Here is a 576716-nt window from a genome sequence, read left to right on the forward strand (position 1 = left end):
AGCAATATACGGCGCCATGTATATGTAGCACCCTGAGGATTCGGCTGCTACAGGGGTATTGCACCTCAACCCAGAGGTGTGGTATTCCACTCCCGGGTAAGGATGGAGTGTGGAACTGAGCTCGGTAGGCTGCATGCACTACACACATCCCATTTCCGAGGAACAGGCCGACGGTACTCCCACTTAGAAATGTGCAGGTACGACCGAGTCTGTTCCTGGCTGGAGTGGGAGGGGGGTGGTACATCCCAAGTAGTGTAGGGGCAGATAGGGGGAGCAGCCTGGGTAAAGATAGGAGCTCATTGGGTGCTGGTCACCTGAGCTCACACATAGAGGGTGTATATAAGGTGGGCACCAACTAAGAACAGAGTCAGTCAGTCAGTCAGCCACAGTCAGTCAGGCTGTGAGTCTTTGCAGAGAGAAGTCAGAGGAGCAGAGAAGCCTGAGCCAGAGTGAGAGAGGAGACGAAAGAGAGACCCAGAGGGGGGAAACAGAAGAGAGGACTCTGAGACCCCAAATCCAATCATCGGGTGAAGAGTCGGCATCAGGGTACCGGAACCCAAGCTGGTGGGGGCAAAAACACACCCCAGCCAGAGACCGGAGGCCGTGGGCAGCGTCTGCCACGGCCACCCACCACATCCACCCCGAAGGCATACCACGTGGAGGGTCAGGGAACCCAAGGCCAAGGGTCTCCCAACAGAAGGCCCGAGGGAGCTGGACCTGGGTGGATCACTAGTGGGGACGGCCAGAGAAAGGACAGAAGGGGAGCTCAGGGTCACGCTCCGGACTCGCTTGGGGGTTGGCTGGATCCAGGACCTGGTGGATGCAGCACGGCTCGGGAGGTCACTTGAAGCTGGAGTGACCGGAACATCAGCAGTGAGTAAATACCCTTAACTGCATAACCCGACTCTGTCTTCCTTTAACATCTATGCTGCACCACCACAACCCCCATCCTCTGCACCTGACCCCCTGAGGCTATACCCCACCCGTTGGGGGTTATACCATCAAAAGCTGCACCTATACCATCAGCCTCAGCGGACCCTGCTGCAGCGGCGGCCATAGTGACCGCAATACAACGGGTGGCGTAGTCGACATTAAGAACTTATTAACATCTGTAGGACTGCCACATACAACTGAGTTTGACACCCTGGGCACGGACCGGGTCACAGCCACTCGGAAGACTACAACCCCCATCTGATCCGGCTCCGGATATTCCCCCTAAAGAATATGGCCCAGGGGGCGCGTCAACTTTGGCGTAGTCGGCAGGATTATGTGCCCGCAACAACCGGGTACTGCGTGCCTGAAGAAAAGAATGAGTTTACCTCAAAAAGAAGTCTCCTGCCGGTTCCGGAGGGTCCCCGCCATCGGACCCCATCACAGGTCGATTCCTGCCGGTTGTCCGCCATTAACAGCTTTTTCCCGCCATCTGCAGAGTTTCCCGCCACTGGGAAGCGATTCCCGCCATTTCCAAAGGTTTCCCGCCATGGAAGAGCGGACGCCATTATGGGCGTGCCAGAGGGTGGTGAGAGGCCGCCTCCCATCGTGGGCCAGGACCGAAAATGGCGCCAAAAGTGGAAACCGCCCCCACCAACAGAGACTGTGATGCTAGAGGTGTCTGTCAGCGTGAAAGAACAGCCCCTGGAGCTGACAATCACCAAGTGGCCCCGGGACCGCCCTCGAGGTGGGAGGAGACGAAAGGAGAGAGAAAAGATGGGTGCCGCCTGGAGCAGTCTAGAGCGAGCGCACCCGGAGGCAAGAAGCCTGGAGAAGAGTATCGGAGGAGCTTACCCGGAGATGGCGAGAAAGCAGAGCAGCACCGGCCCGTTGGCCAGGAGCCTGCTAGAAACAGAGGAGGGAGAGCAGAGCAGCACCGGCCCGCTGGCCAGGAGCCTGCGGGAGACGACTGTAGGAGAGCAGAGCAGCACCGACCCGTTGGTCAGGAGCCTGCTGGAAACAACGACCCCACTAGGCCTAGTGGAGGTCCTAGCACAGCTCCCCCGAGACCGGGAGTGTGCACAGACCACTCTGGAGGGCCTCGCAAGGAGGATGGCCCGGGTGCAGCGAGAGACGTTGGCGGAGTGGAGCCGTGAGATGGCCCAGCAGACCGAGACCTGTGAGCGGAGCACGCCACCCGAGACGAGGAGACAGACCGCCTCTGAGGATGGCGCGGGAGGACTGAAGGCCGGAGACGGCGCCGAGAAGGGAGCCGAACGAGTGGAGGCAGGTAAAGGGGACGTCTATACCCCAGACCGGGAAACCGCGTACCTGCCCCAGCTCCCCGTCGCAGAGCCCGAAGTCTATCCTGCCGTGCCCGTCGCTGCAACGTCACCGCCGCAGACTAGGCCTCAAACGGGAGCCGCGACCCCTGTGAAGTCACACGCCTCGACCCCGAGCGTGACCAAGCAGGAAGTACCACCAGCCTGGTCGCAAGGCCTAGTACCCCCGGGCGCCGCAATACCAACAGCGCCCCCTACCTCCGCAGAGCCCCCGGCCTGGTCGCAGGGCCAAGTAGCCCAGGGCGCCGCCGTCCTTACGGTGCCCTTTACCTTCCAGATACCCCAGGCCTGGCTGCAAGGCCCGGGCAACCCGGGCGCCACCACCACCGCGCCCATAAAACCAAGAGTGCCGCATCTGGGAGAAGATCTATTTGCCCAGCATACAGACCCGGACGGGTCTGAAGCCAAAGGTAACCATAAAGCAAGAGCAGGAGGACGCCGTCGCTAAGGACAGCGAAGCAGAAGCTGTATATAGTTGCCCGTCGGGGCACAGTAAACTGAAACCGTGAACTGAAACTGAAACTGAAACTGTTGCTGTTGCTAATATAGTCCCCGTTGGGACCAGCATGTGTGAACTGTTTACCCGTATTTCCCTTAAATCCCACTGACCGAGGACTGAGAGCGGTCATTCCTCCCTAATACCTGGCCGAGGACTGAGAGCGGCCATATCCTTGTATATAGTTGCGCGTCCTAAAGCGCCCCCTACCGGTTTTCCAGGAAAACCAGTTTTCTAGAGAGACTGTCGCACTTTACCCGGTCACACGTTGCACAGTGACCGGAGGAGGAGCCAGAGGCGACGAGAATGTTTTATATTGAAATATATATATATAATGTTTTATATGTTTTATATGTTTATGCAAAAATTTGTATGTTTTGGTGTTATGTCTTACAGCCCGAGGACGTGCTGTGATTTACCAGGGGGGAATGTAGCACCCTGAGGATTCGGCTGCTACAGGGGTATTGCACCTCAACCCAGAGGTGTGGTATTCCACTCCCGGGTAAGGATGGAGTGTGGAACTGAGCTCGGTAGGCTGCATGCACTACACACATCCCATTTCCGAGGAACAGGCCGACGGTACTCCCACTTAGAAATGTGCAGGTACGACCGAGTCTGTTCCTGGCTGGAGTGGGATGGGGGTGGTACATCCCAAGTAGTGTAGGGGCAGATAGGGGGAGCAGCCTGGGTAAAGATAGGAGCTCATTGGGTGCTGGTCACCTGAGCTCACACATAGAGGGTGTATATAAGGTGGGCACCAACTAAGAACAGAGTCAGTCAGTCAGTCAGCCACAGTCAGTCAGGCTGTGAGTCTTTGCAGAGAGAAGTCAGAGGAGCAGAGAAGCCTGAGCCAGAGTGAGAGAGGACACGAAAGAGAGACCCAGAGGGGGGAAACAGAAGAGAGGACTCTGAGACCCCAAATCCAATCATCGGGTGAAGAGTCGGCATCAGGGTACCGGAACCCAAGCTGGTGGGGGCAAAAACACACCCCAGCCAGAGACCGGAGGCCGTGGGCAGCGTCTGCCACGGCCACCCACCACATCCACCCCGAAGGCATACCACGTGGAGGGTCAGGGAACCCAAGGCCAAGGGTCTCCCAACAGAAGGCCCGAGGGAGCTGGACCTGGGTGGATCACTAGTGGGGACGGCCAGAGAAAGGACAGAAGGAGAGCTCAGGGTCACGCTCCGGACTCGCTTGGGGGTTGGCTGGATCCAGGACCTGGTGGATGCAGCACGGCTCGGGAGGTCACTTGAAGCTGGAGTGACCGGAACATCAGCAGTGAGTAAATACCCTTAACTGCATAACCCGACTCTGTCTTCCTTTAACATCTATGCTGCACCACCACAACCCCCATCCTCTGCACCTGACCCCCTGAGGCTATACCCCACCCGTTGGGGGTTATACCATCAAAAGCTGCACCTATACCATCAGCCTCAGCGGACCCTGCTGCAGCGGCGGCCATAGTGACCGCAATACAACGGGTGGCGTAGTCGACATTAAGAACTTATTAACATCTGTAGGACTGCCACATACAACTGAGTTTGACACCCTGGGCACGGACCGGGTCACAGCCACTCGGAAGACTACAACCCCCATCTGATCCGGCTCCGGATATTCCCCCTAAAGAATATGGCCCAGGGGGCGCGTCATATACAGTACGGAGCACTACGCGGGGCCATGTATACAGTACGGAGCACTATGCGGGGCCATGTATACAGTACGGAGCACTACGCGGGGCCATGTATACAGTACGGAGCACTACGTGGAGCAATATATACAGTACGGAGCACTACGCGGAGCTATGTATACAGTACGGAGCACTACGCGGGGCCATGTATACAGTATGGAGCACTATGCGGGGCCATGTATACAGTATGGAGCACTACGCGGGGCCATGTATACAGTATGGAGCACTACGCGGTGCCATGTATACAGTACGGAGAAATATACGGGGCCATGTATACAGTACGGAGTACTATGTGGGGCTGTGTATACAGTACAGAGTACGGGGCCATATATACAGTATGGAGCACTACGCGGGGCCATGTATACAGTACGGAGCACTATGCGGGGCCATGTATACAGTACGGAGCACTACGCGGGGCCATGTATACAGTACGGAGCACTATGCGGGCCATGTATACAGTATGGAGCACTATGCGGGGCCATGTATACAGTACGGAGAAATATACGGGGCCATGTATACAGTATGGAGCACTCCGCGGGGCCATGTATACAGTACGGAGCACTACGCGGGGCCATGTATACAGTACGGAGTACTACGCGGGGCTATGTATACAGTACGGAGCACTACGCCTAGCTATGTATAAAGTACGGAGCACTACGCGGAGCTATGTATACAGTATGGAGCACTACGCGGGGCCATGTATACAGTATGGAGCACTATGCGAGGCCATGTATACAGTATGGAGCACTACGCGGGGCCATGTATACACTACGGAGCACTATGCGGGGCCATGTATACAGTACGGAGAAATATACGGGGCCATGTATACAGTACGGAGTACTATGTGGGGCTATGTATACAGTACAGAGTACTACGCGGGGCCATGTATACAGTATGGAGCACTACGCGGGGCCATGTATACAGTACGGAGCACTATGCGGGGCCATGTATGCAGTACGGAGCACTACGCGGGGCCATGTATACAGTACGGAGCACTATGCGGGCCATGTATACAGTATGGAGCACTATGGGGGACCATGTATACAGTACGGAGAAATATACGGGGCCATGTATACAGTATGGAGCACTACGCGGGGCCATGTATAGAGTACGGAGCACTACGCGGGGCCATGTATACAGTATGGAGCACTATGCGGGGCTATGTATACAGTACGGAGTACTACGCGGGGCTATGTATACAGTATGGAGCACTATGGGGGGCCATGTATACAGTACGGAGAAATATACGGGGCCATGTATACAGTATGGAGCACTATGGGGGGCCATGTATACAGTACGGAGAAATATACGGGGCCATGTATACAGTATGGAGCACTACGCGGGGCCATGTATACAGTACGGAGTACTACGCGGGGCCATGTATACAGTATGGAGCACTACGCGGGGCCATGTATACAGTATGGAGCACTACGCGGGGCTATGTATATGTGGCACCCCAGGGGTCTGGTTCCCACAGTAATGTAATGTTATGTCTGAGAGCAGGTGGGAGGTCCTTTGGTCAGGGATCCTGTGCATGCCACACCTTCTGCCCAGTCTTGGGAGGGGAAGAACTTCCCCTATATAAACCCGGGGCTGAGGCAGGGTTGGTCAGTCAAGGAGAGTAGAGACGAGAAACAGTCATAGGAAGAAACAGCAGAAGCTCAGTGGGAGCAATACTACTACGAGTCAGGGGCTGGCAGCTGCAGAGCTCGCCCTGACTGAGAAGATTTCTTACCGGACCCGGAGTCCGAGGCTGTGGGGACTAACTCCTATCCAACAGCAGAAACCGACCGGCAGGGGATTGCAGGTCCTCTGGCCCAGAAACCCGAAGGCACGGTCACACGCGTGGGACCAGCACCGCCATCGTGGAGCGGAAGCCATTAGAAGGCCCCGAGTCACCGGCCATACGGGTGAGCACCACACGGTACACTCAGGGACGTGGGCTACTTTTACCCGCCGCTAGCAAGGTAGCCAGAAGAGTACAGTTAGTTGGGAAGGCCTACAACTCCGCCTGGCCAGGGGAGATCCCATCTGCTCAAGGACTGACCAGGCCCCGATTGCTAGCAAGTACTCCGGGAGGGTCTATCTTTGTCACCAGTAAAGACCCTGAACTACACCGCATCGTCTCTGAGTGGTTCCTGCTACCCCCATCATCCACGTCGGCTGCCCTGAGGCCATACCCCTCCCGTTGGGGGTTATACCATCCCCGCTGCACCATCCTTCCACCGGCCTCAGCGGCCTGCCCCGCAGCGGCAGCTCCATAGCTGTATTCAACGGGTGGCGTAGTCATCCCACCATCTACCGTTAACAGACTGCCACTGAGTTTGACACCCTGGGCACGGACCGGGTCGCCGCCACTCGGAGACTACGACCCCCATCTGATCCGGTTCCGGGTATCCCCAAACAGCACTGGCCCAGGGGGCGCGTCAACTTTGGCGTAGCCGGCAGGATTTCGTGCCCGCAACCACCGGGTACTGCGTGCCTGAAAAAGAGACTTTTCAAACTTACCTGTGGTGAAGATTCCCGCCATCCGGCGCCATCTTCAGCCTTCTTCCCGCCATCGGTGAAGTTTCCCGCCATCCGGCGCCATCTTCTGCCTTCTTCCCGCCATCCGTGGAGTTTTCCCGCCATTGGACGCCATCTTGAGGACGCCGCGCGGGAAGAAGAGGGGCGTGGACTCCGAAAGCGCGTGAGAACTGAAGCCCCGCCTCACGTCCGGACGTTGCGTAAGGTCCTGGAAGGAGCCCAGCAGACGCCGACGTCACAGGAGCGCGACGGAAGGTCCTCCACCATCCACTGCGGAGCCGCGGCCTACGGAAGAGGATCATCGCAAGGTAGGCCACGGTCCACTAGGGGGGAGGAAGATGTCGGATACGGAGGAGAGCTTCACTGCCTCAACCCCCGCCAGCGCTACCGCTGCTGCAGTTATGCCCTTCACCATGCCCTATATCCCGGGAGCAGCTTGGCTACCCCAGTACTCAGGGGAGTCACATACCCTGCATGACTTTAGAGAAAAGCTGGATAGCCTCTTCCAGGTGTACCCCCTCACAGAAGAGCAAAAAGTGAGCATCCTGGTGGCCCAACTAACCGGGGCAGCCAAAAGGGAAGTAAAATCCTGGCCACCGGTGAGGAAGACTGTCGCAGGGATACTAACCCGGCTGAAGGACACCTTTGATACCCGCACCTCAGCCGAGATTAAGCTTAGGTTCTAAGGGTGCAAGCAGCGAGCGCATGAGAGTATAAGGGACTATGCACTAAACCTACAAGAGGCCCTGAGGGCCATTAAGCAGACCGACCCTGATGGAGTGGGAAACGAGGACAGGCTGTTGACTGAACAGTTTATAGAGGGACTATATTGTAATACCCACCGAACCCAGTTGCGGGCAATGGCCTTACAGGATCCCCATCTGGGCTTTGCACAGTTCAAGGACAGAGCCATCCGGGTGCTCCGAGAACCGGCACCGGGTGGCGTTGTGACCCACAGGCGCCCTGCTATCACTTACCACCAGGAGGCGGCGCCTTTGTCGGCAGGGCCTGTGGGAGCTGATGCGCAGGCTTTGGACAATGACCCGGCTCCAGACCTACACCATCAGGTCCAAGAGCTAGCTAAGAGCGTTGCTGCGCTAACCCGAACTGTGCAGTCTTTACAGGCTTCCACCCCAGGGAAGATCCAGCTGGCATCCGGACCGGAGGACATCCCGTGGCGTCGACCAAGGAGGACCCCACCGGCCAGAGGAAGACCCAGTGACCGATACAGCGAGGACGGACGACCCATCTGCCGCCGCTGCAATCAACCCGGACATATGGCAAGGTACTGTTCTTTAAACGGGCACAACCTGGGGTAGAGGGCCAACCCCCAGGAAAAAGATCACCAGGCCCATCGAACTGGCGCGACAGATATGTGGGAGGACGTCCAGTCTTGCCTGTGGTACTGGATGGCATTCCCATGAGTGCCCTACTGGACACCGGGTCACAGGTCACCACCATCCCGTACGTGCTCTTTAAGCAGTACTGGAATGACTCGGATATTACCCGCTACCATGACGACGACTTGAGTATCATTGCCAGCAATGGCCAGCCCGTGCCACAGATCGGATTTAAAGAGGTGACCATCAAAATCGGTAGAGTCGAACTGGCAGCACCGGGACTGATCATTGTAGATATTGACAAACATGAGAGTCACCCAAAAATAACTCTAGGAACTAATGTAATTGAAAATTGTCTTGCAGAGGTGATTTTCCTTCTACAGCAGGTTGCCAAGAACGCCAGCTCCGGCGAGCAGCGGGTGCTCCAGAAAGAGATCCGGGCACTGATGCGACGGCAACAGGTGGAACTCTCCGGCGGAGAGATTGGTAGCGTAAGAATGTGTGACCCTTTTCCTATTGCCATGCCCCCAAAAAGTGAAATGATGATTTGGTGCCGAGCAGCTATTGGTCTGAGAGGTAGGGATTACCAGGCAATGGTAGAACCAGTTTACTCAGACAGTAGGCCCACCATTTTGACAGCACGGGGGGTGGTTGATGTACGCCATGGGAGGGTGCCCGTTCGCATAATAAATATCGGGGAGAGGGAAGTGTACCTGCCCCGGTATGCCACGCTAGCCAAATTATATACCATTAACCAAGATTCTATACAATCTGTGGAACCCTTGCCTCCATCTCACCCGGAGGAAGGTAACGGCTCTAAGAAAAACATGGAGGACTGGTGTCAGCAACTACATCTAGGTACTGACTCCACTCCCTCACACCAGAAACAAGGAGTCTATCGGGTGGTTCAAGAGTACGAGAGAGTGTTCAGTAAACACCCGTTAGACTTCGGGCGAGTCAAGGGGGTAGAACACCACATCCCCACGGGAGACCATCCTCCTATAAAAGAGAGGTATCGACCCGTACCCCCTGCCCACTACCAACACGCTAAGGGGATGCTTAGAGACATGAAGGAGGCTGGGGTGATCAGGGATAGCTGTAGCCCCTGGGCAGCTCCACTAGTCTTAGTCCGAAAGAAAGACAACACCATGAGGATGTGTGTAGATTACCGGAAAATCAACCGTATCACACACAAGGATGCGTATCCCTTACCAAGGATAGAGGAGTCATTGGCTGCTTTAAGATCTGCTAACTTCTTCTCTACCTTGGATCTCACTAGCGGGTACTGGCAGGTTCCTGTAGCAGAGGCGGACCAGGAGAAGACTGCATTCACCACCCCGATGGGACTTAGCGAGTTCACCTGCATGCCGTTCGGACTCTGCAACGCACCAGGAACCTTCCAACGATTAATGGAGTGCTGTCTGGGCCACAGAAACTTCGAGACGGTCCTGTTGTACCTGGACGATGTCATCGTATATTCCAAGACTTATGAGGATCACCTGAAACACCTGGCGGAGGTGTTCGAAGCTTTGGCGAGTTACGGCCTAAAGGTGAAACCCTCCAAGTGTCACCTCCTGAAACCAAAGGTGCAGTACCTGGGACACGTGGTGAGCGCTGACGGAGTGGCTCCCGACCCTGATAAGATCACCGCAATTAAGGAATGGCCAAGCCCCTCCAGCGTAAAAGAAGTGCGGCAGTTCCTCGGGTTGGTAGGCTACTACCGAAGGTTTATTCCCGGTTTCACCAGAAAGGCAGCACCTATGCAGGACCTCCTGATAGGCCAGTCCCGGAAGGCCAAGAACCAGAAGCCGCCCTTCAAATGGGAGGAGCTGGAAGAAGAGTCCTTCCGCCAGCTGAAGATGGCCCTCACGGGGGATGAAATCCTGGCGTACCCGGATTATAGCCAGCCCTTTATCCTCTACACCGACGCCAGTAACATCGGGCTAGGAGCCGTACTGTCCCAGATTCAGCAAGGGAAAGAACGAGTAATCGCCTATGCCAGCCGAAAACTGCGACCCACCGAAAGGAACCCCGAGAATTACAGCTCATTTAAGCTAGAGTTCCTGGCCGTGGTATGGGCAGTCACCGAGCGCTTTAAGCATTACCTCGCTTCTTCCCGGTTCACCGTGTACACGGATAACAACCCGTTGACACACCTGGACACGGCAAGACTCGGTGCCCTGGAGCAGAGGTGGATGGCCCGTCTGTCCAACTACGAGTTCACAATCAAATACCGGGCAGGACGCTCCAATACCAACGCGGACGCCCTGTCCAGGATGCCCAACCTGCCGGACGGAGGAGAAGATCCGGAGGGACTGGAAGAAGTTGAACTCCCTGCGTTCCACCGTCATGGGACTATCCAGTATTCCCACCGGGTAAGGAGTAAGCAGGCTGCTACGTTGAACCCCTTACCCCACTACAACTGGGCGGAAACGCAAGACAGCGACCCTGCCGTCCGACTGGTGAAGGAGATGCTGACTCGGCCGGAGGCTCGCCTTGAACCAGACGCTCCGGAGGAAGCCAAACAACTATGGGCAGAGAAGAGTCGACTGTTCCCTTACAAAGGGAAGTTGTGCCGCAGAATGGTTAACTCCCGGACGCATGAATTACTCTGGCAAGTAGTGGTGCCACAAAGGGACGCAGCCATGGTGATGGAGGCATACCACGACGGAGCTGGACACTTCGGGTGGAAGAAGCTGGAGTTTCTGCTGCGCGAGCGGTTCCACTGGGTAGGCATGAGGGGAACCATCGAGAAGTGGTGCAGAGACTGTGGCCCGTGCAACCTGAGAAGGAAGGACCGTGCCAGCCAGAAGACTCCCCTGCAGTCCATCGTCACCCGGCAACCGTTGGAACTGGGAGCCTTGGATCATGTAAAACTGACCCCAAGCAGAAGTGGCTACGTCTACGCGTTAACCATCGTGGATCATTACTCCCGGTTCTTGGTTGTCGTCCCCGTCAAGGACTTAACGGCTCAAACGGCAGCTAGAGCCTTCCAGCAGCACTTCTGCCGTCCACACGGGTACCCGGACCAAGTGCTGACGGACCAGGGACCTGCCTTTGAAGCGGAGGTCTTCCAGGAATTTTGCAATCTGTATGGCTGCCGGAAGATAAGGACGACACCCTACCATCCGCAAACTAATGGACTTTGTGAAAAAATGAACCAGGTGGTAATGGATCTTCTAAAAACGTTGCCCCTGGAAGAACGCAGTCTGTGGCCTGAGAAGTTGCCCGATCTGGTGGACCTATACAACCACATCCCGGTAGGTTCCACCAACTGTACCCCGGCTTACCTAATGAGGGCGAGACCTGGTAAGTTACCTGTTGACCTGGAAATGGGAGTCCTGACACCCGAGGACACTTCACCAGAAGCAGACTGGGACACAGAGAGGCAGCAACAGTACCGGAAAGTACAGGAGAGCGTGGAGCGAAGTCTCTGTCAGGCTAGGGAAAGACAAGAGAAAACTTACAGCCAGTACGCTCCCGCCGTTCCCCTGGTACCCGGAGAGCAGGTCTTAAAGAGGAAAAGACGGCTCCACAAGTTGGACGACCAGTGGGAGAAGGACCCGTACACCGTACTGCCCTCAAGCCACGAGAACCCGAAGGTCTGCACCATCAGTAAAGACGGAGGGGAAACCACAGCCATTGTATCCCGGGACCACCTGAAGAAGTGTCCCGAACAACTGAGGAACCCTGAAGAGGAACAAGAAGACCATCGACCCGTAGAGGAAAGGGAAGATATGGTTAGTACTGTGCTCGGGGACTTCCCTCGGTCTTGGACTCAAGTCAATGGTGCAGTTGTGGTGCCCGTACTCACCTTCCTCCAACCGTCATCCCAAGCACCTACGGAGCAACGGGTAGAGCTGGAAGAACAGCCGGTCCAGGAGGCAGAAGACCGTACACCCGCAGACCAGGAGGATCAATCCTCTGCTTGCAGTAAGCCTGCCATATCCCTAGTGAGCCAGGGAACTCGTAGACAGCTGCCCAGTTTACCCTTGACAGCTCCTACACCCTGTAGTTCGGGGCCAGACAGTCAGCTCCGTAGGTCCACTAGAGCCACTAGAGGCCAGTTACCCGCACGCTGGAGGATTTAAAGTGTATAAATTGTTTTATTTATGTTTACCTGTGTATTGTTGCTTGTGTATAATTTTGTGTTTCTAGTTATTTTTAGGAATCCTTGGTGGATCTACCGGGAATCCTTGTACAATTAGTTGGAGCGTAACCCAGGATGGACTAGAGACTGTTAAGGACTCGGGGTAGGACAGACCCCTACCTGGTTACGTCTCCCTGTTTTGGTGAAATGGACACCTTGCTTCCCCTCAAAGACTGCACCCGGTTGCGGACACGCCGTGACCATTGTTATGTGTCTCTTTATTATAATGTTTTGGTTGTACTCTGTTATGTTTACAAAAATGTGTTTAGTCCCGGAGTACTAAATTTTACTAGGGGGGAATGTGGCACCCCAGGGGTCTGGTTCCCACAGTAATGTAATGTTATGTCTGAGAGCAGGTGGGAGGTCCTTTGGTCAGGGATCCTGTGCATGCCACACCTCCTGCCCAGTCTTGGGAGGGGAAGAACTTCCCCTATATAAACCCGGGGCTGAGGCAGGGTTGGTCAGTCAAGGAGAGTAGAGACGAGAAACAGTCATAGGAAGAAACAGCAGAAGCTCAGTGGGAGCAATACTACTACGAGTCAGGGGCTGGCAGCTGCAGAGCTCGCCCTGACTGAGAAGATTTCTTACCGGACCCGGAGTCCGAGGCTGTGGGGACTAACTCCTATCCAACAGCAGAAACCGACCGTCAGGGGATTGCAGGTCCTCTGGCCCAGAAACCGGAAGGCACGGTCACACGCGTGGGACCAGCACCGCCATCGTGGAGCGGAAGCCATTAGAAGGCCCCGAGTCACCGGCCATACGGGTGAGCACCACACGGTACACTCAGGGACGTGGGCTACTTTTACCCGCCGCTAGCAAGGTAGCCAGAAGAGTACAGTTAGTTGGGAAGGCCTACAACTCCGCCTGGCCAGGGGAGATCCCATCTGCTCAAGTACTGACCAGGCCCCGATTGCTAGCAAGTACTCCGGGAGGGTCTATCTTTGTCACCAGTAAAGACCCTGAACTACACCACATCGTCTCTGAGTGGTTCCTGCTACCCCCATCATCCACGTCGGCTGCCCTGAGGCCATACCCCTCCCGTTGGGGGTTATACCATCCCCGCTGCACCATCCTTCCAACGGCCTCAGCGGCCTGCCCCGCAGCGGCAGCTCCATAGCTGTATTCAACGGGTGGCGTAGTCATCCCACCATCTACCGTTAACAGACTGCCACTGAGTTTGACACCCTGGGCACGGACCGGGTCGCCGCCACTCGGAGACTACGACCCCCATCTGATCCGGTTCCGGGTATCCCCAAACAGCACTGGCCCAGGGGGCGCGTCATATACAGTACGGAGTACTACGCGGGGCTATGTATACAGTACGGAGCACTACGCGGAGCTATGTATAAAGTACGGAGCACTAAGCGGAGCTATGTATACAGTACAGAGCACTACGCGGGGCATTGTATACAGTATGGAGCGTGGATAAGGAGTTATCCGAGCATGCTCGAGTCCTAACTGAGTATCTTTGGTGTGCTCATATAATATGTTCGAGTCCCTGCCTGTTAGACAGCCTCAACACATGTGAGGATTCCCTAACAAACAGGTAAGTCGAAGATACTCGGTTAGGACTTGAGCGTGCTCGGTTAACACCTTATCCGAGGATACTTGCACATCACTAACTGCAATGCATTATGCTTGCAATCAAAGTGAAAAAAATGAAAGTCCCATAGAGGATAGGCATTATGAGGATATGCAAAAGAAGAGGGAACTGATGCCATGGGATGTTAGGAAAAAAACTCTTAATGTAAGTATAGCAGATCTGTTTTGAAATTAAGTCCCTAGTATAAACGATGTAGTCACCCGATATGTTACAACCACTCATACCATTTCATTCCATACTGAAATGTCACATTCAAAATGTTAGTGCACCATATAAAGAATTTTTTATTTTCCTTTACACAAGCCATACAATACTGTATAAAACACATGGTGACCTAGAATTGGAACTGATGAGGTTTGTAGTCCATCATATGGACCAAAATGCCACACCTTAAGTGTTTGTGCACCACATAGAATTTTTTATTTTTCTACATATAAGCTATACAATACTATACAATGACATATGGTGCTCTAAAATTGGAATAGATGAGGCTTTCAGTCCACCATTTGATATTGTTTTCTGATGTTGTCCACTCCCAAAGCAGCGCATCTTTATAAGTCCTATTCAGACATGTAGGGTTTCTTGCGACACAGTAATTTATATCCACATGAAACAACTGATTGAGTAAATTCATTTTCCTCAGTATAAACAATGTCTTTACTTGGTATATTACAACTACCCATACTGTTGTATTCCATATTAGAATGTCACACTTAAAATGTTAGAGCCCCATATACATTTTTTAAAAATTTTTATTTCTCTATATACAAACCATACAATACTGCACACAACACATGGTGCTCTAAAATGTAAATCAATGAGGTTTGTAGTCCTTCATATGGTGTTGGTTTTTTAATGTTGTCTACTTCCAACGTAGCGTATTTCCTTGAGTTCTATTCAGACATATTGGGTTCTTTGCAATGTAGCAATTATATTCACACTAAACGATTGATCCTCCACGGATATTTCCAGGCAAATATCATAGTGACCGAACAATTTCTGAAGTCTTATGTTCAATTTTCGGTCTACTCCCTTATACAATAAGACTGTATTTAGATTTTGACATCTTTATACCATTATTTTATATGTTTGGACATATAGGACAATGTTCACGCTGACTAAACTAGCTGCCTTGGTAAGGGATTGCTTCTAAACATTGTCTCATAGCCTGTTTTCACCTAAACACCACCCATAGACAGCACATACCTGAAACAAATATGTGCTCCATGTGCTAATCTACTCCTTTTTGCTGTTTGCTATAAATTCAGACCATTTGGCACATTTATTCTCAGGACTAAGAGCTCTACAGTTTGAAGCGCATAGACCTGTGTCCTTTTTATCTCCCTCCCCAGGGGCGGACTGGGTTGGATGGCAGAGAGGCAATTGCCCCCAGGCCGGTCCTCCAGCAGCGGCTTTGGGCCGCCCGGCAGTCAGCCATCGCCTCGGCCGAGCGGCCCAAACTGTGCCGGCTGACGGCAGTACTTCCGTGGCCACTCTCCTCTGCATGCGCACGCGCTCTCCCGTCAGGGCGCGCGGCCTGCTGGAAGGGCGCGCGCAGAGAAGAGTGGCCGCGGCACTAGTGAAAGGGGGATGGCCCATGGGCCCACAGGTAAGTAGGAATCAGCGTTGGAATGGCAGAGGTGAGTATTTTTTTTTTTCTTAATATGGGGCCATTATACTGTGAGGAGCACTATGCGGGGCCATATATACAGTACGGAGCACTATGCGGGGCCATATATACAGTACGGAGCACAATGTGGGGCCATATATACAATACAGAGCACTATGCGGGGCCATATATACAGTACGGAGCACCATGCGGAGCCATATATACAGTACGGAGCACCATGTGGGGCCATATATACAGTACGGAGCACTATGCGGGGCCATATATACAGTATGGAGCACTATGCGGGGCCATATATACAATACGGAGCACTATGCGGGGCCATATGTACAGTTCGGAGCACCATGTGGGGCCATCTATACAGTACTGAGCACCATGTGGGGCCATGTATACAGTACGGAGCACCATGCGGGGCCTTGTATATAGTACGGAGCACTATGCGGGGCCATGTATACAGTACGGAGTACTATGCGGGGCCATGTATACAGTACGGAGCACTATGCGGAGCCATGTATACAGTACGGAGCACCATGCGGGGCCTTGTATACAGTATGGAGCACTATGCGGGGCCATGTATACAGTATGGAGCACTACGCGGGGCCATGTATACAGTACGGAGCACTACGCGGGGCCATGTATACAGTACGGAGTGCTGCGCGGGGCCATGTATACAGTACGGAGCACTATGCGGGGCCATGTATACAGTACGGAGCACTACGGGGGGCTATGTATACAGTACGGAGTACTACGCGGGGCCATGTATACAGTATGGAGCACTATGCGGGGCCATGTATACAGTAAGGAGCACTACGCGGGGCCATGTATACAGTACGGAGCACTATGCGGGGCCATGTATACAGTACGAAGCAATATACGGGGTCATGTATACAGTACGGAGCACTACGCGGGGCTATGTATACAGTACGGAGTACTACGCGGGGCCATGTATACAGTATGGAGCACTACGCGGAGCTATGTATACAGTACGGAGCACTACGTGGAGCTATGTATACAGTACGGAGTACTACGCGGGGTCATGTATACAGTATGGAGCACTATGCGGGGCCATGTATACAGTATGGAGCACTATGAAGGGCCATGTATACAGTACGGAGAAATATACGGGGCCATGTATACAGTACGGAGTACTATGTGGGGCCTTGTATACAGTACGAAGAATATACGGGGTCATGTATACAGTACGGAGCACTACGCGGGGCTATGTATACAGTACGGAGTACTACGCGGGGCCATGTATACAGTATGGAGCACTATGCGGGGCCATGTATACAGTAAGGAGCACTACGCGGGGCCATGTATACAGTACGGAGCACTATGCGGGGCCATGTATACAGTACGGAGCAATATACGGCGCCATGCATACAGTACGGAGCACTACGCGGGGCCATGTATACAGTACGGAGCACTACGCGGGGCCATGTATACAGTACGGAGCACTACGCGGGGCCATGTATACAGTACGGAGCACTACGTGGAGCAATATATACAGTACGGAGCACTACGCGGAGCTATGTATACAGTACGGAGCACTACGCGGGGCCATGTATACAGTATGGAGCACTACGCGGGGCCATGTATACAGTATGGAGCACTACGCGGGGCCATGTATACAGTATGGAGCACTACGCGGGGCCATGTATACAGTACGGAGAAATATACGGGGCCATGTATACAGTACGGAGTACTATGTGGGGCTATGTATACAGTACAGAGTACGGGGCCATATATACAGTATGGAGCACTACGCGGGGCCATGTATACAGTACGGAGCACTATGCGGGGCCATGTATACAGTATGGAGCAATATACGGCGCCATGTATACAGTACGGAGCACTATGCGGGGCCATGTATACAGTACGGAGCACTATGCGGGGCCATGTATACAGTACGGAGCACTACGCGGGGCCATGGATACAGTACGGAGCACTACGTGGAGCATTATATACAGTACGGAGCACTACGCGGAGCTATGTATACAGTACGGAGCACTACGCGGGGCCATGTATACAGTATGGAGCACTATGCGGGCCATGTATACAGTATGGAGCACTACGCGGGGCCATGTATACAGTACGGAGAAATATACGGGGCCATGTATACAGTACGGAGTACTATGTGGGGCTATGTATACAGTACAGAGTACGGGGCCATATATACAGTATGGAGCACTACGCGGGGCCATGTATACAGTACGGAGCACTATGCGGGGCCATGTATACAGTACGGAGCACTACGCGGGGCCATGTATACAGTACGGAGCACTATGCGGGCCATGTATACAGTATGGAGCACTATGCGGGGCCATGTATACAGTACGGAGAAATATACGGGGTCATGTATACAGTACGGAGCACTACGCGGGGCTATGTATACAGTACGGAGTACTACGCGGGGCCATGTATACAGTATGGAGCACTATGCGGGGCCATGTATACAGTAAGGAGCACTACGCGGGGCCATGTATACAGTACGGAGCACTATGCGGGGCCATGTATACAGTACGGAGCAATATACGGCGCCATGCATACAGTACGGAGCACTACGCGGGGCCATGTGTACAGTACGGAGCACTACGCGGGGCCATGTATACAGTACGGAGCACTACGCGGGGCCATGTATACAGTACGGAGCACTACGTGGAGCAATATATACAGTACGGAGCACTACGCGGAGCTATGTATACAGTACGGAGCATTACGCGGGGCCATGTATACAGTATGGAGCACTACGCGGGGCCATGTATACAGTATGGAGCACTACGCGGGGCCATGTATACAGTATGGAGCACTACGCGGGGCCATGTATACAGTACGGAGAAATATACGGGGCCATGTATACAGTACGGAGTACTATGTGGGGCTATGTATACAGTACAGAGTACGGGGCCATATATACAGTATGGAGCACTACGCGGGGCCATGTATACAGTACGGAGCACTATGCGGGGCCATGTATACAGTATGGAGCAATATACGGCGCCATGTATACAGTACGGAGCACTATGCGGGGCCATGTATACAGTACGGAGCACTACGCGGGGCCATGTATACAGTACGGAGCACTACGCGGGGCCATGTATACAGTACGGAGCACTACGTGGAGCAATATATACAGTACGGAGCACTACGCGGAGCTATGTATACAGTACGGAGCACTACGCGGGGCCATGTATACAGTATGGAGCACTATGCGGGGCCATGTATACAGTATGGAGCACTACGCGGGGCCATGTATACAGTACGGAGAAATATACGGGGCCATGTATACAGTACGGAGTACTATGTGGGGCTATGTATACAGTACAGAGTACGGGGCCATATATACAGTATGGAGCACTACGCGGGGCCATGTATACAGTACGGAGCACTATGCGGGGCCATGTATACAGTACGGAGCACTACGCGGGGCCATGTATACAGTACGGAGCACTATGCGGGCCATGTATACAGTATGGAGCACTATGCGGGGCCATGTATACAGTACGGAGAAATATACGGGGCCATGTATACAGTATGGAGCACTCCGCGGGGCCATGTATACAGTACGGAGCACTACGCGGGGCCATGTATACAGTACGGAGCACTACGCAGGGCTATGTATATAGTACGGAGTACTACGCGGGGCTATGTATACAGTACGGAGCACTACGCCTAGCTATGTATAAAGTACGGAGCACTACGCGGAGCTATCTATACAGTACGGAGCACTACGCGGGGCCATGTATACAGTATGGAGCACTATGCGAGGCCATGTATACAGTATGGAGCACTACGCGGGGCCATGTATACACTACGGAGCACTATGCGGGGCCATGTATACAGTACGGAGAAATATACGGGGCCATGTATACAGTACGGAGTACTATGTGGGGCTATGTATACAGTACAGAGTACTACGCGGGGCCATATATACAGTATGGAGCACTATGCGGGGCCATGTATACAGTACGGAGCACTACGCGGGGCCATGTATACGGTACGGAGCACTACGTGGAGCAATATATACAGTACGGAGCACTACGCGGAGCTATGTATACAGTACGGAGCACTACGCGGGGCCATGTATACAGTATGGAGCACTACGCGGGGCCATGTATACAGTATGGAGCACTACGCGGGGCCATGTATACAGTATGGAGCACTACGCGGGGCCATGTATACAGTACGGAGAAATATACGGGGCCATGTATACAGTACGGAGTACTATGTGGGGCTATGTATACAGTACAGAGTACGGGGCCATATATACAGTATGGAGCACTACGCGGGGCCATGTATACAGTACGGAGCACTATGCGGGGCCATGTATACAGTACGGAGCAATATACGGCGCCATGTATACAGTACGGAGCACTATGCGGGGCCATGTATACAGTACGGAGCACTATGCGGGGCCATGTATACAGTACGGAGCACTACGCGGGGCCATGTATACAGTACGGAGCACTACGTGGAGCAATATATACAGTACGGAGCACTACGCGGAGCTATGTATACAGTACGGAGCACTACGCGGGGCCATGCATACAGTATGGAGCACTATGCGGGGCCATGTATACAGTATGGAGCACTACGCGGGGCCATGTATACAGTATGGAGCACTACGCGGGGCCATGTATACAGTACGGAGAAATATACGGGGCCATGTATACAGTACGGAGTACTATGTGGGGCTATGTATACAGTACAGAGTACGGGGCCATATATACAGTATGGAGCACTACGCGGGGCCATGTATACAGTACGGAGCACTATGCGGGGCCATGTATACAGTACGGAGCACTACGCGGGGCCATGTATACAGTACGGAGCACTATGCGGGCCATGTATACAGTATGGAGCACTATGCGGGGCCATGTATACAGTACGGAGAAATATACGGGGCCATGTATACAGTATGGAGCACTCCGCGGGGCCATGTATACAGTACGGAGCACTACGCGGGGCCATATATACAGTACGGAGCACTACGCAGGGCTATGTATACAGTACGGAGTACTACGCGGGGCTATGTATACAGTACGGAGCACTACGCCTAGCTATGTATAAAGTACGGAGCACTACGCGGAGCTATCTATACAGTACGGAGCACTACGCGGGGCCATGTATACAGTATGGAGCACTATGCGAGGCCATGTATACAGTATGGAGCACTACGCGGGGCCATGTATACACTACGGAGCACTATGCGGGGCCATGTATACAGTACGGAGAAATATACGGGGCCATGTATACAGTACGGAGTACTATGTGGGGCTATGTATACAGTACAGAGTACTACGCGGGTCCATATATACAGTATGGAGCACTATGCGGGGCCATGTATACAGTACGGAGCACTATGCGGGGCCATGTATATGACGCGCCCCTGGGCCTGTGTCGCGCTGCGTTGCGCACGCGGGAGCTTACCCGGAGCCGGATCTCTTGAGGGTTGTAGTCTCGTGGCGGTGATCCGGTCCGTGCCCAGGGAGTCAGACTAAGTGGCGCTGTACTAGCAGTAGATGTAGGACGACTACGCCACCCGTTGAATGCAGCTATGGAGCTGCCGCTGCAGGGCAGACCGCTGAGGCCGGTGGTAGGATTGTGCAGCGTGATAGTATAACCCCCAACGTGAGGGGTATGGCCTCAGGGCAGCCGACGTGGATGATGGGGGTAGCAGGAACCACTCAGAGACGGTACGGTGTAGTTCAGGGTCTTTACTGGTGACAACGATAGACCCTCCCGGAGTACTGGCTAGCGATTGGGGCCTGGTCAGTCCTTGAGCAGATGGGATCTCCCCTGGCCAGGCGGAGTTGTAGGCCTCCCAAACTAACTGTACTCTTCTGGCTACCTTGCTAGAGGCGGGTATAAGTAGCCCACGTCCCTGAGTGTACCGTGTGGTGCTCACCCGTATGGCCGGTGACTCGGGGCCTTCTAGTAGCTTCCGCTCCACGACGGCGGTGCTGGTCCCATGCGTGTGACCGTGCCTTCGGGCTTCTTGGCCAGAGGACCTGAAATCCCCTGCCTGATGGATTCTGCTGCTGGGTAGGAGTTAGTCCCCACAGCCTCGGACTCCGGGTCCGGTAAGAAATCTTCTCAGTCAGGGCGAGCTCTGCAGCTGCCAGCCCCTGACTCCTTGTAACACTGCTCCCACAGAGCTCCTGTTGTTTCTTCCTATGCTGCTTCTCTTCTCTGTCTCTACTTCTGGCATGGGCCAGGAGCTGGGCCCAGCCGGAGCCACAGCTCCCTGTCAGCCCTCCTGGCTGCACTCTCCCTCTGAACTCTCTAACCCTGCCTCAGCCCCAGGTTTATCTAGGGGAAGTTCTTCCCCTCCCAGGACTGGGCAGGAGGTGTGGCATGCATAGGATTCCTGACCAAGAGACCTCCCACCTGCTCTCAGACATAACATTGCTGTTACTGTGGAAACCAGACCCCTGGGGTGCCACATTCCCCCCTAGTGAAATTTAGTACTCCGGGACTAAACATATTTTTAGAAAAACATAACAAGGTGTAAACAATAATAATACAATAAGAAAAACACATAAAGATGGTTACGGCGTGTCCGCAACCGGGTGCAGTCTTTGAAGAAAACAAAGGTGTCCATTTCACCAAAACAGGGAGACGTAACCAGGTAGGGGTCTGTCCTGCCCCGAGTCCTTAACAGTCTTTAGTCCATTCCTGGGTTACGCTCCAACCATGTACAAAGGATTCCCGGTAAATCCACCAAGGACTCCCATAAATTACTAGAAACACATAATTATTTACAGGATATGGCCGCTCTCAGTCCTCGGCCAGTGGGGATAAGGAATGGCTGCTCACAGTCCTCAGCCTGGTTTAAGATAGGGGCACATGGGGAACAATTCACTAATCCCAACGGGGACCATATTTTAATTAGCAGCAGTCCTTGTGCCCTTACGGGTAACTATTTACAGCTCTTTATTCACGCTACTTCCCTTCAGTAGCTATGTCCTCTTTGTGCTCCCTCCTGAGGGTAGTCCTCAGACCCGTCCGGGTCCTCTTGGCTTTCCTCGTATTGGTAGTACTGCAGCTCCTCCTCGGTTAGCTGGGTTAGTATCTCTGCGACAGTCCTCCTCCCAGGTGGCCAGGACTTTACCTCCCTTTGGGCTGTCCCGGTTAATTGGGCCACCAGGATGCTCACTTTTTGCTCCTCTGTGAGGGGGTACACCTGGAAGAGGCTATCCAGCTTTTCTCTAAAGTCATGCAGGGTATGTGACTCCCCTGAGTACTGGGGTAGCCAGGCTGCTCCCGGGATATAGGGCATGGTGAAAGGCATGACTGCAGCAGCGCTGGCGGGGGTTGAGGCGGTGAAGCTCTCCTCCGTATCCGACATCCTTCTCCCCCCTAGTGGACCGTGGCCTACCTTGCGAAGATCCTCTTCCGTAGGCCGCGGCTCCGCAGTGGATCGTCAGGGTTGAGGACCTTCCGTCGCGCTCCTGTGACGTCAGCGTCTGCTGGGCTCCTTCCAGGACCTTACGCGACGTCTGGACGTGAGGCGGGGCTTCAGTTCTCGCGCGCTTTTGGAGTCCACGCCCCTCTTCTTCCCGCGCGGCGTCTTCAAGATGGCGTCCAACGGCGGGAAAACTCCACGGAAGGCGGGAAGAAGGCTGAAAATGGCGCCGGATGGCGGGAATCTTCACCGATGGCGGGAAGAAGGCTGAAGATGGCGCTGGATGGCGGGAATCTTCACCACTGGTAAGTTTGAACAGTCTTTTTCAGGCACGCAGTACCCGGTGGTTGCGGGCACGAAATCCTGCCGACTACGAAAAAAGTTGACGCGCCCCTGGGCCTGTGTCGCGCTGCGTTGCGCACGCGGGAGCTTACCCGGAGCCGGATCTCTTGAGGGTTGTAGTCTCGTGGCGGTGATCCGGTCCGTGCCCAGGGAGTCAGACTAAGTGGCGCTGTACTAGCAGTAGATGTAGGACGACTACGCCACCCGTTGAATGCAGCTATGGAGCTGCCGCTGCAGGGCAGACCGCTGAGGCCGGTGGTAGGATTGTGCAGCGTGATAGTATAACCCCCAACGTGAGGGGTATGGCCTCAGGGCAGCCGACGTGGATGATGGGGGTAGCAGGAACCACTCAGAGACGGTACGGTGTAGTTCAGGGTCTTTACTGGTGACAACGATAGACCCTCCCGGAGTACTGGCTAGCGATTGGGGCCTGGTCAGTCCTTGAGCAGATGGGATCTCCCCTGGCCAGGCGGAGTTGTAGGCCTCCCAAACTAACTGTACTCTTCTGGCTACCTTGCTAGAGGCGGGTATAAGTAGCCCACGTCCCTGAGTGTACCGTGTGGTGCTCACCCGTATGGCCGGTGACTCGGGGCCTTCTAGTAGCTTCCGCTCCACGACGGCGGTGCTGGTCCCATGCGTGTGACCGTGCCTTCGGGCTTCTTGGCCAGAGGACCTGAAATCCCCTGCCTGACGGATTCTGCTGCTGGGTAGGAGTTAGTCCCCACAGCCTCGGACTCCGGGTCCGGTAAGAAATCTTCTCAGTCAGGGTGAGCTCTGCAGCTGCCAGCCCCTGACTCCTTGTAACACTGCTCCCACAGAGCTCCTGTTGTTTCTTCCTATGCTGCTTCTCTTCTCTGTCTCTACTTCTGGCATGGGCCAGGAGCTGGGCCCAGCCGGAGCCACAGCTCCCTGTCAGCCCTCCTGGCTGCACTCTCCCTCTGAACTCTCTAACCCTGCCTCAGCCCCAGGTTTATCTAGGGGAAGTTCTTCCCCTCCCAGGACTGGGCAGGAGGTGTGGCATGCATAGGATTCCTGACCAAGAGACCTCCCACCTGCTCTCAGACATAACATTGCTGTTACTGTGGAAACCAGACCCCTGGGGTGCCACATATACAGTACGGAGCACTACGCGGGGCCATGTATACAGTACGGAGCACTATGCGGGCCATGTATACAGTATGGAGCACTATGGGGGGCCATGTATACAGTACGGAGAAATATACGGGGCCATGTATACAGTATGGAGCACTACGCGGGGCCATGTATACAGTACGGAGCACTACACGGGGCCATGTATACAGTATGGAGCACTACGCGGGGCTATGTATACAGTACGGAGTACTACGCGGGGCTATGTATACAGTACGGAGCACTACGCGGAGCTATGTATAAAGTACGGAGCACTAAGCGGAGCTATGTATACAGTACAGAGCACTACGCGGGGCATTGTATACAGTATGGAGCGTGGATAAGGAGTTATCCGAGCATGCTCGAGTCCTAACTGAGTATCTTTGGTGTGCTCATATAATATGTTCGAGTCCCTGCCTGTTAGACAGCCTCAACACATGTGAGGATTCCCTAACAAACAGGTAAGTCGAAGATACTCGGTTAGGACTTGAGCGTGCTCGGTTAACACCTTATCCGAGGATACTTGCACATCACTAATTGCAATGCATTATGCTTGCAATCAAAGTGAAAAAAATGAAAGTCCCATAGAGGATAGGCATTATGAGGATATGCAAAAGAAGAGGGAACTGATGCCATGGGATGTTAGGAAAAAACTCTTAATGTAAGTATAGCAGATCTGTTTTGAAATTAAGTCCCTAGTATAAACGATGTAGTCACCCGATATGTTACAACCACTCATACCATTTCATTCCATACTGAAATGTCACATTCAAAATGTTAGTGCACCATATAAAGAATTTTTTATTTTCCTTTACACAAGCCATACAATACTGTATAAACACATGGTGACCTAGAATTGGAACTGATGAGGTTTGTATGGACCAAAATGCCACACCTTAAGTGTTTGTGCACCACATAGAATTTTTTATTTTTCTACATATAAGCTATACAATAGTATACAATGACATATGGTGCTCTAAAATTGGAATAGATGAGGCTTTCAGTCCACCATTTGGTATTGTTTTCTGATGTTGTCCACTCCCAAAGCAGCGCATCTTTATAAGTCCTATTCAGACATGTAGGGTTTCTTGCGACGCAGTAATTTATATCCACATGAAACAACTGATTGAGTAAATTCATTTTCCTCAGTATAAACAATGTCTTTACTTGGTATATTACAACTACCCATACTGTTGTATTCCATATTAGAATGTCACACTTAAAATGTTAGAGCCCCATATACATTTTTTAAAAATTTTTATTTCTCTATATACAAACCATACAATACTGCACACAACACATGGTGCTCTAAAATGTAAATCAATGAGGTTTGTAGTCCTTCATATGGTGTTGGTTTTTTAATGTTGTCTACTTCCAACGTAGCGTATTTCCTTGAGTTCTATTCAGACATATTGGGTTCTTTGCAATGTAGCAATTATATTCACACTAAACGATTGATCCTCCACGGATATTTCCAGGCAAATATCATAGTGACCGAACAATTTCTGAAGTCTTATGTTCAATTTTCGGTCTACTCCCTTATACAATAAGACTGTACTTAGATTTTGACATCTTTATACCATTATTTTATATGTTTGGACATATAGGACAATGTTCACGCTGACTAAACTAGCTGCCTTGGTAAGGGATTGCTTCTAAACATTATCTCATAGCCTGTTTTCACCTACACACCACCCATAGACAGCACATACCTGAAACAACTATGTGCTCCATGTGCTAATCTACTCCTTTTTGCTGTTTGCTATAAATTCAGAAAATTTGGCACATTTATTCTCAGGACTAAGAGCTCTACAGTTTGAAGCGCATAGACCTGTGTCCTTTTTATCTCCCTCCCCAGGGGCGGACTGGGTCGGATGGCAGAGAGGCAATTGCCCCCAGGCCGGTCCTCCAGCAGCGGTTTTGGGCCGCCCGGCAGTCAGCCATCGCCTCGGCCGAGCGGCCCAAACTGTGCCGGCTGACGGCAGGACTTCCGTGGCCACTCTCCTCTGCATGCGCACGCGCTCTCCCGTCAGGGCGCGCGGCCTGCTGGAAGGGCGCGCGCAGAGAAGAGTGGCCGCGGCACTAGTGAAAGGGGGATGGCCCATGGGCCCACAGGTAAGTAGGAATCAGCGTTGGAATGGCAGAGGTGAGTATTTTTTTTTTTCTTAATATGGGGCCATTATACTGTGAGGAGCACTATGCGGGGCCATATATACAGTACGGAGCACTATGCGGGGCCATATATACAGTACGGAGCACTATGTGGGGCCATATATACAATACGGAGCACTATGCGGGGCCATATATACAGTACAGAGCACCATGCGGAGCCATATATACAGTACGGAGCACCATGTGGGGCCATATATACAGTACGGAGCACTATGCGGGGCCATATATACAGTATGGAGCACTATGCGGGGCCATATATACAGTACAGAGCACCATGCGGAGCCATATATACAGTACGGAGCACCATGTGGGGCCATATATACAGTACGGAGCACTATGCGGGGCCATATATACAGTATGGAGCACTATGCGGGCCATATATACAATACGGAGCACTATGCGGGGCCATATGTACAGTTCGGAGCACCATGCGGGGCCTTGTATATAGTACGGAGCACCATGTGGGGCCATGTATACAGTACTGAGCACCATGTGGGGCCATGTATATAGTACGGAGCACCATGCGGGGCCTTGTATATAGTACGGAGCACTATGCGGGGCCATGTATACAGTACGGAGTACTATGCGGGGCCATGTATACAGTACGGAGCACTATGCGGAGCCATGTATACAGTACGGAGCACCATGCGGGACCTTGTATACAGTACGGAGCACTATGCGGGGCCATGTATACAGTAAGGAGCACTACGCGGGGCCATGTATAAAGTACGGAGCACTACGCGGGGCCATGTATACAGTACGGAGTGCTACGCGGGGCCATGTATACAGTATGGAGCACTATGCGGGGCCATGTATACAGTACGGAGCACTACACGGGGCTATGTATACAGTACGGAGTACTACGCGGGGCCATGTATACAATATGGAGCACTATGCGGGGCCATGTATACAGTAAGGAGCACTACGCGGGGCCATGTATACAGTACGGAGCACTATGCGGGGCCATGTATACAGTACGGAGCAATATACGGCGCCATGTATACAGTACGGAGTACTATGTGGGGCCTTGTATACAGTACGAAGAATATACGGGGTCATGTATACAGTACGGAGCACTACGCGGGGCTATGTATACAGTATGGAGCACTACGCGGAGCTATGTATACAGTACGGAGCACTACGTGGAGCTATGTATACAGTACGGAGTACTACGCGGGGTCATGTATACAGTATGGAGCACTATGCGGGGCCATGTATACAGTATGGAGCACTATGAAGGGCCATGTATACAGCACGGAGAAATATACGGGGCCATGTATACAGTACGGAGTACTATGTGGGGCCTTGTATACAGTACGAAGAATATACGGGGTCATGTATACAGTACGGAGCACTACGCGGGGCTATGTATACAGTACGGAGTACTACGCGGGGCCATGTATACAGTATGGAGCACTATGCGGGGCCATGTATACAGTAAGGAGCACTACGCGGGGCCATGTATACAGTACGGAGCACTATGCGGGGCCATGTATACAGTACGGAGCACTATGCGGGGCCATGTATACAGTATGGAGCAATATACGGCGCCATGTATACAGTACGGAGCACTACGCGGGGCCATGTATACAGTACGGAGCACTACGCGGGGCCATGTATACAGTACGGAGCACTACGCGGGGCCATGTATACAGTACGGAGCACTACGTGGAGCAATATATACAGTACGGAGCACTACGCGGAGCTATGTATACAGTACGGAGCACTACGCGGGGCCATGTATACAGTATGGAGCACTACGCGGGGCCATGTATACAGTATGGAGCACTACGCGGGGCCATGTATACAGTATGGAGCACTACGCGGGGCCATGTATACAGTACGGAGAAATATACGGGGCCATGTATACAGTACGGAGTACTATGTGGGGCTATGTATACAGTACAGAGTACGGGGCCATATATACAGTATGGAGCACTACGCGGGGCCATGTATACAGTACGGAGCACTATGCGGGGCCATGTATACAGTACGGAGCAATATACGGCGCCATGTATACAGTACGGAGCACTATGCGGGGCCATGTATACAGTACGGAGCACTATGCGGGGCCATGTATACAGTACGGAGCACTACGCGGGGCCATGTATACAGTACGGAGCACTACGTGGAGCAATATATACAGTACGGAGCACCACGCGGAGCTATGTATACAGTACGGAGCACTACGCGGGGCCATGTATACAGTATGGAGCACTATGCGGGGCCATGTATACAGTATGGAGCACTACGCGGGGCCATGTATACAGTATGGAGCACTACACGGGGCCATGTATACAGTACGGAGAAATATACGGGGCCATGTATACAGTACGGAGTACTATGTGGGGCTATGTATACAGTACAGAGTACGGGACCATATATACAGTATGGAGCACTACGCGGGGCCATGTATACAGTACGGAGCACTATGCGGGGCCATGTATACAGTACGGAGCACTACGCGGGGCCATGTATACAGTACGGAGCACTATGCGGGCCATGTATACAGTATGGAGCACTATGCGGGGCCATGTATACAGTACGGAGAAATATACGGGGCCATGTATACAGTATGGAGCACTCCGCGGGGCCATGTATACAGTACGGAGCACTACGCGGGGCCATGTATACAGTACGGAGCACTATGCAGGGCTATGTATACAGTACGGAGCACTACGCCTAGCTATGTATAAAGTACGGAGCACTACGCGGAGCTATGTATACAGTACGGAGCACTACGCGGGGCCATGTATACAGTATGGAGCACTATGCGAGGCCATGTATACAGTAGGAGCACTACGCGGGGCCATGTATACACTACGGAGCACTATGCGGGGCCATGTATACAGTACGGAGAAATATACGGAGCCATGTATACAGTACGGAGTACTATGTGGGGCTATGTATACAGTACAGAGTACTACGCGGGGCCATGTATACAGTATGGAGCACTATGCGGGGCCATGTATACAGTACGGAGCACTATGCGGGGCCATGTATACAGTACGGAGCACTACGCGGGGCCATGTATACAGTACGGAGCACTATGCGGGCCATGTATACAGTATGGAGCACTATGGGGGGCCATGTATACAGTACGGAGAAATATACGGGGCCATGTATACAGTATGGAGCACTACGCGGGGCCATGTATACAGTACGGAGCACTACACGGGGCCATGTATACAGTATGGAGCACTACGCGGGGCTATGTATACAGTACGGAGTACTACGCGGGGCTATGTATACAGTACGGAGCACTACGCGGAGCTATGTATAAAGTACGGAGCACTAAGCGGAGCTATGTATACAGTACAGAGCACTACGCGGGGCATTGTATACAGTATGGAGCGTGGATAAGGAGTTATCCGAGCATGCTCGAGTCCTAACTGAGTATCTTTGGTGTGCTCATATAATATGTTCGAGTCCCTGCCTGTTAGACAGCCTCAACACATGTGAGGATTCCCTAACAAACAGGTAAGTCGAAGATACTCGGTTAGGACTTGAGCGTGCTCGGTTAACACCTTATCCGAGGATACTTGCACATCACTAACTGCAATGCATTATGCTTGCAATCAAAGTGAAAAAAATGAAAGTCCCATAGAGGATAGGCATTATGAGGATATGCAAAAGAAGAGGGAACTGATGCCATGGGATGTTAGGAAAAAACTCTTAATGTAAGTATAGCAGATCTGTTTTGAAATTAAGTCCCTAGTATAAACGAAGTAGTCACCCGATATGTTACAACCACTCATACCATTTCATTCCATACTGAAATGTCACATTCAAAATGTTAGTGCACCATATAAAGAATTTTTTATTTTCCTTTACACAAGCCATACAATACTGTATAAAACACATAATGACCTAGAATTGGAACTGATGAGGTTTGTAGTCCATCATATGGACCAAAATGCCACACCTTAAGTGTTTGTGCACCACATAGAATTTTTTATTTTTCTACATATAAGCTATACAATACTATACAATGACATATGGTGCTCTAAAATTGGAATAGATGAGGCTTTCAGTCCACCATTTGGTATTGTTTTCTGATGTTGTCCACTCCCAAAGCAGCGCATCTTTATAAGTCCTATTCAGACATGTAGGGTTTCTTGCGACGCAGTAATTTATATCCACATGAAACAACTGATTGAGTAAATTCATTTTCCTCAGTATAAACAATGTCTTTACTTGGTATATTACAACTACCCATACTGTTGTATTCCATATTAGAATGTCACACTTAAAATGTTAGAGCCCCATATACATTTTTTAAAAAATTTTATTTCTCTATATACAAACCATACAATACTGCACACAACACATGGTGCTCTAAAATGTAAATCAATGAGGTTTGTAGTCCTTCATATGGTGTTGGTTTTTTAATGTTGTCTACTTCCAACGTAGCGTATTTCCTTGAGTTCTATTCAGACATATTGGGTTCTTTGCAATGTAGCAATTATATTCACACTAAACGATTGATCCTCCACGGATATTTCCAGGCAAATATCATAGTGACCGAACAATTTCTGAAGTCTTATGTTCAATTTTCGGTCTACTCCCTTATACAATAAGACTGTATTTAGATTTTGACATCTTTATACCATTATTTTATATGTTTGGACATATAGGACAATGTTCACGCTGACTAAACTAGCTGCCTTGGTAAGGGATTGCTTCTAAACATTGTCTCATAGCCTGTTTTCACCTACACACCACCCATAGACAGCACATACCTGAAACAAATATGTGCTCCATGTGCTAATCTACTCCTTTTTGCTGTTTGCTATAAATTCAGACCATTTGGCACATTTATTCTCAGGACTAAGAGCTCTACAGTTTGAAGCGCATAGACCTGTGTCCTTTTTATCTCCCTCCCCAGGGGCGGACTGGGTCGGATGGCAGAGAGGCAATAGCCCCCAGGCCGGACCTCCAGCAGCGGTTTTGGGCCGCCCGGCAGTCAGCCATCGCCTCGGCCGAGCGGCCCAAACTGTGCCGGCTGACGGCAGTACTTCCGTGGCCACTCTCCTCTGCATGCGCACGCGCTCTCCCGTCAGGGCGCGCGGCCTGCTGGGAGGGCGCGCGCAGAGAAGAGTGGCCGCGGCACTAGTGAAAGGGGGATGGCCCATGGGCCCACAGGTAAGTAGGAATCAGCGTTGGAATGGCAGAGGTGAGTATTTTTTTTTTTTATTAATATGGGGCCATTATACTGTGAGGAGCACTATGCGGGGCCATATATACAGTACAGAGCACCATGCAGAGCCATATATACAGTACGGAGCACCATGTGCGGCCATATATACAGTACGGAGCACTATGCGGGGCCATATATACAATACGGAGCACTATGCGGGGCCATATGTACAGTTCGGAGCACCATGTGGGGCCATGTATACAGTACTGTGCACCATGTGGGGCCAAGTATACAGTACGGAGCACCATGCGGGGCCTTGTATACAGTACGAAGCACTACGCGGGGCCATGTATACAGTATGGAGCACTACGCGGGGCCATGTATACAGTACGGAGCACTACGCGGGGCCATGTATACAGTACGGAGCACTACGCGGGGCCATGTATACAGTGCGGAGTGCTACGCGGGGCCATGTATACAGTACGGAGCACTATGCGGGGCCATGTATACAGTACGGAGCACTACGCGGGGCCATGTATACAGTATGGAGCACTATGCGGGGCCATGTATACAGTATGGAGCACTATGAAGGGCCATGTATACAGTACGGAGAAATATACGGGGCCATGTATACAGTACGGAGTACTATGCGGGGCCATGTATACAGTATGGAGCACTATGAAGGGCCATGTATACAGTACAGAGAAATATAAGGGGCCATGTATACAGTACGGAACACTATGCGGGGCCATGTATACAGTACAGAGCACTACGCGGGGCCATGTATACAGTACGGAGCACTACGGGGAGCTATATATACAGTACGGAGCACTATGCGGGGCCATGTATACAGTATGGAGCACTACGCGGGGCCATGTATACAGTACGGAGCACTACGCGGGGCCATGTATACAGTGCGGAGTGCTACGCGGGGCCATGTATACAGTACGGAGCACTATGCGGGGCCATGTATACAGTACGGAGCACTACGCGGGGCCATGTATACAGTATGGAGCACTATGCGGGGCCATGTATACAGTATGGAGCACTATGAAGGGCCATGTATACAGTACGGAGAAATATACGGGGCCATGTATACAGTACGGAGTACTATGCGGGGCCATGTATACAGTATGGAGCACTATGAAGGGCCATGTATACAGTACAGAGAAATATAAGGGGCCATGTATACAGTACGGAACACTATGCGGGGCCATGTATACAGTACAGAGCACTACGAGGGGCCATGTATACAGTACGGAGCACTACGGGGAGCTATATATACAGTACGGAGCACTATGCGGGGCCATGTATACAGTATGGAGCACTACGCGGGGCCATGTATACAGTACGGAGCACTACACGGGGCCATGTATACAGTATGGAGCACTATGAAGGGCCATGTATACAGTACGGAGAAATATACGGGGCCATGTATACAGTACGGAGTACTATGTGGGGCCTAGTATACAGTACGAAGAATATACGGGGTCATGTATACAGTACAGAGCACTACGCGGGGCTATGTATACAGTACGGAGTACTACGCGGGGCCATGTATACAGTATGGAGCACTATGCGGGGCCATGTATACAGTAAGGAGCACTACGCGGGGCCATGTATACAGTACGGAGCACTATGCGGGGCCATGTATACAGTACGGAGCACTATGTGGGGCCATGTATACAGTACAGAGCACTACGCGGGGCCATGTATACAGTACGGAGCACTACGCGGGGCCATGTATACAGTACGGAGCACTACGCGGAGCTATATATACAGTACGGAGCACTACGCGGAGCTATGTATACAGTACGGAGCACTACGCGGGGCCATGTATACAGTATGGAGCACTATGCGGGGCCATGTATACAGTATGGAGCACTACGCGGGGCCATGTATACAGTACGGAGAAATATACGGGGCCATGTATACAGTACGGAGTACTATGTGGGGCTATGTATACAGTACAGTGTACTACGCGGGGCCATTTATACAGTATGAAGCACTGCGCGGGGCCATGTATACAGTATGGAGCACTATGCGGGGCCATGTATACAGTACGGAGAAATATACGGGGCCATGTATACAGTATGGAGCACTACGCGGGGCCATGTATACAGTACGGAGCACTACGCGGGGCCATGTATACAGTACGGAGCACTACGCAGGGCTATGTATACAGTACGGAGTACTACGCGGGGCTATGTACAGTGCTGTCCAAAACTATTGGCACCCCTGCAATTCTGTCAGATAATACTCAGTTTCTTCCTGAAAATGATTGCAATCACAAATTCTTTGGTATTATTCTCTTCATTTAATTTTCTTGCAAGGAAAAAACACAAAAGAGAATGAAGCAAAAATCAAATCATTGATCATTTCACACAAAACTCAAAAAAAGGGCCGGACAAAAGTATTGGCACCCTCAGCCTAATGCTTGGTTGCACAACCTTTAGCCAAAATAACTGCGAACAACCGCTTCCGGTAACCATCAATGAGTTTCTTACAATGCTCTGCTGGAATTGTAGACCACTCTTCTTTGGCAAACTGCTCCAGGTCCCTGATATTTGAAGGGTGCCTACTCCAAACTGCCATTTTGAGATCTCTCCACAGGTGTTCTATAGGATTCAGGTCTGGACTCATTGCTGGCCATCTTAGAAGTCTCCAGTGCTTTCTCTCAAACCATTTTATAGTGCTTTTGGAAGTGTGTTTTGGGTCATTGTCCTGCTGGAAGACCCATGACCTCTGAGGGAGACCCAGTTTTCTCACACTGGGCCCTACATTATGCTGCTAAATTTGTTGGTAGTCTTCAGACTTCATAATGCCATGCACACGGTCAAGCAGTCCAGTGCCAGAGGCAGCAAAGCAACCCCAAAACATCAGGGAACCTCCGCCATGTTTGACTGTAGGGACCGTGTTCTTTTCTTTGAATGCCTCTTTTTTTTTCCAGTACACTCTATGTTGATGCTTTTTCCCAAAAAGCTCTACTTTTGTCTCATCTGACCAGAGAACATTCTTCCAAAATGTTTTATGCTTTCTCAGGTAAGTTTTGGCAAACTCCAGCCTGGCTTTTTTTAAGTCTCGGGGTAAGAAGTGGGTTCTTCCTGGTTATCCTACCATACAGTCCCTTTTCATTCAGACGCCGACGGATAGTACGGGTTGACACTGTTGTACCCTCGGACTGCAGGGCAGCTTGAACTTGTTTGGATGTTAGTCGAGGTTCTTTATCCACCATCCGCACAATCTTGCATTGAAATCTCTCGTCAATTTTTCTTTTCCGTCCACATCTAGGGAGGTTAGCCACAGTGCCATGGGCTTTAAACTTCTTGATGACACTGCGCACGGAAGACCCAGGAACATTCAGGTCTTTGGAGATGGACTTGTAGCCTTGAGATTGCTCATGCTTCCTAACAATTTGATTTCTCAAGTCCTCAGACAGTTCTTTGGTCTTCTTTCTTTTCTCCATGCTCAATGTGGTACACACAAGGACACAGGACAGTGGTTGAGTCAACTTTAATCCATGTTAACTGGCTGCAAGTGTGATTTAGTTATTGCCAACACCTGTTAGGTGCCACAGGTAAGTTACAGGTGCTGTTAATTACACGAATTAGAGAAGCACCACAAGATTTTTCAAACGGTGCCAATACTTTTGTCCACCCCCTTTTTTAGGTTTGGTGTGGAATTATATCCAATTTGGCTTTAGGACAATTCTTTTGTGTTTTTTTCATTGAACACAAATTAAATGAAGAGAATAATACCAAAGAATTTGTGATTGCAATCATTTTCAGGAAGAAACTGAGTATTATCTGACAGAATTGCAGGGGTGCCAATACTTTTGGCCAGCACTGTATACAGTACGGAGCACTACGCCTAGCTATGTATAAAGTACGGAGCACTACGCGGAGCTATGTATACAGTACGGAGCACTATGCGGGGCCATGTATACAGTATGGAGCACTATGCGAGGCCATGTATACAGTATGGAGCACTACGCGGGGCCATGTATACACTATGGAGCACTATGCGGGGCCATGTATACAGTACGGAGAAATATACGGGGCCATGTATACAGTATGGAGCACTACGCGGGGCCATGTATACAGTACGGAGCACTACGCGGGGCCATGTATACAGTATGGAGCACTACTCGGGGCTATGTATACAGTACGGAGTACTACGCGGGGCTATGTATACAGTACAGAGCACTACGCGGAGCTATGTATAAAGTACGGAGCACTAAGCGGAGCTATGTATACAGTACAGAGCACTACGCGGGGCATTGTATACAGTATGGAGCGTGGATAAGGAGTTATCCGAGCATGCTCGAGTCCTAACTGAGTATCTTTGGTGTGTTCATATAATATGTTCGAGTCTCTGCCTGTTAGACAGCCTCAACACATGTGAGGATTCCCTAACAAACAGGTAAGCCGAAGATATTCGGTTAGGACTTGAGCGTGCTCGGTTAACACCTTATCCGAGGATACTTGCACATCACTAACTGCAATGCATTATGCTTGCAATCAAAGTGAAAAAAATGAAAGTCCCATAGAGGATAGGCATTATGAGGATATGCAAAAGAAGAGGGAACTGATGCCATGGGATGTTAGGAAAAAACTCTTAATGTAAGTGTGGCACCCCAGGGGTCTGGTTTCCACAGTAACAGCAGTGTTATGTCTGAGAGCAGGTGGGAGGTCTCTTGGTCAGGAATCCTATGCATGCCACACCTCCTGCCCAGTCCTGGGAGGGGAAGGACTTCCCCTATATAAACCTGGGGCTGAGGCAGGGTTAGAGAAGAAGAGTAGAGAGAAGAAGAGAAGCAGTGATAGGAAAGAAAGATCAGGAGCTCTGTGGGAGTCGTGCTAAGAGGAGATCAGGGCTGGAAGCTGTAGAGCTCGCCCTGATTGAAGATTTCTTACCGGACCCGGAGTCCGAGGCTGTGGGGACTAACTCCTACCCAGCAGCAGAAACCGACCGGCAGGGGATTTCAGGTCCTCTGGCCCAGAAACCCGAAGGCTCGGTCACATGTGTGGGACCAGCACCGCCGTCGTGGAGCGGAAGCTACTAGAAGGCCCCGAGTCACCGGCCATACGGGTGAGCACCACACGGTACACTCAGGGACGTGGGCTACCTTTACCCGCCTCTAGCAAGGTAGCCAGAAGAGTACAATTAGTTGGGGAGGCCTACAACTCCGCCTGGCCAAGGGGGATCCCATCTGCTCAAGGACTGACCAGGCCCCGACCGCTAGCCAGTACTCCGGGAGGGTCTATCTTTGTCACCAGTAAAGACCCTGAACTACACCGTATCGTCTCTGAGTGATTCCTGCTACCCCCATCATCCAAGTCGGCTGCCCTGAGGCCATACCCCTCCCGTTGGGGGTTATACCATCCACGCTGCACCATCCTCCCACCGGCCTCAGCGGTTTGCCCTGCAGCGGCAGCTCCATAGCTGCATTCAACGGGTGGCGTAGTCGTTCTACATCTACTGCTAATATACCGCCACTTAGTCTGACTCCCTGGGCACGGACCGGGTCACCGCCACGAGACTACTACCCCTATCAGATCCGGCTCCGGGTAGTCCCTGCGTGCGCAACGCTGCATCACATAGAATCAAAGTTTCTCAGCAGGTGCATATTAACTAATGATTAGAGCTCCATGGCTAGCACCTAATGACATTTACTGTAGGCAAATCGCTAGTCATAAATACACAGCGAAGGGAAAGATGCGATCAAAGCTACACAGCAGGTAATTATCATAAAATATAGCTTTTATTAAATATATAATTAAGAGAGAATACACCACATAATATAGCAGAAACAGTGCACAACATACATATCAAAAATATCTTAAAATACCATCATGCTCAATGGACACAGAGGTCCACATATAGGGCACCCACCAGGACTATAATATAGACTCTAATGCACCTGATTAACAGATCTCTAATATATGTGTCCATAGGCCCAGGGCGCGTCATAAGTATAGCAGATCTGTTTTGAAATTAAGTCCCTAGTATAAACGATGTAGTCACCCGATATGTTACAACCACTCATACCATTTCATTCCATACTGAAATGTCACATTCAAAATGTTAGTGCACCATATAAAGAATTTTTTATTTTCCTTTACACAAGCCATACAATACTGTATAAAACACATGGTGACCTAGAATTGGAACTGATGAGGTTTGTAGTCCATCATATGGACCAAAATGCCACACCTTAAGTGTTTGTGCACCACATAGAATTTTTTATTTTTCTACATATAAGCTATACAATACTATACAATGACATATGGTGCTCTAAAATTGGAATAGATGAGGCTTTCAGTCCACCATTTGGTATTGTTTTCTGATGTTGTCCACTCCCAAAGCAGCGCATCTTTATAAGTCCTATTCAGACATGTAGGGTTTCTTGCGACGCAGTAATTTATATCCACATGAAACAACTGATTGAGTAAATTCATTTTCCTCAGTATAAACAATGTCTTTACTTGGTATATTACAACTACCCATACTGTTGTATTCCATATTAGAATGTCACACTTAAAATGTTAGAGCCCCATATACATTTTTTAAAAATTTTTATTTCTCTATATACAAACCATACAATACTGCACACAACACATGGTGCTCTAAAATGTAAATCAATGAGGTTTGTAGTCCTTCATATGGTGTTGGTTTTTTAATGTTGTCTACTTCCAACGTAGCGTATTTCCTTGAGTTCTATTCAGACATATTGGGTTCTTTGCAATGTAGCAATTATATTCACACTAAACGATTGATCCTCCACGGATATTTCCAGGCAAATATCATAGTGACCGAACAATTTCTGAAGTCTTATGTTCAATTTTCGGTCTACTCCCTTATACAATAAGACTGTATTTAGATTTTGACATCTTTATACCATTATTTTATATGTTTGGACATATAGGACAATGTTCACGCTGACTAAACTAGCTGCCTTGGTAAGGGATTGCTTCTAAACATTGTCTCATAGCCTGTTTTCACCTACACACCACCCATAGACAGCACATACCTGAAACAAATATGTGCTCCATGTGCTAATCTACTCCTTTTTGCTGTTTGCTATAAATTCAGACCATTTGGCACATTTATTCTCAGGACTAAGAGCTCTACAGTTTGAAGCGCATAGACCTGTGTCCTTTTTATCTCCCTCCCCAGGGGCGGACTGGGTCGGATGGCAGAGAGGCAATAGCCCCCAGGCCGGACCTCCAGCAGCGGTTTTGGGCCGCCCGGCAGTCAGCCATCGCCTCGGCCGAGCGGCCCAAACTGTGCCGGCTGACGGCAGTACTTCCGTGGCCACTCTCCTCTGCATGCGCACGCGCTCTCCCGTCAGGGCGCGCGGCCTGCTGGGAGGGCGCGCGCAGAGAAGAGTGGCCGCGGCACTAGTGAAAGGGGGATGGCCCATGGGCCCACAGGTAAGTAGGAATCAGCGTTGGAATGGCAGAGGTGAGTATTTTTTTTTTTTATTAATATGGGGCCATTATACTGTGAGGAGCACTATGCGGGGCCATATATACAGTACAGAGCACCATGCGGAGCCATATATACAGTACGGAGCACCATGTGCGGCCATATATACAGTACGGAGCACTATGCGGGGCCATATATACAATACGGAGCACTATGCGGGGCCATATGTACAGTTCGGAGCACCATGTGGGGCCATGTATACAGTACTGTGCACCATGTGGGGCCAAGTATATAGTACGGAGCACCATGCGGGGCCTTGTATACAGTACGAAGCACTACGCGGGGCCATGTATACAGTATGGAGCACTACGCGGGGCCATGTATACAGTACGGAGCACTACGCGGGGCCATGTATACAGTACGGAGCACTACGCGGGGCCATGTATACAGTGCGGAGTGCTACGCGGGGCCATGTATACAGTACGGAGCACTATGCGGGGCCATGTATACAGTACGGAGCACTACGCGGGGCCATGTATACAGTATGGAGCACTATGCGGGGCCATGTATACAGTATGGAGCACTATGAAGGGCCATGTATACAGTACGGAGAAATATACGGGGCCATGTATACAGTACGGAGTACTATGCGGGGCCATGTATACAGTATGGAGCACTATGAAGGGCCATGTATACAGTACAGAGAAATATAAGGGGCCATGTATACAGTACGGAACACTATGCGGGGCCATGTATACAGTACAGAGCACTACGCGGGGCCATGTATACAGTACGGAGCACTACGGGGAGCTATATATACAGTACGGAGCACTATGCGGGGCCATGTATACAGTATGGAGCACTACGCGGGGCCATGTATACAGTACGGAGCACTACGCGGGGCCATGTATACAGTGCGGAGTGCTACGCGGGGCCATGTATACAGTACGGAGCACTATGCGGGGCCATGTATACAGTACGGAGCACTACGCGGGGCCATGTATACAGTATGGAGCACTATGCGGGGCCATGTATACAGTATGGAGCACTATGAAGGGCCATGTATACAGTACGGAGAAATATACGGGGCCATGTATACAGTACGGAGTACTATGCGGGGCCATGTATACAGTATGGAGCACTATGAAGGGCCATGTATACAGTACAGAGAAATATAAGGGGCCATGTATACAGTACGGAACACTATGCGGGGCCATGTATACAGTACAGAGCACTACGCGGGGCCATGTATACAGTACGGAGCACTACGGGGAGCTATATATACAGTACGGAGCACTATGCGGGGCCATGTATACAGTATGGAGCACTACGCGGGGCCATGTATACAGTACGGAGCACTACACGGGGCCATGTATACAGTATGGAGCACTATGAAGGGCCATGTATACAGTACGGAGAAATATACGGGGCCATGTATACAGTACGGAGTACTATGTGGGGCCTAGTATACAGTACGAAGAATATACGGGGTCATGTATACAGTACAGAGCACTACGCGGGGCTATGTATACAGTACGGAGTACTACGCGGGGCCATGTATACAGTATGGAGCACTATGCGGGGCCATGTATACAGTAAGGAGCACTACGCGGGGCCATGTATACAGTACGGAGCACTATGTGGGGCCATGTATACAGTACGGAGCACTATGCGGGGCCATGTATACAGTACAGAGCACTACGCGGGGCCATGTATACAGTACGGAGCACTACGCGGGGCCATGTATACAGTACGGAGCACTACGCGGAGCTATATATACAGTACGGAGCACTACGCGGAGCTATGTATACAGTACGGAGCACTACGCGGGGCCATGTATACAGTATGGAGCACTATGCGGGGCCATGTATACAGTATGGAGCACTACGCGGGGCCATGTATACAGTACGGAGAAATATACGGGGCCATGTATACAGTACAGAGTACTATGTGGGGCTATGTATACAGTACAGTGTACTACGCGGGGCCATTTATACAGTATGGAGCACTGCGCGGGGCCATGTATACAGTATGGAGCACTATGCGGGGCCATGTATACAGTACGGAGAAATATACGGGGCCATGTATACAGTATGGAGCACTACGCGGGGCCATGTATACAGTACGGAGCACTACGCGGGGCCATGTATACAGTACGGAGCACTACGCAGGGCTATGTATACAGTACGGAGTACTACGCGGGGCTATGTACAGTGCTGTCCAAAACTATTGGCACCCCTGCAATTCTGTCAGATAATACTCAGTTTCTTCCTGAAAATGATTGCAATCACAAATTCTTTGGTATTATTCTCTTCATTTAATTTTCTTGCAAGGAAAAAACACAAAAGAGAATGAAGCAAAAATCAAATCATTGATCATTTCACACAAAACTCAAAAAAAGGGCCGGACAAAAGTATTGGCACCCTCAGCCTAATGCTTGGTTGCACAACCTTTAGCCAAAATAACTGCGAACAACCGCTTCCGGTAACCATCAATGAGTTTCTTACAATGCTCTGCTGGAATTGTAGACCACTCTTCTTTGGCAAACTGCTCCAGGTCCCTGATATTTGAAGGGTGCCTACTCCAAACTGCCATTTTGAGATCTCTCCACAGGTGTTCTATAGGATTCAGGTCTGGACTCATTGCTGGCCATCTTAGAAGTCTCCAGTGCTTTCTCTCAAACCATTTTATAGTGCTTTTGGAAGTGTGTTTTGGGTCATTGTCCTGCTGGAAGACCCATGACCTCTGAGGGAGACCCAGTTTTCTCACACTGGGCCCTACATTATGCTGCTAAATTTGTTGGTAGTCTTCAGACTTCATAATGCCATGCACACGGTCAAGCAGTCCAGTGCCAGAGGCAGCAAAGCAACCCCAAAACATCAGGGAACCTCCGCCATGTTTGACTGTAGGGACCGTGTTCTTTTCTTTGAATGCCTCTTTTTTTTTCCAGTACACTCTATGTTGATGCTTTTTCCCAAAAAGCTCTACTTTTGTCTCATCTGACCAGAGAACATTCTTCCAAAATGTTTTATGCTTTCTCAGGTAAGTTTTGGCTACTCCAGCCTGGCTTTTTTTAAGTCTCGGGGTAAGAAGTGGGTTCTTCCTGGTTATCCTACCATACAGTCCCTTTTCATTCAGACGCCGACGGATAGTACGGGTTGACACTGTTGTACCCTCGGACTGCAGGGCAGCTTGAACTTGTTTGGATGTTAGTCGAGGTTCTTTATCCACCATCCGCACAATCTTGCATTGAAATCTCTCGTCAATTTTTCTTTTCCGTCCACATCTAGGGAGGTTAGCCACAGTGCCATGGGCTTTAAACTTCTTGATGACACTGCGCACGGAAGACCCAGGAACATTCAGGTCTTTGGAGATGGACTTGTAGCCTTGAGATTGCTCATGCTTCCTAACAATTTGATTTCTCAAGTCCTCAGACAGTTCTTTGGTCTTCTTTCTTTTCTCCATGCTCAATGTGGTACACACAAGGACACAGGACAGTGGTTGAGTCAACTTTAATCCATGTTAACTGGCTGCAAGTGTGATTTAGTTATTGCCAACACCTGCTAGGTGCCACAGGTAAGTTACAGGTGCTGTTAATTACACGAATTAGAGAAGCACCACAAGATTTTTCAAACGGTGCCAATACTTTTGTCCACCCCCTTTTTTAGGTTTGGTGTGGAATTATATCCAATTTGGCTTTAGGACAATTCTTTTGTGTTTTTTTCATTGAACACAAATTAAATGAAGAGAATAATACCAAAGAATTTGTGATTGCAATCATTTTCAGGAAGAAACTGAGTATTATCTGACAGAATTGCAGGGGTGCCAATACTTTTGGCCAGCACTGTATACAGTACGGAGCACTACGCCTAGCTATGTATAAAGTACGGAGCACTACGCGGAGCTATGTATACAGTACGGAGCACTATGCGGGGCCATGTATACAGTATGGAGCACTATACGAGGCCATGTATACAGTATGGAGCACTACGCGGGGCCATGTATACACTATGGAGCACTATGCGGGGCCATGTATACAGTACGGAGAAATATACGGGGCCATGTATACAGTATGGAGCACTACGCGGGGCCATGTATACAGTACGGAGCACTACGCGGGGCCATGTATACAGTATGGAGCACTACTCGGGGCTATGTATACAGTACGGAGTACTACGCGGGGCTATGTATACAGTACAGAGCACTACGCGGAGCTATGTATAAAGTACGGAGCACTAAGCGGAGCTATGTATACAGTACAGAGCACTACGCGGGGCATTGTATACAGTATGGAGCGTGGATAAGGAGTTATCCGAGCATGCTCGAGTCCTAACTGAGTATCTTTGGTGTGTTCATATAATATGTTCGAGTCCCTGCCTGTTAGACAGCCTCAACACATGTGAGGATTCCCTAACAAACAGGTAAGCCGAAGATATTCGGTTAGGACTTGAGCGTGCTCGGTTAACACCTTATCCGAGGATACTTGCACATCACTAACTGCAATGCATTATGCTTGCAATCAAAGTGAAAAAAATGAAAGTCCCATAGAGGATAGGCATTATGAGGATATGCAAAAGAAGAGGGAACTGATGCCATGGGATGTTAGGAAAAAACTCTTAATGTAAGTGTGGCACCCCAGGGGTCTGGTTTCCACAGTAACAGCAGTGTTATGTCTGAGAGCAGGTGGGAGGTCTCTTGGTCAGGAATCCTATGCATGCCACACCTCCTGCCCAGTCCTGGGAGGGGAAGGACTTCCCCTATATAAACCTGGGGCTGAGGCAGGGTTAGAGAAGAAGAGTAGAGAGAAGAAGAGAAGCAGTGATAGGAAAGAAAGATCAGGAGCTCTGTGGGAGTCGTGCTAAGAGGAGATCAGGGCTGGAAGCTGTAGAGCTCGCCCTGATTGAAGATTTCTTACCGGACCCGGAGTCCGAGGCTGTGGGGACTAACTCCTACCCAGCAGCAGAAACCGACCGGCAGGGGATTTCAGGTCCTCTGGCCCAGAAACCCGAAGGCTCGGTCACATGTGTGGGACCAGCACCGCCGTCGTGGAGCGGAAGCTACTAGAAGGCCCCGAGTCACCGGCCATACGGGTGAGCACCACACGGTACACTCAGGGACGTGGGCTACCTTTACCCGCCTCTAGCAAGGTAGCCAGAAGAGTACAATTAGTTGGGGAGGCCTACAACTCCGCCTGGCCAAGGGGGATCCCATCTGCTCAAGGACTGACCAGGCCCCGACCGCTAGCCAGTACTCCGGGAGGGTCTATCTTTGTCACCAGTAAAGACCCTGAACTACACCGTATCGTCTCTGAGTGATTCCTGCTACCCCCATCATCCACGTCGGCTGCCCTGAGGCCATACCCCTCCCGTTGGGGGTTATACCATCCACGCTGCACCATCCTCCCACCGGCCTCAGCGGTTTGCCCTGCAGCGGCAGCTCCATAGCTGCATTCAACGGGTGGCGTAGTCGTTCTACATCTACTGCTAATATACCGCCACTTAGTCTGACTCCCTGGGCACGGACCGGGTCACCGCCACGAGACTACTACCCCTATCAGATCCGGCTCCGGGTAGTCCCTGCGTGCGCAACGCTGCATCACATAGAATCAAAGTTTCTCAGCAGGTGCATATTAACTAATGATTAGAGCTCCATGGCTAGCACCTAATGACATTTACTGTAGGCAAATCGCTAGTCATAAATACACAGCGAAGGGAAAGATGCGATCAAAGCTACACAGCAGGTAATTATCATAAAATATAGCTTTTATTAAATATATAATTAAGAGAGAATACACCACATAATATAGCAGAAACAGTGCACAACATACATATCAAAAATATCTTAAAATACCATCATGCTCAATGGACACAGAGGTCCACATATAGGGCACCCACCAGGACTATAATATAGACTCTAATGCACCTGATTAACAGATCTCTAATATATGTGTCCATAGGCCCAGGGCGCGTCATAAGTATAGCAGATCTGTTTTGAAATTAAGTCCCTAGTATAAACGATGTAGTCACCCGATATGTTACAACCACTCATACCATTTCATTCCATACTGAAATGTCACATTCAAAATGTTAGTGCACCATATAAAGAATTTTTTATTTTCCTTTACACAAGCCATACAATACTGTATAAAACACATGGTGACCTAGAATTGGAACTGATGAGGTTTGTAGTCCATCATATGGACCAAAATGCCACACCTTAAGTGTTTGTGCACCACATAGAATTTTTTATTTTTCTACATATAAGCTATACAATACTATACAATGACATATGGTGCTCTAAAATTGGAATAGATGAGGCTTTCAGTCCACCATTTGGTATTGTTTTCTGATGTTGTCCACTCCCAAAGCAGCGCATCTTTATAAGTCCTATTCAGACATGTAGGGTTTCTTGCGACGCAGTAATTTATATCCACATGAAACAACTGATTGAGTAAATTCATTTTCCTCAGTATAAACAATGTCTTTACTTGGTATATTACAACTACCCATACTGTTGTATTCCATATTAGAATGTCACACTTAAAATGTTAGAGCCCCATATACATTTTTTAAAAATTTTTATTTCTCTATATACAAACCATACAATACTGCACACAACACATGGTGCTCTAAAATGTAAATCAATGAGGTTTGTAGTCCTTCATATGGTGTTGGTTTTTTAATGTTGTCTACTTCCAACGTAGCGTATTTCCTTGAGTTCTATTCAGACATATTGGGTTCTTTGCAATGTAGCAATTATATTCACACTAAACGATTGATCCTCCACGGATATTTCCAGGCAAATATCATAGTGACCGAACAATTTCTGAAGTCTTATGTTCAATTTTCGGTCTACTCCCTTATACAATAAGACTGTATTTAGATTTTGACATCTTTATACCATTATTTTATATGTTTGGACATATAGGACAATGTTCACGCTGACTAAACTAGCTGCCTTGGTAAGGGATTGCTTCTAAACATTGTCTCATAGCCTGTTTTCACCTACACACCACCCATAGACAGCACATACCTGAAACAAATATGTGCTCCATGTGCTAATCTACTCCTTTTTGCTGTTTGCTATAAATTCAGACCATTTGGCACATTTATTCTCAGGACTAAGAGCTCTACAGTTTGAAGCGCATAGACCTGTGTCCTTTTTATCTCCCTCCCCAGGGGCGGACTGGGTCGGATGGCAGAGAGGCAATAGCCCCCAGGCCGGACCTCCAGCAGCGGTTTTGGGCCGCCCGGCAGTCAGCCATCGCCTCGGCCGAGCGGCCCAAACTGTGCCGGCTGACGGCAGTACTTCCGTGGCCACTCTCCTCTGCATGCGCACGCGCTCTCCCGTCAGGGCGCGCGGCCTGCTGGGAGGGCGCGCGCAGAGAAGAGTGGCCGCGGCACTAGTGAAAGGGGGATGGCCCATGGGCCCACAGGTAAGTAGGAATCAGCGTTGGAATGGCAGAGGTGAGTATTTTTTTTTTCTTAATATGGGGCCATTATACTGTGAGGAGCACTATGCAGGGCCATATATACAGTACGGAGCACTATGTGGGGCCATATATACAATACGGAGCACTATGCGGGGCCATATATACAGTACAGAGCACCATGCGGAGCCATATATACAGTACGGAGCACCATGTGGGGCCATATATACAGTACGGAGCACTATGCGGGGCCATATATACAGTATGGAGCACTATGCGGGGCCATATATACAATACGGAGCACTATGCGGGGCCATATGTACAGTTCGGAGCACCATGTGGGGCCATGTATACAGTACTGAGCACCATGTGGGGCCATGTATACAGTACGGAGCACCATGCGGGGCCTTGTATACAGTACGGAGCACTATGCCGGGCCATGTATACAGTATGGAGCACTACGCGGGGCCATGTATACAGTACGGAGCACTACGCGGGGCCATGTATACAGTACGGAGTACTACACGGGGCCATGTATACAGTACGGAGCACTATGCGGGGCCATGTATAGAGTACGGAGCACTACGCGGGGCTACGTATACAGTACAGAGCACTACGCGGAGCTATGTAAACAGTACGGAGTGCTACGCGGGGCCATGTATACAGTATGGAGTACTATGCGGGGCCATGTATACAGTAAGGAGCACTACGCGGGGCCATGTATACAGTACGGAGCACTATGCGGGGCCATGTATACAGTACGGAGCAATATACAGCGCCATGTATACAGTACGGAGTACTATGTGGGGCCTTGTATACAGTACGAAGAATATACGGGGTCATGTATACCGTACGGAGCACTACGCGGGGCTATGTATACAGTACGGAGTACTACGCAGGGCCATGTATACAGTATGGAGCACTACGCGGAGCTGTGTATACAGTACGGAGCACTACGCGGAGCTATGTAAACAGTACGGAGCACTACGCGGGGCCATGTATACAGTATGGAGCACTATGCGGGGCCATGTGTACAGTATGGAGCACTATGAAGGGCCATGTATACAGTACGGAGAAATATACGGGGCCATGTATACAGTACGGAGTACTATGTGGGGCCTTGTATACAGTACGAAGAATATATGGGGTCATGTATACAGTACGGAGCACTACGCGGGGCTATGTATACAGTACGGAGTACTACGCGGGGCCATGTATACAGCATGGAGCACTATGCGGGGCCATGTATACAGTAAGGAGCACTACGCGGGGCCATATATACAGTACGGAGCACTATGCGGGGCCATGTATACAGTATGGAGCAATATACGGTGCCATGTATACAGTACGGAGCACTACGCGGGGCCATGTATACAGTACGGAGCACTATGCGGGGCCATGTATACAGTACGGAGCACTACGCGGGGCCATGTATACAGTACGGAGCACTACGCGGAGCTATATATACAGTACGGAGCACTATGCGGAGCTATGTATACACTACGGAGCACTACGCGGGGCGTTGCATACAGTATGGAGCACTATGCGGAGCCATGTATACAGTATGGAGTGCTACGCGGGGCCATGTATACAGTACGGAGCACTATGCGGGGCCATGTATACAGTACGGAGCACTACGCGGGGCCATGTATACAGTACGGAGCACTACGCGGAGCTATATATACAGTACGGAGCACTACGCGGAGCTATGTATACAGTACGGAGCACTACGCGGGGCGTTGCATACAGTATGGAGCACTATGCGGAGCCATGTATACAGTATGGAGTGCTACGCGGGGCCATGTATACAGTACGGAGCACTATGCGGGGCCATGTATACAGTACGGAGCACTACGCGGGGCTATGTATACAGTACGGAGTACTACGCGGGGCCATGTATACAGTATGGAGCACTATGCGGGGCCATGTATACAGTAAGGAGCACTACGCGGGGCCATGTATACAGTACGGAGCACTATGCGGGGCCATGTATACAGTACGGAGCAATATACGGCGCCATGTATACAGTACGGAGTACTATGTGGGGCCTTGTATACAGTACGAAGAATATACGGGGTCATGTATACAGTACGGAGCACTACGCGGGGCCATGTATACAGTACGGAGCACTACGCGGGGCCATGTATACAGTACGGAGTACTACACGGGGCCATGTATACAGTACGGAGCACTATGCGGGGCCATATATACAGTATGGAGCACTATGCGGGGCCATATATACAATACGGAGCACTATGCGGGGCCATATGTACAGTTCGGAGCACCATGTGGGGCCATGTATACAGTACTGAGCACCATGTGGGGCCATGTATACAGTACGGAGCACCATGCGGGGCCTTGTATATAGTACGGAGCACTATGCGGGGCCATGTATACAGTACGGAGTAGTATGCGGGGCCATGCATACAGTACGGAGCACTATGCGGAGCCATGTATACAGTACGGAGCACCATGCGGGGCCTTGTATATAGTACGGAGCACTACGCGGGGCCATGTATACAGTACGGAGTACTACACGGGGCCATGTATACAGTACGGAGCACTATGCGGGGCCATGTATACAGTACGGAGCACTACGCGAGGCTATGTATACAGTACAGAGCACTACGCGGAGCTATGTAAACAGTACGGAGTGCTACGCGGGGCCATGTATACAGTATGGAGTACTATGCGGGGCCATGTATACAGTAAGGAGCACTACGCGGGGCCATGTATACAGTACGGAGCACTATGCGGGGCCATGTATACAGTACGGAGCAATATACAGCGCCATGTATACAGTACGGAGTACTATGTGGGGCCTTGTATACAGTACGAAGAATATACGGGGTGATGTATACCGTACGGAGCACTACGCGGGGCTATGTATACAGTACGGAGTACTACGCGGGGCCATGTATACAGTATGGAGCACTACGCGGAGCTGTGTATACAGTACGGAGCACTACGCGGAGCTATGTAAACAGTACGGAGCACTACGCGGGGCCATGTATACAGTATGGAGCACTATGCGGGGCCATGTGTACAGTATGGAGCACTATGAAGGGCCATGTATACAGTACGGAGAAATATACGGGGCCATGTATACAGTACGGAGTACTATGTGGGGCCTTGTATACAGTACGAAGAATATATGGGGTCATGTATACAGTACGGAGCACTACGCGGGGCTATGTATACAGTACGGAGTACTACGCGGGGCCATGTATACAGCATGGAGCACTATGCGGGGCCATGTATACAGTAAGGAGCACTACGCAGGGCCATATATACAGTACGGAGCACTATGCGGAGCCATGTATACAGTATGGAGCAATATACGGTGCCATGTATACAGTACGGAGCACTACGCGGGGCCATGTATACAGTACGGAGCACTATGCGGGGCCATGTATACAGTACGGAGCACTACGCGGGGCCATGTATACAGTACGGAGCACTACGCGGAGCTATATATACAGTACGGAGCACTACGCGGAGCTATGTATACAGTACGGAGCACTACGCGGGGCGTTGCATACAGTATGGAGCACTATGCGGAGCCATGTATACAGTATGGAGTGCTACGCGGGGCCATGTATACAGTACGGAACACTATGCGGGGCCATGTATACAGTACGGAGCACTACGCGGGGCTATGTATACAGTACGGAGTACTACGCGGGGCCATGTATACAGTATGGAGCACTATGCGGGGCCATGTATACAGTAAGGAGCACTACGCGGGGCCATGTATACAGTACGGAGCACTATGCGGGGCCATGTATACAGTACGGAGCAATATACGGCGCCATGTATACAGTACGGAGTACTATGTGGGGCCTTGTATACAGTACGAAGAATATACGGGGTCATGTATACAGTACGGAGCACTACGCGGGGCCATGTATACAGTACGGAGCACTACGCGGGGCCATGTATACAGTACGGAGTACTACACGGGGCCATGTATACAGTACGGAGCACTATGCGGGGCCATATATACAGTATGGAGCACTATGCGGGGCCATATATACAATACGGAGCACTATGCGGGGCCATATGTACAGTTCGGAGCACCATGTGGGGCCATGTATACAGTACTGAGCACCATGTGGGGCCATGTATACAGTACGGAGCACCATGCGGGGCCTTGTATATAGTACGGAGCACTATGCGGGGCCATGTATACAGTACGGAGTACTATGCGGGGCCATGTATACAGTACGGAGCACTATGCGGAGCCATGTATACAGTACGGAGCACCATACGGGGCCTTGTATACAGTACGGAGCACTATGCGGGGCCATGTATACAGTATGGAGCACTACGCGGGGCCATGTATACAGTACGGAGCACTACGCGGGGCCATGTATACAGTACGGAGTGCTACGCGGGGCCATGTATACAGTACGGAGCACTACGCGGGGCTATGTATACAGTACGGAGTACTACGCGGGGCCATGTATACAGTATGGAGCACTATGCGGGGCCATGTATACAGTAAGGAGCACTACGCGGGGCCATGTATACAGTACGGAGCACTATGCGGGGCCATGTATACCGTACGGAGCAATATACGGCGCCATGTATACAGTACGGAGTACTATGTGGGGCCTTGTATACAGTACGAAGAATATACGGGGTCATGTATACAGTACGGAGCACTACGCGGGGCTATGTATACAGTACGGAGTACTACGCGGGGCCATGTATACAGTATGGAGCACTACGCGGAGCTATGTATACAGTACGGAGCACTACGTGGAGCTATGTAAACAGTACGGAGCACTACGCGGGGTCATGTATACAGTATGGAGCACTATGCGGGGCCATGTATACAGTATGGAGCACTATGAAGGGCCATGTATACAGTACGGAGAAATATACGGGGCAATGTATACAGTACGGAGTACTATGTGTGGCCTTGTATACAGTACGAAGAATATACGGGGTCATGTATACAGTACGGAGCACTACGCAGGGCTATGTATACAGCACGGAGTACTACGCGGGGCCATGTATACAGTATGGAGCACTATGCGGGGCCATTTATACAGTAAGGAGCACTACGCGGGGCCATGTATACAGTACGGAGCACTATGCGGGGCCATGTATACAGTACGGAGCAATATACGGCGCCATGTATACAGTACGGAGCACTACGCGGGGCCATGTATACAGTACGGAGCACTATGCGGGGCCATGTATACAGTACGGAGCACTACGCGGGGCCATGTATACAGTACGGAGCACTACGTGGAGCAATATATACAGTACGGGGCACTACGCGGAGCTATGTATACAGTACGGAGCACTACGCGGGGCCATGTATACAGTATGGAGCACTATGCGGGGCCATGTATACAGTATGGAGCACTACGCGGGGCCATGTATACAGTACGGAGCACTATGCGGGGCCATGTATACAGTACGGAGCAATATACGGCGCCATGTATACAGTACGGAGCACTACGCGGGGCCATGTATACAGTACGGAGCACTATGCGGGGCCATGTATACAGTACGGAGCACTACGCGGGGCCATGTATACAGTACGGAGCACTACGTGGAGCAATATATACAGTACGGGGCACTACGCGGAGCTATGTATACAGTACGGAGCACTACGCGGGGCCATGTATACAGTATGGAGCACTATGCGGGGCCATGTATACAGTATGGAGCACTACGCGGGGCCATGTATACAGTATGGAGCACTACGCGGGGCCATGTCTACAGTACGGAGAAATATACGGGGCCATGTATACAGTACGGAGTACTATGTGGGGCTATGTATACAGTACAGAGTACGGGGCCATATATACAGTATGGAGCACTACGCGGGGCCATGTATACAGTACGGAGCACTATGCGGGGCCATGTATACAGTACGGAGCAATATACGGCGCCATGTATACAGTACGGAGCACTACGCGGGGCCATGTATACAGTACGGAGCACTATGCGGGGCCATGTATACAGTACGGAGCACTACGCGGGGCCATGTATACAGTACGGAGCACTACGCGGGGCCATGTATACAGTACGGAGCACTACGTGGAGCAATATATACAGTACGGAGCACTACGCGGAGCTATGTATACAGTACGGAGCACTACGCGGGGCCATGTATACAGTATGGAGCACTATGCGGGGCCATGTATACAGTATGGAACACTACGCGGGGCCATGTATACAGTATGGAGCACTACGCGGGGCCATTTATACAGTACGGATAAATATACGGGGCCATTTATACAGTACGGAGAAATATACGGGGCCATGTATACAGTACAGAGTACGGGGCCATATATACAGTATGGAGCACTACGCGGGGCCATGTATACAGTACGGAGCACTATGCGGGGCCATGTATACAGTACGGAGCACTACGCGGGGCCATGTATACAGTACGGAGCACTATGCGGGCCATGTATACAGTATGGAGCACTATGCGGGGCCATGTATACAGTACGGAGAAATATACGGGGCCATGTATACAGTATGGAGCACTCCGCGGGGCCATGTATACAGTACGGAGCACTAAGCGGGGCCATGTATACAGTACGGAGCACTACGCAGGGCTATGCATACAGTACGGAGTACTACGCGGGGCTATGTATACAGTACGGAGCACTACGCCTAGCTATGTATAAAGTACGGAGCACTACGCGGAGCTATGTATACAGTACGGAGCACTACGCGGGGCCATGTATACAGTATGGAGCACTATGTGAGGCCATGTATACAGTATGGAGCACTACGCGGGGCCATGTATACACTACGGAGCACTATGCGGGGCCATGTATACAGTACGGAGAAATATACGGGGCCATGTATACAGTACGGAGTACTACGCGGGGCCATGTATACAGTATGGAGCACTACGCGGGGCCATGTATACAGTACGGAGCACTATGTGGGGCCATGTATACAGTACGGAACACTACTCGGGGCCATGTATACAGTACGGAGCACTATGCGGGCCATGTATACAGTATGGAGCACTATGGGGGGCCATGTATACAGTACGGAGAAATATACGGGGCCATGTATACAGTATGGAGCACTACGCGGGGCCATGTATACAGTACGGAGCACTACTCGGGGCCATGTATACAGTATGGAGCACTACGCGGGGCCATGTATACAGTATGGAGCACTACGCGGGGCTATGTATACAGTATGGAGCACTACGCGGGGCCATGTATACAGTATGGAGCACTACGCGGGGCTATGTATACAGTACGGAGTACTACGCGGGGCTATGTATACAGTACGGAGCACTACGCGGAGCTATGTATAAAGTACGGAGCACTAAGCGGAGCTATGTATACAGTACAGAGCACTACGCGGGGCATTGTATACAGTATGGAGCGTGGATAAGGAGTTATCCGAGCATGCTCGAGTCCTAACTGAGTATCTTTGGTGTGCTCATATAATATGTTCGAGTCCCTGCCTGTTAGACAGCCTCAACACATGTGAGGATTCCCTAACAAACAGGTAAGTCGAAGATACTCGGTTAGGACTTGAATGTGCTCGGTTAACACCTTATCCGAGGATACTTGCACATCACTAACTGCAATGCATTATGCTTGCAATCAAAGTGAAAAAAATGAAAGTCCCATAGAGGATAGGCATTATGAGGATATGCAAAAGAAGAGGGAACTGATGCCATGGGATGTTAGGAAAAAACTCTTAATGTAAGTATAGCAGATCTGTTTTGAAATTAAGTCCCTAGTATAAACGATGTAGTCACCCGATATGTTACAACCACTCATACCATTTCATTCCATACTGAAATGTCACATTCAAAATGTTAGTGCACCATATAAAGAATTTTTTATTTTCCTTTACACAAGCCATACAATACTGTATAAAACACATGGTGACCTAGAATTGGAACTGATGAGGTTTGTAGTCCATCATATGGACCAAAATGCCACACCTTAAGTGTTTGTGCACCACATAGAATTTTTTATTTTTCTACATATAAGCTATACAATACTATACAATGACATATGGTGCTCTAAAATTGGAATAGATGAGGCTTTCAGTCCACCATTTGGTATTGTTTTCTGATGTTGTCCACTCCCAAAGCAGCGCATCTTTATAAGTCCTATTCAGACATGTAGGGTTTCTTGCGACGCAGTAATTTATATCCACATGAAACAACTGATTGAGTAAATTCATTTTCCTCAGTATAAACAATGTCTTTACTTGGTATATTACAACTACCCATACTGTTGTATTCCATATTAGAATGTCACACTTAAAATGTTAGAGCCCCATATACATTTTTTTAATTTTTTTATTTCTCTATATACAAACCATACAATACTGCACACAACACATGGTGCTCTAAAATGTAAATCAATGAGGTTTGTAGTCCTTCATATGGTGTTGGTTTTTTAATGTTGTCTACTTCCAACGTAGCGTATTTCCTTGAGTTCTATTCAGACATATTGGGTTCTTTGCAATGTAGCAATTATATTCACACTAAACGATTGATCCTCCACGGATATTTCCAGGCAAATATCATAGTGACCGAACAATTTCTGAAGTCTTATGTTCAATTTTCGGTCTACTCCCTTATACAATAAGACTGTACTTAGATTTTGACATCTTTATACCATTATTTTATATGTTTGGACATATAGGACAATGTTCACGCTGACTAAACTAGCTGCCTTGGTAAGGGATTGCTTCTAAACATTGTCTCATAGCCTGTTTTCACCTACACACCACCCATAGACAGCACATACCTGAAACAACTATGTGCTCCATGTGCTAATCTACTCCTTTTTGCTGTTTGCTATAAATTCAGACCATTTGGCACATTTATTCTCAGGACTAAGAGCTCTACAGTTTGAAGCGCATAGACCTGTGTCCTTTTTATCTCCCTCCCCAGGGGCGGACTGGGTCGGATGGCAGAGAGGCAATTGCCCCCAGGCCGGTCCTCCAGCAGCGGTTTTGGGCCGCCCGGCAGTCAGCCATCGCCTCGGCCGAGCGGCCCAAACTGTGCCGGCTGACGGCAGTACTTCCGTGGCCACTCTCCTCTGCATGCGCACGCGCTCTCCCGTCAGGGCGCGCGGCCTGCTGGGAGGGCGCGCGCAGAGAAGAGTGGCCGCGGCACTAGTGAAAGGGGGATGGCCCATGGGCCCACAGGTAAGTAGGAATCAGCGTTGGAATGGCAGAGGTGAGTATTTTTTTTTCTTCTTAATATGGGGCCATTATACTGTGAGGAGCACTTTGCGGGGCCATATATACAGTACGGAGCACTATGTGGGGCCATATATACAATACGGAGCACTATGCGGGGCCATATATACAGTACAGAGCACCATGCGGAGCCATATATACAGTACGGAGCACCATGTGGGGCCATATATACAGTACGGAGCACTATGCGGGGCCATATATACAGTATGGAGCACTATGCGGGGCCATATATACAATACGGAGCACTATGCGGGGCCATATGTACAGTTCGGAGCACCATGTGGGGCCATGTATACAGTACTGAGCACCATGTGGGGCCATGTATACAGTACGGAGCACCATGCGGGGCCTTGTATACAGTACGGAGCACTATGCCGGGCCATGTATACAGTATGGAGCACTACGCGGGGCCATGTATCCAGTACGGAGCACTACGCGGGGCCATGTATACAGTACGGAGTACTACACGGGGCCATGTATACAGTACGGAGCACTATGCGGGGCCATGTATACAGTACGGAGCACTACGCGGGGCTATGTATACAGTACAGAGCACTACGCGGAGCTATGTAAACAGTACGGAGTGCTACGCGGGGCCATGTATACAGTATGGAGTACTATGCGGGGCCATGTATACAGTAAGGAGCACTACGCGGGGCCATGTATACAGTACGGAGCACTATGCGGGGCCATGTATACAGTACGGAGCAATATACAGCGCCATGTATACAGTACGGAGTACTATGTGGGGCCTTGTATACAGTACGAAGAATATACGGGGTCATGTATACCGTACGGAGCACTACGCGGGGCTATGTATACAGTACGGAGTACTACGCGGGGCCATGTATACAGTATGGAGCACTACGCGGAGCTGTGTATACAGTACGGAGCACTACGCGGAGCTATGTAAACTGTACGGAGCACTACGCGGGGCCATGTATACAGTATGGAGCACTATGCGGGGCCATGTGTACAGTATGGAGCACTATGAAGGGCCATGTATACAGTACGGAGAAATATACGGGGCCATGTATACAGTACGGAGTACTATGTGGGGCCTTGTATACAGTACGAAAAATATATGGGGTCATGTATACAGTACGGAGCACTACGCGGGGCTATGTATACAGTACGGAGTACTACGCGGGGCCATGTATACAGTATGGAGCAATATACGGCGCCATGTATACAGTACGGAGCACTACGCGGGGCCATGTATACAGTACGGAGCACTATGCGGGGCCATGTATACAGTACGGAGCACTACGTGGGGCCATGTATACAGTATAGAGCACTACGCGGGGCCATGTATACAGTACGGAGCACTACGCGGAGCTATATATACAGTACGGAGCACTACGCGGAGCTATGTATACAGTACGGAGCACTACGCGGGGCCATGCATACAGTATGGAACACTACGCGGGGCCATGCATACAGTATGGAGCACTACGCGGGGCCATGTATACAGTATGGAGCACTACGCGGGGCCATGTATACAGTACGGAGAAATATACGGGGCCATGTATACAGTACGGAGTACTATGTGGGGCTATGTATACAGTACAGAGTACGGGGCCATATATACAGTATGGAGCACTACGCGCGGCCATGTATACAGTACGGAGCACTATGCGGGGCCATGTATACAGTACGGAGCACTATGCGGGCCATGTATACAGTACGGAGCAATATACGGGGCCATGTATACAGTACGGAGCACTATGCAGGGCCATGTATACAGTACGGAGCACTATGCGGGCCATGTATACAGTACTGAGCACTATGTGGGGCCATGTATACAGTACGGAGCACTATGCGGAGCCATGTATACAGTACGGAGCAATATACGGGCCATGTAAATGTGACACCCCAGGGGTCTGGTTGCCACAGTGATAGAGATATTACGTCTGAGAGCAGGTGGGAGGTCTCTTGGTCAGGGATCCTATGCATGCCACACCTCCTGCCCAGTCCTGGGAGGGGAAGAACTTCCCCTATATAAACCTAGGGCTGAGGCAGGGTTAGTGAGTAGAAGAAGAACAGAAGTAGAGACAGAGAAGCAGCATAGGAAGAAACAACAGGAGCTCTGTGGAGCAGTGTTACAAAGAGTCAGGGGCTGGCAGTTGCAGAGCTCGCCCTGACTAAGAAGTATCACCGGACCCGGAGTCCGAGGCTGTGGGGACTAATCTCTACCCAGCAGCAGAGACCGACCGGCCGGGGATTGCAGATCCTCTGGCCCAGAAACCTGAAGGCACGGTCACAAGAGTGGGACCAGCACCGCCATCGTGGAGCGGAAGCCATTAGAAGGCCCCGAGTCACCGGCCATACGGGTGAGCACCACACGGTACACTCAGGGACGTGGGCTACTTATACCCGCCTCTAGCAAGGTAGCCAGAAGAGTATCGTTAGTTTGGGAGGCCTACAACTCCACCTGGCCAGGGGAGATCCCATCTGCTCAAGGACTGACCAGGCCCCAATCGCTAGCCAGTACTCCGGGAGGGTCTATCTTTGTTACCTGTAAAGACCCTAAACTACACCGTACCATCTCCGAGTGGTTCCTGCTACCCCCATCATCTACTTCGGCTGCCCTGAGGCCATACCCCTCCCGTTGGGGGTTATACTACCACGCTGCACAATCCTACCACCAGCCTCAGCGGTCTGCCCTGCAGCAGCAGCTCTAAAGCTGCATTCAACGGGTGGCGTAGTCATCTAACATCTACTGCCATAGACTGCCACTGAGTTTGACACCCTGGGCACGGACCGGGTCACCGCCACAAGGACTACTACCCCTATCCGGATCCGGCTCCGGGTATCCACTGAACACGGCCCAGGGGGCGCGTCAACTTTGGCGTAGTCGGCAGGATCTCGTGCCCGCAACCACCGGGTACTGCGTGCCTGAAAAAGAGACTTTCAAACTCACCTGTGGTGAAGATTCCCACCATCCGGCGCCATTTTCAGCCTTCTTCCCGCCATCCGTGAAGATTCCCGCCATCCGGCGCCATCTTCAGCCTTCTTCCCGCCATCTGTTGAGTTTTCCCGCCGTTGGACGCCATCTTGAGGACGCCGCGCGGGAAGAAGAGGGGCGTGGACTCCGAAAAGCCCGCGAGAACTGAAGCCCCGCCTCACGTCCGGACGTTGCGTAAGGTCCTGGAAGGAGCCCAGCAGACGCCGACGTCACAGGAGCGCGACGGAAGGTCCTCAACCCTGACGATCCACTGCGGAGCCGCGGCCTACGGAAGAGGATCATCGCAAGGTAGGCCACGGTCCACTAGGGGGGAGAAGGATGTCGGATACGGAGGAGAGCTTCACCGCTTCAACCCCCGCCAGCGCCACCGCTGCTGCAGTTATGCCCTTCACCATGCCCTATATCCCGGGAGCAGCTTGGCTACCCCAGTACTCAGGGGAGTCACATACCCTGCATGACTTTAGAGAAAAGCTGGATAGCCTCTTCCAGGTGTACCCCCTCACAGAAGAGCAAAAAGTGAGCATCCTGGTGGCCCAACTAACCGGGGCAGCCCAAAGGGAGGTAAAGTCCTGGCCACCTGGGAGGAGGACTGTCGCAGGGATACTAACCCGGCTGAGGGACACCTTTGATACCCGCACCTCAGCCGAGATTAAGCTTAGATTCTATGGGTGCAAGCAGCAAGCACATGAGAGTATAAGGGACTATGCACTAAACCTACAAGAGGCCCTGAGGGCCATTAAGCAGACCGACCCTGACAGCGTGGGAAACGAGGACAGGCTGTTGACCGAACAATTTATAGAGGGACTATATTGCAATGTCCACCGAACCCAGTTGCGGGCCATAGCCTTACAGGATCCTCATCTGGACTTTGCACAGTTCAAGGACAGAGCCATCCGGGTGCTCCGAGAACCGGCACCGGGTGGCGTTGTGACCCACAGGCGCCCTACTACCACTTACCACCAGGAGGCGGCGCCCTTGTCGGCAGGGCCTGTGGGAGCTGATGCGCAGGCTTTGGACAATGACCCGGCTCCAGACCTACACCATCAGGTCCAAGAGCTAGCTAAGAGCGTTGCTGCGCTAACCCGAACTGTGCAGTCTTTACAGGTTTCCACCCCAGGGAAGATCCAGCTGGCATCCGGACCGGAGGACATCCCGTGGCGTCGACCAAGGAGGACCCCACCGGCCAGAGGAAGACCCAGTGACCGATACAGCGAGGACGGACGACCCATCTGCCGCCGCTGCAATCAACCCGGACATATGGCAAGGTACTGTCCTTTAAACTGGCACAACCTGGGGTAGAGGGCCAACCCCCAGGAAAAAGATCACCAGGCCCATCGAACTGGCGCGACAGATATGTGGGAGGACGTCCAGTCTTGCCTGTGGTACTGGATGGCATTCCCATGAGTGCTCTACTGGACACCGGGTCACAGGTCACCACCATCCCGTACGTGCTCTTTAAGCAGTACTGGAATGACTCGGATATTACCCGCTACCCTGACGACGACTTGAGTATCATCGCCAGCAATGGCCAGCCCGTGCCACAGATCGGATTTAAAGAGGTGACCATCAAAATCGGTAGAGTCGAACTGGCAGCACAGGGACTGATCATTGTAGATATTGACAAGCATGAGAGTCACCCAAAGATAACGCTGGGAACTAATGTAATTGAAAATTGTCTTGCAGAGGTGATTTTCCTTTTACAACAGGTTGCCAAGAACGCCAGTTCCGGCGAGCAGCGAGTGCTCCAGAAAGAGATCCGGGCACTGATGCGACGGCAACAGGTGGAACTCTCCGGCGGTGAGATTGGTAGCGTAAGAATGTGTGACCCTTTCCCTATTGCCATGCCCCCAAAAAGTGAAATGATGATTTGGTGCCGGGCAGCTATTGGTCCGAGAGGTAGAGATTACCAGGCAATGGTAGAACCAGTTTACTCAGACAGTAGGCCCACCATTTTGACAGCACGGGGGGTGGTCAATGTACGCCATGGGAGGGTGCCCGTTCGCATAATAAATATCGGGAAGAGGGAAGTGTACCTACCCCGGTATGCCACGCTAGCCAAATTATATACCATCAACCAAAACTCTATACAGTCTGTGGAACCCTTGCCTCCATCTCACCCGGAGGAAGGTAACGGCTCTAAGAAAGTAAAGGAGGATTGGTGTCAGCAACTACACTTGGGAACTGACTCCACTCCCTCCCACCAGAAACAGGGAGTCTACCGGGTGGTTCAAGAGTATGAGAGAGTGTTTAGTAAACACCCGTTAGACTTCGGGCGAGTCAAGGGGGTAGAACACCACATTCCCACGGGAGATCATCCTCCCATAAAAGAGAGGTATCGACCCGTACCCCCTGCACATTACCAACACGCCAAGGGGATGCTTAGAGACATGAAGGAGGCTGGGGTAATCCGGGATAGCTGTAGCCCCTGGGCAGCCCCACTAGTTTTAGTCAAAAAGAAAGACAACACTATGAGGATGTGTGTAGATTACCGGAAAATTAACCGTATCACACACAAAGATGCGTACCCTTTACCAAGGATAGAGGAGTCTTTGGCTGCTTTAAGATCTGCTAACTTCTTCTCTACCTTGGATCTCACTAGCGGGTACTGGCAGGTTCCTGTAGCAGAGGCGGACCGGGAGAAGACCGCATTCACCACCCCGATGGGACTTAGCGAGTTCACCTGCATGCCGTTCGGACTCTGCAACGCACCAGGAACCTTCCAACGATTAATGGAGTGTTGTCTGGGCCACAGAAACTTCGAGACGGTCCTGTTGTACCTGGACGATGTCATCGTATATTCCAAGACTTATGAGGACCACCTGAAACACCTGGCGGAGGTGTTCGAAGCTCTGGCGAGTTACGGCCTAAAGGTGAAACCCTCCAAGTGTCACCTCCTGAAACCAAAGGTGCAGTACCTGGGACACGTGGTGAGCGCTGACGGAGTGGCTCCCGACCCTGATAAGATCACCGCAATTAAGGAATGGCCAAGCCCCTCCAGCGTAAAAGAAGTGCGGCAGTTCCTCGGGTTGGTAGGCTACTACCGAAGGTTTATTCCCGGTTTCACCAAAAAGGCAGCACCTATGCAGGACCTCCTGATAGGCCAGTCTCGGAAGGCCAAGAACCAGAAGCCACCCTTCAGATGGGAGAAGTTAGAAGAAGAGTCCTTCCGCCAGCTGAAGATGGCCCTCACGGGGGATGAAATCCTGGCGTACCCGGATTATAGCCAGCCCTTTATCCTCTACACCGACGCCAGTAACATCAGGCTAGGAGCCGTACTGTCCCAGATCCAGCAGGGGAAAGAACGAGTAATCGCCTACGCCAGCCGAAAACTGCGACCCACCGAAAGGAACCCCGAGAATTACAGCTCATTTAAGCTAGAGTTCCTGGCCGTAGTATGGGCAGTCACCGAGCGCTTTAAGCATTACCTCGCTTCTTCCCGGTTCACCGTGTACACGGATAACAACCCGTTGACACACCTGGACACAGCAAGACTCAGTGCCCTGGAGCAGAGGTGGATGGCCCGTCTGTCCAACTACGAGTTCACAATCAAATACCGGGCAGGACGCTCCAATACCAACGCGGACGCCCTGTCCAGGATGCCCAACCTGCCGGACGAAGGAGAAGATCCGGAGGGACTGGAAGAAGTTGAACTCCCTGCGTTCCACCGTCATGGGACTATCCAGTATTCCCACCGGGTAAGGAGTAAGCAGGCTGCTACGTTGAACCCCTTACCTCACTACAACTGGGCGGAAACGCAAGACAGCGACCCTGCCGTCCGACTGGTGAAGGAGATGCTGACTCGGCCGGAGGCTCGCCTTGAACCGGACGCTCCGGAGGAAGCTAAACAACTGTGGGCAGAGAAGAGTCGACTGTTCCTTTACAAGGGGAAGTTGTGCCGCAGAATGGTTAACTCCCGGACGCATGAACTACTCTGGCAAGTAGTGGTGCCACGAAGAGACGCAGCCATGGTGATGGAGGCATACCACGACGGAGCTGGACACTTCGGGTGGAAGAAGCTGGAGTTCCTGCTGCGCGGGCGGTTCCACTGGGTAGGCATGAGGGGAACCATCGAGAAGTGGTGCAGAGACTGTGGCCCGTGCAACCTGAGAAGGAAGGACCGTGCCAGCCAGAAGACTCCCCTGCAGTCCATCGTCACCCGGCAACCGTTGGAACTGGTAGCCTTGGATCATGTAAAACTGACCCCAAGCAGAAGTGGCTACGTCTACGCGTTAACCATCGTGGATCATTACTCCCGGTTCTTGGTTGTCGTCCCCGTCAAGGACTTAACGGCTCAAACAGCAGCTAGAGCCTTCCAGCAGCACTTCTGCCATCCACACGGGTACCCGGACCAAGTGCTGACGGACCAGGGACCTGCCTTTGAAACGGAGGTCTTCCAGGAATTCTACAATCTGTATGGCTGCCGGAAGATAAGGACGACACCCTACCATCCGCAAACTAATGGACTTTGTGAGAAAATGAACCAGGTGGTAATGGATCTTCTAAAAACGTTGCCCCTGGAAGAACGCAGTCTGTGGCCTGAGAAGTTGCCCGATCTGGTGGACCTATACAACCACATCCCGGTAGGTTCCACCAACTGTACCCCGGCTTACCTAATGAGGGCGAGACCTGGTAAGTTACCTGTTGACCTGGAAATGGGAGTCCTGACACCCGAGGACACTTCACCAGAAGCAGACTGGGACACAGAGAGGCAGCAGCAGTACCGGAGAGTACAGGAGAGCGTGGAGCGAAGTCTCTGTCAGGCTAGGGAAAGACAAGAGAAAACTTACAACCAGTATGCTCCCGCTGTTCCCCTGGTACCCGGAGAGCAGGTCTTGAAGAGGAAGAGACGGCTCCACAAGTTGGACGACCAGTGGGAGAAGGACCCGTATACCGTACTGCCCTCAAGCCACGAGAACCCGAAGGTCTGTACCATCAGTAAAGACGGAGGGGAAACCACAGCCATTGTATCCCGGGACCACCTGAAGAAGTGTCCCGAACAACTGAGGAACCCTGAAGAGGAACAAGAAGACCATCGACCCGTAGAGGAAAGGGAAGATATGGTTAGTACTGTGCTCGGGGACTTCCCTCGGTCTTGGACTCAAGTCAATGGTGCAGTTGTGGTACCCGTACTCACCTTCCTCCAACCAGCATCCCAAGCACCTACGGAGCAACAGGAAGAGCTGGAAGAACAGCCGGTCCAGGAGGCAGAAGACTCTACACAAGCAGACCCGGAAAATCAATACTCTGCTTATAGTGAGCCTGCCACACCCCTAGTGAGCCAAAGGGCCCATAGACAGCTGCCCAGTTTACCCTTGACAGCTCCTACACCCTGTAGTTCAGGGCCAGACAGTCAGCTCCGTAGGTCCACTAGGGCCACTAGAGGCCAGTTACCCGCACGTTGGAGGATCTAAATGTTTAAGCTATTTTATAATGTTTACCTGTCTATAGTTGCTTGTGTGTAATTTTGTGTTTCTAGTTGTTTTTAGGAGTCTGTGGTGGATTTACCGGGAATCCTTTGTATATAGTTGGAGCGTAACCCAGGACGGACTAAAGACTGTTAAGGACTCGGGGCAGGACAGGCCCCTACCTGGTTACGTCTCCCTGTTTTGGTGAAATGGACACCTTGCTTTCTTCAAAGACTGCACCCGGTTACGGACATGCCGTGACCACCTTTATGTGTTTCTTTATTGTATTGTTATTGTTATATCTTGTTATGTTTTTCTAAAATATGTTTAGTCCCGGAGTACTAAATTTCACTAGGGGGGAATGTGACACCCCAGGGGTCTGGTTGCCACAGTGATAGAGATTACGTCTGAGAGCAGGTGGGAGGTCTCTTGGTCAGGGATCCTATGCATGCCACACCTCCTGCCCAGTCCTGGGAGGGGAAGAACTTCCCCTATATAAACCTAGGGCTGAGGCAGGGTTAGTGAGTAGAAGAAGAACAGAAGTAGAGACAGAGAAGCAGCATAGGAAGAAACAACAGGAGCTCTGTGGAGCAGTGTTACAAAGAGTCAGGGACTGGCAGCTGCAGAGCTCGCCCTGACTAAGAAGTATCACCGGACCCGGAGTCCGAGGCTGTGGGGACTAATCTCTACCCAGCAGCAGAGACCGACCGGCCGGGGATTGCAGATCCTCTGGCCCAGAAACCTGAAGGCACGGTCACAAGAGTGGGACCAGCACCGCCATCGTGGAGCGGAAGCCATTAGAAGGCCCCGAGTCACCGGCCATACGGGTGAGCACCACACGGTACACTCAGGGACGTGGGCTACTTATACCCGCCTCTAGCAAGGTAGCCAGAAGAGTATCGTTAGTTTGGGAGGCCTACAACTCCACCTGGCCAGGGGAGATCCCATCTGCTCAAGGACTGACCAGGCCCCAATCGCTAGTCAGTACTCCGGGAGGGTCTATCTTTGTTACCAGTAAAGACCCTAAACTACACCGTACCGTCTCCAAGTGGTTCCTGCTACCCCCATCATCTACGTCGGCTGCCCTGAGGCCATACCCCTCCCGTTGGGGGTTATACTACCACGCTGCACAATCCTACCACCGGCCTCAGCGGTCTGCCCTGCAGCAGCAGCTCTAAAGCTGCATTCAACGGGTGGCGTAGTCATCTAACATCTACTGCCATAGACTGCCACTGAGTTTGACACCCTGGGCACGGACCGGGTCACCGCCACAAGGACTACTACCCCTATCCGGATCCGGCTCCGGGTATCCACTGAACACGGCCCAGGGGGCGCGTCATATACAGTACGGAGCACTACGCGGGGCCATATATACAGTACGGAGCACTATGCGGGGCCATTTATACAATACGGAGCAAAATACGGGGCCATGTATACAGTACGGAGCACTATGCGGAGCCATGCATACAGTACGGAGCCATATAAGGGGCCATGTATATAGTACGGAGCACTATGCGGGGCCATGTATACAGTACGGAGCACTATGCGGGCCATGTATACAGTACGGAGCAATATACGGGGCCATGTATACAGTACAGAGCACTATGCTGGGCCATATATACAGTACGGAGCACTATGCGGGGCCATTATACTCTATAGAGGATTATGCGAGGCCATTATACTGTATGGAGGACTATCTGGGGCCATTATTCTGTATGGAGGACTAAGTGGGGCCATTATTCTGTATGGAGGACTATGTGGGGCCCTGTATACTGTATGGAGAACTATGTGGGGCCATTATACTGTATAGAGCACTATGTGGGGCCCATTATTCTGTGTGAATCACTATGTGGGGCCCATTATTCTGTATGAATCACTATGTTGGGCCCATTATTCTGAGGACTATGTGCGGCCCTCTATACTGTATGGAAAACAATGTTGGGCCCTGTATACTGTATGGAGGACTATGTGGGGCCATTATACTGTATGGAGGACTATGTGGGGCCAGTATACTGCATAGAAGACTATGTGGGGCCATTATTCTGTATGGAGGACTATGAGGGACCCATTATTATGTATGGAGGACTATGTGGGACCCATTATTATGTATGGAGGACTATGTGGGACCCATTATACTGTATGGAGGATTATGTGGGGTCATTATACCGTATGGAGGACTATGTGGGGCCATTATTCAGTATGGAGGACTGTGAGGGGCCCATTATTCTGTATGGAGGATTATGTGGGCCCATTATTCTGTAAGGAGGATTATGTGGGGCCATTATTCTGTATGGAGGACTATGTGGGTCCATTATACTGTATAAAAGACTATGTGGGACCATTATACTGTATGGAGAACTATGTGAGGCCATTATACTGTATGGAGAGCTCTTTGTAGCCATTATACTGTATGGAGGATTATGTGGGCCCATTATTCTGTATGGAGGACTATGAGGGGCCCATTATTATGTATGGAGGATTATGTGGGCCTATTATTCTGTATGGAGGGTTATGCGGGGCCATTATTCTATATGGAGGACTATGTTGGGCTATTATACTATATAGAAGACTATGTGGGACCATTATACTGTATGGAAGACTATGTGGGGCCATTATACTGTATGGATGACTCTTTGTAGCCATTATACTGTATGGAGGACTCTTTGTGACCATTATTCTATATGGAGGGCTGTGTGAGGATTACAGTTGGAGTATCATACTATGATGGGGTCACCATTCTTTGTTGGGAGGATTGAGGGAGAGGGGTACAGAAGGGTCATCATACTGTGAGTATGGAGGAATTCACTGTGGGGGTGTCATACTGTGTTTGGGGGAACTTTTGTTTGCATCATACATTATTATCTGTTTCATTCAAGGATTTTTATCCGCTGTTAAATTACATATTTAAATTAGGCCATTGGGCCATATGCTTTTTACTGCTTTTACATAGCATATTATAATATTCCACTATAATTTTTAAATTAATCGTTATATTTGATAAAGAAAACTTCCTCAATTGTAGACATATTTTTTAATAAATATCAAGGTTGGTGCACGGCTTTGTCCAAGCTTTGAACTTTGCCCCTCTGTGTATTTGAATTTGACATCTCTGGCTTTAAAGGGAACCTGTCACGTCCTATCTACTATCTACACTGTCCCCATTGCTTTGTTAGGCTATGTGCCCACTATGCGTTTTTCAAGCGTTTTCGCCGCGGAATTTCCGCAACGAAAACGCTTAAAAAACGCTTGGTAATACGTGCCCCATGGTCCCCAATGATAATTCGCATGTGCTGTGCATGATTATCATTGCAGAAAAATACGCAGCATGTCCATTAATTTTGCGGACACGCAGCGTAATTGCCGCCATTGACTTGCATTGAAACGCTCAATATCCGTGTCAGCACATTTGCAAACACGAATATGAAGCGATTCAATGTGCGGATGGTACCCAGGCCTGGAGAAGAGGAGACTCTCATCCAGAACCGGGTACCATAGAAACTGTAAAAAAAAGAATTTAAAATAAAAAATAAAGATTATACTTACCTTCCGATGGCCCCGGGTCTCCATAGTGATGCATGCGGTGTGTTTGGCGGCTCGCGGTGGTGTGAGGACCTGACATGACGTCATTGAGTCATGTGACAGGTCACGCGGCCGCTGATGTCAGCGGTCGCTTGACCTGTCACATGACTCAATGACGTAATCGCAGGTTCTTCACACCACCGTGAGACACCGGGGAGACCGGACGCATCGGAGAAGGAGACCGGGGGCCATCGGAAGGTAATTATAATCTTTATTTTTTATTTTTCACCATCTTGTTCTTTTTTTTAACTATTACTTGGTCACACTATATAAATCCATGCCGGTTGCATGGATTTATATAGTGTGACCAAGTTGTCAAGCACTTTTCCAAGTGATGCTAAAATCGCTTGGAAAAGCGCTTGATAACATGCATGCAGAAATGCATGCAAAAATGCTTGACAAACGCTTCTACCTGGCGGGAAAAACGCATGCAAAATCTGCATGCATTTTTCCTGCCAGGGAGAAGCGGAAAAAATATGCAGCATTTCTGCATCATGGGCACATAGCCTTAGGCTATGTGCCCACGTTGCATTTATGAAGCAGAAAATTTCTGCTGCATAAATGCAAGTCCTCTCCCGGAAAAACGCATGCGGAATTCCGCACGCGTTTATCGCGCATTTTTCGCGCGTTTATCACGCGTTTTCCACATGCGGAATTGCCTTGCGTTTTTTATGCATTGGACAAAGGCAATTCCGCTTGCGGAAACGCAAAATTAAATGACATGCTGCGGATTTTTGAACGCGGCATAAACGCTGCGGAAAAATCCGCAGCATGTGCATAGAACTTGTGGAATCCCATTGGGGACCATGGGGTGCGGATATACATGCGTTTTTCAAGCGTTTACGCTGCGGAAATTCCGCAGCATATACGCTTGAAAAATGCTACGTGGGCACACAGCCTAACAAGCTTTTTTCATTAAAATCGGTGGTAGTATAATGATTTTATAGCATTATATATAGTTTGTCCTACCTGCTCGTATTCAGTCATAGGGGTGTGATTCTGCTATTCAGTCAGGGGCGGGCACAGCATTCAGTCACTGCTGGCGCCGCCCAGGTATTTGAATATTGCTCCCGGCAAGCGCTATTATTGTGGGGCGCATGCACATTTCTACATGTCCGGCGCTGGTCCCACGCCTGCGCAGTGAGGCTGTGCCGCTGCTCATGGGCCACTGCTGTATGCTTGCCCTCTAGGCCAAAATTTGCCAGCCAGCCCCTGTCCCTCCCTCATGTCACCCCTTCCACTTCTCCCACTTCATTGATATGTTTTTGCAAACAAACCTTTTTTAATCGTTTTTCATTAAAAGTCATGTTTTTAACTAATAATCATTGGCGGTTGTTGGAACCCTCTGGGTTGGTTTTTTTTTTCTCTGGTGTGAGATCAATGGCCCAAAGTCATTTAACCCCTGTGAGGGGATCATATGCAAGGGATGGTATGTATTCCCTAGGATGCGCATACAAGGTTATTGAACCTGCTGGAGTGCATTGCAATCACAGACACACCTGTGGTTGCAGTGCAAAATAAGAGTAAGTTTGGACTTGGTCAAGCTATTTGACCCAGTTGGATTAAGAAAACCTGGCATGGGCTTTTATTTTCAGAGCGATCTACAGGATGGAAGTGGGGCAGATCGCTCCCTCCAGCCAGGTCTTAGAAGTGGCAATGTCCACAGTTTTCATTTAAAAACCTGCAGCAAAGTTTTGGGTGTGTCATTGGTTTGTTTGCAAGCAGCAGAGCAAGAGGGTCTGTGCACTGTAAGCCTGTGTCAAGGCACAACACAGGCCTGTGAAGGCAACATAACTGGAGCACCTCAGAGTGAAACGGCAGGCCGTCTCCCACAGCAACAGGTTTACACGGACTGTTTGGATCACAGAGGACATTTTTTGTATTTGAGTTGTGAGTTTTTTTTAAATCAAAACATTTAAGTTGAACTTTCCTTGGGTCACTGCCTCATTACCGTACAGTATAAACACTACATATGGTGGAGAATGCAGGCAGTGTGAACTGAGGCATACCCCAATGCCAGCTGCATGTCTGTCATTAGGCCTGCCACATTGCAGCCCAGGCACACTGACAAGATGGAGGAAATCCTGAGACAATTGGTCCTCACACAGCAACAACAGATGAATAACCTGTTACTGCAGCAGATTGCAGCCCAGCGTGAGGCATCACGATCACAAACTCCAGTTTGTTGTGAGGCCCGGGACAAAGTCAGGTCTGGACTGAGGAAAATTAGTCCAGAGGACGACACGGAGGCCTTCCTCACCACCTTCAAACGCACAGAGGAGCGGGAGAGCCTGCCAACTTCACAGTGGGCTGAAGTGGTGGCCCCTTTCCTGGTGGGAGATGCGAGAAGGCATACTTTGACCTCAGTCAGAAGTATGCCCAGGACTATGGGAAACTCAAAGAAGAGATCCTTGCCTGACTGGGGGTTAATACTTACGTACGGGCAACAACGTGTGTACTAGTGGGCTTTTGTGGAGACCCGACCAGCTAGGTCTCAGGCGTATGACTTGTTGCAATTGATCAAAAAGTGGCTCCAGTCTGAGATCTTGACTCCTTCCTTGATGGTAGAGAGGGTGGTGGTCGACCGGATTGTGAGAACTCTGCCAGCAGCCATACAGCGTTTGGTGGAGGAAGGGGACCCGGTAACCTAGACCAGGTGGTTAACCTGATCGAGCATTATACAGCCACCCAGGACTTTGTATGGGACTCTTCCCCAATGCGAGTAGCACGCCAGCCCCTGCAAGCCCAGGAGCCTGGGAGAGGACCACGTCCCTCTGCTGGGGACAGTCAGAACCGAGCCCATACTGAGGGGGTATCCCGGAGCGAGGGCGGCAGGAGACCAGTTTCCCCCAAATCGGTCTCGAGGACTAGTAGTGCAACCGCTATCAGGTGCTGGCGATGCCAAGGGCCAGGACATGTGGCTTCCAACTGCCCCCTGACTGCTGAACCCATGGACTGTGGGTTTACACGCCGGTTGTCTATCTATGCTCGGACCGTCTACACTTTGGACCCGTCGGTCCAACTGGTGAACCCCATCTGTGCCAGGTGCGCATTAATGGACATCGAGTGGAGGCTCTATTGGAGCCTAGTGACCTTTGTCCATGGGTGATTGATCTCTGGGTTGGAACCCATTGGGGGGAAGGTCGGGGTCATATGCATACATAGCGAACTCCGCGAGTATCCAAGGGCGGAGGTTAACTTTTGCACTCTGTGTGGAGATGTTAAACATGTGGTTGGAGTGGTAAAGACCCTTCCTTACGGGACTGTGCTGGGAAGAGACTTGCCCCTGTTTTGGTCCTTGTGGGAGAGTAAAATTAAATCTCCCAGGACAAAGATGTGTCCGGGTGCGGTACCTGAAGATGCCGAGTCAGGGATACCTGACATAGGGGTCGCCAACCTAGGGACAGAGTGTAAACCCGATAAGTTTCCCCTAGAGGTATTGGCAGGAGCGGTTGAGGAGACACAATCAATCCCAGAGCTAGAAGTGTCCCGGGGAACGTTTGGAACTGCTCAGCTCCAGGATCTTACCCTGACCCGGGCACGGGAATGGGTGATAGAAATAAATGCGGTGCCTCAACAACTGGGTGCAGAGGCGTTTTTTCCACGCATAGCAGTAAACAGGATTTGTTATATAGGGTTGATAAAATCCAGGATGAAGTGGTGGAACAGCTGGTAGTGCCCCAGTCGTACTGTCGGGCGGTGCTAGAGATGGCTCACACACACATGCTGGGTGGACACCTAGGGGTGAAAAAGATACAAGAATGTATTTTGCAGCGGTTCTTTTGGCCCGGGATTTATGCCGAAGTGCAGAGGTATTGTGAATCGTGTCCCGAGTGTCAACTTACCACACCCACTGCAAATTTCTGGAGTCCATTGGTACCTCTACCCATTATAGAGGTATCTTTTGAGAGGATTGCTATGGATCTGGTGGGGCCCATAGTAAAATCCACCCATGGCCACCAACATATTTTGGTGGTAGTATATTACACCACCCGTTACCCTGAGGCAATACCACTTCGCCACACTTTGGCAGAAACTTATCGCTCGGGAGCTGTTTGCCATGTTCTGTCGTCTTGGGCTGCCTAAGGAGATCTTTACAGATCAGGGAACTCGTTTTATGTCCAAGGTGACAAAGGAACTGTGTAAGCTGCTCCGGATAAAACAGTTGCGCACATTGGTGTACCACCCACAGACCGACGGATTATTCGAACGGTTTAATAAAACCCTCAAGTCCATGTTAAAAAAAGTGGTTTCCAAGGATGGGAGGGATTGGGACATGTTATTGCCATATTTAATGTTCGCTGTACCTCAGGCCTCCACGGGGTACTCACCCTTTGAGCTATAGTACAGCAGGCATTCTAGGGGACTACTGGACGTAGCCAAAGAGACGTGGGAATAGGAGCCTACTCCGCATAAGAGTGTAATTGAGCACGTGGCAAGTATGCAGGATCGGATCACGGCGGTCATGCCTATAGTAAAAGAGCATCTAATGGATGTCCAGGCAGCGCAGAGCCAAACATATAATAAAAAAGCCACAGTCAGGTCCTTTAAAGAAGGGGACCGGGTGTTAGTGTTAGTGCCCACCGCAGAGAGTAAGCTCATGGCTAAGTGGCAAGGGCCATATGAAGTACTGGAAAAGGTGGGAGAGGTGAATTCCAGGGTGTACCAGCCCGGAAAGAGAAAACAGGAACAACTGTATCCTGTGAACCTGCTAAAAGCATGAAAAGATGGGGAATGTATGTATCGTTTCGTCTGGGGACCCTCTGACACCGGCCAGGGACGAGGCTGGGAGTGAGGTTAAGATAAGCAAAGCTCTCTCTAAACAGCAGCGATGGGAGGCTCAGAATTTGGTGCAGCAGAATACCGACGTATTCTCAGAGCTGCCAGGCCGGACCTCTGTGATACGACATGACATTGTCACCGAGCCTCGGGTAAGGATGCGAATTAAACCGTACTGTGTACCCAAAGCCCAGAGGCAAGCCATCGCAGTTGAGATAAAACAAATGCTCCAGTTAGGAGTCATCGAGGAATCCAGGAGTGCTGATTCCGAAGCCTGATGGGTCGTTACGATTTTGTAATGACTTCTGAAAATTGAATGAGGTGTCAAAGTTTGACCTTTATCCAATGCCCTGGTACTTCATCACGAAGCTCGATCTGACAAAGGGGTACTGGCAGGTGCCTCTGACAGAATTGGCGAAAGTAAAGACTGCCTTTATAACACTGGAGGGCCTCTATCACTGTCATCTTGCCTTTTGGGTTACATGGGGCCCCGGCTACTTTCCAGAGGCTGATGGACATAGTGTTGGAGCCCCATCAGAAGTACACGTCAGCTTATTTGGATGATATTATCATCTTTAGCACTGATTGGCATACCCACTTATCCCAGGTACAAGCAGTAGTGGATTCGCTCAGAGCAGCAGGCCTAACAGCAAACCCAAAAAAATGTGCGATAGGTCTCAAGGAAGCCCGGTACTTGGGGTATACGATTGGCTGCAGGGTTATCAAACCCGAAATAAACAAGATTGAGGCCATATAAAGTTGGCCCCGGTCTCTTACTACTAAACAGGTAAGAGCATTCCTTGACATTATTGTGAATTACCGACGGCTTACACTTAATTTTGCTGGGAGATCAGCACCCCTGACCGATCTCTTAAAGGGAAAGAAGTCGTCATGGTTCGGTGCAACCCTCAGGCCAGGGCCGGCTCCAGGTTTTGGTTTTCGTGGGCCCTGGGCGAAAGAGTCTCAGTGGGCCCATTTAACACGTACCACGATTCATGATGCAAAGATAATGTAGAGGAATAGTATAATGCCAAAGATTTCACTTACTTCTTACATTACATGAGTGATATCTATTGTAAATTCTACAATATCTGAGAAACCGGCAAATCCTCGCAGCGCACAGTCAGACCGGACAATATAGTCCTCCATACAGCATTATGAGCTTCATATAATGCTCCATACAGAATAATGGACACCATATAATGCTCCATACAGAATAATGGACCTCATATAATGCGCCATACAGAATAATGGATCTCATATAATGCTCCACACAGACTAATGGACCCCATATAATGCTCCACAGAGAATAATGGACCCCATATAATGTTCCACACAGAATAATGGACCCCATATAATGCTCCACACAGAATAATGGACCCCATATAATGTTCCACACAGAATAATGAACCCCATATAATGCTCCATACAGAATAATGGACCCAATATAATGCTCCATACAGAATACTGGCCCCCATAAAATGCTCCATACAGAATACCGACCCCCATATAATGCTCCATACAGAATACTGGCCCCCATATAATGCTCCATACAGAATACTGGCCCCCATATAATGCTCCATGCAGGATGGACCCCATATAATGCTCCATGCAGGCTGGGCCCCATATAATGCTCCATGCTGTATGGGCCCCCTATAATGCCCCATGCAGGCTGGGCCCCATATAATGCTCCATGCAGGCTGCACCCAATATAATGCTCCATGCAAACTGGGCCCCATATAATGCCCCATGCAGACTGGGCCCCATATAATGCCCCATGCAGGCTGGGCCCCATATAACGCCCCATGCAGGCTGGGCCCCATATAACGCACCATGCAGGCTGGGCCCCATATAATGCCCCATGAAGGGTGGGCCCCATATAATGCCCCATGCCTCCATGCATAAAAAAAATAAAATACTCACCTCAAGTCTCCTGCTGCCGCTGCCCCGGACTCCTCAGTGTCGCCGTCTTCCCGCTCTCTTCATTGTGACTGCTCAGCAGAGAGCGCGCTGTAAAGACGTCATCGCGCCCTCTGACTTGAGACGTTACAATCAGGAGACGCGGAAAATACAGGACCTGCAGGGGAACGGGGAGAGGTAAGTATTGTGCCGGGGCCCTGAGCAGGTGCTTGCATCAGACTCCTCGGCTCACGGGCCCCATAGCGTGCCTGGGTGCACCGCCTGCTCAGCGCCCCGACACAGCCGGGTGCTGATGCCGGGCCTGCCTCAGGCGGAGGAAGCGTTTCAATCCATGAAGTTGGCGTTGTGCGGACAGACAGTCCTCACCAGCCCCAACTTCAAGAAAGGCTTTACAGTACAAATGGATGCCTAGAAGCGGTACTGTCGCAAGAGGTGAACGGAGATGAACTTCCCGTCGCCTAATTGAGCAGGAAACTTACCCCGGCAGAGAGAAATTGTAGCGTAGTGGAGATGCAGTGCCTTGGAGTCCCTACGCTATTATTTGCTCGGGCGACAGTTTCGTTTGGTAACGGACCATTCAACCCTCATCTAGATGAGAAATGCCAAGGAGAGGAATGCTCGGGTCACTCGATGGTTCCTGTCACTGCAAAATTTTAGTTTCTCAGTGGAACATCGAGCTGAGAAGTCACAGGGAAATGCCGGTGCCCTGTCATGGGCACCCTGTATGGTGACAGGTGTTCAACCCCGAAAGATTGAACAGAGGGAGGGTGATATGTGAGGCAGTGAGGGGGATCATATGTGATGGACGGTATGTATCCCCCAGGATACGCATAGAAGGTTATTGAACCCGCTGGAGTGCATTGCAATCACAGACACAGCTGTGGTTGCAGTGCAAAATAAAAGTAAGTTTGGACTTGGTCAACCTATTTGACCAAGTCGGATTAAGAAAACCCGGCATGGGCTTTTATTTTTGGAGTGATCTACAGGATGGAAGAGGGGCGGATCGCTCCCTCCAGCCGGGTCTTACAAGTGGCTCATGTCCACAGTTTTCATTTAAAAACCTGCAGCAAAAGTTTGGGTGTGTCAGTGGTTTGTTTGCAAGCGGCAGAGCAGGAGGCTCTGTGCAACACATGCCTGTGAAGGCAATGTAACTGGCACACCTGAGAGTGAAACGGCGGGCGTCTCCCACGGCAACAGGTTTACATGGACTGTTTGGAGCACCTTTCTGTGATCTGGAGGACATCTTTTGCATTTCAGTTGTGAGTTTTTGCAAATAAAGACATTTAAGTTGAACTTTCCTTGGGTCACGGCCTCATTACCGCACAGTGTGAACACTGCCACACTACACCCCTGAAAAATACCACTTATTCAAATCTGTGAAAATTGGCTATTTGCCCACTTTGATGCTTGTTCTGATGCCCAGAACCCATTTGGGCCAGGAGGGACATGAATTTGATGTGGACCATTACTATGTATGTTATGGTGGAGTGAGATCAGTGGCCCAACGTCATTTAACTCGTGAAAAACACCAGTTACTTATTCAAATCTGTGAAAATAGGCTATTTGCCCACTTTGATGCCCGTTCTGATACCCCGAACCCATTTGGGCCAGGATGTAGTGACCTGAGGTTGATGTGGGCCATCACTATGTATGTAATCGTGGCATGAGATCAGTGGCCCAACGTTATTTAGCCCTTTCAGTACTGCCCTTCAATGCCCGTTTTATAAATTTTGCAGCTTCTTTTAAAGATAATCACATCAGGACACCTTGCTGCATTATATCTTATTGCAATTTTTTATTTTTGTTAAACCTTTAAAAAACAGAAAAAAAGAAATTGCTGAATAAGAAACTGGACGAATAGGAAACCAACTTCAGCATCATAACAATCAGAGGAAAAGTATAAGGCTGTGTGCCCACGATGCGTTTTTTAAGCGTTTCCGCAGCGCAAAAACGCTGCAGAAATGCTTAAAAAAACGCATGGTAGAAGGCCTGCCATGTCCCCCAATGATAATCCGCATGTGCTGTGCACATGCTGCGGAAATTTCCGCTGCGGATTATCATTGCGGAAAAAAACACAGCACTACCAATTATTTTGCAGAAGTGCTGCGTTTTCGCCGCCATTGACTTGCATTAGAACGCGGCAATTCCGCAAGACTGCATCTGTACTTGCGTAATTGGCGCGTTCTAATGTGCGGATGGTACCCAGGTGTGGAGGAGAGGAGAGTCTCATCTACACCCAGGTACCATTAAAAAAGCTGTAAAAAAAGAATAAAATAAAAAATAAACGGATACTTACCTTCTGGCGGCCCGCGCTGCGCTCCTCCTTGCTTCCCGGCACTTCACGATGGAATGAAGGACCTGTGCTAACGTCAGAGTCATGTGAAGGGTCACACGACGCTGACGTCGGCAGGTCCTTCACTCTACTGCTGCCGGCAGCCGGGACCGAGCGAAGCAAGACAGCACGGGCCATCGGAGGGTAAAGTGTGTGTATGTATATATATATATATATATATATATATATATATATATATATATATATATATATATATATATATATATATATATATATATATATATATTTTTTTTACATTCTCTCGGTCACACTATATAAATCCATCCTTTTGCATGGATTTATAGTATGACCAAGTTGTCAAGCACTTTCCAAGTGATGATAAAATTGCTTGGAAAGCGCTTGTCAACCCGCATGCGGAAATGTATGTGAAGAACGCTTCACATCCGCATGTCCCTGGCAGGAAAAACGCATGTACAATCCGCATGTACAATCCGCATGCGTTTTTTCTGCCAGGGAGATGCAGAAACGCTCAGGAAAAAATCCAGAGCATTTCTGCATCGTGGGCACATAGCCTCATAGAAACACGTCACCACTTCAGTATTTATCACCCACTTCTAGTTAAATACTGAGTGTGAACGTGGCCTTAGCCTTATATACAGTAAGATCACATGCACACCTTGTATATTTGTTCAGTATTTTACCTCAGTATCTGTAACCAAAACCAGGAGTGGAACAATCAGAGGAAAAGTATAATAGAAACTCATCACCACTTCTGAATTTATCACCCACTCCTGGTTTTGGCCAAACACTGAGGTAAAAATCTCTCCAAATAATGAAAGTGTGAACGTGGCCTTGCAGGCACACACTGCAGCCTCCTGTACAGCTTACGCACACATCCCTCCTACACATACACACCTCTACTACATGCACTGAGCTCTAGTACAGCACAGTGCACACAGCAGGATCACATTCCTCCCAGTGACATACATTATAAGATCATTAAGATGCAATTTATAGCTGACTCCTCCCACCCATGTGACTGATCACGTGGTCATGACATAATGAAAGGTCCTTTCCACCTCATTGCTGAGCTCTCCCTTCCTGTACAGCCAGCAGTGCAGACCTGCGGGGGTTGTATATTATTTGCACGAGGTAATGAACCCATTATCTTCCAGTGGTCATAGAACTACAGGTCACAGCATGTCCCTGTATTGAAAATCATTTCTGCAGCATGTGCCTGAATTTCTACAAGCCACAGTCACAGACAGCACACTGACCCATGTTATTGGATAGGGCTTTTCAGATGAATGATTTTTCTCTCCGTCCCACTGTGTGAGAGAAAACTAATTTCAGCATGTGCTAGTTTCTTCCAAACCTCAGATGAGACTCACACATTCAAGAATAAAATCAGATCCGCAGAGAACATCTTTCTGGCATCTGATTTGTACGGATCTAATTCCATTATAAACCTAGGAAACTGATCATGTACATCTGTAGTGTGGATATATGAAGGCAGATCACACACGGACGTAACAAGTGGACACACGGGTGAAAATTAGAAAAATTTGTCAAGAGTTTTTTGATGAAATTCTGACGATTTGTCACCCGCTCGTTTGCAGGGGCCTTACACTGACACATCACCTGCTAGGCCGGGGTCACACTGGCGTATATTCTCTCATGCGAAAGAATTGGTCTAATTATGCTAATGACACGCCGATAGAGTGTCAGCTTACTGTGATCCGATTCTCTTGCTTGCAAGAATCATATCACAGGTGTGGAGAAGACCGAAAACGTAATTTATACATCTTCTCCATTGTCTGAGTCCGCAGATGTTGGACTGCACTCAAATGACATCCGAGTGCAGTCCGATGTTTCACACACACCCATAGACTTGTATGGGTGCATGTGATCTGAATTCTGGAGCCACTCGCAGCATGCTGTGATTGTTTCCTCAGCATGAGAAGAAAAATTGCAGATCTGCACTGCCCCATGGAATAACACTGGTCTGAGTGCTATCCGATAAAACATCACATAGCACTCGACTGTGTTATACGCTTGTGTGAACGAGCCCTTAGACCCAGCTTATTGCAGGGAGTTACAGGCCACCGTAGCTAGCTGACCTAAAAGCCCCTGACTTCACCTCAGGTTGCCATGGCAACTACCGACCCCTCCCGATCGCCAGTTGTTGATAGGCTTAAAGAGGAAGCCCCCCTGCCTCAAATAACCATTTAGATACTGTTGTCACTATTGACACCGATATCAAAGGAATTAAATGGCCACTACCCGGCTAATACTGGCTGCTGGGACCCTCAGTGTTCTTTACATCAGGGCCCTGGAGCCCAGGTGTTTACAGCCCCGTCCTGAATGCAGATGCCCTTCTTTTGCTCCACACATTGTCTATGCGGCTGCTGAGTACAGAGCTCAGCTATTTCCGTCAGTCCCAAAAACAATGAATGGAGTGAAGGTTCAGTATATGCACCTTTGCTATATTCGGGATAGGGCTGCAGAGCCTCATCATCTGGATCCCAAAGACATTGTGCGATTAGCAAATTATTGCCTATCCCATGGATAGGGGATAACATTATTTTTTGGGGAATACCCTTTTAAATGGGTTTTAAATTCCCAGAATTGAAAGTTATTGCCTATCCGTCGGACAAGAGAATAGCTTACTGATCGCTAGGTGTCCAGCCTCTGGGAACCCATGAGATACGGAGTGCATGGCCTCACTGAGACAAACACACTTGACCTTCGCTCCATTTATTGTCTATGGGACTGCAGCAGAAAGACAAATCCAGCACTATTACTGACAGACCCATAGACAAAGAATAGAGCGCATCTCTGCTACATTCAAGAGCCAGTACTATCATTTACACTTCCATAGGTCTGACCCCCAGCGATCAGTAAGTTGTCCTCTCAACATAGCTATCCCTTATCCATATCGTTATAAGGACACGGTCACACAAGGCAGATTTGTTACCAAAATGTCTGTGACTGACAAATCCATTCCATCTATCTGGATGTGCTGTTTTTGCATTCATTTTTAAGGAAGCCCCATTCAGATGAGGTTATGTTCGCATCTACCAGGCAAAACAGCACAGCGTGTTGAATTGTTTCATTTGGTAATAAGGTGGACACAAATATTGTCAGTGGGGTGTATCAGAATCTACTGGTGTCCGTCACGTGATAGATCTGGAATGTAAGACATACTTGTCTCAAGGCCTACAAAGTTTTCATGGAGAAGCCCCTTGTTCTGACTCAGAGAAGATTACCGAATAGGTTCTCTGTCTATGGCGTCTGTCTGCCCTAAATACCTATGGCCACGTATTATTGTAGTGAGGCCACCACTACAGCATACTGTACATGTGAGCCTTCCATATGTCATAAGGTCAGGAGGCTCTCTATTATATATAAATCAGACAATTACCAAAGCACAAGTGCTCTAGATTCTTCATATAGTCTCCTTTTTATTGTACTGTGTGAATAGTATGCCCGGATCCTTACTCTGGTCCATTCATAGCCCTATTTAGCTATTATACTTTTTATTCTTAAATTATATGAAACATTTAACTGAGACATTGTATTTCTCACATTGAATCAGGAAGAAAATGAGGAGAATAACACTGCTGAGTCTGCACTCAAGGAATATTTGCTGGAACCACTTTCTACGATTTTCAAGCCTGACAATCACTATTCCACACCAGGTACTGACATAGTCTTTTAGAGGTACAAGTGCTTCTCACTAAATTAGAATATCATCAAAAAGTTAATTCATTTCAGTTCTTCAATACAAAAAGTGAAACTCATATATTATATAGAGTGATTACAAACAGAGTGATCTATTTCAAGTGTTTATTTCTGTTAATGTTGATGATTATGGCTTACAGACAATGATAACACAAAAGTCATTATCTCTTTAAATTAGACTAATTAACAAAAAACACCTGCAAAGGCTTCTGATGTTTTTAAAAAGGTCCCTTAGTCTGTTTCAGTAGGCTCCACAATCATGGGGAAGACTGCTGACTTGACAGATGTCCAGAAGGCAGTCATTGACACAAAAGGTCATTGCTAAAGAAGCTGACTATTCACAGAGTGCTGTATCCAAGTATATTAATGGAAAGTTGAGTGGTAGAAAAAGGTGCACAAGCAACCGGGATAACCGCAGCCTTGAAAGGATTGTTAAGAAAAGGCCATTCAAAAATTTGGGGGAGATTCACAAGGAGTGGACTGCTGCTGGAGTCATTGCTTCAAGAGCCACCCCACACAGACGTATCCAGGACATGGGCTACAAGTGTCACATTCCTTGTGTCAAGCCACTCATGACCAATGGACAACGTTAGAAACGTGTCACCTGGGCCAAGGAGAAAAAGACCTGGACTGTTGCTCAGTGGTACAAGGTGTTGTTTTCAGGTGAAAGTAAATTTTGCATTTCATTTGGAAATCAAGGTTCCAGAGCCTGGAGGAAGAGTGGAGAGGCCACAATCCAAGCTGCTTGACGTCTAGTGTGAAGTTTCCACAATCAGTGATGGTTTGGGGAGCCATGTCATCTGCTGATGTAGGTCCACTGTGTTTTATCAAGACCAAAGTCAGCACAGCCATCTATCAGGAAATTTTAGAGCACTTCATGCTTCCCTCTGCCGACAAGCTTTTTGGAGATGGAAATTTCATTCTCCAGCAGGACTTGGCACCTGTCCACACTGCTAAAAGTACCAATACCTGGTTTAAAAACAACAGTATCACTGTGCTTGATTGGCCAGCAAACTCGCCTGACCTTAACCCCATAGAGAATCTATGGGGTATTGTCAAGAGGAAGATGAGAGACACCAGCTCCAACAATGCAGACGAGCTGAAGGCTGCTATCAAAGCAACCTGGGCTTCCATAACACCTCAGCAGTGCCACAGGCTGATCGCCTCCATGCCACGCAGCATTGATGCAGTAATTGATGCAGTAATTGATGCAAAAGGAGCCCCGACCAAGTATTGAGGGCATTTACTGAACATACATTTCAGTAGGCCAACATTTCGGATTTTAAAAATATTTTTCAAGCTGTTGTTATAAAGTATTCTAATTTGCTGAGATAATGACTTTTGTGTTTTCATTGACTGTAAGCAATATTCATCAACATTAACAGAAATAAACACTTGAAATAGATCACTCTGTTTGTAATGACTCTATATAATATATGAGTTTCACTTTTTGTATTTAAGAACTGAAATAAATTAACTTTTTGATGATATTCTAATTTAGTGAGAAGCACTTGTACATTACTACATAAATGATAGCATATCGCTAGGATATGTCATAACATTCTGACCACTGCGGCTTTGACTCCTCCAATAAAGAAAGGCCCTCACACTTGCTTTAGTGGTTGGACCTCCAGAATGTTATGGCATCTTCTAGAAAGCTCCTAGAAATAATCTGTAATATTCACTGATCCCAATAAAGGAATTCTAAGTGTAAATTCCTTGTATAAAATCACATTCAAAAATTGATGATCATCTGCAGAAGGTTGTCACTACTGAGATGGTGAAAAATATAGATTAAAATAGGACCTGGGAGCTATCTGTGTTTAACCAAAAATTTTAGGAGCCAAATGAAAATTTCAGTTGCCAAATCTACATTAATAAATTAATAAAAATAAATTAATTAAGATTGTCTAATATTTAAAAAAATGCCAGAAAGCAAGGGATTCATTAAAATACAAAGTGCTTATATTCACTCAGTAAATTCCTCTTCGCTCCAGTGGACCTGACGGTTTTTGTTAGGGCTCATGGATATGTCCGTGGACTGGCTGCAGCTTTCCCGACACGAGCTTTATAGCCTGTCATGCTCCGGTCAGGAGACCAGCTGCTAGTCTGTGCATTGTGGTCGGTAATCGCACTGAGATCCATGGACGTCTGCAAAACCCCTTCTTGTCCTGCAGTCATGATGTCCTAACTTAGTGTGTTGCCACCACCATTGGGGAAAGTGACCAGCTGCAGTGGTTACCTCAGTTTGTCATAACATCATCGCTGCATGACAAATGACAAAGACTGGGGGCGCTGGTGAGGTGGGGGATTTACCGGACTAGTATAAATTAATACTTTCTTCTTGTTCAGTTAAAAAAAAATTCTGAATAACTCCTTTAATATTAATTAAGAACTATAATATTTATTTATTTTTATTTATTTTACTCACTTATATAGCACCATTAATTCCACAGACATCAGTATCGCTGTATCCAATGAGAGCAGCAGATATTGTCCTTGGTGGGATTTTTACCCCAGTGCTGCAAGGCTGCAGTGCTAACCACTGAGCCACTGTACTGCCCATAATACTGGCCTCTATAGTACTCCCATGGTCACTTTCATAGGATCCCACCACTACACCATCACATCTAGTTTTTTGGCACTGCCACCAACCGTCAGTGATATTCCATCTATACCCCCTTAGAGCAGATGTGCTGTGGGGGGCAACTGCAGGCTTTTGGTCCACTGCCGAACTCTGCCTTCATTATCCAGCAGACGTGCAGTGTACTGCGGACACCAAAAAGAGGGTGTATGGAGCTTTTTTGTTTTTTTCTTAAAGAAACATTGTGCACCAACTGAAATGTCTTACCGCCATATGCAAATTCTTGGTCACACTGACAACTACGGTATTTTGGTCTCCATGTGGAGCACTAATATGCCATGGATCTGTTTTGCTACGTGGCGTTATGAAGTGTTATTGTCAACTAGGGATTAGCAAAGCGCACATATGGCATTAACCAGATAGCATGAGGCTTTTCAGGTTTTGTTTTTTTTAATATATTGTGATTCCCCCGAGGAAGAGGTCAGTTCACACTGGAATCGCTTTGGGAATAAACAGCTACTGATCCCTGTACATTTCAATCCTGTGAATCCTTCACCAGCAGCGCAGCACACCCGAATTCCTTTTTTTTTATATTGTCCTTTTATTTCCTTTTTTAGAGAGATGAAAAAAATCCAATTGAAAAGACATTAGAGGAAGAAGATGAAGAGGGGCTTAAGACTTTTTCAAAGAATTATGTCATTCCAAGAAAGAAGCATGTTATACAAATGGTTTACTGTGGCACCGGGTATTCAGGCATGCAGGTAAGGCTGACTAAACCAATAAATGTTTTATTTATTATCTATTTTTTTTTATCATTTAAGACAAACCAAAATGTGATCGATCTACTACTCAAAATGTGCCCTAGTTGGAGACAATTCTTGTATACTTGCTGTACACCACATTCATAGTTTTAGACAATTTTTAGGTCTCACCCAAAAAGGGGCATTACACAGCGGGAAAGAGGCGTAGTTTAAGATGAGATGTGCCAGACTGGGCCAAAATTGGAATGCAAAATATTTTCTGAATTAAGCCAACCGAGAGGTGGTATAAAGTTAATGACATTTTAAAGATGTGGTTTTTTTCAGCCACTGTTATGGTGTCAGCACATCTATCCTAAATGTCAGCTTCCCACATTTAAAGGGAACCTGTTACTAGGTATTCCCCAAATATACTGAAAACACCACCTTTAAGCCCTTTGAAACAGTAATTCAGTAACCTGTCCCTGCAATATCTGCCCTCCAGCCTTCATTGACGTCTTCACAGTCTGTTCAAATCTCACGCCTGCACAGTGGAGAACAGGAGCTGCACAGGCGCAACAGACTCCCTTTAATAGTTCCATTTAAAATGCGGAGGAGCTGGGGTCTTATTGACAGGTTGCTGTTTAACCACTTCACGACCTATACATCATGGTCAGGTAGGGGTTGTCGACCTTTTGACGTATAGGTACGTCATGGCGATCGTGCGTGGCACAGTAGCTGATAACCGCTGGGAGCTCAGCTTACCTGATAGCCGACCCCCAGCTGTCACAGCCAGGAGCAGTGCCCGCAACACCCACAGATGTTTAACCCCTTAAACACCGCAATCAATATTGATCGCAGATTTTGAGAGAGTGAAGGGCTCCCTTTCCCTTGCGGTTGATGTTGTGACATCAGCGAGAGGGGCCGATCATTCTCATGGTTATGCGAGGTCGTCATGACTACCTCTGGGTTTGCCAGCGACGGTGGCCTGCTTAGACCATGCCAGAATTATAGTATAAAAGGCTTCTGATAGTGCAGCACTGACAGGTATGATGCATTGCAATTCTGGAACATTGAAATGCATTATATGAGCAATCAGAGTAAAAAAAAAGTTAAAGTCCCATAGAGGGACTAAGCATAAGAAAAAAAAAAAAGAATAAAAATATTAAAAAACAAAATAACAAAAAAATATTATTCCAATAAATGAGTATATTTATGTAAAAACAAAAATAAACAAAAAAGTACATATATTTGGTATCGCCACGTCTGGAACAACCCAGCCTATAAAACTATTACACTAGTTAAACCCTTTAGTGACTACCATAAAAAAACAATAAAAACAAATGTGGCAAAAAACTATGCTTTTTCATCATACTGCCACACAAAAAGTGGAAAAATAACGGCAATCAAAAAGTAAAGTGGAAATAAAAATGATATCTCTGAAAACACCATCTTGTCCCGAAAAAAAACAAGCCACCATACAGCTCCATCAGCAAAAAAATAAAAAAACTGTAGCTCTCAGAATAAAGCGATGCAAAAACAATTATTTTTTCTATGAAATAGTTTTTATTGTGTAAAAGCATCAAAACAGAGAAAACGATATAAATGTAATATCACTGTAAATAAATATATTATATATAGCAGCACAAACTTGAGCAGATTTTGGGTGCAATACTTCCCGAATAATGCGATTGGTCCAACGCAAAATATATAAATGGAAAAAATCAGGCAGCACTCCAGTTCAAGGAAAAATTGTGGACTTTAATCCATCACCAAGTGGTGCAATGTTTCGACCTCACAACACGGTCTTTGTCAAGCACAAAGACCGTGTTGTGAGGTCGAAACGTTGCACCACTAGGTGCTGGATTAAAGTCCACAATTTTTCCTTGAACTGGAGCGCTGCCTGATTTTTTCCATATATATATATATATATATATATATATATATATATATATATATATATATATATATATATATACACACACACACACGTTTTCGCTTCGGAAATTCCGCGGAAAAAACGCATAGTGGGCACGCAGCCTTCATGTCTTTGTCAGGAGGCAAACAGGCTGCGTGCCCACTATGCGTTTTTTCCGCGGAATTTCCGAAGCGAAAACGCTTGGTAATACGTGCCCCATGGTCCCCATTGATAATCCGCATGTGCTGTGCACATGCTGCAGAAATTTCTGCTGCGGATTATCATTGCGGAAAAATCCGCAGCATGTCCATTAATTTTGCGGACACGCAGTGTAATTGCCGCCATTGACTTGCATTGAAACGCTTGATATCCGCATCACTACATGTGCATACGTGGATATGAAGCGATTCAATGTGCGGATGGTACCCAGGTTTGGAGAAGAGGAGACTCTCCTCCAGACCTGGTACCATATTACCTGTTAAAAAAAAAAGAATTTAAAATAAAAAATATACATTATACTTACCTTCCGGCCTCCTCAAGCGATGCTTTCGGTGTGTTGGGCAGCTCGCGGTGGTGTGAGGACCTTCCATGACGTCATTTAGTCATGTGACAGGTCACTTGACCGCCGACTGTCACACGACTAAATGACGTCATGGAAGGTCCTTTTACACAACTGCGAGACACCGGGGAGACCAGACTCATCGGAGAAGGAGACCGGGGGCCATTGGAAGGTAAGTATAATGTATATTTTTTACCATTCTTATTCTTTTTTTTTAACCCTAACTTGGTCACACTATATAAATCCATGCCGGTTGCATAGATTTATATAGTGTGACCAAGTTGTCAAGCACTTTTCCAAGTGATGCTAAAATCTCTTGGAAAAGCGCTTTATAACCCGCATGCATAAATGCATGCAAACACGCTTGACAAACGCTTATACCTGGCGGGAAAAACGCATGTAAAATCCCATGCGTTTTTCCTGCCAGGGAGAAGCGGAAAAAATATGCAGCATTTCTGCATCGTGGGCACATAGCCGAACAGTCTGTAATTTTAAGGGTAGGTTAATTTTAACATTGAGCAATAAAATATACAAAAAAAAATCAAGAAAATCACATTGTATAATTTAGATAAATTTATTTGCATTTTGCAGTGAGAAATAAGTATTTGATCCCTCTGGCAAACAATGTATAATACTTGGTGGCAAAACCCTTGTTGGCAAGCTCAACAGTCAGACGTTTTCTGTAGTTGATGATGAGGGTTGCGCACATGTCAGGAGGAATTTTGGTCCAGTCCTCTTTGGAGATAATCTCTAACTCATTCAGATTTTGAGGCTGTCGCTTGGCAACTCGGAGCTTCAACTCCCTCCATAAGTTTTCTATGGGATTAATGTCTGGAGACTGGCTAGGCCACTCCATGACCTTAATGTGCTTCTTTTTGAGCCACTCCTTTGTTGCCTTGGCTGTATGTTTTGGGTCATTGTCTTGCTGGAAGACCCAGCCACGATCCATTTTTAATGTCCTGGCGGAGGGAAGGAGATTGTCACTCAGGATTTTACGGTACATGGCTCCATCCATTCTCCCATTGATGCAGTGAAGTAGTCCTGTGCCCTCAGCAGAGAAACACCCGCAAAACATAATGTTTCCACCTCCATGCTTGACAGTGGGGACGGTGTTCTTTGGGTCATAGGCAGCATTTCTTTTCCTCCAAACACTGCGAGTTGAGTTAATGCCAAATAGATCAATTTTTGTCTCATCTGACTACCGCACCTTCTCCCAATATCTCACAGAATCATCCAGGTGTTCATTGGCAAACTTCAGATGGGCCTGCACATGTGCCTTCTTGAGCAAGTGGACCTTGCGGGCGCTGCAGGATTTTAAACCTTTAAGGCGTAATGTGTTACCAATGGTTTTCTGGGACTGTGGTCCCAGCTGCCTTGAGATCATTAACAAGTTCCCCCTGTGTAGCTTTAAGCTGATCTCTCACCTTCCTCATGATTAAGGATACCCCATGAGGTGAGATTTTGCATGGTGCCTCAGATCGATCTCGATTGACAGTCATTTTGTATTTCTTCCATTTTCTTACTATTGCACCAACAGTTGTCTCCTTCTCACCCAGCGTCTTACTTATGATTTTATAGCCCATTCCAGCTTTGGGCAGGTCTATGATCTTGTCTCTGACATCCTTAGAGAGCTCTTTGGTCTTGCTCATGTTGTAGAGGTTAGAGTCTGACTGATTAATTGAGCCTGTGGACAGGAGTCTTTTATACAGGTGACTATGTAAGACAGCTGTCTCTAGTGCAGGTAACAAGTTGATTAGGAGCATCTAACTGGTCTGTAGAAGCCAGAACTCAGCCTGCCAAGCGACAGCCTCAAAATCTGAATGCTTTAGAGATGATCTGCAAAGAGGAGTGGACCAAAATTCCTCCTGACATATGCGCAACCCTCATCATCAACTACAAAAAGCGTCTGACTGTTGTGCTTGCCAACAAGGGTTTTGCCACCAAGTATTAAGTGTTGTTTGCCAGAAGAATCAAGTTCTTATTTCTCACTGCAAAATGCAAATAAATTTATCTAATTCATACAATGTGAGTTTCTTGATTTTTTATTTTTTTTTGTATATTTTATCTCTCAATGTTAAAATTAACCTACCCTTAAAATTATAGACTGTTCATGTCTTTGTCAGTGGGCAAACTTACAAAAACAGCAAGGGATCAAATACTTATTTCCTTCACTGTATATATAAAGTTGCAACTTTTTAGAGCGCTGGAGAACACTGGACTGGAAGTGACAGTGACTGTCTGGTGCCTTTGTTCAAGTAAATTCAAATCGCTGTCTTCTTGAATGTGGTTTTGAGCACCTTGAGGGGTGCAGTTTTTAGAATGGTGTCACTTTGGGGTATTTTCTGTCATAAAGACTTCTCAAAGTCACTTCAAATGGGATGTGGTCCCTAAAAAAAAAAAATAAATTAAAAAAAAAATGGTTTTGTAAATTTTGTTGGAAAAATGAGAAATCGCTGGTCAACTTTTAACCCTTATAAATTCCTAACAAAAAAAATGATGCTAAAGTAAAGTAGACATGTGGGAAATGTTATTTATTAACTACTTTGTGTGGTATAACTATTTGGTTTAAAGGGCATAAAAATTCAAAGTTTGAAAATTGCTAAATGTTCTAATTTTTTGTAAAAGTTTTGATATTTTCACAAATGAACACAAGTGATATCGTCCCAAATTTACCACTAATATGAAGTACAATATGTCTCGAAAAAACATTCTCCGAATCACTGGGATGTGATGAAGCGTTCCAGAATTATTACCACATAGTGACATTGGTCAGAATTGAAAAAATTGACCTGGTCAGGAAGGTGAAAACAGGCTGGGGTGTGAAGGGGTTAAGAAGGCTTAAAGGTGGCGGTGGTAGTTTATTTGGGGAAATCCTGGTAATCAGTTCCCTTTGAGTCTGTATTAATAAATCTGCCTCATCGTGTATTCTTATTGTTATTGTGGACACAAAATGCAGAAATATGAAGGTTATATATTTCGATTTTTTATTTTTTTTGTAGATAAATAAAACATCTCCTTTACCAACTATTGAAGGAGAAATTGTCTCTGCACTTGTAAAAGCAGAATGTATTCCTGAGATTTGTGCTACGAACTTAAAGCTTGTGCGATTTCAACGTTGTGCTCGCACAGACAAGGTGGGTCAATATGTTCTCTGTATAGCCTTATTACCAGCATACATGTAACATTTTTACTATGATTATATATCGTATATTTTGACATGCACTTTGTTGTGGAATAGGATCATGTTCAGTACTTCTCCCAGATGCCCTGCTAAGCTGGTTGCCATGTACGATGTGCAGTCCCTAACGTCTGACTTTGTATGCTGTTTGCATCCATTAATTTGACCCATTGTCTTATGATGGTGGTACTTACTCACGTCTCGTCACTTCACTCCCTTTTCATTTCCTAATACAACGTGTCTAAAGTTGCATTTGCACTGCAGGATAATCGTGAAAGAGCATTCTTAAAAACACACTCTTTTTCCCATCCCCACGACAGCACCGTACAAGAGAGAGGATCCGCCCCCAAGGACAGGAAACCTACAGATTTAAAAGGGTGGAGCCTCTCCTCCAGCTTCAGTGGTTTCCTGTACTTGGAGGGAGACCTACGGGAAGGACGCAAGAATCCATCTCTCTCCCCTCTTGGGTGGGGGGCAAATAAGGTAAAAATCCCTGGTTCTGTCATCAAGTCCCCTCTCACCTGTATCTGTGTCTCAGGAGTTCTTGATGGTCCCAGGGGATCTGGAGGGATGGGAGCGCAGTCCGCAGTCACAGCTATCGGGGCTCCGGGAGGTACGCGCTGTATACCAACAGCGGTAGTGCGCAGGGCTCCTGTGTGCTGCAGCTCCAGCGGTCCAGTACATAATCTCCACCAGGAGCCTGCAGGGTGATGTGAGGGGGAATTCCCCTCCAGTCATGCCCCGTGCGTGAGCCGCCGAAAGGAAGTGGCAGCGCTATGACGCAACTTCCGGGGGCGCGGTTAGGGGCGTGGCTACCCCACCACAAATGGCAGAAAATTTGAAAATGGGCGCCAAATGTCTATTTAAAAATAGCTCCAGACAAAAAGCACCATGCTTGGTAACCTCACTGTGGTGGAGGAGGAAGATCAGCGAAAAAGCCCTGCAGAGGAGGCTGCCCCAGCATGTTTGGTAGTTTCCATACAGGAGGGGGTAAGCAAATAAAGTCCCATCTTTTATTCTAATTCTATGCCCTTAAATATATTTTAGAGCAAGCCCAAGAAAGCCCTGGGGAAAACCAGTAATAAAGAATGCGCGCTGTGTAAATCTAAACTACTACCCTCATACGGCAAAAAATTATGTCAACCCTGTATAGAGAGAACAGTGACTGAGGAGTCCTCTTCCCTAATAAGTAGCCTGAAGACAATTGTGAAAACAGAGGTTAAAAACTCTATTAAAGGCTTAAAAAATAGGGTCACTTACCCTGAAAGACATGTTACTAGCTCAGACGAGGAGCCAGAAGACGGCGAGTTAGAGGGGTTCTACTTGGACATATCCTCCTCTTCCTCAGATGACAATGAAGGTCGTCCCTGTTTTCTGGCGGAGGATGCAGATAAACTTATTAAGGCAGTAATGGCCACCTGGTATACTTGGCAAGCTTCATCCTGGTATGTATGGCCCCTCTCATCCCTCTTCCTGGTATGTAGAGCACCCTTCATCCCTCATCCTGGTATGTATATGGCCCCCCCTCTTCCTGGTATGCTTGGCACACCTTATCTTGGTATGCTTGGCACCCCCTGATCCCCATCATGCTGCGCACAAAAAAAAGTAATTATACTCACCTCCTCTCGCCTCCTGCGCTGCGTCCTGCTCTGCTGCCTACAGGGATCTCACTGTGTGAGCCGCCCATGGCATAACTGCAATGCACCCTCTGCACATGCACACTGTGAGATGCTGTGCCGGAATAGTCACTGCTCCCCACGCCGGGACTGTGTGTGTGGGGAGCAGTGACCATTCACTCTCCTTAATACTTAATACCGTGCACACTGTACCCGCAGCGCGGTTCCTGCTGCAGCCGGCGGTCAAATGCAAATTAATTTATCTAATTTATACAATGTGATTTTCTTAATTTTTTTTTGACTGTCCATGTCTTTGTCACTGGGCAAACTTACAAAAACAGCTAGGGATCAAATAATTATTCCCTTCACTGTGTGTGTGTATGTATATATATATATCTATATCGGACTATAAGACGCACCCCTAACTTTGCTCCAAAATTTTGGAGGAAAAAAGTGCGTCTTATAGTACAAAAAATACAGTACTTTTTTTGTCACTCTATTGGCTCGTAAAGTGACTCAATGAGAGCCAATGCTTGTTAAGGCAATGGCCTCCTGGTGTGGCTTGGATCAAAAACTAATTGATCATGGCAAAGACTTCCCCTTTCCCACGTTTGATTTAATTGTACATGTACTATCCGTGTTTTTCACAAATGCAATATGTACCCATTATAATCTATGGGGCTTTTCACTTGTCCTTTTTATTCCAAACAGAGAGCCCGCAAAAAAACAAAAATGTCTATTTTTGATCCTAGTCAGGGATTAAATCAACCCATGTAAATCTATGCGTAAGTGAAAAACTTGGACAGTACTCTGGTGTCATTCTAGTTACATCCTAGTACTCAGGGCTGTGGAGTCGGTAAGCCAAATCTCCAACTCCTCCATTTCTCTGACTCCCAACTCCGACTCCACAGCATGGCCTCACTACTGAACATGAGTGCAGCACAGATTCATCTCAACTAAAAGCTCAGATCTTTAGATCAGGAACAGAACGGACATTTATAACTTTCGCAAATTCTTATGAAAACATTTACAGCACATCCTGCATTGTACTACTGTACCCAATTTATTATATATTTTAGGAGTCAGAGTCGGTCGATTTTATACCAACTCCACCAAAATGTACACATACTCTCCGACTCCACAGCCCTGCTAGTACTGTCCATTTTCGGCCACGTTCATACTTTCAGTATGTTACATCAGTATTTGTAAGCCAAAACCAGGAGTGGGTGATAAATACAGAAGTGGTGACGTGTTTCTATTATACTTTTCCTCTGATTGTTCCTCTCATGGTTTTGGCTTACAAATACTGATGTAAAATACTGACCAAATTCTGAACGTTGCTAGACACTGACTTTTTGATAGGAAAAGCTTGATACACTTGCATCATTTTTTTTTCCCCAAGTGACCCCAATTTGTAAATTACACCCCTCTGGAAATTTATTTACAGGTGTAGTGATAATTTGGACTCCATTGGTGTTTTCCAGAAACAAGCAGCAGTGGATATTTCTGAGTGAAAATTGCAAATCTGTCATTGTTGTGCCCAGTATATTGTAGTGCTCATACATTGTGCCCAGCTCGTGCTTCTGGAGACAAAGACCCCTTAAATTAGTTGGGCTCTCATCGCTACAGAAATGCCAAACATGTGGACGCTAAATGTGGTTTAGACACACTGGGGCTCAGAAAGGAGAGGGGCATTTTGATTTGGGAGAGCAGAATTCGATGGATTTATTTGGGGAGCGAGGAGTCATAGCTCTTTTCCAGAGCCTTTGTGCTAACAGTAACATAAAAAAGCCCCCTATGTTTCTACTGATAGATGACGGCCCTGAGTGGGGACTTGCTTTTTTTTGTGATTGAGATGATGCTTTTATTAGGAATATTTTACATTTAACATTTTGGATCACATTTATCCAGCGCTCTACGCTGAGCACTTACATTTGGGTTTCCATCTAAATCTCCGAATCTATTTTTGTTTTATTTATGTTTATTTATTTTACTCACTTATATGGCGCCATTAATTCCACAGCGCTTTACAGTCATTATCATCACTTTCACCATTGGGGCTCACACTCCACATTTCCTATCAGTATGTCTTTTGCAGTGTGGGAGGAAACCAGAGAACCCGGAAGAAACCCACGGAAATACGGGAAGAACATACAAGCTCCTTGCAGATGTTGTCCTTGATGGGAGAACGTGATTCAGATGAAACCCTTGACAGATTCATTCACTATAATGAGGCAGCAGAGTTACCCTGGACTCTGTCTGGCCTCTGTTCAGCGGTATCTTTCTTTTCAGAGGTGCACAAAACTGTGCCGGACTGTGCTTTTATGCACTCTTAAAAATACAGACACCGTTGGATCATAGGCCAAACTGCGTCCACGGTGCCTCCATCTGCCTCATTGGGAATTTTCTGCTGGGGGTTCTGTCTGAATCACTTATTTCAGAGATTTACACGGAAACCCTGTTGTAAGCTCTCAGTGCAGAGCACAGGATAAATGTTAACTTAGCCTTACTGCGATCTTTGAGAGGCAGAATGAACAAATAAACAGCAGGTGAAGAATTGGTTCCAGTTATATTTTATGCCGTTCCTCGTGCAGTATAAGTGCTTAGACTACTTTATTCTTCTGGTCGGTGCAATTACAGCGATAACAGATTCATATAAATTTTTTTTATGTTTGACAGCTGTCACACACTAAAAAATGTTTTTGTTTTTTTTTTCAAAAAATGTTTGCAACGCCTTATTTTGGGAGCTATAATTTTTTAAATTTCTGCTGACAGAGTCATGCAAGGGCTTGTTTTTTGCAGGATGAGCTGAAGTTTTTATCTGTACCATTTTCGGGCACATAACATTTTTTGATCACTATCTATTCCGATTTTTGGGAGGCAGAATGAACACAAACCAACAATTCAGGAATTGCTTTCTTTATATTGTTTTGGGTTGCCAAAATTAATTATTAAGTACCTTATTTATCCAGAATGATGTTTTCAGCCTGAAAACTGCATACAGAGAGACAAGCTTTGGTTTATGGTAGTAAAGCCATTAGACATTGGCATGTGCAGTGTATACTGGGAGGTGATTAGAAAGTAGATTCCGTAACCCTATAGTGCCGTTAGAATGCTGATGAGAAGGAACCACTAAACAATGCAAGTTGGAAAGCATGAGAATTTGGACACATCTAGACTAGTACAGTATGTGCATTATAAGCAGTTTTAACTTGTAGGGGAATGGGTGCTGCAAGATGCTGCTTTTCTACCGGTTTCGTACAAAAGGAGTAGTTGAAAACTGTTTTTTTTTGCAGCGCTTTATCTCATGTTTTTGCAGCAATAAAAAATGTTTTAGCCAGATTTTAGATTTAAGTAAATTAGGAAATGTATTCATTTTAAACGGTACAGTTATTTCTGTTTTTTTTTTTTTTTAAACTGTAGTGTCTAGTGCAATGGTGGCGAACCTATGGCACACGTGCCAGAGGTGGCACTCAGAGCCTTCTCTGTGGGCACGAGCGGCGTCACCCAGGCACTATGACCGTTTCTAGGATACGGCAGTACTCTGAGCCAGCTATTAAGCTAACAGCTGGCTCAGAGAAGGTGCATCACACCAGCTCCCAGCAATCAGTTATACTCTTGTCTTTCAGACGCGAGTACAATTGAAACCCTGACCGCCAACTCCTCTGGGTCAGGGCGACATCAGCAGCGCGATCAGGTAATCTGATCACGCTGCTGACATCAGTTGCCACAGAGGCGCAAACAACGTTGGTGGTACGTGCTCCAGTAGAGCCGAAGATTTATTGTAATGGGGGGGAATTGTTGAATAATTTGGGGATCATGAATGTGAACACAGAATGGGGAGCGAAGGGGGGAGAAATCTGTGGACATAGTTTGGGAAGCAAGGAAGGGATGGGTGCAGACTCAGTATCGGAAGTGGAGGGGGATGCATAAAAAACAGTATGAGAGGGGGATGGGTGCAGACACAGTATGGGGAGCGAGGGGGAGGGAGAAATTTTAGGACACATTATGGGAAGCGAGAAAGGAGATGGGTGCATACCCTGTATGGAGAGCAAGGGGGATGGGTGTAAACACAGTATGGGGAGCGAGGGGGGAATGGGATGTGGGATGGGAGAGAACAGAGTGAAGAGGGGGCCCAGTATGGAAAGGAGGGGGGTTTTACTGTATTCATGTTCTGATGGTGATTTATTACTGTGCTGCTGGTGGTTCTGGTGATGTATTTCTGTACTGATGATGGTTTTGGTGATGTTTCTCTATTGATGGGTGTTCTAGTGATGTATTTCTGTACTGGGTAGTTCAGGTTGATAATTTAGTACGGCCCGCGAACTGAGTTATAATTATCCAAATGGCACTTGGAAGAAAAAAGGTTCCCCACCCCTGGTCTAACACAAGCTGCTTTAATGTTCTCTAGCAGGACAGGAAGCAATGACGTCTCCCATTCTTTGATCACCTGACCACTACGACCTCAGGTGACTGGAATGAAACACCATCAGATGTGCTTCTGCTGATGCCCTGTAAAAGGCCTCAGTAGTCAAGTGGCCAAAGAATGAGACATTATTGCTCCCTGTCTATCCGGAGACGAAAAGAGTGACTTGTGCTGGAGTCATTATACAGTGCCTTCTCTTAGATTATCTGTAACTCAGTACCTTCCAGATAGCACCCAGAACAGAGTGCTTTCTGCAAAGCACCTACAACACAGTGCTTTCCGAAGATTACCTATGACACAGTGACTTACAGAGAAGCATTGCAAACACAAACTTTTACCTTTCAATAAAAAGCCTACCTTATTGTTTGCATTATTAATACCATTCTTTGCAACAACAAACCTCATAATCTGGACAAGCACTAAACATTGAAGATTTATTTCACTTACAATAATCATTGCTTGATAATGAAAGATTGATATGGTTTATAGGAAAACCTGATGTGTAGCAGAGGGTAAATAAAAAAGATCTTCAATACATGTTAGGTATTTTGTATTAAAGCATATGCACACAAGCAGTGAGATTTTATTATAATTAGGGAACAAATAATGAATGTATACATTTTCTTTTTAGGGTGTTTCTGCCTTGGCTCAAGTTATCTCTGTAAGACTCTTTGAAAATTATGTAAATCCTGTGGAAATCATCAATTCTTACCTTCCACCAGAAATCCGTGTTACAGGTAGTAAACCAAATCTATAAAGTATACCTTTTATTGCAATGAGTTAATTTACAGTATAACATATTATGTTTGTTTCTGGGGGGGGGGGTTGTACCTAGGTGTAAAAAGAACAACCAAGGGCTTCAATTCGAAGATAATGTGTGATGGTCGGACCTATTCTTACACACTGCCCACATTTGCCCTATCAAGGGATACCAGCTCTGTTCCTGACTCAAGTTTTCGTCTGTCTCGAGAAGACTTCCACCACGTCAACAGACTTCTTTCTTTCTATAAAGGAACACACAGTTTCCACAACTTCACAAGAGAAAAACTGTCTGATGACCCCAGTGCACGTAGGCACATTTACCAAATCTCCTGCTCAGAGCCCTTTGTTCGCCATGGTGTGGAATTTGCAAGAATTGTAATTACAGGACAAAGCTTCATGATGCACCAGATCCGTAAAATGGTTGGTCTTATCATAGCAGTGATGAAAGGAGCCGCTACACCTGAATTTCTTCCGCTGTCAATGAAACTAAAAAAGACCAACCTTCCCCTGGCACCAGCTTTAGGGTTGGTTCTGGAGTGTACACATTTTGAGTCTCATAATCGGCGTTGCCATAGCAGTCACTCCACCCGTACAGTAACCTGGGAAGAATTTTTGCCCACAACTGAAGCCTTCAGGGAAGAGAAGATCATGCCAGTCATCATTGATGGAGAACTTCGAGATCTTTCTTTTTCCAACTGGTTGCAGCAGTTTAGCGGGTACACATTCATCTGAAATAAGACATTGGAAGATTTCCTATTTGGTAAAAAACTTAGATTTTTAATACTTTGTTTATATGTAAAGTACCAAATTTTGTATTTCTGTGTTTTATAAACATTTAACTGTATGCAAAAAGAAACTCTGATTGTACTTTATATTTTTTAGAATTCTGAACTCAGTTGACCTTGAACTACTAGGGCTGTGAAATGAGCTGATTATCAAATGTTACTGATATTAGAGAGTTTATTCCATTAGTAAAACCTTATTTCATTAGTCTGCTGGAACTTGTAAGGATCAGCTGTTATTAACAGAAAAAACACAAAAATTGAGCTTGATTTAAGTTGGTATACATGCGGCACATATACGCACGTTCACACTGGCCATGAATCAGAATAAACCTACAAGAAGCAAAATGAACATAAACCCTACTGTAAATAAATAAATAAAAAGCAAAAGTGCATTTAAATAACATAGTGTTCTTAGTAACACTTTTTTTGATCAAAAATAGCATAAAAGCCATGGTGGGATGGCCTTGCCGTGGTGGGCCAGACATAGAGCTCCTGGAGAATCTGCCTAGAGTTACCAGTGTGATGTGTAATGGCCGCTGTCTGCTCTCCTGATCTCACTGCAGAGCTGTGTGTGATTATACCTGACACATCTGCAGGCTCCTCGCACTGCAGAGCTGTGTGTGATTATACCTGACACATCTACAGGCTCCTCTCAGCTTCCATCTCACAGCCAGACAGGGCTGCAATATTGTAGCAATACAGCAGAGCTGTTAGAGCTGCAGCAAATGTTTTTGTGCTCAGTTCTACTGTCCTGTGTTAGTTTCATGTCTCACTGGTAACTCCTTTTCATTAAAAATAATCTCTGGAGGCAGATTCTCATGCAGATCAGTGTCCGGCCCATAGTCCTGAACAGCTCATTTACATATAAGAAAAACATTATTTCTCTGGAATAAGACATCAGATTGCCGATATCAATGTATAATTTTATTCAGCTTTCTATGACCTGCATGCTCATATAGACAGCTTAGGAGGGTTGATCCTACTGACAGATTCCCTTTAACCCATTTACACCTGGGTCATTTTCCGTTTTTGCATTTTCGTTTATTGTTCCCTTGTTCCCAGAGCCATAACTTTTTTATTTTTCCGTCAATATGGCCATGTGAGGGCTTATTTTTTGCGGGACAAGTTGTACTTTTGAACATCATCACTGGTTTTACCATATTGTGTACTGGAACACGGGAAAAACATTCCAAGTGCGGTGAAATTGCAAAAAAAGTGCAATATCGCAGTTGTTTTTTTTTTTACGACGTTCACTAAATGCTAAAACTGACCTGCCATTATTATCCTCCAGGTCATTACGAGTTCGTAGACACCAAACATGTATAGGTTCTTTTTTATTTAAGTGGTGAAAAAAAAATCCAAAGTTTGCTAAAAAAAAAAAAAAAAAGTTGCCATTTTCCGAGACCTGTAGCGTCTCCATTTCTCGTGATATGGGGAGGTGAGAGGGCTTATTTTTTGCGCGCTGAGCTGACGTTTTTATTGATACCATTTTGGTGCAGATCTGAGGTTTTGATTGCCTGTTATTGCATTTTATTGCAATGTTGTGGCAACCAAAAAAACGTAATTCTGGCGTTTCGAATTTTTTTCTTGTTACACCTTTTACCGATCGGATTGATTCTTTTTTATATTGATAGATCGGGCGATTCTGAACGCGGGATACCAAATATGTGTATGTGGGTTTTTTTTTTATTGTTTTATTTTGAATGAGGCGAAAGGGGGGTGATTTAAACTCTTATATTTTATTTTATTTTTTTTTTAATTTTTAAAAACATTTTTTTTTTACTTTTTCCTTGCTTCTATAGTCTCCATGTGAGACTAGAAGCAGCACTTGCCTGATCGGCTCTGCTGCATACAAGCGATGAGCAGATCGCCTGTATGCAGCAGATGTGCTTACTTTCTATGAGCGCCGACCACTAGACGGCGCTCATAGCAGTCTGGACATGACAACCACAGGGGTCTGCTGCAGACCCCGGGTTGTCATGCCAACCTATCGGTGACATGCGATCATGTGACAGGGTCACCGATGGGCCTGGTAAGTGACGCGCATCCGGTTTGCGCAAGTTAAATGCCTCTGTCAGAGATTGACAGCTGCATTTAACTAGTTAACAGCCGTGGGTGGATTGCGATTCCACCCGCAGCTGTTGCAGGCACATGTCAGCTGTATAAATCAGCTGACATATGCCCAGTTCAGTGCGGGCTCAGCACCGGAGCCCGCGCTGAACCGGGGTTCCGACGTGGTGCGTATTAATACGTACCACGCCGAAAAGGGGTTAATGGACATTATAGCATTTAATAGTCCAAATACTACAACCCCTGGCAAAAATTATGGAATCACCGGGCTCGGAGGATGTTCATTCAGTTGTTTAATGTTGTTGAAAAAAAGCAGATCACAGACATGGCACAAAACTAAAGTCATTTCAAATGGCAACTTTAGGGCTTTTTGAAACACTAAAAGAAATCAAGATTAAAAATGTGGTACTCAGTAAGGGTAATTTTTTTCAGACACAAGCAGAGGGAAAAATTATGGAATCACTCAATTCTGAGGAAAAAATTATGGAATCACCCTGTAAATTTTAATTTCCAAAACTAACACCTGCATCAAATTAGATCTGCTCGTTAGTCTGCATCTAAAAAGGAGTGATCACATCTTGGAGAGCTGTTGCACCAAGTGGACTGACATGAATCATGGTTCCAACACGAGAGATGTCAATTGAAACAAAGGAGAGGATTATCAAACTCTTAAAAGAAGGTAAATCATCACGCAATGTTGCAAAAGATGTTGGTTGTTCACAGTCAGCTGTGTCTAAAATCTGGACCAAATACAAACAACATGGGAAGGTTGTTAAAGGCAAACATGCTGGTAGACCAAGGAAGACATCAAAGCGTCAAGACCAGAAACTTAAAGCAATATGTCTCCAAAACAGAAAATGCACAACAAAACAAATGAGGAACGAATGGGAGGAAACGAGTCAATATCTGTGACCGAACTGTAAGAAACCGCCTAAAGGAAATGGGATTTACAAACAGAAAAGCTAAACATAAGCCATCATTAACACCTAAACAGAAACTTTAGCAATTACAGAACTAACAGGTCGAACTTGATGGACGCAAGTCTTTATTCGGCTTTACTAACTATGACTATGACTATGACTATTAAAAAAACAAGGTTACAATGGACTAAGGAAAAGCAATCGTGGACTGTGGATGACTGGATGAAAGTCATATTCAGTGATGAATCGCGAATCTGCATTGGGCAAGGTGATGATGCTGGAACTTTTGTTTGGTGCCGTTCCAATGAGATTTATAAAGATGACTGCATGAAGAGAACATGCAAATTTCCACAGTCATTGATGATATGGGGCTGCATGTCAGGTAAAGGCACTGGGGAGATGGCTATCATTACATCTTCAATAAATGCCCAAGTTTACATTGATATTTTGGACAGTTTTCTTATCCCATCAATTGACGGATGCATCCTGCCATAGAGCAAAAACTGTGAAGAAGACACATAAGGTCAATGTCATGGCCTGCAAATAGTCCGGATCTCAATCCAATTGAAAATCTTTGGTGGAAGTTAAAGAAAATGGTCCATGACAAGGCTCCAACCTGCAAAGCTGATCCGGCAACAGCAATCAGAGAAAGTTGGAGCCAGATTGATGAAGAGTACTGTTTGTCACTCATTAAGTCCATGCCTCAGAGACTGCAAGCTGTTATTAAAGCCAGAGGTGGTGCAACAAAATACTAGTGATGTATTGGAGTGTTCTTTTATGTGTTTGTTTTTCATGATTCCATATTTTTTTCCTCAGAATTGAGTGATTTCATAATTTTCTCCCTCTGCTTGGTCTGAAAAAAATTACCCTTACTGAGTACCACATTTTTAATCTTGATTTATTTTAGTGTTTCTTAAAGCCCTAAAGTTGCTATTGGAAATGACTTTAGTTTTGTGCCATGTCTGGGATCTGCTGTTTTTTAACAACATTAAACAACTGAATGAACATCCTCCGAGCCCGGTGATTCCATAATTTTTGCCAGCGGTTGTATGTATTACATACAATACCATATAGGCTCCTTGCCTATTTTCATGTTCCCACAGGATAGTTTGCATGCAGAAGTATAAAGATGTCTTCAAATGCAACAGATTTTTTAGACATATTTGTGACTTAAAGCAGTCATGTCTCCATATTTAACAATACAGACTGCATACATTATTAAATACATCTCTTTGGCTGTAAAATCCTGATACAAAAATGTGCATTTTTTTCCATTACTTAGGGCGAAACCCTTCCTCCTGACTGCTGTCCTATCAGCAGACTGAAATCCAAGAGCAAAAAATAAAAAGATAATGCCCACATCCTCCTTCAGTGGTTTCCTGTCCTCAGGAAAGAGGAGCCTTGAGCACACGACTAAAGCAGCCGTGAATCATGGAACAGCCTTAGGATGTTCTTAAGCAACCTCTAGTAAGAATTGCAGTATTTTGTCCCAGTTGGGCTGCCACGTTTGATGCTCAGCCTGCTGCCTAATGGTTGGTATTTGTTGGGCCTATTGTTTTATGTTTTTTTAAATTTGTTTTATTAATAGATTGTAATATAACAGGTTCACATTGCTGCATATATTAAAAAAACAGCTTGGTATTACATTGCTCCTATTACAAAATTTGTATATAATACAGTATAAAACATTAACAAAACATTACAAAGTTTGAGGAGATTTCTTTTGCATAGATGTTTTTTTTTCCAAGAACCCGTATGAATATAAAGGCATAAACATTGTCACTAGGGTATATATATCAACAGTCTCTAAATAATGCCAGATTTGCATATTGATAACATTTAGCTGAACAACTCCAACACATAATACCACAAACAAGAGAAACAGGAGTCACTGCTCAATAAAAATTGCAAACTTTTATTTCATTAGATTAAAAACAAATATTGAGGTTCTCAGACTTAATCACTGGCGAAAAAGTGGTGTCAGGGGCTGAACAATGCTATCTCTCAGTACATTGTTTGTGAACTCCTATATTTAATCATAATTCTATAATATAATGCATGATACATTATTCATTACAATTATATACGTGAATGGAGTGTTTAAAGACAATCTGTTACATGTCGATCAACATGTCTCATAAATTAATATATTGACTTTTCACTCCATACACTTCATATAATACCTTTATATATTTTTTGCATATAACTTGGCTATATCAAATGGTATTCAGATGGTTCATATCCCATAAATCAAAGAGCATTTGCAAATTACTTCAACTGTATAATTACATCCATACATAAGATTTCCCAATGAATGATATTATGATTTTACAATAGATATATCAATTATACAAAGAATCATGTAATAATGAGTGATTGCTCAAAGTAATATCCACAATCGAATATCAGGTGTAAGCCTGCATATATACATAGAAAGCTATATTATTTACAATAGTATCCACAAACGCACATCTGATACAAAATTGCGCCTATGAATCTAAGGTAATAATATGCATGTTAGAACAGGTAATTACGCATAGCAATGTCCATCCCCGCGCTGTCCCACTACTCCAATGCACATTTCACTATAGGCAAGTATGTGACCCAAATGTAGGAATATATGAACGGAGGTCAATTTGAGGATGTAGGATCAAACAGTATGTATATACATATATTTTCTTCAGATAATCGAACTATAAATATAAGTATCGTAATTCAATGCAACTTTCCCAAATGGGATGAAAAATAGCTTTACAAAATATACAAAAGCAAAGATTGGTCAATCCACCACTCAAATGGGTACACAGCCTGTTTTCACTTGTATTTAGTAAACATGCATTTAATGAGTCTAAAGATCAGAAGCAATGACTATATGTCCCATTCATGGAACAAGAACTAAGGATAGTGAAATGTTGAGAAACAGTGTAAGGTATCCCCCTAGTGGGCAGTTACGTAAAACATGATGCCAGAGATACACATACTAATAACAACCTTGGTTAGAAAATATCAGACAGGCATATAGCCTCTTGCATGGGTATGTAGAGTTGCTACATGCTGTACCAATAATGGATGTGAATATTTCAAACAAAAAACACGACATCATAGATAAACTTTACATGATAGTTACCATAAGTTCTCCTGACGCGCGTTTCACTCTTTGGTTTCTTCAGAAAGTGTGTGAGTGGGGTATATTCTGCAACCTTTTTGTAAAGGGGAACAGCAAATAGGATCCATTATAATCATCCAGAGCAGCTGTGTGCTGGTCTCACGTGAGGCATCAACGTCACTCCTGTCTCTGGCCTCAGAGTCCGACAGCATTTTGGGGATGCATCATGTGAACGGGCAGACCCAGAATGGCGTTGTACTAGAGATGGTGACGTCAGTGCCCGCGGTGAGCGCAAAGCTCCCAGTAAAATTTTTTGAAGGTGCTGGAATAAGGGAGGTTTTAAATACATACTAGGTGACTGGAACTGGCTGGAAAAATATGCAAATCTATAAATAATATGCAAATAAAATACACTGCTCAAAAAAATAAAGGAAACACTCAAATAACACATCCTAGATCTGAATGAATGAAATATTCTCATAGAATACTTTGTTCTGTACAAAGTTGAATGTGCTGACAACAAAATCACACAAAAATCATCAATGGAAATCAAATTTATTAACCAATGGAGGCCTGGATTTGGAGTCACCCCCAAAATTAAAGTGGAAAAACACACTACAGGCTGATCCAACTTTGATGTAATGTCCTTAAAACAAGTCAAAATGAGGCTCCGTATTGTGTGTGGCCTCCACGTGCCTGTATGACCTCCCTACAACGCCTGGGCATGCTCCTGATGAGCTTGCGGATGGTCTCCTGTGGGATCTCCTCCCAGACCTGGACTAAAGCATCCGCCAACTCCTGGACAGTCTGTGGTGTGTAGCGTCGGCGTCCCTGCCTCCTGCTAGGCAGGGACGCTCTTCCCCTCACCTCTCTGCTCCGTGCCCGGCGGCTTCCTCCCGCTCTGCTTGCAGCGCCCGCTCTCCCGTGGTCACTGTGCTTAGGGCGCGCGCGCGCTCCCTCTCTCTTAAAGGGGCCGCGCGCGTCGCCCTAAGGAGTCCCCGGCCAATGGCCGGAGGATCCCTCCATATATAAGGCACCTCCTCCAAAATGGAGGTGCCCGAGCAATGTTGTTGCACTGTTCACTACTCTGCTTCAGCCCTCAGGTCCCGTTGCCTGTTACCTGCCTGTTACCTGCCAGTTGCCTGCCAGTTTGCTGCCTGATTCCTGCCTGTCATCCGCTTTCCTGCTTGCTAGCCTGAGGTCCGACGGTCTGCCTTCCGACACCTGTCAGTCTGTCTAAGGACCAGCTTGCCCGCTCACCTGGGAGCGCTCACCTGCTACCTGTCTGCTAGCCTACCTGGAGGCTCCGCCGTCACGTGCTGTGACCACCTGCCAGTCCAGAGACTCTTGCCCGCTCATCTGGGAGCGCTCATCTGCTACCTGCCTGTTAGCCTACCTGGAGGCTCCGCCGTCACGTGCTGTGACCACCTGCCAGTCCAGAGACTCTTGCCCGCTCACCTGGGAGCGCTCATCTGCTACCTGCCTGTTAAGCCTACCTGGAGGCTCCGCCGTCACATGCTGTGACCACCTGCTTATCCTGAGACTCTCGCCTGCTCACCTGGGAGCACTCATCTGCCATCTGCCTGCTAGCCTACCTGGAGGCTCAGCCGTCACAGGTCGTACCTGCCCGTTTACCCAGAGACTGTCCCGGTCACTTGCTGTGACCTCCTGCCCGTTTACCCAGAGACTGTCCCGGTCACTTACTGTGACCTCCTGCCCGTTTACCCAGAGACTGTCCCGGTCACTTGCTGTGACCTCCTGCCCGTTTACCCAGAGACTGTCCCGGTCACTTGCTGTGACCTCCTGCCCGTTTACCCAGAGACTGTCCCGGTCACTTGCTGTGATCTCCTGCCCGTTTACCCAGAGACTGTCCCGGTCACTTGCTGTGACCTCCTGCCCATTTACCCAGAGACTGTCCCGGTCACTTGCTGTGACCTCCTGCCCGTTTACCCAGAGACTGTCCCGGTCACTTGCTGTGACTGCCTGCCTGTCTTCCCTGGTCGCCACCCGCTTCCTTACAAGGACCGCCCCCTTGTATAAGTTGCTCAGAGGTTCCGCCTCCCAGACCCGTTACAGTTTGCTCGGGTCATGGAACCCGGTGGCACCCAAGCTCCCTCGCTCTCGGACCTTTGTCATGAACTGTCCCGACAGAGGTCCCAACAGGAGTCCATCCTGGGTCACCTGCGGAATGTCAATACTCGCTTGGACACTTTGACTGCCCCACCAGCAACCACCGCTAGTGTCATGACTCGCAGCCCGGCTGCTCCGCTGCCCACCAATACCATAGTATCCTGCTCTGGAATCCGGCTTTCTGCACCTCCTCGCTTCGGAGGCGACTCCGCTCAAGCTCGGGGCTTCATTAACCAGTGCACCCTGCACTTTGAACACCAGTCCCACCAGTTTAATTCCGACCGGGCCAAAGTAGCCTTCATCATGTCCCATCTCACGGGAGAGGCACTGGTTGGCTAAATCCTCTATGGGAGAGAGGAGACCCTCTGGTGTCCGACCTGCCAGCCTATCTCACGGCTTTCCGGAAGGTCTTCGACGAACCCGGACGGAAGACCTCATCCGCCTCATCTCTGCTACGCCTTCGTCAAGGGAGTCTCACCGTGGGTCAATATGCCATACGGTTCCGTACCCTTGCTTCGGAGCTGGACTGGGATAACGACGCCCTGGTGTCCGTCTTCTGGGAGGGTCTGTCCGGCCTTATTAAAGATGAACTCGCCGGTCGGGACATTCCTACCACTCTCGACGACTTGATTACACTTGCCACCCGGATTGACATCCGGTTCCAGGAGCGCGCTAGGGAGGTCACCCGTGAGAGGAGGATTCCACGTCTAGTCCCTACCTTCCAGAGACCCGTCACTCCCTCTGTTACTCCCCAGGCACACTCACCTGAGCCAATGCAGGTCGACCAGACCAAGATGGTCAAGACCCGTCAAGACTTACGTCGTGCCGAGGGGAGCTGTTTCTACTGTGGCAGTAAGGAGCACCGGATCCGTTCCTGCCCTGAGAAGTCGGGAAACGCCTGTGTCTAGGATCGCTTAGAGAGGTCGCCCTAGACAAAAGTAAACCCTCTCCATCCCTGATGCTGTCTGTTTCTATCTTCTGCGGAGAGAACCGCTATTTTGAACTGGCTCAACTTGACTCTGGAGCTGCTGGAAATCTCATCTCTCAATCCCTGGTAGAAAAATACCACATTCCCACCAAATCTCTGGCCGTGCCTTTATCTGTCGCCGTCGTGGATGGGGGTCTCTTACCACATCCCATCCAACTCGTCACCGAATCTCTGACTCTACAGGTGGAAATGCTGCATTCTGAGAGCATCTCCTTTCATGTTCTGCCTGGACTCTCTCACGCACTATTGCTTGGCCTGCCTTGGCTCCAGAAACATGCACCCGTGCTTGACTGGCAGACCGGAGAGGTCCTTCGCTGGGGACAGGACTGCCATAAGACTTGTCTAGTTCCCGTTCGTCCTGCCCGTCCTTCTCCTACCCCAGCCAATCTGCCCGGCCTTCCGGTTCCCTATTGGTCTTATGCGGATGTCTTCAATAAGAAAGAGGCAGAGACTTTACCTCCTCATAGACCATACGACTGCCCAATCGACCTGATGCCCGGCTCTACTCCTCCCCGTGGGCGAATCTACCCTTTGTCCGCTGCTGAAACCCGGTCCATGTCTGAATATGTTGAGGAGAACCTGGCCCGGGGATTTATCCGGAAATCTACCTCCCCGGCGGGAGCAGGCTTCTTCTTTGTCAAAAAGAAGGACGGCTCACTCCGTCCATGTATAGACTATAGAGGCCTAAACCAGATTACTGTGAAGAATAAATACCCCCTTCCGCTTATTCCTGAATTATTTGACCGTCTGAGGGGGGCTAGAATCTTCACCAAACTGGATCTCCGTGGGGCGTATAACCTGGTCCGTATCCATCAGGGGGATGAGTGGAAGACGGCATTCAATACCCGGGACGGCCACTATGAGTACCTTGTGATGCCCTTCGGTCTCTGTAACGCTCCTGCCATCTTTCAAGAGTTGGTCAATGACATCTTCTGTGATCTTCTCTACTCCTGCGTGGTGGTGTACCTGGACGATATCTTGGTCTTCTCTCCGGATCTTCCTACTCACCGGAGGGACGTTCGTCAGGTCCTGCTCAGGCTCAGGCAGAACCACCTCTACGCTAAATATGAGAAGTGCATCTTTGAGCAGACCTCTCTTCCATTTCTGGGCTACATAATCTATCAGACAGGTCTACAAATGGATCCTGAGAAACTGTCTGCCATCCAGAAGTGGCCCCGACCAGAGGGGTTGAAGGCTATTCAGCGGTTCCTGGGCTTCGCCAACTATTACCGCCTGTTCATACCGCACTTCTCTTCCCGGACCGCCCCTATCTCTGCTCTCACCCGTAAAGGTACGAACCCCAGAGAATGGCCGCCTGAAGCAGAGGAGGCATTTCTTTCCTTAAAACAGGCCTTCCTCTCCGCCTCGGTGCTGCATCGTCCGGACGGCAACAAACAATTCTTCCTAGAAGTTGACGCCTCCTCCTCCGGAGCTTGGGCGGTACTTACCCAAAAATCTTCTTCCGGAAGAAAGGTAACCTGCGGCTTCTTCTCCAAACTTTTCTCCTCTTCTGAGCGCAATTATTCTATAGGAGACCGAGAATTGTTGGCCATTAAGATGGCACTGGAGGAGTGGCGTTGCCTGCTCAAGGGGGCGCTCCACCCGGTAATAATTTACACTGACCACAAGAACTTGGCATATCTCCAGAGCGCCCAGAGACTTAACCCGCGCCAAGCCCGGTGGTCTTTGTTTTTTGCCCGCTTTGATTTCATTCTTCATTTTCGTCCGGCTGACAAAAACATCAAAGCTGACGCCCTGTCCCGATCCTTTCTGGTGTCTGATCTTGAGGAGGAGCCTAAACACATCATCGATCCCACCAGAGTAATGCAGGTAGCCCCCGTGGGCCTAAATCGTCTCCCTCCCGGTAAGACGTTCGTAACGGAGTCCGATCGGGAGAAGATTCTACACTGGGGTCACTCGTCTAAGCTAGCTGGGCACGCCGGTCAGAAAAAGACCCTCCAGCTTATTACCCGGCACTACTGGTGGCCTACCCTGCACAAGGATGTAATTGACTTTGTTTCTGCCTGTGTGTCCTGCGCCCGCAACAAAGTTCCGAGACACCTGCCTGCCGGCCGCCTTCTTCCTCTGCCTGTGCCTGCTGCCCCGTGGCAACATATAGCTATGGACTTCATAACAGATCTCCCCGTCTCTACCGGTTGTACGGTCATTTGGGTGGTCGCTGACCGCTTTTCCAAAATGGCTCATTTTATTCCCCTGCCAGGCCTCCCGTCTGCTCCCGAGCTAGCTAAAGACTTTATCCGCCACATCTTCCGTCTCCATGGTCTGCCTCTCCACATCGTGTCGGATCGTGGGGTTCAGTTCACCTCACGCTTCTGGAGAGCCACATGTAAACTGCTCGACGTCACCCTGGACTTCTCCTCCGCTTACCACCCACAGTCCAATGGTCAAGTGGAGCGGATCAATCAGAATTTGACCAGTTACCTCCGGCACTTCGTTAATGCTCACCATTCAGACTGGGTGGATCTCCTACCATGGGCCGAGTTCTCTTACAACAATCACGAGAGCGAATCTTCTTCTAAATCCCCGTTTTTTGTAGTCTTCGGTCAGCATCCTCGGATCCCTTTTCCTGTCTCCACCTCTGTGGACAACCCGGCCGCGGAATCTCTCGTTAGCAAATTTTCCTCCATTTGGGAGAGTACCCGATCCGCACTCCTTCAGTCGTCCGAGCGGATGAAGAGACACGCCGACAAAAAACGCCTGGATTCCCCACAATTTCGTCCCGGAGATAAAGTCTGGCTCTCATCCAAATATGTCCGGCTCAAGATTCCTTCCTATAAGTTAGGGCCTCGGTTCATCGGCCCACTGGAGGTTATCAAACAGATCAACCCGGTGGCCTATAAATTGAAACTCCCGGCCAACTTACGGATCCCTAACTCCTTCCATGTATCTCTTCTCAAACCCGTGGTACTTAACTCCTTTTCCAAGTCTACAGGTACGCCTCCTGCTCCGGTTTCTGCTGAAGACGAGTTTGAGGTAGAGAACATTCTGGCCACCAAAAGGGTAAGAGGAAAGACCTTTTTTCTAGTGGATTGGAAGGGGTTTGGTCCTGAGGAGAGAACATGGGAGCCCCGGGAGAACATCCATGCCCCTCTCATCCTTGCTAAATTTCTGTCTGGCCTAAAAAAGGGGGGGTCTAAAGGGGCGGGTACTGTAGCGTCGGCGTCCCTGCCTCCTGCTAGGCAGGGACGCTGTTCCCCTCACCTCTCTGCTCCGTGCCCGGCGGCTTCCTCCCGCTCTGCTTGCAGCGCCCGCTCTCCCCCGGTCACTGTGCTTAGGGCGCGCGCGCACGCGCTCCCCCTCTCTTAAAGGGGCCTCTCTTAAAGGGGCTCCCTCCATATATAAGGCACCTCCTCCAAAATGGAGGTGCCCGAGCAATGTTGTTGCACTGTTCACTACTCTGCTTCAGCCCTCAGGTCCCGTTGCCTGTTACCTGCCTGTTACCTGCCTGTTACCTGCCAGTTGCCTGCCAGTTTGCTGCCTGATTCCTGCCTGTCATCCGCTTTCCTGCTTGCTAGCCTGAGGTCCGACGGTCTGCCTTCCGACACCTGTCAGTCTGTCTAAGGACCAGCTTGCCCGCTCACCTGTGAGCGCTCACCTGCTACCTGTCTGCTAGCCTACCTGGAGGCTCCGCCGTCATGTGCTGTGACCACCTGCCAGTCCAGAGACTCTTGCCTGCTCACCTGGGAGCGCTCATCTGCTACCTGCCTGTTAGCCTACCTGGAGGCTCCGCCGTCACGTGCTGTGACCACCTGCCAGTCCAGAGACTCTTGCCCGCTCACCTGGGAGCGCTCATCTGCTACCTGCCTGTTAGCCTAACAGGAGGCTCCGCCGTCACGTGCCGTGACCACCGGCCAGTCCAGAGACTCTTGCCCGCTCACCTGGGAGCGCTCATCTGCTACCTGCCTGTTAAGCCTACCTGGAGGCTCCGCCGTCACATGCTGTGACCACCTGCTTATCCTGAGACTCTCGCCTGCTCACCTGGGAGCACTCATCTGCCATCTGCCTGCTAGCCTACCTGGAGGATCAGCCGTCACAGGTCGTACCTGCCCCTTTACCCAGAGACTGTCCCGGTCACTTGCTGTGACCTCCTGCCCGTTTACCCAGAGACTGTCCAGGTCACTTGCTGTGACCTCCTGCCCGTTTACCCAGAGACTGTCCCGGTCACTTGCTGTGACCTCCTGCCCGTTTACCCAGAGACTGTCCCGGTCACTTGCTGTGACCTCCTGCCCGTTTACCCAGAGACTGTCCCGGTCACTTGCTGTGATCTCCTGCCCGTTTACCCAGAGACTGTCCCGGTTACTTGCTGTGATCTCCTGCCCGTTTACCCAGAGACTGTCCCGGTCACTTGCTGTGACCTCCTGCCCGTTTACCCAGAGACTGTCCCGGTCACTTGCTGTGATCTCCTGCCCGTTTACCCAGAGACTGTCCCGGTCACTTTCTGTGACCTCCTGCCCGTTTACCCAGAGACTGTCCCGGTCACTTGCCGTGACCTCCTGCCCGTTTACCCAGAGACTGTCCCAGTCACTTGCTGTGACCTCCTGCCCGTTTACCCAGAGACTGTCCCGGTCACTTGCTGTGACTGCCTGCCTGTCTTCCCTGGTCGCCACCCGCTTCCTTACAAGGACCGCCCCCTTGTATAAGTTGCTCAGAGGTTCCGCCTCCCAGACCCGTTACAGTGTGCAACGTGACATTGGTGGATGTAGCGAGACATGATGTCCCAGATGTGCTCAATCGGATTCAGGTCTGGGGAACGGGCAGGCCAGTCCATAGCTTCAATGCTTTCATCTTGCAGGAACTGCTGACACACTCCAGCCACATGAGGTCTGGCATTGTCCTGCATTAGGAGGAACCCAGGGCTAACTGCACCAGCATATGGTCTCACAAGGGGTCTGAGGATTTCATCTCGGTACCTAATGGCAGTCAGGCTACCTCTGGCGAGGACATGGAGGGCTGTGCGACCCTCCAAAGAAATGCCACCCCACACCATTACCGACCCACTGCCAAACCGGTCATGCTGAAGGATGTTGCAGGCAGCAGATCGCTCTCCACGGCGCCTCCAGACTCTGTCACGTCTGTCACATGTGCTCAGTGTGAACCTGCTTTCATCTGTGAAGAGCACAGGGCGCCAGTGGCGACTTTGCCAATCCTGGTGTTCTGTGGCCAATGCCAAGCATCCTGCATGGTGTTGTTCTGTGAGCACAACCCCCATCTGTGGACGTCGGGCCCTCATACCACCCTCATGGAGTCGGTTTCTAACCGTTTGTGCAGACACATGCACATTTGTGGCCTGCTGGAGGTCATTTTGCAGAGCTCTCGCAGTGCTCCTCCTGTTCCTCCTTGCACAAAGGCGGAGGTAGCGGTCCTGCTACTGGGTTGTTGCCCTCCTACGGCCCCCTCCACGTCTCCTGGTGTACTGGCCTGTCTACTGGTAGCGCCTCCAGCCTCTGGACACTACGCTGACAGACACAGCAAACCTTCTTGCCACAGCTCGCATTAATGTGCCATCCTGGATGAGCTGCACTACCTGAGAAACTTCTGTGGGTTGCAGAGTCCGTCTCATGCTACCATGAGTGTGAAAGCACAACCAACATTCAAAAGTGACCAAAACATCAGCCAGAAAGCATTGGTACTGAGATGTGGTCTGTGGTCCCCACCTGCAGAACCACTCCTTTATTGAGTGTGTCTTGATAATTGCGAATAATCTCCATCTATTGTCTATTCCATTTGCACAACAGCATGTGAAATTGATTGTCAAACAGTTTGATTTCACAGAAGTTTGATTTACTTGGAGTTATATTCTGTTGTTTAAGTGTTCCCTTTATTTTTTTGAGCAGTGTAAAAGAGTAAGAAATATGAGGGAAAATCTTTCTGGGAGAAATCATAAAAAAGGGAAAGATATTATTTTATATATACTGTATTTATATGAAATAAAGATGAATAATAAACATAATAAAGGAAAGTATGTAAATAAAAAGGGAATACATAAGAAAAATAGGAGATAAATTGATGAAAATATGATAAAAAATATAATAAATAATAAAGATAAACAAATAATAAAAAGAAGTTGGAAAAAGAAGGAGGAAAATTAGGTATAATGAAAACCGGAGAATAGCACCAAAATACATTTGAGGATCATGTATAAATATTGAATGACCACTAAGACAAAGTTTTGTGAAGATATTCATCATGTGAAATATTCAAAGTGTATGGGAAGTCACACAAGCTATGATTTACAGTGTATTATTCAATATGATAGTAAATGTGTAGATGCCTACACGCACATATAATTAATACAAGAAAGTACCTTTATGGAACTATTGTACTTATTTTCAGGTCATAAACTCAATAGACAACATCAGCACATTAGTATGGGCGAAGAGAGAAAGCCAAAACCCAGAGTATATTTAAGCCATATTCAATCTTTGTTATTAGATATTAAAATACAACAAATTCATAAGATAAAAAAAATAGTACTGCTAAGAAGATGTGGGAATATATGATTATGTATATACACTCCGAAAATAGACAATATGTAGAAAAAATGTATGAACCTTTGATATGATAAATATCTACAATAAGTTTTGGCAATTAGGCTAACAAATGATAAATACATAAAGATCACCTTTTTATATCAACGGCTATATGGAGATATAAAGTGACAAGTGCGAATAATCATACCTATAAGGTTAAATAGAGCCACCAATAAATGTCTGTGTAAGACACTGTTGCTGTATAAAGCCTCAATGAAGCATGACATAGTAGTAGCAATAAAGCACATCTATGATATAGAGTATTATCACTTAAACTATGTGTGTCATCAATCTATATGTGGATTTAGTATTTGCCAGTATAGTATAGCATAGAGGACATTTATGTAAAGATGGAGTACTAAGAAAATAAAAGTACCATATTTTTCGGACTATAAGACGCACCGGACCATAAGACGCACCTAGGTTTTAGAGGAGGAAAATAATAAAAAAAAAAATTTAAGCAAAAAATGTGTTCATGATGCACTTTTAAGGCGGAGGGGGTCTTCTGCTGACACTGGTATAGGGGTAATGTTTCCCAATTCTGACAATATCCCCCATCCTGGTTTATATCCCCCCCCCCTACCTTTTATACGTGGTCCCCATCCCCATCCTGGTATGCCTGGCATCCCTCATCCTTATCCTGGTATGCATGGCACCCCTCATCCCTATCCTGGTATGCATGGCACCCCTCATCCCTGTCCTGGTATGCATGGCACCCCTCATCCCTGTCCTGGTATGCATGGCACCCCTAATCCCTATCCTGGTATGCATGGCACCCCTCATCCCTGTCCTGGTATGCATGGCACCCCTCATCCCTATCCTGGTATGCATGGCACCCCTAATCCCCATCCTGGTATGCATGGCACCCCTCATCCCTGTCCTGGTATGCATGGCACCCCTCATCCCTGTCTTGGTATGCATGGCAGCCCTCATCCTTATCCTGGTATGCATGGCACCCCTCATCCCTATCCTTGTATGCATCGCACCCCTTATCCCTATCCTGGTATGCATGGCACCCCTCATCCCTATCCTGGTATGCATGGCACCCCTCATCCCTGTCCTGGTATGCATGGCACCCCTCATCCCTATCCTGGTATGCATGGCATCCCTCATCCCTATCCTGGTATGCATGGCACCCCTAATCCCTATCCTGGTATGCATGGCACCCCTCATCCTAATCCTGGTATGTATGGCTTCATCATCTTTATCCTGTTATGTATGCCCCCCTTAGCGTTATCCTGGTATGTATGGCCCCTCAGCTTTATCCTGGTATGTATGGCCCCCTCATCTTTATCTTATGTATGGCCCCCTCATCTTTATCCTGTTACGTATGGCCCCCTCATCCTTACCCTGGTATGTATGGGCCCCTCATCCTTACCCTGGTATGTATGGCCCCCTCATCCTTATCCTAGTATGCATGGTCCCCCTAATCCCCATCATGCTACTCATAAAAAAAAAATAAACACTCCTACTCACATTTCTTCTCTCCTCCAGCGCTGCGTCTTGTCTGCCCGCACTGATCTCTCCATGTGAGCCGCACATGACGTCACTGCCATGCGCGGCTCACAAGGAGAGATCAGCTGCAGGAAGTCACTGCTCCCCACGCCGGGACATGCTCCTTCATAGCCGGCACACAGCGTAGCCGCGCTGCGACTCCTGCTGCTGCCGGGCTATCGCATGTGCCCGCTTATTAAAGGGCATGAATATTCACCCACGCCCATGGGCATGGAGAGAGGTTGAATATTCATGCCCTTTAACAGCAGGCACAGGCGATTCCGGCAGCAGCAGGAGCCGCAGCGCGGCTACGCTTTGTGCTGCTATTAAGGAGCATGAATATTCAGTGCTCCCCACGCCCCATGGGCGTGGGGAGCAGTGAATATTCATTTTCTTTAGCAGCAGGGACAGTGTAGGCTGCAGCGGGCGGCTGCTGCCTCCTGTGCCCCGCTCCTCCACCGCTACCGCTCCCCCCACACCCCACATATATATATACCCCCCAACATTCGGACTATAAGACGCACCCCCCATTTTCCTCCAAAATTTTTGAGGAAAAAAGTGCGTCTTATAGTCTGAAATATACGGTACTTACATATGGTAAGTTATACGGAGGTTAGATAGTATTCCCCTGGGGTGGTGGGAACACTATCTAACCTCCGTATAACTTACGTATGTACTTTTAAGTTACAGGTGTGGACAATATGAAAATCACACCTGAAACCACATATAAAGGGGAGAAGTTGACTCAGTCTTTGCATTGTGTGTCTGCGTGTGCCACACTAAGCATGGAGAACAAAAAGAGAAGAGAACTGTCTGAGGACTTAAGAACCAAAATTGTTGAAAAATATTAACAATCTCAAGGTTACAAATCTATCTCCAGAGATCTTAATGTTCCTTTCTCCATGGTACGCAACATAATCAAGAAGTTTACAATCCATGGCACTGTAGCTAATTTCCCTGGACATGGATGGCAGAGAAAAATTGATGAAAGTTGCAACGCAGGATAGTCCAAATGGTGGGTAAGCAGCCCCAATCAAGTTTCAAAGAAATTCAAGCTGTCCTGTAGGCTCAGGGTGCATCAGTGTAAGCTCGAACTATCCGTCAACATTTGAATGAAATGAAACGCTATGGCAGGAAACCCAGGAGGACCCCACTGCTGACACGCAGACATGAAAAAGCTATACTGCAGTTCGCCAAAATGTACGTGGGTAAGCCAAAATCCTTCTGGGAAAGCCTCTTTTGGACAGGTGAGACCAAGATGGAGCTTTTTGGTAAAGCATATAATTCTACTGTTAACAGAAAATAGAATGAGACCCACAAAGAAAAGAACACAATTCCTACAGTCAAATGGTGGAGGTTCAAAGATGTTTTGGGGTTGTTTTGCTGCCTCTGGCACTGAGTGCCTTGACTGTGTGCAAGGCATCATGAAATCTGAAGATTACCAAAAGATTTTGGGTAGCAATGTAGAGCGCAGTGTTAGAAAGCTGGGATTTCGTCCTAGGTCATGGACAGCAAGACAATTACCCCAAACATACTTAAAGAAGCACCCAGAAATAGATGGAAACAAAGCGCTGGAGAGTTCTGAAGTGGCCAGCAATGAGTCCAGATCTACATCCCAATGAACACCTGTGGGAATATCTTAAAATTGCTGCTGGGAGAAGGCGCCCTTCAAATATGAATCCAAAATTCCAGTTGAGAGATGTAAGAAACTTTTTGATGGATATAGGAAGTGATTGATTACAGTTATTTATTTCAAAGGTTGTGCAACCGAATATTAAGTTGAGGTTGCCAACAATTTTGTTCGGCTCATTTTTGGGGGTTTTGTGTGAAATTATGTTCAATTTGCCTTTTTTCTGTTTTTTTGTGTTGTTCCCTTACACAGAAAGGAAATAAATATGTATAACAAAACATGTGTGGTTGCAATAATTTTCTGGAACAATTTAAAAAATGCCAACACTTTCGGGCCATGACAGTATGTACATTTTTTCGGCTTCTTTTAACCTTAGTTCAATATCAGTATCTTCTCTAGTTGTTACTCTTTTAATATATGAGCTTGTCGAAGAAAGACAGCCTCTAAGATATGCCTTCTGTGTATCTCAGAACAGTTTAACATTGCGAGGTTTAGAATGTACCATTATAAAACAATCTAATTGATCAGTATTCCATCATTTGGGCCCACTAGTTTAAACCAGAATGGGTTTAGTTTCCAGACAGGTCTATACATCACCTGATCAAATTTAAGTGTAAGTATAATTGGGCTGCGGTTTGAGATATCTTTGTTTCCATGTTCCACATTGTTCACGCAGATTGTTAAATTATTAGAACTAAATACAGTGAAGAAAATAATTATTTGATCCCTTGCTGGTTTTGTAAGTTTGCCCACTGACAAAGACATGAACAGTCTATAATTTTAAGGGTAGGTTAATTTTAACATTGAGAGATAAAATATACAAAAAAAAATCAAGAAAATCACATTGTATAAATTAGATACATTTATTTGCATTTTGCAGTGAGAAATAAGAACTTGATTCCTCTGGCGAACAACACTTAATACTTGGTGGCAAAACCCTTGTTGGCAAGCACAGCAGGCAGACGTTTTTTGTAGTTGATGATGAGGGTTGCGCACATATCAGGAAGAATTTTGGTCCACTCCTTTTTGCAGATCATCTCTAAATCATTAAGATTTTGAGGCTGTCGCTTGGCAACTCGGAGCTTCAATTCCCTCCATAAGTTTTCTATGGGATTAAGGTCTGGAGACTGGCTAGGCCACTCCATGACCTTAATGTGCTTCTTTTTGAGCCACTCCTTGTTAGAAGACCCAGCCACGACCCATTTTTAATGTCCTGGCGGAGGGAAGGGAGTTGTCACTCATGATTTTACGGCACATTGCTTCATCCATTCTCTCATTGATGCGGTGAAGTAATCCTGTGCCCTAAACAGAGAAACACCCCCAAAACATAATGTTTCCACCTCCATGCTTGACAGTGGGGACAGTGTTCTTTGGGTCATAGGAAGCATTTCTCTTCCTCCAAACACGGCGAGTTGAGTAATGCCAAAGAGCTCAATTTTTGTCTCATCTGACCACATCACCTTCTCCCAATAACTCACAGAATCATCCAGGTGTTCACTGGCAAACTTCAAATGGGCCTGCACATGTGCCTTCTTCAGCAGGGGGACCGTGCAGGCACTGCAGGATTTTAAACCTTTAAGGCGTAATGTGTCACCAATGGTTTTCTTGGTGACTGGTCCCAGCTGCCTTGAGATCATTAACAAGTTCCTCCCGTGTAGTTTTAGGCCGATCTCTCACCTTCCTCATGATCATGTCGTCGCCACATAATGTGAGACGTTCTGAGACGTTGTGCCTATTCCAAATTAAATTGTAAAATTCAAATACGTGCACGGAAGAACTACGACTGATACATTTGAGCATCAGGCTACATCTACTTTATTACATGCTCTGATCCAGGTTTAAATAGGTTATTAGTAATCATACTTTAAAACAATATAATTGGCTCAGCTTATCTCTAAATATGTGCAGGCATTAACATACATACATCTAAAGGCCCCGTCACACTAAGCGAGATCGCTGCTGAGTCACAAGCTTTGTGACGCAACAGCGACCTCAGTAGCGATCTCGCTATGTTTGACACTTAGCAGCGACCAGGCCCCTGCTGTGAGATCGCTGGTCGTGTCGGAATGGTCTGGACATTTCTTTGATCGTTGAGGTCCCGCTGGGTAGCATGCATCGGTGTGTTTGACACCTTACCAACGACCTTGTTGACGACTCAGACACAGAAACACATAGGCGTGCATCGTTATACAGATCGTTACGGGTCGCCGCATTGTTGCTGCGTCGTTGGGAAGATCTGACTGTTTGACATCTCACCAGCGACCACATAGTGTCGCAGCAACGATGCCTCACAGGTCGTATCGTTGTCGGGATCGCTGTTGCGTCGCTTAGTGTGACGGGGCCTTAATTCTCTAAGTTAACACAACTGACACTGAGCTTTTCTGTCTGTAGTGTTATAATCCCCCCTAAGTTTCGTTTTCCCCGTTATCTCTAGTCTCTAGACAAAGAAATCCCAAAAGACTCCTTATCTCACACACATACCAGCTCAAACTCCATTCTGGTAAGCAGAAGATGCACGTACAAAAATCAAAATGGAGTCAGGATAGATAAAGTATAACTCCTGCTCTCACAGTTCCCTTCTCTTGTGGCAGTGGGTGGCTATTCCAGCCATAGTGCCTGTCTACAGACTCCCCCAGATACATTCTCCTCCCCTAATAGAAGAAGCCGGTCTTCCTACACTGCTTCGCCGGATTCTCTGGATTGGTCTGTCTGTCACACCATCGGATGGACACACACACACACACTCAAGCCACAACAAGCAAGGAAACTATACAGGTGCCACATTCATGTGCTGGTCAAAGTTGTCATCCAACAGTTTGTCATTGTAGATATAATTTACCCGGTCCACATTTTTATTCGCTGTAACGATGGGGAATAAAGATTCAAGTCCTGCTGCTACTTTATCGCTGTCTTTGAACTCTTCTGGTACTCCTCTTGGAATCTCAGTAGAGTCAATGTACATGTGAGAGTCAAAAGAAGTAGGAATGCTGGTGTCACGCTTGGGTCTCCGATTTGCTGTTGCATATTTGTGGAGCTGGAGCTTGTCTGTATTTAGAGTCACAATCTGGAGTGGTATCAGGAATTTAACAATAGCACTAAAGTTCTCCAATCCCACTGGCAGTGCTGGATAAAAGTCACAATTTTCCCAAGTCAGCCCTAGCTACCGTTTGATTTTAGAGGGCTTCGTACCAAGTTAGTGGTGGTGGAACTGCAGTAGGAGGAACCTAAGTGCTTTAGGTCAATGGTACATGTTAAAGCCTGGAAAAAAAGTGTACTTTCCAGGCCCATTAGCCTTTACGTTTTTAGGGTTTATAAGGGGATGCAACTTCTGGAGCAGATTACACTCAGAAGTGTTTTCTCCTTCTGCAGCAGAATTAGGCAGGAGAAAACAATGAGATTTGTCTAGTTGCTTATAGGGCAGGGCACCAGGAATAAGTCTTTGGAAGTCTTAATTTGCAGGGTCTCAGTTTTATTTAGAATAGGTCAGGCACTGATATCTTTAAGGTAAAAGTGTCCCAATCAGTCAGTGCCCCCCAGGATATTTATGCACATCACATCTATATCGCTGCGTCCGTAACAGAGGGGTTCTCTATCGTCAAGTATAGGGGAAGACAGTTGTCAGACTTACAAGTAAGGCAGGACCCTACTATACAACGTTTGGACACATATTCTAGTTGTAGCAGAGTCTTTCTAGTAAGGAGGCTTCTACCCGTGCTGTCTTTTCTCAGGCAACGGAAGATTTGTAGGCCCAGTCTTCCCCAGTGTTCCACCCCACCATACTCCAGAACTTGCAATCAGACCCATAGCCAGTATTGGCGTTGGTGACATATATATACTTTTGGATGAGTCTATAGGTGTCTATATAAAAAAATAAAGATTATTATTATTATTATTAGGTGTCCCCACGCTGCCACTCCTCCCTAGGGCAGGAGACCATGGTTCATAAGTCAAATTTATAACAGACTACAGGGTCTGAGGTATCGAACCAGGAAGTGGTAACTAGCTCCCCATTCTTTCTCTCTTGGGACATAGTCCTCGATGAGCCCCCATTTATCAATCATAAGGCACAGGGTGTGCGTCAACATCACTCGGTGACTTTCTTGGGCTCAGCTGTCCTCCTGCAGTGTAAGGCGTGGATCCAGTTGGGCTTTCACTTGAACTTTTACAGCCATCTCAGTTGTCATCAGGACATGGAAGGGTACATAAAATCGGGGCTTAAGGGCTCTCCTGACGTGTCTTTTAACCACCACCCAGTCTCCGAGCTGCAGGGGGTGGCTCCATCCACAGAATCTGGATCTAGAAAACTCAAGAATATATGTAAGACAAGTATTTTGTAAGTGCAATAACATAAGAAGACAGCCTATCATTGTTGCATCTGGAGCCCCTGTGGAAAATACAACCCTAGCCTAGGGGTTGACCCAAATAACACCTCATATGGGCTGAGGCCTGTCTTTTTGTTGGGAGTATACCTGCTGAGATGAGAGCAAGGGGCAAGCATTCTGTCCATGGTCTGCCCGTTTCAGCCATGGCTTTCTGGATTTTCATTTTCAGGGTCCCATTCGATCGCTTTACTGTACTCTACCGCTACTTTGTGCATGGTACACTGTATGAAGGCCTTTTTCACTCCCAGGGCGGGCGTTATTTCCTGCTTTGCTTTTCCGGTAAAGTGGGTGCTTCTGTCATTCTTTATGGTCTCAGGCACCCCGTATCTGCAGACGACTTCTGAGATTAATCTCTTTGCTGTAGCCTTGGCAGTGGCTTTACACACTGGGTACAATTCTGTACATCCTGAGAAGAGGACAACACACACAAATACATACTCATAGGTTTGCATCTTGGGAAGTTGAATGTAGTCCTTCTGAAGACACTAGAACGGGTACAGGGGCCTCAGTGTGTGTGTCATAGGCGTCTTTTTGATGCGTCTCGTGTTGTTGAGCGCACAGGTCATACAGGCTTGAACGTGTTTGGCTGCAGTGACACTGAACCCAGGAGCATACCTATGGCAGTGGACGAAGTCTGTCATGGAAGTCTGGTGGGTATTGCCATGGGTAGCTTGAGCCATCATGGGATACAGAACTCGTGAAAGGCAACCTTTGTCCCCCACATGCCACAGTCCTTCTGAAGACTGCATGGCTCCCTTCTCTCGTTATCTGGCGAATTCTTCAACACCAGCCTGTTGTAGATTCTGGAGAAGGTTGTAGGTTACCGGTGGGTCTGCGGATGAGGCCACCTGTGCAGCTGCCACCCTGGCAGGGTTGTCTCTTGGTTGGCAGGCTGTAGATTTTTCAGTCTGGTCGGGTAGGTGGTTGCCTTTAGCTGTAGTTGAGTCATCCTTTGCATGGCCTTTGACTTTCACCATGGCAACTTTCTCGGGTAAAGGTAGGTCCTCCATCAGGCGTTGGACTGATTTATCATTCATGACCGGCTTACTTGCCACTGCGAGGAAAGATCCAGCTCTCCATATACATCCATAGTTATGAAGTTGAAAGAAAGAAAAGGGATTTGGGACCATGTTAGCCAGTTGAAAAAAGATTGCTCTCAGTGGGAAAAACAAGATAATCTTGTAGTTATGATACCTTTTAATGTCTAATAAAATAAATGATGTTACAAGGCAAGCTTTCGAGACAACTTAGGTCTCTTCATTAGGCATGATATGGCAAGGTATATGAAGAAACACAAATATATGCATACAAAGAAAGAAAAAAAAAAAGAGAGAAAGCAGATGCATGGCACAATAAAATGACATTTAAATAAACAAACAAACTGAGCTTGGAGAGTGAGTCCTTAATTGGATTAGATTAGTGGTGTGAAAGTTTTATGCTCCCAATATCCATGTAAGATGTAGCATCAGCGTCTCTGCCCCCTGCCAGGCAGAGACGCCGTCCCTCTCACCTCCTCGCTCCCCGCGCTACTCGCTCGGCGTCCTCCAGCGCTCCTCTTCCTGCTGCTGTCGGCGCGCGCAGCTTCCCGGGCACTGTGCTTTGGGCGCGCGCGCACTCCCTCTCTCTTAAAGGGGCCGCGCGCGCCGTCCTAAGGAGTCCCCGGCCAATTGCCGGAGGACCTCCCATATATAAGGCACCTCCTCCAAAATGGAGGTGCCCGAGCAAAAGTTGTTGCACAGTGTTTCTTACCTCTGCTTCAGCCCTCAGGTCCCGCTGCTAGCCTGACTATCAGTCCTGCCTGTTACCTGCCTGTTACCTGCCGTGCCTGCCAGCACGCTCACCTGGGAGCACTTGCCTGTTGCCTGCCTGTTACCTGCCGTGCCTGCCAGCCCGCTCACCTGGGAGCACTTACCTGTTGCCTGCCTGTTACCTGCCGTGCCTGCCAGCCCGCTCACCTGGGAGCACTTGCCTGTGACCTGCCTGTTACCAGCTTGTTACCTGCCATGCCTACCCGGAGGCTCCTGCCGTCACTTGCCGTGACCACCTGCCAGCCCACCTACAGACTCCTGCCGTCACTTGCCGTGACCACCTGCCAGCCCACCTAGAGACCCCTGCCGTCACTTGCCGTGTCTACCTGATAGCCTACCTGGAGGCTTCTGCTCGCCAGCCTGCCTGCTGTGCCTACCTGCTATTCCGGTCAGCCCCTGCCATCTGTACCGTGGGAGTCACCTGCTCCCTTACAAGGTCGTCCCCAGAGTAGCACCTGGTCCCTCTGCTCGGTCCCTCCCTGGTCACGGAGTCGTTAGCCGCCGTACGACCAGGGTCGGTCCGAGTTGATACTTAGTTACGCCCCTCTGGGTCCCTCCTTGCACCGTAGCACAGAGGTTCTACCTCCCGGACCCGTAACATAAGATCAGAGGCCTGGTGCCTTCACTGTCTCTGGAGCAGATTCCTCAGATTTTGTAGTGAGACATAAATCCTCCTGACAGATTTATTTCTGTGTTTAGAGAGTCAAAGATCCTAATCAGTTTGCATTCTTTCTTTGTATGCATATATTTGTGTTTCTTCATATACCTTGTCATATCATGCCTGGTGAAGAGACCTATGGGTTTCCTTAGCAATACAAGAAACTGCTGCCGACAATCACCAACATCGGCTCCTCCGGGTACGATCAGCTAATCACTACAATCCAACTCCATGTACAGATGACCAGTGTAATACCAAATCCACACTCCCTACACAACATACAGCACAGGAATTCAACACAGTACACAAGGTCTCATCAGGGTTCTTTGTCTAACAATAATGGACCCACTTACAGGGAACAGGGACCCACTTACTATGAACAGATCGAATGACTTGCGAATACAATACAATGCCCTTTGGAAGTGCATTGAGCTGTAGGGTGCATTGCTGCAAAAGGGGGGGCGGGGACCTCTTTAAATCTTCTTCCTTAGCGAGTGTGAACGAGCTGAGTGTGACCGGAGAGTAAGTGCAAACGGAAGTAAGTGTGTGACTTGTTTTTCAGTGACGAGGTGTTTGGGAATCCTGCAGAAAATATCTGTGTGAATTGCTGTGAGTTGCTCAATTGTGACCTGCTGAGTGCTTTTCTACCTGTTTAGTTTTATTGGGCTTTTTAAAACCTATTTTCTCACTACAGTTTTACAGTTTCTTAGTTTACTACATGTGTATTTAAGGGTTAACTACATTGCACTAAACTCCTGAATTGTAGCTATACTCACAAGGGGTTAATTAAGGTGGAGGGGTCATAATTAAGGGTTTATAAGGGGCAGCTGGTTGGGGCATCCAGTCCTTTGGAAGTGCATTGAGCTGTAGGGTGCATTGCTGCAAAAGGGAGAAAAAAAAACAAAAACCTCTTTAAATCTTCTTCCTTAGCGAGTGTGAACGAGCTGAGTGTGACCAGAGTGTAGGTGCAGATGGAAGTAAGTGTGTGACTTGTTTTTCAGTGACTTTGGATTCAGGGAGTTTGGAAGGGAGGAATTTGGACTGAATTGCTGTCTGTATTTTATTAATTCTTTACATTTCTTTTTACTTAACATTTCTGTCTAGGGCAATCCCCATTAGGAAATGAGCTCCATTATTGGCAATGCTATCCAGTGTACATCTTGCCACATGTATGCAATCCTTGAACAGCCGGTCGAGGTTGCATACTGCTGCGTGAGATGTGTGCACGATGTGCGTTTGGAAGCCCAGGTACTGGATCTAAATGAGCAGCTGGCAACACTGAGATCCATTAACAATATGGAAAGGAGTGTGCTGCTCACTGAGTAGCTGCTCACTGGGGTAGATGTGGGGGAGGGTGGTAGTAAAGAGCTGCAGGACAGTGAGGCAGCTAGCTGGGTGACAGAAGGGGGGGGTAGGGGGAAGAGTGCCAAGGAGGCTAGTCCTGATCTGGCACACCCCAATAAGTTTGCAAAGTTGGCAGATGAGGGGGGTGTCGGTAGAGGGGTAGCACTGCTGCAGCAAGGCATGTCCCCTGAAAGCCGGAGGAGTGTCAGCTCCAGTAAGGGGGGAATAGGAGAGCAGGGCAGACCAGGCAGGTGCTGGTAGTGGGGGACTCAATTATTAGGGGAACAGATAGGGCAATCTGTCAGAAAGACAGGGATCGTCGATCAGTGTGCTGCCTACCTGGCGCTCGAGTCCGGCACATCGCTGATCGGGTTGACAGATTACTGGGAGGGGCTGTCATGGTGCACATTGGCACAAATAACAGAGTTAGAGGTAGGTGGAAGGTCCTTAAAGATGATTTCAGGGAATTAGGCTGCAAGCTTAAAGCAAGGACCTCCAAGGTGGTATTCTCTGAAATACTACCTGTACCACGTGCCACGCCAGAGAGGCAACGGGAGATTAGGGAGATAAATAAGTGGCTCAAGAACTGGTGTAGGAAAGAGGGATTTGGGTTCCTGGAGAACTGGGCCAACTTCTCAGATGGCTACAGACTCTACGCTAGGGACCGGCTGCACCTCAATGGGGAGGGTGCAGCTGTGCTGGGGGAGAAAATGGCTAGAAGGTTGGAGGAGTGTTTAAACTAGGGATTGGGGGGGAGGGTATTCATTTTATAGGTGGGGAAGATAGTGCAGATAGTGACCTGGCCACAAATAAAGAAATTGGGGGTGGGGTTAGAACAGTCAATAAAGTAAGAAGGAATAGAGGTACAGAGTGATACATAAAATGCATGTACACTAATGCCAGAAGCCTCAACAACAAAATGGAGGAATTAGAATTAATTTTGTTGGAAAATAATTATGACATGGTGGGGATATCTGAGACGTGGCTGGACGAGAGCCATGACTGGGCAGTTAATTTACAGGGATATAGTCTGTTCAGAAATGACCGTACAAACAAGAGAGGAGGGGGTGTGTGTTTATATGTAAAATCATCCTTAAAACCCATCTTGCGGGAGGATATATGTGAATCTAATGAAAATGTAGAGTCCCTGTGGGTGGAGATAAGGGGAGGGGGAAAAAATAATAAATTACTGATAGGGGTTTGTTATAAGTCTCCAAAAATAATGGAAGCAGCGGAGAATATCCTCGTAAAGCAAATAGATGAAGCAGTGACTCAAGGAGAAGTCATTATTATGGGGGACTTCAACTACCCTGAAATACATTGGGGGACAGAAACCTGTAGTTCAAGCAAAGGTAATAGGTTTTTGACAACTATGAGAGACAATTACCTTTCACAACTGGTTCAGGACCCAACAAGAAGGGGGGCACTGCTAGACCTAATATTAACCAATAGGCCAGACCGCATATCAAATATACGAGTTGGGGGTCACTTGGGTAATAGTGATCACAAAATAATACGTTTTCATGTAACCTTTAATAAGATGTGTAGTAGAGGGGTTACAAGGACACTAAACTTCAGGAAGGCAAATTTCCAACGGTTGAGAGATGATCTTAGTGCAATAAACTGGGACGATATCCTGAGACATAAAACTACACAAAGCAAATGGGAGACATTTATTAACATCTTGAATAGGACCTGTGCACAATATATACCCTATGGGAATAAACATGTTAGAAATAGGAGGAAACCACTATGGCTAAATAGAGCTGTAATGGGCGCAATAAGTGACAAAAAGAAAGCATTTAGAGAACTAAAGCAAGTAGGTAGTGATGAGGCATTAAATAAATATAGAAAATTAAATAAATTCTGTAAAAACCAAATCAAGGCAGCAAAGATTGAGGCAGAGAATCATTGCCAGAGAAAGTAAAAATAATCCCAAAATATTCTTTAACTACATAAATAGTAAAAAACTAAAAAATGATAGTGTTGGCCCCCTTAAAAATAGTCTGGGTGAAATGGTGGATGAGGATGAGGAAAAAGCCAATATGCTAAATGATTTTTTTTCAACCGTATTTACACAAGAAAATCGCATGATAGAAAACATGATTAGTGATAACAAAAATTCTCCATTAAATGTCACTTGCTTAACCCAGCAGGAAGTATGGCGGCGTCTAAAAATCACTAAAGTTGACAAATCCCCGGGCCCGGATGGAATACACCCGCAAGAACTGCAGGAACTAAGTAACGTCATAGATAGACCATTATTTTTAATCTTTAAAGATTCCATAATAACAGGGTCTTTACCACAGGACTGGTGTATAGCAAATGTGGTGCCAATTTTCAAAAAGGGGACAAAAACTGAACTTGGAAATTATAGGCCAGTAAGCTTAACCTCTACTGTGGGTAAAATCCTGGAGGGTTTCCTAAGAGATGGTATACTAGAGTATCTGATAAAGAATAACCTCATGACCCAATATCAACATGGGTTTACGAGGGACCGTTCCTGTCAAACTAATCTGATCAGTTTTTATGAGGAGGCAAGTTCCGGACTGGACCAAGGAAATGTAGTGGACATAGGCGGATTATAATGAGGGCAATATGGGCTACCGCCCGGGGCCCTGAGGCTCCAGGGGGCCCATGAATTGCTCCCAATATAATGCGCATTTTTTTCGGCCACCGCCGCGCTGGCCGAAGGTTTAGATGATCACCGCTGCGGGCCCGCAGCTGTAGGCGGTTTGAATCATACTGTGTCGCCCCACCCTGCCAGTGCCACATGACGCTCCCATCTGGCCGCCCGGCTGTATATTCACTAGCACGGGCGTGCAGTTTAGATGCTGTTGGTACCGCCCTGCCTGACGTCATGTGGCAGGGCGGTCCCAACATCATTTAAATTTCCCGCCGGCGCTAGTGCATATACAGGGCTGCATGATGCAGCCAGCGTGTCTATGAGTGGCTGCTTTGAACTTTGGGACCGCCCTGCCACATGACGTCAAGCAGGGCGGTCCCAGAGTTCAAAACAGCCACTCACAGACACGCTGCATCATGCAGCCGCTCCCATCCGGCCAGCTGCAGATCCACCGGGGCGGGCAGTTTGAATGATGCTGGGACCGCCCTGCCACATGACATCAGGCAGGGCCCAGCATACACAGGGGCGCGGCATACAGGCAGACAGTGGCGGGGGGCCCCCGGACCGCTCCCCCAGCAGCTGCGCACTGTCCGCTACTTCTTCTTCAGCCGGGCCAGCACTGCAGCAGTTAACTTCCCTGTGCTGGCCCGGCCGCGTCACAGCTAGGAGACACAGCCCTGTGCGCAGCTGTGTCTCCTAGCTGTGACGTCACGCAGTGCGCGCTCGGCCTGCACTGCTGCAGCCTGCATCGGAGAGGAGCAGTAGGACTGGAGCGGAGAGGAGCAGGAGGACTGGAGCCGAGCCGGGGGATGGTGAGAGTGTGTGAAAGTGAGTGAGAGTGAGTGAGTGTGTGTGTGTGTGTGATTGAGTGAGTGAGTGTGTGTGTGTGTGTGTGTGGAGGCAGACATAATTGTGTGAAGTCTGTTTATATGTATTTTTGTGTTTCAAATGTGTTTATGCGTGTATGTATGTGTATGTCTGTATATGTTTGTGTGTGTGCGTGACTTCGTGCAGCCTCCTGCTGAGTATAGATGGCGCCGTGCGGCCTCCTGCTGTCTCTGGGGTGGGCGCCGTGCGGCCCCCTGCTGTGTATAGATGGCACCGTGCGGCCTCCTGCTGTGTATAGATGGCACCGTGCGGCCCCCTGCTGTGTATAGATGGCACCGTGCGACCCCCTGCTGTGTATAGATGGCACCGTTCGGCCTCCCGCTGTGTATAGATGGCACCGTGCGGCCTCCCGCTGTGTATAGATGGCACCATGCGGCCCCCTGCTGTGTATAGATGGCACCGTGCGGCCTCCCGCTGTATATAGATGGCTACGTGCGGCCTCCCGCTGTGTATAGATGGCTACGTGCGGCCTTCCGCTGTGTATAGATGGCTACGTGCGGCCTCCCGCTGTGTATTGATGGCTACGTGCGGTCTCCCGCTGTGTATTGATGGCTACGTGCGGCCTCCCGCTGTGTATAGATGGCACCGTGCGGCCTCCTGCTGTGTATAGATGGCACTGTGCGGCCTCCTGCTGTGTATAGATGGCACCGTGCGGCCCCCTTCTGTGTATAGATGGCGCCGTGCGGCTTCCCGCTGTGCATAGATGGCACTGTGCGGCCTCCCGCTGTGTATAGATGGCTACGTGCGGCCTCCTGCTGTGTATAGATGGCTACGTGTGCTCCATATTGAGTCCTACAATTAATGTAAGGCTATGTGCCCACGATGCAGAAATGCTCCGGATTTTTTTTGAGCGTTTCTGCATCTCCCTGGCAGAAAAAACGAATGCGGATTGAACATGTGTTTTTCCTGCCAGGGACAAGCGGAAGTGAAGCGTTCCTCACATGCATTTCTGCATGCGGGTTGACAAGCGCTTTCCAAGGGATTTTAGCATCACTTGGAAAGTGCTTGACAACTTGGTCACACTATATAAATCCATGCAACCAGCATGGATTTATATAGTGTGACCGTAAAAGAATGGTAAAAAATAAAAAATATATACTTACGTTCTAATGGCCTGCCGACGTCAGCGGTCGCGTGACTCGTCACATGACTAAATGACGTCACGGCAGGTCCTTATCAGACCATCACGAGCTGCCGGCAAGCCAGGACGCATCGGATAAAGACACCGGGGGCCATCAGAAGGTAAGTATAATATTTATTTTTTATTTTATTCTTTTTTTACAGGTTCTATGGTACCCGGGTCCGGAGGAGAGTCTCCTCTTCTCCAAACCTGGGTACCATCCGCACATTGAAACGCATGGATTCTGCATGTACAGATGCAGTGATGCGGATTCCATGCGTTCCAATGCAAGTCAATGGCGGCGAAAACGCCGCGCTTCCGCAAAATAATTGGTAATGCTGCGGATTTTTCCACAATGATAATCCACAGCGTAAATTTCCGCAACATGTGCACAGCACATGCGGATTATCATTTGGGGACATGGCAGACCTTCTACCAAGCGTTTTTAAGTTTCTGCTGCGGAATTGCCGCTGCGGAAACGCTTAAAAAATGCATAGTGGGCACACAGCCTAAAAAAATTATTATAATTAATATTGTGCCAAATTAATTTCACGTGAACTATCACATGATCTATCACAGGGGATCATGTGACATGTGATACATCAGGTGTGTGTGTGTGTGTGTGTGGGGGGTGCTACTCTTAATCCACCCCTGGTAGTGGATGTTGTGTATATGGACTTTTCAAAAGCTTTTGATACGGTTCCACACAAAAGGTTGATACATAAAATGAGAACAATGGGGATAGGGGAAAATATATGTATGTGGGTTCAGAATTGGCTCAGTGATAGGAAACAAAGGGTGGTTATTAATAGAAAACACTCAGACTGGGTCTCAGTTAACAGTGAGGTACCACAGGGGTCAGTATTGGGCCCCCTTCTTTTTAATATATTTATTAATGACCTTGTAGGGGGCATACAGAGTAATATTTCAATATTTGCAGATGACACTAAACTCTGCAGGTTAATCAATACAGAGGAGGACAATTTTATATTACAGGAGGATCTATGTAAACTAGAAGCTTAGGCTGATAAATGGCAAATGAGCTTTAATGGGGATAAATGTAAGGTAATGCACTTGGGCAGAGGAAATAAAATGTATAATTGTATGCTTAATTGTAAAACACTGGGCAAAACTGTAACTGAAAAAGACCTGGGTGTATTGGTGGACGACAAGCTCACGTTTAGTGGCCAGGGTCAGGCAGCTGCTGCAAAGGCAAATAAAATAATGGGATGCATTAAAAGAGGCATAGATGCTCATGAGGAGAACATAATTTTACCTCTATACAAGTCACTAGTGCGACCACACTTAGAATATTGTGTACAGTTCTGGTCTCCGGTGTATAAGAAAGACATAGCTGAACTAGAGAGGGTGCAGAGAAGAGCGACCAAGGCAATTAGAGGACTGGGGGGTCTGCAATACCAAGACAGGTTATTACACTTGGGGTTATTTACTGTGGAAAAACGAAGGCTTAGGGGTGGTCTTATTACTATGTACAAGTATATGAGGGGACAGTACACAGACCTATCTACTGATCTTTTTACTCTGAGGCCAGAGATGGGGACAAGGGGGCATCTTCTACGTCTGGAGGAAAGAAGGTTTAATCATAATCACAGACGGGGATTCTTTACTGTAAGAGCAGTGAGGCTATGGAACTCTCTGCCGCATGATGTTGTAATTAGTGATTCACTACTAAAACTTAAGAAGGGCATGGATGCCTTTCTTGAAAAGTATAATATTACAGGTTATATATACTAGATTCCTTGATAGGGCGTTGATCCAGGGAACTAGTCTGATTGTCGTATGGAGTCGGGAAGGAATTTTTTTCCCCAATGTGGAGCTTAGTGTTTGCCACATGGGTTTTTTTTGCCTTCCTCTGGATCAACATGTTAGGCTATGGGTTGAACTAGATGGACTTAGTCTTCCTTCAACCTTAAAAAATAGGTAAACTATGTTACTCACCCAACACGCACTGCAACCGCCAAGCAGAAGGATAAATTCAGGTAGTGTAAGAATAAAGCTTCTCACCATTGCTGCAGCTGTCCCGAGGTATTCGTCTGTCTGGGGTCCAGCAAATTGGTTGGGTCAGCAGTCTTTTGCATTAGTGGGTCCCTGTTCGTTGCGCCAGTTTTGTCGTCGCCACATAATGTGAGACGTTGTGCCTGTTCCAAATTAAATTGTAAAATTCAAATACGTGCACGGAAGAACTACGACTGATACATTTGAGCATCAGGCTAGATCTACTTTGTTACATGCTCTGGTCCAGGTCTATATAGGTTATTAGTATTCATACTTTAAAACAATATAACTGGCTCAGCTTATCTCTAAATATGTGCTGTCATTAGCATCCATACATCTAATTGGCTACGTTAACACTACTGACACCCAGCTTTTCTGTCTGTAGTGTTAAACTCCCCCCTAAGTTTCGTTTTCTCCGTTATCTCTAGTCTCTAGACAAAGACATCCCAAAAGACTCCTTATCTCACACACATACCAGAATGGAGTTTGAGCTTGTAAGCAGAAGATGCACGTACAAAAATCAAAATGGGAGTCAGGATAGATAAAGTATAACTCCTGCTCTCACAATCAAGGATACCCCATGAGGTGAGATTTTGCATGGTGCACCAGATCGATGTCGATTGACAGTCATTTTGTATTTCTTCCATTTTCTTACTATTGTACCAACAGTTGTCTCCTTCTCACCCAGAGTCTTACTTATGGTTTTGTAGCCCATTCCAGCCTTGTGCAGGTCTATGATCTTGTCCCTGACATCCTTAGAAAGCTCTTTGGTCTAGCCCATGTTGTAGAGGTTAGAGTCTGACTGAGTCTGTCTGTGGACAGGAGTCTTTTATACAGGTGACTATGTAAGACAGCTGTCTTTAATGCAGGTAACGAGTTGATTAGGAGCGTCTAACTGGTCTGTAGGAGCCAGAACCCATAATGGTTTGTAGGGGATCAATACTTATTTCTCACTGCAAAATGAAAATAAATTTATCTAATTTATACAATGTGATTTTCTTGATTTTTTGGATATTCTATCTCTCAATGTGAAAATTAACCTACCCTTAAAATTATAGACTGTTCATGTCTTTGTCAGTGGGCAAACTTACAAAAACAGCAAGGGATCAAATAATTATTTCCTTCACTGTATATACCGCATTTTTTGGACTATAAGACGCACCAGACCATGAGACGCACCTAGGTTTTAGAGGAGGAAAATAGGGTAAAATAAAGTAAGCAAAAAATGTGGTCATGATGCCCTGTTATGGGGGAGGGGGTCTGCTGCTAACACTGGTATTGGGGTAATGTCCCCCAATTCTGTTAATATCCTCCATCCTGGTATATATGGCTCCTCCTTCCTGGTATACGTGGCCCCCATCCCATCCTGGTATAGCTGGCCCTCATCCTCATCCTGGTATGCATGGTACCCCTTGATCCCCCATCCTGGTATGCATGGCACCCCTTGGTCCCCCATCCTGATATGCATGGCACCCCATGATCCCCCTTCCTGGTATGCATGGCACCCCTTGGTCCCCCTTCCTGGTATGCATGGCACCCCTTGATCCCCCTTCCTGGTATGCATGGCACCCCTTCATTCCCCCATCCTGGTATGCATGGCACCCCCTGATCCCCATCCTAGTATTCATGGCACCCCTTGATTCCCCATCCTGGTATGCATGGCACCCCTTTATCCCCTATCCTGGTATGCATGGCACTCCTTTATACCCCATCTTGGTATTCATGACACCCCTTTATCCCCCATCCTGGTAGGCATGGCACCCCTTGAGCCCCCATCCTGGTATGCATGGCACACCTCGAGCCCCCATCCTGGTATGCATGGCACCCTTTGAGCTCCCATCCTGTTATGCATGGCACCCCTTGAGCCCCCATCCTGGTATGCATGGCACCCCTTGATTCCCCATCCTGGTATGCATGGCACCCCTTTATCCCCCATCCTGGTATGCATGGCACCCCTTTATCCCCCATCCTGGTATGCATGGCACTCCTTTATACCCCATCTTGGTATTCATGACACCCCTTTATCCCCCATCCTGGTAGGCATGGCACCCCTTGAGCCTCCATCCTGGTATGCATGGCACCCCTCGAGCCCCCATCCTGGTATGCATGGCACCCCTTGAGCTCCCATCCTGTTATGCATGGCACCCCTTGAGCCCCCATCCTGGTATGCATGGCACCCCTTGAGCCCCCATCCTGGTATGCATGGCACTCTCTCCCCCATTACGCTGCCCACAAAAAAAAAAAAATCATACTCCGCTCCTCTCTCCTCCAGCGCTGTCCCGCTCTGCTGCCGACAATCTCACTGTGTGAGCCGCGCATGGTGTCCCTGCCATGCGCCCTCACACACTGTGAGATGCTGGGCTGGAATAGTCACTGCTCCCCACGTGGGGAACAGTGACCATTCAGTCTCTTCAATAGCGCACACACTGTAGAGCAGCGCAGTTCCTGCTGCCGCTCTGAGGTAAGTGTGCCCGCTATTAAAGACCATGGATATTCACTACAACCCATGGGAGTGGGTTGTAGCGAATATTCATGAGCTTTAATAGTGGGCACACAGACCGCAGAGCGGCAGCAGGAGCCGCGCCGCGGCTCCAGTGTGCCAGCTATTAAGAGAAATGAATATTCATTGCTCTCCACGCCCATGGGCGTGGGGAGAAGGGAATATTAATTTTCTTTAGTAGCTGGCACAGCGTAGGCTGCAGCAGGCGGCTTCTGCCTCCTGTGCCCCGCTGATCCCCCATTGCCGCTCCCCCCACACCCACCAACATGCGGCCATACAATAATATAGTATTCGGACTATAACACGCACCCCCCACGTTCTTCCAAAATTTTGGAGGAAAAAAGTGTGTCTTATAGTCCGAAAAATACGGTAATCTAGCTGGGATAGAATGCATTTGGTTGAGGAATGGCAAGTATGTTACCTCACGTTTGGATCTCCAAAGATCTAACCAGTCATTGCCTTCTATACAGTGGCTTGCGAAAGTATTCACCCCCTTGGCATTTTTCGTGTGTTACTACCTCAGAACCTGGAATTTCACAGTTTTTTTTTTTAGGTTTGCATCAGTTAATATAAAGAACATGCCTTACTGTGAACATTTGTTTTTCTTTTTATTGTGAAGCAAACAACAAATAGAACAAAATGACTGTAAACTTCAGTGTGAATAACTATTCACCCCCCTAAAGTCAGTACTTGGTAGAGCCTCCTTTTGCGGCGATTAGAGCTGAAAGGTGCTTTGGATAAGTTTCTATGAGCTTTCCACATCTTGCCACTGAGATTTTTGCCCATTCCTCAAGGCAAAATGGCTCCAGTTCCTTCAAGTTAGATAGTTTCCTCTGGTAAACAGCAATCTTCAAATCTGACCACAGATTCTCAATTGGATTAAGGTCTAGGCTTTGACTAGGCCACTCTGGATTATGTCACCACGTAAGACAGGTGAGGGATATGGTTGTTTTTTATTTGTTTTTTTACAGGTGACAATAGCTTCAGCGGATAAGGCGTTAGGTGAGAATACTGTGTTTTTTATTTTTAAAAACAATGATTAAAACCGTGTTGATTTTTATTTAAGATAAAGGATTTTTTTCAGGCTGTGTGTTTATTTCAAAACCTTTACTATGGGGTTAGTAACGGGGGCGTCTTATAGACGCCTATCCATTACTAACATGGGCTTCATGTCAGCTGCCAATACAAGGCTGACATGAACTCCAACCCTATTACCCCACTTGCCAACGCACCAGGGCAAGTGGGAAGAGCAAGGCTAAGCGCTAGATTTGGCGCATCTTATGGATGCGTAATTTCTAGGGCCGCTGAGGGCTGATATTATTAGCCTTGGAGGGGGCCAGTACCCATGGCCCCTTCCCTGGCTATTAATATCAGTTCACAGCTGTCTGTTTAGCCTTTGCTGGTTAGATTTTATAGGGGGACCCTATGTAAAAAAAATTCTGGGGTCCTCCTGTAATATAGACAGTAAACTCTAAGCAAACAGCTGTGAGCTGTTATTATAGCCAGGGAACATTTTTGGCTAATGGCCCCTTCCCTGGCTAGTAATATCAGCCCCCAGCGGTCGGCTTTCCCTCTACTGGTTTCAAAAATGACACGGGAGCCCACGCCATTTCTTTAATTTAATTCTTCATTTTATTTCATTTATAAGAAATCCCATGCCCACTGTGCTTGTTTTTGACGCTGTGTAAACTCACCTGCAGCATGTCAATTTCTTTAGCGGAGATGCACTACAGATTTTGACCAATTAAAATGTCATTACATGCAGTGGATCCACATGTACTGACAAAATAAGTGTGGATTAGAACGCATAGTTTTGGATGCAGCAAAAATATGCTGCGTCCAAAGCACTGCTGGTTGCTGATCGTGGGGACATAACGGCTAACCAAACAGCTGTTATTAATGGTCAGGAAACATGTTGGCCTAATAGCCCCTTCCTAGGCTAAAAATAGCAGCCCTCTGCTGCCCCAGAAATGACACTTCATATTTAAATGGGATTAAGGGTAATGGGATTAGGTGTCGCTGACACCAAGCCCTAGGTTTAGTGATAATGAGGGTGTCTGGCTGACACCTCTTCACTAAACCTGTAAGTAAAGAGTTAAATAAACAAACACACCGAGAATAAAACACTTTATTTGAAATAAAACAGACACATTGTTAAAATCATTTAAATTAACTAATATACTCACCCCAGGTCCGACTTTAATCCAAGGGTTAAAGCGATGTACCATGTATCGTTTTTCAAATATCTTTATTTAGCTCCAAAAGGCATTCATTGCTGTACAAAAATGCACCAAAATCGCGGCAAAAAAAACTTTTTTTTTCTTCAGCTTTTTGCTGCCAAGAGATTCAGAAACCTTGCAGAAATTTCTGCAACCAAATACTCAACACGCGCACATAGCCAAACAGTGTATAAATAACAAATACAATGACAGCAGTTACTCTCAATAACACCAAATAATAGTATACCTAGGTACATTTAAACAGAATTAACAGTTATATGCGAGCAAAATACAACGCGATTAACCCTTTCTATGCATAAATCAATAAAACGACATTGTTGTGCCAGCACTTTTAGTAATCACCTACTCTGAGCAGTTTTCGAAGTGTTTCTTACAGAAGAGGCCTTTTCTCCTAACTAACTGGACCTCTATAAAGCTATTTATATATACACATATTCAGATATAAGATGGTACCAGTATGTCCTGAGACTGAAGTAGAAGGGGTCCTTGCTGGGCTGAGTCCCGAGTTCTAAGAGTTTAGGATGGCCAGTTCCGACACAGATTTGACTTTGAAAAGCTGGTCTTGTATATTGTGCACTAATTAATAGCTTCTAATGCCTCTAACTGCAGAATTTGCTCTGAAGAGTTTGTCATTGTCAGAACAGTCATTCACACAGGTACCATTCCTCCAGTACATTCCTCCAGTATTCACTGGGAAAATACTAATGTGGTTACAAAATGACAGTGTTCATGAAGCAGAGCTGGGCTATGTTAAGGTGGCAAGGGTTCCAGAAGTGACAAGGTGCCGGGCTGAGACCATGCAAATCTAAGTATCTGTATATACACTGTGTGCAGAATTATTAGGCAAATGACTATTTTGATCACATGATACTTTTTATACATGTTGTTCTACTCCAAGCAGCATAGGCTTGAGAGCCAACTACCAATTAAGTAAATCTGGTGATGTGCATCTCTGTAATGAGGACGGGTGTTGGCTAATGACATCAACACCCTATATAAGGTGTGCTTAATTATTAGGCAACTTCCTTTTTTTTGGCAAAATGGGTCAGAAGAGAGATTTGACGAGCTCTGAAAAGTCCAAAATTGTGAGATGTCTTGCAGAGGGATGCGGCAGTCTTGAAATTTCCAAACTTTTGAAGCGTGATCACCGAACAATCAAGCGTTTCATGGCAAATAGCCAACAGGGTCGCAAGAAGCGTGTTGGCCAAAAAAGGCGCAAAATAACTGCCCATGAATTGAGGAAAATCAAGCGTGAAGCTGCCAAGATGCCATTCGCCACCAGTTTTGCCATATTTCAGAGCTGCAACGTTACTGGAGTATCAAAAAGCACAAGGTGTGCGATACTCAGGGACATGGCCAAGGTAAGGAAGGCTGAAAAACGACCACCTTAGAACAAGAAACATAAGATAAAACGTCAAGAATGGGCCAAGAAATATCTTAAGACTGATTTTTCAAAGGTTTTATGGACTGATGAATTGAGAGTGACTCTTGATGGGCCAGAGGCTGGATCAGTAAAGGGCAGAGAGCTCCACTCCGACTCAGACGCCAGCAAGGTGGAGGTGGGGTACTGGTATGGGCTGGTATCATCAAAGATGAACTTGTGGGACCTTTTCGGGTTCAGGATGGAGTGAAGCTCAACTCCCAGACCTACTGCCAGTTTCTGGAAGACAACTTCTTCAAGCAATGGTACAGGAAGAAGTCGGTATCGTTCAAGAAAAAGGTGATTTTCATGCAGGACAATGCTCCATTACATGCATCCAACTACTCCACAGCGTGGCTGGCCAGTAAAGGTCTAAAAGAAGAAAAAATAATGACATGGCCCCCTTGTTCACCTGATCTGAACCCCGTAGAGAACCTGTGGTCCATCATAAAATGTGAGATCTACAGGGAGGGAAAACAGTACAGTGTCTGGGAGGCTGTGGTGGCTGCTGCACGCAATGTTGATCGAAAACAGATCAAGCAACTGACAGAATCTATGGATGGAAGGCTGTTGAGTGTCATCATAAAGAAAGGTGGCTATATTGATCACTAATTTTTTTGGTTTTTGTTTTTGCATGTCAGAAATGTTTATTTCTAAATTTTGTGCACTGATATTGGTTTACCTGGTGAAAATAAACAAGTGAGATGGGATTATATTTGGTTTTTATTACGTTGCCTAATAATTCTGCACTGTAATAGTTACCTGCACAAACAGATATCCTCCTAAGATAGCCAAATCTAAAAAAAAAAACACTCCAACTTCCAAAAATATTAAGCTTGGATATTTATGAGTCTTTTTGGGTTGACTGAGAACATAGTTGTTGATCAATAATAAAAATAATCCTCTAAAATACAACTTGCTTAATAATTCTGCACACAGTGTATACACTGCACAGAGCCACGTCTCCTGTCCTGTACATATACACTGCACAGTACCACTTCTCCTGTCCTGTATATATACACTGCACAGTACCACTTCTCCTGTCCTGTATATATACACTGCACAATACCACTTCTCCTGTCCTGTGTATATACACTGCACAGTAACTTCTCCTGCCCTGTATATATACACGGCACAGTACGTCTCCTGTCCTGTATATATATATATATATATATATATATATATATATGTATATATATACACTGCACAGTACTACTTCTGTCCTGTATATATACACTGCACAGTACCACTTCTCCTGTCCTGTATATATACACTGCATAGTACCACTTCTCCTGTCCTGTATATATACACTGCACAATACCACTTCTTCTGTCCTGTGTATATACACTGCACAGTAACTTCTCCTGCCCTGTATATATACACTGCACAGTACGTCTCCTGTCCTGTATATACATATATATATATATATATACACTGCACAGTACCACTTCTTTCCTGTATATATACACTGCACAGTACCACTTCTCATGTCCTGTATATATACACTGCACAGTACCACTTCTCCTGTCCTGTATATATATATATATATATATATATATATATACACACACACTGCACAGTATCACTTCTGTCCTGTATATATACACTGCTCAGTACCACTTCTCCTGTCCTGTATATATACACTGTACAGTACCACTTCTCCTGTCCTGTATATATACAGTGCACAGTACTTCTCCTGTCCTGTATATATACACTGCACAGTACCACATCCCCTGTCCTGTGTATATACACTGCACAGTACCACTTCTGTCCTGTGTATATACACTGCACAGTACCACGTCTCCTGTCCTGTGTATATACACTGCACAGTACCACTTCTCCTGTCCTGTAGTACCACTACTCCTGTCCTGTATATATGCACTGTACAGTACCACGTCTCCTGTCCTGTATATATACACTCCACAGTATCACTCCTCCTGTCCTGTATATATACACTGCACAGTATCACTCCTCCTGTCCTGTATATATACACTGCACAGTATCACTCCTCCTGTCCTGTATATATACACTGCACAGTATCACTCCTCCTGTCCTGTATATATACACTGCACAGTACCACTTCTCCTGTCCTGTAGTACCACTACTGCTGTCCTGTATACAGTGGTGGCCAAAAGTATTGGCACCCCTGCAATTCTGTCAGATAATACTCAGTTTCTTCCTGAAAATGATTGCAATCACAAATTCTTTGGTATTATTAACCTCATTTAATTTGTCTTCAATGAAAAAAACACAAAAAGAATTGTCCTAGAGCCAAATTGGATATAATTCCACACCAAACCGAAAAAAAGGGGGTGGACAAAAGTATTGGCACTGTTTGAAAAATCATGTGATGCTTCTCTAATTCGTGTAATTAACAGCACCTGTAACTTACCTGTGGCACCTAACAGGTGTTGGCAATAACTAAATCACACTTGCAGCCAGTTAACATGGATTAAAGTTGACTCAACCTCTGTCCTGTGTCCTTGTGTGTACCACATTGAGCATGGAGAAAAGAAAGAAGACCAAAGAACTGTCTGAGGACTTGAGAAACCAAATTGTGAGGAAGCATGAGCAATCTCAAGGCTACAAGTCCATCTCCAAAGACCTGAATGTTCCTGTGTCTTCCGTGTGCAGTATCATCAAGAAGTTTAAAGCCCATGGCACTGTGGCTAACCTCCCTAGATGTGGACGGAAAAGAAAAATTGTCGAGAGATTTCAACGCAAGATTGTGCGGATGGTGGATAAAGAACTTCGACTAACATCCAAACAAGTTCAAGCTGCCCTGCAGTCCGAGGGTACAACAGTGTCAACCCGTACTATCCGTCGGCGTCTGAATGAAAAGGGACTGTATGGTAGGATACCCAGGAAGACCCCACTTCTTACCCCGAGACATAACAAAGCCAGGCTGGAGTTTGCCAAAACTTACCTGAGAAAGCCTAAAACGTTTTGGAAGAATGTTCTCTGGTCAGATGAGACAAAAGTAGAGCTTTTTGGGAAAAAGCATCAACATAGAGTGTACAGGAAAAAAAAGAGGCATTCAAAGAAAAGAACACGGTCCCTACAGTCAAACATGGCGGAGGTTCCCTGATGTTTTGGGGTTGCTTTGCTGCCTCTGGCACTGGACTGCTTGACCGTGTGCATGGCATTATGAAGTCTGAAGAATACCAACAAATTTTGCAGCATAATGTATGGCCCAGTGTGAAAAAGCTGGGTCTCCCTCAGAGGTCATGGGTCTTCCAGCAGGACAAGGACCCAAAACACACTTCCAAAAGCACTATAAAATGATTTGAGAGAAAGCACTGGAGACTTCTAAGGTGGCCAGCAATGAGTCCAGACCTGAATCCCATAGAACACCTGTGGAGAGATCTCAAAATGGCAGTTTGGAGAAGGCACCCTTCAAATATCAGGGACCTGGAGCAGTTTGCCAAAGAAGAATGGTCTACAATTCCAGCAGAGCATTGTAAGAAACTCATTGATGGTTACCAGAAGTCGTTGTTCGCAGTTATTTTGGCTAAAGGTTGTGCAACCAAGTATTAGGCTGAGGGTGCCAATACTTTTGTCTGGCCCATTTTTGGAGTTTTGTGTGAAATGATCAATGATTTGATTTTTGCTTCATTCTCTTTTGTGTTTTTTCCTTGCAAGCAAATTAAATGAAGATAATAAGACCAAAGAATTTGTGATTGCAATCATTTTCAGGAAGAAACTGAGTATTATCTGACAGAATTGCAGGGGTGCCAATACTTTTGGCCACCACTGTATATACCCTGCACAGTACCACTCCTCCTGTCCTGTATATACACTGCGTAGTACCACTTCTCCTGTCCTGTACATATTCACTGCACAGTACCACTCCTTCTTTCCTGTATATACACTGCGCAGTACCAGTTCTCCAGTCCTGTTGTCGGAGAAGCATCAATATTAGTTTAGTATTTTCAATATTACTATGGCCAAATAAAAAGAAATATTGATTAACTGATTATCCCAAGTAATCCCCTCTCCTCTGGATAGGGGATAACTGTACAATCGCTGGAGATCCGACTGTTGGGACCCCCATGATCCCGAGAATCGGAGCTCTGTAGAGCACCATGTAAATGGAGCTGTGGCCGATCATATGCACTGTGGCGCCATTCACATGCGGCTCTTCAAATAACTCCTTTTAGGAGAGTGAGGGGCACGACAAAGTAAAGCAAAATTCACTGATCGGAGGTAATGAGTGTTAGGGTACGTGCACACAATCAGTAATTGCTGCGAATTGCACGCAGCGGCCAGATGTTACAGCATAGTGGATGGGATTTGTAGAAATCCCATGTCCACTATTCGTCTCCGTGCACCTGTGGATCACCTGCGGACACGGATACAGTATGTGGTGCGTCTTTCCAGACCGCAGCATGTCAATTTCTCTTGCGGAGACACTAGTCTCCGCAAGAGAAATGTTATCAGTGCAATGTATAGGATGCGGTGAATCCGCATGGTTCAATGAACACATGCAGATTCACCTGCATGCAGTGCTTTGGACGCAGCATAAAGTATACTGCGTTCAAAGCGCTGCCAATACCGACCTTGTGCACATACCCCTATAGTATGCGGGCTGGTGGGGTTTGTGTGGCAGGGCTGCTTTATTGACCCAGTCCGGCCCTGCAAGGTAGGTGTTACACATGGTGGGTATTGTACATGGTAGATATTATACATGGTAAATATTACACATGGGGGGTATTGTACAAGGTAAATATTACACATGGTGGATTTTGTACATGGTGGGTATTACACATGGTGGGTATTGTACATGGTAGATATTACACATGGCTGGTATTGTACATGATAGGTATTACACATGGTGGGTTTTGTACATGGTGGGTATTGTACATGGTAGATATTACACATGGTGGGTATTGTACATGGTAAATATTACACATGGTGGGTATTGTACATGGTATACAGTGGGGAAAAAAGTATTTAGTCAGCCACCAATTGTGCAAATTCTCCCACCTTATAAAGATAAGAGAGGCCTGTAATTGAAATCATAGGTAGACCTCAACTATGAGAGACAAGATGAGAAAACAAATCCTGAAAATCACATTGTCTGATTTGGAAAAAATAAGTATTTGGTCACCTACAAACAAGCAAGATTTCTGGCTCTCACAGACCTGTAACTTCTTCTTTAAGAGGCTCCTCTGTCCTCCACTCATTACCTGTAGTACTGGCACCTGTTTCAACTTGTTATCAGTATAAAAGACACCTGTCCGCAACCTCAAACAGTCACACTCCACACTCCACTATGGTGAAGACCAAAGAGCTGTCGAAGGGCACCAGAAACAAAATTGTAGCCTTGCACCAGGCTGGGAAGACTGAATCTGCATGAGGCCAACAGCTTGGTGTGAAGAAATCAACTGTGGGAACAATAATTAGAAAATGGAAGACATACAAGATCACTGATGATCTCCCTCGATCTGGGGCTCTACACAAGATCTCACCCTGTGGGGTCAAAATGATTTCAAGAACGGTGAGCAAAAATCCCAGGACCACATGGGGGAACCTAGTGAATGACCTGCAGAGAGCTGGGACAAACATTACACAGGCTACCATCAGTAACACACTACGCCGCCAGGGACGCCGATCCTGCAGTGCCAGACGTGTGCCCCTGTTTAAGCCATTACATGTCCGGGCCCGTCTGAAGTTTGCTAGAGAGCATTTGGATGATCCAGAAGAGTACTGGGAGAATGTCATATGGTCAGATGAACCCAAAGTAGAACTGTTTGGTAGAAACACAACTCGTCGTGTTTGGAGGATAAAGAATGCTGAGTTGCATCCAAAGAACACCATACCTGCTGTGAAGCATGGGGGTGGCAACATCATGCTTTGGGGCTGTTTCTCTGCCAAGGGACCAGGATGACTGATCCGCGTACATGAAAGAATGAATGGGGCCATGTACCGTGAGATTTTGAGTGCAAACCTCCTTCCATCAGCAAGGGCATTGAAGATGAAACGTGGCTGGGTTTTTCAGCATGACAATGATCCCAAGCACACCACCAGGGCAACGAAGGAGTGGCTTCTTAAGAAGCATTTCAAGGTCCTGGAGTGGCCTAGCCAGTCTCCAGATCTAAACCCTATAGAAAACCTTTGGAGTGAGTTGAAAGTCCGTGTTGCCCAGTGACAGCCCCAAAACATCACTGCTCTAGAGGAGATCTGCATGGAAGAATGGGCCAACATACCAGCAACAGTGTGTGCCAACCTTGTGAAGAATTACAGAAAACGTTTGACCTCTGTCATTGCCAACAAAGGATATATAACAAAGTATTGAGATGAACTTTTGTAATTGACCAAATACTTATTTTCCACCAAAATTTAAAAAAAATTTCTTTACAAATCAGACAATGTGATTTTCAGGATTTGTTTTCTCATTTTGTCTCTCATAGTTGAGGTCTATCTATGTTGTCAATTACAGGCCTCTCTCATCTTTTTAAGTGGGAGAACTTGTACAATTGGTGGCTGACGAAATACTTTTTTTCCCAATGTAGATATTACACATGGTGGGTATTGTACATGGTAGATATTACACATGGTGGGTATTGTACATGGTAGGCATTACACGTGGTGTGTATTGTACATGGTAGGTATTACACATGGTGGGTATTGGACATGGTAGGTATTACACATGGTGGTTATTGTACATGGTAGGTATTACACATGGTGGGTATTGTACATGGTGGGTATTACACATGGGGGGTATTGAACATGGGGGGTATTGAACATGGTAGGTATTACATATGGTGGCTATTGTACATGGTAGGTATTACACATGGTGGGTATTGTACATGGTGGGTATTGTACATGGTAGATATTACACATGGTGGGTATTGTACATGGTATACAGTGGGGAAAAAAGTATTTAGTCAGCCACCAATTGTGCAAATTCTCCCACTTAAAAAGATGAGAGAGGCCTGTAATTGAAATCATAGGTAGACCTCAACTATGAGAGACAAGATGAGAAAACAAATCCTGAAAATCACATTGTCTGATTTGGAAAGAATTTTTTTTCAAATTTTGGTGGAAAATAAGTATTTGGTCACCTACAAACAAGCAAGATTTCTCGCTCTCACAGACCTGTAACTTCTTCTTTAAGAGGCTCCTCTGTCCTCCACTCATTACCTGTAGTACTGGCACCTGTTTCAACTTGTTATCAGTATAAAAGACACCTGTCCGCAACCTCAAAAAGTCACACTCCAAACTCAACTATGGTGAAGACCAAAGAGCAGTCGAAGGACACCAGAAACAAAATTGTAGCCCTGCACCAGACTGGGAAGACTGAATCTGCAAGAGGCCAGCAGCTTGGTGTGAAGAAATCAACTGTGGGAACAATAATTAGAAAATGGAAGACATACAAGATCACTGATAATCTCCCTCGATCTGGGGCTCCACACAAGATCTCACCCTGTGGGGTCAAAATGATCTCAAGAACGGTGAGCAAAAATCTCAGGACCACACGGGGGAACCTAGTGAATGACCTACAGAGAGCTGGGACAAACGTTACACAGGCTACCATCAGTAACACACTACGACTCCAGGGACTCCGATTCTGCAGTGCCAGACGTGTGCCCCTGCTTAAGCCATTACATGTCCAGGCCCGTCTGAAGTTTGCTAGAGAGCATTTGGATGATCCAGAAGAGTATTGGGAGAATGTCATATGGTCAGATGAAACCAAAGTAGAACTGTTTGGGTATTGTACATGGTAGGCATTACACGTGGTGTGTATTGTACATAGTAGGTATTACACATGGTGGGTATTGTACATGGTGGGTATTGTACATGGTAGGTATTACACATGGTGGGTATTGTACATGGTAGGTATTGCACATGGTGGGTATTTTACATGGTAGGTATTACACATGGGGGGTATTGAACATGGTGGATATTACACATGGTGGGTATTGTACATGGTATATATTACACTTGATAGGTATTGAACATGGTAGATATTACACATGGTGGGTATTGTATATGGTAGATATTACATATGGGGGTATTGTACATGGTATTGTACATGGTAGATATTACACATGGTGGGTATTGTACACTATTTATTACACATGGTGGGTATTGTACATGGTAGATATTACACATGGTAGGTATTGTACATGGTAGATATTGTACATGGTAGATATTACACATGGTGGGTATTGTACATGGAATATATTACACATGGTGGGTATTGTACATGGTAGATATTACACATGGTAGGTATTGTACATGGTAGATATTACACATGGGGGTATTGTACATGGTAGATATTACACATGGTAGGTATTGTACATGGTAGATATTACACATTGGGGTATTCTACATGCTATAGATATTACACATTATGGTATTGTACATGATAGATATTACACATGGGGATATTTTACATGGTAGATATTACACATGGTAGGTATTGTACATGGTAGATATTACACATTGGGGTATTGTATATGGTAGATATTACACATGGGGGTATTCTACATGCTATAGATATTACACATGGGGGTATTGTACATGGTAGATATTACACATGGTGGGTTTTGTACATGGTAGATATTACACATGGTGGGTATTGTACATGGTAGATATTACACTTGGTAGGTATTGTACTTGGTAGATATTACACATTGGGGTATTGTATATGGTAGATATTACACATGGGGGTATTCTACATGCTATAGATATTACACATTGGGGTATTGTACATGGTAGATATTACACATGGTGGGTTTTGTACATGGTAGATATTACACATGGTGGGTATTGTACATGGTAGATATTACACTTGGTAGGTATTGTACATGGTAGATATTACACATGGTGGGTATTGTATATGGTAGATATTACATATGGGGGTATTGTACATGGTAGGTATTGTACATGGTAGATATTACACATGGTGGGTATTGTACATGGTGGGTATTACACATGGTGGGTATTGTACATGGTGGGTATTGTACATGGTGGATATTACACATGGTGGGTATTGTACATGGTGGGTATTGCACATGGTAGATATTACACATGGTGGGTATTGTACATGGTATATATTACACTTGGTGGGTATTGTACATGGTAGATATTACATATGGTGGGTAGTGTACATGGTAGATATTACACATTGGGGTATTCTACATGCTATAGATATTACACATTATGGTATTGTACATGATAGATATTACACATGGGGGTATTTTACATGGTAGATATTACACATGGTAGGTATTGTACATGGTAGATATTACACATTGGGGTATTGTATATGGTAAATATTACACATTGGGGTATTCTACATGCTATAGATATTACACATTATGGTATTGTACATGATAGATATTACACATGGGGGTATTTTACATGGTAGATATTACACATGGTAGGTATTGTACATGGTAGATATTACACATTGGGGTATTGTACATGGTAGATATTACACATGGTGGGTTTTGTACATGGTAGATATTACACATGGTGGGTATTGTACATGGTAGATATTACACTTGGTAGGTATTGTACATGGTAGATATTACACATTGGGGTATTGTATATGGTAGATATTACACATGGGGGTATTCTACATGCTATAGATATTACACATTGGGGTATTGTACATGGTAGATATTACACATGGTGGGTTTTGTACATGGTAGATATTACACATTGGGGTATTGTACATGGTAGATATTACACATGGTGGGTTTTGTACATGGTAGATATTACACATGGTGGGTATTGTACATGGTAGATATTACACTTGGTAGGTATTGTACATGGTAGATATTACACAAGGTGGGTATTGTATATGGTAGATATTACATATGGGGGTATTGTACATGGTAGGTATTGTACATGGTAGATATTACACATGGTGGGTATTGTACATGGTGGGTATTGTACATGGTGGGTATTACACATGGTGGGTATTACACATGGTGGGTATTGTACATGGAGGATATTACACATGGTGGGTATTGTACATGGTGGGTATTGTACATGGTAGATATTACACATGGTGGGTATTGTACATGGTATATATTACACTTGGTGGGTATTGTACATGGTAGATATTACACATTGGGGTATTGTACATGGTAGATATTACACATGGTGGGTTTTGTACATGGTAGATATTACACATGGTGGGTATTGTACATGGTAGATATTACACTTGGTAGGTATTGTACATGGTAGATATTACACAAGGTGGGTATTGTATATGGTAGATATTACATATGGGGTATTGTACATGGTAGGTATTGTACATGGTAGATATTACACATGGTGGGTATTGTACATGGTGGGTATTGTACATGGTGGGTATTGTACATGGTGGGTATTACACATGGTGGGTATTGTACATGGAGGATATTACACATGGTGGGTATTGTACATGGTGGGTATTGTACATGGTAGATATTACACATGGTGGGTATTGTACATGGTAGATATTACACATGGTGGGTATTGTACATGGTAGATATTACATATGGTGGGTAGTGTACATGGTAGATATTACACATTGGGGTATTCTACATGCTATAGATATTACACATTATGGTATTGTACATGATAGATATTACACATGGGGGTATTTTACATGCTATAGATATTGATTACACATGGTAGTTGTGCCATTTCTTAGACACTTGGCGCTCACAGCCCTCACACAGCCTCCATAGGACGCTCCTGTAGTGGACACACAGCCCCTGCTTCCCCCTCACAATCCTGAGTAATTGCGGCAGTTATGGAGTCCAGCCCCGGTGTAGAGGAGGCGCGGAGACATGAGGTGAGGGGACGGACGTGCGGCAGAGCCGCCTCCTCCAGCTGTGCCCGTCACCTCCACCACTACAGGCACCTGAGCCTCCTCACACCATGGACTACACAGAGGCGGCCACGGCTGCGGCGGACAAGCTGCTCTCCTACAGCAAAGACGAGGCGGGATGGAAGCTGTGCAAGAAATCTGTAAGCAAAGGCATGGCTGCCGGTGCTGTAATGGCTGCGGCATCCTCCTCCGACTATGAGGGATCTTACGGCATCCTGCATGTCATGACCTGATATATGGCCAGTAGGGCATGCTGACTGTGCTAGTCTGATAACAGTTGGAGTGGGCACAGGCCTGTAGCACATCTGTGCTATATTCTGTTCGAGAAGCCGGCCGGGTGTGAGGGGGTTAACAAACTGACTCATCGCGGAAACAGAATCCAAGCTCCACATCTGTAATACTGAGCACATCCTGCAGGGGGAGCGTCTTTCATCTATCTATCTATCTATCTATCTATCTCTATCTGACATCTTTCTATCTCATATCTATCTATATTTATCTATTGTTACTTTGATGGGGAGAATGCCAGTCACTGGATCATTAGGGCGGTTATTGACTTCTTTGGCCATGTTCACATGGTCAGAAAGTGCAGTAGATAAATCCCTAGTTTATTTGCAGGATAATAATCTTCAATGACGTCTTCCTTAGTTAAGAGGCTTCATCTCAGGATCTGTCATTTCTTTCAGAATAAAATTACATATTTCTGGCCTTTTTTCTGGTAAAATGGCAGACACAAGAACAGTAATTTAGCAGTCACTGGGGTCTGACGTTGGATCCATTTCCTGAATTATTTCCATTTTCCTTTGCCTATAACAGAAAAAAAAATCTACTGCTGGTGTGGACCTAGCCTTGTTCTAAAAATCTTGCTGTATTTCTAAGTCAGTAAGTATAGTGAATCCTGTCAAAATGGTCCTCTTGAGCAGTGATCTTCTGGAGCCTTGGTCCTCTTGAGTAGTGGTCTTCAGGAGCCTTGGTCCTCTTGAGTAGTGGTCTTCTGGAGCCTTGGTCTTCTTGAGCAGCAGTCTTCTGGGGCGGTGGTCCTCTTGAGCAGTGGTCTTGTAGAGCATTGGGCCTCTTGAGCAGCGGTCTTCTGGAGCCTTGGTCCTCTTGAGCAGCAGTCTTCTGGGGCGGTGGTCCTCTTGAGCAGTGGTCTTGTAGAGCATTGGGCCTCTTGAGCAGCAGTCTTCTGGAGCCTTGGTCCTCTTGAGCAGCAGTCTTCTGGAGCCTTGGTCCTCTTGAGTAGTGGTCTTCAGGAGCCTTGGTCCTCTTGAGCAGTGGTCTTCTGGAGCCTTGGTCCTCTTGAGCAGTGGTCTTCTGGAGCCTTGGTCCTCTTGGGTAGTGGTCTTCAGGAGCCTTGGTCCTCTTGAGTAGTGGTCTTCTGGAGCCTTGGTCCTCTTGAGCAGCAGTCTTCTGGGGCGGTGGTCCTCTTGAGCAGTGGTCTTGTAGAGCATTGGGCCTCTTGAGCAGCGGTCTTCTGGAGCCTTGGTCCTCTTGAGTAGTGGTCTTCAGGAGCCTTGGTCCTCTTGAGCAGTGGTCTTCTGGAGCCTTGGTCCTCTTGAGCAGTGGTCTTCTGGAGCCTTGGTCCTCTTGGGTAGTGGTCTTCAGGAGCCTTGGTCCTCTTGAGTAGTGGTCTTCTGGAGCCTTGGTCTTCTTGAGCAGCAGTCTTCTGGGGCGGTGGTCCTCTTGATCACTGGTCTTGTAGAGCATTGGGCCTCTTGAGCAGTGGTCTTCTGGAACCTTGGTCCTCTTGAGCAGCAGTCTTCTGGGGCGGTGGTCCTCTTGAGCAGTGGTCTTGTAGAGCATTGGGCCTCTTGAGCAGCGGTCTTCTGGAGCCTTGGTCCTCTTGAGCAGCAGTCTTCTGGGGCGGTGGTCCTCTTGAGCAGTGGTCTTCTGGAGCTTTTGTCCTCTTGAGCAGTGGTCTTTTGGAGCCGTGGTCTTCTGTAGCCGTGGTCTTCTGGAGCCTTGGTCCTCTCTAAGAAAATAACCAGTACACATAGTGTATGATCAAACTGGAATCAGTCACAGCAACAGCAGGAGACCTGGTCTAGATATAGAGGTTTTCTCCTATTATTATTTTCATTTATTTTTAAAGCCCCCTTAATTCCAGCATGTTGTATATGTGAAAAAGGGGTTACAGACATAACATATATATATAAAAATTTTAAGTAAACAGACGTAGACAGGTACAGAGGGGGAGAGAAACCTGTCCTCGTGGGTGTACAGTCTACAGGATAATAGGAAATGAGACAGTAGGTTGGGGGGGGGGGTTGCCGCCGCTCTGGTGGTGGTCAGGTGGCGGCGGGGTCATTGCAGGCTGTAGGCATTTTTGAAGAGATGGTTTTCAGGTTCCGTTTGAAGGTTCCAAATGCTGGAGACAATCGGACATGTTGATGCACTGAGTTTCAGAGGATGGGGTATGCTTGGGAGAAGTCTTGCAGATGATTAGGTGAGGAACGTAGGAGAGCAGCGGACTGAAGGAGGTCTTGTGAGGACGGAAGATTACGTGTGGGGAGGTATCGGGAGATTAGTTTGGAGATACATGGGGGTGACAGAATATGGACAGCCTTATAAGCCGTTGTTAAACTGAATTTGCTGGAAGATTGGAAGCTAGTGAAGGGCTTGGCGGAGTAGTGTGGGGAGAGGTGGTCCTTTGAAGTAGTTTTTCTATATCATTTTTAGGCCATGGTCACACGTTCAGTATTTGGTCAGTATTTTACATCAGCCAAAACCAGGAGTGGATGAAAAATGCAGAAGTGGTGACGTCTTTCTATTATACTTTTCCTCTGATTGTTCCTCTCCTGGTTTTGGCTTACAAATACTGAGGTAAAAAACTGATCAAATACTGAAAGTGTGAATGTGGCCTTAGTTGCTTACACTACGCACTCTTTTTAGTGTGCTCTCTGTTTCCCTGTGATTTTCCTTCCTGCAAATCTCTGTTCAGTAGGTGCTTATACAGTAATCACATTACCTCAACTATTCCCTGCAGACTACATAACTCAGAAGCCTATCGTTGGCAATAATCCCAGTGTTGTGTGCAGAATATGGCGTTCCAGATTGAAATGGTAAAGTCAGCCTAGGATAATCCCGAGTCTGCCTTCTACTGAGCATGCTCAATCTTTCCAATGCATTTTAGCCAGGATCGTGGCATAACACGTGCTAAAAAGCACATTCACGAGATGGGAAACTGGCCACTATGGTTATGCTATAATCTGTGGTTGTCATTTTAATATTCATGATTCATGGTCAGATTTAGAAACCCATACACATGATGGGGAATTTATCAATACTGACGTTTTACATGCCCCAAATGTGCTAAGAGGTGAGCACCTTTTAATGAATTTGGCTTATCTTTAATTTGCCTGTGCGCCAGAGTCAAATACACACGTGGTCAAAATTGTTGGTACCCCTCGTGTAATGAAAGAAAAACCCACAGTGGTCACATAAATAACTTGAATCTGCCAAAAGTAATAAATGAAAAATCTATGAAAATGAACAAATGAAAGTCAGTCATTGCTTTTCAACCCTGCTTCCACAGAATTAAAAAAAAAATTAAACTCATGAAATAGGCCTGGACAGAAATGATGGTACTCTTAACTTAATATTTTGTTGAACAACCTTTTGAGGCAATCAAGCGATTCCTGTAACTGTCTATGAGACTTCTGCACCTCTCGACAAGTATTTTGGCCCACTCCTCATGAGCAAACTGCTCCAGTTGTCTTGTGTTTAAGGCTGCGTGCCCACGTTGCAGATTACAAGCGTTTTTGATGCGGAATTTCCGCAGCGGAAACGCTTGTAAAACGCTTGGTAATCCGCACCCCATGGTCCCCAATGGGATTCCGCAAGTTCTATGCACATGCTGCGGATTTTTCCACAGCGTTTATGCTGCGTTCAAAAATCCGCAGCATGTCAATTAATTTTGCGTTTCCGCAAGCGGAATTGCCTTTGTCCAATGCATAAAAAACGCAAGGCAATTCCGCATGTGGAAAACGCGCGATAAACGCGAGAAAAACGCGCGATAAACGCGTGCGGAATTCCGCATGCGTTTTTCCGAGAGAAGACTTGCAGAAATGAAGCAGAAATTTTCTGCTTCATTTCTGCAACGTGGGCACGTAGCCTGAAGGTTGCCTTTTCCAGACGGCATGTTTCAGCTCTTTCCAAAGATGCTCAATAGGATTTAGGTCAGGGATCATAGAAGCCACGTCAGAATAATCCAATGTTTTCCTCTTAGCCATTCTTGGGTGTTTTTAGCTGTGTGTTTTGGGTCATTATCCTGTTGCAAGACCCATGACCTGCGACTGAGACCAAATTTTCTGACACTGGGCAGCACATTTCTCTCTAGAATCCCTTGATAGTCTTGAGATTTCATTGTACCCTGCACAGATTGAAGGCACCCTGTGCCAGATGCAGCTAAGCAGCCCCAGAACATAACAGAGCCTCCTCCATGTTTCACAGTAGGGACAGTGTTCTTTTCTTGATATGCTTCATTTTTCTGTCTGTGAACATAGAGCTGATGTGCCTTGCCAAAAACTTCCATTTTTGTCTCATCTGTCCATAGGACATTCTCCCAGAAGCTTTGTGGCTTGTCAACATGTAGTTTGGCAAATTCCAGTCTGGCTTTTTTATGATTTTTTTTTTCAACAATGGTGTTCTCCTTGGTTGTCTCCCATGAAGTCCACTTTGGATCAAACAACGACGGATGGTGCGATCTGACACTGATGTTCCTTGAGCTTGAAGTTCACCTTTAATCTCTTTACCATTTCTATTATCCGTCTCTTTGATTTGTCATCAATTTTCCTCCTGTGGCCACGTCCAGGGTGGTTGGCTACAGTCCCATGGATCTTAAATTTCTGAATAATATGTGCAACTGTAGTCACAGGAACATCAAGCTGCTTGGAGATGGTCTTATAACCTTTAACATGCTTATCTATAATTTTCTTTCTAATCTCCTGAGACAGCTCTTTCCTTTGCTTCCTCTCATCCATGTTGAGTGTGGTACACACGATGTCACCAAACAGCACAGTGAGTATCTGTAGCCCTATATACAGGCCCACTGACTGATTAAAAGATTGTAGACACCTGTGATGCTAATTAGTGGACGCAACTTGATTAAACATGTCCCTTTTGTCACATTATTTTCAGGGGTACCATCATTTCTGTCCAGGCCTATTTCATGAGTTTAATTTTTTTTTTTAATTCTGTGGAAGCGGGGTTGAAAAGCAATGACTGACTTTCATTTGTTCATTTTCATACATTTTTAATTTTTTTTTTTTCAGATTCAAGTTATTTCTGTGACCATTGTAGCCCATGTCCTGGATACGTCTGTGTTTGGTAGCTCTTGAAGCAATGACTCCAGCAGCAGTCCACTCCTTGTGAATCTCCCCCAAATTTTTAAATGGCCTTTTCTTAACAATCTTTTCAAGGCTGCAGTTATCCCGGTTGCTTGTGCACCTTTTTCTACCACACTTTTTCCTTCCACTCAACTTTCCATTAATATGCTTGGATACAGCACTCTGTGAACAGCCAGCTTCTTTAGCAATGACCTTTTGTAGCTTACCCTCCTTGTGGAGTGTGTCAATGACTGCCTTCTGGACATCTGTCAAGTCAGCAGTCTTCCCCATGATTGTGGTGCCTACTGAAACAGACTAAGGGACCTTTTTAAATGCGTAAGAAGCCTATGCAGGTGTTTTTTGTTAATTATTCTAATTTGCTGAGATAACGACTTTTGTGTTTTCATTGGCTGTAAGCCATAATCATCAACATTAACAGAAATAAACCACTCTGTTTGTAATGACTCTATATAATATATGAGTTTCACTTTTTGTATTGAAATAAATTAATTTTTTGATGATATTCTAACTTAGTGAGAAGCACGTGTGTGTGTGTATATGACGCGCCCCTGGGCCTGTGTCGCGCTGCGTTGCGCACGCGGGAGCTTACCCGGAGCCGGATCTCTTGAGGGTTGTAGTCTCGTGGCGGTGATCCGGTCCGTGCCCAGGGAGTCAGACTGAGCGGCGATGTATCAGCGGTAGATGTTGGACGACTACGCCACCCGTTGAGTACAGCTAAGGAGCTGCTGCTGCAGGGCAGACCGCTGGGGCCGGTGGTAGGATTGTGCAGCGTGATAGTATAACCCCCAACGGGAGGGGTATGGCCTTAGGGCAGCCGACGTGGATGATGGGGGTAGCAGGAACCACTCGGAGACGGTACGGTGTAGTTCAGGGTCTTTACTGGTGACAAAGATAGACCCTCCCGGAGTACTGGCTAGCGATTGGGGCCTGGTCAGTCCTTGAGCAGATGGGATCTCCCCTGGCCAGGCGGAGTTGTAGGCCTCCCAAACTAACTGTACTCTTCTGGCTACCTTGCTAGAGGCGGGTATAAGTAGCCCACGTCCCTGAGTGTACCGTGTGGTGCTCACCCGTATGGCGGGTGACTCGGGGCCTTCTAGTAGCTTCCGCTCCACGACGGCGGTGCTGGTCCCATGCGTGTGACCGTGCCTTCGGGTTTCTGGGCCAGAGGACCTGCAATCCCCTGCCGGTCGGTTTCTGCTGCTGGATAGGAGTTAGTCCCCACAGCCTCGGACTCCGGGTCCGGTGATAACTTCTCAGTCAGGGCGAGCTCTGCAGCTGCCAGCCCCTGACTCCTTGTAGCACTGCTCCCACAGAGCTCCTGATGTTCTTTTCCTATATCTGCTTCTCTGTCTCTACTTCTTCTCTACTCACTAACCCTGCCTCAGCCCTAGGTTTATATAGGGGAAGTTCTTCCCCTCCCAGGACTGGGCAGGAGGTGTGGCATGCATAGGATCCCTGACCAAGAGACCTCCCACCTGCTCTCAGACGTAATATCTCTATCACTGTGGCAACCAGACCCCTGGGGTGTCACATATATATGTATATATATATATAACGGTTGTCAATTTGAACTAATCAATAATTTAGCATTTTGATTAGCAGGGTCATGTTTGTGGAATACTCCATTAAAGGGGTTTTCCACTTTCATGAATGTAGACCCCAAATGCTGTACAATCAATAAAATAACAAACGGAGCATGTACTTACCCTCCCCGAGTACAGCGCTGCCTGGGTTTGGATGTTTTGGCTGCAACGGTGAGGTCACAAAAAATACAGTCTTGGACATCAGGGAGTTTCAGTATCTGCTCTTTTTGTTATTTTTGAGCATTTGGTGTCTACTTTCCTGAAACTGGATACTTCCTTTTAAGCTTTTTTAGAACAATATTACATTTGATCAAAAAATAGCAGAACATTCACAAAGTAAAAAAAAAACTTTTAATCATGGCCCATCTTCTATTGTATATTCTTTAAGCACTATCCCCTTATATAGTTGACTGATGAGAGCAAAACCATTGCCTAACTATGTACCAGCTTTATTGGCTTCACTAGTAGTACACAGTCTGCTGATGGCAAATCTGCACATTACTATAAGATTCTAAAAGTCTCTTAGTTGTAGTGTCACAGTGTCCAATCCAAAGCTTCACATTAATGCAGTTGTTATGTAGGTAAATCGTTGTCACTTGCGGAGTTATATGTGCACAAGAACATGTCATGAAACAGTTGTTGGTTTTATATCTGGTTCTCAGAATTTGTCCATTCTCACAGTACACTGTATAAGACCCACATTGGTCAATCCAATATGCTGTAAGTTCACGATACAATGCGTACAGAGCTGGAAACACGTCTTTTGTGCACTAAAATATCAAACCTTGTGACTTAGATGTCAATTACATCCACACACTGGATACCAATATATTAGTTGATAATTACCAATGCATAAATGTTGCAGAGGTACAATCAGTAACTAGTTGTGCTCAAATTTAACAGACATGTCAGTAGTTTATGGTGTTGTTTATTTTCTCTCTAGGGTGATGTTGCTGTCTACTGGAGGCCGTCAACTGAGTTCACCGGAAACTTGTACGTAATGAAGCCCGAATTACGGTACTTTAAGAACATCTACCTGGTGTCCGACCACTGAGACCCCCCACCAATTTTCAGAACAGGGCACTTTTATCCCTGGTAGAATTGGACAGCAGTGGACATGCTCAACCACCGCTCCATTCATTTTCTATAGGACTGTTGAGCACAGTGCTTGGTCTTTTTCAGCAGCCTCATAAGGAATAAATGGAGTGAGTATCGATCATACGCACGATTGCCCAATTCTAATGAGGATAAAAGGGCCTCTTATTGTCGATCCTTCTGGGTTCCAGCAGTCGGACGCCCACCGATATTCAGTGGATAGGTGATAACTTCTTTTCACTGGACAATCCATTTACAGTGCTACTGTCTTACGATATTGGCAGTTTAGAAAGAAGCTATATATTCATTTTCATAACACGTTTGGATACATATACATTGGGTTTAATAAGTATTGAACACATCACCAATTTTTTAAGTAAATATATTTCTAAGTAAATATATTTCTAAAGGTGCTATTGACTTAAAATTCTCACCAGATGTCAGTAACATCCAATCCACACAGGCAAATAAATCAAACCATAGATATCCATAAATTAGCTATGTGATAATGAGAAATGACACAAGAAAAAAGTCTTGAACATTCTTACTGAAATGTATTTAATGCTTTGTACAAAAGCCTTTATTGGTAGTGATAGCTTCAAGACGCCTCTTGTATGGAGAAACTAGTCGCATGCATTGCTCAGGTGTGATTTTTGTCCCATTCTTCCTCACAAACACTCTTGAAATCCTGAAGGTCCCTGTGGGCGCCTTCTATGAACTCTGAGTTTTAGTTCCTTCCATAAATTTTCTGTTGGATTCCAGTCAGGTGATTGACTGGCCCATTCTGCCAGCTTTAGTTTCTTTCTGTGAAATCAATTGCTAGTTTCCTTGGCTGTGTATTTTGGATCATTGTCTTGCTGGAATGTCCACCCTTGTTTCATCTTCACCATCTTGGTAGATGGCAGCAGATTTTTTTTCAAGAATGTCTCAGTACATTTGTGCATTCATCCTTCCTTCAATAATATGAAGTTTGCCAGGGCCATAAGCTGAAAACAGCCTCACACCATGATGTTCCCACCTCCAAACTTCTCTGTTGGTTTGGTGCTTTTAGGGTGCCTTTTGGTCTCCATACATGTGTATTATGGGATCCAAAGAGTTAAACTTTGGTGTCATCTGACCAGACTACTGTACATTATCCCAGTATTTCACAGACTTGTCTAAATGTTGTTGAACAAACTTTAAGTGGGCTTGCACATACTTTTTGTTCAGCAATGGAGTCTCGTGTGGTGAGCGTGCATACAAGCCATGGAGGTTGAGTGCATTACTTATTGTTTTCTTTGAAACAGTTGTACCTACTGATACCAGGTCTTTGGACAACTTGTCTGATAATCATTTTCACTCCTCTGTCTGAAATCTTGCAGGGAGCACCTAGTCTTGGCCGGTTTATGGTGAAATTATGTTCTTCCCACTCCGGATTAAGGCCCCAACAGTGCTCAATGGAACCTTCAGTAGTTTAAAAAGTCTTCTGTAACCAATGCCAGCTATATGTTTTGCAACAATGTTGCGAAGATCTTGAGACAGCCCACTGGTTTTACTCATCATGAGATGTTTCTTGTGTGACACTTTGGTAATGAGACACTTCTGTATAGGCCATCGGTTGAACCAGCTAATATTATTTTCACTAAGTGCCAGGATTGCTTTCTAATTACTGATAAATTTCAGCTGGTGTCATGACTTTCCATGGCTTTTTGCACCTGTTTTGATTCATGTGTTCAATACTTTTTCCCTGTCATTTCTCATTATTGCATATAACTTAATTTATGGACATCTACAGTTTGATTTCTTTGCCTGTATGGATTGGATGGGTTGTTACCGACATCTGGTAAGAATTTCATGTCAATAGCCCCTTTAGAAAAATATTTACCTAGAAAATTGGTAACGTGTTCAATACTTATTTCACCCACTGTATTAATTTATTCATACACTTCTCCATCCCTCCCAATCCATGAAAGTAATTTTTCTTGTGATGTAATCTATCTCGACAGATTTACCTACCCTACCTTGTCTTTTTTTTCTTTTCCTCCCTTTATTCGGTTAGGTTTTACCTTTGATTGTGTTTAAAGGGAACCTTTTACCTGAAAAGATGCTATTAACCTGCAGATATGGGGTTAATCTGCAGGTTAATAGTGTTCTGAACCTGCCTGGCGCCCGCACAGGCCTACGCTGCCGGGAGGAAATTAACTTTAGGTCCCCAGCATCGTTCAATTTCCAGTCATAGTGGTGGCACTGGTGTGGGTTCATTCACTGCTCTGTACCCACGCCAGCTCCACCCCTATGTATGAAGTTCATTTCCTCCCGGCAGTGTTGGTCTAAGTGCAGGCGCCGGGCAGTTTCACAACGCTATTAACCTGCAGAGTAACCCCATATCTGCAGGTTAATAGCATTTTTTTCAGGTGACAGGTTCCCTTTAACCATATTTCATTATGCATAAATTGTCCAGCCTTTAAAAAACAAAATAAAAAAAAAACAGCGTAGATGTAAGCTGTGTTCACACTTCTATTCAGGAATTCCATTTGCCTGTCCTCTTTTAGGGAACAGATGAACAGAATTTATGTCCATAACAGATCTGTTGCGTATCTGATGCAGAATTTTTTTTTTCTGTTCTAAAACGTGATTTAGGCTATGTGCCCACGATACAGAAATGCTCAGGATTTTTTCCTGAGCGTTTCTGCATCTCCCTGGCAGAAAAAACGCATGCGGATTGTACATGCGGATTGTACATGCGGATTGTACATGCGTTTTCCTGCCAGGGACATGCGGAAATGGAGCGGTTACCCACTGACATTTCCGCATGCGGATTGACAAGCGCTTTCCAAGCGATTAGCATCACTTGGAAAGTGCTTGTGACAACTAGGTCACACTATATAAATCCATGCAAACAGCATGATGTGTGTGACCCGAGAGAGTGGTTAAAATAAAAAAATAAATGTATACTTACCCTCAGATGGCCCGCGCTGTCTTGTTTCGCTCCGTCCCGGCTGCCGGCAGCAATGGATTGAAAGACCTGCCGACGTCAGCGTCGCGTGACCCGTCACATGACTCTGACGTCAGCGCAGGTTCTTGAATTCACTGCAAAGTGCCGGGAAGCAAGTAGGAGCGGTGCGCGGGCCGACAGAAGGTAAGTGTATACATTTATTTTTTATTTTATTCTTTTTTTACAGATTTTTTAATGGTACCTGGGTGTGGATGAGACTCTCCTCTCATCTACACCCGGGTACCATCCGCACATTAGATCGCTTGGATTGCGCATCTACATATACAGTGATGCGTAATCCATGCGGTCTAATGCAAGTCAATGGCGGCGAAAACGCTGCACTTCCGCAAAATAATTATTAGTGCTGCGTTTTTTTCCGCAATGATAATCCACAGCGGAAATTTCCACAGCATGGGCACAGCACATGCGGATTATCATTGGGGAACATTGCTGCCCTTCTACCATGCGTTTTTAATGCGTTTCCGCAGCTGCGGAAACGCATTAAAAATGCATCGTGGGCACACAGCCTTATAATGGAACCATGATAGATGCCATAATAATCAGTTAGGTATTTCTGCTGACATTTGCATCAGAAATGTAACAGGTTCATTTTAGACATTAACTCTAATTTTCTGTTCTCCAAACCAGAGCAGACAAATATAATGACAAAGCGAAAGTGTGAAGATACACTTTAGACAGTTTTAGTAGGGCTATCACAAAAACTCATGCAGTTGGATTAATTTGTTGGTTTACTTTGTGCCATACATTTGTGCCCAAATTTTGGTTCAAGAAGTTGCATCTTAAGCAATGCCCCTTTCACATAAAGCCTCACCCCTCTCGGAGGAGAGCCTCTGACTGACATTGAACAAATGTCATGCTATTAGGATACATTCTTATACTTTCTTTTGGCAAAAAAAATGTTCAGAAAGAAAGATAACGACATGGTGTGAAGAGGCCTAACGTGATCCTGTTTTATTTCACATATAGATACAAAGGAGAAGGCCCAGTGGCGGCTAAACCAGAAGATGTTTGGAAATGTTTAAAACCAGAGGCTGGCGGCCTGAGGGTGAAGTGGGATAGTAATGTGGATGATTTTCAGCTCTTGCAAACTGTTACTGATGTGAGTACAGAAAGGTCAGATAAATGGAGGAAGTCATTTCTGGACAGTCTCATAAATTACCTCACTAGGTTGAACTTGATGGACATTGCATGGCATAACATGGTTGCTAAATCTTCAATTTGAACTTAAAGGGGTTGTCCAGTCTTAAGCTACAAGTCTGCAGACTTGTGAATCCTCACACCACACACACTGAGGATTCTCCAGTGCCAGGGAACAGTGGCAGGTGCGTGACTGTTAGTATATGATTTGCTTACATGCGGTCACGTGCCAACTTGATGGGCACGGCCTCACTCAGTACAAGTGTATTGAGCGAGGCTGGATACAGTCTAGTTGGAATGTGGCCAGGAGTACGCAAATCACATACTCGTAGTCACATGACTGCCCGGTCCCAGAGAATCCTCACAGTGGACAGTGCGCGCGATATGAGGATTCACAAGTCTGCAATCACATAGGCTACAAGTCTGCAGTTACTCTAAGGCTGGACAACCCCTTTCACATTTTAAATGGTACTGCAGGGTGCACAGTGGTGTTCTTGGTATCCCCTGCATTGATAAAGATAGACATTGCTAGAGATAGACTAGGAGTGTCCTATGTACTGTGCTAAAATTGAGGTGCTGCCTCACCACAGACAACACATCTGTCTCCGTTTACAGTTTTGTTGTGGCTACTGTACTTGCTCTGGAACCACATCACGTACTGGACCCAGCACTAAATGGACATTGGTGGCACCCTACTGTCTCATTGACCTATAATGGGGACCTCGGATCCTGATGTGGTATACATAATTTTGATTAAAAAATTGTGATATTAGCATGATCTGGCATCATTGCCCAATATGACTGGCCAATGTGATCACCTGATTGCCATGGTTCCAGCTCCCAACACTCTGGAATATGGCTCATTTGGGGGAAAAGCCAAAGTTAGCACAGGGTATAGTGTTGTCTGGTGGCCATAAAAAAGCACCTTATTTTCCTCTGCTTGCTGCAGTCAACGGGATTTTTTTAAATTATTGTTATTATTATTATTATTATTATTATTATTATTATCTAATCTTGCTAAATGGGTAGAATTTCAAAGTGCTTTTAAAAATAATTATTAAAAATCTTCTTTTAGCTTGTTGCTATATACCTAGGTTACCGGACTCTCCTGTAGTGAATTAGCAGTGGCTGACCTCCTAACCTTAAGGCTTGCAAGAACTGCCCTGAAGCTGGCCGGATCGCTAGCTCCAGGGTCCCTGCACTCCTCTGAGGTGGCAGAGGCCAAGCTGCCTTTACTCGTAGCATTGGTTGAGTAACAGCTCATGCAAGTGACACAACTTATGCTCCTGGCCCGAATTGTCCATCTTCAGGAACACACCACCCCCTGGCAAATGGAGGCTGAGGAGAGGTGCACTCCTCAAGAAAGATCATTAGAAAATCCTTTGTTCTTTATCCATGTAAAGGATTTGAAATCCGTATCAGAAGAATGAAACTCTCAAATTATAAAGATGTATTATAAAATTATTTAGGATCTAAGGGGTAAAGTTTCTCTTTGTTGAGAGTCACAAGCCAGGCCTGGCAGGTCAGAGTGAGGAGACTATAGGCCATGCATGCTCCTCTTGGAAATTAAATTATTGGAAGTAGCAATCCTAAAAGTCAAAATCGACCCTTTAACGAGACTTGCCATATGAATTGGTATAAAAGCCAAATCAGAATCTCAATTTGCAGACACAGCGTTTTGGGGTATTGCTCCTCATCAGATCTGATTTGTCTAAGACTGGGATCTAAGGGGTAACGTTTCTCCTTGTGGTGAGTGACAAGCCAGACGTGGCATATTTTAGCACACATTATTTTATTTAAAAACTCATTAGTAATACTGATACCCCTACATTTTTAAGCCATGAACATTACATCAGGAGATCTATAATTACAAGAGAAATATGTTATTTTGTCTCTTTTAGGAGGTCACAATTTGCAGGACAGTGACACCATCAGCTGCTATGGGCTTTATTTCTCCTCGGGATTTTGTAGATGTTGTAATGATCAAAAGATACGAAGATGGTACTATAACATCTAATGGTTAGTACAGGCCAGTTCTAGACACATAATTATGCTGTGTATTAAATATTTTGTCCGTCTTATAGGATTTAACTAGTAGTGTAGCTAACATGGGGGGCAGAGGGTGTGGGCCCGAACTCGGAGGCGCCCACCCGGAGCCACTGTCGCTCAATCGGCTTGCTCTACCACTCCCAGTTCTGTAGACCACAGGTCGCTTTATATGGCAGAGTGCTGCAGTGACAGAAGCGTTGGCACACACACAGTACACCATCGCCCCAGTGCGGTGACGTCATTGCGCCACATCGGAACTCTGATGTCCAGTGCGTACACTAGCGCTTTGCAGGATCCTGGATTAGGTGAGTATGTGATGTTATTTACTTTAATTAAAACACGTGGTACAACTGTGGGGGCATCATACAGTATGGCGGCCTCTCATACATTGTAAATGCTAGTGTGGGTGGGAACCTTATACAGTATGGGGACTTCTGTGGGTGGGCTCTCAAAGTTTATTATACAGCATGGGGGCCAATGTGCAAGTGGGTGCAAATATGAGGGCCATTATACAGCGTGGATGAAATTGTGGTGGCCATTATACAATGTGGATGCAAATGTGGGTCTATTATGCATTGTGGAGTGCAAATGTAAATTCAGGGGATGACTTGAGGTTAAAAGTTCATTTTATTCAAGTAAAAGTAAAGAGCATATCGGCAGTACAGACCAGTAGTAGTGCAAACCTACGCATTTCGACCTATTAGGTCTTACTCATGGTCTTACTCATGGTAAGACCTAATAGGTTGAAACGCTTAGGCTTGCACTACTACTGGTCTGTACTGCCGATATGCTTTTTACTTTTACTTGAATAAAATGAACTTTTAACCTCAAGACATCCGCTGGATTTACATTTCCACTCCTCTGGATTTCAAGCCTAGTCCCAGGCTTTCCGTGCGGATGACCAGCAGTGTCCTGTCTCCACTCCACCGGTGAGCTGATCCCCCTTCCCCCCCGCTGCTTGTTTATTATACATTGTGGGTGTAAATGTGGGGGTTATTAAACCACATGGCTGCAACTGTGGGGCCATTATACAACATGGCTGCAAATGTGGTGGCCATTATACAGCTTGGGTGAAAATATGGGGGCCATCATAAAGTTTGGGGGGCATTATCTAGTGTGGGAGATAATATGGGGGCCATCATACAGTGTGCTGACTATTGAGGGGTCCATCATACAGTGTGGGGGCCATTATTCAGTATGGGAGCTAATGTGAGGGCCACTCAGTATTGTGATAGTTAAAGGTGCGCTTGGGGGGCATTATTACTTTTTAGGGGGAAAATGTTGACACTGTTTTCTAGGGCACTTTTACATGGCATTTATATTTTCTGGGGGGGGCATTTATTTTGTAAGGGGCACAATGGTGGGCAATACTATGTGGGGCTGTAAAAGGAGCACAGTTTTTGTGACACACAGCAGGTGCAGTAATAAGGACACATATGGCCGCAGTGGCTCAGTTTTGGGGTATCAGTAGGATGTTTGTGCAGGTTGGGGATACGTGGGGACGGTTCTAGAAATGTGAGAAGTCATATATGTATTTGTTGTAATCTCTGCTGCCGAGTCCTGGCTGGAAGACGTTATGTCAGTCTGGGCCAGATTTAAAAGACAGGAAAAGTGAATGACTCCATCAGAAAGAATGTCAGCTGTAAGTCACTATCTGTAATGTATTGTAAACACTTGTATGGTCTGCAGCACTGGTATCTACCACTATATGTCACCATATGGCGGTAATATCAGTTTTGATTTTTTGTATAGAGATTTATTTTCAGTTTAGTTTCAATTCGGGTGCGCCGAATTAGTTATAATCAAGGTTACCTGGTTAGAGGCCCAGTCAGGTGTTTCGCCCTCTCTAAGCTGAACCCCTAGCTACGCCTCTGGATGTAACACATCTGTTTTTACCTTTGCTGTGAGAGGTGGATTTGTCATGGTAAAGTTTGTCTCTCTATTAGCTAGCACCAAGGGCATTATTAGGGGATGTAAATCCAGCTTTAAAACTGCTTTATCTCTCAACTTTTTACAAACAAGTAGATAAATCACCTGAACATTTTTTCCGAAAGGGAGAGGAGGAAAGTTGCTGCTTGACACACTTTTGCTAAGCCAGCCATGATCTCTAATGGTTAATGATTTGCCCGGTTGTAAACCAGTAACAAGCTCATTGCTGGACAGGTAATTCACTGCACCAGATGCAGCAGAAAACTTCAGTATCCATAAAACTACATTGCAAATAAATATTGAATGTTGTTTTGTTGTGATGCTATGGAATTGTTGTTTCAGTATAAAATATATTAACACTTTTTATATATATCATTATAGCTACAAATGTTGAGCATCCAAGCTGCCCTCCCCAGCAACACTTCGTCAGAGGGTTTAACCATTCTTGTGGTTGTTTCTGTGCTCCTGTTCCTGGGTAAGCAAGCTAGAATTTCTCTTATGTGAACTTTAAAGCTACCTCCACTCGGCAAATGTGACCATACATTTCTAGTGTCACTATACCTAATGGCCTCCATTCTGCTGCTCCTCCTTCTGTATCTGCGATCAGTCCCCCATTATCTTCTTGTTCAAAATGGCCACTGCATAAGCATAGGGAAGTGCTCTGGTAAGCCTGAACCACACCTCACCTGCTTGTTCTTTCTGTCCTACACCACTGGAAAGGGGAGGTTCAGATTTACCACCACCTCTTGTAGTCACTAGAACAGGTCTGATTTCTTCTGTTACTTGGGATGTTGTACTGATCCAGTTACAGTGGAAGATTATACTGTGAAAAATATATATAAAAAAATAAAATGAAGTATTGCAAAACAAGAAAAATAAAGTAAATTAAAGATAGACATAAAATACCCACTTCTCCAAAAAAGAAACTGTTTATACAAATCAATATCTTAATTCTGAGCATGATTAGAGCAGAGGAAGACAAACACAAAAATCTTTTCTAGGGAAACTGTATATGATTCCTGCAAAAATAAACTACAATGTTAATAACACATACATTTATTTTTACTAGTTTTCAAACTTTAGAGGGGTTTTCTCAAGTTGTATCTTCCAGGCTGCTAGCAGAAGTAGCTTTGTCTATGCTGCATGGGAGAAGCACAAGGGGAATGAGGCAGGTCGGATCCAGAATGGAGCGAGCAGGCCCTAAATGTCACGATTATGTTGTCAGATTACCCGGGGCCAGGGGCTTCTTCCCTGTCCCTAATGCTAGGGGCGCCCTAGCTATCCCTGCTCTCCAGATTACTTCTGATGGTGAAGATGCTGGGGTCACATACCTTGCTGAACTCCTGAATCAGCCCTATATCTGTCCTCCTCCCCCACCCAGGGAAGTGGGGAATAGTAGTGTATGAATATGCATAAACCAGACAAACAAGAAAGGACATACAGGGATAAATGAAAATACTAATTATACAAATATGCACTCACAGACAGCAGAGAAGAATACCAGGGAGAAAAGGAAGGAAAACTAAATAGGAGAGGATGAGTATTTGCACACAGCCGAAACACCTAGCAACAAAGATAAACACTCCAAATGCCTCTACCAACAACTGACTCCTCCACACCCCACCAGGCAGTACAAGACTTAATACTGCCAATCCAGATTGCCTGAGGCGAGTATATATAGGAGAGGGGAGTGGCCAACACTGAACAGCTGAGATAATCCTAGCTGGGAAGCTTCAGAAACTCCAAGCTGAACAGATTAACACCTGTACTGCTAGCAGAAACCTGCACCGTTTAATGTGAAGGAGAAGTGCTTCTGATTAGTGCAGGAATTTGTGCAATCAGACGCTGTGGTCTTCTGACCCCTCTCTGACGCGGTAAACCTGTGACACTAAAACATAGAGCCTGCTCACGATGCATGCTTCTTACCTAGGTAACTGGCCAGTCTTGGACTGCAAGGTGGCCGGTAACCTAGGCAATGAGCTCATAATTAAAAATCTCTCCGTTTTGGGAAAGGAGAAAATTTTTAATAAGGGGTAAATTGTATAATTGTTTGCTTATTTTTACAAGCACTTTGCAATTTTATCCATTTATGAACTTGAGACAGCCTATCTAAACCTAAAAATTCTACATTTATACATTGATCAGAAGAGAAAACGCCACAAAAATCACATTGATAGCCCACCCACAAATCAGAACGTTATAGCTGTTAGAGTGATGTGCACTAAAACCGGTCACACTTCATTTTGTTCTGAAGTGTGGACCTGAACTGGTTAAATTCTCCTTTAGATTAATATGAAAGTGCACTAGCACATAGGCCACCATTGATCCATGCATTGGCCATTGCGCGCACAAACAGCACACGGCTCGAGATTACGCTCATGTGATCGTAGCCTCATAGTGGTTGGAATATGAACTGAACGCCAAATTTACACTTGCAGTTGACGTGCTGACCAGCCATCGCGGTGCTTAGCACAATTCTGTTACTGAAGCTCTGGTATAAACACGCTATCTTATACATGAGTTAACATAACTAATCAATGAGTGTGAGATTTTCTGGGCAATTAATGTATCGGGGGTCTTCTAACATTGTAAATCAGATTAAGCAATACTATGGATTGGTTGTCAGCTGATAATTACTACTTTGTGTTTTTCTGTTATTTGCACCCTCTGATCACACTATACAAGGGCAATTAAAAGGAAACTGCTTAATCATGGATCCTGCAGAATGTGCTGCGCTATTGCAGAGTATGTACTTATCAGCATAATATTAATGTCATGAATTTGTAATTGATGTAATGCCAAATTTGTAAAGCCACCCATGGATATTAGATATCAGAATCTGCAATGTTCGTTAGCTTCATTAAGTGGGTTGTAATACTTGCTTATTCTGAGTCTGCTGCGATAGGAGGTTGCTCTTTGCTGTGGCTTGCTGGTATAGCTAATAGATGGGGGTTTGAAGCAGAGCAATTTTTCTTCAATGTCCTTTCACCCAATCAAAATCTGCTTATAAATGTGCAGCCCTTGGCCCATCATATCCATGTCCCATGTGACCACATGGACATGACGTGTCACGGATGGCACATTTGTAAAGCATGCAGTAGGGGTGGAATCGTGCCAATGCATATACAGATTGCTTATTAAAAATACTTATCTAAAAAATATCATCATGGAAATCTCATGAAACTCGGCCATCCAGATGTGGGACGCCTAAGGATCAGCAAGCAGTGTGTAGGTTTTAACTTTGTAAGTTGGGGTAACCCTTTTAAAAGAGTTTCTAGATGTGGAAAACCCTGTCTCTTTGCTGCAGAGGGACAGGGACTCCCCATGTTCTTTACTCGCCCTCCCCGGGTCCAGAGGCGGGTCTGCACTGCAGCCAATATGTGAGTTCAGCAGCTGTGTCTGAGTAGGCAGCATGAAACTGATTGATTGGCTGCAACACAGTCAATGTAACGTCAGCACCGCAGATAATAACAGACACCGGGGCAGCGGTTGAGACTCGGTGCTGGACCGTGTGAGGGTGAATAAACCACAGTTTGTATTATTAAAGGGGCCAAAAATTTAGATAAAGAAGGAGTTAACCTAGTAGTGGACAACCCCTTTAGGCTGTGTGCCCACTATTCGTTTTTAAAGCGTTTCTGCTGCGGAATTTCAGCAGCGAAAACGCTTCGTAATACGTGCCCCATGGTCCCCAATGATAATCCGCATGTGCTGTGCACATGCTGCGGAAATTTCCGCTGCGGATTATCATTGCGGAACAATAGCAGCATGTCCATTAATTTTGCGGACACGCAGCGTAATCGTCGCCATTGACTTGCATTGGACCGAGTGACATCCGCATCACTGCATCTGCACAAGCGGATATCAGATGGTTCAATGTGCGGATGGTACCCAGGTCTGGAGGAGAGGAGACTGGGTACCATAGAAACTGTAAAAAAAAAATGGAAAATAAAAAATAAAGATTATACTTACCTTCTGATGTCCCCCGGCCTCCTCAGCGATGCGTGCGATGTGTTGGGCGGCTCGTGGTGGTGTGAGGACCTGACATGACGTCATTGAGTCATGTGACAAGTCACGCGACCGCTGACATCGGCGGTCGCGTGACCTGTCACATGACTCAATGACGTCATCGCAGGTCCTTCACACCACCGCGAGACACCGGGGAGACTGGACGGAGCGGAGAAGGAGACCGGGGGCCATCGGAAGATAAGTATAATCTTTATTTTTCACCATTCTGATTTTTTTTTTAAACTATTACTTGGTCACACTGTATAAATCTATGCCGGTTGCATGGATTTATATTGTGTGACCAAGTTGTCAAGCACTTTTCCAAGTGATGCTAAAATCTCTTGGAAAAGCGCTTGATAACCCGCATGCAAAAACGCTTGACAAACGCTTCTACCTGGCGGGAAAAACGCATGTTACATCCGCATGCGTTTTTCCTGCCAGGGAGAAGCGTAAAAAATATGCAGCATTTCTGCATCGTGGGCATTAAAACAAACTGCAGCCAGGGACCAGGGGTTTTCCAAAACCAGAAAACCCATTCAAGTGAATATAAAACCTACAGGTATATTCACTGTATTATAGGGGATATGAGGAATGCAGCTATTTTATCCCCGTCTGTCTTAATTGAGAATCACTTTCTGTCTTGTAATATGGAATTATTAGGCATACTTATCTCATTATTGCTATTGTTCTTTGTCTATCTTTCAGGGAACCTGAGAAAACACAAGTTTTAAGTTTCTTCCAGACAGATCTTAGTGGCTACCTCCCGAAATCTGTTGTGGAATCTTTTTTTCCGTACAGCATGACCCAGTTTTACAACAATCTCGCAAAGGCTGTTAAAGCATTAAATGTATGACACCGAGCATTGCTCATTTTTAGTTGCACTTGCAAAAAAGGTCAAGGGGTTCAACGAGAACCTGCAGCGTTTATTACAACCGGAGAGAAGAGTGTCGGTGCTGTCACCATAATGACATAAAGAAGAAATCTATGCATATTTAGTTTTTCATTTGCATAGTAGAACAACTATTTTATCACTGAGTGTCGATTCTAAGAGTTTTAAAAGCAAAAATATTCATAAGAATCATGTTTATTTTTATTGTTTTACATATAAATATAGTAATTTATTAACGCTTTGGTAAGTGCAAAATGTGAAGAAAATGTAGATGTCATTCAGACAATTGCATTAAGTGAGGAAAAGAAAATTGTTTAATGCAGGTGAAAACACACATAACTTACGTGCCTGGTATCATCTTACAGAACACTTAGTAATTACCATAGGTTGACTATAAAAATTATTGCCATCACCTAGAGCAGTCTGGCTGCATAATTTGGGTCATCACCTATACGAAAATCTGGCTGCGTAATCTGGGTCGTCACCTATACAAAAATCTGGCTGTGTAATCTGGGTCATCACCTATACAAAAGGTCTGGTTGCATAATCTGGGTCGTCACCTTTACAAAGGTCTTGCTGCATAATCTTGGCCAGATATGTGGTTTGGATCTTTACCTATAATAGTAATCTGGCTATGTCATCTGGAGCGCCCCTTCTATTAGCAGTCTGATTGACAGGTACAAAATATTCAAGAATAAAAAAATGTGACCTCTGATAAAAACCTAAGTACGGTTGGGATGTATCAGAAATGAGCTCTACCACCATTCAAAAATCACAATTTGATGAACCATATTTAATTAGACATTTTTTATTGAATATTACATATCCATAAGTATTTACATATATCATGTACCAACAAAGATAATGAAATATTTACAAAAACTGCATATTGCATAGATTTAGAGCAGGTGTTTTACAGACCCTACTGGGCAGAAGCTTTTAGCCTATTATTTCCTACATTTCCCAATGTTAAAGCTCTTATACCAATGTATATTAATAAGTAATATTAATTGTCAGATAAGCAAGACATCTACTGAACATGAAGTTATCCATTAGAGAACTAGAAAATTACTCAGCTGGAAATTACTATAGGGTTTAGTTAAAACTGTCATTAAAGAGGATGTATCTGCTCTCTTGCAGTGTCCGTTTTATACGAGCTTATATACTAACCATTCTGGAGCATCATTTCTTACAACTCTATTTCTTACAACTCTGCTTTGTGCTATTCTGTTATTATTCCTCCTAGAAATGTATGTATAAATTAACAGCGGGTGTTACAATTTCACTTATTGATATGGGTGTCCTAACTGATTCTGACATTATCAGCACTGATTGTACTGTTTCTGTGTAGAGACTCACGCCAATGCCAAGAGGAATAATAGAGGAACACAACACAAAGTTCTAAAGAAAGAGACTCCAAAATTATTATTTGATTGAATAAATACTTGCATTTCCCATAATACATGTTGGAGGACCTGGCAGCTCAATTTTAAGAGCCCTGGTACATTTTGTAAACGAATTATTGTACATAAGATTGCAGGAGTAACAATTCACACAGGCAAGCTTTATAGCTGACCGGGTGAAGAGCTTTATGATGTAATTTAAGGATATCTAATTTTATCAAGTAATACAGTAGCTGATCCTAGCATAAAATGACAGTGGCAGCAGATCATCTGTTGTAGATGTAAGCCATGCTATTTCTATAGGGTCTGCTGCTGAATCACTACCTCACCAGTAGCAAGGACCCAATGACCAGTGGCCAGTACCCAGCAGCCGGAGGGCCACAGGAAGAGTAAAACAAATAGGAACATATCACTATCTCCCCTGCTTGTGCTACAAACGTACAGTATCCTTGGCTCACTTGATTTGACAAAATTAAAGGGAACTTGTCATGAGATTCATGCTGTCTGATCCACGGGCACCCGAATCTGACACGTGGCTGCATTATTGCAGCCCTGTATGTTTTACTCTGAAACGTCGTCGGGGACTTTGCATCTCAGATCACTAGTCTGAAGCAGGTCCTTGGTGGCTTCTCACACGTCATGACCGACAGGTCTCTCCTCATATCACATACACAAAGTCTAGAAGAGCAGAGCTGGGAGAAGCGGCCAGGGATCTGTGTCCGGCTAGTCATCTGAGTCGCGTAGTTCCCAGCCGCTTTTCAAGGTATGTTTTTTCTGAAAATCTGCAATGTTTCAGAGTAAAACATACATGGCTAGAATAAGGCAGCCGATATCTGATTCATGCTGCCCATGGTATTAGCAATATAAATCTCATGACAGGTGTCATTTAAAATATGATTTCTCACATATATGTGCATTTTTTTTTTACAAGACTGCATTGGTTACTTTCCATAAACTAGGGTCAAAACAATCATATCCAGGACGAAGAAAGCTTTAACGTTGCTCCTAATTATTTATACTAATACTTTATCTGATTTGCATCGAACCATGTGATCTGAAGTTAGTTTACTAGATGTACGAAATATCATGTATCTACTTTCATTATTTAATCTATTTAAAATATGTGGACACATTCAGGGACATTTTTTTTTTTAATGCATGTATTTTGAAATTAAAATAATGTTTCCAATTGGGTTTCATTCAAAATTTTGCACCATTTGACTTTTCCGGCTTGTTTCACTGCTACTGCTCACTGCCGACAGCAGAATGAGATTAACTGAGAATCAGTCAGTGAGGTTTTTTTTCTGACCAGGAGTTTGTAACTCTTCTGTCTGTTTTTTTTTTTTTTTTTTTTTTTTTATAATTTATCACCACAGCCCAAATCAAAGTTGAGCTGAATTTTGATGCGATCATAAATCCGTTGAGAGGAGCTCAGAAAAAGACAGGAAGAAGAGTTACAAACTCCCCACCAGAACAAGTTCACTGATGGATTCTTAGTTAAAGGGCATGCACCAATATTAGATCCTACCCCCTGTCCATAAGATAGCATGCTACTCTCCGATCGCTGAGAGTCTGACCACTGAAATCCCCATCGATCCTGAGTCTAGTCAAGAATGCACATCTTCGCTCTATTAATTTTCAGTAGGACTTAAGGAGATAGCGGAGTGCTACACTCAACTGTCTCTGGCACTTTCATTAGGAATTAGTGGGGTGAAAGTATGCTTACTTGACCTCTGCTATATTCAAAGGTTGTCTTCAGGGCTTCTTTCTCTGGATCTTTGGAGGTCCCAGCTGTTGGACCCCCAGCCACTGGAAGATTATCCCAGCAATGTGCAGGAAACATAGCCTATAAAAGCTAAATGGTGAAAAATTTTGAATGAAAGCTAATTGCAAAAATTATTTCTATCCAAAATACATGCATTTAAGTAAAAAAAAAAAACAAATGCCCCAAAGGTTTCAAATACTGTGTCCAATAGCCGTTGAAATATTTCCAATAAGGATAGGATCACGTTATGCAACACTAACGCAACCGAAAACCTCGGCGGCATGTAGAAATTGCTCTTTATAACTTTATTATGTGGTCATGTGATTTCTGTTACAATCTGCAGCACTGTTTTGTGGATGAAAACAATTTTCTGGGAAAATCATGCACTTACTAAAAATGAATTTCTAAACCACAGCGGCTGCGTGTTGATTTAGTTTTTGCCTGCACTGTGGCTGCATCAGCGCTCTCCCATACACCTCTTCCCTATGTGTTGGCATGTGTGAGTTTTCGCTAACACAATGGAACTGATTCATCATTTACAGTTTTATTGAAATAACTTTTCTTTTTTGTCTTAGGGTATTTGTTGACTTTTTTTTGTGTCTAATTCTTCAACATGGTGAACAAGATTCATGAATTTCGTTCAGTCAAAAATGTCCTTTATTTTTGTCTTTGACCTGTTTTGTGACTTTTTAGTGCAAAAAAGTCACAAGTTTTGCAAAATTGCGCCAAAAAAACTGGCGTACGTAAAATCAGGAGCACATTTGTGATACTTTTTGTGACATTTTAAAAAGTCACAGTTGATGAATCAACTGAAAAAATCTGGAAACGCCAAACTCCATCCACATTAAAAAGAAAATAGACAAACACATAAAATAGACTTTAAAAATGTGCAAATTAAAAGAATAAGGCACAAATGAAAAACAGAAGAAAAACATAAAAAATTATCCAAAAAAGGTGTAAATGTAATAATTAATCGGGCCCAATATCTTCAGTACAAGAACTGCTGACTTTCAATTACATGAGTATATGCCAAACAAACTCCTCCACACTGTCTTAATGGCAGTAGGAAACTTGAAGGTTCCATCTGCAGTCGTATAATGTTCATTTACATAAAAACATACTCTTCCTAGCATTTTATGGCACTATTAAGTCAGTAATTGCAGCATTCATGCAGTTCAATGCATTGTGACAGCTGGTAATGAATATTGCTTTACTCATTTTCTGCCCACATTTATATTCATTTAATTACATTAATTTTTATGACAATGAAGTTAAAACAATTAACTCTATTCCATGTACGTGTATGCACAGTAATATCCGCCTTGCTCAGGGATGGACTTTTAACTAGGCACATGAGGCATGTGCTTGCAGGCAGCCCAATGGGGAAGGGAACCCCTGCTCTGGGCCGTAATGTATTAGCAGCAGTATTTAAGATGGAGCCCTTGGCTCCGTATACATGTTATACTATATACAGTGTCATGAAAAAGTATTCATACCCTGTTAGCCTTTCCACATTTTTTCACATTAAACCCACAAACGGGGGAATTTTATGTGCCTCCAGAAGTAACATAATTAGTAAATTGAGTCTTCCTGTGTGTAATTTATTCTCAGTATAACTACAGCTGTTCTGTGAAGGCCACAGAGATTTGTCTAAGAAAATTAGGGATCAAACAGCATCATGAAAACCAAGGAACACACTAGACAGGTCAGGGATAAAGTCGCGGAGAAGAGTAACGCAGAGTTAGGTTATGAAAAATAGCCCGAGCTCTGAACATCTCACGGAGCACTGTTCAATCCATCATTCAAAAATGAAAGCATGGCTCAACTGCAAAACTACCAAGACATGGCCGTCCAACTAAACTGACATCCCATGCAATGAGAGCACCAATTAGAGAAGCAGCCAAGAAGCCCATAGTCACTCTGGAGGAGCTGCAGAGATCCACAGCTCAGGGGGGAGAATCTGTCTGCAGGACAACTATTAGGGCGCAGTCATACGGCTGTATAATACGGATGATGATCGCATTGCAATGCTTGGACAGGCCGGCGGCTCTCCTGACCCGAGTGTGACAGCATGTATTTCTATGCAGCTGTCACGTTCAGGTCAGGAGAGCCAACAGCCAGTCTGAGCATTGCAATGCGATTGTCGTCCATGTTACACGGCCGTCTGACTACGCTCTTAGTTGTATACTAGACAAATCTGACAAGAATAAAGCCATTTTTGAAAGCAAGCTATAAGAAGTCTCATTTGCAGTTTGCAAAAAGCCATGCAGGGGACAAAGCTAGCATGTGGAAGAACGTGCTCTGGCAAAATGAGACCAAAGTGGAGCTTTTTGGGCAAAACCTTATGTGTGGCGGAAAAACTAACACTGCATGTACTGCACCCAGAAAACACATCTAACCTCACTGAGCTAGAGCTAGTGTGCAAAGAGGAATAGGCAAAAACATCAGCCTCTAGTTGTGCAAAGCTGGTAGAGACATACCCAAGAGACTTGCAGCAGTAATTGCAGTGAAAGGTGGTCCTACAAAGAATTTACTCCGGGGTGTGTGGGGGGGGACAAATGCACATCACAGATTTAAGATTTATATTTTTAAAATATTTAGAAAACCATGTATCATTTCTGTTACATTTCACAAATACTTGCTACTTTGTGTTTGTATATCACATAAACTACTTCTGCGTTTATGGGTGTAACGTAAAAAAATTTGGAAAAATGTATGGAGTATGAATATTTTTTCAAGGCACTATAGGTTGTAGTTTGATAATAAAAGCATGTTTTTGTTGGGTTTATTAAAGATTCTGAAGGACTGTATCTATTAGCACCAAAGATGTAAATCTCATGCTACTCAACTAAAATCTCATCCATACAAAATTGTACCATTACACAATTTATTTAAAGTGAATCAGGCAGAATATTAAGAATCTAAAAAGCTTTTACATTTACTGGTGACATAGAAATAGTGACATTAGAAGGGACAGTGAGACCTGTTCTCCTGCTGTATGTGTATACTCAGTGCACTCACCATTGTCAGATACTTAGCTGGCAATACCCACTTTGGCCCAGAGCAGCACCTCTTTCTAACTGAAACCCAATGCATATTTGCACAGAAATCAACATTTTAGTGCAGTTATTTGTGGTTGCAAAAGTTCTCCCATTTTATAACTGCACTAATGACCCCTATATAAACTATAGGGACAGGAGCAGAGGGGCCAATATTTGTGGTGGGTTATACATGTTGCTACAATGTATTTGGTACACATAAGTAAATATACCATTATATGACTAATAGGCCTCATTTAGAACTTGAGATAAATCTGCCTTCATTTCCCAATATTACAATTAGTCGTCCATTACATAAACACCTTGACTAGAATGGACTCAGTTGTGCAATTGGCAATCAACAGTTTTCTTCATTGTGCAGCTATGTTCATTGATTGCTCATAGAGCCAGTGGTGCTAGATCGCCTGATCACAGCGAGTACGGGCCCAATGGGCAGTGTTTTGATGGCAGTCCAAGCTTCAAACCGAGTGAGACCTTGTAGGTTGATATTCCCCAACTGCAGTAATTCATCTCCTGTCTGAAGGGCTTCGTTCTTGTCTGACACACCTAGAAAAGCAAACATCTGATAGTTTAAATGTCAAGGTCCATCTTACAAGTTCATTTCCCACTGGCTGATCGGTGGCTCCAGTAAGGGATATTGCTGTTTCAATACCAAGTCAAGAGCAATATGTAACACTGCATCAGTAAGACTGCAGACGTTATGTCTTAAGCATGTAATCTACCTGTGACCCTGTGTGGAACTATCTCATTTCTATGGGTAACCTCTTTTCCGGCAATGATGCACTGCATTGGGCATTTAAAACAAATAAGTGCAATCAGACAGCTGCCGCTCTACATCAAAGCTGGGCACAAAGGTGCCGAATCGATTCATTAAACCGATAAACCAGAAATCTGGTGCCAAATTGTTTGAAATGTTGCAAAATCTTTTCTAAACTCAAATTGTTTGACTTTATGCCGGCTTCACCAACTTTTTGACAAGTGGGCAGAGCTTAGCAGAGAGGGGTCATGGTCGAGCATCATATTATACTACACAGAAGTGGTGTAAATGTAAACAGACATGGGCTGGAGTACATTTTATATGCTAGATCACAACAACTGGAAGATACACCAAAGTCAATCTGACTGGTGTACAAAACTTAGACCTTAAATACTAAGAAAGTGGGCTTCAGTACTCATACCCCTATCAGCCCTGAAGTACTGTGCCCCATATTACTGATTGGAGTCGAGTTCAGCCAATGCAGTCGTAATCATTTTATATAACTTTATGGCTTAAGGGATCTTCTCATGAATCATGTTCATACCAACACCCCAGGAGTACTAGCTGTTTAAGGGTCAGTAGTGTTTTTTGCATATCAATTTTTTACCTTTATGTTATTGCTAATCTGTGTTGGAAGGGTAGGCTTTGTACTGAATCATTCTCCTTCCCCCTCTGGCAGGAATAAAGTTCCTCTTTATTTTTGCACATAGATAATATGGGATCCAGAGTAGTGAAGTAGAGTTATTACGGAGTATTTGTGTCCACCTATGCTCAGTTCTTTAGTTGGATGTGCACATTGCTATTTCCTTTGACACGTTGAACACAAGGTGGCGACATATTATGTAAGTAAATGTCATGTTGGAGGGATCTTTGGACACCCTAATATACATAGTCTGAGGGTTCACATGAAAGAGGGGGATTTTACTGCCATACCTCTAATAAATGGGCACTATAAGTGGAACAAACATTATAATAAATAAAATATCTGCAGTTGCTTTGTGAGATTGGCACACAGATATGGAAAGTAAAAAAGCTTAATGCAGCAAGTAATGAGAGAATTGTCTATGTTGAGGTCAAGGATGAGGAACTAGGACTTTTACAGAGGAAACTAACATTTTCCTTACACTTAAAGAAATACAATGTGTGTTACAACAAATGAAAAGCTTAAATATGAATTCTCATTCCTTATCTACATAACAAATACACACAAGGGCACTGAAAACAATATTGTGTGATAAAGGTCAGTGTTATAGACCTGTGATGGTGCAAAGCAAACCCAAAACTGTATTTCTTCTACTAAGTGTACAGCTGCCCTCTAGTGGTTGTTCTGAGCATTTTCATGCAACTTTCTGACTATATAAAGTTGTAGAGCTTGCAGTTAGAATGATACCTTTTTATAGCAAACCGAATAGGTAAAGCAACCTTAGTTTTTTTGATTTTCATGGTAAAAAAGCAGTTAAACCTCAGACGTACACTCTCTCTTCTTTATACTGCAGCTTATACTGTATAAATATTATCAGGCATTAATAAAGCTAATGAGATATGCTCACCTTTAAATATCCTGTTAATGACAATAGGCTTGTCTCCATTAATGGAGCCCTTTCCTCCTTCTAAGCTGAATCCTAAACCAGTCAAATGCTTCTCAAGTGTAACAGTCATTGTAGATCCCGCACTTTCAGAATCTGTCAGAACAAAGGAGACATAATCTATAATAAACAGAAAAAACTAGCGCACAGGCTTACACAGCCGTATCCACCATTACCTTAAAGCAAATTTTGTGAAAGAATACAATTACAATACAATTATAGAAAGAGGACTAGAACTCTAGCGCCACCTATTGGAAGCAGCAATCCTAAAAGTCAATATCGACTCTTAAACGAGCTTTGCAATATGAAAAAAGCCAAGGCTTGTTAAAGAGTCAGTATTGACTTTTAGGATCGCTGCTTCCAATAGGTGGCGCTAGAGTTCTAGTCCTCTTCCTCTATGAAAAGACAACTTGCATATTTAATTTCCCAGAGGAGCATGCATAACTTACAAGTCTCCTCACTCTGACATGCCAGGCTTGGCTTATCATACTCCACAAGGAGAAATGTTACCCCTTAGACATTATAGCAAATGGTTAGCAACCCTCAGTAGGCTGTATTCTACATGAAAACCACTTTGTGGCCACATATAGACACATACAGCATAAACATCTCCCAACAGAATATAACTAAGCTTTTAATTTTATGTCTCTCATCGAAGGTTATTAAGGGGAACCCAAGAGGAGATTCACGCTACCCAAACCACTCGTCCAAGCAGGTCCCCGGTGGCTTCTCCCCACCACCCTCCCCCTTAAACTGACAGGTCTATCCCTTTACCCACACATAATGAGAGACCTGCCAGTCTAGTGTGGGGTGGGGAAGAGCCGACTAGTCATCCGAAACACATGGTCGCTGGGTGTATTTTCAAAGTTTATTTCTTCTGAAAAGCCGCAGTGTTTAAAAGTAAAACATACATGGCTGCAAAAGCGAAGCTGGTCCCCGATTGATGCTGCCCTTGGTTTTGGCAACATGGATCTCCTGTCAGGTTTACTTTAAAGAAAAAAGATAAAGAAGGACATATGTACTATGTAAAGATCAAGTTTTAGAGGAATAGGAAAATAGTTGTATAATAATAATAAATATCATTGGTAGTAGGAGCAATAGTAATAGCACTATTGCCGCCACAGCTAGTCTTACAGAGAAAAGCTCTAATGAGAGGCTGACCAGGGCATCTGCTCACATTCATTGTTTCATTCCTTTATAATAAGGAGAGTAATCCATTCATTTTGGTGTAATGTCATAGTTCGCTCTATACTCACCAGATAGCATTGAGTCATTAGAGACACCAAAGAAATCGGATGTGTCCATGGTCTGCCCTCCATCATTTTCTTTCTTTATTACAATGACCGCTTGTCTGGGGTGACGCGCCTGGCGCAGAATTCCAGTGGCATCATTATGGCTGACTCCTTTAAGTGATTTCCCGTTAATGGACAAAACTTTATCTCCTTTTTGTATTGTACCCTCTTGCGCAGTGAGTCCATCATGGAAAACTCTGTGAACCTGCAACAGGTAAAATTTTCACTTTCATGAAAGACTCGAAAATTCTGTAGATCAAATATAACACATGCTAAAGTAAACTACATTGCCATGGGCAAAAATATACAGCGATCCTTTTCAATTAGGCAATATGGCTGACAGAACTGGCAACCACGTGCTGAACCACAATACAAGCAGAAGAAATGTTTGTTGACACCTTCATATATTGGCATCTGATAAGCCCAAGACCGATATACAGTACACAAAACCAGTAGTTAGATGACCCATTACCTGTTTTAGTCATCTCTAGCAGATGAGTTGAAAGCATCTAGTAATGCCTGCTGATCTCTAAGCAGAAGTAGGCTGCCTTACAGCAAGTCTATTGCCTTCTGGTGATTGACTTATAAGGCCAGCACTAAAAATTTTATGTCATTATTATCAATGAACCGCAGAGCTCCATTCAATGTGTAGCATTCACTGACAATAATTGTACATCTGCTCAAATTCATGAGAATATAAGCTGATCTTCAGCACCTGGCAGTGGCTGCTACACACTGAATATTAAAATATAATGTCTGAAAAACTCCTTTGAACATTTACATAATTACATACTGTGATTTCCTTATTTTCTAGATCATTTCCTCCAGCAAGACTGAAGCCCAGACCAGTGCCTTCCTCCTTGTGGAGAACCACCACATGGATGTCATCGAATTGCTATAATGGGGAAATAAACAGAAATAAGATTACACATTTAATTCTTGGGACAAATTCCATGTCAGAATACAAATTTAGACTTGAATATTCTTAAAAACCTCCCTAAAATGCTGAATTTTATTAGCAAAAACTTAAAACCAGTATATTCTCCATTATATATACAGGTGCTTTTCATAAAATTAGAATATCATCAAAAAGTTAATTCATTTCAGTTCTTGAATGCAAAAAGTGAAACTCATATATTATATAGAGTCATTACAAACAGAGTGATCTATTTCAAGTGTTTATTTCTGTTAATGTTGATGATTATGGCTTACAGTCAATGAAAACACAAAAGTCATTATCTCAGTAATTTAGAATACTTTATAACAACAGCTTGAAAACTGATTTTAAAATCCGAAATGTTGGCCTACTGAAATGTATGTTCAGTAAATGCACTCAATACTTGGTCGGGGCTCCTTTTGCATTAATTACTGCATCAATGCGGAGTGGCATGGAGGCGATCAGCCTGTGGCACTGCTGAGGTGTTATGGAAGCCCAGGTTGCTTTGATAGCAGCCTTCAGCTCGTCTGCATTGTTGGGTCTGGTGTCGCTCATCTTCCTCTTAATAATACTCCATAGATTCTCTATAGGGTTAAGGTCAGGCGAGTTTGCTGGCCAATCAAGCACAGTGATACTGTTGTTTTTAAACGAGGTATTGGTACTTTTGGCAGTGTGGACAAGTGGCAAGTCCTGCTGGAGAATGACATTTCCATCTCCAAAAAGCTTGTCAGCAGAGGGAAGCATGAAGTGCTCTAAAATTTCCTGGTAGACGGCTGCGCTGACTTTGGTCTTAATAAAACACAGTGGACCTACACCAGCAGATGACATGGCTTCCCAAACCATCACTGATTGTGGAAACTTCACACTAGACCTCAAGCATCTTGGATTGTGTGCCTCTCCACTCTTCCTCCAGACTCTGGGACCTTGATTTCCAAATGAAATGCAAAATTTACTTTCATCTGAAAACAACACCTTGGACCACTGAGCAAGAGTCCAGGTCTTTTTCTCCTTGGCCCAGGTAAGACGCTTCTGGCGTTGTCTATTGGTCATGAGTGACTTGACACAAGGAATGCGACAATTGTAGGCCATGTCCTGGATACGTCTGTGTTTGGTAGCTCTTGAAGCAATGACTCCAGCAGCAGTCCACTCCTTGTGAATCTCCCCCAAATTTTTGAATGGCCTTTTCTTAACAATCCTTTCAAGGCTGCGGTTATCCCGGTTGCTTGTGCACCTTTTTCTACCACAGTTTTTCCTTCCACTCAACTTTCCATTAATATGCTTGGATACAGCACCCTGTGAACAGCCAGCTTCTTTAGCAATGACCTTTTGTGGCTTACCCTCCTTGTGGAGTGTGTCAATGACTGCCTTCTGGACATCTGTCAAGTCAGCAGTCTTCCCCATGATTGTGGAGCCTACTGAAATAGACTAAGGGACCTTTTTAAAGGCTTCGGAAGCCTTTGCAGGTGTTTTTTGTTCATTATTCTAATTTACTGAGAAAATGACTTGCGTTTTCATTGGCTGTAAGCCATAATCATCAACATTAACAGAAATCAACACTTGAAATAGATCACTCTGTTTGTAATGACTCTATATAATATATGAGTTTCACTTTTTGTATTGAAGAACTGAAATGAATTAACTTTTTGATGATATTCTAATTTTGTGAGAAGCACCTGTATATAACAAGTTAAGAAATTAAAAAAGGGCGACACAACATAATGTTGTAGAAAAGTATACAAAGCAGGTATAATGTAAGAGACAATTAGGTATATACTGTATGTGGACGACAATAAATCCAGCTAGAATTGTAGGCTTGGTACAGTATGTATAGATTCATACAACTGTGTATAAACCAAAACAAACAAAATTATGCAATTGAGCGTATAGGTAAATGATGGAAAATGCACCAGGTTTATTAAATAATCCCTAAGAAATGACAGGAGAGGGGGCACCATTTTGCATTATCCATAGGCTTCCAACTCAAGCAGGAAGTAATATGAGAGCAGGGATTACTAGGGACCATTTCAGCAACCTGGTGTGTTTTCCATCATTTATCCAGTTGGTTAATTGTGTTGGTTTTGACTGCTCCACATTTTTATAAATCCACCCATACATACCCTACCTCTCTAGCTGGATTTATTATTACCCACATATACAGTATACCTAATTGTCTCTTACATTATACATTCCTAATATACTAATCTACAATTTCTTGTTGTCTCTCCTATATTTAATGTCATACCTCGTAATATATTGTGGAATATATTGGTTTTAAGTGTATGATAATAAAATTCAGCATCTTAGGGAGGTTTTGTATATACAATCATGGCTGAAAGTGTTAGCACCTTTGAAATTGTTCCAGAAAATAAAGTATTTCTTCCAGAAAATTATTGCAATTACACATACTTTGTTATACACATGTTTATTTCCTTTGTGTGTATGGAAACAACACGAAAAAACGGAGAAAAAATCATTTCACACAAAACCCCAAAAATGGGCTGGACCATTTTGTCTATGGGGGCATGTATTTGTCCACGAGGGCACGTATTTATTCCCCATTCATGAGCTTGATTAATCATAACCAGGCAACAACACAAAAGGAAAAGAAGAACATACAGCCACAATAGCTTAGAACAGGTTTCTCAGTGTGAGATCTATAATGATATATAGTCTGCTCCCCTCCCTGATCTTGCTGCAGAGCTGTGTGGTGAGTAGAGCAGACATATGTGTGATTACTAACACTTCTTTAGTTTTCATCTCAAGCAGCCAGTGTGCAGGGAGGAGCAGTACAGATGAGCTGACAGCAATGTGAGGAGAGCTACTAAAGGGTTTATGAGACAAAGCTCAGTGAGGAGAGTACACTGTCTGTCATTACACGTCTCACACAGAACAGTCTACTCCCCTGATCTCAAGGCACACTGAGTGATTATAAAGTGCCAGCAGCAGAGATGAGTGTGATTACAAACACCTCTCAGCTTTCATCTCAAGGCAGTCAATGAGAGGAGGGTAAGAGCGGCAGTAACAGCTGAGCTGAGTTTTGTCTAATCACAGTCACTTCTAGCAGCTCTCCTCACAGTGCTGTCAGCTCTGCTCTACTGTCCCTCCTCCGACACTGACTGTCATGAGATGAAAGCTAAATAATTGTTAGTAATCAATATTCTGTCTGCTCTATTTCCCACACTTCGAAATTACATACAGCTCAGTGATAGACTGTCTATTACTACATGTCTCACACAGAGAAACCTGTCCTAAGATATTGTGAGAGCGTGTTCTTGTTTCCCATGTTTTACTGCCTGCTTATGATTAGTCATCCTCATACAGTGGAAGAAGTACACGCCTCCAGAGAAAAATCTCTGATAATGCCCAGTTGGGCTTATCATAAATTATAACCTAAACCTTATAAGCTAATATCTCCACAACTGAGAGGAGAGCTTTAAAAAAAAAAAAAACAACTACATTATACTTAGCTCTGCAACCACTATTCCATGATGTGGTCAGTTTAACATGCTAAAATAGTATGATTATCCACTTAGGTGGCTATATTTATAATTTCTTGTTGCTTTCAGACTTATTGACACTTATAGTTTACATTGTATTACATATTGTGCATTTTTTTTCATATCATTGACACTTCATAAATGTCTGTTACTGACAAACTCCTTTAGGTTTATTTTGTTTTTTTAAGAAACCATACCAAAATAGGAAAATGAGAGAACATCATAACAGAAGTCACCTTCAGTGTTTTCTCATCCAGTCCTTTAACTTCCTCTATTAGCTGTGTTAATTCTTCAAGGGGAAGTAGAGAGATAACAGATTGGCCTGCACTCCCAACCGTAGATGGCAGAGAAAGTGTCTGCCCAGAGATCTTTTCTTCTTTCTCCCTTTCTGGCTGTCCCACTCCATACCCCTTCAATTCAGAAAGGCTTTGAAAAGAGATTATATAATTAGCTGCATTGTTGAGTGGAACAGTTCGTGATGATGGCAGAAGCTGGTAACATAAAACAAAAAAGTTTCCCCAGAATCACATCAACAGGACCGGGACTTCCACCTATCATGAGAACAAGGGTACGTACTGTGTTGCCTTTTTGCATACGGTAGCTGTCAACCATGTGGATTGCCGCTACATTTAAATGGAACCTGTCACCAGAAATAACGCTATAAATCTGCAGATATGCGGTTAATCTGCAGGTTAATAGCGTTATTATGTTGCCCGGCGCCTGCACGCAGCCAAATGCAGTGGTAAGAAAATTAACTTTATTCTCCCCGACAGCACTCAGTTTCAGTCATGGGGGCGGGGGCGCCGCAGGTTAGGTCATTGCTGTGAGAATACAAAGTGGCCGTTGTAACTGCGCCCCCGGCCCTGACTGACAGCCACCCCTAATGCAGAGCCAGTGTCAGTCAGGGCCGGGGGCGCAGTTACAGCAGCCACTCTGTATTCTCAGAGCGATGACTGAACCTGTGGCGCCCCCGCCTCCATGACTGAAACCAAATGCTGGGAATAAAGTTCATTTTTCTTCTCGCAGCATTCGGCACCGGGCAGCATAAGAACTCTATTAACCTGCAGATTAACCTGATATCTGGAGGTTCATAGTGTTTTTTTCTGGTGACAGATTCCCTTTAATCTCTACGGAACTTACAGAGATAGTAGAGCTCTGTACTTCACTATCACTGCCCATCCCATAGACTTTGCATTGAGCAGCAGTGCACATATTCTCCCACGGCTCCATTCAAAAGGAGAGCATAGGACCTGTGTAATTTAAGACTGCACAAATTCTAGGTGCATCAACCTAAGACATACATTTTTTTTAAATGGTGAAATACCCTGATGATTTCTTGAGTTCCATGTTGGCTTTATCACAATATGTTATGCTAAAACATTAAGTAATAAATAAGCAGATTTAACCAAAGTAAACAATATCTTTGTTGTAATTTTTTACGGTACTGTTCATTGGAATTCAAGTACCAGAGATGTGTACAACCACTTGCAATCTTCTCACTGCAGGAGAGGTCTCTCTCTTACATGTTATTATACCTGGGAAGTAGGGAATCTGTCAATAGGATTAACCCTCCTAAGTCTTCTATATGGGCATGCAGATCATAGGAAGCTGAATACATTGATACCTTGATATCTGCGATCGGAGGTCTTATTCCAGAGAAATCCACATTTTTCTTATATGTAAATGAGCTGTTCAGGACTATGGGCCGGACACTGATCTGTATGAGAATCTGCCTGAAGACATTATTTTACATGACAGGGGGAGTTAGTTACCAGTGTGATGTGTAATGGCCGCTCTCTGCTCTCTGATCTCACTGCAGAGCTGTGTGTGATTATACCTGACACATCTGCAGGCTCCTCTCAGCTTCCATCTCACAGGCAGGCAGGGTTGCAAAACAGCAGAGCTGTGAGAGATGCAGCAAATGTGTTTGTGAGGAGACAAAGCTCAGTTCTAATATTCAGTTTTAGTTACATGTCTCACACTAGTAATGCCTACTATCGTTTATAATAAACTCTGGAGGCCAATGTTCATGCAGATCAGTGTCCGGCCCATAGCCTTAAACAGCTCATTTACATATAAGAAAAAAGTGGACTTTTCTGAACTGAGACATCAGATTGCAGATATCAAGGTATCAATTTATTAAGCTTCTCATGACCTGCATGCCCATACAGACGGCTTAGGAGGGCTGATCCTACTGGCAGATTCCCTTTAAGGTGCGTATAAAAAAAATCACAAGTAGCATTTACTATATTTCTGTGCTAGATCTTAACTGACAACATGTAAAATATAAATATTCAGAGGCCGAGAAGGTATAGGACATATTCTTATAAGTTGTAAACTCCATAATGTAGGGTGAATACTATATATTGTTATTGGTATGTCTTCTATGAAAAATGTGAAAGTCTTCATAGATTCTTGACCACTTGATCAAGTAAAACATACACACATTATAAAAACCCTTTTTTTGTCTGGTAAGCAAATTTAGATTACAGTCAAAACAACAGAGATCCTGCTGATATAGTCAAAATGTAGGGAACAATCATTAACTATCGGTAGCCTGCACACCAAGAAGCCTGCTCTATGCCACCATACCCGTAGTGTGGTTTGGATAAGGAATGGCTGAATCAGAGCTCTATCACAGGGCTTTGTGCAGCCATTTATGCCAGTTATACAGTCCACAGTTTGTTATACATTACATATAACCAGATTTCATATAACCAGAACCTTACAAAAGCTGTGTGACAGGTATCTCAGCCAGCCAACCAGTACCTCCTCTGTGATGATGAGAAGTAAGATCTCAAAAGCAGCACTGCCTATAGATGAGCGTGTCTGGTTTGGCAAGTTATGTTTCAAGTCTCTTTAAAGGACCACTCAAATATTGTTTTTTATTGCCCCATCTGTTAGCCATCAGCAATGTGTGTACACAGAGTGCTTTAAAATACTTACCGATCTCTGTTTTCTGCCGTTTCCAGTGCAGCTCTGGGCCTCTGCTGCATCATGTGACCACAACTGTGACCTGCTGGTTCACACATCTTCTATGTGGACCTAAAGTCACTTTCTCAATATAATTCTATGAGACTCTGACTCTTATAGGCTTACATTAGGAAAGGCACTACTGGTCTACTGTGTGAACCAACATGTCATAGCTGTAGTGACATGATACAGAAAACTGCTGAAAATTGCAGAAGACAGCGATCAGTAAGTATTGAAATGCACAAACTTTACAGACATTACTGATGGCTATTTGGGAGTGCAATGAAAAAAATGCCGGAGTGCTACTTTAATGGGTCAGAAGCTATCCTATAGGGTAGATACATATAGGTGGCACTACAGAGTTTTCTTCCTTTTGGAACAGAGATAATTTGCATCTTTTTCCTATTGAGTATAGCTCTTAATACTTCATACAGCAGCTGGATCTCTGTAATGAGAACTGGTATCTTCCAAGCACAAAGGACATAGTACAAGAGTAAACTCAAAGGGAATCTGTCACCCCCTGGGACTTTTCAGACCTCTAATATGGGCATACAGGTGATAGAAATGTGAATCTATACTTACCTGTCTTGCCCATATTAGCGGTCTGGTTGCTGTGTAATAGATTTTTTATTAAATTATTTCTGCTAAGTTCCGTGTCCCCCGACGCCAAGAAATGCCCGCCTACTAGTCCTATTTCCATATTCACCACACCTTCCCTGCATGTCACAGGGCCCTGTGACGTGAGGTTCCCAGCCGTATCCCGCGCTTGCGCTGTTTCCTCTGTATGGACGTCGCTCTTCTCCCTGCCGTCAGTTTAGTGTTTTGCAGCAGAGAACTTGTGCGCAGGCGCTGGGAAGGCAGAGTGACTCACCGATGCCTGCGCACAAGTTCCCTGCTGCAAAACACTACACTGACGGCAGGGAGAAGAGCGACGTCCATACAGAGGAAACATCGCAGGCGCAGGATCCGGCCGGGAACTGCATATCACAGGGCCCTGTGACGTGCAGGGGAGGTGGGGTGAGTATGGAAATAGGGCTAGTAGGCGAGGACTTCTTGGCGTCCGGGGGACGCTTAGCTTTTTTATAAAATTATTTCTGCTATTACACAACAGCCAGACCGCTAATATGGGCCATACAGGTAAGTATAGATTCACATTTCTATCACCTGTATGCCAAAATTAGCAGTCTGAAAAGTCCCAGGGGTGACAGATTCCCTTTAATATAGGGTAACTAATATAGGGTAACAGTTTGATTCTTATATTACCATTGGACATAGCTTTATGAAACCAAAGTAGATGTGTCATTGTCATCAGGTAAAACTGGAATGATGCATTCGTTTTTACTTTTTTATATTGAAATAATAACCCAATGCACACCTTGTAGAAATAATAGATAATAGTACTAATACTGAAATAAATCCACCCAAATAATACAAATTATCCATTACCCATGCAATGGCATGCGCACAACTGTGTACTAACACTATCATTGGAGAAATGAATGCTTCTATCATGCTCCCAGGGGAGTCTGGTGATAATGTGACCATTGGGATAAGCAGTATGTTATACATTCTCAAATGGAAATAACCAAAAATCCCTGACCGTCACACCCAACCTTCATTTATAGCTAATACTATACTGTGTGCATGTGTCTACATATAGAAATGCCATAGTGTCGGCATCTTAACCTTTTCTGAATTTATATGGTCAGTCATGAATGGTGTCCACAATACCAATAACAGGGATGTAGATATTATTTCTGATGCTTTGAATATCAGAGATCATGACAAATGTATTATTACAGCTATCTGTACAGGACATTACACAATGACTGCATTATATAACTTGTCTTACTTTACAGAAAATCCTGTGTCCAAATGTTGATTCTCATTTGATGAACCTGATGTGTTTTCTCCTCCAGCAGTCGGCTCAAATTGCCAAATATCGCTTCCCTGTACACAAGGCGACTGAGGGAAGGCCAGCAAGGATTTCATCAGGGCAGAAGACACCTGGTTGCTTATAGAATAGATTTTGCTGCAGTTCTCTGATATCCCGCTGTTATTGATGGATGGTGTTGAGGTCAGTGGATAACTCCTTGATCTTTGACTTGGAGTCTTCAGTGGTAAAGGCTCAGCGAGCTCCGTATATGAAGAATGGTGATGTGATTCATTGCTGGTACTGCTACTTCGTCTTGTACTCAATAACTTTGGCGTAGAGTGCGACTCGCTATTTCCATTCTTCTCTACAGTAGACACTATCAGAGGATCACTAATTTCTTTTATTTGACTTTCGACTGAGTTAACAGTGACCTTGTTGAATGAAACAGTAACACATTCTACTTCTAATTCCTTGTTAGCAGCCTCTTCCTGTTGGGCTGGATATCGAGCATTGGGCTTATCGTTCACTTTCGTTGGTGGCTGTGGTGTACTAAATGTTTCAAATGAACTTATTCTCTGTTTGATTGATGATGCCCTATTGGAAATTTGTGGTCTAAAACTGTTACTATTTTCCCTGGGTTTAACAAGAGAGGCATTCTCTGATGTTCTGTCTACATTCTTAGACCCTCTTAAACTGTGACGAAACCAAGCTGGCTTGGGTGCGACTGGTGGTCCTTTCTTCAAATTTCCTACTTCTTCATTTCTGCACGTGTGGGAACCACATTCCATACTCTGAGTCTGTGGCTGCCCATGGTCTTGTTGAGCAGCAGCTGAACTATCCACTCCTGTGATAATTCTTCCATCCAGATCCATTAGATTACGGTCTTCAGATAATATGGGACTAAATAAATTTTTAATACAGTCAGATATCCTGACCCAAGGATCTTCTGGAGCTGTATCAAGGCTGTATTCAACACGGGCCTGTCGTCTTAATAATGGCTTGTGATGTGATACAGGTGGATGCCCTATAGAACATAAGTAAAATTAATTGTATAATGATGTTAAAAAGGGGCTGTCCAGCTGCAGAAAATATACTTTATATTTTCTAATATGCATGTACTTGTGTGGTATGATATGGTATGCTTAGATCGTCCTATTTTAGCCCCCTTACCTGGTCCTACTTGCTCCAGTTTCCTATTATTTTCGACACCTACTGTATCAGTACATGATGAAGATAACTGGATTTCTGGCTCAGTTCAATAGCTAAGTCAGCCTCCTTCTACTTAAAGAGGTTGTCCACTATGATTAACATTGCCCCCATTGATTAAAATTGTGGCAACATGTCTTTTTGTAAATACTTTGCATGTTCTTTATTTTCTGTGAGCGGAGCTATTGCTGGCTGCTCACCAGGCGCCACGTGACCCCCGGCTGCAGCCGGCTCCGACATCCGCTGATGTCACGTCAAGTTCTGGTCGGGCGTGACCCAGTGACACCCACCACCCTGATTGATGGGCTGTGGGCAGGGTTTCACTGCACATCACAGCCCAGCATCCACCGCGTGCTTTCCCTCCCCTCTGCTTTCGTTGTGTGGAATTAAAATAAAGGTATTGCTAAGTCCCCAGCAACAAGATGGTGTAATGCAAACAACCAGGGAGGTAGTGTAGATGGTGCAGAGATAGCAGTCATGCCTGATGCCCAAGGAGGGCATTTAGGTTTTGCAGGAGCTTCTACCTTAGTATATAAGTGTTCCACAAAGATAAGTGATCACTTATTTCATAGCGATTCACATTATATAGGTTCACACATGCTAGGATACCCGACCAGGATGATATTTACATCCCTTATATTGCAAGTTAGAAATGCAAAGTCCTAATATCTACAACCAAAAGCTATAACAAAGGCATGATTAGCGAACATTTAGATGTGGCATCATTTAAGCTGTAGATTTTGACATGGTGATGTCATATTCAAGAATGCATTGACCAAGACCAATATGTTCAGCATGTAACGGTAGAAATGTGAGGACAAAGGCGACATTAGGCAGTGACATACCTGTATCTGGAGACTTGCGTTCACCAGTCGTTGTGTGCGAGGATTCGGTAGAAGATACTGTTGTATCTAAGACTCTGTGGGCTGTCATTTGCTGGTTTCCTTTTAGCAACAAGTTTCCTCCTTCCTGTGAAACAAAGCAGTCGTGTCAAAAACAGTATTATGTAAACCACAAGATCTTCTGTAAGTGCTGTGCACGGTTTCTGTGAGTGTGAGTAGGCAGGTGCTCGTCCTGATCTCCACGAACATATCACATAGTACTTACTGTCCACTAGTGGGAACGGGTCTTTCATTGACCAGCAGCCAAGAGCAAAGTAGGGCATCCCAATATACTCATTGTAATGGTTAGGACTACTGCCTTCCAGGAATGGCCACTCATCCCGTTGTGGCCAAAGCATCATCTATTTTTATGTTTCATATTTTTCCTATGTTCACACCTTCTCTCAATACTGTGAGTTTTTTCAAGGTACTTCTATTTTTCCTACAGTTTTAAACCCCCATGAATCATGATGGATTTTCCTTACAATTTTTGAAACATCACTTTTTATTAGGCCAAAGGGCTTGACATAGTAGCTTTTGGCTTGGCTTATTGACACATTGTGATTTCTGTATCCAACAGTTATAAAAAGCAGATATTTAAAGGGGATATCCATAACTTAAAAAAAAATGTGCCTAAGGACTAACAGGCAGATAGTTGCTACCTACCTGCCTGTTGTGCCTGGCACCATTCTCTGCCAGCAGAGAGCGATCACTGATTTCATTCAACAAAGCGGCAGTTTCTGTTCCTGTTCACAGGGCGGGACTACTGATGTCATGCTGATTGACAGCTCCCCGCTGCCTAATTGGAGGAAGCCGGCTGTCAATCAACACGACATCAGTAGTCCCACCCTGTCAACAGGAAGAGAAACTTCTGCTCTGCTGACAAGGAGTAGCTGAATCTCCAGCAGGAGCAGTCAATGACTGGCACCAGGTACAGCAGGGAGGTAGTTGCCTCTGTTAGCAGCTACCTACCAGTTAGTGCTTAGGCACATTTTGTTTTTTTAAAGTCCTGGAAATTTGAATTTGGCGGCTTTACCAAATTTTCCTGAAAGAGAGCCCTGCTGATCATAAGAACTTATATAATACAGGAGAGAGGAAGAGAGGACCTCGCTAATCGTAAGAGCTTACACTCTACATGAGAAAGAAAGAGAGGGGACCCCCCTGATCAGATTGATTATGTAAATGACACTCAGCTCAAACTCTGATCAGAGTTTGAGCTGAGTGTCAGCTTACTGTGATCTGATTCTCTCACATGAGAGAATCGTAGCACAGGTGAGGAGAAGATGGAGAACTTAATCTCTCCATCTTCTCCATTGTCTGAGTCTGCGGATGTCCGATTGTACTGAGATGAAATCCGAGTTCAGTCTGATGTTTTACATGCTCCGATAGACTTGAATGCGTGCATGTCACGCGTTTTGCGGAGCCACTCACAGCATGCTGCGATTTTTTTTCTCATGCAAAATCAGCATGAGAAAATGAACTCTGATCAGCACTGCTCCATAGAATAACACTGGTCTGAGTGCTATCCGATAAAATATCGGATAGCACTCGTCTGAGTTATACGCACATGTGAAAGAGCCCTTGCCCAGTCACTCTGGATATGGAAAAGGACTCTGCTGTAAAACCTGTGCTCCAGTGGGAACCACTGATCTGTGATATCACCCAGGTTCTGACTATAACTGTGCAAGGTTTGATAATCCACAAAATCTCATAGCTGCAAGGCATTATGTGGAGCCCCGCGCGACAACACAAAAAGATATTAGCCCGCTCTCTGATGCTTCAGCGGTGTGGGAAATTGTGCCAGGCAAGTTTTATATTTGTAAAATGCGAGTCTCAAAGTGTTCGAATTTGTATGAAGCCTTGAATTTCAGGAAACCCATCTTGAACTTGATCCTCGACGGATCGATCCGCTCATGTCTACTAAAGGTGGATTGATATGGGCCTATTGTATGTAACAAGATCCCAACAAATCCTGCAATTTCTAAATGCTTTGTGATTTTTTTCTAGGTACAATGATACTTTATAGACTATGGGAGACATACTGTAGATAGATTTCTTTTGACACAGTCTGCATTTGTACAGTCATGGCCAAAAGTATTGAGAATGAGACAAATAGTAATTTTTCCAAAGTTTACTGCTTCATTTTTTGTAATGGCAATTTGCATATACTCCTGAATGTCAAAGAGTGATCAGCTTAACAGCAATTACTGTACTTGCAAAGTCAATATTAGCCCAGAAAATGAACTTTAACCCCCAAAACACATTTCAACATCATTGCAGTCCTGCCTTAAAAGGAGCAGCTAACATCGTTTTAGTGATTGATCCATTAACACAGGTGTGGGTGTTGATGAGGACAGGGCTGGCGATCAATCAGTCATGATTAAGTAAGAATGACATCACTGGACACTTTAAAAGGAGGCTGGTTCTTGGTATCATTGTTTCTCTTCAGTTAACCATGGTTATCTCTAAAGAAACACGTGCAGCCATCATTGCACTGCACAAAAATGGCCTAACAGGGAAGAGTATCGCAGCGACAAAGATTGCACCTCAGTCAACAATCTATCGCATCATCAAGAACTTCAAGGAGAGAGCTTCCATTGTTGTCAAAAAGGCTCCAGGGCGCCCAAGAAAGACCAGCAAGCGCCAGGACCGTATCTTAAAACTGTTTCAGCTGCGGGATCGGACTACCAGCAGTGCCGAGCTTGCTCAGGAATGGCAGCAGGCTGGTGTGAGTGCTTCTGAACGCACTGTGAGGCGTAGACTCTTTGAGCAAGGGCTGGTTTCAAGGAGGGCAGCAAAGAAGCCACTTCTCTCCAGAAAAAACATCAGGGACCAACTGATATTCTGCAAAAGGTACAGGGAGTGGACTGCTGAGGACTGCGGCAAAGTCATTTTCTCTGATGAATCCCCTTTTCGATTGTTTGGGACATCTGGAAAACAGCTTATTCGGAGAAGAAGAGGTGAGCGCTACCACCAGTCTTGTCTCATGCCAACTGTAAAGCATCCTGAAACCATTCATCTGTGGGGTTGCTTCTCAGCCAAGGGAATCGGCTCACTCACAGTCTTGCCTAAAAACACAGCCATGAATAAAGAATGGTACCAGAATGTCCTCCAAGAGCAACTTCTCCCAACCATCCAAGAGCAGTTTGGCGCCCAACAATGCCTTTTCCAGCATGATGGAGCACCTTGCCATAAAGCAAAGGTGATAACTAAATGGCTCATGGAACAAAACATAGAGATTTTGGGTCCATGGTCTGGAAACTCCCCAGATCTTAATCCCATTGAGAACTTGTGGTCAATCATCAAGAGACGGGTGGACAAACAAAAAACAACAAATTCTGGCAAAATGCAAGCATTGATTATGCAAGAATGGACTGCTATCAGTCAGGATTTGGTCCAAAAGTTGATTGAGAGCATGCCAGGGAGAATTACAGAGGTCTTGAAGAAGAAGGGGCAACACTGCAAATATTGACTTGCTGCATTAACTCATTCTAACTGTCAATATAACCTATTGGTACTCATAATATGATTGCAATTATATTTCTGTATGTGATATAAACATCAGACAAACACTAATAAAAACCAGAGGAAAGCAGATCATGTGAAAATATAATTTTGGTGTCATTCTCAACACTTTTGGCCATGACTGTAGACTAACCACAGGTCCTAAAGGTTTGTACACTAAAACACTGCTATTTTTTATTTTATGGGCCCATTGTGGTCTTAACGAAAACACCTGCGCTCCTACAGGATGCCCGCCATTCCTTCACACCGCTGCTAATAACCCCCACAAGTGATTTGCTTCCTGTTCCACCAGAGGATTCTCTTAATCACTGCAGACAATTAAGCTTAGTGCCCGCGATCCAGAAATGAAGCAGAAATTTTCCTGAGCATTTCTGCATCTCCTTGGCAGAAAAACGCATGCGCGTATTTGATGCTTTTTTGCATGCGTATTTGCCATGCGTTTTTCCAATGCATTGTATAGGCAAATACGCATGCAGAAATGCACAAGAATTGGTCATGTCCGTATTTTTTCTGCGAGTAAAATCTGCGCAGAAAAAATACGGACCATGTGCACAGAACTTGCAGGATGTCATAGGAAGTCATGGGATAAGGTATGCAATGCGTGTCTGGAGCGTTTATGCGCTGCAAATACGCACCAAAATACGCACCAAAAACTCATCGTGGGCACACAGCCTTAGCGGCTATTGATTGTATATGCTTTTGTTTATGTTAAGACTAGTGTTGAGCCACCCCCGTAGTGTTCGGGTTCGGTTCGGTTCGTCGAACACCGGGATGTTCGAGGAACTGTTCGTCGAACTGTTCGTCGAACACCTTAGAACACCGTCGAACACCGTTAAAACCAATGGCAGGCAAACAAAAACACATAGGAACACATAGAAAACACCTTCAAAGGTGTCCAAAAGCTCACAAACTGCTCAGAAGACGCTTTCTTTAAAAAAGCCGGCCGGCAATTCAGCAGCGGCATACACCGGTACCCGACAATTTAGACATGAAGGAATAGAGCATCACACATAGATTAGATAGATAGAAACATGTCAGTCACATATATATGAAGTACAGTGACAGTGTTGCTTACTGTACTTGTCATTTAGTGTAAAGGATTTATTAAAAAATATAATAGTGTTTTCGTGCACCGTCTCTTTAAAAAAGCCGGCCGGCAATTCAGCAGCGGTACCCGACAATTTATAACAGACAGAATAGAGCTTCACACATAGATTAGATAGATAGAAACATGTCAGTCACATATATATGAAGTACTGTGACAGTGTTGCTTACTGTACTTGTCATTTACTGCAAAGGATTTATTAAAAAAAATAATAGTGTTTTCATGCACCGTCTCTTTAAAAAAGCCGGCCGGCAATTCAGCATCTGTACCCGACAATTTAGAATAGAAGGAATAGAGAATCACACATAGATTAGATAGATAGAAACATGTCAGCCACATATATACGAAGTACAGTGACAGTGTTGCTTACTGTACTTGTCATTTAGTGTAAAGGATTTATCAAAAAAAATAATAGTGTTTTCTTGCACCGTCTCTTTAAAAAAGCCGGCCGGAAATTCAGCAGCGGTACCCGACAATTTATAACAGACAGAATAGAGCTTCACACATAGATTAGATAGATAGAAACATGTCAGTCACATATATAATAAGTACAGTGATAGTGTTGGTTACTGTACTTGTCATTTAGTATTAAAATAAAGGATTTATTATTAAACAAAATTGGCGTGGGGGTTCCCCGTAATTTTAGTCTCTAGCGGAGGTTAAGCAGACGGCTGGGGCAGATGTTTGAAGCCTGGGAAGGGGGTAATACCCACGGAGCTTCCCAGGCTACTAATATCAGCCCCCAGCTGAATACCTAGCCTTTACTAGCTATTAAAATGGAGGACCCCCCCCAAAAAAATGACGTGGGGTCCCCCCTAATTTAATAGCTAGCAAAGGCTAGGCAGACAGCTGGGGGCTGATATTAATAGCCCAGGAAGGGAGCCATGAATATTGGCCCCCTCCCAGGCTAGAAACACCAGCCGTCAGCCGCCCCAGAAATGGCGCATCCATAGGATGCGCCAATTCTGGCACTTAGCCTCGCTCTTCCACGCTGCCCTGGTGCGGTGGCAGGGGGTAATAGGGTTGGGGTTGATGTCAGCTTATAATGCCAGCTGACATCAAGCCCAGGTTAGTAATGGAGAGGCGTCTATAAGACACCCCCATTACTAACCCCATAGTCAAAGTTAAAAAAAAAACACAAACACCCAGAATAAAGTCCTTTAATTGAAATAAAGACACAATCCTTTATTGTTCTAAATTAAACCATACTTACCATCACGCCCATTCCAGCTGAAGCCAACGATCTCCTGCAATAAAAGAAAAATAATAAAGCAACCTCATCCTTACCTTTCCATGGTTCCCAGGACAGCTTCAGCTCTGCTACATCGAGATGACAGGCTGGACCGCAGCAGAAAGCTGCCATCCAGCCTGTCATCCCGCAGACACTGAGAAGTGCAGGCATGCTTGCGCTCCTCAGTGTCTGACTGACGGCATCCAGATGAGCCGACAATGAACTCGGCTCACCTCATGTACGTCACTGACAGCGTGGGAAAATTCTCCTGCACTCAGCGCTTCAGCGTGAGAATTTTCCCACGCTGTCAGTGACGTGCATGAGGTGAGCCGAGTTCATTGGACATGACCTCGGCTCATCTGGATGCCGTCACAGCCAGACACTGAGTAGCGCAAGCATGCCTGCGCTTCTCAGTGTCTGCGGGATGACAGGCTGGATGGCAGCGTTCTGCTGCGGTCCAGCCTGTCATCTCGATGTAGCAGAGCTGAAGCTGTCGTGGGAGCCATGGAAAGGTAAGGATGATGTTGCTTTATTATTTTACTTTGATTGCAGGAGATCATTGGCTTCAGCTGGAATGGGCGTGATGGTAAGTATGGTTTAATTTAGAACAATAAAGAATTGTGTGTTTATTTCAATTAAAGGACTTTATTCTGGGTGTTGTGTTTTTTTTAAATACTTTACTAGAAATTCATGGTGGTCATGTCTAATATTGGCGTGACCCCATGAATTTCGGGCTTAGGGCCAGCTGATAATGCCAAGCTGGCCTTAACCCCTTTATTACCCAGTGAGCCACCGCACCAGGGCCCTGGATGAGTTGGGTACAGCGCCAGAAGATGGCGCTTCTATGAACGCGCCATTTTCCGGGGCGGCTGCGGACTGCAATTTGCAGCGGGTGGGGCCCAGAAAGCTTGGGCCTCCCTGCGCTGCAGATTCCAGCCCCCAGCTGCCTAGTTGTACCTGGCTGGACACAAAAATAGGGCGAAGCTCCACGTATTTTTTTTTTAAATTCATGAAATTCATGGAATAATTAAGAAAAAAAGGGCTTCCCTATATTGTTGTGTCCGGCTAGGTACAAATAGGCAGCTGGTGGTTGGGAGCAGCCCGTTCCTGCCTGCTGTACCTGACTGGACACAAATATAGGGCGAAGCCCCACATCAATTTTTTTTTCATTATTTCATGAATTTCCTGAAATAATTTAAAAAAAATTGACGTGGGGCTTCGCCCTATATTTGTGTCCAGTCAGGTACAGCAGGCAGGAACGGGCTGCCCCCAACCACCAGCTGCCTATTTGTACCTGGCCAGACACAACAATATAGGGAAGCCCTTTTTTAAAAAAATTATTTCATGAAATAATTAAAAAAAAATTGACGTGGGGCTTCGCACTATATTTGTGTCCAGCCAGGTACAGCAGGCAGGGACGGGCTGCCCACAACCACCAGCTGCCTATTTGTACCTGGTTGGACACAACAATATAGGGAAGCCCTTTTTTTCTTAATTATTCCATGAATTTCATGAAATAATTTAAAAAAAAAATGCGTGGGGCTTCGCCCTATTTTTGTGCCCGGCCAGGTACAACTAGGCAGCTGGGAGCTGGAATCCGCAGCGCAGGGAGGCCCAAGCTTTCTGGGCCCCACCCGCTGCAAATTGCAGTCCGCAGCCGCCCCAGAAAATGGCGCGTTCGTAGAAGCGCCATCTTCTGGCGCTGTACCCAACTCATCCAGGGCCCTGGTGCGGTGGCTCACTGGGTAATAAAGGGGTTAAGGCCAGCTTGGCATTATCAGCTGGCCCTAAGCCCGAAATTCATGGGGTCACGCCAATATTAGACATGACCACCATGAATTTCTAGTAAAGTATTTAAAAAAACACAACACCCAGAATAAAGTTCTTTAATTGAAATAAACACACAATTCTTTATTGTTCTAAATTAAACCATACTTACCGTCACGCCCATTCCAGCTGAAGCCAATGTCTTCTGCAATAAAAGTAAAATAATTAAGCAACCTCATCCTTACCTTTCCATGGTTCCCACGACAGCTTCAGCTCTGCTACATCGAGATGACAGGCTGGACCGCAGCAGAAAGCTGCCATCCAGCCTGTCATCCCGCGGACACTGAGAAGCGCAGGCATGCTTGCGCTCTGCAGTGTCTGGCTGTGACGGCATAAAGATGAGACGAGTTCATGTCCAATGATCTCAGCTCACCTCATGCACGTCACTGACAGCGTGGGAAAATTCTCCTGCACTCAGCGCTACAGCGTGAGAATTCTCCCACACTGTCAGTGACGTGCATGAGGTGAGCTGAGATCATTGGACATGAACTCGTCTCATCTTTATGCCGTCACAGCCAGACACTGCAGAGCGCAAGCATGCCTGCGCTTCTCAGTGTCTGCGGGATGACAGGCTGGATGGCAGCGTTCTGCTGCGGTCCAGCCTGTTATCTCGATGTAGCAGAGCTGAAGCTGTCCTGGGAACCATGGAAAGGTAAGGATGAGGTTGCTTTATTATTTTTCTTTTATTGCAGGAGATCGTTGGCTTCAGCTGGAATGGGCGTGATGGTAAGTATGGTTTAATTTAGAACAATAAAGGATTGTGTTTTTATTTCAATTAAAGGACTTTATTCTGGGTGTTTGTGTTTTTTTTAACTTTGACTATGGGGTTAGTAATGGGGGTGTCTTATAGACGCCTCTCCATTACTAACCTGGGCTTGATGTCAGCTGGCATTATAAGCTGACATCAACCCCAACCCTATTACCCCCTGCCACCGCACCAGGGCAGCGTGGAAGAGCGAGGCTAAGTGCCAGAATTGGCGCATCCTATGAATGCGCCATTTCTGGGGCGGCTGACGGCTGGTGTTTCTAGCCTGGGAGGGGGCCAATATTCATGGCTCCCTTCCTGGGCTATTAATATCAGCCCCCAGCTGTCTGCCTAGCCTTTGCTAGCTATTAAATTAGGGGGGACCCCACGTCATTTTTTTTGGGGGGTCCCCCATTTTAATACCTAGTAAAGGCTATGTATTCAGCTGGGGGCTGATATTAGTAGCCTGGGAAGCTCCGTGGGTATTACCCCCTTCCCAGGCTTCAAACATCTGCCCCAGCCGTCTGCTTAACCTCCGCTAGAGCCTAAAATTAAGGGGAACCCAACGCCAATTTTTTTAATAATAAATCCTTTATTTTAATACTAAATGACAAGTACAGTAACCAACACTGTCACTGTACTTCATATATATGTGACTGACATGTTTCTATCTATCTAATCTATGTGTGAAGCTCTATTCTGTCTGTTATAAATTGTCGGGTACCGATGCTGAATTGCCGGCCGGCTTTCTTAAAGAGACGGTGCATGAAAACACTATTATTTTTTTTAATAAATCCTTTACACTAAATGACAAGTACAGTAAGCAACACTGTCACTGTACTTCATATATATGTGACTGACATGTTTCTATCTATCTAATCTATGTGTGATTCTCTATTCCTTCTATTCTAAATTGTTGGGTACAGATGCTGAATTGCCGGCTGGCTTTTTTAAAGAGACGGTGCATGAAAACACTATTATTTTTTTTAATAAATCCTTTACACTAAATGACAAGTACAGTAATCAACACTGTCACTGTACTTCATATATATGTGACTGACATGTTTCTATCTATCTAATCTATGTGTGATTCTCTATTCCTTCTATTCTAAATTGTCGGGTACAGATGCTGAATTGCCAGCCGGCTTTTTTAAAGAGACGGTGCATGAAAACACTATTATTTTTTTTAATAAATCCTTTACACTAAATGACAAGTACAGTAATCAACACTGTCACTGTACTTCATATATATGTGACTGACATGTTTCTATCTATCTAATCTATGTGTGAAGCTCTATTCTGTCTGTTATAAATTGTCGGGTAGCGCTGCTGAATTGCCGGCCGGCTTTTTTAAAGAGACAGTGCATGAAAACACTATTATTTTTTTTGATAAATCCTTTACGCTAAATGACAAGTACAGTAAGCAGCACTTTCACTGTACTTCGTATATATGTGGCTGACATGTTTATATCTATCTAATCTATGTGTGAAGCTCTATTCTTTCGGTTCTAAATTGTCGGGTACCGGTGTATGCCGCTGCTGAATTGCCGGCTTTTCATGTTTCACTGTTGGCACTGTTCCCATCGATTTGGGCAATCACTGTAATGCCACAACCACCATGGCTGTGGCATTACAGTGAGTGGCAGACAATCCCTGCATGATTGGTGCTCTAAATAGCGCCAGACATGCAGGACACGCTTTTGGTGCACGAACAGTTATCGAACATAACCTCGAATAGCCGAATTTTTTGCAAATCGTTCGCGTTCGTCGAACAACTCGAACACCGCCCAAAACAGCTCGAATTTGAGATTGGCGAACAGTTCTAGTCGAACACCGCTCATCTCTAGTTAAGACTACCATGGGCCTATTTGTACGGCCACGTTCACATGTTCAGTATTTGGTCAGTATTTTACATCAGTATTTGTAAGCCAAAACCAGGTGAGGAACAATCAGAGGAAAAGTATAATAGAAACACGTCACCACTTCTGCATATTTCATCCACTCCTGATTTTGGCTTATAAATAGTGATGTAAAATACTGACCAAATACTGAACGTGTGAACGTGGCCTAAGACAAAAATATAGCAGGGGGCAACACTTTTAATTGTTTTAAAGCCTGAGAGACAAAAGTTTAATTTGGGGGGCCGCATTATTTTCATGACAAAGTGACATTTTTAGTGATACAATTTTATTTTCTATACACCTTTTGAACTGGTCCTCATCTTGCAGACATGGTCTCCCCTTCAGGTCCCCCATATTGCAGACATGGTCTCCCCTCCAGGTCCCCCATATTGCAGACATGGTCTCCCCTCCAGGTCCCCCATATTGCAGACATGGTCTCCCCTCCAGGTCCCCCATATTGCAGACATGGTCTCCCATCCAGGTCCCCCATATTGCAGACATGGTCTCCCATCCAGGTCCCCCATATTGCAGATATGGTCCCCCATCCAGGTCCCCCATCCAGCAGACATGGTCTCCCATCCAGGTCCCCCATATTGCAGACATGGTACCCCATATTGCAGACATGGTCCCCATATTGCAGACATGGTCCCCCATCCTGGTCCCCCATATTGCAGACATGGTCCCCCATCCTGGTCCTTATGTTGCAGACATGTCCCCCATCCAGGTCCCCCCCCTCATACTGCGCACAGGATCCCCATCCCCCCATACTGCGCTCAAGGTCCCCGTCCCCCCATACTGCGCTCAGGGTCCCCGTCCCCCCATACAGCGCTCAGGGTCCCCGTCCCCCCCATACTGCGCTCAGGGTCCCCGTCCCCTCCATACTGCACTCAGGGTCCCCATCCCCCCCCCCCATACTGCGCTCAGGGTCCCCATCCCCCCCCATACTGCGCTCAGGATCCCCGTCGCCGTCCCCCCATACTGCGCTCAGGGTCCCCGTCACCCCATACAGCGCTCAGGGTCCCCGTCCCCCCACATACAGCGCTCAGGTTCCCCGTCCCCCCACATACAGCGCTCAGGGTCCTAGTCCCCCCCATACTGCGCTCAGGGTCCCCGTCCCCCCCATACTGCGCTCAGGGTCCCCGTCCCCCCATATTGCGCTCAGGGTCCCCGTCCCCCCCCATACTGCGCTCAGGGTCCCCGACCCCCCATACTGTGCTCAGGGTCCCAGTCCCCCCATACTGCGCTCAGGGTCCCCGTCCCCCCCATACTGCGCTCAGGCTCCCCGTCCCCCCATACTGCGCTCAGGGTCCCCGTCCCCCCCATACTGCTCTCAGGGTCCCCATCCCCCCCCATACTGCTCTCAGGGTCCCCATCCCCCCCCCATACTGCGCTCAGGGTCCCCGTCCCCCCATACTGCGCTCAGGGTCCTTGTCCCCCCATGCTGCACTCAGGGTCCCCGTCCCCGCATACTGCGCTCAGGGTCCCCATCCCCATCCCCCAATACTGCGCTCATGGTCCCCGTCCCCCCATACTGCGCTCAGGGTCCCCGTCCGCATCCCCCCATACTGCGCTCAGGGTCCCCGTCACCCCCATACTGCGCTCAGGGTCCCCGCCCCACCCCATACTGTGCTCAGGGTCCCCGTCCCCCCATACTGCGCTCAGGCTCCCCGTCCCCCCATACTCCGCTCAGGATACTGCTCAGTGACGTCATACGCCGCTGTGCTGGGATACAGAGGTCAGCTGCTGGCCTCTGATAGGCCAGTGGCCGACACTGGTATTGCTGTGCAGAGAGACAGTCTCTGTGCGGCAATACACTGCATTACAGCGCTGATGTCGGCGGCTGCAGGAGAGAGCCGCGATAGTTACGGGGTCTGTGCCTGCGGGCCGCAAGAAGCAGCCGGAGGGGCCGCATGCGGCCCGCGGGCCACGTGTTTGAGACCCCTGCTCTAAGGCTTTGCTCACCCTGGCGTATAAAATGTGCGAGTGAAATCATAAAAAAAAAAAAATCGAATTTCACTCAGACCTATGTTACTCAATGAGGCAGTGCAGATCTGTACATTTTTTTCTACGAGAGTTTTCTGCATGCTTTTCACTTCGAAATCGGACAGTGCGAGACGAAAAAAACGGATGCCATACGTACCATCAGTATGTCAGCCGATTTTTATGGATACATTACAGTTCTAGAGCATTGAAAACTGTAAATAAACCTGTAAAAGAATAATAGCTGCTGAGAAAAAAAACCTGATTGCATACGGATGACAAGTGATAAAAGATCATTCCATTCTCCTGGATGGGAATGGGACCTATTACTTATACACAAGTGTGAGTGAACGCTTAATGTGCTTTTCAGTAGCGTAGCTACTGGAGGGGCAAAGGGGGCGGTGGCAGCACGCTGGATACAGTTGCACTCCGGGCAGAGCAGGGAGACTATGTACCTGCACTGCCCGACGGCTGCTATGGGGCCCTTGAGCAGGAGGGGGGGCCCCTAGTGCCAGCATCTGGCCCCCCGCCCATCACCGCTGCAAGTTTACTGACGCTCCCTCTCCCATCAGTCCCCTCACTGTGACTGACGTCATCACTTGCCGCCCGGCCCGCTGTGCTGAAGATGTGTGCAGGCCGGGTGCTCTGAGCAGCGAGGGAACTAGGAGGAGAGGTGAGTACTGTTTATTTATTTTTTGCCTGGTGGGGGCGGCATTATATTACAGACTCTGCCTATGGGGAGGGGGGGCAGTATACTAAAGACTCTGCCTATGGGGAGGGGGGAGAGTATTATAGGAAAGACTCTGCCTATGATGAGGGGGGGGAGTATTATACTATAGACTCTGCCTATGGGGAGGGGGGTGCATTATACTAAAGACTCTGCCTATGGGGGGGGCATTATACTAAAGACTCTGCCTATGGGGAGGGGGGGCATTATATTAAAGACTTTGCCTATGGGAGAGGGGGGGAGCATTACACTAAAGACTCTGCCTATGGGGAGAGGGAGGAGCATTATACTAAAGACTCTGCCTATGGGGAGAGGGAGGAGCATTATACTAAAGACTCTGCCTATGAGGAGGGGGGGAGTATTGTACTACAGATTCTGCCTATGGGGAGAGGGGGGGCATTGTACTAAAGACTCTGCCTATGGGGAGGGGGGAGCATTATACTAAAGACTCTGGCTATGGGGAGGGGGGAGCATTATACTAAAGACTCTGCCTATGGGGAGGGGGTGAGCATTATACTAAAGATTCTGCCTATGGGGGTGCATTGTACTATACAGACTCTGCCTATGGAGGGGCATTATACTACAGACTCTACCTATGGGGGGGCATTATACTACAGACTTGGCCTATGGGGGGGCATTGTACTATACAGACTCTGCCTATGGGGGGCATTATACTATACAGACTCTGCCTATGAGGAGGGGGGAGCATTATACTACAGACTGCCTATGAGGAGGGGGGAGCATTATACTACAGACTCTGCCTATGAGGAGAGGGGAGCATTATACTACAGACTCTGCCTATGGGGAGAGGGGGGAGCATTATACTAAAGACTCTGCCTATGAGGAGGGGGGGAGTATTATACTACAGACTCTGCCTATGGGGAGAGGGGGGGCATTGTACTAAAGACTCTGCCTATGGGGAGGGGGGAGCATTATACTAAAGACTCTGCCTATGGGGAGGGGGGAGGATTATACTAAAGACTCTGCCTATGGGAGGGGGGAGCATTACACTAAAGACTCTGCCTATAGGGAGAGGGGGGGGGGGCAATATACTAAAGACTCTGCCTATGGGGAGGGGGTGAGCATTATACTAAAGATTCTGCCTATGGGGGTGCATTGTACTATACAGACTCTGCCTATGGGGGGGCATTATACTACAGACTCTACCTATGGGGGGGCATTATACTACAGACTTGGCCTATGGGGGGGCATTGTACTATACAGACTCTGCCTATGGGGGGCATTATACTATACAGACTCTGCCTATGAGGAGGGGGGAGCATTATACTACAGACTGCCTATGAGGAGGGGGGAGCATTATACTACAGTCTCTGCCTATGAGGAGAGGGGAGCATTATACTACAGACTCTGCCTATGGGGAGGGGGGAGCATTATACTACAGACTCTGCCTATGGGGGGCATTATAGTTCAGACTTTGCCTATGAGGTGGGGGGAGCATTATACTACAGACTCTGCCTATAAGAGAGGGAGCATTATACTACAGACTCTGCCTATGGGGGGGTGCATTTTACTACAGACTCTGCCTTTGGATGGGGAATTATACTACAGACTCTGCCTATGAGATGGGGGGTATTATACTACAGACTCTGCCTATGAGATGGGGGGAGTAATATACTACAGACTCTGCCTATGAGGAGGGGGGAGCATTATACTACAGACTTTGCCTATGAGGAGGGGGGGAGCATTATACTACAGACTTTGCCTATGAGGAGGGGGGGGAGCATTATACTACAGACTCTGCCTATGAGGAGGGGGGAGCATTATACTACAGACTCTGCCTATGAGGGGGGCATTATACTGCAGACTCTGCCTATGGGGGGCATTATACTACAGACTCTGTCTATAGAGGGGAGCATTTTACTACAGAATCTGCCTATGGGGGTTGCATTATACTATATGAAGGACTATGGGGATTTCATTATACTATATTGAGGACTATCTGGTGCATTATACTATATGTAGGCTATTTATAAAGTGTGGGAGATAATTTGGGGTCTTTGTATAGTGTGGGGGCCATCATACAGTGTGGGAGATAATGTGGGGTCTTTGCACAGTGTGGGGGCCATCATACTGTGTGAGAGATAATGTGGGGTCTTTGTATAGTTTGGGGGCCATCATACAGTGTGGGAGATAATGTGGGGTCTTTGTATAGTGTGGGGGCCATCATATAGTGTGGGAGATAATGTGGGGTCTTTGTACAGTGTGGGGGCCATCATACAGTGTGGGAGATAATGTGGGGTCTTTTTATAGTGTGGGGGCAATCATACAGTGTTGGAGCCATCAGCTTGGGGGCTACTAAGGGGTCAGTATACTGTGTGGGGGTACTATACAGTGATGGGGAATTATATCGTGTATAGGAGAACATCATACTAGTTAGAGGGGAGCTCTATATGGCGGGAGACTCAGGACATTATTAAATCTTAAGTGGGCACTTATTGTTATAGGGGAACTCAGATTATCGTGACTGTCAAAGGGGCACTATTACTTTCTAGGGGACACAATGTGGGCACTGTTTTGTAGGACACTTGCACATGGCATTACTATATTTTAGAGGTTTGTTTTACCATCTAGAGGGCACACAGTAGGTGCAGTAATAGGGACACATTTTTCAGCTGAGGCTCAGTATTGGGGTATCAGCAGGATGAGAAGTTTGTGCAGGTTGGGAATAAATGTGGTCAGTGCCTGAAATGTAAGGAGTCAAATGTGTCTTTGTTGTGATCTCTGCAGACCTGAGACTCTGAGCCCTGGCTGGAGAAGTCGTCGTGTCAGTCTGGGCCAGATGGAAAAGACGAGAAAAGTGAACAATTTAATCAGAAAGAACATCAGCTGTAAGGTACTATATATAACTGTGCTGTGATCTCTTATATGTTCTGCAGGACTGGCATCTATCAATATATGTCACCATATGGCGGTAATATCAGTGCTGGTCTTTGTATACAGATTATTTTTAGTAACAGCGCCATCATCTGATCTGCTGAGGTTCTCCTACATCCACTATCTGGGTGCGCCACCATAGCTGTAATCAGGGTTACCTGGTTAGGGGCCCACTCAGAAGTTTCGCTCCCCCTGAACCAAAACCCTAGCTACGCCTCTGGTGCTTTTACACGCTCATTTCCTGATACTCATGCAGTCTAAACTACTGGCTGCCGATCATCAGTGAACAATCAAAACTCTTGGTCATCAGGGGAAATGATTTTTTGCACTTGGCAGCACATCGTCCTGTGTAAAAAGGATCTGTGCTGATGCGAACAATTGCAGCCTGTGTGCACTGAATCTATTACAGATCACTCAGTGCACATCTGAAGATAGGGCAGACATAACATTGGTGCAACCTATTCAGCCGCTCAGGGGCCCAATAGGTAATGGGGCCCATTTCTACCTCTAAAGCAGCTGTTGTCATAGTGTCACAGACACATTATTGGACTGCAAAGGACCCATATACTGTTCTTGCACAGGGGCCCTCATCTGTCTGTGTCCACCCCTCATCTGAAGTGCAGTCTGTTGGTATAAACAGGCTATTAAGTAATTGCTGACTGACAAGCATGGTCGTTTAACACTATGTATTGCACAATGTAAATGGACCTTTAGGCCTCATTCAGATGTCCGGGTTGCTCATATTTGCTCTATCCAATTATTATAGTCTATGGGGCTTTTCACATGTCCATGTTCTTTCACAGACCATGTGTTCATGCAAAACTCTCAGAGACATGTCAGTTTTTCTCCAGTATCATGGAAGAAAAATGCCAATACAAGTCTATGGGTCAGTGAAAAACACGTACAGTACATGGATGGCATCAGTGTACCATCTGTGTGCGGTCTGTAAATAATGTTGGGAGTGTATAGGAGAAGCTTTGTAATTTATTCATTTATCTATCTGTGAAAAACACTGATGACACTGATGGTAAAAATAGACACACAGATACACTCTGATACAAAACAATGATGACACTGGTACCAATTTTTCACATACATGTTTAAACCCGGAAGTGTGAATGAGGCCTTAGGCTATACCATTGCCAAAACAACTATGCAGCACCCAACAAGAATCATGCACAGGTCCTCTTCTAATTAATATGAGGCATGCCATACTTGCTGGCTCTTGCTGTCACGCATGGTGAGGAAAAGACTAAGAGCACAACAAAGGGAAGAGGGGGAGGAAGCCCAAACACTAAGGGAAGGGGGAGTGGAGACACCTAGGCAGATCTGACAGTCACCCTGACTCCCCTAATGTCCTCCCTAAATAGGTTCCGCACCTATCGCCGAGCAGGAAACCTAATCTTTGACTGTCCCTAGCAATAAGCCCTAGGTAGGGAGGGGAAGGGGTGAGCACTAGTCAGCCCCCACTGAAACTAAAGACAAACGGGTAAACAGACAAAGGAAACACTTAGCTTGAGAAGACACCAGAGAGATCACGACAACTATCCTCCAAGGGAACTCCAAGAAGACACTAGCCGACTAGTAGTACTTCAAGCCTGGACAGAGGAAAATAGAGCTATCACCAGCGACTCTCTGGAGAGACGGAAGGTATTTAAACATCCAGCAAGCGTGTGTCAATTGGCAGCAGAAAGTGGAGGTAACTGCTAGGTCCTAGAGGGAGAAGCATATCACTACACTACAGATAAGAGAAGATCAAGAAGGTGCCTGCAGAGCCAAGGGCAATGACCTTCTACAGCTGGATCCAGGACAACTGTCTGTCACACCTGATACACCCTTGACAGTTGCACTTTTCTAAACCATTTTTTTTTTATGTTTCAGTGAATAGAATATTTCATATTTCCTGTTAGTAGTTGAAACTCCATGGTTGGCAGGTCCTTTCCCCAAATGTAGTCAGATACATGGCATCAGTGTAGGTAAAGCCTACCAGTGTAGCTCTAAACTGCTTAGACTGGATGCATAGTAGCAGCCATTCCTCACATGGGAGAAATTTTAGGTCAGGATGGGCTTTTATTCTCCGGATATGTATCAGAATGTCGCCATTCACTAATAGCAGCTGAGATCTTGAAAGTGGTAAGGAACTGTAAAACAATGTAAACTGATGTGTAAAGCTCTAACTTCCTTTGCCAAACCACATCCTGACTTTTGTATAATTGATCTAATGTGCCATAGATATTATAACATGCAAGTGAATATAATGGCATCTGGTTTATGTAAATCAATACGAAAGCAAGTACAGGATTTATATGAACCAACATGCTAATCCTGGCCAGTATACCGATAGGTGAATAAAAAAAAGCAAAGACTACATATGAGAACATTAAACAGGCAGATTGGGGCAAATCTAATGAAACTTCAACTAGACTGTCTTAAAATATAACAAATTTATCAAAGTAGGACATGCTGCTTGATACATTTGGTCTAGTCTGTTTAGTCTAAGTTTACACCACCCAATAATTGGCTTACTTTGTGCCAGATTAGCACCAAAATGTTGACACGTTTTTGATCACTGAATCCCATATCAGGACAAGCCCCTTTCCAGAAACAGACAGAAGGAAAGCAAGAAAGTAGGAATGTGTATTTAAATGATTGGCTCCGCTATGGAGCACTGAGCGACGGGACTTGGTTTGAACGGTCATTCTGTGCTGTCAGAGTTCCTTTAAGAAATCACTGCCTCCCGATGTTGTTTCCCCCATCTAGCATAGTCTTTTTAGAATCAATGCTATCAATCAAAATAAAGAGGCTAATGCTGGGTGGGAAACAACCTGTGGAAGTAAAGACTAGTTAAATGCTCTGTGACACCCTTAAAACGTATTGCTCCATTTGCATATTGATAAAAAAACTATTCAATCAAGATTGCTGTTACAGATAGAAAAATGTTGATGGATTTACTTATTTAAGTCCTTAATGCCCATATAGGCGATTTTGGGGGTGGAGTAGGGGGCATATTACTGACAGATTTATTTTTTATCACAATATACAAAGTGGATGAACAACAGAGAAATTCATATTTTGTGGAACAATCCTTAGGCTTCAAAACATCATGAATTCTTATAGGTACACTTGCATAAAGTTAGGGGTTTTGTAGGATTAAAGTCAGGTGCTTGAGTAACCAGTTATACAAAACAGGTGATAATGATCATCAGTTTCATGTAGGTTGAAACACAGATTTTAACTAAAACAGAAATATCTGGGTAGAAGGCTGGGAGAGGAATGGAGAAATACTGCTACAAAGGCGAGGTTGTGGAAGACAGTTTCATGTCACAGGTCATACACTATGGCATGACTGAACATGACAGAAGGTAGTTATACTGCATCAGCAAGGTATCTCGCAAACAAAGATTTCAAAGAATAACACCTATTAAATTATCTCTTGACTAGAATATAACATCAAAAAGGGGAAAGATTTGTATCCAAAATATCAGCTATATTTGTAATTAGCACAAATTTCCAAAAAAGGGAGCCAGAGAAAAAGCTCTTAATGAAAATATATGTTTATTATTCCATAAATAGAAGAACCATAAAAAGTTTACATTACATTAGTGGTGGTTGGTGGGAGAAGCAAAACCAGGTTAGGCAGATGGAAAAACCCAGTGAAGGAGACCATATCCCCCATAGAAGAGCATTACAACATTAGCAAATAATTATATATGACAAAACTGGTATATATCTGAATAAGGATTGCAAAAAGAGTAGTAGTCCGATAATCAAATGTTATCTCATCCTGATCAGTTTAACCGTATATTATAATATGGTGTGGCTATAATGTCATTTATACAGGGTACACCAGTGTTTAAAGCACGGTCTGCAGATAAGCAGGCATATGTGCCAAGTTCCTTTGTATAGCCATTAAGAAAACCATTCAGGATAAGCAATCACAAAATAGTTGTTGTGCGGTACATGTTTAAATGCATGTGCTAGAACTATGTAACTCTAGTACTGTTCATAAATATAACGGTAGCTTTTACCTTGTGACATGTTGCATATAATGTGCAGGCTCTGCCAGGAGGGAGCTGATAGCGCGCCTCGACGCGCGTTTCACCTTATCCTGAATGGTTTTCTTATTGGCTATACAAAGGGTCTTGGCACATATGCCTGCTTATCTGCAGACCGTGCTTTAAACACTGGTGTACCCTGTATAAATGACATTATAGCCAGACCATATTATAATATACGGTTAAACTGATCAGGATGAGATAACATTTGATTATCGGACTACTACGCTTTTTGCAATCCTTATTCAGATATATACAGGTTTTGTCATATAGAATTATTTGCTAATGTTGTAGTGCTCTTCTATGGGGGATATGGTCTCCTTCATTGGGTTTTTCCATCTGCCTAACCTGGTTTTGCTTCTCCCACCAGCCACCACTAATGTAATGTAAACTTTTTATGGTTCTTCTATTTATGGAATAATAAACATATATTTTCATTAAGAGCTTTTTCTCTGGCTTCCTTTTTTGGAAATTTGTGCTAATTACAAATATAGCTGATATTTTGGATACAAATCTTTCCCCTTTTTGATGAAAGATTTCAAAGAAGACTGGGGGTTCAATATGTGCTGTTAAAGTTCTTTTGAAGAAGCAACAAGAGATGGGCAACATTGAGGACTATAGATGCAGCAGTCAGCCAAGGAAACTTAGTGCAGTACATGAAAGACACATCATACTTACTTCCCTTCCAAATAAGAAGATGTCCAGCATTGCCATCATCTCAGAACTGGCAATGACCTGTGGAACCCAGCTACACCAATCTACTGTTTGGAGAAGTCTGAGCAGAAGTGGTCTCCCTTAAAAGAATTATGGCCAAATAGCCATACCTTCAACATAGCAACAAGGCCAAGGTACTTATCACTGCACAAAAACATACAAACTATTCATATCATCTACTGACTCAGTTGCCCTTCTCATGCATAGCTAATGCGATGAGTCAATAGACAACCATGGGATAACCAATCTCCCAGAAAAGCTGTCGAGGGTTGCTGGAAGAAAACATACTCACAAAAAGACTATCACATGCAAGCAAGCAATTTTAAAATTTTCTAATTTAAGTCGGCTCTTACCTCTTCTGAACAGTACTACTTCACAACTCTAACTTCTCTATCGCAAAACCCCAAACAGTTATACAACACTTAATTCCTCCTCCCACTTTCCTCATTTCAGCAGAAGATTTTTCTTCATATTTAAAAAAGATTGACCTCAGACCTCACCTCCTTTGCATTTGATTCCATCCCAAATCCTCCCAAACTTACTACCGTGCTTATCACAGCCCTAACCCATCTCATTAACCTTTCATAAATCTCTGGTGTCTTCCATTCCTCTTTTAAACATGCAACCATCACACCCCTGAAGAAACCATTGTTTCACCCAACATCTATATGCATTTATCGCATCATATCACCACTCTCATTCACCTCAAAACTCCTTGAATAGCACATCTACATTGATCTTTCTTCTAACCTCTCAATGAACACACTCTTTGACCAACCACAATAAGGGCTCTTTCAGAAGTCCGTGATCATCAGTCTGATCTCGGATCACAATGCACGGACTGGCTGTGGGTCTTTTGACCCCGAGTGTGATAGCTTCATATATTTTTATGGGGCTGTTACACTTGGGGTCAGGAGATGATCAGCCCGCATTGTGATCCAAGACAGAACCGATGATCAAAGACGGTCTTCCATCCCCACCACTGTACTGAAATGCCCCTAACCAAAGTTACAAGCCACCTACTGAGTGAGTGTCATCAGTATATAGACTGCTTTGGAAAATCTACCTCTCTGGTCCAGATGTCACCTTTCTGCTGTCCAGAATTCCAGAGTGTCTATCAGTTATCCTCCTTCTTGACATCGCACTTTCTAAAATTCAGTGTGGTCAAAACAGAAGTCAATGGGCCTGATTCATCAGAGCTTTTATGCCAGTATTTTAGCTTAAAAAGCTTTGAAAAGTTGCATAATTGTGACGCAAATCGAAGCTGCGCTAAAATTTTGTGACTTTGGCGTTTTAAGGCCATTTTCACCCAGCTGTGACAAAGTTGTGGAAGCTTGGGTGGGGTGGGTCATGGCGACCGCCACTCATCATATTCATAACGAGCAGCGTTCACTTTGCCACAAATCTTAGTCCAGCAGGGACTGAAGCACGATTTGTTTAGAGGCGCAAACAGATGTGAACGCCATCTGTCCGATGCTCTTAATTCATGAATAGGTGTACGCCTCTTAGGAAATTTTTACTTAAAATGGTGGCCTCCACTACCTCATCTAATGGTATAAATATAACAGCATAACCTGTATCTTAATTTAATAGAGATTGCCAAATATAAGGCTTCTATATTGTATATAACACAACTATCTTGATCAAGGAATAAAGTGCCCTTGAATATTATTCCTTAAATTGTTATTTCATAAATACATACAAGACATTGCAGGATTATATGTGGACTTACATCTTCCTTGGTATCCTGCCTGTAGTATTTCCTTGGGGGTGGAGCTGGTTTTGATGGTAGCTTCTTCACTATGATCTCTCCTGAGTGTCCACTAATTTTTTTACACAGAACCTGAGTTATGGCCTGAGTGTCACTATGAAGCCGTGAAGGGTCGTCCATGTTTACTGGTGCAGAATAATGTGGCTGAGCGGGTTCTGTTCGCATGGGCACGTCCACACTATGTACCCTGCTTTTTAGGTCATAAAACTGGTAAGTGTCAGCACTGGAACATCTGGGGTTATAATTGCTGTCACTGCTTGAGCGAACCATTGGTTTCTGTTCCCTCCGGCTGTAATATAAATAGGCAGCGTACCTCTCTATACAATGGTCACATTGGTACTTTCCATGGGTGCATGAGAACATCTTTTTATCTCCTAAAATAAAAAAGATATATATAATGTTACATATAGCATATAAGGCGTTTTTCTGGATTAAATATGGTCATAATTACCAGCTTGCCTATTAGACAGCAATACAATGAACACTTTCCAAAAAATATCCTCTATGGCACTTAGGTAGAGAACTGTAAGTAACTTGATGGAGATTGCATTGTGCAATTGATGAGCCCTTAGTTATCATACGGTCATGGGTTTTTTGGAGGGAGAGGAATGTATATTTTTTATATTACGGCTTTATTAATCTTTTTGCATTATTTCTTTATAAAAATAAAAATTGAGGAAAAATAGAAAAGATAAAGATAATAATACATTGTATTTGTTGATGATAAACAAGTTGGAATCCATTTTTTGAGCAATGGCATAGTAGATCCTTTAGGACAAGATGAATTGAACAACTTGACTGTCAGCGGATTGCTTGTCTTTCATTACTGTAGATATGCAGACATGTTTTATTTCACTGGTATTATTTGTACTAATGTTTTAGATACAGGCTTTATCATACCTTCCATGTTGTAGAGAGGATGATCTTGTTCCACGGCATCAGCCATAGCTTGCTGCAACTGCTGCTCAGAGATCTGCCCAAAAACAAGCACCACATTAGGAATTGGAATACTGTATGTCTTTTATCTATTAACTTATCTGATTATGATATGTTACATGTATAATGTTCTCAAACCCTGATTATTTTATCACAATCTATTGTGTATTTATTGTGATAAATAAATTATTTTATGTTTACAGCATGTACATTTAACTATTTCTGCATACACTTGACTTAAACCTAGATCAGATTTTCATACAAGTTCTAAAAGTAGATAAATAGAAATAAATCAAACATTGAGTCAAAACTCATATTTCACATTTTTTTTTATTAGGCCCACGATGCAGAAATGCTCCGGATTTTTCCTTAGCGTTTCTGCATCTCCCTGGCAGAAAAAACGCATGCGGATTGTACATGTGACGCGCCCCCTGGGCCGTGGGGTACCCGGTGCAGGGCCGGTGGATGCTGGGGAATGTCACAGTGGCGGTGACCCGGTCCGTGACCCAGGGCGGTCAATAAAAGGGGATTTTTATAGTATATATTAAACTTCATGACGCCACCTGTGGAATGCGGCTAAAGGGGCTGCCGCTGCGGAGCAGTCCTCTGAAGCTGATGTTACTGCAGCAGGGATGGTGTGGCTCTCCACAGGAAGAGCTAGCTCCAGGGCAGTGTGGATGTTGCAGGTTGTGCTGGGCGTTGTAGTGCAGGGAGTGATGGCGCAGCAAGAAACACAGAAACAAGGTGGTGCAGTCCCAGGGTCTTTACTCACGGTTATTGCAGTCCAAGTTACAGACGTCAAAGTAACTTCCCGTGCTGTGCTGCGTTTACTCAGTGAGGGGCTCAGTCCACCCCCAGGTAATTCCGGAGTACATAGCAGGACCCCCTTCTGTGTCTTCTCTCTTGCTGTCTCCCTGAACGTCATACCAAGTGTCCCAGTCCAGTATCTGCGGGCCTTTGCGGGCGACGTCTGTTCCGTCCCCTGGGTCCTATATAGATACCTTCCTGGTGAGACTGGTATGGAGTGTTGGCTACAGGACATGAAATACTGCAGCCTCCGGTTTCTAGTTAAGATGTGCAATCTTCTACTAGTTGAGGGACCGATTCCCTGTATGCAGTCTGACCCCTCCACCTCCCGGTAGATTTGGACGTACGGGTGGCCTCTCGCACTGCCCGTACCCCTGGGATCCTTTCTTCTGGTTCCTGGAGCCTTCCTGCTCCCTTTCCTCTCCTTCTCTTCTTCCTCTCAGCCTTGGGCCTCACTGTCTAGGCCTCCAGGCAGAGCCTCTGCTCCTTTACTTCTCCTCTTCTGACTGAACCTTCTGACTGGACTCCTTTCTAAGATGGCTTACCAATTTATACCTTCCTCTCATGTGCTCCCCTAAGCTTCTTCCTCCACCCACACCCACTACATGGTTCCCCTCTTTCTGGGTCCCCCCCCCACTCCAGCCAGGAAAGGGGCTCAGCAAGCACCAGAGACATCTTGCCCCTCCTGCTGGCCTGGAGTGGTGTGTTGGATGCAGGTGTTAGGGTCCTGAGCTGTACTCCTTCCTTACCTGAGAATGAGATACCACACCTCTGGTTGAGATGCAGTACCTCTGTGGCGACCAAACCCTCAGGGGCGCCACACATGCATTTTTCCTGCCAGGGACATGCGGATGTGAAGCGTTCTTCACATGCATTTCCGCATGCGGGTTGACAAGCGCTTTCCAAGCGATTTTAGCATCACTTGGAAAGTGCTTGACAACTTGGTTACAGTATATAAATCCATGCAAACGGCATGGATTTATATAGTGTGACCCCAAAGAATGGTTAAAAATAAATCTATACTTACTTTCTGATGGCCCCCGCAGTCTTGCTTTGCTCTGTCCTGGCTGCTGGCAGATCGCGGTACACTGAAGGACCTGCCGTCACATGACTATGACGTCAGCACAGGTCCTTCAGTCCATTGCGAGCTGCCCGCATGGGAGGACGAGCGCAGCGGGGGCCGTCAGAAGGTAAGTATAACATTTATTGTTTATTTTATTCTTTTTTTCACAGGTTCTATGGTACCCGGGTCTGGAGGAGAGTCTCCTGTCCTCCACACTCGGGTACCATCCGTACATTGGAATGCTTGGATTCCGCATCTACAGATGCAGTGATGCGTAATCCATGCGTTCCAATGAAAGTCAATGGCGGCGAAAACGCAGTGCTTCCGCAAAATAATTGGTAGTGCTGCGTTTTTTTCCACAATGATAATCCGCAGCGGAAATTTCCGCAGCATGTGCATAGCACATGCGGATTATCGTTAGGGAACATGGCAGACCTTCTACCATGCGTTTTTTAAGCTTTTCTGCAGCGTTTTTGCCGCTGCGGAAACGCTTAAAAAACGCATCGTGGGCACAAAGCCTTAAGGAAAATGATCCAATATCACATGTCTGTTAGTGGAAGTAGTATGTGAACCTTAGCTTTTAATATTTAGCGTGACCCCCTTGTGCAGCAATAACAGCGTCTAAACATCTACTAATTGTTGATTAGTCCTGCACATCAGCTTGGACGGATTTTATCCCATTCCTCCCTACAAAACATCTTCAACTCTGTTATGTTGGTGGGTTTTCTCCCATGAACTGCTCACTTCAGGTCATTCTAGAACATTCCTATAGTATTTAGATCAGGACGGTCACTTGGCCATTAAAAAACTTTAACTGTATTCTTCTTTATCCATTCTTCTATAGAACACCTTGTGAGCTTTGGGTCATTGTGGCACCCTTTTGTTCACAGGTACCACAGGACTCAAAAGGGTGCATGGATGGACTTCTCCACAAGAGGCCCTCATTACATGCAGACACCTCCACCCTTCCACCTCATACCACCAGAGGGAGCCCTGATAGGGATATATATATGGAGAGTGGAGCCAGGCAGTTCAGTTCAGAGAGAGAGTGTTCAGAGAGTGTGCTGCCACTGAGAGCAGTGAAGACGCAGCACGTCTGCTGCTGAATTGAGGGCCCCGAGTGTGGCCGGAGGCAGTAAGGAGAGGAGAGAGGAGTTGAGGGGGCAGAGGAGCATCATAGGCTCACCCCAAGACACAAACCGGACACCGGGTCCGCGCCTACAGGGTCCTCTATACCCAGTAGGGACTACCGGCTTACCAGGAGGCTTCCAGACCCCTGGTCATCCTGAAGCCACCAGCAATAACCGGACCAGGAACCACGAAGGCCCCAGCGTCCAGGGATAGTGGTTGCCAAAGAAAGGTCCTACTACCAAGCGGTCAGGTGAGAGAGAGCAACACAACACAGAAGATAGGCCAAGTTTCAGGCTGGCTATAAGCTTAGAGAGAGGGAAACATGGATCAGGAGGCCTTATACCCGCTCACTGGGGAGAAGTCCTGAAGTGCACCCTTCCTAGCAAGTACCCTGGACCATACCTGCCGTTACACCAGTAAAGGTACTGCATCGAATCCCCTGTGTGAGTGTCCGTCATTCCCCCTGACCTGGCCATCTCTCACCTGCATCCCTTCCATCTACACTGCCCCAGGGGCTCGCTCCACCTGTGGGGAGCGGAAATGTAGCGCCCCAAGGGTTCGGCCGCTACAGGGGTATTGCACCTCAGACCAGAGGTGTGATATTCCACTCCCAGGTAAGGATGGAGTATGGACCAGGGCTCAGTTAGCTGCATACAGCACACACACCCCATTTCCGAGGGACAGCTCAACGGTGCTCCCACTAGACATAAGTGCAGGCACGACCGACTATGTCCCTGCCTGGAGTGGGGAGGGGGGTGGAACACCCAGTGCTGTAGGGGCAGATAGGTGTTGGTTCCTGAGCGTAGATAGGAGCCCATTGGTTGCTGGTCACCTGGGCTCATGGTCAGAGGGAGGTATAAAAGGTGGGCACCATCTTAGTTCTGGGTTCGTTCAGCCAGAGGAGAAGACAGGGAGTAGAGGCTCTGTAGGAGCTCTACTCCAGGAGGGCCTAGTGAGAGGCCGAGGAGGAGGTGAAGGGGAGCTGAGATTCTGGCTCATCTCAGCTCCAAGAGAAAGGAACAGAAAGGAACAGAACAGGAAAGAAAGAGAAGAAGAGACAGAGAAACAGAAGGGCACAGGAACAAGAAGGTGGAAGGGACCCTAAGAACCCACGAGAATCCAGGGTGCAGGGTCAGGCAGATTAAGGGTACCGGATCCCAAGTTGGTGGAGGAGAAACAACCCTCAGCCAAAGACCGGTCGTCGTGATCATCTATTGGTGCGACACCTCATCAAACCTGCTAGGAAGGCACCATATAGGACAGCGGAGGACGGGGCCCACGTTTAACCGCACGAGTCCGCGGCAGCTGGACAAAAGTGGGTCACTGGTGAGGCAGGCCAGAGAAAGGATTAAAGGGGGTCCTGTGCCATGCTCCTGAACTGCCTGGGAGTTGACCGAGCCCCTCACCTGGTGGACGCAGCACGGCTCGGGCGGTCACTGCCGACGGAAGTGACCCGGTGCAAACGAACTGTGAGTAAAGACCCTGGACTGTAACTTGTTGTCCGTGTGCTCCTTCGCTCCTCCGGCACTACCGGTACTGGGACTCTCACCACCATCACTCCCACCAGTCACTACACTGCCCTGGGGCCGCACTCTTCCCGTGGGGAGTCACACTACCCTAGCTGCACACTTCATCAGCCCCAGCGGTCTGCATGCAGCGGCGGTTCCTAATAACCGCAATCCACGGGTGGCGTAGTCGGACATTATCTGAAGCACTTAGCAGACTACCATTGGTCTGACCACCCTGAGCCGCGGGACCGGGCCGCCACTACTACTCCCAGCGTCTCCCTATCGCCCGGTTCCGCGTGCCCCACGGCCCAGGGGGCGAGTCAGCTTTGGCGTAGTCGGCAGGATCATTACCAACCCGCCACAAGCGGGTATTGCGTGCCTGAAGAAAATTGCACATGTACCTTAAAAAGAAGTTTCCCGCCGTCCGGAGTCGTTTCCCGCCATCAGACGCCATCTTGGACCGTTTCCCGCCATCTTCATCCGTCTTTCCCGCCCTGGTAGAGCGGACGCCATTATGTGCGCACCAAAAGACAGCAGGAAGCCACCTCCCATCGTGGGCCAGGTCCCGGAATGGCGCCAAAGAAGGAGCCCGCCCCCACCAGCCATGAATGCAGCAGTGGAGATGTCCATCAACATGGGGGGGCTGCCCCTGAAAGTGATTGTCAGCAGAATGCCCCAGGACCACCCCCTCTGGGGGCGGAGAGAGAAGAAAACTGTGGGGCAGGACGCAGTCTGGATCAGTCTGGCCAGGCCACACCCAAAGATAGAGACAGGAACCAGCTCCAGCGCCCTGGCGCGTGGCCTGCTGCAGGCCGAATCCCCATGCAGCTTCACGGAGCTGCTAGCACACCTCCCCAAGGAAGACCCCGAGTATGTGCGGGCTGCGCTGGAGGAGCTGGACCGGAGGATGGTCCGGGCGCAGCAGGACGTGATCGCCGGATGGAAGAAGGAAGTGGCCCGGCGGGCCGTGATCCTGCAGCAGGAGGCGCCGTCGACATCCAGCGGCACACCAGCCACCGAGGGCAGTGAAAGCAGAGCGGAGGCCGAGGACGACGCCGCGGAGGAGGCCGCGACAGCAGAGGCAGGTAACGGAGACGCCCCTACCCCGAACCCTGGGGCCGCCGACCTGCCCCTGCACCCTGTTGCGGAGCCCAACGTACCTGAACCCGCCATCGACACCGTGCCTCCACCGCTACCAACCGGTTCCCAGGCCATCGACACCACCTGCGAGCCCCGCCCCACGCCGTGCCCTCTGACCCCGGGCGTGATCAGCAGACCACAATCGCAGGCCCGGTCGCAAGGCCTAGCGCCCCCGTACGCCGCCCGTCGACGGGAGTACTGCCGCCAACAGCTGGAGGTGTTCGAGAGGGAGCAGCGGGAGCGGCGTATGAAACAGGAGAAGCTGCAGGCCCAAAGTGCGGAGCAGAAGATGAAGGCCCGACGAGATCCCCGAGCTGCCCGCGGTCCCCGAGTCACCGGGACTGTCGTGAAATTTCACATGGAACATGGCTGCGGTTTCATCCGAGACCCCGAGACCATCAGTGACGTGTTTGTGACAAGGAGAGATGTGGAGAGTCACCTACCGGAAGGCCATCGTGGGCGGGATCTCTTTCCAGGCGATGTGGTGTCTTACACCCGACACCAAGGCGTGAAGGGATGGTACGCCCTCCACGTCCACAGAGTAGTAGAGGAGGAGGAACAGCACTACTCGGACGCTGAGTACCAGGAGGGCCCGGACTGGCCTGAAGATCCGTATGAGGAGGAAGAAGGAGCGTCACGAAGACACCGTTACCAGTGAACGGTCAAGTGGCATTGTAAATAGTTACCCGTAACGGTGCAAAGGAACTGTGTGGGACTGTTTCAAATTGTGTGTGGTCTCCGTTGGGACTGATATAGGACTGTGTGAATGTTATGCCCTATCCCCTAAGTAACCTGGCTGAGGACTGAGAGCAGCCATCCCTCTTCCCCTAACAGGCTGAGGACTGTGAGCAGCCATTCCCTTCCCAAAACTGGCCGAGGACTGAGAGCGGTCAAATCCCTTGTATATAGTTGCGCTTCCTAAAGCGCCCCCTACTGGTTTTATACAAAAACCGCAACGTCTACCTCAAGATTTACTGGACTGTTGCACCTTTACCTGGTCGCAAGTTGCACCGCGGCCATGATCCAAGAATCCAAGAATGTGCTTTACTTAAAAATGTTTTACATAAGAAAGTTTAATATGCTGTTAGGTGATAATGCAAATGTTTTACAAGGTGTTTTATATGACAAAAGCGTTCCAGAGGCATTAGCAAAGTGTTTTATAATAGTGTGACGAGAAAAGGAAAGCGTTTCCCATAAAGGGAATTGAACCATGTTGCCTGTTTTCTGATGTGAAAAGTTTTAAAAAGTTTTGCATGTCCTGTAATTATCTGTTTTTGCTCTTTTCCAGCCCGAGGACGTGCTGTGCTTTACCAGGGGGGAATGTAGCGCCCCGAGGGTTCGGCCGCTACAGGGGTATTGCACCTCAGACCAGAGGTGTGATGTTCCACTCCCAGGTAAGGATGGAGTATGGACCAGGGCTCAGTTAGCTGCATACAGCACACACACCCCATTTCCGAGGGACAGCTCAACGGTGCTCCCACTAGACATAAGTGCAGGCACGACCGACTATGTCCCTGCCTGGAGTGGGGAGGGGGGTGGAACACCCAGTGCTGTAGGGGCAGATAGGGGTTGGTTCCTGAGCGTAGATAGGAGCCCATTGGTTGCTGGTCACCTGGGCTCATGGTCAGAGGGAGGTATAAAAGGTGGGCACCATCTTAGTTCTGGGTTCGTTCAGCCAGAGGAGAAGACAGGGAGTAGAGGCTCTGTAGGAGCTCTACTCCAGGAGGGCCTAGTGAGAGGCCGAGGAGGAGGTGAAGGGGAGCTGAGATTCTGGCTCATCTCAGCTCCAAGAGAAAGGAACAGAAAGGAACAGAACAGGAAAGAAAGAGAAGAAGAGACAGAGAAACAGAAGGGCACAGGAACAAGAAGGTGGAAGGGACCCTAAGAACCCACGAGAATCCAAGGTGCAGGGTCAGGCAGATTAAGGGTACCGGATCCCAAGTTGGTGGAGGAGAAACAACCCTCAGCCAAAGACCGGTCGTCGTGATCATCTATTGGTGCGACACCTCATCAAACCTGCTAGGAAGGCACCATATAGGACAGCGGAGGACGGGGCCCACGTTTAACCGCACGAGTCCGCGGCAGCTGGACAAAAGTGGGTCACTGGTGAGGCAGGCCAGAGAAAGGATTAAAGGGGGTCCTGTGCCATGCTCCTGAACTGCCTGGGAGTTGACCGAGCCCCTCACCTGGTGGACGCAGCACGGCTCGGGCGGTCACTGCCGACGGAAGTGACCCGGTGCAAACGAACTGTGAGTAAAGACCCTGGACTGTAACTTGTTGTCCGTGTGCTCCTTCGCTCCTCCGGCACTACCGGTACTGGGACTCTCACCACCATCACTCCCACCAGTCACTACACTGCCCTGGGGCCGCACTCTTCCCGTGGGGAGTCACACTACCCTAGCTGCACACTTCATCAGCCCCAGCGGTCTGCATGCAGCGGCGGTTCCTAATAACCGCAATCCACGGGTGGCGTAGTCGGACATTATCTGAAGCACTTAGCAGACTACCATTGGTCTGACCACCCTGAGCCGCGGGACCGGGCCGCCACTACTACTCCCAGCGTCTCCCTATCGCCCGGTTCCGCGTGCCCCACGGCCCAGGGGGCGAGTCAGCTTTGGCGTAGTCGGCAGGATCATTACCAACCCGCCACAAGCGGGTATTGCGTGCCTGAAGAAAATTGCACATGTACCTTAAAAAGAAGTTTCCCGCCGTCCGGAGTCGTTTCCCGCCATCAGACGCCATCTTGGACCGTTTCCCGCCATCTTCATCCGTCTTTCCCGCCCTGGTAGAGCGGACGCCATTATGTGCGCACCAAAAGACAGCAGGAAGCCACCTCCCATCGTGGGCCAGGTCCCGGAATGGCGCCAAAGAAGGAGCCCGCCCCCACCAGCCATGAATGCAGCAGTGGAGATGTCCATCAACATGGGGGGGCTGCCCCTGAAAGTGATTGTCAGCAGAATGCCCCAGGACCACCCCCTCTGGGGGCGGAGAGAGAAGAAAACTGTGGGGCAGGACGCAGTCTGGATCAGTCTGGCCAGGCCACACCCAAAGATAGAGACAGGAACCAGCTCCAGCGCCCTGGCGCGTGGCCTGCTGCAGGCCGAATCCCCATGCAGCTTCACGGAGCTGCTAGCACACCTCCCCAAGGAAGACCCCGAGTATGTGCGGGCTGCGCTGGAGGAGCTGGACCGGAGGATGGTCCGGGCGCAGCAGGACGTGATCGCCGGATGGAAGAAGGAAGTGGCCCGGCGGGCCGTGATCCTGCAGCAGGAGGCGCCGTCGACATCCAGCGGCACACCAGCCACCGAGGGCAGTGAAAGCAGAGCGGAGGCCGAGGACGACGCCGCGGAGGAGGCCGCGACAGCAGAGGCAGGTAACGGAGACGCCCCTACCCCGAACCCTGGGGCCGCCGACCTGCCCCTGCACCCTGTTGCGGAGCCCAACGTACCTGAACCCGCCATCGACACCGTGCCTCCACCGCTACCAACCGGTTCCCAGGCCATCGACACCACCTGCGAGCCCCGCCCCACGCCGTGCCCTCTGACCCCGGGCGTGATCAGCAGACCACAATCGCAGGCCCGGTCGCAAGGCCTAGCGCCCCCGTACGCCGCCCGTCGACGGGAGTACTGCCGCCAACAGCTGGAGGTGTTCGAGAGGGAGCAGCGGGAGCGGCGTATGAAACAGGAGAAGCTGCAGGCCCAAAGTGCGGAGCAGAAGATGAAGGCCCGACGAGATCCCCGAGCTGCCCGCGGTCCCCGAGTCACCGGGACTGTCGTGAAATTTCACATGGAACATGGCTGCGGTTTCATCCGAGACCCCGAGACCATCAGTGACGTGTTTGTGACAAGGAGAGATGTGGAGAGTCACCTACCGGAAGGCCATCGTGGGCGGGATCTCTTTCCAGGCGATGTAGTGTCTTACACCCGACACCAAGGCGTGAAGGGATGGTACGCCCTCCACGTCCACAGAGTAGTAGAGGAGGAGGAACAGCACTACTCGGACGCTGAGTACCAGGAGGGCCCGGACTGGCCTGAAGATCCGTATGAGGAGGAAGAAGGAGCGTCACGAAGACACCGTTACCAGTGAACGGTCAAGTGGCATTGTAAATAGTTACCCGTAAGGGTGCAAAGGAACTGTGTGGGACTGTTTCAAATTGTGTGTGGTCTCCGTTGGGACTGATATAGGACTGTGTGAACGTTATGCCCTATCCCCTAAGTAACCTGGCTGAGGACTGAGAGCAGCCATCCCTCTTCCCCTAACAGGCTGAGGACTGTGAGCAGCCATTCCCTTCCCAAAACTGGCCGAGGACTGAGAGCGGTCAAATCCCTTGTATATAGTTGCGCTTCCTAAAGCGCCCCCTACTGGTTTTATACAAAAACCGCAACGTCTACCTCAAGATTTACTGGACTGTTGCACCTTTACCTGGTCGCAAGTTGCACCGCGGCCATGATCCAAGAATCCAAGAATGTGCTTTACTTAAAAATGTTTTACATAAGAAAGTTTAATATGCTGTTAGGTGATAATGCAAATGTTTTACAAGGTGTTTTATATGACAAAAGCGTTCCAGAGGCATTAGCAAAGTGTTTTATAATAGTGTGACGAGAAAAGGAAAGCGTTTCCCATAAAGGGAATTGAACCATGTTGCCTGTTTTCTGATGTGAAAAGTTTTAAAAAGTTTTGCATGTCCTGTAATTATCTGTTTTTGCTCTTTTCCAGCCCGAGGACGTGCTGTGCTTTACCAGGGGGGAATGTAGCGCCCCGAGGGTTCGGCCGCTACAGGGGTATTGCACCTCAGACCAGAGGTGTGATGTTCCACTCCCAGGTAAGGATGGAGTATGGACCAGGGCTCAGTTAGCTGCATACAGCACACACACCCCATTTCCGAGGGACAGCTCAACGGTGCTCCCACTAGACATAAGTGCAGGCACGACCGACTATGTCCCTGCCTGGAGTGGGGAGGGGGGTGGAACACCCAGTGCTGTAGGGGCAGATAGGGGTTGGTTCCTGAGCGTAGATAGGAGCCCATTGGTTGCTGGTCACCTGGGCTCATGGTCAGAGGGAGGTATAAAAGGTGGGCACCATCTTAGTTCTGGGTTCGTTCAGCCAGAGGAGAAGACAGGGAGTAGAGGCTCTGTAGGAGCTCTACTCCAGGAGGGCCTAGTGAGAGGCCGAGGAGGAGGTGAAGGGGAGCTGAGATTCTGGCTCATCTCAGCTCCAAGAGAAAGGAACAGAAAGGAACAGAACAGGAAAGAAAGAGAAGAAGAGACAGAGAAACAGAAGGGCACAGGAACAAGAAGGTGGAAGGGACCCTAAGAACCCACGAGAATCCAAGGTGCAGGGTCAGGCAGATTAAGGGTACCGGATCCCAAGTTGGTGGAGGAGAAACAACCCTCAGCCAAAGACCGGTCGTCGTGATCATCTATTGGTGCGACACCTCATCAAACCTGCTAGGAAGGCACCATATAGGACAGCGGAGGACGGGGCCACCGTTTAACCGCACGAGTCCACGGCAGCTGGACAAAAGTGGGTCACTGGTGAGGCAGGCCAGAGAAAGGATTAAAGGGGGTCCTGTGCCATGCTCCTGAACTGCCTGGGAGTTGACCGAGCCCCTCACCTGGTGGACGCAGCACGGCTCGGGCGGTCACTGCCGACGGAAGTGAACCGGTGCAAACGAACTGTGAGTAAAGACCCTGGACTGTAACTTGTTGTCCGTGTGCTCCTTCGCTCCTCCGGCACTACCAGTACTGGGACTCTCACCACCATCACTCCCACCAGTCACTACACTGCCCTGGGGCCGCACTCTTCCCGTGGGGAGTCACACTACCCTAGCTGCACACTTCATCAGCCCCAGCGGTCTGCATGCAACGGCGGTTCCTAATAACCGCAATCCACGGGTGGCGTAGTCGGACATTATCTAAAGCACTTAGCAGACTACCATTGGTCTGACCACCCTGAGCCGCGGGACCGGGCCGCCACTACTACTCCCAGCGTCTCCCTATCGCCCGGTTCCGCGTGCCCCACGGCCCAGGGGGCGAGTCAGAAACATCCCAGCTGCCATCCCATCACCCCCGGAGGTCTGTAGCAACGCCGGTAACCGTTACTGGAAACCACAGGTGGCGTCACGTAACAAAGTGTACACTAAAAAAACCCTTTTTCAAGAGAGAGCCCAGAGGACGGGCCCGGGAGCCGAATGCCGTGACTTCCTAAACAAGGTAAAAGGCCTGGGTACCGAGTCCCCTATATCCCCCCTGGGTGACACATCATTGTCTTGGTGCATGTGCCACGTTCTCTTCAGATTCAGCTCATGTCAAATGTCCTGACATTTTACTTTAGAAATTACTGTATAATTCAGAATTTATTCTGTCATCAATGATGGCAAGCAGTCGTGGCCCAGATGCAGGAAAACAGACGCAAACCATGATACAACCACTTCCGTATTTCATAGACATGAGATTTTTATACTGTAACGCAGTGTTTTTTTTTTCTCCTACAAACATAACAATTCTCATTTAAACCAAAAATCTCTATTTTTGTCTCATTTGTTCAAACAATATTATTGCAATAGCCTTCTGACTTGTCCAGGTGATTTTTAGCAGAGTGCAGATGGGCATCAATGTTCTTTTTAGAGAGCAGTGGCTTTCTCCTTGCAATCCTGCCTTGCACAGCTTTGTTGTTCAGTGTCCTCCTGATGGTAGACTCACGTACATTAACATTAGCTAATGTGAAAGAGAGGCCTTTAGTTATTTAGAGTTTACCTTGAGTTCCTTTGTCACCTTGCAAGCTTTGATTTTTAGACAACATGGAAGTTCACTTTAAGCTCAACACAATGGTGGGAGATAGCTACATTAACTCCATCATTATTTATTCCTTAATATGACTTCTGTTACCTGAGAATCTGGATGTCTGCTAATCAGAATAACGATTGGTCCAGGTTGGCAATGGCTTAAAAATGCATATACTTCATTCAGGGACTTGTTTGTGACAACATGTTCATTAATTTCCACAATTTCATCACCTTTCCTAAAATAAAATTGAATTAAAAAATGCAAAAAAATAACATTAGCTCAAATTTTCTATTATGTTTTTTTATTTTAAATCATTGGATTAATTGTTGGAGAAGTTATTGACAACAGATATCTGACAGGGCTCCCCGGAGTGTTACTGTGGAAAACAAAAGTGGACAGAAAAGGGCCCGAGTTCACAGTATATAAGCCCTTTACAGTCCATTGATATGTCTGAGACAGAAGCTGTTTGCTCATTTGGAGGTGGAAGTGGGCTCCCTTAACTCTTGGCCATTGTGTGGCTGCACAGGTTGTACCAGTGGCAGAAGACTCTTAGTTTTGCAGATTCTACACATTATTTGCTGATTAAACATATTATCAAGTCTACTTAGACACCGTGTAAAACAGGAAGAATGAGAAAGTGTTTTGTAATTTAATGCAAAAAAGGGGAACCTCTAGCAATACTGAAAGTGAAAATTTGAGTTTCCCATTAGTGTGAACATGTTATACAGTAGGCAGAATAAATCATATAATTTACATACATTATAGTATTATTGTATACTAGATTCAAAGCAGCTTTCTGCCAGGGTGTAATCTAAGGGTATGTGCCCACGTAGCGTTTTCCAAGCGGATATGCTGCGGAATTTCCGCAGCGTAAATGCTTGTGAAACGCTATGTTATCCGCCCCCCATGGTCCCCAATGTTATTACGCAAGTTCAATGCCCATGCTGCGGATTTTTCCGCAGCGTTTTTGTTGCGGGGAAAAATCCGCAGCATGTTCATTAATTTTGCGTTTCCACAAGCGGAATTGCCTTTGCAGTGCAATAAAAAACGCAAGGCAATTCCGCATGTGGAAATCGCGCGATAAACGCACGATAAACACGTGTGGAATTCCGCATGCGTTTATCCGGGAGAGGACATGCAGAAATGAAGCAGAAAATTTCTGCTTCATTTCCGCAGCGTGGGCACATAGCCTAAAGGAAAATACTTCGTCATGAGATTTGGCATGTCAGTACAGCACTGTTATAAGATTCTGGGAAATTCACATGTTCTACATCCAATGTGGTTTGCTTAATTCTGTGGACTAAGGCCCAGATTCATCAAAACCAGCAAATTTTTCATTAGTCTTGATGTGGGGGTGTGTAGTAGTCAGACACTCCAAATTTATTAAAAGGCTAATGAGTGGCATGTGCCTCTGTGTGTCATGCAACAAACCTTACTCCAGTCCCTAACTGGAGTAAGATTTCTGGAGTAAATAATGCCATAGCTCAACATGAAGTAGACGATTTGAAGCATCACGACTACGTACTCCCCCCCCCCCCCTTCCTTGCCGTGCCCCTGTCCCGTCCCATCTTGGAGAAACTGGAGTGAAGACATCAAAAGTTTCAACATTTCTGTGTAACTATCAGTGCACAAATTTTGTGACTTTTGAAAGCAGTTTACGCTGGAATTCTGACAAAATTGCTTTAATGAATGGCCAAAGTATCCTACTGTGGGTCTCTATGTTAAAGAAAGCGGACAGAAACTAGAAGCATGGATGAGGTCTCATCGCCACACGATTACAGACAAAAAAACCATTACCTGTTGCTAAACATTTCTGTGCTCCAGGACACTACATAAACAATATGAAAGTTGTCATAGTAAATGGCAACTTCACATCACGAAGAGACAGAGGGGTCTGGTAATGCACATTTATAATACACTCCACACAGGACTAAATCAGTCCCAAGGATTTATATCTCACTACAACATCTGAGAAGTCTGGTCCAGTGAAGGCATCAGGTCTCTGATCTTGCATCATTTTTTGGCCAATAAAACTTTCACACCATTAAGCTAATTAAGGGTTTACTCATTGTTTGTTTTTAAATGTTCATTTATTATGCCATGGCTCTTTTTGTATACCCTATTTTTCGCTTTATAAGACGCACTCTTTTCCCCTCAAAGGGAGGGGAAAAACTCAGTGCGTCTTATAAAGCGAACACACACATTTACATAAAAGTGCAAACTGCGCTATCACTTACCGCGGCCCAGAGGTTCGAGATAGAAGCAGTGTGAGTGGCACCAGCGCTGCCCCAGATGACTTACCGGATACCGGACCACCCCTTTAAACCCTTGAGGACCCACTTTTGGTTTTTCCTCCCCTTGTTCCAAAAGCCATAACTTTTTTATTTTAAATTGACATAGTCATATGAGGGATTTTTGTTGGATGCATTATAACTTTGAATAATGCCATTCATTTTGTTACATAATATACAAAAAATGGTAAAAAAATTTTTTTAAAAAAAGTACAGCAAAATTGTGGAAAAAAAACATAATTTCGTCATTTTTTTTAGCTTTCCTTTTATCACGTTCATTGTACAATAAATCTGACCTAGCAACTTAATTCTGCAGGTCTCTACAATTGTCAGTACAATACCAAACTTGTTCAGATTTTTTGTTATTTAGTGGTAAAAAAAAATCTGAAATTTTGTAAAAAAAAGAAGTTATGTGTTTCCATTTTGTAAGACCCATAACTTTTTTATTTTTTTCTGCCAATAGAGGTGTGTAAAGACTTGTTTATTTGTGCATTTAGCTGACCTTTGTATTAAAACTGGGGTACGGATGGTGTTTTGATTACTTTATTGTATATTTTGTGAGAAGTTCAGTGAGCGGAAAACAGTTTAGATTTTTTTTTTCATTTTGGCCCTTAACGTATGGCCAAATAATTTTATATTTTGATGGATTGGACTTTTTTGGACATGTTTTTATACCAAATACGTTAGTTTTTTTTTTAATGTTTTAATTTCTTTATAGCTAAATGGACAAAAAGGACGGTGATTTGACTTTTTGTATTTTTTATTTTTTTATACCTATTTTTTTACTTTTACTTTATTTTTTGTCTCCTTAAGAGACTTGAGCTTGTGTTTGCTCAATCGCTTATAATATATACTGTAATACCACGGTATTGCATTATATAGGGAATTTGCAGCTCTCCTATGGAGCTCAGGCTGACCTTCACTGGAAGACCAAGATGGCAGATACAGGGGTCTTCAGCAGGTCCTCAACTGCCAAGGTAATCCACCGGTTCCCAGCACGGATGTATTGGCACTGATGTCATTTAAATGCCGGATTTGTCATCAGATTTCACAATATAAACTGCATGCATTATTAAACAGATCTCTTAGACCTGAAGAAGATGGTGTCCTTACTTTGAAAGTCCAAGATATAATGATGACTATGGGATCCGGATAATAAATTTCGCATTTTATGAGTCCAGTTTTAGAGTGAGAGAGTTGATGAGTTGAGTGTATTCAGTCTCCCAACTCACCCAGCATGGCTGAGAGCTGCAGCATGTACTGAGCAGTGCGAGGTATCAGCAGCAGGTAGGACACTGAGGAACTGTCACTCAGGCTAAACAGATTGAGATTAAATAAAAGCTTTCTCAAAATGAATGTACAGCCATTCGGACATGGATATAAAAAATTAATAAAGAAGCTGTATTAGGACAAAGAGATCTATTTTATAGTGTATGCAATTTGTTGTGTTAAATCTGGCTATAGCTCTGCTTTAAATAGTAGTTCAACTTTCACACAACTGTTAACATGTCAAAAAGAAAGTCTGGAAGTTTTGATGGGGGGTTGGGTGCTGAGATCTTCATTGCTTACTATTGCTAATGAAGGTGCACTCTGCTTCTTTCTTTCAGTCATTGTGTTGAATTCACTGAAAATTGCCAAAATAAATCCAATAAGTTATATAACTCAATGAAAAAGTGATTACCCATAAAACGTAACCTTTATTGAATAATTAAACAACCGTACAAACATATAACTACTACCTAAAGCCAGGGCCGGTGCCACCACCCGGCGCACCCGGGCAAGTGCCGGGGCCCTGGACAAACAGGGGGGCCCACTGGCTATCTGGGACAAAGCTGACTCCTGGTATTAGCTCCGTGTAGCGTCTATACTGGAGTTGCTCCTGGGAGGTGATGATGTGATTGGAAGGGGCGGGGCCTCCTCCAGTTCAGTGTGGACCCGATACCAGGAAGCAGCGTGGTGCTGCTGGAGATGAGGTGAATGCTGATACTTCACTACAGATCCTGAGAGGACTGAGGAGCTGCATAATGGGTCAGTGTGGAGACAGCAATTATGTATTTTAGTTTTGTATACAGTATATAGGTCTAAGTTTAAAAGGTCTAATACTGTGTTTTGGGAGCATAAAAAGTGGATCAAGTTACTACATATGAGGTTGCATGTCGTTTATCTTGCACAGGGAATGTGCATAAGTTGCATGGACGGTTCTGCAGGTTGTGGGGGCTTGCATAAGTAACGGCATGATGCTGGGGGTCTTGCACAGGGCACGGGTGAAGCATGCATGTGCAGTATGTTATGGGGGCTTGCACAGGGAATGAGTTAATGTTGCATGTTGGGGCTATGCAAGTGAGTGATGCTTACATGGTGCTGCATGTTCTAGGGCCTTTCACAGGAAAGGGGTTGTCCACTACTAGTGCAACCCCTTCTCATACCCTTATTTTGGCCCCAATAAAATAATAAAGCTTATACTCACCTCCCGTGCTGGTGCCGTTCCCGCAGTATCGGCACTCGCGGTCCCGGGGTTCTCGTCCCGTTGTTCTGACACGTGATTCCGGTGCCCAATCACCGTCACTGTCCCCACATTCGGACAAATCTAACATGAAGGGGAAGTCAGAGATCAGCTGCAGCCCGGACTTCCAAAGGTGGGGACAGTGACGGTGATTGGGCACCGGAATCACGTGTCAGAACAACCGCACAAGAACCCCGGGACTGCGAGTGCCGATACTTCGGGAACGGCACCAGCACGGGAGGTGAGTATAAGCTTTATTATTTTATCGGGGCCAAACGTGGGGTAGGAGAAGGGGTTGTCCTAGTAGTGGACAACCCCTTTAATGTAGCATTTTGTGGGTCTTGCACAGGGAAGGGGGGTTATGTTGTATGTCATTGGTCTTGCACATGGATGCATGTTGCTTCATGCACAGTGATGCATGTTGGGGGGACTTGCACGGTGAAGGGGGCGATGCAAGCATGGCACTGCATGTTTTGGGGGATTGCATAGGGGAGTGATGTTGCATGTTGGGGGCTTGCATATGCATGTAAGTGATATTGAGGGTCTATCACAGGGAAGGGGATGATGCATACATGTGCTGCATGTTGTGGGGGCTAGCACAGAGAATGGGTTAATGTTGCATGTGGGGCCTTGCATATGTAAGGGGGTGATGTTGCATTTCTTTCCTCTTGCACAAGGAATTTGACTGAAGCTGCGTGCACAGGGCTGCATGATGGGGGGCGTACACAGTGAAGGGGTGCATCTTGAATTGTGGTATGTGTTAAAGGGGCCCACCGAGACTCTTTCGCCCGGGGCCCACAAAAACCTGGAGCCGGCCCTGCCTAAAGCGCACTAAGTTATTCAAATCCTGTAACAACTCATACAATTCCGGAGATGACTAATATATATAAAACAAATATAAAAATCTCAGTCTCTGAATACTGTGGCCAAATCCAATAAGATACCGTAATTTTGATAATAAGTCTCATGAGACATACTATCAAAATTGTGTTATCTTATTGGAGGCGTATTATCACAAATGTGTTATCTGTTTGGAGCTGTACTATCAAAATTGTGGTATCTTACTCGATTTGGCCACAATACTCAGAGACTTCAATTTTTATATGTGTTGTCTGTATATTAGTCATCTCCTGAATTGTATGAGTTATTACACGATTTGATTTATTTAGTGCACTTTAGGTAGTTATACTTGTATGTTTGTATATTCGTTTAGTTATTCAACAAAGGTTAAGTTTTATGGGTAATCACATCTTCAGTGAGTCATAGTCATAGGTGGGGTCTCAAATTAAGTATTTTTTAAAGGAAATCTGTCAACAGGTTTTTGCCACCTAATCTGAGAGCAGCATAATGTAGAAACAGAGACCCTGATTCCAGCGATGTATCCCATACTGGGCTGCCTGCAGTAGTTGTGATAAAATTACTGTTTTATCAACAGGGGGTTATCATTAGATGACTGGTAAAACTGTATGTAGTCCTCCATATTCCTGAGTTCTGTGTAACCCCACTGATTCGCAGCTTTCTGCCTATGCACAGTGTACACAGAAAGCAGCCAATCAGTGGTGTGGGCGGGGCTATACAGAGCTCAGCATTCAGAGAACTGGTAGATCCGCCGCAGATAAAATATTGATTTTATATAAAAAAAAACCACATAGCCAAGTAAGAGACACATAGAATAAAGGTCTCTGCCCCTACATTATACTGTTCTCAGATCGGGTAGCCAAAAACATGGTGACAGATTCCCTTTCAGAGAGCAGCATTTAGCTAAGAGCTTCTGCCCCTTTGTTTTAATGATCTGTGGGGGTCTCAGTATCAAAACTTCTGATCTTTTTTATTCTTTTCATTGCTGAACAACAGAAGGAAATCTCACCGCATATATAAATAACAGATCCCACTGTGGCTCAGTGATTAGCACTGCAGCCTTGCAGCACTGGGGTCCTGGGTTCAAATCCCACCAAGGACAACATCTATAAGGAGTTTATATGTTCTCCCCATGTTTGCGTGGGTTTCCTCTGGGTTCTCTGGTTTCCTCACACACTCCAGAGACATACTGATAGGGAAGAATTATTAGATTATGAGCCCCAATGGGGACAGTGCCGATAATGTCAGTAAATTGTCTGAATTGTAAAGTGCTGCAAAATATGTTGGTGCTATATATTTAAAAAGATTATTATTACTTATACTATATACTGAAATACCACAATATAGCAGTACTGTATGTAGAGAAATCCTAGGGATTTGTATGTTCTCTCCATGTTTGCGTGGGGTTCCTCCTGGTTCTCCGGTTTCCCCCCACACTCCAAAGACATACTGATAAGGAATGTAGATTGTGAGCCCCAATGGGGGAGCGCTGCGGAATATGTTGGCGCTATATAAAAATAAAGATTATTATCCCTAGCAAATTAGCGAGTTTATCACCTATTTATAGAACTTGTACAATTCAATGAGATATAGCAAAATTAACACGCTCTTAAAGAAATATTCCGTTTTTGTGTGTGAAACACATTTAGTTGTTGCACTTCATTTATTATTGACAATAAAAATGATATACCTTAGACGTCCATCCATGTGGGCCATAGAGCCTGGAGAAAGTGTATGGATGAATATTCCAGAAATGCTGCCACAGTTGGGAACACTGCACAATCCAATGCCCAGACCAACTCCGGACTCTGGGGAAATAAAGGACACGAACATTACAGGGCAACATGGCAAGTTCAGGTCTGGATCTTCTATGGGAAGTTCAGCTCATGCTCATAAAGGACAGTTTTTGATTCAGTTTTTGTTGTGTCTTTATCAGTCAAATCCATCTAAAAAAGGGTTATTAACATTTTTTTTTCTTGTGCATTTCCTCTTTTTAAAATCCAATGTGAATGTGGAAAGTGACTCACGCTGTCGTCTTATAAACTCATCTTTGATATTAACATGGGTAATACATAATGATGAAGCTCCCCTCCCGATGTACAGAATCAGATAGTACTGCATTCTCTGAAGAAATGTATGGCCGAACAAAATTTGTTACCACCGAACATATTTTTGTGGGGGAGTAGGAGACCTTTTGCAACATGCATGTACACATGATAAACTAGTATACAAAAAAACTAAAAGTAAGCCACATCACCGAACTAAAAGCCATAGGGTTTCTTAAAGGGAATCTGTCACCGCATTTGACCTATCTAAACTATTAATATGGGCATACAGGCTATAGACTGCTGAAAAAAGTTCTACATGTATGTCTGATATCAGATGTCTTGTTGTGGATAAATCATCTTTAATGACTGTATATTAATGCCCTTCTCCAGGTTATGGGGAGGACACTGCCTGAGAGATAACTCTGCCTCCAGAGATTATTTTACATGAGTTACAAGAGTTACCAGCTAGTGTTGAGCGAGTATGTTCTATTAACCCTTTCGGCGAGTATGCTCGGGCCGAGCTCCGAGTATTTACAGCTGCTCGGTGATATGGTTGAATCACTCCCGTGTGTATGATTTGCGACTGTTTGACAGTTTTAATACATAGGAGGAATGTCTATTTTTTACACATTCCTCATATGTAATAAAGCTGTCAAACAGTTGCAAATCATGCACACGGGAGCGATTCAACCATATCACCGAACAGCTATAAATACTCGGAGCTCGCCCGATCATACTCGGAATAGAACATACTTGCTCAACACTATTACCAGTGTGAGACATGTAATGGCCGCTCTCTGCTCTCCTGATCTCACTGCAGAGCTGTGTGTGATTATACCTGACACATCTGCAGGCTCCTCTCACTGCAGAGCTGTGTGTGATTATACCTGACACATCTGCAGGTTCCGCTCACTGCAGAGCTGTGTGTGATTATACCTGACACATCTGCAGGCTCCTCTCACTGCAGAGCTGTGTGTGATCATACCTGACACATCTCCAGGCTCCTCTCACTGCAGAGCTGTGTGTGATTATACCTGACACATCTGCAGGCTCCTCTCACTGCAGAGCTATGTGTGATTATACCTGACACATCTGCAGGCTCCTCTCACTGCAGAGCTGTGTGTGATTATACCTGACACATCTACAGGCTCCTCTCACTGCAGAGCTGTGTGTGATTATACCTGACACATCTGCAGGCTCCTCTCACTGCAGAGCTGTGTGTGATTATACCTGACACATCTGCAGGCTCCTCTCACTGCAGAGCTGTGTGTGATTATACCTGACACATCTGCAGGCTCCTCTCACTGCAGAGCTGTGTGTGATTATACCTGACACATCTGCAGGTTCCTCTCAGCTTCCATCTCACAGGCAGACAGGGTTGTAATATTGTTTCCTTACAGCAGAGCTCAGAGCTGTAAAAATGTTTTTGAAAGAAGACCATTTTCAGTTCTCTTCTGTGTTAGTTACTTGTTTCACACTGGTAACACTGGTAACCATTACACATCTCACTGGTATCTCCCCCTTCATGTAAAATAATCTCTAGAGGCCGAGTTATCTTCCAGGCAGTGTCCGCCCCATAGCCTGAAAGAGGTCATTTATGTAAAGTGATAAAAGATGATGTATCCACAACAAGGCATCTGATATGAGACATACAGGTAGGACTTTTTTTCAGCAGCCTATAACCTGTATGCCCATGTTAAACTATTAATATGTTTTTCCAAGAGTTGCAAGTTATCTACAATCCATAGGATAAGGAATAATGCACTGATTGCTGGAGGTCTGACCACCAGGATCCTTAGCAATCTTGAAAACTTTGCTTCGGATTAACAAGGAAGGGTTTCTCACATTAATAGAGCAGAGGTTTCATGACTTTTGTACATGGAACTGCCAGAGATTGCGCAGTGCCATGCTCTGCTATTTTTGCCAGTCCCGGTGACAATGAATGGAGGTTGAGCTCTGAGCTTTTCTGTCCTTGTAGACCCAGAGCCCTGTTTTTGCATTTTCTGGGAATCCCATTGGTCAGACCCCCAGAGATCAATAAGTTATCCCCTATCTTATAAGAATAGTTGTTAACTTGCAATTATGTAAATGACTGTAGTAAATGTGACCACTGCAACCAATCACTGGGTTCAGTGATACCATTCTGAATACCTAAGCATCACCGCTGAGCCCAATGATTGGCTGCAATGGTCACATGTGCTGTAGTTGTGTCGTCACCGCTGCAGCCTGTCAATAAAAAATATGGACTGCAAAAGTGAGGAGGTGCTAAAGCAGTGCTGGGTGATTAACACTGAGATTGTTATTTTTAATATTTGCAAGCCTGGGGAGTAAAACAAATAATTTTTGGAAAAGCCTTTTTTGTAGGCGATATTGTTAACATAAAGTGAAATATTTTGTCTGCAACAATGTTAAGGTAGAAGTAAACGTATCATCCACATGATGGCCAGAATGAAACATTTCCCATCTGAGCATTCTTTAGAGCATCACGTAACCTCCAGCGGCATGACTTCTTCCTATAGTGTATTCTGGTGCCCTCACTTTGTACGCAGTCTGCAGCCTACATGATGTTGAAAAAAGACGTGATTCATCAGACCAGGCCATCTTCTTCTACTCCATAGTCCAGTTCTGATGTTTTAGGCACTTTTGACAGAGAAGCCTTGATACATTTTTCCGGCTTCCAAGACATCAATCTCAGAAGTTTATATGGAAGTTAGTTGTTAAAGCCAACCTTCAATAATATCTATACAAAAATGAAAAAGTTCATCCAGCTCACCATATGAAGTGGAATTCCTCAGGACGTGCAGGGATTGAGAGCCTGTGTTGTCAGCAGGGTGGATCAACGGCAGGAAAGAAAGATTTATCCAGCACAAAATCCAGGGAATTAATTCAAAAACTTGAAAATTATTTAAACATGATTAAAAAGAGCACGTTAAAAAATGCTCTAAACAGCATGCTATGTGCCGCGTTTCGATCTGTACATAGTACTCTGAATAAGAACACACAGTTCGAAACGCATCAGATAAAAAATGCTCTAAACAGCATGCTAACATGTACTCTTTTTAATCATGTTTAAATAAATTTCAAGTTTATGAATTAATTCCCTGGATTTTGTGCTGGATAAACCTCTCTTTCCTGCCTTCAATAATATCTGTCTGCCATGTCTACAAATTCACGTTAAAACTGTTCAAATGGGCTCATGCACACTCTAGTGACATATTCACCATTTTCTTGCCTTCACCTCTAGAGGGAGCGCAGAGATTACTATAATTTACATTGAGTTATATGGTAACTGTATGAAATCATATATGAAATCATATAGGCTATGCTCCCCTTAGTGGTGGCTGCAGGCAGCCTGACCTATTCCAACATTAGAAGGGAGACACGATTTGGAGCTGTATGTTGTAGATTTATCACTGTATTTATGCCAATTTTTAGGTACAAATACTAAAAACAAATGGTGTTCAGAATGAGCAGAATATTCATAATGCACTTATACTTCTTTTTGTGACATAAAATCCAAAAATTTTAGGCAGGTATGAAAAAAATCCTGCAAATTAAGTATGCCTTCAGAAATAAAAGTGTTAATAGTTTATTTTTGATCAATTAACAAAATGCCAAGTGAATGAACCAAAGAGAAATCTAAATCAAATCAATACTGTCCTTTGCCAATAAAACAGCATCAATTCTTCTAGGAACACTTGCACACTGTTTTTTAAGCAACTCAGCCAAGAGGTTTTTCTAAACCTCTTGTAAAAGTAATCACACATCTTCTGTGGATTTAGGCTTGCACAAATCCTTCTGTATCTTCATATAATCTCATATTTGATGATTAGGGCTCTGTGGTGGTCATATAATCACTTCCTGGACTCCTTGTTCTTCTTTACACTGAAGATGGTTCTTACTGACATTGTATGTCTTTGGTTGTTGTTCTACTTCAGAATAAATTTGGATAGATAACTATCTGCTAGAGATGAGCGGATCTTTTGAAATTTGAATTCGCCAACTTTGCTAAATTTTCCTCCAAAGTTTGATTTGCTGTGAATAAATTTGCATGAATCTCAGTAATGGAAAGCTTGTAACTGCTTGGAAAATACTCATGGAGAGGAGAGAGAGAGACAACTCTGTTGACCATAAGAGCTTACACTCTACAGAGAGCGAGGACCTTGATCACTATAAGTGCTTACACTCTACAGGAGAGAAAGGACCCCGCTGGCCATATGAGCTTACATTCTACTCTACAGAAGAGTGAGAAAGAGAGGACCCCACTGATCATAAGAGCTTATGACTCGCCCAGGGGGATATGGGGACTCGGTACCAGGGCCTTTACCTTCTGTGGGATGCCTCGGCGGTCGGCTCCCGGGCCCGTACCCTGGGGTCACTCTTAAAAAGGGGTTGTTGCTTGAAGGGATGATAAATGGTTTTGTCTCGTGACGCCACCTGTGGTCCCTGGCAATGGGTACCAGCGCTGCTGCAGACCTCCGAGGGTGATGGGATGGCAGCTGAGATGTTTCTGCTCCCCACAGGTGGAGTGGGCCCCCCGGGGCAGGGTTGATGAAGGGGATGCAGGTGAGAAGTGGCCCAGTCGGGTCAGGGGGAATGACAGACACGCACACAGGGGGATTCGCTTCAGGTATGGTCCAGGGTAATTAGTAGGAAGGGTGCACTTCTGGACTCTCCCCAGTGAGTGGGTAGTAGGCCTCCTGGTCCGTTTCTTCCTCTCTCTCTGAAGCTCCTGGCCAGCCTGGAACTAGGCCTAGCTTCTGTACTGTTTCACTCTCTCACCTGTCTGCTTGGTAGTAAGAACTTTTCTCTGGCTACCACTATCCCTGGATGCTGGGGCCTTCGTGGTTCCAAGTTTTGTAGATGATTGTAGCTTCAGGTTGACCAGGGGTCTGGAATCCTCCTGGCATACCGGTTATTCCTACTGGGCGTAGAGGACCCTGTAGGCGCGGACCCGGTGTCCGGCTTGTGTTCTGGGGTGAGCTTAAGATGCTCCTCTGCCCCCTTAACTCCTCTCTCCTCTCCTTGCCTCCGGCCACGCTCTAGGCCCTCAGGCTTCAGCACATGCTTTAGGCCTTAACTTGCCCTCAGCACAGCAGCTAACATGTGCTACTTCTTCACTGCTCTAAAGTGTCAGTACACTCTCCCTACCTAACTCCACCCTCCAGTATATATATATCCCTAACAGGGCTCCCTCTGGTGGTATGAGGTGGAAGGGTGGAGGTGTCTGTGTGTAGTAAGGGCCTCTTGTGGATAAGTCCATCCATGCACCCTTTTGGGTCCTGTTGTACCTGTGGGTAGCAGGGTGCCACACTTGCACTCTACAGGAGAGAGAGTGTGCGAGAGTAACTTGCTGACCATAAGAACTTACATTCTGCAGAAGAGATGGAGCGAGAGGACCCAGCTGACCATACAAGCTTAAAAAGTATAGAAGATAAAGAGACTTGCCCAGAGACTCTGGAAATAGAAAACTCTATCGTACAAATTGTGTTCCACTGGGAACAGTTGCTCTCAGATGGCCCTGGTACTGATCACCACAGTACAAGGTATAATATTCCATAAGGCCCTTTTCACGTTGCGTTTTTGTCCACGTTCGTTGGCTCAGACGGAGCCTGCGTCCGAATCCTCCCGCAGTCTACTACATCTAAGTGTCTGCCTCCAGTAGGCGTATACACCCAAAAATGATGCACGTCAGAGCACAAGTTGGCTGACAGCACCATTATAGTCAATGACACCATCTGCGCATAAGCCTGAATACCATTTTGCGTAGGGATCGACGCAAGCCTCAATGGCACCAACGAATGTGGGCAAAAATGCAATGTGAAATGAGCCTTAGATGACATAGCTGGAAGGCATTATGGGGTGGACTGCATAAAGACATTATTCCATACACTGATGCTTCAGCAGTGTGGGAAATGGTGCTGTGGAAAAAAAATTTTCACGAACCACGAATCAAAATCTCCAAGTGTTCGAATTCATGTGAAACCCCGAATTTCAGTAATTTTGACTCAAACTCGATCCTCCCTAACATCATCTCATTGCTAGTATCTGCCTGTATTTCTCAGCATTGAGGACACCATTAATCTTGACCAAATCCCCAATGCCACTTGCTGAAATGCAGCCCCAAACTCTCAAGGAACCTCTACCATGCTTCACTGTTGCCTGCAGGTACTCAATATTGTACAGTTCTCCAGTTATTCAGTGAACAAACTTCTTTCTGTTACCGTCAAATATTTCACATTTTGGAACATCGGTCCAGAGAAATTGCTGCCATTTTTCTGCACTCTAGTTTCTATATTTTCATGCATAGTTGAGTACTTTGTCCTTGTTTCCATGCCAAAATAGTGGCTTTTTGGCTGCAGTTAGTCCATGAAGACCACTCCTGGCTAGATTTCTTCAAACAGTAAATGAGTATAGTCAAGACCCTTTGGTTGTTGCCAGTTCTGAGCTGATTGCACTGCTGGACATCTTCCGATTTTGAAGGGAAGATATGTCTCTCATCATAGCAGTAAATTTCCTGGACTGACCATTGCATCTACAGTCCTCAATGTTGCCCATTTCTTGGTGCTTCTTCAAAAGAGCTGGAATAGCACATCTTGAAATCATAGTCTGCTTTGGAATTTTTGCCAGTGAGAGATCTTGCTGATACAATATATACCTTGCATCATGTTCCTGTGCTCAGTCTTGCCATGGTGTATATCTATTAATGTATCTCCTTTTTTGATATCAAAAATATATTATATAAAATAATCATATTCATTCGTATTTAATCAGTACTTTTATTAAATCATAGCAAGCAGAAAAGTGATAGTATCTTTAAAAATTCTTCATTATGCCCATAAAAACATTTAAAACCCTTCCGGGCAATGTGGTATATATATATAGCCTAAGACATATAAATAGCCATAAGTCTCAATGGTTATACACATAAGAATATAGAAGGTTACACGTTAGATGTCTTGAATCAAAGCAATAATTAATTAGAAATATAGAGGGTCACAGGTCAAGTGTCTCAAATCAGAACAATAATTAGATCATCATATCACATATAGATTCATTTTAAACAAAGAAATCCTTCTAAGTTTTTTTAAAGATTAGGTTGTATACATCATAATATTCTATACACTGTTTAGTCAACAAATATATACCATGGTAAAGATCGTCTTGTGCGCCCGCATATGCGTGCCTCTTTCTTGGATACTGGGAACATAACATTATTTTCCCAGCAGCAGAAAATGGTGCAGTCCAGATGTGGGTAAGATTCATCGATGATCTTTTCATCATATGGCAAGGTGAGAATATAATCTTGGAAAAATTTCTCCAAGATTTAAATACCAATATATATAACATCAAGTTGACATATGCCTCGAGCTCTGAGGAAATTGACTTTTTAGATTTGAAAATTAAAAGGGAGGAAAATGGCATGCTATCCACAGATATTTATAGGAAAAACACTGCTGTGAATGCTATTCTTAATGCCAAATCGTCTCATCCTCCCCAGGTTATTAGATCTATACCGACCGGTTAGTTCCTCAGAGCTCGACGCATCTGTTCAACTGATGCTTTGTTTGAAAAACAAGCAACAGAGTTGACGAAGAGATTCGACGCCCGCAGTTACAGAAATGATGTCATCCTGAGGGGATACCAAAGAGCAAAAATGACCAGTAGAAGTGAACTTTTAAAACCCAAAATTAAAAAACAAGATCAAAGTGTGAGATTTATTACCCCTTATCATGGTCAATGGAGGGAAATGTATGGGATTATCAATAAATATTGGCCCATTCTTCTCTCCGACCCTACTTTAAATCAATTTATTTCAAAAAAACCTTCTATAACTCCAAAACGATCAAAAACACTGACAGATATTTTGGTGAGAAGTCATTATATCCCCCCTAAACCGCAAAATATATTCACTACCAATACTACCTATAGACAAGGATGTTTTTCTTGCGGATCATGTGGGGCTTGCCCCCAGATAGATAGAACAAAGGAATTTTTTGACTCTACAAAAAAGAAGACATTCAAAATCTCTGAATTTATTAATTGTCGATCTACAGGAATAATCTACTGGGCAATCTGCCCATGTGATCTAATCTATATAGGACTAACGTCTAGAGAATTCAGAGTAAGGATCTTGGAACACATCAAAGATATAAAAAATGCAAAGAAATGTGACAAACCTGAGGAAATTGCCTTTTTAAAGAATATACCAAAGCATTTTAAGGAATGTCATAATGGGAACTGGAGACTATTACGCTTCAGGGGTATTGATAAAATCAATCTGGGAGCGAGAGGAGGAAACCTTAAGAAAATGCTTGAACAAAGGGAGATTAAATGGATAACTATTCTGAACACGGTTAAGCCCAAAGGGTTGAATGATTTGACAAGCTTTGTTTCATTTTTGTGACTTATGACATTGTTGCTATTAAGATTGAAAAAGAGGATTGCTGATATATATATGGGATATAAACATGTTTTATACATGTAGGTGAAATATAAATATAGTATAAATATTGTAAAATACGGACTACATCGAAACATTACAAAATACGGATTATATTGATGTATTGACCTATGTGGTATTCATATGATTATATACTGCAGGCTAAGTATTGTTTACTTTAAATGATGGATATAATGGGCTAATAACATAATTGGAGCAATAATGTGTGACAATGTAAATATATTGATAACCTTATACCTATTCTTAAAATCTATCTGTTCCAAATTAGAGCGTGACATGATACGTATCAATTGAATACGGAGAAAAATCTGATCTCATATAGAAGATAAAAGCACAAAACAAAGAAGAACAATAAGAAAAGAGGAAATAAAGCAAAAGATATGAAAAAGAAAAAAAGACTCAATATATGTATAAGATGTATTACATTTAATATGACTATAACAAATATTGTACGTCCTCTTTGTGAATACAGTATAATGTCAGGCTTGAACGTATGATATGAAGAGCTAAGGGCAAATCTTGCCCATCTGTAAAATGGAGTCAGAATATCCATGGTGGTGCGCGCCCCCGCCGCGTCATACTGGCCTCGCCCCCAGCGCTCGGCGTCCAATCGGAGGCTTCAATACGCGCGCATGCGCGGTGGAACTTCCGGGACGCTGACCGCTGTGGGTAACGCGGTATGGGCGACAGGAGCGCGCTATAACACACACCGGTGATATGGACAGGGATTGGTACTAATCAAGCCTTATTAGGCAACATTATTGTGTGGTACTGGTGATTTGCCAGACCCTCCTGCCCATTAAGATGAGGGGCTATTTAATAATTAGCCTGCACTATGTCTTAATACCCCCTGAGGAAGCAATATACGCGACACGCGCGTTGGGGTGCTGGATAATGTGGTAGCCTTTAACATGGCACATGGTTGGTAATACAATGTTCTATCTGAATATAATATGTTTACTATATACCTGAATATAATATGCTAACTATTTGCTATGGTATATAAATGCTTAATATAGCACTGCATTGGGATGCAGGACAGTGTGGCAATCTATATGGTTGATCAGACAATGTTCTATCAAATATAATTAACTGATCTTTACCATGGTATATATTTGTTGACTAAACAGTGTATAGAATATTATGATGTATACAACCTAATCTTTAAAAAAACTTGTTTAAAATGAATCTATATGTGATATGATGATCTAATTATTGTTCTGATTTGAGACACTTGACCTGTGACCCTCTATATTTCTAATTAATTATTGCTTTGATTCAAGACATCTAACGTGTAACCTTCTATATTCTTATGTGTATAACCATTGAGACTTATGGCTATTTATATGTCTTAGGCTATATATATATACCACATTGCCCGGAAGGGTTTTAAATGTTTTTATGGGCATAATGAAGAATTTTTAAAGATACTATCACTTTTCTGCTTGCTATGATTTAATAAAAGTACTGATTAAATACGAATGAATATGATTATTTTATATAATATATTTTTGATATCAAAAAAGGAGATACATTAATAGATATTGAGTTTTGGGGGTAACTCCTTATAACACAATTAATGGATCTATATATCCATTTTTCTCTAATTACTTTTGCCATGGTGTATAACCTGAGACATGAAAACTATATATCAACGTACCGTGTTAGCCAGTAGACAGAAAAATATTAAATTTTAGCGTTCTGAGTGGCTGATACTATTTTATGGCTAAATGAAAAGACGCTAACAAATAGCAAGCTTTCGAGACTATTCAGGACTTATCATACCATACTATACCTGATGAAGAGACCTAAGTAGTCTTGAAAGCCTGCTATTTGTTACCATCTTTTCAGCTAGCCATTAAAAGGTATCAACCACTGAGGATTCTAAAATTTTATATTTTTCTTACCTGAAACATGAAACTACAACCTCTCTTTTGGAGCAGAGATTAGCTGTGCCTTACCGATTTTACACCTCCCACACAGCGGTTTTTGTTTCAGTTAATGACTGCGTTTCAACTTACATGAAGATCATTATCACCTGTTTGGTATAATTGGTTACTCATATACCTGACTATACAATACTACAAATCCTACAAAAATCCTAGAAATTCTACAACATCCCTGACTTGTGCAAGCGTATGTAGAAGAATTGATGCTTTTTGGGTCACACCAAATATTGATTTGATTTTGATTTCTCTTTGTCCATTAAACTATAAAAGGGAATCTGTCAGAAAGTTAAAACCCTAAAAACCACATATGAGCATGCATAACTTTGAAATGTAAATCCATAATAAAACTTGTATATGTTACTGAATTCCTGCATATACAATTGAGGCATTAAGTGCTCTGGGCGTGACTGAGCATTTACAGAGTTTCTGCTTCAGCAAGTGGTTTTCTACCCTTATCACTTTTGACCGGACAGCACCTTTAAATACTTCCATCTTTTAAATCATTCTTATTTTGCCGCAGGTTTCCCACACTTGCTTAACCCCTGCACCCCCGAACGTCTGACCAGGCCAAATTTTACAATTCTGACCAGTGTCATGTTATGAGGTAATAACTCTGAAACGCTTAAACATATCCCGTTGATTCTGAGACTGCTTTTCCGTGACACTTTGTACTTTATGTTTACGGTAAATCTAGATTGAAAATATCGGAATTTTGGCAAAAATTTTGCAGCTTTCAAACTTTAAATTTTTATGCCTTTAAACCAAATTAGTTACATCACACAAAATAGTTAATAAATAACATTTCCCACATGTCTACTTTACATCTGCATAATTTTTGAAACATATTTTTTTTATTGTTAGGAAGTTAGAAAGGTTAAAAGTTGATCAACAATTTCTCATTTCAGAGCACAGAGGCTCCTTCGTCAGGCAAGATTACAAATGAATGTGAAAACAAAAAATGCAAAACTTGTACCCACATATTACCATCAAATACAGTCTGCATACCTAACACAAATCAGGACTACAAAATCATGGATGTCTTTTCATGTACATCCTCCAATGTGGTGTACATGATACAATGTACATGATACAATGTACAAGGTGCTCAGAAGGAGTTTATATTGGAGAAACGATGCAAAAACTGCAAACGATAAACACACAATAAAGAATGAACTGTACACCCCTGTGGGAAAACATTTCTCTGGCCGGGGACACTGTATGAAAGATCTAAAAGTTTTAATACTAAAAGGTCACTTCAAGGGCAACAAAGAAAGAAAAATTTGGGAATTCAAATTGATAAGAATGTTCAGTTCACTGACAACAGGACTAAATATAACGCCTGGGTTTATGACTCACTACATGGACACAATTCACACCTCCAGATAATTAAACATTCCCAACCAGATAATTAAACATTCCCAAGGCCTCTCATTTTGCAACAAAAAAAAACTAATTTGATCTCCCTAACTTATCAGTAGGAGGCATCACAACTTACACTTCATGAACAAATGTCTTGTTGTAACATCTCTCAAATGTTGTGCCTTTTGTCTTATGAATTCATTTGTAATCTTGCATATATATATGTATATATATATAGACAGTACAGACCAAAAGTTTGGACACACCTTCTCATTTAAAGATTTTTCTGTATTTTCATGACTATGAAAATTGTACATTCACACTGAAGGCATCAAAACTATGAATTAACACATGTGGAATTATATACTTAAGAAAAAAGTATTAAACAAGTGAAAATATGTCTTATATTCTAGGTTCTTCAAAGTAGCCACCTTTTGCTTTGATGACTGCTTTGCACACTCTTGGCATTCTCTTGATGAGCTTCAAGAGGTAGTCATCGGAAATGGTTTTCACTTCACATGTGTGCCCTGTCAGGTTTAATAAGTGGGATTTCTTGCCTTATAAATGGGGTTGGGACCATCAGTTGTGTTGTGCAGAAGTCTGGTTGATACACAGCTGATAGTCCTACTGAATAGACTGTTAAAATTTGTATTATGGCAAGAAAAAAGCAGCTAAGTAAAGAAAAACGAGTGGCCATCATTACTTTAAGAAATGAAGGTCAGTCAGTCGGAAAAATTGGGCAAACTTTGAAAGTGTCCCCAAGTGCAGTTGCTAAAACCATCAAGCGCTACAAAGAAACTGGCTCACATGAGGACCGCCCCAGGAAAGGAAGACCAAGAGTCACCTCTGCTTCTGAGGATAAGTTTATCCGAGTCACCGGCCTCAGAAATCGCAGGTTAACAGCAGCTCAGATTAGAGACCTGGTCAATGCCACACAGAGTTCTAGCAGCAGACACATCTCTACAACAACTGTTAAGAGGAGACTTTGTGCAGCAGGCCTTCATGGTAAAATAGCTGCTAGGAAACCACAGCTAAGGACAGGCAACAAGCAGAAGAGACTTGTTTGGGCTAAAGAACCCAAGGAATGGACATTAGACCAGTGGAAATCTGCGCTTTGGTCTGATGAGTCCAAATTTGAGATCTTTGGTTCCAACCACCGTGTGTTTGTGCAACGCAGAAAAGGTGAACGGATGGACTCTACATGCCTGGTTCCCACTGTGAAGCATGGAGGAGGAGGTGTGATGGTGTGGGGGTGCTTTGCTGGTGACACTGTTGGGGATTTATTCAAAATTGAAGGCATACTGAACCAGCATGGCTACCACAGCATCTTGCAGCGGCATGCTATTCCATCCGGTTTGCGTTTAGTTGGACCATCATTTATTTTCCAACAGGACAATGACCCCAAACACACCTCCAGGCTGTGTAAGGGCTATTTGACCAAGAAAGAGAGTGATGGGGTGCTACGCCAGATGACCCGGCCTCCACAGTCACCAGACCTGAACCCAATCGAGATGGTTTGGGGTGAGCTGGACCGCAGAGTGAAGGCAAAAGGGCCAACAAGTGCTAAGCATCTCTGGGAACTCCTTCAAGATTGTTGGAAGACCATTTCCGGTGACTACCTCTTGAAGCTCATCAAGAGAATGCCAAGAGTGTGCAAAGCAGTCATCAAAGCAAAAGGAGGCTACTTTGAAGAACCTAGAATATAAGACATATTTGCAGTTGTTTCACACTTTTTTGTTAAGTATATAATTCCACGTGTTAATTCATAGTTTTGATGCCTTCAGTGTGAATGTACAATTTTCATAGTCAAGAAAATACAGAAAAATCTTTAAATGAGAAGGTGTGTCCAAACTTTTGGTCTGTACTGTATATATATATATATATATATATATATATATATATATATATATATATATATATATATTGCTTCGCTGCGTCAATCAACTCACATATGTTCAGCTTTCCGTGACCCGCCGACACACTGATAAAGTCCACGAGCCCAAGTGGCAGACCGGCCCACTCGGCTCTTATTACAGCCTTCCGCAAGGTAGTACTGAACAATGTCCATGTAAATGTCCATAACGCAAGAGTATTACCTTTTGCCGGCTTCAGCTGTAATAGTCCATTTCATACGCCACCACTGTGGCTTCACGGCTTACCACACGTGGTCTCCAGCCGTTACTCCCGTCCAAGGCTTACTGGCATATTGCACATTTCATATCCAGGCTTCACCCTCCAGGACGCTTGTGTGGCACTCCGAGGCTTACTGGCATCCCCCACACTTTCACACAGGGATCCAGGCTTCACCTCCACTGGAGTCCACCAGGTCACTCGTATGGCACTCCGAGGCTTACTGGCATCCCCCACACTCTCACACAGGGATCCAGGCTTCACCTCCACCGGAGTCCACCAGGCCACTCCAGGCCTCACACGAGCGGTGTTCCCACCACACACAGGGAACAGCCTCGTGCCTCTCCCACGGTGCCCACACAGGAGCTCCCAACACACAGGAACTCCTACACACCGGAACACACCTGTCACAAATCACACAGGGTTTATATATACTGCAGCACACACACACACACCCATAGATAGGACCTTAACTGTGTGCATAAGGACCTGTGTGATGTCACGGTCATGTGACCAGTCAGTTAAAGGGGAAGGTACATGGTCATTCAAAACACACTGAACCATTAAAGGGATATCTGCTACATCACATATTCCCCCCCTCTGTTCAAACTTGTGGGGTTGAACACATAATATACACAAACAGTCTATATCCCACAGTTCACACTGAGACCATGCACTTGACCCTTGCATTGTCCAGCCCCTGGAACATTAGTCATTGACATTAGCCCACTCCTTAGGGACCTACCATCTGTCAATGTCATCGACTCCGTCAAGTCACATTTCCGGGTCGTAAACTTGTCAGACTTTTTCACCATCATCTGCATGGCTCGGCCGTTTCTCCCAATGAGCTCTCTCACCAGAACACGAGGCACCCGGATGACCTCTTCTCGCAGACTGTGAGCCTTTCTCATCAGCTCCAGTTGTCTAGCGGCTTGCTCCGTCTTCAACCGGAGAAACCGCTTCGTGCGAATACATCGCCAATGTATGTCACTCAGGATCGCCACCCTCTTCACTGTGACTTCAGTCGTGGACAGGACCACCAGCTGTCTAGCCTCTGAGGTCAAATACACCTTACAGGCTCCCACGACCTTCCTAAACACCTCATGCACGAACTCACGGGTGCATTCTTCCCTCAAGTCCTCGGGTACATCTACGAGGCACTTGTACCGAGACGTTTCGGTCTCACCAGTGGTTTCCAGACGATCAACCAGCTCAGGTTTCAGGGATAACTGACTTCCAGCTTCTTCACCCTGGATGCTTCCCCTGAGCTGACTCACAGCTACAACTTCACAACTTTTCGTCTTGACCACCTCCACTTCACCTTTATCTTCCAACACCATACTCTTAGCTCTCCTTAGATCCACCTTCTCATGGTCTAAGGGAGTAAGTGCAACTTGTTTGCCTTTTCCCTTCTCCAAGGAGACCTCGTTCACCATGTGACACTTTGCTAGGCGACCTTTGAGCTCTAAAACTTCTCCTTCCAGCTCAGTTACTCGCCTCTTAGCAGTCCATCTCTGAAGCTCTTCCAGCTTCAACTGCTCTTCCAGCAGCAGAGCTCTCTCAGACCTCTCCGTCTCCAATGCGCCCACTCGGCTCTTCATAGCCAGTCTCTCACGCTTCTCTTGCGTCCACTGGGCTTGTAGCAACTCCTTGAGCTGCTTGATCTCGGCTCCGACATCCACTGAATCCTCCGAGCCCACATCACTCGAGGAGGTCTCTGCTTCATACCTCCCATCACCAGCGGTGAACTCCTGGCCCTGGTCTGTGGCTTTTCCGATGGACTCCTCCATCTTCTCTCGCTCAGCTTTCATCTTGCTGACTGTTTCCTTAAGGTACATCTCCGCCTTCTGGAGAGTATCACAGGACATCTGTAGCTCCTTCACCTGAGCTTCCAGATCTAGGGTCTTTCCCCGGAGATCATCATTCTCCTCACGGATATCTTGCAGAGTGGCCTCAACCACTTGGCGCACTTGCTCTGCACCCGCCTTATCCTCCTCTAGTTTTTCTTTCACCTTGAAGAGATCCTCATAATCTCTCTTACTCTGTTGCAGTTCCCTACTGCTTTCACCACACTCCTTCTTGGAGTCACACAGCTCCTGGTTGAGCTGTTTGCGCAGTCGTTCTAGGATTTGTTCACGTCCAGAAACACCATCCTGCTGCGCCTCCTTCTCAAGCTTCAACTGCAAAACCTCTTCCTTGATTTTGCGGCGGTCCTCCTTAATTGCGTGGAACGTCTCCTTCCACTGGACAACTTCCTCGTTGCTTCCCTTTAGATCTCGCTGTAAGTTCTTCACAACCTGGTATACCCTCTGCCGTTCAGACTCCAGGCTCCGCTGGTCTGAGGATACGTTCTCCAGGTCCGTCACCTCCTCTTCTGCCTCTGAAGGAGGATCCACACTTGAAACAATGGCACACACCATTACATTTTCTTTACTTTCACTTTCAGCAAAGAGTACAGGAGCAACCTTTTTGTGGCCCCTGCGCCGTCTACGACGAGAGGTGGACTCTCTCCCCTCGTCTAGCCCCTCCTGACTGACCTCTCCTTCTACTTCCGTAGTGTCACCGTCAGCTATGGGGTCTGTGTCACTCCCCATGATGTTGTGGACTACCAGGTCACCTCCCCCTTTGACTTCACCCCCTTCCACTGGAGCTACCCCGTTATCAACGGTCACCTTGTCATTTTTAGGAGGTACCCACCCACAATCATCAACAATTTCCAGTTTTTTACACTCCACACTCTTGTGAAAATCCGCCCCCTTTTTTGCTCCGCCCCGTTTTTAACAACCACACCTGTAAGGGAATTTTTACAAAAAACATCAGCGACAGTCTTAGGACTCAGTTCACAAGATCTCTTACCACCTCCCCGGGCACTCTGGGACAACACGGGCGCCCCCGGAGAATCCATAGAATGGTCCACTGCCGCCATTCTATACGGTGCCCACAGCTCCTGCGGTTCCCGCACCATGTCCTGCAAAAGTCTCTCAAATACCTGATCCGGTCCCAACCGGTCCTTCAAACGCTCAATAGCCCCAAACACATCTGCTGCTTTGCTCACAGCCATCACGGTACACTGTTCACACTTGAACTTCACCGCTCTCCCCGAAAAAAATTTCGTGGCCCCGCCGAGCCACCGCAAAACAGGATTTGAGTGCGATGTCAATCTTCGCAACCCCGCCGAGTTGCAGCAAGATGCTTTGAACTTCGTGAGCCCCGCCGAGCCACAGCAAGCCAGGTTTGAGTTCGACGACAACCTTCGCAACCCCGCCGAGTTGCAGCAAGATGCTTTGACTTTCGTGAGCCCCGCCGAGCCACAGCAAACCAGGTTTGAGTGCGACGACGACCTTCACAACCCCGCCGAGTTGCAGCCAGATGCTTTACCACACTCGTCGACCTGTGCAGTTGCTCCTAGCAACCAGACTGCAGCTGCTCTCAGCAACCAGACTGCAATTGCTCCCAGCAACCAGACTGCAGAGTGCCCCTAGCAACCAGACTGCAGTTGCCCCTAGCAACCAGACTGCAGCAGCCCCTAGCAACCAGACTGCAGTTGCCCGCACTCTCAAACCACATGTAAGGCAGCACTACTTATTATCCTGGGGGATACTCGCTTCGCTGCGTCAATCAACTCACATATGATCAGCTTTCCATTTTCCAACAATGCTCAGCAGTTTATTACACATCATAAACAGCTTATTTCCGGGTCCAACTCCGTGACCCGCCGACACACTGATAAAGTCCACGAGCCCAAGTGGCAGACTGGCCCACTCGGCTCTTATTACAGCCTTCCGCAAGGTAGTACTAAACAATGTCCATGTAAATGTCCATAACGCAAGAGTATTACCTTTTGCCGGCTTCAGCTGTAATAGTCCATTTCATACGCCACCACTGTGGCTTCACGGCTTACCACACGTGGTCTCCAGCCGTTACTCCCATCCAAGGCTTACTGGCATATTGCACATTTCATATCCAGGTTTCACCCTCCAGAACGCTTGTGTGGCACTCCGAGGCTTACTGGCATCCCCCACACTTTCACACAGGGATCCAGGCTTCACCTCCACCGGAGTCCACCAGGCAACTCGTATGGCACTCCGACTCTTACTGGCATCCCCCACACTCTCACACAGGGATCCAGGCTTCACCTCCACCGGAGTCCACCAGGCCACTCCAGGCCTCACACGAGCGGTGTTCCCACCACACACAGGGAACAGCCTCTTGCCTCTCACACGGTGCCCACACAGGAGCTCCCAACACACAGGAACTCCTACACACCGGAACACACCTGTCACAAATCACACAGGGTTTATATATACTGCAGCACACACACACACACCCATAGATAGGACCTTAACTGTGTGCATAAGGACCTGTGTGATGTCACGGTCATGTGACCAGTCAGTTAAAGGGGAAGGTACATGGTCATTCAAAACACACTGAACCATTAGAGGGATGTCTGCTACATCACAATATATATATATATATATATATATATATATATATATATATATATATATATATATATATACTTATGGTTAGCTAATAAAGGTATCACTCCGAGAATACTTTTGTCATTTTTGGCATAAAAGTATTTACATCGATTTTTCTGGCTAACACGGTACCACAATATAACTTTGTATTGTACATCATTTTTCCAACAACATTTACAAAACCATTTTTTTTAGGGGCCACATTTGAAGTGTCTTTGAGGGGCCTATATGACAGAAAATACCCAAATGTGACACCATTTTAAAAAAATTCACCCCTCAAGGTGCTAAGAAGTTTATTAACCTTTCAGGTGCTTCACAGGAATTAAAGGAATGTGGAGGAAAAAAATGAAAATTTTAAGTTTTTCCCACAAAAATGTTGCTTTAGCTCCAGATTTTGCATTTTACAAGGGTAGCAGGAGAAAATGGACCATTCAATTTGTTGTGCAATTTCTCCTGAGTACGCAGATATTTCATATGTGGTGGAAAACTACTGTTTTGGCCCACGGCAGTACTTGGAAGTGAAGGTGCACCATTTGACATTTGAGTGCAAAATCAACTGGAATAGATAGCGGATGCCATGTCGCGTTTGCAGAGCCCCTGATGTGCCTAAACAGTGCAAACCCCACATAAGTGACCCCATTTTGAAAACTACACTTCTCAAGTAACTTATCTAGAGGTGTAGAGAGCGCCTTAAATTCACAGAATTTTATAACGTTGAGCCATAAAAATGAAAAAATATATTTTTCCTGCAAAAATGTTGCTTCAGCCCTAAATTTTTCATTTTCACAAGAATAAAATAAGAAAATGGACTGTACAAATTGTTGTGCAATTTCAGATACAAACATGTTGCGTAAAACTACTGTTTGGGCACATAGCAGGGCTTGGAAGAGAAGGAGTGCAAATTGAATTCTAGAGCGCAATTTTGGCTGGAATATATTGCGGAATGCTTGTCACATTTGAAGAGCCCCTTATATGCCAAAACAGCAGAAACCCCCACAAACTACCACATTCTGTAAATGACACCTCTTGAGGAATACAACTAAGGGTGTAGTGAGCATTATTAACCCTCAGGTGATTTACAGAATTGTATGACATTGGGCTAAATTGGTGGTAAATTAAAATTTTTAACCACTAAAATGTTGCTTTGGCACCAAATTTTTAATTTTCAAAACTGATAATAGGAGAAAATGAATGGTACAATTTGTTACGCAATTTCTCCTGAGTATGCCAATACCCCATATGTGGTCAAAAACTACATTTGAGGCACAGGGCAAAGCACAGAAGGGAAGAAACACCATATTGGAGTTCAGATGTTGCTAGAATGGTTTGAGGGTACCATGTCATGTTGGCAGAGCTCCTGAGGTGCCAGAACAGCAGAACCCCCTATAAGTAACCTCATTTTACAAACTGTACCCCCCAATGAATGCATCTAGGAGTGCAGTGAGCATGTTGACACCACATGTGCCTCACAAAATTTTAAACCATTGGGCAGTGAAGAATGAATAATTACATTTTTACCACTAAAATGCTGTTTTAGCCCCACATTTTTAATTTTTATAAGGGCTAATAGGTAAAAATGGATCTCAGAGTTTGTTGTTCAATTTCTCCTAAGTGCGCCAATACCCTACATGTAATCGGGAACTACTTTTCAAGCACAGTGAAAGTGCAGAAGGGAAGGAGCGCCATATTATAGAGCAGATTTTGCTGTTATGGTTTGCAGGTGCCATGACACACTGGGAGAGCCCCTGAGGTGCCAAAACAGCAGGATCCCCCCCCCCATAAGTGACCCCATTTTACAAACTACACCTCTGAATGGATTAATCTAAGGGTACCGTGATCATATTGATGCCATGGGTGTGTCACAGAATTTTATACCATTGGGCAGTGAAGAAAAAATAATTACATTTTTACCACAAAAATGTTGTTTTAGCCCCAGATTTTACATTTTCACTAGGGGAAATTAGTAAAAATGACACAAAAATTTGTTACACAATTTCTTCTGAACATGGCAATACCCCATATGTGGCTGTACAGTACTGCTTAGCCACATGGTGAGACTCAGCAGGGACAGAGCGCTATTTCCTGGAGCACATATTTTTCTAGAACAGTTTGAGGGCTACATATACAGAGCCTCTAAGTGCTAGAAGAGCAGAATCCCCTCTCAAGTGACCCAATTTTGGAAATTACACCCATCTGTGAATTTTTTTACAGGTGTAGTGTTGATTTTGACTCCATGGATGTTTTCCAGAAAAAAACAGCAGTGGAAGTTGCTGAGTGAAAATTCCAAATCTGCCATTGTAGTGCCCAGCACATTATGCCCAGCTCGTGCTTCTGGAGACATGCACCCGTAAAGTAAGAGGGCTCTCATCGCTACAAAAGTACAAGACATGTGGATGCTAAATGTGGTTTAGGCATACTGGTGCTCAGAAGGTAGGGGTGCATTTGGATTTGGGAGCACAGAATTCGCTGGATTTCTTTTGAGGGGAGCCATTTTGCTTAGCCTTTGTGCTACCAGTAACGTAGAAGCCCATTATATTTCCATTAGTAAATGACGGACCTGAGTGGGGACTAGTTTTTTTTGTGGATTGAGTCGAAGCTTTTATTGGGAACATTTTACATAATATTTTGGATCATATTTATCCTGCGCTCTACATTGAGCACTTACCTCTGGGTTTCTATCTAAATCTGTGAATGATGTTATTTTGATCCAATCAATATAATGACGCAGAGTTACTCTGTACTCCTACTGGCCTGTGTTCAGCGGTGTCTTTCTTTTTAGAAGTGAACAAAACTGTGGTCAACCGGCGCTTTTATGCATGCTTAAGAAGGAGACCACCAGATCATAGGCCAGACGGCGTCCCCAGTTCCTCCATCTGCCTCATTATGGGGAATCTTTCACCGGGGAGTTCCGTCTGAATCACATATTTCAGAGATTTTCACGGAAACTCTGGTGTAAGCACTCAGCGTACAGCGCAGGATAAATGTGAGCTGAGCCTTACTGAAACCTTTGGAAGGCAGAATGAACAAATCAACAGTAGGTCAAAAATGTATTTTATTTATTTTTTGCGCTGTTCCTTGTGTGGTCTAATTGATTAGACGACATTATTCTTCCGGTCGGTGCGATTACGATTTATATATTATAAAAGATTTATATAGTTTATTTATATTTGGCTGCTGTCACACATTAAAGTTTTTGCATAGTCATATTTTGAGAGCTATAAATTTTACATTTTTCTGCCAACAGTCATGTGAGGGCTTGTGTTTTTTGCAAGACAAGTTGATGTTTTTATTGGTACCATTTTCAGGGACATACCATATTGATCACTTTCTATTCCGTTTTTTCGGAGGCAAAATGAACAAACACCAGCAATTCAGGAATTGTTTTTTTTGGAGGTTTTATGTAGTTCACTATGTGCTAAAATTGATAAGACAGCTTCATTGTTCAGGTCAGTATGATTACAGCGAAACCACATTTCTATAATTTTTTTTTATGTTTTGCCGCTTTATCTAAATAAAAGCTATTTTATAGAAAAAAGAATGTTTTTTGCATTCTGAGAGCTATAGATTTTTTATTGCTCCATTGACAGACCTATATGGTGGTTTGTTTTCAGCTATATTATTTTTATTTACATTCAACTTTATTGTATTTTATTCCACTTTTTTTGGCAGTATGATGAAAAAGCATAGTTTTTTTTCTACATTTAGTTTTTTTATGGTGTTCACTGAAGGGGTTAATTAGTGAGACAGTTTTATAGATCAAATCGTTTGGGACGCAGGGATACCAAATATGTGAACTCTTTATGTTTATTTTCATTTTTACATAAAGATACGTACTCATGGGTATAATATTTTTTTCATTTTATTTATTATTTTTTTATATTACCTTTATCACTCTGTTCGCTGGTATAATGCATTGCAATGCACTAGCACTGCAATGCACTATACATGTCAGTATTACACTGACAGAAGCCTCTTACACCATGCTCCTTGCATGGTTTAAGCAAGCCACCTTTGCTGGCAGACCTCGGGTTGTCATGAAGACAATCGGACCCTCACGATGACGTCGCAGGGGCGCCGATCAGATGGGAGAGGGAGCCCCTTCCCTCTCCTAGCCTCTTAAATGTTGTGATCGATATCGGTTGTGGCATTTAAGGGGTAAAACAACCGAGTGCGTTGCGGTCACTACTCCTGGCTGTGACCGCTGGGAATCGGATATCGTGTAAGCAGAGCTCCCGACGGTGATCACTGGTCATTGGTCGGGAACCCCTGTCCAACCATGATGTATAGGTATGTCAAATGTTGTGAAGGGGTTAGAGCTTTTGCACAGTACTGTATATAAAAAATCTGTATGTACTATGTAGCTAATTTATAATAAACAGGTAGCATCTGTAGAAAAAAAAAAGACAAGTACCGCACATCCAAATATTACTACTTCAGCTCAGCAAGATTTAAAAAAATGAACCCAAGGTTCTTAGTTAACATTATGACCATAATGTTAAATCTCACTGCCAAATTAAAGTAAAACTTCAAGTGAGTCGTTAACTTTTTAAGTGTAGTACATTGCAGTGACCTTGGCTGCCTCATCACTGTGCCAGCAGAGGGAGCGATTCAGGTGGCCCACAACACTCATGTGGTCAAGAAAAGCTTACACAATTCTGGGCCACATGGCCCCAAAGGCAGCACCCCAGCAGCATTGGCCACCACACAGCATGGAGCGTAGTATATGTAGCTGGTAGCCCACATACCAGAGGCTTAAGTGGCGCAGGTTGGTGGAATACTCATGATAAAGCATTTTATAAACATTATCAATACAAAACTTTATAAAAACTATCAATAATCTGTATAAAGAATACTGTTTAGTACCTTTTTGTAATGACACCTCCATAATGACTCTGTCATTTGGATTGGAACTTTCTGATTGTAGCGGGCTATGCTCTCTCACTACACAAGTGCTGGAGCTTTTGGAGCGAACCATTTGAGAATTGCAGGCTTTGATGATATCTGGTGCACTGAGGCCTGTGCGAACCGTGAGAGTGATCACTCCTTTCTTCACCTGCTGAAGAGAACAAATAACAGTGTATCATATACTTATATGCCATAGGCATTGTATTCATCACAGCAAGAAGCAAGTGAACCCATAAACACAAAAATGGGATTTTATGATCGCTTAGGTAGACCTTTGTTCTTTATTTTTCTGTGCGTTCAGGTGCCATAATTAATAAAATACTAGAAAAAAGTAACTAAACTTTCTTTTTCGTTTTTCATATATCGCCGGCACTTGAGTTGCCTGTAGCTTTGTGGGGTCCAGGTCCTTAGACCCCCACCAATTGTGCATACACCTATGTAGACCAAGAAATGATAGGCACTTCCATAATACATAGAACATATACAAGAGATTGGAGCAAAATGCCTAAATAATACTAAAATCAGCTTTATTATTACAATGATTAAAATACAATGACATAAAATATAAAAGGAGGAATTCAGACTTAGGCTAGCCCCACAGGTGTGGTTCACTAGTTAGTATATACTCCATATGTTTCGTCATACGACAAATAAGTGATGTACAACCGTAAATAGGGAAAATCCCGTGTATTGTATATATGTATATTAGACCAATTCAAATGCACTACTATAAATCAACAAACAACTCAGCTCTTCTCGGCTTGACCATCGTCGGTAGTCTCTCACGCTTGGGGTGCGGGGATTCAGACCTCGGCTCTTGACAGGCGGCGTCGGGTCCCAGGAACTTACTCTGTGTGGAACGCAGGTCCTGACTCTGGGCCACATGTAAAGGGTTCAGGGCGCTCCTGTGAGGAGTCCAGAACTTCTCAGGCGGCGTCTGACTCTGATGCAGAGCAGGCCTTTGGCTGGGGCCTGCGGCGCTGGGATCTACAGTCCCTCTGGAACACGTCTGCTCCACTCTGCAGCCTGGTGCCAAATCTCCCTGCTTCTTGGCGCGCTGGGCTTTTATATCCAGGAAATCCTTCCTGGATGTCACCTAATCAGGTGCAGCATCTGAATCTCTTCCCCCTCCAACTCTTCTGGCATAACTTGGTTCCACTTTATTTCTTCTGGCCAGCAGATGGCAACCTCCTTTCTTCATCTCTGACACATCCTTTAAGAATCCTCCTTTATTGCACTTTACTACATGCGCGGCACCTTTCTTCCTGACAGGAGCTCTGGATGCTGCTGTTGGTCTTCCCGTCTCTCTCTTCGGCATCAGAATCACCTCAGAACTTGCACACGTGCTGTTTTTCTCCTCAGCTCATTTCCCTGACAACACTGTACCCAGAGGCCTGATCAAATGCCTCCTCTCTGCCATGCCTCCATGCTGTTCTGGTTCCACAGTGTCTTGTCTCCTTACACTTATCTGAAAATTTGGATTCAGTATTGAGTTCCAGATATAGGAGAGAGGATGTAGAAGACGGTAAATGGTTTAAAGGCTGGCAATTAGACTAGTAACTGGAGGTCTCTTTCAGACCCTATTCACACCTTGCTTTTCCCATATACGATAACCATTTTTTCACTGATAGCATATGGAGGAAGACATTACAGTGCCTTTTCTCGTCCTTTTTTTCCCTCAAAAAATAACAAAAAACAAAGCCATGTGCAAGTTTTGGTCCAATTTGGGGATGAAATTTGGCAATTCTAATGACAGGGTCCGAATTTAGGTGGACGACGCCCAAATGCAGTTTGTGTTGCATCCATGTGCTGTCTGATTTGTACTCATTTTTTTAAAAAATATGCATGTAAATTTACATTTAAAGTGTATGTAGTCAATATGAAGAACTGATAAAAGAATAAATCTTTCGAGTGACTCTACATTCTGTACACGTGGAGTTGACTTAGTCATCAATATAGGAAAGAGTTTTTTTACAGTTACAGTGGGGAAACTATGTAATGTCCTATCCATGAACTGATAATGGCTGATATTATGTTGGGTACTTGAACACTGGAGTAGAGCATTATCACAGGTCATATGATGTTTTGCACAAGTGTCTCAGTTTCTAAGTTCAATTGGGATGATTATCATGGTGCCAAAAATATTGTTTTAGGATTTTCTTTACTGTATTTCTGTGTCTCCTTTGATATAACAGTGCACAACCTTTCAAAAGTTCATAAAAATGTTCAATTGGGGATAGTAATTCATACCTTAAATTTTTGTAGTGCATCATTATGCGTTAGACCATACATTGACTCTCCATTAAGTTCCAAAATTTCATCCCCTGCAACAAAAAACTTTGAAAAGTAAATAACACTTGGACCTGTCAGCAGGAATTTAGTATGTTGTAACGCAACTAAATCTAATCAGCTCCTTTAAAAGCCAAGACCTATGTTTCATTTACACGGATTGTATAAGTTAAGTGTCTGTTTCTTCATTTATATAGGTGATTCATACTTTATTTTTCCATTTGCCTACCACCTTAGGAAGAAAATACAGAGGTTGTTCACCTGGCTGCGGCCACTATCAGAAAATGGAGCAGCTCTGCAATAGAGCACTTCCAGCCGGCAGCCGCCGCTGACACCGAGAATGGCTGATTAGCGGGGGTGCCGGATGTCGGACCACGATCGATCAGACATTGATGACCTATCCTAGGATAGGTCATCAGTGATAAAATAGTGGACAACCTCTTTAAACTTTATACACTTAATAATCAGTCACACTTTAGACTCCATAAATATTATTTCATTAGAATATGGGTCAGCATTTCATTTTGACCTTATTTAGGCTGTGTGCCCACGATACGTTTTTTAAGCGTTTCCGCAGTGGCAAAAACGCTGCAGAAACTCTTAAAAAACGCTTGGTAGAAGGTCTGCCATGTTCCCCAATGATAATCCGCATGTGCTTTGCACATGCTGTGGAAATTTCCGCTGCAGGTTATCATTGCGGTAAAAAACGCAGCACTACCAATTTTCGCCGCCATTGACTTGCATTAAATCACTTGGATTCTGCATCACTGCATCTGTAGATGCGGAATCCAAGCGTTTCAATGTGCGGATGGTACCCGGGTGTGGAGGACAGGAGACTCTCCTCCGGACCCGGGTACCATAGAACCTGTAAAAAAAAGAATAAAATAAAAAACAAATATTATATTTAGCTTCTGATGGCCCCCGGTCTCCTTGTCTTAATTTGCCGGCAGATCGCGGAGGACTGAAGGACCTGCGCTGACATCATAGTCATGTGACGACAGGTCCTTCAGTGTAGTGTACCGTGAGCTGCCGGCATGCCAGGACGGAGCGAAGCAAGACTCCAGGGGCCATCAGCAGGTAAGTATAGATTTTTTTTTTTTACCATTCTTTTATGGTCACACTATATAAATCCATGCCGTTTGCATGGATTTATATAGTGTGACCAAGTTGACAAGCACTTTCCAAGTGATGCTAAAATCGCTTGGAAAGCGCTTGTCAACCCGCATGCGGAAATGAATGTGAAGAACGCTTCACATCCGCTTGTCCCTGGCAGGAAAAACGCATGTACAATCCGCATGTACAATCCGCATGCGTTTTTTCTGCCAGGGAGATGCAGAAATGCTCAGGAAAAAATCCAGAGCATTTCTGCATCGTGGGCACATAGCCTAATTATGAGTGCATGAAACCCAGATTATTCAATAATGAATAATAATTACATTTACTAAAGATTTTATAGAAGATTGTTCAAAACTAGTAAAAAATGAGATGTTTCACCTACTTTGAGCACACTTACCTTCTTGTAGCCTGCCATCAGCTGCAGCAGCTCCGTCTGGAAATATTGTCTTCACGTAAATGCCCACTGGTCCATAAATGCTATCCTTGCCTCCAACAATACTGAAACCCAATCCCTGGCCAAAAACAATTAATGCAACTTTATGTAAGTGTAAAACCTGTCCAACTGTTGGGGTTCTTTTAAACCAACCAGAAAACTTGTTCTATCTTGAGTAAAAATGTGTCCACAAATCACAATTATTGTAATGTGACCTAAGTACCTGACAACATTATAACTATTTTGTTAGGTAGTCACACGAAAGAACTAGCTAGGTCAAAAGAGTATTCGTTTGTTAAAAGTCAGGACTGGATCAGGGCGAATTTGACAAAATGCAAAAGTATGGAAAGGGTTTATAACATTCAACCTTTAGATTTGATATAACTTTGCCATTAAGCATTTTTTTTTACATTTCCTTAATTCCATAAGAAATACATGATTATAGTCATAGGGATGTTTTTGTACTACAGTTGATTAATATTAAAGGGAATTTGTCAGCAGGATTTCACCCCCTAAACTATTTATATGTACATGTACAGTGGGTACGGAAAGTATTCAGACCCCTTTAAATTTTTCACTCTTTGTTTCATTGCAGCCATTTGGTAAATTCTAAAAAGTAAATGTTTTTCTCATTAAAGTACACTCTGCACCCCATCTTGACTGAAAAAAACAGAAATGTGGAAATTTTTGAAAATTTATTAAAAAAGAAACTGAAATATCACATGGTCATAAGTATTCAGACCCTTTGCTCAGACACTCATATTTAAGTCACATGCTGTCCATTTCCTTGTGATCCTCCTAGAGATGGTTCTACTCCTTCATTGGAGTCTAGCTCTGTTTAATTAAACTGATAGGACTAGATTTGGAAAGGCACACACCTGTCTATATAAGACCTCACAGCTCACAATGCATGTCAGACGAAATGAGAATCATGAGCTCAAAGGAACTGCCTAAGGAGCTCAGAGACAGAATTGTGGCAAGGCACAGATCTGGCCAAGGTTACAAAAGAATTTCTGCATTACTCAAGGTTCATAAGAGCACAGTGGCGTCCATAATCCTTAAATGGAATAAGTTTTGGACTACCAGAAGTCTTCCTAGACCTGGAAGTCCAGCTAAACTGAGCAATCGTGGGAGAAGAGCCTTGGTGAGAGAGGTAAAGAAGAACCCCAAGATCACTGTGGCTGAGCTCCAGAGATGCAGTAGGGAGATGGGAGAAAGTTCCACAAAGTCAACTATCACTGCAGCCCTCCACCAGTCGGGCCTTTATAGCAGAGTGGCCCGACGGAAGCCTCTCCTCAGTGCAAGACATATGAAAGCCCGCATAGAGTTTGCTCAAAAACACATGAAGGACTCCCAGCCTATGAGAAATAAGATTCTCTGGTCTAATGAGATGAAGATAGAACTTTTTGGTGATAATTCTAAGCGGTATGTGTGGAGAAAACCAGGCACTGCTCATCACCTGCCCAATACAATCCCAACAGTGAAACATGGTGGTGGCAGCATCATGCTATGGGGGTGTTTTTCAGCTGCAGGGACAGGACGACTGGTTGCAATTGAAGGAAACATGAATGCAGCCAGAGATATCCTGGATGAAAACCTCTTCCACTCTGGACCTCAGACTTGGCCAAAGGTTCACCTTCCAACAAGACAATGACCCTAAGCACACAGCTAAAATAACAAAGGAGTGGCTTCACAACAACTCTAACTAGAGGAGGAAGACATGTGAAGACTCAAACTTCAAGGTTAGATTTTAGAAAGGCAGATTTTAAGAGACTCAGAAAGAGAATAGGAGGGATCCAATGGCTGGATGTCCTTAAGGACAAAAATGTCCAGGAAGGATGGGAAATTTTTAAAAATGAGATTCTCAAAGCACAATCGTTAACAATCCCGAAAAGTAGGAAGAATGGGAAGCATTTAAGGAAACCAGGATGGATGAACACAGAACTTAAACACATGCTAAAAAGAAAGAAAGAAATGTTTATTAAATGGAAAGAGGGAGGCATATCTAAAGAAGATTATAATGCAGACTGCAGATCCTGCAGGGCACGTATCAGGTTAGCTAAAGCTGACAATGAATTAAGGCTTGCAAGAGATGTCAAAAGCAATAAAAAAGGATTTTGGGGGTATGTCAAAAGTAAAAGAAAAGTCAAAGATGCTATAGGATTTTTACAGGATGAAAATGGAGAAATGGTAAGAGAGGATGTTGAGAAGGCCGAACTTTTTAATTCCTATTTTGCATCTGTTTTCTCTCAGAAAGAAAATGTAACATCAACTGATCTTCACTGTCCTTTTAAAGGAATAGAGGAATCCAAGTTATCTGTAAACAGAAAGATTGTGAGGGAATATTTAGCTAACATAAATGAGTTCAAGTCTCCAGGTCCAGATGAATTACACCCCAGAGTACTGAAGGAGATCGTAGAAGAAATTTTAGAACCACTCTCCATAATCTTTGAAAATTCTTGGAGAACAGGAGAAGTCCCAGAAGACTGGAGAAGAGCAAATGTTGTTCCTATCTTCAAAAAGGGGAAGAAGGTGGACCCAGGGAACTATAGGCCGGTGAGTATGACTTCTATACCAGGAAAGATCTTTGAACAAATTATTAAACAACATGTATGTAAGTACATGGATAAGAATGAAGTGATTAACCAGAGTCAGCATGGGTTTGTAACTAACAAGTCATGTCAGACTAACTTAATTTCCTTCTATGACAGAATCACTGACTGGGTGGATCAGGGAAATGCTGTAGATATAGTATATCTTGACTTCAGCAAAGCATTTGACAAAGTATCTCACACCATCCTTATTGAAAAAATGACCAAGTATGCAATGGACCAGGCAACTGTTAGGTGGATTCATAACTGGCTTAGTGATCGGACTCAAAGGGTGGTTGTAAATGGCTTCACATCCAGCTGGATGAATGTCTCAAGTGGGGTACCACAGGGCTCCGTCCTGGGACCTGTATTGTTCAACATCTTTATCAATGATTTAGATGAAGGAATTGAGGGTAAACTGATTAAATTTGCTGATGACACAAAGCTAGGAGGGATAGCTAATACTAGAGAAGAGAGAGAGAGGATTCAAAAAGACCTAAATAAACTGGAGCAGTGGGCAGCAACCAACAGAATGGTTTTTAACAGGGAAAAATGCAAAGTACTACATCTGGGCAATAAAAATGAAAAAAGCATATACAGAATGGGAGGAATAGAGCTAAGCAACAGTACATGTGAAAAAGACTTAGGTATACTAATAGATCATAGACTGAACATGAGTCAACAGTGTGATGCAGCAGCAAAAAAGGCAAATACAATTCTGGGATGTATTAACAGAAGCATACAGTCTAGATCACGTGAAGTCATTATCGGTCTTTACTCCTCTTTGGTCAGACCTCATCTGGAATACTGTGTATAGTTTTGGGCACCACATTTTAAAAAAGACATAGACAAACTGGAGCAAGTTCAGAGAAGAGCGACCAGAATGGTGACTGGTCTGCAAACCATGTCCTATGAGGAACGGTTGCAGGATTTGGGAATGTTTAGCTTGCAAAAAAGAAGACTGAGAGGAGACTTAATAGCTGTCTACAAATATGTCAAGGGCTGTCACATTGTAGAAGGATCATCTTTATTCTCATTTGCACAAGGAAAGACTAGAAGCAATGGGATGAAACTAAATGGGAGGAGACATAGATTAGATATTAGAAAAAACTTTTTGACAGTTAGGGTGATTAATGAGTGGAACAGGCTGCCACGAGAGGTGGTGAGTTCCCCTTCAATGGACGTCTTCAAACAGAGGCTGGACAGACATCTGTCTGAGATGATCTAGTGAATCCTGCTTTGAGCAGGGGGTTGGACCAGATGACCCAGGAGGTCCCTTCCAACTCTACCATTCTATGATTCTATGATTCTATGAACTCTGTGACCATTCTTGACTGGCCCAGCCAGAACCCTGACTTAGAGAGGATCTGCAAGGAAGAATGGCAGAGGATCCCCAAATCCAGGTGTGAAAAACTTGTTGCATCATTCCCAAGAAGACTCATAGCTGTACTAGCTCAAATGGGTGCTTCTACTCAATACTGACCAAAGGGTCTGAATATTTATGACCATGTGATATTTCAATTTTTCTTTTTTAATAAATTTGCAAAATTTTCTACATTTCTGTTTTTTTTTCAGTCAACTGAGTGTACTTTAATAAGAAAAAAAATGAACTTTTTAGAATTTACGAAATGGCAGCAATGAAACAAAGAGTGAAAAATTTAAAGGGGTCTGAATACATTCCATACCCACTATAGCTCTTTCACACACAAGTCCAGCAATACCTTTACATGGTCAGTCCGCTCCTCCTCACATCTGAATCGATACACAAATCAGGCTCAGGAGCTATTTGTAGTTCTGAAACCTCAGTCACTTAAACTCTATTCCTCACCCAGCGCCACCTCCTCCTGCTTGACTGGCAACTCCTTTGCTTGAACTCAAGCAGGATGAGGCAGCAATGGGTAGGGAATAGATCTGGAGTGACAGAGGCTTCAGATCTACCATAACCCTTTGCATTTAATGAAGGAACGGACTGACCATCTAAAGTTATTTACATGCGCATATAAATAGTTTGGGGGGTGAAAACCTTCTGACAGAAGGTATAACATACTGCAGTGCTAAATATAAGGGCTTTTCACATGACCATATTTTCGGTCCAAGTGCTGTCCGGCGAAAAATATATACAACACTTGGACCAATGTTATTCAATGGAGCAGTGAAGAGGAGCCATTCAGTGACCGAATTTGCGTGTGAAAAAAATATATTTAAGCGTGCACTACTTTCTTCTGTAAATCAGATGAGACTTGCCCATTCAAGTCTATGGATGCATGAAAAAAATTGGATGCCATACAAAGCCACAATATAGCATCCAAATTTTAAGGATGAAATGTAATTCAAAATGAAACCCGAAGGGTAAGATTCAATGGTGGTAAAAAAGGCATTGGGGAGTCTGGGTGGTAAAGCACAGCATCATAACAGTCAGGGGGAGGTAGGATTGTTTTAATCATTGCCATGGGGCTGCTGTTTTCTGTACATGTGCATGCGATACAATCTGGCCAGAGAAAACACTTTATGTAATTATGAATTAATCATCTATTTAACCTATCAATGACATTGCATTATATTTATTATTATTAGCATTTTTAAGAAATCTCTACAAATAACAGGTGTAAAATGGCCGTTATGTTCCAGTGCATAATAATGAGAATCGGCTCACCTTGCCTTGGCCCTTCATTAAGATTATATTAGAAATGACAGAAGCGTGTGAGGAGCTTCTCATACTCATTAAGTGTGCTGAACTCAGCGACCTTGATGAACGGGAAACCCCCTGTAAGAGTGGAGGATTAATAAGACATTATTGAGGTGACTTGCACAAGGCTGTCATGTTAATGTGATGTACAGTGAAAATAGATCTGACTCTATAGATTATCTTACATTAAAGCCAGCATGTATGTTACTGGGGTCATAGCCCTGCAGTATTCAATTTACCATTACATTTCATAATAGAACTTATCCTCTATAAAGAATATAAGTAGATTATGAATAGATCATGTTAAGCGTGACATGTACATAAGAAGACATCGATGAACGTGTAGTGCACAGACTAGTCTCACAACTCTCAAAACATGATTTGGTTGTGGAAAGGAGACAAATATGCATCTCTCCATTAGAATCAACCTATTTATGGGACTTGATCTGACAGTTTACTTATGATTATAATCGCTTTTTTTTATTTTACCGTATTTTAACCCCTTCCAGAAGGAGACAATTTTCCTTTCTGCATTTCCATTTTTTCCTCTCTTTCTACCAAGAGCCATAACTTGTTCAATTTTACATCCATATAGCCGCATAAGGGCTTGTTTTTGTGCTGGGAAAATTGTTCTTTTCAATGAGATCATTCATTTTACCATAGAATGTACTGGTATATGGGAACAAAAATTACAAGTGTGGTTAAATTGCAAAAAAACCCCACAATTCTAATGTTGTTTTTTGGGGTTTTAATTTTAGGGCGATCGTTATGTGATAAAATTTACCTAGTAACAGAGTCCACCACATCAATTTGATTACGGTAATACCAAACTTGTCCAGTTTAGTTATTATTTCACTTTTCTTAGTTTTCCATGGATGGAACTATGTGGGGCAAAATTACATGTTTATTGATACAATTTGGGGGTAGATACTTTTTGATCGCTTATCTTATTGCCTTTTTTTTGTAGTGTTTGGTATTTTCATTTTTATTCCTTTTGCGGTGTTTACAGTTCAGGTTAATAAATTTTATATTTTCACAGATCAGATGCATATAAATTTAGTGATACCACACATGCGTGGAAGATATATACATATATATATATATATATATATATATATATATATATACATACACTATATATATGTGTATATGTATGTGTGTGTGTGGGAGATATAAATTTGTATATTTTAAATTTTTTTTTTTTTTTTTTAACTCTGTTAGTTTTCTTTGGGACTTGAACCTGCGACCGTCTGATCGCTTAAGCTATATACAGCTATATTTCAGTATTGCTGTATATAACAAAAATTACAGTCACTTATGAACGCCAGCCACAGGCTGATCTTGATAGTAGCACCATAATGGTAGGTGTGAGGGTCTTCTACAGACTCCCAGCAGCTGCAGCAACCCATCAGCACTCCACGATCATTTCATGGGAAGGCTGATGAGCCCAGTGATCCATGCTCTAAATTCCGTTATTACAGATTGACAGCAGCATTTAAGTGATTAACAGCAGTGGGCAAAGCTCGGCTCCACCCGCTGCTATTAGAGGCAGATCCTGGCTTTGTATCATAGCCATTATTTGCTTGAAATGTGGTGGGTTCAGCCTCTGAGCCTGATCTATGCACCTGCTCTCGACTTGTGTTGTACATGTATGGCACATGTTGGAAAGGGGTTGAAGAGTATATACCAAGATTAGAACTTAATGCCTGTTCAAGCAGGGGATAACTTTCTAATTGCGGGGGATCCAACTGCTTGGGTCCCCGCTATCCCAAGAATGCAGCTCTGAAGAGCCCCATCTAAATGGAGCACATACCGAGCATGCGCTATCTATACTTCATTCATTCTTAATGGACAGCTTAGCATAGCGCTCTGCCATCTCTGCTGGTCCCATTAAGAGTGAATGGAGTGGACGTTTCCACTCAATTTAGATGGAGCTATTCAGATCTCCATTATTGGGATTGTAGGTATCCCAGCAGTCGGACCTCCAGAGATCTGAAAGTTATACCTATCCTATAAATAGGGGGTACCTTCTAATCTTGGTACGTAAGTAAGTTTCTACCTGAACAGCCGCTGTAGGACAGTCGAATTGCTGAGACAAAGACTTCCTGTTGCTGCACAAGTTGGCCGATTGTCTCTCTCTATATAATGAGGGTTTCTTGATTGCAGAAGGGTCAATTTCACCAATCCAATAAGGGTTCACACCTAATACAGAAATGAGAAAATGATCACAAACAACATATGGCAGCATAGTAATAATGCTGGATAATATACAGTATAATGATGGACTATATCCTGTACATGCTGAACACACTGAGCATGTAAGTGTTAAAAAAAAAAATCGCCAGTTGAAACAAGAGTTTCCCATTGCAGTTAATCACTAAAGAGGACCTGTCACATATCCGCAAAAAAATGAGTGTTTCCTTGCCAAAAAGGCTTGTGCTGCCCTGAATCTGCTGCTACTTTTCATTTTCATTTTGTACCTTTGTTGCAAAGATATGTTTTTTTCATTTTGGCGCCAAGAATTATTGTGTTCCAAGAGGATGTTTCAGAAGAGTTTTCTCTGAGGGTGTGTAGTTCTTCCCCTCTATGATGCTATCCAATAATATCATCTGAAAACTGGTCGAATAGCCATCTCAGTGTGACTTGTCTGTGGGGTTAGCTTAGGTTAGTCTTCATACATTGTGGTCTCACAAGAACAGGGAACTGTCACGAGATCACACTGTTCAACTAGTTTCAGATGTTGCTGAGTAGTGATTGGGAAGCATCAATGAGGGGGAGGACTACATGACCCCAGAGATACAGTATCTCTTATGAAATGCCCTCTTGGACCACAGGCATTCTTGGTGCCAAAATAGAAAAACGCTCCTTACAACGGAGGAACCAAATGTAAAAAACAGAAAGCAGTGGCAGATTCAGGGCAGCACAAGGATTTTGACAAGTTAACAAACTCTTTGTTTTTGGAATGTAACAGGTCTTCTTTAAGGTACCCTTTGTAGGGTGATTTTTTTAAAGAAAATAGCTAAAATTGCATTACATGGATACAATTGCATTGAAGTTTTATTTATGGATCATACAGTAAAGTAAAAACTAAAATATGGCAAAACTTGATATGAATGTGGCATCATAGAGGAAGAGGACAACATTGCCCACATATGTGCAGGTAGCATGGACTGCCTATTCATCACAGCCCATCTACACCACACATGTCAAACTCTGGCTCGTGGGCCAAATTTGGCCAGCAGGGTGTTTATATTTGCACCTTCAACTGTGTCGGCATCCTGGATTTTGCGCCCACTGTGTCGAGCTATGAAAAGCTGCAGAAGACATGAAGCAAAGACCAGAGCAGAGGGGGACCGGGGTGGAGGTATTGTATTTATTTATTTTTCTCTGTGGGGCCCATTATACTATATGTAGGACTATGTGGGGCCATTATACTGTATGGAGGAGTATGTGGGGCCCATTATTCTGAATGGAGGACTATGCGGGTCCCATTATTCGGTATGGAGGACTATGTGGGGCCCATTATTCTGTATGGAGGACTATACAGGGCCCATTATTCTGTATGGAGGACTATGTGGGGCCCATTATGCTGTATGGAGGACTATGTGGGATCCATTATTCTGTAAAGAATGATAAGGAAAAACTCAATTGTAGACTTTTTTTTTAATAAATAACAAGGTTGGCCCACGACTTTGTCCAAGTTTTTAATTTTGACCCTCTGTGTATTTGAGTTTGACAGCCCGGCTCTACACCAATTCCCAGTAGCAGGGAGTAATATATAAGTAAGGCTTTGTTTAAACCACAGTTGTGGCCTACATAAGATATACAGTTATATGAAAAAGTTTGGGCACCCCTATTAATCTTAAGCTTAATGTTTTATAAAAATTGGTGTTTTTGCAACAGCTATTTCAGTTTGATATATGTAATAACTGTTAGACACAGTAATGTTTCTGCCTTGAAATGAAATTTATTGTACTAACAGAAAATGTGCAATCTGCATTCAAACAAAATTTGACAGGTGCATAAGTATGGGCACCTCACCAGAAAAGTGACATTAATATTTAGTAGAACCTCCTTTTGCAAAAATAACAGCCTCTAGTCGCTTCCTGTAGCTTTTAATGATTTCCTGGATCCTGGATGAAGGTATTTTTGACCATTCCTCTTTGCAAAACAATTCCAGTTCAGTTAAGTTTGATGGTCGCCGAGCATGGACAGCCCTCTTCAAATGATCCCACAGATGTTCAATGATATTCAGGTCTGGGGACTGGGATGGCCATTCCAGAACATTGTAATTGTTCCTCTGCATGAATGCCTGAGTAGATTTGGAGCGGTGTTTTGGATCATTGTCTTGCTGAAAGATCCATCCCCTGCGTAACTTCAACTTTGTCACTGATTCTTGAACATTATTGTCAAGAATCTGCTGATACTGAGTGGAATCCATGCGTCCCTCAACTTTAACAAGATTCCCAGTGCCGGCATTGGCCACACAGCCCCAAAGCATGATGGAACCTCCACCAAATTTTACTGTGGGTAGCAAGTGTTTTTCTTGGAATGCTGTGTTTTTTTGCCGCCATGTATAACGCCTTTTTGTATGACCAAACAACTCAATCTTGGTTTCATCAGTCCACAGGACCTTCTTCCAAAAAGAAATTGGCTTCTCCAAATGTGCTTTTGCATACCTCAGCCGACTCTGTTTGTGGCGTGCTTGCAGAAACGGCTTCTTTCGCATCACTCTCCCATACAGCTTCTCCTTGTGCAAAGTGCGTTGTATAGTTGACCGATGCACAGTGACACCATCTGCAGCAAATTGATGCTGCAGCTCTCTGGAGGTGGTCTGAGGATTGTCCTTGACTGATCTCACCATTCTTCTTCTCTGCCTTTCTGATGTTTTTCTTGGCCTGCCACTTCTGGCCTTAACAAGAACTGTCCCTGTGTTCTTCCATTTCCTTAAGCTTACAGTGGAAACTGACAGGTTAAATCTCTGAGACAGCTTTTTGTATCCTTCCCCTGAACAACTATGTTGAATAATCTTTGTTTTCAGATCATTTGACAGTTGTTTTGAGGAGCCCATGATGCCACTCTTCAGAGGAGATTCAAACAGGAGAACAACTTGCAAGTGGCCACTTTAAGTAGCTTTTTTCATGATTGCATACACCTGGCTATGAAGTTCAAAGCTCAATGAGGTTACAAAACCAAAAAAAGTGCTTTAGTAAGTCAGTAAAAAGTAGGTAGGAGTATTTAAAACAAGAAAATGATAAGGGTGCCCATACTTATGCACCTGTCAAATTTTGTTTGAATGCAGATTGCACATTTTCTGTTAGTACAATAAACCTCATTTCAAGGCAGAAACATTACTGTGTCCAACAGTTATTACATATATCAAACTGAAATAGCTGTTGCAAAAACACCAATTTTTATAAAACATTAAGCTTAAGATTAATAGGGGTGCCCAAACTTTTTCATATAACTGTATATGGTAAAATAACCACGCGCTGACATATGCTAAAGTTGCATCATGCCATCTCATGCTTTCCTCCATTTGTTTATATATGGCATGGTTTACATATGGATACCTTTCTAGACTGCAATTGTTTTTAGAACCAGATTTTTTTTTACATAATGAAAGCTACAATTGTCAGAAATACTGGTGGAGTGTTAGACATAAGTGTTTGCTTTATGATGAGCTATTGGAGCTCAAGTAGCCCATATACTATTCTTGCCTGGGGTCCCTGCTGTCAGTCTGTCCAGATTAATGCAATTACATTACATTATTTTTTTAGAGTATATATATTTTTTTAGTAAGGAACAAAACTAAAAAGATGGTAAAACACGATGTGAATCTGGCCTAAGAAGAATGGCAATAGCATAAGAAGAGGTATTCAATAGTGAATATACATTGCTAGTCACAATCTGCTGTTACTGTGCAAACTTTTACAACTGCAGACACAGTATGATGTGTAATTCCACTGTTTCAGATACTTTGCTGGAAATGTATAGCAGATGGCTTTGGTATTACTACAATATTCTAATTAATTAATTCACTAAAGCTATGTTCACACATCTATGTTTCACAGTCAGTGTCACACAGACAGAGCCGTGGGTTTCCCAACCCCATCTCAACAGATTTATAGATAAATACAAGTCTGGGGCAAGGAGACTCGTGGCCAGTCTGTGCATCGTGGTCAGACCCTGACATATACCTGCCTTGTAAGCTCATTAATGCACACAATAAATACATAATTTCGGTGCAAAGCTACTAGTGAACACTAGATGTCTCTCTGTTTTATGGTTTTATCTCAATTTGTTTAGGTTATTCTGAAATAGAACTTCTCAAGATTTTCACTTTCCCTTTTTTTTCCTCTGTCCTTCTATGTCCACTATTCTGTATGCACCAAATATTGCATCTTAGTTATCCATTGTCCAGGATTACTTTAATTATTATTATTGCATGATTGCAGACAAAGAAAATAACAAACACGCTAATCAATACTCTCCCTCCCCGGATCCAGCACTGTATCCACCGCAAGCTACAATATTAGATTAATTCACGACTATAGGGAAAATGACCTCTGCAGCCAATCACTGAGCTCTACAAATTGTAATGCAGCGACTTGCTGGCATTACGGTAATGGTCCAGGATGTGTTTTACCTGACCATGTACCTTCCCCCTCAGGTGACTGGTCACATGACTGTGACATAGCACAGGTCCTGCGCGCACAGAATGTCTGTCTGATCACATGACTATGACATCAGCAAGGTCCTGTCTGTGTGTGTGTGTATATGTGTGTGCACGGGATGGATATATAAACCCTGCTTGATGGGAGACAGGTGTGTTCTGTGAGAGAGGCGTAAGGCCTGTTCCCGTGTGTGTGGGACACTGACCGTGTGAGGCCTAGTGAGGCAGAGTGAAGCCTGGTGCCTGAAAGGTTGAGACTGGATCCTGTGTGGATGCTAGTGGCCTTGGAAGGCAGAGGCTTGATGAAGAGTCCTGAAAGGCAGAGCCTGGATCCTGTGTGGATGTCAGTGGCCTTTGAGGGAACGACGGCTGGAGACCCCTACCTGGGAAGCCGCAAAGCCACAGTGGTGGCAAGCCTAATGGACTGCAGCAGCTAAACCCGGCAAAGGTAATACACTGTGTTATATGGACATTAATATGGACATTGCTATGTTATTACCTTGCTGAAGGCTGTACCTGGAGCAAGTGGGCCGGTCTGCCACTTGGCTCGTGAACATTATATATATATGTGTGTCGGCGTGCCATTGAGTTGGACCCGGTGAACTGTGGTTTATGAAGTGCAATAAACTGCAGCATTGTGAAATACCGGAAGGACATTGCTGGCGTGCTTTGATTTACTCGGTGCAGCGAGTATCCCCCATTATGATGACTAGTGCTGCCTTATATATGGTGGAGAATGCGGGCAACTGCAGCCCGGTTGCTAGCGGCAACGACAACCCAGTTGCTAGGGGCAACGGTACAGGACGACGAGTGTGGATTAAAGCATCTGGCTGCAAGTCGGTGGGGTTGCGAAGATTGTCGTCGCACTCAAACCTGGTTTGCTGTGGCTCGGCGGGGCTCATGAAGTTTAAAGCATCTGGCTGCAACTCGGCGGAGTTGCGAAGGTTGTCCTCGCACTCAAATCCGTTTTGCTGTGGCTCAGCGGGGCCACGAAAATTTTCGGGGAGAGCGGTGTAAAGTGTCTAGTGTACCGTGATGGCCATGAATGGTGCAGTATCTCCAGACGGAATGGAGAAGGAGTTAGATGACCGTGTGCAATCGCTCTTCGGCGTAATGGAGTTTCCTGAAGAAATGCAGGAGCAGATAATGATGGCTGTGAAGGGGGCAGCAGATGAGTCTGAAGCTGTTGAGCGATTGAAATGCCTGTTGGAGTCGCAGCAGCAGGCATTGGAGTCGCAGCAGCAGACATTGGAGAAACAACAACAGGACTCGCAGCAGGCATTGAAGAAACAACAACAGGACTCGCAGCAGGCATTGAAGAAACAACAACAGGACTCGCAGCAGGCATTTGAGAAACAACAGCAGGTATGGAGGAAACGACAAGAGGTCGTGGTGCAGGAAGGGCAGGAGCTGTTGGCCCGTTACAGAGAGGCGGCAGCGGACCATTCCTTGACCTCTCCGGGGGCACCCTGGTTGTCCCAGAGTGCCCGGGGAGGTGGTAAGAGCTGTTGTGAACTGAGTCCTAAGACTATTGTTGATTTTTCTTGTAAAAATTCCCCTGCCGTTGTGGTTGTTAAAAAGGGGGCGGAGTCTAAAAAAGGGGCGGTTGTTCAAAACAGCGTGGAGGATAGAAAATCAAAAAAAATTACTGGTGGTGGGTTGGTACCTCCTAAAAATGACAATGTGACCGTTGATAACGGGGTAGCTCCAGTAGAAGGGGGTGACGTCAAAGTGGGAGGTGACCTGTTAGTCCACAACACCCCGTAGCTGACGGTGACACTACGAAAGTAGAAGGAGAGGTCAGTCAGGAGGGGCTAGACGAGGTGAGAAAGTCCCCATCTCGTAGACGGCGCAAGGGCCACAAAAAGGTTGCTCCTGTAGACTTGGCTGAAAGTGAAAATAAGGAAAATGTAGTACGGTGTGCCTTTGTTTCAAGGGTGGATCCTCCTTCCGAGGCAGAAGAGGAGGTGACGTTGCCAGTAGCAACCTCCGGTACGGTACCGAGTCAGAAGGATCTGATAGCCCTGAAAGAGGAGGCGGCCAGTCGTGACCAAGAGCTGGAGCCTATCAGCCAGCAGGGTCAGAGTGACGTGCAGCAACTATGTGGAAACCTGGAGATCGTGTCCTCAGACCAGCTGGGCCTGGAGTCTGAACGGCAGAAAATAAACCAGGTTGTGAGGAACTTGCAGCGAGAACTGGAGGAAAACAGCAAGGAAGTTAACAATTGGAAGGAAAAGTTCCAGAGAAATAAAGAGGAGGTTTTTCAGTTGGGGCTTGACAAAGCGGAATTTGAAGATGAGCTGTGCGAGTTGAAAGATAGGTTCTCCCTGGTACACGTAGAGCTGATACAAGTGAAGCAAAAGCTGGATGAGGGACTACACCAGAGGGATAGAGAGCTGTCTGCCTTAAAAGAGGCGCTGCAGGTTGAAGTTTCCGGACGTGACCAAAACCTAAAACGACTGCGCGAACAGTTCAACCGGGAGCTATGTGACTCCAAGAAGGAATATGGTGAAAAGCTCAATAGGGAACTGCAACAAATCAAGAGAGACTATGAGGATCTCCTCAGGGTTAAAGGAAAACTAGAGGATGATAAGGTGGATGCAGAGCACATACGCCAAGTGGTCACCCGTAATGAAAATGGTGATCTCCGCAGAAAGACCTTAGGTCTGGAAGCTCAGGTGAAGGAGCTGCAGACGTTCTGTGATAATCTCCAGAGGGCAGAGACGTGCCTTAAGGAAAGGCTCAGCAAGATGGAGGCTGAGCAGAAGCAGATGGAGGAGTCTATCGGAGAAGCCACAGACCAGGGCCAGGAGTTGGCTGCTGGTGATGGAAGGTATGAAGCAGATACCTCCTCGAGTGATGTGAGCTCGGATGATTCGGTGGATGTAGGAGCCGAGATCAAGGAGCTCAAGGAGTCGCTACAAACCCATTGGAAGCAAGAGGAGCTTCAGAGATGGGCCGCTGAGAGGCGAGTGGCGGAGCTAGAGGAAGAAGTTTCCGGGCTCAAAAGTCACCTGACAAAGTATCACTCAGTGAACGAGGCCTTCTTGGAGAAGGAAAAGGGCGAACACGTTGCACTCACTCCCTTATACCAAGAGAGGGTGGACCTGAGGAGAGCTAAGAGAGTGTTAACCACAGATAAATATGAGATGGAAGTGGTCAAGACGAAAATTGGTGAATTTGTAACTGTGAGTCAGCTCAGGGGAAGCGTAAAGGGGGAAGAAGCTGAAAGTCAGTTGTCCCTGAACCCTGAGCTGGTTGATCGTATGGAAACCACTGGTGAGACCGAAACGTCTTGGTACAAGTGCCTCGCAGATGTGCCCGAGGATTTGAGGGAAGAATGCACCAGTGAGTCCGTGCATGAGGAGTTTAAGAAGGCCGTGGGAGCCTGTAAGGTGTACTTGACCTCAGAAGCTAAACAGCTGGTGGTCCTGTCCACGACCGAAGTCACAGTGAAGAGGGTGGCTATCCTAAGTGACAAGCACTGGCGATGTATTCGCACGAAGCGGTTTCTCCGGTTGAAGACGGAACAAGCCGTTAGACAACTGGAGTTGATAAGGAAAGCTCACAGTATGCGTGAAGAGGTCATCTTGGTGCCTCATGTTCTGGTGAGGAAGCTCGTTGGGAGAAATGGTCGAGCCATGCAGATGATGGTCAAGAAGTCTGGTGTGATGAAAGTAAGCAGTCCACGTGATCGTCAGGACTGGATACCAGACGAAGACGGCATGGTATCATTCTCCGTTGTAGGAACAGAAGAAAGCCTGGGATATATGCGCATGCTGTTGGAGTACCGAGTAACCTACCTGCGAGAGGTAGAACAGTTGAATCTCGCTAGACTGCGAGTGGATAGACAGCATCATCTGAGTAGCAGAAGATGGCAGCCGTCTAGACATTATGAGACCAGACAGAGAAAGGGCCCCTTAAATAACAGAACAGCTATAGCTGGAGTTAGGGACCTTTCAAGATGTCCTGAGAGTAGTGGGCGTGGGTTTAGAGGTAGTGAGACCTCCAGTAACTCAGGTTTGAGCAGCCCATACAAATGACCCAATAGAGGACGGGACAGTAAGGAGTCGAACCGGACGTTAGATACCAGGGCATGTGAATCACACCACTGGATGACTGACCGCTGGGAGCGGGGGAGACCTGACAAGGTTACGACTGACCGCTGGGAGCGGGGGAGACCTGACAAGGTTACAATTGACCGCTGGGAGCGGGGGGAGCTCTGACAAGGTTACGACCCGGGAAGGTGACCTGACTAAGTCAGTGACAGTGACAAATGGTAGGTCCCTAAGGAATGGGCTAATGTCGTTGACTAATGTTCCAGGGGCTGAGTAGCACAATTGTAAAGTACATGGTCTCTATGTGAACTGGGGGTTATAATGTCATTGTGTATATTATGTGTTCAACCCCACAAGTTTGAACAGAGCTGGGGGTTATAGTGATTGTGTATATTATGTGTTCAACCCCACAAGTTTGAACAGAGGGGGGGGGGATATGTAATGCAGCGACTTGCTGGCATTACGGTAATGGTCCAGGATGTGTTTTACCTGACCATGTACCTTCCCCCTCAGGTGACTGGTCACATGACTGTGACATAGCACAGGTCCTGCGCGCACAGAATGTCTGTCTGATCACATGACTATGGTATCAGCTAGGTCCTGTCTGTGTGTGTGTGTGCACGGGATGGATATATAAACCCTGCTTGATGGGAGACAGGTGTGTTCTGTGAGAGAGGCGTAAGGCCTGTTCCCGTGTGTGTGGGACACCGACCGTGTGAGGCCTAGTGAGGCCGAGTGAAGCCTGGTGCCTGAAAGGTCGAGACTGGATCCTGTGTGGATGCTAGTGGCCATGGAAGGCAGAGGCTTGATGAAGAGTCCTGAAAGGCAGAGCCTGGATCCTGTGTGGATGTCAGTGGCCTTTGAGGGAACGACGGCTGGAGACCCCTACCTGGGAAGCCGCAAAGCCACAGTGGTGGCAAGCCTAATGGACTGCAGCAGCTAAACCCGGTAAAGGTAATACACTGTGTTATATGGACATTAATATGGACATTGCTATGTTATTACCTTGCTGAAGGCTGTACCTGGAGCAAGTGGGCCGGTCTGCCACTTGGCTCGTGAACATTATATATATATGTGTGTCGGCGTGCCATTGAGTTGGACCCGGTGAACTGTGGTTTATGAAGTGCAATAAACTGCAGCATTGTGAGATACCGGAAGGACATTGCTGGTGTGCTTTGATTTACCCGGTGCAGCGAGTATCCCCCATTATGATGACTAGTGCTGCCTTACAAAATGTATAGTGTAGATGGTGTCAGCAGTAGTGTGATGACACCGCTACAGACTGTAAAAAAAAAACAACACAGTGGCAGAAACGCAGTGCCGGACCTGGGAAGGGTAATATCTGTGTGTTTTCTATTTACCATGTCTACAACCATGTAATGAAAAAAAATATTCCCAGACAACCTATTTAAGTGCATTCTTGGTTATAAACAGCTTATTTTTGTCCTGTGTGTAACTAAAATGAAAAAGAATAGAAACCTAAGAATAATATATTGTAAGTATATGACAGAAAAACAGCTACCTAATATTAATTTTACTGTTCTTTGCACCCACATTTGCATGTTGGGTCATTAATATACAGTAGGTGTGTCCATTTCATGGGTTGTTCAGAATATACAATATATTTGTTGTAAAGACATGGAATGCTTCCAAATAAACACAAACATTACACCCGGTATACTTCCCTGCTGCTCCAGTGCTGCCGCTTTAGTGGTCCCAAGCAGTCTGTGTATACTTCCCTGAAGCTAATCACACGCAAGCTATCCAAATGACTCCTGCACTCATTCATTGGCTTCAGCATTTTTTTAACCTATATAGTGCAGCCTAGGAATTATTAACCCCTTAATGTAGAATGATGTACCTTTATGCTATGTGTGGGGTACAGTTACTGCAGAATCACATACATGTATAACATTGTGATTGCAATGGACACAGAAGCTCTTTCCATGCAATCAACCTCTGGAGCCTGGATGTAATGGCTGTTGGTGTTCGCCTGCTATGGCAAAGATCACCGCATAACTCCAGTCCCAGCCAATTAACCCCTTACTGTACATGCCACATTCAAAACTGTGTGAAGCATCTAAGTGGTTGACAGAGCTACTATGGAAGCTACCGTGGGGTCTAAAAATCAACCTTGAGTCTGAACTTTTAGTACAAGTATAAGAGACAGGGCCTAATAAGTTGCTTGTCAGCATTACTTGTTTTCCTGCATTTGGAATGTTGTAAAATGAAAATAAAAAATACCAGTATTGCTGTCTTTTACTACTTCCTGCCAATTACGGTTTTTCTGCTTTCTTGATTTATTTTTTTCCCTCCAAAATATTTCCTCTAAAGCACACTACATTTCCCATGCCTACACAAAGTAACAAAATCTAAGAAAAAAAACTCTAAAAGCAACAATAATTAAAACATTCTCAAAGTCATCAATATCAAAACAAAATATATTCCACTATTTTCTAATATATATTATACAGTATATATTGTATAGAAATATATATTATACAGTATTTAAATATATATTATACAATATATATTGTATAGAAATATACAGTATATATTGGAAAATCAAATCAGCTTTGCAGTACATCTTAGTAAAAAAGTTAGAATGTACTATTGTTTTGTTACTTCAGCTCCTATGCAGATTATGTATCTCTATGGTGACAAACAAATTTTGTATAGTCGAATGATGCAGTCCCAGACTTTCATCTGTTTGTTCATTATTTATTGCTAACTTGCATTGAAGAGGTAAGCCAGAAGCAGAGGAAAGAATCAGACTACAAAGAGTTTGTTTGTCGTCTGTTACCATGGAGATGCAAAGTTTGCATATGAGACTGAGAACTTTTGGGGTTTTTGTTGCAAAACTTTTAAACTACTCCTACTGCAAAGTTGCTTCAATTTTATTTGATATGCACTGAGACATTTTTATTAGGGGTAGGTATAGCCTTTAAAAACACCTATGACTGACTCCTTTCCATACCGTTATTCATGACTCTATGCCCCACAATATCAATATCCCCTTCATTCATAAATAAATAAATAAAACAGAACATACTTGTCGAGTTACTACGTGTCCTTACACATGGGACCTTCATTTGAATCATGCAGTGATTTTCCAGTTTAGCTTGACTTTCTATAAAAGCATTCAGCGCGGCTTCCTGGAAGACAAATGATTGAGGGTAAGAAGTAGAGTTGCAATGCATTTCTGTCAATAAAGGGTTAAGATGACTGATCTGTTAGCTGTGGTTAATCTGTCTACATCAATTTTGTAGACAAAGGTCTTGCAAATCCAAGCTGATGTTTCAGTGGTGCCAAATGTGGTAAAGTATTGGCAAACTGTCCTCTGGTTATAGGAAACATTTGCTGTGTGTACATTCAGCTCAACAATCTTCTGTGATTTCACTGGAGAAAAAGGATTTATGACAAACATCTATAACTCATGCTGACGTGAATACATTTCTAAATTATAGCAATGAAAGCAAAAAAGAAATTGGAAAAACTCTGTTCCATCAAATACCACATTATGGAGGTATTCTCCCTTAGAATACCTCTATAATATGGGGGCAGCAAGCTATGGCACATGTGATTTTGTGCAATAGGATCTTCTAATGTGCAAAAAGAAAAGAAAAGAAAATACGAAGATGAGGTTTCTCCAGCTTCTGCTACCCTTTTCGACAGCGCTAGCATACAACATACGCTATGGCATGTGTGTGCTTTTGTTTTTGTTTTTTAAACCCATTGATTTTAATGGGCAAATCTGATCCATAAATCAGATAAAAATCAGATATGTCTCCATTTTTATTTTTGGATTGATCCACAAAAATAGTATGTGTATATGAAAATGGCCATAAAGTATAATGGATACGTGTTTAATCTGTGCAAAAAACACAGATAGAACACATGTGACAAAAACGGAAGTCGGAATAGGGCCTTACCGTGTACTACATCTGTCCGCCCTGTCTCTAGGCAGTCCCGTAAAGTATTGTAAGTAGAGATGATTGAATCCTTTGAAATTTTAATCTGCTAAAGGCGATAGTCTGTGCATGCACTCACAGACTCATATCGACCCCCACCTATATGATCGCAGGCGGTGCTGATGGGTTATCATGGCAGCCGGAGGACTGATGAAGGTTCCTGCCGCCATAACCTTGGTATCCCTACCAATGAGACCATGATTTACACTATATACTGCAATAATGTGGTATTGTAGTATATAATATAAGCGATCAAATTATTGTAATTTTAAGGCCACGGCCCCGCTATCAGTATTTGGTCAGTATTTTTTCTCAGGAGTGGGAGCCAAAACCAGGTGAGGAACAATCCGAAAAAGGGTATAATAGAAACAAGTCACCAATTCTGCATTTATCACAAACTTGTGGTTTTGACTCACACTCCTGAGAAAAAATACTGACCAAATACTAATAGTGAGGCCGTGGCCTAAGTCTCCTAAAGGTAGTAAAAAAATGTTTTAAAAAAATAAGAGAATAGAAAACAATCAAAAAGTTTAACACCCCCCTTCCTTTTCCCAGATTTGGTTGTTTTAGTCACTGCAATCCCATAAAAAAACAATAAAAAGTAATCCATATGTTATGTGTACCCCAAAATTGCATAAAATAAGTCAGCTAAAAAAAAAAGCCCTCATGCAGATCCATTAGCGGAAAAATAAAAAATAGTGGTGACAGAATTTTTTTAAATAAATAAATTTTAAAAAGACTACTAGCGTGAAAGTTGTCATAATTTGCAAAATTATTATTGTAGTTAAGAAAAAAGTCTGCCACATTTCCTAAAGTTTTACGCCTGAATTCTGTCAAAAATGATTTGATCAACAGGGTCCAAACCTGGTGTATTTAAGAGTGGATCACCCCCCACACCTTTTCCCATCTGTATCATGATGCTTGAATGTATGCATGTACACAGCAGCTAGACGCCAATCACCATTTTAGGGGTCTGGGAGGCAGAGCGCTCTCTCCTCATGGATACACTGCATTACTAAGCTGTGCGTCTGGTGTATTATTTATTAATGGAGTAACACTGCACATAGAGCAGCATAGTCCAGTCACAGATCATCATGAAATCTGCAGCAACATCTTTTATCAAGCAGTCTTTTAGCGTTTCCTCGAAGGCCTCTCAGCACACAATAACTTACCTTTAGAGATGATTTGTTTGTAGTTTTATCACTGGGATCATTTTTGGACAGGGCAGTTGTTCTTCCTGTGAGATCTGGCATTATGATATTTTTGTGCTGTGTATCAGCTGTGGAAAACTCTGTATTTTGTATACTTGAGAGTGATAATTCATTGATTTCAGAGTACTTTTCTTCCAGACTGGACCCATCGTCGCTGTTCTTGGTGTTACAAAGAATAAGAGACTTGGATATAGACCGGAAGTTTTTCGGCTTCTTCATTTTTTTCCCAGTGCTGTTCTGTCTGTCCATCTTTAAGGAGGACATAAAGATGCTGGCTCTCTCGTAACCATATTTGTTGGGCATGTCAAGAGTTAGGCCTATATCACCCACAGTGAGACTTTATCGCTGAAAGGACAAAGAACTTTATTATGATGTTGCACATAGTTTACATATAACATTTTGAAGACAAAACTCATGATCTTATTGCATAATGGAACCATTATATGAGTGCTCATGATCAGCATCACCTCTCTGCAGAATGTCTTGTGTAACTTCCACCAGTCTATCATTCACTTTTCTTTTATTTCTATGTAGTTTATTATGTAACCCTGTATATATACAGCACACAAGCTTACAGACACAACACTGCTGGCAGCCAGTACTACGGGTAGTCTCATCCTTACAACTGAGCATGTGTCAGGTTCATAAAAATGGCCCCTGCTTTCAGGGTTCAGTCTGTTATCTACAAGAACAATTTTGCCACGCACCCGGCCACACCCCAATCTACGCCTATTTACCATTATCTTTCTCCCCCAGCAGGAGGAGTTGTCAGAGGGGCGCTGGTAATGAGGTACATTCAGCAGATGCCCGAGACTGCAGGTTGTAGACCCAAATCCGGTACTGTTTGTGTTTGCTGTATCCAGGACGGTTGGGACTAGAGGTGAGCAGGTCGATTCACGGGTCTCCAGTCCAGCGTCCAGGTCAGTGCTACCTGGCGGCTGGACAGGATGCCGTGAATCTCTTATCTTCCGGTGTCCCCGGCGGCTTTTGATCACCAAGGGCAGCGCGATGTCATCTGCTCACCTCTAGTTGGGACCTGAGGATTATTTTTTTTCCCTCATTCAGTCGGAGCCGTCAGAACTTTCTTATCTTTATGTAGCTTCACTATACGACATCCGGCCTTTTTGTGTCTGTAAAGCCATGTTCACGCATTACAGAAATACTGTGTTTTTTGTTGTCCGCACCAAACTGCACAATAATAATCTCCCCCTTATTTGATGCATTTCTGATGCAGATGTGAAGCCGCATTTTTAATGTGCTTTTTATAGTACAGAAAAGCTTTGATTCTGCACTTTAAAAAGTATCTGCATTTTTTTAGACTCCACATAGATGCATCTAGAGAAAAGAAAGCACCAAAATCGCACAGTTCAGCAGCGTCCATGGGAGCACAGGGGGCGCCTTTTTTGTTGAAGCAGTTTTTATTACGGATTTTTTACATAAATGGGGTAAAGAAAAAGGGGGAGGCATATTTTAAATACACAGTAATATAGAAAAAGGGGGGAGACATATAAATACACAGTAATATAGAAAAAGGGGGAGACATATAAATACACAGTAATATAGAAAAAGGGGGAGGCATATTATAAATACACAGTAATATAGAAAAAGGGGGGAGACATATAAATACACAGTAATATAGAAGCGAACAAGAACAAAATAAACACAAAAAAAGAGAACATTTAAAAGGATAAAAGATATAGGCAAAATAAAGGGTGGAAAGGGTTAAGGATGAGAAGGGGGAGAAATAATATAGTTTATTAAGGAAAATGGGAAAAAAGGAAAAATAAAAAATTAAAGGATTAGAAGGAAAATGAAAAAGATTGGTATGTACAGGATAGGCAACGGAAAGGGGTTACAATACACATAAAAACATATATAAAACATTAAAGAGGTAGGAGGAAAAGAAAAGGAAAGGGAAAGGCAAGGAAAGAAAAGGAAAAGGAAGAACACCTGTAAAAACAGGTGGAGAGACAAGCGTATAGATAAATACACTGCTCAAAAAAATAAAGGGAACACTTAAACAACAGAATATAACTCCAAGTAAATTCAACTTCTGTGAAATCAAGCTTTCCACTTAGGAAGCAACACTGATTGACAATCAATTTCACATGCTGTTGTGCAAATGGAATAGACAATAGATGGAAATTATTGGCAATTATCAAGACACACTCAATAAAGGAGTGGTTCTACAGGTGGGGACCACAGACCACATCTCAGTACCAATGGTTTCTGGCTGATGTTTTGGTCACTTTTGATTGTTGGTTGTGCTTTCACACTTGTGGTAGCATGAGACAGACTCACAACCCACAGAAATTGCTCAGGTAGTGCAGCTCATCCCGGATGGCACATCAATGCAAGCTGTGACAAGAAGGATTGCTGTGTCTGTCAGCATAGTGTCCAGAGGCTGGAGGCGCTACTAGGAGACTAACCAGTACACCAGGAGATGTGGAGGGGGCCGTAGGAGGGTAACAACCCAGCAGCAGGACCGCTACCTCCGCCTTTGTGCAAGGAGGAACAGGAGGAGCACTGCCAGAGCCCTGCAAAATGACCTCCATCAGGCCACAAATGTGCATGTGTCTGCACAAACAGTTAGAAACTGACTCCATGAGGGTGGTATGAGGGCCTGACGTCCACAGATGGGGGTTGTGCTCACAGCCCAACACCATGCAGGATGCTTGGCATTTGCCACAGAACACCAGGATTGGCAAAGTCACCACTGGCGCCCTTTGCTCTTCACAGATGAAAGCAGGTTCACACTGAGCACATGTGACAGACGTGACAGAGTCTGGAGACGCCACGGAGAGCGATCTGCTGCCTGCATGACTGGTTTGGCAGTGGGTCAGTAATGGTGTGGGGTGGCATTTCTTTGGAGGGCCGCACAGCCCTCCATGTGCTCGCCATAGGTAGCCTGACTGCTATTAGGTACCGAGATGAGATCCTCAGACCCCTTGTAAGACCATATGCTGGTGCGGTTGGCCCTGGGTTCCTCCTAATGCAGGACAATGCCAGACCTCATGTGGCTGGAGTGTGTCAGCAGTTCCTGCAAGATGAAGGCATTGAAGATATGGACTGGCCCGCCCGTTCCCCAGACCTGAATCCGATTGAGCACATCTGGGACATCATGTCTCGCTCCATCCACCGCTCCATTGCACCACAGACTGTTCAGGAGTTGGCGGATGCTTTAGTCCAAGTCTGGGAGGAGATCCCACAGGAGACCATCCGCAACCTCATCAGGAGCATGCCCAGGTGTTGTAGGGAGGTCATACAGGCACATGGAGGCCACACACAATACTGAGCCTCATTTTGACTTGTTTTAAGGACATTAAATCAAAGTTGGATCAGCCTGTAGTGTGTTTTTCCACTTTAATTTTGGGGGTGACTCCAAATCCAGGCCTCCATTGGTTAATAAATTTGATTTCCATTGATGATTTTTGTGTGATTTTGTTGTCAGCACATTCAACTTTGTACAGAACAAAGTATTCAATGAGAATATTTCATTCATTCAGATCTAGGATGTGTTATTTGACTGTTCCCTTTATTTTTTTGAGCAGTGTACTAACTTCTAAATAATGTAAAATTCTGTTTGTTGAATTCTAATATCGGGCGCAGTTCTCATGGAATCACATCCACTTTGCTTCGACAATTAAACACAGCAAAAATTTTGTGCAAAAAAAGCAGCAGAAAACACACAGCATTTACACTACATGTGAACACGGTCTAAAAATTTCGAAGCAAAGTGGACCTGATTCCATGAAATCTCTGCCCTCTGTGGTCTGAAGACACTGCTGAGTTCTGCGGTTTTGGTACATTTTCTCTCTATAGGCTTCTTCTGAAAAAAGCGCATGAAGAAAAAAAAAGCTGCTGCATTTTTAAGTGCAGAATCAAAGCTTTTCTGTACTATTAAAAAGCGTTAAAAACTCTGCTTAATATTTGCCCCAAAATCGCATCAAATAAGCCGGAAAGCGCATAAAAGAAATGCAGCAAACACACAATAATCAGAGAAGATTGTTATTGCATTGTGTGGTGCGGACATAGGCGGATTATAATGAGGGCAATCCGGGCTACCGCCCGGGGCCTCGGGTCTCCAGGGGGCCGGGGGCTCCGGGGGGGCTATGGCCGGATTGCCCTCATTATATGTGTGGCCGCGCGGCACATACCGGCAGACAGTGGCGGGGGGGGGCCCCGGACCACTCCCCCAGCAGCGGTGCATGGCCGCTACTTCTTCTTCGGCCGGGCCAGCACTGCAGAAGTTAACTTCCCTTTGCTGGCCCGGCCGCGTCACTGCTAGGAGACACGGCCCTGTGCGCGGCCGTGTCTCCTAGCTGTGACGTCACGCCGTGCGCGCCTGGCCTGCACTGCTACTTACCACCGGAGAGAAGCAGGAGCCAGGAGGACTGGAGCCGGGGGATGGTGAGTGTGTGTGTGTGTGTGTGAGAGAGAGAGTGTGTGTGTGTATGTGTATGTATGTATAGGCAGATATCATTGTGTGATGTCTGTTTATATGTATTTTTGTGTTTCAAATGTGTTTATGCGTGTATGTATATGTTTGTGTGCGTGACTGCGTGCGGCCTCCTGCTGAGTCTAGATGGCTCCGTGCGGCCTCCCGCTGTGTATAGATGGCTCCGTGCGGCCTCCCGCTGTGTATAGATGGCTCCGTGCGGCCTCCCGCTGTGTATAGATGGCTACGTGCGGCCTCCCGCTGTGTCTAGATGGCTCCGTGCGGCCTCCCGCTGTGTCTAGATGGCACAGTGCGGCCTCCCGCTGTGTCTAGATGGCTCCGTGCGGCCTCCCGCTGTGTATAGATGGCACCATGCGGCCTCCCGCTGTGTATAGATGGCTCCGTGCGGCCTCCCGCTGTGTATAGATGGCTCCGTGCGGCCTCCCGCTGTGTATAGATGGCTCCGTGCGGCCTCCCGCTGTGTATAGATGGCTCCGTGCGGCCTCCCGTTGTGTATAGATGGCTACGTGCGGCCTCCCGCTGTGTATAGATGGCTACGTGCGGCCTCCCGCTGTGTATAGATGGCTACGTGCGGCCTCCCGCTGTGTATAGATGGCTACGTGCGGCCTCCCGCTGTGTATAGATGGCTACGTGCGGCCTCCCGCTGTGTATAGATGGCTACGTGCGGCCTCCCGCTGTGTATAGATGGCTATGTGCGGCCTCCCGCTGTGTATAGATGGCTACGTGCGGCCTCCCGCTGTGTATAGATGTCTACGTGCGGCCTCCCGCTGTGTATAGATGGCTACGTGCGGCCTCCTGCTGTGTATAGATGGCTACGTGCGGCCTCCTGCTGTGTATAGATGGCTACGTGTGCTCAATATTGAGTCATACAATTAATGTAAGGCTATGTGCCCACGATGCAGAAATGCTCCAGATTTTTTTTGAGAGTTTCTGCATCTCCCTGGCAGAAAAAACGCATGCGGATTGTACATGCGGATTTTACATGCGTTTTTCCTGCCAGGGACATGCGGAAGTGAGGCGTTCTTCACATGCATTTCCGCATGCGGGTTGACAAGCGCTTTCCAAGAGATTTTGGCATCACTTGGAAAGTGCTTGACAACTTAGTCACACTATATAAATCCATGCAACCACCTTCTGATGGCCTGCCGACGTCAGCAGTCGCGTGACCCGTCACATGACTAAATGACGTCATGGCAGGTCCTTTTCAGACCCTCGCGAGCAGCCTGCAAGCCAGGACACATAAAGACACCGGGGGCCATCAGAAGGTAAGTATAATATTTATTTTATTCTTTTTTTTACAGGTTCTATGGTACCCGGGTCCGGAGGAGAGTCTCCTCTTCTCCAAACCCGGGTACCATCCGCACATTGAAACGCATGGATTCTGCATGTACAGATGCAGTGATGCGGATTCCATGTTTTCCAATGCAAGTCAATGGCGGCGAAAGCGCCGCGCTTCCGCAAAATAATTGTTAGTGCTGCGGATTTTTCCGCAATGATAATCCGCAGCGGACATTTCCGCAGCATGTGCACAGCACATGCGGATTATCATTGGGGAACATGGCAGACCTTCTACCAAGCGTTTTTTAAGCGTTTCTGCAGCGGAATTGCCGCTGCGGAAACTCTTAAAAAACGCGTAGTGGGCACACAGCCTAAAAAAAAATATTATAATTAATATTGTGCCAAATTAATTTCACGTGAACTATCACAGGGGATCATGTGACATGTCACGTGATACATCAGGTGTGTGTGTGTGTGTGGGGTGGGGGGCCCGTGCCTTCTAAACTGCCCGGGGCCCTTGCTACTCTTAATCCAGCCCTGGGTGAGGACACCTGCAGAAAAAAAGCAGCAGAAAGAACGAAGCATTACACGGCGTCAGCATTAGGCCAGGGCCCCACTATCACTATTATACCTTTTCTCCGATTGTTCCTCACCTGGTTTTGACTCCCACTTCTGAGAAAAAATACTTACCAAATACTGAACAAATACTGATAGTGAGACTGTGACCTTACAGTTTTATTAAATTTTTTATGGGAGAAAAAATATCAATCACTCCATGTTTTTACATCATTTACCGATCCCATCAAAAATCTGATCACTGTGTTGTGCAGGTTGTTCTGATTACAGGGACACTAAATATGTCCATGTTATTTGATGATTTGTGATGTTCATTATTTTTTATAAAATGCATTAAAAATGACAATATTTTTTTCATTATCAAGTATTTTTCATTATTATTTTTTAGCAATTTTATAGGCTGAAAAAATCTCTTATTCTCCCTATAGAATAAAAATACATATATTGTACACAGCAGTGTATTTCTATCAGTACATTCAGCCTAGTCAGATCCTGAAGTACAGATGAAGTAGACAGAATTCTCCTAATGACACCTCTAGAGCTTGTGGCTCAGCCGCTTAAGTGTCAATAATGTTTTAAGGTTGTGGGTTCAAGAACAGGAACTCACAAAAAAAAAAAATACATTTTTGTAATTGCTCATAAATTTACTACTTTTATAGGACCAAAAAAATCATTTTCTTCAAAAAAATCATTTTCTTCAGCTCAGTATACAGGCTCCATAAAAATACATTGTTATACACAATGTATTTCTATGGAGACGTATACTCTGGAATTATTGCCTGCATTGTAGAGTCAAGATAACCAAATTATCCTATGGCCATCATTGAGAGCTGTAGCTCAGTGGTTTGAGCTACAGCCTCTGGACACTAAGCTCCCAGTTTGATGTGAGTTCAAGTCCTGAGGAGATAACATCACAGAAGAAATAAGAGGTAATATAATATAGTTTATTCACTGAACAGTGAGTGGCCTGACCCCTGTGGGGGAGGAGCTACAGAGCAATGAGAACATCAGAGAGTTGAGGATAAATAGAAGCTGGGAGAGCAGCTGAGCTGTGATGGGACACAGGACTGATCCCTCAAATCAGGACAGTCTTGCCAAATATGGCACAGTTGGGAGCTATGAATACAGATTACTATAATTGTTAAAAAAAATAAAACCTGCACAGCAGACAAAGTGGGCCCATTGTAGTAGATGGTACAGTGCCTAAATTATCTACTGAAATATCAAATACAGTACTCTACATCAGGGTAAAACAGTAATTTTATTATATATATACCATCATAAAAATTGTATAAAAATGATGTCTCTGTGGAAGAAGCACAAGCAAAATGTACATCAGGGTGCAGAGAGTTTTGCTGGGTTGGTACCTCATTTTGGTATATGCTTCTAACATTTGGTTCTTAAATACGTTATTGGTTTTATACCTTATGCATTTAGTCAATGTGCAATTCATTATAAGTAACCAATGTACATTTCTATGTCATATATATGGTTTTCCATACAATTCGACCACTGACCTTCTGTTTTCTTTTTGATAGTGTTTTCACACTTTAAAGGGAATTTGTCAACAGGTTTTTGCTACCTCATCTGAAAGAAGCATGATGTAGGAAAAGCGACCCTGATTCCAGCGATGTATCACTTAGTTTACTGGGTGCAGCAGCTGTGACACAGACTTTAGATGTAGCATGAAGCAAAGCTGAGAAAGCTAATCCCGCCTACACCAGGCTCTGTATGTACATTGTCTATTGACAGTGAGCTACTTATCACAGGAGGGGACGTGGTCAGATGACTTGAAATGAGGCAGCTAGTCCCAGCAATGATAATGTCCTAGTGATTAAACCTTCATTGTGAGAAAACAACAGCACACAGCCTGATAAGTGACACATTCTTGAATTCAGTGTTTTAACCCCTACCTCATGCTATCCTCAGATTAAATAGCAAAAGCCTGCTGACAGATTCTCTTTAATGTATTTGTTTTTATACAATTTTTGTGCCGGAATATCTAGTAAAATTCTCCCATACTACTGTATTTACATGTATTCTTAATGAACAAAGAATGTTGTTTTGGTCTGTTGTTTCACTAGCTTTAATAGGGATATTGAGAGTATAGAGAGAGGATAGCAGTAATGACCAGATGAATGAACCAGTGTTATATAGGTCAGGGTGCAACAGTAGAACATTTCCCTGTCCTTCTATGACCCATCACAAGTTTGTGAGGTTCACAGCTATCATTCAGTTTCACAATAAATATTATGGATGTTCTTACATCACAAATGTGCTGCAATATGTTCACTTAGAAATATTTATTGGCTTACGGATTCCTTGTCTCTCTGTGTCCACAAAGCTTGGAAAAGGATGAGGACTTAATTTACTGTTGTTTTAACTCCTCCTGACTTACTCGGCAGTCATACCGCAGTGAGTGGTGCAGATGACTCAAGCCCAGTTTATTACTTAAGGTTGGTTGTGTAGACAGTTTATAGATAGATGTTCAGCCAGTAATTATGGTGTTTATATGTGCTGACATTTTAGCTGTTAGTTTACTGTAGCCCATAACTTCATAATTCTTGCAATTCATAAAAGAGGACACCGTTGCAACATCAACCCGGTCTTACACATGCTCGTATGTTGTGTTTTACAGCATATGGAGACTAAATGACCAGTCATAGTTGTTCATGTCATATCTAGAGAAAGAAGTAGACACATATCCTGGACTTTATTACATTTTAGAAGATTATCCAACAGTAAAACCAGTAATGTTATGGTGTAGTTGGGTGATTGATACAAAACCTAAAGTAGAGCAATGACTTGTTAAAGAGGTAGTCTCAACATTACTAATGGTTAAATATGAAAAGTGCTTGTAAAAACCGTACTTATTAAAAATCCGCTTCATTCTCAAGAACAGAAGAATTTTTAATTTTATTGTTTAATTCACTGTCTAGGATACCACCGACTGCTGCAGTCTAGCATAGATTGCCAAGCATATGCAGTGCTTACAAGCTGTTTTTAATAGAGCTTGTAAGCACTGATTGAGAGCTGGGTAGACCAGTGAGCACACATGAGTGAGCACACACTTCAGTCAGGTGAAACAACAATGCTGCTGGTCCGAGCTTACAATCTTCATTAGTGCACTAGCCCCTGGCAAGCAGGAAGCAGGGGTGCAGTGTGCTCCTGAAGATTTAAAAGAACAACCTTTAAATGTTTCAAATTCTTCCTGATTTTACTTGTGTAACATTAATGTATGACTAGAGGGGTCTGGTCACTGAGACTCCACAGATAAGCAGATCATACGGTATCAGCGCTCAAGTAAAAGGGTTTGAACAACTGATGTTGTGTTTGCTACTATAGTAGTGAATCAAAATTAATATGCAAACTCATGTTTATTAATTCATCCATTAAAAAAAACTACATAAAAGACATTATAAAGACCAAAAGTCAATGGGCAAACAGAAAAATGCCAGCACTAGTAAATACGGTAGATACTATAATGGAGTGTATTATCACTAACCCCATGCTCTATTATGGAGCAATATGTGAGTTTGGTGTGGTTTTTGAACACTTGACTCTACAAATTGCATTTGTTTTTTATTTTTTTCCTTTACAATTTTAGTTTTTTTTTACAGAGATAAAGAAAATCCTCATGGGTGCTGTATTTGGTATTTGTCTGTGTGTATTAATTGCACTTGTACTTATACTTTATATTTATGATTATAGCATTCAATGCATTTCCCTCCCTAATAGTATTTACTTACTATTGCAGCTATTGTCCTATTCACCTATTGTTTTTTTGGCTTTGTAATGACCTACAGTGGTGGCCAAAAGTATTGGCACCCTTGCAATTCTGTCAGATAATACTCAGTTTCTTCCTGAAAATGATTGCAATCACAAATTCTTTGGTATTATTATCTTCATTTAATTTGTCTTCAATGAAAAAACACAAAAAGAATTGTCCTAAAGCCAAATTGGATATAATTCCACACCAAACCTAAAAAAGGGGGTGGACAAAAGTATTGGCACTGTTTGAAAAATCATGTGATGCTTCTCTAATTCGTGTAATTAACAGCACCTGTAACTTACCTGTGGCACCTAACAGGTGTTGGCAATAACTAAATCACACTTGCAGCCAGTTAACATGGATTAAAGTTTACTCAACCTCTGTCCTGTGTCCTTGTGTGTACCACATTGAGCATGGAGAAAAGAAAGAAGACCAAAAAACTGTCTGAGGACTTGAGAAACCAAATTGTGAGGAAGCATGAGCAATCTCAAGGCTACAAGTCCATCTCCAAAGACCTGAATGTTCCTGTGTCTTCCGTGCGCAGTGTCATCAAGAAGTTTAAAGCCCATGGCACTGTGGCTAACCTCCCTAGATGTGGACGGAAAAGAAAAATTGACGAGAGATTTCAACGCAAGATTGTGCGGATGGTGGATAAAGAACCTCGACTAACATCCAAACAAGTTCAAGCTGCCCTGCAGTCCGAGGGTACAACAGTGTCAACCCGTACTATCCGTCGGCGTCTGAATGAAAAGGAACTGTATGCTAGGATACCCAGGAAGACCCCACTTCTTACCCCGAGACATAAAAAAGCCAGGCTGGAGTTTGCCAAAACTTACCTGAGAAAGCCTAAAACGTTTTGGAAGAATGTTCTCTGGTCAGATGAGACAAAAGTAAAGCTTTTTGTCAAAAAGCATCAACATAGAGTGTAGAGGAAAAAAAAAGAGGCATTCAAAGAAAAGAACACTGTCCCTACAGTCAAACATGGTGGAGGTTCCCTGATGTTTTGGGGTTGCTTTGCTGCCTCTGGCACTGGACTGCTTGACCGTGTGCATGGCATTATGAAGTCTGAAGACTACCAACAAATTTTGCAGCATAATGTAGGGCCCAGTGTGAGAAAGCTGGGTCTCCCTCAGAGGTCATGGGTCTTCCAGCAGGACAATGACCCAAAACACACCTCCCAAAGCACTATAAAATGGTTTGAGAGAAAGCACTGGAGACTTCTAAGGTGGCCAGCAATGAGTCCAGACCTGAATCCCATAGAACACCTGTGGAGAGATCTCAAAATGGCAGTTTGGAGAAGGCACCCTTCAAATATCAGGGACCTGGAGCAGTTTGCCAAAGAAGAATGGTCTACAATTCCAGCAGAGCATTGTAAGAAAGTCATTGATGGTTACCGGAAGCAGTTGTTCGCAGTTATTTTGGCTAAAGGTTGTGCAACCAAGTATTAGGCTGAGGGTGCCAATACTTTTGTCTGGCCCATTTTTGGAGTTTTGTGTGAAATGATCAATGATTTGATTTTTGCTTCATTCTCTTTTGTGTTTTTTCCGTGCAAGCAAATTAAATGAAGATAATAATACCAAAGAATTCGTGATTGCAATCATTTTCAGGAAGAAACTGAGTATTATCTGACAGAATTGCAGGGGTGCCAATACTTTTGGCCACCACTGTATTTAATTGTTTTTATACAATAAATTAGCATTTTTCATTTGGTCCAGAGCTATTCTTTTCTGTGGTTGTAATAAATTTATGTTGGCGGCGAGTTATATTGTGTGGACTACTTGCTTGGTGTAGTGCCGGCGTCCCTGCCCCCTGCTAGGCAGGGACGCTGTTCCCCTCACCGCTCTGCTCCGTGCCCGGCGTCCCTCTCCCGCTCTGCTGGCAGCGCGCGCTCCTTCCCGGCCACTGTGCTTAGGGCGCGCGCGCGCGCCCTCCCTCCCTCTTAAAGGGGCCACGCGCGCCGTCCTAAGGAGTCCCCGGCCAATGGTCGGAGGACTTTACCATATATAAGGCACCTCCTCCAAAATGGAGGTGCCCGAGCAATGTTGTTGCACCGTTCTACTCTGCTTCAGCCCTCAGGTCCCGTTGCCAGTTACCTGCCAGATTCCTGCCAGCTTGCTGTCCTAATCCTGCCTGATTTCCTGTTACCTGCCTGCCTGCCTGAGGTCCGACGGTCTGCCTTACAACTCCGGTCAGTCTGTCTAAGGACCAACTTGCCCGCTCACCTGGGAGCGCACATCAGCTACCTGCCTGCTTGCCTGAGGTCCGACGGTCTGCCTTACAACTCCGGTCAGTCTGTCTATGGACCAGCTTGCCCGCTCACCTGGGAGCGCTTCTCCGCTACCTGCCTGCTTGCCTGCCCGGAGGCTCCGCTGTCACGTGCTGTGACCACCAGCTATTCCAGACTCTTGCCCGCTCACCTGGGAGCGCTTCTCCGCTACCTGCCTGCTTGCCTGCCCGGAGGCTCCGCTGTCACGTGCTGTGACCACCAGCTATTCCAGACTCTTGCCCGCTCACCTGGGAGCGCTTCTCCGCTACCTGCCTGCTTGCCTGCCCGGGGGCTCCGCTGTCACGTGCTGGGACCACCAGCTATTCCAGAGACTCTTGCCCGCTCACCTGGGAGCGCTTCTCCGCTACCTGCCTGCTTGCCTACCTGGAGGCTCCGCCGTCACGTGCTGTGACCACCTGCTATTCCAGAGACTCTCGCTTGCTCACCTGGGAGCACACATCCTCCATCTGCCTTGCTAGCCTACCTGGAGGTTCAGCCATCACAGGTCGTACCTACCCTTTATCTAGAGACTGGCCCGGTCACTTGCCGTGACCTCCAGCCCGTTCTTCCAGAGACTGCCCCGGTCACTTGCCGTGACCTCCAGCCCGTTCTTCCAGAGACTGCCCTGATCACTTGCCGTGACCTCCTGCCCGTACACCCAGAGACTGTCCCGGTCACCTGCTGTGACTGCCTGCCTGGTCGCCACCCGCTCCCTTACAAGGACCGCTCCCTTGTATAGTAGCCCAGAGGTTCCGCCTCCCAGACCCGTTACAGTTTGCTCGGGCCATGGAACCCGGTGGCACCCAAGCTCCCTCGCTCTCGGACCTGTGTCATGAACTGTCCCGTCAAAGGTCCCAACAGGAGTCCATCCTGGGTCACCTGCGGAATGTCAATACTCGCCTGGACACTCTGACTGCTCCACCAACAACCTCCGCCAGTGCCATGTCTCGCAATCCGGCAGCTCCGCTGTCTACTAACACCATGATATCCTACCCCGGACCTCGGCTTTCTGCACCTCCTCGCTTCGGAGGCGACTCAGCCCAGGCTCGGGGCTTCATAAATCAGTGCACCCTGCACTTTGAACTATTGTCCCACCAGTTTATCTCCGACCGAGCCAAAATTGCATTCATCATGTCCCATCTCACCGGGGAGGCCCTGGCCTGGCTAAATCCTCTATGGGAGAGAGGAGACCCCCTGGTGTCCAACTTGCCTGCTTTTCTCACGGCTTTCCGGAAAGTCTTCGACGAACCCGGACGGAAGACCTCATCCGCATCATCGTTGCTACGCCTCCGTCAGGAAAGTCTCACCGTGGGCCAATATGCCATACGGTTCCGTACCCTTGCCTCGGAGCTGGCCTGGGATAACGACGCTCTGGTTTCCGTCTTCTGGGAGGGTCTGTCCGGCCGTATTAAAGATGAACTTGCCGGTCGGGACATTCCTACCACTCTCGATGACTTAATAACTCTTGCCACCCGGATTGACCTACGGTTCCAGGAGCGTGCCAGAGAGGTCACCCGTGAGAGGAGGTTACCACGTCTAGCTCCTACTTTTCAGAAACCCGTCACTCCTTCTGTCTCTAACCAGGTACACCCTCCTGAGCCTATGCAGGTCGACCAGACCAAGATGGTCAAGACCCGTCAGGACTTACGCCGTGCCGAGGGGACCTGCTTCTACTGTGGCAGTAAGGAGCACCGGATCCGTGCCTGCCCGGAGAGGTCGGGAAACGCCTATGTCTAGGTTCGCTCAGAGAGGTCCACCTAGACAAGAATAAATCCTCTCCATCCCTGCTGTTGTCAGTTTCAATCGTCTACGGGGAGAACCGTTATTTCGAACTAGCCCAACTGGACTCTGGAGCAGCCGGGAATCTTATTTCACAGTCCCTGATAGAGAAATACCGCATCCCCACCAAACCTCTGGCTGTACCTTTGTCTGTTGCTGCCGTGGATGGGGGGCTCTTACCACGCCCCATCCAACTCATCACCGAATCCATTACTCTGCAGGTGGGAATGCTGCATTCTGAAAGTATCTCCTTCCATGTTCTGCCTGGACTCTCTCACGCCCTCTTGCTAGCCCTACCTTGGCTCCAGAAACATGCACCCGTTCTTGACTGGCAGACCGGAGAAGTCCTTCGCTGGGGACAGGGCTGCCATAAGACCTGTCTGGTTCCCGTTCATCCCGTCCGTCCTTCTCCTACCCCAGCTAATCTACCTGGACTTCCGATTCCTTATTGGTCTTATGCTGATGTCTTTAATAAAAAGGAGGCAGAGACACTACCCCCTCATAGACCATACGACTGCCCTATCGACCTGTTACCTGGTACTTCTCCTCCCCGTGGGCGTATTTATCCATTATCCGCTGCTGAGACCCGGTCGATGTCCGAATATATTGAGGAGAATCTGGCCAGGGGATTCATCCGGAAATCTACCTCCCCGGCGGGAGCAGGCTTCTTTTTCGTCAAAAAGAAGGACGGCTCTCTCCGTCCCTGTATAGACTATAGAGGCCTTAACCAGATCACGGTGAAGAATAAGTACCCCCTTCCGCTCATTCCGGAGTTATTTGATCGTCTGAGGGGGGCTAGAATCTTCACCAAACTGGACCTCCGTGGGGCGTACAACCTGGTTCGTATCCGTCAGGGGGATGAATGGAAGACGGCATTCAACACCCGGGACGGCCACTATGAATATCTGGTAATGCCCTTTGGCCTCTGTAACGCTCCTGCCGTCTTTCAAGAGTTGGTCAATGACATCTTCCGGGACCTTCTCTACTCCTGCGTAGTGGTGTACCTGGACGACATCTTGGTCTTCTCTCCGGATCTCCAGACTCACCGGAGGGATGTTCGTCAGGTCCTGCTCAGGCTCAGGCAGAACCATCTCTACGCTAAATATGAGAAGTGCCTCTTTGAGCAGACCTCGATTCCGTTTCTGGGCTACATTATCTCTCAGACCGGCCTACAAATGGATCCTGAGAAACTGTCTGCCATCGAGAAATGGCCCCGACCAGAGGGGTTGAAGGCTATTCAACGGTTCCTGGGCTTCGCCAACTATTACCGCCTCTTCATCCCGCACTTCTCTTCCCGGACTGCCCCAATTTCCGCGCTCACCCGTAAGGGTACTAATCCCAAAGAGTGGCCGCCCGAAGCAGAGGAGGCCTTTCTTTCCCTAAAACAGGCCTTCTCTTCCGCCCCGGTGCTGCATCGCCCGGACGGCAACAAGCAGTTCTTCCTGGAAGTTGACGCCTCCTCCTCTGGAGCCGGAGCGGTACTTACTCAAAAATCATCTTCCGGGAGAATGGTAACTTGTGGCTTCTTCTCCAAACTCTTCTCCTCTTCTGAGCGCAACTATTCCATAGGAGACCGAGAGTTATTGGCCATCAAGCTGGCGTTGGAGGAGTGGCGTTACCTACTCGAGGGGGCTCTTCATCCGGTAATAATTTACACTGACCACAAGAACTTGGCTTACCTCCAGCATGCCCAGAGACTTAACCCGCGCCAAGCCCGGTGGTCCTTGTTTTTTGCTCGCTTTGATTTTGTTCTTCATTTTCGCCCGGCTGACAAAAACGTCAAAGCAGACGCCTTGTCCCGATCCTTTCTGGTGTCCGATCTCGAGGAAGAACCTAAACATATCATCGATCCCGCCAGAGTAATGCAGGTGGCTCCCGTGAGTCTAAATCGTCTCCCTCCCGGTAAGACGTTTGTTTCAGTACCTGATCGGGAGAAGATCCTACACTGGGGCCATTCGTCTAAACTAGCTGGCCACGCCGGTCAGAAAAAGACCCTCCAGCTTATTGCCCGGCACTATTGGTGGCCTACCCTGCACAAGGACATAATAGACTTTGTTTCTGCCTGTGTGTCCTGCGCCCGCAACAAAGTCCCGAGACATCTGCCAGCCGGACGCCTCCTTCCGCTGCTGCCCCCTGGCAGCATATAGCAATGGACTTTATAACTGATCTCCCCGTCTCTGCCGGTTGTACGGTCATTTGGGTGGTCGCTGACCGCTTTTCCAAGATGGCTCACTTTATTCCCCTGCCAGGCCTTCCATCTGCACCCGAGCTGGCTAAAGACTTTATCCGCCACATCTTCCGTCTTCATGGCCTGCCCCTCCACATCGTGTCGGATCGTGGGGTACAGTTCACCTCACGTTTCTGGAGAGCCACTTGTAAACTACTAGACGTCACCCTGGACTTCTCTTCCGCTTACCACCCACAGTCCAATGGTCAAGTGGAGCGGATCAATCAGAACCTGACCAGTTACCTCCGGCACTTCGTTAATGCCCACCATTCTGACTGGGTGGATCTCCTACCATGGGCCGAGTTCTCTTATAATAATCACGAGAGCGAATCCTCCTCCAAATCCCCGTTTTTTGTAGTCTTTGGTCAGCATCCTCGGATTCCTTTTCCTGTCTCCACCTCTGTGGACAACCCGGCTGCGGAATCTCTCGTTAGCAAATTTTCCTCCATATGGGAGAGTACCCGGTCCGCACTCCTTCTGTCATCCGAGCGTATGAAAAGACACGCTAACAAAAAACGCCTGGATCCTCCACAATTTCGTCCAGGAGATAAAGTCTGGCTCTCATCTAAATATGTTCGACTCAAGATACCTTCTTACAAGTTAGGGCCTCGGTTCATCGGTCCTCTGGAGGTCATCAGTCAGATCAACCCGGTGGCCTATAAATTGAAACTCCCGGCCAACTTACGGATCCCTAACTCCTTCCATGTATCTCTCCTCAAACCCGTGGTGCTTAACTCTTTTTCCAAGTCTACAGGTACGCCTCCTGCTCCGGTTTCTGCTGAGGACGAGTTTGAGGTAGAGAACATTCTTGCCACCAAAAGGGTAAGAGGAAAGACCTTTTTTCTGGTAGATTGGAAGGGGTTTGGTCCTGAGGAGAGAACGTGGGAGCCCCGGGAGAACATCCATGCCCCTCTCATCCTAGCTAAATTTCTATCTGGCCTAAAAAAGGGGGGGCCTAAAGGGGGGGGTACTGTAGTGCCGGCGTCCCTGCCCTCTGCTAGGCAGGGACGCTGTTCCCCTCACCGCTCAGCTCCGTGCCCGGCGTCCCTCTCCCGCTCTGCTGGCAGCGCGCGCTCCTTCCCGGCCACTGTGCTTAGGGCGCGCGCGTGCGCGCCCTCCCTCTTAAAGGGGCCGCGCGCGCCGTCCTAAGGAGTCCCCGGCCAATGGCCGGAGGACTTTACCATATATAAGGCACCTCCTCCAAAATGGAGGTGCCCGAGCAATGTTGTTGCACCGTTCTACTCTGCTTCAGCCCTCAGGTCCCGTTGCCAGTTACCTGCCAGATTCCTGCCAGCTTGCTGTCCTAATCCTGCCTGATTTCCTGTTACCTGCCTGCCTGCCTGAGGTCCGACGGTCTGCCTTACAACTCCGGTCAGTCTGTCTAAGGACCAACTTGTCCGCTCACCTGGGAGCGCACATCAGCTACCTGCCTGCTTGCCTGAGGTCCGACGGTCTGCCTTACAACTCCGGTCAGTCTGTCTATGGACCAGCTTGCCCGCTCACCTGGGAGCGCTTCTCCGCTACCTGCCTGCTTGCCTGCCCGGAGGCTCCGCTGTCACGTGCTGTGACCACCAGCTATTCCAGACTCTTGCCTGCTCACCTGGGAGCGCTTCTCCGCTACTTGCCTGCTTGCCTGCCCGGGGGCTCCGCTGTCACGTGCTGGGACCACCAGCTATTCCAGAGACTCTTGCCCGCTCACCTGGGAGCGCTTCTCCGCTACCTGCCTGCTTGCCTACCTGGAGGCTCCGCCGTCACGTGCTGTGACCACCTGCTATTCCAGAGACTCTCGCTTGCTCACCTGGGAGCACACATCCTCCATCTGCCTTGCTAGCCTACCTGGAGGTTCAACCATCACAGGTTGTACCTACCCTTTATCTAGAGACTGCCCCGGTCACTTGCCGTGACCTCCAGCCCGTTCTTCCAGAGACTGCCCCGGTCACTTGCCGTGACCTCCAGCCCGTTCTTCCAGAGACTGCCCTGATCACTTGCCGTGACCTCCTGCCCGTACACCCAGAGACTGTCCCGGTCACCTGCTGTGACTGCCTGCCTGGTCGCCAGCCGCTCCCTTACAAGGACCGCTCCCTTGTATAGTAGCCCAGAGGTTCCGCCTCCCAGACCCGTTACACTTGGGTTACTTACATTAGTAACTGCACAGTATGTTTGCTGCCCTGTAAGGCTATCTTGTAACACCTTGATCGGCGATGTTCATGCAGATCTTGAGTTGAAGTCAGATGCTCCTGATTTATTAAGAGGCATAAACCTCTCAATGACTCAGAAGCGTCTGACAAGTGGCATGTACCTTGCCAGAAATGTTACTCTAGTTGAGGACTGGAGTAACATTTTGCATCTTACCAAAGTGATTTAAATTAGAATTCTGGTGTAATCGCTATGATCAATTGGGGCCATTGAATGAACAAGAGACTGAAATAGTTGTAAACTTCTAAACATATGGTCAAGGGTATATGCTCACGTGGAGATTTGATGCAGAAATTTTCCACCTGAATGGAACTTACAGTACATGCACAGAAACAACCCTATGTGTATGTACAGAAAAGATTTTGCAGTTGCATACATTTCTGCCTTGAATCTGCTGCACATGAGCATACCCTAAATCAACCATTGGAGTCTAATAAGCAATAAATACTGAATTCTTTAGAGCAATATGCTCCTCTGATAGCTGTATATAGTGAATTGCACAACTAATTCCTGGAATAGAATTTTGCCCTTTAAAGCAGAGAGCTATAAGTTACAGTTCCATGCTGAAAATGAAGATCATCATCTGTAAATAATAAACTTAGTCATGACTACATCCATGGCACAATTTATGTATGTCATGATCGGCTTTGCACAGTATATGAACACTGTCAATGAAAGCCATGGAAACTCATTGGAACCATTGATGGAAGTATCCTAGACCCATATGTGCAGCCTTTAAATGTCATGAACCCATATAGCGGCCTTTTTTTAATCAAAACAAGCTCATTTTGGACAACCTTACAGATCACTCACATATTTCATTACCTACATTAATTGCGATTGCTGCTTCTGATCTCCTTCCAGCTCCATAGCATACTTTTTATGAACTGGTGCCAAAATCTACTGCGTATGTAAAGCGATCTAGTGTTGTAGTAAATCAGATATCTGCCTCCTTATTTTCAACATCTAGAAATGTTTTCAGGATCCTTTTGGTACTCTATGTAATGAGAATCATTCGGGGTTTTTTTCCTGGTGGACTATTTCCATCTAAAGAGACTCAAGGATCATAAACTTACATAGTCTCTGAACACTATTAGATCTATTTTCAACAAATAATCCTTCATCCTTATCTTCAATTATTATCAACACATCTGAAGAATAAGAAAAAGTCTAATATAATAATTGCCACTGTGCTGTACATATCATCAGCATTATTAACATTATGCACAAAGCGCTATCATTTTCTGTGGTGTTCTACAATTTGAAATATTTAAAATAAAATAAAAACGTACATTTTATATACATTTTATATAATAGTCCTACACATAAGGTGTTAATTAAAAATAAGAACGTACAAATGTACCAAAACTCACCCATTATTCTCCTTTAGACTAAAGAAGGTGCAGGTGTGAACCGATCCATTATTTCTTTCCCTTAATAAGAAGACAAGAAAATGACAAATATTAAAATGTCATAAAAAGCTATCGATAGCTCCTTCCTTGTATGCTCTATATAAATACAATGATCAATTTGTGAGTATTGTATCATCTATTTTAAACTCAAATTAATGTAATTTATCAAATCTCATGTATTTTTTTGGTTGTTTGGTGACTATACTACACTGTGTTCCAAATTATTATGCAAATAATATTTTCTCAGATTTTCCCAAATTACCTATATGAATTGCAGTCATTGTAATTTTCCAGTCAAATAACTATTAGAGTACAATTGAAAGGTTTTTGTACAAACTGCCTATGATAACAGTATATTTTTTAAAAAATAAAAAACTCAAACTGCACTCAAAATGCATGTTCCAAATTATTATGCACAGCAGAGTTTTCAACATTTTCATTTTAATAAAGAACAAAAAAATGGTCATTTTTGAAATTATAAGCATTAGCAGGTTATTACAAACTGAAATCAAACAGTTTTCAACTCAAAACTTTATTCTAGGTGATGTTACATTTGCACATAGGACCCCTTGTTCGAAAGGAGCTTCTGAACTCTCTCGTCCATTGAATTTGTCAGGTTTTGGATGGTTTCTGCTTCAATTGTTTTGCATGAGGACGGAATACCCTCCCAGAGCTGTTTCTTAGATGTGAACTGCCTCCCGCCATCATAGACACTCCTTTTGATGATGCTCCAGAGGTTCTCAATGGGGTTGAGGTCAGGGGAGCATGGGTGCCACACCATACGTTTGTCCCCTTTTATGCCCATAGCAGCCAGAGATGCAGATGTGTTATGTGCAGCATGAGACGGGGCATTATCATGCATGAAAATGATCTTGCTGCGGAATGCACGGTTCTTCTTCTTGAACCATGGAAGGAAGTACTGTTTGAGAAACTCAACATACATTATGGAGTTCATCTTTACTCCTTCAGGGATCCTAAAAGGGCCGACAATCTCTCTCCCCATGATTCCAGCCCAAAACATTACTCCACCTCCTCCTTGTTGGCGCCGTAGCCGTGTTTGCATGGGGTGTCCATCAACCAGCCATCCTCCACTCCATCCATCTGGACCATCGAGATCATTTCATGCATGATAATGTCCCGTCTCATGCTGCACATAACACATCTGCATCTCTAGCTGCTATGGGCATAAAAGGGGACAAACTTATGGTGTGGCACCCATGCTCCCCTGACCTCAACCCATTGAGAACCTCTGGAGCATCATCAAAAGGAGTGTCTATGATGGCGGGAGGCAGTTCATATCTAAGCAACAGCTCTGGGAGGGTATTCCGTCCTCATGCAAAACAATTGAAGCAGAAACCATCCAAAACCTGACAAATTCAATGGACGAGAGAGTTCAGAAGCTCCTTTCGAACAAGCGGTCCTATGTGCAAATGTAACATCACCTAGAATAAAGTTTTGAGTTGAAAACTATTTGATTTCAGTTTGTAATAACCTGCTAATGCTTATAATTTCAAAAATGACCATTTTTTTGTTCTTTATTAAAATGAAAAGGTTGAAAACTCTGCTGTGCATAATAATTTGGAACATGCATTTTGAGTGCAGTTTGAGTTTTTAATTTTTTAAAAAATATACTGTTATCATAGGCAGTTTGTACAAAAAACTTTCAATTGTACTCTAATAGTTATTTGACTGGAAAATTACAATGACTGCAATTCATATAGGTAATTTGGGAAAATCTGAGAAAATATTATTTGCATAATAATTTGGAACACAGTGTACATTGCTGATCTGGTACCATTAGGCCATGTTCACACGTTCAGTATTTTACATCAGTATATGTAAGCTAAAACCAGGAGTGGGTGATAAATACAGAAGTGGTGACGTGTTTCTATTATACTTTTCCTCTGATTGTTCCTTTCCTGGTTTGGCTACAAATACTGAGGTAAAATACTGACCAAATACTGAAAGATTGAAAGTGATCTTAGGCCGGGTTCACACAGGCATATAAAATCATCAGAGTTCCATCCAGAAAACTTGGACGATTTTGTTCTCACTTGTCATCCTTGTGCAATCTCCTTGCAATCCGATTTCATACAGTAGTGGTTATTAAAAATTTACAAGTCTAAATACAGCTTCCTATGTTAAAGAAATGAAATATTTGTAAAAATCTGATGCTATACTGTGGCTCTGTATGGCTTCCAATTTTTTTGGCGCACCCATAAAGTTGAATGAGGGCGTCTCATCTGAGTTACTAAAGAAACTAGTGCATGCTGCGATTTTTTTCATATGCAGATTCGGTCAGTGAAAAAAATCGCTTTCCTGTACTGCCCCATTGAATTACATTGGTCCGTGTGGTTTTCCATGGGCAGCACTCAAACCGAAAATACAGTCATGTGAATGTGGCGCCCTGCTGCACATTGGTGCCACAGATCCTAGAGGAGTGCATGGACGGATTCCTCCACAAGAGGCCCTCATAGCATTCACACACCTCCACCTTCCACCTCAGACCACCAGAGGGAGCCCGTTAGGGATATAAATAGGGAAGGTGGAGCTAGGCAGTTAGTTAGTCTGGAGTAAGTCTGAAGTCTGTAAGGAGTCCAGTTACAGTCTAAGTCTGGAATCTACAGTCTAAGTCTACAGTCTGCTGCACCCAGAGAGGTTGTCAGCCCAGCCCAGACTCAGGAGCTCAGGTTAGTGAGCCTAAGGCGTGCCGACGCCATAAGAGCCGTGAAGAGTAGCGAGGCCTACTGCCAGTGTGAAGCCTAGTGAGGGCCCTGACCGGCAGAAGGCAAGTGGAGTAAGCGAGCTATGTAGGGGGCAGAGGAGCTTAGCCAGCTCACCCCAAGACCATATACCGGACACCGGGTCCGTGTCTGCAAGGATCTCTAGGACCAGCAGAAACAACCGGAACCGCTGGCGAACTACATGTCCCAGGAACACCAGAAGCTGACCGTTATCCCAGGGTCTGGAATCACTGAGGCCCAAGAGACCAGGGAGTGTGATCTCCAACAGAAGGCCCTACCACCAGGTCAGCAGGTGCAAGACAGAGACCAAGTTAGGCCTAGCTTTAGGCAGGTCATAAACTTGTCAGGAAAAGGCAAGAAACAGAAGGCCCCACACCCGCTCACTGGGGAGAGTCCTGAAATGCACCCTTCACCCTACAATGCCCTGGATCCCGCCTGAAACACCACCAGTAAAGGTACTGAAGTGAACTGTCGTGTGTGTGCCTATTCTTCTTCTGACCCGGCTGGGTCTTCTCTGTCCTGCATCCCTTCTCCTACGCTGCCCTGAGGCCCCGCTCCACCTGTGGGGAGCCGCACCAACTAAGCTGCCTGACCACTGGCCTCAGAGGACTGTAGCAGCGCTGGTGATCCTCACCAGACACCACGGGTGGCGTCACGAACTTTCCCTATCCCATATAACTTTCCCCATTCCTTGCTTTTTTAAGAGTGACCCCAGGGTACGGCCCCGGGAGCCGGCCACCCCGGCATCCCCCAAAACCTACAACAAGGCCCGGGCGCCGAGTCGTCCCCATCCCCTGGGCGCGTCATCTCTTCCTGGCGTCACGAACAGGATTCCGTGCCCGCTACAACGCCGGAGTGTTATGCCCGTTGCCACCGGGTACTGTGCGCCTTTATTCTGTACTGTGTATTTAACTGTGGCGAAGATTGCCGTCATTGTTGGGCCGCCGAGCGGGAAGAAGGGCGTAACCGCGGGAAACTGAGAGGCGTACCTGCTGAAGCGCGCGAAGCCCCGGACACGCCCCACGCCTCGAACTCAAACCAGGAAGCGTCAGGTCCTGGAAGGAGCGCCAATGAATGCTCTGACGTAGGACGCAAGCGACGCAAGGTCCTGAACGAAGACCGTCACCTGCGGAACTGCGGCCTACCGGAAGGAAAGAAGAGAAGGTAGGCCATGGTTCGCTATGGGGGCGCCAGAATGTCCGAAGAACAGCACAATGCCGGAGTACCGGTTACCGGCTCTGATAATCAACCCGCGCTCGGTGCCAAGCAGGCCGAAGCAGCCGCTCCACCAGCAGGGCCTGTAACCCCTGTCATACCCATGGCCCTACCGTACTTCCCTGGAGCGAAGTGGCTCCCCCAGTACAGCGGCAAACCAGATACCCTGTCTGGATTTAAACGGAAAATATGCGGTATACTGGACATGTACTCTATGACAGGCAAGCAAAGAGCCGCTGTTGTATTGGGACAATTGACTGGTGCTGCAGAGCGAGAAGTAGAAACCTGGTCAGCCGCAGACCAAGAGTCAGTGTCCGCAATCTTTAAAAAGTTGCAGACTGTCTTTGAGAATCGTACTGAGACAGAGCTCCGGATGAGGTTCTACAACTGCTCTCAGCAACCGGAGGACAGTGTTTTGGACTATTCCTGGCGTTTACAAGGGGCCCTACGAGCTCTGAAACAGGTTAGTCCAACCAGCAGCAATGATGAAAATAAAATGCTGAAGGAACAGTTTATCCGGGGACTGAGCTCTCAAGAGGAGAGCAGGACTGTGCGTTGGTGGTCCCTGGATCATCCAGATGCCACCTTTGACAACCTTAAGGACATGGCTATTAAAGGACTGCAGCCCCTGGAAACAACTGCTATCCAATGTTACCAGGGTGGGGCCACCCCAGTGCTTGCAGCGTCCACCTTTTCCCTGGTGGCAGCTGAAGCCAAGGTGCAAGCAAGGTCCCCTAGTGAGCTGGACAGCCTGCGCTCTGAAGTGCGTCAGTTGAGCAAAACCCTGACCACTGTACTGAGTGCCCTGCAGCTGCAGACGGAGCCCGAGGAGGAAGGAAGGATCCTGCTAGCCGACAGCCCTGAGGATATCCCCTGGATGAGAAGGAGGAGGAGGACAACGTCACCCCCTGGGAGGATCAGCGACCAACGCCATCCACCGAGGGACCCTGTCTGCCACCGCTGCCACAAGACAGGTTACACTGTCCAGAGCTGTCCTTTAAACGAGAAAACCCTGGGACACCCAGTAGTAGACCCCCCAGGCCCATCAAACTAGTACCGCAGGTTCGTGGGAGGAAGACCTTTCCTGTCCATCGTGCTGGATGGCATCGCGACACCCGCTCTGCTGGACACAGGATCTCAGGTAACCATCATGCCTGATGTCCTCTACAAAAGGTTCTGGTCCATAGACGAATTTCACCCACCAGATCCAAATCTTTCCGTCTATGCCTCAAACGGCCTTCCCCTTAACCTAGTCGGGGTTAAGGATGTGGCAGTAAAGGTGGGAAGAGTGGAACTGAAGGACCGGGGACTAATTGTAGTAGAGACTAATCCTGATGATACAAGCTTGTATATGGTACTTGGCACAAATGTTGTTAGTAACTGTTTGGGAGAAGTGTTGTTCTTGCTCCAACAGATAGCTGACACTGCCAGACCAGGGCAGAGAAGGGCACTGCAGAAAGAGATCCGAGCCCTTATGTACCAGCAACAGGTAAAGCTGACAGGCGGTGAAATTGGTAATGTACGGGTGACAGACCCGGTACCCATTGTGATTCCCCCGATAAGTGAAATGCTGATTTGGTGTAGAGCAGCAATAGATCTTAAAGGACGGAGCTACCAGGCGGTAGTAGAGCCCCTTAGCTCGGAACATAGGCCTACACTCTTGACTGCTAGAGGGGTAGTGGATGTACGCAATGGGAGGGTGCCCGTACGCCTCCTAAACTATGGGGAGGACGAGGTTAGATTACCACGCTACGCCACTGTTGCCAAACTGTACACAGTAAATAACAACTCCATACACACGGCGGAGTCCTTAACCTCACCAGACGAAGTAGAGGATAATGACCCGGCAACCCAGGTGGAGGATTGGTGTCAACAGCTCCATGTTGGGACAGACACCACTCCTGCCCATCAGAAGCAGGGTGTACACCAGGTGGTTCAGGAATACGAGCAGGTATTCAGTAAGCACCCACTTGACTTTGGGAGGATTAAGGGGGTTCAACCTCATATCCCCACAGGTGACCATCCACCCATCAAAGAACGTTACAGGCCTATACCACCAGCACACTACCAGAAGGCGAAGGAGATGCTGCACGACATGAAGAAGACAGGGGTAGTAAGGGATAGTTGTAGTCCCTGGGCAGCTCCCCTAGTTCTAGTCAGGAAAAAGGACGGAAGCATGAGAATGTGTGTAGATTACAGACAAGTAAATCGCATTACACATAAAGATGCATACCCTTTACCACGTATAGAGGAATCCCTGGCTGCCTTAAAGTCTGCAAACTACTTCTCCACCCTTGACCTCACTAGTGGGTACTGGCAAGTAGCTGTTGCTGAGGAGGATCGGGAGAAGACGGCTTTCACCACCCCGATGTGACTCTGCGAGTTCAATAGTATGCCGTTTGGACTCTGCAAAGCCACCGGAACGTTCCAGAGATTGATGGAGTGCTGCCTGGGACACCGCAACTTCGAGACTGTACTACTATACCTGGACGACGTGATAGTGTACTCCAAAACGTATGAGGACCACTTGAAGCACCTGGCGGAGGTATTTGAATCGCTGTCCTGGTATGGGATGAAGCAGAAGCCCTCAAAGTGCCACCTGCTCAAGCGAAAGGTACAGTACCTGGGGCACATCGTTAGTCACAGGGAGTAGCACCAGACCCGGAGAAGGTCACTGCCATCCAGAAATGGCCGGAGCCGAAGAGCCTCAAAGAGGTACACCAGTTCCTGGGACTAGTCGGGTATTACCGGAGGTTTGTGAAGGACTATACCAAGAAAAAGCGGCGCCTCTGCAAGACCTCCTGGTAGGACAGTCCCCCAGAGGCAGAAATCCCCCGTTCCAGTGGGGTAAGGAGCAAGCTGAATCCTTTAAGGTGATGAAGGAGATTCTGACCGGCGAAGAGATCCTAGCCTACCCTGACTACAGCCAACCGTTCCTGCTGTACACTGATGCCAGCAACGAAGGATTTAGGGCTGTACTGAGTCAGAAGCAGAATGGCAAAGAGAAGGTGATCACCTATGCAAGCAGGAAGCTCCGCCCGACCGAGAGGAACCCAGAGAACTATAGCAGCTTCAAGTTGGAGTTCCTGGCCTTGGTCTGGGCCATCACCGAGCGGTTCAAGCACTATCTAGCCTCCAGTAAATTCACTGCTTTCACTGATAACAACCCCTTGACTCATCTAGAAACAGCCAAGCTAGGAGCCATGGAACAACGATGGATGGCTCGGCTGTCAAACTACCAATTCACTATTAAGTACCGGGCGGGCCGCAAGAACGCCAATGCCGATGCCCTGTCCAGGATGCCTCAACGGTCGGACACTGAAGAAGAAGTGGATGACCTGGAGGAAATTGAACTACCTGCCTTTCATCGGAATGGAATGGTCCACGAGCAACGAGCCTCCAGTAGGCCTCGTGGTAAGACGCTAAACCCCCTGCCTCACCACAGCTGGAAGGAGACCCAGGACAGCGACCCGGTTGTCAGCCGTATTAAAGAACTGATAACCCAGGAAGGTTCCTCCCTGGAGAAGGAAGCGTCTCTACAAGCCAAACAGCTGTGGAATGAGAAGAGCCGGCTGTTCATCTATAGAGAGAAGCTGTGCCGGAGGTACGTCAACCCCAAAACCCATGAGATGGTATGGCAGATAGTGGTGCCCAAAACAGACATCCAGATGGTGTTGGAAGCCTACCACGATCAGGCGGGTCACTTTGGCTGGAAGAAGCTAGAGACCCTGCTGAAGTGTCGGTTTTATTAGGTAGGAATGCGCAGTTCCATTGAGAGGTGGTGCCGGAATTGTGGACCCTGTAGCCTCAGAAGAAAAGACTACAGCAGCCAGAAGGCACCCCTGCAACCCATCAAGACAACCCGACCTTTGGAGATCGTGGCCCTGGATCATGTCAAGCTGTCACCCAGCAGGTCAGGATATTCCTATGCCCTGACCATGGTGGATCACTACTCCCGGTTCCTGGTGGTCGCCCCCGTCAAGGATCTGACGGCAGAAACTGTGGCGAAGACGTTTCAGGCGTACTTCTGCAGGCCCCACGGATACGCGGAGCAGGTGCTGACAGATCAAGGCTCAGCCTTTGAGGCCGAACTGTTCAAGGAATTCTGCCATTTGTACGGGTGTAAAAAGATCAGGATTACACCGTACCACCCCCAAACCAACGGTCTCTGTGAAATGATGAATAACATCGTCATCAAGCTGCTGAAGACCTTACCACTAGAGGAGAGAAACCAGTGGCCAGACCTACTACCTGACCTGGTAGATCTGTACAACCACATACCTGTGAGTTCCACCAATTGTACTCCAGCATATCTCATGCGAGCCAGACCCGGGAAGTTGCCCATGGACCTGGAGCTTGGTGTAGTAGAACCAGAAGCAGATATGTCCACTGAGGACTGGGACACGACCAGACAGGAGCAGTACAGAAGAGTACAGGCCTGTGTTGAAGACAGTCACACTCGGGTGAGGGACAAGCAGGAAGCCCACTACAATAAAAGTGCACCCGCAGAACCCTTCACACCAGGAGAAGTGGTGTTAAAGAGGAAAAGATGAAACCACAAACTTGATGACCAGTGGGAGAGAGAACCCTACACTGTGTTAAATTCAAGATTTGATAACAAGAAGACCTGTTTGATTAGCAAAGATGGAGGAATAACGACTGCAACGGTATCTAGAGACCATCTGAAGTTGTGTCCAGACCTGCTAAAGCCCCAAGAAGAAGTGCCTCTCACCGTACCGGAGAAGCCTAAAGAAGCAGTGCTCCATATTGACTTAGGAGATTTCCCGGCAGATTGGCCTCAACTAGGAGGAGCAGTAATAATACCTGTGATCCACTTTTTTCAACAGCCAGAAGACCCTCCACAGCAAGTAGAGCCTGTAAGTGCTTCAGAAGAGCCTGCTCAAGAAGAATCCCCGGAAGAAGGATCCCCGGTTGGAGCAGAGCAAGAAGGCCCAGCCAATGGTACACTTGCCAGTCCAATAGAGAGGTTAAGGCAGTTTTACAATCTACCCACACGTAGAACTGACAGGGTAGCAGAAGGTGCAGACACAGATACCATCCACACTCCCGTACTACGCAGATCGATACGTAGCACACGAGGACAGACCCCTGTCAGATACAGAGAGTAAAGAAGGAAACTCTGACAGTGTAAATAGTTGCCCGTGGGGTTTTATATTGTGTATTTTCATATATGTATTTATTAACTTGTGTTTTGCTTTATAATGGACAATCTAAGTGAAATGGACATTTTTCTTGTTTGCCTCTAACTACCCGTCAGGGTACATACAGAACTTTGTGGCTGAGGACTATGTGCAGTCCAAAAACTCTTGTTGTAAATAATTGCAATCCCTGGAGTGCTACTTTAGGTGACCTCAGAAGAAAAACCTGTCTGGTGTGGCACTAACAGAGGTCCAACTCAGGATAACCATGCCCTGCAGCCACCCCAGGGCCTACGTGGAGGGTTTGAAACAGGTCCCTCAAGCTACCAAGTACTCTACCCTCTGAGATGGACATCCTGTCGGGGAACCTCACTGCAAGAGACTTGAATTCTGGGGTTGCTTATTAAATTGTACATATCTATTTATTATTTATAATGTTTTATGTGTAACGTTTAAGCAAAGTGCCTCCCATAAAGGGAAGAGTTATTGTTATTGTTGTTATAAAAAGTACTTCAGTCCGGGAGTACTGAGCTTTGCTAGGGGGGAATGTTGCGCCCTGCTGCACATTGGTGCCACAGGTCCTAGAGGGGTGCATGGACGGATTCCTCCACAAGAGGCCCTCATAGCATTCACACACCTCCACCTGCCACCTCAGACCACCAGAGGGAGCCCGTTAGGGATATAAATAGGGAAGATGGAGCCTAGGCAGATAGTTAGTCTGGAGTAAGTCTGAAGTCTGTAAGGAGTCCATTTACAGTCTAAGTCTGGAATCAACAGTCTAAGTCTACAGTCTGCTGCACCCAGAGAGGTTTTCAGCCCAGCTCAGACTTAGGAGCTCAGATTAGTGAGCCTAAGGCATGCCGACACCATAAGAGCGGTGAAGAGTAGCGAGGCCTACTGCCAGTGTGAAGCCTAGTGAGGGCCCTGAGCGGCCGAAGGCAAGTGGAGTAAGCGAGCTACGTAGGGGGCAGAGGAGCTTAGCCAGCTCACCCCCAAGTCCGTATACCGGACACCGGGTCCGTGTCTGCAAGGATCTCTAGGACCAGCAGAAACAACCGGAACCCCTGGCGAACTACATGTCCCAGGAACACCAGAAGCTGACTGTTATCCCAGGGTCAGGAATCACTGAGGCCCAAGAGACCAGGGAGCGTGATCTCCAACAGAAGGCCCTACCACCAGGTCAGCAGGTGCAAGACGGAGACCAAGTTAGGCCTAGCTTCAGGCAGGTCATAAACTTGTCAGGAAAAGGCAAGAAACAGGAGGCCCCACACCCGCTCACTGGGGAGAGTCCTGAAATGCACCCTTCACCCTACAGTGCCCTGGATCGTGCCTGAAACACCACCAGTAAAGGTACTGAAGTGAACTGTCGTGTGTGTGCCTATTCTTCTTCTGACCTGGCTGGGTCCCCTCTGTCCTGCATCCCTTCTCCTACGCTGCCCTGAGGCTCCGCTCCACCTGTGGGGAGCTGCACCAACTAAGCTGCCTGACAGTCGGCCTCAGAGGACTGTAGCAGCGCTGGTGATCCTCACCAGACACCACAGGTGGTGTCACGAACTTTCCCTATCCCATATAACTTTCCCCATTCCTTGCTTTTTTAAGAGTGACCCCAGGGTACGGCCCCGGGAGCCGGCCACCGCGGCATCCCCCAAAACCAACAACAAGGCCCGGGCGCCGAGTCGTCCCCATCCCCTGGGCGCGTCATGAACATACCCTAATTCCAGCTATAGGTAAAGGTTGCCAAGAAATAAGTTGAACACCAGAAGTCACTCTGCTGGGATCCCGACAATCATCTCTGTACATTGCATGGGAACTTGGTGACACATTTACAGGCCCAGTCCTGAAATGTATAGCCAGGCCCAGTCCTGAAATGTATAGTCAGGCCCAGTCCTGAAATGTATAGCCAGGCACATTCCTGAAATGTATAGGCAGGCTCAGTCCTGAAATGTATAGCCAAGCCCAGTCCTGAAATGTATAGCCAGGCCCAGTCCTGAAATGCATAGCCAGGCACAATCCTGAAATAAATAGGTAGGCCCAGTCTTTCAGAGAAAGGGATGATTTGCATGGCCACTCTCTGCTTTGACTAGACAATGGATGTCCATTATTCTTCTCTGTTATATCAGAATCCCCTGATAGAGTATTTCTTTGGTTTTATAAACCAATCACTTTAGGGGTCTTGTTTTTAGAACCTGTGTCATAGGCAGTATAATATGGCTGATACTTAGGTTACTATGGCATGCTTCTTTCATTGACTCCCAAAACAGTTAAAGGGAAACTGTTAGCGGCATTTTACTAAGTGAAGTACAGACAGGGCCATATTGGCGCTGTCAAACTGATTAAAATGATACCTCAGGTAAAGAAATCCATTTTGAAGATTCTCATTCATCTCTGTTAGAAGTTTGCTTGTATTACCATTATTATTATTATAGCACCATATTTTCCATGGTGCTTTACTTGTGAAAAAAAGGGGTATACATACAAAAACAATTACAATGATCTTTAACAAAACGTGACAGCGACTGTTCCAGGAGAATAGAGGACCCTGTCCGCGAGGGCTCACAGTCTACAAGGGATGGGTGAGGATACAATAGGTGGGTTCATATCTTCAAGTATTGGGGTGGGACTGTGGGTAGGGTTTTCAGCTTTGTTCCATCCCCTCAGCTGTGTCTGGGTGTCTTTTCTTTTTCTTTCTTTAAAATTTTGTGTCGGCGCTGTTCTAGCTGCGGGCGGCACTTGCGCAGATTGAGGTCTTAGAAGTCTTCAGGAAAATGGCGCTGGTTGTTGCATATGCATAGATTGTAAAGTACCACTGGCAACATTTTACTGAAGCCCACCATTAGATCAATCTGCGCTAACGCCGCCTGCGTCTAGGACTAATGGTGGACTTCAGTAAAATGGCGCTGGTTGCACTGAGCAGCTGCCGGCGCCACTTTCCTGAACACTTCCAAGAGCTCAATCTGCACAAGCGCCACCTGCAGCTAGGACAGCATCGGCACAAAATTTTAACCCCTTTACAACCCAAGGTGGTTTGCACGTTAATGACCAGGCCAATTTTTACAATGCTGACCACTGTCACTTTATGAGGTAATTACTCTGGAACGCTTCAACGGATCCCCCTGATTGAGATTGTTTTTTCGTGACATATTGTACTTCATGATTGTAGTAAAATTTCTTCGATATCACTTGCGTTTATTTGTGAAAAAAATGGAAATTTGGTGAAAATTTAGAAAATTTTGCAATTTTCAAAATTTGAATTTTTATGCCCTTAAATCATAGAGATATGTCACACAAAATAGTTAATAAATAACATTTCCCACATGTTTACTTTACATGAGCACAATTTTGGAACCCAATTTTTTTTTTGTTATGGAGCTATAAGGGTTAAAAGTTGACCAGCGATTTCTCATTTTTCCAACAAAATTTACAAAACCATTTTTCTAGGGACCACATCACATTTGAAGTCACTTTGAGAGGTCTTTATGACAGAAAATACCCAAAAGTGACACCATTCTAAAAACTGCACCGCTCAAGGTGCTCAAAACCACATTCAAGAACTTTATTAACCCTTCAGGTGCTTCACAGGAATTTTTGGAATGTGGAAGAAAACAATGAACATTTAACTTTTTTCACAAAAATGTTACTTTAGACCCAATTTTTTTTATTTTCGCAGGGGTAACAGGAAAAATTGGACCCCAAAATTTGTTGTGCAATTTCCCCTGGGCACGCAGATATCCCATATGTGGGGAAAAAACACTGTTTGGGCGCACGGCAGGGCTCGGAAGGGAAGGAGCGCCATTTGAATTTTCAATTGTAAAATTTGCTTGAATAAGCGGACGCCATGTTGCATTTGGAGAGCCCTTGATGTGCCTAAACAGTGGAAACCCCCCACAAGTGACCCCATTTTGGAAACTAGACCCCCCTGGGAACTTATCTAGATGGGTGGTGAGCATTTTGAACCCCCAGGTGCTTCACAAATTAATCCGTAAAAATGAAAAAGTATTTTTTTTTCCAGTTTACGAATCAATTTGTGAAGCACCTGGGGGTTCCAAGTGCTCACTATGCATCTAGATAGGTGCCTTGGGGGGTCTAGTTTCCAAAATGGTGTCACTTGTGGGGGAGCTCCAATGTTTAGGCACACAGGGGCTCTCCAAACGCGACATGGTGTCCGCTAACAAATTGAATGGAAAATCGGCTCAAATTGTTAGCGGACACCATGTTGCGTTTGGAGAGCCCCTGTGTGCCTAAACATTAGAGCTCCCCCACAAGTGACCCCATTTTGGAAACTAGACCCCCCAAGGCACCTATCTAGATGCATAGTGAGCACTTGGAACCCCCAGGTGCTTCAGAAATTAATCCGTAGAAATAAAAAAGTGTTTTTTTTTTCCAACTTTTTTATTTTTACGAATCAATTTGTGAAGCACCTGGGGGTTCTAAGTGCTCACTATGCTACTAGATAGGTGCCTTGGGGGGTCTAGTTTCCAAAATGGGGTCACTTGTGGGGGAGCTCCAATGTTTAGGCACAAAGGGGCTCTCCAAACGTGACATGGTGTCCGCTAACAAATTGGAACCATGTCGCGTTTGGAGAGCCCCTGTGTGTCTAAACATTGGAGCTCCCCCATAGTGACCCCATTTTGGAAACTAGACCCCCCCAAGGCTCCTATCTAGATGCATAGTGAGCACTTGGAACCCCTAGGTGCTTCACAAATTGATTCGTAAAAATGAAAAAGTATTTTTTTTCCAGTTTTTCATTTTTATGAATCAATTTGTGAAGCACCTGGGGGTTCCAAGTGCTCACTATGCATCTAGATAGGTGCCTTGGGGGGTCTAGTTTCCAAAATGGGGTCACTTGTGGGGGAGCTCTAATGTTTAGGCACACAGGGGCTCGCCAAACGCAACATGGTGTCGCTAACAATTTGAGCCGATTTTCCATTCAATTTGTTAGTGGACACCATGTCGCGTTTGGAGAGCCCCTGTGTGCCTAAACAGTGGAAACCCCCCACAAGTGACCCCATTTTGGAAACTAGACCCCTCAAGGATTTTATCAAGGGGTATAGTGAACATTTTTAACCCAGAGGTACAACACAGAATTTGATAACATTAGGTCATCATATTGAATAAGTTGTCATTAGTCTTGAGCGCAAGTGCTCGCTACTTGAGTTTGCATCGGGTACTCAGGTATACACCATATACTGCGTGTGCTCGAGTGACATGGTCGAGTCCCTGCCCCGCATGTTTCACGGTTATTAGACACCCAAAAAAAAACATGCAGGGATCGCTCGTGCATGGCTGGCAATCCCTGCAAAGTTTTTTGGCCGCGAAGCATATGGGGCGGAGACTCGAGCATGTCACTCAAATACCCACGATACTCAATGCATACCAGAGCACCCGATACAAACTCAAGTAGCGAGCACTTGTGCTCAACACTAGTCACCCTATCGTCATCTTTTTTTCTTACTTTTGAAAAAAATCCCAACCCCAACCCAAACCCCAACCCCAGCCCTAACACTAGCACAACCCTAACCCTAGCACAACCCTAACCCGAGAGTTTATTTTTTACGCCGTTCCTCGTGCGGTATAAGTGATTAGACGACTTTATTCTTTGGGTCGGTGCGATTACAGTGATACCAGAATCATATGGGGTTTTTATGATTGACAGCTGTCACACACTAAAAGACGCATTTTTTGTAAAATCTAGTTTTTGCATCGCCATATTTTGAGAGCTATAAATTTTCCATATTTTGGCAGACAGAGTCATGTGATGGTTGTTTTTTGCGGGATGAGTTGACGTTTTTATTGGTGCCATTTTCAGGCACGTGACATTTTTTGATCGCTTTCTATTCCGATTTTTGGGAGGTAGAATAAACAAAAACCAACAATTCAGGAATTGTTTTTTTTTTTTTAATCTGTTCCGCGTGTGGTAAAATTGATAAGGTAGCTTTATTCTTTGGGTCAGTACGTTTACAACGGTACCACATTTATATTGTTTTTCTATGTTTTGGCGCTTTTACACAATAAAAGCTATTTTATAGAAAAAAATATTTTTTTGCATTGCTTTATTCTGAGAGCTATAACTTTTTGATTTTTTGGATGATGGAGCTGTATGGTAGCTTGTTTTTTGCGGAACAAGATGACATTTTCAGCGGTACCATTTTTCTTTATATTCGTCTTTTTGATCGCGTGTTATTCCATTTTTTGTTTGGCGGTATGATGATAAAGCATTGTTTTTTGCTTTGTTTTTTATTTTATTTTTTTACCGTGTTCACTGAAGGGGTTAACTAGTGGAACAGTTTTATAGGTCAGGTCGTTCCGGACGCGGCGATACCAAATATGTGTACTTTTATTGTTTGTTTGCTTTTTTTTCATAATAATATTTATTGATGGGTACATTATATTTTTATTTTTGGAAGATTATTTTTTTTATTTTTTTAAATATTTTTACAATTTATTTTTTTTTTTTCACTTTCTGAGAGTTTTTATACTTTTATACTTTGTCCCACTCTGTGACTTTAACTTTTTTTATTCTGATCGCCTGCACAGCATAGGGATGGAGCACCCTGTGCCATGCAGGCAGTCAGCGCTGCACAGTGAGAACATTGTGTGGTCATGCACTGCGCATGACCAAAAAATGTTTCTGCTGTCTGGTGACCCGGATGTTGTCATGACGACATCGGATCGTCATGGCAACACCCGGGAAGCTGCGGCAGACAGCGCTGGAAGCCGGAAGAGGAGGTGAGTATACCGATCACCTCCCCTTGCCACCGCAATGCTGCGATCGACTTCAATCGCAGCATTGCGGGGGTTAATGTGCCGGGACAATCAGCTGACACCCAGCGGCGATTGCGCCCCCACAGCCTATGTGCGCACGCGATCGCGATGACGTACTAATACGGGTCAAGCTCTTAAAGCCCAGGGCACAGACACGTATTAATACGTCATGGGCTGTAAAGGGGTTAAATAAAGAAGAAAAGACAACAGGAGCAGAGGATGGGACAGAACAAAGCTGAAGACCCTATCCACAGTCACGCCCCGATGCACAAAGATATGAATACAAGAAACTTCCAACACGGATTAAAGAAAATCTACAAAATTTCTTCACCTAAGGTATCATTTTAATCAGTCTGAAATCCCCAATATGGCCCTGTCTGTACTCTACTTAGTAAAATGCTGCTGACAGGTTCTCTTTAAATCAAAAGTACAGTATAGTAACATATTCTGACCTATCATGGCCAAAAGGTGCATTCGAATACAATGGATTGTAAAAAAAAAAAAAAAGTCTGTAAACACTTCCAATATATAGTATACTTCGGGGGTTAATCAGTGTGGTTGTCAACAACACTGGCTCCTGTTTATTACTATGAAACAATTATAAAATGTCATGCTTTGCGTTTATAATTGGTAGCATGCAAAGTTAAAAGTCGCTGCTGTGAGTCACTTTCCCAGTAAACTGCTTTAGCAATGTATGTAAAATCACAGAACTTTTGGAAACGTGAATCAGACCTTCCACAATATAAACTTGTCTTTCGCATTGACCAGTAAGGTTGAATAAATCCAAACAATCTGTCGGCCAAGATATCCCTTACTGTCACTTTGTAAGAGGCTGCTATTTGAGTATCTCTCCACAGAAAGCAATAAAAGAAATAGAATGATGTCAATAGGATGCTATTAATTACCAGTTAATGAAATGCAGAGATCAGTTTGTGCTGTTCCTTCCTGTTACAATTTATGTTGAATTTTAAAATACTTACGAGGCAGGAACTTGGAACTAATTATGGTCTTACCAACTCTCACTAAGTGGTAAACAGCGCCCTGTGGCGTGGCCTTTAGGGTCTTTTACATTTCAAGGACCTGTTTAACCACAGTTTTTATAACAATACAGTTTTGCATGGATTAGTGGTCAGTTTACACTGGGAGCTCCCATAATATTTTAAGGTAATTATTTATAACTGACTTTTAAGCCAAGGACGGGATTGTTTTAAGGCCCCGTCACACTTAGCGACGCTGCAATGATCCCGACAACGATACGACCTGTCAGTGATCGTTGCTGCATCGCTATGTGGTCGCTGGTGAGCTGTCAAACAGGCAGGCTCACCAACGATCAGGGGAGCAGCAACATCGTGGAAAGAATCTTTCCACGATGTCCTGCTCCTGGTTACGAGCCTGCTGAAGCAGGAGCAGGCTGGTAACTATGGTAAACATCGGGATACTAGGGGCACACGCGCTCCTAGTAACCCGTTGTTTATCATGGTTACCACTCTGCTACAGTGAGCGGGAGGTTACCGCTCACTTTAGCAGGCTCCTAACCATGATAAACAACGGGTTACTAGGTGCGCGTGTGCCCCTAGTAACCTGATGTTTATCATGGTTACCAGCCTGATCGCTGCTCCCGCTGGTCACACACAGCGATGTGTGCTGACCAGCGGGAGAGCAACGACCAAAAAATGGTCCAGGACACTTTTCAGCGATCAGCGACCTCACAGCAGGGGCCTGATCGTTGCAAAGTGTCACACATAGCGACATCGCTGGTGAGGTCGCTGTTGCGTCACCAAAACCGTGACACAGCAGCGATCTCGCTAGCGATCTCGCTATGTGAGACGGGGGCTTTAGAATGCAGGACTCTTGGATCATGAATCCCTTCATCAATATCAAACAAGTAAAATAATACAACAGTAGCTGATTGCACGGTTAAAAGCTAGATTTCTTAGCCCCCCAAAAAACACTTAATCTTTGTAGCCCAGTATAATGTTTTATTGAAGGCACAAAGCCATGTTCACACACTATCAACTGAGTGATCACATTCACATAATGCAGGAACAATTACAGTATATCATGCACTATCCAATTATTGTGTGGAGATTTGGGGAATTTTTGACAGACCTATAGAATGAAACATTGGAGCAGACTTACTAAAACTGTCCAACTGTTTGAGAAGACAAACATAGACTATATACTAGGGGCGTTCATTAAAGATTTCCCCAGACCCACTTCTATTTATCACAGGACGCTGAAACTTCACATGTGTAATGATATCAGTCTATATAGGTTACGTGCCAATTTTACAGGTGCTGAAGTGGTGTGAGGTTTGATAATGAACCCAGTGGAATACAGAACAGTCATCAAGTTCCTTTACTTGAAAGGCCGCACACCAAAGGAGATGTTCAAAAAGATGAAAGAGGTTTATGGTGATGATTCCCCATCATATGATGTAGTCAAGAACTGGCATCATCAATTGAAATGTGGTCGGACTTTGGTGCAAACAGCTCCAATTCCAGGGCGACCCCACTCTGCTATTGATGAACACACCATCCAGCAAGTGGAGGTCGCAATTTTGGAATATCGCCACGTAACCATTCGTCATCTAGCCCGAAATGTCAAGATAAGTGTGGGATCCAAGGAAAAAATCATTCAAGACCATCTTCACATGCATAAGGTATCCGCTCACTGGGTTCCCCGGCTGCTCACAACTTTCCAGAAGCAGGAACGAGTCGAATGCTCTCAGGCTCTATTGACGATGTGCCATGGAAACCAGGAGGACTTTTTCAACAGACTGATCACACAGGATGAGAGCTGAGTCCATCACTATGATCCTGAGACTAAAGTCCAGTCGATGCAATGGACACATCATAACTCACTGCCTCCAAAGAAGGCACGTGCCCAACCCTTGGCAGATAAGGTCATGCTCACAGTATTTTGGGACCAGCACAGAGTAGTATTGATGGATTTCCTTGCAAAGGGTACCATGATCACTGGGGCATACTATGCTTTACTGCTGCGGACATTACGGGAGGCCATCAAAACCAAGAGACATGGCATGCTCACCAATGGTGTCCGCCTTCTGCAAGACAATGCACCAGTTCACAACTACCATGTTGCCCAAATGGAAGCATGCTCCTGTGGTTTTGAAATTCTACCATATCCCCCTTATTCACCCGACCTCACACCATCGGACTTCCACCTCTTTCCAAAAATGAAGTTATTTTTGAAGGGCAAGCATTTTCCAGATGATGGGACTCTGATTTCCGAAGTCACAACGTAGCTTTTGGAGCAACCTGTCGACTTCTACAAGCGAGGTATTTACAGTTGTTTAAAGATATGGGAGAAGTGTGTGTCACTAGGTGGCACCTATGTAGAGAAGGACTAATAACTGTGCCAACTTTCATTGCTCTCAGTCCACAGGAAGTGGGTCAGGGGAAATCTTTAATGAACGTCCCTCGTAGCTGTAAAATGTGAAAAAATATGTAAAAGCAGTTCACACTGTTTGATAAATTAGGTGCATTGTCTACTTTGAGTTTACATTGCCTATTAGTTGTCCCGACGTTGTGCCAATAAGCAAATTGTTTCTTCAGAGAGGAAGAGGACTTGATCTCTATTGCCACCAATTAGAAGTAGCAATCCTAACAGCCAATATTGATCCTTTAACGAGTCTTGCCACATAACTTGGGATAAAGGCCAAACCTCAATTTGCAGACGTGTTTCAGGGTGTTGCCCCTGCTCCGAGCAAAGCATGAGATCTAATTTGACAGTAAGAGAGGCTTCTGACTTGGGTCTAACAGGTAACATTTCTCCTTGTATAGAGTGACATGGCTGATATGCCAGGGTAAGGAGGCTTATGTCAGACATGACACTCTACATAAAGGAGAAACATTACCCTTGTGCCAATAATTCGCACCACTTTTTGGCGCACTGTGTTGTCTTTTAAGCCAGGCCTCTTTCATAGCAAATCACACCCCTTTACCACTAGGACATGCCCCCTTGCCGAGCATGTTGGAGAAAGGGTCTAAGGCCACAGCCCACACTGTCAGTGTTTTTTATCAGGAGTCAGAGTCAAAACCAGGAGTGGGTGATAAATGCAGAATTAGTGCACTTGTTTCTATTATACCTCTTCTCTGATTGTTCCTCACCTGGTTTTGGCTCCCACTCTTGAGAAAAAATACTGACCGAATGCTGACCAAATACTGATAGTGGGGCCGTAGTTTAAGACAAATCATTCATTTGATGCAAAACATATCAACCAGATTTATTAGCACAAATTAACTCTGGCACATTTACCTGAGTGAATCTCCCTCATAATCTGAAAGAGGTTGTCCCACCTGAAAAACAGCTTTACATAATCCCTATTCTGGCATATGGATGTCATTCATAATCTCAATGCGAGCCATGTAATAATACAAGAATAGTACTGTAATACTGCATAAATAATACATAGATAAGAAGATACATGGAATTACCATACAGTTGATCTCCAGGGGTTAGTGAAGCTGGACAATGGGTTAGTCAGTTGACTAACAAGACCCATTAATGTCTATTTGAGGGTTTTATTTTTCTTTTCTTTTATTGGGAAAAAATAAAAAAGATAAAAAGAGATTGGTTTGGCTCATGTTCATATATCTCAATACAGGAGAACCGACAACAAAATCAATAATATCCAGAATATAAATCAACCATACCAACCAAAAATCATACTGCTGCACCACTTTCTCAATATGTAGCCACAGTAGCCATTGCCTGTTTGCCCCAATAGTGAACACTTATTCCAACCTCCTCTACACCATCAAAGCTTCTGTAGACGATATACAGATTTTACTCTGGGAACGTTCTCATTAGAACACGAGAAATTTCAAACAACATAAATTTCATTCCACTACCACCTTAATATATGCATACCCTGATATACAGAACTACAATCTAGAATATCAATATAATACTGAAGGCACAAGCATCTTTTTAGCAAACTTTGAGTACCTATTAGATGTACTTTACCTTTCTGTAACTGAAACAGAGGATTGTAGAAACTGAATTTACATGTTAGCATTAGTGATGAGCAAGCATGCTCGCCACTGCTTGGTACTCGCCCGAGCATCTCACTGCTTGAGATGCTCCACGCTCGACGAGTATTTCCAGGATTCTTGGGTGGGACCTCGGGTCCCCGCCCCGCATATTTGACCCTCTTTAGAGAGCCAATTAACATGCATGGATTGCCTGCCACGCACTGTAATGCCGTAGCCATGTTGGTTGTGGCATTACAGTGATTGGCTGGCCGCATAACGTCATTGGGTCTATATAAGACTTGGTGACCCTATGCTCGTCACAGTCTATCCCGGAAACAGGCAGAGTAGGGAGAGGTGCTGCTGTGTGAGGGACAGAATTGGCGGTGTAATAGTTAGATATAGGTATTCCACAGTAAGATACATATCCATCTGAACTAACAGTTCTTCTGAGGACTAATCCAGCTGCATATATTCAGTGGTGATAGCAGGAGTTAGACAGGCAGAGATTGTGGACACTATACAGCACAATAGGGTCCATTGCACATTCTGTCTGCTGCTGCTGCCTGTAACAGATAGCCATAGGGCTAGATATCAGGGCTTTTTTTTTTTGGCTCTTAATTCTGATTATTTTCTTAAAAAGCAATACAGTCCAACATTTTACTGCTCCATTTGCTTGTTAGCACTGCAGAATGCAGCCACATCTTTTCCATCATCAGACGTGATACCATATTACTGCAGTACAAATCCATAAATTTGTAGGGAACGTGTAAAATATTCTACTCCATTTAAAGTTTAGCAAAAGTGTGTTGGTGAACCTATTCACACGTAGTCACTGAGCAGTACTAACCTAGAAGGGCAGTGCTTAAAACCGTGGGTGTCTGTCAGACATATCAGATATTACTGCAGTACAAATCCATAAATTTATAGGGAACGTGTAAAATATTCTACTCCATTTATAATTTAGCAAAAGAGTGTTGGTGAACCTATTCACACGTGGCTGGTGTTTAAAACAGTGGGCATCCGTCAGACGTATCAGATATTATCCTCCATTTACAGTTTGGCAGCAGTGTGTTGGTGAACCTATTCACATGTGGTCGCTACCAATAATAGTAAACTACAAGGCTAGTGTTTAAAACCGTGGGCGTCCATCGGATGTACAGTATCAGATATTACTGCAGTACAAACACAGCAATTTGTAGGGAACATGTAAAATATGTTACTCAATTTAAAATGGGCAAGGCGTGTGGCAAGGGATGGGGAAGTGGACGTGATGGTGATGGTGCATGCAGAGGCCGAGGCTGTGGGCAAGCTGAAATTGTGCCATAACAAGCACCCACATCATGTCGCCCTACCTTCCTGTCCCAATGACTAGTGGACCACAGCACACCACTATTGAACCCAGAGCAGTATCAAAAGGTTGTTAGTTGGATAGCAGATAAAGCTTCCAGTCACTTTGCTACCACCACCACCACCACCCATTCCTCCACACGATCAAGTCTCAGCAGCCGGGAGACTGGACCGCATATTCCTCACCCTGATCCTCCTTCCTCCCACCATGCCGAGTGCCTGGAGACAACTGATCCCACACTTGGAAACTCCGAAGAACTGGAACTGTTCCATTTATAGATTCAGGCCTCTCGCCCGACCAGCTTTAAGCGGTGCAAGAAGAGATGGCATGTAGTGATGCCCAAATATTTGAGCAGCCACGGTCACATGAAGTCAACAGTGGGAAAGTGCAATTACTGTCACAAGAGGTGAATGATGATGAGACACAGTTGCCAGAAAGTCAGGAGGAGGACCAGGGTGCGGAAGTGGAAGACAAGGTGGTGGATGATGAAGTCACTGGCCCAACCTGGCAAGGTGGCATGCACAACGAGGACAGGAGCACACAGGGGGAGGGAGGCAGAGAACAACAACAGGCAGGAACAAGCAGTGGGGTGGCCACAAACACAAGGCGGGCAACTGTTCCCCAGAACACCAACACTATGGAAGTTGCCAGTCCAACTGTTAGGTCTTCCAGAGTCTGACTTTATTTTAAAGACTGTCCAGATAACCCCAAAATGGCCATTTGCAACATCTGTTAGGCCAGCATCAGCAGGGGCAGCAAAACTACCAGCCTGACCACCACCAGCATGCTCAGGCACATGACAGCGAAGCACCCGACTAGGTGGGCCGAACACCAGGGTCCAGAAACAGTGTCTGTAGGTGCCACCACTGCCTGTTCCGCTGTTGTACATGCATGCCAATCCCCTGTCCATGGCGCAGGTGAAGATGCCTCCCACTCTGCACCTGTTGTTGCACAATTGCATCCACCACTATCATCAACCACTTCCACATCCTTGTCCAAGCGTAGCTTTCAGTTGTCCCTACCCTAGTCCTTTGAACGCAAGTACAAATACGCAGCCAACGACCCACAGGCCACACTACTAAACTCCCACATTTCAAGAATGCTTGCACTTGAAATGTTGCCTTTCATGCTCGTGGAGAATGAATCTTTCCGCAACCTGATGGTAGCAGCCATCCCTTGGTTCTCGGTCCCCAGCCACCACTATTTCTCCCGGTGTGGCGTCCCCGCATTACACAAGAACGTGTCCCACAACATTAGCCATGCCCTCAACAACGCAGTTACTGGGACTGTCCACCTAACCATGGACACATGGACAAGTGCTTGTGGGCAGGGATGGTACATCTCGCTGACGGCACACTGGGTTAATATAGTGGAAGCTGGGACCCAGTTGGACCCTGGGCAGTCCTCCCGACACCGAAGATTGCGGGCCCTGCGTCAATCAGGGTTGCCCCCATAATCTACATCTCCTGCACCTCCTCCACTTCCTTTTCAGCCTCCATCTCCGAAATGACCACATTAGTCGGAAGCTGGAAGCACTGCAGCACTGCCAAGCGGCAACAGGCTGTGCTGAAGCTAATATGCTTAGGTGACAAACCGCACAACGCTGAAGAGTTGTTGACAGCTCTAAAAGAGCAGGCAAATCTATGGCTGTCACCGCTGAACCTACAGCCAGGCATGCCTGGCCCATGTGCTCAACCTAGTGGTTCAGCGGTTTCTAAAAACCTACCCGGATCTTCCTCATCTGTTTGTCAAAGTACGTCGCTTGTGTGTCCATTTTAGAAAGTCAGCTACAGCTTCCGCTGCCCTTGCCATGCTTCAGCAGCGTTTGCAGCTTCCAGCTCACCAACTGGTGTGCGATGTCCCCACGCATTGGAACTCAATGTTGCATGTGTTAGGAAGGATTTGTAAGCAGCACATGGCAGTTGTTGAGTACCAGCTTCAAAACGCCAGTTGGTATTAAGGTCAGCCTCCGCACATAAGAGCTCAGGAGTGGGCATGGATGTCAGACATCTGTGCCGTCCTCCAAAACTTTGAGGACTCTACCAAGTGGTGATGATGCTATAATAAGCGTGACTATCCCACTTCTCTGTGTACTGAAACACTCTCACAATTAAAGAGGAGGTATTGCAGGTGGAGCACAATGAGATGGAGCAAGGAACCATACAGGGTGATTCCACACAGCCCAGCCTCATCTCATCCCAATGCTGATTGGGTGACAATGAGGAAGAGGAGGAGGATGAGGAAGAACAGGAGCTAGTTTCCTGCTCTATAGACAGTACTACCCACACAACTGTCATACCGTCTGTTCAGCATGGATGGCCTGAGGAGAGGGAAAATGAGGAGGAGGAGGATGAGGAGGAGTGCATGGTCAGTCGTCCTCTTGTTGAGGACATGGAAGCCTTGCCTGTTATCAGTCTGGCACAGATGGCTGAGTTTATGTTACGCTGCCTTATCCATGACTGCTTGGTGGCACTTCTAGATCCATGCTACAAAAAGAACTTTCTATCTCTCATTCACGCTGCGTAGAGGTCTACTAAAATGTTGCAGTACCAGAAGGCCTTTGTTGTGGAATTATTAAAAAAATTCCCATCTGAAAATGCTGGTGGCAGAGGTCACAGTTCGTTGGAAAAGCAAGGAGTACAGGCAAGAGAGACACAAATACGATCCAGCAGAGGCAGGGTAACATTGTCAAAGGTCTGGGACAGTTTTCTCAGACCCTCCCATCGCCCAGGCCCTGATGCGCGGGATACTCTCACAAGGAGGGATCATTTTTCGAAGATGCTGAAGGAGTACCTTGCCGACCACACCAACGTCCTCCGTGATTCCTCTGTGCCTTATAATTGTTGGGTATCCAAGCTGGACACGTGGCATGACTGGCTCTCTACGCCTTGGAGGTTCTAGCCTGCCCTACCACTAGCGTTTTGTCACAGCGGGTTTAGTGCCTCCGAGAGCATTATAACTGATAGGAGCATCCGCCTGTCAACTGAAAATGCTGACAGGCTGACTCTTATAAAAATGAACAAGGGCTGGATTGGGCCAGACTTCTCAACACTACCGAATGATAGCAGCGGATCATAAACTCAAATCCAGTGACTTTTTTTTGGGAGGTCTATTCCCTTGCACCTCTTCATACCCAGGCATGGGTATACTCTTCATGATTTTGTCTATTTTCTGTTGTCCTCCTTCTTCTCCTTCTCCTCATCCTCCACCACCATATCATCAGGGTAACTGTGATGCAACACCCAGATAATTTTTTAAAGGGTGTTTATGATGCCCGTAGCAAATTTTTGTTATACAGTATGTTCACGTATTCCTCCCAGGGGTAAATGTTTTTCAGCCCATTCATTTTTGGTAGCCCTTGCAGTCACTGCATGGGCATTACCACTATGGGAGACCCACTCCTTAATAATGGGAACATTTTTTTTAATGAGGCCCTCCTCTACGTCTCTTCTAAGGGACATTCGAGTGCGTCCAAATTTTTGGCAGCCCTCGCAGTCACTGAATATGCAATAACAGTATAGGAGACCTGCTCCTTTAGAATGGGAACATTTTTTTAATGAGGCCCTTCTCTACGTCTCTTCCAAGGGGCATTGGAGTACGTCCAAATTTTTGGCAGCCCTTGCAGTCACTGTATATGCAATAACAGTATAGGAGACCCGCTCCTTTATAATGGGAACATTTTTTTAAGTGAAGCCCTCCTCTATGTCTCTGCAAAAGGGTATTGGGGTACGTCCACATATTTGGCAGCCCTTGCATTCACTGCATAGGCAATAACAGTACAGGAGACCCACTTCCTAACAATGGGAACATTTTTTTAACTGGGGATCTCCTCTGTGTCTCTTCAAAGGGGTATTGGGGTGCATCCACATATTTGGCAGCCCTTGCATTCACTGCATAGGCAAGAACAGTATAGGAAACCCACTCTTTAATAATGGGAACAACAAAGCATAGCCAGCTGATGGCCTTCTAACAATAGTGAGGGCTGATTGCTGGCCCTTTAACAATAGTAAGGGCCGCCTGATGGCCCTGTAAAAATAGGCTTTGTGCCTTTCAGAGTCCCTCATTCATAAATGAAACAGGATGTGTCTGATCATGTCTCACACACCACATGGGCAGATAAGGTAGTAAAATGTTAAAATGACATTTACTAGTGAATGTATTTTTCACTGTTGAAAGCAATGCAAAATTGCCAAAGCGCATCAAAAATGCTACGTGTGAACATAGCACATGTTTTGGAGGAGCATTTTTTTGCCTTATATACAAGTCATTACCATGGAAAGAATATCCTTTGACCTTTTTTTCAGGAAAATCTATTTTGGCTTCGTTTTTGGATGCTTTATTGTGAGTCCGTAAAAGTAGCGTAATACTCTGACAACATTGTTTACAGCAGTGACCTGGGAGTCTCAGATGCTTCCAGGGGTCTTCCCCATGCTGTTCCCATATCATTTGAGCACTGTTCCCATCGATTTGGCCAATTTTTAGGCACCCTCCAGACGTCCGGGGGGCCGCCAGAAAAATGCTTGAGTTTCCCATTGACTTACATTGGGCTTGTTGCTCGGGTCGAGCACCCGAGCATTACGATTTGCTCGACCCAAGCAACGAGCACCCAAGCATTTTAGTGCTCGCTCATCACTAGTTAGCATTGTTCTTTGTCAGGTATTTTCCAAACAAAAATGTAAAGTAAAAAAAGCATTTAAGTTGTAGATTATATGGCACTTCTTGGTCTGCCCATAGCCATTTGACTACACACTTACACTTTCATTGCTATTCTCAGCCATTTAGACTTTGATTCCCTCTGAGGAAATAAAGTTTAAACGAGTTATCTAGTTAAAACACAAAGGGTGATCATCCCACAGGATTGGCGATAACTTGTTGATCGGTAGAGGTCCAAATGCTGGCATCCGTACTGATCACCAGTACTTAGAACTTTAAACCCTATGGGGCTGCCGAGTTCTGTCCTTTTCCTGGCAGCCCCATAAAAAATCAATGGTGTAGAAGTTGGGTGTCCACCATCTTATAATAGATATAAAAGTTCCCCAATCTGCCGATCAGTATCGGTCACAGTGGTGAGACACCCACTGAACAGCAAGTTATCACCTATATTGTAGATAGGAGATAACTTGTTTTAACCAGACAACACTTATAGGAGTCTAGAAGGTGAATGCACAAAGGCCCCGATTCATCAAGACTGGCATTGTTCACACCAGTTTTGATGAGCGGATGTGCTGGAGTCAGACGCACATGATTCATTAGAGGGTGCGTACCTCTTAATGAATCAGGAATGTCTGAAAAGTGTCATTCGCCTTTGTGCGCCTCACCATCAATCTAACTCCAGGCAGGGACTGAAGTAAGATCACTGGCGTAAGGTACGCCACAGCTTGTCATGAATTAGACGAGTTAGGGCGTCATGCTCTGTTCTGCCCCAGCATCTCCCATTTTGCTGGAGCTGTTGAAAATGACGTGAAAAGACCAAAAGTCGCAACATTTTTGCGCAACTCAATGTTACACAAAAATGTTGCAACTTCTTAAAGCAATTTATGCCAGCGCTCTAGTGTAAATGGTTTGATGAATTACAATGTCTTGCGAAAGTATTCACCTCCCATTGGCATTTTTCGTGGTTTGCTACCTCACAACCTGGAATTTCACAGTTTTCTTTGAGAGTTTGCATTCATGTAAACAACATGCCTACAACTGTGAGCATTTGGTTTTCTTTTCATTGTCAAACAAAAATTACTGTATTTTTCGGACTATAAGACGCACTTTTTTCCTCCAAAATTTTGGAGGAAAATGGGGGGGGGTGTCTTATAGTCCGAATGTTGCTAGTAGGGTACATATATATATATATATATATATATATATATATATGTATATATATATATACAGTTATATGAAAAAGTTTGGGCACCCCTATTAATCTTAAGCTTAATGCTTTATAAAAATTGGTGTTTTTGCAACAGCTATTTCAGTTTGATATATGTAATAACTGTTGGACACAGTAATGTTTCTGCCTTGAAATGAGGTTTACTGTACTAACAGAAAATGTGCAATCTGCATTCAAACAAAATTTGACAGGTGCATAAGTATGGGCACCCTTATCATTTTCTTGTTTTAAATACTCCTACCTACTTTTTACTGACTTACTAAAGCACTTTTTTTGGTTTTGTAACCTCATTGAGCTTTGAACTTCATAGCCAGGTGTATGCAATCAAGAGAAAAGCTACTTAAAGTGGCCACTTGCAAGTTGTTCTCCTGTTTGAATCTCCTCTGAAGAGTGGCATCATGGGCTCCTCAAAACAACTGTCAAATGATCTGAAAACAAAGATTATTCAACATAGTTTTTCAGGGGAAGGATACAAAAAGCTGTCTCAGAGATTTAACCTCTCAGTTTCCACTGCGAGGAACATAGTAAGGAAATGGATGAACACAGGGACAGTTCTTGTTAAGGCCAGAAGTGGCAGGCCAAGAAAAACATTAGAAAGGCAGAGAAGAAGAATGGTGAGATCAGTCAAGGACAATCCTCAGACCACCTCCAGAGAGCTGCAGCATCAACTTGCTGCAGATGGTGTCACTGTGCATCGGTCAACTATACAACGCGCTTTGCACAAGGAGAAGCTGTATGGAAGAGTGATGCGAAAGAAGCCGTTTCTGCAAGCACGCCACAAATAGAGTTGGCTGAGGTATGCAAAAGCACATTTGGAGAAGCCAATTTCTTTTTGGAAGAAGGTCCTGTGGACTGATGAAACCAAGATTGAGTTGTTTGGTCATACAAAAAGGCGTTATGCATGGCGGCAAAAAAACACAGCATTCCAAGAAAAACACTTGCTACCCACAGTAAAATTTGGTGGAGGTTCCATCATGCTTTGGGGCTGTGTGGCCAATGCCGGCACCGGGAATCTTGTTAAAGTTGAGGGACGCATGGATTCCACTCAGTATCAGCAGATTCTTGACAATAATGTTCAAGAATCAGTGATAAAGTTGAAGTTACGCAGGGGATGGATCTTTCAGCAAGACAATGATCCAAAACACCGCTCCAAATCTACTCAGGCATTCATGCAGAGGAACAATTACAATGTTCTGGAATGGCCATCCCAGTCCCCAGACCTGAATATCATTGAACATCTGTGGGGTCATTTGAAGAGGACTGTCCATGCTCGGCGACCATCAAACTTAACTGAACTGGAATTGTTTTGTAAAGAGGAATGGTCAAAAATACCTTCATCCAGGATCCAGGAACTCATTAAAAGCTACAGGAAGCGACTAGAGGCTGTTATTTTTGCAAAAGGAGGATCTACTAAATATTAATGTCACTTTTCTGGTGAGGTGCCCATACTTTTGCACCTGTCAAATTTTGTTTGAATGCCGATTGCACATTTTCTGTTAGTACAATAAACCTCATTTCAAGGCAGAAACATTACTGTGTCCAACAGTTATTACATATATCAAACTGAAATAGCTATTGCAAAAACACCAATTTTTATAAAACAATAAGCTTAAGATTAATAGGGGTGCCCAAACGTTTTCATATAACTGTATATATACAGCGCTGGGGGGAGTGGTTGCGGCAGAGGAGCGGGGCACAGGAGGCAGCAGCCGCCTGCTGCAGCCTACACTGTCCCCACTGCTAAAGAAAATGAATATTCACTGCTCCCCACGCCCATAGGCGTGGGGAACACTGAATATTCATGCTCCTTAATAGCGGCACACAGTGTATCAGCAGCGCTGCTCCGGCTGCTGCCGGGCGATCACGTGTGCCCGCTGTTAAAGGGCATGAATATTCACCCCCTCTCCATGCCCATGAAGTCACTGCTCCCCGCGCACACAGTTCTGGCGTGGGGAGCAGTGACTTCCGGCAGCTGATCTCTCCTTGTGAGCCGCGCATGGCAGTGACGTCATGCGTGGCTCACATGTAGAGATCAGTGCGGGCAGACAGGATACAGCGCTGGAGTAGAGAGAAGAAAGGTGAGTAGGAGTGTTTATTTTTTATGTGCAGCCTGATGGGGATTAGGGGGACCATGCATACTAGAATAAGGATGAGGGGGCCATATATACCAGGATAAGGATGAGGGGGCCATACATACCCAGGGTAAGGGTGAGGGGGCCATACATACCAGGGTAAGGGTGAGGGGTGCCATGCAAACCAGGATAAAGATGAGGGGGCCATGCATACCAGGATAAGGATGAAGGGTGCCATGCATACCAGGATAAGGATGAGGGGTGCCATGCATACCAGGATAGGGATGAGGGGTGCCATGCATACCAGGATAAGGATGAGGGGCGCCATGCCTACCAGGATAGGGATGAGGGGTGCCATGTATACCAGGATAGGGATGAGGGGTGCCATGCACACCAGGATAAGGATGAGGGGTATCATGCATACCAGGATAGGGATGAGGGGTGCAGACCCGCTCCCCCCTTAACAGTGCATCGTGACCACATTTTTTGCTTACATTTTTTAAAATATTTTCCTCCTCTAAAACCTAGGTGCGTCTTATAGTCCGAAAAATATGGTAAATAGGACAAAATAACTGAAAACTTCAGTATGCATAACTATTCACCCCCTGAAGTCAGTACTTTGTAGAGCCTCCGTTTTGTGGCAATTACACCTGCAAGTCACTTTGGATAAGTCTCTATGAGGTTTTCACATCTTGCCACTGAGATTTTTGCCCATTCCTCAAGGTAAAACTTCTCCAGCTCCTTCAAGTTAGATTGTTCCCTCTGGTGAACAGCAATCTTCATGTCTGGCCACAGATTCTCAATTGGATTAAGGTATGGGCTTTGGCTAGGCTACTCCAAAACATTTACATGTTTCCCCTTAAACCGCTCGAGTGCTGCTTTAGCAATATGCTTTGTGTCAATGTCTTGTTGGAAGGTGAACTTCCTTCCCAGTCTGAAATCACTGATAGACTGAAACAGGTTTTGCTCAAGAATATCCCTCTATTTCACACCATCCATCTTCCCCTTAACTCAGACTATTTTCCTAGTCCCTCCTACCGAAAAACATCCCCACAGCATGATGCTGCCACGTTTCACTGTTGTGATGGTGTTCTTGAGGTGATGATTTGTGTTGGTTTGAAGCCACACATAGCATTTACCTTGGTGGCCAAAAAGTTCAATTTTGGTCTCATCTGACCACAGCACCTTCCTCCACACCTTTGGGGAGTCTCCCACATCTTTTGGCAAACACAAGATGAGCCTTACAATTTTTGTGTGTAAGTAAAGGCTTTTTTCTGGTGTACGGCTTATTGTGGTTGTATGAACAGATACTCTAGTCTCTGCTTGGAGACTCTGCAGCTCCTTCAGGGTTACCTTTGGTCTTTGTGCTGCCTCTCTGAATAATGCACTCCTTGCCCGGGCTGAGCGTTTTGGTTGGCGGCCCTCTCTTGGCAGGTTTGTTGTGGTACCATGTTCTTTCCATTTGATGATAATGGATTTGATGGTGCTCCGGCGGATCATCAGAGATTGGGATATTTTTTTATAACCCAACCCTGACTTCTCAAGAACTTTGTTCCTGACTTGTTTGGAGATCTCCTTGGTCTTCATGGTGTTGTTTGGTTAGTGGTGCCTGTTGCTTAATGGTGTTGCAGCCTCTGTGGCCTTTCAGAAAAGGTGTGAATATATTGACAGACCATGTGACACTTAGATTGCACACAGGTGGACTTCCTTTCACTAAGCATGTGATTTATGAAGGTAATTGCGTGCACCAGAAATTTTTAGGGGCTTTACCGCAAAAGGGGTGAATACATATGCACATGCCAATTTTTAGTTATTTGAGCTCATAAATTTAATTGATGCCTATATTTTTCTCACTTCACCAACTTAGACTATTTAGTGCTGATGCATCACACACAAATGAGATTACAAAAATATTTAAACACAGGTTGTAATGTAACAAAATGGGTAAAAAGCCAAGGGGGTGAATACTTTTGCAAATCACTGTAGAGCCAAAGTCTGAGTTTGCAAGATTAAGAGAATCTGCTGAAAACATATTCCCTGGTCGAGTGTTGAGTGCTTATTTAGATCATCCCCCAATAACAATTATCCAGAGTGGTTTGATCAGTGGCCGATTTGTGTGTATATTTGTGAACATTAAAACGAGTAGTGAATTTACACCTAGCGTCAATAACATCATTGCAACTGACAAAAGTCATTAACTGAATGGACGCCATATAATACATAAATGGTACTGTAATACAGCATAAATAATACAAACACTAGAACATATATGAATTACCCCACATATGATCTCCATGGGTTAGGGAAGATGGTCATCAGAACCGGCAGTAGTGAAACCTCAAGTTTTGGGTCTGCAACTTATCCCAGCATAGAAGCTAGTTATTGAATTGTTTAATATATAATAATGGCTATCCATCATTTTTTTATGGAAGGTATCTTATAAATAGTTACGAAAGGCCGAAACTGTTGAATCATCAGGACAGCAAGGAGTTAATTCAGAATAACATGGATTCTGATGTACAGCAGCCACTGGAATTGTACAGTAACATCTGCATTTTCCTACTTTTTCTAACATAAAATAATGTACATAATGATATATTCACGGATGAAGTAGAAATTCTAAATCTTTTATAATCTCACAAATTTTCTCTGCAAAACATATGATACCGATCCTGTGAAAAGCCATGTTCTAAACTGTGTTCATCTATCATAGACCGTCATATGGCCGAATTGATCACGGTCTCATGATTAACAAAGAAAGCCCTTTGTATAAAAGGGTAGGCATTCTAAATATGAGCTGCGGAGACCACAGACTGTAGGACGCTGAATGTTGCCTCCTGTTTGCTAAGCTGCAGTGGGCAGGGGAGTTCAGACATACTGTTCTCATAACATTTTCTTTCATAACTTTGTTTATCGAATATGAATCTACAATGGTTGTATACAGACATGGACTAATAAGCATGAAAGAACAGAGGACACATTCCAGATTGCAGAAGTTAATAGTTATTACTATTTAACCCCATTCATCCAGCTTCTATACATTATGTATGACACCTACGTACTTTGTAGTTCAAATATGTGATGATTATGCCAATATAATGAGTGCATAGACATATCCTGAAGCTCTGGGGCCTTGATGTAAGAACAGGAGTCCCTGACTGTCTGTACCATTCATAGTACAGTACTGGTGTGGTGCTGTAGTCATAGCTCCCTCCGACCCCAGGGTCCAGGTGCAATTGCAACCACTCCACCTATTATTGGAACGTCTGCTGCTTGATTCAATTTTGGGAAATTTAAAAAAAAAAAAATTGGATGGGGCCAACAATGTGCTATTGCCATCTAGTTCAGTGCAATATTGTGGTTTATAGACCTGTTCAATGTGTAAAAATAACTTCTTCATACTCAAGTATTTAAATCAACTGATTTGCCGCATTAAATTCTATGCTATTGTAAAAGGCAACTCCGCCATCACTATTTCGAAATTGATTCTCAACTTAGAGAATAAATGAGAAAAAAAAAAGCCTTATGCAAAGGCAACCCTAGTTTTATTGCACCAAATTAAGTTTGGTGTTCCATCTGAGAGGATGATGGGAGTTGTACTTCACGCAAGACTACGATGTAAGACACAGATGAAGTTATTCTTCCCTTATCTGGACATTTGGACTGACGCCCAGAAACTAGATTGTAACTTGTTTTTAGCTGTCTCAGCAACCTTCTACTAATTATCACTTTTCTGTTTATGAAACTTTCTTATCAACATTCCACTGTTATGAATCATCATTTCGCTGCCTGTGAAACAAAGGCATTTTACTGCGCATGTCTGACAAAAAAAAAAAAAAATGAATGAAATGATTATTAATATAAATAAAGGGACTGCACCTATAGAGGCAGACGCGCTCAGGGGCTTCCCAGTACTTGATTATACACTACGTGTCTGTGTATTTCTTGTTACGGGGATACCCCGACTCCAACAAGGACCCTCCATGGCTGAATGATCCTAACAATTCCTGGCGCCCGAAACAGGGACCCGAGGTCTGCGTATTCCTTCAAGTTCATCGACCGGCACGAGTAACCGCTGAGATTGGGACATCGGAACAGCAGATGACAAACCTGGCCAGGTAAGAGACACTGTTAGTTCTCTTACATCTGCTCTGCGATAGTCCGTAAATTTCATGCATATCTTGTGTTGGGATTGAGGAACTAGTAGAGAAGGATACCTATAGCTCGGGTCATTCATGTATATACTGTAGGATCTGCCGAAGGAGAGGTCAGAGAAGGTTATGGAACGGATGGTATGAAAGAGATGTGGATGTCGGGAATAGCCTCATAAGCCGCACTAAGGTAGATGACATAAGTATTACGGAGATTGCCTAACTGAGTCATAAGGTTGTGTCCTTTCGGGGAAACCTTCGCTCACGCTTAACTCCCGAACCTTTGTCCTCCTTTTTGACGGATAAGAGATTGACAGAATGAGCCCATGGAAGTAATGATAATACTCCAGGGACACGATATATAATGGAGACTGTATGGTTCATTTTATGTATTGTTGGTCTTGCCCTTATTGCCATATATATGTGTGTTAGAATTACTCTACACTTCAGACAAAACGGTCCAGAGAAACCGTTTCAGATACTGGCTCCTTAGGACAGAATAGGTAACGAGGAAAGGTAGAATATAGAATATATTTTATCTAACCCAAAAAGCCTCCTAAGGTAGGAATAGTCAGGAAAAATGGGCAACAAGATACTGGCTCCTTAGGACAGAATAGGTAATGAGGAAAGGTAAAATATAGAATATATTTTATCTAACCCAAAAAGCCTCCTAAGGTAAGAATAGTCAGGAAAAATGGGCAACAAACAGACTAAGACCACAAATGATGAACAAGATGTCTATACAATCGTGAAAGAAAGGTGTGGTGTAGAAGCAACTAAGAATTTAGGGAAAGTTTGCAAAACTTTTCAGGTAGCAAGGCATGACAGGTTTAACAGGAAACTATGGGAGGACATTCGGGCTAGAAAAGCAGGAGTGGTAAGAGACAAAGGATGGTAGAGTCCAAATTTTGGTGCCTGATGACCAAGAGTCTCTAGAAAACATTGTAAAAGTCCAAGCCTTAGAGGATGAGAAAGATCCTGCCCCTACCCAAATTATTTTAGATCTTTCTGAGGTACCAGAAAAATTATGGGCACAACATGACACCGATGTAGGACTAATGCCAATAGCTCCTGTAAAAGTCACTCCTGTTCCAGGTGTGACACTACCCCAATTGAGACAGTATCCTATTAGTGCCCAACAAGAACACGCCATAGGAGAACAGATAAAAGATTATCTAAAAACTGGAGTACTGATAGAAGTAAAGTCACCAGCCAATACACCGTTGTACCCCGTAAAAAAGAAATCTACTGAGGGGTCAGCTGCTAGATACCGGATGGTACATGATTTAAGAGAGATAAATAAAATTTTGGAACCTATTACTCCTGTTGTGCCAAATCCACACACGTTGCTATCACAGATCCCAGCAACAGCACGAGTATTTTCTGTCATAGACTTATCAAATGCATTTTTTTTTCAGTACCATTACACCCAGACTGTTACAAACTGTTTGCATTTACATTTAAGAATAGACAATTAGCATGGACAAGATTACCACAGGGTATGATACATTCACCTACCTTGTACTCAGAAGCTATGAGATCAGTTCTTCAAAATTTCAAACCTACGGATGAGGTTGTAATTCTCCAATATGTTGATGACCTATTGTTATGTGCCCCTGCTCAAGAGTCCGCAAACAGCAACACAATAAGGTTGTTAATATTTCTAGCAGACATGGGCTGTAAAGTTAACAAGAAAAAAGTACAACTTTGTATGACTACGGTAGTATTTCTAGGTCACTGCATTTCACAAGGTATTCGGCACCTCACCGCCGACAGACTAAAAATCATTAGAGATCTTGTTCCTCCCAAGAACTACAAAACATTAAGAGCATTTTTGGGAATAGTATCACACTGCAGACAATGGGTTATACATGCTAGTCAGCTTATGCAACCTCTATATGATTGTTTAAAAATCGAGCCTTTTCAGTTAACTGAATCAGCGCTCATAGCCTTTCAAGACCTCAAGAAAGGTCTCATGTCAGCCCCGGCCTTGGGAATCCCAGACTACGCCAAACCATTCCAATTAATGGCTGCGGAAATGTCTAATCATGCTACAGGAGTACTAACACAGAAACATGAAAATAAACAAAGACCTGTCGCATACTATTCTGCTCAATTAGATAATGTTACCAAAGCTGCACCATCATGTGTCAGAGTAGTAGCAGCTGTTTCTCTTTTGGTAGAAAAAGCCTCAGAAATAGTACTAGACCATGCCTTAATAGTACAAACTACACATGATGTACATGGCATACTGAATCAGGTATTGCCAAAACACATTTCAATGGCTAGACATCTTAGATTACAATGCTCCTTACTAATGCCACCAAACCTCACTTTTCGCCGCATATTGTCTCTAAATTTAGCCACTCTGTTACCACTAGAGACAAAGGGGGGAGTGGAAGGAGGTCAGGAAGACGAAGATGAAAATTTTTTACAATACCACGAACAAGACAATATAATACATGATTGCTTACAGTGTATAGAACAAGAAACACAAGGGCTACCTAATGTACAGGACACCCCTCTTGACAATCCAGACCTACATATGTATATAGATGGTAGTAGGTATGCAGATGAAACTGGTAACTTTCACACAGGTTATGCCATTGTATCAGATCATGATGTTATTGAAGCTGAGCCAATGCAGGCCAGCTGTTCAGCCCAGGAAGCTGAACTATTAGCTCTAATACGAGCATTACAGTTAGCAAAAGAAAAAACCGCTAATATTTTTACTGATATGCATATGGTATTGTACATGATTTTGGATGTATATGGAGAGCTAGAGGTTACATGACAGCTTCAGGTCAACCAGTAAAACATGGACAAATGATTAGACAAATCCTAGAATCAGCTGCCTCAACCAAACAAGTAGCAGTAATAAAAGTACCTGCACATGTAAGACTCGACACCGAGATAGCTAGGGGTAATGACCGAGCCGACAAGGCTGCTAAGCGAGCTGCAGTAAAACCTCTGACAACTGACCACACTATTAGTGCAGTATCAGAATTTGACTTAATTACACGGCTCAAAGAAGCCCACCAACAGGTGAGTAGAGAAGAAAAAGAAGAGTGGCAGAAACAGGGGGCAGAAGAAAAAGAAGGACTATGGAAAAAAGGAGATGAGCTTTGTCTCCCCCGAGCGTGGTACCCTGTTGTGGTCAGTGAAGCCCACGGACCTACACATGTGTCTGCAAACGGTATGATACAGAGGGTCAGACAGAAGTGGTTAGCCCCAGGGTTCGGCCAGGTAGCTCGAGCAAAATGTGGTTCTTGTGAAATCTGTTTAGCCCACAATCCAGGACAGACTGTTAAGACCCCCCAGAAGCACCATGTAAGACCACTATATCCGTTCCAGAGACTTCAGATCGATTACATCCAGATGCCTAAGCATGGACACTATGAGTATGTACTGGTATGTGTGGACATGTTTTCGGGGTGGCCAGAGGCTTATCCAGTTCATACAGCCACGGCTAAAGTCACTGCAGTAAAAATAGCACATGAACTGGTACCCCGTTATGGTATCCCAGAAGTGATCGAGTCAGATAGAGGTACACATTTTACTGGAGAGATTTTTCAGAATGTAATGAAAATGTTGTGTATAAAAAGTGAACTACACACCCCTTACCACCCACAGAGTTCTGGTAAGGTTGAGAGAATGAATGGAACACTTAAGTTAAAAATACAGAAAGCCATGGCAGAAACACAGAAACCATGGACTGAGTGTCTCCCAATAGCATTGTATTCAGTCAGAAACACCTCCCAGGGAAAGAGCAAACTCACCCCCCATGAAATATTGTTTGGTAGAGTTGCCAATACAGGATTGTATTTCCCACAGACTTTAATGTTAGAAACTGAAAGCTTAACTGCTTATGTACAAAATTTATGTAAGCATGTGTCTAAAATACACTCTTTAGTGTTCTCTTCCATTCCAGATCCAGATTCCATTGAGGGAACGCACAAGCTGCAACCAGGAGACGAAGTCTACGTAAAAAGACATAACAGAAGAACGCTAGAACCCAGATTTGAGGGTCCATATCAGGTGTTATTGACAACTCCAACTGCAGTAAAATTGGAAGGAAAATCAGCATGGGTACATGCAAGCCATTGCAAAAAGAAATAGTGGTGATTGTACTTGTGTTAGCTATAACGATAGATCAGGGAGACTTGTGGGATAAACTAAGTTCCCCAAAACCTACAGATAATAAATTTATAAAACATCATGAGATATTGGTAAACGGGCTGCTCGATGGCGGACAGAAAATAGCAGACTGTTGGATTTGTACGCATTGTCCAATATCAGCCACGAGCATACCCTTCCTGGCTGTACCCATGACCCCTGAGGAAGTGTTTACATGGACTAATTGCTCAGACAAATTAGCAAATAACCAAACCGTTAATTCTAGATTATGGAACACCACTGTTGCCATCCCAGTTGTGGGGTGGGTGGGATTTCCCTGGTGGCAAGGTAATATGACCGGAAAAATAAACAACTTACAATATTTAGCGTTTAAAGGAGGTGTATGGGTTCCTAGAAATAAGACGGGACTAACAGACTTAGGGTTAATTCCTACAGAAAATATACAACTCAGTTTTAGTAGCACAGTATCTTTTTCTCAACCTTTTAAACCTGATATAGTAGAAAAATACATACACAATAATGGTTGGAAATATTCACAATTATTCCCCGATGGAAACAATGATACATGTTCAAAAATACCAGGTAATATATTATGTAATGAGTCAAGTGCATATGACCCAGGTACACCGACTTGTGAAAATCCAGATGCAGGATACTGTAGTCCATTAGGTCAAAAACCCCCTTGGTGTATACTTCAGAATGTATCTAAATTTTTAGATTTGGTACATAGGTTGGTGCTCCAACACTCTGCAATATGGGATCTGCCTGAAGGAACTTTCTGGATTTGTGGAAATGGAGCATACAAATGGCTCCCAGTAGGAATAAAAGGTGCATGTACTCTAGGACGCTTAACACCGGCCACATTTATAGTTCAGAATCAGCAGGTAGATATGCAAGCAGTACCTAAACACACACTATACAAAAGAGCAGCCGACAACTCGCCTAGACCTTCAGGTAGGCCACATGTGGTCCAAATGGGAATTCCTAATAAAATATTCAGCACTTTCTTTGTGTATCCAATGTTGATGCAGATGTGGGACGAATATGACAGACACAATGATCAAAATAAAGATAGCTGGTGGTCAGACACCTTCTCCTTTCTCAACCCAAAGAACTGGTTTAAGGGTATTGGAGGTTGGGTGGCTGGAATCCTGCAAGGTATATTACAGATTGTGCTAGTTATAGTAGTCATATATGTAGTGTTTAAAATAGGATTAAAAATTATTTTAATATGCATAAATAAGCTTTGTAATATGGACTCAAGAATATGAAAGAAAAGAACTCCCGGACCAGGTCTTCTACCAAAAGTCCATAAGGAAGAATCAAAGGGGGGACTGAGAGGATGATGGGAGTTGTACTTCACGCAAGACTACGATGTAAGACACAGATGAAGTTATTCTTCCCTTATCTGGACATTTGGACTGACGCCCAGAAACTAGATTGTAACTTGTTTTTAGCTGTCTCAGCAACCTTCTACTAATTATCACTTTTCTGTTTATGAAACTTTCTTATCAACATTCCACTGTTATGAATCATCATTTCGCTGCCTGTGAAACAAAGGCATTTTACTGCGCATGTCTGACAAAAAAAAAAAAAAATGAATGAAATGATTATTAATATAAATAAAGGGACTGCACCTATAGAGGCAGACGCGCTCAGGGGCTTCCCAGTACTTGATTATACACTACGTGTCTGTGTATTTCTTGTTACGGGGATACCCCGACTCCAACAAGGACCCTCCATGGCTGAATGATCCTAACACATCCTATACACAACATAAAAGGAACCTGTCAGCTGTATTTCAGTCCCGAAACTATTGATATGTACATTTAGCTCTGTGAAAGTTACTAGGAAATCAGCATTTGAATTGATTTGCAAGTAAGGCTGAAGTGCTTTTGGTGAGTGGAAGCTCTTCCCAAGTCTCAGTCACTCCAGCTCTAATCCCTGCCAAAGGTTGCCTTCTGCTTGACAGACAGCTCCTATGCTTGAAAGCACACAGGAAAAGTAGTTGCTGGCCAAGGAATAGAGCTGGAGTGACAGAGGCTTAAGAATAGCTTTCATATTGATTCAACCACTAATTTATCAGTAATGGTGGAATGGACTGACTGAGTAAAGGTATGGTTGGACTTGTCTTTGAAACAGCTACATGCGCATATAGTTTGGGAGCTGAAATTTTGTTGACAGATTCCCTTTAAGGGTTGTGCCAGGCAGAATGGTCGTGTCTCAGTCATGGTGCAACCTCAACAAGTTTTTTTTATTGACTGTTAGGCTGTGTTCACATGTTGCTTCCATGTTGTAATGTTTTGCCACAGCAGAACCACAATATTTTCCGGAAAAAAAAACAATGCGAAAAAATAATAATAATGCGGCATCAATGTATGACTGCATCTTTGAACAGAAGCTTGATTTTGCGAGAAAACAGCTGTTTAACCAGCAAAGCCACCCAGTCATTACAATAATTTTTGTCAGTAATGTAGCTGCTCAGTAAAACTAAGAGGTTACCATTCCATGCAGTTTTCAGCTGTGTTGCGGCTGTACCATAAGCATGACACGGTAACTCCTTCTGAAGTTTTTCTCACTGGATTGCGGTGTCCCTTCCCCCCACGAACACAGGCACCCTCGCCTGAAACTGAGTGGGTGACTCATTGAAATCCTAGCATCTGGGTAGGTCCACATAGCAAATTTTTAAAAGGGCGCGCCCCCAGCATGAACATGTAGAGGCGGTCCACAGACAATTTTTTTCTGGCATGCATAATAGTGCACTTAGATGCTTGGGCTCTCTTTGAAGATGAAGCATTCCAGTATAGCTCCCAGCAGTCCTGTATTCGGCAGGACTGTCCCACTTTGAGGGTTCAGTCCCGCTTCCCGTCACGGCTCAGCTGTTCTCCTGGGTTCTATTTATACTCACCTCTCCTATTAATTGCTCTGTAGCTCCTCCTCCTAGGGGGCGGGGCTGCTCGTTGGTCAGTAAATAAATTAAATTATAATACACTCAATTCTCCTTTCTCCTGTGATTGCATCTCCCCAGGACTCAAACCTTACATCCAACTGGGATCTCAGTGTCCAGAGACTGTAGCTTAAACCACTAAGCTACAGCTTTCAATAGTAAACACAGGAGAATTTGGTTATCTGGACTCTACAATGCAGTCAATGACTCCAGAAGCAGCTCATACAAGTCCATAGAAATACATTGTGTATAACAATGTATTTTTATGGTGCCCATATACTGAGCTGAAGAAAATTATTTTTTTTGGTCCTATAAATAAAGATAGTAAATTTATGAGCAATTAAAAAAATTTATTTTTTTCTGTGAGTTCCTGGTCTTGAATCTACAACTTTAAAACATTATTGACACAGACACATACTGCAGGATCTGACTAGGCTGATAGAAATACAATACTGTGTACAATGAATGTATTTTTATTCTACATGGAGAATAAGAGATTTTTTTTCAGCCCATAAAATTGCAAAAAAAATAATAAAGAAAAAGATTTGATAATGAAAAAATATTGTCATTTTTAATGTGTTTTGTAAAAAATAATGAGCATCACAAATCAGCAAATAGCACGGACATATTTGGTGCTCCTGTAATCGTAACGACCTGCACAACACAGCGATCAGATTATTTACAGGGATCAGTAAGTGACATAAAAAAACATGACGTGATTGATATTTTTTCTCAATTAAACCCTTAAAAAATGTAATAAAGCGGTAATGCTGAGGCCGTATTCACACGTAGCGTAAATGCTACGTTCTTTCTGCTGCTTTTTTCTGCAGGTGTCTGCACCACACGACACAGTAACAATCTTCTCTGATTATTGCATGTTTTCAGGGTTTCTTTTATGCGTTTTCCGACTTATTTGATGCGAGTTCGGGGCACATATGAAGCAGAGTTTTTAACGCTTTTAAAAGTACAAAAAAACGTTGATTCTGCACATAAAAATGCAACAGCGCTTTTTTTCTTCATGCGTTATTTTCATAAGAAGCCTATAGGGCAGCACGGTGGTCAGTGGTTAGCACTGCAGCCTTGCAGCACTGGGGTCCTGGGTTCAAATCCCACCAAGGACAACATCTGCAAGGAGTTTGTGTGTCTGCCTGGGTTTCCTCAGGGTTCTCTGATTTCCTCCCACACTCCAAAGACATACTGATAGGGAAATTAGATTGTGAGCCCCAATGGGGACAGTGCCAATAATGTCTGTAAAGTGCTGTGGAATTAATATATAAGTGAGTAAAATAAACAATGGAGAAATGCTCCAAAACCATAGAGTAGTGATGAGCAAGTGTGTATTGTATTTTTTGGTGTCCTCGGCGTCTATGTTTGAGCCGTCGAGGCTGTTAGACAGCTGTGACACATGCAGGAATTGCCTGTTTGTTAGGCAATCCGTGCATGTGTCACAGTTGTCTAATAGCTGCGACACATGCAGCCGCGGCACAGATGATGTTGCACTGCCCTGGAAGATAAGAGATTCACGGCCTCTCATCCAGCCGCCAGGTAGCACTGATCTGGACGCTGGATTGGAGACCCGTGAATCTCATCTCTAGTCACAACTGTCCCGGATACATCGGACAGTCCCAGATTTGGGTCTCCAACCTGTAGTCTCGGCCGTCTGCTGAATTTCCCACACTACCAGCGCCCCTCTGACAACTCCTCCTGCCAGGGGAGAAAGATAATGGTAAATGGGCGTGGATTGGGGTGTGGCCAGGGGCGTGGCCAAAATTTGCAGCATGATTTCTCCCTCTTTCTGTTCTTCAAACATTGGGAGGTATAATTCCAACATCTCATAGAAGGACCCATCAGGAAGCACTAGTTTCCTGGAGGATTCAGGAGGTTTTGCCGTGTTCAGAAGGACCGCAGGGGATCGCAGAGGATTCATTTTGTGAGGTAAAATATTGTTTTCAAAACAGGCAGTGAAATATTTTACCTCACAAAATGAATCCTCAGCGATCCCATGCTGTAATGTCTGTATAGTCTTTTGCTTCCTCCCCTGCCCAGGAGCTGTGGTATGTTCCGTGCACGGTCAGACACAGACAATTTTTAAAAATTAACTTTTGTTTGTGGGAAAACCCCTTTAACCACCTTCTGACGTCAGACATAATAATACGTACCTACGCCCTGGGCCTTCATGACAAAGGTACGGATTACTACGCCCTGGGGATCGCGCCCGCACAGAGGCTGTGCATGCCCAATCGCCGCCGTGTGTCAGCTGATTCTAACAGCTGACACCCGGTACTATGTGCTAGGAGTGCTCCAGGCACATTAACCCTGGAAATACTGCGATCGAAGTCGATCGCAGCATTTCCGGGGCAAGCAGAGGTAAGAGCGCCCCTCTTACCTTAGTTCGGTGACCCCGTGCTGCGAGCATGGGGTCCCAATCGTTGCATGGTGACCCGATGTCATCATGAGAACATCCGGGTCACCAGGCATCAGAAAGTTAGATAGATCGTACTCCGTGCATGATCTACCTAATGTGTGTCTGCAGGGCTGACAGCCTGTATAGCATAGAGATGCTGCTGCTGCATCTCTATGCTATGCAAGAGATCAGCTTACAAAAAAAGAAAGTCCCATAGTGGGACAAAGTGTAAAAGTTAAAAAAAAAGGTGTCAGAAAGTGAAAAAAAAAAGTAAAAATATTTAAAAAAAAAATTAAAAAATAATCCAAAAAGATAAAAATATACAGTTCCAATAAATAAATATTATGAAAAAAAACAAAAAACAATAAAAGTACACATATTTTGTATCGCCCCGTCCGGAATGACCTGACCTATAAAACTGTCCCACTAGTTAACCCCTTTAGTGAACACTGTGAAAAAAAGCAAAAAAACCCTATTCTTTATCATCATACCGCCAAATAAAAAAATAGAATAAAACGCGATCAAAAAGACAAATATAAATAAAAATGGTACCGCTGAAAACGTCATCTTGTCCCGCAAAAAACAAGCCACAATACAGCTCCATTAGCCGAAAAATAAAAAGTTATAGCTCTCAGAATAAAGCGATGCAAAAAAAATATTTTTTCTATAAAATAGTTTTTATTGTGTAAAAGAATAAAAAAACAATATAAATGTGGTATCGCTATTAACATACTGACCTGAAGAATAAAGCTGCCTTATCAATTTTCCCACATGCAGAATGGCATTAAAAAAAACACAATTCCTGAATTGTTGGTTTTTGTTTATTCTGCCTCCCAAAAATCACTTTCTATTACGATCAAAAAATATAATTTGCCCTAAAATGGTACCAATAAAAACGTCAACTTGTCCCGCAAACAACAAGCCCTTACATAACTCTGTCAGCTGAAATAAGGAAAAATGATAGCTATCAAAATGTGGCGATGCAAAAAATAGTATTTGCAAAAATTAAGCGCCTTTTAGTGTGTGACAGCTGCCAAACATAAAAACCCGATATGAATCTGGCATCGCTGTAATCGCACCGACCCGAAGAATAGAGTTGTCTAATCACTTATACAGCATGAGGAATGGCGTAAAAAATAAACCTTAGAGTTGTGTTAGGGTTAGTGCTAGGGTTGTGCTAGCTTTAGGGTTGCGCTAGGGTTAAGGTTAGGGTTCTGCTAGAGTTAGGGTTGTGCTAGGGTTAGGATTGTGCTAGGGTTAGGATTGTGCTAGGGTTAGGATTGTGCTAGGGTTAGGGTTGGGCTAGGGTTAGGGTTGGGATTTTTTCAAAAGTAAAAAAAAATAAATGATGATGATAGGGAGACTAGCGTTGAGTGTAAGTGCTCGCTACTTGATGTTTGCATCGGGTGCTCGGGTATGCACCGAGTATCGCGGGTGCTCACGTGACATTTTTGAGCTTCCGCCCCATATATTTCGCTTTTGTTATACAGCCAAAAAAAACATGCGGGGATTGCCTGCCATGTACGAGCGATCCCCGCATGTTTTTTTTTAGGTGTCTAACAACCGTGAAACATGTGGGGCGGGGACTCAAGCATGTCACTTGAGCACCCGCGATACATGGTGCATACCCGAGTACCTGATACAAACTCAAGTAGCGAGCACTTGCGCTCAAGACTAATGACAACTTATTCAATATGATGACCTAATGTTATCAAATTCTGTGTCGTACCTCTGGGTTCAAAATGTTCACTATACTCCTTGAAAAAATCCTTGAGGGGTCTAGTTTCCATTTCCAAAATGGAGTCACTTTGTGGGGGGTTTCCACTGTTTAGGCGCAAACGCGACATGGTGTCAGCTAATTATTCAAGCAAATTTTACATTCAAAAAGTCTAATGGCGCTCCTTTCCTTCCGAACCCTGCCGTGCGCCCAATGGGGTATCGGCATACTCAGGAGAAATTTCACAACAAATGGTATGGCGCAATTTCTCCTGTTACCCTTATGAAAATGCAAAATTGGGGCTGAAAAACATTTTTTTGGGAAAAATGTGAAAATTTTATTTTTACGGCTCAATGTTATAAACTTCTGTGAAGCACTTGGGGGTTCAAGGTGCTCACCGCACATCTAGATAAGTTCCCTGAGGGGTCTAGTTGCCAAAATAATGTCACTTGTGAGGGGTTTCCACTGTTTAGGCACATCAGGGGCTCTCCAAACACGACATGGCTTTCCGCTAATTATTCAAGCTAATTTTACATTCAAAAAGTCAAATAGCGCTCCTTCCCTTCCGAACCCTGCAGTGTGCCCAAACAGTGGTTTTCCTCAACATATGGGGTATCGGCGTGCTCAGGAGAAAATGCACAAAAAATGTTGTGGTTCATTTTTCCTGTTACCCTTGCGAAAATTAAAAAAAATTGGGCCTAGAGTAACATTTTTGTGAAAAAAGTTAAATGTTCATTGTTTTCTTCCACATTCCAAAAATTTCTGTGAAGCACCTGAAGGGTTAATAAACTTCTTGAATGTAGTTTTGAGCACCTTGAAGGATGCAGGTTTAGAATGGTGTCACTTTTGGGTATTTTCTGTCATAAAGGCCCTTCAAAGTCACTTCAAATGTGATGTGGTCCCTAAAATAATGGTGTTGTAAATTTTGTTGGAAAAATGAGAAATCGATGGTCAATTTTAAACCCTTCTAGCTTCCTAACCCAAAAAAATTTGGGTTCCAAAATTGTGCTGATGTAAACTAGACATGTGGGAAATGTTATTTATTAACTATTTTGTGTAACATATTCCTCTGATTTAAGGACATGAAAATTCAAAGTTTGAAAATTGCTAAATTTTCAAAATTTCACCAAATTTCCGATTTTTTCACAAAGTATCGCAAGTCATATCGAAGAAATTTTACCACTATCATGAAGTACAATATGTCACGAAAAAACAGTCTCAGAATCACTGGGATCCGTTGAAGCGTTCCAGAGTAATTACCTCATAAAGTGACAGTGGTCAGAATTGTAAAAATTGTCCTGGTCATTAACGTGTAAACCACCTTCGGGGATAAAGGGGTTAAGCTATATTCTTATGCAGCATTATTTCAGCAGCCAAAACCTGATCTTCTGGCAACAAAAATGTTGCATTCAAAACGTTGGTTTTGCTGGGGCAGATTATTTGTGTGAAGTTTAATAAAGTTAATTTTATTCAGCAAAAATGCTGCAAAAACGCTTAGTTGCATTTCTTCACTTTCTCATTGCTTTATGAGTGAAAAAAATCCTGAAAAAATTGACATGCTGCAGATGTAAAAAACACAGCACCTATCCAATTCAGTCAGAAAAAAAAAAACGAGTGTGAGATTTTCTGAAATCTCATAGCTTTTGCTGGAACTGTAAAAAGTAGCTTTCAATTTGCGTACAAAAGCTGCTCAAAAGCCACATGTGGACATAGTCTTATGTTCACAAGTAGAGTTTTTGCCTGCAGCCAAGACCGGCAGACTTGGCAGTAAAGGAACCTGTTTTGTGGTGTTTTCGTTGTGTTTTTGACATGTTTACTTCTAGCATTTTTTGGGTGCCGATTACACATGGGCTTTGTCTACAGTACACGTTTATTAACATTAGTTTTATTCACCAAAGGCACAAGAAAGCAATTTGATGCGTTTTTTTAGCATTTTTTCACTTTCTCATTGCTTTCTATGGGTGAAAAAATACTGCAAAAATGCTGAAAGTATTAGCATGCTGCAGATTTAAAAAATGCTGCAGTTCTCAAATTGTCAGGAAAAAAAACAAGTGTGTGAATGAGATTTCTGAAGTCTCGTTATAACTTTTGCTGGTTCTTTAAAAAAAAAAAAAGAAAGCTTTTAAATTGCCTAAAAAATGTAGCAAAAAAAAATTCTGCATGTGAACATAGTCTAAATGTCTAAAATGAACCAGTTGCATAACTGATATGAATGGAAGCAGATGGACCCCACTGATTATTATTGGGTGCCTCTGGGTTGTGTTATAGGACGGAAAATAAAAGTTCTGCATGATGATTTTCCTTTTCCATTCTAAATATGGAAACATAAAAGGAACCGAGATGCCCCCCACAATAATTAATGGGGTACCTCTGCTTCCATTTATATTAAGTTATGTAACAGATTTATCTCAAACATTAATTCCATTTGTCTGTTTCTAATAACGGAAAAGGTAAATGTAATGTTAGAATGCAGGTATAAAGTAGAATGAGGTCGAGATCAGACGGCCATATACCATGGTCCTTGTACGGAGGGAGCGTAATGTCCAGAACGATCTCCGTTCTCCTGACCTGGACAAACCTTATAAGCATACTGTACATGGTAGTGATGGGCAGTCTGGCTGTTTTTGGTGGTCCACCTCTTCTGGGTCCGCTCACCAAAAAGAGCCGGCTCTTTTGGATCCTAAATGGATCCCTATTAAATATGTATTCACCATAGGTGATCCTATTAAATATGTGTTCACCAGAGGTGAACACATATTTAAAGCGGTATTCCCATCTCCAAGATCCTATCCCAATATGTAGTAGGTGTAATAATAATAATATTAGCAAATACCTCCAATTAGAAATGTAGTATAGTATTTTTGATTCGCTATGCCACTTACCTCATGTGCAGGCAATACAGGACCTTAGGTATCCACGGTTACGACCACTGATAAAGTGACAGTTAGTTAGCTAGCTGCTAGTGGTCGTAACCATGGATACCTAAGGTCCTGTATTGCCTGCACATGAGGTAAGTGGCATAGCGAATTAAAAATACTATACTACATTTCTAATTGGAGGTATTTGCTAATATTATTATTATTACACCTACTACATATTGGGAGAGGATCTTGGAGATGGGAATACCACTTTAAGATGACGCTGATGTGCTGAAACTTCGCCCGCCCACGGCCGAAACCAAGCCCACTCGTGATTAGCCAATTAAATTAGGGAGGAGTTTGGTTTGGGTGGGCGGAGTTACGACCGCCAAACACAGCAATTTTACACCCAATGAGAGCCATTCAGAAAAGTTAGTGGCTCTCACTGGGGTGACGCTCTTTGCGTCAGATCCTTCGCAACCGACACATCACTAGTACATGGGGCTGCTAAGCTGAGGGCCGAAGATCTGCGGATGGTCCAGGAATTGGCTCTATACATTGATCATGAAATCCATCTGTCTACACTTGGCCTAAGGCACACCACCTTTTTTTTTAACCGGTTAAGGACCCAGGCATTTTTGTGCTTTCACTGGTTCCTCCACTCTACTAAGAGCCCTTACTTTTTACTTTTACCTATATGAGGGATTGTTTTTATAGGCCGAGATGTAGTTTTGAATGACATCACATATTATACCATATAATGTTTTGGAAATGAGGGGAAGTGAGATAAAATTGTGAAAAAAATGCAACTCCCATCATTTTTTGAGCTTTGTGTTCATTCTGCAGTAAAAATGGCCTGGCAAAAGAATTCTCCAGGTCAGAACAATTACGCACATACCAAACTCAGGGTATGTCCACACTTTGCGTTTTGCTGCTTTTTCTCCCTACATTTTTGTCATGGACAAAATGCAGTGGTTTACAGCACCAGCAAAGTGAATATTTCTGAAATCTCATGGACATGCTGCTTTTTTTCCCTTGTAGATTGGAAGCAGTTTTATATTTGCAGCATGACAATTCATTCAGCATTTTTCATCTATTCAAATGAATGTGAAAAAACAAATCAAAAACGCGACAAAACATGCATATTTTCAGCAATATTTTTCCTACCAACACCCCAATATTTGCAGCAGATCTTTCTGCTGCAAATACTGAATATTTGCACATACCCTTATGAGGTTTCTTTATATATTAGTGGTTAAAAATATTAAGAACCTTGAAAAAAATAAGAAATGAAATGTTTGTGTCGCGATATTCTGAGACCTGCAACTTTTCATCCATGGAGCTGAGCGAGGTCTTGTTCATTTTTCTCTGTGAGCTGATGCTTTTAATGATACCATTGTGGGATACATAAAACATTTCACTTTTTGCTGTATTTTTGGGGTGAAGTGTTGTGACAGAAGAATGGCAATTCTAGCTTCTTTTTTTTTTCTCGCATTTAACACATGGTCTGAATAATTTAATAGTTTGATAGATCCGACTTTTATTAGTCATGACGATATCAAACGTTTTTTTTTTTCTATTTTTGAATGGGGGAAAAGTAGGTGTAGCTTTCATACATTTTTATTTTTTAAAAGGGAACTTGAAAATATGCAATTAACCTGCAGATATGGGGTTAATCTGCAGGTTAATAGCGTTCTGAACCTGCCCAGCACTGAGAGCCCTTCTGCCGGTTGGAAATTAACTTTATTCTTCCCGCCGGGATGGTACCGGTGTTGTTTCAGTCACAGTGACTGAAACTGAGGCAGAGTCACACTTGTGTCTGAATGCTGCCACGAGAAATAAAGTTCTTTTCTTCTCAGTAGCGGGGGTCCAAGTGCGGGCGACAGGCATGTTTAGGACAGAATTAGCCTTCAAATTAACCCCATATCTGCAGGTTAATAGAACTTTTTCATGTGACAGGTTCCCTTTTAAAACATTTTTTATTTTTACATTTTTTTAGTGCCTCTAGGGGCAATTTTTCGATTGCTTATGTTATACTTACTGGCTGCCATGGTAACCCATCAGCTCCCTGTAATTGCCATTCCGAGATTAACAGAGGCATTTAAATGGATAAAGTTCAGCGATCATAGCAAACTCCGGTTGCTGCAGTGACAGGCAGTTTTTGTCTATGTAGCACAGCCGGCATTAGCTGCACATGAAGTGGCCTCTGCTACTGAGTCTGCTTCATACAGCCCTTAGAGACCTGTGACAAAACTGTACATCACAGGTTAAAGGTAACCTGTCGTGTAAAATAACACTATTAACCTGCAGATATGGGGTTAATATGCAGGTTAATAGCGGTCTGACACTGTGCGGTGCCGGCACTTAGACCCCACTTCCGGGAAGAAGTTAACTTTATTCCTCCAGGTTGCCTTGTACTTTCAGTCACAGGAGTGACGTTGACACGGTTTCAGTCACTGCTCTGTGTATAGAGAGTGGCAACTCTAACCACGCTCCCGGCACTGACTGACAACCAGCCCTATTGCTGAGCCGGCAGTCAGTCAGTGCCACTGCCAACCCTGTGACCGAAAGAGTCTGGCTGCCGGAGGAATAAAGTTAATTTCCTCCTGGCAGCAGGGCTCTCAGTGCGGAGCCTGCACAGTGTCAGAACACTATTAACCTGCAGATTGCCCCAATATCTGCAGGTTAATAGTGTTATTTTACATGCCAGGTTGCCTTTAACATGTTTGGAATGTCTTTTTTCGTCTAAAAAGTTATTACAGTAATTTAATGGCAGCGCAACAAAGGAGTTATAAGACCAATAAAAAAAGCTGCAGATTCAAGAGAGACCACAGATATTTAATAATAATCTTTTTATTTATATGGCGCCAACATATTCCACAGCGCTTTAAATTCAGACAATTTACAGACATTATCGGTACTGTCCCCATTGAGGCTCACAATCTACATTCCCTATCAGTATGTCTTTGGAGTATGGGAGGAAACCGGAGAACCTGGAGGAAACCCAAGCAGACACGGGGAGAACATACAAACTCCTTGCAGATATTGTCCTTGGTGAGATTTGAACCCAGGACCCCAGCGCTGCAATACTAACCACTGAGCCACCGTGCTGCCCATATATTCATGTGGTCTTTATTGTAGTGTATTGCAGTGCTATGAGACCATATTGCACATATTTAGTAACTAAGCTCCGAACAAGTCAATGCAATTTTTGAACAAATGTATAATGTTATCTACACACAAAGTTGAGCGTCATCAGACGCACAGTGGGGCACGGTGCCAGGCACGATAACAGGCCCACCATTATACATGCAGTACAGACCAAAAGTTTGGACACACCTTCTCATTTAAAGATTTTTCTGTATTTTCATGACTATGAAAATTGTACATTCACATTGAAGGCATCAAAACTATGAATTAACACATGTGGAATTATATACTTAACAAAAAAGTGTGAAACAACTGAAATTATGTCTTATATTCTAGGTTCTTCAAAGTATCCACCTTTTGCTTTGATGACTACTTTGCACACTCTTGGCATTCTCTTGATGAGATTCAAGAGGTAGTCACCGGAAATGGTTTTCACTTCACAGGTGTGCCCTGTCAGGTTTATTAAGTGGGATTTCTTGCCTTATAAATGGGGTTGGGACCATCAGCTGTGTTGTGCAGAAGTCAGGTGTATACACAGCTGATAGTCCTACTGAATAGGTTGTTAGAATTTGTATTATGGCAAGAAAAAAGCAGCTAAGTAAAGAAAAACGAGTGGCCATCATTACTTTAAGAAATGAAGGTCAGTCAGTCCGAAAAATTGGGAAAACTTTGAAAGTGTCCCCAAGTGCAGTTGCAAAACCATCAAGCGCTACAAAGAAACTGGCTCACATGAGGACCGCCCCAGGAATGGAAGACCAAGAGTCACCTCTGCTTCTGAGGATAAGTTTATCCGAGTCACCAGCCTCAGAAATCACAGGTTAACAACAGCTCAGATTAGAGACCAGGTCAATGCCACACAGAGTTCTAGCAGCAGACACATCTCTTCAACAACTGTTAAGAGGAGACTTTGTGCAGCAGGCCTTCATGGTAAAATAGCTGCTAGGAAACCACTGCTAAGGACAGGCAACAAGCAGAAGAGACTTGTTTAGGCTAAAGAACACAAGGAATGGATATTAGACCAGTGGAAATCTGTGTTTTGGTCTGATGAGTCCAAATTTGAGATCTTTGGTTCCAACCACCGTGTCTTTGTGCGACGCAGAAAAGGTGAACAGATGAACTCTACATGCCTGGTTCCCACCATGAAGCATGGAGGAGGAGGTGTGATGGTGTGGGGGTGCTTTGCTGGTGACACTGTTGGGGATTTATTCAAAATTGAAGGCATACTGAACCAGCATGGCTACCACAGCATCTTGCAGCAGCATGCTATTCCATCCGGTTTGGGTTTAGTTGGACCATCATTTATTTTTCAACAGGATAATGACCCCAAACACACCTCCAGGCTGTGTAAGGGCTATTTGACCAAGAAGGAGAGTGATGGGGTGCTACGCCAGATGACCTGGCCTCCACAGTCACCAGACCTGAACCCAATCGCGATGGTTTGGGGTGAGCTGGACCGCAGAGTGAAGGCAAAAGGGCCAACAAGTGCTAAGTATCTCTGGGAACTCCTTCAAGATTGTTGGAAGACCATTTCTGGTGACTACCTCTTGAAGCTCATCAAGAGAATGCAAAGAGTGTGCAAAGCAGTCATTAAAGCAAAAGGTGGCTACTTTGAAGAACCTAGAATAGAAGACATATTTTCAGTTGTTTCACACTTTTTTGTTAAGTATATAATTCCACATGTGTTAATTCATAGTTTTGATGCCTTCAGTGTGAATGTACAATTTTCATAGTCAAGAAAATACAGAAAAATCTTTAAATGAGAAGGTGTGTCCAAACTTTTGGTCTGTACTGTACATGATATTTGTATGAGCATACACAGTACACATCGCAGACACATCACAGACACATACACATATACATTATACATAGGGTGATTAATGAGTTAGGGTGATTAATGAGTGGAACAGGCTGCCACGAGAGGTGGTGAGTTCCCCTTCAATGGACGTCTTCAAACAGAGGCTGGACAGACATCTGTCTGAGATGATTTAGTGAATCCTGCTTTGAGCAGGGGGTTGGACCAGATGACCCAGGAGGTCCCTTCCAACTCTACCATTCTATGATTCTATGATTCTATGATACATATGACATATAGATATATACTCAGACTCTTCTTTATCATCCTGTATCTGTGGCACCCCAGGGGTCTGGTTTCCACAGTAACGGCAATGTTATGTCTGAGAGCAGGTGCATGCCACACCTCCTGCCCAGTCCTGGGAGGGGAAGAACTTCCCCTATATAAACCTAGGGCTGAGGCAGGGTGAGTGAGTAGAGAAGAAGTAGAGACAGAGAAGAGAAGCAGATATAGGAAAGAACATCAGGAGCTCTGTGGGAGCAGTGCTACAAGGAGTCAGGGGCTGGCAGCTGCAGAGCTCGCCCTGACTGAGAAGTTATCACCGGACCCGGAGTCCGAGGCTGTGGGGACTAACTCCTATCCAGCAGCAGAAACCGACCGGCAGGGGATTGCAGGTCCTCTGGCCCAGAAACCCGAAGGCACGGTCACACGCGTGGGACCAGCACCGCCGTCGTGGAGCGGAAGCTACTAGAAGGCCCCGAGTCACCGGCCATACGGGTGAGCACCACACGGTACACTCAGGGACGTGGGCTACTTATACCCGCTTCTAGCAAGGTAGCCAGAAGAGTATCGTTAGTTTGGGAGGCCTACAACTCCGCCTGGCCAGGGGAGATCCCATCTGCTCAAGGACTGACCAGGCCCCAATCGCTAGCCAGTACTCCGGGAGGGTCTGTCGTTGTCACCAGTAAAGACCCTGAACTACACCGTACCGTCTCTGAGTGGTTCCTGCTACCCCCATCATCCACGTCGGCTGCCCTGAGGCCATACCCCTCCCGTTGGGGGTTATACTATCACGCTGCACAATCCTACCACCGGCCTCAGCGGTCTGCCCTGCAGCAGCAGCTCCTTAGCTGTACTCAACGGGTGGCGTAGTCGTCCAACATCTACCGCTAATACAGCGCCACTTAGTCTGACTCCCTGGGCACGGACCGGATCACTGCCACGAGACTACAACCCTCAAGAGATCCGGCTCCGGGTAAGCTCCCGCATGCGCAACGCAGCGCGACACAGGCCCAGGGGCGCGTCAACTTTTGGCGTAGTCGGCAGGATTTCATGCCCGCAACCACCGGGTACTGTGTGCCTGAAAAAGACTGTTCAAACTTACCAGTGGTGAAGATTCCCGCCATCCGGCGCCATCTTCTGCCTTCTTCCCGCCATCCGTGGAGTTTTCCCGCCGTTGGACGCCATCTTGAAGACGCCGCGCGGGAAGAAGAGGGGCGTGGACTCCGAAAGCGCGCGAGAACTGAAGCCCCGCCTCACGTCCGGACGTTGCGTAAGGTCCTGGAAGGAGCCCAGCAGACGCCGACGTCACAGGAGCGCGACGGAAGGTCCTCAACCCTGACGATCCACTGCGGAGCCGCGGCCTACGGAAGAGGATCATCGCAAGGTAGTCCACGGTCCACTAGGGGGGAGAAGGATGTCGGATACGGAGGAGAGCTTCACCGCTTCAACTCCCGCCAGCGCCACCGCTGTTGCGGTCATGCCTTTCACCATGCCCTATATCCCGGGGGCAGCCTGGCTACCCCAGTACTCAGGGGAGTCACATACCCTGCATGACTTTAGAGAAAAGCTGGATAGCCTCTTCCAGGTGTACCCCCTCACAGAGGAGCAAAAAGTGAGCATCCTGGTGGCCCAATTAACCGGAGCAGCCCAAAGGGAGGTAAAGTCCTGGCCACCTGGGGGGAGGACTGTCGCAGGGATACTAACCCGGCTGAGGGACACCTTTGATACCCGCACCTCAGCCGAGATCAAGTTTAGATTCTACGGGTGCAAACAGCGGGCACATGAGAGTATAAGGGACTATGCCCTGAACCTACAAGAGGCCCTGAGAGCCATTAAGCAGACCGACCCTGACGGCGTGGGAGACGAGGACAGGCTGTTGACTGAACAATTTATAGAGGGTTTATATTGCAATGCCCACCGAACCCAGTTGCGGGCAATGGCCTTACAGGACCCTCATCTGGGATTTGCACAGTTCAAGGACAGAACCATCCGGGTGCTTCGAGAACCGGCACCAGGTGGCGTTGTGACCCCCAGACGCCCCACTACCACTTACCACCAGGAGGCGGCGCCCTTGTCGGCAGGGCCTGTGGGAGCTGATGCGCAGGCTTTGAACAATGACCCGGCTCCAGACCTGCACCATCAGGTCCAAGAGCTAGCTAAAAGCGTTGCTGCGCTAACCCGAACTGTGCAGTCTTTACAGGTTTCCACTCCAGGGAAGATCCAGCTGGCATCCGGACCGGAGGACATCCCGTGGCGTCGACCAAGGAGGACCCCACCGGCCAGAGGAAAACCCAGCGACCGATACAACGAGGACGGACGACCCATCTGCCGCCGCTGCAATCAACCCGGACATATGGCAAGGTACTGTCCTTTAAACTGGCACAACCTGGGGTAGAGGGCCAACCCCCAGGAAAAAGATCACCAGGCCCATCGAACTGGCGCGACAAATATGTGGGAGGACGTCCAGTCTTACCCGTGGTACTGGATGGCATTCCTATGAGTGCCCTACTGGACACCGGGTCACAGGTCACCACCATCCCGTACGTGCTCTTCAAGCAGTACTGGAATGACTCGGATATCACCCGCTACCCTGACGACGACTTGAGTATCATCGCCAGCAATGGTCAGCCCGTGCCACAGATTGGATTTAAAGAGGTGACCATTAAAATCGGTAGAGTCGAACTGGCAGCACAGGGACTGATCATTGTAGACATTGACAAACACGAGAGTCACCCAAAGATAACTCTAGGAACTAATGTAATTGAAAATTGTCTTGCAGAGGTGATTTTCCTTTTACAGCAGGTTGCCAAGAACGCCAGCTCCGGCCAGCAGCGAGTGCTCCAGAAAGAGATCCGGGCACTGATGCGACGGCAACAGCTAGAACTCTCCGGTGGTGAGATTGGTAGCGTGCGAATGTGTGACCCTTTCCCTATTGCCATGCCCCCGAAAAGTGAAATGATGATTTGGTGCCGGGCAGCTATTGGTCTGAGAGGTAGAGATTACCAGGCAATGGTAGAACCAGTTTACTCAGACAGTAGGCCCACCATTTTGACAGCACGGGGGGTGGTCAATGTACGCCATGGGAGGGTGCCCGTTCGCATAATAAATATCGGGAAGAGGGAAGTGTACCTGCCCCGGTATGCCACGCTAGCCAAATTGTATACCATCAATCAAGATTCCATACAGTCCGTAGAACCCTTGCCTCCATCTTCCCCGGAGGAAGGTAACGGCTCTCAGAAAACAATGGAGGACTGGTGTCAGCAACTACATTTGGGTACTGACTCCACTCCCTCACGCCAGAAACAGGGAGTCTATCGGGTGGTGCAAGAGTACGAGAGAGTGTTTAGTAAACACCCGTTAGACTTCGGGCGAGTCAAGGGGGTAGAACACCACATCCCCACGGGAGACCATCCTCCCATAAAAGAGAGGTATCGACCCGTACCCCCTGCACACTACCAACACGCCAAGGGGATGCTTAGAGACATGAAGGAGGCTGGGGTGATCAGGGATAGCTGTAGCCCCTGGGCAGCTCCACTAGTCTTAGTCAAAAAGAAAGACAACACCATGAGGATGTGTGTAGATTACCGGAAAATCAACCGTATCACACACAAGGATGCGTACCCCTTACCAAGGATAGAGGAGTCTTTGGCTGCTTTAAGATCTGCTAACTTCTTCTCTACCTTGGATCTCACTAGTGGGTACTGGCAGGTTCCTGTAGCAGAGGCGGACCGGGAGAAGACCGCATTCACCACCCTGATGGGACTTAGCGAGTTTACCTGCATGCCGTTTGGACTCTGCAATGCACCAGGAACCTTCCAACGATTAATGGAGTGTTGTCTGGGCCACAGAAACTTTGAGACGGTCCTGTTGTACCTGGACGATGTCATCGTATATTCCAAGACGTATGAGGACCACCTGAAACACCTGGCGGAAGTGTTCGAAGCTCTGGCAAGCTACGGCCTAAAGGTGAAACCCTCCAAGTGTCACCTCCTGAAACCAAAGGTGCAGTACCTGGGACACGTGGTGAGCGCTGATGGAGTGGCTCCCGACCCTGATAAGATCACCGCAATTAAGGAATGGCCAAGTCCCTCCAGTGTAAAGGAAGTGCGGCAGTTCCTCGGGTTGGTAGGCTATTACCGCAGATTCATCCCCGGTTTCACTAAAAAGGCAGCTCCTATGCAGGACCTCCTGATAGGCCAGTCCCGGAAGGCCAAGAACCAGAAGCCGCCCTTCAAATGGGAGAAGTTAGAAGAAGAGTCCTTCCGCCAGCTGAAGATGGCCCTCACGGGGGATGAAATCCTGGCGTACCCTGATTACAGCCAGCCCTTTATCCTCTACACCGACGCAAGTAACATCGGGCTAGGAGCCGTACTGTCCCAGATCCAGCAGGGGAAAGAACGAGTAATCGCTTACGCTAGCCGAAAACTGCGACCCGCCGAAAGAAACCCTGAGAATTACAGCTCATTTAAGCTAGAGTTCCTGGCAGTGGTGTGGGCAGTCACCGAACGCTTTAAGCACTACCTCGCTTCTTCCCGGTTCACCGTGTACACGGATAACAACCCGTTGACACACCTGGACACGGCAAGACTCGGTGCCCTAGAGCAGAGATGGATGGCCCGTCTGTCCAACTACGAGTTCACAATCAAATACCGGGCAGGACGCTCCAATACCAACGCGGACGCCCTGTCCAGGATGCCAAACCTACCGGACGTAGGAGAAGATCCAGAGGGACTGGAAGAAGTCGAACTCCCCGCGTTCCACCGTCATGGGACTATCCAGTATTCCCATCGGGTAAGGAGTAAGCAAGCCGCTACGTTTAACCCCTTGCCTCACTACGACTGGGAGGAAACGCAAGACAGTGACCCTGCCGTCCGGCTGGTAAAAGAGATGCTGACTCGGCCAGAGGCTCGCCTTGACCCAGACGCTCCGGAGGAAGCCAAGCAACTGTGGGCTGAGAAGAGTCGACTGTTCCTTTACAAGGGGAAGTTGTGCCGCAGAATGGTTAACTCCCGGACGCATGAACTAATCTGGCAAGTAGTGGTGCCACGGAGAGACGCAGCCATGGTGATGGAGGCATACCACGACGGGGCTGGACACTTCGGATGGAAGAAGCTGGAGTTCCTGCTGCGTGGGCGGTTCCACTGGGTAGGCATGAGGGGAACCATCGAGAGGTGGTGTAGAGACTGTGGCCCGTGCAACCTAAGAAGGAAGGACCGTGCCAGCCAGAAGACTCCCCTGCAGTCCATCGTCACCCGGCAGCCGTTGGAACTGGTAGCCTTGGATCATGTAAAACTGACCCCAAGCAGAAGTGGCTACGTCTACGCGTTAACCATTGTGGATCATTACTCCCGGTTCTTGGTTGTCGTCCCCGTTAAAGACTTAACGGCTCAAACAGCAGCTAGAGCCTTCCAGCAGCACTTCTGCCGTCCACACGGGTACCCGGACCAAGTGCTGACGGACCAGGGACCTGCCTTTGAAGCGGAGGTCTTCCGGGAATTCTGCAATCTGTATGGCTGCTGGAAGATAAGGACGACACCCTATCATCCGCAAACTAATGGACTTTGTGAGAAAATGAACCAGGTGGTAATGGATCTCCTGAAAACGTTGCCCCTGGAAGAACGCAGTCTGTGGCCTGAGAAGCTGCCCGATCTAGTGGACCTATACAACCACATCCCGGTAGGTTCCACCAACTGTACCCCGGCTTACCTAATGAGGGCGAGACCTGGTAAGTTACCTGTTGACCTGGAAATGGGAGTCCTGACACCCGAGGACACTTCACCAGAAGCAGACTGGGACACAGAGAGGCAGCAGCAGTACCGGAAAGTACAGGAGAGCGTGGAGCGAAGTCTCTGTCAGGCTAGGGAAAGACAAGAGAAAACTTACAACCAGTATGCTCCCGCTGTTCCCCTGGTACCCGGAGAGCAGGTCTTGAAGAGGAAAAGATGGCTCCACAAGTTGGACGACCAGTGGGAGAAGGACCCGTACACCGTACTGCCCTCAAGCCACGAGAACCCGAAAGTCTGTACCATCAGTAAAGACGGAGGGGAGACCATAGCCATTGTATCCCGGGATCACCTGAAGAAGTGTCCTGAACAGCTACGGAACCCTGAAGAGGAACAAGAAGACCATCGACCCGTAGAGGAAAGGGAAGATATGGTTAGTACTGTGCTCGGAGACTTCCCTCGGTCCTGGACTCAAGTCAATGGTGCAGTTGTGGTACCCGTCCTCACGTTCCTCCAACCAGCATCCCAAGTGCCTACGGAGCAACAGGTAGAGCTGGAAGAGCAGCCGGTCCAGGAGGCAGAAGACTCCACACAAGCAGAACAGGAGGATCAACCCTCTGCTTATAGTGAGCCTGCCGTACCCCTAGTGAGTCAAAGAGCCGGTAGACAGCTGCCCAGTTTACCCTTGACAGCTCCTACACCCTGTAGTTCAGGGCTAGACAGTCAGCTCCGTAGGTCCACTAGGGCCACTAGAGGCCAGTTACCTGCACGTTGGAGGATTTGAAGTGTATAAATTGTTTTATTTGTGGTTACCTGTTTTTCTTGTTGCTTGTGTATAATTATGTGTTTCTAGTTATTTATAGGAGTCCTTGGTGGATTTACCGGGAATCCTTTGTGTATAGTTGGAGCGTAACCCAGGACGGACTAAAGACTGTTAAGGACTCGGGGCAGGACAGACCCCTACCTGGTTACGTCTCCCTGTTTTGGTGAAATGGACACCTTGCTTTTCTTCAAAGACTGCACCCGGTTGCGGACACGCCGTAACCATCTTTATGTGTTTTTCTTATTGTATTATTATTGTTTATACCTTGTTATGTTTTTCTAAAAATATGTTTAGTCCCGGAGTACTAAATTTCACTAGGGGGGAATGTGGCACCCCAGGGGTCTGGTTTCCACAGTAACGGCAATGTTATGTCTGAGAGCAGGTGGGAGGTCTCTTGGTCAGGGATCCTGTGCATGCCACACCTCCTGCCCAGTCCTGGGAGGGGAAGAACTTCCCCTATATAAACCTAGGGCTGAGGCAGGGTGAGTGAGTAGAGAAGAAGTAGAGACAGAGAAGAGAAGCAGATATAGGAAAGAACATCAGGAGCTCTGTGGGAGCAGTGCTACAAGGAGTCAGGGGCTGGCAGCTGCAGAGCTCGCCCTGACTGAGAAGTTATCACCGGACCCGGAGTCCGAGGCTGTGGGGACTAACTCCTATCCAGCAGCAGAAACCGACCGGCAGGGGATTGCAGGTCCTCTGGCCCAGAAACCCGAAGGCATGGTCACACGCGTGGGACCAGCACCGCCGTCGTGGAGCGGAAGCTACTAGAAGGCCCCGAGTCACCGGCCATACGGGTGAGCACCACACGGTACACTCAGGGACGTGGGCTACTTATACCCGCTTCTAGCAAGGTAGCCAGAAGAGTATCATTAGTTTGGGAGGCCTACAACTCCGCCTGGCCAGGGGAGATCCCATCTGCTCAAGGACTGACCAGGCCCCAATCGCTAGCCAGTACTCCGGGAGGGTCTGTCGTTGTCACCAGTAAAGACCCTGAACTACACCGTACCGTCTCTGAGTGGTTCCTGCTACCCCCATCATCCACGTCGGCTGCCCTGAGGCCATACCCCTCCCGTTGGGGGTTATACTATCACGCTGCACAATCCTACCACCGGCCTCAGCGGTCTGCCCTGCAGCAGCAGCTCCTTAGCTGTACTCAACGGGTGGCGTAGTCGTCCAACATCTACCGCTAATACAGCGCCACTTAGTCTGACTCCCTGGGCACGGACCGGATCACCGCCACGAGACTACAACCCTCAAGAGATCCGGATCCGGGTAAGCTCCCGCATGCGCAACGCAGCGCGACACAGGCCCAGGGGCGCGTCATATCCAGTGGGGGAGGCCTGAAGTTGGAGATCAGCAGCCAGGGGGTGGGCTGTACACACAGGAGACATCCTGTCAGCCCTGCACTGTCCCTGCCAAACCCCCTCCCCCCTTGTGCCGACTGCTGAGCTGGTAGTGACATTACAGAAGAGGGAGGAAGCTCCTGTGTGTGAACAGCAGCCACAGATATTGTCTCCCCTCTCCTCAGGGCTTCGCTGCTCCCCACCTAAACCCTATACCTCCTCACTGATGCTGTACAGTAGCTCTGCACGTGAACCGATAAATCCTCTTCTGTAACTGACACTGAAGAGGAGAGGCGGTAGGAGAGGAGCTACACAGGTGATCACACAGCTGCACCATGCAAGGCTGTGTCAGGCCAACCCTGCATGTGTGCATGCCTGAACAGATAACAAAGCTTATTGAAATTTAAAAAAAAAGCTAACTAGAGATTCAGGACAGTGCATTCATGATCTGGGGCCAGGGCTTATCAATGCCCCTGATTCTACATGTACATAGATGCAGGGCTGTCATCAGGGCATTACTACCCTTACTGATGCATGGGGCCCAGTGAGCAGAAGCAAAGAGGGGGGGCCCGGACCCAGCCCTATCATCCCTCTTTTGCTTCTGCTCGCCGGGCTCCAGGGGCAGGGGTGGGTTGCGGTGCTCATCTCATCAGTACAAGGAGCTTTCCTGGAGCTCCAAGGCCATCAAAACAGAATGGCAGCGCAGCTCCAGGGAAGCTCCCTCCACCTCTTCTGTGACGTGCTGGTGATGGCGCCTGTGCTGTCCAGCTCTTGTTTGAAAAGACTTTCAGCCATTTTGGGCATTACCTAATGTTACATGATTATTGTATTGTTGTGCTTTGCTGCCATCTACTGGCCGTTGTTATAATATGTTATAACATGTATTATTCCTGTGTTTTACACACAACACCTTTCGGTCTGTAACTCCTCCTATCTCCTGCTCCCCACTTCCTTCTTCTTCATCACATCTATCTTAACTACACATACTGCAGGACTGGAGAAAGGATTCTCTTGTTACCACTTTACGTGGCACTTCTAATATCTACAATTCCTACCCTTTCCTCATCCTTCACTTTCCCTCATCTCACCTCATCAAGAACTGTAAATAAATCTGTTGATTTCATCACTGCATCATCATTCCGGATTACCACGTGCAGTTCATGAGGAACAGAAGCGCTGGTCAGTGAGTTGACGCTATATGCCACTGCTTATACAGAGATCCATGTCACATCCCTCAGACACATCTCGCCCCACGTACATCAGAATAGCGCCTACTCGATGATGTCCACCCGCTCAGGAAGTGATTCAGGCAGGATAATTAGCGTTTAAATCCTGCCTGACTGCCTTACTGAAGCAGCGGCGACAGGAAGAAAATAAAGTTCAGGGCTCGCTCACATTGGCGTAGATTTTCCCATGCGAGAGAATCGGACCGGTTATGCCAATGACACTCGGCTCAAACTCTAACAGAATTTGATCCAAGTGTCACCTTACTGTGATTCGATTCTCTCACACGAGAGAATTGCATCACAGGTGTGGAAAAGATGGAGAACTTAACTATTCCATCTTCTCTATTGTCTGTGCATGTATATCAGAGTGCACTTGGATGACAGATTGCAGTCTGATGTTTCACACTCACCCATAGACTTGTATGGGTGCGCAAGTATCCGATCATCGGATGTACCAACAGCATGCTGCGATTTTTTTCGCATGCTGATTCGGAATGAGAAAAAAAAATTCACAGATCTTCACTGCCCCATAGTTTAATATTGGTCTGAGTGCTATGCGATAAAACATCTCCTAGCACTTGGACGTGTTATACGTCAGTGTGAGCGAGCCCTTAGACTAGAACTTTTGGTGAATTTGTGACGCTGTGTATTTTTACAGTGTCAAAAATGCAGCATCTTACAGTTCCAGCAAAGTGAATGGGACTTCTAGAAATCTCATGCCCATTGTGCTTTTATTTTACTCAGTGTAAACTGACAGGCGGTGAGTGTTTCAAATCCACAGTATGTCAATTTCTCTTGTGGGTACGCTGAGTTATCTGTGGATTTTCCGAATAGACTTTCATTAGATGCAGAAAATCTGCATGTAAAATACTCACATGTGCTTTTAGGCTGCATGCCCACTATGCGTTTTTCAAGCGTTTTTGCTGCGGAATTTCCACAGCGAAAACGCTTAAAAAATGCTTGGTAATACGTGCCCCATGGTCCCCAATGATAATCCGCATGTGCTGTGCACATGCTGCGGAAATTTCCACTGCGGATTATCATTGCGGAAAAATACGCAGCAAGTCCATTAATTTTGCAGACACGCAGCATATTTGCCGCCATTGACTTGCATTGAAATGCATATTATCCGTGTCAGTACATTTGCACACACGGATAATATGCGTTTTCTATCTCCAGACCCGGGTACCATAGAACCTGTAAAAAAAAGAATTTAAAATAAAGATTATACTTACCTTCCGATGGCCCCCGGTATTTTCTCTGGTCTGTTGTATGGGTCGTGGTAGTGTGAAGGACCTGCCATGACGTCATTTAGTCATGTGACAGGTCACGCGACCGCTGACATCGGCGGTTGCGTGACCTGTCACATGACTCAATGACGTCACCGCAGGTCCTTTCCCACCACCGCGACCCATACAACACACCGGACGCAGCGGAGAAAATACCGGGGGCCATCAGAAGGGAAGTATAATCTTTATTTTTTTACCATTGTTATTCTTTTTTTTTAACTATTACTTGGTCACACTTTATAAATCCATGCCGGTTGCATGGATTTATATAGTGTGACCAAGTTGTCAAGCACTTTTCTAAGTGTTGCTAAAATCGCTTGGAAAAGTGCTTGGTAACCCGCATGCAGAAATGCATGCAAAAACGCTAGACAAACGCTTCTACCTGGCAGGAAAACCGCATGTAAAATCCGCATGTGTTTTTCCTGCCAGGGGAAGCGGAAAAAATATGCAGCATTTCTGCATCGTGGGAACATAGCCTTAGTGCATTTCCGCTGTGGTGTGGAAACGCATAAAAAATGCATGTAATTTGCAGATAAGTATGTCAATAAAGTTTTGTCAAAGCCAAATACCAGGAATCAGCTTTATTTAAAATGTGACATAGCAACGAGAGACAAAAAAACAGTGTCAAAAACGCAATAAAAAACAAAAATAACCTAATTTACAAAATAGGTGCAGAAATTCTGAAACATCAAAACTCAACAAAAGCTTATCATGGGAACGTAGTCTTTTTCCAGTGCACTAGGTTCGCACAGCCATGTACTTGCAGTGGCATCCACAGCAAAATCCAAGGGGACTTTGAATTTTTGCTGAGGTTTTGAAGTTTTGACTACCACTGGTCCATAAACAGATTAGCATCCTTGTCTGGCTACCCGCTACACTTATAGCACAGAATATGTGTAGAAACCACTTTAATAACTGTAATTTCACTTATTGCAGCTGGATTCAAGCCTGCAGCTGTGCGATCAGCAATGTGGATTTCCAAATAACGTAAGGAGGTTGAAACATCTGCTTCAAAATCTGTGTGAAAAGATCCTTTATAAACATTACAGTTTAAGGGTATATGCACACAGAGTTTTTTTATAGGAGATTTTGGAGCAGAATCTCTCCAAATCATCCTAAAAACTGAGAAAACCTCAAAAACTTGGAAGTTCTGCTCAGTTTCTGCTCTGAAAACTCAGCAAAAAGACTTTGTGTGCACATAGCCTAAGGCTAAGTTCCCACAATGGGTATTTGGGGCACTTATGATGCTGCAGATTTTCTGCAGCATTTCTGCACCAATTAGCTAACTTTGGTTACTTGCATTTTTTAGTAGATTTTTTTATTTGCATTTTAATCATTTTTTTTCAGCTGTGGGTTTTGTCTCTTGCTGCAGATGTAAGATCCTGCATGTTTTGAGCAGGGAATATACACAGCATCAAAAATGCACCAAATACTCATTGAAAAACCTAGCCTTAGACATTTTGAGCCATACAGTTCAGTTTTATGGGGGGGAGGGGGTATTTTATTTTTTTTTTTAACAAATGTACTGTCAAAGAGATGCAAAAGTATTTAACTGTATACCTATACTACAGGATAAGGTAGTAACTGACTTCTAATATAGTGCCTCATACACAAACAGATATATAGCAGCACATACCGTATATTTCAATATTACAAATGTGTGCTTAAATATATGCATATGCACAAAAAGCTATAATTTTGTTAAAGAAGCCCTCCTCCCATCAAAGTTTTTATCCCCTTAATATATTGCAATCATCATATTATATAAGCACTGTGTACTTACAACTGCTCATTTTGCCTTTCTACCAAGTTCATTCTTCTCTTTTCTCTTCTCTATGTAGAAACAGGAAGTCTCTTCTCCCTGCATGAGTCATACCCCTCCTTAACTCCTGACTCTGCTCCTCACCTCTTCCAGGGACTTTTGCAGTGACTCATGACTCATGCAGATAAAAGAGACTTCCTGTTTCTACATAGAGCTTAGAAGGATTCAGCTAGCCAGTTTTAATCAAGTGATGTCATAGACCTAATGGAAAAGAGAAGAATTAACTGGGTAGAAAGGCAAAATGAGCAATTGTAGGTACACAGTGTTATATAATATTATGACTGCAATATATTAAGAGGATAAAAATTTTGATGGGAGGAGGGCTTCTTTAAAGTTTACATTTCTCCTGGCAAAATCAACTCTTTAACTGTACATGATTTCTGTAATTTAGATGACTTTAGAGACTGTATCCAGGCAACAATTTGAGACAAATAATGTGAGTGAAAATTAATTACACTTTGTAAACTTCTAAAAGCACATAAAGTTCTTTTTAAAGTAATCCAAATGATTTATCAACAACACAATTATGTAAAAAATACAGAACACTTTTTGTGCGCTGTGTGACATTAACAACTATGAATAGCAGCTTTCTGCCGACATGAGCCATTTTCCTGTCATCCCTCAAGATAAGATTTTACAGTAATGTAAACTATCATTTCCACTCTGTACAGTATATACAGCTCCCGTTCGAAAGAAGGTCTTCATCTTTCTATCCTAACTGACATACAAAGTAGGTCTAGATCAGGGGTGCACGGGCCACATTGTCATGATTAATCACTCCCAAGGGCCACAATAACATTTTTATGGGCATTATAGTCTGAGACATTTCCAGCATATCAATGTTATATACCATAAATGCCTGTTAGATTGTAGTACAGAAAGTTGAACCAGTGACTATGGGAATAATAGGGGTTCTCTATACCCCAAGTTAGCACTTAGGAAAGGAGAAAGCCATGCGTTGTAAACCGAAATGCCACAGACTACAATGCAGAGAGCCATAAGCATTGATGGCCACCTCAAAAACTCATACATCTCTCTAGAAAAACAAAGAGGGGTCAAGGGAACCCATTCTCCTAAAATTTATTGGAGACACGGACATGACTGTGTGCCACCCTTCCTTTCTTTGTTATGTAAACTACATGCAAATGCAGACAAGAATTTATGTTACCAGATTGTCGTGATCTCCCCTGAGGTCCTACCCTAGGCATAATACAATGTAATGTTCTCCCTTTAGTATTTCTTCAAAGAATATAAAGTGCAAATGAAACAAATGTCTGCTTTCTGATTGCCTACTTAATGCTTTAACCAAAATTCCTCAGGCACTAATGTAAAAAAATTAAAAGGCTTGCCTAATACTGGACAACCCCTGCTTCAGTGCTGCATAGGAAATAAAAACAATCTTTCCGATGGGTCACGTGACATTGTTGTATCACTCGTCCTCTAAAGCCAATGGGATCCTGAGAAGCTGCAGCCTTTACTATTTTGTCAAAGTAGACACCCGCCCTGATGGAATATTGATGAGCTGCAGCCAATCAACAAGCAAGGAATGCAAGAAATTGGTGTGACTGACCAAGAATAGCAGTGCCAACATTACTGGAATGGCACTGCTGGGAGGGGAGTATAGATTGCTTTTAATTTCTGTGGGGTCCTGAAGTGATTTAGCAGGGATTGTGCAATAGTGGGCAGTCCTTTTAAACCCACAACTCCTTATGACGTACATTTTCATCATAGGTTGATAAAGAATGTATGAAGCCAGCTCAGAAATTGAATCTGCTCCATACCTGGCAGATTCCAGCTGTGCTACATAGCTGACCTGTCCTTGTAAGGGCAGTAATCCGAGCATGCTTAATTCACCCTAATTTAACTATTTAAATGCTGCTGTATTCTCTGACAGTGGCATTTAAATGATGTGATCATAGGCAATTGCTTGTGTACCATGGCAGCTGTATCTGTCATCATGGTCCTCTTCTGGAGCTCAGCCACAGGCTGAGCTTCAAAAGATCCCTAGGATTTCTCTACATACTGCCATATTGTGGTATTGCAGTATATAGTATAAGTAATTGAACGATAGCAAACTCAAGTCCTCTAAGTGAACAGAAATTTATGTAAAAATAAAAAACATATTTTAAAAGGGTTGTCCAGTACTTTTAAAAATATGCCAATGTGTTTTAATGATAAATAGAGAAGCTTCTTTCTAATTACCTCCTGGTGCTGTTTCTGCCTGTGAGTGGCGCTATCGGTGGCCGCTCACAGGCAGCACGTGACCCCCCCCCGCTGACGTCAATTAAGGTGTGACTCAGCGCTGGGGTCCCAGCAGTGGCTCCTGGGTTGTGGGCGGGGTTATTCCCCACGTCACATCCAGCATCCACCGCGCGCTTTCCCAATGAATGGGGACATGGAGAGCGCGTGGTGGATGCCGGGTGTGACGTGCGGGGTAACCACACCCACAACCCAGTGGCCACCGGTGGAATGCGGAAGAGGGACCCTCGGCTGCAGCCTGGACATGTCGTGACATCAGCGGATGTCAGAGCCGGCTGCAGTCGGGGACCACGTGATGCCTATGAGCGGCCAGTGATAGCGCCGCTCACAGGCAGAAACAGCACCAGGAGGTAATTAGAAAGAATCTTCTATTTATCATTAAAACACATTGGCATATTTTTAAAAGTACTGGACAACCCCTTTAAAGAAGAATAAAAATATATTAAAGATATAATCACCCAGTTTTGACATTAAGACATTAAAAATAATGAGATTAAAAAATAAACATATTTGGTATCATCGTGTCCAAAAAAGTCCAATCTATCAAAATATGAAATTATTTCATTTTGATTATTTTAATTAACTTTAATCCAGAAAAGGATTGCCCAGGGCTGCACTTCTTCAAAAATATACAATAAAAATCGATTAGAACACATCACATGTACCCCAAAATGGTATCAATAAAAATGTCAGCTCAAGACACAAAAAGCAAGCCGTCATGTATGGAACAAGAAAAAAGTTACGTGTCTCATAAAATAGCAACATAAATTTTTTGTTTCACAAAATACACTGCTCAAAAAAATAAAGGGAACACTTAAACAACAGAATATGACTCCAAGTAAATCAAACTTCTGTGAAATCAAACTGTCCACTTAGGAAGCAACACTGATTGACAATCAATTTCACATGCTGTTGTGCAAATGGAATAGACAATAGATGGAAATTATTGGCAATTATCAAGACACCCTCAATAAAGGAGTGGTTCTGCAGGTGGGGACCACAGACCACATCTCAGTACCAATGCTTTCTGGCTGATGTTTTGGTCACTTTTGAATGTTGGTTGTGCTTTCATACTCTTGGTAGTGTGGCACCCCTGCGGGTTCAATCGCCACAGAGGTACTGCATTTCACCCAGAGGTGTGGTATCCCACTCTCAGGTAAGGATGGAGGACTGCCCAGGACGCAAACACCTGCATCCAACACTACACTGCTCCAGACCAGCAGGAGGGGCAAGATGCGCTGCTCCTCTGCTGAGCCCTGTCCCTGGCTGGAGTGGGGGGAACCAAGAGAGGGGGAACCATGTAGTGGGTGTGGGTGGAGGAAGTAGTTTAGCGGAGCACTTCAGTAGGAGTATAAAAAGGGATGGAGCCATCTAGAAGGGTTCCAGTCAGAGGAGGACAGTGAGAGGGAGCAGGAGCTCTACAGGAGCTCTGCTCAGAAGAGTGGGCCTAGATGGAGAGGCCCAGGAGGACAGGCTGGAAGAGGATGGAAGCAGAGAAAGGCTCCAAGAGGAACAGAGGGGATCCCAGGGGCACGGGAAGTGCGGATGCCACCTGTGCGCCCGAACCTACACGGACGTGGAGGGATCAGGCCGCAGAGGGGACCGGCCTCTAACTAGTGGAGAACTACAAGGCTCAGCTAGGAACCGGAGGCTGCTGTACTTTCAGAGTGCAGCTGCTCACTACCGCAACTATATCACCGAAAAGGCGGCCACAGAGGGTCCAGGGGACTGCAGGTCGCCCGACAAGATCCTGAGCTACCGGTTTGGGACACTGATTGTGAGGCGCAGGGCAGGAGGGTGAGAGCCACCGCAGGAAGACGACTGAGAAAGGCACACAGAAAAGGGTCCCGTTAAGTGCTCTTGAATTATCATACAACATCTACACTGCCCTGGAGCTAAGCTCTACCTGTGGAGAGCTAAACCAACTCTGCTGCATTAACAACAGCTCCAGAGGACCTGCTCCGCAGCGGCGGCTCCCTTTAGCCGCATATCACAGGTGGCGTCACGAACATTAAACATAAAAACTATAATCCCCTTTCCCAATTTCCCTTTTTATTGACCGCCCTGAGTCACTGACCGGGTCACCGCCACTGTGACATCTCCCCTAGCAATGACCGGTCCGGCTACCGATTACCCCACGGCCCAGGGGGCGCGTCAACTTGGCATCACGAACAGGATATGAGCCCACCTGTTATCACCGGGTATTGTGCGCCTAGAGACTGTGTTCTATACTGAATGTGACGCCCGCCCCAGAAAAACAGGCACCATTATGTGCGTTATCAAGGACAACAAAGAACCTCCCATCGTGGGCCGGGTCCCAGAATGGCGCCAAAAGTGCAACCCGCCCAATGCTCCTGTGGCCATATACCTGGATCTGTCCATCAGTCTGGGGAAGCCGCCCCCAGGTGTGGCCGACAACAACAGCAGCCATGGGACCACCCCAGAAAGGGGAGAGGAGAGAAGAAACCTTGGAGACAGGGCGGAGTCTCCAGCAGTCTACACAGACCACACCCGGCAGGAAAGATGGAGGGAGGTCAGCCAGAAGCTCCGTCTTGTGGCCTGCAGCCCACGGCAAAACCCCTCACCGCGGAGGGGGTGCTAGAAAAGTTGCCCCTGGAGGACACCTGCTTCATCCGGGACGAGATGCAAGAACTGGGCAGGAGAATGGAGGAGGCCCAGCAAGCTGCCGTCGCCATATGGAGAAGAAAGTTGCTGGAGAAGTTGGTGACCCGGCAGCAGTCGGCGCTGCAAGTGACCGGCAGCGCCCCGGCCCCGGAGGAGCCGCACACAAATCAGGAGGTGTCAGTCGCGGGAGCAGGTAGGAGTGAAGTCCCTGTCCCGGATGCGGCTGGCACTGCTCCATCCCTGGTCCCCCTGCAGTCAGAGGCTGATGACCCGGCTGGGCCAGCCTACAGCAGACAGGTGTCTCCCCGGAGGGAGCACCACTACTAAGCACAGTATGTGAAACTTAACTGAACTGTATATAGTTACCCGGAAAAAGTATTGGCACCCCTGCAATTCTGTCAGATAATACTCAGTTTCTTCCTGAAAATGATTGCAATCACAAATTCTTTGGTATTATTATCTTCATTTAATTTGTCTACAATGAAAAAAACACAAAAAGAATTGTCCTAGAGCCAAATTGGATACAATTCCACACCAAACCTAAAAAAGGGGGTGGACAAAAGTATTGGCACTGTTTGAAAAATCATGTGATGCTTCTCTAATTCATGTAATTAACAGCACCTGTAACTTACCTGTGACACCTAACAGGTGTTGGCAGTAACTAAATCACACTTGCAGCCAGTTAACATGGATTAAAGTTGACTCAACCTCTGTCCTGTGTCCTTGTGTGTACCACATTGAGCATGGAGAAAAGAAAGAAGACCAAAGAACTGTTTGAGGACTTGAGAAACCAAATTGTGAGGAAGCATAAGCAATCTCAAGGCTACAAGTCCATCTCCAAAGACCTAAATGTTCCTGTGTCTTCCGTGCGCAGTGTCATCAAGAAGTTTAAAGCCCATGGCACTGTGGCTAACCTCCCTAGATGTGGACGGAAAAGAAAAATTGACGAGAGATTTCAACGCAAGATTGTGCGGATGGTGGATAAAGAACCTCGACTAACATCCAAACAAGTTCAAGCTTCCCTGCAGTCCCAGGGTACAACAGTGTCAACCCGTACTATCCGCCGGCATCTGAATGAAAAGGGACTGTATGATAGGATACCCAGGAAGACCCCACTTATTACCCCGAGACATAAAAAAGCCAGGCTGGAGTTTGCCAAAACTTACCTGAGAAATCCTAAAACGTTTTGGAAGAATGTTCTCTGGTCAGATGAGACAAAAGTAGAGCTTTTTGGGAAAAAGCATCAACATAGAGTGTACAGGAAAAAAAAAGAGGCATTCAAAGAAAAGAACACGGTCCCTACAGTCAAACATGGCGGAGGTTCCCTGATGTTTTGGGGTTGCTTTGCTGCCTCTGGGACTGGACTGCTTGACCATGTGCATGGCATTATGAAGTCTGAAGACTACCAACAAATTTTGCAGCATAATGTAGGGCCCAGTGTGAGAAATCTGGGTCTCCCTCAGAGGTCATGGGTCTTCCAGCAGGACAATGACCCAAAACACACTTCCAAAAGCACTACAAAATGGTTTGAGAGAAAGCACTGGAGACTTCTAAGTTGGCCAGCAATGAGTCCAGACCTGAATCCCATAGAACACCTGTGGAGAGATCTCAAAATGGCAGTTTGGAAAAGGCACCCTTCAAATATCAGGGACCTGGAGCAGTTTTCCAAAGAAGAATGGTCTACAATTCCAGCAGAGCATTGTAAGAAACTCATTGATGGTTACCGGAAGCGGTTGTTCACAGTTATTTTGGCTAAAGGTTGTGCAACCAAGTATTAGGCTGAGGGTGCCAATATTTTTGTCCGGCCCTTTTTTGGAGTTTTGTGTGAAATGATCAATGATTTGATTTTTGCTTCATTCTCTTTTGTGTTTTTTCCTTGCAAGCAAATTAAATGAAGATAATACCAAAGAATTTGTGATTGCAATCATTTTCAGGAAGAAACTGAGTATTATCTGACAGAATTGCAGGGGTGCCAATACTTTTGGCCAGCACTGTAGCAGGGATGCTGCAGGTTTAAACAGTTGATGTGTGTGTTTACTTAACTACCCGGTAAGGGTACCAAAAACTGACAGGCTGAGGACCGTGAGCAGCCAAAAACTTTTAAATTGTACATAGTTTGCACTTATTAAAGTGCCTCTTATTGGTTTTATATAAATAGACCGCAGAACAAAAACACGTTTGGCGTGGCCGAAAATGTGGTCCAACACCCGGATCACCTATGCCCTGCAGCCACGCCCAGGGCCTACGTTGAGGGTTTTCGGACAGGTCCCTCATGTTCATCAGAATTGCACCTTGTTCAGTGGAATGGACACACGGTTACAGATAGCGCTGTAGCCAGCAAAAAATGGTTAATATGAAAAATGTTTTATGTGTGAGGAAAAATGTTATTTAAAAAAAAAAAAGAAGTTTTATATAGTAACCTGTAACGTTTAAGAAATGTGCCTCCCATAAAGGGAAGAAAAGTTGTTTGAAAATTCTTCTAAGTGATGCATCTAAAAATTTTGCATGTCTTTAACCCCTTCCCGACCCGTGTCACACCGTTTGTGACATGGAAAACAGTTCCTTCCCGACCCATGTCACAGCGTCTGTGACATGGAGGGAAAGAGCCCCTGCAGCGCCTGCGAGCGGGGTCGCTCAGGTTTCACAGTTGCTACTGCAACTGGACATCCTGAAGTCGACCCCTCGGGGGTGGATTAACCCCCCCGTGCCTGGGACCCCTCCGATTGGCTGTTTCATTTTCACTTTTAATGAAACTGCCAATCGGTATGAATTAAATATTTCACCAATGAAAATTGGTGTAATATTTAAATCTGGGCATGGCCTGATGCTTACAGCATCAGCCATTGGCTGGGGGGAGTGTCACCTCTGTCCCCCCCCCTCCCCCCAGATCTGATTGGGGGGCTAGCGTCACATGGATACTAGCCCCAATCAGATGTGGAGGGAGTTTTTAATGATGGCCGCAACTGCCCGTCCATGGATCGTGTGCCGGCCGTTGTGGACCCTCTGCTGCTGCCCCCTGTGGACCCTCTGCTGCTGCCCCCCCGTGGACCCTCTGCAGCTGCCCCCCCGTGGACCCTCTGCTGCTGAGCTCGTGGATCGCTTCTGCCGCCGCTGATCGCCTGCTGCCGCCGCTGATCTGCATCAGGTAGTATTGCCCCCGCTCCCCCCCGACCCCCCCTCCACTCCACCCTGCCCCCCCCTCCACCCCCGACCCCCCCTCCACCCCACCTCCACTTTCATACCTGCACCCCGACCTCCGCTCCCTCTGCTCCCTCTCCCACGTCTTCATCCACCGGCTGCTGCTCTCCTTCTGACAGCCGGTGGACTGTGATCACAGCAGCAGCAGGCTCAGTGTAAATGCCCTGCTCCTGTGATCAAGCCCACCATCCCCCAGTCCCACTGATATCACCCCCCACCTCCCAATAATCACCCCTCCCCCCAGTGTTCACCCCCCCAGTGTTCACCCCCCCTGTCCCCAGTGTTCACCCCCCCCGTCCCCAGTGTTCACCCCCCCTGTCCCCAGTGTTCACCCCCCCTGTCCCCATTGTTCACCCCCACCTGTCTCCAGTGTTCACACCCCATCCCCAGTGTGCACCCCCCCATCCCAGTGATCACCCCCCTGCTGCTGGCTCCTGCTCCGCTTTCTTCCCCAGTAATCACCCCCCTGATGCTGCCGGCCTCCTACCCCCCTTGCTGCTGCCGGCTCCTGCCCCAGTGATCACCCCCCTTGCTGCTGCCGGCTCCTGCCCCAGTGATCACCCCCCTTGCTGCTGCCGGCTCCTGCCCCAGTGATCACCCCCCTTGCTGCTGCCGGCTCCTTCCCCAGTGATCACCCCCCTTGCTGCAGCTGCTGGCTCCTCCATCTCTTCAGCCCCCCCTACGCCTGACAGCCCCCTACGCCTGACAGCCCCCTACGCCTGACAGCCCCCACATGTGACTGCAGAAGGTTACACCAAGCACACACACACACACACACATACACTCACACTATAATAAAGTTTCGATTTTTTTTTTTTTTACACACGCACAGAACACACAAAATGTCCCGCCCGTCCCACTCATCCCAGTCTAGGGCGTACTCAGCTTAGGAGGCTATGTCAGGTTGGTGTGTGTGTTGTAGTGTGTGTGTGTGTGTGTGGTGTATACACTACAATATACCACACCGCACACCAACCTGACATACACTACACAATGGTGTCCACTAACAAATTGGAACCATGTTGCGTTTGGAGAGTCCCTGTGTGCCCAAATATTGGAGCTCCCCAACAAGTGACCCCATTTTGGAAACTAGACCCCCCAAGGCACCTATCTAGATGCATAGTGAGCACTTGAAACCCCCAGGTGCTTCACAAATTGATTCATAAAAATGAAAAAGTGGGAAAAAAAACACTTTTTTATTTTTACGGATTAATTTGTGAAGGACCTGGGGGTTCCAAGTGCTCACTATGCATCTAGATAGGTGCCTTGGGGGGTCTAGTTTCCAAAATGGGGTCACTTGTGGGGGAGCTCCAATATTTGGGCACACAGCGGCTCTCCAAACGCAACATGGTGTCTTCTAACAATTTGAGCCGACAATTTGTTAGCGGACACCATGTTGCTTTTGGAGAGCCGCTGTGTGCCCAAACATTGGAGCTCCCCCACAAGTGACCCCATTTTGGAAACTAAACCCCCCAAGGCACCTATCTAGATGCATAGTGAGCACTTGGAACCCCCAGGTGCTTCACAAATTGATTCATAAAAATGAAAAAGTGGAAAAAAAAACACTTTTTTATTTTTACGGATTAATTTGTGAAGGACCTGGGGGTTCCAAGTGCTCACTATGCATCTAGATAGGTGCCTTGGGGGGTCTAGTTTCCAAAATGGGGTCACTTGTGGGGGAGCTCCAATGTTTGGGCACACAGCGGCTCCCCAAACGCAACATGGTGTCTTCTAACAATTTGAGCCGACAATTTGTTAGCGGACACCATGTTGCTTTTGGAGAGCCGCTGTGTGCCCAAACATTGGAGCTCCCCCACAAGTGACCCCATTTTGGAAACTAGACCCCCCAAGGCACCTATCTAGATGCATAGTGAGCACTTGGAACCCCCAGGTGCTTCACAAATTGATTCATAAAAATGAAAAAGTGGAAAAAAAAACACTTTTTTATTTTTACGGATTAATTTGTGAAGGACCTGGGGGTTCCAAGTGCTCACTATGCATCTAGATAGGTGCCTTGGGGGGTCTAGTTTCCAAAATGGGGTCACTTGTGGGGGAGCTCCAATGTTTGGCCACACAGCGGCTCTCCAAACGCGACATGGTGTCCGCTAACAAATTGAATGGAAAATCGGCTCAAATTGTTAGCGGACACCATGTTGCGTTTGGAGAGCCCCTAATGTGCCTAAACAGTGGAGCTCCCCCACAAGTGACCCCATTTTGGAAACTAGACCCCCCAAGGCACCTATCTAGATGCATAGTGAGCACTTGGAACCCCAAGGTGCTTCACAAAATGATCTGTGAAAACAAAAAAGTACTTTTTTTTTCACAAAAATTTTCTTTTAGCCTAAATTTTTTAATTTTCACATGGGTAACAGGATAAAATGCATCCTAAAATGTATTGGTCAATTTCTCCTAAGTACACTGATACCTCATATGTGGTCATAAACCACTTTTTGGGCGCATGGCAGGGCTCAGAAGAGAAGGAGCGCAATTTGACTTTTGGAGCTAATTTTCCATTCAAAAAGTAAAATGGCGCTCCTTCCCTTCTGAGCCCTGCCGTGTGCCCAAACAGTGGTTTATGACCACATATGAGGTATCAGTGTACTAAGGAGAAATTGACCAACAAATTTTAGGATGCATTTTATCCTGTTACCCATGTGAAAATTAAAAAATTTAGGCTAAAAGAAAATTTTTGTTAGAAAAATAAAAATGTTCATTTTTTTCTTCCATGTGGCTTTAGTTCCTGTGATGCACCTGAAGGGTTAATAATCTTCTTGAATGTAGTTTTGAGTAGCTTGAGGGGTGCAGTTTTTGGAATGGTGTCACTTTTGGGTGTTTTCTGTCATAAAGACCCCTCAAAGGGACTTCAAATGTGATGTGGTCACTAAAAAAATGGTTTTGTAAATTTTGCTGGAAAAAAGATAAATTGCTGATGAACTTTGAACCCTTCAAACTTCCTACCAAAATTTTTTTTTTTTTCCAAAATTGTGCTGATGTAAAGTAGACATGTGGGAAATGTTATTTATTAACTATTTTGTGTCACATCACTCTCTGGTTTAGTAGAATAAAAATTCAAAATTTGAAAATTGCAAAATTTTCAAATTTTTTCCCATATTTTTGATTTTTTCACAAATAAACGCAAATATTATCGACCTAAATTTAATACTAACATGAAGCCCAATATGTCACGAAAAAACAATCTCAGAATCGCTAGGATCCGTTGAAGTGTTCCAGAGTTTTTACTTCGTAAAGGGACCCTGGTCAGAATTGACAAAAATGCCAAGGTCTTTAGGGTCAAAATAGGCTGGGTCCTGAAGGGGTTAAATTGCTGTGTTTTTACTCTGTTCCAGCCCGTGGATGTGCTGTGTTTTACCAGGGGGGTATGTGGCGCCCATGCGGGTTCAGTCGCCACAGAGGTACTGCATCTCACCCAGAGGTGTGGTATCCCACTCTCAGGTAAGGATGGAGTACTGCACGGGACCCAAACACCTGCATCCAACACTACACTACTCCAGACCAGCAGGAGGGGCAAGATGCGCTGCTCCTCTACTGAGCCCTGTCCCTGGCTCGAGTGGGGGGAACCAAGAGAGGGGGAACCATGTAGTGGGTGTGAGTGGAGGAAGTAGTTTAGGGGAGCACTTCAGTAGGAGTATAAAAAGGGATGGAACCGTCTAGAAGGGTTCCAGTCAGAGGAGGACAGTGAGAGGGAGCAGGAGCTCTACAGGAGGTCTGCTCAGAAGAGCGGGCCAAGACGGAGAGGCCCAGGAGGACAGGCTGAAAGAGGACAGGAGCAGAGGGAAGGCTCCGAGAGGAACAGAGGGGATCCCAGGGGCATGGGAAGTGCGGATGCCACCTGTGCGCCCGAATCTACACGGACGTGGAGGGATCAGGCCGCAGAGGGGACCTGCCCCTAACTAGTGGAGAACTATAAGGCTCAGCTAGGAACCAGAGGATCCAGTACTTTCAGGGTGCAGCTGCTCACTACCGCAACTATATCACCGAAAAGGTGGCCACAGAGGGTCCAGGGGACTGCAGGTCACCCGACAAGATCCGGGGCTACCGGCTTGGGACACTGATTGTGAGGCACAGGGCAGGAGGGTGAGAGCCAGCGCAGGAAGACGACTGAGAAAGGCACACAGAAAGGGGTCCCGTTAAGTGCTCTTGAATTATCTGAGGGATTGCTGAACCCCTTCCTTGGTGAACACAGGACGACATGGGCGGTTATAATCCGGAAAGTGTAACCTGAGGAACTTAAGAACTATGAGTAAAACCCTGAAGACTGCACCCCACTGTCTCTGTGAATAATTGCTGCGCCATCACCTGCCTGCGCTGCACAGCACCCGTCACATCTACCTCATACAACATCTACACTGCCCTGGACCTAAGCTCTACCTGTGGAGAGCTAAACCAACTCTGCTGCATTAACAACAGCTCCAGAGGACCTGCTCCGCAGCGGCGGCTCCCTTTAGCCGCATACCACAGGTGGCGTCACGAACATTAAACATAAAAATTATGATCCCCTTTCCCAAATTCCCCTTTTATTGACCCCCCTGGGTCACGGACTGGGTCACCGCCACTGTGACATCTCCCCTAGCAACGACCGGCCCGGCTACCGAGTACCCCACGGCCCAGGGGGCGCGTCAGTAGCATTAGACGGACTCTACAACCCACAGTAGTTGCTCAGGCAGTGCTGCTTATCCAGGATGGCACATCAATGCGAGCTGTGGCTAGAAGGTTTGCTGTGTCTGTCAGCGTAATGTCCAGAGGCAGGAGGCACTACTAGGAGACAGGCTAGTACACCAGGAGACGTGGAGGGGGCTGTAGGAGGGCAACAACCCAGCAGCAGGACCGCTACCTCCGCCTTTGTACAAGGAGGAACAGGAGGAGTGTAGCACCCTGAGGATTCGGCTGCTACAGGGGTATTACACCTCAAGCCAGAGGTGTGGTATTCCACTCCCGGGTAAGGATGGAGTGTGGAACTGAGCTCAGTAGGCTGCATGCACTACATACATCCCATTTCCGGGGGACAGACCAATGGTACTCCCACTAGAGAAATGTGCAGGTACGACAGCGTCTGTCCCTGGCTGGAGTGGGAGGGGGGTGGAACATCCCAGTAGTGTAGGGGCAGATAGGGGGAGCAGTCTGGGTAATGCTAGGAGCTCATTGGGTGCTGGTCACCTGAGCTCACACATAGAGGGAGTATATAAGGTGGGAACCATCTTAGAACAGGGTCTTTTGTAGAGGTTTGGTCCGACAAGCAGAGCAGCTCAGCCAGCTCCAAGGCCAAGAGAGTGAGAGAGAGGAGAAAAGAAGGACCCAGAGGGGGAGAAGAGGGAACTCCAAGAACCCAAAATTAGACCAGAGGGTGAAGAGTTGGCACAAGGGTACCGGATCCCAAGCTGGTGGAGGGCACTAATCCTTAGCCAGAGACCGGAGGTCGTGGGCAGGATCTGCCACGACCACCCACTAAATCCACCCGAAAGGCAGACCAAGAATAGGGTCAGGGAACCCAGAGACAAGGGTTTTACCAACAAGAGGCCCGAGGGAGCCGGACTTAGGTGGATCCCTGGTGGGGAAGGCCAGAGAGAAGGACAAGTCAGAAAGGGAGCTCAGGAACACGCTCCAGAATCACCTGGGGGTTGGCCGAGTCCAGGACCTGGTGGACGCAGCACGGCTCGGGTGGTCACTCAAGGCCGGAGTGACCAACACAAAAGCAGTAAGTAAAAACCCTGAACTGCACAGCCCGACTCTGAGTTTCATTACCATCCTCACTGCACCTCCACAACCACCATCCTCTGCAACTGACCCCCTGAGGCTATACCCCTCCCGTTGGGGGTTATACTACCTGAGCTGCACACACACCACCAGCCTCAGCGGACCCTGCTGCAGCGGCGGCCGTAGTGACCGCAAATCAACGGGTGGCGTAGTCGACACTAAAGAACATCCAGTAACATCTGTAGGACTGCCACACACTGAGCTTGACACCCTGGGCACGGACCGGGTCACCGCCACTCGGAGACTACAACCCCCATCTGATCTGGCTCCGGGTATCCCCCAAACAACACTGGCCCAGGGGGCGCGTCAATTTTGGCGTAGTCGGCAGGATAACGTGCCCGCAACAACCGGGTACTGCGTGCCTGAAGAAAAGTTCACCGTTACCTTAAAAAGAAGTCTCCCGCCGGTTCCGGAGGGTCCTCGCCAACGGACCCCATCACAGGTCGTTTCCCGCCGGTTGTCCGCCATTTGCAGCTTTTTCCCGCCATTTCCAAAGATTTCCCGCCTTGGAAGAGCGGACGCCATTATGGGCGTGCCAGAGGGTAGCAAAAGGCCACCTCCCATCGTGGGCCAGGTCGAAGAATGGCGCCAAAAGCGGAAACCGCGCCCACCAACAGAGACTGTGATGCTGGAAGTGTCCATCAGCGTGAGAGAACTGCCCCTGGAACTGACAATCACTAAGTTGCCCCGGGACCACCCTCAATGTGGGCGGAGACAGAACAAGAGAACGAAGATGGGTGTCGCCTGGAGCAGTCTAGAGAGAGCGCACCCGGAGACAAGAAGTCTGGAGAGGAGTCCAGAGAGAGCCTACCCAGAGATGGAGGGAGAGTCAGGCAGCACCGACCCAGTGGTCAGGAGCCTGCTGCAAGCAACAACCCCACTAGGCTTAGTGGAGATCCTAGCACAGCTCCCCCGAGACCGGGAGTGTGCACAGACTGCGCTGGAGGGCCTCGCACGGAGGATGGCCCGGGTGCAGCGAGAGACGTTGGCGGAGTGGAGCCGAGAGATGGCCCAGCGGACCGAAACCCGTCAGCGGAGCACGCCACCCGAGACGAGGAGACAGACCGCCTCTGAGGATGGTGCAGGAGGACTCAAGGCCGGAGACGGCGCCGAGAAGGGAGCTGAACGAATGGAGGCAGGTAAAGGGGACGTCTCTACCCCGAGCCGGGAAACCGCGTGCCTGCCCCAGCTCCCCGTCGCAGAGCCCGAAATTCCCACTGCCGTGCCCGTCGCTGCATCGTCACCGCCGCAGACTAGGCCTCAACCGGAAACCGCGGCCGCGACCCCTGTGACGTCACGCGCTTCGACCCTGAGCGCGGCAAAGCAGGAAATACCATCAGCCTGGTCGCAAGGCCTAGTACACCCGGGCGCCGCCATTCCAACAGCGCCCCCTACCTCCGCGGAGCCACCAGCCTGGTCGCAGGGCCGAGTAACCACGGGCGCCGCCGTTCTTACGGTGCCCTTTTCCTTTAGCGTGCCCCAAGCCTGGTCGCAAGGCCTGGTCAACCCGGGCGCCGCTACCACCACAGCGCCCATAACACCTAAAGTACCGCACCTGGGTGAGGACCTGTTCGCCCAGCATACGTGCCCGGATGGGCAGCCCTTCATATGGCCCCAGGAGTACTACCAACTGGAACTCCAAAGGGCGAGGCCCCTGTGTGAGCCCCTGATTCTGGCTCCGAAGCCCGTCAGGAGGACCCAGCCCCCGCTAGAGGAGGCACAGTTTGAGTGGGACCCCACCGGAGGAGACCTCATGGGGTTCACTCAGGAGACTCGGGCGGCCGCAGCGGAGCGTGCAGAGTGCTGCCGCCAGCAGCTCGAGGTCTTCGAGAAGGAGCAGAGAGAGAGGCGGGTCTGGGAACAGCAAGCACAGATAAGGAGCGCGGAGCAGAAGAGCCAGACCATGAGGAACCCCCGTGCAGCTCATGGTCCCCGTACCACCGGGACTGTGATTAAATTCAACCTGCAGCATGGGTGGGGCTTCATAAAAGACCATCATACCCCCGGCGACGTCTTTGTCACCCGCAGAGACGTAGAAAGCCATCTGCCGGAGGGACACAGAGGTCGTGACCTGTATGTAGGGGACGAGGTCACCTTCACCCGGCACAAATGTGCCAAAGGACCCTACGCCCTCCATGTACATCGCCTGACGGAGGAGGAGCTGCGGTGTGAGGAGGAGCAGGAGGACCCGGACGGGTCTGAAGACAAAGAAGGAGCAGGAGGACGCCGTCGTTAAAGTACGGTAAAGAGACTGTAAATAGTTACCCATCGGGGTACAGTGAACTGTTGCTGCTTTAAATATGTCCCCGTTGGGACAAGAGTGAACTGTTAACCCGTGTGTCCCTATTCCCATTACCTGGCCGAGGACTGAGAGCGGCCACTTTCCCCCTGTATATAGTTGCGCTTTCTAAGGCGCCCTCTATAGGTTTTATAGGAAAACCGTGTTTCTAAAGGAGACTGTCGCACTTTTCCCGGTCACAAGTTGCACCGTGGCCGGAGGAGCAAGAGTGTTTACAAGGATGTTATTTATGAAAAGTTTTATATGAAAAGTTTTATTGCTGATAATATATGTGATGTTTTATATGTTTATGTTTATGAAAAAAAAAAATTGTATGTTTTGGATGTTTTTTATATCTTACAGCCCGAGGACGTGCTGTGATTTACCAGGGGGGAATGTAGCACCCTGAGGATTCGGCTGCTACAGGGGTTTTACACCTCAAGCCAGAGGTGTGGTATTCCACTCCCGGGTAAGGATGGAGTGTGGAACTGAGCTCAGTAGGCTGCATGCACTACATACATCACATTTCCGGGGGACAGACCAATGGTACTCCCACTAGAGAAATGTGCAGGTACGACAGCGTCTGTCCCTGGCTGGAGTGGGAGGGGGGTGGAACATCCCAGTAGTGTAGGGGCAGATAGGGGGAGCAGTCTGGGTAATGCTAGGAGCTCATTGGGTGCTGGTCACCTGAGCTCACACATAGAGGGAGTATATAAGGTGGGAACCATCTTAGAACAGGGTCTTTTGTAGAGGTTTGGTCCGACAAGCAGAGCAGCTCAGCCAGCTCCAAGGCCAAGAGAGTGAGAGAGAGGAGAAAAGAAGGACCCAGAGGGGGAGAAGAGGGAACTCCAAGAACCCAAAATTAGACCAGAGGGTGAAGAGTTGGCACAAGGGTACCGGATCCCAAGCTGGTGGAGGGCACTAATCCTTAGCCAGAGACCGGAGGTCGTGGGCAGGATCTGCCACGACCACCCACTAAATCCACCCGAAAGGCAGACCAAGAATAGGGTCAGGGAACCCAGAGACAAGGGTTTTACCAACAAGAGGCCCGAGGGAGCCGGACTTAGGTGGATCCCTGGTGGGGAAGGCCAGAGAGAAGGACAAGTCAGAAAGGGAGCTCAGGAACACGCTCCAGAATCACCTGGGGGTTGGCCGAGTCCAGGACCTGGTGGACGCAGCACGGCTCAGGTGGTCACTCAAGGCCGGAGTGACCAACACAAAAGCAGTAAGTAAAAACCCTGAACTGCACAGCCCGACTCTGAGTTTCATTACCATCCTCACTGCACCTCCACAACCACCATCCTCTGCAACTGACCCCCTGAGGCTATACCCCTCCCGTTGGGGGTTATACTACCTGAGCTGCACACACACCACCAGCCTCAGCGGACCCTGCTGCAGCGGCGGCCGTAGTGACCGCAAATCAACGGGTGGCGTAGTCGACACTAAAGAACATCCAGTAACATCTGTAGGACTGCCACACACTGAGCTTGACACCCTGGGCACGGACCGGGTCACCGCCACTCGGAGACTACAACCCCCATCTGATCCGGCTCCGGGTATCCCTCAAACAACACTGGCCCAGGGGGCGCGTCAGGAGCACTGCCAGAGCCCTGCAAAATGAAATCCCAATTTTTTCAAATTGACGTGTCCAGTAAAAAGAAAATGCAGACGTAAAATGTATTTTTTTTTACAATAGATTCTTTTGGCGATGGATGCCATGGTGGCATTCAAAAGTAACATTCCATTTAAAGGGAACCTATCACCTAATTCTTGCTGCCCAAACCATGGACAGGATAAATAAGAGTCTGGCTGCACAATTGCAGCCAGGTATATTTCTCTCTGAAATGCTTTACAGATAAAATATAGTTTGGAAATCTGGCTGGGGACAATTGGGAGAGAAGAGACTAATCTGGCGCCGCCGAAGTAGTCAGAGTATATATGTTAAACCCATGGCAAAATGCAGTGTAAATATAGCCCCAGGGTGCAGTCACATGGCCGTATAACACGGATCATGATCGCATCTCAATGCTCGGACTGGCCAGCGGCTTTCCTGACCCGAGCCTGACAGCTGCATAGAAATACTTGCTGTCACGATCAGTTCAGGAGAGTCTCCGACCAGTCCGAGCATTGCGATGAGAACATCCGTGTTATACGGCCGTCTGACTGCGCCCTAAGACTGAATTCTGCAACCAAAAGCCATCTATCTAATATGATCAGTTTTGCTCGACAGCCACCGGACAGGACCTGTGAACCCTGGTAAGGAGATCTATCTCACAGGTTCTTCAACAGTAGTAATTAATAGGTAAAGAGGAACAGTACCTAAATGCATTAGCGTATATAGCAGTCATCTATCTCCTGTTCTCAACTTGTGGGGTGGGAGGGGAATAAATTAAACATGCATATCCAATAATGCTCTGATGTGGTCTCTAAATGCCCTAAAGGAACAGTAGCATCAGAACCACAGAGATGCAGTACCACATCCTTACAGAGCAACTGATAGCGACTGGAAATAAAAGTCACTATTAAACATTTTTATGATGCGACAAAAGGCACCATGTAGCCCAAGTCTTACAGTATCTGTGAAACTGCATACATTATTATCCAGGTCACCTAGGTGATGATTATGCTGGTGTACTTACTTTGAACATTAAAGTCAGAATGGCAGTTTAATCCTTTATGAAAGTTTAGCTCATTCTCCACTCAGCTAGCCTGATTAACAGTTCCTCAATGTCTCACCTGCTGCTGAGATCTCACACAGCTCAGTACAAGCTGCAGCTGTCAGGCTAGGTGGGCGGTGATTGAATACACTTGGACTCATAATCTATTTCATTCAAAAGCTGAATTATAAAATGCTTCTTTTAATATCAGAATTATACAGCCATTCTGACATGGATATTTACAGTGCATTGTGAAAGTATTTGGCCCCCTTAAACTTTTCTACCTTTTGCCACATTTCTGGCTTCAAACATAAAGATATAAAATTCTACTTTTTGGGGGAAGAATCAACAACAAGTGGGACACAATCGTAAAATGGAACGAAATTTATTGGATATTTTAAACTTTTTTAACAAATTAAAAACTGAAAAGTCGGGCGCGCAATATTATTCGGCCCCCTTGAGTTAATACTTGTAGCGCCACCTTTTGCTGCGAATACAGCTGCAAGACGCTTGGGGTATGTCTCTATGAGTTTTGCACATCGAGAGGCTGAAATTCTTGCCCATTCTTCCTTGCAAAACAGCTCGAGCTCATTGAGGTTGGATGGAGGGCGTTTGTGAACAGCAGTTTTCAGCTCTTTCCACAGATTCTCGATTGGATTCAGGTCTGGACTTTGACTTGGCCATTCTAACACCTGGATACGTTTATTTTTGAACCATTGCATTGTAGATTTTGCTTTATGTTTGGGATCATTGTCTTGTTGGAAGATAAATCTCGGTCTCAGTCTAAGTACTTTTGCAGACTCCAACAGGTTTTCTTCCAGAATGGTCCTGTATTTGGCTCCGTCCATCTTCCCCTCAATTTTAACCATCTTCCCTGTCCCTGCTGAAGAAAAGCAGGCCCAAACCATGATGCTGCCACCACCATGTTTGACAGTGGGGATGGTATTTTGAGAGTGATGAGCTGTGTTGCTTTTACGCCAAACATATCGTTTTGCATTGTTGCCAAAAAGTTTGATTTTGGTTTTATCTGACCAGAGCACCTTATTCCACATGTTTGGTGTGTCTCCCAGGTGGCTTGTGGCACGACAGATTGTTGTCCTATGGACAGACTCTCCCACCTCAGCTGTAGATCTCTGCAGTTCATCCAGAGTGATCATGGGCCTTTTGGCTGCATCTCTGATCAGTCTTCTCCTTGTTCGAGATGAAAGTCTAGAGGGACGGCCGGGTCTTGGTAGATTTGCAGCGGTCTGATACTCCTTCCATTTCAATATGATCGCTTGCACAGTGCTCCTTGAGATGTTTAAAACTTGGGAAATCTTTTCATATCCAAATCCAGCTTTAAATTCGCCACAACAGTATCTCGGACCTGCCTGGTGTGTTCCTTGGTCTTCATGATGCTCTCTGCACTTGAAACAGAACCCTGAGACTATCACAGAGCAGGTGCATTTATACGGAGACTTGATTACACACAGGTGGATTCTATTTATCATTACCAGTCATTTAGGACAACATTGGATCATTCAGAGATTCTCACTGAACTTCTGGAGTGAGTTTGCTGCAATGAAAGTAAAGGGGCCGAATAATATTGCACGCCCCACTTTTCAGTTTTTAATTTGTTAAAAAAGTTTAAAATATCCAATAAACTTGTTGTTGATTCTTCCCCCCAAAAATTGAATTTTATATCTTCTTTATGTTTGAAGCCAGAAATGTGGCAAAAGGTAGAAAAGTTCAAAGGGGCCAAATACTTTCACAATGCACTGTAAAGTACACCAGGTCTAAGTGATACATCTAATAATATGTGTAGTCTATATTATTAAATTTGCATTAAGTAAAGTCCATATTTCAATATGAGAAGACCAGTATTACAAGTGATGCATGAATTTGGGGGCCATGTTACCAAGTTTTCACATGGGCCATGGAGTTCCAGGAGTGAAACATCAAAATCACATATTTTAGGTTTGGATAACGAGAAACTATTGCAAGAAGCAATGCTTTTTACCATGGAAATTATTTTTGCTACTTTTTTTTATGATTTTGCAAACACTAGGCCCAAGTAAGGGCAGGCAACCCCACCATAACTCCACACATCCGTTGCCTTGACGCTACTCTATACATCAGTAGTCATTAATATTATCATTATGTTACAAGTTACTGATTCACTGAAAGTTTATTACTAATGTAATCCTTGTGTTAATGGTTCATTCATAAAATAAAGCTGTGTGACTATTCCTATTCAATGACTGATATATTAATCCTGTTATACAAGAACAGTTATGACCTATATAAATCATCCCTAATTTGCCAGGCACTCGCCTCTATTCTCATACTTGAATGTCCTTTGTCTACAGTCAATTGCCATTTTCTGCATTTCAGTAATTTGATCTGCTTTATGATAGTTTGATCCTTAAGCTAACCGTGACTAGATCATGGATCAGATGCAAAATACAAAAAATAAATAAGAAACCAAGACTGTCTTAAATTGCTTCCATAAAGTAGAAATGCACTTGCTGTATGTACTGTGTGCCTCGGGTCCACCCTTATAAAACGGTTTGCATTTACTTTAACTGATGTTGTTGCCAATATGAATATAGTATTTTACTGTCCTTTTACAGGACTAAGAAATTACTGTTTTAAAACAGCGGAGTTGTGTTCATCTTTATTAGTGGTCGTGCATTGTTTCGGATATAGAGTCCAAGGATTAATGTGTAGGGTTATGTTTAGAGTTGATTCAAATCGATTTGCAGGACCCAGTGTAGAGGCCAAGCCAGTAATGTCTGGCTGTCGGACAGCAGCCCTGAGAACTCCCACCCTCTTACCGCTGGGCATCTACACTTCTTCTTTTGATGACCCAGCCTGGTGTGATGTCATTGTTGAGGTGTGACATATATGTGACATTGCACCAGGCCGTCTAAGCCTAAGCTGAGCTGAGGATGCTGTGAGATAGGAGGTGGTTCTCAGGGCTCTCGTCCAGCAGCCAGAGATTACTGGCCTGGCCGATGAACTGGGTCCTGCAAAATCTATCCACACTAACTTGTTATTTAATATACAGTACAGACCAAAAGTTTGGACACGCCTTCTCATTTAAAGATTTTTCTGTATTTTCATGACTATGAAAATTGTACATTCACACTGAAGGCATCAAAACTATGAATTAACACATGTGGAATTATATACTTAACAAAAAAGTGTGAAACAACTGAAAATATGTCTTATATTCTAGGTTCTTCCAAGTAGCCACCTTTTGCTTTGATGACTGCTTTGCACACTCTTGGCATTCTCTTGATGAGCTTCAAGTGGTAGTCACTGGAAATGGTTTTCACTTCACAGGTGTGCCCTGTCAGGTTTAATAAGTGGGATTTCTTGCCTTATAAATGGGCTTGGGATCATCAGTTGTGTTGTGCAGAAGTCTGGTGGATACACAGCTGATAGTCCTACTGAATAGACTGTTAGAATTTGTATTATGGCAAGAAAAAAGCTGCTAAGGAAAGAAAAATGAGTGGCCATCATTACTGAAAGTGTCCCCAAGTGCAGTTGCAAAAACCATCAAGCGCTACAAAGAAACTGGCTCACATGAGGACCGCCCCAGGAAAGGAAGACCAAGAGTTACCTCTGCTTCTGAGGATAAGTTGATCCGAGTCACCAGCCTCAGAAATCGCAGGTTAACAGCAGCTCAGATTAGAGACCAGGTCAATGCCACACAGAGTTCCAGCAGCAGACACATCTGTTCAACAACTGTTAAGAGGATAATTTGTGCAGCAGGCCTTCATGGTAAAATAGCTGCTAGGACACCACTGCTAAGGACAGGCAACAAGCAGAAGAGACTTGTTTGGGCTAAAGAACACAAGGAATGGACCTTAGACCAGTGGAAATCTGTGCTTTGGTCTGATGCATCCAAATTTGAGATCTTTGGTTCCACCCACCGTGTCTTTGTGCAACGCAGAAAAGGTGAACGGATGGACTCTACATGCCTGGTTCCCACCGTGAAGCATGGAGGAGATGTGATGGTGTGGGGGTGCTTTGCTGGTGACACTGTTGGGGATTTATTCAAAATTGAAGGCATACTGAACCAGCATGGCTACCACAGCATCTTGCAGCAGCATGCTATTACATCCAGTTTGCGATTAGTTGGACTATCATTTATTTTTCAACAAGACAATGACCCCAAACACACCTCCAGGATGTGTAAGGGCTATTTGACCAAGAAGGAGAATTATGGGGTGCTATGCCAGATGACCTGGCCTCCACAGTCTCCAGACCTGAACCCAATCGAGATGGTTTGGGGTGAGCTGGACCGCAGAGTGAGGGCAAAAGGGCCAACAAGTGCTAAGCATCTCTGGGAACTCCTTCAAGATTGTTGGAAGACCATTTCCGGTGACTACCTCTTGAAGCTCATCAAGAGAATGCCAAGAGTGTGCAAAGCAGTCATCAAAGCAAAAGGTGGCTACTTTGAAGAACCTAGAATATACGACATATTTTCAGTTGCTTCACACTTTTTTGTTAAGTATATAATTCCACATGTGTTAATTCATAGTTTTGATGCCTTCAGTGTGAATGTACAATTTTCATAGTCAAGAAAATACAGAAAAATCTTTAAATGAGAAGGTATGTCCAAACTTTTGGTCTGTACTGTACATGTACTGATAAATGGGGAAAAAATCCAAGAATGTAAATCTGCAATGTTTTTTTGGGTTTTGGTTTTACAGTATTCATTATTGTTATAGTATTCATTTATCACATTCTAACATTTTCTTTATGTGGTAAGGAGAGAATGACATGGTAAATGGGTGTGGCTAGGTTGTGCGGTTGAGGGCATGGCCTAAAATCTTGCTGTGGTGAGTGTAGCATTTCACATGATTTGTTCCTCGTTTTCTATTTGGAAATTTGGGTTTTAGCGCTTCACTATGTTGATTATAATGAACCTCTCTTCTGCCAGGTTCAACCCAGAATTTGTCTGTGAACCTGCAGCTTCTTAGTGACAATAATCTTCATGAAGCTGCCAAAGCGAAGAGTTAGACATGCTTCATTATTAGGGCCTATAGCTATTCCAGACATGAGCTATTTAGGAAACATACTAACATCAATGTAGCTTTTACTTGAGTATTCCAATGTAGCATAATATACTAATTTGTCAGGAAGACTTCTCCTCCTCCCTGCTTTCCATGTACACACTGGGATGTCAATTGCGGTGGGCCAGACACCAGCGCACCTTTGGAATAGAGGTAACAGTTCCTGACTAGCCCAAGCGCCCAAACTATTACATTAAATATCGACTTTAAACATACTGAACGAGCAATTAGTGATCATACAGTGATAATTAAAAACAGTGTTAGGATTGATAACACGCTCTAAGTATCTTGGAGGGGTAAATCCTGATGTCAGGTTCGATTTAAACAAGTGGTTTAATAGTTTTACAATTAAATTAAAATAAAAATGGCAGAGCAAGACATCTGTTTATTTTCAGATTTTGTTATACCTCCCAGTATACCACCCTGAAGGTATTCAAATGAATAGCCGAGGCCGGGCAAGCATTCAAATATATTATGCCAAAATATGCAAAATGCTTACCATACAAATGCCAAAATGTGGAATGAAGATGATCACCTTTTTTTGGACATTAAAATAAAAATCTACTAAATACAAACAAAACACAATGTACAGGTATCAAACAATGACTATAGAAAAATTCTCTAATATTTTTTTTTGTTTCCATGGGTCTTTCCAACTCGAACTACTGACCCTTAGCTTAGACTCCCACGAGTTTATAAATAATTGTTCAGAGTTTCATCCAGAAAAGTGGGATGATTTTTTTCTCACTTGTCTTCCGTGTGCAGTTCATATACAATCTGTTTTTCTTACAGCAGCAGCGATTATTCATTTACAAGACATTTACAGTTTCCTATGTTAAAGAATCACAATGAAAAGATGAAGAAGTGTCTCTAATTCCGCGCTCCTCCGTGTGACGAATTAAAACTGGATTAATAAAATAAGTCAATTAATAAGTTATTTATTCAAACATGATAAGGCTTAAAACAACGCGTTTCATGGACGTCCTGTCCACTTCATCAGGTACCGTAGGCTATTTTCCTTGGTACTAATCCTCACCCACGGTGGCTTGGTGTCTGCTGCAGCACTCCGTCAGTCAGCTACATGAGTTGTGCATTCTCACAACAATAGAAGGTGAGCAAAGTTATTCCACTTTCTAACCTTGGTTATATCTTGGTAACGGCACTATTTGCGCGCCCTTCTTATCTATTTGCAAAGAATCAAAATGTATCCGTAAAAGTTGGATGCAATATTGTTTCTCTGTTTGGCATCTGATTTTTTTTTTTGCGCACCCATAGACTTGAATGGATGAGACTCATCCGACTTATGGAAGAAACTTGTGCATGCTGTGATTTTTTTTCACACGCCGATTCGCTCAGTGAAAAATATTGTTCATCTGCATGGCCTCATTGAACAACATTGGTCCGTTTTTTCCGCGGTCAGCAATCGGACCAAAAAAAAAGGTTGAGTGAACTAGCCCTTAAGAAAATAGTGGTATCCCTAGTACTCTAGTACAGGGTTCCCCAACTCCAGTCCTCAAGGCCCACCAACAGGTCATGTTTTCAGGATTTCCTTAGTATTGCACAGGTGATAATTACATCACCTGCACAGGCAATAATTACATCACCTGTGCAATACTAAGGAAATCCTGAAAACATGACCTGTTGGTGGGCCTTGAGGACTGGAGTTGGGGAACCCTGCTCTAGTAGATTGTGATATTCATAATGTTGTGTAAACTTTCCTTGTCTATAGATAGAAGGGGATCACTTAGTATTTAACTGTACACTGCTCCGGTAAAAATAAAAAATATGTTACCATTATAAAACCTCTAATGCTATCGCTTTGTTCTACACCATATTTCTAGCAACAGTTTGTATACCTCACAATGATTTTCTGTTCTGCGACTGGTGCCTGAGTAGCAGAGTCCCCGGCATGACTGCGTCTCTGCTCTTATATAGAAAGAGCCCTTTCTTTGGTTGCTCTTAATTAAAAATAACACAGGGCAAACTGCTGCTACTGGAAATGAAAAACATCTGGCAAACTCTTCCACTTTATAAGTCACTAAAAACGAAGAAAAAAGGACTTACCATTGCCAAGAATATTGAATATCTTCTTTACAGATTCATTAACACAAAGTTATTCCCAAGGATAAAGTGAGCGGCCAGTCCATGTTCCTGAGTGAAGAGCCTGTAACTCCTGAGTGTATTTCCCTCCTCTGCTTCTAAACACATCCACAGCGAGCTCCACTTTCCTGCACTTTTTTCTTCCCTCTGCAGTGACTGAGTAGCTTTGCCAGTAAATCATAATTGCCTGAGTCTCTGCATTTTAAATACCGCCCAGTGAGACAGATGTGCATAAAAGAGATGCTATTTCACTGAATGAAACCACTTTGGTCATAACCTTTTTTTTCCTGCACCACGAGGGAACATGAAAAAAACTTTCCTTTCAACATTCATGAGTTTCTGGTTTGTTATAAAAGCACGCGTCCAAGGTTATATGACAGCATAACTGGTAATGTTACGCTGAAGGGTGCCAGTGAAGGGTTAAGCCACTCTTTTTTTTTTTCTTTAAGTCCTCCGAGCGGCTTGTTAGCTGGCTGTCTGTCTGTTTATATAGTTCTGTACTGCTACACATTAGCTATACTTCATGCCTAAAATTAAAATGAATCATTTAGGTTTTTTTTGTTTTTTTTTTAAAGGAAAAAAAAGTTCTCTCTGCTTGCTTTACCAGGAAGAAAACGCCTTTCATAAAGTGTTTCCAGGCTGCTAGAGGGTGAATAATGTCTGTGTGGAGCAAAATGACGTGACAGGGGACAGAACGCTTTACTGCCTCTAGTAAAAATCTAAGACAGCGCACAGTGACAGCGCACGACCATTTGTCAGTAATTTAATGCTACTATTTTAGTACATCAACTATCTCTGTGACAAAGATATATTGTACAGTGGTTTATTTTGGATTACCTGTGAAAAATAAATTACTAGAATATTACTGCTTGAGCTGTCATTGCTTAATGAATAATATACTGTGTGTTATTATAAACTAACAATGCATTAAACTACACCGCGTGCAGAATTATTAGGCAAATGCGTATTTTGATCACATGATACTTTTTATACATGTTGTCCTACTCCAAGCTGCATAGGCTTGAGAGCCAACTACCAATTAAGTAAATCTGGTGATGTGCATCTCTGTAATGAGGAAGGGTGTTGATTAATGACATCATCAACACCCTATATAAGGTGTGCTTAATTATTAGGCAACTTCCTTTCCTTTGGAAAAATGGGTCAGAAGTGAGATTTGACGGGCTCTGAAAAGTCCAAAATTGTGAGATGTCTTGCAGAGGGATGCAGCAGTCTTGAAATTTCCAAACTTTTGAAGCGTGATCACCGAACAATCAAGCGTTTCATGGCAAATAGCCAACAGGGTCGCAAGAAGCGTGTTGGCCAAAAAAGGCGCAAAATAACTGTCCATGAATTGAGGAAAATCAAGCGTGAAGCTGCCAAGATGCCATTCGCCACCAGTTTTGCCATATTTCAGAGCTGCAATGTTACTGGAGTATCAAAAAGCACAAGGTGTGCGATACACAGGGACATGGCCAAGCTAAGGAAGGCTGAAAAACGACCACCTTTGAACAAGAAACATAAGATAAAACGTCAAGAATGGGTCAAGAAATATCTTAAGACTGATTTTTCAAAGGTTTTATGGACTGATGAAATGAGAGTGACTCTTGATGGGCCAGATGGATGGGCCAGAGGCTGGATCAATAAAGGGCAGAGAGCTCCACTCAGACTCAGACGCCAGCAAGATGGAGGTGGGGTACTGGTATGCCCTGGTATCATCAAAGATGAACTTGTGCGACCTTTTCGGGTTGAGTGAAGCTCAACTCCCAGACCTACTGCCAGTTTCTGGAAGACAACTTGTTCAAGCATTGGTACAGGAAGAAGTCGGTATCGTTCAAGAAAAACATGATTCTCATGCAGTACAATGCTCCATTACATGCATCCAACTACTCCACAGCGTGGCTGGCCAGTTAAGGTCCAAAAGAAGAAAAAATAATGACATGGCCCCCTTGTTCACCTGATCTGAACCCCATAGAGAACCTGTGGTCCATAATAAAATGTGAGATCTACAGGGAGGGAAAACAGTACACCTCTCGGAACAGTGTCTGGGAGGCTGCTGCACGCAATGTTGATCGAAAACAGATCAAGCAACTGACAGAATCTATGGATGGAAGGCTGTTGAGTGTCATCATAAAGAAAGGTGGCTATATTGATCACTAATTTTTTTGTTTTTTGTTTTTGCATGTCAGAAATGTTTATTTCTAAATTTTGCGCACTGATATTGGTTTACCTGGTGAAAATAAACAAGTGAGATGGGATTATATTTGGTTTTTATTAAGTTGCCTAATAATTCTGCACAGTAATAGTTACCTGCACAAACAGATATCCTCCTAAAATAGCCAAATATAAAAAAAAACACTCCAACTTCCAAAAATATTAAGCTTGGATATTTATGAGTCTTTTCAGTTGATTGAGAACATAGTTGTTGATCAATAATAAAAATAATCCTCTAAAATACAACTTGCCTAATAATTCTTCACACAGTATATGTAAGGAATAGAGGGAATCTATCAGCAGTTTTTTGCTAACCCATATAAGAGTAGAGACCTTGATTCTAGCGATGTTTTACGTAATGATCTGTGTTTTGCTATTTCAATAAAATCAGTCTTTTATCAGCAGATTACCACTAAAAAGACTTGCTGCCTTGTGCCCCCTAGTCAACTGCTCTGTGTAACCCCGCCCCCACCACTGATTAGCAGCTTTCTGTCAATCAGTGGTGTGGGCGGGTTATATGAGGATTAGCATTCTGAGCACTGCGATCTGCAGTAGAGAAAACTGTAATTCAGGGTCTCTGGCCTTACATCATGCTGCTATCAGGCAACAGAGCAAAAAGCTGCTGACAGATTCCCTTTAAAGAGTATCAGTCTTTTTATTTTGTATTTCATCAATAATACCCATAAAAATAAACAACTTAGAATATAAGTAATATCAATAATATATCTTATAAGAGAAATGTGTTTCTCTTCCTTTCTGGGCTGATCTTTCACACTCAATTCATTGGTAATATCTTTGTTTAGTGAAGACAAATTTTCCCATTTCTGAGATAGTTGACAATTTGTGCTTATAAGATTCTATAGAGAGAGGAGGAGGGAGGAGATAGAGGCAGACACAGACACCTTGCTGCAAGTTCATCGTGATTTCTGCTATACATAGCAGGGCTGAAGCCCTACTATGTATCGCACATGTGATTGGATGATCGTAGACTCAAGTCTCCTAAGGGGACTATTGAAGTGAAAAGTGAAAAAAAAGTTTCACAATGTATGGAAAAAATTAAAAGAAACACAAAAGTTCAAAAGTTCAAATTACCCCCATTTTGCCCCATTGAAAATAAAACAGTAAAAAAATATACACATATTTGGTGTCACTGCATTCAGAAATGTCTAATCTATCAAAATATGAAATAAATAAATTTGATCGGTAAACAGCGCAACAAGAAAATAATCTAAACACCAGAATTATGTTTATTTGGCCTCCGCAACATTGCAATAAAATGCAATAAGAGGCGATCAAAACATCGTATCAACCTCAAAATGATGTCAATAAAAATGTCTACTCGGGGCACAAAAAAATAAGCCATTACCCTGCCCCAGATCGCAAAAAATAGAAATGTTACAGAATTTCTTTTCACCACTTAAATAAAAAATAAACTATACATGTTTGGTATATGCGTACTCATATTGACATGGTGAATTATATTGCCAGGTTGGTTTTACCACATACTGAATATGGTAAATAAAAATCCCAAAAAACGATTGTGGAATGGCACTTTTTTTTTCCAATTTCAACACACTTCGAATATTTTTCCCGTTTTCCAGTACACTATGTGGTAAAATCAATGGTGCCATTCAAAAGTACAACTCATCCCGCAAAAAAAAAGGCCTCATATGGCCATAATGATGGAAAAATGAAAAAGTTATGGCTCTTGGATAAGGGGAGGAAAAACGAAAATGAAAAAAAAAAGAAAACTGCTGGGGGAAAAGGGATTAAACATAAAAACAAGTCCTAAATACATTGGCTTCAGCTGGCATCATGTTTCAATTTGCAATGAGAGATACTGTACACTCAATGGCTATTTTAGTTTTTCCTCTCCATCCCCTTCTCACTGACTCCCACTTTCTTCCCTAGGCCTCATATAGAGTCATACTACAGAACACTAAAAACTCCTTATGATGTTGTACAGTGGTCAATACAGCACTGTACTAAGAGTAGTGTTGAGCCACCCCCGTAGTGTTCGGGTTCGGTTCGTCGAACACTGGGATGTTCGTGGAACTGTTCGTCGAACACCTTAGAACACTGTTGAACAGCATCGAACACCGTTAAAACCAATGCCAGGCAAATAAAAACACATAGAAAACACCTTCAAAGGTGTCCAAAAGCTGACAAACTGCTCAGAAGACACTCTCTTTAAAAAAGCCAGCCGGCAATTCAGCATCGTTACCCGACAATTTTGAACAGAAAGAATAGAGCATCACACATAGATTAGATAGATAGAAACATGTCAGTCACATATATAAGAAGTACAGTGACAGTGTTGGTTACTGTACTTGTCATTAAGTGTTAAAGGATTTATTAAAAAAAATAATAGTGTTTTCATGCACCGTCTCTTTAAAAAAGCCGGCCGGCAATTCAGCATCGGTACCCGACAATTTAGAACAGAAAGAATAGAGCATCACACATAGATTAGATAGATAGAAACATGTCAGTCACATATATAAGAAGTACAGTGACAGTGTTGGTTACTGTACTTGTCATTAAGTGTTAAAGGATTTATTAAAAAAAATAATAGTGTTTTCATGCACCGTCTCTTTAAAAAAGCCGGCCGGCAATTCAGCATCGGTACCCGACAATTTAGAACGGAAAGAATAGAGCATCACACATAGATTAGATAGATAGAAACATGTCAGTCACATATATAAGAAATACAGTGATAGTGTTGGTTACTGTACTTGTCATTTAGTATTAAAATAAAGGATTTAGTAAAAAAAAATTGGCGTGGGGTTCCCCATAATTATAGTCTCTAGCGGAGGTTAAGCAGATGGCTGGGGCAGATGTTTGAAGCCTGGAAAGGGGGTAATACCTACGGAGCTTCCCAGGCTACTAATATCAGCCCCCAGCTGAATACCTAGCCTTTACTAGCTATTAAAATGAGGGACCCCCAAAAAAATGACATGGGGTTCCACCTATTTTAATAGCTAGCAAAGGCTAGGCAGACAGCAGGGGGCTGATAATAATAGCCCAGGAAGGGTGCCATGAATATTGGCCCTCTCCCAGGCTAGAAACACCAGCCGTCAGCCGCCCCAGAAATGGCGCATCCATAAGATGCGCCAATTCTGGCACTTAGCCTCGCTCTTCCCACTGCCCTGTAGCGGTGGCAGTGGGGTAATAGGACTGGGGTTGATGTCAGCTTATAATGCCAGCTGACATTAAGCCCAGGTTAGTAATGGAGAGGTGTCTATAAGACACCCCCATTACTAACCCCATAGTCAAAGTTAAAAATAAACACAAACACCCAGAATAAAGTCCTTTAATTGAAATAAACACACAATTGTTTATTGTTCTAAATTAAACCACACTTACCATCACTCCCATTCCTGCAATAAAAGTAAAATAATAAACCAACATCACCCTTACCTTTCCATGGTTCCCAGGATGGCTCCAGCTCTGCTACATCGAGATGACAGGCTGTATCACAGGAGATGGCTGCCATCCAGCTTGCCATGCCACAGACACTGAGAAGCGCAGGCATGCTTGCGCTCCTCAGTGTCTGGCTGTGATGGCATCCAGATGAACTCAGCTCACCTCATGCACATCACTGACAGCGTGGGAGAATTCTCCTGCGCATGTGGTGAGCGTGAGAGAATTCTCCTGAGCTCACGGCAAGCGCAAGCGCAGGAGAATTTTTTCCACGCAGTCAGTGACGTGCATGAGGTGAGCTGAGTTCATTGAACTCAGCTCACCTCATGCATGTCATTGACAGCGTGGGAAAATTCTCCTGTGCTTGCCGTGAGCGCAGGAGAATTCTCTCACGCTCACCGCAAGCGCAGGAGAATTTTCCCACGCTGTCAGTGACGTGCATGAGGTGAGCCGAATTCATTGGACATGAACTCGGCTCATCTGGATGCCGTCACAGCCAGACACTGAGGAGCGCAAGCATGCCTGCGCTTCTCAGTGTCTGCGGCATGGCAAGCTGGATGGCAGCTTTCGGCTGCGATCCAGCCTGTCATGTGAATGTAGCAGAGCTGGAGCCGTCCTGGGAACCATGGAAAGGTAAGGATGAGGTTGGTTTATTATTTTACTTTTATTGCAGAAGACATTGGCTTCAGCTGGAATGGACGTGATGGTAAGTATGGTTTAATTTAGAACATTAAAAAATTGTGTGTTTATTTCAATTAAAGGACTTTATTCTGGGTGTTGTGTTTTTTTTAAATACTTTACTAGAAATTCATGGCGGTCATCAAATAAATATTAATTTAAAACCATATAACTAAACTAATCCACGGAGCATAGCTGGGCGATTTTCCCACTAATGAACATCACAACAAAATAAAATGCTTGAAAAAAGGGGAGGGCGGGTGGAATCTTCACTCTTTTGCGCAGCTCACAATGACACGGGGACCGCAACAGCTGTTCTTATATACTCCATAAGCCTTCCTGCACTTTTTAGCTTAGCCAATCCGTTCCCTGGAAAAAGAACCGCCAAAACATCTAGCTGATACTGGTTTTAACCTGCTCGTGACAGCTCACAGCTTACCAAGTGATGTTAAAGATGACATAAAATACCATTAATCCTTTAATGAACATGACCAGCATTATTAAACTAAGCTGACTGGGTTTGTGCTACTATGAGACGCCCATTCTATTCTTGCTTCAGGGGGGGCTTACATTCGGCAATACCCATGGCCAGGGCCAAAGGCACCACTCAGTGCACCCGGACAAGTGCCGGGGCTCTGGTCAAAGTGGGGTGCCTACTTACCATCAATGACACCGGCACAATATGGGGGCTGTGAGTCAGGGAGGCCCGGTGTCAGCACCGGCATTGGGTCCCCCCACATCGTACTTTCAACTGTTTTGGCATCTTGGATACCAATACAGTTGAAAATAAGGATGGGAGACAGAGCCGTCCTCTGGCGCTCCCTCTCCCATCATTCCCCCTCTGCGTCTGAGCTAGCTCTGTGACGTCTCAGCGCAGAGGGTACAATGATGTCATTACAGCGGATGCTCTGTGCCGAGCATGAGACCGGAGCATGGGGGAACGGGGAGAGGTGAATATTTGATTATTTATTTTTTATGTATGGAGCATTATATGGGGCCTATTATACTGTATGTAGTAATATATGGGGTCTATTATACTGTATGGAGCATTATATGTGGCCCATTATACTGTATGAAGTAAAATATGGGGCCCATTATACTGTATGGAGCATTATATGGGGCCCATTACATTGTATGTAGTAATATATGGGGCCCATTATACTGTATGGAATACTATGTGGGGCCGTTATACTGTATGAAGCAATATGTGGGGCCCATAATATTGTATGGAGGTCTATGTGGTGCCCATAATACTGTATGGAGGACTATGTGGTGTCCATAATACTGTATGGAGGAGTATGTGGTGCCCATAATACTGTATGGAGCACTATGTGGTGCCCATAATACTGTATGGAGGACTATGTAGTGCCCATAATACTGTATAGAGCAATATGTGAGGCCCATTATACTGTATGGAGGACTATGTGGTGCCCAGAATACTGTATGGAGGACTATGTGGTGCCCATAATGCTGTATGGAGGACTATATGGTGTCCATGATACTGTATGGAGGACTATGTGGTGCCCATAATACTGTATGGAGCACTATCTGCTGCCCATAATACTGTATGGAGGACTATACTGTTCGGTCTAAAATGAAAACTTTTGAATCCCCCCAGGGTACGCACTGTGTGCTGCAAGGATTAGCCGGTTTCTGAGCTATTATAGAATTGACAATAGATATCACTCATGTAATGTAAGGAGTAAGTGAAATCTTTGGCATTGTACTATACTTATTTTTTATTTATTTATTTTACTCACTTATATTGCGCCATTAATTCCACAGCGCTTTACAGACATCATCGCTGTCCCCATTGGGACTCACAATCTAGATTCCTATATTTCTCTGCCATACCTGTGCACCATGAATCGCGGTATGTGTTAGAGGGGCCCACTGAGACTCTTTCGCCTGGGGCCCACAAAAACCTGGAGCCGGCCCTGGCTATGGCCCTTATTCATCAAAGAAATTTTGCCAGAATTCTCAAGTAAATTGCTCTGAAAAGTGGTGAAATTTTTGCGCAACGAGGAGTTGTATGAAAATTCTGTGATTGTTGTTTTCACGCTAGTTTCTCCTATTTGTGCCAAAATGGGTGGAGCTGTAGAAGGACAGGGGTGAAGTGGGGGTGTTCAAAACGTACTGCAGTCAGGAACTGGAGTAAGATTTTTGTTTTGGTGCATGGAGGTGTGTACCTCTTAATGAATTAGAAGTGTCTGACATCTAAACACCCACTTAGATTTTTTTTGCAAGATTTATACAGAACCTGAAGGAAAAAATACTAGCAAATCAGAAGAATATAGGGGTACAGTAAATCTCCACTCTCCTATGTGAGCAGTGCATTATGCCTTGTACAAGTTTGAATAACCAAAAAAATACCATTGCTGAACAACTTTTTAAATTATATCTACTTTGGTAACATTAGAGATGAGCAGCTCTGCCTAAATTAGAATTCAGCAGATCATGTGAATTTAACTGGTAAATTTGATTTGCAGTGAAGTGATTTCACACGCTGTCACAAAGTATTAAATGATTTGTGACGGCTCTGTCATTTTTGCTGTTTAAATGCTGTTTTTAACCTTTGGGCATTCTGGGGTTAATGTCAGTCTTCCTGGCCTAGCTTGATGTGTTGATTGTTCAGCTGATGTGGGTGGGACCTTTTGCCCCACCTTATATAGAGTCTTATGCTCCTTTAGCTGATGTTGGTGTTCAGTTCATTCTGCCTAACCTGGAGTGAGGAGAAGGAGTCTGTTGTCTGGGGTAGTTGGAGGTTTATCTTGGAATTGCTGCTTGCTGTTTGGCTGAGTGTTTTCCTATCCACTATTCCATTTAGTTTTCCTACCTACTCTTTCCCTGTGTTTTCCTTTGTGGCTGAGAGTGTATTTTTTGGTGAGCTTGCTATTTCTGTTTACCCTGTCTAGTCCCTGTAACATTCTATTTGTACTGCCTCCTCCCTGGGGTAGAGAGGGTCACTAGCAGGGCCTGCTCAGGAGATAGCGAGACGCTGGCGGCTCAAGCCTCCTCACTATCAGAGGTACCCCTGAGATAAAGAAAAGTCAGGGCTCCCCTAGTGTGGCAGGGACAGATACGAGTCCCAACTCAGCCATTTCCCGTTTTTGCCACTTGCGGCATGACACACGTTGAATGTTCCCTGATATGACCCCAGAGCATAATAAAAGTAGGATTTTAAAAAAAAAATCCCTAACCTGTTCTGCAGCCAGCCATTGGTTTCCCCTCACCACTTCTCGTTGCCTTCCCCCATCACAAGCATCCTATTCAACCTGCTTCACTTTAGGTCGAGGCTTTCGAAGTCAAGCAGACCACTAATGCGTGCTCTGCCATTGTGGCACACATGGTGATGTTACGAGATGCATCGCCCAAGATCTGGTCAACGCTGCAGTAGCACGTCAAGACATATAATGGTGTGGCGCACAGTAACATCGAGGCCTAGTCAGCATCAGAAGCCTTGGCCTAGAGTAAAGCCGATATTTAGAAAAAGATTGCAACTCTTAAAAATAGAGAACTATTGGTCTTGTAAATTGTAAAGAGAATATGTCACCAGATTTTTGCTATTCAATCTGAAAGCAGCGAAATGTAGGGACACAGACCCTGACTCAAGTGATATGTGCCTCACTGGGCAGCTTAGTGTAGTTTCTATAAAATCATTGTTTTATCAGCAAGAGATTATAACTAGAAGACTAGTAAACCTACTGCCATATAGTTTAACCATGTCCCACCACTAATTGGCACCTTTCTGCCTATGCACAATCAGGGCTGCCACTAGGAATTTCGGGGCCCCATACTGTCAAAATTTCTGGGCCCCCTTGAGACTCCACCCAGGTTCCTCCCCAGCTCCGCCTCCACCCTTTGAACCTTCCACAGTCCCACCGCCCACTCTTGGAAAATCTCCACTTCTGCACCACGTTCTCACCAATCACACATTAAAACAGTTCCCATTGAACCAGATCACATAGATAGCCAGCAGCTTTTATTTTGGCCAAAAGATTTTTTAAGCAGCCACCACGACAAGGAGACTTTTCTTGCTGGACTCTACTCTACTCTAACCTAATGAACATTTCTTAAAAAAATCCAATACTCTTTTTTTAGGTATATTTTATTTATTTTTCTTTAAGGGAATGTGTTACATACATTTTTTTTAACTAATTGTAACCAGATTGTGAATTTTTTTTAGAATCAGTATTTCTGATTGCAGATTCCATCAATCATTCCCTCCCCTCCCCAACTAAAATGTATAAGCTACTGGAGAATCCTGAATGCTGCCGCTTGATGTTGTAATTCGGCATTTGGTTTTGCAGCATCGCTCAGGGTAATCTAGTAGCTTATAAATTTTGGTTGGGGGATGGAAGGTAAGGGGGGGGGGGGGAATGATTACATCATGCAATCACGCACTGAAGTGGTGGACAAATTAATACATGGACTTAAGTTAGCTACCCACACAGCCAGTGGCACTGCCGCGCCCGCCACCCAGTCAAGAAGAATCTAATGGTCGCGTCAGCTTGCCCACCACCGCCACCTGCCCGCTGCCGCCGCAGCCTGTGATCTCCGAATTAATAAATGTAAACAGGGTATATTATTGCATACAGTTAGGTCCATATACAGTACAGACCAAAAGTTTGGACACACCTTCTCATTTAAAGAGTTTCCTGTATTTTCATGACTATGAAAATTGTACATTCACACTGAAGACATCAAAACTATGAATTAACACATGGGAATTATATACTTAACAAAAAAGTGTGAAACAACTGAAAATATGTCTTATATTCTAGGTTCTTCAAAGTAGCCACCTTTTGCTTTGGTGACTGCTTTGCACACTCTTGGCATTCTCTTGATGAGCTTCGAGAGGTAGTCACCGGAAATGGTCTTCCAACAATCTTGAAGGAGTTCCCAGAGATGCTTAGCACTTGTTGGCCCTTTGCCTTCACTCTGCGGCCCAGCTCACCCCAAACCATCTCGATATGGTTCAGGTCTGGTGACTGTGGAGGCCAGGTCATCTGGCGTAGCACCCCATCACTCTCCTTCTCTTCCTTACACAGCCTGGTGGTGTGTTTGAGGTCATTGTCCTGTTGAAAAATAAAAGATTGTCCAACTAAACGCAAACCAGATGGAATAGCATGCCGCTGAAAGATGCTGTGGTAGCCATGCTGGTTCAGTATGCCTTCAATTTTGAATAAATCCCCAACAGAGTCACCAGCAAAGCACCCCCACACCATCACACCTCCTCCTCCATGCTTCATGGTGGGAACCAGGCATGTAGAGTCCATCCGTTCACCTTTTCTGCGTCTCACAAAGACACGGCAGTTGGAACCAAAGATCTCAAATTTGGACTCATCAGACCAAAGCACAGATTTCCCCTGGTCTAATGTCCATTCCTTGTGTTCTTTAGCCCAAACAAGTCTCTTCTGCTTGTTGCCTGTCCTTAGCAGTGGTTTCCTAGCAGCTATTTTACCATGAAGGCCTGCTGCACAAAGTCTCCTCTTAACAGTTGTTGTAGAGATGTGTCTGCTGCTAGAACTCTGTGTGGCATTGACCCGGTCTCTAATCTGAGCTGCTGTTAACCTGCGATTTCTGAGGCTGGTGACTCGGATAAACTTATCCTCAGAAGCAGAGGTGACTCTTGGTCTTCCTTTCCTGGGGCGGTCCTCATGTGAGCCAGTTTCTTTGTAGCGCTTGATGGTTTTTGCAACTGCACTTGGGGACATTTTCAAAGTTTTCCCAATTTTTCGGACTGACTGACCTTCATTTCTTAAAGTAATGATGGCAACTCGTTTTTCTTTACTTAGCTGTTTTTTTCTTGCCATAATACAAATTCTAACAGTCTATTCAGTAGGACTATTAGCTGTGTATCCACCAGACTTCTGCACAACACAACTGATGGTCCCAACCCCATTTATAAGGCAAGAAATCCCACTTATTAAACCTGACAGGGCACACCTGTGAAGTGAAAACCATTTCCGGTGACTACCTCTTGAAGCTCATCAAGAGAATGCCAAGAGTGTGCTAAGCAGTCATCGAAGCAAAAGGTGGCTACTTTGAAGAACCTAGAATATAAGACATATTTTCAGTTGTTTCACACTTTTTTGTTAAGTATACAATTTCACATGTGTTAATTCATAGTTTTGATGCCTTCAGTGTGAATGTACAATTTTCATAGTCATGAAAATACAGAAAAATCTTTAAATGAGAAGGTGTGTCCAAACTTTTGGTCTGTACTGTATATTGGGACAGAGACAACATTTTTCTAATTTTGGTTCTAGACATTACCACAATGAATTTTAAACAAAACAATTCAGATACAGTTGAAGTTCAGACTTTCAGCTTTCATATGAGGGTATCCACATTAAAATTGGATGAAGGGTTTAGGAGTTTCAGCTCCTTAACATCAGCCACCCTGTTTTTAAAGGGACCAAAAGTAATTGGACAGATTAAATAATTGTAAATAAAATGTTCATTTCTTGTACTTGGTTGAAAACCCTTTCTTGGCAATGACTGCCTGAAGTCTTGAACTCATGGACATCACCAGACGCTGTGTTTCCTCCTTTTTGATGCGCTGCCAGGCCTTCACTGTGGTGGTTTTCAGTTGCTGTTTGTTTGTGGGCCTTTCTGTCTGAAGCTTAGTCTTTAACAAGAGAAATGCATGCTCAATTGGGTTGAGATCAGGTGACTGACTGGGCCATTCAAGAATATTCCACTTCTTTGCTTTAATAAACTCCTGGGTTGCTTTGGCTTTATGTTTTGGGTCATTGTCCATCTGTAGTATGAAACGACGACCAATCAGTTTGGCTGCATTTGGCTGGATCTGAGCACACAGTATGGCTCTGAATACATCAGAATTCATTCGGCTGCTTCTGTCCTGTGTCACATCATCAATAAACACTAGTGACCCAGTGCCACTGGCAGCCATGCATGCCCAAGCCATCACACTGCCTCCGCTGTGTTTTACAGATGATGTGGTATGCTTTGGATCATGAGCTGTACCACGTCTTCGCCATACTTTTCTCTTTCCATCATTCTGGTAGAGGTTGATCTTGGTTTCATCTGTCCAAAGAATGTTCTTCCAGAACTGTGCTGGCTTTTTTAGATGTTTTTTAGCAAAATCCAGTCTAGCCTTTTTATTCTTGATGCTTATGAGTGGCTTGCACCGTGCAGTGAACCCTCTGGATTTACTTTCATGCAGTCTTCTCTTTATGGTAGATTTGGATATTGATTCGCCTACCTCCTGGAGAGTGTTGTTCACTTGGTTGGCTGTTGTGAAGGGGTTTCTCTTCACCATGGAGATGATTCTGCGATCATCCACCACTGTTGTCTTCCATGGGCGCCCAGATCTTTTTGCATTGATGAGTTCACCAGTGCTTTCTTTATTTCTCAGGATGTACCAAACTGTAGATTTTGCCACTCCTAATATTGTAGCAATTTCTCGGATGTTTTTTTTTCTGTTTTTGCAGCTTAAGGATGGCTTGTTTCACCTGCATGGAGAGCTCCTTTGACCGCATGTTTACTTCACAGCAAAACCTTCCAAATGCAAGCACCACACCTCAAATCAACTCCAGGCCTTTTATCTGCTAAATTGAGAATGACATAACGAAGAGATTGCCCACACCTGTCCATGAAATAGCTTTGGAGTCAATTGTCCAATTACTTTAAAAACAGGGTGGCACATGTTAAGGAGCTGAAACTCCTAAATCCTTCATCCAATTTTAATGTGGATACCCTCAAATAAAAGCTGAAAGTCTGAACTTCAACTGTATCTGAATTGTTTTGTTTAAAATTCATTGTGGTAATGTCTAGAACCAAAATTAGAAAAATATTGTCTCTGTCCAAATATATATGGACCTAACTGTATATATTCCAATTACACAGTACTAAAAATATCTTTATTGGTATTCATTAAAAACCTATAAATTTTAGAATATAAATTCAAATACAACTCAAAACATAACTCATAGTGATCATTTTTTTTATTATCAAGTAGTCAAGAGTAAAGGGGGAAGGGGGGTACCCTATTTAGCAACTACTCATCCCTACCTGTCTGCAGAGGTTGGCACCCTCTTGAAACAAAATTGGCACCCCTGCTCCACAGCCACTCAGCAGCCTCTATTCAGCAGCCTCCCCCTCAACAGCCTCCCTTCCCTCACCAGCATCCCCTCAGTAGCCTCCCCTCCTTCGGTAGCATCCAACTCCTTCAGCAGCCTCCCCTTCCTCACCAGCATCCCCTCAGCAGTCCCCTCCCTCAGCAGCCTCAACTCCTTCAGCAGCCTCCCCTCCTTCAGCAGCCTTCCTTCCCTTCAACAGCCTCCCCTCCCTCACCAGCCTCCCCTCCTTCAACAGCCTCCCCTCCCTCACCAGCCTCCCCTCCTTCAGCAGCCTCCCCTCCAACATCAGCCTCCCCACCTTCAGCACTATCCCCTCCTTCAGCAGCCTCCCCTCCTTCACCAGACTCCTCAGCAGCCTCCCCTCCTTCAACAGCCCCCCTCCTTCAGCTGCCTCCCCTCCTTCTGCAGCGCAGCGTAACACACACACACACACAAAGACACACCCACACTTCCCGCCTGATGCAGTCCTCGCCACACGTGGCACACTGCTGATCTGCTCCGTATTGAAGATGAGCGCGCAGCGTGTCACATGACCAGGACCATGATGCACCCAGCCATGGATTAAAGGTACAGAGCTCAGGGCCCCCCTTTTTGCTTCTGGTCACCAGGCCCCATACAGTAGTAAGGGCAGTAATGCCCTGATGGCGGCCCTGTGCACAGTGTACACAGAAATCTGCCAATGTGCTCAGTGGTGTGGGAGGGGTTATATAAAGCTTTGCATACAGAGAACTGGGATGGAGTAACAAAACCCTGGTGACAACATAGTAACATAGTTTGTAAAGCCGAATAAAGACTTGCGTCCATCAAGTTCGACCTGTTAGTTCTGTAATTGCTAAAGTTGATCCAGAGGAGGGCAAAAACCCCAAATGATTTGGCCAATCTTCACCTGAGGAAAAATTCCCTCCCGACTCTGAAACCAGCAGTCAGAATAAATCCCTGTATCAACCTACTATTTTATTTTATTTTTAAGTATATGCTGAAATCTGCCTGGTATCTAGAAATGCATCCAGTCCCTGCTTGAACTGATGTAGTGAATCCGACATTACCGTCTACTCACTCAGTGAATTCCATATTCTCACTGCTCTTACCGTAAAGAACCCCTTCCTATGCTGGTGCTGAAACCTTTTCTCTTCCAGTCTTAGTGAGTGCCCTCTTGTTACCGTAATATCCCTCCTTTTGAACAAATCTCGGGCAAGATCTCTATACTGTCCCCTAACATATTTGTACACATTTATTATGTCCCCCCTCAACCTTCTCTTTTCCAAGCTGAATAGTCCTAGTTTTGCCAACCTCTCTGGGTATTGCAGTCCCTCCATTCCCTTTATTAATTTTGTTGCCCTCCTTTGTACCTTTTCAAGCTCATTTATATCCTTTCTATATATTGGAGCCCATAACTGAGCACAGTATTCCAAGTGTGGTCTGACCAGTGCTTTGTACAGTGGAAGAACAATGTTCTCATCCTTTGCAGCTATACCTCTTCTGATACATCCCATTACCCTGTTTGCCCTTACAGCAGCGGCCTGACTTTGGGCACTCCAATTTAGTTTTCTATCAATCAAGATGCCCAAGTCCTTCTCCATCTCTGAATTCCCCAATGATTTCCCATTCAGTGAGTAATGGTGACTTCCATTTTTCCTTCCCATATGTATGACCTTACATTTCTCCTTGTTAAACCTCATTTGCCATTTAATGCTCCACCTACCCAGCTTATCCAAATCCCTCTGTAGGTCTGCACTGTCCTCTTTTGTATTAATTGTTTTACATAACTTTGTGTCATCTGCAAATATTGATATTTTACTATTTATCCCGTTGACTATGTCGTTAATAAAGATATTAAATAACATTGGGCCTAGTACAGACCCCTGTGGTACCCCACTAGTGACGCTTACCCAATCTGAGTATATTCCATTTATAACCACCCTCTGCCTTCTATCCTTTAGCCAGTTAGCTACCCACTTGCAGACATTTTCCCCCAGCCCCATCATTCTCATTTTGTATACCAACCTATTATGTGGCACGCTATCGAACGCTTTTGAGAAGTCGAGATACACGACATCCACTGGTTCCCCCTGATCTACTCGAGAGCTAACCTCCTCGTAGAAGTCAATCAGGTTTGTTTGGCAGGAGCGATTCCTCATGAATCCATGTTGGTTCGGGATTAAAAGATTATTAGCATCAAGATGCTCCGTAATTGCCTCTTTAATGAAGCTTTCAAAAATTTTGCCCACAACGGACGTCAGACTCACCGGCCGATAGTTTCCGGCGTCACTTTTCGCTCCCTTTTTGAATATTGGCACTACATTCGCCTGTCGCCAATCAAGTGGCACAGACCCAGTCTCAACAGAGTCCTTAAATATAAGATATAACGGTCTGTCTATCACATTACTTAGTTCCCTTAGTACCCGTGGGTGTATGCCATCAGGTCCTGGTGATTTGTTTATTTTAATGTTACTGAGGCGTTTCTGTACCCCAGCTTGGGTTAGATTTGTCATACTTAGTGGAGGATTAAGTTTGTCACTTCTCATTTCTCCTGTTAGTTCGATTTCCTTTGTGAAAGTTGTCAAAAAAAAATTATTTAATAGATTAGCTTTATCCTCATCTTTCTCTATGATTTTGCCTTCCTCACTTTTTATCAGTCCAATATTTAATCCTTTTACTATTTATATACGTAAAGAACAGTTTGGGATTTGATCTACTTTCCCTAGCAATACGTCTCTCTGTTTCCTCCTTCGCTATTTTTATTTGTTTTTTACAGGTTCTCGTTTTTTCCTTGTAACACATTAGTGCTTCCTTACTGTTTTCCTGTTTTAATCTCTTGAATGCCTCTTTTTTGCTATTTAACGCCCCTTTTACGTTCTTGTTCAACCATATTGGTTTCCTCTTATTTCTGGCCCTTTTATTCCCATACGGTATATATCTCTCGCACTGAGTATTCAGAATTCTTTTGAAGGTTTCCCATTTACTATTCGTATTCCTTTGATTAAGAATTTTGTCCCAGTCAATAAGTTGAAGGCTTTCTTTCAGCTGATCAAACTTCGCCCTCCTAAAGTTTAATGTTTTTGTTGTTCCCTTATTGATAACCCTACTGAAGGGCATTTTGAAGTCGATAATATTATGGTCGCTATTACCTAGGTGCCCCCCTATCTGTACCTCAGTTATTCTATCAGGCCTATTAGTCAATATTAAGTCCAACACGGCCTTCCCTCTCGTTGGTTCCTGCACTAGTTGGGAGAGATAATTATCCTTAATATTTGTCAAGAACCTTTTACCTTTCTGAGATCTACAGGTTTCTGTTTCCCAGTCAATATCCGGGTAGTTGAAATCCCCCATTACAATCACTTCATTATGTTTTGCTACTTTGTCTATTTGTCCTAATAGCAGATTCTCATTATCCTCTGTTATATTTGGTGGCTTATAGCAGACCCCCAGTAATATTTTATTATTATTTTTAGTTCCCTCTATCTCTACCCACATGGACTCGACCCCCTCTTCTCCCTCTCCTATATCTTCCCTTAGTCTGGGTTTTAGACATGACTTTACATATAAGCAGACTCCTCCACCTTTCCCCTGTTTCCGGTCCCTTCTAAATAAACTATAATCTAATAAATTTACCGCCCAGTCGTAGCTATCGTCTAGCCAAGTCTCTGTTATACCTACGATGTAATACCTCTCCTCCGATATAAGCGCCTGCAGCTCATCCGCCTTATTGGTCAGGCTTCTTGCGTTGGTCAGCATGCAAGATAAAACTTTGGGGTTATTTAGCATCCTATTCTTCTCTAACGATCTAACTGTACTATCCCCACCCCCCTCTCCACCCTCATTATATTCACGTCTCCCCTTCCCCCTTGCTTGCCTCGCATCCCACCTATTTCCTTGGTTTCCCCCCCGTCTCTAGTTTAAAAACTCCTCCAACCTATTAGCCATCTTCTTCCCCAGCACCGCTGCACCCTCCCCATTGAGGTGCAGCCCGTCCCTACGGTAGAGCCTGTAGCCGACCGCGAAGTCGGCCCAGTTCTCCATGAACCCAAACCCTTCTGCCTTGCACCAACTCTTTAGCCACTTATTCACCTCCCTAACTTCCCGTTGGCGCTCCTGCGTGGCTCGCGGGATTGGTAGTATTTCTGAGAAAACTACCTTGGAGGTCCTTGCCCTAAGCTTCCTACCTAGGTCCCTGAAATCATTTTTAAGGACCCTCCATCTACCACTCACTTTGTCATTGGTGCCGATGTGGACCATGACCGCTGGGTCTTTGCCAGCCCCACCCAGTAACCTGTCAACCCGATCCGCGATGTGCCGGACTCGAGCGCCAGGGAGGCAGCACACTGTTCGGTGATCCCGGTCTTTGTGACAGATTGCCCTGTCTGTCCCCCTAATAATAGAGTTACCCACTACCAGAACCTGTCTTGCCTGCCCTACACTTCCCCCCTCCCCCTCATTACTGGAGCATACACTCCCCCGGCGGTCAGAGGATCTGTCGTGCTCCAATAATGCCGGTTCTGAACCAGCCTTCCTATACTTCTTCCCTCAATCCCTCCTAACTGTTATCCAGCTCCCTGCCTGTTCAGCCTGCACTTCCCCTCTATGCTCCACCCCCAGTATTGACCCATTGAGTGTCTGCTCGGTGAGCAGCAAACTCCGTTCCATGTTGTCGATGCTCCTCAGTACCGCTATCTGAGCACTTAGATCCAGAATTTGGGCTTCCAAGTGCACGATATGCTCACATCTCTCGCAGCAGTATGGATCCTCGAGCGGTTGCTCACGGAATGCATACATTGCGCAAGATGTACACTGCACGGCTCCGGCCAACATGGACGTCATTCTAAATATGGGGATACAGTCAGTATATATATACACAAGTACAAAACACAATTATTTATATATAGGTGTATGGACGGGGATCAATTAGGGATGTGCAAGTGTATCAATTAGATATCGGCGGGGGATCAGTTAAGTATCAAGTATGGACGGGGGAATCAGATAAGTAGGTCAGGTGGATTAATTAAGTAAAAAGTAAAGTAAAGAAAGAATGAAATACAGTCAGCAATTCAGTCCTAAGTCCTCCCTTCCAAACTCCCTGAATCCAAAGTCACTGAAAAACAAGTCACACACTTACTTTCGTTCACACTTATGCTCCGGACACACGCAGCTCGTTCACACTCGCAAACTAAGAGATTTAAAGAGTTTTTTTTTTTTTTTTTTTTTTCTTCCTTTTCCAGCAATGTACCCTTCACCTCAATGCACTTCCAAATTTCCTTTAATAATTGATGATGCATAAAAACAGATTACATATGGATAAAAATACAATAAAAGATCATCCAGTTTTCCTGGATGAAAGTTGGCCTATTTTTATACCCACGAGTGAATTCATCCTGAATACGCTGTTTATTATACTATATTATGACAACTAGTTAAATTGGATTTGTTATGCGGTACGTGTGGGCATACTGTTAATTTATGTTCTATCTGTTGTATGTCATACTTATTCAATAAAAGCCTTTGCAATACACAAAGCATTATTTGTACATTTCATTGTGACACTGACAGTTTGAAATTAATATTGTTTAGGAAAAACAGTTAAATCAAAAATCTTCTTAGCAAATACCGTACTTCATAATCTGGATAAAAGTTGTAAGGAAAATGTAGCATCCTGCCAGTTGCTCTGCCACACCCGTCTACATACAGATGGTTTTCACATCACCCATATTTCGCCATAATAAAATAGAAATTCAAATGTTTGACTCATCAGTAACTCTTATTTTCCAAGTTACTAGCCTAGTTAAGCAAACAAGTTACTAGACACACAATCCATTTATACACCATAAAAGATGAGGTCCAGTTGTATTCAAATTGCCTTAAATTAGCAGTTAAAAATTGAAAATAAAATCCTTTTTTTCTGCATATCGGACTTTATAAGTTATAAAGTCTACAGGTGCAAAAACTGAAGTAAGTGAACCTTTCTGCTTTAATTACTAATTAAATGTGGCTGTTATCTGAATAACAATTCTAAGCAAACACAAACTAATTAAGCTAATAACATACCGACAATTGTCCTGCTTATGCCCTTTATTGAGTATAATGAATAAGCAACCACAGTGTGGGGGAAAAAAATAAGATTAAATAAAATAACCTCCATGCTAATGACTGCATCGTAATTATTTTAAGGCCATGTGCACACGCTCAGTCTTTAGTCAGTGTTTTACATTAGTGTGACCATACAGCGTAAAATTTTAATTATGCCAGACATATTTTCTGATGGCAAGAGCAGTATACCTTTATTTTTATATTGACTTATTATCCTGTGATCTTCTTTGGTTAATTAACACAGACTATTGTTTGAATAATCCTGAATGTTGATTTAAAGAGCCCCTACTATACCAACTATGTAATTAGATTAGCTCAAATAATGAGAGCTGAGTAATGTGAGTAATGCCCTCCCTAACCCCGACCTGTGACTGATGACCTTTATATGTAAATAGAAAAAGGGTTTATCTATCCTACTGAAAAGAGACTTGGGACAAAGAATCAAGGAGAAGCAAGAGGACACACAGACACTAAGACCATCAGAGAGACCATGGATGCGTTTGGAGAAACCAGGTTGGGACAATGAAGTCACCTGGCCCCATGAATATGTTGTTTGGGGTTGCCAGGAGGGACCCACCGGTTGCCGGGAACTCATGGAGACATTTGTAGAAACCAGATTGGGACCCGCCGGTCATCTGGCCCCATGGAAACTCTCAGAGAGGCAAGGGTTGGACTCTCGGGTTTCCTGGCCTTGTACATCGATGGACTGCTAGCTTCCTAAGCTTGCCGCTACCTTTTCTCTGTGAGGGCCCGCCAGAAGCGGGGGGCTACTGGTTGAGGTAGTTGGCCCTGGAAGTCCCAAAGTCGCAGTTGTTCTATCCCAGGCTTACAAATACTGATGCAAAATACTGACCAAATACTGAATGTGGTCTAAGGCCACGGCCCCACTATCACAGGTGTGAATTGAGTGCTGTGATTATGAAGCATGTTACAAGAATTAAGGCCACGGCCCTACTATCAGTATTTGGTCAGTATTCAGTCAGTATTTTTTCTCAGGAGTGGGAGCCAAAACCAGGTGAGTAACAATCAGAGAAAAGGTATAATAGAAACAAGTGCACCAATAGTGCATTTATCACCCACTCCTGGTTTTGGCTCCTGAGAAAAAATACTGACCAAATACTGACCGAATACTGATAGTGGGGCTGTGGCCTAATGCGGTTTGTGGAACTGATCATGAACTTTTGACAGCAAAGGTTAGAGTCAAACTGCACAAACAGAATAGACAACAGGCCTTTCAAACTTTGATTTAACCAACATACCTGAAGTTTTTTGGAATGGTCTACACAATTGATTTACATCACCGGACATGGACGAAAGAAAGCCTGAGGAGTTATTGACACATATAAAGACTATTATTACTGAAGAAGCCGATAAGACAATAAACAAGTGTCATGCACCACTAAGGAGCCAGACAGCGCATGGCGAGACGGATAGGAAGGGAAGCACTGCAACTAGGGAAAGATTAAAGGGCACCCCTTAATCTTATCCTGCGCAACCCTGAGCTCCCTGATGTCCCTAGATGGGTTCTTTCACCCCATGTGGCGATCACATTCCTATCCCTGTCTTGCCCCAAGCCCTGACTAGTGCGTGGAGCAGCAGGAATGCTAGTCCTGCTCTATAATACAGACACAAAGGAAGACAGACAAGGGTAAAAAAAACAGCAATCACTCTCAGCGCACCCAAAATAAGGAATGTTATATAATGAAGAGGAAGGGTGAGGCAAACCAAAAGGGAAGATAAGGAGAAGGATAACACCAAACAAACTTGCAAACAGCAATCTCAAAAAATGGCTCCTAAACGGCTTCTTTTTCCATGGCACACTGCTCCCAAACCAACTCCAAGGTATAGCAAGCTATCACTGGCAACTACTCAAGCTAAAAAGTGAGTATTTATACCAGAGGGGAGTGGAAAATTCATAACAGCTGAGATAACTGAGAAGGGAGAGCTATAGGAGAAAAACAGAACTATTTAGCTCTTGTAACAACAAAGCAAGGGAAATTTTCAGTTAACTGGAAGCAGATCCAACCAGTGCAGGTGCACGTGTAGCCAGATGCTGCAATCTTCTTACCCCTCTCTGTCATGGTATCTACATGACAACAAGAGGCAGAAGAGACCCCCAGAGCTGTGGTTAACAGAAGAGACCCTAAAGATCATCAAAGAAAGTCAAATGGCAAAAACAAAAGGTAAAAACAGGACTCAGATAATATCCGTAAAAGACTAAAGTGAGCCATTCAAGCAGACAAATAACTTTATTACAAAAATATATGTACAGAGAAAAAAAAGCAAACATCTGAGGGGCAAGACCAAAAAGGCATACCTAAAGATCAAAGAGATACGACAAAAGTTTCAACCAAGAGTAGGCATGTTGAAAGGCGCAAATGGGAACAAACTAACTGAAACAGATAAGATCAAGGAAAGATAGAAAGAGAACACAGAGCGCCTTGACAAGAGCGACTCAGTGATAGAGGTAGAAACGGAGACTGTAAATGATAGAGAGCTGAACATCCTGAAAGACAAAGTCATTGCTGCGATAAAGCTTCTGTGAAACAACAAAGCGCCTGGATGTGACAATATTCTAATAGAGCTAATAAAGTCTTTTGAAGCAGCAGTTGATATCATCACATGCCTGTGTTAAGAGAAATGGAAAAATGTTAAATGGCCCAAAGACTGGGCGAGATCCGTGTTTATACCTTTTCTGAAGAAGGGAGATGCTACCGACTGAGGAAACTATCGGACAATTGTGCTCATACCCCATGCCAGAAAAATACTACTGAGGATCCAACAAAGACGGTTACAGCCTTACTTTGACAAAGAGCTGTAACTGCTGACATTAGATTTATAATGGAAAAGGCCAAATAATACAACAAGGAGATCTATTTTTGCTTCATCGAATACAGCAAGCCTTTCAACTGTGTTGATCACCAGAAACTTTGGAATATTATGAAGGATATGGGTGTGCCGAACCATCTGATTAGCCTTATTAGGAATGTTTACATCGACCAAGAAGCATCAGTCCAAACAGAGCGGCAACATGGCATGGTTGAAAATAGAGCGAGGCATCAGGCAAGGCTGCGTCCTGTCACCATTTCTCTTCAATTTATATGCAGAAGCTATTTTCAGGAAAGCTGGATTTGCGGAAAAAGAAGGAATCATAATTGCTGGATGAATCATCAACATTCTTAAATATACAGATGATACTACATGGATAGCAACAACCATAGATGGAATGAAGGACTTATTATGGAGTGTCAAGATGGAAAGCTCAAATATGGGACTCAATACAAAGAAGACAAAGATAATGACTAATGCAAGGTACAACTGGGACATATTTGAAATGAACGACGACGAACTGAAAGTTGTAAAGGACTTCAACCTACACGAATCAATGATCACTTAAGATGAAGTGATGACACCAGAAGTGAATAGGAGGATAGTTATGGTCAAATCAACAATGAAGTAACTGAACAAGGTCTTCAAATCAAAGAACATTTCACTGGCAATGAAGACACGGCTCATATATAGTCTTGTTGTTTGTAATATATGGATGCGAAACCTGGAGGATAAAGAAACAACACCAAAGAAGAATCAATGCCTTCGATTGTGGAGCAGGAGAAGGATGTTATTAGTACCATGAATGGCAAGAAGAACAAACAAATCAATTTTGGAACAAATCAAGCCAGACATGTCACTCGAAGCAAGGATCACCAAGCTATGACTTGCCTACTTTGGACTAATCATGCGAAGACAGCAATCACTGGAGAAGGATATCATGGTCGGATGAATAGAGAGAACAAGGTGAAGAGGAAGACCAGCAACCCGATGGTTTGATACAAACAATATAATGTTGAAGAAGACCCTAGTCGACCTATCTAGGCTTGCACATGATCGATCTTTCTACAGATTGTTCATCCATCAAGTCGCCATTGCTCGAGATTGAACTGAAGGCCGTTACTAAAATAAATAAAAAACGTTTACTTTTCCAAGAGCTTATTGATAAAAAGTGTTTAAATTGAGGAGATGAGGTTGGAAGTGTAGGGATTACATATGCTATAATAAAGCAGAGAACCGAAGAAAAACGATCTAGAGGCCATAATATGTAAAACTACAATAATCTTTATTAGTATAAATAATCAATCACAGGAAATGGAAGTGAACAGAACACAGTGCAACTGGCTATGCATAAGGACGTGCAGTAGTGAAAATACATAGTAAAATCAGTAGGTTTAAGCATGTAAATTGTATATATATATATATATATATATATAGAGTACAGACCAAAAGTTTGGACACACCTTCTCATTTAAAGATTTTTCTGTATTTTCATGACTATGAAAATTGTACATTCACACTGAAGGCATCAAAACTATGAATTAACACATGTGGAATTATATACTTAACAAAAAAGTGTGAAACAACTGAAAATATGTCTTATATTCTAGGTTCTTCAAAGTAGCCACCTTTTGCTTTGATGACTGCTTTGCACACTCTTGGCATTCTCTTGATGAGCTTCAAGAGGTAGTCACCGAAATAATTTTCACTTCACAGGTGTACCCTGTCAGGTTTAATAAGTGGGATTTCTTGCCTTATAAATGGGGTTGGGACCATCAGTTGTGTTGTGCAGAAGTCTGGTGGATACACAGCTGATAGCCCTACTGAATAGACTGATAGAATTTGTATTATGGCAAGAAAAAAGCAGCTAAGCAAAGAAAGACGAGTGGCCATCATTACTTTAAGAAATGAAGGTCAGTCAGTCCAAAAAATTGTAAAAACTTTGAAAAAGTCCCCAAGTGCAGTTGCAAAAACCATCAAGCGCTACAAAGAAACTGGTTCCCATGAGGACCGCCCCAGGAAAGGAAGACCAAGAGCCACCTCTGCTTCTGAGGATAAGTTTATCCGAGTCACCAGCCTCAGAAATCGCAGGTTAACAGCAGCTCAGATTAGAGACCAGGTCAATGCCACACAGAGTTCTAGCAGCAGACACATCTCTATAACAACTGTTAAGAGGAGACTTTGTGCAGCAGGCCTTCATGGTAAAATAGCTGCTAGGAAACCACTGCTAAGGACAGGCAACAAGCAGAAGAGACTTGTTTGGGCTAAAGAACACAAGGAATGGACATTAGACCAGTGGAAATCTGTGCTTTGGTCTGATGAGTCCAAATTTGAGTTCTTTGGTTCCAACCACCGTGTCTTTGTGCGACGCAGAAAAGGTGAACCGATGGACTCTACATGCCTGGTTCCCACCGTGAAGCATGGAGGAGGAAGCGTGATGGTGTGGGGGTGCTTTGCTGGTGACACTGTTGGGGATTTACTCAAAATTGAAGGCATACTGAACCAGCATGGCTACCACAGCATCTTGCAGCGGCATGCTATTCCATTCGGTTTGCGTTAAGTTGGACCATCATTTATTTTTCAACAGGACAATGACCCCAAATACACCTCCACACTGTGTAAGGGCTAATTGACCAAGAAAGAGAGTGATGGGGTGCTACGCCAGATGACCTGGCCTCCACAATCACCAAACCTGAACCCAATCGAGATTGTTTGGGGTGAGCTGGACCGCAGAGTGAAGGCAAAAGGGTCAACAAGTGCTAAGCATCTCTGGGAACTCCTTCAAGATTGTTGGAAGACCATTTCTGGTGAATACCTCTTGAAGCTCATCAAGAGAATGCCAAGAGTGTGCAAAGCAGTCATCAAAGCAAAAGGTGGCTACTTTGAAGAACATAGAATATAAGACATATTTTCAGTTGTTACACACTTTTTTGTTAAGTATATAATTCCACATGTGTTAATTCATAGTTTTGATGCCTTCAGTGTGAATGTACAATTTTCATAGTCAAGAAAATACAGAAAAATCTTTAAATGAGAAGGTGTGTCCAAACTTTTGGTCTGTACTGGTCATATATACACATACACCCTCCACATATCAATGAATCAATACATATAAGAATCAAAATGAAAAATGTATAAATATGCAAGATATGATATGTCACTCTTAGGGGTAATGTGAAACCACTTAGGTATGTGCATGGCTATTTGTACCCACATACTAGCCTATGATATAGGGTGAATTGATACCACAAACACTGGTCCACATATATACCCATATAAGTAAAGGCTTACCTATGTCAAGCAGACACATGAAAGTGGTAACCAGGTGGAGGGGATGGACGTGTATTCCAGCTGCCGCGCGGCTGCCCCAACGCACATTTCGGAACACCCTTCGTCAGGGGGCAGTGCTTCGGTTCTCTGCTTGTTATTGGTGTTACGGCGATTGGCCATGACATTTAGTCCTAATATATGGTAGGTATTTACTATTTAATGATTGTGACTGATTCATGATATATACTGTTTTCCCTACTATAGTTCCTATGAATTTCATCTATGCTATAATAAAGGCACACAATGCCCGTTTACTGATTAATCTCTTCTGCTCAACAAACACTGGCTATTGTAAACAATGCTTTGATGCCAAGAAATATCAGACGACCATAGACAATGTGTTATGGGCATGCATGAAGATGGAAAAGCCTGGACATGCATCAATGGACAAATGGTCTACAAATTGTGGATCAATAGTGTACATCAAAGAGAGAGTCAGGATGTGTGCTGCAAGCTCAGGAGCTAAGCCTGGCCCACCACACTGGGCAGATGCTGGCTGTGGAACACAGCCGACATCTGCTTCTTAGAGCAGCGATTGGCCCCAAACCTTCCACAAAAATGTAATAAAAAGTGACAAAAAGGTAATTTCTGCCCTAAAATTATATAAATAAAATTGTCAGTTCGTTTGTTTGGTAATTCCATAATCATACTCACCTGAAATATCATTTTGCATGTCACATTTACTGCACAATTATTGTAAAAATTAAACCCTAAAAAATGATGGTGGAATTACATTTTCTTTTCACCATTTTACTGCATTTGGATTTTTTTACCCCATTTTCCTATACACCATATGGTAAAATAAATCATGTTTTTCGAAACTACAGCTACAAACTTTTATATATGTAAGTCAACGGAAAAAATAAAACAGCTATGGCTCTTTGAAAAAGGGAAGAAAACAGTAATGATGAAAAAAAATGAAAAAAAGAAAATTAGTTAAAGAGGTTGTCCGCTACCCTGACTCAGTTATTAGTTTTGCTATAAATGCTTAAAGATAATGCCCCAAATGATCCCCACATACCTTTTCTACCAAGTTTCATGTTGTTTTAAGCCTTTTTGCTTTGCTTCCTGTGTCCTGCTCCTGGCAGCAGCTTTGTTGTCATAGCTATTAGTGATGAGCGCAAGTGCTGTGCTCATTACTTGAGTTTGCCGAGGGTGCTTGGCTATGCACCGAGTATCACGGGTGTTCGAGTGACATGTTCGAGTCCCCATGCCCCCATGTTTTGCTGCTGATAGACAGCCACAAAATATGCGGGGATTGCTTGTCAGGCAATTTCCACATTTTTTGTGGCTATTGAACAGCAGCGAAACATGTGGGCGCGGGGACTCGAACATGTCACTCGAGCACCCGTGATACTCGGTGCATAGCCAAGCACCCTCGGCAAACTCAAGTAATGAGCACTTGCGCTCATCACTAATATAGATCACTTCCTGTTCAGAATCCTCTGCTCTCTTCTGACTACATTTCCCATCATTCCTTGCACTGAGCTGTAAGCTTGCAATGAGCACAGACCTGTAAGTCTGTCTACTCCCATCCTACTCCTCCCCTGCTTCACACAGAGCATCAACACCATACAGGACACTGCAGGGAGTAGAAGTAATGCACAGAGCACCATTACACCAAAGACAACTGCTTAAAAGGCAATGTCATACACCAAACACAATTGCTTAAAAGGCAATGCCATACAACAAAGACAACTGCTTAACCCCTTTCCGACCTTGTCAGTAATAGTACGTAGCTGCGCCCTGGGCCTTATGGACCAGCTACGTATTATTACGCGTGATCTTTAATGCGGCCCCACGACCGAAGTCGCGCCGATCGCATTAAATTTACGATGCCATCTTACCTCAGGGTAGATGGCGCCGTCATCCCATGGGGTGTCCCCGCCCCCCGCTTCTACTATCGCTGTGATTGGCTGTTCAATTCTGAACAGCCAATCACAGCATTTCTCACTGTTTCTGGCAATCAGATTGCCGGAAACAGTGATGTGCAGCCTAGGATCGGTGCTCCTATGAACACCGATCCTAGGCTGTTGCTAGGAGACCCCAGCCCTGGCCTCAAACAGCTATGATCGGTGCGATCGCCGATCACATCGATCGCACTGATTATAGCGGGACTGTGCGGTAACAAGGCGGTCACGGGGCGGTGACAGGCTCGTGACCGGCCTGTCACCGCCCCATGACCCCCTGTGATGTCAGAGAAGCCCCCAGCCAGTTCTGATTGGAGCGATTGATGATGACATCGATCGCTCCAATCAGAGTACCTGAACACAGGTGACAGGGCGGTCGCAGGGTGGTGACCGGCTTGTGATCTGCCTGTCACCTCCCTGTGACCCCCTGTGGTGCATGCCCAGGCCCCAGCCACCTCTGATTGGTGCAATCAATGTCATCATCGATCGCACCAATCAGAGTACCTGACCGGGAGGTGACCAGCCTGTGATCTGCCTGTCACCACCCTATCACCCCCCCTGTGACCGCCCTGCAGATCCTCACACTTGGTGAGGATTTCTACAGAGCGGTCACGTCTGATCTGCGCTGTGCTGGGCCTTGTAGTGCCACATAATTTTCTGTGACACTACAAGACCTTTCTCTTACCTGCTCCGGTGTTCGGTCTTTTGGATCTGCTCCTCCGGTGTCCTGCTGCTGCTCCGATGTCCTGCTCCAGTCCTGCTGCGGTGTCCTGGATCCTCTGCTCTGGTCTGCTCGGGTCTTTGGTCTCCTGCTGCTGATCCTGCTACTGACCCTGCTTCTGCTCCTGAGCCTGCTCCTGATCCTGCTGAAAAAAGAACAGAGAAGACTTGTTGGGAAGTCCATCTCTGTTCTCCCCTCATCCACCCCAACCCCCATCCCCCCCTCATTTTACCCCCCCTCAACCCTCTCTTTTTATCGCCCTCGCCATCCTTTTTTCTGCCACCGAGCGTGTCTTTTTTCGTGCGCCCTACAGCAGCCGAGCACTGACCAGTGACTACGTTACTGATCAACGTCCGTGCTCACTATTTTCCAGGACTTTTTTTTGTCACTGTCCATTTTTCTCCCCCCCTTCCACTTTGCACCACCTCCGTGCGTTCATCCAGCAGCCGCTGAACGTTGTTCGGTGACGCAAATCACCGATCAGCACTCGCGCTTGCTACTTTACACTTTTTTTTCTCCACTAATCTTTTTTTTTTTTTTGTAGAGGACGATCGCGCTGTCTGCCCTGCTGTGAGCCGTGCAGGGCCTTGCTGTGCCACAGAAGCCTGTTATACCACAATCGCCGCTACTGCTACAGAAGACATCTGACAGAAGACATCTGAAAGATGACAACTGTAAGTAGGATTTTTTGATCCGTCCTCATCCACCCCAATCACTCTCTCTCCCCTCTCCTCTTCCCCCCTTCTCATCCGCCTTTCTGCCACCAAGTGCTGTTCATTACTTGATCAGTACTTGATAGCTCGACTTTTTTTTTTTTTTTCGTGCTTTCTGCAGCGGCTGAGCGCTGATTAGTGACCACAGATCACTGATCCGCACTTGTGCTCAGAGTTTTGCACTCCCCCTCATTTGCACCACATCCGCGCGCACACCCAGCAGCTGCCTCGAGTTGATTGGTGAAATAGTTCACCGATCCGCACTCGTGCTCGCTGTTTTCACCACCTTCGGTTGTTCCTTTTTTTTCCAGAAAAAAAAAAGTTCACACCAAGCACACTGACACACACACACTCTAAATAAAGTACTGACACACATGCACCACATACACAACAAAAAATGTCCCGCTCATCCCAAACTCGCTATTCAGCGGAGGAGGCATACGCTTTCCTTGCCTACAACACTGACAGCGAGGGCGAGGATCCCACATTTCTTTACTTTTCTGATTCCTCGTCTTCCTCCTCTTCTTCTTCCTCCTCCTCAGATGCTGCTGGACCGCCACGAAGATGCCCCAGGATAGAAGATGAACCAGCGCCCCCCATTACTGACCCCGTATGGACCTCGCCCCCCGAAAATTATGATCCCCTGATTCCTGATTTCGTGGCATTTTCAAAGTCTTTTTCTCTGAGGATTTCGTAAATCTCATGGTGGGCCAAACTAATTTGTACGCTCATCAATTTTTGGAACAAAACCTCTCTTCATCATTTTCTAACTGGTCTCTGGTAGACACAGAAGAAATGATGAAGTTTTGGGGCCTTGTCCTTCATATTGGGATCCTGAAAAAAACAGAACTTCGGCAATACTGGAGTGTTGACGTTTTGTATAATACTCCAGTGTTCCGAATGGTCATGATCCAGAAATGTTTTCAGGCTATCCACAAGTTCTTGCATTACAACGATAATGCAAGGTGTCCAGCACGCGATGACCCGAACTTTGATCGTCTTTTCAAAGTTCAGCCGGTCATCGAGCACTTCAACTATAAATTTGCTGAAGTGTATGTGCCCCAAAGGGACAACTGCATGGATGAGTCCTTAATCCATTTTAAGGGGCGGCTTGGATTCCGGCAGTACCTGCCCAGTAAAAGGTCCAGGTATGGAATCAAGCTGTATAAACTTTGCGAGAGTACCTCAGGGTACACTCACAAGTTTAGAGTTTATGAATGGAAGGACTCCCGGATTGAACCCCCTGAATGCCCCCCTGTCCTGGGAGTGAGTGGGAAAATTGTGTGGGATTTGGCGCACCCACTGCTGGATAAAGGCTATCACCTGTACGTGGATAACTTTCATACAAGTATCCCGCTCTTCAAGTCCCTCTCTGCGCGACGTACCGCAGCCTGCGGTACTGTCCACAAAAATCAGAGAGGCCTCCCAAAGAGGCTAATTGGGCAGCTGCTCAAAAGGGGTGAGAGCAGAACCCAATGTAGTGACCACCTGTTGGTGGTCAAGTACAAGGACAAGATGGATGTCCTTATCTTGACCACCATACATGGTGATGCCAGCACCCTCAGCACTGTACGAGGCTCCACTACACAGGTCAGCAAACCAGACTGTGTAGTGGGGTTACAACAAGTACATGGGGGGAGTTGATCTCTCTGATCAAGTCCCCCCAGCCGTACAGTGCTTTGAGAAAGGCCAAGGTATGGTATAAGAAGTTGGCAGTGTACCTTGTACCGATGGCAATGCACAACGCTTTACTTCTGTCACAATGTGCAGGCCAGACTTCTGCGTCGTACCTTCACTTCCAGGAGACAGTTATCAAGGCTCTGATATTTGGCAGAGGTGACGGAGCGGGCCCCAGTACTTCTGGAACTGATGACCTCGAATTGTACCAGGCCAGCATTTCCCAGGATAGGTCCCTCACAGGGGACAAAAAGGTAAGTCACAAAAGAGGTGCCGAGTGTGTTCCAAAAGGGGAATACACAAGGACACCACTTACCAACGCGACACCTGGCCTGTACATGAAAGAATGCTTCAAAAGGTACCATACTTCTATGCACTATTAAATTAATTTCTGACGTATGACAACATGACGAACACTACACAACTGACGTAGTGTTTGTCAGGTTGTCATATGTCAGTTGTGTAGTGTTCGTCAGGTTGTCCTACACAACTATAACACTACATTATAGAATTCACAAATCGGGTATCAGTTCCAAAAAGGGGGCACTTATTGGGCATTTCCACTGTTTAGGTACATCAGGGGCTCTGAGAACGTGACATGATGCCCGCAGACCATTCCATGAAAGTCAGCATTCCAAAGCGTCACTCCTTCCCTTCCAAGCCCTGACATGCGCCCAAACAGTAGTTTTCTCCAACGCATGGGGTATCAGCGTACTCAGGAGGAATTGGACAACAGATTTTGAGGTCCACTTTCTCCTGTTACCCTTGTGAAAATATTTTTTTTTACATTTTTGAGGAAAAAAAGTGTTTTTTTTATTTTCACAAGTCAACGTTATAATTTTCTGTGAAGCACCTGGGGGTTCAATGGGCTCACCACACATCTATATAAATTCAATGAGAGGTCTAGTTTCCAAAATGGGGTCACTTGTGGGGGGTTTCCACTGTTTATACAAATCAGGGGCTCTGAGAACGTGACATGACGCCCGCAGACCATTCCATGAAAGTCTGCATTCCAAAGCGTCACTCCTTCCCTTCCGAGCCCGGCCCTGCACCAAAACAATGGTTTTCCCCCACATATGGGGTATCAGCGTACTCAGAAATTACACAATTTTTGGGGTCCAACTTCTCCTGGTACCCTTGTGAAATTAACAAAATTGCGGCTAAAATATCGTTTTTGTCGAAAAAAAATGTTTTCTTTCACGGTTCTACGTCATAAACTTTTGCGAAACACTTGGGGTTCAAAGTGCTCACCACGCATCTAAATAAGTTCCGTAAGGGGTCTAATTTCCAAAATGAGGTCACTTGTGGGGGGTTTCTACTGTTTAGGCACATCAGGGGCTCTCCAAACGCAACATGGGGTCCGCTGTCAACTCCAGCGAGTTTTGCATTGAAAACGTCAAATGGCGCTCCTTCCCTTCCGAGCCCTGCCGTGCGCCTAAAGAATGGCTTTACCCCACATATGGGGTATCAGCATACTCAGAATAAATTGCAAAACAACTTTTGGGGTTCAATATCTCCTGGTACTCTCGTTAAATTAACAAAATTGCGGCTAAAAGATAATTTTTGAGGGAAAAAAATGATTTTTTTTTTCACGGCTCTACGTCATAAACTTTTACGAAACAGTTGGATGTTAAAAGTGCTCACCACACATCTAAATAAGTTCCTTAAGGGGTCTAGTTTCCAAAATGGGGTCACTTGTGGGGGGTTTCCACTGTTTAGGCACATCAGGGGCTCTCCAAACGCAACATGGGGTCCGCTGTCAACTCCAGCGACTTTTGCATTGAAAACGTCAAATGGCGCTCCTTCCCTTCCGAGCCCTGCCGTACACCCAAACAATGGCTTTCTCCCACATATGGGGTATCAGTGTACTCAGAAGAAATTGCACAACAACTTTTAGGGTTCAATTTCTACTGGTACCCTTGTGAAATTAACAAAATTGCGGCTAAAAGATCGTTTTTGAGGGAAAAAAAAGATTTGTTTTTCACGGCTCTACGTCATTAACTTTTGCGAAACACTTGGGGGTTCAAAGTGCTCACCACACATCTAAATAAGTTTCTTAAGGGGTATAGTTTCCAAAATGGGGTCACTTGTGGGGGGTTTCCACTGTTTAGGCACATCAGGGGCTCTCCAAACGCAACATGGGGTCCACTGTCAACTCCAGCGAGTTTTGCATTGAAAACGTCAAATGGCGCTCCTTCCCTTCCGAGCCCTGCCGTGCGCCCAAACAATGGCTATCCCCCACATATGGGGTATCAGCGTACTCAGAAGAAATTGCACAATAACTTTTGGGGTTCAATTTCTCCTGGTACCCTTGTTAAATTAACAAAATTGTGGCTAAAAGATCGTTTTTGAGGAAAAAAAATGATTTTTATTTTCATGGCTCTATATCATAAACTTTTGCGAAAAACTTGGGGGTTCAAAGTGCTCGCCACACATCTAAATAAGTTCCTTAAGGGGTATAGTTTCCAACATGGGGTCACTTGTGGGGAGTTTCCATTGTTTAGGCACATCAGGGGCTCTCTAAACGCAACATGGGGTCCGCTGTCAACTCCAGCGAGCTTTCCATTGAAAACGTCAAATGGCGCTCCTTACCTTCCGCGCTCTGCCGTGTGCCCAAACAATGGATTTCCCCCACTTGGGGTATCAGCGTACTCAGAAGAAATTTCACAACAACTTTTTGGGTCCAATTTCTCCTGGTACCCTCGTGAAAATAAAAAAATTGTGGTCTAAATAAAATTTTAGTGAAAAAAAGTTAAATGTTAATTTTTTCCTTTCACGTTCAATTAATTGCTGTGAAGCACGTGAAGGGTTAATAAAGTTCTTGAATGTGGTTTTGAGCACCTGGAGGGGTGCAGTTTTTAGAATGATGTCACTTTTGGGTATTTTCTGTCATAAAGACCACTCAAAGTGACTTCAAATGTGATGTGGACCCTACAAAAAATGGTTTTGTAAATTTTGTTGTAAAAATGAGAAATCGCTGGTCAACTTTTAACCCTTATAGCGCCCTAACAAAAAAAAATTTTGGTTCCAAAATTGTGCTGATGTAAATTAGACATGAGGGAAATGTTATTTATTAACTATTTTGTGTGACATATCGCTCTGATTTAAGGGCATGAAAATTCAAAGTTTGAAAATTGTGAAATTTTCTAAATTTTTCGACAAATTTCCATTTTTTTCACAAATAAACGCAAGTGATATCGAAATTTTTTTACTACTGCCATGAAGTACAATATGTCACGAAAAAACAATCTCAGAATCAGGGGGATCTGTTGTAGCGTTTCAGAGTAATTACCTCATAAAGTGAGAGTGGTCAGAATTGTAAAAATTGGCCTGGTCATTAACGTGCAAACCACCTTGGGGGGTAAAGGGGTTAAAAGGCAATGCCATACACCAAAGACAACTGCTTAATAGGCAATGCCATACACCAAAGACAACTGCTTAATAGGCAATGTGATACACCAAACACAACTGCTTAACAGGCAATGCCATATATCAAGGACAACTGCTTAAAAGCAGCAACCTGATTAAGTTGCAAACAATAACTGCAAATTTAAAAAGCACCTTGTAGGAAAATGATGGCTGCACAGCCGGTTTTACACACTTTGTGGCCCTGAACAAAATTCAAAGTAGGGCCCTTAAACTGAAAGGGCACAGTGACGTCATCACTCCTGGTGCCAGGACACACAACAGAGTCGCCTGTGCAGGATACTGATGGGTGACAGCAGGAATCATTCATTTTTATATCACTTTAGTTTGTGCTTTTTTTTCCTAATTTTTTTTTTATATTTATTATTTTGGAGGTTTATGTTGCTGTAAAGTGTAACTGGTGTTGAGGTGCAGTTAAAAAAGAACTCATCAGTGCTGGATTGTTGGCTAACAAAACACTTCTCCTGGGTGGCAACACAGGTACTGTACTGTGTCCTGACGGGCGCTGCTGTGCAACGTCAAAATTACGTCAGTGATCAGGTGTCCAGCGCTGAACAGCATCGATCAGACACAGTATAGGTTATAAACCTGTCACTTTGAGGATGGATGGCCAGCACCCAAACATGAGAAGATACAAAGGGCAGGGCCGTAGTACAGGCCTGACTGCTTCTGCCTCCATGATAGAACTATAAGTAACAATGAGCAGCGCTGCGTTGGGGAAGAGAATTGCAGGAGAAAAGAAGCAAAGATGTGCTTATCTCTGCCTCTTCTCCTGCTGAGTGCAGCACTGATTGTAGCTGCCTTGCGGAGGCAGAAGTCGGGCGTGTACTACAGACCTGCTATATGCATCTTCTCCTGTCTGGTCCCTGGCTTCCTGCAGTGTAAGTGAATGCAGTCCTAAAGACTAGTGTTGAGCGAGCACTAAAATGCTCGGGTGCTCGAAGCTCGGGCCGAGCTCACCGTGATACTCGGGTGCTCGACCCGAGCAACGAGCCCAATGTTAGTCTATGGGAGACCCGAGCATTTTTGCGGCGGCACCCCCGGCAGTCTGTAGAAAGCCTAAAAAGTGCCCAAAACGATAGTGACAGTGCTCAAATGACATGGGGACAGCATGGGCATCGCCCCAGGAAGCATTTCTGACCCCCAGGTCACTGCTGTCATCAACATGGTCAGAGGTATTAAGCCACTTTTACGGGCTCACAATAAAACACTCTAAAACGAAATTGAAACTGCTTTCCTGTGAAATATGTTAAGGAACTTCCTTTCCAGGGTAAAGACTTGTGTATAAGGTAAAATAAATAACCAAAAACAAAAATACTCCTCCACACCTTGGGCTATGTTCACAAGTAGCATTTTTTATGCGTTTTTGCACTTTTGTATTGCTTTCAACCGTGACAAATGCATTCACCGGGAAATGTTATTTTAACATTTTAAAATCTTATCTGGCCATGTGCTGTGTGACACATGCATACAGTGCTGAAAATACATGGGAACAGCATGGGGAAGACCCCTGGAAGCATCTCTGACACCCAGGTCACTGCCTAAAAGTGTGTCCATCAGAAGTGATCCTTTCTGCATCAGAAGATGCAGACTTGCAACTATCCCCGTGCAAGTCCTTGTCCCAGGGCCGTGTTCAATTGTACCTCCCCCATTCCTTGCAATGCAAGCGCAAGTATGCAGCCTGCCACCCACCCACCCACCCCCAGGCTGCAATACCATACTGCTAGCTTGCTTGCACTTGAAATGGGGCCTTTTAGTTTGGAGGAGGCCGAAGCTGGCCACTACCTCATGGCTGCTTCGGCAGCGAGGTATCCATACTCAGTCCCCAGCCGCCCGGCTGTCCACGCTCGGTCCCCAGCCGCCAGGGGGCGGCCGGGTGTCCATAAACGGTCCCCAGCTGCCCCTATTTCTCCTTCAAACTTCCCCCACACTTTTCTTAGCCTGGCCTGCTTTAGGGCAGCATTGGACGAGCCCACCAGAGAACCAGACTCCTCCGGTGGGCCCTGGCTTCTCCATAAGGGGAGTTGAGAGTGCCAAGATGAGGAGCATGATGATGATGATAGAAGTTAGCGCCTGCTTTGTTTTCTTGGAATGCAAGCGCATGTATGTAGTAGCGGCTAGGCCTGAGGTGGTCAGCGTTTTGGCGCATATCCTACCTCCTCCGAGGATTGCTGGATGTTTTCCTGCTACTATCCCATTTCTATGACTCCAGTTAAAACAAAGCTTCAGGTGATGAATGATGGATGAGGTGGTGGCAAAGGAGAAAGAGCAGGAGGAACAGGGACCATTCACATCAATATCAGGCCATTCAACCACACATGTCTTGTAGGATATGTTTCTGTACCAAAAGGAACGGTTCGGCTACACAGTTAAAGGGCATGCAGTGAGTGCAATGCCTAACAAAAATTTCGAGGCACTCCAATGCTCCTTGGAAGTGACATGGAGGTCAGAGGGCCTTAACTAAACCGTTTTTTCCATTTATAGCAACTGGGTCTCCTGTTCACTGTTGGCCTAAGCAGTGAATGGAAGGCTTTCCAAAAATTATGAGGAACTGCAATGACCCTTGAAACAGACGTGGATCACAGCATACTAAAAACCTTCTACCCATTATTGGGGAGTGGGTCTCCCTTAGTGTTCGCCTATGCATTGAAAAGCAAAAGCTGACTAAAATTAGGAGGAAATGCAATGCCCGTTGGAAGAATGGTGGAGGTCGCAGTGGAATAAAAAGACAATATCAATGCCCCTTGGAAAAGTGGTGGAGGTCGCAGTAGCTTAACAAGACGGTTTTAATGCCCGTTGGAAGAATGGTGGAGGTCGCAGTAGCTTAACAAGACGGTTTTAATGCCCCTGGGGAAAGTGGTGCATGTCGCAGTAGCTTAACAAGACGGTTTTAATGCCCCTTGGAAGAGACGTGGAGGTTGCAGTAGCTTAACAAGACGGTTTTAATGCCACTTGGAAGAGCCATGCAGTACAGCATCTTAAAAACATTATTCCCATTATTGGGGAGTGGGTCTCCCATAGTCTTTGCCTATGCCTTCCAAGCAAAAGTTGGCAAAAATTAGGACGGAGGAACTTGCAATGCTGGCAACATGGACCAAGTTCACCCTGGTGGTATAGTGGTGGTGGAGGCTGAGGATAAGGAGAAGAGCAAAATACAGCCGAAATGAGGAAGCGTATACCCATGTGTGGGTGTGAAGCGGTGCATGGGAATACTCCTCCCGAAATAACACAGTGGATTTGACTTTATGTTACTCTGCTGTCATTTGGTTGTGGTGAGAAGTCTGGCCCAATCCAGCCCTTGTTCATTTTGATAAGGGTCAGATTGTCAGCATTGTCAGTTGACAGGCGAGTGCGCTTATCTGTTATAATTCCCCCAGCGGCACTAAAAACGCGCTCCGATAACACGCTAGCGGCAGGGCAGGCCAGGACCTCCAAGGCGTACAGAGTTCATTCCAAGTGTCCAGCTTGGATACCCAATAATTAAAAGGCACAGAGGAATCACGGAGGACGCTGGTACGGTCGGCAAGGTACTCCCTCACCATCTTTTGAAACTTTTCCACTCCTTGTGAGAGTACCCCGTGCCTCAGGACCTGTAAGCTGGGCGGGTCTCAGAAAACTGTCCCAGAACATTGACAGTGTTCCCTTGCCTCTGCTGGATTGGAGTTGCGTCTCTCTCGCCTGTACGCCTTGGTTGGGCAACGAACTGTGACCTCTGCCGCTAGCGTGTTCAGATGGGAATTTTTTTAACAGTTCTGCAGCAAGGGCCTTCTGGTACTGCCCCATTTTTGTAGACCTCTCCACCTCAGGAATAAGAGAGGGAAAGTTCTCCTTGTAGCGGGGGTCTAAAAGTGTCACCAACCAGTAATGACGGTCACCCAACATTTTGAAAACGCGAGGGTCACGTTTAAGGCAGCGTAATATAAAGTCAGCCATGCGTGCCAGACTGGTAAAGGGCAAGACTTCCATGTCCTCACCAAGATGCTCTCCTCCTCCTCCTCCTCCCCCCTGTCCTCAGGCCACCCACGCTGAACCGACGGTATGACAGTTGTACAGGTACTACCATCTACAGCGCATGATACCAGCTCCTGTTCTTCCTCCTCCTCCTCCTCTCCCTCATTGTCCCCCAATGCACATTGGGATGAGATGAGGCTGGGCTGTGTGTAATCGACCGCTACGGCTTCTTGATCCATCTCATCATACTCTGGCTGCAATGCCTCCACTTTAATTCTCTGCAGAGAGCGTTGCAAAAGACAGACCAGTGGGATGCTGACGCTAATGATGGGGTCATCGCCACTCACCATCTTGGTGGACTCCTCAAAGTTTGTCAGGATGGTACATAAGTCAGACATCCAGGTCCACTCCTGAGGTCTTATGTGTGGAGTCTGACCTGAATATCGACGGCCTTGTTGCAGCTGGTACTCCACAACTGCTCTCTTCTGCTCACAAATCCTTTGCAACATGTGGAGGGTAGAGTTCCAACGTGTGGGGACATTACACACCAGTCGGTGTGCTGGAAGCTGCAAACGTTGCTGCAACACAGCAAGGGCGGCGGAAGCTGTAGCCGACTTGCGAAAATGAGCTGACAGGCGGCGTACTTTGACAAGCAGATCTGGCAACTCGTGGTACAATTTAAGAAACCGCTGAACCACAAGGTTAAGCACATGAGCCAGGCATGGTACGTGTGTGATCTTGCCTCACCTCAGAGCCGCCACCAGGTTACGGCCATTGTCACACACGACCATGCCTGGATGTAGGTTCAGCGGTCTCAGCCACAGATCTGCCTGCTCTTTCACAGCTGTCCACAACTCACAAGCAGTGTGAGGTTTCTCACCTAAGCTTATGAGTTTCAGCACAGCCTGTTGCCGCTTGGCTGAGGCAGTACTGCAGTGCTTCCAGCTTGTAACTGATGTGGTGATATCTGAGATGGAGGCTGAACATGAGGAGGAGGAGGAGGATGATGCGCAGGAGCTGTACACTGTGGGGGCAACTCTGACTGACATAGGGCCCGCAATCCTCGGTGTGGGGAGGATGTGTTCCGTCCCAAGGTCCGACTGGGTCCCGGCTACCACTATGTTTACCCAGTGTGCCGTCAGGGAGATGTACCGTCCCTGGCCATAAGCACTTGTCCACGTGTCCGTTGTCAGGTGGACTCTCCCAGTAACTGCGTTGTTGAGGGCTCGGCAGATGTTTTGGGACACTTGCTTGAGTAGTACGGGGATGGAACACCCGGCAAAATAGTGTCGGCTGGGGACCGAGTACTGAGGGACGGCCACCGCCATAAGGTTGCGGAAGGATTCTGTCTCCACCAGCCTAAAAGGCAGCATATCCAATGCAAGCAGTTGTGAAATGTGCAAATTTAGGACTGTGGCCTGTGGGGCGTTGGCTGCGAATTTGCGCTTTCGTTTAAAGCTCTGGGATATGGACAATTGAACGTTGGGACGTGGATGTGGACGTTGATGCTGTTTTTTGAGAAACTGCCATAACAAGTGAAGACTGAGAGGAGGGGGCATCTTTATATGCAGTATGGACAGGGGATTGCCTTGCACGCACAACAGGGGGTTCTATCACACGCACAACAGCGGAAGAAGCAGTGGTGACACCCGCTGACACTGGTCGTGGACCCTGGGGTTTGCCCCACAAAGTCGGGTGCTTTGCTGCCGTGTGCCTGATCATGCTGGTGGTGGTCAGGCGGGTAGTTTTGTCACCCCTGCTGATGCTGGTATGGCAGGTGGTGCAAATGGCCTTTTTGGGGTTATCAGCAGTAGTGTTGAGCCACCCCCGTAGTGTTCGAGTTCGGTTCGGTTCGTCGAACACCCGTGTGTTCGCCGAACTGTTCGTCGAACTGTTCGTCGAACACCTTCGAACACCGTTAAAACCAATGGCAGGCAAACAAAAACACATAGAAACACATAGAAAACACCTTCAAAGGTGTCCAAAAGCTGACAAACTGCTCAGAAGACATAACTAACACATGGAAAAGTGACAAGTACATATAGTCATGCGAAAATAAAAGAGGTGGAGGAGTAAAAGGAGGGAGAGACACAGATATAGGCATGTCATGCCCTTCTAAAATCCAAAAAGTGAGAAGCCGACACGGCCAGTCCGCTCCTGCCCGTGCCACCTCCGTGTCGCCGGGTTTGTGCCAGAGCCGCGGTGAACCCTGATGGCCAGCCCCCCTCTCCCAATACTGGTGCCTGTCCGCTGGTGGGTCGAGCGAGCCCCCCTGTGGTGGAGGCAGCTCTAAGCTTTTTAATTTAAATTGTCTCTCTAATTTGAATGAATACACTTTAAATCCATTTACAAGGATCTATTGGAGGGCAAGTCTCATGCCAGCAGCCGCGTAATTCCAGCTCCAGTAGCGTCCACTAAAGCTGCTGCAGTTAAAAAGCTTTTATAAGGATCGAGCTCGGCTGTCCACTGCAAGGCATCCTACTGCCAGTCCCAGCCCCTATGCCTTGGGGTGCCTCCTGATGCTCTTCACTGAGTATCCCATGGTCCCGAAGCATTTCCTTTGAAAAAATTAAGTGTCTAAACTACAGGTGGTGTAGCTTGCTTAACAGCCGGGATAATCCGCTGACTAGCAGACACTGCTACTAGGCACAAAGTATTTCCTGGGCTAGATGCAGTTAAAAATTTGTAATTAGATACTCTCGTTGGATGCTGAGAAAGCATTCCATAGAGTCTCCTGGCACGCCATATATGATTCTCTTAAAAAGCTTGGGGTAGGGGTCTAGGGGACCCTTTTATAGCCAAAATCACGGCCCTGTATCACCATACGTCACCTAGGCTGAAGATAAATGGAACTGTAGCACCCTGAGGGCTCGGTTGCTACAGAGGTATTGCACCTCACCCAGAGGTGTGATATCTCACTCTCAGGTAAGGATGGAGTGTGGATCAGGACCCGACACCTGCATGCATTACACCACATTGCCGTGGGGCAGGTTGACCAATATGCCTCTGAGATGGGCACGACAGTCCCTGTCCCTGGCTGGAGTGGGGGGAGGGAACACTGAGGAAGGGGAACCCTGTAGTGCAGGAGCAGGGAGGAAGCAGTTCCTGGGTGCATTGAGAAGGGAGTATAAAAGGTGGGCACCATCTTAGTTCAGTGCAGAGAAGTCTGAGCAGAAGTGGCAGGGAGCAGGGGCTCTGCATGAGCTCTGCTCCGGAGGCGGGCCTAGTAACAGAGGCCCAGGCCTGGAAGAGGGAGAAGGAAGGAAGAGGAGCGGAGAAGGCTCCAAGAACGAGGAATGAAGGGATCCCAGGGGTGCGGACGGGCGAGTCGCCACCGCACGCCCGAATCCACCTGCGTGGAGGGGTCAGGCCAAAGGGGGAGACCGGTCCCCGAAACTAGTGGAGGCAGTAAACGACCCTGAGCTAGAAACCGGAGGCTGTGACATTTTATGTGGCGCAGCCCCTCGCTACACCCGCTAGGAAGGCACCACATAGGGTCAGGGAAACTGGCGCCAAGTTTACCAAGAGGAGGCCCGAGGCAGCCGGACAGAAGGGTTGGTAAGAAAGGCCAGACAAAGGACACACAAAGGGGGTCCTGTGAAGCGCTCCAAAGTTATCTGGGAGTTGTCTGAGCCCCTCACCTGGTGAGCACAGTACGACGTGGGCAGCCGTTACCTGCAGACGTGGTCTGGATAATAAGAAATGTGAGTAAAGGCCCTGGACTGCATCACTGACTCCGTGTCGTTACTGCTGCTGCCCTGCACCATCACCCCCATCCTCCGCATACACTGCCATGAGGCTATACTCCTCCCGTGGGGAGTTATGCTACGCTCTGCTGCACCCACAACACCAGCCTCAGCGGTCTGCCCTGCAGCGGCGGTTCACTCTGACCGCAATCCACGGGTGGCGTAGTTGGACATTTAAACATCAAAACCACATAAATAGTTCCGCCACTGGTTTGACCACCCTGAGCCACGGAACCGGGTCGCCGCCACGAAGACTACAACCACCAGCATCCACCAAAAAGGGTCCGGCTCCGGGTGTCCCAAGGCCCAGGGGGTGCATCAGAACATTTTCATCACCTTTCACAATCACCAATGGGACAAGGCAGGGATGTCCTCTGTCCCCTCTCTTATACATCCTAGTGACGGAGCACCTGCTCTCATCAATTCGCCATAACCCCAATATTAGGTGGATTGAGGTGGGAGGCACCGAGTACAAGTGCTCTCTATTTGCTGATGATGTCCTAGTATATATCACTCAATCACATATATCCATCCATGCTGTTATGGCTGAAATAGATCACTTTGTTACATGGTCAAATTTTAAAATCAATGCAGCGAAGTCTGAGGCCCTCGATGTCTCCCTCCCCAAATCCATATAGGATTCCATCCAGTCCAACTTTCCCTTTGCCTGGCCCTCACAGGGTATCAAATACTTAGGAATTCCTATTCATAGAGACCTCTCCCATCTATGTTATCTTAATTTTGGGCCCTTTATTGAACAACTCCATACAGACCACGGTTGGCAAGTTAGAACTGTAAGATTCACTACGTGAACCACTGGTGTTTTGTGGAAAAGCACATGTACACTGCGTTCCAAATTATTATGCAAAAAGTGTTTAGGAGTGATAAGGGAAGAATTTGTTTGTTTGTCAGTTAAACTCATTGATGGTGATGTGTGTCAGGGCTCTTTATATCACTGTAAGCAATTGCAGACACCTGTGCTAATTAGTTTGGCAGGTGTGTCCAATGAAAGGCAAGACTACTTAACAAGGCTGTCTCACATTATTAAGCAGCCTACATTTTCTGCCAAAATGGGAAAGAAAAAGGATGTGTCGGCTGCTGAGAAGCAACAAATTGTGGAGTGTTTAGGTCAAGGCATGACTACAATCAACATTGTGTGATGATCAGGATGAAGTGTCTTGGCAATCAAGAAGTATGTAGCTGATTCACAGTACACACGTGTGCGTGCTGATAAGGGCAAATTGAGGACTCTTTCCTACAGGCAATTACGTCAGGTTGAAAGAGCAGCGGCAAAAAAGCCTTGTCATAGCAGCAGACAAGTTTTTGAAGCTGCTTGTGCCTCCAACGTCCCCCGAACAACAAGATGCAGGGTCCTTCAGAGGTTTGCAGCTGTGCATACGCCATCCTGTCGACCTCCTCTATCCACTTCACACAAGCAGAAACGGCTCCAGTGGGCCAAACATTACATGAAGACTGATTTCAAAACTGTTTTGTTCACGGATGAGTGCCGTGCAGCGCTCGATGGTCCAGATGGATGGAGTGGAGGATGGCTGGTTGATGGACACCCCACGCAAACACGGCTACAGCGCCAACAAGGAGGAGGTGGAGTAATGTTTTGGGCTGGAATCATGGGGAGAGAGATTGTCGGCCCCTTTAGGATCCCTGAAGGCGCTAAAGATGAACTCCATAATGTATGTGGATTTTCTCAAACAGCACTTCCTGCCATGGTTCAAGAAGAAGAACCGTGTATTTCACAGCAAGATCATTTTTCTGCATGATAATGCACCATCTCATGCTGCACATAAAACATCTGCATCTCTGGCTGATATGGGCATAAAAGGGGACAAACTTATGGTGTGACCCCCATGGTCTCCTGACCTCTACCCCATTCAGAACCTTTGGAGCATCATTAAAAGGAGTGTCTATGATGGCGGGAGGCAGTTCACATCTAAGCAACAGCTCTGGGAGGGTATTCTGTCCTCATGCAAAACAATTGAAGCAGAAACCATCCAAAACCTGACAAATTCAATGGACGAGAGAGTTCAGAAGCTCCTTTCGAACAAGGGGTCCTATGTGAAAATGTAACATCACCTAGAATAAAGTTTTGAGTTGAAAACTGTTTGATTTCAGTTTCTAACAACCTGCTAATGCTTATAATTTCAAAAATGACCATTTTTTTGGTCTTTATTAAAATGAAAAGGTTGATCGAAAAGTTTGGGGGATCTAAGAGTGTGGCAACCCAGTAGTCATGATTACTTCGAATTCTGACAATATGAGGGTCATGCTGCAGGTAGTGCAGCAAGAAGGCACTTATGTGTCTTGCGCATCTCGGAGCCCCAAAATTATTTTCCGGGCTAGATGCAGCTAAAAATTATTATTAATTTTAAATCTGGTGAAGCTTTAGTATAGATAGCCTAATAGGATCAGTGCTGCACACTGCTACAAAGCCCAAATTATTTTCCAGCCAAGATACAGATAAACATGATTAGTAATTTGAAAGCTTAAAACGGTTGGTAGGGTGATTTTAACCAATCATCAAGCTTTTACTCTCCCCAGGATGACACAGGGGTAGAAAAGTAGTTTCGGATCCATGATTTGTTCATCTTTATGAACGTGAGTCTGTCTACATTATCAGTGGAGAGCCGCGTGCGCTTATCTGTCAGCACACCACCAGCAGCGCTGAACACACGTTCAGACAGAACGCTGGCTGCCGGGCATGACAAGATCTCCAAGGCGTAAGTGGCTAGCTCCGGCCATTTATCCAGATTGGAAGCCCAAAAAGAGCAAGGGTCCAGTGACACAGTCGTGGCTTCAATGTTTACTTGGAGATACTCCTGTACCATCGTCTCTAGGCGTTGACTATGTGTCAGACTTCTTGTCTCCTGCGGCCTTGCAAAGGATGGGCTAAAAAAGTGGTGAAATGATTCCGCAAAATTGATGTTACCAGCAGATACTGTGGTTCTGTTACGGTTTGAGTGCTGAACACTTGACGGTCCCACGGTTGGCAAGTTGGAACTGTGAGATTCACTACGTGCACCACTGGTATTTTGTGGAAAAGCACATGTAAGATTCTGCAACAGTCTCTGCTGATACTCCTGCATGCGTGCATCCCTTTCTATGGCAGGAATAATTTCTGCAAATTTACTTTTGTACCGGGGATCTAACAGTGTGGCAAAACAGTAGTCAGGATTATTTCTAATTCTCACAATTCGAGGGTCATGTTGCAGGTAGTGCAGCAAGAAGGCACTCATGTGTGTTGCGCATGCAGGAGCACCAAGTCCCTGTTGTGTTGGTGGCGAGGTAACAATCATGCTTCCTTCCTCTGTCCTCTCCCCCCAACCTCGCACAACAGAAATGTGATCAAGGTCTCCCTCATCTGATGAGTCTTCCATCAGTTCGTCCTCCACTTGTTCCTGGGCTCCTGCACCTTCCTCACTAGTTTGGCTGCTACCATGCGCCCTGGTAAAACCATCTCCCCCACCCTCACATGCCTGCCGCCTTGGTGCTGCCGACCGTCTGGACCTTGCAGATGTTAGCCCTTCCGCATACAACTCCTCCTCCTCTACTTCCTCGACCTCCTCTTGTGCCACCACCTGACTCCGAATTCTGTTTAACATGTGCTCCAGCATGTAAATCACCGGAATAGTCATGCTGATAATGGCATCGTCAGCACTAAACATCTTCGTCGCCATTTCAAAACTGTGCAGAAGGGTGCATAGGTCCCTGATCTGAGACCACTCCTCCAGCGTGATTTGCCCCACCTCTGAATCTCGTTGGCCCAGGCTATACGTCAGAACGTATTGCACCAGGGCTTGTCGGTGCTGCCACAGTCGCTGCAACATGTGCAGAGTTGAATTCCACTGGGTAGGCACATCGCATTTTAGCCGGTGAAGTGGCAGGCCCAACGACTTCTGTAGAGATGTAAGTCGCTGAGCTGCGGGATGCGAACGGCGGAAGTGAGCACACAGCGACCGTGCCCTCTGCAGAAGGCCATCTAGTCTGGGATAGTGGGCTAAAAATTGCTGGACAACCAGGTTCAACACGTGAGCCATACAAGGCACGTGTGTGACATTGCCCCGGCGAAGGGCCGCACCCAGGTTTGCAGCATTGTCGCACACGGCCTTCCCTGGTTTCAGGTCCAGTGGAGACAACCATTCATGAAATTGGTTCTCCAGAGCTGACCACAACTCCTCAGCTGTGTGACTCACATTTCCCAGACATTTCAATGTAAAAACCGCCTGATGACGTTGAGCCCTACTGCCAGCATAGTAAGGAGGTGTGCAGGATCCCTTCTGCGCAGTTAGAAAGCTTGTGGCATGACCAGACAGGCTTTGGGTGCAGGTGGAAGACCGAGAGGAGGTTGAGGAGGCAGAAGCAGTGGAGGAACTTTGACATAAAGAGGATTGACGCACAACTCGTGGGGATGGCAAGACTTGGACAGCAGCCCCTTGTCCTGCTGTCACCATAGTTACCCAGTGCCCAGTCAGCGACATGTAACGCCCCTGTCCATGCCTACTCGTCCAAGTGTCTGTGGTGAAATGCACCCTGTCACACACAGAGTTTCTCAAAGAAGCGGTGATGTTGTGTGCGACATGCTGGTGGAGCGCAGGCACACCTTTCTTTGAGAAGTAGTGCCGACTGGGCATCTGGTACTGGGGCACTGCGACGGACATAAGGTCTCGAAAATCCTCTGTGTCCACCAGGCGGAAAGGCAGCATTTCTGTAGCCAAGAGCTTGCAGATGGTGAAATTCAACCTCTTAGCTTTCTCATGGCTAGGAGGAAATGGTCTTTTACTTGTCCACATCTGAGGGACCGAGGGCTGGCTATTGTGCTTAGACGGGGTTGATAAGGGTGTCCCCGGCAAACTGCCGGTCTGTGAGGAAGATGCAGGCGGACATGTTAGGTTGCCTTGATCCAAATGTGGTGCTATCGATGTCGGACAGCGCTCAACACCAGCTGGTGTTACCACCTCCAAAGAAAATGATGACCTGCCAATCACGCTGGCTGTTGCGGGTAAAGAGGTGGCAGGTCTGCGCCCCAAAACAGGTGTGACTGCTGTCCCCCCAGTCACAGAGGATGAAGAGGCCGCGGATGCACAAGATATGGCAGACGGTGGTTGGCCCGGCCGGCTAGGCCGCATTGTAGCACACTGAGCTTCCCACTGCAACTTATGCTTCATGTCCATGTGCCGGTTCATGCATGAAGTACTCAAACTATGTATTTTTTGGCCTCTACTTAGCTTTTGCTGACAAATGTTACAGATAACACGAGTTGGGTCATCTTTATCGATCTGAAAAAATGCCCAGGCTATGCAAGGCTTAGCACCCATGCGACCTGAAGAGCCACCACGACTTGTGGTGAGAGGCAGAGTTGTGTTTGAGGATGCAGTTGTTGACGTGCTTCCAGTACTACGTCTCTGTCCAGGAAGGCGCAACCTGACCTCGTCGTCACTAGCATCTTCCTCCACCTCCTCTGCTGACCTCATCTCTTGGCTGACTGTGGGTTGACAGTAAGTGGGATCTCCAACCTCATCATCATCACCCTGTGTGTTATCACACCCGTCGTCCTCAGAGCCAACCTGTTCCTGCCCTGACAAAAAACTAAAGTTGTCGCTCCAATCAGGTATTTGAGTCTTATCATCGTCTTCCTCATTGTCTCCACCAACAGGAGTTACAGTTTGGGAATGAGGGTCTACATTATGGTGAGAACCTTCTGCGTCTGGTCCTGGATCCGACTCATAAAGATTCTGGGCATCAGTGCAGATCATTTCCTCGTCTGGATTCACAAAAGCACTGGAGTCGACCTCTGATTCCCAGGCTATAGTATGAGTAAACAGCTCTGCAGACTCAACCATCTGTTCTACCTCATACTCAGACGGGCAGCTGGAGATTTGGGAGCTGTGAGGAAGCAAGTGCGATTTGGGTGACACCTTTGAGGACTGGAGTATTTGTGATGTTGAAGTTGATGTGGAGGAGAGCCCACTTAAAGGAGCACTTGATATCCGTTGAAGCACCTGCTGTTTTTGTGCCTCATCTGGAATTTGTAGCGATTGGCGTGGCCGTAAGAAAGGGATCTTATCACATTGTCCGCTAAAAGAAGTAGACATTTTAGTTTGGCTGGAAGATGGTCTTTCTTCTGCAGATGTTACTGTTGCTTTAACACCTACCCCACGGACACAACCTTTTTTCCCCTTCCCAACACGCCTATTCCCCTTTCCACCAGCAGCAGGCCTTTTTCCACTCATTTTGGTGGTTAACTAATTCACAACTCTGGAGTTGTTTGCACAAAAAAACAATGGATGGTAACCGAGCAGAGCTGAGTGGCCAAACTGTGGTATTAGGCCAAAACTATTGGCTGGGTTAGATGCAGAAAAAAATTATATTCAATTTGCAACCTGATGGAGGTCAGTATAGATGGACTAATACAACAAGTCCCACACACAGCTAGAAGCCCAATATTTTTTCAGAGGTAGATGCAGAAAAAAATATATTCAGTTTGCAACCTGATGGAGGTCAGTATAGATGGACTAATACAACAAGTCCCACACACAGCTAGAAGCCCAAATATTTTTTCAGAGGTACTGTAGATGCAGATAAAAATTATTTTTAATTTGCAACCTGATGGAGGTCAGTATAGATGGACTAATAGAGAAAGTCCGACACACTGCTAGAAGGCCAAATATTTTTTCAGAGCTAGATGCAGAAAAAAATTAGATTCAGTTTGCAACCTGATGGAGGTCAGTATAGATGGACTAACAGAGAAAGTCCCACACACTGCTAGAAGGCCAAATATTTTTTCAGAGCTAGATGCATACAAAAAATTATTTTGAATTTGCAACCTGATGGAGGTCAGTATAGGTGGACTAATAGAACAAGTCCCACACACTGCTAGAAGGCCAAATATTTTTTCAGAGCTAGATGCAGAAAAAAATTATATTCAGTTTGCAACCTGATGGAGGTCTGTATAGATGGATTAATAGAACAAGACCCACACACAGCTAGAAGCCCAATATTTTTTCAGAGGTAGATGCAGAAAAAAATATATTCAGTTTGCAACCTGATGGAGGTCAGTATAGATGGACTAATACAACAAGTCCCACACACAGCTAGAAGCCCAATATTTTTTCAGAGGTAGATGCAGAAAAAAATATATTCAGTTTGCAACCTGATGGAGGTCAGTATAGATGGACTAATACAACAAGTCCCACACACACCTAGAAGCCCAAATATTTTTTCAGAGGTACTGTAGATGCAGATAAAAATTATTTTTAATTTGCAACCTGATGGAGGTCAGTATAGATGGACTAACAGAGAAAGTCCCACACACTACTAGAAGGCCAAATATTTTTTCAGAGCTAGATGCAGAAAAAAATTATATTCAGTTTGCAACCTGATGGAGGTCAGTATAGATGGACTAATACAACAAGTCCCACACACAGCTAGAAGCCCAAATATTTTTTCAGAGGTACTGTAGATGCAGATAAAAATTATTTTTAATTTGCAACCTGATGGAGGTCAGTATAGATGGACTAATAGAGAAAGTCCGACACACTACTAGAAGGCCAAATATTTTTTCAGAGCTAGATGCAGAAAAAAATTATATTCAGTTTGCAACCTGGTGGAGGTCAGTATAGATGGATTAATAGAACAAGACCCACACACAGCTAGAAGCCCAATATTTTTTCAGAGGTAGATGCAGAAAAAAATATATTCAGTTTGCAACCTGATGGAGGTCAGTATAGATGGACTAATACAACAAGTCCCACACACAGCTAGAAGCCCAATATTTTTTCAGAGGTAGATGCAGAAAAAAATATATTCAGTTTGCAACCTGATGGAGGTCAGTATAGATGGACTAATACAACAAGTCCCACACACAGCTAGAAGCCCAAATATTTTTTCAGAGGTACTGTAGATGCAGATAAAAATTATTTTTAATTTGCAACCTGATGGAGGTCAGTATAGATGGACTAATAGAGAAAGTCCGGCACACTGCTAGAAGGCCAAATATTTTTTCAGAGCTAGATGCAGAAAAAAATTAGATTCAGTTTGCAACCTGATGGAGGTCAGTATAGATGGACTAACAGAGAAAGTCCCACACACTGCTAGAAGGCCAAATATTTTTTCAGAGCTAGATGCATACAAAAAATTATTTTGAATTTGCAACCTGATGGAGGTCAGTATAGGTGGACTAATAGAGCAAGTCCCACACACTGCTAGAAGGCCAAATATTTTTTCAGAGCTAGATGCAGAAAAAAATTATATTCAGTTTGCAACCTGATGGAGGTCTGTATAGATGGATTAATAGAACAAGACCCACACACAGCTAGAAGCCCAATATTTTTTCAGAGGTAGATGCAGAAAAAAATATATTCAGTTTGCAACCTGATGGAGGTCAGTATAGATGGACTAATACAACAAGTCCCACACACAGCTAGAAGCCCAATATTTTTTCAGAGGTAGATGCAGAAAAAAATATATTCAGTTTGCAACCTGATGGAGGTCAGTATAGATGGACTAATACAACAAGTCCCACACACAGCTAGAAGCCCAAATATTTTTTCAGAGGTACTGTAGATGCAGATAAAAATTATTTTTAATTTGCAACCTGATGGAGGTCAGTATAGATGGACTAACAGAGAAAGTCCCACACACTACTAGAAGGCCAAATATTTTTTCAGAGCTAGATGCAGAAAAAAATTATATTCAGTTTGCAACCTGATGGAGGTCAGTATAGATGGACTAATACAACAAGTCCCACACACAGCTAGAAGCCCAAATATTTTTTCAGAGGTACTGTAGATGCAGATAAAAATTATTTTTAATTTGCAACCTGATGGAGGTCAGTATAGATGGACTAATAGAGAAAGTCCGACACACTACTAGAAGGCCAAATATTTTTTCAGAGCTAGATGCAGAAAAAAATTATATTCAGTTTGCAACCTGATGGAGGATAGTATAGATGGATTAATAGAACAAGACCCACACACAGCTAGAAGCCCAATATTTTTTCAGAGGTAGATGCAGAAAAAAATATATTCAGTTTGCAACCTGATGGAGGTCAGTATAGATGGACTAACAGAGAAAGTCCCACACACTACTAGAAGGCCAAATATTTTTTCAGAGCTAGATGCAGAAAAAAATTATATTCAGTTTGCAACCTGATGGAGGTCTGTATAGATGGATTAATAGAACAAGACCCACACACAGCTAGAAGCCCAATATTTTTTCAGAGGTAGATGCAGAAAAAAATATATTCAGTTTGCAACCTGATGGAGGTCAGTATAGATGGACTAATAGAATGATGCTATGCCCAAAAGATTTTACTTCACTAGGTGCAGTAAAAAAATTGGTATTCTATACACAGGTGGTATATCTTGCAACACAGATAGGCTACTCCACTGACTAACACACTCTGCAATAGGCCAAAAAGGATTAGCTTTGCTAGATTCAGCCAAATGCTGTGAAAAAAACTTGCACAGCACTGGCACAGACCTGCCTGGCAAAAACTGATAGGAACTGATGTAACCTAGTCCTGAAAAGGACTCCAATTACAATTAGTCTTTACTCCCACAACCTATCTATTTAAGAGCACAGACCTGCCTGATAAAAGTCGTAGGAAATGCTGTAACCTAGTCCTTAAAAGGACTGCAATCACAACTATTCCCTACTCCCAAGCTATCTGTATATTTGTGCGAAAATTGGCTTGAAATTAACAAGGTATAGCGCACACAGCAACAGCGGTGCCGTCTAACACGCAGCTGCAGCAGTGAGAAAATGGTGGCGACGGGGAAAATGGCTTGGTCTTATAGGGCAAGGACATGTGACATACACTGCCAATGACACATGCCCTTGCTTGTGTGAAAAAAAGCACTTCGCTCCGTGTGTGCGCTGCTGATAGGCTGACAGATTGCACCTCCCCACTGTAAATGCGGGAAAGAGAAAAAAAAATGGAGATCTTCATTGTTCCTGCAGAGATCCATCCCCTGCCCCTCCCCCCACCCCGCTGTACACTCAAACTGCGTATTAACATTAATTTTCATCATTACTGAGAAAAAATCCAGTTGTGATTTTGGTGCACGAACAGTTATTGAACATAAGCTCGAACAGCCAAATTTTTCTCAAATTGTTCGTGTTCGCCGAACGGCTCGAACACCGCCCAAAACAGCTCGAATTTGAGATTGGCGAACAGTTCGAGTAGAACAACGCTCATCTCTAATCAGCAGAGTCTTTTAAAAAATTCCAGACTCTGGAAGACCTACCTGTTGTACTGGCTGCGTCCCTCATGTTGGTGTTACGGGGAACTGTTGCCCGCCTTCTGTGTGCGGCCACCACACTGCTTCTTCCTGCCTGTTGGGGTACTCTGCCTCCCTCCCCCTGTGTGCTGCTGGCCTTGCTCTGCGTGTCCTCCTGCCACGTTGGGTCAGTTACTAGATCATCCACCACCTCCTCCTCTTCCACTTGTGCACCACGATCCTCCTCCTCACTACGTGGCAATTGTGTCTCGTCATCGTCCACCTTTTGTGACAAATTGCCAGCTTCGACTTCCTGTGGCCGTAGCTGTTCAAATATTTGGGCATCGCTACATGGGATCTCCTCTTCCACCACTTCAAGCAGAGCAGGCGAGGGGCACAAATATAGAAATGGACCAGTGAACAGCTCTTCAGAGTGTCCAAGTGTGGGATCAGTTGCTGTCTGACGACACTCGGCATGGTGGGAGGAAGGAGCATCAGGGTGAGGAGGAGTATGCGGTCGAGACTCACGGCTACTAAAACTTGACCGTGTGGAAGACAGACCGGAGGTGGTGGTGCCTAGGTAACTGGAAGTATTATCAGCTATCTAATTAATAACCTGTTCACACTGATCAGTTCGCAATACTGGTGTGTTGTTGTGTGCTTCCCTAGTAATTCGGTCAAGAAGTGGGAGCGAGAAGATGTGGCTGTTGGTTGTGGCACATTTTCACCTTGGCCACGGCCCTGTCCTCTACACGCACAATCACCAGAACGTCCAGTTCCACGTCCCTTGCCACGCGCCTTGCCCATTGTAAATTAAGTAAAATAGCTTACACTCGCACTATCAATGGAAAAAGGGTAATAAAAAGGAGATTAGAACCGTGGAAGAGGAAAACCACAGTTCTATTTCTCTGGCCTACACCAGACTCTTTTAAACAGATATATTGGTGTCTGACCAGTCAGGGAGACACTATTGCAGTTTTTTTTATGGCAAAAAATGCCAAAAGCAGGATAATACAGAGATTTGACCCGTGGAACTGCAAAAACCACAGTTCTATTTTTCTGGCCTACACCAGACTCTTTTAAACAGATATATTGTTGTCTGACCAGTCAGGGAGACACTATTACAGTATTTTTTTAAGGCAAAAAATGCCAAAAACATGATAATACAGAGATTTGACCCGTGGAACTGCAAAACCACAGTTATAGCTATGTGGCGTACACCAGACTCTTTTAAACAGATATATTGGTGTTTGACAAGTCAGGGAGACACTATTACAGTTTTTTTTATGGCAAAAAATGCCAAAAACAGGATAATACAGAGATTTGACCCGTGGAACTGCAAAACCACAGTTATAGTTATGTGGCGTACACCAGACTCTTTTTAACAGATATATTGGTGTCTGACCAGTCAGGGAGACGCTATTACAGGCTTTTTTTATGGCAAAAAATGCCAAAAGCAGGATAATACAGAGATTTGACCCATGGAACTGCAAAATCCACAATTCTATTTTTCTGGCCTACACCAGACTCTTTTAATCAGATATATTGTTGTCTGACCAGTCAGGGAGACACTATTACAGTTTTTTTTATGGCAAAAAATGCCAAAAACAGGATAATACAGAGATTTGACCCGTGGAACTGCAAAACCACAGTTATAGCTATGTGGCGTACACCAGACTCTTTTAAACAGATATATTTGTAACTGAACAGACATGGAGACAATATTACTGTTTTTTTTACGTAAAACAGGCCAAAAGCTGGATAATACAGAGATTTGAACCGTGGAACTGCAAAACCACAGTTCTAATTTACTGGCGTATATGAGACTTTTTTAAATAGATATATTTGGGGTTGAACAGTCAGCGACGCACTCAAACTGTTTTTTTATGTAAAAAAGACCCAAAAGTGGATAATACAGAGATTTGACCCGTGGAACTGCAAAACCACAGTTATAGTTATGTGACGTACACCAGAATCTTTCAAACAGATATATTTGTGTCTGAACAGTCAGGGAGACACTATTACAGGGTTTTTTTTACGGCAAAAAATGCCAAAAGCAGAATAATACAGAGATTTGAACCGTGGAACTGCAAAACCACAGTTCTATTTTTCTGGCCTACACCAGACTCTTTTAAACAGATATATTGTTGTCTGACCAGTCAGGGAGACACTATTACAGTATTTTTTTAAGGCAAAAAATGCCAAAAACATGATAATACAGAGATTTGACCCGTGGAACTGCAAAACCACAGTTATAGCTATGTGGCGTACACCAGACTCTTTTAAACAGATATATTGGTGTTTGACAAGTCAGGGAGACACTATTACAGTTTTTTTTATGGCAAAAAATGCCAAAAACAGGATAATACAGAGATTTGACCCGTGGAACTGCAAAACCACAGTTATAGTTATGTGGCGTACACCAGACTCTTTTTAACAGATATATTGGTGTCTGACCAGTCAGGGAGACGCTATTACAGGCTTTTTTTATGGCAAAAAATGCCAAAAGCAGGATAATACAGAGATTTGACCCGTGGAACTGCAAAACCACAGTTATAGTTATGTGGTGTACACCAGACTCTTTTAAACAGATATATTGGTGTCTGACAAGTCAGGGAGACACTATTACAGTTTTTTTTATGGCAAAAAATGCCAAAAACAGGATAATACAGAGATTTGACCCGTGGAACTGCAAAACCACAGTTATAGTTATGTGGCATACACCAGACTCTTTTTAACAGATATATTGGTGTCTGACCAGTCAGGGAGACGCTATTACAGGTTTTTTTTATGGCAAAAAATGCCAAAAACAGGATAATACAGAGATTTGACCCATGGAACTGCAAAATCCACAGTTCTATTTTTCTGGCCTACACCAGACTCTTTTAATCAGATATATTGTTGTCTGACCAGTCAGGGAGACACTATTACAGTTTTTTTTATGGCAAAAAATGCCAAAAACAGGATAATACAGAGATTTGACCCGTGGAACTGCAAAACCACAGTTATAGCTATGTGGCGTACACCAGACTCTTTTAAACAGATATATTTGTAACTGAACAGACATGGAGACAATATTACTGTTTTTTTTACGTAAAACAGGCCAAAAGCTGGATAATACAGAGATTTGAACCGTGGAACTGCAAAACCACAGTTCTAATTTACTGGCGTATACGAGACTTTTTTAAATAGATATATTTGGGGTTGAACAGTCAGCGACGCACTCAAACTGTTTTTTTATGTAAAAAAGACCCAAAAGTGGATAATACAGAGATTTGACCCGTGGAACTGCAAAACCACAGTTATAGTTATGTGACGTACACCAGAATCTTTCAAACAGATATATTTGTGTCTGAACAGTCAGGGAGACACTATTACAGGGTTTTTTTACGGCAAAAAATGCCAAAAGCAGAATAATACAGAGATTTGAACCGTGGAACTGCAAAACCACAGTTCTATTTTTCTGGCCTACACCAGACTCTCTTAAACAGATATATTGGTGTCTGACCAGTCAGGGAGACACTATTACAGTTTTTTTTTATGGCAAAAAATGCCAAAAACAAGATAATACAGAGATTTGACCCGTGGAACTGCAAAACCACAGTTCTATTTTTCTGGCCTACACCAGACTCTTTTAAACAGATATATTGGTGTCTGACCAGTCAGGGAGACACTATTACAGTATTTTTTTAAGGCAAAAAATGCCAAAAACAGGATAATACAGAGATTTGACCCGTGGAACTGCAAAACCACAGTTATAGTTATGTGGCGTACACCAGACTCTTTTAAACAGATATATTGGTGTTTGACAAGTCAGGGAGACACTATTACAGTTTTTTTTTATGGCAAAAAATGCCAAAAACAGGATAATACAGAGATTTGACCCGTGGAACTGCAAAACCACAGTTATAGTTATGTGGCGTACACCAGACTCTTTTTAACAGATATATTGGTGTCTGACCAGTCAGGGAGACGCTATTACAGGCTTTTTTTACGGCAAAAAATGCCAAAAACAGGATAATACAGAGATTTGACCCGTGGAACTGCAAAACCACAGTTATAGTTATGTGGTGTACACCAGACTCTTTTAAACAGATATATTGGTGTCTGACAAGTCAGGGAGACACTATTACAGTTTTTTTTATGGCAAAAAATGCCAAAAACAGGATAATACAGAGATTTGACCCGTGGAACTGCAAAACCACAGTTATAGTTATGTGGCATACACCAGACTCTTTTTAACAGATATATTGGTGTCTGACCAGTCAGGGAGACGCTATTACAGGTTTTTTTTATGGCAAAAAATGCCAAAAACAGGATAATACAGAGATTTGACCCATGGAACTGCAAAATCCACAGTTCTATTTTTCTGGCCTACACCAGACTCTTTTAAACAGATATATTGTTGTCTGACCAGTCAGGGAGACACTATTACAGTTTTTTTTTACGGCAAAAAATGCCAAAAACAGGATAATACAGAGATTTGACCCGTGGAACTGCAAAACCACAGTTATAGCTATGTGGCGTACACCAGACTCTTTTAAACAGATATATTTGTAACTGAACAGACATGGAGACAATATTACTGTTTTTTTTACGTAAAACAGGCCAAAAGCTGGATAATACAGAGATTTGAACCGTGGAACTGCAAAACCACAGTTCCAATTTACTGGCGTATACCAGACCTTTTTAAATAGATATATTTGGGGTTGAACAGTCAGCGACGCACTCAAACTGTTTTTTTTATGTAAAAAAGACCCAAAAGTGGATAATACAGAGATTTGACCCGTGGAACTGCAAAACCACAGTTATAGTTATGTGACGTACACCAGAATCTTTCAAACAGATATATTTGTGTCTGAACAGTCAGTGAGACACTATTACAGGTTTTTTTTTTTCCGGCAAAAAATGCCAAAAGCAGAATAATACAGAGATTTGACCCGTGGAACTGCAAAACCATAGTTCTAATTTTCTGGCCTACACTAGACTCTTTTAAACAGATATATTGGTGTCTGACCAGTCAGGGAGACACTATTACAGTATTTTTTTAAGGCAAAAAATGCCAAAAACAGGATAATACAGAGATTTGACCCGTGGAACTGCAAAACCACAGTTATAGTTATTTGGCGTACAGCAGACTCTTTTAAACAGATATATTGATGTCTGACCAGTCAGGGAGACACTATTACAGTTTTTTTTACGGCAAAAAATGCCAAAAACAGGATAATACAGATATTTGACCCATAGAACTGCAAAACCACAGTTATAGTTATGTGGCGTATACAAGACTCTTTTAAACAGATATATTTGTGACTGAACAGACAGGGAGACACTATTACTGTTTTTTTTTACGTAAAACAGGCCAAAAGCTGGATAATACAGAGATTTGAACCGTGGAACTGCAAAACCACAGTTCTATTTTTCTGGCCTACACCAGACTCTTTTAAACAGATATATTGATGTCAGACCAGTCAGGGAGACACTATTACAGTATTTTTTTAAGGCAAAAAATGCCAAAAACAGGATAATACAGAGATTTGACCCGTGGAACTGCAAAACCACAGTTATAGTTATTTGGCGTACAGCAGACTCTTTTAAACAGATATATTGATGTCTGACCAGTCAGGGAGACACTATTACAGTTTTTTTTACGGCAAAAAATGCCAAAAACAGGATAATACAGATATTTGACCCATAGAACTGCAAAACCACAGTTATAGTTATGTGGCGTATACAAGACTCTTTTAAACAGATATATTTGTGACTGAACAGACAGGGAGACACTATTACTGTTTTTTTTTACGTAAAACAGGCCAAAAGCTGGATAATACAGAGATTTGAACCGTGGAACTGCAAAACCACAGTTCTATTTTTCTGGCCTACACCAGACTCTTTTAAACAGATATATTGATGTCAGACCAGTCAGGGAGACACTATTACAGTATTTTTTTAAGGCAAAAAATGCCAAAAACAGGATAATACAGAGATTTGACCCGTGGAACTGCAAAACCACAGTTATAGTTATGTGGCGTACACCAGACTCTTTTAAACAGATATATTGATGTCTGACCAGTCAGGGAGACTCTATTACAGGTTTTTTTTACCGAAAAAAATGCCAAAAACAGGATAATACAGAGATTTGACCCGTAGAACTGCAAAACCACAGTTATAGTTATGTGGCGTATACAAGACTCTTTTAAACAGATATATTTGTGACTGAACAGACAGGGAGACACTATTACTATTTTTTTTTACGTAAAACAGGCCAAAAGCTGGATAATACAGAGATTTGACCCGTGGAACTGTAAAACCACAGTTATAGTTATGTGGCATACCCCAGACTCTTTTAAACAGATATATTGGTGTCTGACCAGTCAGCGAAACAGTATTACTGACCCTACACTGGCTGATCCGGAGCGACTGTGTCCAAGATGGCGGCGCCCGGTTTTAAATACTCAAGGTGACGCTGTGTGGCCAGCCAATCACTGTAATGCCCACAAACAACATGGCTGCGGCATTACAGTGACTGGCTGGCAATCCCTGCCAAACATGCGCTCCCGCAAGAGTAACTCGGAAATGCTCGGTACTCGCCGAACATCCCGAGTAGCGTGATGTTCGGGCGAGTAACGAGCAGTGTCGGGCATGCTCGCTGTAACATCCCTGGCGGTGTGCTTGCATAGTGCACCACCTCCCACTATGCAAGACTGCAATCTTACCTGTCAGTCCAGCCTACAAACCTTGCTCCAGTTCACGCTATGTGCATGTCTCTTGACTGACTGTTTAGGGCGGCGGCCCTGTTACTTCCTGATTCTTATAGCTGCTGTGGGCGCACCCCTAATGCGTCTCCAGCCTATTGCTGTGAGTCACTGGATATTTAAACCCCCTCCACCCAGTAGGAGGGGCCTGAGAAACACTAACATTCAGCGTGCTCCTTGACTCTGAAGTTGCCAGGTCCAGTTCTACTTCTTGTCTGTTTCCGCCATCTCTGGGGGCTGCATACCCAGACCTGTTATCTGTGACTTCTTGTCCGTTTCCGCCATCTCTGGGGGCTGTATACCCAGGCCTGTTATCTCTGACTTCTAGTCTGTTCCGCCACTCTGGGGGCTGTATACCCAGGCTCGTTCTTGTATCTCATTGCAGTAGTAGTTCCTGTCTGAACTGTATCCTAGCCTGTTACCCATTTGTCTCTATGTCCGTACCTTCCCTTTTCCTGCAGTATCTGAACCTGCACCTAACTCCAATTCGTTGTCTCTGTACTTCTGTTTGTGAGTTTTGTGTCCACTCGCTACTTCATGTGAAGTACCTTGTGTGTTTCTGGTCCTGCTTGTCCCTTTTCCCTTCCTCCGTATCTTCCTCCTGTGTTCTAGCCATCTTCCTGCATTTTCCTGTCTGTTCCAATTGAACAGAGCCCTGTCCTCTCTGCCTTGTCCACCGCACCTGCAGTTTCGCTCTGCCCTGTCTTGCCCACCGCTCCGGCGGTTTCTCTCCGCTCTGACTTACCCACCGCTCCGGCGGCTTCCCTCTGCTCTTCCTTACCCACCGCTCTGGCAGTTTCTCTTTGCTCTGCCTTACTCTCTGCTCCAGCGGTTTCTCTCTGCTCTGACTTACCCACCGCTCCGGAGGCTTCTCTCTGCTCTGCCTTGCCCACCGCTCCGGCGGTTTCTCTCTGCTCTGCCTTGCTCACCGCACCAGCGGTTTCTCTCTGCTCTGACTTGCCCACCGCTCCGGCGGCTTATCTCTGCTCTGCCTTGCCCACTGCTCCGGCGGCTTCTCTCTGCTCTGCCTTGCCCACCGCTCCAGCGGTTCCGCTCTGCTCTGCCTTGCCCACCGCACCTGCGGTTTTTGCTCTGCTCTGCTTGCTCACCGCACCAGCAGTTTCTCTATGCTCTGCCTTGTCCTCCGCTCTGGCAGTTTCGCTTTACTCTGCTTGTCTACCGCATCTGCGGCTCTGTACCTGTCTCCCAGTCTGTACTGGACCCTATCCAGCCTGTGCTCCAACCTGCTAGTACCTCCCTGTCTGCACTCCAGCCGTGCTTGCCAGTATCTCCCTGTCTGCATACCAGCCTTGCTTGCCAGTATCTCCCTGTCTGCATACCAGCCGTGCTTGCCAGTGCCCACCTATCTGCATACCAGCCGTGCTTGCCAGTACCCACCTGTCTGCATACCAGCCGTACTTGCCAGTACCCACCTGTCTGCATACCAGCCGTACTTGCCAATACCCACCTGCCTGTATGCCTGTCTAACCTGCCTGTTCCTGCATTCCCCGGTGTGGGTCAACAACTGTGACCAGGGTCTGACCTGGAGTTGCACCTGGTCCCTCTGCTCGGTTCCTCCTTGGTCCACGGAGTCGACTAAGCCGCCGTGCGACCTTGGTCGGGTCGGGTTGATACTTAGTTACGCCCCTCCAGGCACTCCTCGGTTCATGGTACAGTGGGATCACTAATCACGCTCACGCCAGTCAGTCCGGGCGCGAGCGTAACACTCGTTCAACAATACTAAAGACTCTTTACAGTCAGCAGTCGGTAGACTAGAGGGGACAGAGCAGGGGGCCCCTCAGTGCCTGAGAGCCTTGGGCAATTGCCCAGTCTGCGTCCCCAATGCCAGCCATGAATCGCTGTATCATCATATAAAGAGTCATGATAAAAAAATACAAAACAATCTTCATTGAAACATAAATATCAAAGGCAGATTAAAATATGAGTAACACATACTGCACACACAAGGCTGAAAGAGAGCTGTAACCCAAATAATGTTCACACCCCAAATATAGGAATAAAGGGAATCTGTCAATACAGAATAACTGTTCAAACCAAATACAGGCGCTCGGTGCACCCTTGCGTGACCAAACAATTCAGTGCACCTTCTCACTTACTTGTTTTGCATCTATCTCCGCCCTTCTCTGAACAGATTTTTACATAATTGAAATAGGAGATGACGGTTGCTACTGAAGAGAATCTATGGAGAGTGAAGAGTGAGGAGCTAGAGGCAGAACTCCTCCTTCCTTCTCCCGCCTGCATAGAATCCAATCATTATTAACTGTCATCTCCTATTTCAATAATGTAAAAATATTTTGTCAGTGAATACAGAATTTAACCAGGAATTGAGGATTTTGAAAATGAATGATCAGTCCTGGAGGAGAAAGAAGAGGATTTATCTGATAAGATATATTACATGTGCACTATTGATTTATGAAAGAAAAAATAAAACAATGCTTACTCTTTAGTAGTGATGAGCGAGCACTAAAATGCTCGGGTACTTGTTGCTCGGGTCGAGGAAATTGGAATGCTCGAGTGCTCGGTCCGAGTAACGGGCCCAATGTAAGTCTATGGGAAACACAAGCATTTTTCCGGCGGCTCCCCCCAACGGTCTGCAGATGGCCTAAAAATTGCCCAAATCGACGGGAACAGTGCTCAAATGACAAGGGAACAGCATGGGGAAGACCCCTGGAAGCATTTCTGATTCCCAGGTCACTGCTGTCAACAATGTTGTCAGAGGTATTACGCCACTTTTACGGACTCACAATAAAACATACAAAAACGAAACCAAAATGGATTTTCCTGGGAAATATGTTAAAGAACATCCTTTCCAGGGTAATGCTTGTATATGAGGCAAAATAAATAACCAAAAACAAAAATGCACCTCCACACCTTGGGCTATGTTCACACGTAGCATTTTTGATGCGTTTTTGCACTTTTGCGTTGCTTTCAACCAAGCCAAATGCATTCACTGGGAAATGTCATTTTAACATTTTACAACCTTATCTGGCCATGTGATGTGTGACACATCATCAGACACATGCATGCAATGCTGAAAAGACATGGGAACAGCATGGGGAAGACCCCTGGAAGCATCTCTGACTCCCAGGTCACTGCCTAAAAGTGTGCCCATCATAAGTGATCCTTGGCGCATGTGAAGATGCCTCCCGCTATGCACATGTCATTGCAGACTTGCACGTCCTTGTCCTAGCGCAGCGTTCAGTTGTCCCTACCCCATTCCTTGGAATCCTAGCTCAAGTATGCAGCCAGCCACCCACCCACAGGCTGCAATACTATACTGCCAAATTTTTGACAGCTGCTTGCACTTGAAATGTGGCCTTTTAGGCTCGTGGAGGCGGTAACTATCCACAACCTCATGGCTGCGGCGGCCGGGTGTCCATACTCGGTCCCCAGCCGCCACTATTTCACCCGGTGTCGTCTCCGTCTTCCACAAGCATGGGTCCCACAACATTACTCGTGCCCTCCCCAGTGCACTTACTGGGAAGGACTGCCTAACCACAAACACGTGGTCAAGTGAAAGTGGCCAGGGACGGTACGGAGCCAGTCCACAGCTTTTTTTCTGAGAGTTATATGTCACCACAGCCATATTCTTTAGCTTGGTGAAAGGACTTAGGAAACCGTATCTACTCCAGCTGTCATTTCTCCCAGGAAGTCCTCTGAAGCTGCTTGCACTTGAAATGTAGCCTTTTAGGCTTGTGGAGGTGGAAGCTGTCCACAACCTCATGGCGGCGGCGGCCGGGGTTCCTTACTTGGTCCCCAGCCGCCACTATTTCTCCCAGTGTCGTCTCCGCCTTCCACAAGCACAGGTCCTATGACATTACCCGTGCCCTTCCCAGTGCACTTACTGGAAAGGACCGCCTAACCACAAACACGTGGATAAGTGACTGTGGCCAGAGACGGTATGGAGCCAGTCCACAGCTTGTCGGTGAGTTATATTTCACCACAGCCATATTTTTAAGCTCGATGAAAAGACTGACTTTTGGAAACCATATCTACACGGCTGTCATTTCTCCGCCACCAGGTTCTGCCCATTGTCACACACGACCATGCCTGACTGTATGTTCAGCGGTAAGGGCCACAGATCAGGCTGCTGTGTTACAGCTTTCAACAACTCTGCACCTAAGCATTAAGCATGTTATCTTCAGCACAGCCTGTTGCCGTGCTGCAATGCTTTCAGCTTGTGACTGATGTGGTCTTTCGGAGATGGAGGCCGAACTGGAGGAGGAGATGCAGGAGCTGAACAATGTGATTACATTGAGGTTGTAACGGGTCTGGGAGGCGGAACCACTGAGCTACTATACAAGGGGGCAGTCCTTGTAAGGGAGCGGGTGGCGACCAGGGAAGACGGGCAGGAGGTCACAGCAGGTGACCGGGACAGTCTCTGAGTGAACGGGCTGGAGGTCACGGCAAGTGACCGGGGCAGTCTCTGGATGAACGGGCTGATGGTCACGGCAAGTGACCGGGGCAGTCTCTGAATGAACGGGCAGATGGTCACGGCAAGTGACCGGGGCAGTCTCTGGATGAACGGGCAGATGGTCACGGCAAGTGACCGGGGCAGTCTCTGGATGAACGGGCAGATGGTCACGGCAAGTGACCGGGGCAGTCTCTAGGTAAAGGGTTGGTACGACCTGTGGCGGCTGATGATAGACGTGAGCTCCCAGGTGAGCAGGCAAGAGTCTCTGGATGAATGGGTGGTCACAGCATGTGACGGCGGAGCCTCCAGGAAGACCAACAGACAGGCGGCAGATGAGCGCTCCCAGGTGAGCGGGCGGAAGTCTCTGGACAGGCGGGTGGTCACAGCACGTGACGGCAGAGCCTCCAGGTAGGCTAGCAGACAGGCAGCAGATGAGCGCTCCCAGGTGAGCGAGCAGGAGTCACTGGACAGGCAGGTGGTCACAGCACGTGACGGCGGAGCCTCCAGGTAGACTAGCAGGCAGGTAGCTGGTGTGTGCTCCCAGGTGAGCGGGCAAGCTGGTCCATAGACAGACTGACAGGAGTTGGAAGGCAGACCGTCGGACCTCAGGCAAGCAGGCAGGTGGCTGATGTGCGCTCCCAGGTGAGCGGGCAGGCTGGTCCTTAGACAGACTGACAGGAGTAGTAAGGCAGACCGTCGGACCTCAGACTAGCAGGCAGGTAGCAGAAAATCAGGCAGGAATCTGGCAGGTAACTGGCAGGTAACTGGCAACGGGACCTGAGGGCTGAAGCAGAGTAGAACAGTGCAACAACATTGCTCGGGCACCTCCATTTTGGAGGAGGTGCCTTATATATGGTGAAGTCCTCCGGCCATTGGCCGGGGACTCCTTAGGACGGCGCGCGCGGCCCCTTTAAGAGGGAGGGAGAGCGCGCGCGCCCTAAGCACAGTGGCCGGGAAGGAGCGCGCGCTGCCAGCAGAGCGGGAGGAGGACGCCGGGCACGGAGCAGGGAGGTGAGGGGAACAGCGTCCCTGCCTGGCAGAGGGCAGGGACGCCGGCGCTACAGTACCCCCCCCCTTTAGGCCCCCCCTTTTTTAGGCCAGACAGAAATTTAGCTAGGATAAGAGGGGCATGGATGTTCTCCCGGGGCTCCCACGTTCTCTCCTCAGGACCAAACCCCCTCCAATCTACTAGAAAAAAGGTCTTTCCTCTTACCCTTTTGGTGGCAAGAATGTTCTCTACCTCAAACTCGTCCTCAGCAGAAACCGGAGCAGGAGGCGTACCTGTAGACTTGGAAAAAGAGTTAAGTACCACAGGTTTGAGGAGAGATACATGGAAGGAGTTAGGGATCCGTAAGTTGGCCGGAAGTTTTAATTTATAGGCCACCGGGTTGATCTGACTGATGACCTCCAGAGGACCGATGAACCGAGGCCCTAACTTGTAAGAAGGTATCTTGAGTCGTACATATTTAGATGAGAGCCAGACTTTATCCCCAGGACGAAATTGTGGAGGATCCAGGCGTTTTTTGTCAGCGTGTCTTTTCATCCGTTCGGACGACTGAAGGAGTGCGGATCGGGTACTCTCCCAAATGGAGGAAAATTTGCTAACGAGAGATTCCGCAGCCGGGTTGTCCACAGAGGTGGAGACAGGAAAAGGAATCCGAGGATGCTGACCGAAGACTACAAAAAACGGGGATTTGGAGGAGGATTCGCTCTCGTGATTGTTATAGGAGAACTCGGCCCATGGTAGGAGATCCACCCAGTCAGAATGATGGGCATTAACGAAGTGCCGGAGGTCAGGTTCTGATTGATCCGCTCCACTTGACCATTGGACTGTGGGTGGTAAGCGGAAGAGAAGTCCAGGGTGACGTCTAGCAGTTTACAAGTGGCTCTCCAGAAACGTGAGGTGAACTGTACCCCACGATCCGACACGATGTGGAGGGGCAGGCCATGAAGACGGAAGATGTGGCGGATAAAGTCTTTAGCCAGCTCGGGTGCAGACGGGAGACCAGGCAGGGGAATAAAGTGAGCCATCTTGGAAAAGCGGTCAGCGACCACCCAAATGACCGTACAACCGGCAGAGACGGGGAGATCAGTTATGAAGTCCATAGCAATATGCTGCCAGGGGGCAGCAGGCACAGGAAGTGGAAGAAGGCGACCGGCTGGCAGGTGTCTCGGGATTTTGTTGCGGGCGCAGGACACACAGGCAGAAACAAAGTCTATTACGTCCTTGTGCAGGGTAGGCCACCAGTAGTGCCGGACAATAAGCTGGAGGGTCTTTTTCTGACCGGCGTGGCCAGCTAGTTTAGACGAGTGACCCCAGTGTAGGATCTTCTCCCGATCAGGTACTGATACGAACGTCTTACCGGGAGGGAGACGATTTAGGCTCACGGGAGCCACCTGCATTACTCTGGCGGGATCGATGATATGTTTAGGTTCCTCCTCGAGATCGGACACCAGAAAGGATCGGGACAAGGCATCTGCTTTGACGTTTTTGTCAGCCGGGCGAAAATGAAGAACAAAATCAAAGCGAGCAAAAAACAAGGACCACCGGGCTTGGCGCGGGTTAAGTCTCTGGGCATGCTGGAGGTAAGCCAAGTTCTTGTGGTCAGTGTAAATTATTACCGGGTGAAGAGCCCCCTCGAGTAGGTAACGCCACTCCTCCAATGCCAGTTTGATGGCCAATAACTCTCGGTCTCCTATGGAATAGTTGCGCTCAGAAGAGGAGAAGAGTTTGGAGAAGAAGCCACAAGTTACCATTCTCCCGGAAGATGATTTTTGAGTAAGTACCGCTCCGGCTCCAGAGGAGGAGGCGTCAACTTCCAGGAAGAACTGCTTGTTGCCGTCCGGGAGATGCAGCACCGGGGCGGAAGAGAAGGCCTGTTTTAGGGAAAGAAAGGCCTCCTCTGCTTCGGGCGGCAACTCTTTGGGATTAGTACCCTTACGGGTGAGCGCGGAAATTGGGGCAGTCCGGGAAGAGAAGTGTGGTATGAAGAGGCGGTAGTAGTTGGCGAAGCCCAGGAATCGCTGGATGGCCTTCAACCCCTCCGGTCGAGGACATTTCTCGATGGCAGACAGTTTCTCTGGATCCATTCGTAGGCCGGTCTGAGAAATAATGTAGCCCAAAAACGGAAGCGAGGTCTGCTCAAAGAGGCACTTCTCGTATTTAGCGAAGAGGTGATTCTGCCTGAGCCTGAGCAGGACCTGACGAACGTCCCTCCGGTGAGTCTGGAGATCCGGAGAGAAGACCAAGATGTCGTCCAGGTACACCACTACGCAGGAGTAGAGAAGGTCCCGGAAGATGTCATTGACCAACTCTTGAAAGACGGCAGGAGCGTTACAGAGACCAAAGGGCATTACCAGATATTCATAGTGGCCGTCTCGGGTGTTGAATGCCGTCTTCCATTCATCCCCCTGACGGATACGAACCAGGTTGTACGCCCCACGGAGGTCCAGTTTGGTGAAGATTCTAGCCCCCCTCAGATGATCAAATAACTCCGGAATGAGCGGAAGGGGGTACTTATTCTTCACCGTGATCTGGTTAAGGCCTCTATAGTCTATACAGGGACGGAGAGAGCCGTCCTCCTTTTTGACGAAAAAGAAGCCTGCTCCCGCCGGGGAGGTAGATTTCCGGATGAATCCCCTGGCCAGATTCTCCTCAATATATTCGGACATCGACCGGGTCTCAGCAGCGGATAAAGGATAAATACGCCCACGGGGAGGAGTAGTACCAGGTAACAGGTCGATAGGGCAGTCGTGTGGTCTATGAGGAGGTAGTGTCTCTGCTTCCTTTTTATTAAAGACATCAGCATAAGACCAATAAGGAATCGGAAGTCCAGGTAGATTAGCTGGGGTAGGAGAAGGACGGACGGGATGGACGGGAACCAGACAGGTCTTATGGCAGTCCTGTCCCCAGCGAAGGACTTCTCCGGTCTGCCAGTCAAGCACGGGTGCATGTCTCTGGAGCCAAGGTAGGCCTAGCAAGAGGGCGTGAGAGAGTCCAGGCAGAACATGAAAGGAGATACTCTCAGAATGCAGCATTCCCACCTGCAGAGTAATGGATTCGGTGATGAGTTGGATGGGGCGTGGTAAGAGGCCCCCATCCACGGCAGCAACAGACAAGGGTACAGCCAGAGGTTTGGTGGGGATGCGGTATTTCATTACCAGGGACTGTGAAATAAGATTCCCGGCTGCTCCAGAGTCAAGTTGGGCTAGTTCGAAATAACGGTTCTCCCCGCAGACGATTGAGACTGACAGCAGCAGAGATGGAGAGGATTTATTTTTGTCTAGGTTGACCTCTCTGAGCGAACCTAGACACAGGCGTTTCCCGACCTCTCCGGGCAGGCACGGATCCGGTGCTCCTTACTGCCACAGTAGAAGCAGCTCCCCTCGGCACGGCGTAAGTCCTGACGGGTTTTGACCATCTTGGTCTGGTTGACCTGCATAGACTCAGGAGAGTGTACCTGGGTAGAGACGGAGGGAGTGACGGGTTTCTGAAAAGTAGGAGCTAGACATGGTAACCTCCTCTCACGGGTGACCTCTTTGGCACGCTCCTGGAACCGTAGGTCAATCCGGGTGGCAAGAGTTATTAGGTCATCGAGAGTGGTAGGAATGTCCCGACCGGCAAGTTCATCTTTAATACGGCCGGACAGACCCTCCCAGAAGACGGATACCAGAGCGTCGTTATCCCAGGCCAGCTCCGAGGCAAGGGTACGGAACCGTATGGCATATTGGCCCACGGTGAGACTTCCCTGACGGAGGCGTAGCAGTGATGATGCGGATGAGGTCTTCCGTCCGGGTTCGTCGAAGACTTTCCGGAAAGCCGTGAGAAAAGCAGGCAAGTTGGACACCAGGGGGTCTCCTCTCTCCCATAGAGGATTTAGCCAGGCCAGGGCCTCCCCGGTGAGATGGGACATGATGAATGCAATTTTGGCCCGGTCGGAGTTAAACTGGTGGGACAATAGTTCAAAGTGCAGGGTGCACTGATTTATGAAGCCCCGAGCCTGGGCGGAGTCGCCTCCGAAGCGAGGAGGTGCAGAAAGCCGGGGTCCGGGGTAGGATACCATGGTATTAGTGGGCAGTGGAGCTGCCGGATTGCGAGACATGGCACTGGCGGAGGTTGCTGGTGGAGCAGTCAGAGTGTCCAGGCGAGTATTGACATTCCGCAGGTGACCCAGGATGGACTCCTGTTGGGACCTTTGACGGGACAGTTCATGACACAGGTCCGAGAGCGAGGGAACTTGGGTGCCACCGGGTTCCATGGCCCGAGCAAACTGTAACGGGTCTGGGAGGCGGAACCACTGAGCTACTATACAAGGGGGCAGTCCTTGTAAGGGAGCGGGTGGCGACCAGGGAAGACGGGCAGGAGGTCACAGCAGGTGACCGGGACAGTCTCTGAGTGAACGGGCTGGAGGTCACGGCAAGTGACCGGGGCAGTCTCTGGATGAACGGGCTGATGGTCACGGCAAGTGACCGGAGCAGTCTCTGAATGAACGGGCAGATGGTCACGGCAAGTGACCGGGGCAGTCTCTGGATGAACGGGCAGATGGTCACGGCAAGTGACCGGGGCAGTCTCTAGGTAAAGGGTTGGTACGACCTGTGGCGGCTGATGATAGACGTGAGCTCCCAGGTGAGCAGGCAAGAGTCTCTGGATGAACGGGTGGTCACAGCATGTGACGGCGGAGCCTCCAGGAAGACCAACAGACAGGCGGCAGATGAGCGCTCCCAGGTGAGCGGGCGGAAGTCTCTGGACAGGCGGGTGGTCACAGCACGTGACGGCAGAGCCTCCAGGTAGGCTAGCAGGCAGGCAGCAGATGAGCGCTCCCAGGTGAGCGAGCAGGAGTCACTGGACAGGCAGGTGGTCACAGCACGTGACGGCGGAGCCTCCAGGTAGACTAGCAGGCAGGTAGCTGATGTGTGCCCCCAGGTGAGCGGGCAAGCTGGTCCATAGACAGACTGACAGGAGTTGGAAGGCAGACCGTCGGACCTCAGGCAAGCAGGCAGGTGGCTGATGTGCGCTCCCAGGTGAGCGGGCAGGCTGGTCCTTAGACAGACTGACAGGAGTAGTAAGGCAGACCGTCGGACCTCAGACCAGCAGGCAGGTAGCAGATAATCAGGCAGGAATCTGGCAGGTAACTGGCAGGTAACTGGCAACGGGACCTGAGGGCTGAAGCAGAGTAGAACAGTGCAACAACATTGCTCGGGCACCTCCATTTTGGAGGAGGTGCCTTATATATGGTGAAGTCCTCCGGCCATTGGCCGGGGACTCCTTAGGACGGCGCGCGCGGCCCCTTTAAGAGGGAGGGAGAGCGCGCGCCCTAAGCACAGTGGCCGGGAAGGAGCGCGCGCTGCCAGCAGAGCGGGAGGAGGACGCCGGGCACGGAGCAGGGAGGTGAGGGGAACAGCGTCCCTGCCTGGCAGAGGGCAGGGACGCCGGCACTACAGAGGTTACATTGGCGACTCTGGTTTTTATACTAAAGAAAGATCCTACTGTGTTTTGGTTTTTTTTGTTACTTTTTAAGACAAATGCATTCAACGGGAAATGTCATTTTAACATTTTAGAACCTTATCTGGCCATGTGGTGTGTGACACATCATCAGACACATCCTGTTTCATTTATGATGGAGGTACTCTGAAAGTCACAAAGCCTATTTTTATTGGGCCATCAGGCGGCCCTTACTATTCTTAAAGGGCCAGCAGTCGGCCCTCGCTATTGTTAGAGAGCCATCAGCCAGCTATGCTTTGTTGTTCCCATTATTAACGAGTGGGTCTCGTATACTGTTATTGCGTATGCAGTGACTGCAAGGGCTGCCAAAAATTTGGAGGCATTCCAATGCCCCTTGCAAGAGAGGTCAGAGAGCCTCCTAAAAACAATGTTCCCATTATTAGGAAGTGGGTCTCCCATAGTGTTTGCCTATGCAGTGAACCAACGGCTTCAAAAAATTTGGAGGAACTCCAATGCCCTTTGCAAGAGACACTGTATTTGAGTTTATGTTACGCTGATATCATTCGGTGGTGTTGAGAAGTCTGGCCCAATCCAGCCCTTGTTCATTTTTATAAGTGTCAGCCTGTCAGCATTTTCAGATGACAAGCAAATGCGCCTCTCAGTTATAATTCCACCGGCGCCACTAAAAACCCGCTCTGACAAAACGCTAGCGGCAGGGCAGGCCAGGACCTCCAAGGCGTAGAGAGACAGTTCATGCCATGTGTCCAGCTTGGATACCCAATAATTATAAGGGACAGAGGAATCACGGAGGACGTTGGTACGGTCGGCAAGGTACTCCTTCACCATCTTCCGAAACTTTGCACTCCTTGTGAGAGTACCCCCCCACCTCAGGGCCTGTGCGATGGAAGGGTCTAAGAAAACTGTCCCAGAACTTTGACAGTGTTCCCCTGCCTCTGCTGGATTGCATTTGTGGCTCTCTCGCCTGTACTCCTTGGTTGTCCAACGAACTGTGACCTCTGCCGCCAGCGTTTTCAGATGGGAATTTTTTCACTAATTCCGCAACAAAGGCCTTCTCGCACTGCCCCATTTTATTAGGCCTGTCCTGCAAAGGAATAAGAGACATAAAGTTCTCCCTGTAGCGTAGGTCTAGAAGCGTCACCAACCAATAATAACAGTCACCCAAAATTTGGACAACGCGAGGGTCACGGGAAAGGCAGCGTAACATAAACTCAGCCATGTGTGCCAGACTGCAAAGAGGCAAGACTTCCGTGTCCTCACCAAGAGGACGACTGACCATGCTCTCCTCCTCATCCTCCTCCTCCCTATCCTCAAGCCATCCACGCTGAATAGACGGTATGGCAGTTGTGTAGGTAGTACCATCTATAGTGCAGGAAACAAGCTCCTGTTCTTCATCATCCTCTTCCTCATTGTCACCCAATCCATGTTGGGATGAGATGAGGCTGGACTGTGTGTAATCACCCTGTATGGTTCCTTGCTCCATCTCATCGTGCTCCGCCTGCAATGCATCCTCTTTAATTGAGAGCAGAGAACATTTCAGAAGACAGAGAAGTGGGATGGTGATGATAATTATGGCGTCATCACCGCTCACCATCTTGGTGGAGTCCTCAAAGTTTTGGAGGATGGTACAGATGTCTGAAATCCATGTCCACTCCTGAGGTTTTCATGTGTGGAGTCTGACCTGAATACCGACGGCCTTGTTGATGCAGGTAGTCAACGACTGCCCTCTTCTGCTCACAAATCCTTCCCAACATCAGCAATGTAGGGTTCCATCACGTGGGGACATCACACGCCAGTAGGTGAGCTGGAAGCTGCAAACACTGCTGAAGCACGGCAAGAGCGGCAGAAGCTGTAGCTGACTTTCTAAAATGGGCACACAGGCGGCGTACTTTGACAAGCAGATCCAACAGATCCGGGTAGGTTCTGAGAAACCGCTGAACCACGAGGTTAACAACATGTGCCAGGCATGGTACGTGTGTGAGCTCGCCTCGCCTCAGAGCCGCCACCAGGTTCCGGCCATTGTCACACACGACCATGCCTGGCTGTAGGTTCAGCGGTGTCAGCCACAGATCTGCCTGCTCTTTCAGAGCTGTCCACAACTCTTCAGCATTGTGTGGTTTGTCACCTAAGCATATTAGCTTCAGCACAGCCTGTTGTCACTTGGCCGAGGCACTGCTGTAGTTCTTCCAGCTTGTGACTGATGTGGTCATTTTGGAGATGGATGCTGAAGAGGAGGAGGTGCAGGAGCTGTAGAATGTGGGGGCAACCCTTATTGACCCAGGGCCCACAATCCTCGGCATCGGGAGGACGTGTTCCTTCCCAAGGTCCGACTGGGTCCCGGTTTCCACTATGTTAACCCAGTGTGCCATCAGCGAGATGTACCGTCCCTGCCCACAGGCAGTTGTCCACGTGCCAGTGGTTAGGTGGACTTTCCCAGTAACTGCGTTGTTGAGGGCACGGCTAATGTTATGGGACACGTGCTTGTGTAATGCGGGGATGGAACATTGGGAGAAATAGTGGCGGCTGGGGAACGAGTACCGAGGGACAGCCGCCACCATCAGGTTGCGGAAAGCTTCCGTCTCCACGAGCTTAAAAGGCAACATTTCGAGTGCAAGCATTCGTGAAATGTGTGAATTTAGTAGTGTGGCCTGTGGGGTGTTAGCTGCATATTTGCGCTTGCGTTCCAAGGACTAGGATGGGGGCAATTGAACTCTGCGCTGGGACAAGGACGTGGACATGATTGCTGATGGTGCTAGTTGAGAGTGTTCAACGACAGGTGCAGGGCGGGAGGCATCTTGGCATGCGCCATAGACAGGGGATTGGCGTGCACGCACAACAGCGGAACAAGCAGTGGTATCACCCGCAGACATTGTTGCTGGACCCTGATGTTCGGCCCACTTAGTCGGGTGCTTTGCTGCCATGTGCCTGATCATGCTGGTAGTGGTCAGGCTGCTAGTTTTGCTACCCCTGCTGATGCTGGCCTGGCAGGTGGTGCAAATGTCTTTTTTGGGGTTATCAGCAGAGTCTTTAAAAAACAACCAGACTCGGGAAGACCTAACAGTTGTACTGGCAACTTCCTTCCTTCCTGCCTACTGTCTGTGGCCACCACACTGCTTGTTCTTGCCTGTTGTGGTGCTATGCCTCCCTCCCCCTGTGTGCTGGTGTCCTTGCTCTGCATGTCACCTTGCCAGGTTGGGTCAGTGACTTCATCGTCCACCACCTTATCTTCCACTTCCGCACCCTAGTCCTCCTCCTGACTTTCTGGAAATTGTATCTCATCATCATCATCATCCACCTCTTGTGACAGTTTCCCACCGTCACCTTCATGTGACTGTGGATGCTCAAATATTTGGGCATCGCTACATGCGATGTCCTCTTGCCCCGCTTCAAGTGGACCGGGCGAGAGGCCTGAATCTATAAATGGAAAAGTGAACAGCTCTTTGGAGTGTCCAAGTGTGGGATCAGTTGTCTCCGGGCACTCGGCATCGTGGGAGGAAGGAGGATCAGGGTGAGGAATATGCGGTCCAGACTCACGGCTACTGAGACTTGACCGTGTGGAAGACATGGTGGTGGTGGTGGTGGCTAAGTGACTGGAAGCATTATCTGCTCTCCAACCAATAACCTTTTCACACTGCTCTATGTTCAATAGTGGTGTTCTGCGGTCCCCTATTAATTGGGACAGGAAGGTCAAGCGAGAAGATGTGGGTGTTTGTTGTGAAACAATTTTAGCCTGCCCACGGCCTCGATCTCGTCCTCTGCATATGACGTGCCCCCTGGGCCGTGGGGTACCCGGTGCCGGACCGGTAAATGCTGGGGCAAGTCACAGTGGCGATGACCCAGTCAGTGACCCAGGGCGGTCAATAAAAAGGGGTTATTGATAGGGGATTTATAGTGATTGTATAAAGTTCGTGACGCCACCTGTGTTATGCGGCTAAAGGGAGCCGCCGCTGCGGAGCAGGTCCTCTGGAGCTGATGTTACTGCAGCAGGGATGGTGTGGCTCTCCACAGGTAGAGCTTAGCTCCAGGGCAGTGTGGATGTTATGGGTTATGCTGGGCGTTGTAGTGCAGGGGGTGTTGGCGCAGACAATAATCACAGAGGCAGTGGGGTGCAGTCTTCCGAGTTTACTCACAGTTATTAAGTTCCTCAGGTTACAGGGTCCGGACCACAACCTCCCACGTCGTGCTGCGTTCACCAGGCAGGGGTTCAGCAATCCCTCAGGTAGTTCAAGAGTGCCTGACAGGACCCCTTTCTATGTGCGTTCCTCAGTCATCTTCCTGCGCTGGCTCTCGCCCTCCTGCCCTGCGCCTTGCAACCAGTGTCCCAATCCGGTAGCCTCGGGTCTCGTCAGGCGACCTGCAGTCCCCTGGACCCTATGTGGCCACCTTTTCGGCGATATAGTTGCGGATGTGGCAACTGCACCTTGCAAGTACATCAGCCTCCGGTTCCAAGCTGAGCCTTGTAGCTCTCCACTAGTTTAGGGGCCGGTCCCCTCTGCGGCTCGATCCCTCCACCGCCTGGCAGATTCGGGCATACGGGTGGCCTCCAGCACTTCCCGTACCCCTGGGATCCCTCCAGTTCCTGGAGCATTTCTCCTGCTCCCTCTCCTCTTCTCTCTCTCATTCTCTTGGGCCTCTCACTAGGCCCGCCTTTGGAGCAGAGCTCCTGCAGAGCCTCTGCTGCACACACTCTCCTCCTCTGACTGAACTAATCTTTCAAGATGGTTCCCCATTTTATACAGCTTCCTTTCATGTGCTCCCTAATCTGCTTCCTCCACCCCCACCCACTACATGATTCCCCCTCACTAGGTTGCCCTCCACTCCAGCCAGGGACCAGGGACTGTGCTCTCCCGTAGGAACAATCTCGCCCTGCCCTACTGAAGTGGACGTGTTGGATGCAGGTGTTAGGGTCCCAGGCAGCACTCTATCCTTACCTGAGAGTGGGATACCACACCTCTGGGTGAGATGCAGTACCTCTGTGGCGACTGAACCCGCAGGAGCGCTACATACCCCCTTGGTAAAGCACAGCACGTCCGCTGGAACAGAGCAAAAACAGGGTATATTACAGACATGCAAATCTTTAGAATGCATTCACATAGAAGACAATAAACAAACTTTTCTTCCCTTTATGGGAGGCACTTTTTCTTGAACGTTACAGGCTACGTTTTTATCACAACATTATAAGAATTTTTAAATAACATTTTTCTTCACATATAAAACATTTTTCATATAAAACATTTGTCAACAGGTTACAGTACGATCAGCAATCGGGTGTCCATTTTCGTTATCAAGGTGCAAACTAGCAAACATGAACATGAGGGACCCGTCCGAAAACCCTCAACGTAGGCCCTGGGTGTGGCTGCAGGGCATAGTTGATCCTGGTGTTGGACCACGCCAAACGGGTTTTTGTTCTGAGGTCATTCGTTGATACATAAAACCAATAAGGGGCACTTTAAGAAGTGCAATTATATACAGTGGAGAGTTTTTGGCTGCTCACAGTCCTCAGCCTACAAGTTCTGGTACCCTTTCCGGGTAATCAAATAAACACACACATAAATCTGTCAAACTTGCAGTGTCTCTGCCATACCTTTCCAGGTAACTATATACAAGCAGCTTTTAGAGCAAACAGTTCAGCAGTGAGGTTCCCTCCGGGAAGGAAATTCCAGATTTTTACAGGCTGACCCAGACGGGTCTTCAGCCTGGGGCTGCGGGGTCAGGTCTCTTCTTTTTGCCACCCGGTACACCTGAAGGGCGTACCACCCGCGTTCGCCCTTGTGGCATGTGAAGGTGACGTAGTCGCCGGGGTATAGGTCCCGGCCGGAATGCCCCTGTTGGAAGTGGGGTTCTACATCCCGCCGGTTAACAGATACATCCCTATCAGTGTGGGGCTCCCTTACAAAGCCCCACCCAACGTCCAAGTCAAATTTGACCACTATCCCCTCCAGACGGGGACTGGGTGTGATGGACTTTACCTGGCGGGCCCGGGCCTTGGATGCCATGTTTCGGGCCTCCTTGTGTTCCCACCGCACCTGCCGGTTATATCGCTCCTTTTCCAACTGCAGGAGCTCCCTCCTGCAGTGCTCTTCCCTCCGGAGGGCCTGGGCCTGCGTCTCCCTCGGGAACCCCATGAGGTCCCCTTCCCGGTCGCCCCACCGGAACTCCTCTCCTCCTGGGCAGGAGACCGGGGGTGCAGGCGTGGGCATCAGAGGGAGTCCTCCCTGGTCGGCATTCCTGGCGGACCAGTCATAAGTGGGGCCTCCGTATGCCCACTCAGGTGCGGGGGCTGGTGGCTCTGGTAGGGGGCCCAGGAGCAGGTCAGCTGCGCAGGCGCCCGGGTATGGGGATTCCGCCAGGGGGTCGAGGAGCGGATCGGCGGAGCAGGCGCCCAGGTACAGAGATTCCGCCAGGGGCTCGAGGAGCTGGTCGGCGGAGCAGGCACCTGGTGTAGTAGACTCTGGGCTTGGGAGCAAGTCGGGAGCGTGCACGCCCGGGTATGGAGGCGCCGCCAGGGGGCCCAGGAGCAGGTCAGCGCGGTCTGTGCCCGGGACAGGGAAACTCTTCCTACCTGCTCCCGCGGCTGCTCCTGGGCTGCTCTCCTCCTCCTGGTCCTGGTTAGGCTCCGCCGGGGCAGGGGCGCTGCCAGTGGACTCCGGTGCTTGCTGCCATCTCGCTCTCATCTTTTCCAGCACCTCTGTCTTCCAGCTGGCGATGGCTGTTTGCTGGGCCTCTCCCACCTGCTGACTTAGCTCACACATCTCGGCGTGGAGGAACTCCGCGTCCTCCAGGGACAGCTTACTGATCACCTCTCCCAAGGTAAGAGGTGTCTCATCTTGCTGCAGGCCGCAGGCTGGAGTTCCAGGCTCACCTCCTTCCATCTTGCCTGCCGGGTGTGGTCTGTCTGGTCTGCTTAAGACCACACCCTGTCTACCAGTCTTCTTCTTTCTTCCTCTCCCGTTTCGGGGGCGGTCCCATGGCTGCTTGCTGTCGGCCACACCTGGGGGCAGCTCCCCCACCTTGATGGACACATCCACGTTCATGGTCACTGCTGCTTGGGGCGTGCTCCACTTTTGGCGCCATTCTGGGACCCGGCCCATGATGGGAGGCGGTCTCTTGTTGTCTTTTGGTTCGCACATAATGGCGCCCGTTCTTCTGGGGCGGGCGCCACATTCAGTATAAAACACAGTCTCTAGGTGCACAATACCCGGTGATAACGGGTGGGTTCATATCCTGTTCGTGACGCCAAGTTGACGCGCCCCCTGGGCTGTGGGGTACCCGGTGCCGGGCCGGTAAATGCTGGGGCATGTCACAGTGGCGGTGACCCGGTCCGTGACCCAGGGCGCTCAATAAAAAGGGGTTATTGATAGGGGATTTATAGTGATTGTATAAAGTTTGTGACGCCACCTGTGGTATGCGGCTAAAGGGAGCCGCCGTTGCGGAGCAGGTCCTCTGGAGCTGATGTTACTGCAGCAGGGATGGTGTGGCTCTCCACAGGTAGAGCTTAGCTCCAGGGCAGTGTGGATGTTATGGGTTATGCTGGGCGTTGTAGTGCAGGGGGTGATGGCGCAGACAATAATCACAGAGGCAGTGGGGTGCAGTCTTCCGAGTTTACTCACAGTTATTAAGTTCCTCAGGTTACAGGGTCCGGACCACAACCTCTCATGTCGTGCTGCGTTCACCAGGCAGGGGTTCAGCAATCCCTCAAGTAGTTCAAGAGTGCCTGACAGGACCCCTTTCTATGTGCCTTCCTCAGTCGTCTTCCTGCGCTGGCTCTCGCCCTCCTGCCCTGCGCCTCGCAACCAGTGTCCCAATCCGGTAGCCTCGGGTCTTGTCGGGCGACCTGCAGTCCCCTGGACCCTATGTGTCCACCTTTTCGGCGATATAGTTGCGGATGTGGCCACTGCACCTTGCAAGTACAGCAGCCTCCGGTTCCTAGCTGAGCCTTGTAGTTCTCCACTAGTTTAGGGGCCGGTCCCCTCTGTGGCTCGATCCCTCCACCGCCTGACAGATTCGGGCATACGGGTGGCCTCCAGCACTTCCCGTACCCCTGGGATCCCTTAAGTTCCTGGAGCCTTTCTCCTGCTACCTCTCCTCTTCTCTCTCTCATTCTCTTGGGCCTCTCACTAGGCCCGCCTCTGGAGCAGAGCTCCTGCAGAGCATCTGCTCCACACACTCTCCTCCTCTGACTGAACTAATCTTTCAAGATGGTTCCCCTTTTTATACAGCTTCCTTTCATGTGCTCCCTAATCTACTTCCTCCACCCACACCCACTACATGGTTCCCCCTCACTAGGTTGCCCTCCACTCCAGCCAGGGACCAGGGACTGTGCTCTCCCGTAGGAGCAATCTCGCCCTGCCCTACTGAAATGGACGTGTTGGATGCAGGTGTTAGGGTCCCGGGCAGCACTCTATCCTTACCTGAGAGTGGGATACCACACCTCTGGGTGAGATGCAGTACCTCTGTGGCGGCTGAACCCGCAGGGGCGCCACACATACACCATCACGTCCACTTCCCTGTCCCTTGCCACGCGACTTGCTCATTTTAAATGGAGGACAATATTTTCCACGTTCACTACAAATGGCACAAATCTTTGACTGAAAACCACAGTTTTAAATAGCTGGCCTGTAGGTTACTATTTTTCACAGCGACCTGGTGTCAATAACTTCACTGACACACAGCAACAAAATTTAAATGGAGGCCAGAAATGGCTGAATTTGGAGCGAACTCATATGTGATGCGTGTGACGAAAAACCACAGTTTTAAATAACTGGGATGTAGGTTACTATTTTTCACAGCGACCTGGTGTCAATAACTTCACTGACATACTGCAACAACATTTAAATAGAGGCCAATATTTTCCACGTTCACTACAAATTTCTGGATTTTCATCGCTGTAATATGGAAAGAATCTGACTGTATTCTGCTGTGGCAACAAGCAAATGGAGCAGAAAAACGTTTTTTTTTGACCATCAGCTGACTAAATGAAGTCACCGCAGGTCCTGCCAGTACACCGCGGGACGCCGAGGAGAGAGGACGTGGTCGAGAGGAGACTATGAATGTTTTTTTTTATTTTTTACTTTATAAATTCTTTTTTAACGTGCAGGTACCATGGTACCCGGGTTGGAGGAGAGTCTCCTCTTCTCCAGACCCGGGTACCATCCACGTATTGAACCGCATAACATCCGCATGTATACATGCAGATATTATGCATTTCAATGCAAGTTAATGTGCGCGATTTTTCCGCAATGATAATCCGCAGCGGAAATTTCCACAGCATGTGCACAGCACATACGGATTATCATTGGGATACATCCCAGACCTCTTAACAAGTGATTTTAATGTGTTTCCGCAGCGGAAATGGGCAGCTGCTTTCAGTCACAGAGGCTTTGGGCTACATACAATGTTTTGATCGCTTATTTTTTTGTACTCTTTTACTGCGTGATAACTAGAAAACTGCATATCTAGCTCTTTGATTTTTTTTTTCTCTTTACAGTGTTAATCATACAGGTTAACTCATTTAATATTTTGAAAGATTGGATCTTTACAAAGAGAGCATGGTCTATGAGGCTTCTGTCAGCGCAGCACTGACCTGTATAATGCATTGTAATGCTGGTGCATTGCAATGCATTATACCAGCGATCAGACTAGTAAAAGTTAAAGTCCCATAAAGGGACTAAGTAAAAAAAGTTAAAGTAAAAAAAATTGTACAAATATTTTTTAAAAATCATAAAATAAACAAAAAAATGAAAAATATATTAAACCAATAAATAGGCATATTTATGTAAAAAATAAAATAAACAAAAAAATACACATATTTGGTGTTGCCACATTCGGAACGACCCGACCTATAAAACTGTCACATTATTTAACCCCTTCAGTGAACTCTGTAAAAAAAATTATAAAAAAAATGATGCTTTTTCATCATACCGCCCCAAAAAATGAGAATAAAACGTGACCAAAAAGTCTAAAATAAATAAAAATAGCATCGCTGAAAACATTGTCTCACAAAAAAACAAGCCACTATACAGCTCGGTCAGCGGAGAAATAAAAAAGTTAAAGCTCTCAGAATATAGCGATGCAAAAACAATTATTTTTTCTATAAAATTGTTTTTATTGTGTAAAACCAGCAAAAAATAAAAAAAAGATATGAATGTGATATCGCAGTAACTGTACTGACCTGAAGAATAACGCTGTCTTATCACTTTTACCATATGGTGAACGGCATAAAGAAAAACCTAAAAAAAAAAAAAAAATTCCTGAATTGCTGGTTTTTGTTAATTCTGATTACCAAAAATTGGAACAGAAAGCGATCAAAAAGTGTTATGTGCCCGAAAATGGTACCAATAAAAACGTCAACTCATCCTCCAAAGAAATAAGCCCTGAGATGACTGTCAGCAGAAATATAGAAAAGTTGTAGTCCTCAGAATATGGTGATGCGAAAACTTTATTTTGCTAAAAAAAAAGCGTCTCTTATTGTGTGACAGCAGCCAAATATAAAAAACTATATAAATCTGGTATCATTGTAATTGCACCGATCCGAAAAGTAAATCCATCAAATCACTTATACCACATGAGGAATGGCATAAAGAAAAAAAGCAATTTTTTACCTGCTGTTAATTTCTCCATTCTTCCTCCCAAAGATTGCAGCAAGGCACATTTATCCTGCGCCATACGCTTAGCTCTTACACCAGAGTTTCTGTTTCCTGCATCCAATATCTGTCATATTCATTGATCCCTGTTTGTATCAATCTGTCGGTTCTGGTTTCTGTCTGTTAGGCCACGGCCCCACTATCAGTATTTGGTCAGTATTCGGTCAGTATTTTTTCTCAGGAGTGGGAGCCAAAACCAGGAGTGGGTGATAAATGCAGAACTGGTGACTTGTTTCTATTGTACCTTTTCTCTGAGTGTTCCTCGCCTGGTTTTGGCTCCCACTCCTGAGAAAAAAATACTGACCGAATACTGACCAAATACTCATAGTGGGGCCGTGGCCTTAATTCTTGCAACATCCTTCATAATCACAACACTGAATTCACACCTGTGTATCTGTCTTTGGCAGTATATTTTCCTAGCTGTAATTTCCTGTAATCATTTGATCCCCATTCACACCTCACTATCTATCCATTTTGGCCTGTCTGCAGTCCTTGCTCTATAGTAAGTAATACGCCCATATTAGCTCCTGTGTCTTAATTAACCCCTGCTTTGATTTTCTGATCTCTGGCTCTTCCCCTCTGCTCACACCTGGTCTAATCATAGATGTATAAATGTGCAGACATAGGTCTGATGACCGAGGTCTGTGTAGCTGCAGCAAGTGTTGCTGTAATAAGTATATTATTAAAGGAATATACCAGGAATAAACCAGAATAGACCAGAAGGGAACAGTAAGCACTGCTTATCACATTTAGCTAGCTTTTCCTTGAACCTACTCCTATCCTTTCACTATGCTAACATATGCTCTTACAGTTTTTGCTCCACTAATCCTCACTCTCCTTCACTATCCCCAAACCCAAGCACCCTCTAACTAAATATTTATCTCTCCCTCCCTTATACCTCCCCAACTGACCTCATCTGCAGACCTGCTCCTCAAACTCAGATCTATCCTACTAAAACACAAAACAAGCTGGCGACTCGCCTTCTCCCACCTGCTCTCCCTCTCTCTGCTTCTCCTGACTGCTGGTGACATATCTCCCAATCCTGGACCCCCACAGCTGCCACTTCCCACTTATTCCCCATCCTGTCGCACCCAACCAAAAATAAACTACCACAACCACTGCTACTTAAAACCCGTCCCCTTGACGCCCAACAACCTTCTCCCTTTCTCTGGAGCACTCTGGAATGCCTGCTCTGTCTGCAATAAGCTCCATGTGATTCATGACCTCTTTACCTCTTGCAATTTTTCATTCCTGGGCATCACTGAAACATGGCTGACACCCTCTGACACTGCCTCCCCTGCTGTATTACTGTGGCCTCCATTTCACCCACACTCCTTGCCCTGGTAACAGACATGGTGGAGGAGTGGGTCTTCTCTTTTCTACCAACTGCACCTTTAACCCAATCCCATCTCTACCCTCCCTTATTCTCCCTTCTTTTGAAGTCCACTCTGTCCTCATCTATTCTCCCTCCAACCTCCAAGTGGCCGTCATATACCGACCTAAGGGCCCGGTCACTCCCTTTATTGACCAATTCTCAACCTGGATTCTTCACTTTCTCTCTGCTGACATTCCCACCATCATCATGGGCGACTTCAACATCCCCATTGACACCCACCAGTCAGCAGCCTTCAAACTCTTGTCACTTACTTCATCTTTTGGACTTACTCAGTGGTCCTCATCAGCCACCCACACAGACGGACATGCATTAGACCTTATCTTCACCCGTCTCTGCTCCCTATCTAACTTCACAACCTCCCCTCTCCCCCTATTTGGCCACCATCTACTCACTTTTTCATCCTTGTCCTCCTCTCCTGTCACTCATATCCAGCAACTAGCACACCCCCACAGAAACCTTGCACATCTAGACACTCACACACTCGCTGACACTACTCTACCACTTGCATCCATATCCTCACTCCACGACACAGACAGCGCAACTGCCTTCTACAATGACACTCTCGCATCAGCTATTGATGCGGTCGCCCCTCTCGTGCATGGCAAAGTGTGACAAATCAATAGACAAACCTGGTACAATAACCTTATTAAAAGCTTTGGCAAGTGTTCAGGGTTGCAGAGTGGCATTGGAAGAAAACACATTCGCAAGATGACTTCACTGCATTCAAACAAGCAACACTCACTTTCAAATCAGCCCTTACCTCTGCTAAACAGGCCTACTTCAAAACCCTCGTATCTTCCTTATCCTACAACCCCAAACAGTTATTCAACACTTTTAACTCCCTCCTCTGCCCCTCACTGCTCCCTCCGACCCCCCTCATCTCTGCTGAGGACTTTGCCACACACTTCAAAAATAAGATCGACCAAACAAGGCAAGTCTTTATTGTTCAAACACCACAACCCCTTTATATACTATGCCATCCCACCTCCTCCCCAACCTCACTACCACACTTATCCCGGCCCTAACCCACCTCTTCAACCTATCACTAACCTCTGGTACCTTCCCTTCTGCTTTCAAACATGCCACAATCACTCCTATCTTCAAAAAGCTATGCCTCGACCCAACCGCTATGTCAAGCTATCGCCCCATATCGCTGCTCCCATTTGCTTCCAAACTCCCTGAGTAACATGTTCACACTAAACTTTCCTCCCATCTCTCATCTAACTTGCTCTTCAACAATCTACAATCTAGTTTCTATCCGCATCATTGCACTGAAACGGCCATGACCAAAATTACTAACGACCTACTTACAGCCAAAGCTAACAGACAATTCTCCTCCTTCTAGACCTGTCCTCTGCCTTTGACACGGTTGTCCATTGCCTCCTACTACAGATCCTCTCTTCCTTTGGCGTCAAAGACCTTGCCCTATCCTGGATCTTCTCATACCTTTCCAACTGCACATTTAGCGTCTCCCACTCCCACACTACATCCTCATCCTGCCCTCTCTCTGTTGGAGTTCCTCAAGGCTCTGTCCTAGGACCCCTACTCTTCTCCATCTATACCCTTGGCCTGGGACAACTCATAAATTCACATGGCTTCCAGTATCACCTGTACGCTGATGACACTCAAATATACCTCTCTGGCCCAGATTTCACCTCTCTGCTGTCCAGAGTCCCAGAGTGTCTATCAGAGATATCCTCCTTTTTCCCCTCTCGCTTCCTCAAGCCCAATGTGGACAAAACTGAACTCATTATCTTTCCTCCATCTCACATATCTTCCCTACCTGATCTATATATCACAATAAACGACATCACGCTTTCCCCTGTACCGGACATCCACTGCCTTGGAGTAACCCTTGACTCTGCCCTGTCCTTCAAACTGCACATCCAAGCTCTTTCCACATCCTGTCGCCTCCAGCTCAAAAATTCTTTCCTCAACCCTCAATCTACTAAAATGCTTGTGCATGCCCTCATCATCTCCCGCCTGGACTACTGCAACATCCTCCTCTGTGGCCTGCCTGCTAAAATTCTCGCACCTCTCCAGTCCGTTCTTTTCTGCCCGACTAATTCATCTCTCTTCTCGTTACTCCTCTGCTTCTACCCTCTGCAAATCTCTTCACTGGCTCCCATTTCCCCAGAGTATCCAATTCAAACTACTAACACTGACCTACAAAGCCATCCATAACCTTTCTCATCCGTACATCTCATATATTTTCCCTCACGTAATCTCTGGTCTTCCCAAGACCTCCTTGTCTCCTCCACACTTATTCGTTTCTCACCCAATCGCCTCCAAGACTTCTCCCGCATATCTCCCATCCTCTGGAATTCTGTGCCCCAACACGTCCGACTATCCATCACATTTGGATCCTTCAGACTGAATATGAAAACCCATCTCTTCAAGAAAGCTTACAGCCTGCCATGACCCCACTGCCTCCTAAACACTACCGAAGCTGCTGCCTCACCAACACCGGAGCTGCTGCAACCCCCCCACTTACTGTCTCCTTTCCCACCATCCTGTAGAATGTAAGCCTGCAAGGCCAGGGTCCTCTTCCCTCTGTACCAGTCTATCATTGTTTATTTCTTACTGTAAGTGATATCTGTATTTTGTATGTAACCCCTTCTCATGTACAGCACCATGGAATTAATTGTGCTATTTAAATAAATAATAATAATAATAAATCTCTGAAATACGTGATTCAGACGGGACCCCCGGCGGAAGATTCCCTATAGCGAGGCAGATGAGGACACTGGACGCCATCTGTCCTATGATCCAGTGGTCTTTTTAAGCGTGCATAAAAGCGCAGTTGGCCACAGTTTTGTGCACCTCTGAAAATAAGGACACCGCTGAACATTGAACGGAGTCCAAAGTAACTCTGCTGCCTCATTATAGTGAATGGACTCTTCAGAGGGGTTTCATCTGAATCATGTCATCTGTAAGTGCTCAGTGTAGAGAGCAAGATAAATGTGATCCAAAATGTTATGTAAAATGTTCCCAATAAAAGCTCCAACTCAATCCACAAAAAAAGCAAGTCCCCACTCAGGACAGTCATCTGTCAATGGTAATATAAGGGGGCTTCCACGTTACTGGTAGAACAAAGGCACTGGAAAAACATTATGGTTCTTCGCCCCCCCCCAAAAAGAAATCCAGTGAATTCTGCACTACCAAATCCAAATGCCACCCTTCCTTCTGAGCCCCAGTATGAGGAAATCACATTTTGTGTCCACATGTTTAGCATTTCTGTAGCGATGAGAGCCCACTTAATTTTCGGGTGTATGTCTCCAGAAGCACGAGCTGGGCATAATGTATGGGCACTACAAAATATTGGGCACTACAATGTATTGGGCACTACACTGGAAGATTTGCAATTTTTACTCAGGAACATCCACTGCTGCTTGTTTCTGGAAAACATCGATGGAGTCAAAATTGTCACTACACATGTAGATAAATTCCTAGAGGGGTATAATTTCCAAAACGCGGTCACTTGAGAGGGGATTCTCCTCTTCTGGTACTTAGGGACTCTGTATATGGAGTTCGCAAATTATTCTACTATAATTTGTTCTCCAAGAGTCAAGTAGCGCTCCTTCTCGCCCGAGTCTCACCGTATGGCTAGGCAGTACTCTACAGCCACATATGGGGAATTTTCACTTTTAGGAGAAATTGTGTAACAAATTTTGGTGCTATTTTTACCCAATTCAGCATGTTAAAATATAAAATCTGAGGTTAAACCTATTTTTTTCCTTCTGAGCTTTTGCAGTTTGCCTGAAAAGTATTGCCCGATTACATATAGGATATTGGCGCACTTAGGAGAAATTGCACAACAAACTGAGATCCATTCTTTCCTAATAGCCCTTATAAAAATTAAAAACTTGAGGCTAAAACATTTTAGTGGTAAATATTTAATTATTCTTTGTTCAGCCCCCAATGGTATAAAATTCTGTAAGGCACATGTGTTTTAAACATGTTCACTGTGCCCCTAGATGAATTCACAGGAGGGTGTAGTTTGTAAAATGGGGTCACTTATGGAGGGGTTCTGGCACCTCAGGGACTTTTGAATGTTGCTGGAATGTCACATTGGCAACCATTCCAGCAACATCTGAACTCCAATATGGTGCATCTTCCCTTCTGACCTTTGCATTGTGCCTCAAAAGTTGTTTTTGACCACATATGGGATATTGGCATACTCAGGAGAAATTGCTTTACAAATTGTATCATTAATTTTCACCTTTTATTCCTTTTGAAAATTAAAAACTTGGGGTCAAAGCAACATTTTAGTGGGAAAAAAATTTAATTTTCCATTATTTAGCCCAATGTCATACAATTTTGTGAATCGCTTGAAGGTTAAAAATGCTCACTACACCCCTAAATGAATTCCTCAAAAGGTGTAGTTTCCAAAATGGGGTCACTTGTGGGGGTTTCTGCTATTTTGTCATGTTAGGGGCTCTTCAAATGTGACATAGTGGTGCCTATTCCAGCCAAAATTGAGCTCCAGAATTCAGTTCCCTTCCGAGCACTGCCGTGTGCCCAAAGAGTAGTTTTCCACCATCTATAGATATAGCAGTACTCAGGAGAAATTGCAGAACAAATTGTACAACTTTGTTCTCCTTCCCTTCCGAGCCCTGCCATGTGCCCAAACAGTAGTTTTCCACCACATATGGGGTATCGCCGTACTCAGGAGAAATTCTCCAACAAATTATATGGTCCATTTTTTCCTGTTACTATTGGGAAAATGCAAAATTAGGGGCTAAATCAACAAGTTTGTGAGAAAAAGTAAAATTTTCATTTTTTCCTTCCTCATTTCTTTAATTCCTGTGAAGCACCTGAAGGGTTAATAAACTTATTGAATGTGGTTTTAAACACTTTGAGGTGTGTAGTTTTTAAAGTGGTGTCACATTTGGGTATTTTATGTTATATAGGTCCCCCAAAGTCACTTCAAATGTGATGTGGTCCCTAAAACAAATTGTTTTTGTAACTTTTTGAAAAATTGCTTATCAACTTTTAACCCTTCCTAACAAAACTTTTTTTTTTTCAAAAATGAGGTTGATGTAAAGTAGACATGTGGTAAATGTTATTTATTAACTATTTTGTGTTATATAACTATCTGATTTAAGTGCATAAAAATTAAAAGTTTGAAAATTGCCAAATTTTCTTAGTTTTCACCAAATTTCCAATCTTTTCACAAATAATCATAAAAAATATCGGCCTAAATTTACCATTAACATGAAGTAAAATGTGTCGCGAAAAAAATAATCTCAGAATCACTGGGATACATTGCAGCATACCAGAGTTATTACCTTTTAAAGTAACACTTGTCAGTATTGTAAAATTTGGCTTGGTCAGGAAAATGAAAACAGGCTCAGGGGTCAAGGTGTTAATATAATTGTAGACTATAAGTAGATGATATTATATTATATATCCACCGATCAATCAAAAGGGAATATTCACATATTAATGAGAACCAGTAATGAGAAAAAGAGGGTTCATTTAATTTTGTTTAAAAACATTTTTTTTAAGTCTTCACTACATTTTTAGTACTTTTACTGGACTTGAACCTGTGCTTGTTTGATCACTTGTTTTACACCGTGGAATAACACAGTATGAAGTGCAGGGCTTGACTTCTCAGATGGCAGCCATAGGGGCCTTCAGCAAGCCCTCAGCGGCCAGGCCAACTTTCAGTACCCCGAGGGTGACTACTCAATTTAAATGTCAGTGTCAGAAACCGACAGCAGGATATAAATAGTTAACAGCAGCAACTGAAGTTTAGCTCTGGCCACTGCTGTTAGAGACAGATACTAACTGTAAGGGCTTATTTACATGTCAGTATTTGGTCAGTACTTTGCATCAATGTTTGAATGTTGATTGACACCTGTTCAGTGTTTTGGAGACACTCCTGGTTTTGGCATACAAATACTGTTCAAATATACTGATGTTTGAATAAAGCCTTATAACACAGAGGGAATTTACTGCGTGTGGAGAGAAATCAGTGTCTGAGCCGCATTCACACATGCAGAGCCTAGTGTAAATGTAACTACATTTTTCTGCATGAAATGGTTAAATACAAAAGCTTTTGGAGGAAATTTGTTACATTTTGTATGTTTTGATCATTCCTTGTAATGCTTTTTTTCCCTAATACATTGGTGTATATTCTCTCAAGGTCACTCTATTTTCTTAACCTTTGTCCCTTCATTCTATTTGAATTAGATTCCTTTAAAAGCCTCAGTAGAGTTTAGGTTTAAGTGCAAAATCACCATCAATGGTTGTATTAATACAGCTGTCATGGTTAGAGGAAACCTGGAAAATAGCACCATCGACATCTAAATGGAAACTTTTGTACACTTTGTTATGATAACCAGTTGGTGGCTACAGGCAGTGCCTGTGCCCAGTCTACCACTTCAAATAATATGCAGAATAAAATAGCATTATAGGATAATGCCTGTAAAACCACCACATCTGCACTGTGATGGAGAATTAAGCTTTGCTGCCTTTGATGTACAGTTCTGGTTATTAAAAAAATATTATTTTGAAGGTACAATAAATTTGGTGAAGGAAACTCAAACTGTTAGAGTTAATGTACATTTATATACATTCTGCTGTAGATAAATAAAATGACTAGAGATGAGTGAATTTATTCGCAGCACCCTGGACCAGCTGCCATGTCATTAGCCTGTGACCGCTAAGTGGGAGCCCCGCAAACCACCTTCTACCTGGCAGAATTCCCAGCACTTTTTCAGATTTGTAGACCCAGGACATCATCATCGTTGCAGTGTGACGCACGCATGGTCTAGTATTCAGAAGAGGCATTGAGGATGCCGTCAGGTAGCAGGCGGTTCACAAGGCTACCATCTGATGGCCATGAATTACAGATATGGTCCTAAGGGGTAACGTTTCTCCTTGTGAAGACTTATAGGCCATGCCATATTCCTCTGGGGAATTCAATATGCATATTGCCTCCTTAGAAAGGAAAAGGACTTGAACTATAGTGCCACCTATTGGAAGTAGTGATCCTAAAAGTCAATATCGACCCTTTAACATGCCTTACCACTAGTGTTGAGCTCGCCGAGTATTTGCGGCGTGCTCGGCATCGATGAAATTGTCGCCACGTCTGCATGTGTCACTTCTGTCATACACCTGTGACACATGTAGGGATTGCCTGACAAACAAGGGTTAACAATTCATACTTGCTCAACACTACTTGCAACATGACTTAGGATAAAAGCCAAACCAGAATCTCAATTTGCAGATACATATTTTGGAGTGTTGCCCTTCTTCAATGCAAAGCATGATATCTGATTTGGCTGTATGAGAGGCCTCTGACTGGGGTCTAAGGGTTAACATTTCTTTGTCAAATCAGATCTAATGCATTGCATTGAGAAGGGGTAACACCCCAAAACACGTGTTTCATGGCTCGGTTTGGTGATTCGATCCGATGACCTGTTGTTTCGTGGTCAGTTCTTCTCTCAGTTGAAATATTGCTCTTTTCCTTCCCTGTCCAAATGCTGATTGTTCCTATTTTTCCTATTTTATTTATTCTCCCTTCATGGTGTGCTCCTCTCCAGGTGTTTTCCATTTTCTCATTTTCGTTTGCCCTATCACATTCTGGGTGGGGCTTTATGAATATTCCCTTCACTGCACTTCCTTGCTGGCTATACTTTAAGTGGACTTTTGCTAAGGAGTTTCAGCCTTTTAGCAAAAGAATTTACACTGCTAGACTTACATTGCTTATTTTCTTGAGGAGTGTCTGTTTGTCCACTTTCCCAGCACCTATTCCTTTTACCACTTTTAGGTTTCTGGGAAATTATTCTAGTTTCATTTATTTTTTGGCTCTCCTTACTCTCTCACCTTTTATGAGTGTGCTTTAAGTTTCTCACCATGGGTCTTAGTGTCCCCTTGCACACCTTCTCCCCTTGTTTGTGTGTTGTGGCCTCCCCTCTGGTTCCTCAGGAGGCACAAGAAACCCTTTTGACAGCCATTTAGGGAGTCAGATCCAAGGTGGGATTTTTAGTTGTGCGGATAGGGATTGATTAGTCTGTACGGGGACACGTTGGGTGTAGGTGCGGCTTCTCTTTATAGTAAGTCTTCCTTTCTCCCTTGCATAACAACATGTCTACAAATTGAGGCAGGGTCCTGCAAATGAATTCACTCATCTCTAAACATGACTAAATAGATTTACAGTATCTCCTAGTCTACGGTCTGTGTGTGTGCATGGAGTCTATCCAGAGGCACACAGAGTCCTTTTTGCTCTATAATACAGAGCTATGTATGATTACTACAAATATGGCATTCAGTGTAGCATGGGACAACATATTTACTAATTTTTTAAGAGTGGGTATTTGTCTTTGAGTTGTAATAAATTGACTAATTGGGAAAGTCCACTTTATTGATGCATAGGGTAAAAAGTTAAATCCTAGAGGTTAAAGGGGTTTTCTGGAGAATATGTTATCACAATATTTGGCACCTAGTGTTATATATTACCTTTTTTAAGTTCAAGTGGGTTTTATCAGACAGTTTTCACTGAGGGCATTAACTACTTCCTGTATGACGCTGACCAATCATAAGTAGGCAGCAGTACTCAAACGAAGGAAGAACAAGTTCCTATGATAGCTTAGAGCAAATTTCTCAGTGTGTGATATATAATGATAAAGCCCTGATCTCCTGCTCTAACCTCCTGCATGAGTCACTGTGGGGGTAGAGGCCTGAGCTGCTGACTTTAGCTGTATCACATTAGAAACCCTTCTATCAGCTCTCCTAATTACTGAGTGTGTCAGTAATTACATTTATGTCTGCTGTGGTGAGACAACTTGTACTCCTTCTGCAGTGAGATCAGGGCTGTCATTACATCACACACTTAGCAGTCTGTTCTTGGCTACACCTGTGTGAGATGTAATGACAGCCATGATCTCACTGCAAAGCAATTACAAGTTGAGCGCAACAGACATAAGTGTAATACTGATACAATGAGCTCTCATCTCTGGCAAGAAATTGTGAAGTAACGGTGGTATAGCAGAGATGGCATTGCTTGGAGAGGAGGAGATCTGCTAGAATGGTTTGTAATGTGACACAGCTAAACTCAGTTGTGCTGCACCTTCTCACACAGGGACCACATCTGTAAAGTGTTAGTCATCTGTGCTTTCTAATCATGCAGGAGGTTAGACCAGGAGATTAAGGCTGTATCATTACATCTCACGCACTGAGAAATGAGCTCTAAACTCTAGTGGGGCGTGTTCGTCTTTCTCTTGAGTGCTGCTGCCTGCTTATGATTGCTAAAAAAACATACAGGGAGAAGAAGTCCATGCCAACAGTGAAAATTATTTGATAACACCTACTTGGACTTAAAAAAAAAAAGTTAACTCATTAGGTGTTGAATACTTTGAATGCAAACATCTCCACAACAGAGTGGCGAAATAAAAAGCAAAAAACAAAAATATTTTACTACGCACTACAACCACGATTACATTCTGTATCCAGTTCAAAAATGAAAAAAATTGGTGAAAGGTTTTGTTTAAAAATATTATTACATCACTCTCTGATTAAAAAAATCCCCCTTGATTGCATACATTGACTACCATGATAGTAGAAGATGCTGCATTTTATGTTGACCAGTTAGATTGTGTATTGGCATCTTTCTTTCTTTCCTGAAGCCAGGAAGAATTCAAATATATGCATAGTAAAGTGTAAGCAGAGGGACTATGTTCATAGTAAACTATAAAGCTCTAGAGAGTTAAAAAAAAGTTATTCACTATGTGCTGATTACTATGCTTTGAATTTTAATGTAGCAGCTCAGAAGGGAAATAGAGCACAAGCAGTACCATGAAGAAACCAGAAGCAGCTAAATAACAGAGGTTATAATAGTGTTGATGTACTGTAAATAGTTTGAGGAAAAAGGTTGCCATAACCATTGGGGGGACACAGTGGACCGACAGATTGGACATAAATTTGTCTTGTACTTTTTTTTTTTTTTTTTCAAAAACAGTGATGCTAATGTGTATCTTCCCTATTGCAATCACATTAATGCTTACTTTCTGAATAAGATTTACATAGATAGTGCCCAGTTTAGAAGTTTGTAAACCTCTTCTCAAATTTCAGGTCTCTCATGGACAAGCAAATTGAAGACGTCCAGCAGCTCTGTGTATGTAGCTCTTGTTTTCTTCTAAATCTTTCCTATATGTGACGTGGAAGCTGGAAAACAGGGCTGTGTGCTAGAAATCAATATTGACTAAGAATAACGATAATGCATCCAAATACGATATCACAGAAGTGATTCTTAATATGTCTGACATTTACATTGGCACTGCAGTACATATTTGACTGCAGGTTTATCCTTTTGTATCTGTAAGTGGGTTGATTTATGTGGGGATGTTGTGTTTTTTTTTCACTTGTCTGCTGTCCCTTTGGTTCTCTGTGTTTTCGGTTCCTTTCGGTGGCCTTTGTTCCGGGGACCCTCTGTCTGCTTTACAAAAATTATTGACTCTCCACCTCTAGTGTTCCACACTAGTCCTACAGTAATGATACAATCAGTTGAACACTGCAGTTAATCACTGGTTTCAGCAGTCACCTCCACTACATGCAAACTTCACCATTGAGGACAATAATTGGCAGCCGCAGTGAAGAGGCATCATTACTGATGGGGACCAGGTCAGTGAATATACTGGAAAAGCCAGGAATTCAATTATTAAAGGGGGTTTTCCCACAAAGTTCATTTTAATTAATAGATTTTTGAAAAAAAAAATAGCTTCCACAATTGGATGTATTATAAAAAAAACGTCCCTGTGCTGAGATAATCTTATAAATGTGCCCCTGCTGTGTACTGTGTAATGGCTGTGTCTGACCGTACCGGAACATGGTCGAATCATATCACATCTCCTGGGCAGGGGAGGAAGCAAAAGAGTATACAGACATTACAGCACGGGATCACAGCTGATTCTTTCTGTGAGGCAAAATATTTGGGAGCCTGCTTTAAAGCAATGTTTTACCTCAAAGAAAGAATCATTTGCGATCCCATGCTGTAATGTCTGTATACTCTTGTGTCCTTCCCTGGCCAAGCGCTGTGGTATGATCAAACTATGTTCCTGTACGGTCAGACACAGCCATTACACAGTACACAGCAGGGGCACATTTATAAGATTATCTCAGCACAGGAACATTTTTTTTAAACACATCCAATTGTGGAACTTATTATTATTATTATTATTCAAAGATCTATTGATTTAAATGTTGATTAAAATTAACTTTGTTCTTTTTAAAACCCCTTTAAGTAATTGCTCTCTCTTTATTTTATAACATGACAAATTCCAGGCAAAATTTTGTAAAATTCTAAAAAAATCTCTTTAAAATTACCAAGGTTGTGATATATTGTATCTGGTATTCTACATTAATTTAACATGGATGATTAATGTCCATTGAGCCTCTTGATAACAATTGAGACACAAAATATACATATTTCTCTCAAAAGAAAAATAAAAAACACATGTAAATCTTACTTACAAGTGACATTTATAATATTACTTTTTTTATTTTTTAGTAATAAGACTAAATGTCTGTATGTAACCGCAGGCTATGACCACAAGTGGTTACTCATATACTTACATTAAGGAGACCGCATGATAATTTATGACGACATGTTCATGGCTTTTGTAAAGATGACGGCAGATGGTTACTAGATTATAAGATAATAATATTACATGAAATATGATGCTTGATATTCCTATGGTTATTTTTAAAATGCTATTATTGACATATTAACATTTTTTATATTTTGTATATTTTTAAGACATGCCAGTTATTATTTGCTATTGGTAAGGGACATGGTGTACATCCAAGTAAGTAGGTACCATAAATACTGTAGCTCCATTCCACTAAGTTGTTTTGCCACCAGAACCCAGTTTTTCATTATTGCCCCATGATCATTATCTATTCAGTCACAAAACTCTGATTCCTGTATTCAGCGTGTAAAGAGATAGCAGGAGAGTTAGTGTTGTACATTGATAAGACTCCATTATAAAGAGCATAATGCATGCCCCATGGTGGTTCTGTGTTTTGGCACCAAGGACAGAAGATCCAGGTGCTTCTTCTGACATAGGAGCAACTCACATCCTCTTATTTGGTAACATTGCTGTACCTCAAGGTCTGAATGGCACGATCGACCACCCAATTTGTTGTTGAGAATACACATAACATATTTAAGAAGCACCTACTTCTGTTTTTCTGACTAGTGTAGTTGTGTTAAGTAAATTAAGTTTAAAGGAAACTAGAATCATTCTGCCCCAACTATCGGCAAGCTTGAATCAGCACCTGACTTCGCTATTGCAGCCAGGTACAGTACAGACCAAAAGTGTGGACATACCTTCTCATTTAAAGATTTTTCTGTATTTTCATGACTATGAAAATTGTACATTCACACTGAAGGCATCTAAACTATGAATTAACACATGTGGAATTATATACTTAACAAAAAAAGTGTGAAACAACTGAAAATATGTCTTATATTCTAGGTTCTTCAAAGTAGCCACCTTTTGCTTTGATGACTGCTTTGCACACTCTTGGCATTCTCTTGATGAGCTTCAAGAGGTAGTCACCGGAAATGGTCTTCCAACAATCTTGAAGGAGTTCCCAGAGATGGTTAGCAATTGTTGGCCCTTTTGCCTTCACTCTGCGGTCCAGCTCATCCCAAACCATCTCGATTGGATTCAGGTCTGGTGATTGTGGAGGCCAGATCATCTGGCGTAGCACCCCATCACTCTCCTTCTTGGTCAAATAGCCCTTACACAGCCTGGAGGTGTGTTTGGGGTCATTGTCCTGTTGAAAAATAAATGATGGTCCAACTAAACGCAAACCGGAAGGAATAGCATGCCGCTGCAAGATGCTGTGGTAGCCATGCTGGTTCAGTATGCCTTCAATTTTGAATAAATCCCCAACAGTGTCACCAGCAAAGCACCCCCACACCATCACACCTCCTCCTCCATGCTTCACGGTGGGAACCAGGCATGCAGAGTCCATCCGTTCATCTTTTCTGCGTCGCACAAAGACATGGTGGTTGGAACCAAAGATCTCAAATTTGGACTCATCAGACCAAAGCACAGATTTCCACTGGTCTAATGTCCATTCCTTGTGTTCTTTAGCCCAAACAAGTCTCTTCTGCTTGTTGCCTGTCCTTAGCAGTGGTTTCCTAGCAGCTATTTTACCATGAAGGCCTGCTGCACAAAGTTTCCTCTTAACAGTTGTTGTAGAGATGTGTCTGCTGCTAGAACTCTGTGTGGCATTGACCTGATCTCTAATCTGAGCTGCTGTTAACCTGCAATTTCTGAGGCTGGTGACTCGGATAAACTTATCCTCAGAAGCAGAGGTGACTCTTGGTCTTCCTTTCCTGGGGCGGTCCTCATGTGAGCGAGTTTCTTTGTAGCGCTTGATGTTTTTTGCAACTGCACTTGGGGACACTTTCAAAGTTTGCCCAATTTTTCGGACTGACTGACCTACATTTCATAAAGTAATGATGGCCACTCATTTTTCTTTACTTAGCTGCTTTTTTCTTGCCATAATACAAATTCTAACAGTCTATTCAGTAGGACTATCAGCTGTGTATCCATCAGACTTCTGCACAACACAACTGATGGTCCCAACCCCATTTATAAGGCAAGAATCCCACTTATTAAACCTGACAGGTCACACCTGTAAAGTGAAAACCATTTCCGTTGACTACCTCTTGAAGCTCATCAAGAGAATGCCAAGAGTGTGCAAAGCAGTCATCAAAGCAAAAGGTGGCTACTTTGAAGAACCTAGAATATAAGACATATTTTCATTTGTTTCACACTTTTTTGTTAAGTATATAATTTCACATGTGTTAATTTATGAAGTCATGATGCCTTCAGTGTGAATGTACAATTTTCATAGTCATGAAAATACAGAAAAATCTTTAAATGAGAAGGTGTGTCCAAACTTTTGGTCTGTACTGTATGTCTTTCTCTGAAGTGTTGCAGCATTTCAGAGAAATCATAATTTGAAAATCTGACTTGGGACCATAGGGAAAAACCTTATTAATAGAATGTGCCCCCAGGAGCTTCTTCCTGAATCACTCCAGTTGTTTGACCGGTCTCTCCCTATGTACACACGTTAGAGATCTGTCAATCAACTTGAGTGGGGCAGTGAGAAGGTGATCGGGGGCCACGTCATACTATTCATGTCTCAACTTATGGTCTATAGACAGATTTTCAAACTATTTTTGCTGCAGCATTTCAGAAAAACATACCTGGCTGCAATCTCGCTGCTCTGTGCTTTGGGCAGCATGACAGGTTTCCATTAAGATTTGCAAAGTCACTTATTTATTCATTAAACAGGTGTTAATAGTGTAATACTATCTTTACATTATACATTACATAAGGGGATAGTGTCATCACATACTAATTCTATACTTCACATTACATAGGAGGATAGTGTCATCACATACTAACTCTATACTATACATTACATAGGGGATATTGTCATCACATACTAACTCTATACTGTACATTACATAGGGGATAGTGTCATGACATACTAACTCTATATTATACAATACATAGGGGATAGTGTCATCGCAAAATAACTCTATACTGTACATTACATAGGGAATAGTGTCATCACAAACAAACTCTATACTGTACATTACATAGGGGATAGTGTCATCACAAACCAACTATATACTATACATTACATAGTGGATAGTGTCATCACATACTAACTCTATACTACACATTACATAAGGGGATAGTGTCATCACATACTAATTCTATACTTCACATTACATAGGAGGATAGTGTCATCACATACTAACTCTATACTATACATTACATAGGGGATATTGTCATCACATACTAACTCTATACTGTACATTACATAGGGGATAGTGTCATGACATACTAACTCTATATTATACAATACATAGGGGATAGTGTCATCGCAAAATAACTCTATACTGTACATTACATAGGGGATAGTGTCATCACAAACAAACTCTATACTGTACATTACATAGGGGATAGTGTCATCACAAACCAACTATATACTATACATTACATAGTGAATAGTGTAATCACATACTAACTCTATACTATACATTACATAGGGGATAGTGTCATCACATACTAACTCTATACTATACATTACATAGGGGATAGTGTCATCATCACATACTATCTCTATACTGTACCTTACATAGGGGATAGTGTCATCACATACTAACTCTATACTGTACATTACATAGGAGATAGTGTCATCATCACATACTAACTCTATACTGTACCTTATATAGGGGATAGTGTCATCACATACTAACTCTATACTGTACATTACATAGGGGATAGTGTCATCACATACTAACTCTATACTGTACATTACATAGGGGATAGTGTCATCACATACTAACTCTATACTGTACATTACAAAGGGGATAGTGTCATCACATACTAACTCTATACTATACATTACATAGGAGGATAATGTCATCACATACTAACTCTATACTGTACATTACATAGGAGAATAGTGTCATCACATACTAACTCTATACTATACATTACATAGGGGATAGTGTCATCATATACTAACTCTATACTGGACATTACATAGGGGATAGTGTCATCACATACTAACTCTATACTGTACATTACATAGGGGATAGTGTCATCACATACTAACTCTATACTGTACATTACAAAGGGGATAGTGTCATCACATACTAACTCTATACTATACATTACATAGGAGGATAATGTCATCACATACTAACTCTATACTGTACATTACATAGGAGAATAGTGTCATCACATACTAACTCTATACTATACATTACATAGGGGATAGTGTCATCACATACTAACTCTATACAGTACATTACATAGGGGATAGTGTCACCATCACATACTAACTCTATACTGTACATTACATAGGGGATAGTGTCATCACAAACCAAGTCTATACTATACATTACATAGTGGATAATGTCATAACATACTAGCTCTATAGTACACATTACATAGGGGGATAGTGTCATCACATACTAACTCTATAGTATACATTACATAGGGGATAGTGTCATCACATACTAACTCTATACTATACATTACATAGGGGATAGTGTCATCATCACATACTAACTATACTGTACCTTACATAGGGGATAGTGTCATCACATACTAACTCTATACTGTACATTACATAGGGGATAGTGTCATCATCACATACTAACTCTATACTGTACCTTACATAAGGGATAGTGTCATCACATACTAACTCTATACTGTACATTACATAGGGGATAGTGTCATCACATACTAACTCTATACTATACATTACATAGGGGATAGTGTCATCACATACTAACTCTATACTGTACATTACATAGGGGATAGTGTCATCACATACTAACTCTATACTGGACATTACATAGGAGAATAGTGTCATCACATACTAACTCAATACTACACATTACATAGGAGGATAGTGTCATCACATACTAACTCTATACTATACATTACATAGGAGGATAATGTCATCACATACTAACTCTATACTACACATTACATAGGAGGATAATGTCATCACATACTAACTCTATACTATGCATTACATAGGGGATAGTGTCATCACATACTAACTCTATACTCTACATTACATAGGAGGATGGTGTTATCACATACTAACTCTATACTGTACATTACATAGGAGGATAGTGTCATCACATACTAACTCTATACTGTACATTACATAGGGGATAGTGTCATCACATACCAACTCTATACTATACATTACATAGGGAATAGTGTCATCACATACTAACTCTATACTATACATTACATAGGGGATAGTGTCATCACATACTAACTCTATACTATACATTACATAGGGGATACTGTCATCATCACATACTAACTATACTGTACCTTACATAGGGGATAGTGTCATCACATACTAACTCTATACTGTACATTACATAGGGGATAGTGTCATCATCACATACTAACTCTATACTGTACCTTACATAAGGGATAGTGTCATCACATACTAACTCTATACTGTACATTACATAGGGGATAGTGTCATCACATACTAACTCTATACTGTACATTACATAGGGGATAGTGTCATCATCACATACTAACTCTATACTGTACCTTACATAAGGGATAGTGTCATCACATACTAACTCTATACTGGACATTACATAGGAGAATAGTGTCATCACATACTAACTCTATACTATACATTACATAGGAGGATAGTGTCATCACATACTAACTCTATACTATACATTACATAGGGGATAGTGTCATCACATACCAACTCTATACTGTACATTACATAGGGGATAGTGTCATCACATACTAACTCTATACTGTACATTACATAAGGGATAGTGTCATCACATGCTAACTCTATACTGTACATTACATAGGGGATAGTGTCATCACATACTAACTCTATACTATACATTACATAGGGGATAGTGTCATCACATACTAACTCTATACTCTACATTACATAGGAGGATAGTGTCATCACATACTAACTCAATACTACACATTACATAGGAGGATAGTGTCATCACATACTAACTCTATACTATACATTACATAGGAGGATAATGTCATCACATACTAACTCTATACTACACATTACATAGGAGGATAATGTCATCACATACTAACTCTATACTATGCATTACATAGGGGATAGTGTCATCACATACTAACTCTATACTATACATTACATAGGAGGATAATGTCATCACATACTAACTCTATACTCTACATTACATAGGAGGATGGTGTCATCACATACTAACTCTATACTGTACATTACATAGGGGATAGTGTCATCACATACCAACTCTATACTATACATTACATAGGGAATAGTGTCATCACATACTAACTCTATACTGTACATTACATAGGGGATAGTGTCATCACATACTAACTCTATACTATACATTACATAGGGGATAGCGTCATCACATACCAACTCTATACTGTACATTACATAGGGGATAGTGTTATCACATCCTAACTCTATACTGTACATTACATAGGGGATAGTGTCATCACATACTAACTCTATACTGTACATTACATAGGAGGATAATGTCATCACATAGGAGGATAATGTCATCACATACTAACTCTATACTATACATTACATAGGAGGATAATGTTATCACATACTAACTCTATACTATACATTACATAGGGGATAGTGTCATCACATACTAACTCTATACTCTACATTACATAGGGGATAGTGTCATCACATACTAACTCTATACTATACATTACATAGGGGATAGTGTCATCACATACTAACTCTATACTATACATTACATAGGAGGATAATGTCATCACATAGGAGGATAATGTCATCACATACTAACTCTATACTATACATTACATAGGAGGATAATGTCATCACATACTAACTCTATACTGTACATTACACAGGGGATAGTGTCATCACATACTAACTCTATACTGTACATTACATAGGGGATAGTGTCATCACATACTAACTCTACACTGTACATTACATAGGGGATAGTGTCATCACATACTAACTCTATACTGTACATTACATAGGGGATAGTGTCATCACATACTAACTCTACACTGTACATTACATAGGGGATAGTGTCATCACATACTAACTCTATACTGTACATTACATAGGAGGATAGTGTCATCACATACCAACTCTATACTATACATTACATAGGAGGATAGTGTCATCACATACTAATTCTATACTCTACATTACATAGGAGGATAGTGTCATCACATGCTAACTCTATACTGTACATTACATAGGAGGATAGTGTCATCACATACTAACTCTATACTGTACATTACATAGGAGGATAGTGTCATCACATACTAACTCTATACTATACAATACATAGGGGATAGTGTCATCACATACTAACTCTATACTATTCATTACATAGGGGATAGTGTCATCACAAACCAACTCTATACTATACATTACATAGTGGATAGTGTCATCACATACTAACTCTACACTACACATTACATAGGGGATAGTGTCATCACATACTAACTCTATACTGGACATTACATAGGAGAATAGTGTCATCACATACTAACTCTATACTATACATTACATAGGAGGATAGTGTCATCACATACTAACTCTATACTATACATTACATAGGGGATGGTGTCATCACATACCAACTCTATACTGTACATTACATAGGGGATAGTGTCATCACATACTAACTCTATACTGTACATTACATAAGGGATAGTGTCATCACATACTAACTCAATACTACACATTACATAGGAGGATAGTGTCATCACATACTAACTCTATACTATACATTACATAGGAGGATAATGTCATCACATACTAACTCTATACTATACATTACATAGGGGATAGTGTCATCACATACTAGCTCTATACTCTACATTACATAGAAGGATGGTGTCATCACATACTAACTCTATACTGTGCATTACATAGGAGGATAGTGTCATCACATACTAAGTCTATACTGTACATTACATAGGGAATAGTGTCATCACATACTAACTCTATACTGTACATTACATAGGGGATAGTGTCATCACATACTAACTCTATACTATACATTACATAGTAGGATAGTGTCATCACATACCAACTCTATACTGTACATTACATAGGGGATAGTGTCATCACATACTAACTCTATACTGTACATTACATAGGGGATAGTGTCATCACATACTAACTCTACACTGTACATTACATAGGGGATAGTGTTATCACATACTAACTCTATACTGTACATTACATAGGGGATAGTGTCATCACATACTAACTCTACACTGTACATTACATAGGAGGATAATGTCATCACAAACTAACTCTATACTGTACATTACATAGGGGATAGTGTCATCACATACCAACTCTATACTATACATTACATAGGAGGATAGTGTCATCACATACTAATTCTATACTCTACATTACATAGGAGGATAGTGTCATCACATGCTAACTCTACACTGTACATTACATAAGGGATAGTGTCATCACATACTAACTCTATACTGTACATTACATAGGAGGATAGTGTCATCACATACTAACTCTATACTGTACATTATATAGGAGGATAGTGTCATCAAATACTAACTCTATACTGTACATTACATAGGGGATAGTGTCATCACATACTAACTCTATACTGTACATTACATAGGAGGATAGTGTCATCACATACTAACTCTATACTATACAATACATAGGGGATAGTGTCACCATCACATACTAACTCTATACTATACATTACATAGGGGATAGTGTCATCACAAAACAACTCTATACTATACATTACATAGTGGATAGTGTCATCACATACTAACTCTATACTACACATTACATAGGGGGATAGTGTCATCACATACTAACTCTATACTATACATTACATAGGGGATAGTGTCATCACTTACTAACTCTATACTATACATTACATAGGGGATAGTGTCATCATCACATACTATCTCTATACTGTACCTTACATAGGGGATAGTGTCATCACATACTAACTCTATACTGTACATTACATAGGAGATAGTGTCATCATCACATACTAACTCTATACTGTACCTTACATAGGATATAGTGTCATCACATACTAACTCTATACTGTGCATTACATAGGGGATAGTGTCATCACATTCTAACTCTATACTGTACATTACATAGGGGATAGTGTCATCACATACTAACTCTATACTATACATTACATAGGAGGATAATGTCATCACATACTAACTCTATACTCTACATTACATAGGAGGCTAGTGTCATCACATACTAACTCTATACTATACATTACATAGGGGATAGTGTCATCACATACTAACTCTATACTGTACGTTACATAGGGGATAGTGTCATCATCACATACTAACTCTATACTGTACCTTACATAGGGGATAGTGTCATCACATACTAACTCTATACTGTAAATTACATAGGGGATAGTGTCATCACATACTAACCCTATACTATACATTACATAGGAGGATAATGTCATCACATAGGAGGATAATGTCATCACATACTAACTCTATACTATACATTACATAGGAGGATAATGTCATCACATACTAACTCTATATTATACATTACTTAGGGGATAGTGTCATCACATACTAACTCTATACTATACATTACATAGTAGGATAGTGTCATCACATACCAACTCTATACTGTACATTACATAGGGGATAGTGTCATCACATTCTAACTCTATACTGTACATTACATAGGGGATAGTGTCATCACATACCAACTCTATACTGTACATTACATAGGGGATAGTGTCATCACATACTAACTCTATACTCTACATTACATAGGAGGATAGTGTCATCACATACTAACTCTGTACTGTACATTACATAGGAGGATAGTGTCATCACATACTAACTCTATACTGTACATTACATAGGGGTTAGTGTTATCACATACTAACTCTATACTATACATTACATAGGAGGATAATGTCATCACATAGGAGGATAATGTCATCACATACTAACTCTATACTATACATTACATAGGAGGATAGTGTCATCACATACTAACTCTATACTATACATTACATAGGAGGATAATGTCATCACATACTAACTCTATACTATACATTACATAGGAGGATAGTGTCATCACATACTAACTCTATACTATACATTACATAGGAGGATAGTGTCATCACATACTAACTCTATACTATACATTACATAGGAGGATAATGTCATCACATACTAACTCTATACTATACATTACATAGGAGGATATTGTCATCACATACTAACTCTATACTGTAAATTACATAGGAGGATAATGTCATCACATACTAACTCCATACTATACATTACATAGGGGATAGTGTCATCACATACTAACTCTATACTATAAATTACATAGGAGGATAATGTCATCACATACTAACTCTATACTGTACATTACATAGGGGATAGTGTCATCACATACTAACTCTATACTATACATTACATAGGAGGATAGTGTCATCACAAAGGGGGATAGTGTCATCACATACTTACTCTATACTATACATTACATAGGAGGATAGTGTCATCACATACTAACTCTATACTGTAAATTACATAGGAGGATAATGTCATCACATACTAACTCTATACTATACTTTACATAGGGGATAGTGTCACCACATCCTAACTCTATACTATACATTACATAGGAGGATAATGTCATCACATACTAACTCTATACTATACTTTACATAGGGGATAGTGTCACCACATCCTAACTCTATACTGTACATTACATAGGGGATAGTGTTATCACATACTAACTCTATACTGTACATTACACAGGGGATAGTGTCATCACATAGTAACTCTATACTGTACATTACATAGGGGGATAGTGTTATCACATACTAACTCTATACTGTACATTACACAGGGGATAGTGTCATCACATAGTAACTCTATACTATACATTACATAGGAGGATAGTGTCATCACATACTAACTCTATACTATACATTACATAGGGGATAGTGTCATCACATGCTAACTCTATACTATACATTACATAGGAGGATAGTGTCATCACATACTAACTCTATACTATACATTACATAGGAGGATAATGTCATCACTAGTGTTGAGCCACCCCCGTAGTGTTCGAGTTCGGTTCGGTTCGTCGAACACCCGTGTGTTCGCCGAACTGTTCGTCGAACTGTTCGTCGAACACCTTCGAACACCGTTAAAACCAATGGCAGGCAAACAAAAACACATAGAAACACATAGAAAACACCTTCAAAGGTGTCCAAAAGCTGACAAACTGCTCAGAAGACACAACTAACACATGGAAAAGTGACAAGTACATATAGTCATGCGAAAATAAAAGAGGTGGAGGAGTAAAAGGAGGGGGAGACACAGATATAGGCATGTCATGCCCTTCTAAAATCCAAAAAGTGAGAAGCCGACACGGCCAGTCCGCTCCTGCCCGTGCCACCTCCGTGTCGCCGGGTTTGTGCCAGAGCCGCGGTGAACCCTGATGGCCAGCCCCCCTCTCCCAATACTGGTGCCTGTCCGCTGGTGGGTCGAGCGAGCCCCCCTGTGGTGGAGGCAGCTCTAAGCTTTTTAATTTAAATTGTCTCTCTAATTTGAATGAATACACTTTAAATCCATTTACAAGGATCTATTGGAGGGCAAGTCTCATGCCAGCAGCCGCGTAATTCCAGCTCCAGTAGCGTCCACTAAAGCTGCTGCAGTTAAAAAGCTTTTATAAGGATCGAGCTCGGCTGTCCACCGCAAGGCATCCTACTGCCAGTCCCAGCCCCTATGCCTTGGGGTGCCTCCTGATGCTCTTCACTGAGTATCCCATGGTCCCGAAGCATTTCCTTTGAAAAAATTAAGTGTCTAAACTACAGGTGGTGTAGCTTGCTTAACAGCCGGGATAATCCGCTGACTAGCAGACACTGCTACTAGGCACAATGTATTTCCTGGGCTAGATGCAGTTAAAAATTTGTAATTAGATACTCTCGTTGGATGCTGAGAAAGCATTCCATAGAGTCTCCTGGCACGCCATATATGATTCTCTTAAAAAGCTTGGGGTAGGGGTCTAGGGGACCCTTTTATAGCCAAAATCACGGCCCTGTATCGCAATACGTCACCTAGGCTGAAGATAAATGGAACTGTAGCACCCTGAGGGCTCGGTTGCTACAGACGTATTGCACCTCACCCAGAGGTGTGATATCTCACTCTCAGGTAAGGATGGAGTGTGGATCAGGACCCGACACCTGCATGCATTACACCACATTGCCGTGGGGCAGGGCAACCAATATGCCCCTGAGATGGGCACGACAGTCCCTGTCCCTGGCTGGAGTGGGGGGAGGGAACACTGAGGAAGGGGAACCCTGTAGTGCAGGAGCAGGGAGGAAGCAGTTCCTGGGTGCATTGAGAAGGGAGTATAAAAGGTGGGCACCATCTTAGTTCAGTGCAGAGAAGTCTGAGCAGAAGTGGCAGGAGCAGGGGCTCTGCATGAGCTCTGCTCCGGAGGCGGGCCTAGTAACAGAGGCCCAGGCCTGGAAGAGGGAGAAGGAAGGAAGAGGAGCGGAGAAGGCTCCAGGAACGAGGAATGAAGGGATCCCAGGGGTGCGGACGGGCGAGTCGCCACCGCACGCCCGAATCCACCTGCGTGGAGGGGTCAGGCCAAAGGGGGAGACCGGTCCCCGAACTAGTGGAGGCAGGAAACGACCCTCAGCTAGAAACCGGAGGCTCTGACATTTTATGTGGCGCAGCCCCTCGCTACACCCGCTAGGAAGGCACCACATAGGGTCAGGGAAACTGGCGCCAAGTTTACCAAGAGAAGGCCCGAGGCAGCCGGACAGAAGTGTTGGTAAGAAAGGCCAGACAAAGGACACACAAAGGGGGTCCTGTGAAGTGCTCCAAAGTTATCTGGGAGTTGTCTGAGCCCCTCACCTGGTGAGCAGAGTACGACGTGGGCAGCCGTTACCTGCAGACGTGGTCTGGATAATAAGAACTGTGAGTAAAGGCCCTGGACTGCATCACTGACTCCGTGTCGTTACTGCTGCTGCCCTGCACCATCACCCCCATCCTCCGCATACACTGCCCTGAGGCTATACTCCTCCGGTGGGGAGTTATGCTACGCTCTGCTGCACCCACAACACCAGCCTCAGCGGTCTGCCCTGTAGCGGCGGTTCACTCTGACCGCAATCCACGGGTGGCGTAGTCGGACATTTAAACATCAAAACCACATAAATAGTTCCGCCACTGGTTTGACCGCCCTGAGCCACGGAACCGGGTCGCCGCCACGAAGACTACAACCACCAGCATCCACCAAAAAGGGTCCGGCTCCGGGTGTCCCAAGGCCCAGGGGGTGCGTCAGAACATTTTCATCACCTTTCACAATCACCAATGGGACAAGGCAGGGATGTCCTCTGTCCCCTCTCTTATACATCCTAGTGACGGAGCACCTGCTCTCATCAATTCGCCATAACCCCAATATTAGGTGGATTGAGGTGGGAGGCACCGAGTACAAGTGCTCTCTATTTGCTGATGATGTCCTAGTATATATCACTCAATCACATATATCCATCCATGCTGTTATGGCTGAAATAGATCACTTTGTTACATGGTAAAATTTTAAAATCAATGCAGCGAAGTCTGAGGCCCTCGATGTCTCCCTCCCCAAATCCATATAGGATTCCATCCAGTCCAACTTTCCCTTTGCCTGGCCCTCACAGGGTATCAAATACTTAGGAATTCCTATTCATAGAGACCTCTCCCATCTATGTTATCTTAATTTTGGGCCCTTTATTGAACAACTCCATACAGACCACGGTTGGCAAGTTAGAACTGTAAGATTCACTACGTGAACCGCTGGTGTTTTGTGGAAAAGCACATGTACACCGCGTTCCAAATTATTATGCGAAAAGTGTTTAGGAGTGATAAGGGAAGAATTTGTTTGTTTGTCAGTTAAACTCATTGGTGGTGATGTGTGTCAGGGCTCTTTATATCACTGTAAGCAATTGCAGACACCTGTGCTAATTAGTTTGGCAGGTGTGTCCAATGAAAGGCAAGACTACTTAAGAAGGCTCTCTCACATTATTAAGCAGCCTACATTTTCTGCCAAAATGGGAAAGAAAAATGATGTGTCGGCTGCTGAGAAGCAACAAATTGTGGAGTGTTTAGGTCAAGGCATGACTACAATCAACATTGTGCGATGATCAGGATGAAGTGTCTTGGCAATCAAGAAGTATGTAGCTGATTCACAGTACACACGTTTGCGTGCTGATAAGGGCAAATTGAGGACTCTTTCCTACAGGCAATTACGTCAGGTTGAAAGAGCAGCGGCAAAAAAGCCTTGTCATAGCAGCAGACAAGTTTTTGAAGCTGCTTGTGCCTCCAACGTCCCCCGAACAACAAGATGCAGGGTCCTTCAGAGGTTTGCAGCTGTGCATACGCCATCCTGTCGACCTCCTCTATCCACTTCACACAAGCAGAAACGGCTCCAGTGGGCCAAACATTACATGAAGACTGATTTCAAAACTGTTTTGTTCACGGATGAGTGCCGTGCAGCGCTCGATGGTCCAGATGGATGGAGTGGAGGATGGCTGGTTGATGGACACCCCACGCAAACACGGCTACAGCGCCAACAAGGAGGAGGTGGAGTAATGTTTTGGGCTGGAATCATGGGGAGAGAGATTGTCGGCCCCTTTAGGATCCCTGAAGGCGCTAAAGATGAACTCCATAATGTATGTGGATTTTCTCAAACAGCACTTCCTGCCATGGTTCAAGAAGAAGAACCGTGTATTTCACAGCAAGATCATTTTTCTGCATGATAATGCACCATCTCATGCTGCACATAAAACATCTGCATCTCTGGCTGATATGGGCATAAAAGGGGACAAACTTATGGTGTGACCCCCATGCTCCCCTGACCTCTACCCCATTCAGAACCTTTGGAGCATCATTAAAAGGAGTGTCTATGATGGCGGGAGGCAGTTCACATCTAAGCAACAGCTCTGGGAGGGTATTCTGTCCTCATGCAAAACAATTGAAGCAGAAACCATCCAAAACCTGACAAATTCAATGGACGAGAGAGTTCAGAAGCTCCTTTCGAACAAGGGGTCCTATGTGAAAATGTAACATCACCTAGAATAAAGTTTTGAGTTGAAAACTGTTTGATTTCAGTTTCTAACAACCTGCTAATGCTTATAATTTCAAAAATGACCATTTTTTTGGTCTTTATTAAAATGAAAAGGTTGATCGAAAAGTTTGGGGGATCTAAGAGTGTGGCAACCCAGTAGTCATGATTACTTCGAATTCTGACAATATGAGGGTCATGCTGCAGGTAGTGCAGCAAGAAGGCACTTTTGTGTCTTGCGCATCTCGGAGCCCCAAAATTATTTTCCGGGCTAGATGCAGCTAAAAATTATTTTTAATTTTAAATCTGGTGGAGCTTATTATAGATGGCCTAATAGGATCAGTGCTGCACACTGCTACAAAGCCCAAATTATTTTCCAGTCAAGATACAGATAAACATGATTAGTAATTTGAAAGCTTAAAACGTTTGGTAGGGTGATTTTAACCAATCATCAAGCTTTTACTCTCCCCAGGATGACACAGGGGTAGAAAAGTCGTTTCGGATCCATGATTTGTTCATCTTTATGAACGTGAGTCTGTCAACATTATCAGTGGAGAGCCGCGTGCGCTTATCTGTCAGCACACCACCAGCAGCGCTGAACACACGTTCAGACAGAACGCTGGCTGCGGGGCATGACAAGATCTCCAAGGCGTAAGTGGCTAGCTCCGGCCATTTATCCAGATTGGAAGCCCAAAAAGAGCAAGGGTCCAGTGACACAGTCGTGGCTTCAATGTTTACTTGGAGATACTCCTGTACCATCGTCTCTAGGCGTTGACTATGTGTCAGACTTCTTGTCTCCTGTGGCCTTGCAAAGGATGGGCTAAAAAAGTGGTGAGATGATTCCGCAAAATTGATGTTACCAGCAGATACTGTGGTTCTGTTACGGTTTGAGTGCTGAACACTTGACGGTCCCACGGTTGGCAAGTTGGAACTGTGAGATTCACTACGTGCACCACTGGTATTTTGTGGAAAAGCACATGTAAGATTCTGCAACAGTCTCTGCTGTTACTCCTGCATGCGTGCATCCCTTTCTATGGCAGGAATAATTTCTGCAAATTTACTTTTGTACCGGGGATCTAACAGTGTGGCAACCCAGTAGTCAGGATTATTTCTAATTCTCACAATTCGAGGGTCATGTTGCAGGTAGTGCAGCAAGAAGGCACTCATGTGTGTTGCGCATCCAGGAGCACCAAGTCCCTGTTGTGTTGGTGGCGAGGTAACAATCATGCTTCCTTCCTCTGTCCTCTCCCCCCAACCTCGCACAACAGAAATGTGATCAAGGTCTCCCTCATCTGATGAGTCTTCCATCAGTTCGTCCTCCACTTCTTCCTGGGCTCCTGCACCTTCCTCACTAGTTTGGCTGCTACCATGCGCCCTGGTAAAACCATCTCCCCCACCCTCACATGCCTGCCGCCTTGGTGCTGCCGACCTTCTGGACCTTGCAGATGTTAGCCCTTCCGCATACAACTCCTCCTCCTCTACTTCCTCCACCTCCTCTTGTGCCACCACCTGACTCCGAATTCTGTTTAACATGTGCTCCAGCATGTAAATCACCGGAATAGTCATGCTGATAATGGCATCGTCAGCACTAAACATCTTCGTCGCCATTTCAAAACTGTGCAGAAGGGTGCATAGGTCCCTGATCTGAGACCACTCCTCCAGCGTGATTTGCCCCACCTCTGAATCTCGTTGGCCCAGGCTATACGTCAGAACGTATTGCACCAGGGCTTGTCGGTGCTGCCACAGTCGCTGCAACATGTGCAGAGTTGAATTCCACCGGGTAGGCACATCGCATTTTAGCCGGTGAAGTGGCAGGCCCAACGACTTCTGTAGAGATGTAAGTCGCTGAGCTGCGGGATGCGAACGGCGGAAGTGAGCACACAGCGACCGTGCCCTCTGCAGAAGGCCATCTAGTCTGGGATAGTGGGCTAAAAATTGCTGGACAACCAGGTTCAACACGTGAGCCATACAAGGCACGTGTGTGACATTGCCCCGGCGAAGGGCCGCACCCAGGTTTGCAGCATTGTCGCACACGGCCTTCCCTGGTTTCAGGTCCAGTGGAGACAACCATTCATGAAATTGGTTCTCCAGAGCTGACCACAACTCCTCAGCTGTGTGACTCACATTTCCCAGACATTTCAATGTAAAAACCGCCTGATGACGTTGAGCCCTACTGCCAGCATAGTAAGGAGGTGTGCAGGATCCCTTCTGCGCAGTTAGAAAGCTTGTGGCATGACCAGACAGGCTTTGGGTGCAGGTGGAAGACCGAGAGGAGGTTGAGGAGGCAGAAGCAGTGGAGGAACTTTGACATAAAGAGGATTGACGCACAACTCGTGGGGACGGCAAGACTTGGACAGCAGCCCCTTGTCCTGCTGTCACCATATTTACCCAGTGCCCAGTCAGCGACATGTAACGCCCCTGTCCATGCCTACTCGTCCAAGTGTCTGTGGTGAAATGCACCCTGTCACACACAGAGTTTCTCAAAGAAGCGGTGATGTTGTGTGCGACATGCTGGTGGAGCGCAGGCACACCTTTCTTTGAGAAGTAGTGCCGACTGGGCATCTGGTACTGGGGCACTGCGACGGACATAAGGTCTCGAAAATCCTCTGTGTCCACCAGGCGGAAAGGCAGCATTTCTGTAGCCAAGAGCTTGCAGATGGTGAAATTCAACCTCTTAGCTTTCTCATGGCTAGGAGGAAATGGTCTTTTACTTGTCCACATCTGAGGGACCGAGGGCTGGCTATTGTGCTTAGACGGGGTTGATAAGGGTGTCCCCGGCAAACTGCCGGTCTGTGAGGAAGATGCAGGCGGACATGTTAGGTTGCCTTGATCCAAAGGTGGTGCTATCGATGTCGGACAGCGCTCAACACCAGCTGGTGTTACCACCTCCAAAGAAAATGATGACCTGCCAATCACGCTGGCTGTTGCGGGTAAAGAGGTGGCAGGTCTGCGCCCCAAAACAGGTGTGACTGCTGTCCCCCCAGTCACAGAGGATGAAGAGGCCGCGGATGCACAAGATATGGCAGACGGTGGTTGGCCCGGCCGGCTAGGCCGCATTGTAGCACACTGAGCTTCCCACTGCAACTTATGCTTCATGTCCATGTGCCGGTTCATGCATGAAGTACTCAAACTATGTATTTTTTGGCCTCTACTTAGCTTTTGCTGACAAATGTTACAGATAACACGAGTTGGGTCATCTTTATCGATCTGAAAAAATGCCCAGGCTATGCAAGGCTTAGCACCCATGCGACCTGAAGAGCCACCACGACTTGTGGTGAGAGGCAGAGTTGTGTTTGAGGATGCAGTTGTTGACGAGCTTCCAGTACTACGTCTCTGTCCAGGAAGGCGCAACCTGACCTCGTCGTCACTAGCATCTTCCTCCACCTCCTCTGCTGACCTCATCTCTTGGCTGACTGTGGGTTGACAGTAAGTGGGATCTCCGACCTCATCATCATCACCCTGTGCGTTATCACACCCGTCGTCCTCAGAGCCAACCTGTTCCTGCCCTGACAAAAAACTAAAGTTGTCGCTCCAATCAGGTATTTGAGTCTTATCATCGTCTTCCTCATTGTCTCCACCAACAGGAGTTACAGTTTGGGAATGAGGGTCTACATTATGGTCAGAACCTTCTGCGTCTGGTCCTGGATCCGACTCATAAAGATTCTGGGCATCAGTGCAGATCATTTCCTCGTCTGGATTCACAGAAGCGCTGGAGTCGACCTCTGATTCCCAGGCTATAGTATGAGTAAACAGCTCTGCAGACTCAACCATCTGTTCTACCTCATACTCAGACGGGCAGCTGGAGATTTGGGAGCTGTGAGGAAGCAAGTGCGATTGGGGTGACACCTTTGAGGACTGGAGTATTTGTGATGTTGAAGTTGATGTGGAGGAGAGCCCACTTAAAGGAGCACTTGATATCCGTTGAAGCACCTGCTGTTTTTGTGCCTCATCTGGAATTTGTAGCGATTGGCGTGGCCGTAAGAAAGGGATCTTATCACAATGTCCGCTAAAAGAAGTAGACATTTTAGTTTGGCTGGAAGATGGTCTTTCTTCTGCAGATGTTACTGTTGCTTTAACACCTACCCCACGGACACAACCTTTTTTCCCATTCCCGACACGCCTATTCCCCTTTCCGCCAGCGGCTGTCCTTTTTCCACTCATTTTGGTGGTTAACTAATTCACAACTCTGGAGTTGTATGCACAAAAAAACAATGGATGGTAACCGAGCAGAGCTGAGTGGCCAAACTGTGGTATTAGGCCAAAACTATTGGCTGGGTTAGATGCAGAAAAAAATTATTTTTAATTTGCAACCTGATGGAGGTCAGTATAGATGGACTAATACAACAAGTCCCACACACAGCTAGAAGCCCAAATATTTTTTCAGAGGTACTGTAGATGCAGATAAAAATTAGTTTTAATTTGCAACCTGATGGAGGTCAGTATAGATGGACTAATAGAGAAAGTCCGACACACTACTAGAAGGCCAAATATTTTTTCAGAGCTAGATGCAGAAAAAAATTATATTCAGTTTGCAACCTGATGGAGGTCAGTATAGATGGACTAATAGAGAAAGTCCGACACACTACTAGAAGGCCAAATATTTTTTCAGAGGTAGATGCAGAAAAAAATATATTCAGTTTGCAACCTGATGGAGGTCAGTATAGATGGATTAATAGAACAAGACCCACACACAGCTAGAAGCCCAATATTTTTTCAGAGGTAGATGCAGAAAAAAATATATTCAGTTTGCAACCTGATGGAGGTCAGTATAGATGGACTAATAGAACAAGTCCCACACACTGCTAGAAGCCCAAATATTTTTTCAGAGGTACTGTAGATGCAGATAAAAATTAGTTTTAATTTGCAACCTGATGGAGGTCAGTATAGATGGACTAATAGAGAAAGTCCGACACACTACTAGAAGGCCAAATATTTTTTCAGAGGTAGATGCAGAAAAAAATATATTCAGTTTGCAACCTGATGGAGGTCAGTATAGATGGACTAATACAACAAGTCCCACACACAGCTAGAAGCCCAAATATTTTTTCAGAGGTACTGTAGATGCAGATAAAAATTATTTTTAATTTGCAACCTGATGGAGGTCAGTATAGATGGACTAATAGAGAAAGTCCGACACACTACTAGAAGGCCAAATATTTTTTCAGAGCTAGATGCAGAAAAAAATTATATTCAGTTTGCAACCTGATGGAGGTCAGTATAGATGGATTAATAGAACAAGACCCACACACAGCTAGAAGCCCAATATTTTTTCAGAGGTAGATGCAGAAAAAAATATATTCAGTTTGCAACCTGATGGAGGTCAGTATAGATGGACTAATAGAACAAGTCCCACACACTGCTAGAAGCCCAAATATTTTTTCAGAGGTACTGTAGATGCAGATAAAAATTAGTTTTAATTTGCAACCTGATGGAGGTCAGTATAGATGGACTAATAGAGAAAGTCCGACACACTACTAGAAGGCCAAATATTTTTTCAGAGCTAGATGCAGAAAAAAATTATATTCAGTTTGCAACCTGATGGAGGTCAGTATAGATGGACTAATAGAGAAAGTCCGACACACTACTAGAAGGCCAAATATTTTTTCAGAGGTAGATGCAGAAAAAAATATATTCAGTTTGCAACCTGATGGAGGTCAGTATAGATGGATTAATAGAACAAGACCCACACACAGCTAGAAGCCCAATATTTTTTCAGAGGTAGATGCAGAAAAAACTATATTCAGTTTGCAACCTGATGGAGGTCAGTATAGATGGACTAATAGAACAAGTCCCACACACTGCTAGAAGCCCAAATATTTTTTCAGAGGTACTGTAGATGCAGATAAAAATTAGTTTTAATTTGCAACCTGATGGAGGTCAGTATAGATGGACTAATAGAGAAAGTCCGACACACTACTAGAAGGCCAAATATTTTTTCAGAGGTAGATGCAGAAAAAAATATATTCAGTTTGCAACCTGATGGAGGTCAGTATAGATGGATTAATAGAACAAGACCCACACACAGCTAGAAGCCCAATATTTTTTCAGAGGTAGATGCAGAAAAAAATATATTCAGTTTGCAACCTGATGGAGGTCAGTATAGATGGACTAATAGAACAAGTCCCACACACTGCTAGAAGCCCAAATATTTTTTCAGAGGTACTGTAGATGCAGATAAAAATTAGTTTTAATTTGCAACCTGATGGAGGTCAGTATAGATGGACTAATAGAGAAAGTCCGACACACTACTAGAAGGCCAAATATTTTTTCAGAGGTAGATGCAGAAAAAAATATATTCAGTTTGCAACCTGATGGAGGTCAGTATAGATGGATTAATAGAACAAGACCCACACACAGCTAGAAGCCCAATATTTTTTCAGAGGTAGATGCAGAAAAAAATATATTCAGTTTGCAACCTGATGGAGGTCAGTATAGATGGACTAATAGAACAAGTCCCACACACTGCTAGAAGCCCAAATATTTTTTCAGAGGTACTGTAGATGCAGATAAAAATTAGTTTTAATTTGCAACCTGATGGAGGTCAGTATAGATGGACTAATAGAATGATGCTATGCCCAAAAGATTTTACTTCACTAGGTGCAGTAAAAAAATTGGTATTCTATACACAGGTGGTATATCTTGCAACACAGATAGGCTACTCCACTGACTAACACACTCTGCAATAGGCCAAAAAGAATTAGCTTTGCTAGATTCAGCCAAATACTGTGAAAACAACTTGCACAGCACTGGCACAGACCTGCCTGGCAAAAACTGATAGGAACTCATGTAACCTAGTCCTGAAAAGGACTGCAATTACAATTAGTCTTTACTCCCACAACCGATCTATTTAAGAGCACAGACCTCCCTGATAATAGTCGTAGGAAATGCTGTAACCTAGTCCTTAAAAGGACTGCAATCACAACTATTCCCTACTCCCAAGCTATCTGTATATTTGTGCGAAAATTGGCTTGAAATTAACAAGGTATAGCGCACACAGCAACAGCGGTGCCGTCTAACACGCAGCTGCAGCAGTGAGAAAATGGTGGCGACGGGGAAAATGGCTTGGTCTTATAGGGCAAGGACATGTGACATACACTGCCAATGACACATGCCCTTGCTTGTGTGAAAAAAAGCACTTCGCTCCGTGTGTGCGCTGCTGATAGGCTGACAGATTGCACCTCCCCACTGTAAATGCGGGAAAGAGAAAAAAAAATGGAGATCTTCATTGTTCCTGCAGAGATCCATCCCCTGCCCCTCCCCCCACCCCGCTGTACACTCAAACTGCGTATTAACATTAATTTTCATCATTACTGAGAAAAAATCCAGTTATGATTTTGGTGCACGAACAGTTATCGAACATAACCTCGAACAGCCGAATTTTTCTCAAATTGTTCGTGTTCGCCGAACGGCTCGAACACCGCCCAAAACAGCTCGAATTTGAGATTGGCGAACAGTTCGAGTAGAACAACGCTCATCTCTAGTCATCACATACTAACTAGAGATGAGCGGTGTTCGACTAGAACTGTTCGCCAATCTCAAATTCGAGCTGTTTTGGGCGGTGTTCAAGTTGTTCGACGAACAAGAACGATTTGCAAAAAATTCGGCTGTTCGAGGTTATGTTCGATAACTGTTCGTGCACCAAAAGCGTGTCCTGCATGTCTGGTGCTATTTAGAGCACCAATCATGCAGGGATTGTCTGCCACTCAATGTAATGCCACAGCCATGGTGGTTGTGGCATTACAGTGATTGCCCAAATCGATGGGAACAGTGCTCACAGTGAAACACGAAAAGCCGGCAATTCAGCAGCGGCATACACCGGTACCCGACAATTTAGAACCGAAAGAATAGAGCTTCACACATAGATTAGATAGATAGAAACATGTCAGTCACACATATAAGAAGCACAGTGACAGTGTTGCTTACTGTACTTGTCATTTAGTGTAAAGGATTTATCAAAAAAAATAATAGTGTTTTCATGCACCGTCTCTTTAAAAAAGCCGGCCGGCAATTCAGCAGCGGTACCCGACAATTTAGAATAGAAGGAATAGAGAATCACACATAGATTAGATAGATAGAAACATGTCAGCCACATATATACGAAGCACAGTGACAGTGTTGCTTAATGTACTTGTCATTTAGTGTAAAGGATTTATTAAAAAATATAATAGTGTTTTCGTGCACCGTCTCTTTAAAAAAGCCGGCCGGCAATTCAGCATCTGTACCCGACAATTTATAACAGAAAGAATAGAGAATCACACATAGATTAGGTAGATAGAAACATGTCAGTCACATATATATGAAGTACTGTGACAGTGTTGCTTACTGTACTTGTCATTTACTGCAAAGGATTTATTAAAAAAAATAAGTGTTTTCATGCACCGTCTCTTTAAAAAAGCCGGCCGGCAATTCAGCATCTGTACCCGACAATTTATAACAGAAAGAATAGAGAATCACACATAGATTAGATAGATAGAAACATGTCAGTCACATATATAATAAGTACAGTGATAGTGTTGGTTACTGTACTTGCCATTTAGTATTAAAATAAAGGATTTATTATTAAAAAAATTGGCGTGGGGTTCCCCGTAATTTTAGTCTCTAGCGGAGGTTAAGCAGACAGCTGGGGCAGATGTTTGAAGCCTGGGAAGGGGGTAATACCCACGGAGCTTCCCAGGCTACTAATATCAGCCCCCAGCTGAATACCTAGCCTTTACTAGCTATTAAAATGGAGGACCCCCCCAAAAAAATGACGTGGGGTCCCCCCTAATTTAATAGCTAGCAAAGGCTAGGCAGACAGCTGGGGGCTGATATTAATAGCCCAGGAAGGGAGCCATGAATATTGGCCCCCTCCCAGGCTAGAAACACCAGCCGTCAGCCGCCCCAGAAATGGCGCATCCATAGGATGCGCCAATTCTGGCACTTAGCCTCGCTCTTCCACGCTGCCCTGGTGCGGTGGCAGGGGGTAATAGGGTTGGGGTTGATGTCAGCTTATAATGCCAGCTGACATCAAGCCCAGGTTAGTAATGGAGAGGCGTCTATAAGACACCCCCATTACTAACCCCATAGTCAAAGTTAAAAGAAAACACAAACACCCAGAATAAAGTCCTTTAATTGAAATAAAGACACATTCCTTTATTGTTCTAAATTAAACCATACTTACCGTCACGCCCATTCCAGCTGAAGCCAACGATCTCCTGCAATAAAAGAAAAATAATAAAGCAACCTCATCCTTACCTTTCCATGGTTCCCAGGACAGCTTCAGCTCTGCTACATCGAGATGACAGGCTGGACCGCAGCAGAACGCTGCCATCCAGCCTGTCATCCCGCAGACACTGAGAAGCGCAGGCATGCTTGCGCTCTGCAGTGTCTGGCTGTGACGGCATAAAGATGAGACGAGTTCATGTCCAATGAACTCGGCGCACCTCATGCACGTCACTGACAGCGTGGGAGAATTCTCCTGCACTCAGCACTTCAGCGTGAGAATTCTCCCACGCTGTCAGTGACGTGCATGAGGTCAGCTGAGTTCATTGGACATGAATGAGCTCACCTCATGCACGTCACTGACAGCGTGGGAGAATTCTCACGCTGTAGCGCTGAGTGCAGGAGAATTTTCCCACGCTGTCAGTGACGTGCATGAGGTGAGCTGAGATCATTGGACATGAATGAGCTCACCTCATGCACGTCACTGACAGCGTGGGAAAATTCTCCTGCACTCAGCGCTTCAGCGTGAGAATTTTCCCACGCTGTCAGTGACGTGCATGAGGTGAGCTCATTCATGTCCAATGAACTCAGCTGACCTCATGTACGTCACTGACAGCGTGGGAGAATTTTCACGCTGAAGTGCTGAGTGCATGAGGTGCGCCAAGTTCATTGGACATGAGCTTGTCTCATCTGGATGCCGTCACAGCGAGACACTGAGGAGCGCAAGCATGCCTGCGCTTCTCAGTGTCCGCGGGATGACAGGCTGGATGGCAGCGTTCTGCTGCGGTCCAGCCTGTCATCTCGATGTAGCAGAGCTGAAGCTGTCGTGGGAACCATGGAAAGGTAAGGATGAGGTTGCTTAATTATTTTACTTTTATTGCAGAAGACATTGGCTTCAGCTGGAATGGGCGTGATGGTAAGTATGGTTTAATTTAGAACAATAAAGAATTGTGTGTTTATTTCAATTAAAGGTCTTTATTCTGGGTGTTGTGTTTTTTTAAATACTTTACTAGAAATTCATGGTGGTCATGTCTAATATTGGCGTGACCCCATGAATTTCGGGCTTAGGGCCAGCTGATAATGCCAAGCTGGCCTTAACCCCTTTATTACCCAGTGAGCCACCGCACCAGGGCCCTGGATGAGTTGGGTACAGCGCCAGAAGATGGCGCTTCTATGAACGCGCCATTTTCTGGGGCGGCTGCGGACTGCAATTTGCAGCGGGTGGGGCCCAGAAAGCTCCCAGCTGCCTAGTTGTACCTGGCTGGGCACAAAAATAGGGCGAAGCCCCACGCATTTGGGGGACCTGGGAACCATGGAAAGGTAAGGATGAGGTTGCTTTATTATTTTTCTTTTATTGCAGGAGATCGTTGGCTTCAGCTGGAATGGGCGTGATGGTAAGTATGGTTTAATTTAGAACAATAAAGAATTGTGTCTTTATTTCAATTAAAGGACTTTATTCTGGGTGTTTGTGTTTTTTTTTTAACTTTGACTATGGGGTTAGTAATGGGGGTGTCTTATAGACGCCTCTCCATTACTAACCTGGGCTTGATGTCAGCTGGCATTATAAGCTGACATCAACCCCAACCCTATTACCCCCTGCCACCGCACCAGGGCAGCGTGGAAGAGCGAGGCTAAGTGCCAGAATTGGCGCATCCTATGGATGCGCCATTTCTGGGGCGGCTGACGGCTGGTGTTTCTAGCCTGGGAGGGGGCCAATATTCATGGCTCCCTTCCTGGGCTATTAATATCAGCCCCCAGCTGTCTGCCTAGCCTTTGCTAGCTATTAAATTAGGGGGGACCCCACGTCATTTTTTTGGGGGGGGTCCTCCATTTTAATAGCTAGTAAAGGGTATTCAGCTGGGGGCTGATATTAGTAGCCTGGGAAGCTCCGTGGGTATTACCCCCTTCCCAGGCTTCAAACATCTGCCCCAGCTGTCTGCTTAACCTCCGCTAGAGACTAAAATTACGGGGAACCCCACGCCAATTTTTTTTAATAATAAATCCTTTATTTTAATACTAAATGACATGTACAGTAACCAACACTGTCACTGTACTTCATATATATGTGACTGACATGTTTCTATCTATCTAATCTATGTGTGATGCTCTATTCTTTCTGTTATAAATTGTCGGGTACAGATGCTGAATTGCCGGCCGGCTTTTTTAAAGAGACGGTGCATGAAAACACTACTATTTTTTTAAATAAATCCTTTGCAGTAAATGACAAGTACAGTAAGCAACACTGTCACTGTACTTCATATATATGTGACTGACATGTTTCTATCTATCTAATCTATGTGTGAAGCTGTATTCTGTCTGTTATAAATTGTCGGGTACAGATGCTGAATTGCCGGCCGGCTTTTTTAAAGAGACGGTGCACGAAAACACTATTATATTTTTTAATAAATCCTTTACACTAAATGACAAGTACATTAAGCAACACTGTCACTGTACTTCATATATATGTGACTGACATGTTTCTATCTATCTAATCTATGTGTGATGCTCTATTCCTTCATGTCTAAATTGTCGGGTACCGGTGTATGCCGCTGCTGAATTGCCGGCCGGCTTTTTTAAAGAAAGCGTCTTCTGAGCAGTTTGTCAGCTTTTGGACACCTTTGAAGGTGTTTTCTATGTGTTCCTATGTGTTTTTGTTTGCCTGCCATTGGTTTTAACGGTGTTCGACGGTGTTCTAAGGTGTTCGACGAACAGTTCGACGAACAGTTCCTCGAACATCCCGGTGTTCGACGAACCGAACCGAACCCGAACACTACGGGGGTGGCTCAACACTACTACTAACTCTATACTCTACATTACATAGGAGGATAGTGTCATCACATACTAACTCTATACTATACATTACATAGGGGATAGTGTCATCACGTGCGAACTCTATACTATACATTACATAGGAGGATAGTGCCATCACATACTAACTCTATACTCTACATTACATAGGAGGATAGTGTCATCACATACTAACTCTATACTCTACATTACATAGGAGGATAGTGTCATCACATACTAACTCTATACTATACATTACATAGGAGGATAGTGCCATCACATACTAACTCTATACTATACATTACATGGGAGGATAATGTCATCACATACTAACTCTATACTATACATTACATAGGAGGATAATGTCATCACATACTAACTCTATACTATACATTACATAGCGGATAGTGTCATCACATACTAACTCTATACTGTACATTACATAGGGGATAGTGCCATCACATACTAACTCTATACTATACATTACATAGGAGGATAGTGTCATCACATACTAACTCTATACTGTACATTACATAGGAGAATAGTGTCATCACATACTAACTCTATACTCTACATTACATAGGAGGATAGTGTCATCACATACTAACTCTATACTATACATTACATAGGGGATAGTGTCATCACATACCAAATGTATACTGTACATTACATAGGGGATAGTGTTATCACATACTAACTCTATACTGTACATTGCATAGGGGATAGTGTCATCACATACTAACTCTATACTGTACATTACATAGGAGGATAATGTCATCACATAGGAGGATAATGTCATCACATACTAACTCTATACTATACATTACATAGGAGGATAGTGTCATCACAGACTAACTCTATACTATACATTACATAGGGGATAGTGTCATCACATACTAACTCTATACTATACATTACATAGTAGGATAATGTCAACACATACTAACTCTATACTATACATTACATAGGGGATAGTGTCATCACATAACAACTTTATACTGTACATTACATAGGAGGATAATGTCATCACAGACTAACTCTATACTATACATTACATAGGAGGATAGTGTCATCACAGACTAACTCTATACTATACATTACATAGGGGATAGTGTCATCACATACTAACTCTATACTATACATTACATAGTAGGATAATGTCAACACATACTAACTCTATACTATACATTACACAGGGGATAGTGTCATCACATACTAACTCTATACTATACATTACATAGGGGATAGTGTCATCACATACCAACTTTATACTACACATTACATAGGAGGATAATGTCATCACACAGGAGGATAATGTCATCACATACTAACTCTATACTATACATTACATAGGAGGATAGTGTCATCACAGACTAACTCTATACCGTACATTACATAGGGGATAGTGTCATCACATACTAACTCTATACTATACATTACATAGGAGGATAATGTCATCACATACTAACTCTATACTACACATTACATAGGAGGATAATGTCATCACATACTAACTCTATACTATGCATTACATAGGGGATAGTGTCATCACATACTAACTCTATACTATACATTACATAGGAGGATAATGTCATCACATACTAACTCTATACTGTACATTACATTGGGGATAGTGTCATCACATACTAACTCTATACTATACATTACATAGGAGGATAATGTCATCACATACTAACTCTATACTATGCATTACATAGGGGATAGTGTCATCACATACTAACTCTATACTCTACATTACATAGGAGGATGGTGTCATCACATACTAACTCTATACTGTACATTACATAGGAGGATAGTGTCATCACATACTAACTCTATACTGTACATTACATAGGAGGATAATGTCATCACATACTAACTCTATACTATACATTACACAGGGGATAGTGTCATCACATACTAACTCTATACTCTACATTACATAGGAGGATAGTGTCATCACTTACTAACTCTATACTACACATTACATAGGGGATAGTGTCATCACATACTAACTATATACTGTACATTACATAGGGGATAGTGTTATCACATACTAACTCTATACTGTACATTACACAGGGGATAGTGTCATCACATAGTAACTCTATACTATACATTACATAGGGGATAGTGTCATCACATACTAAATCTATACTATACATTACATAGAAGGATAGTGCCATCACATACTAACTTTATACTATACATTACATGGGAGGATAATGTCATCACATACTAACTCTATACTATACATTACATAGGGGATAGTGTCATCACATACTAACTCTATACTCTACATTACATAGGAGGATAGTGTCATCACATACTAACTCTATACTATACATTACATAGGAGGATAGTGCCATCACATACTAACTCTATACTATACATTACATAGGAGGATAATGTCATCACATAATAACTCTATACTATACATTACATAGGGGATAGTGCCATCACATACCAACTCTATACTATACATTACATAGGAGGATAGTGCCATCACATACTAACTCTTTACTCTACATTACATAGGAGGATAGTGTCATCACATACCAACTCTATACTGTACATTACATAGGAGGATAGTGTCATCACATACTAACTCTATACTATACATTACATAGGGGATAGTGTCATCACATACTAACTCTATACTGTACATTACATAGGGGATAGTGTCATCACATACCAACTCTATACTGTACATTACATAGGAGGATAGTGTCATCACATACTAACTCTATACTGTACATTACATAGGGAATAGTTTCATCACATACTAACTCTATACTATACATTACATAGGAAAATAGTGTCATCACATACTAACTCTATACTATACATTACATAGGGGATAGTGTCATCACATACTAACTCTATACTGTACATTACACAGGGGATAGTGTCATCACTTAGTAATTCTATACTATACATTACATAGGAGGATAATGTCATCACATACTAACTCTATACTATACAATACATAGGGGATAGTGTCATCACATACTAACTCTATACTATACATTACATAGGAGGATAGTGTCATCACATACTAACTCTATACTATACATTACATAGGAGGATGGTGTCATCACATACTAATTCTATACTATACATTACATAGGAGGATAGTGTCATCACATACTAACTCTATACTATACAATACATAGGGGATAGTGTCATCACATACTAACTCTATACTATACATTACATAGGAGGATAGTGTCATCACATACTAACTCTATACTATACATTACATAGGGGATAGTGTCATCACATACTAACTCTATACTCTACATTACATAGGAGGATGGTGTCATCACATACTAATTCTATACTATACATTACATAGGAGGATAGTGTCATCACATACTAACTCTATACTATACATTACATAGGAGGATGGTGTCATCACATACTAATTCTATACTATACATTACATAGGAGGATAGTGTCATCACATACTAACTCTATACTATACAATACATAGGGGATAGTGTCATCACATACTAACTCTATACTATACATTACATAGGAGGATAGTGTCATCACATACTAACTCTATACTATACATTACATAGGAGGATAATGTCATCACATACTAACTCTATACTGTACAATACATAGGAGGATAATGTCATCCCATACTAACTCTATACTCTGCATCACATAGGAGGATAGTGTCATCACATACTAACTCTATACTATACATTACATAGGAGGATAGTGTCATCACATACTAACTCTATACTACACATTACATAGGGGATAGTGTCACCATCACATACTAACTCTATACTGTACATTACATAGGGAATAGTTTTATCACATACTAACTCTATACTATACATTACATAGGAGGATAATGTCATCACGTACTAACTCTATACTATACATTACATAGTGGATAGTGTCACCATCACATACTAACTCTATACTGTACATTACATAGGGAATAGTTTAATCACATACTAACTCTATACTATATATTACATAGGGGATAGTGTCATCACATACTAACTCTATACTATACATTACATAGGAGGATAGTGTCATCACATACTAACTCTATACTATACATTACATAGGGGATAGTGTCATCACATACCAACTCTATACTGTACATTACATAGGGGATAGTGTCATCACATACTAACTCTATACTGTACATTACATAGGGGATAGTGTCATCACATACTAACTCTATTCTGTACATTACATAGGGGATAGTGTCACCATCACATACTAACTCTATACTGTACATTACATAGGGGATAGTGTCATCACATACTAACTCTATACTGTACATTACATAGGGGATAGTGTCATCACATACCAACTCTATACTATACATTACATAGGGGATAATGTCATCACATACTAACTGTATACTCTACATTACATAGGAGGATAGTGTCATCACATACTAACTCTATACTGTACATTACATAGGAGGATAGTTTCATCACATACTAACTCTATACTGTACATTACATAGGGGATAGTGTCATCACATACTAACTCTATACTGTACATTACATAGGGGATAGTGTCATCACATACTAACTCTATACTGTACATTACATAGGGGATAGTGTCATCACATACTAACTCTATACTATACATTACATAGGAGGATAATGTCATCACATACTAACTGTATACTCTACATTACATAGGAGGATAGTGTCATCACATACTAACTCTATACTGTACATTACATAGGAGGATAGTGTCATCACATACTAACTCTATACTATACATTACATAGGGGATAGTGTCATCACATACTAACTCTATACTGTACATTACATAGGGGATAGTGTCATCACATACTAACTCTATACTATATTTTACATAGGGGATAGTGTCATCACATACCAACTCTATAATGTACATTACATAGGGGATAGTGTTATCACATACTAACTCTATACTGTACATTACATAGGAGGATAATGTCATCACATACTAACTCTATACTATACATTACATAGGAGGATAGTGTCATCACATACTAACTCTATACTATACATTACATAGGGGTTAGTGTCATCACATACTAACTCTATACTATACATTACATAGGAGGATAGTGTCATCACATACTAACTCTATACTATACATTACATAGGAGTATAGTGTCATCACATACTATCTCTATACTATACATTACATAGGGGATAGTGTCATCACATACTAACTCTATACTATACATTACATAGGAGGATAGTGTCATCACATACTAACTCTATACTGTACATTACATAGGGGATAGTGTCACCATCACATACCATCTCTATACTGTACATTACATAGGGAATAGTTTCATCACATACTAACTCTATACTATACATTACATAGGGGATAGTGTCATCACATACTAATTCTATACTGTACATTACATAGGGAATAGTTTCATCACATACTAACTCTATACTGGACATTACATAGGGGATAGTGTCATCACATACTAACTCTATACTGTATATTACATAGGGGATAGTGTCACCATCACATACTAGCTCTATACTGTACATTACATAGGGAATAGTTTCATCACATACTAACTCTATACTATACATTACATAGGGGATAGTGTCATCACATACTAACTCTATACTGTATATTACATAGGGGATAGTGTCACCATCACATACTAGCTCTATACTGTACATTACATAGGGAATAGTTTCATCACATACTAGCTCTATACTGTACATTACATAGGGGATAGTGTCATCACATACTAACTCTATACTATACATTACATAGGGGATAGTTTCATCACATACTAACTCTATACTGTATATTACATAGGGGATAGTGTCATCACATACTAACTCTATACTGTGCATTACATAGGGGATAGTGTCATCATCACATACTAACTCTAAACTGTACATTACATAGGGGATAGTGTCACCATCACATACTAACTCTATACTGTACCTTACATAGGAGGATAGTGTCATACCATACTAACTCTATACTATACATTACATAGGGGATAGTGTCACCATCACATAGTAACTCTATACTGTACATTACATAGGAGGATAGTGTCATAACATACTAACTCTATACTATACATTACATAGGGGATAGTGTCAACATATAATTTTATATTTGGGGACACTGTTTGTCTTGAATTATTGTTTTTAGTGGCACTGCACCTGTAGCATATTTTTTTAATTATGGTAATGACACCCGTATTTGCAAAGTACAGTATTTGAGTGCTCTGTTCTACTTAGCCGGTGCAGTAATAGAGACAAATGAAACAACAAAAGACTCAGAATTTGAGGTAATGGCAAGATGGTAATCAGGGCCGGCTCCAGGTTTTCGTGGGCCCTGGGCGAAAGAGTTTCAGTGGGCCCCTTTATCACATAACACGATTCATGATGCACAGATACGGCAGAGAAATATAGGGATAGTACAATGCAAAGATTTCACTTACTACATTACATGAGTGATATCTATTGTAAATTCTATAATAGCTCAGAAACCGGCAAATCCTCGCGGCGCACATTGCGTACCCTGGGGGGATTCAGAAGTTTTTATTTTAGACTGGACAGTATAGTCCTCCATACAGTATTATGAATACTACATAGTCCTCAATACAGTATTATGGATACTACATAGTCCTCCATACAGTATTATGGGCACTACGTAGTACTCCATAAATTATTATGCACATCACATAGCCCTCCATACAGTATTATGGGCACCACATAGTCCTCCATACAGTATACTGGGCCCCCGCATAGCCCTCCATACTGTATTATGGGTACAACATAACCCTACATACAGTATTATGGCCACCACATAGTCCTCCATACAGTATTATGGGCACCACACAGTGTTCCATTTAGTATAATGAACCCCATATATTGCTCCATTCAGTATAATGGGCCATATATATTGCTCCATACGGAATAATGAGCCCTATATATTGCTCCATGTAGAATAATGGACCCCATATGTTACTTCATACAGTATAATGGGCCCCATATAATGCTCCATACGGAATAATGGGCCTCATATAATGCTCCATTCAGTATAATGGGCCCCACATATTGCTCCATACAGAATAATGGACCTCATATAATGCTGCGTACAGAATAATGGGCCCCATATAATGCTGCATACAGAACAATTGAAACCTTATAATGCACCATACTGAATAACGGAACCCATATAATGCTCCAAATAAAATAATGGACCCCATATAATGCTCATACAGAATAATCGGCCCCATATAATGCTCCATACAGAATAATGGACCCCATATAATGCTCCAAACAGAATAGCCCCCATATAATACTCCATAGACAGTGGCATACCGCCAATGGCGGCAGGCCACGTGACTGCTATGGGGCCCGTGAGCCGGGGGTGCCCCATAGCAGTCCAGGGGCACCGCCAGTGCAGCAGTGCTGGGGGTGCCCACCGGTGCAGCTTCTCCCTGCTGCCGGCGGGCAGGGAGCGATCTCTGCAGCTCCGATACTGACAGGAGAGAATGGCAGCGGAGCAGCAGAGATCCATCCTGTAAAATAAGCTCTGGAGCAAGAGTTATCTTCCAGGCAGTGTCCTCCCCATAGCCTGGAAGAGGTAATTTATATACAGTATAAGAAAAACATGGCTTTCTCTAGAATAAACCATCAGATCGCAGATATCAATGTATCCTTTTATTCGGCTTCCTATTATCTACATGCCCATATAGACTGCTAAGGAGGGTTAATCCTACTGACAGGATTCCTCCCTCACACAGGCATGCGCTGCTTGATGACACCATCATGCAGCGTGGGCCTGTGTGAGGGAGGAAGTTGCAGACAACAAGGATTTTGCAGCCTGCGGCAGAACGGGCAGAGAGGTAAGTGTTTTTTTTTTTTTTTTTCCTGAAACGATGGGGATGATTGGGCTGTGGAGAGCAATAATGGGGCTGATGGGCCTGGGGAGAGCAATAATGGTGCTGGAGAGAGCAAAAATGGGGCTGATGGGGCTGTGGAGAGCAATAATGGAGCTGGGGAGAGCAATAACGGGGATGATGGGGCTGGGGAGAGCAACAATGGGGCTGATGGGGCTGGGGAGAGCAATGGTGGGGCTGGAGAGATCAATAATGTGGCTGATGGGGTTGGCGAGAGCAATTATGGGGCTGGGGAGAGCAATAATGGGGCTGATAGGGCTGGGGAGAGCAATGATGTGGCTGATGGGGCTGGGGAGAGCAATGGTGGGGCTGGGGAGAGCAGTGATGGAGCTAGGGAGAGCCATGATGGGGCTGGGGAGAGCAATGATGGGGATGGTGGGGCTGGGGAGAGCAATGATGGGGACGGTGGGGCTGGGGAGAGCAATGATGGGGATGGTGGGTCTGGGAAGAGCAATGATGGGGATGGTGGGGTTGGGAGAGAGCAATGATGGGGGTGCTGGGAGAGAGAAATGAAGGAGGTGCTGGGACAGAGCAATGATGGGGTTGCTGGGCGAGCAATGAGGGAGGTGCTGGGAGAGAGCAATGATGGAGATGCAGGGACAGAGCTATGATGGGGGTGCTTGGAGAGCGTAATGATGGAGGTGCTGGGACAGAGCAAAGATGGGGGTGCTGGGACAGAGCAATGATGGGGGTGCTTATATATTTTCCGTGTGCACATAGCCTTACAGTTAATTGGGGAAAGTCACAGAAACTGAATAATTTTTATTATTGGCTGGTGGAGATTATAGTTAATGGGGGGCACAGTGCTGTTTATCACTTTATATTTTGATTATTTAGTGGCTAATAGTATATTAATAGGGGGGGGGATATATGTGTATTCAGGGGCGCAGTTTGGGGGAGACACATGTATATATTCAATATATGTGACCTTGTTACTTTCTAGGCTGGAGAACATCATGACAAGACGAGTCATGGCTGGTAGATGTCGACATGAGGTCTGACCAGCTGGAGAAGAAGCAGTAGAAACTGTATCCTTTTATTCACCTTCCTATTATCTACATGCCCATATAGACTGCTAAGGAGGGTTAATCCTACTGACAGGATTCCTCCCTCACACAGGCATGCGCTGCTTGATGACACCATCATGCAGCGTGGGCCTGTGTGAGGAAGGAAGTTGCAGACAACAAGGATGTTGCAGCTTGCGGCAGAATGGGCAGAGAGGTAAGTGATGTTTTTTTTTTATTTTTATTGAAACGATGGGGATGGTTGGGCTGTGGAGAGCAATAATGGGGCTGATGGGCCTGGGGAGAGCAATAATGGGGCTGGAGAGAGCAATAATGGGGCTGATGGGGCTGTGGAGAGCATAATGGAGCTGGGGAGAGCAATAATGGGGCTGATGGGGCTGGGGAGAGCAACAATGGGGCTGATAGGGCTGGGGAGAGCAATTGTGGGGCTGGGGAGATCAATAATGTGGCTGATGGGGTTGGAGAGAGCAATGATGGGGCTGGGGAGAGCAATAATGGGGATGGGGAGGGCAATGATGGGGCTGGGGAGAGCAGTGATGGAGCTGGGGAGAGCCATGATGGGGCTGGGGAGAGCAATGATGGGGATGGGGAGGGCAATGATGGGGCTGGGGAGAGCAATGATGGGGATGGTGGGGCTGGGGAGAGCAATGATGGGGATGGTGGGGCTGGGGAGAGCAATGATGAGGATGGTGGGGCTGGGAAGAGCAATGATGGGGATGGTGGGGCTGGGAGAGAGCAATGATGGGGGTGCTGGCAGAGAGAAATGATGGAGGTGCTGGGACAGAGCAATGATGGGGATGCTGGGCGAGCAATGAGGGAGGTGCTAGGAGAGAGCAATGATGGAGATGCTGGGCGAGCAATGAGGGAGGTGCTGGGAGAGAGTAATGATGGAGATGCAGGGACAGAGCAATGATGGGGGTGCTGGAAGAGCGTAATGATGGAGGTGCTGGGACAGAGCAATGATGGGAGTGCTGGGACAGAGCAATGATGGGGGTGCTTATATATTTTCCGTGTGCACATAGCCTTACAGTTAATTGGGGAAAGTCACAGAGACTGAATAATTTTTATTATTGGCTGGTGGAGATTATAGTTAATGGGGGGCACAGTGCTGTTTATCACTTTATATTTTGATTACTAAGTGGCTAATAGTATATTAATGGGGGGGGACATATGTGTATTCAGGGGCGCAGTTTGGGGGAGACACATGAATATATTCAATATATGTGACCTTGTTATTTTCTAGGCTGGAGAACATCATGACAAGACGAGTCATGGCTGGTAGATGTCGACATGAAGGTCTGACCAGCTGGAGAAGAAGCAGCCGAAATCTACTCTGATCAGATGAGACATCAGCGGTAAGTGTCTGGATGTAAATACTATTCTGTATCTGCACTGTGTGACTTGGAGTGATAATGTTGTCAGTAAAATCTCTTAGGCTGCATTCTCACTGTTGTGTGAAATGTCTGTGTGCTGTCAGGTTTTTTTATGGGATGGTCCACGGACTCGTAGAGTTTTATAGATCCATTCACGCATCCATGAAAATCACGGATCTGAGAATGAGATCTGTGAGGGTCAGAGAATGTCCTGTTCTGTTCCGATTTTGAGGATCAGAATAGGACATGCTGAATGCGTCTGTAAAAGCGGGCAGCACACAGACACTGCACACAAATAGAGGAATGTAGTCTTATTATGTATAGCACAGTCCCTTAGTATATAGTGTACTCACTTATTATGTATAGCGCCGTCCTTAGTTATATAGTTTCATCTTTTATTATGTATAACACACTCCCTAATTACCTACCATCCTCTCTAGCTCTAGGGCTCACAGTTGGTGGATCATACTGTGTTGGGGTCAGCATACTTTGCCCTGGGAGTTGAGGTGGGGTACAGCATTGTAATTATACTGTGCATGTGGTGGAATTCACCATGGGGGGATCATACTGTGTTTGGGGGACACTTTTGTTGGCATCACACTTTATGGGGCAATGAAAGAGGAATCTAGGACTTCAGCAGGAGGAAAATTACTACAGTTACAGTGTCAGAAGACGCAGAAGGTGCCAGAACTGCAGTGGAACAGGGAGAGGTAAGTATAGCAAGTGCCAGGGCCCTGAGCAAGCGGGGGGCCTACTCTCGGGCGCTGGCACCACGCTCCCCTGACTCACCGGCCCCGCAATGTTCCAGGGTCCCCGATGACAAGTTGGCCCCCCTGCTTGCTCAGGGCCCCGGCACTTGCCCGGGTGCGCAGGGTGCTGATGCCGGCCCTGATGGTGAGTTTGTGTTTGTTGGGAATAGATGGAGATTGTGGTGAAAATGTGAGAAGTAAAATGTGTCTGTGTTGTAAACTTTGCAGACAGGTCGAGATTGGAAAGAGTTGTAATGGTGGTTTGAGCCAGGAGGAATAAACAGGAAAGATGAACTACTCCCATAAGAAAGGACATCACATCGGTTGTGAGTCGCTATATATAATTGAACTGTAATCACTTATATGTTCTCGTATCTAAGCGTGTATGATCTTTTTATGATATTTTGTTTCATTCAGTAACAGCACAGCTGTCTGCTGAGGTGCCCATTAAAGGGAATCTGTCAGTAGGATTAACCCTCCTTAGCAGTCTATATGGGCATGTAGATAATAGGAAGCTGAATAAAAGGATACATTGATATCTGCGATCTGATGTTTTATTCCAGAGAAAACCACGTTTTTCTTATACTGTATATAAATGACATCTTCCAGGCTATGGGGAGGACACAGCCTGGAAGATAATGACTCGCCCCCTGGGCCGTGGGGCACTTGGAGCCGGGCAATAGGTTGACGATGGGGGTAGTAGTGGCAACCCGGTCCGTGGCTCAGGGTGGTCAGACCAGTGGCAGTCCTTTATAAGTTTTTAAGTAATGTTCGACTACGCCACCCGTGGATTGCGGTCAGTGCTAACCGCCGCTGCAGTGCAGACCTCTGGGGCAGATGTAAATGTGCAGCTCCGAATAGTACAACTCCCCACGGGAAGAGTAGGGCCCCAGGGCAGTGTATGATGGATGATGGAGGGGATGATTCCAACCGCACTAGCCAGGAAATGGAGGCCTCTTAAACAGTTCAGGGTCTTTATCAGAACAGGTAAAACGACCCAGAAACAGGCCCAGCTAGGAGGGGGCCTGGATGTCTGAGATCAAGTGGGAAGCTGGCCCTGGTCAAGGTGAGGGTGTCGGCCTACCGTGCTCTCTGTGCTCCTTCTGGCTATTTCCCTTCTGGTAATGTAACAGCCCACGTTCCTGAGCTCACCGTGTCCTCTCGCCCGTATGGCTTGCAACTTCGGTCCCTTGCTACTCCCGGCCTGGTACGGCTCTGCTGGTCCCTTCTGCTGTGGCGGAGCCTCCGGGCTTCTTAGGCCAAGGAACATACAGTCCCCTGCGGACTGGTTATCTGCTGTAGGATGTGGAATCCTCACAGCCTCAGACACCAAAGTCTGGTAGATTAGTTTCTTTATCTGCCAGGACAGACTCACATCGCCTTTTGTCCCTGGCTCGTGGCTCTCCTGCTGCCACACGTCCTCTTAGGCTGCAACACAACTGTCTGTCCCTGCTCTGGGACACCTCTCAACCCAGAGACAGGTTGTCCAGTTCTCCCTAACCCTGCCCCCAGCTCCAGCTTTTATAGGGGCAGCCTGCTCCCCCTACTGGTCTGGGAGAGGAGGTGCTGCATGCTAATGATCCTTGACTAGAGGACCTCCCCCTTGCTCTCAGACACAGCTTTATTATACATTTGTGGCATCCAGGCCAGGGTGACACATTCCCCCCTAGTAAAATATGCATGACCATAAAACATCAGTAGACAAACGACGCACAGGTTGAGTTCTTAAGGTCACAGTGTGGTCTGTGACCGGGTGTCCATTTCACCAACACAATGGGGAGCCTTAACCAGGTGGGGGTCTGTCCTAGCCCCAAGTCCTTTACAGTCTTAGTTCATTCCTTGGTCAGGCTCCGAACGCAGTCCATACAAAGTCCCGGTTATTAAAAGTTCATAACCTTTGAGTCCGTACGGTAACTGTAAGAAACTGAAATACACAATTACTAATCATGCATGTAACTTTGCAAACATTTCTACACTTGGCAACAGGGTTATTTACAGTTTTAGTGCACCCTATATTCTCCAGCGAGCGGGTATCTGCCCCTTTGTGCTCCTGGTTGACCTGCGTAACCCACTGTCTGGTGGTGGACCGACCTGGTTTTCTTCACTAGCGTTAGGGGTAGAGCTACCAGCTTGGTGTACAGGTAGGGCAGGCAGCTGTCTACGAGTCCTTTGGCTCACCGCAGGCATGGCAGGCTCACTGTCAGCAGAGGGTTGATTCTCCTGGGCTGCTGGTACCGGCTCTTCTGCCTCTGGAACTGTTTGCTCTTCTTCACCTTCCGGCTCTGGTGTAGGTTGTTGCTGAGCCGGTTGCAGGAAATGCAGGACGGGTACCACTATGGCATCGTTTATTAGAGTCCAGGACTGAGGGAACTCTCTGAGAACGGTGCTGATCATTTCTTCCTTGTCCTCTGCGGGTTCAAGGTCACTTTGATCCTCTTCTGCACTACGGAGTTGTTCAGGGCACCTTTTTAGGTGGTCTCTGGAGACGGTACTACTGGTTTCTCCTCCATCCTTGGTGATCACGCACACCTTCGAGTTGTCGTGATCAGACTGCAGTACGTTGTAGGGTTCCCTTTCCCACTGGCCGTCCAACTTATGTAGCCTTCTCTTTCGCTTCAGGACCTGCTCACCAGGTTCCAGGGGACCAGCAGGGGCATGTTGGTTGAAGAGTCTTTCTAGCCTTTCTCTCACCTGGGCCAGGCTCTTCTCCACACTCTCCTGTACCTTCTTGTACTGCAGTCGCCTCTCCGTATCCTAGTCCGCATCTGGGGAGGTGTCCTCAGGTGTTAGGACTCCCATCTCCAGATCTAGGGGCAGCTTACCTGGTCTGGCTCGCATCAGGTAAGCCGGGGTGCAGTTTGTAGCGTTCACCGGGATATGGTTGTATAAGTCTATCAGGTCCGGCAGTTTTTCTGGCCACAGGCTGCGTTCCTCCAGGGGCAAGGTCTTCAGGAGATCAATGACTATATTGTTCATTTTCTCACACATCCCGTTGGTTTGTGGGTGGTAAGGCGTTGTCTGAATCTTCTTACAACCATAGAGGTTACAGAACTCTTGGAAGATTTCGGCCTCGAACGCTGGACCCTGGTCTGTCAGGACTTGTTCCGTATACCCGTGTGGACGGCAGAAGTATTGCTGGAAGGCTCTGGCCGCCGTTTGGGCTGTCAAGTCTTTTACCGGGACCACCACTAGAAAACGGGAATAGTAGTCCACGATTGTCAGGGCGTAGATGTATCCTGACCGGCTTGGAGCCAATTTGACGTGGTCCAGAGCTACCAGCTAAAGAGGCTGCTGGGTGACGATGGGTTTCAAGGATGTCTTCTGGCTGGTGCGGTCTTTTCTCCTTAAGTTACAAGGGCCACAGTCCCTGCACCACTTCTCTACAGCCCCTCTCATGCCGACCCAAAAGAACCGTCCTCTTAGCAGGAACTCCAGCTTCTTCCAACCGAAGTGCCCCGCTCTGTCATGGTAAGCCCCCAGGACCATGGCTGCATCCCGCCTTGGAACCATGACTTGCCAGGTCAGTTCGTGTGTCCGGTGGTTGACAAGTCTTCTGCACAGCTTGCCTTCATAGAGGAACAGCTTGCTCTTCTCTTTCCATAGCTGCTTGGCTTCCTCTGGAGCATCCGGATCTAAGCGGGCGTCTTCCTGGGTCAGCAGATCTTTCACCAGGCGGATTGCAGGGACACTATCTTGGGTCTCGGCCCAGCTGTGGTGAAGTAGGGGATTGATCATAACGGTTGTTAAATCTTCCTTCTTCATGCGGTGGGAGTATTGAGCGGCTCCAAACCAGTGAAACGCGGGGAGTTCTACCTCCTGCAGCTCTTCTGGGTCTTTGTCACCTTCAGGTAAGTGAGGCATTCTCGATAGGGCATCAGCGTTGGCATTGGTTTTGCCTGCCCGGTACTTGATCACGAAGTCATAATTGGAGAGACGGGCCATCCACCGCTGTTCCAGGGCACCAAGTCTTGCACTGTCTAGGTGTGCTAACGGGTTGTTGTCCGTGTACACAGTGAACTTTGCGGAGGCCAGGTAATGCTTGAAGTGTTCCGTTACGGCCCACACCACCGCCAAGAATTCTAGCTTGAAGGAGCTGTAATTCTCCGGGTTCCTCTCGGTGGGCCTCAGCTTCCAGCTGGCGTACGCGATCACCCTTTCTCTGCCCTGTTGGTTTTGTGACAGTACGGCTCCCAGTCCCACATTACTGGCGTCTGTGTGGAGAATAAAAGGCTGGCCATAATCAGGGTATGCCAGGATCTCATCCCCTGTGAGGGCCATCTTCAACTGGCGGAAGGACTCCTCTTCCGGTTTATCCCACTTGAAGGGTGGCTTTTGGCTTCTGGACTTAGACTATCTTATCAGGAGGTCCTGCATAGGAGCTGCCATCTTAGTGAACCCGGGGATGAACCTTCGGTAGTAGCCTACCAACCCGAGGAATTGCCTCACTTCCTTGATGTTCGAAGGGCTTGGCCAGCTCTTGATTGCCGTGACCTTGTCAGGGTCGGGGGCTACTCCTTCCGCACTTACCACGTGCCCTAGGTACTGGACCTTCGGTTTCAACAGGTGACACTTTGATAGTTTCACCTTCAGGCCATAGCCTGCCAGGGCTTTGAACACCTCGGCCAGGTGCTTTAGATGATCCTCGTAAGTCTTCGAATAGACGATCACGTCGTCCAGGTAAAGGAGGACAGTCTCGAAGTTTCGGTGCCCTAGACAGCATTCCATCAGCCTCTGGAAGGTCCCTGGTGCGTTGCAGAGCCCGAAGGGCATACAGTTGAACTCGCTCAGTCCCATCGGGGTGGTGAAGGCGGTCTTCTCCTTGTCAGCCTCTGCCACAGGAACCTGCCAGTACCCGCTAGCAAGGTCCAAAGTAGAAAAGAAGTTAGCTCATTTTAGTGCGGCTAAAGACTCTTCTATTCTAGGCAGTGGATATGTGTCTTTGTGGGTGATACGGTTGATTTGTCTATAGTCCACGCACATTCTCATGATGCCGTCTTTCTTTTTTACCAGAACCAGGGGGGCTGCCCAGGGGCTACAGCTATCTCTAATGACCCCAGCTTCTTTCATTTCTCTTAGCATGCCCTTGGCGTTCTGATAATGTGCAGGGGGTACAGGCCTGTGTCTCTCTTTTATTGGTGGGTGGCTCCCCGTGGGGATGTGGTGTTCTATCCCTTTTACTCTGCTGAAGTCTAGCGGGTGCTTACTAAAAATTCTCTCGTACTCCTGGGCCACCCGGTAGACTCCTTGTTTTTGGTGCAGGGGAGTGGAGTCAGCACCCACATGGAGTTTCTGGCACCAGTCCTCCTTTTGTTTCTGGGAGCCATTACCCTCCGCCTGTGGAGATGGAGGCAAAGGCTCCACGGCCCTGATAGCTTTGTGTTCGACAGCAAACAGTTTGGCAAGTGTAGCGTACCTGGGTAAGTGTACCTCCCTCTCCCCAATGTTGAGAATGCGAACGGGCACCCTCCCATGATGGACATCAACCACCCCCCGGGCTGTCAAAATGGTGGGCCTGCTGTCTGAGTACACGGGTTCTACCATGGCTTGGTAGTCTCTACCTCTCAACTCGATTGCAGTCCGACACCAGATCATCATTTCACTTTTGGGAGGCATGGAAATGGGGAATGGGTCACTCAGTCTTACGCTACCGATCTCACCACCAGACTGTTCTACCTGCTGCCGTCTCATCAGGGCTTTTATCTCCTTGTTGAGGACTCTCTGTTGGCTGGAACTAGCATTCACCGCCACCTGTTGTAGAATTACAATTACCTCTGAAAGACAATTTTCAATCACGATAGTATCCACAGTTATTTTAGGGTGACTTTCACGACGGTCAATGTCCACAATAATCACTCCCTGTGCCGGTAGTTCAACTTTACCAATTTTAATGGTCATCTCCTTGAACCCCATTTGCGGCACGGGCAAGCCATTACTGGCGATGATGCTCAAGTCACTGTCTGGATACCGTGTTATATCAGCATCAGTCCAATACTGCTTAAAAAGTACATAAGGGATAGTGGTTACTTGCGATCCGGTATCCAGCAAGGCGCTCATGGGGATACCGTCCAGCACCACGGGTAAAACCGGGCGCCCCCCAACGTACTTATCACGCCAATTATAAGGGCCTGGTGATCTTATGCCTGGGGGTTGGCCCTCTGCCCCAGGTTGGACCCGTTTAAATTACAGTACCTGGAAATGTGTCCGGGCTGGTTGCATCGACGGCAAATGGACTGTCCATCCTCTGCGTAGCTGTCTGTGGGCCTCCCTCGGAACGACGGGGTCCTCCTCTGTCGACGCCACGGGACATCCTCCGGACTTGAAGCCAACTCGATGGGTCTTGACGGGTCCACTTGTAATGCCTGGACGGTCCTGGTCAACGCCGCGACGCTCCTGGTCTCGCTCCTGGACTTGGTGGTGCAGATCTTTCGATTGGGCTTGGTTCAGGGCCTGTGCATCGGCCCCCACAGAGTCCATAGAGGAGGGCGCCGCCTCCTGGTGGTAGGTGAGAGCAGGGAGCCGGGGGTTTATAGCGCCACTTGTTGCGGGTTCACGGAGCACCCTTATGGCCCTGTCCTTGAATTGGGCAAAGGTCAGGTCAGGGTTCTGAAAGAACATGAGGCGCAGCTGGGTCCTGTGGACGCTAGACAGCAGACCTTCTATGAACTGTTCTTTTAGTAGCTTATCCGCATCCTGCACGCTGCCAGGGTCAGCTTGTTTGATGGCTTTCAAGGCTTCCTGCAAATTTAGGGCATAGTCTCTGATGCTGTCCTGTGCCCGCTGCTTACATCCATAGAACCGCATTTTAATTTCAGCGGAGGTACGGGTATCAAAGGTACCCCGCAGCCAGGCCAGAATGTCCTTTACAGTTCTTTTCTCCTCAGCAGGCCATGACTTTACCTCCCGCTGGCCCGCGCCAGTTAACTGCCCTGTCAGTATGCTAATCCTCTGTTCTTCTGTCAGGGGGTAAACTTGGAACAAACTGTACAGCCTTTCCTTAAAGTCAGTTAGTGCATGGGGCTCCCCTGAATACTTAGGCAGCCAGGCCGCTCCAGGAATGTAGGGCAGGGAAAATGGCATCACCGCTGCTGAAGCAGTGCTGGTGGTAGTGGGCGCCTCCGTGTCCGACATCTTCCTCCCCCCTAGTTAAGCGTGGCCTACCTTCCGACGATCCTCTTCTGTAGGCCACGGCTCCGCTGGTGCTGCTCCGGACGAGGACCTGCGTCGCGTCCTGATGACGTCAGCATCGCTCTCTCTCCCTTCCAGGACCTTGCGCAGCGTCGGTGCGTGGGGCGGAGATTCGGGTCTCGCGCGGTTTGGACGTCCACGCCCCTCTTCTTCCCGCGCGGCGTCCTGAAGATGGCGTCCGTCGGCGGGAAAATGGCTGAAGATGGCGGGAACCGACGGAAGATGGCGGGAGATGGCTGAAAATGGCGGGAAACGGCTCCGGATGGTGGGAAAACTCTTCTTCAGGTACGTGTACAGTCTTCTTCAGGCACGCAATACCCGTTTGTGGCGGGTTGGTTACAATCCTGCCGACTACGCCAAAGCTGACTCGCCCCCTGGGCCGTGGGGCACTCGGAGCCGGGCAATAGGGAGACGATGGGGGTAGTAGTGGCAACCCGGTCCGTGGCTCAGGGTGGTCAGACCAGTGGCAGTCCTTTATAAGTTTTTAAGTAATGTCCGACTACACCACCCGTGGATTGCGGTCAGTGCTAACCGCCGCTGCAATGCAGACCTCTGGGGCAGATGTAAATGTGCAGCTCCGAATAGTACAACTCCCCACGGGAAGAGTAGAGCCCCAGGGCAGTGTATGATGGATGATGGAGGGGATGATTCCAACCGCGTTAGCCAGGAAATGGAGGCCTCTTAAATAGTTCAGGGTCTTTATTAGAACAGGTAAAACAACCCAGAAATAGGCCCGGCTAGGAGGGGGCCTGGATGCCTGAGAGCAAGTGGGAAGCTGGCCCTGGTCAAGGTGAGGGTGTCAGCCTACCGTGCTCTCTGTGCTCCTTCTGGCTATTTCCCTTCTGGTAATGTAACAGCCCACGTTCCTGAGCTCACCATGTCCTCTCGCCCGTATGGCTTTCAACTTGGGTCCCTTGCTACTTAGGCCAAGGAACATACAGTCCCCTGCGGACTGGTTATCTGCTGTAGGATGTGGAATCCTCACAGCCTCAGACACCAAAGTCTGGTAGATTAGTTTCTTTATCTGCCAGGACAGACTCACATCGCCTTTTGTCCCTGGCTCGTGGCTCTCCTGCTGCCACACGTCCTCTTAGGCTGCAACACAACTGTCTGTCCCTGCTCTGGGACACCTGTCAATCCAGAGAAAGGTTGTCCAGTTCTCCCTAACCCTGCCCCCAGCTCCAGCTTTTATAGGGGCAGCCTGCTCCCCCTACTGGTCTGGGACAGGAGGTGCTGCATGCTAATGATTCTTGACTAGAGGACCTCCCCCTTGCTCTCATACACAGCTTTATTATACATTTGTGGCATCCAGGCCAGGGTGACACAATAACTCTTGTCAGAGCTTATTTTACATGAAGGGGGAGTTACCAACGTGAGACAAGTAACTAACACAGAACAGGAGAACTGAACTTTTTCTTCTTGCAAACACATTTTTTGGAGCTCTTGAGTTCTGCTGTATTGCAACAATATCGCAGCCCTGTCTGCCTGTGAGCAGGAAGCTGAGAGGAATCTGCAGATGTGTCAGGTATAATCACACACAGCTCTGCAGTGAGGTCAGGAGAACAGAGAGCAGCCATTACATGTCTCACACTGGTGACTTCATGTAAAATAATCTCTGGAGGCAGAGTTATCTTCCAGGCAGCATCCTCCCCATAGCCTGGAAGAGGTCATTAATATAAAGTGATAAAAGATTATTTATCCACAACAATACTTCTCATATAAGACATACGGAGATGATTTTTTCAGGAGTCTATAACTTGTATGCATATATTAATAGATAGGTCAAATGTGTGTGCCTCCATAGTTGTAAAAATGCATTACCTGGGTTGAGGACCCATTCAGATGTGTTTGCTCTCTTGTGCCAAACTCATAGATGGATATGCCTCTGTTTTGACAGTAGGACGGCCTGTTTCTTGGGATCCAGAAGTCCCTAATTTTGTGAAGCACTTCTGGGACTTATGGTTCTGTTACCTGTATTTGTTGCAGTGTGTATACAGTCTGTCTATCTCCTGTAAACATCACATTTCAGTATGGCCGGAACTAAGTGACATGATAACCTGGATATCAGCAGATTCTATCTTCTTTCTTTTTTATTTGGGATCCCTTTCAGCTCAGTCTCCTCCTTACTCTACCTGGCTATAGGTGGGGCAAGACAAAAATAACTCTCCCTGGGTTTATTGCTCTACAGACTGCTGAATCAGTGGAGGATAACAGCGAGAGCAGCTGTACAGTTCAACAGATCAGACCTTCTGGAAAATGACATTATACAGATTGGCAAGTCTGGACCTGAGGACCTCTGAAGGAGGGTCCTGCACAGTTAATTTCTTTTCAAAGCAGAAAAAGATGTGATCAACCAAGACTGGACCTTCTATTTTCAAGTGCACCATAACAGCCCCATGATTTCTCTCCATGGTATGTTTACCTTGTCGAGTGTTCAGTGGCTCCATAAAAGTTACCTGCTTCGATAGTACAGTATTTGTTCATATCCACTGGCAAGACTGACACAAACAAAAATCCAGATGTAGATAGGTGATAATGTTGTTGGGGGTGGTGGTATAACCCCTTTAATTTATGTTTACACACAACTGGGATTGTCAACTCTAACTGAGCACAATTTTTTATTTAATTAATTTGGTTAAAAGATTGGTTATGTAAAAACATGTTTTATGATTACTTTTGTAGTCTTAGTTTGGAAATCTGAAAGAATTGTGAAAAATATGCCCAAAAAAAGCAAAAAAATGCTATATTTTTAGGTCATTGTAGTTATGCCCTAAAACTTTGATTTGGTGGTAGTGGGCGGGTGTGGGTAAGATGTTTGTAATCAAATTGGTTCATGGTTTGTACAATATTACACTATTGTTAACAGAGCTGACATTAATTGTGGCCAGGGGCATAATGATCACGGTAACAGAGGGTGCCCGCCAATGCCTATTTCAACACAGGATGGGGGCATTATACCAGTAAGGGGACCAGAATGGAGGGCATTGTTATGGGATGGGGGACATTATACTAGGAAGGGTCCTAGGATGGGGAACATTATACCAGGATGGGGGACACTGTTACAGGAAGGTGCACAAGATGGGGGAAATTACTAGAAGGGGCTCAGAATGGGGGACATTAGACCAGGAAGGGGGCCACCAACACTAGTACCTATTTCTGCACAGGATGGGGGCATTATACCAGTAAGGGGCCCAGGATGGGGGGCATTGTTATAGAATGGGGGACATTAGACCAGGAAGGGGCCCAGGATAGGGGACATTTACACCAGGATTGGGGACATTGTTACAGGAAGGGGCACAGGATGGGCTACATTATTACAAGAAGGGACGCAGGATGAGAGACATTACACCAGGAAGGGGGACATTATACCAGTAAAGGGCTCAGGATAGAGGACATTATAACAGGAGGAGGCCCAGCAAAGGTGACATTATAACAGTAAAGGGGCCAAGGATGAGGGACATTATTACAGGATGGGTGTCAGGATGGGGGACATTGTTACAGAAAGGGGCCAGGATGGGTTACATTATTACAGAAAGGGGTCAGGACGGGGGATATTATAAAAGGAAGAGGCCCAGGACAGGTGACATTATTACAGAAAGAGACCCAGGATGAGCGACATTATTACAGGAAGGGGCCAGGACTGGGGACATTATTACAGAAAGGGGTCAGGATGGGGGATATTATTACAGAAAGAGACATTCCCCCAACATTATTACAAGAAGGTGACAGAATTTGGACATTATTACATGGAGGGGGTACACATATGTCTTTATAGGATGTAGAACGCAACAAAGGCCCATACACGTGACCAACATGAAGGTTGGGGCTCAGGTTCAAATTTTGCACCGTGTCCCTTCGGGCTCTAGTTACGCCACTGATTGTGGCTTTTATATGAGTCATCTCCTCATCCCAACTATATCCTAAAAATTGCAATATTGTTCATGAAAATGAATACAAGTTTGTTACTGTCCACTAGTGTTAGAAACTGTATGTAAGACTTAATTATAAAGCACGCTAAGATCACAAATTGGCACTGGCAGATACATTGGGTTAGACGATGCCACAATACAAATGGCATAATGAATCAATTCCAGTTACATGAATTTCTGAAATGGAAAATGAATTAATTCATTCAGTTTAATTAATGTATTCAGTTTAACTCATTTTCAGCCTGAATACAGAAAGTACATCCTCCGGCATACGAGCTGGTTTGTCCTAATCAATACAGTTCCGCTACAGCTGTTATTTCAAATCATTGCTATTACAAGTCAAGCAACGTGATAAGAAGTAAATTGTTACATCACAAGTTTTACATTTTTTTATCCAATTGATTGAATCAGGATGTAAAATATCAGAAGTGTTTATGCTAGTTTCAATTCATATTTGTTGTTAATGTGTGCCTTCGGGGTCATACATAGAATACAAATTAGATTTCATAATGCACATTAATTAAGTGCTGAATATTTTGTTCTTATCTGTTTATAACCATAAGCTTTTATAGAAATGACTGTAATATGAGTAGAGGGTCATACCTCGAGAACCAAGGCACCACAAGACACGTCTTTTGGAGAATAGTTTATTTAATTATGGTTTTCTGTTTGTTATCCAGAAAAATCATTCCAGATGTGTGTAGAAGAGCAGAAATGCTGGCAAAATTCAACCCACCAGGTGTAATGAAGACAAAACTTTACTGAAATCAATGCACCCAGTATAATGACTCCAGTGTGTAAGTGCATATCGGTATCCAGCAGCAGTCGATCCTGATAATTATAGATGAGTGAACATTTCAATGTTCGGTTCGGAATTGTTCGCCGAATATTTAGACATTTGCCGAATTTATTTGTCGAATGTTTGTCGAACATTACCAAATGCCATAGGATTCAATGGGGGCACAAAAAAAAGCATATGCAACACCTTCAAACAGGCCCAAAAGCTGCCAAAACACATCAAATAAGGGGTAGACATCAGGAAAGTGCCATCAATTGATCCAGAGTACAAATACTATAATTATTATTACAGCAACATTTATCCCGTGGCGCATTACATGTGAAAAGGGGTCACCGACTGGTACAAGAGGAGAGAGGACCCTGCCCGCAAGGGCGCACAAACAATGTACAATGGATGGGTGAAGGTACAGTAAGTCAGGGTACCGCTAGTAGTGCAGCGGTATGCTGGAGCAAGGGTTGCCGCAGATTGTACGCTTGTCACAAGAAATGGGTCTTCAGCTTCCTTTTCAAGGTTTCCATGGTAGGCAACAGTCTGATGTGTTGAGGTACAGCATTATCACAGTAGGGGAAATGCACAGGACAAATCTGCTGAGAGCCTAAATCACGGTAAGCTTCCAGGAGCTCACAACTGAGCAGATAAACCCCTGCACTGATTAATATGAAGGTGAAAGGCTTCTAATGACTGCAGGAGTGGGAGGAATCTGATGCTGTGGTCTTCTGGCTCCTCTCTGTCACGGTAAACTCGTGACACCTTGCAAGCTTCAACACAATGTTCACAAGGTAGACAGCAGCAGTGGTCGGTCTTCTAGACAACGAGCTAACTCCTTTATGATGATAGAGGACAACATCTGCAAGTAGTTTGTATGTTCTCCCCGTGTTTGCGGGGGTTTCTCTGGTTACCTCCTCAGTAAAAAAGCAGCCATACAGGAGTGTTCACAGTTCAAAAAATTAGGGCCTGACACCACCATTTTCCGTGGCCAACAGATTGGAGATGGTGGAGTTCCACCTCTTAGCTTTGTAATGTGTGGGAGGAAACAATATTTTACATGACCACAACTGTGGACCGAGAGCTGGCTGCAGTGCTGAAAGAGGGCGGAGTATGGTGAAACGGACAAACTGCTGAACCGTGAGTGAGGTGCAGGCGCAGATGTTACGATGGATTGAGAAACATGCGGTGTGCTCAGTGAAACAAACACAGCAGGCATGTCCGCTTCCTTTACAGCTGAAGGGCTCTCACTCAGCCTGACTGGAGCGGGTAGAGAATCCGAAGTTATGCGGTGGGAGACCTGCATGACAATACTTGGCACAGTAACAGAGGAGGAGGAAGAAGCAGCAGATGCGGTTGATGGGGCAGCTGATGGTTGTTGAGGTCCGCATTTTATCGCAGTAAGATTGCCAGGGTAATGCATGTTGATTGCGCATGTGAAGGTTCATGCATGTAGTAGTAAAATGATTGCACTTTTTACCTCAAATGAGTTTTTTATTGCAAAGCTTGCAGATAGCATGAGCTGGCTCATCTTTTGCAGTCTCAAAAAAGGCCCAGGCTAGGCAATCATTGTCGCCCCTGCGAGCTGCAGACCTGCGACCGCTGTTGGTCACTGCCACAGTTGTTGCTAAGAATGCAGTGCTCCACGTGCTTGCATCACTCCATGTCTGCACCATAGGACACAATGTAACCTCCTCGTCTTCCTCCTCCACCTCCTCAGATGAGCTACTCAGCTGCGTGACTCTGGGTTCACACCAAGTTGGCTGTACAACTTCATCATCATCCAATGTGTTATCCCATTCCTCGTCCTAACAGTCACCCTCCTCCTCCTCCTCCTCCTCTTCTTGCCCTGACAGCACAGGACAGTGGAGGGTCGGGAAGCTGCTCGTACCAAACCTTTTTTTTTCCCTGTATGGAGAACAATATCTGCCTCAAACAATTTTAAGCTGAGATGGAGCCTGCTTTTTATACCAATTTTGAGTTTATCAGGTCTGTGTACCCCTGTGTAGAGAAGAATATGTGCCCCAAACAATTTTAAGCTGAGATGTAGCCTGCTTTATACACCAATTTTGAGTTTATCAGGTCTGTGTACCCCTGTGTGGAGAACAATATCTGCAGCAAAATATTTATTTCACTAGAGTATAACTATTGTAAAGGAGACCAAAACCTCTTCCACTACAGTCAACCCAGCACATGGAGACCCAATCAGGAGTATTCACATTTACCTAAATTGGGGCCTAACACCACCGAAGTGGCATCAATTTCACTACAGTAGAAATAGTATAATTAAGACCGACACTTCTTCCCCTACAGCCAACCTAGTAGATGGAGACCCAATCAGGAGTGTTCACATTTGAAAACATTTGGGCCTAAAACCACCAAAGTGGTATCAATTTCACTAGAGTATAAGTAGTATAATGGGGACCGACACTTCGTCCCCTACAGCCAACCTAGTAGATGGAGACCCAATCAGGAGTGTTCACATTTCCCTAAATTAGGGCCAAACACCACTGAGTTGGCATCAATTTCACTACAGTAGAAATAGTATAATTAGGACCGACACTTCTTCTCCTACAGCCAACCTAGTAGATGGAGACCCAATCAGGAGTGTTCACATTTGAAAACATTTGGGCCTAAAACCACCAAAGTGGTATCAATTTCACTAGAGTATGAGTAGTATAATGGGGACCGACACTTCTTCCCCTACAGCCAACCCAGTAGATGGAGACCGAACCAGGAGTGTTCACTAGTGTTGAGCGAACATGCTCGACACTGCTCGGTACTCGCCCGAGCATCACGCTACTCGGGATGTTCGGCGAGCACCGAGCATTTCCGGGTTACTCGGGCGGGAGCTCGGGTCTCCGCCCTGCATGTTTGGCGCTCTTTACAGAGCCAATGAACATGCAGGGATTGCCAGCCAGTCACTGTAATGCTGCAGCCATGTTGGTTGTGGGCATTACAGTGATTGGCTGGCCGCACAGCGCCACCTCGAGTATTTAAAACGGGGCGCCACCATCTTGGACACAGTCGCTCTGGATTAGACAGTGTAGGGACAGCGCTGCTGATTTAGGGAGAGATATAAACTGCGAAATAGTTAGTGTAGGGTCTGTAAAGGCTGCCAGAACAAAGAAACAGTCCTTTTCAGGACTAATATCCATCCCAGATACCAGGCAGGCAGGCTGTATAGGAGACACAGTGGTTATACCAGCAAACGCTGCATTACAGTCCTGTGTGCTCCTGTTGCTGAAATTGCTGGACTTAGCACCAGGTGTCGGGGGCCAGGAAAAATCCTTTTTTTTCATCAAAATCCTCCTTTTTTTTTCCTCCTTCACACTGTACAAAAACCCATCTTATTAACCTTTTGGTGTGTCCCCCCCCCCCCCAAAAAAAAAAGTGTGTCTCTGATTTTTCAGACACAAATATAACTGTTGAAAATAGTCTGGTGTAGGCTAGAGAAACAGAAGTGTTGTTTTGCACTTCCACGGTTCAAACCTCTGTATTATCCATTTTGGGCCATTTGTATCTAAAAAAAAAGCAGTTTGAGTGTGTCGCTCACTGTTCAGCCGCAAATATCTCTATTTAAAAAAGTGTGGTATACCCCAGTAAACAATAACTGTGGTTTTCCTCTTCCACGGTTCTAATCTACTCTTCATTACCCTTTTTCCATTGATAGTGCAAGTGTAAGCTATTTTACTTCATTTACAATGGGCAAGGCGCGTGGCAAGGGACGTGGAAGTGGACGTTCTGGTGATGGTTCGTGCAGAGGACGGGGCCGTGGCCAAAGTGAAAATGTGCCACAACCAACAGCCACATCTTCTCGCTCCCACTTCTTGACCGAATTACTAGGGAAGCACAGAACAACACCAGTATTGAGAACTGATCAGTGTGAACAGGTTATTAATTGGATAGCAGATAATACTTCCAGTTACCTGGGCACCACCACCTCCGGTCTGTCTTCCACACGGTCAACTCTTAGTAGCCGTGAGTCTCGACCGCATACTCCTCCTCACCCTGATGCTCCTTCCTCCCACCATGCTGAGTGTCGTCAGACAGCAAGTGATCCCACACTTGGACACTCTGAAGAGCTGTTCACTGGTCCATATCCATATTTGGGCCCCTCGCCTGATACGCTTGAAGTGGTGGAAGAGGAGATCCCATGTTGCGATGCCCAAATATTTGAACAGCCACGGCCACAGGAAGTCGACGTTGGCAATCTGTCACAAGAGGTGGACGATGACGAGACACAATTGCCAGGAAGTGAGGAGGAGGATCGTGGTGCGCAAGTGGAAGAGGAGGAGGTGGTGGATGATCTAGTAACTGACCCAACGTGGAAGGAGGACATGCAGAGTGAGGCCAGCAGCACACAGGGGGAGGGAGGCAGAGTACCCCAACAGGCAGGAAGAAGCAGTGTGGTGGCCGCAGACAGAAGGCAGGCAACCGTTCCCCGTAACACCAACACGAGGGACGTTGCCAGTACAAGCGGTAGGTCTTCCAGAGTCTGGAATTTTTTTAAAGACTCTGCGGATAACCCCAAAAAGGCCATATGTTCCACCTGCCATGCCAGCATCAGCAGGGGTGACAAAACTACCAGCCTGACCACCACCAGCATGATCAGGCACATGGCAGCAAAGCACCCGACTTTGTGGGGCGAAACCCAGGGTCCACGACCAGTGTCAGCGGGTGTCACCACTGCTTCTTCCACTGTTGTGCGTGCAATAGAACCCCCTGTTGTGTGTGCAAGGCAATCCCCTGTCCATACTGCATATAAAGATGCCCCCTCCTCTCAGTCTTCACTTGTTATGGCATTTTCTCAAGAAACAGCATCAACGTCCACGTCCACGTCCCACCGCAGCGTTCAATTGTCCATATCCCAGACCTTTGAACGAAAGCGGAAATTCGCAGCTAACGCCCCACAGGCCACAGTCCTAAATTCGCACATTTCACGACTGCTTGCATTGGAAATGCTGCCTTTTAGGCTGGTGGAGACGGAATCCTTCTGCAATCTTATGGCGGTGGCCGTCCCTCGGTACTCGGTCCCCAGCCGACACTATTTTGCCTGGTGTGCCATCCCCGCACTACACAAGCACGTGTCCCAAAGCATCTGCCGTACCCTCAGCAACGCAGTTACTGGGAGAGTCCACCTGACAGCGGACACGTGGACAAGTGCTTGTGGCCAGGGACGGTACATCTCTCTGACGGCACACTGGGTAAACATAGTGGAAGCCGGGACCCAGTCGGACCTTGGGACGGAACACATCCTCCCCACACCGAGGATTGCGGGCCCTATGTCAGTCAGAGTTGCCCCCACAGTGTACAGCTCCTGCGCATCCTCCTCCTCCTCCTCATGTTCAGCCTCCATCTCAGATATCACCACATCAGTTACAAGCTGGAAGCATTGCAGTACTGCCTCCGCCAAGCGGCAACAGGCTGTGCTGAAACTCATAAGCTTAGGTGATAAACCTCACACTGCTTGTGAGTTGTGGACAGCTGTGAAAGAGCAGGCAGATCTGTGGCTGAGACCGCTGAACCTACATCCCGGCATGGTCGTGTGTGACAATGGCCGTAACCTGGTGGCGGCTCTGAGGCGAGGTGAGATCACACACGTACTATGCCTGGCTCATGTGCTTAACCTCGTGGTTCAGCGGTTTCTTAAATCGCACCCCAAGTTGCCAGATCTGCTCGTGAAAGTACGCCGCCTGTCAGCTCATTTTCGCAAGTCGGCTACAGCTTCCGCCGCCCTTGCTGTGTTGCAGCAGCATTTGCAGTTTCCGGCGCACCGACTGGCGTGTGACGTCCCCACACGTTGGAACTCTACCCTCCACATGTTGCAAAGGATTAGTGAGCAGAAGAAAGCAGTTGTGCAGTACCAGCTGCAACAAGGCCGTCGATATTCAGGTCAGACTCCACACATAAGACCTCAGAAGTGGACCTGGATGTCTGACATATGTACCATCCTGACAAACTTTGAGGAGGCCACCAAGATGGTGAGTGGCAATGATGCCATCATTAGTGTCAGCATCCCACTTGTCTGTCTTTTGCAACGCTCTCTGCACAGAATTAAAGAGGAGGCATTGCAGCCAGAGTATGGTGAGATGGATCAAGAAGCCGTAGCGGGCGATTACACACAGCCCAGCCTCATCTCATCCCAATGTGCATTGGGGGACAATGAGGGAGAGGAGGAGGAGGAGGAGGAAGAACAGGAGCTGCTATCATGCGTTGTAGACGGTAGTACCTGTACAAGTGTCATACCGTCGGTTCAGCGTGGGTGGCCTGAGGACAATCTTGCCCTTTACCAGTCTGGCACGCATGGCTGACTTTATGTTACTCTGCCTTAACCGTGACCCTCGCATTGTCAAAATGTTGGATGACAGTCATTACTGGTTGGTGACACTTGTAGACCCCCGCTACAAGGAGAACTTTCACTCTCTTATTCCTGAGGTGGAGAAGTCTACAAAAATGGGGCAATACCAGAAGGCCCTTGCTGCAGAACTCTTAAAAAAAAATTCCCATCTGAACACGCTAGCGGCAGAGGTCACAGTTCGTTGCCCAACCAAGGCGTACAGGCAAGAGAGATGCAACTCCAATCCAGCAGAGGCAGGGGAACACTGTCAACGTTCTGGGACAGTTTTCTGACACCCGCCCAGCTTACAGGCCCTGAGGCGCGGGGTACTCTCACAAGGAGTGGAAAGTTTCAAAAGATGGTGAGGGAGTACCTTGCCGATCGTACCAGCGTCCTCCGTGATTCCTCTGTGCCTTTTAATTATTGGGTATCCAAGCTGGACACTTGGAATGAACTCGCTCTGTACGCCTTGGAGGTCCTGGCCTGCCCTGCCGCTAGCGTGTTATCGGACCGTTTTTTTAGTGCCGCTGGGGGAATTATAACTGATAAGCGCACTCGCCTGTCAACTGACAATGCTGACAAGCTGACCCTTATGAAAATGAACAAGGGCTGGATTGGGCCAGACTTCTCATCACCACCAAATGACAGCAGAGTAACATAAAGTCAAATCCACTGTGTTATTTCGGGAGGTGTATTCACATGCACCTCTTCACACCCACACATGGGTATACGCTTCCTCGTTTCGGCTGTCTACTTCTCCTTATCCTCAGCCTCCACCACCACTATACCACCAGGGTGCCAGCATTGCAAGTTCCTCCGTCCTTATTTTTGGCAGCTTTTGCTTGCAAGGCATAAGCAAATACTATGGGACACCCACTCCTCAATAATGGGACTTATGTTTGTAATATGCTGTACTGCATGGCTCTTGTAAGGGGCATTGCAAGTTGCTCCGTCCTAATTTTTGGCAGCTTTTCCTGGGAAAGCATAAGCAAATACTATGTGACACCCACTCCCCAATAATGGGACTTATGTTTGTAATATGCTGTACTGCATGGCTCTTGTAAGGGGCATTGCAAGTTGCTCCGTCCTAATTTTTGGCAGCTTTTGCTGGGAAAGCATAAGCAAATACTATGTGACACCCACTCCCCAATAATGGGACTTATGTTTGTAATATGCTGTACTGCTTGGCTCTTGTAAGGGGCATTGCAAGTTGCTCCGTCCTAATTTTTGGCAGCTTTTGCTAGGAAAGCATAAGCAAATACTAAGGGACACCCACTCCCCAATAATGGGACTTATGTTTGTAATATGCTGTACTGCATGGCTCTTGTAAGGGGCATTGCAAGTTGCTCCGTCCTAATTTTTGGCAGCTTTTGCTGGGAAAGCATAAGCAAATACTATGTGACACCCACTCCCCAATAATGGGACTTATGTTTGTAATATGCTGTACTGCTTGGCTCTTGTAAGGGGCATTGCAAGTTGCTCCGTCCTAATTTTTGGCAGCTTTTGCTGGGAAAGCATAAGCAAATACTATGGGACACCCACTCCCCAATAATGGGACTTATGTTTGTAATATGCTGTACTGCATGGCTCTTGTAAGGGGCATTGCAAGTTGCTCCGTCCTAATTTTTGGCAGCTTTTGCTGGGAAAGCATAAGCAAATACTATGGGACACCCACTCCCCAATAATGGGACTTATGTTTGTAATATGCTGTACTGCATGGCTCTTGTAAGGGGCATTGCAAGTTGCTCCGTCCTAATTTTTGGCAGCTTTTGCTTGGAAAGCATAAGCAAATACCATGGGACATCCACTCCCCAATAATGGGACTTATGTTTGTAATATGCTGTACTGCATGTGACGCGCCCCCTGGGCCGTGTGTACACGTGTGTGGGATACCCGGTGCCGAGTCTCTGGGGTCTGTAGTCTCCGTGGCGGTGACCCGGTCCCGTGGCTCAGGCTGGTCAAACCAGTGGCAGTCTTTCTTAGGTTTTGAGGTTAATTGTCCGACTGCGCCACCCGTGGATTGCGGTCAGGGAGTACCACCGCTGCGAGGCAGACCGCTGAGGCTGGTGTTGTGTGCGCAGCATAGAATGGGATAACTCCCCTCGGGAGGAGTATAGCCTCAGGGCACTGAGTGTGGATGATGGGGGTGATGGTGCACGAGCGCAGCAGGAATGACTCAGAGTCTTTGCAGTGCAGTTCAGGGTCTTTACTGATGATTATAAGGTAGACCCTCCCGGGAGTACTGGCTAGCATAAGAGGCCTGGTCAGTCTGTGAGCAAGCAGGAGTTACCCTGGCCAGGTGGAGTTGTAGGCCTCCCCGTCTGTCTGCACTCTTCATGGCTACCTTGCTGTAAGCGGGTAGAAGTAGCCCACGTCCCTGAGTGTACCGTGTAGTGCTCACCCGTATGGCTGGTGACTTGGGGCCTTCTGTTAGCCTCCGCTCCACGACGGCGGTGCTGGTCCCTTGCTTGTGACTGAGCCTCCGGGCTTCTATGGCCAGAGGACCTGAAATCCCCTGCCGGCTGGTTTCTGCTGCTGGATATATAAGTCCTCACAGCTTCGGACTCCTGTGTCCGGTTCCTATTGTCTTCTGCCAGGGCGAGCTCTGCTCAGCTTCCAGCCCCTGGTCTTTAGCTCCTAGCTCCTACAGAGCTCCTTGCTGTTACTTTCCCTTGCTCTCACTCTGACTCTGACTGTTCTCTGACTCACTCAACCCCGCCCCAGATCCAGTTTATAATGGCAGAATTCTCCCCTCCCAGGATTGGGGCAGGAGGATGTTGCATGTTTAAGGGATCCTGACCAGGAAACCTCCCACTTGCTCTCCGACGTAATATCTCTATTACTGTGGTGACCAGACCCCTGGGGTGCCACACATGGCTCTTGTAAGGGGCATTGCAGTTCCTCATAATTTTTGGAAAGCCTTCCATTCACTGCTTAGGCCAACAGTGCACGGGAGACCCAGTTGCTATAAATGGAAAAAAAGGTTTAGTTAACGCCCTCTGACCTCCATGTCATTTCCAAGGGGCATTGGAGTGCCTCGAAATTTTTGGTAGGCATTGCACTCACTGTATGCCCTATAACTGTGTAGCCGAACTGCTCCTTTTGTTACAGAAACATATCCTACAAGACATATCTGGTTGACTGGCCTGATATTGATGTGAATGGTCCCTGTTCCTCCTGCTCTTTCTCCTTTGCCACTACCTCATCCATCATTTATCACCTGAAGCTTTGTTTTAACGGGAGTCATAGAACTTGGATAGTAGCAGGAAAACATCCAGCAATCCTCGGAGGAGGTAGGATATGCGCCAAAACGCTGACCACCTCAGGCCTAGCCGCTACTACATGCATGCGCTTGCATTACAACAAAACAAAGCAGATGCTAACTTCTATCATCCTCATCATGCTCCTCACCTTGGCACTCTCAACTCCCCTGATGGAGAAGCCAGGGCCCACCGGAGGAGTCTGATAGTCCGGTGGGCTTGGCCAATGCTGCCCTAAAGCAGGCCAGGCTAAGAAAAGTGTGGGAAAGGTTACCGGGACAAATAGGGGTGGCTGGGGACCGAGTATGGACACCCGGCCACCCCCTGGAGGCTGGGGAGCAAGCGGGGACACCCGGCCACCAGGCGGCTGGGGACTGAGTATGGATACCCGGCCGCCGACACAGCCATGGCGTGGTGGCCAGATTCCGCCTCCACATGCCTAAAAGGCCAAATTTAAAGTGCAAGCAAGCAAGCAGTATGGTATTGCAGCCTGGGGGTGGGTGGGTGGCAGGCTGCATACTTGCGCTTGCATTGCAAGGAATGGGAGAGGTACAATTGAACACTGCCCTGGGACAAGGACTTGAATGGGGATAGTTGCAAGTCTGCAACGACAGGTGCAAGGTGGGAGGCATCTTCGCATGTACCATGAACAGGGGTTTGGCATGCACACACTACAGCGGAATAGGCTCTCCTTCCCACTAAATGCACTGGGGAGGGCACAGGTAATGTTTTGGTATACGCGCTTAATCTTATGTATAAGGCACACCAGGACAAATATGGGCGGCTGGGGACTGAGTATGGATACCTCGCTGCCGAAGCAGCCATGAGGTAGTGGCCAGCTTCGGCCTCCTCCAAACTAAAAGGCCCCATTTCAAGTGCAAGCTAGCAGTATGGAATTGCAGTCTGGGGGTGGGTGGCAGGCTGCACTCTTACACTTGCATTAAAAGAAAACATAGCAGATGCTAACTTCTGTCATCATCATCATGCTCCTCACCTTGGCACTCTCAACTCCACCGATGGAGAAGTCAGGGCCCACCGGAGGAGTCTAGTTCTCTGGTGGGCTCGTCCAATGCTGCCTAAAGCAGGCTGGGCTAAGAAAAGTGTGTGGAGGGATATTCCAAGGAGAAATAGGGGCGGCTGGGGACCGTTTATGGACACCCGGCTGCCCCCAGGCGGCTGGGGACCGTGTGTGGACACCCGGCCGCGGGGCGGCTGGGGACCGAGTATGGACAACTGGCCGCCGGGCGGCTGGGGACTGAGTATGGATTCCAGGCCGCCAACACAGCCATGACATGGTGGCCAGATTCCGCCTCCACATGCCTAAAAGGCCCAATTTCAAGTTCAAGCAAGCAAGCAGTATGGTATTGCAGCCTTGGGGTGGGTGGGTGGCAGGCTGCATACTTGAGCTTGTATTGCAAGGAATGGGGGAGGTACAATTGAACACTGCCCTGGGACTAGAACTTGAATGGGGATAGTTGCAAGTCTGCATCTTCTGATGCGGTAAGGATCACTTATGATGGGCACACTTTTAGACAGTGACCTCGGAGTCAGAAATGCTTCCTGGGGCGATCCCCATGCTGTCCCCATGTCATTTGAGCACTGTCACTATCGTTTTGGGCACTTGTTAGGCTTTTAAAAGACTGCCGGGGGTGCCACCGCAAAAATGCTCGAGTCTCCCATAGACTAACATTGGGCTCATTGCTCGGGTCGAGCACCCGAGTATCACGGCGAGCTCGGCCCGAGCTTTGAGCACCCGAGCATTTTAGTGCTCGCTCAACACTAGTGTTCACATTTCCCTAAATTAGGGCCAAACACCACTGAGTTGGCATCAATTTCACTACAGTAGAAATAGTATAATTAGGACCGACACTTCTTCCCCTATAGCCAACCTAGTAGATGGAGACCCAATCAGGAGTGTTCACATTTGAAAACATTTGGGCCTAAAACCACCAAAGTGGTATCAATTTCACTAGAGTATAAGTAGTATAATGGGGACCGACACCTCTTCAACTACAGCCAACCGAATAGATGGAGAACCAATCAGGATTCCCCACATTTCCAAAAATTAGTGTCAGACACCAACAAAGTGGCATCAATTTCAGTACAGTAGAAATTGTAGAATTAGTAATGACACTTCTTCCCCTACCGCCAACCCAGTAGATGGAGAGCCAATCAGAATTCCCCACATTTCCAAAAATTAGTGGCAGACACGAGCAAAGTGGCATCAATATCAGTACAGTAGAAATTGTAAAATTAGAAGCGACAACTCTTCCACAACAGCCAACCCAGGAGATGGATACCTAACCTGGAGTGTTTGTTTCCCTAAATTATGGCCTAACACTAGCAAAGTGGCATCAATTTGAGTACAGTAGAAATTGTACAATTAGGAACGACACCTCTTCCACTACAGCCAACCCAGTGGATTGAGAGACCAAATATGTATTCTCCACATTTCAAGAAATCGGGGCCTAAAGCCTGCAGCAGCAGCAAGAGCTGGCAAGCAATATCACAGACTGTAATTCCGCAAGATCAATGCAGCACACTAAAAACTACAACATCGCTTAGTCTGTATAGTCTGTAATTGGGGTGCAAAAGTCCTTTGAGATCCATGACTTGTTCATATTGATGAAAGTTAGGCGGTCAACACTTTCATGGGACAGCCGGCTGTGCTTATCCATCAGGACACTACCAGCAGCGCTGAAGACACGTTCTGAGAGAATGCTAGCTGCCGGGCATGATTAAACATCCAAGGCGTGACAGGTGAGCTCAGGACATTCATCCATTTTTGAAGACCAAAATGTTAAAGGGTCAAAATCCTCCCTGATGGTATTCATATTGAGCTCTAGATACTCCTCCACCATCCTCTCCAGTCGTTCAACATGTGTCAGACTTGTACTCTGTTATGCTGGTGCACGAGCTGGTCTAAAAAGTGTGTGAAAGAACTCACAGAAATTGCTTCTGCCACTTACTCTGCTGCTGCAGCTAATGTTTTGGCATTGATAAACTGACATGCCAGAGGTTGAAAGACTACAGCTGTGATGCACACTGTGTGCCTCACTCCTATCTTGGGGAAAAGCTCTATTAAGGTTGCTTAAAAGCTCGTTTCGATACTCCAGAGCGAGAAGCATCTGGCAAAATTTACTCTTATAACGTGGATCTAACAGACTGGCAACCCACTAGTCAGCATTATTTCGAATCTTAACTATACGGGGATCATATTGCAGATAGTGCAGCAAGAAGGCACTCATATGTCGGGCTCTTCCAGGTGGTCCAAAGCTAGGCTCTATTGTTGGGTGCGTAACACTGATACTGGTTTCCTCCGTGCCCTCCTGCCAACCACGTTCAACAGAGAGGGGATGGTTATCCTCTTTATCTTCTGACTGTTGCTCGCCCATCACCTCTTCCTCCTCCACTTGTTTCTTGGCACTTGTACCTTCACGATCAGTATGTATAGAGTCACCAAACCCCTTGATCGCAGGAATCCACCATCACTTGGCATCCGCTTGTGTGGCGACAGTCTGGAACTTTGATACATTCTTATCCCTTCCGCATCCTCCTCTTCTTCTGGGACAACCAACTCGTGCCGCACGCTATTCAAAGTCTTCTCCAGCATGTAGATGATCAGAATAGTGATGCTGATGATGGCATCGTCACCGCTAACTATTTTAGTAGCCATTTCAAAACTGTGCAGAAGGGCTCGTTGCTGCTGACACAGTCGCTGCAACATGTGCAGAGTGGAATTCCACTGCGTTGGCACATCGCATATCAACCTGTTAACTGGCATGGAGAAAAACCTCTGTATCGATGCAAGTCCATGACATGAGGGGTGCGAATAGCGGAAGTGAGCGCACAGTTTCCGTAGTTTTTGAAGCAGCTCATCCAGGCTGGAATACTGGTGGAGAAATCGCTGTACCACCAGGTTGAGGATGTGAGCCATGCTAGATACGTGTGTGAGCTTGCCTCGGTGTAGGGCCGCCAACAGGTTCGCACCGTTATTGCACACGGCCTTCCCTGGCTCCAGGTTCAGCGGAGACAGCCATTGCGCAAACTGAGCGTGGAGAGCTGTCCACAAATCTTCAGCTGTATGACTGCAATCTCCAAGGCATATTAATTTGAAGACTGCCTGATTGCAGTGAGCCCTGACTGCGCAGTACGGAGGTGGTGTGGATTCGCTCTGCACTTTTGGAACGCATGTCTCGTTAAGACAGAGGTTGACTACGCAGATGGAGGCCCTAGAGGAGGTGGAGGAGGCAGAAGCAGTGGAGGAAGTGTGAAATACAGAGGCTTGTTCTGCAAGCCTTGGGGATTCCAAGATTTGTGGAGCAGGACCTTCCCCGCCTGTCCCCACAGCCACCAGAGTCACCCAGTGCCCAGTCAGTGAGATGTAACACCCTTGGCCATACCTACTCGTCCAGATATAGATTTAGTCAAGGAACCGGTGATGTTGTCTGTGACATGCTCGTGTAGCGCAGGCACAGCTTTCTTAGAGAAGTAATGGCGACTGGCCAATTGGGACTGGGGGACTGCGATGGCCATCAGCTTTCAGAAACCGTCTGTATCTACCAGGCGCAAAGGCAGCATTTCAGTGGTCAACAGATTGGAAATGGTGGAATTCAACCTCTTAGCCTTGTCATGTGTAGGATGAAAATCTTTTATGTGACCACAACTGCGGCACCGAGGGCTAGCTGCAGTGCTGAGAGAGGGCGGAGTATGCTGAAACGGACAAACTGCTGGACCGTGAGTGAGGTACAGGCGCAAACGTTACGTTGCATTGAGAAACATGTGGTGTGCTCGGTGAGACAAACACAGTAGGCATATCCGCTTCAGTTACAGGTGACTGGCTCTCACTCAGCCTGACTGGAGCGGGCAGAGAACCGGAGGTTCTGCGGTGGGAGACCTGCATGCCAATACTTGCCACAGTAACAGAGGAGGAGGAAGATGTGATTGATGGGGCAGATGATGGTTGTTGAGGTCCGCTGGTCTGCATTTCAGCGCGGTGAGATTCCCAGCGTAACGCATGTTGTTTGCCCATTTGAAAGTTTTTTCTTGCAAAGTTTGCAGATAACATGAGTTGGTTCATCCTTTGCCAAAAAATGCCAAGGCTAGGTAACCCTTGCCGCTCCTGCGAGCTGCAGACCCTCGACCGATGCTGGTCACAGCCACAGTTGTGGCCAAGAATGCAGTGCTCCTCGTGCATGCATCACTCCGTGTCCTTAGGGTGAAAGGTAACCTCCCCAGATAAGCTACTCGGCTGCGTGCCTCTGTGTTCCCACCAAGTAGGATCTTCAACCTCGTCATCATCCAATGTGTTATCCCATTCCTCGCCCTCAGAGTGACCGTTCTCCTCTTGTTGCCCTGACAGCACAGCACAGTCCGCATGAGCTTCAGGTATCTGAGTCTCATCAGGATCACCTCCCTCCCTGGTGGTTAACGTCTGGTGACGAGGGTCAGGAACCTGCTCGGACCCTACTCCGTCCTGCCCCAAATCCATCCTAAAAAAATTTTGGCCATCGGCGCAGATGCTTTCCTCCTCTTCTTGACTATGTGAATATTTGGAGTACACTTCTGATGCCCATGGTATGGAATGGGTGAACAGCTCTACAGACTCACTCATCTGTAGTTAGCTAGAATCAGTTGGGCACTTGGACAGTTGTGACGTGGAGGGAAGCAAGCGTAATTGGGGTGCCACCTCTGTGGACTGTACTGTGTGTGATGTTGAGGTGGAGGAAGAAGAGGAGAGGCCACTTGAAGCAACGCTTGCCATCCACTGGAGCACCTGCTCTTTCTGGCCCTTATCAACAAGGCATATCGCTGTGCGGCTGCGAAAGAAAGGGAGTGCAGTAGCCTGTCCACTAACAGAAGTTGTTAGTTGTCTTCGGATAGGACATGACGGTGTTGGTTCACTAGTGCTTTCGCTAACATTACCACCTACCCCACGTATACCTTGAACACCAAGCCTATTCACCCTTCCACAATGACCACTCTTTTTCCCACTCATGTTGCTCAGATTCTGTAGTAGGAGAACACTATTAGCAAAACAAAATTAGATTTTTTCCTCTGCAACAGCTCTGCACACACCTGAATTTCAGCGACACTAAATGACAAAGTAAGATATGGCTTGCTGTATAACGTTAGGAACCAAACAAAGTATTTTTTTACTGTGGATGAGGCCTGTATAACATAGGAGATATTCTCCAAACTATTTCAAACAGAGATGTTTCTGCTGTATAACGTTAGGAACCGAAAAAAGTATTTTTTTTACTGTGGATAAGGTCTATATAACATAGGAGATATTATCCAAAATGCTTAAAATTTTTGGCAGCCGTTGTACTCACTGCATACCCTATAACTGAATAGCAGACCCATTCCTTTCTAATGGGAACATGTCATTACTGTGGCCTACCTCTGTGTCTTTCAATTGTTATTGGGGTTTTTCCCAAATTTTGGCAGTTGTTGTACTCACTGCATACCCTATAACTAGATATCAGAACCGCTCCTTTCTAAGAAAATGTCATTACTGAGACCCAGTTCTATGTGTATTTAAATTGTTATTAGGGTTTTTCTTAAATTTTGGCAGCCCTTGTGCTCACTGCATACCCTATAACTGGATAGCAGAACCGCTCCTTTCTAGGAACATGTCGTTACTGAGGCCCACCTCTATGTGTCTTTAAATTGTTATTGGGATTTTTCCCAAATTTTGGCAGCCCTTGCAGTCACACCATTATAGGAGACCCAATCCTTTACAATGGGAACATTTTTTTACTGAGGCCCTCCTCTATGTCTATTCAAAGGGGTATTCAGGTGCATCCATTTTTTGGCAGCCCTTGCAATCACTGCATACGCAATAATAGTATAGGAGACCCACTCATTATTAATGGGAATAACAAAGCATAGCCGACTGATGGCCCTCTAACAATAGTAAGGGATGACTGCTGGCCCTTTAAGAATAGTAGGTGCTCGCCTGATGGCCCTATAAAAATTGTGTTTGTGACTTTCAGAGTCCCTCCTTCATAAATGAAACAGGATATGTCTGATGATGTCTCACACACCACATGGCCAGATAGGGTTGTAAAATGTTAAAATGACATTTATCGGTGAATGTATTTTTCACCGTTAAAAGCAATGCAAAAGTGCAAAAAAGCATCAAAAACTCTACGTGTGAACATAGCCCAAGGTGTGGAGGAGCAGCTTTGTTTTTGTATATTTATTTTTCCTTATATACAAGTCATTACCCTGGAAAGGATGTTCCTTAACATTTTTCCCAGGAAAATCTATTTTGGTTTTGTTTTTGTATGTTTTATTGTGAGTCCATAAAAGTGACATAATACTCTGACAACATTGTTGACAACAGCGACCTGGGAGTCAGAGATGCTTACATCTCCCCATGTTCCCCATGCTATTCCCATGTCATTTGAGCACTGTTCCCATCGATTTGGGCAATTTTTAGGCCCTTTGCAGACCGCCGGGGGGTGGAGGGCCGCCGGAAAAAAGCTGGAGTTTCCGATAGACTTACATTGGGCTCGTTGCTCAGACCAAGCATTCCAATTAGCTCGACCCGAGTAACGAGTACCCGAGCATTTTAGTGCTCGCTCATCACTAGTCTCCATCTATTGGGTTGGCTGTAGTGGAAGAGGTGTCGGTCCCCATTATAATACTTATACTTTATTGAAATTAAATGTTTGGTGCAAATATTGTTCTCTCAGGGGAACACATGATAAAATAGAAATTGGTTTTCTTTCTACCGTGGTATATAAAGCATGCTACATCTCAGCTTAAAATTCTTTCGGGCAAATATTGTTCTCCATACAGGGAAAAAGGAGGAGGAGGAGGAGGGTGACTGTTAGGGTGAGGAATGGGATAACACATTGGATGATGATGAGGTTGTAGATCCCACTTGGTGTGACCCAGAGGCACGTGCCTGAGTAGCTCATGTGAGGAGATGGAGGAGGAGGAAGACAAGGAGGTGATGCAACCACGGCGAGCACTACATTCTTAGCCACAACCAGTGACCAGCAGCGGTCGCAGGTCTGCAGCTCACAGGGGCGTCAAGGGCTGTCTAGTCTGGGCCTTTTTTGACACCGCAAACGATGAGCCAACTCACATTATCTGGCAACTTTGCAAGAAGAAACTCAGTAGAGGGAAAAAGGGCAATAATTTACTACATGCATGAACCTTCACATGTGCAATCAACATGCGTTACTCTGGCAATCTCACTGTGATAAAATAGACCTCAACAACCATCAGCCACCCCATCAACTGCATCTGCTGCTTCTTCCTCCTCCTCTGTTACCGTGCCAAGTATTGTCACGCAGGTCTCCTACTGCAGAACCAGAGACTGAGTGAGAGCCCGTCAGCTGTAATGGAAGAGGTCATGCCTGCTGTTTTTGACCAATCTCAGAAAACGAGCACACCACAACTTTATCAATCCATCGTAACATCTCCGCCTGCATCTCACTCATGGTCCAGCAGTTTGTCTGGTTCTCCGTGCTCCGCCCTCTCTCAGCACGGCAGCCAGCCCTCGGTCCTGTAGTTGTGGTCACGTAAAAGATTGTTTCCTCCTACACATGACAAAGATAAGAGGTTGAACTCCACCATATCCACAGAAATGGTGGTGTCAGGCCCTAATTTTTTGAACTGTGAACACTCCTGTATGGCTGCTTTTTTACTGAGGAGAAAACCGGAGAACCTGGGGGAATATACAAACTATTTGCAGATGTTGTCCTTGGTTGGATTTGAACCCAGGATTCCAGCGTTGCAAGGGTGCAGTGCTAACCACTGAGCCACCGTACTGCTCTCTTTATTCTCCCAGCTCTGATATCTAACATGCTGAAGAAACTTGCACCTACTGCCACTCAGTGTCTTCAGCTCCTTTGTGAGAAACTAATGTTTGGGCAGCCAATAAAATTCCTGAGAAGCAAATTGTGGACGGCTTCGCTTCTGGTACTGGGTGCACTGCTAATACCATGGCGTCGTGCCATACTTCACTGGAAATATTCTAGGCTGGTTGAAGTTGATCTCATTCCCACAGAAAAGTACCAGCAGGAAGCTAAGGAGATGGTGGCCTCTATCATCATAAAGGAGTTGGCTCGTTGAATAGGAGACCGACCACTGCTTCTGTCTACCTTGTGAACATTGTGTTGAAGCTTGCAAGGTGTTACGGGTTTACTGTGACAGAGAAGAGCCAGAAGACCGCAGCGTCTGATTCCTCCCACTCCTGCAGTCATTAGAAGCCTTTCGGTAATGTTCGGTGAATATTTGATGAATTAATCGGCAAATACTGCAAATTCGGTGAACGTAATCCAAACCAAATATTGAAACATTCGCTTATCCCTAAATGTGATGCAGCAGGCTAGACCACAGTTTGAAATTTCTTGGAGCTTATATTTATGTTATATAGGCCTCATCCGCAGTAAAAAAAATTCTTCTGCTACTAAGATGATACAGCAGGCCAGACCTCAGTTTGAATTTTTTTGGAGCATATATTATAATTAATACAGGCCTCATCCACAGTAAAAACAGAATTCTTCTGTTACTAAGGTATGACAACAGGCCAGATTTCAGTTTGATATTGTTTGGAGCATATATTCTATTTAATACAGGTCTCATCCACAGTAAAGAAAATTTCTTCTGTTACTAAAGTGAGACAGCAGGCCTGATCTCAGTTTGAAATAGTTTGGAGCATATATTCTATTTAATACAGGCCTCATCCACATAAAAAAAGTCTTCTGTTACTAAGGTGATACATCAGGGGAGATCTCAGTTTGAAATTGTTTGAAGTATACATTCTACTATTTGATACAGGCCTCATCCACAGTAAAAAAGAAAATCTTCTTTTACTAAGGTGATACAGCAGGCCAGATCTCAGTTTGAAATGGTTTGGAGCATATATTCTATTTAATACAGGCCTCATCCACAGTAAAAAAAAATTCTTCTGTTACTCAGGTGAGACAGCAGGCCACATCTCAGTTTGAAATTGTTTGGAGCATATATTCTATTTAATACAGGCCTCATCCACTAGAAAAAAAATTCTTCTGTTACTTACGTGATACAGCAGCGGAGATCTCAGTTTGAAATTGTCTGGAGCATATATTCTATTTAATAAAGGCCTCATCCACAGTAAAAAAAATAATTTCTTCTGTTACTAATGTGATACAGTAGGGGAAATCTGTTTGAAATTGTTTGGAGCATATATTTTATTTTATAAAGGCCTCATCCATGTTAAAAAGTAAAAAAATATTTTGTTACTAAGGTGATACAGCAGGTCAGATCTCGGTTTGAAATCGTTTGGAGCATATATTCTATATACCGCTGTGAGATGTACTAGTTAGTATAGGGAAAGCTGCTGATGAAAAAAAAATCCTTATTAGGGCTCCATTTATTATTTTTAATACCGCTGTGAGCTTTACTATTTAGTGTAGGGAAACTGGTAGAGAAGGGATAATGCATTACAGGCATTGCTGAAGAAAAAAAATCATGATCAGGGCTCCATGTATTGTATTCAGTACCGATGTGAGCTGTTTTATTAAGTGAAGGAATAGTGCATTATAACTGTTCCTGAAGACTTTTTTTTATCAGGGCTCCTTTATTTGTATTCAATTTTGCTGGGAGCTGTACTATTTTGAGTAGGGAAAGCTGGTGGAGAAGGGATAGAGCAATACAGGTGTTGCTGAAAACAAAAATCCTTATCAGGGCTCCATATATTATATTTAATACCATTGTGAGCTGTGCTAGTTAGTATAGGGAAAGCTGGTGGAGATAGGATAGTGCATTGTAGCCATTGCTGAAGAAAAAAAAGAAATCCGGGCTCCATTTATTGTATTCGGTACTGCTGTGAGCTATACTAATTAGCATAGGTAAAGTTGATAGAGAAGGTATTAGCATTATAGGCTTTGCTGAAGAAAGAAAAATCCTTATCAACGCTCCATCTATTGTATTCAATACCGCTGTGAGCTGTAATATTTAGTGTAGGGAAAGCTGAAGGAGAAGGGATAGTGCATTACAGGCGTTGCTGAAGATTAAAAAAAGCCTTATCTGGGCTCCAACTTTTGTTTTCAAAACCACAGTGAGCTGCACTATTTAGTGTAAGGAAAGCAGTTGGCGAAAAGATAGTATATTTCAGGCATTGCTGAGGATAAAAAAAAACTCTTTATCAAGGCCCCAGCCATTGTAATCAATAACATTGTGACCTGTACTATTTAGTGTAGGGAGAGCTGATGGAGAAGGGATTTACAGATGATGGAGCACGCATTACAGGCGTGCTCCATTTATTGCGTTCATTACCGCTGTGAGCTGTACTATTTATTGTAGGGAAAGCCGGTGGAGAAAGGAGAGTGCATTAAAGGTGTTGCTGAAGAAAAAAAATCCTTATCAGGGCTTCAGCTATTGTATTTAATATTGCTCTGAACTGTACTCTTTAGTGTAAGAAAATCAGTTGGAGAAGGGATAGTGCATTACATATATTGCCGAAGAAAAAAAAATCCTTATCAGGGCTCCATCTATTGTATTCAATACCGCTATAAGATGCACTATTTAGTGCAATGAAAGCTGGTGGAGAAGGGATAGTGCGTTACCGGCATTGCTGAAGAAATAAAATCCTTATCAGGGCTCGATCTATTGTATTCAATACCAATGTGAGTTGTAGTATTTAGTGTAGGGAAAGCTGGTGGAGAAAGGATAGTGCATTACAGGCATTGCTGAAGAAAAAAAATCCTTATCAAGGCTCCATATATTGTATTCAATACCGCTGCAAGCTGTACTGTTTAGTATAGGGAAAGCGAGTGAAGAAGGGATAGTGCATTACAGATGTCGCTGAAGAAAAAAAAATCTTTATCAGGGTTCCATCTTTTCTATTCTTGTCCCTATGTCGCGCCCCCAGGGCCGTTGGGTACTCGGCAGCCGGGCCTTCAGATGCTTGGGGGAAATCTCGGTGGCTGGCCCGGTCCGTGGCCCAGGGCGGTCAACAAAATGGGGAATGATTATATTTATAGGGGTTTTAGAATAATTCGTGACGCCACCTGTGGATTCTGGTAAGAGGTTACCAGCGCTGCGACAGTCCACTGAGGCTGATGTTAGGGGCAGCTATGATGGAACGGCTCCCCACAGGTGGAGCAGGCCTCAGGGCAGTGTAGAGGTATAGAAAGATGGTGGAAGCAGGAGAGAGATGGCAGGACGGTCCCAGAGGAAGTACAGGCACACACACAAGTGCAAATTTCAATACCTTTACTGGTGGTGATGCAGGTACAGTCATGGCCAAAAGTATTGAGAATGAGACAAATAGTAATTTTTCCAAAGTTTACTGCTTCATTTTTTGTAATGGCAATTTGCATATACTCCTGAATGTCAAAAAGTGATCAGCTTAACAGCAATTACTGTACTTGCAAAGTCAATATTTGCCCAGAAAATGAACTTTAACCCCCAAAACACATTTCAACATCATTGCAGTCCTGCCTTAAAAGGAGCAGCTGACATCGTTTTAGTGATTGATCCATTAACACAGGTGTGGGTGTTGATGAGGACAGGGCTGGCGATCAATCAGTCATGATTAAGTAAGAATGACATCACTGGACACTTTAAAAGGAGGCTGGTTCTTGGTATCATTGTTTCTCTTCAGTTAACCATGGTTATCTCTAAAGAAACACGTGCAGCCATCATTGCACTGCACAAAAATGGCCTAACAGGGAAGAGTATCGCAGCTACAAAGATTGCACCTCCGTCAACAATCTATCGCATCATCAAGAACTTCAAGGAGAGAGCTTCCATTGTTGTCAAAAAGGCTCCAGGGCGCCCAAGAAAGACCAGCAAGTGCCAAGACCGTATCTTAAAATTGTTTCAGCTGTGGGATCGGACTACCAGCAGTGCCGAGCTTGCTCAGGAATGGCAGCAGGCTGGTGTGAGTGCTTCTGCACGCACTGTGAGGCGGAGACTCTTTGAGCAAGGGCTGGTTTCAAGGAGGGCAGCAAAGAAGCCACTTCTCTCCAGAAAAAACATCAGGGACCGACTGATATTCTGCAAAAGGTACAGGGAGTGGACTGCTGAGGACTGGGGCAAAGTCATTTTCTCTGATGAATCCCCTTTTCGATTGTTTGGGACATCTGGAAAACAGCTTATTCGGAGAAGAAGAGGTGAGCGCTACCACCAGTCTTGTCTCATGCCAACTGTAAAGCATCCTGAAACCATTCATGTGTGGGGTTGCTTCTCAGCCAAGGGAATCGGCTCACTCACAGTCTTGCCTAAAAACACAGCCATGAATAAAGAATGGTACCAGAATGTCCTCCAAGAGCAACTTCTCCCAACCGTCCAAGAGCAGTTTGGCGCCCAACAATGCCTTTTCCAGCATGATGGAGCACCTTGCCATAAAGCAAAGGTGATAACTAAATGGCTCATGGAACAAAACATAGAGATTTTGGGTCCATGGCCTGGAAACTCCCCAGATCTTAATCCCATTGAGAACTTGTGGTCAATCATCAAGAGACGGGTGGACAAACAAAAACCAACAAATTCTGGCAAAATGCAAGCATTGATTATGCAAGAATGGACTGCTATCAGTCAGGATTTGGTCCAAAAGTTGATTGAGAGCATGCCAGGGAGAATTACAGAGGTCTTGAAGAAGAAGGGGCAACACTGCAAATATTGACTTGCTGCATTAACTCATTCTAACTGTCAATATAACCTATTGGTACTCATAATATGATTGCAATTATATTTCTGTATGTGATATAAACATCAGACAAACACTAATAAAAACCAGAGGCAAGCAGATCATGTGAAAATATAATTTTGGTGTCATTCTCAAAACTTTTGGCCATGACTGTACAGTCCAGGGCACTCAGGGCGAAGGGTACATTTCTGGACTCTCCCCAGTGAGCGAGTGTAAGGCCTCCTGATCTGTGTCTTTTACTCTCTAAGCTTCGGGCCTGCCTGGAGCTAGGCCTGGCTTGCTTACTGCTTCCTTCTTGTACCTACTGACCTAGCGGTAGGGTTTTCTCCTGGTTCCCACTATTCCTGGTCACTGGAGCCTTAGTGGTACCTAACCCTGTTGCTGTGGTCAGCGGTTGGTTAACCTGGGACTTGTAGTTCTCCAGGGATTCCAGTTGTTCCTATGGATCATAAAGATCCCTCTAGGCGCGGACCCGGGGTCCGGTATATAAATCGAGGTGAGCTTACTATGCTCCTCTGCCCCTTAGTTCCACTTGCCTTCGGCCGCTCGGGGCCCTCACTAAGCTTCAGGGCTGCTGGAGGCCTAGCTTGCCTCACACAGCAGCCTGCGTGCAGCTACATCCTGTCTCTATGCAGACTGAACACTAACTAAGACTGAGCTGCCTGGCTCCACCTTCCCTTTATATATCCCTATCAGGGCTCCCTCTGCTGGTATGAGGTGGAAGGTGGAGGTGTTTGCATGTAGTGAGGGAGAAATCCATTTATGCACCCTTCTAGGTTCTGTGGCACCAATGAGCAGCAGGGGCGCCAGACCTATTAATACCGCTGTTAGCTCTATCTAGTTTAGGGATAGCTTCTGGAGAAAGGATAGTTGTGCATTAGAGGCGTATAAACTGAGTTTTTAGCCTTACAGTCCTTGCTGCTGCAACCTAAAACCAACAGTTCTGTTCTATTCTATTCCCTATTGTTTCCACTGTTAGCTGCATTTAGTGTAGGGATTGGTGCTGGAGAAGGTGTTATTTTGGATTAGAGTAGGAGGAGGACAAGAAAAAGAAGAAACCATGAATCATGTATCTTTTTTGGGTGGGAAGGGGTGCATGGGAATACACCATAAAAAAGGAGCACCTAACCTTTGGCTTATCACTTACCATGTGTGGATGCTCTGTGGAACAGTTGCCTACCCTCTTCCTCTATCCACCCCACTGCCTCTTCCTGCCTGTTGTGGTGCTGCTGATGCCACCACCTCTGCATTGATATCCTCGCTCTGCATGCTGGGTTGGGCCAGTGACTTCATCATCCACCACCTTGTCTTCCACTTCTGCATTCTGGTCCTCTTCCTGACTTGTTGACTTAACATCACTTTTTGACAACTGTGTCATCATCACCGACCACTTGAGAAACTAATTGCCATTGCACATCGTCTTCTTCTGACAATGGCTGCTCAAATATTTGGGCATCACTACACACAATCTCCTCATAGTAACATAGTTTGTAAAGCCGAATAAAGACTTGCGTCCATCAAGTTCGACCTGTTAGTTCTGTAATTGCTGTCCCTCTTGAATCATGCAGGACGAGAGGCCGGAATCAATAAATGTAAATGTAAAGACTTGCTCCTCGGAGTGTCTGAGTGTGGGATCATTTGTCTCCTGGGACTCGCCATAGTAGGAGGAAGGAATATCAGGTTGAGGATTATGTGGTCCAGATTCTTGGCTAGTGAGACTGGACCGTGTGGAAGACAGGGTGGTGCTGGGAAAGATACTGAAATTATTATTAGCCAACCAACCGACCACCTGTTCACTCTGTTCTGGCTTCAAGAGTGTTGTCCTGCACCCCCCTGCAAAGTGGAACAGGAAGCTAGGTCACGTGGATGACCGTGTTTATTGTGCTCCCGCCTGCAATCTGTATGATGTTATTTTTGAAAATAAAATATGTAGCCCTGAAAATGAATTTAGTGTGAAGGCCACCTGATGGCCCTCCAAAATCTATGAGTGAGGGCCTCCTGATGGCCCTCCAAAATTTATGAGTGAAGGATGCCTGATAGCCCTACAACATTTATAACTGAGGGCCGCCTGATGGCCCACAAAAATGTATGACTGAGAGCTGCTTGATGGCCCTCAAAAAATGAGGAGTGAGGGCCGCATGATAACCCTGTTGATATGGTGTAGGATGAAGAAAGGGACAAGAAAAATAATAAACCTTGCACCATATACAATTTTTGGGGTGAAAAGAGGTGCATGGGAATGCACCAGAAAAAAAAGAACATTTGATTTGGCCTTATATTCCATTGCTGTCATTCTCCGGGGTAGAGATGAGCGTTGTTCTACTCGAACTGTTCGCCAATCTCAAATTCGAGCTGTTTTGGGCGGTGTTCGAGCCGGTCGGCGAACACGAACAATTTGAGAAAAATTCGGCTGTTCGAGGTTATGTTCGATAACTGTTCGTGCACCAAAATCATAACTGGATTTTTTCTCAGTAATGATGAAAATTAATGTTAATACGCAGTTTGAGTGTACAGCGGGGCGGGGGGAGGGGCAGGGGATGGATCTCTGCAGTAACAATGAAGATCTCCATTTTTTTTTCTCTTTCCCGCATTTGCAGTGGGGAGGTGCAATCTGTCAGCCTATCAGCAGCGCACACACGGAGCGAAGTGCTTTTTTTCACACAAGCAAGGGCATGTGTGATTGGCAGTGTATGTCACATGTCCTTGCCCTATAAGACCAAGCCATTTTCCCCGTCGCCACCATTTTCTCACTGCTGCAGCTGCGTGTTAGACGGCACCGCTGTTGCTGTGTGCGCTATACCTTGTTAATTTCAAGCCAATTTTCGCACAAATATACAGATAGCTTGGGAGTAGGGAATAGTTGTGATTGCAGTCCTTTTAAGGACTAGGTTACAGCATTTCCTACGACTTTTATCAGGCAGGTCTATGCTCTTAAATAGATCGGTTGTGGGAGTAAAGACTAATTGTAATTGCAGTCCTTTTCAGGACTAGGTTACATGAGTTCCTATCAGTTTTTGCCAGGCAGGTCTGTGCCAGTGCTGTGCAAGTTTTTTTCACAGCATTTGGCTGAATCTAGCAAAGCTAATCCTTTTTGGCCTATTGCAGAGTGTGTTAGTCAGTGGAGTAGCCTATCTGTGTTGCAAGATATACCACCTGTGTATAGAATACCAATTTTTTTACTGCACCTAGTGAAGTAAAATCTTTTGGGCATAGCATCATTCTATTAGTCCATCTATACTGACCTCCATCAGGTTGCAAACTGAATATAATTTTTTTCTGCATCTAGCTCTGAAAAAATATTTGGGCTTCTAGCAGTGTGTGGGACTTGGTCTATTAGTCCATCTATACTGACCTCCATCAGGTTGCAAATTAAAAATAATTTTTTTCTTCATTTAGCTCTGAAAAAATATTTGGGCTTCTAGCAGTGTGTGGGACTTGTTCTATTAGTCCTTCTATACTGACCTCCAGCAGGTTGCAAATTGAATATAATTTTTTTCTGCATCTAGCTCTGAAAAAATATTTGGGCTTCTAGCGGTGTGTGGGACTTGGTCTATTAGTCTATCTATACTGACCTCCATCAGGTTGCAAATTAAAAATATTTTTTTTCTTCATTTATCTCTGAAAAAATATTTGGGCTTCTAGCAGCGTGTGGGACTTGTTCTATTAGTCCATCTATACTGACCTCCATCAGGTTGCAAATTAAAAATAATTTTTTTCTGCATCTAGCTCTGAAAAAATATTTGGGCTTCTAGCAGTGTGTGGGACTTGGTCTATTAGTCCATCTATATTGACCTCCATCAGGTTGCAAATTAAAAATAATTTTTTTCTGCATCTAGCTCTGAAAAAATATTTGGGCTTCTAGCAGTGTGTGGGACTTGGTCTATTAGTCCATCTATACTGACCTCCATCAGGTTGCAAATTAAAAATAATTTTTTTCTGCATCTAGCTCTGAAAAAATATTTGGGCTTCTAGCAGTGTGTGGGACTTGGTCTATTAGTCCATCTATACTGACCTCCATCAGGTTGCAAATTGAATAAAAAAAATTTCTGCATCTAGCTCTGAAAAAACATTTGGGCTTCTAGCGGTGTGTGGGACTTGGTCTAATAGTCCATCTATACTGACCTCCATCAGGTTGCAAATTAAAAATAATTTTTTTCTTCATTTATCTCTGAAAAAATATTTGGGCTTCTAGCAGCGTGTGGGACTTGTTCTATTAGTCCATCTATACTGACCTCCATCAGGTTGCAAATTAAAAATAATTTTTTTCTGCATCTAGCTCTGAAAAAATATTTGGGCTTCTAGCAGTGTGTGGGACTTGGTCTATTAGTCCATCTATACTGACCTCCATCAGGTTGCAAATTAAAAATATTTTTTTTCAGCATCTAGCTCTGAAAAAATATTTGGGCTTCTAGCAGTGTGTGGGACTTGGTCTATTAGTCCATCTATACTGACCTCCATCAGGTTGCAAATTGAGTAAAAAAATTTTCTGCATCTAGCTCTGAAAAAATATTTGGGCTTCTAGCGGTGTGTGGGACTTGGTCTATTAGTCCATCTATACTGACCTCCATCAGGTTGCAAATTAAAAATATTTTTTTTCTTCATTTAGCTCTGAAAAAATATTTGGGCTTCTAGCAGTGTGTGGGACTTGTTCTATTAGTCCTTCTATACTGACCTCCAGCAGGTTGCAAATTGAATATAATTTTTTTCTGCATCTAGCTCTAAAAAAATATTTGGGCTTCTAGCGGTGTGTGGGACTTTCTCTATTAGTCCATCTATACTGACCTCCATCAGGTTGCAAATTAAAAATAATTTTTATCTGCATCTACAGTACCTCTGAAAAAATATTTGGGCTTCTAGCTGTGTGTGGGACTTGTTCTATTAGTTCATCTATACTGACCTCCATCAGGTTGCAAATTGAACATAATTTTTATCTGCATCTAGCTCTGAAGAAATATTTGGCCTTCTAGCAGTGTGTGGGACTTTCTCTATTAGTCCATCTATACTGACCTCCATCAGGTTGCAAATTGAATATAATTTTTATCTGCATCTAGCTCTGAAAAAATATTTGGCCTTCTAGCAGCGTGTGGGACTTTCTCTATTAGTCCATCTATACTGACCTCCATCAGGTTGCAAATTAAAAATAATTTTTATCTGCATCTACCTCTGAAAAAATATTTGGGCTTCTAGCTGTGTGTGGGACTTGTTCTATTACTCCATCTATACTGACCTCCATAAGGTTGCAAACTGAATATATTTTTTTCTGCATCTACCTCTGAAAAAATATTGGGCTTCTAGCTGTGTGTGGGACTTGTTGTATTAGTCCATCTATACTGACCTCCATCAGGTTGCAAATTAAAAATAATTTTTATCTGCATCTACAGTACCTCTGAAAAAATATTTGGGCTTCTAGCTGTGTGTGGGACTTGTTCTATTAGTCCATCTATACTGACCTCCATCAGGTTGCAAATTGAATATAATTTTTATCTGCATCTAGCTCTGAAAAAATATTTGGCCTTCTAGCAGTGTGTGGGACTTTCTCTATTAGTCCATCTATACTGACCTCCATCAGGTTGCAAATTAAAAATAATTTTTATCTGCATCTAGCTCTGAAAAAATATTTGGCCTTCTAGCAGTGTGTGGGACTTTCTCTATTAGTCCATCTATACTGACCTCCATCAGGTTGCAAATTAAAAATAATTTTTATCTGCATCTACCTCTGAAAAAATATTTGGGCTTCTAGCTGTGTGTGGGACTTGTTCTATTAATCCATCTATACAGACCTCCATCAGGTTGCAAACTGAATATAATTTTTTTCTGCATCTAGCTCTGAAAAAATATTTGGCCTTCTAGCAGTGTGTGGGACTTGTTCTATTAGTCCACCTATACTGACCTCCATCAGGTTGCAAATTCAAAATAATTTTTTGTCTGCATCTAGCTCTGAAAAAATATTTGGCCTTCTAGCAGTGTGTGGGACTTGTTCTATTAGTCCATCTATACTGACCTCCATCAGGTTGCAAACTGAATATATATTTTTTCTGCATCTACCTCTGAAAAAAATATTGGGCTTGTAGCTGTGTGTGGGACTTGTTCTATTAATCCATCTATACAGACCTCCATCAGGTTGCAAACTGAATAAGATTTTTTTCTGCATCTACCTCTGAAAAAATATTTGGGCTTCTAGCTGTGTGTGGGACTTGTTCTATTTGTCCATCTATACTGACCTCCATCAGGTTGCAAATTGAATATAATTTTTTTCTGCATCTAACCCAGCCAATAGTTTTGGCCTAATACCACAGTTTGGCCACTCAGCTCTGCTCGGTTCCCATCCATTGTTTTTTCAGAGTTGTGAATTAGTTAACCACCAAAATGAGTGGAAAAAGGCCTGCTGCTGGTGGAAAGGGGAATAGGCGTGTTGGGAAGGGGAAAAAAGGTTGTGTCCGTGGGGTAGGTGTTAAAGCAACAGTAACATCTGCAGAAGAAAGACCATCTTCCAGCCAAACTAAAATGTCTACTTCTTTTAGCGGACAATGTGATAAGATCCCTTTCTTACGGCCACGCCAATCGCTACAAATTCCAGATGAGGCACAAAAACAGCAGGTGCTTCAACGGATATCAAGTGCTCCTTTAAGTGGGCTCTCCTCCACATCAACTTCAACATCACAAATACTCCAGTCCTCAAAGGTGTCACCCCAATCGCACTTGCTTCCTCACAGCTCCCAAATCTCCAGCTGCCCGTCTGAGTATGAGGTAGAACAGATGGTTGAGTCTGCAGAGCTGTTTACTCATACTATAGCCTGGGAATCAGAGGTCGACTCCAGCGCTTCTGTGAATCCAGACGAGGAAATGATCTGCACTGATGCCCAGAATCTTTATGAGTCGGATCCAGGACCAGACGCAGAAGGTTCTGACCATAATGTAGACCCTCATTCCCAAACTGTAACTCCTGTTGGTGGAGACAATGAGGAAGACGATGATAAGACTCAAATACCTGATTGGAGCAACAACTTTAGTTTTTTGTCAGGGCAGGAACAGGTTGGCTCTGAGGACGACGGGTGTGATAACGCACAGGGTGATGATGATGAGGTTGGAGATCCCACTTACTGTCAACCCACAGTCAGCCAAGAGATGAGGTCAGTAGAGGAGGTGGAGGAAGATGCTAGTGACGACGAGGTCAGGTTGCGCCTTCCTGGACAGAGACGTAGTACTGGAAGCACGTCAACAACTGCATCCTCAAACACAACTCTGCCTCTCACCACAAGTCGTGGTGGCTCTTCAGGTCGCATGGGTGCTAAGCCTTGCATAGCCTGGGCATTTTTTCAGATCGATAAAGATGACCCAACTCGTGTTATCTGTAACATTTGTCAGCAAAAGCTAAGTAGAGGCCAAAAAATACATAGTTTGAGTACTTTATGCATGAACCGGCACATGGACATGAGCATAAGTTGCAGTGGGAAGCTCAGTGTGCTACAATGCGGCCTAGCCGGCCGGGCCAACCACCGTCTGCCATATCTTGTGCATCCGCGGCCTCTTCATCCTCTGTGACTGGGGGGACAGCAGTCACACCTGTTTTGGGGCGCAGACCTGCCACCTCTTTACCCGCAACAGCCAGCGTGATTGGCAGGTCATCATTTTCTTTGGAGGTGGTAACACCAGCTGGTGTTGAGCGCTGTCCGACATCGATAGCACCACCTTTGGATCAAGGCAACCTAACATGTCCGCCTGCATCTTCCTCACAGACCGGCAGTTTGCCGGGGACACCCTTATCAACCCCGTCTAAGCACAATAGCCAGCCCTCGGTCCCTCAGATGTGGACAAGTAAAAGACCATTTCCTCCTAGCCATGAGAAAGCTAAGAGGTTGAATTTCACCATCTGCAAGCTCTTGGCTACAGAAATGCTGCCTTTCCGCCTGGTGGACACAGAGGATTTTCGAGACCTTATGTCCGTCGCAGTGCCCCAGTACCAGATGCCCAGTCGGCACTACTTCTCAAAGAATGGTGTGCCTGCGCTCCACCAGCATGTCGCACACAACATCACCGCGTCTTTGAGAAACTCTGTGTGTGACAGGGTGCATTTCACCACAGACACTTGGACGAGTAGGCATGGACAGGGGCGTTACATGTCGCTGACTGGGCACTGGGTAACTATGGTGACAGCAGGACAAGGGGCTGCTGTCCAAGTCTTGCCGTCCCCACGAGTTGTGCGTCAATCCTCTTTATGTCAAAGTTCCTCCACTGCTTCTGCCTCCTCAACCTCCTCTCGGTCTTCCACCTGCACCCAAAGCCTGTCTGGTCATGCCAAAAGCTTTCTAACTGCGCAGAAGGGATCCTGCACACCTCCTTACTATGTTGGCAGTAGGGCTCAACGTCATCAGGCGGTTTTTACATTGAAATGTCTGGGAAATGTGAGTCACACAGCTGAGGAGTTGTGGTCAGCTCTGGAGAACCAATTTCATGAATGGTTGTCTCCACTGGACCTGAAACCAGGGAAGGCCGTGTGCGACAATGCTGCAAACCTGGGTGCGGCCCTTCGCTGGGGCAATGTCACACACGTGCCTTGTATGGCTCACGTGTTGAACCTGGTTGTCCAGCAATTTTTAGCCCACTATCCCAGACTAGATGGCCTTCTGCAGAGGGCACGGTCGCTGTGTGCTCACTTCCGCCGTTCGCATCCCGCAGCTCAGCGACTTACATCTCTACAGAAGTCGTTGGGCCTGCCACTTCACCGGCTAAAATGCGATGTGCCTACCCGGTGGAATTCAACTCTGCACATGTTGCAGCGACTGTGGCAGCACCGACAAGCCCTGGTGCAATACGTTCTGACGTATAGCCTGGGCCAAAGAGATCCAGAGGTGGGGCAAATCACGCTGGAGGAGTGGTCTCAGATCAGGGACCTATGCACCCTTCTGCACAGTTTTGAAATGGCGACGAAGATGTTTAGTGCTGACGATGCCATTATCAGAATGACTATTCCGGTGATTTACATGCTGGAGCACATGTTAAACAGAATTCGGAGTCAGGTGGTGGCACAAGAGGAGGTGGAGGAAGTAGAGGAGGAGGAGTTGTATGCGGAAGGGCTAACATCTGCAAGGTCCAGACGGTCGGCAGCACCAAGGCGGCAGGCATGTGAGGGTGGGGGAGATGGTTTTACCAGGGCGCATGGTAGCAGCCAAACTAGTGAGGAAGGTGCAGGAGCCCAGGAAGAAGTGGAGGACGAACTGATGGAAGACTCATCAGATGAGGGAGACCTTGATCACATTTCTGTTGTGCGAGGTTGGGGGGAGAGGACAGAGGAAGGAAGCATGATTGTTACCTCGCCACCAACACAACAGGGACTTGGTGCTCCTGGATGCGCAACACACATGAGTGCCTTCTTGCTGCACTACCTGCAACATGACCCTCGAATTGTGAGAATTAGAAATAATCCTGACTACTGGGTTGCCACACTGTTAGATCCCCAGTACAAAAGTAAATTTGCAGAAATTATTCCTGCCATAGAAAGGGATGCACGCATGCAGGAGTATCAGCAGAGACTGTTGCAGAATCTTACATGTGCTTTTCCACAAAACACCAGTGGTGCACGTAGTGAATCTCACCGTTCCAACTTGCCAACCGTGGGACCGTCAAGTGTTCAGCACTCAAACCGTAACAGAACCACAGTATCTGCTGGTAACATCAATTTTGCGGAATCATTTCACCACTTTTTTAGCCCATCCTTTGCAAGGCCACAGGAGACAAGAAGTCTGACACATAGTCAACGCCTAGAGACGATGGTACAGGAGTATCTCCAAGTAAACATTGAAGCCATGACTGTGTCACTGGACCCTTGCTCTTTTTGGACTTCCAATCTGGATAAATGGCCGGAGCTAGCCACTTACGCCTTGGAGATCTTGTCATGCCCCGCAGCCAGCGTTCTGTCTGAACGTGTGTTCAGCGCTGCTGGTGGTGTGCTGACAGATAAGCGCACGCGGCTCTCCACTGATAATGTAGACAGACTCACGTTCATAAAGATGAACAAATCATGGATCCGAAACGACTTTTCTACCCCTGTGTCATCCTGGGGAGAGTAAAAGCTTGATGATTGTTTAAAATCACCCTACCAACCGTTTTAAGCTTTCAAATTACTAATCATGTTTATCTGTATCTTGGCTGGAAAATAATTTGGGCTTTGTAGCAGTGTGCAGCACTGATTCTATTAGGCCATCTATAATAAGCTCCACCAGATTTAAAATTACTAATCATGTTTATCTGTATCTTGACTGGAAAATAATTTGGGCTTTGTAGCAGTGTGCAGCACTGATCCTATTAGGCCATCTATACTAAAGCTTCACCAGATTTAAAATTAATAATAATTTTTAGCTGCATCTAGCCCGGAAAATAATTTTGGGGCTCCGAGATGCGCAAGACACATAAGTGCCTTCTTGCTGCACTACCTGCAGCATGACCCTCATATTGTCAGAATTCGAAGTAATCATGACTACTGGGTTGCCACACTCTTAGATCCCCCAAACTTTTCGATCAACCTTTTCATTTTAATAAAGACCAAAAAAATGGTCATTTTTGAAATTATAAGCATTAGCAGGTTGTTAGAAACTGAAATCAAACAGTTTTCAACTCAAAACTTTATTCTAGGTGATGTTACATTTTCACATAGGACCCCTTGTTCGAAAGGAGCTTCTGAACTCTCTCGTCCATTGAATTTGTCAGGTTTTGGATGGTTTCTGCTTCAATTGTTTTGCATGAGGACAGAATACCCTCCCAGAGCTGTTGCTTAGATGTGAACTGCGTCCCGCCATCATAGACACTCCTTTTAATGATGCTCCAAAGGTTCTGAATGGGGTAGAGGTCATGGGAGCATGGGGGTCACACCATAAGTTTGTCCCCTTTTATGCCCATATCAGCCAGAGATGCAGATGTTTTATGTGCAGCATGAGATGGTGCATTATCATGCAAAAAAATGATCTTGCTGTGAAATACACGGTTCTTCTTCTTGAACCATGGCAGGAAGTGCTGTTTGAGAAAATCCACATACATTATGGAGTTCATCTTTAGCGCCTTCAGGGATCCTAAAGGGGCCGACAATCTCTCTCCCCATGATTCCAGCCCAAAACATTACTCCACCTCCTCCTTGTTGGCGCTGTAGCCGTGTTTGCGTGGGGTGTCCATCAACCAGCCATCCTCCACTCCATCCATCTGGACCATCGAGCGCTGCACGGCACTCATCCGTGAACAAAACAGTTTTGAAATCAGTCTTCATGTAATGTTTGGCCCACTGGAGCTGTTTCTGCTTGTGTGAAGTGGATAGAGGAGGTCGACAGGATGGCGTATGCACAGCTGCAAACCTCTGAAGGACCCTGCATCTTGTTGTTCGGGGGACGTTGGACGCACCAGCAGCTTCAAAAACTTGTCTGCTGCTATGACAAGGCTTTTTTGCCGCTGCTCTTTCAACCTGACGTAATTGCCTGTAGGAAAGAGTCCTCAATTTGCCCTTATCAGCACGCACACGTGTGTACTGTGAATCAGCTACATACTTCTTGATTGCCAAGACACTTCATCCTGATCATCGCACAATGTTGATTGTAGTCATGCCTTGACCTAAACACTCCACAATTTGTTGCTTCTCAGCAGCCGACACATCCTTTTTCTTTCCCATTTTGGCAGAAAATGTAGGCTGCTTAATAATGTGAGACAGCCTTCTTAAGTAGTCTTGCCTTTCATTGGACACACCTGCCAAACTAATTAGCACAGGTGTCTGCAATTGCTTACAGTGATATAAAGAGCCCTGACACACATCACCATCAATGAGTTTAACTGACAAACAAATTCTTCCCTTATCACTCCTAAACACTTTTTGCATAATAATTTGGAACACAGTGTACATGTGCTTTTCCACAAAACACCAGTGGTTCACGTAGTGAATCTTACAGTTCTAACTTGCCAACCGTGGTCTGTATGGAGTTGTTCAATAAAGGGCCCAAAATTAAGATAACATAGATGGGAGAGGTCTCTATGAATAGGAATTCCTAAGTATTTGATACCCTGTGAGGGCCAGGCAAAGGGAAAGTTGGACTGGATGGAATCCTATATGGATTTGGGGAGGGAGACATCGAGGGCCTCAGACTTCGCTGCATTGATTTTAAAATTTGACCATGTAACAAAGTGATCTATTTCAGCCATAACAGCATGGATGGATATATGTGATTGAGTGATATATACTAGGACATCATCAGCAAATAGAGAGCACTTGTACTCGGTGCCTCCCACCTCAATCCACCTAATATTGGGGTTTTGGCGAATTGATGAGAGCAGGTGCTCCATCACTAGGATGTATAAGAGAGGGGACAGAGAACATCCCTGCCTTGTCCCATTGGTGATTGTGAAAGGTGATGAAAATGTTCTGACGCGCCCCCTGGGCCTTGGGACACCCGGAGCCGGACCCTTTTTGGTGCATGCTGGTGGTTGTAGTCTCCGTGGCGGCGACCCAGTTCCGTGGCTCAGGGCGGTCAAACCAGTGGCGGAACTATTTATGTGGTTTTGATGTTTAAATGTCCGACTACGCCACCCGTGGATTGCGGTCAGAGTGAACCGCCGCTCCAGGGCAGACCGCTGAGGCTGGTGTTGTGGGTGCAGCAGAGCGTAGCATAACTCCCCACAGGAGGAGTATAGCCTCAGGGCAGTGTATGCGGAGGATGGGGGTGATGGTGCAGGGCAGCAGCAGTAACGACACGGAGTCAGTGATGCAGTCCAGGGCCTTTACTCACAGTTCTTATTATCCAGACCACGTCTGCAGGTAACGGCTGCCCACGTCGTACTGTGCTCACCAGGTGAGGGGCTCAGACAACTCCCAGATAACTTTGGAGCGCTTCACAGGACCCCCTTTGTGTGTCCTTTGTCTGGCCTTTCTTACCAACCCTTCTGTCCGGCTGCCTCGGGCCTCCTCTTGGTAAACTTGGCGCCAGTTTCCCTGACCCTATGTGGTGCCTTCCTAGCGGGTGTAGCGAGGGGCTGCGCCACATAAAATGTAACAGCCTCCTGTTTCTAGCTGAGGGTCGTTTCCTGCCTCCACTAGCTTCGGGGACCGGTCTCCCCCTTTGGCCTGACCCCTCCACGCAGGTGGATTCGGGCGTGCGGTGGCGACTCGCCCGTCCGCACCCCTGGGATCCCTTCGTTCCTCGTTCCTGGAGCCTTCTCTGCTCCTCTTCCTTCCTTCTCTCTCTTCCAGGCCTGGGCCTCTGTTACTAGGCCCGCCTCCGGAGCAGAGCTCATGCAGAGCCCCTGCTCCCTGCCACTTCTGCTCAGACTTCTCTGCACTGAACTAAGATGGTGCCCACCTTTTATACTCCCTTCTCAATGCACCCAGGAACTGCTTCCTCCCTGCTTCTGCACTACAGGGTTCCCCTTCCTCAGTGTTCCCTCCCCCCACTCCAGCCAGGGACAGGGACTGTCGTGCCCATCTCAGGGGCATATTGGTCGCCCTGCCCCACGGCAATGTGGTGTAATGCATGCAGGTGTCGGGTCCTGATCCACACTACATCCTTACCTGAGAGTGAGATATCACACCTCTGGGTGAGGTGCAATACCTCTGTAGCAACCGAGCCCTCAGGGTGCTACAGTTCCATTTATCTTCAGCCTAGTTGACGTATTGCGATACAGGGCCGTGATTTTGGCTATAAAAGGGTCCCCTAGACCCCTACCCCAAGCTTTTTAAGAGAATCATATATGGCGTGCCAGGAGACTCTATGGAATGCTTTCTCAGCATCCAACGAGAGTATCTAATTACAAATTTTTAACTGCATCTAGCCCAGGAAATACTTTCTGCCTAGTAGCAGTGTCTGCTAGTCAGCGGATTATCCCGGCTGTTAAGCAAGCTACATCACCTGTAGTTTGGACACTTAATTTTTTCAAAGGAAATGCTTCGGGACCACGGGATACTCAGTGAAGAGCATCAGGAGGCACCCCAAGGCATAGGGGCTGGGACTGGCAGCAGGATGCCTTGCAGTGGACAGCCGAGCTCGATCCTTATAAAAGCTTTTTAACTGCAGCAGCTTTAGTGGACGCTACTGGAGCTGGAATTACGCGGCTGCTGGCATGAGACTTGCCCTCCAATAGATCCTTGTAAATGGATTTAAAGTGTATTCATTCAAATTAGAGAGACAATTTAAATTAAAAAGCTTAGAGCTGCCTCCACCACAGGGGGGCTCGCTCGACCCACCAGCGGACAGGCACCAGTATTGGGAGAGGGGGGCTGGCCGTCAGGGTTCACCGCGGCTCTGGCACAAACCCGGCGACGCGGAGGTGGCACGGGCAGGAGCGGACTGAACGTGTCGGCTTCTCACTTTTTGGATTTTAGAAGGGCATGACATGCCTATATCTGTGTCTCCCCCTCCTTTAACTCCTCCACCTCTTTTCTTTTCGCATTACTATATGTACTTGTCACTTTTCCATGTGTTAGTTGTGTCTTCTGAGCAGTTTGTCAGCTTTTGGACACCTTTGAAGGTGTTTTCTATGTGTTTCTATGTGTTTTTGTTTGCCTGCCATTGGTTTTAACGGTGTTCGAAGGTGTTCGACGAACCGTTCGACGAACAGTTCGGCGAACACACGGGTGTTCGACGAACCAAACCGAACTCGAACACTACGGGGGTGGCTCAACACTATCTGGGACAATCCAAGCCTTGTTCATTTTGAGAACAGTCAGCTTGTCAGTATTATCAGTTGACAGGCGGATGCGCCTATCAGTTATTATGCCCCCGGCGGCACTATAAACCCACGGAAGCAACTTTAGCAGGGAGGGTGCAATGACTGCTGCCTACGAGACTCTGATTTGGCTCAAGTCTGTGGCGACAAAAACTATGAGTGACGGCCGCCTGATAACCCTCCAAAATTTATGAGTCAGGGTCGCCCGATGGCCCTCCAAAATTTATGACTGAGGGCCACCTGATGGCTCTCCAAAATGTATGACTGAGAGTCGCCTGTTGGCCCTGAAAAAATTTGGAACGAGGGCCGCATGGTAACCCTGTTGATATGGTGTAGGAGAAGGAAGAAGAGGAGGACAAGAAAAATAATAAACCATGAACAGTTTACCCTTATTGGGGAGGGAAAGGGTGCATGGGAACACACCAGAAAAGAAAAGAACTGCTGCTTTCATCCGGTGGGGTTGAGAAGTCTGGGCCAATCCCGGCCTTGTCCATTTTGAGAACAGTCAGTCTGTCAGGATTCG

The 576716-nt window shown here is 45.5% G+C and overlaps 3 protein-coding genes across 4 annotated transcripts; 2 read left to right on the forward strand and 1 right to left on the reverse strand.

The window, feature by feature from the left end:
* Window positions 1–70002: 70002 nt before the first annotated feature.
* LOC141167294 (pseudouridylate synthase 1 homolog) lies at window positions 70003–101878 on the forward strand. Its single transcript, XM_073654723.1, has 8 exons — window positions 70003–70303; window positions 78014–78074; window positions 80521–80623; window positions 83868–84011; window positions 89464–89598; window positions 96316–96421; window positions 96520–97206; window positions 101504–101878. The coding sequence occupies exons 1-7, from the start codon at window positions 70003–70005 to the stop codon at window positions 97176–97178; spliced, it is 1509 nt and encodes a 502-aa protein (XP_073510824.1). The 3' UTR covers window positions 97179–97206; window positions 101504–101878.
* Window positions 101879–147907: 46029 nt separating this feature from the next.
* Window positions 147908–172571, forward strand: STARD5 (StAR related lipid transfer domain containing 5). The gene is made up of 6 exons (XM_073653142.1): window positions 147908–148099; window positions 155834–155883; window positions 159947–160079; window positions 162019–162136; window positions 164477–164570; window positions 168806–172571. Exons 1-6 carry the CDS (start codon window positions 148010–148012, stop codon window positions 168951–168953), a joined length of 633 nt encoding a protein of 210 aa, XP_073509243.1. The 5' UTR covers window positions 147908–148009; the 3' UTR covers window positions 168954–172571.
* Window positions 172572–174846: 2275 nt separating this feature from the next.
* On the reverse strand, window positions 174847–394500 carry IL16 (interleukin 16). 2 transcript variants are annotated; one of them, XM_073653140.1, is made up of 20 exons: window positions 393816–394500; window positions 302013–302072; window positions 282048–282431; window positions 279957–280059; window positions 268230–268372; window positions 266138–266248; window positions 260858–260972; window positions 259306–259379; window positions 257014–257203; window positions 233410–233527; window positions 226170–226302; window positions 213598–213670; window positions 212659–213071; window positions 190186–190309; window positions 188111–189158; window positions 183522–183711; window positions 179645–179746; window positions 178816–179056; window positions 177524–177655; window positions 174847–175762 (listed from the first exon to the last, which is right to left on the reverse strand). In XM_073653140.1, the coding sequence occupies exons 3-20, from the start codon at window positions 282387–282389 to the stop codon at window positions 175584–175586; spliced, it is 3831 nt and encodes a 1276-aa protein (XP_073509241.1). In that variant the 5' UTR covers window positions 282390–282431; window positions 302013–302072; window positions 393816–394500; the 3' UTR covers window positions 174847–175583. The 2 variants fall into 2 exon arrangements, with proteins under 2 accessions (XP_073509241.1, XP_073509240.1); XM_073653139.1 differs by having other exon boundaries at window positions 257014–257206.
* Window positions 394501–576716: the final 182216 nt, after the last annotated feature.

The sequence above is a fragment of the Phyllobates terribilis genome, unplaced genomic scaffold (assembly GCF_046119375.1).
Source record: "Phyllobates terribilis strain yellow unplaced genomic scaffold, ASM4611937v1 Scaffold_11__3_contigs__length_659146591, whole genome shotgun sequence".
NCBI classification, from domain to species: Eukaryota; Metazoa; Chordata; class Amphibia; order Anura; family Dendrobatidae; genus Phyllobates; species Phyllobates terribilis.

What these genes read in the sequence shown, in the direction of transcription:
- LOC141167294 (XM_073654723.1), top strand. Translation starts at nt 70,003, where the DNA reads ATGGAGGAAATCCTGAGACAATTGGTCCTCACACAGCAACAACAGATG. An exon ending in TTGTATATTATTTGCACGAG is followed by an intron (nt 78,075 to 80,520) that starts GTAATGAACCCA and finishes ACATTGAATCAG; the next exon opens with GAAGAAAATGAGGAGAATAA. An exon ending in GTTGTGCTCGCACAGACAAG is followed by an intron (nt 89,599 to 96,315) that starts GTGGGTCAATAT and finishes TTTTCTTTTTAG; the next exon opens with GGTGTTTCTGCCTTGGCTCA.
- STARD5 (XM_073653142.1), top strand. Translation starts at nt 148,010, where the DNA reads ATGGACTACACAGAGGCGGCCACGGCTGCGGCGGACAAGCTGCTCTCC. An exon ending in GGAAGCTGTGCAAGAAATCT is followed by an intron (nt 148,100 to 155,833) that starts GTAAGCAAAGGC and finishes TTTTCTCTCTAG; the next exon opens with GGTGATGTTGCTGTCTACTG. An exon ending in TCTTGCAAACTGTTACTGAT is followed by an intron (nt 160,080 to 162,018) that starts GTGAGTACAGAA and finishes TGTCTCTTTTAG; the next exon opens with GAGGTCACAATTTGCAGGAC.
- IL16 (XM_073653139.1), bottom strand. Translation starts at nt 282,389, where the DNA reads ATGCCCAACAAATATGGTTACGAGAGAGCCAGCATCTTTATGTCCTCC. An exon ending in GTCCTACAGCGGCTGTTCAG is followed by an intron (nt 266,249 to 268,229) that starts GTAGAAACTTAC and finishes CCACTCTTACAG; the next exon opens with GGGGTTTCCCGTTCATCAAG. An exon ending in GACACAGGATTTTCTGTAAA is followed by an intron (nt 183,712 to 188,110) that starts GTAAGACAAGTT and finishes CTCTTTTCAAAG; the next exon opens with CCTTTCTGAATTGAAGGGGT.